At 38.4% G+C, this 490,872-nt stretch overlaps 3 protein-coding genes across 4 annotated transcripts; 1 reads left to right on the top strand and 2 right to left on the bottom strand.

Moving 5' to 3' along the window:
• Window positions 1-2,312: 2,312 nt before the first annotated feature.
• Window positions 2,313-398,500, bottom strand: SMYD3 (SET and MYND domain containing 3; the record flags this gene model as incomplete). The annotated part of the gene is made up of 12 exons (XM_080341956.1): window positions 2,313-2,414; window positions 9,727-9,835; window positions 50,744-50,918; window positions 54,409-54,496; window positions 74,202-74,312; window positions 82,851-82,953; window positions 85,369-85,436; window positions 344,660-344,796; window positions 346,392-346,449; window positions 347,460-347,567; window positions 352,952-353,015; window positions 398,337-398,500. The coding sequence occupies 12 exons, from the start codon at window positions 398,498-398,500 to the stop codon at window positions 2,313-2,315; spliced, it is 1,287 nt and encodes a 428-aa protein (XP_080198082.1).
• A 9,539-nt stretch (window positions 398,501-408,039) lies between these two features.
• Window positions 408,040-418,910, bottom strand: TFB2M (transcription factor B2, mitochondrial; the record flags this gene model as incomplete). Its single annotated transcript, XM_080342460.1, has 8 exons — window positions 408,040-410,664; window positions 411,960-412,111; window positions 413,291-413,353; window positions 414,424-414,513; window positions 415,922-416,070; window positions 416,460-416,613; window positions 417,538-417,626; window positions 418,586-418,910. The coding sequence occupies 8 exons, from the start codon at window positions 418,908-418,910 to the stop codon at window positions 410,478-410,480; spliced, it is 1,209 nt and encodes a 402-aa protein (XP_080198586.1). The 3' UTR covers window positions 408,040-410,477.
• Window positions 418,911-419,039: 129 nt separating this feature from the next.
• CNST (consortin, connexin sorting protein) lies at window positions 419,040-471,599 on the top strand. 2 transcript variants are annotated; one of them, XM_080342655.1, is made up of 12 exons: window positions 419,947-419,971; window positions 420,951-421,047; window positions 434,537-434,971; window positions 441,315-441,511; window positions 445,428-445,458; window positions 447,978-448,064; window positions 448,530-448,644; window positions 451,093-451,114; window positions 451,296-451,392; window positions 455,414-456,285; window positions 465,057-465,192; window positions 466,856-471,599. In XM_080342655.1, the coding sequence occupies exons 3-12, from the start codon at window positions 434,587-434,589 to the stop codon at window positions 467,059-467,061; spliced, it is 2,148 nt and encodes a 715-aa protein (XP_080198781.1). In that variant the 5' UTR covers window positions 419,947-419,971; window positions 420,951-421,047; window positions 434,537-434,586; the 3' UTR covers window positions 467,062-471,599. The 2 variants fall into 2 exon arrangements, with proteins under 2 accessions (XP_080198782.1, XP_080198781.1); XM_080342656.1 differs by lacking the exons at window positions 419,947-419,971; window positions 420,951-421,047 and adding an exon at window positions 419,040-419,177.
• Window positions 471,600-490,872: the final 19,273 nt, after the last annotated feature.

The raw sequence follows: 490,872 nt of genomic DNA on the forward strand, positions 1-490,872 counted from the left end.
GGGTGGACTGTGGATCCATTTCCTACAGCCCCACTCACATGGCAGCACTCCTGCCATTGCAGCCCACATTGCACCTTTCTCTGTTTCCCAACAGGCAGATGCTGAACTGTTCCACTTGCACATTTTCCCTAAACATCTGCTGGAGAGAAAATACCAATGTAGGCAGATCCTTCAGCGTGATGTAATATGGCCTTCCCCATCTGATGTCAGGTAACTCAGACTCTCCCCTAGTGTCCATACTTCCCTGCTGTTGTGCTTGGAGAGTGAGCTGTAGTGTCCTTGTACCAGAAGCCTCAGAAGCCGGTGCTGCAGTTCATACATACAGATGTGTCTACATACATGAGAGCTGGCAGGCCGGCTCCCAGGATATGCTGCATAAACTCATGCATCATCTTCCCTTACATTCTGAAGTCCCTTCCATTTGCAAATCTTAGTATTAGAAATGTAATAATGAGATAACATAAGCATCATCTTTATGCAAAAGCACGGTACTTCTAATATGCATTTGCCCCTTTAAAGCCAGAAAATAGGTCCTGAAGACTTGGTGCCCCTCACATTTTTCTCATTGTCTACCAGTGATGCCATTACTTTGTCAGAAATCCCAATAAATGCAAAGGTCTGACCTTTTCCCTCAGATAATTTCCTTCTCATAACAGCAAGAAGAACCAAACAAGCAGTGAATTTCTGCGAGGATTATTGCACTTCTTGGGTGGCTGATAGGACTTGGCCTCTGGCATCAAGCCATGCTATGTACTCCAGAACTGCACTGTGTTTCATAGGGTATTGCTTGCATATTACTGCTGGGCAAGTGAATGCTCCATATGCTGGAACAAATACAAATGCCTTGAAAGGAGATATCTTCCTCAGCGTTGGCATTCATGTGCTATGGCTGTAAATTATGCCCAGAGTGTTCATTTTCTTTCGAAATGTGTTCTCACAATAATTAATGGTGTCAAGTTACTGGTGTGAAAAAAACCTCACTTTACAATAACCGTGGATTAATGAAATAACAGTCATGGCTGGAGTAGCAGCAATAAATTGTTAGAAAGCAGTGACACACCTGAGATGATACTTTCAAAGGCCTTAAATCATTTAGGTTTTGATGTTCCTCATTGGCTTTTGTTAACATTTGTTTTTGTGTTAAAAATGGAAGTCAACAGCTCTGGCAAGAACAACTCTATTGGTGATGAGCGTAAAGAAATCACAGAATCACAGAATGTTAGGGATTGGAAGGGACCTCGAAAGATCATCCAGTCCAACCCCCCCACCGGAGCAGGAACACCCAGATGAGGTTACAGAGGAAGGCGTCCAGGCGGGTTTTGAATGTCTCCAGAGAAGGAGACTCCACAACCTTCCTGGGCAGCCTGTTCCAGTGCTCTGTCACCCTCTCTGAGAAGAAGTTTCTTCTCAAATTTAAGTTGAACCTCTTGTGTTCCAGATCAAACCCATTACTCCTTGTCCAGTGCTTTCCAAGATATCCCAATGTCCCCCAGCAATGACCTCCTAGTTCAGTAGTCATCTGTAGGTCTGAGAGCTTCATTATTTGGGGAGGTGAAATCCAAACCCCAAGGGCTCAGAGAGGTCTAAAAACCACACCACCAAGCTCACAGGCCCAAACCTCTCTTTAAAGCTGTTGTGAAGTGAGAAGCTCTTGACGCACTCAAAATGCGGAAAAAACAGAGTAAACAATTTCCACATAGATACACTTTTCATTAATTTTTTTTCAGCCATTTTAATATTCAATATTACAACATATGAAATGGAAGAAGAAGAGGGTCAGAGCTCTGCAGATATATTGGGGGGGAAGAAAATCTCATTTAGAACAGTGGGAAACTCTTATTTGATGTCAAAGAGCACTGGATCAGGCTTTTGGAAATGACACCTAAGGGCAAGGCAATGGGAAAAAATATATTCTCTCTACTTATAATGTGTCTGACACGATGTCCTTAATTGCTGGCATAAACTGCTATAAAAAATTGAATGCTGATATAAATGGAATTATATAACTTTCTAACTGATGATGACTCTGTTTGCCTTTCTCAATACTTATTATCAATTAAATTAGCTATTGTAAATTGATAATTAGGAATTGTCAATTAGATTGTTTGATAGGAAAAAAAAATTCCTCTGAAAACTGCAGATATTCCTCCAAATATTAACTCATTTGCAATCATACAGCGAAACTAACAGATACTGAACATTTAAGACCTAACGAAAAGACACCAAAATCATCAAGAGGCTTTCCAATACAATAAAAAGCATTTGATTTCCTTTCTCCTTGAACATTTTGTTTTCCAGACTGGAGGTTTTCTTCACTGTATTCTCATGATGGCGTCGCACTGTTCCTTTATCTCCATCAAGGCTTGCATCAGGCTGTGATCTGTCCCATGTGTCACCTTCATAATATTATAGGCCTTGAGGAGAGAACAGAAGAGTACACATTAGTCATTGTGCAAGGGGTTGGCCACTGCAGTGGGGCAGGGACAGAGGTCCTGGTCCTCAAGCAGTTGGCAGCTGGGTGCTTCAACGCATGGTACAGTAGAAATAGGAGTGAAGTATCACAAAGCGTTTTATGATTTGACCCTGACAAAGGAGGAGGCATTGACACATCATTCTTAGGTGTTAAAGCCCATGAATATGTTGCACAGATGGATGTGTGGAATTGTAGAGGAAGATACTTTTGCACTGAGGCATGAAGGCCATTTAAAGATTGGTCAACTACGGCACCCAAGGTTCTGATACATTATTTAAAAGATGACTGTGACGTTCATGATGTTGGTAGCCTCAAGTCCTGTAAAGAGAAATGGATTAATGCTTAACCAATGGAATAAAGTGCTTTAGCTGTATCAGGAGAAACCATGCATAGCATCAAACAAATGAATACATTAATAGCTTCATTCTAAAAGGGCATGCAGGGGAATGGGTCTTTCCTGCTTTTCCCAGGGATTATTTTCTCTCTGTGTTGGTCATCTCCTATTCATTGCTAGGTCAATTTACACTTGCTATTATTGCCTGTGGTGTTGCTAATTCCTTGCCACAGATATGTCTGAAATACTCTTTGCCCGGCTCTTGTTTATATCATCACTTTTCATATGACATTTCTGCTTCTTCCTTCTGTTAAATTCCTCCTGCAAGGAGAGAAGTACCAGACAGAAATGGATTCAGCACTTCTGAAGAAAGAATGGAGAAAAGACATCGGAGATTTTACCTCGCCCTAAACTGAGGAATTGTCAAAAACTAAATGGAGCCTGTGTTTCAATGAGTTCCTGGTCCAGTCAGCTGACAAAATTCAGCTAAATCAGCTTTGGATTGCAGAAGAAGGATCTTTTTGGAAACAAATCTTGAGGAAGGGGCTTGTTTAAATTGGAAAGATAAAAATAAAAATAAATATATTATTTGGTGGAATGAATGAAAGCCTACTTCCAAATTCCAAAGACTGGCACGCATATGGAAATTCTAGCACAGTTTATTTTTTGCTTCAAATTATCTAATTCTTAAAAGAAGAGGGAGGCAGCGAAAGATTGAAAGAACAACTTGAAATAGAAGTCAAAACAAATCAGAGTATGCAAGGAGCTCTAAAAAGAGTCAAATATGTTCTGAGATACCACAATACCCTACTACTAAATGATAAAATACTCACTTAAACAGAACAATGGAAATGCTTTCATTGCCATTAGAAATGCCTAAGAAATCTGAAATAAAATCAAAAATCTACATTTTTTGCATATTTCTATTTTAGCAGAAATACAAAGCTGGGCATGTTTTTTCCAAGTGTTTGCAAGTGAGTCATAATTATATTCTCTGAAAAGCCTACCTGTATTGTTCTTAGTGTTCTTCTTTTCCTAATTTAACATATTGGGGAAATGTTGTAAAGAACAGATCATAGATGTAGTTCAGCATAGTGGAGCATAAGGTATTAAGCTGTATGGGAGTTTATAAAAAAAATAAATTGAAAAATTAGTGTAGAAAGCAAGAATATGAGCCAGTCCTCCAGTCCTTCGCTGTCAGAACCAGTGGGATGAAGAGAGATTGGCACTTGCATGGTGCAGGAATCCCTGTCTGGTGCAGAGCAGGACAGTGCAGGTGGGATCCTGTGCGTGCTGCAGTGCAGCGACACACAGCTGTGCCCAGGCTGACAGGCAGGGACAGGCTCACCCCAGAGCAAAGTGGCCAGGTGAACTGGCCATGCATCAGACACACTTGGTGAACAGAGCTTGCATGGCCTGGCCAAGAAACCTGATGGATTTATTGCTAATGACCTTTGCTAAGAGCTGTGTGTTTGGATAACTCTGAGTCGCAGCCCTAGGGCAGCTGACCTTGACCTTCATCCCACCTGCAGGACAGAGGTCAGGCTAGTGGTGAGGAACCTGCAAACCCTGATGCACAGCCAGAGATATCCATGTGGACATACCTCTGTTAAAAGGCAAAAATCCTTAATATCACACCTAATCTTGAGATAATGCTACCATTGCTGACTGCTCTCTCACTTCCAACATTTTCTTTCCACATTCTTTCTTTCCTCAGTATGGCAGATAAATGCACTCAGTTTTTATCTTTTACTTCCTCGGGGAGAAAATAATTCTCATGTAATGTACTGTTCCACACGCTGCAGTACGAGTCAGAACCAGCTGCATCGAATTTAGAATAGCAATGACTTCTGTAATCCCCAGCTTAAACTGGCATTAAGTTATGCAGCTGTTTTTGCATAGGTCAGTGCAAAACTGGGGATAACTTCACCTCCAAAGCAAGGAATCGTTAAACTGGGCAAAAGCAGGAACATGCAGCCTCTCTGAACACTCTCCTGCTCTCCCAAATGGCACAGCTAATCAGCGATGTCGAGGCTGAGCAGAGTCTTGTGGCCTGTGTGGTCTTCCTCTCAGCTAAAAGAATAAATCTAATTATGAGAAACTATAGTAATTGCAAGACAGCAACACACTGTCTCCCTGCAGAATATAAAGCCCATTAGATTAGTGATATGGCTGTTGCTCCATGAATGCAAATGAAATACAGCGGAGTAATTTGCACCTGATTTGCATGGGGCTGGTGCGGGTTGCCCATCACCACCACTGTGGGGTACTGTGTGCAGATGCAGGATGGCTCTGCTCCATCGCAGGGAAAGCAGAAAGCAAATGGTCAGATGCCAAAACAGCATGAAGCAAAGGCTAGCATTTCAGAGGGAGTACCTGTGTTTTTCCATCTCTCTTGAATGAAGGGGACACTTGTTAAAGCAGGCATAGGAAAAGGAAAAACTGCCATAGTTACTACCAGCCACAGCTGGTAAACAATTTAGTGCTTGAAGCAAACACCAGGAGAAAGGGGATTTCTTCAGTGCTGCTGTGAAACCTGGGAGGGATTTTATCCCAATTCCTGTGCTTTCTGTCCCCGCACCAAGGATGACAGAAGAAGGGGAACAATGTTGTCTCTATCGCAGGCCTTCGCAAGACAAGACAGACATGCCTATCAGCTTGTGGTGCCAGCCAAGTGCAGTGTCTGCAGGGAAAACTGGCCAGTCAGTGTTTTAGGTGTGTGCATCCTCCTGCCTGCCCCTGTCCCCATCAGCTGTCACTCAGCACCTGGGCACCACTGCCCTGCTCAGGGAAGTGCATTTGTGTGGGCAGCTGCCACTGCAGTCTGGAGGATGGAGCAGCAGCTGAGACAATGCACTGCAGTGCTCAGCATCTCGCTTCAAGGAGATGACGGTCAGAAACTAAGCCCAAGCTTCCCCTTCTGCACCTGTCCTGGTCTCCAAAACTGAGTCCAACTCCAATCAGGTTGTGGGCAACCAAACAAGTGAATTACAGTGCTGTGAAGGTAACAAATGACACCTAACAAATATTTACACTAACGGCTGCACCTCAGGACACATCTATATACTTGCTAGGGGGTCCCGTGAGCTTCAGAGATGCAGTCCTGTCCTGGGCTCCTAAAGGAGTGCTGCTTCCCAGTCTAGAAGCTTTTTGATTCACAAGACAGCTTGTTGCAACTTTTGTTATTGCCACTTTTTACAGTCATTCCAAGCTCTTTAAATTAGGTTTGTCAGACTAGGCTCCAGATCTTGTCTTCTGCTAACAAAGGTTTTCCCAGTCTATAATTCTGTTTGTCCTCCCACCATCTTTCATATATATATGTATATAAATTTTGAAGAAGTATGTTGGTTTTACAATAAGCCAAGGGCTACCTTCAGGTTTTATTCTAGATGTGGGTATTGCCTCTTTGTAACACTTCTGTTTCCCAAACATAGCAATTAGATTCTGCAGAGTCTAATAATACACTTTTAGGGGAGATTTCATTTTAATGGGTTACATAAAGCCCTCCACACTATTTAAGCCTTCTTTGGGGGTGCAGGGCAGAGGACAAAACCCAAAGGGTGCTAAGAGCAAGGTGGCTATGCACAGAGAGCTGCAGCAAGGGCTGGGCTGCAGAGCTGCATATGAAGATCTGCTGGTCTTAACAGGCTGCACATCTGATGCAGAGAGGCTGCCAATCCCCAGCAGCTCTGAGGCTGGGCCTGATTAAGCAGGATTTATAGAAGTGAGGTGAATTTCACTCAGATCTCAATTCCTCTGCACCTTACACATCCTTCTCCTTAATGCCACACTGAAATTAGTCTGACGAGGGATCCAACAGGGTGCTATTCAGTGTCAGAGCGTATTAAGAAGAGTAATGAAGCAGAGAAGGTAATGGAGTTTCTGCTCTGAGCATGTGGCATGCTCTGTTGACACATCTAATCACAAAGGGACAAACTGTGTTCTCATATAACTCCAGGACATTATCTGAGTTATATTAGGAATCACAACCTTTACTTGCAAAAAACTGGGAATTATATCTCGCTCTTAATTTGTACCAGTGTGGACAGCAATGAAGGGAATAAATTTCAGATCTCCTCCAAAAAAAGTGCTGTGTCCTGTGCTCACAAGTTACATGGAGAAACAGGATGACAAGAAGCTTTTCCTCCTCTCAGCTGTGTTCCCAGAGAGTGGGAGTTCAGTCTCTCCCTGTCTCACACATGGCGAGAAAGGGGAGACTGCACAGGGAATAGGCAAAACCACAATGGGTTGAGTTTGTAAATGGTTCTGCATCTCAGCTGTAAAGCACTTACCATGGCCTTGTGGACTACTAATGGCTTGGAGACCACAGTTAGAGAAGCACTGAAGTATGGCATAGTATGGTAATCAGCACCTTATTCTCCTTTTTCAGGGAAAGAGGAGATCACAGCTTGAAAAGAGGTTTCTGTGTTAGGCATTGCTCAGTATTCAAAGGATAATACAATAGCAATCTGTCTTGCAATGGGCGACTTCTTCACTAAAAAACATACAAAACCCCATTACAACTTCCACCTTCACTGATGAACAGCATTCATATATCTCTACAGGAATTCACTCCAGTTTAATTTAATTTCAGGAACAACCCCACGTTTCAGTATAGGTTGGGGAACGACCTATTAGAGAGCAGTGTAGGGGAAAGGGACCTGGGGGTCCTGGTGGACAGCAGGGTGACCATGAGCCAGCACTGTGCCCTTGTGGCCAGGGAGGCCAATGGCATCCTGGGGTGTATTAGAAGGGGTTGGTTAGTAGGTTGAGAGAGATTCTCCTTTCCCTCTACTCTGCCCTGATGAGACCACACCTGGAATATTGTGTCCAGTTCTGGGCCCCTCAGTTCCAGAAGGACAGGGAACTGCTGGAGAGAGTCCAGTGCAGGGCAACAAAGATGATTAAGGGAGTGGAGCATCTCCCTTATGAGGAAAGGCTGAGGGAGCTGGGTCTCTTTAGTTTGGAGAAGAGGAGGCTGAGGGGTGACCTCATTAATGTTTACAAATATATAAAGGGTGAGTGTCATGAGGATGGAGCCAGGCTCTTCTCAGTGACAACCAACCGTAATGGGTTCAAACTGGAACACAAGAGGTTCCACTTAAATTTGAGAAGAAACTTCTTCTCAGTGAGGGTGACAGAGCACTGGAACAGGCTGCCCAGGGGGGTTGTGGAGTCTCCTTCTCCGGAGACATTCAAAACCCGCCTGGACACATTCCTGTGTAACCTCATCTGGGTGTTTCTGCTCCAGCAGGGGGATTGGACTGGATGATCTTTTGAGGTCACTTCCAATCACTAACATTCTGTGATTCTGTAACTTAATGTGGTATCATATTAGAAATGCAATTACAAGTATTCCTGGTGATATATTGCAGCAGTATAAATGAAAATAGAAACTCCTCTGACTGGGGTCTCACTCCACCTGCTAAAAAGGAAAGTCTGAATGTTTGGAAATCATAAATATTATATGGGGGAAATGACACATGACAGGTACATGACTTACTTCTGAAAGATACGTGGAAAAGAGAATTGATTACTTTTCCATCTGTTTCATAATAATCAGAATTGGCCATAATTTAAGTTAAATATATCAAGTGAAGATTTAAGTTACAAAGAGTTAATAAGACTGGCATTGTATTAAATACTAATTTATTATTTCAACATGTGAAAATTATCAGTTATTCAGCTTGCGTAATTAATCAGATGTTGAAATCAAACAGGTGGTCAAAAATACAAACCACTAAGTTATCTAGAGAGCCATAATTGATATTAACTTTATAGGGGATCCAGGCAGGTGTGAAAACCACTTCTCACTCCACTTCCAGCGCAGACACCCATCCCTTTCTATCCCAAGCAGCTGCCCTAACTCTTTGCCACAAGACCAGCTCTTCACATGTGATGGACATTAAACAAAGGGGACATACAAACAACTTCTGCACTTTTTACTATACTGGTGCAAGCGCTGGGGCCTGATCCTGCCCAGCAGCTACAGGCCAGTAGCTGGGCCAGGTGGCTTTCTGTGGACAAGGCTGTGTCAGGCACAGGAAGGTGGGCCAAGAGATGAGAGGGAGAACCACACAAAGCATGTACTGTCTTTAGGTCAAGTTGATGCCAGGACAATCAATAATACAAAGCAATAAGCACAAGACTTCTTCGAGGGGAACTGGAGGCAGCACATCTTCCAGGGGAGCAAAACACTCTAGCAGTGATTGAGGGCTTGAGATGGGAAGCAAGTGAAAGCCTATGTCCTGAGGACATTCTTCAATATATTTAAGATGATACTAAAAGCAATATAACGCCAGGACAAATAAGAGCCCGAGGTAGGAGGAAATGAATACAAAACTCAGCTCAGGTACAACAGGGATGGCTTAAAGCTGAAATGTAACTCGCAAAGCACCAGCTGCGAAACCAGACCAAGAAGAGAAAGATGATGAATGATATAGAAATAGGAGGGATTGAGAAGATGCCTGTTGATTTGAGTGTAACATATAAGCATTAAAGGCAAAGTTCTCCAATCTGTAATCACAAATCCCTGATAGTGAATAAAGAGGGTAGAAACTGCAGCTCTGTTTCTGTTCTGGTACATTCAGTGCTCCCAGATTCCCTTTACTATGGAGAGAAGGAGAGTATGAGGCACTGAGGCATTTTTATCCCTGCAGATCTAATAGTAATTTTTCTTCCAGGTATCTCTGAGCTATCAAACTGTAATTAGCAGTGACTGATAGTGGAGGAAATCAGTGCCTGAAGCGCTGAACAATACTGACCCATCACCACACCCAGCTGCAGCCTGGGGAAACACCACTGATGGAAAAAGCAGTGAGAAGCATCCAAAGGTACAGTCCCAGCAGAAGGGGGACACACGGCAGGTTTGGGAGAAGCAAGGGAGGGGGACAGAAAAAAAACATTTCTCAATACTGACCTGTTTCAAGGTTTCCAGTGCTTGAGGAAACATGTCTTGACTGTACTGCAGTTTGCCCACTCGCATCAGCTGGACAGCTCTCAGTGGATGGAAACCAGGATAATACAGTCTGCAGAGAAAAAAGAGGAAAATGTGTCACTGTCAGCTCTCACCTTCACAGTCACTGCCTCTGCGGAGAGCTATTAGGGTGGGACTGCAAAGTCATTGTGAATGTTAATAAGGTACTCAGAGAAAATTAGCTGCACTACTGAGAAGCATGAAATACTGAGGGGAATTATCAAATTATTACTCTCCATCTCAGAGGAACGACTTTAACATTATCCTGTTAGAAAGTGACGGAAGTGGGATTATTTCACTTGCTACTGTTGGATAATACAATAGAATTTACTGTACTTAGTGTTGCAAACAGAAGTCATTCACAATCTCAAGTCTCTGGAGAGGTATAATTTTAAGAGGAAGTGTCAGCAGGGAACCCAGTCCTGGATCTTCCAAGATGAAGGAGAAGGACTGCAGGTAAAGCAGGTAGGTAACACTGAGGTCACCGTTTCTGAGGGTTTGCTTGCTGTTCTCTGTTGCAGAAAGAACTGGTGCTGCACGTCCAAGGAAACATCTCGGACTTGGCTTGTGCATCTAGACAAGGTATCTACTAGTGTGAGGATATACTCCCATTCTTATTGAATTTCACAGAAGCAGAAGTTTTCCATCAATCTAATGGGAGTTAAAAACAGAACTACCCTCACTTTTTTTTTTTTTTTCCTAGGAAGTAGACGGAGAGAAATGTCATCATTAATTCCTCTCAAGATGCTCTGGAAATGCCCATGCTTTCATGGTGACCACTCCATATTTCGAAAGCCTGCTGGCCTTCGGCTCACAGCACCCGGATCTCACCCCAGCCCTGTGTCCTGGATGTGGAGAGTGTGGCGTCCTGAAAGAGCAACCTGGGGGCTGCAGAAAGCCATGGATGTCACTTGCCTGGAACTGGCCAGCAGGAAACATGAGGTGAAGGGACACACCTAGAGGTTAAGTCACCTGCAAAACATCTCAGGTCTTTTTTGACTAACCATACAAAAAAAAGTGTAAAAGCCTTCAGTGTGACTCGCCAAAGACGAAGACCCTATTTGGTCAAACAGCATTTTATTTCCTCAAGTACACCAGTGGTGTGCTTGAAGAGTGTCTAAAAAAATACAAAATTTGTTACAACTGCAGGAAGAAGAGCTAATAAGCTTCCCAAAATCTACTCTTTGAAGATTTTTTTTTTTTCTGTTTATGCCAAACTTATGATCATCAAACTTCAGGGGACTTGCTAATGAATGATATCACTGCAGTCAGAAAGACACTTAAATCTGCATGGGTGTGATTAAATGCATGCTAAGACGTTAAATGATGTACAATGTTAAATTTGTACAATGTATAGAAATCTTCTGATAAGTTTGCATGCAAATGAGTGACTTATCTTTCTCCATTGTTTTTCACTAATGAAAATGCAAATACTATTAAATACAAGAAATTTTTTAAATGGCAGTGTATCTGGCTGTCCTTACAAATCTCAAATGAAGATGTGTAAACATCATGGAAAATGTTTTCACACCCAAAAACCCCTCTTCTGCTGATCCCACACAGTTTCAGCGAAGACATACAGGAACACATGGGAAGCCTGCCTGGCAGGATCTCAGGAGCAACAGCTCTTGATGTGCCAAAGCCTCTCACGAAGCAGCAGAAACCAGCTCCTCAAAGGGAATAATCATCCTGAATTGCCACAACCACCACCTGTTCAGACCCCTTGTGGGCTGCAGTTCAAAGAGGCTGGAGAGCCAGCAGACAAGAGAGAAGAAAACTGATAGCACTTATCTCAGTCCAAAATGACTACTCAGGAACTTTAAGGATCTGGTTAAACAAACACTGGAAAATTATTAGTAGGTTTATTTATAGATTTTGTTTCTGATTATTATATCAATTAACATGGTACTACTAGTTAAATAGGGAGAAAATGCAACTAGGTCAGAGATTTTGGTGTGAATTAGTGAAGAGTAATAGAAAGTGCACCGCTAACACGCCACAAATGGGAGTGGTGAACACATGCACAACTTTGTAAAAATTGCCAGAAAAATATGCCTTTTTGATTGCGTGCTTCTGCCCTCACCTGTGACTGCTTCAAAGGGAAGCCTAAAGAGGTCATTCCCTCTCCTTTGGGCCACTGAAATGCCAAGATGCCTGGGACAAGGATCATGACCACAAGAAAAGGAGCCAGGGAGGCAAGGACTTTTGCATGAGATCGTAAGTCATCTTTGCAGCACCCACTAGACTGTTTCTGCTGTATCCTGACAGCTCTGATTCTTTCCCCACTGCTCCTGCATGGCCTCTTCACATCTTCTTCATTCCATAACTTTACCTTTCATCCTTTCAACCATCTTTTTAATGTCTCCCCTTTTCTACTCCCTCCTGAATAACCAGCCCTGTCCAAAATATTAGCACAAATGGGGAACTTGGGTCCTGCCTTGCCTGGCAGCTCACATAGACAAATGTAGGCCATGCTTTAGTTCAGCAACGTGGTGCCTGCTAAACCTCACACTGGTCCATCAGAATTCAGGATCTGCCTCTCCATGCAAAAAGGTTTCTTTCTATACATCATACATTCACCTGCAGCCAATGAAGATTTAGGATTGCAGTACACGCAACACCATAGAAAACAGGCAGCAATTTAGCAATGTCAGGTACTCGGCCCAGAGTACCAGCCATAAACTAAAAGAAGTGAAAATTTAAGGTGAGGACACAGAAGGAGTAAGTGTGAAACAAAGAGCCTTGTGCTCATAAATATTTACAAAGCTGTTTTAAAGCTGATTTATGCTCTGATCTTATGCATGTACATAGTTACATTTTGCAAGCCTTAAAACTGACAACTGAAACAACTGTTTATTATAATATTCTGGAATAAATCTATTAAACTATTGGAACATCTTTTGTGGAAGCACATCCATTGAGTGAGTTTACTAGAGAAATCCAGGCAGCTTGCAGCTCTTCTGGGAAATGTCTAAGTGGGAAAAACGCTGCTGACTTCTTCCAGGCATCCCTAGGATTCAGTATTATTAAAAAACTGGCATGGTATAAAGAAGTAAGAAGCAGTGTCAGGTATTTGTGAGCCAGTTTATTATCCCCACACATTTCTCTGAACAAAACAAAGTGGATAAATTTAAGAATAAGGAAGACATTTACCAGCCAAGGAACTGATATCTAAAGACTGTCAACATGAGACTAAGACAACTATGAGAAATACATGCTGTAAAACACGTTGCAGCTTGGGAAGACTAGGATTTCAATCTGAAAAGGATTTTATGAGATTTACCAAGGCCTGAGGGATGGCAAGTGGAACAGTAACATACTGAAAGCTGAAATAAAGATAGTTCTGTGGAGTGATGTTTCCTGGCCCTTGGCACTGGTCAATGCCCAGTAGCCCACTTGCAAAGAGAGATTAAACAATAAAAGAACTAACAAGTGAGGCTGCAGGGTAGACAAGAGAACTGGAGGAGACTGAGAAGGATCTGTACATTTTGTACCACATCCTATGCTTGTATAAGACAGCACAGCTTTGTTCGCACCTATGACCAACAGCATCCATGCTGGCTCATCCGTCCAGCCTGCCCTCCTGCCTATGGACTGGTCCCCCATGGTCGGTGTCACTTGCCTTCTCCTGCCTCCTACAGGTCGCTGATAAAGATGTTACACACGCCAAGTCCCAAGACAGACCCCTAGAGTCCTCTACTGTCACCATCATCCAAACAGGGTATAACACAACAGCCAGGACCCATACTCTGCAAAGCAACAGCTGCTTCTAATACACTGTGAGATCAATAGTTCCTATTTGTAATTCAGCCACAAGCTTTGTCTTGATTAAGTCCCAGAGCACTCACTGATCATATACTTTACAAAGAAAAAAATATTTTTCTTCATTCTATATATTACTTCTGAATCTCTCCAAGCAATCCCTTGTTTTCTGATGTAAAGGACAACATAAAAAGGCAACCCTATGACAAATTTTAGTCAGTTTCTTCTATTTCTTTATATTGAAGTTCCATTAATTCCTCTCAACTTATCTCCCATTGCAGGGTAAATAATCAGAGCTTTTGTGTTCTCTTGTGAATTAAAGCCTAGTACTAAAAAAACAAACCAAACCAAAACAAAACAAAGCAAAACACAAAACCCAAAACAAAACAAAAAAAACCCAAAAAACTATGCAAAATTACTGCCTTTTCTAACGCCTCATATTTTAAAATAAATAGGCGCCTACCATTGCCTGTAAATCAGTCTGTGGGGTTAACATTTGCACTGTTGTCTCAAGACTGATGTAATTAGAAGCAGGCAGGATTTATAAAACCTGAAATAAAGATTTAAAGTGGAAATGTTACAAGGCTCTGTAATATGATGACATGTAAAAAGTGATGCTATACATAACCGTAAATTGGTTTGCAGTACCTTTTAGTGCAAGTAAATATGACAGCATAAAAGACAGAAAGCAGATTTAGGAGCTGCAGCAACAGAGAAGGAATTAAGAGGCCCCTGGGCTTCAGGAAAGGTGGTGAGCGGAATGCAAAGGGGACAGCATCAGCCTCATGACACAAACATACTAGCTACAGCTGGTGGAAATGTTCACCACAAACATAGCGCCCAATAAGTTCAACCTTCTTTTCTTTCTCTGACTCATTCTTGATTTCTGACCTCCCCAGTGTTTGAGTACATTCAGTGAGCTTCAGCTGATGAATTATTTTTTTGTTGTCCAGTTATTTGTTTCTGTATTACTCAAGGATGTGAGACTGGTCATCTACTTGCCATGATATTATTTCTACTCCTTGGCTGAGGTGATCAATGGGTTCTATATATATGGGAATTGTAAGAAACATTTTTAGGACAAATTTAAGGACAAATTATAATCTGTGCTAAAAAGTATGAAATATTTGGTATCTATCAACATTTCCAGGGAGGAACCAGTTATTTTATGAATAGTCAAAGAAATCATGTGTCTCAAGAGCATAAGATAGGTAAACAAACTGTGTTCATTTAGGAACTCACAGATCTTAATTCCAAAGGTGCTGCAGCTGTTCAGTCTGGTCTGGTACACAGAATTTCACCTAGCAATTCCTGCTCCAAAACCAGCAATTTGAGGCTGATATAGTGCTTAACAAGCAATGCTCTATTTATAGAAAACAATCTGAAGCAGCTTTTTACATCATTTGCTCAATATTAGTATTTTTTAATAAGCACAAGCCCTGTGCAGGAGTTTTGCCTGTGATGTAACCAGGTTACAGAGTTATTTTTGGAGGAAATGGGAACATGTCACTGAAACTGGACTAAGTGAATCTGTTTTGCATGCTAAATATTACAAGTCTAGTTGGAACTGTAAAATTTCTAAGGGCAATATATCTATACTAGCTTCTGTATAATCTTTAGGGGTTGCTGTGAAAGCCTTAAAAAAAGTACTGGCCTGGCTTTCATGTTAATAGTATGTTTTTTCTTGGAATAATAATGGCTTTAGCCTGTTATGCTTTCTGCCTTTTCTTTCTCTCTCTTTCTCCCTCTCTTCCTTTTGTTCTCTTAACAACTTCCTATTTGCCATGGATGACCAGATAAGTTTAAATCAGTTCAGTACCCTACAACTTCCCTTATACTTTCTGCAGCAGCCATGTCATTTTTGGAGCAGCAGATTAAGTCCTCTACTTGTGGCAGACCTGATATACTCCAGCTGTCCTGAAATGTTTATTGCCCGTTTTATCTCCCCATCACCATGTCTCACTGAGATGATCAAAGTATCAGTGAACAGCTAAATGCTGGCATCATCTTTTTCTGTTTTTTCCCAGATTGGACCTCTGTTACTTGGATTTCGGGATCAGCTCCTCAGCACAAGCATGGAGAGTTTCCTGGAAGTAACTGCTATCACATAGTCCTTAAAACATTACAAAAAACCTTTGTCAGTGATGAGAAATCATGATAATAAGTAGAAAATCTATACTGGAAAACCTCTTACAAACTACAGCAGGAAAAGTTGACTATCTGTTACATTGAAGCATTATTTACTCCTAAGCGACTTACTCTGCTTCTGGTTTAATCACGCAAATAGCATAAATTCTGCATAATTTCCGAGCCAACCGGAGTCTGATATCAGTAGAGATGTGTAGAACTAACACCTCTGACCAGAGTTCACTTGGAAGTCTCCATACTCTCATAATATATCCTGGCTGTACATTCTTGCAGTCTGATTTACATGTGCTTTCTATCTGTATTATTGCTGTATTGGCAAAATGTTTCATATCCCAAATATTGAAATTTTCACCAATGACCACAATTCATGTACAAGCTTCATCATAGTAAGCACTAAAGAGCATGGCATGACAGCCTTTGTCCTTCACAGATAAGACACAGAGGCCCAAGCAAATAAATGGTTTGTCCAGTGTTACATGAGAAAATCTCTGGGAAAACCAAGAATTGAACCTAGATGTCATCATGACTTTAGAATGTTTTTTTGGTTCATGCAGAGCCTGGTTCTTGTGTCTATGCTGTCTTGTCGTCTTGTCTGACTCTGCCAATCCAAATTAAAGTAAATGTAGTTTTATACGTAGCTCACTGTATTTTGCAATTTATACATACATATATATATATATTTTTTTTTTTTAATTTTTTTTTTTTTTAAAATTCTCTCCTCACTCAAGAAAAGTCTGGTTATTTCAGTGAAATAACTACCTCTGGAAACAGTTCAGTTCAGGATTTAGGTCTGTGAAATTATGGCTCAAAATATTTTTTCATCACATCTGCATCTCATACTGTTCCATTACTATTTGTTTCAGCACTTTATCTGATGTGATCAAATAAGCAGTCACACTTCTTAAATCAATGGAACTCTCAAGAAATGTTAGCTATCCATCTCAGAAATAATTTCTCTCTGTGTGCTGATCATTCTGCCGTATTCCTTACAGTGATAATTTATTTCACATTAAAATGGATATTGTTCCAGATGCTGGCTCTGTCAAGATTTGAATGATAACTTTAATAAAATGATGAAGTGGCATAAACTGCAATTTTCATCTTGGCTCTTGAACTATCTAACCCATCCACTTAAAATGCTGACACTATCTGTTTGAACTGTCCACTTCAAATGTTCTGTCTTCTGCTATTAAGAGATGTTAAGGAAAGAAAGAGTGCTCAATCTGGCATGGAAATAGGAAAATATTTTCTGTAGATTGACCCTGTGTCCTGGCTGATCTTCAAAACATCTTGTAGCTCTTGGATTTTTTGTCACGAGTTCACCATCTTTACAGCTAAAGGTGGTAGGATGGACTGGCACTGTAGATAGGAACACACTATCTTAGTCCTTGCATAACCAGAAAAGTAAGAGATTAGGGTCAAGAGTTTAGTTCAAAGCATTTATAAAAAGATTTTAAAAGCCATATTGAGTATATTGGAAGAATGCCAGAAAACACAAGAAGTGTAGGAAAGAAAGCAAAGGAAGGATAGGAAAGCTAAAGAAAACATGCATGGAAACAGAAGTAAAATATAGAAAGCAAATATAGTCTAGATACACTATAAATTGTGACAAAGACCTTGGTGTCACCTTCACCTCCAGCAGCAAACCTGTGACTAGCTGTTGATGTTAAGAAAAATGGTCCAGTCTCAGTGTCTCGTGCATGCGAGTGTGTGTGGTGTGTGTGTGTGTGTGTGTGCAAGCACAGGCTGTACAAGGAAGAACATGGCTGGTAGTACTGACATGTTCACTGCAAAATGTCTTCTCTTTACTCACCAGCATCTCAGATCGCCTCCAAAGTCTGTTGTAATGCAAAAGACTGATAGCATGTGAGTTGGATCACTGGTTTAAGCAATAGTATCAAACTTCCTTTTTTCCTTTTCTATTGCATCTCCAGGTAATTCTCCAGAGAAGCTGAACTGTCAGGTGCAGTGCAACGACTCTCGCTCTTTAGAGAGATTATTACAAATACCAGTTTCAGACAGGATGGCTCAAATCTGGAGAGACATAGTCACATAGTCATTTTCCTTCCAGCAGGTGTGGGTCAGAAAAGAATCAAAGCAGCATGTTCTTTGGCTAGATTTCTGTCACCTTCCACTTCTGGAGACTAGATAGTTTGGGTTTGGTTTTTCTTCTCCCCCCCCGCCCCTTTTTGTTGTTGTTGTTGTTTGTTTGTTTGTTTTGGTTTTTGTCTGTTTTTTGTTTTGTTTTGTTTTTCTTTGTATATACAGGTCACCGTTTCAGTAAGCATTTACCTAAACAGTGATGGGTTCTGAAGTAACCCATATAATTTGGGAAACAGATCTTGAAGTTATAATGGATATTCCTGTGAAAACATTAGCTCTGCGAACAGTATGGTCAAAAAAGCAAAACAAATATTAGGATATTTTTGGGAAAAGAAAACAAACAAGTGCTGTAAAAATACATCACATCCCTATACGTTGAGTATTGCATGTAATTCTGATTCTGTCTTCTCAGAAGAGTTCAGTAGAAAGGTATAGACAAGGATGATGCAGACAGTTAGAGGCAGTGCAATGAAAGAATAAATAAAAACATCAAGAGGAGCCTGCAAAAGAAATAGTTGTGGAAGAATTTGACAATGGATCTATGAAATCACAGTCCACATGGAAAAGGCAAATGCAGAATGATCATCTCTCATAATATCCAGAATATATCAGACGAAACCAATAACTGGATGGTTCAGAACAAATGTGTTCTGTCTCACACAGACAGTAATTGTACTGTTATACAGTATACCTAGGTGCAGCTGAATTTTTATCAAAAAGCAAATGGATAGCCAAGTTCAGTTTCATATTTTCTTCTTCCATGACTACATAATTTGGCATGTGACAGTCATCCTGTGATCACCAAACCTTCTGTCTGCTACTTCCAAACAATAAGCTTCCAGCTTAGAACAGGTGGACCACTGTGAAAGAACTCACAGGAATCTCCCTCTTGTTTTGATATCCTCCCAAATGTGCCTTTTTCTTACCCACTTTCTTATCCACCTTATTATTTTTGTGCAAGTGACCAACAAGAATGACTTTGATTCTGTAATACTCCATTACATTCTTCATTAAAGCTTAGCTCTGTGGTATTTTACTTCATTTAGATTATATTGTCTTACAAAAACAGTCTTGCAAGATTATTTTTAGCAAATCTACACTCTTCAGAATTTGATCTATATCTTTGAGGTGATGGCCCCTAGTTCCCCCTTCTAAAGTACTATGGTTCTTATTCTTCAATCATTTGGTGCCACCTCTGACGTGAAGATGCTCTTTGAGCACCACTTTTACTTTGGAAGTGCAGTATACCATGTCTATAGCTAATAGTGAAGCTAAGCAAATACATAAAGGGCTTTACTCTGCATTCCTTTAGGAAAATAGTCCTTTTTGGTTTATGATATCTTGTGTCATTGTTGTTCCCTGAGTAAACACCTTCTCGTTTGCAGTAACTACCACTGTGGCATTGTGTTTATCAACAGCATTCATGTTAATAGCAATATAGGAGTTACAGAAAAAAGTAAGACCAACGATCTCTCCTTTGCCCCCCCCCCCATCACAGTCATCCCAACAGCAGACATCTGATGCACCTCAGTGTGTGGAGGCTTCTGATTTGGTTCAGTAGCTGAGCTGTTGAACATAGTGACATTAAGCTCAATGTCCTGCCATGGCTGGCTGGCTCATCCTCTCATTTTTGATCACTCAACTTCCTTCCAGATTTACCTCTTTTACAACTTCTTTTGCTTTCGCCCACAGTATTGTCACCTTTCAAAATTTGTCAGGCCTGTGCTTTACCAGCTGTCATTTCAGTTTTCCTTGCTTCTTGGATACTTACTATCAATAACAATAGCAATAGTAACAGCTGAAGCATTTACAAAATTTAGGGAGATTCTTATGCGTAAGTTGTTACCAGCATGTCTGAACAGGAACTCCATTGCCTGATGTCAGATATCTCGTTTAGATATCTCGCCTTACTCCTCGTGTCTCAGCTTTTCCTTCTTTAAGATGAGAATAGTGATCTACTCAGTGGAGCTGATATAAGGCTGAATTCAACTGTGTTTGTGAAGAGCTTTGAGAGCTCAATAGGAAGATTCTGTAGAAGTTAAAAATATTAGCATAAATTCTGGACAGAATTACAAGTACTTGGTAAGCTACACAGTTAAAATGTGACAGCTAAACAAGACCATCTGTCTGAACTGGAGAACACTTAACTTCTATCCAGTTGCTCAGCTGGATAGAAAATTTCTTGCATGACCCAAAAGGCATGTAAATTGCTCCAGAGTTTCCTAGGAAATAAAACAATCTGGAAGAAAGGGGAGGGGGGAACCAGCATTCTTTAGAGAAAAAAGGAGACCTGCTATGAACTTTATGAACAGCAATCACAAGCAATAATCTCTGCCAGGCTCTAAAGTGCTGCCTGAAATGCTGGCTGAATATAAAGGAGAGATTTTTTTCAGGCAACACCACTATGCCTCTTCATGGCATGGGAAATGGTGTGCAATACTTCAAAAGACCAAGGCATGCTTGAATTCTCTGTAATTGAAAGTAGTGTGTTCACTGAGCAAGCATTTTTCAAGCAATGCCATGTTTGCTGTACACCTTGATTAATGAGCATCGTTGTACCTTGGCAGAACAGGCAGGGGGTAAAAAAAATTCAAGAGAAGATTGCTTGAGGAGGAAGTAGATCCATGAAATGAATACTTCAGTTCATATAAAGTAAAGCAAATTTTCAGTTTTCATGCTTTGTGTGGTACATTGTCTCAGTCACTACATTAGTCTGTGAGCTACTGTCTCCAAAGGTAAAATGTATATTACAGATAGCAGAACATCTCAAGGCACTTTGTACTGATGTAAATGGGTACAATAGCACTGATTTTAATGTTTGATGTATAGACTGCCATAGTCATATCACCTTTTGCTAGCACATGGAACACGATGCTTCTAAGAGCTATAAAACAATGTTATTGTCAGCATTACTGAATCAAACCCAAATTTCCAGAACATGGCTTAGAATGCATAGTATTTTTTTAAAAAAGCTCAAAATTATTTATGTTCTCAGTCCACTGCCTTGTAAGAATATGTTTTTGTTCTAAAAGATTCTGAGGTTTAGCAAAATTATAACTAGCTATAGTTATGTGGCCCAGCCACTTGGAGCTTTTAAGAGGTGTGTGAGGCAGAAGGATAACAGATTCTCTAACAGGTGATTTGTGTCAAATTTCCTCAGTATGAGGTTTTGGATTGTGCTTCTAGATTGGGTCATTAGAGGTCTGTGTCTGGATGTGACATGGATATATTTCTACAGGCAATGTAAGGGATGGATAATTCATGTAAGCTAAAGTGCAATGCATTCAGAGAACTACTGAATACATCTCTTCAGTGGAGACAGGAATAAAGAGTTCCTAGACTGAAAATACAGGCCATGATAAACAGGAATTCAGTTCCCAAAGGATTAGCTGTTTTTTCTCCCACTTAGTGGATACTACATGAAGGGTTTGTTGGAAGGATAATATTTTCTTCAATAATGGGAAATCCAGCCCTTGTGAAGACAGCCATGGAACAGCAGCCACCTCTCTGGGCCACACCACACATGCAGTAGCTGAACCTGACACTGAAGAATATGGCATGAGCCCATCAGAAAACAAACAAACAAAGCCCTGGAAGCTGCACAGAGAATTCTGTGAAGTTACTTGACAGGGATCTGCTCATTCCAGCCCTTGCAATGGTACGTGTGCGAGCAGCACTGGAAGCACAGACATTCCATGTCCAACCTCCTTTGCTTTCAGGCTGCATGTAGACATCCCATTGATGCAGCACACTTCTGACAACAATCCTCCGAAACCATCTGATAGATGTTTACCTTGCACCCTGTTCACTGAGGGCAGCAGGCGCAAAATAAAAGCTACAACTGCACCATTACGCCTAAAACACATGAATGGCTAAAATTACGAAACCATGAGCAGTCACAGTTCTCTCTCAGCCAATTTTGTGGAGGCAATCAGCACATTGATTTATGGATGAGTGGAAGAGGGGAAAGGAGCAAAGGAAACACATGTGGACTGTATCAAGTACCATTTTTTCTATCAAATGTGAGTTGTGTCCCACTGAGCTAGAGAAGGACTCTCTAATACTTGGCCCACAGTTCTCAGTAGACAATCTCTGCACAGTGAGACAAAGTTCACAGTTCTAGCTCAGAAATAACAGCCAGCACATTGGGAAGAGTCCAACAAGATGTTGTGCAAGTGCAGCAGAGCTGTCAGGGTAACGGATCTATGTGTCCTGGATTACAATATCATCCTGTGTCCCAGGTTATACCCCTCTGTCAGCTAAAACCCTATGGCACAATATTTACTATTGGTTTCCCATTACACATACCAGCTGTGTCTGAGGCAGAACGTCCAGTCTATCTCACAAGTCATTATTTTTAACAGTAAGAAGAAATTACCTTTTTTCGCCCTCTTCCCAGATACTTGTCTGCTGTTTTCTTCTCCACTTTCCTCTTCTAGTTTTTGTATTTTTCTTTCCTAGTTTCTCTATCCTTATGCTTATATTCCATTCTTTCACTATTCTCTATCCCACCAAGTTGCTTTTTCCCTCTTATCTTCTCTTGACATCTTTTTATTCATCATTTTCTATTTTTCAACTCCTGGGTCCTGTATACCTACACATAACCAAAGTGGTATGTCCTGTGGAGGCTCATTGCTCAGTTGGATGGGCTACATACAAGATACACGTCTTTGATGCAACTGTTAGACCACTAACAGCTGTTTCAAAGGAAACTCCCTATACACACAGAAAATTACACGTTAAGACATGCAATGGTGTACTGCGCATAAAGCCTCAGGAAACTACCCATTGATCTATGGTATGTTCATTAATCTCTGAAGCCTAAAGGGCATTTTTCTAAATTGATACAGGAGGCAGCCAGGAAATATGTCAATACTCTTTTGTTAGGCACAGGAAAACAACATTCGAAGTCTTTGCTATTAAATATGAATCCATGGCATGAAGCAGGCATCAAAATCTAAAATGGCATCTATTTGCCTTGAGCAAAGCCAAAATGTCATGGCTACATCTGATTTTGAGAAGTACCACAATGGGACCTGACCATTTGATTGTCAAGTTGTGATGTCTCTGAAATATGGCTTAGATATTTTTTGGCTTTCATGGGATCCATTCAGAGTATTTTTGTACCACTTCCAGTTTGCATTTCATGCTGGACAAGATGTATCTCAATAGAGTGCAGAAAAAGACCTCTGCTAAGTGACAGGTACTCTCCCTAAAAAACGGAGATCTTTCCTGGAGTCACCTTGCAGATGCACACCATGGCACTGCAAGCTTTTGTAATAAAAAGGACTTCCTTCCTTCCTTATTTCCTTCCTTCCTTCCTTCCTGCCTTCCTTCCTGCCTTCCTTCCTGCCTTCCTTCCTTCCTTCTCGCCTTCCTTCCTTCCTTCCTTCCTTCCTTCCTGCCTTCCCGCCTTCCTCCCTCTCTTTCTCTCCTCATGATGGGACATCAAACAATGTTCTGGGTCCACTTCCTCCCCGTTTTCATAAGACTCTGTCAAACTTTAACTTGCGTGAAAGACCATTTCTTAGAAAGGGTTCAGCTAATTGCTTACTGGCTTTCTGCGGATTTTCTTGGCAAAAACTATGACATACCTTATCACAGCCCTTGATATTCAGGGCAGTTCTTTACATTGTCCCTTATCAGAAAAACAGCTGATAAGAGTTGTACCTTCATAGAAGAAGCTATACCACTCCGTTCTAGCCCCTACTTGGTTAGTGCTACCATCAACTGCTGTTCTTAGCCCTGAATCATCACATCTGCTCTCATCCAGATTTGCTACTGACAGGCAACAGGGTTGACATGTTGTTCACTGAGCTCCTGCTTTGACTTTTCTGAGCAGCTTTGCCACATGATCATTTTAGCTCTTCCAGGCATGTTGTAGATCCCATCCTAAAGCTGACTGACCACTGCCTTGGTGTTTAGGCCATGATTTTGAGATCTAACTTCCCTTCTCATCAGAAAGTATCTGGATTACTGTGGCTTTTTGTTTGTCTGTTTGTTTGGTTGGTTTGTTTTTTGTTTGTTTGTGTTTTTTAAAAAAATAAATCTGATTTTAAGTTTAAAAATAGTAATTACCTGAAAAAGAAACACAAAGTTATGCATTTCTAGATCAGTCTCTTTAACAGTGCACTTCCAGAACAGAGGTAGGAACAAAGCTCACTTTTGAACACAGACTTATCTAGCTACAACACAGCAGAAGGTCTGGATATTTACCCATGTAAGTGATTATTTTTATACGTTGCTATAAAGTACAAATAATGCTAAACATGCAAGTAAGGTTTTGCAAAATACATGTAATTTTCATTGCTGGTTTGAGGCCTGATATAGTAGATGTGTTAAAACTGTAAAGTATTATCTTCTCCATGACATTTGATTACGAATAGAGAGGAGTCGAGGGAAATTTTGCTGTGCATGGCAGCACACTGACAGCATGAACACTACTGTGTAGTAGAAGTATTTCCACCATGACATAAGTAGCTTGAAAATTAATATATGCAGATATGCAGATTGCCTTAGCATTTAAAAATATGAGCCCAGACATTAAATCTAACCATACCACAAATTTTTGTTTTCCCACATGGTAGAACGTAGAGCAAGCCATTTCATACAGTATGTCATACAATATTATACAACACAGAAGACATAAAATTTTAAGCCAGTTTCATGTGAAGAAATATTTATATCTGAAAACAACCACTGAAAAGGCTATCTTTGCCTCAACAGAGAAGTAATAATTGGAGAGATTACTGGGTTACAGAGTAGAGGAATGCCTTGGTTTGTCTCTGCTCCAGAGCACATACACTCGTCTCTTTTTTTTCTCTCTTTCAGCAGCCTTGTCTTCTTGTTTTGGGAACAGCCAAGCCTCTTCTGAACCCTCCACCACTAAGTCTCCTTTAGCTTTTAACATGACTTAGCCACTCCAAAGTCTCCTTCACTGAACATCTTTCCCATGTCTGTGCCTGCAAAGGGCTGCTGACAAATCACCAACCTCCACAGCCATCAGGGTTCTCAAGGACATCACTCACGTAGAGAGCAGGGTACCAAACCCGAGACACAAGCTTGGTGCACTGGACTGAACTGCTTCCATCACATACTCTCATTGCCAATGCTTTTGCAGTGTGATCCTACAAGGTAAATCTTCATTGTTAAAAGCAGTGAATGACTATTTACGTGAAGAATAGATTCCATACATCAGAGCAGTGAAGAAACTGATGGCAATTCAGCATTTAATACCTGTAGAGCAGCGTACCCAGTGTGTCTTTGTCACCCAGTAACCATACCACAACATTGCTATTGATTACCTCATTGTGTGTGTATTACAATATCTCATTCAATTTTAACACTTTATGTAGAACTTCATGATCTCCAACAAATGTCTCTACCTTACAGATAAGGTCAATAACTCAAAATAGATTAAAGAAAATTTACACATACTTTAAAGAAAGTGTATTTAGTCAAACCTCAGTTGTACACTTGCCAGTGTATGTGGGACTATCGCAATGACTGGGTTAGAAATTATGACTGCAACAAGAAACAATGTTCAGATTACAATTTCAAATTTTCAGCATTTATAATATGTGGGCAATCACACTGATTTTTTAGGAGGAATTTGGAAATAACTGAAATTCTTGGAGAGATAATTCTTCTGCGTAACACCAGAGTTAGTCTACCTATACAGCTTGTCTACCTATAGACTTTCAAGGTTAATTTAAATTTGTTAAAGGTGTGAATTCAAAGTAATCACTTCAGTCATGTTGTAGATGCTGTCATTGAAAACTACTGCAGAGTTATTTCATATTTAGCCTGATTATTTTTCAATGAACATGTAATTATCCTCTCTTCAGAATAATATTCGATGCTTTGTGTATGAGTTGCTCTAAGTGGACAGGAGGTAGCTAGAAAACTGGCTAATGCGGAGGAAAAAAAAGTCCTTTCAGATACTAGACAAAATAGGGGAAGGTGCAAACTATGTAAAAGAATATATTTTACATTGTTAATAAGCTGGTTTGTGGTACATTTTGATCCAAAATTGAGAGTACGAAAAATATAATTTATGAAGCATTAATCAGAAGTGGCATATTGTGCTTAATGTACTAGCAGAACGCTAAACTACCAACAAACACACTATCAGTTGCTATAGTAATTCTAGTCTCCACGTATGGCTTACAAATTGTTAAGGGTTATGATGAATTTTGTCCTTTACAAAATGTGTGCTTTCCCATAATCGTGTTTGCTGCACAATCCCCATGCGCATACTGCACAGATCACACAGTGTCTAATCAGATCTGAATATCTGATTTGAATTTTTATTGAATGCTGACCTTTCCAATATATGTTTCATTTGTGTTTGCATCTAATATATATCTCATCTCAAATATTCCACTCTGCTTGTGTTTAAACAGAAGGCAGCATGAAAGCAATTGACTAAGAAAAGTGGAAGCAGATCAAAAAGAATAAAAGATTTCAAAGCAAAGTACAGTAGTTAATTATTGCAAGCCTAAAAACAGGGAGCAATTCTCCCATGTGTATAAGGGCCAGTACAGGTCCTGTACATCAATTAGGCCCACTTAAAGCACATCTTAAAGGCTTAGACAGGATTTATGTGGTGCATAAGCCTGGGGCTGGCTGGCTGCATGTGAATTTCATCCTCTATGAATACACCTGTCAAGATAGCTGGAATCTGAACATTAAGGAGTTTGTTAGCAAATCAAAATCAAAATTCTCAGACATTGTCACTTCAATCGTATTTGTCACCTTTTTCTTTCTCATGGCAAAACAAAGTGGTTACATGCACCAAGCAAGTGCAAGCAACTGCAGCCACAGTACTAAATTTTCTCATTTAAGCTGCCCTGAAGAGGAAGATGGATGGTAGTCTCTGAAGAAAAAGATTGTTTCTCTCTCTTGCTCTCCTTAAAGGAAGAGGTTTTAGTGCTACTCAATAACATTCATTTCTGTGTCAGGAAACGCAGGGCAGGGCAAGTACTGTACTAAGCTCCCAAGATACACGAGCCTTCGATTACCTGTTTTTTTCACATAAATTTAAGACTTTAAATGCATGATTAAATTGCATTGTATACGGAGTTGGAATATGATCCCTGATGAGCAATTATTTAGGATTAATGGATTCTTAGTAATTACAGGTTTCTTCATTCTTTTACATTTCTGCATTAGTCACCATTTCTAGGGAAGGTAGAATCCTGAAATCTGGAACCTCTACTTATCCCCAGAATTTGACAGAAAACCTTCTTTTAATTTGAGACATGAGACATTTTGACAAGTGTTCAATTATGTAGATCCATGCTAAATTATGAAATAAAGGAAAACCTACTGGAATTATTTTCCTCACAATTCCTGGTGAAAAGCCACAGATACTTCGGGTGGAGAGTTTACACTGAAAGAACTACAGAATTCAGAGTTCGCATTCTACTGGACTTTCTCCTGTTGGATTCTGTCTGATCTATTAATGATACCAGATTTGAGATTTTTTTTTTCCTGAGCATTTTTCTCTGTATCTTCTCATGTTTCCTCTCATGCTAAATTGCCAGAATATCACTATTGCCTCATTTAAATCCCTCTTAGGTAATCACATATTCTGCAGTACGTGAAGAAAGCAGAATCTGAACCTTTTCCCAGCCTAGAAATCCTCTAATCACCCTGACACTGAATTTTTTGGGGGATACATTGTATTCTGTCCATCTATCTTTCAGTATGTGTTCTGAGGTCATTTCATGTCTTTGTACTGTACGTCACGCTTCATCTTCTAAGCATTTGAGCACTAATTCCATCTCTATTCAGGAAAGCATTTAAAGTAAGTGCTTAAGTGTCTGCTTAGTTGACTTCCATGGGCCTGATGCACGTGTCTAAATCCCTTACAGAGCTACCTACGGTTAGTTCTAAACAGTTAACAAATAATCAGTTCTGTTACTATGCTTGAATGTGCCATTAGAAAACTTTTACATGACAGTGAGAGTAGGACTTATCCCAACAGTATGTTCATGCTGTCAGCTCACAGGCGTCTAACTTCAGACGGGAAGCTTAATTTTTCCAGGTTCCCATTATGGCCAGTGCAGAGAAAAGGGCTCCTTGAGAAGTAAATTCAGAATACCTAACTCACTCTGCTGAATATCCCCCATCATTAATAATTCAAGATCACCTTATGATCTCAGTTTTCTGTCAGGTTGGCTCAGACTCCTAACTGTGGGGCAATTTGTGCCACACTTGGATTGTCCACATTAAAATGAGGATAAAAAATGATAGCTTTTGCTTGTAATTTACTAATCTTTGACACATACAGGAAGCTTCAGGACACTGCATCTTTATAGGTACAACACACTTCCAAACAGAGAAGTCACCTAACTGCAAACCTCTTCCTATAAGTACGTTGAATGTGCAAACTTCATCAATGATTGCATTTAATAAATGCTGTAGCAGTAAATGTCTGTAGACTAAAAGCACGATTCTCAAAGGACCACAGCTTCTAATTTCTTTGGAAAACAGACACAATCTACACCATGAAAAATTTAATTGCACTTTAATTACCAGTCAGCTGAATAGCATGAGATATGTATGCCTCCATTTTTTAATAGCTTCTGCCACTTCCAGCAAATTGTCGAAAGAAATAATGAATGCTTTGAGCATTCTTTCTGTGTGCTTCTACCAAAATTAAAAAAAAAAAAAGTAAAAAATTGAAAATGAAGATTCAAATTCTTCTGGATCAGTCATAATCCAGGAGGAACACTAGCAATAATGAATATGGATACCTAAACGCAGCTGCAGTGTTCACATCATTGGCAAGGTAATACAAAATTTGCCCGTTTGGTCAAGTTCTGCTACATTAAACTGACAAAAAGCTCCTGGCTGGCTGACTCAAGGTTGCTTCTTTGTTTTATAAGGTCAGAGCTTTAGCATTTGAAAAATATTTTGTATATTGCAATATTTACCTCATTTCCTTCTATAGAGATGATGTAATCATTCAGAAATAGCACAGAATATTGCATATATAGAGAAACCCTTATGAATAAAAACATGCCAGCATTTTGAAGGATTTAATTAAATAGATGTAAAACCAATGAAAAATGTTAGGCTGGATACAGCACAATGTAGCCTGGCTTTTATACCACACCCCACATACAGTGGCATCTGAACAGCATACAAAATGACAATATGTTGACAAAGTCTCTGCAGTGCTTAAATCTTCTCATAATTGAAAACACACAATAAAAAGGGGTTTCTGCTAAGGGTTACAGGGAAACAGGCAAACGAGTATGTCTTCATTTTGACCTCAATGTCTTTTGTTCATGCTGACCTCTAGCAAAGGAAAGCTTCCTAGGTATAAAACTATGGCTGAATTATTTAATTCAATATATACTGTTGGAGAATTAGCAAAAACAAGAAGTGTGTGATAGGGAGAAATTGTCTATCTGTGCTCACAGAAAGAGGATGGAAGGAAAATGTATACGTGAAGCTTTGTGTTCCTTACTATAACAGGACACATGCATTAGGTACAAATGAACAGTAGTTACAAAAGTAAATATCCCTCTAGGGATGAAGAAATTTCATCTTTGGTAAATCTGTATTTGGCACAGTAACCTGGACAGTTTATTATTATTATTACTACTGGTACTACTACTCCTACTATAATGTTATCTATTTTTAAGGGATGAGTTAAATAGTTAAACAGTCACAAAGTGCCTGATATGAATTATTTGGAGAAACAGTGCTGCTTACTGTGATAAATCCTCATTCTGCTTTGCTGAAAAGATACATCACACAAGAAAACATTTGGCCTCTAAAGACACAGTACTGCCAAAATGGAAATATCAAAATGCTCCCACTTTGTAATCAAATCAGGAATCAATATTATACTGAAAGTGTAAATGAGGCAGGAACAGGTATTTTCATTAGCAAATCACAGAGAAGAGTAAAGATCTTGAAAGGAACACCGTATTTTCTCCATATTCCTTGTGTTGTATTATCTTATGTAGCATTACAAATGTCCTGTTGTGATGAACACTAATAACGAGAACTAGGAAAAAAGGATATCTTTAACTATGGATGAAGCACCTATTAAAGCATAGTTATCCAACTTGACGATCCAGTAGATAAGGAACATCCACTGGAAGCAAGTAATTTTGAGTTGCATCTTGTATGTTTATATGTGTTTAAAGCCCTCAAGTTTCTCCTGCAATTATTATCAGAAAGACAGAGCACGAAATAAAGAAAATCTGCTATATTTTTTTTCTATTATATGTTTTTCTTTTCTTTTTCTTTTTCTTTTTTTTTTTTTTTTTTCCCCTGACAGGTATGACATGTGGGCATCTTAATATAAGAATATTATTTTTATTTTTAAAAATAAGAACCTGGAAAGCCCTGATGTTTCAGTTGCATTTTAAAGTCTAATTAGAGGTTATAGGGAGGTTAATATTAGTCATCATTTTCTTACTGTTGTGCTCCTTTATTCCCATAGGTTTTCCATAAACAGCATGAATTTGCATAGGCAATACAGCATTGAAGGAAGAGATTAGAGCATGTGTAGCTGAAGAACTGCTACATGAAAAGTCAGAAACATTAGCTGGTGTAGCACAAATGTTTCTTAGAGGATTTGCATCAGAGAATAATACTCTTCCTGAGCGTTTGCTCTATTTCCTCTGTCCAAGATGACTAATCACAAAAGCACTGGTTTTAAATCAGTTAGCAGAGCTGAAATCCAGTGAAATGTGTCAAAAGTAGATGAATTTAACCTTGCAGTATTCAAGGAATGGAAACTATACCCTGAGGCACATTAGAGAAGTACATGGATAGTAATTATCTAAAAGGAGATAACCAACGTGGATTTAGAAAGGCAAGAGCCTCCCTAACTAATCTACTTGACCTTTATCATGAGGCTAAAGACAAGGCTGATAATAGGCTCTGCAAATAAAAGAGTGTGTTTGTATTTTCAGGAGGTCATGTGGGCATACACAACAAATAGATGAAAGGGGTGAAAAGAAAATAGATTTATAAAGAACTCTGAAAACTCATCAGAAAGCACGTACTGCAAGGGAACACATTTAACCCTCAATCTTCCACTGAAGCACACGCACACACAATTGCTGCAACCCAACAGCAATGCTGTGGGAGCATGTGTTGCACCATCCACAAGGCCAGTTTGCGCAGTAATCTAAACAGTAACCACAGAGTATAGTTCCATGGGAGCCAATGGTCCATTTAAATCTAAGTAAAAGGGAAAATTATGGATAGTCTACAACGATTTAAATATAGGTGAAACTTTGATTTAACATGAAATCCCTTTCTACACTCAGCTTTTCTTTTCCTTTTTTTTTTTAATTTTTCTTTTTGTCAAGACAACAGATGCACCTCAAGGAGGTAATGCTGGAGAAGGGTAACAAAGGTAAAGCTACTCTCCAAAAACCTGTCATTCTTGAAACTGCTTTTCTAGCTTATGACATTCTGCAGATGCTTTGGGTGCAGAATGTTTGGACCACAGTGAAGGTCTGCCTTCTGACAACCATATCTGAAGCCCACAGATATTAAAGAGGTTTGGGTGATGCCCTCGCAGTTTCAGTTCCTTCTAACCAGCTGCAGAGGTAATGCGGAACAAAGGAGAAGAAATTACAGAAACACACACACACACACTTCCTGATTCTTCACCAAAGAGGAGAGAGAGAAGTCAAAGAAATTAAGATGGACAGGTCAGAGTCAAAGAAGTAGTAAGGAGTGTAAGAATAATTTGGGAGAGGAAGAAACCTGACCCAAAACACCTCCCTGAGATGAGCTACTGAGACAAAGAGAAAAATAAGAACCTGAACTGAGGGATCCTAGAAGATCCCTACTGTCTCTAACACCAAACAGTTACAGATCTTTAAAGCCCAGAATGAAAACGCATCACGCTCCTTCCTGGAACATTTTCTACATCCCCCTGTGTTCTTTACTGAGCAGACAGTGGCCATTGTCAGCTCCCCTCCACAGGGTCATGAATACCTTTGCCTGTTACCAGTTCCTTCTTCTCAGGCTGACAGAATATACCCAAGTTAGCCACCTTGCATGTAATGGGTGCAACCATCAATCAACACAGATCTCTCAGGTCTAATACCAAGTTTTGCAGCCTCAAGAGGAGGCTCATTTACTGTCCTGACCTCACCCACAAGTTAACTAAGAAATTCTGATCAGCTGGATTTTGATGTTAATCACTGTCACTAGTGGTATTACTGGATCCAGCACAAATACATCACATTACTGTCTTGTCTTTGCTTCAGAATGAATTGCTTAGACAGGGTATTATAGGTAGCTCAGGGAAGTCAGAAACCACTCAGAAAGTGTGAAGTACCAGGGCTCAGAACACAGAAGAGTGGTAAACTAGACCTGTTAACTAAACCACATAGTAAGCTAGACCATATGGCTAGCACCTCCCCACCCCAAACCAAGAAAAACTTCTACAGATAGCTGTCATTTGTTGTCCAACCTAAAAATCAACCAAACAACCAACCAAAACCCAAAACCAAACAAAAACCCAAACAAAAAAAACAAACAAAAAAACCCACAAAACATTTTGCAAACATTTAAAGTATTTGGCCATCTAAACATACATTGCTTCTTTTTTCTTCTAATTTTGGAAGTGTGCTAGAAGCAGCACAAAATATTCTGATCTCTGCTATGAAGTGGAACATACTTGCTTGCATTTTAACTGAACTTATCAGGTCCTTGATTTTGTTTCACAGTCCATGACAACTTGAATTCTACTGAAATAAATATTCATAGCATGCATATTCCAGCCATATGTGCAAATTTGTAAAGTTAAAGCTTGGTTCCCATAATTAAAGCCATCAGTAAGGATTCCAAGTTGGCGTTGTGCTTGTGCAGAAACTTGCAGAAGAATTATCTCCATTTTCTAATGCCAGTACTTGGCTAGAAGTGCCTTAATGCTCAGCTAGTATGGAAGCAAGCATTTTTACCTGAGGGATAAAAACTGAGCTTTGGGTTTCAAAGGTCCACAATACAGTCAGAAAGTAAAATATTCTAAAATATTCCAAAGCACATTCATTTAAAGAACTCCACTAAAAAGAAATCTGAGGAAACCGCAAATACGCTCATGGCTGTTCTGAGGGCAAAGGAGAAAAGAATTTTGGGAAACAAATTAGTTGCTATTAATTGCTTTCTCAGCTCTAGTCATAATTTGCTCTGTCCAGGCCCAGTTCTAATACCAGTGACAGAGGTCTGTAACCTCTGGCTGAGTTGAGTCACATTGTGTGGGACTGGCACACATTCAACTGCTAAAAAATCATTATTGGGAACTACAAAAACCTAGATGGTAATATATTCTAATCTAGCAATTCCCGGGATGTGGTCCCTTGAGGACTGCATTGGGTTATGCAAGGGTCTTCCCTTGAACCAAATATCTGGATTTTAAACTTTGAGAAAGCATGAAAATGTGAATATTTTCTGCAGCAGGGGCACCATCCAGGCAGTGGAAGTGGAAATAGTATTTGTGGGTAAACACAGAGGCAGGAAGGAAAATCCTGTGCTGCTGCTTGCCATTCCTAGCTTGTCTTTGAAGAGAAAAAGGTTGGCATTTGAAAGGAACATACATGCCTGTAGCTGAGTGGGCAGGGGTAGAAAGGTGTCCTGAGATGGGTAGGAAAGTGTGGAAACAGGAAGATAGCGTTTGGTGTTACATGAGATAGGGAAATGAGAGTCCATTGCCAGGTAGGAAAGAGAGTAACTCCTGGAGATTTGGCAGCTGCCAAAACTGTCTTTGCAAAAAGAAATTGATGCTCCACTACAATCAGCAAACTGTTTAGCTAAAGCTATCTAACCAATTCTGGGGTACCTAACAAACTGAAGATGTTAAATTGTCATTGCTTAGTTACACTAATAGGAGAAAAGTCCCTCTCAAAGTTTAAACTTTCCATTTTTCCCTGCTATACTTTCTATCAAGTTGCACCTGGAAGAAGCTTCCTATAAGCATCCATAAAACTACTTCATTAGCTTTCAGCAAATCCCTCATTAAAACTCTTCCTTGCCACAGTTCCTGGATAATGTCTAGATTATGTAGGAATGGGTAACATGTCACTCATGCCCACCAGTACTTAGACCATCTAAGGCTGGAAAGGACTGATGACCTGGTCATACTCTATCTTATTGTCAGTCTGTCCTTCCCTAACCTACTGGCTTTATCTTCTGTGATAGCTCAGGAAAATAATCCCTTTTTCAGTCTGATAACAAGATTCATGGAGCCATCATCTGTCTGCCAGTTCCTCTCTAGTAACTACTGAATCCATTGGACAATTTTAACTAAATTTGGCAGTGAAGCAGAAATCTCAAAGATGTTTTAGTACTCTAAAAAACCAAGATAACAGAAGATAAAGATACCAATAGTATGTTCCCCAAGGTAAAGAACACAGTGTGAGCTTGCCTCAAGATAGATATGACGTAATGCATGCAGGAAAAATGTTATAAATTCTCCACTCATTGGAATTCTGGTTTGTGCACTATAAAATCCATTATGTTGTTTCTCTAGTGAATTCTCTGATGTGTAATAAGTAATGCATGAACACTGCAGCATAGCTACCATTCAGTCAAACAGGATAAACAGTCAGTCAATCAGAGACAAAAATCTAATGGGAAAATACCTCCCTTAGTTCTGGAGATCAGTGAACAACTTGCTTGTCAAGCATTGGTATGGTGGTATTTTTCCTTTACAGCTTATGTGCCACCGGCCAGAGCTTCTTCCAGCCAGATGTTGTCCTGGTGTTAGTCACAGTTATCATGAAGGACTTGCACATTAACAAGCAGTGAAAGGCTACAAGGAATATACAGAGCTAGGCTCTGAAATCCTGCGATTTGAGGAGTCCAGAGACTGCAAGTTTCCAATATGCTCACTGCACATGTCTGCAGCCAACTTTTCCGTATGCTTTTACATTTATGGATAGCACTTCAGAGAAATCTGTGGCTTACAAAAGGCAAACATTTAAATGTAAAGAAGAAAAACAGATCTCCTGAGTGACTGTTGTTAGCAAGCTGTCTTCAGGAGGAGAATAAACCAGACAACATTCTATGAAGTATGTCTATTTAATAGTATTTTTTTTTCTGAAATAATGTAGTCTTCTTATTACATACAGAGGGCTGGATATATCTTACATAAATATCACTTGACTCTGGTCACTGGTATGATTTGTATCATCAGAAAATTAAACGTCAGTGACAGCTTGGCCAAAGGGCATATGTTGGTGGCAGGGATGAAAGAGGGTGACATGAAGTGACATGGAAGACAGACCATGTACAAAATTTGGGATATTTTCACAGTAGAGAAGGAACAAAGGTGGCAGCTAGCAATAACAAGGAAGTACATGAATCATGTCTTGCTCCTTCAGACTGTGATGAGCCATCTCCAACACTTCCACTACCAAATATGTTGCCAGTGTCAGCCAGAGGCTGGATTTCTCTCACTATTTATATTTACATTACACACTGAGTTCATTTTTCTGTTACCTGAAGTAAGATAGTATCATTACCTCTGGTCCCTCTGACCCACTAACTTCTCTTTGGCTTCCTTTTTAAAATATCTTGAAATCAAAAGTTACCGTACTGAAGTCACTGAAAACTCAAAGCTGTGCAAGAGCAAAGGAGAGGGCAACAGTCATGCAAGTATAAATCTTCACAACATTGGATACACAGTTTTATGATGGTTTTGGCCCCACATAATCTCTATGTAAAAAAAATTTCTGAGAAATATTAAGTGCATAAATATCAGCTTTTAAAAGATTGCCACTCAAAAACCCCCATAACATATGACAAACTCCTACTCTGCACAGTGTGCTCCTCATGAAGAGGAAACTAATGTAGCTGAACAGCTCCAAAATTATTAATTATAAGTTCCCTTTTTATTTTCCTGAACTCTCACTCAGTAGTGGTCACTCATCATTCTTCACTTGCTAAGTTAAAGAGTGATAACTAAAAAAAAAAAAAAGACATAGTAATGGTTTTCATTGCATTATCCAAATTTCTTTTGCTAAGCAGAAGAGGATGTATTACACAGTGAAGAGCATTCTACTGATGCCTCACAAAATCTTCTTTGCTTTCTAAATCACTGCTTTGTCTGGGTTACATGATAAAATAATTTGTTATCTCCAGCAGACTGTGAAAGCAGGTATCTTCAACTACTGAGAATAAAGCAAATTTGCAAAACATGGCTAAACTAAAATTAAACAGCAGATGATGCTTCATTGAACTCAGGGAGAATTAGAAACATCTGTCAACATCTCGTAACAAAAACTTCTAAAGTGAACAAAAGTCATAAGGGCATCTCTCTTACTTCCAGAGAAGTTTGATAATTTAAAAATTATGTACATGAAATGAATCAGGTCTTGAATTTACAAAAGTGTCCCTACCCATAAAGAACTGAGGAAGAGAAACACACTACAAGATCCACATGCACAAGACTGACATGCTGGATGACGAGTGTACGAGAGTGTGACTGTGTGCCCTTCCAGGCACGTGAGAGAGGATGACCTGTCACTGCATTGCTTCTGGGTACTGAATCATCTAGCAATAAATTATTCCAGCCGACTTTTCCCAGGGATCCTCATTGTCAGATGCGGCAGAGATGAAGACAAGTAACAGCCACTGCACCGGGGCTGGGGAGTACGAGGGAGAGGTCAGAAGAGCAAGTTTCCTACCCAGCGTGTGAGATTTTACAGCTCTGAAGATAGAGGGGACACTTCCATATGACTCATCCACAAGTCATCTAGGGCTGACTGATCTACAACCAGCACAACAGATGAAACTCTAGCCCTGATGAAGCCAAGAGAATATTGCCAGTAACTATAACAGTGCCAAGTATTCAACCTGATGGCTTTGAATTTTTTCCAAACACATTAACCAAAGACTGTTTACTTTGATATATAAAAGAATGCAGACTCGACAAACCCTCTCAACTCCATCCAGGCAGTGTAGAAAGAACTGCTGTGTATGTACTCAAAGACTGTTTTTTTTGTTGTTGTTTTTTTTCCACATAATGTTTGAGTAACATTGAAGTTGCAGACAGGATTCAAGATTCTTCCTTGTTTTTAAAATTTCCACCCTATTTTTACCACGGTATTTTTTTGTTCCATACATTATTTTTAAATAAACAAAAATAATTGAAACAAACCAAAACAACAATTCTGTAGCACAAAAAGCAGGCAGGAAAGCAAACATTTCCATTGATACTGTGCAAATTCTGGTAATCAGAAGCATTCATTGAGATGTAATATCATGGAGTACTATGCCTGTAAAATGTAAATGTTGAGTTCTGATGACATCATTTCTAAGAGAAATGTGTGCCTCAGAATAAACAAATATATTGGCTGCTGTTTATGGTTCTCTTTCACCTTTGTACCTTCTCCCTTTCCCCAGCGGGGGTGAGAAAGGGCTTAGCTTCCCTGCATAGCTAGACCACTGAGGTAAGTGGCAGAATGACAGAGTTCAACTAGTTTCAGGAACAACAAATTTTACCAAACTCCTTGCGGCTCATGGTTGTTTTATGCTATCAGGTGTGAAGCTTTTTTCCTACCACCAGGAGATTAAAACTACATGGATACTTGGGTGTCTATTACTATCTATTAATGCATTTGAACATGAGCTTAAACTTCTTTCTTAATAAGCACTCTATATATGGCTTCTTATTTTCTACAAACTTGTAGGAACTTAATACACTTGACATCTCTGTCTTTATGCAACTTGGCAGGCACAGAGAACACAATCATAGAAGCTTCATTGACACCAAAATGTCTTTAACTTTTAGTGCAAGACCAAGCACTTACTGGGACAACATATGGCATTCTTTCAGCCTGTCCCTGACCCTTTTGGTTCTGCTGTCCTGTGTTCTGGGCAGAAAGAATATGCATGGTACACTATTGCTGGGAAAACTGGAGAGTTTTGGTCTGTTTGTCCTTTTGTTTGTTTGTTGTTTTTGTTGTTTTGTGTTTTGTTTGTTTGCTTGTGGTGTTTTTGTGGGGTTTTTTTGTTTTTATTTAGCTATACAGGTTTCACCATACTTGGCACAGTCAAGATTCACGTAGGTTTGAACAGGTATGACCTTTACTGAGCCTTTCAAAAGCATGCTAGGGATATGTCCTCCTATGAACAGCACATGCAAATCAGGGAAATAAAATATTATATATAATACTATACACAAAAGATCATATAAAATGTAGTTTTAAAGTTAAATGGAGACTGCAGCACACATAACTCACAAGAGCAGAATTATGTTTCCAGAAACACATTTTTAATATTATTTCTTACTCTGCCCACCCCAGGCAAATTTATCGAAATCGAGTGAAACAAGATCCCTGCTACAGGTACAGAACTTCTGCACTATACAGAAAGCAAGATATTACAAAGTCACATCCTCCTTTTTTTTTTTTTTTTCTTTTGTAATTTAATTTTAGGAGAGACATTGATTTGATTGCTTTCAAAAATGAAAAAAAGCCAAGCTTCTGAAAATCCTTTCTTTTGAGTGAGTTATTAAGCTGATTTAGTTCAGGATAAAACTATATGATAAATGTCAATTTTAGGCTGTCTGCAAATTCCATCCCAAGGTTCAACTTGATGCAAATTTTCGAACACAAAAACTAAATTGCCATTACCTCAATGGCATGCAACTCAAAATACATAAAGTAGTAACTGTGGTGAAGCTTTGCACAAATATAAGGGTCTTCCAGATCTTGATACAGGGTTTATTATTTCTTTAGATTAACAAGTGGTGGAGCTCAGATAGTCACCATTAAGCAAATATAATGCCTCCCTTACATACATACCCTAGTGGAATTCAACTTGCAACTATATCCAGTCTCTGCAGACTTTTACTGTATGCTTCAGCAGATCTGTAGGATGCTTAACATTTTTTCTATTAAATTTTACAGATTTGTATGTCATTTCCATACAACCCTACCTTGGTTTTATAGATGCTATTGATTTATAGTAGAATATTAGAGATGCCTCCTATGGACCTAATTTTCCACTGAATTGTAATTAGACTCCAGCATCTTTTTCTTTATGCTGCTGTAGAATCCTTAATATTGTTTTGTTGGGTTTTTGTTTGTTTGTTTGTTTGTTTTTCTCATTTCCTTAGGATATATCCACAACGACACTGTACTTTTTACCCATGTTATTATTTCAGGAGAGAAGCAAGCCTTTTAAGTAAAAGTCCCTTCCTGACAAATTTCTGTGAACCTATTAATGCTGGGTACCTCACCTGCCCCTACTTGCAAATTACTGAAAATTCGAGCCTGTGTTTACTTAGGTTAAAACAAGGAAGCATCCAACAAATCTGATAGAAGCCGCACACCTTTGTGAATCAATCTGTCTTACAGGTTCCATCTGCTCTTAAGTGCTTCCCAGAGAACAAACACTGTGTCACTATACCGCATATTTCCATTGCACTATCCCAAACACACTTAAGCTGCTGACAGATTAATGCTTAGTTCACTTGTGGCATACATTCTTGGGTTCTTACACATGTTCTTATAAGGAAATGGAACTCACTAAGCACTTAATCACAAGTTGGGGTAATGTTATTGTATTGAATACAACACGCTAACTTTGTTTCAAGAACAGGCTAAGGTACCTCTATTTAAGCCATTGCTGTCACTAGCACTGCCAAAGACCTGGAAATCAAATCACTTTTGTCAGCCTCAGTTAAACAAAAGCAAACAGATATTTGCCAAAGGGTAGCCCTGGAGGCTAAGGATGAGCCACCTGAGGAGTGTACAGAAATGGCCAAAGGATTGCACTGTTTCCTGGAATGCAAATTGTATGGCTTAAGCACGTGTATATTTGCTTGAAGCCATTACAAATAGATCTTGGTTAAATGACTGCAAAGACAGGGAATAATAGGCCCATATGAAAAAAAAAAAAAGAAAAGGGCAACAAAACTGAAGTAAAATACAACTCAACTTGCTAAAGACATCAGCAAACCAGTTAATTGTGAATTTACCTAGCTAAGAAGAAGAAGAAACAGCAAGAGGAACTCTTATGAATATATGCAAAATGTGAATATACACCATGAGTATCCGCATTTGTGCCTGGGAGAGCAGTAGAGTTTCGTGAAGAATCTTTTACATCCTTACCTGATGTAAAACAAGTTCAGTCAGTTCAGGGCAGCCAAGAACCTCACCTTGCCTTATATTTAAATACAGCGCACGAAAAGGAAGAGACAGTATTTTAGGGTGAATATCAGAAAAACTCTAAGTGCATTTTCTTCCACATCCAACCTGGAAAATATTTGTCTGGTTCTGACCTTTGAAATAAATTTTATAGATGAAAACTTAGTGCTGGACTCCCTAAGTAGACCCCCATCCAGTCATATACAACACAACTTTATCAGCAATAGCAAAGGTCCTTTGCCACTGAACTGTATGTTGCTGAGACCTTCTTTGAAATTGGGACCCACAGACCACCAGTGATTTCTACAGAGCCATGTGTTTTTCATTTATCAGCAAATTTGTTGTCACTTTTTCCTTGCTTATCTTAGTAGGGTCTAAGTACAATTTGCTGTGGGTTTTTCATTATTGTCACTGGGTGCATTAAATTCTCCATCCCCAGTGTTTTTCAAATACAAAGATCAGGCACAGTGGCACTCATCACCACTGCAAACAGGAGGGGAAAAGTCATGTCCCACTGCAACGTATGGAGTTGATTGTTCATTGATGGACACAGTTTAGCACATCAAAGGTACAGAACCACTGTATTTTCTTGTTCTCCTCATGGTATCAGAAGACAAGAGTACTTATCTGAGACAATGCTGCTCTCAGAGCAAAGCATGGGGTTGAAAGTATGGAGTACTTAATAAAACTAATAATTCTAATGGAAGTCAAAATATTTTTATTTGTGTCACAGCTTAATATTGATGCTCTGTCACATGAAAAACACCTTTTCCCTCCCCTCCCCGCCCCCCCTTTTTCTTTCTCTCTACTGGCACAAGCAACATTGCACAATTTGATAGCATCTTTTGATAAATATCCAGCATTGGTAGAGCTCACCTGCCTGCAAACATGCCAGCAAGACAATACACAGATGAACCAAATCCAGATGGGTATCAACAGATAAAGGTTGAGTATGCATTCAGGATGTTATCTTACTGCAAGCATGTAAACCTGCTTTTCATCTCAAAATTTGGAGATGTTGAATTGGTAGTGGTTATATTACCCAACTTGGTTACACATTTTGAAATCTCTTGAAAAATAAAATGCCTTAATGTTGGTGCAGTACTGAGACAAATATCTAAGATAACTTATCTCTAGATATTGTAGAGAGAGCAAGCAAGTAACTAGTAGGACATTCCCTGGTCATGAGTTATTTTGTGTCATTTTTTGTAAGATTTGAGAAATTACATTATGTTGCACAGGACACAATGTCTATGTTTCAGAACACCTGAAACAGTACAACATGCAGCAATTTCCAATTCTTCCCAAGCAAGATCTCCAGTCATATTTAAATAAACATTTTTAAAACATGTATTTTGTGCCACAGTGTAAAGCGAAGTTCTCTGCAAAATGTTGTGGTAAATCTTACAAATTCCCTCTATGACAAGAAAATTAATCTCCTAAATGTTTCTCCTTGTTATGACTGTATATACTGAGGTTTTTGTTTTGTAGCAATGTAGGATCTAATTCCTTTTTTCAAAGTGTGCCAAGCACACTATTGCCTGAAAAGATTGTATTTTCTCTTTCTTTTTTCTATTTCATCAACAAAAAATCAAGTAGAAAGACCTGTTTTAAGATGCTTCTCCTTGTTGGCTGTTACTTTTGCCAGCTTTCAGAAGACTTCCGAACTTCTGTCCGGCCTTAGAAGTACATTAAATCCTCGGTGTGCATCATTCAACATACCTGAATTAATATGGAAATTTATTCATAATGTGGCTGTAATGAACATACTTCGATTCCAGAACTTTATCTTCACTTCTAGCAGCCCATCAACCATATATTTCTCTTGCTCCCAAGTTTGTCAGCTTTCATGGCCCTTTGGGCAGCCTACTTTCTGTTTCTCAGAGCCTTTTTCCTTAGCAGTGCTCCAGCCTGCCTTTTATTAGCCTCCCAACATTTGTAATCACTTAGCGTCTTTATTCAACTCCGGTCATTTGCTTTTTGTTTCTTCCTTCTTACTTTCAACTTCAAAGTCACATTACTAAAGGTGATTCAGGCTTCTGTGTCTTGCCTGAGGATGAAACGACAAACTGAACCTGCGAAAAGTCTTTCCAGTATAACTCAAAGGACGACAAGGGCATGTGGTAGAGGTAACGGGGTGGGAAAGGAGAAGCACTGGATCACCTGCTTAACCATAGTATTGGATTATCTGGGGTTTGACAGACATATCAGGGTTAGACACCAGCAGTTTGGGGTTCTCACCTAAAGTAGACAGATTTTCTAGTAGAAAAACAGAGCGGAAAGGAAGGAAGCGGCACATGCAGGAGGGTTTTGCAGGTGAGCATAAGGTCACACCACACTGTCAGCCCTTTCACTCTGCATAATTCAACGTGTAGATTTTGTACAGAGAAGTAAGAAGATGATTGGTCATTGCTTAATTTCTGAAAGCTAGGAACTATTATATTTATGAGGCAGTGCAACTAGTGTTTGGGTAGCAGTCAATATTCTCAGCATTTCCTTGAGTAGTTCTCTACAGCACAATTCTACTGCCAACTATATGAGGCAGAGTGCTATTGTAATGTGGCTATGTCATTTCTTATACCAGGATTAGATGATTTAGAACTAGTTCTGATACCTTCAAATGTTTCCAGTATAAAAAGACTGGATTTTATGGTTTTATGGTGTTAAGGAAAACTGACTAACAGACCTTGACCAAGACAAGAGAAATACAGCTCACAGAGATCTGATATAGTGGACAGATGTGTGAACCTGTTAACCAAGGTAGCATTATGCACAAGATTAGTAAACAAAGGACCTGAGCATAAAGGTATTTCTGATTTTCAGGGACATCTGAGTAATACATTCATAATAAGATCTTTTATTACATTTTAGCCCTTTTACTGAATAGCTGGTGAATTTGAGAGCTGGTGAGCTTTTAGTCTACCGTCACACCAGTAACTGTGTGGTCTCTAGGAGTTACTGACTGCAGTTAATTTACCTTTTTCTCTCATGTGCATGTTCAGTTTTTTCCTTTCCTGTCAACATCAGTCTGGAAAATTTCAGCTTTACTCAGTATCACTTATTCTGCTGCAGAACCTTTCTGACCTTCATCCTCTGGCTTCCTGATGGATCATCTCACTAAAAATTTGGTCATTTGTTGACACGGTTCTTTTTTGACAATACTTCCTTCAGTTTTCTGGTTCTGCACACCCCTCTTGGAAGCATCATCTTTCCATCATTCACTCTCCCTGGCCAATCTCATTGATTCACCCTTTAAACAGACTACATTCTTCAGTTTCTTTGCTTACCTTATCTGCTGCTCCTTTCCTCTTCTCTCCCTCACAACTGTTTTTTCCTTTTCAGTAACTTTTCTACTTTTTCAATAGAAAAAATATTGCTTTTTCATCCTTTATGTCTAAGGCTGATTTGACTGTTTTCTTGCTTAAATACCATGATTTTCCTTTTTCACCACTGTTCACATCTCCACCACTATGAACTCTAAACTGATTTCCTCCTAAGAAGTACTGCCAAGTCACTACTCTCTGCCTACTCAACTCAAATTGACAATTTATTCAAACAAAGAAATAGGTATTTTCTGACTAAAATTGGATTCTTTCTAATTCTCCCCCTAGAGAGTGCATTGTTCCTTACAACTTCGCTGCTATTTTCTGCATGTCCTCTCTTTTATTGTCTCTTTTATCAGAGATACTATTGTAAGTTTATCTTTCTTTTTTAATGATTCCCGTCCCCTTTGTCTCCATTTTCACCATGACTTCTACCTCTAAAATAGCTTTTTCAAAGCAATGCTCGGTTACTGTCAAAAGAATCCAAAACTCCACATACTTCATATGTATCTATTTTTAACTTAATTGTTCCCTTGATATCACTTTCCAATCCCATTGTAGCTCAGGTTCTAACCAAACCTTTGTTTAGAATCTGTATGCCATCAACTCCCCTCTTTTCTTCTTTGTGAATTTCACACAGGCACTGTGAATTCCCAAAAAATCAATCTCAAAACCGTTCCAGCTCAATAACTATGCTGCATTTTTCTCACAATACACGGATCTGTGTAACATCTACTCATACATTTGTAGGTTAGTATGTAAGAGCTTTGTATTTGCTTAGTACACGTTTAATACTCACTTCTATTTTATTCATGTGTCCTTCAATTGGTGTGTGATAGCAATCAGACTAAAGAAAAAAGCTCAGGTAAGGACTGCAGAAGTCTTTACTTTGTAAATGGCAAGTATGCATGTCAAAACCAAACAAACAAACACAAACAAAAACCTACTCCACCAAAAAACTGATCCCCTGATTACAAGACAAAGGTACTATTACTGTTTAAGGGCAACAAAACTAGACAGACTCTTTCAGTTCTGGTAGACAGGTAGACTAGGACTGAAATCCTGGAGAAATCAACACTTGTGTCAAAAAAAAAAAAAAAAAAGAAAAAAAAAAAAGAAAGAAACTCTGGGAAACCTGGTGATTTAGTTCACTAACATCACTAGGAGATAACTGTCTCTAAAATTCAGATTCAAATAGCTCTTGGCATATATGAAAGGTGAAACTAGAAACTAAAACTCAAGCTACAAGCTAAAATTGAAGCTAGTAAGCACCAGTATACAAATATAGAGCTACTGGATGAACACTGTCAGAAAAAATCTTGCAGCAATGAAGGTATTCAAGAAAGTCTTAGCCTATTTAATAAATGTGGTATATACTGAATGAAATACTGCAAATTGACACTGATGTTGATGAACTTCTACTCTAGTGTCATAGAGTATATTGGACAACCTAGAGACATCAAAATTATGCCTGAAAAACAGCTGGTGTGACTGAGGAGAACAGTAGGAAAGAACAGTAGGAAATTTTACCCACGTACACAAAACCAAACATGAAAATGGGGAAAGGTAGATGGTGGAGTGCTTACGGGAGTGTGGCCTTACAGAATTCACTGAGGATTGTGCAGCTCCGTATCACTTTTGGGGACAACATGTGGTTGTAATGGAAGAATACAAGAAAAACAACTAGAAAAGAACCAAAGAATCAAAAGCTGTATAGCATGATCATATACAGAGTATGGTGCATGAGAAGGTCTGACTTATGCTAGGAGACACATGTTCAAGTGAAGAATGTTTTTGTTAGACTACAAATATGACTTACAACATCAACAGTCTCTCATAAAGATCCCTAACTGCTTCATGAGCTGCAGTGGTTTGTAAAGATGGTCTGGCCTTCACTGATTTATGCTAACACTGTCACCTAATTTCATATAACTCACTAAACACAAGTAGTGGAGAGCGATCTGCTACCAAAAATCTGGGAGGAAAGTAGAAAGGTGATCTCAGTGCTCTCCACTGTTTCTACCTGCTTTATCAGTCTCTCATTCCTCTGTTGATTTTCTTATGCTGAAGGTTTCTTGTGCTGTTCATTCAGGTTATAGCAACAGCTCCCTGAGGTTCCAATGAGTTGTGATAGCCCCAGCTTTGCATTTTTGCAGAGACACAACCGAGTCTTTTAGCAAATGGACCTCGTTCATCCTTTCACAAACCTCCGATGTTTGCTTGGGGCTGCTATCTTACCGTCTCTAGGTGACAAATCAGTGTAACCATTCATGAATCAATAATCAGTTTCTAAATCTTAATTCACATCTTTTTGTTTAGACAACAGAAAGAAAAAATACTCCAGCTATTCAGATTTGCCCATGAGTTGTAGTTTTTTAAAAGTCTCTTACAGTTCTTTGGTAAGATTTTTTTTCTCTCCACGCATTTTGCTCAGAACATTACAATAACTGCATATTGCCATTTTGTAAAACCCCAGAAAGGTGAGCAAGACAGATTTTATTCTTTCTCTTCTTTGTTTCATTCCTTCTTAGAGTTTTCTCCACCTTCACATTTTTGTTTCCCCCTCAGGGGATCCCCAGGTAAGATTTATGTTTACTACTGACATTTTATGATTAAGACACTGAACTTTGGTCACTGAATTACCACTATCCGTAGGTTCAGAATCTGCCAGCCATGCACAAGTCCCCAGGGGACCTCCCACAAACAGGGTGTCGATTGGCACCGAATCCAGATTTTAACCCTTAAACACTAGCATCCCCCAGTGGTCCTGTTTATCACTGCAGTGTTTGTTTGGTTTTTTTTCTTGAGTTTTCTACGTACTTTAACTTTCAATGTAAATGTAAATTCAAGTAAATTGCACTAGCCATCACTCAAGAGTTTGCTTAATTCAGTAAAGAATGTATGTTTGATCATAGGTGAAGATGGAAAAAAAAAGTTATTTCCAGTCATTGCATATATCGCGTGTGTATTACAAAACACATACCTGTAAGAGCAGGACTTTTTGAGTAAAACACATTTGAAAAAGGGGGAAAATCAGATCGGAAGAAAATCAGATTTTTTTTTTGGAGAGCATTTTTGAGGAAGAGAAAATAACTTAACAGTCTCTTCCAAGAATATTAGGTTCTGCAGCTATTTTTGGCTTTTTTTCACAAGATCAGGACTCATGGAAAAGATACTATAGCAACCATCAATTTTTAATTTGCCTTTTGACTGAGGTTCACATACTTAGAAACTACAGGCCAACATATCTATTGAATTAGAATTCTAAATAAAAAATTTCTGCTGACATTTCATTCACACAATGAAAACTCAACCATGTTCTCAGAAAATACTTGATAAGAAGCACATCTCAGTCACTGTTCTTAAAACCAGCCCTTTGCAAAACAATTCAAAATTGTGCTGACTAGGTTTGTTTTCCCTGTTCCCTAAGAGATCTCCATCACAAAGGAAAGGTGAAGTAATGGGATACTGCGAAACATCACTGGAAGGGATAGGAGGAGTAAGAAGAGCAGACAAATGGTGCAAGTCTCACACACAAATGGGATGCTCGCACCCACCCAGCTCCCTCCCACTCCAGAAGCAGAACAGCCACATCAGCACAAGCCCTGTATCGGTGCTGACTCAGCAGCGGGAGCATGGAGGGGGAAAGATGTGCAAGGCTGCCGAGGGAAGAGACAGAACAGCACTTCACAGAATCACAGAATCGACTGGGTTGGAAAAGACCTCAGAGATCATCGAGTCCAACCCTTGGTCCAACTCTAGTCCGTTTACTAGATCATGGCACTAAGTGCCATGTCCAACCTCACTTTAAAAACCTCCAGGAACGGCGAGTCCACCACCTCCCTGGGCAGGCCGTTCCAATGCCTGACCACTCTCTCTTTAAAGAATTTCTTTCTAATATCCAGCCTAAATTTCCCCTGGCAGAGTTTAAGCCCATGCCCCCTTGTCCTACTGCTAACTGCCTGGGAGAAGAGACCAATCCCCACCTGGCTATAACTTCCCTTCAGGTAGTTGCATGACTTCTTGCATGACACTTCTCTACAGGATGTAAAGAAGGAATTTCCTCTCCTTGACGTTGGAGCCCTCCAGTAACTCCTAATGCTGCACCATTGGAGGTGAAGGATTGTTAATTAAAACAGGCCCTGTGAAAATCTGTGGGACTTAGACATTAGCTTTAAGTTCAGCAGGAGATAATGAGCAAGGTAGAACAAGAACAAGCATGTTTTTGTCCTCTCTGTATCAGAATCCCACCTGAGCTGGTGCCACAGTGGCCCAGAGAGGCAACACAGTTTTACCTTTACCCTTCTGCTTCCTAAATCCCATAGGGCCGTGGTGTCACTCAGCTACTTCTTTTCCTCCTATTACTTGTGTTAGAATAGCTGGTGACATCTAGCAGAGTTTTATAGCAGAAGCGTACTTCTACTCTTTGCCTGCAGTGTAAGCACTGAATACTTGAGACAAAGGGGAGGGCAGCAGGGGACAAAAACAAACAAACAAACCAACCCCACAAACAAAAACCCAAAGCAAAACAAAGCAAAAAACCCAGAACCAGCCAATCAACCAAAACCCCAAACCTAACAAAACCAAAACAAACCACAAAACAAATCCCAAACACAGTCCCCAGAACACATGTGCCTTCTCTGCAATTTAAGGACTAAATGCTGGGGTCCTTCCTCAGAGGTAACCTAAGGGAAATCTGCCTTACTTAATATCTCTGAATCCTTTGCGAGCAGCAGTCAGCCCAGAGTGTGAATGTGCTAACTGAGACACGACAAACACATGTAACACCTCTTGCTGATATTCCATTATTCCATGGTTAAGGCTCACGGGGATTTTTGAAATGAAGTTTATTTTCTCAAGCTGCTGAGTGCTGACTATGATGTGGGGCAGCTTTCACTGAGGGAAATATCTTAACTTTTGTTAAGGTGCTTGGACAGACAATTACTGTGACATTTACAAGAAAAACTACGTAGATGCATTTGGCTTAGGCTATTCAGTGAAAGTACATGTTGTAGTTTTTAACAAATAATGGACAATTATGGTTCAGCACAAAAGAAGGCAGCTTTTCATCTCAACAGGTGCCATCTTTCTGCTTCTTTTGGACGTTCTAAAAATATTTGAGAGGTTCTAAACAATGTTCCTCATAGGTTATTGTCACTGCCTAAAACATAGAGGTCAGCATTCAGTATGACCAATCAGTTTTATGTAGTTTATGACCATCTGTCTCCACCAGTTACATGAAGTGGATGATTCTGAAAAAGTCAGCAACCATCATAATGAAAACATGTTACAATACAATGTGTCACACAGCACTGAAAATTAATCCTGCTGCTAAAGAAATGGAAAATGCACAATAAACACATTACCTGAAATTAAAATTGTTTTTTACCAAATCTCCAGAGCCTTTAAGGTTGTAACAATGATTTCCTATTTATATGGACTGCTTGAATTCTCAGGTGATTCCCTGTGGAGAGCTGTATGAATACTTTTTCCAGAGCTGAGGAAAGGAAAATAGATAGCTATAATGGAACTGCAGGAGCAGCCAAGCAGTAGATTGATTCAACAGGAGAAATTCAATGCATCCCCAAAGATTTCCTAGGATTTGCTCTCCTGCTGCTTAGGGCACAATTTGTTGTAATGAGAAACTGAGGATTTTACTTCAGGTGTGTCAAAGTTTGTAGTGATGACTTGAAGGTATAAAGAAAAAACAACTGAGACTGTCTCTTAAGTAATGCCTTTGGATGCGGGGAGAAAAAGGACAAATTCTTCAAGGTGCAAAAAAAAAGTCAAATATCTCACGTAAATAGCATTCCTTAAGAGATACTAATTGAATGCACAGTTGAACCCTTTCCTTCCTTTCCTTTCCAAACTCCTGTATTAAACAGCTGGAAAACTACAGTACACTTCAGTAAGCAAAACAGAGAAAGCGTTATTAAATTATCTGGTAAAACTGCACATGGCCTCACTGTAATCTCTGCTCCTGGAAATGTCTGTAGATGAATCCACAGTTCTCAGTTGTGAATAACTGAGTTAAAAAGTTATAAAATAATATTTATTTTTTTTTAAGTGAAGGGGTTTTTGTGTTGTTGGTTCTGTTTTTGTTTTTCAAATTATTATTTAATAAGAGAACATTTAAACAGGCAGACTACTCTGTTCATCTGGAGTGTGCCACATGGTAGAAGGCTGGCAGGAAGCCTGTGCTGCTGTAGTACTACATAAGCCCTGTTTGCAAAGGTTAAGTGGGACATGCATGGTGTGAATTACACCCTGAAGATATGTGAGAATTTGTAGGTACTCCTGCCCTCCTCTATGAGAAGTAACAGTCATTTTGAACACCAGGCTTCTCTACAGCTCTGGTGTAGCACAGCCTATGCAGATTTCTTGCTAATTACTTTCTAGTGGAAGCTCTGAAATGCTGTGTTGTTTCTCAAGTAAAGCCCCGAGTTTTATTCAGAAACGGGCTGCCAGATGAAATTTCCTTAGGCAAAATCCTGAATGCTGATGGCAGCCTGGTTTTATTAGGGAAGACATGTAAAATCCGAGATGTTCATATTCACAGCAGCACATATTGTTCAGCACTCGCGTGCCCCTCACATTTCTCAACACGATGCTATGTACGCAAAAATCATATGGTGTAGATGAACCAACAGAGAAGAAATGGATGCTCTAAAAAACACCTTATCACAAGAACATTAATAAGTGATGACTTATCTGGACACTTGACACAGGTTTACATTTAGTTACAAACAATGCAAATATTGTGGACTCAAAGATTTGAGTCTTAGATCTTTCAGAACACAGGCCAAAGCAGACAGCACCTGCCCTTTCTCCACTAGATAACCAAAGTTGCATCACAGCCCAGGCTCCAATCCATTTCAAGACCCACCACATGAAACAGGATCTCCTAGAGCATCCTTCCTTATCAATGAAAGGCCATCAGACTCAGAAACTCTCCCAGCACATAGCACAGGAACAAGTACTGACCAGAGAGAAGAGCAAGTGCTTCAGCACATCGGCCCATTCCCAAAATAAGGACCAGAGGCTTTTTCACTTCCAGTTGAAACTCATTTTCTAAGATTTTTTTTCATTCTTTCTGTAAATACTACATAGAGAGTATACAGGGAACACACATTATTTCAGCCTGTCCCCGAAGCTTGACCTAGCTCAGCATAAAACACTATCATGGCAATGAAGCCTGAACCAGAAAGCCAGCTTCTCTTCAGGGACAGGGCATCCCCTGAACACATGAAACACTAATAATCAGTTACTATCATATTTTCTATTCCTATTACCATTTTATTTCTTCCCAGCCTGACTGTGGATGCAGAATGAGAGTTGTGTCTTGTCCATTTACCTGGAAAGCAAGGCAAGATGCACAGCAAGAAATAAAAACAATGAGAAGCACCTAGATGAAACATAATATTTGCTTTTAAAGAGATGGCCCCCTCTCCCCCCATCCTTGGAAACAGCATCTCTTACCTGTATGGTTCCAGAGTCCTGTTGCCATAATACAAAGCTTCTTCCCAGGATTCCAGGTTAATACAGGCATCCATGGCACAGTCAAGCATTTTCAGCTGATAGATATTTGTGTCTGGAAGGCGACCCTTATAGCTGCCCAAGAGATTCCGGCATCTTGCCAGAACCTTCTCCCACTCTGTTATTAGCTTTAGTTAAAGAAATACCTCTAATCAAACAAAAACCCAAGTTCTAAATATTGTTAGCAAGGAGTAAGAGCTACAGGCCATTAAGATAAAAGAGCTGCCATCATTCCAGACGCTACTTCAGTTCTTGAAAACACACTTGAGCTCAGAAGTGGTAGCTTAGGTAACTATGCTTTGTTTATATTTAGAAAAACAACAACTAAAAAAAGGCAGCATTTCAGCAATAAAGGGTAAAAGAAAGATGACAAAATAAGAGCATATTTTAATACACAACAAACTAAAGTGCAAATACTTTTTATTTAGCTGCTAAAACATTATTATTTACTTAAGATACTCATCCAATTCTTACACGCAAAGGCAAGAACCTGTGGAAATGTGTCTTAACAAAATGTGACACAGCTACAAAAAGAAATTTCATTTTCTATATATTAAAACAATGACACATACTTTTAAGGTGCCTAAGATTTGCTTTAGAATTCTTACAAAATTAGAATATTTTCTTCCAATTAATTAATTTCCTATCTCCTTCAGCTGTAAAGAGCATTGGATTTTTTCACGTACAGCTGCATGTTTCATGCATGAGAAAGAAAAGCATCACAGTTGTGATGTCTGACTTTAGTTCAGGATTAAGGACCTTGCCAGTAAAGAAGGTTTTTACCCTCAATGCTACAAGAAGATTTTTTTGTGTGTTTACAAGAGAGAAAAAGTAAGCTGGGTCTTGCATTCACTTTACCTGGATATTCCTTACCACAAATCACTTATTTTCACTACATTCTACACTGGTTTGACTTCTCTGTGGACCAGATTATTTTCTCTCTGACCACACCTGTGCCAAATAGCAATACTCCCAGATTTTAAAGTAGTACTGTCATCTGGGACTTCATAAGAGTCCCAGAACACAAGCAGTTTAAAGATCAAAAAGATATCATGCACACCAGTAAGAACAAATAAAAAAAAATTAGATTTCTAGTTAGAGAAGTAATAAAATCATTTGTTTCACAGTCCTTTCCCTACAATCAGCTCAAGAAGTTCAGCAGTCATTTTCATGACATTACTGAAAATATTGTTTACCGCAATCCAGCAATGGACTTAAATGTACAGTGATAACCTTGTGATGAAGTAATTAGTCCTTCCTGGACACGGGAATATTTACATGCTTAAATTTAAGAATGTGACTGCTATGTGACTGGGACAGGATTTATAGCATGGTTGTTACAAGGCTAAACTAATTATTTGTGAATTGCTCTCATGCCCTTGGATTGAAAGAACCATATAAGGGAAGGAATGTGTTATTATAAAATTGCACCTTAACCTTTATATCTCTGGCAAACATCCATGTATTCTTTACAAGTGATTAAGGACAGACAAACAGAAAAATGAGGGATATTATTTCCACTTGATGCATTTTTTGTAGAAAGTACAAAGCCCTGACATTCTTGAAAGATTACAATTTTAGCTGATGCATAGTGTTAGTCTGTCTGCTTTTACTTCTCATTACACTACTTTGTTCACATACTGGCATCTAAGAGCAGATGTGCTATATCGCAAAATCTATTGGGACCAAATTTTCAGGTATACAAATGGCAAAGTAGAAAACCCACTATCAGCTGCAACAGGATGAAAGAGAAGCTGCCTGTCCTGTATCTGCCCAAGACTAGAGGAGCAGCCTTCTAGCAGCTCCACAACTGTTGCATGGACTTAGAGGCAGAGGAATCCTGTTCTCCATAATGATCCCTTTGCACTGGGCTTTAGCATCTCCATTTGTGTGCTTAAAGTGGAATTTGGGTCTGAGAAAGTTCACTCACATGTTGTTTCAAGTTCTCCAACTGCAGGTTTAGCATTACAACACGATATCAGTTACAATCAGTAGCTCAGGTTTTGGCAGTCACTAATGGTCTCAACTGTAGGAACCGTAGGAGCTGTTGGTTTAATTTGTTAAAAAATTACATTTGCAGAAACTAATGACCATGTGCCTCAGTCAGCAAGGAAGGTTTTCTGTTCATTCTTGGCAAGTGGACAAATGTCAAGCCCCCTCTTCAGGTACTGCATTCACCACTGCATGCCAATTAGCACCGGTATTGAGGGGCAATGAAAGGAAAGATGACACATTTGAGATAGTCCGTGTCTGAAAAAAGAAGCTCAACAGACAACAAGGACATGTTTTTTCAACCAGTCCTGATGCCTTTTACTACAATGTGGTTGATTAATTTTCAAATATCAGTTAAATCAGTATTAAAGACCCTAGAAAAATTCAGTAGGTGCAATTTCTTCTGCGATTAAATACCGGAACATGAAATAGGACCGGTATTCTGGCTCCATATTTTTTGTATAAAAATGATTGCAGTTGCATATTTGTAATTTAACTTTCAGGTTAAAAAAATGGGCCCTGAAGTAAAACTGAATGCCTGAAGATCTGTTTCAGTATTGTCTGACTCAATCCAGTGACTACAGAGGAACTTAAGACAGACTAGAAATTCCATGAAGATTAAAGTTAGTTGAGATGAGTTTTGCTAACAAATCAACCTCTTTGGATTAAAAAGAAACAAACACAGGGGCTTTTGGTTCGTGTGGTTGTGGTGTGTGGGTTTTGTTTTTTATATATGTATATACAATAAAAATGGTGATCACTTGTTTCCAGCCTTGAATATCACTAATCAAATTTGGTTTTCACACTGCTGAAGAGTATTGGAAGTTTTAATTCTCTCTATATCCAGAGAAAGACCACATTTCTGAAAACGGTAAGGCATCTTCTACAATGGGTCAAATTCACAGTCAGTGAAATTCCACTGAATAGACTAAGATGAGAGGGATCAACATACTCAGTCTTCTAGTAAAAACTGCAACCTCTCTTCTGCTTATCTTTTCTTGGTTGTTGCTGTTCACTAGTTTTTTTAATTGGATTGAATATCTACATGATGGCAATTAGGCTTCAGTTCTGTTTATTAGTGCAAGATCATCTCATTCAATCTGTTTAATTATCAATTATTATTATACATTATTATTATAACTTATTATAATGGTTCTATAATGTTTGCAATGAGTCTGACTGTGATTATGTCCTTGCTATTGTCATTGCTATGCAAAGAATGAGAACCTGGAAATATCACAATAAGAGTAATAGGACAAAGAATTTAACAACATTTCAGATTAAGCTTTACTTCATTTATAAGTGGATTTATATGAAGTGGTGGGCTGTGATAGCAGAAGTATAAACTTGAGTCAAAATATTCCTTCACATCATAGTCACCTACTATCCCTGCCATGAAGCAGTTCCAGTCCAAGTAATGAGGTACTCTACTATCATGAATGTAATTAAGAATATTACACAATCTAAACATCAAATTAATTAACAATACATTTTAAAACAATAGAAAAATGTAAAAGTTTAGGAAATGAATCTCAAAAGATGAACTCATACTTAAGGGCTCTCTGGATTGTTCTCACAACTGAACGACAGACTGCAGCCTGTCACGGAAAGGATACCTTCTTTTGATTTTGGATATCTCACTTCATTTACAGCATTTTTTACTTCTTTCCAGGCATGCTCTTCACCGGCCAATTTCTCAGCATCCTGGTTAATGGGAACAAAAGTATTTGATGAGAAAAACAGTAAACTGAGAATATCCAGTAATGATGAGAAACGGTAAAAAGATTACACTGACAAAAGCTACTTTGGGAGATTGTATCACTATTTTTTGTAAATACACAAAAAATCATACTTACCCTGTGTTTGTAAGTAAATGAGATGACATCAAGAAAAATTAATGCAAATTTGGAAACATAAAATACTCAAACCAGGTATTAGGTTTGCAACAAGAACTATGATCAACCAGAAAATATAAATAATAGCATGTGATTTTTACAATCAAAATGCACCTAGTAGATCAAATTCTCTCAAAGACCTAGTACCTAATACTTCACAGATCCTCAACTACACTGTAGAAAGGATTTAGAAACTAATTTTGATTAACCACATGGTGAATATAGAGACTTTACAAACAAACAGTGGGAGGCTACCTTCATCCATGACAGTTATTACAGAAGTCCACTACTCAGAAAAAGCTGAACTTCAGTTTTCTTTTATAACTCATTGCTATTTCTTCCCTATGCCATTGGATTCTAGAAACAGTTATATTTTTCCATCGCTTTGTCATAAATAAGGCAAAATATAATTAATGGCTACAGCAGTAAAAGAAAGTTCCTGTTTTCTACTCTCTAGCAGGGATAACTGCACCTTAGGAGAACCACTTGGAACAAATTTATTAAAGCATCTACAGACACAGTTAAGCATCTTGAGGGATTTCCAAAAGCACCAAGATATACAACTTCCATCGATTTAAGCACTTAGACACCTTTAAAAATCTGGCCTTTTAAACACAGCAGTTCATTGTCTCTCCTTATATAAGGCCCTGCTACTTGCAAAATAGTTTTCTAAGTGCAGATTCTTCCAGGAATATTTTAAATTCAGTTCTAAAAACAATCAGCTTTCAGCAGGGATGGAGGCCCAGAGATGAACAGAGAAGGTGTGTGAAAATCTAACCAAGCACTTTGTAACCAACAGATGCTCACTGGGCATCACAGAAGTACTTCTGTTAAAAAGCCTGTAATCTGTATCTGTCTAGAACTGCACACTTTGCCTATTCTGCTGCTCCTTATTTACCATAAATTCAGAATAGAAAATATTTACAGTGAGAATCAGCACTCACTTTCACATTTGATTTGCAGTTTTGTCTTTCCAGATGCTCCATGAAACAGAAAACCTCTGTGTGTTCCAGGGATGACTACATCAAGACTGGTCTCAGCTGCCTCACCATTCTGTAGGGCCTTATGAGGAGGCCTGACCCCACTGCATTTAGCACAGGGACTTCCCCTACAATCAGTTCTTTCATCAAAAAGATCACCTGGAAATAATTTTGTGCATAGCTGAATTTGCCACTGTAAGACATGAGGTGAATGTTAGGACTAATAAGCTCATACTGTAGAAATTTAATCAGCACAGTTAATGTACATACCCAGCCCTCTTACAGCTTTGCAATGGACTTACACTGATTTTTTCAGCTTCAATGTAACCTCTACCAGTTTGTATGGGGCTACATAAATTTCTGAACTCAGCCTGTTAACCTGTAATAATCTGTCTCTAAAACATCTTTGTAGATCAAGCGCTGCTCACTGATTGATCTAAAAGGTAAATATGGTCTGTAAGATACTATTCATGATGTCTGTGAAATTTTAGCTTTAAGGACCTACCTGAAAAATTAAGATTCTCTTAAGCTATCCTTTCCCACTGGCCCACGTATAATTCTCAGTATTTCATGCTGTAAGCCTTACAACTAAAACCTCAGAAATAGGGGAACTGAGACAGATTTTTAAGTGAAGAAAAAAACCTAAGTACACACTTGTTACAGGCCAGTGACTGATGCATTGTTAGGGCTCGCTTTGTACACGGTAGGACAGATGGATGAATCAGCTTAAAGCATTAATTTACACTGGATTAATTTTTCTCTCTCTTGTGCAGTATTTTGAGTTGCTTTCCATTGCCTTCTAGCATTTCATTAACAACACAAAGCAATGCAAGGTTGGCATTTCTGCTAAGTTCTACACTAGCTCATAGTGTTATCACTGTCTTCATATCCAGATAGAGAACAGGGAGTGTCTGTTGGACCAATAATCTCCCGGCCTTCTCTGGATTCATGGTCTTTATCCCTTCTCTGTAATAAGAGACTTTAGGATGAAGGGAGCAGGGCAGGATGCCCAGCTCTGGGAAGGATTTAACTCACAGGTTTCAAGGAGATGTTTTCTGTGTTCTCAAGATGAGGCATTTGGGGGATTGGCTTATGTAAGAATTCACAAAGACCTGGCTGGCTGGGCATTTTACTACTCTACTGTTCTTCATCAGCTTTACATACACCAAAGAAGTCCTGTCCTTTCCTGAACACTAGGTCAAAGCACAGAGGCTGCTTCCAAACAGGCAGCCCAGCAGGGGCTGCAAAACAACCAGGAGGGCTTGCAACTGAGAACACTTCTGCCTTCCAGCCTAATAAGCTTTTTCCAAGTAAGTTGTTTCTCCCCCCTTGGACAATTCATTGAAAGTCATGGCCATGTGCTGACTAAGCCAGCTAAAATACAAAGCTGCCTTGGAGTTGGAATTATGGAAATAATTGAAGTGATTAATAGTTATGCTGAACTGTTTCATTTAATCTAAGAGCATGGCAGTAACACCTATGGGAGATTCAGCTTTCTACAGAGTAACACCCATTCAAAGCATCTTTTTTTCAGAACACATTCCCAGTCAAACCTCCAGGTGTGCAAAGTTGCCAACAATAAAAGAAAAAAGGTTTTTTTCATCTGTAGAAAGGGAGAACACTAGCTGAAGAAAAGGAAGAGGCTTTTGAAAAAGAAGGAAGAGTTAGTGGCTTCTGCCTAATAATGTTCCTTATCTCTATCACTGACATGTAAGAGTTTGTTCTTCAGGACAATAAAATATTTGTGTCTTGCTCTAAGGAGTCACTGGGAGCAAACTGAGAGTAGAGGTGTTGGAAGGCCTCTTGGGAAAGGAGAAAATACAGCTGCAACACACTTTTCCATGGCAAGCACACAGCCTCACAATACTCTGAATAACACTGGTAGAATCAATTCGAGGCAGAAGCATCATTAGATGTACTGACTGAAACTACAATCAAGGAAAGCCAAAAATGATCCCGTGACTTATTTTGAGCAGTTACTCCAGATGGAAGATGGTTAGCACCTGCTTTCCACTTACTTCAAGCATGTGCAGGGGAAACTTATTCATTAAAAGATCAGCTAAGATGCAACAGCAACATTTCAATTCCATTTCTCCTTTCTTCCAAAGCCATGGCAGGTGCTAGTACATCTTTCTTGATAAAACACACTGTCATCTTAACACTGAGGCTTTCTGGAAATCTCCATGAACTATCTAGCCCTGACTGCTTGCACCTGTGCTTCTAATCCTTTAGATGGAACAATTTCCAGTTATATTCAATTCTTCCAGTAACATAAGCTATAAGCTTAACTCTTCACACCTGACAGCTCTCAAAAGAAGGACACTGTGTAACTTCACATCTTGAGTTTAGTTAGGGTACATAAAATATGAAGGCTTACCTACATTAATTCAACCAGACAAAATTCTACCTGTGAAATATATTTGGCTCTTCAAAATGGGCAAATGCAAAATATTCTGTAAAGCAAAATTTTCCTGCCATGAAGAACCATTTCTACTCTATCCCCCTCCCCCCTCCCCCCCATAATTTCATAAGTTCACTGTATAAAGGATTCAAGAACAAGATTTTTTGTTTTTATTATTTGCTTGAACAACATAATTTCTATTAATTTCTATAGCTGGTAGATCAGAACAATATTATTTGTTTTTCTTTCAGAATGCTTCCAGCTTTTATATCTAATTATTTTCCAGACTTTTAAATTTGCAGATATGTATTGCAATCCATGTTTCAGGAGCCTGGGAGCAGAAATCATCAGCTCTTCTCAGAGCATTCTGTAAATACTCGTAAAAATAGCCTGTGGTACACAAAACACTACTAAATGTCAATATTTGCTTTAAATATTATACAGTCTTTCACAGTTCAGGTTCCATTACTGACACTTGTAAAAATGAAGCTCTAACCACTTATAACAAAGCTATAACAAAAGAGAAATAAGAAAACCAGAGGGTATCTGATGATGATTACTGTCTGTCTGTATAGTGATCAAATGGAAAATGTTTTGTGGTTCTGGCTTTAAGTGATAGGAAGATTTATTATGAAAGTACCATCTCCTGAAACAATTACAGCCACCAGCTACTACAGAAATAAGCATTTGAAATTGTTCACATGTTGCATGCCCTCCTATTCCTTTGCTGCCATATTGTTTGTAAGAATCAGTTCTCTCCCCATCTCTTCTGCTATTCTAGTGTCCCAACACATCCCATCCTTAACTGAACTCTCCTTAGAAAGCAGTATAATCTTCAAAGAAGTACAGATATATCTCTTTCCTTCTCGTTGCTTTACAACCTTCCTTCTCTCCTGACTACTCTTCTCTTTTGTATAATTCCTAAAAGAGCTTCTTACCTATTCATTTCAAGTATCACTCCTTTTACACACAGTGTTAGCAGTCACTGTTCTCTGCTATCTCAATATTTAAAATACTGAATGTTAAAATATTCCCACATGGACAGCACGTCCTCTCAGAGAAGATATCTCTCTTACCAAAACAAGCATATGCCAACCAGTCTGCCCAAATGCACTTCCACAGCCCCAGCATTGCTCATCTGTAATGCACTGCACCTCTGAACAGCTCCTGAACATTGAAAAGGTTGATTAAGGGCTAGTCCTCCCTTCATATTTAGGCTACAGGATAGAAATACAACCTGTCTTTTCTGTCCTCTCTAAATAGTTCTTCTTTCTCCTTCTCACAGATGGTGGCAGAGAAACAAGGCAGAGGTTTGCCATGGAGAGGAACCATGAAGCACACCCGCCTCCCTCCACAGCAGAGAGAAGTGGTGAAGGGAACTCCAAATGATAAGTAATGCCTACACCTCTTTTTTTCCTTCACAGCCTTTGTCCTATAAGAGACAGGCCCAGGGCCATTTTCATTATATGTTTGCTTCCAGTGTTCAGGTACCCAGTCCCACATAGACAGAAAGGAGCAAGGTCTAAAGTTTTCCATGAACACTATCTTCTAAATACACAAATGGAATATAAGAGTGTAATGTAAGCACCAGCAAATGTCAGTTTTACTATGGTAAAAAACCTGTAAACCATAGTTCAAACAGAAATGGGGGGTTTAATATGAAATATTATTGGGTATGATATTTTTGCAAGACAGAAAAATCACACTAAATAATCATAATAGTTCCTTCTGTACACAAAATGTATGACTATATAATGAGAATCCTGTGAGAGAGCAGCATATAATTCTTTTCTCTTTTAGTGGAAGCTTTAAAAGCATATTTAAAAAGGAAATTTCCTGGAATGCAATGTTTTAACACTTTAAAAGCTACAGATACCTCAAGTATCTGAACATTTCATATAAATTGCTGACCATGGCTTATGATTTGCTTAATTTTTTTTTAATTTAAGTGGCAACTACAGATGTGTATCTCACAGAACAACCCTGACCAAATTGATGGGTTCAAATCAAAAGAGGTTTTCTTAGGTTTTGTTTGAAGAAGGTGCAAGAAGAGCTCAGACACGTTTATATCAGGGCATAACATTTTAAAATAGATCTCCAATACATTATGCTCTGGAACTATAAATAACCATTTTTTATTTATGATTCTATTTAAAAGTGCAGCAATGACTGAATGTATGTTTCTAGTAAACTCAATAAATCATTGTTTTATACTTTGTGGCAAAAGGAAAGCATTAAATGAGTAGAAAATATTGCAGATCTTTGGAAGCTTCATTTTCAGTAAGAGGACGAAAAATATTGGTCAGAAAATTTGATGTGCAAACCACTATACTGTGGCTAAACAGAATTTGTGATTTTAGTGATTCAGAACAAATAGGGTACGTGGGCCTGCCGGGAGATCACAGGTGCGTGGAGCTACAGGCACAGAAAAAAACACTTGAGCAGTCTCCCAAAATATCTGATGTCATCTCTTATAAAACATCTTCAGTCTTTCCGCAGGTAATTCGTGCTCAACTTTGAAGTCGCAATTGCGTGATGGGGTGGCTGTGATAGAGGACTGTACAGCTGATGAAAAACGTATACTCACTGGGAAGGAGAGGCTGTTGTGAAGCAATCTGTGGAACCAGTTTGCCTCCACACCAGAACTTGGGCTGGATTTATATTTGTACACTGGATGAAGCTTAAACTAAGAATCAAAAAACCCTCATCTCCTATTATGAGAGCTGTGGTTTATAGAAGACTGCAGCTTCAGTTGAAGACTTCATTCACCTTCACTGTTGTGAATGTACTTTGTTAAGAACTATGAGTATGTGAAATCATCAGTGCACAGAGCCCCGTCTTGATTCAAGGTTTACATGTGATTTCTGAAGTTTCAAAAGCTTCCCTGCCCTGCTCCATGAAAAATAATGCCACCTCCATAAATGTCAGTTCAACTACCCCTTCCAACCTACATAAGGTTGTCCTCACCAGAAGGTGAGCTGTCAGAAGAGAAGACCTGTTTTCTGTCATATGGTTCTGAAGAAGGTAGATGGGACATATGGCAATTGCAATTGCAAAGCTCCTTTGTCTGCAAAGAAAAACAATGTTGTGTTCTCTGTGAGGCTGTTGGCAGGGGCTGAACCTCACTTCTGAACAAATTTGATTTGTATTTTTTATTTTTGCATCCCCAAAGTAAAATAAGACACATTGCAGTGGGATGCCATAGTGGAGCTGTGCAGTACATTGCTCAGCATTAGGCAGGCTGCATTAACTCGCATAATCGATATCAGCTCTTCATGGATTACTGACTCTAGAATCTGGAAGTACATAAGAACTGCACAGGCTAATAATACTCTATATTGTATAGGTATTGGCAAATTTAAAAGCCATTCATGTTTAAATGCTCTACTTAGGCATGCAAATCAAGACAAAAGCTTCCCCAGACCCTGTGTACAATTACTGCAAAAAAACAAAGCATCTTCACATGGTAGTATGAGTAACCCTCCCTTAACATTATCCAACTTAGTTTCAACATTATGATATTTACTTGGAAATTTAAAAAGAGGCATCAAAACAACTGTGGGAAATTTATTGAAATTAGATGTTTTTAATGAAGAGAAAATTAAGATCAACAAGTCCATTTTAAGACATCAGTTTAATTTAATAAAATGAAATGGGACTAAGATAAGTTTATCCAAATAACAGCTTAAAGTTAATTAAGTCATAAAGTTTCAGGTAAGAGAGGAGCAAACAGACCAACAGTTCTCAACCTGTCCAGTTGCAAGCATAATATCTGTCAGGCTCACAATTCTGCATACCAAAAATAGTAACTGTATTTCTGTCAAACTCATACTCCATTCTTACCCACTGCAATCCCACTTCAGCTATTAAATTTTATGATTTTTTTTTTAGGCGCATATATTTTTAAACAGCCCTTTCAAAGATCACTGCATCTGTATATTGTATATTACAGAGGCAATCTCATAAATGTTTTATAGAGAGGCAAATTGACATCTCTCTTCCTATGGAGTCCCCTGCCTATAGATTCAAGGGTCACATTAGCCTTCGTTGCCAGCACAATGTTTTTTCATTTCAGTTCAGACATCTATGCTGAGATTCATCTGACCAAATGTAGACATTTGGGCTACACTTCTATTTGACAGACAAAAAGAGGCACTCTCAGGGTGCAATTAGTATTGTCTTAAAACAGGCTTCTAAAATATGTCAGCTGAATAATAATCAAAGTATGTCAATTTTTCTCCATTTTATCCATAAAGGAAGTCTAGAGTAAGTAGCTCAGATACTGACATCTACACTGTAGCCGTATGAGGTTCAGTGAAATAAATCATAGCTGTAGATCCACCTTTGCAGTAGTGGTGCATTTTATTTCAATAAGTCTAATTTACCAAGCAATTCTAGTTACTCTGTGTTATTTACCTGTCCTCATAAATGTTTATTATTCTCTCAGTCTTTGTCATCTATGAATTTTACTGGCAATGATTTTGCAATTACTTCCAATTCATTCATGAAAATGCTGGGTACTGTAGAAACAGGGTTATTATGGACACAATCTGTAACTATTTGGTAAGCATTATATATGACTGATGATTATGGTGATTTTATGTTTAAGTGTAATGTCAGAGAATTTTTAGAGTGTATATATATTTAGAGTGGATACTATAAATTCCTATAGTAAGAGAAAAGTTTATTCCATGAGCAACAGGACCGTGTTTTGTGCCTGTGACGGTACTGCCTTTATAAACCTCCTAATTTCAGGAGCTTAGAGCTGACTGCAAAATTCTCATCAAGCTGCATCTGTTACACGCTGAAATAAAAATTGATTAGACCATGGGAAGAGCAATAAATAGAAGTTCACTACTTAACAACTCATAAAAGCCAGAAGATGGGAGGAAGCGAGGAAAAGCAAAGGAACGTATTTACAGCTTAGCATCAGAGAAATAAGGCCTTATGCCAGACCACCCAAAATTTCTTGGCATGTTGGTAATTCCATTGTAATTTCCAGCATCAGTCCAAAAAACCCTGTGGGTAATTTGGTTACCTGAGGAAGGATACTGTTCAGCATAATCCCTAGCAACTGTGAGACTGGTATTTCAGACTGTCTTAGACATTACACATTTGCTATGGCAATTTCTAGGTCTATCTTACCAATCAAACTGACAGCTGTAAGGCAAATCTGCTTTATTCCTTAATTCTGAAACCTGTGGAGACACAGAGTGCCACTGAGAACATTTAGTGGCTGAAAAGAGATACACAGGTCTGAAATCCTCAGAACATTTAGCTATTCACAATGCATAATCCAATCCACATGCAACAGTGCATTGAAATATATACTTAAGTTTAAATGCACGCATAAATCCCATTAAAGTTAATATTTATGTGAATGACTAAACACTTCACTATGCAGAGGTGTAGTTATTTGTGTATCAAAGTTCAATTTATGCTTCAGTGATTTGAAAAATATGTGCCCATTGAATTATTGGTTCTAACTGAAGATATACTGACATGAAGTTGGATATTTATTCTGAACACCATTACCAAAACAATTTAATAACTTAATGCATGATATATCACATGATAAAATGGGATCTATAGTAATTATGTTTCTAATGTGTACTGCAATGTAAAATAATATTTACTGCAGCACACGTTTTCTGAATAAATAGAAATCAAATACAGGAAGTTTAGGGTTTACAAAGGCACATGCAACACAGTTAAGATCATACACAGTTGATGAATCTACTCTATACCTTAAAATATTTGAGATCTCAAAAGTGAAAGTGGCAATTCCTATAGCACCGATAAAAACTGACTGCCTAACTCACTAGCATGTTGCTTGAATATTCTGTGTCAATGCTCAAATCCACACTGACCAGTCTCCAAATTTTTTCAAGTCATAAATAAGAAAACATTGAATTTACTTTTGTACAACTGCAAGTCTTCAGAGAGCACAGTATATGGAGTTTTATCCTCTAGAATTTTCCAAATTTTGATTGTCTGCTAGGTGAATATTAGGAGATGTATGCAAATACCTCTAAAATATGTCTTTCCGTGTTTTAGTCCTGTCAAGAACTTATGCTTTGGAGAATTATTATTCACTATCCTCTAACACCAACTTAAAACAGTGGAGGTTCTTCCAGTCTGTAAGGAAAGCAGCTAGAAACATTCCATAAACCAAATGAGTGCCTGAAACAAATGGTTTCCAGGACCTTTCTAGTACTTTTTTATTTGGATTCAATAATACAGACATTTTAGTCACTGTCACAAAATAAAACAGAAAAATGGCCACATCCCAGAGAGTGAAAAGGATATTCTGCCAAATATCATAATGTCATTGAAACTACTATAAAGCCTTTAAATATTTATCAGGGTCTTTATTTACTGTTTGAATAGCTATTGCACAACTGGTTCCTGTTGACTGCCATTGTTACAAGTTTTTACATGCCTCAACAACTAATCGTCACGGACCAACGTGATTCAAAGCAAGGAGAGGTAGCCTAGATTACAAAATGTGTACTGAAAGTTAGACATCTTGATGCACATGGAATTAAGTGTTTATGGGACCTGCTGAAGCAACAGAATTTGGTGACACATAATCTATACTGGATTTCCAGTTTTCCAAAAAGCAGTTAATGGTAGTCATAATCTACCTTTCTGTCTCTCCAATAATTACTTCACTCATTGTTCCAAAAGCAGACATAATGTTCTCCTATAATATTTTTCCCAGTCAGATGGATATCACCCCTCTGAAAAGCATGCTATCTCAGCCCTTCCTTTTTAAAATTTCTTTTGCAGGTGAGGCTTTGAAGTAGGGGACAAGTAGCTTGCTTTGCATGGATCCCCACTGTTGTTAACTACATACAATGTCCTAGGAAAAACTTCACAGTATGGAATCATGTCAAAAGCTTTCAAAGCTCAGGACTCTTTCTGTGCATGGAAATGATGCAAACTTTATGTTAAGTTGTACAAGAGAAATATTTTGAGAGTAAAATTTAGTTCACTAGATATTTTCAAAGAAGTGCAGAAACTTTAATTTATATCCAACACTGACTAAGACAAAGATTCATGCCTTATCTTTTCTAAAGCAATATGATACAGCAGCACACTTTTCTTAATGACTGTGGTCAGGTAAATCTTGGGCAGAGTTGTGATACTCTGTTTTACCACAATCTCCAATTCAAATCACTTTTTGCAGTGTAATCAATGGCTTTCATACAATTCACTGGCAATGTTGTGGAAAATGGCAGGAGATCCTGCAACAGGTCAACTATTACACAGTCCTCTGCTATAACTCACATAGCTGGAGTAAATTCAGCCTTTTCAAGTCTGCTACCTTTTACACAACCAAAACTTCTTATTCGTGTCTAAAAATAAAGCTTATAAATCCAGATATTACTACAGCTTTAGTTACTGCATTGTTGTGATATTAATTAAATTATTGGCAAGATATTGATATGGCACATTGTTTACCATAGCAATTTTTCATCCAAAGCATTCAGTCTGCAGTTTTACAGTCTCAAAAATTACAGAATTCCTTGCTATTCAGATGAGCTCATTCTTGCTTTAATAGACCAGAGGATATTAGTTAAGGACTGGAATTGATTAGGGCACTGAAGAGCCTGATTTTGTCTTTCTTAATCTATAGCACTTCCTACAAATTCAGTCAAAGCCCCAAACTTTGAAGAACTACACTGTCAAAAAGAAATTAGAATGAAATGAGGATATCTTATGACCTTGCCACAGGGTCCGAAATCAAACAATCAATCAATCAATCAATCAGTCTTTGAAAACTAAAATAAAAAATAACATTTGGCTTTCAGAAAGTGTCTAAAATTTTAGGGGCAGTTGACAGGAAAGTCATCTTTCTTCATTTAAATAAGAAGAGTAAATTAACTAATTCATGTGATTAAAAAAGAAAAAATCCTGCAGAGTAGAAGAAAGGGACTGATAAACAGCTGAAGGAAAGGCATCCAACATCAAGATTATTCCCCTAGGTAATACTGATATTAGAAACCACCTTGACAGGCTGAAATACTTTTGGCAAACTTTGTGAAAGAGAATTCAGAGATTCAAGTTCAGATAAAGCAATGACTGGCTTCCATATATATTTAGAAAAATATTGTGAACTAGTGTCCTCAAAATCACTGCAGGAAAAGGTGTTTGGAAAATTATTTCCCTGATCTAGTCTTATGTCTTAAATTACTGCAGTTTCTCTGAGCGTATTTTCTTCTATATGCTTATTTTGGAGTGCTCACCCAGAGCGAGACTTTTCTTATTTCAATTTAGTGACCACTACAGGAATGACACCATCTGAAAAAAAGAAATCATAGCAGTAATATCTAGTTCTAATAACAGTCCCAAGGAAGCTGGACATCCGGAAATGGGGAACACTGCTAGCTGGACATTGAGACATAGCTGCTATGGCCTGAAACAGCAGTTAGAGCAGACTCCCTTCCCTTGGCAAAAATGTGTTAGTGCTTAAAACATCTGCCAGAAGATTTACATTTCCTCTTAGATGGCTGGATCTGAAAGGAATGAGATTCTGTTCCCCTCAGATGAGCAGAAAGATGGACTCCCAGGAGACAGCCATACTCCGATTCCTATGTTGGCTCCAAATATGAAAATGTTGGACAAAATTGATAAAGGTTTCCTGATCAAAGATCCCCTGAACAAGAATGGAGTCCACATACAGCTCTGAATTCATGTCTGTTTATAAGAAGAGCAGTATCTTTTCCATGACCTTTGACAACCCAAGCAAGCTCCAGCTGACTGCTGCCAAGTCGTGATCAGAGCACACTGAAGCTGTCCCAAAGCAACTGAGAGAGGTACATTGTCATGGGAAAATGATCACAGTCCATTTGTCACTGTCAACAATGTGTGTGGGACTGTCCTTTGATGGAGAAAAATTACAATGTTGAAATATGGAAGAAGCCTTAGAAGTCATGTAAGAAATGCTAAGAAGCTGAAGAGATGATTCTTTTGTTAATGGACAAGAGAGGCCAGAAATTAGAAGCGGTTGCCTTGGCTTTTAGTGTCATTTTGGGTATTAGAAAGAAAAAACAAACCTTCTGTCCTTGGCTGTTTGGAAATACATCCCAGGAGGGTAAGATCCTCTGAAAGGGAACTGAAGAGTGTTAGACTGACTGTTGGATTTCAGAAACTGATCCACGGTTTATGTCACTACATAATGTCTTGCCAGAAGGAAGGAACTTCAGCCAACCACCTTTGGAAAGAACCAGCATTGTGTCCCAGTGGGCTGCTAATTACTGTTTTTTGTAGGCTCTGGTTATACTGATGTTGGGCTGAAGTGGCAGAGGGGTGAAATATGACTGAGCTCTGGCTTGACTTCCTGCTGCAGTTTGCTTCAAAGCCAGTTCTAGTGGCAAAACGCTAAAAAGAAGATGAGGAATGAACAGACAATTTCTAAAATAAATGATTGCAAACTCTATTTTTTGATAGGAAATGAATTATACAATTTTTTTTGTTTGTTTTGTTTTTTTTAGAGACACCCTTAGTACTTCAGTACTTAGCAAGTACCTTAGAATCATGACTAGAGATACAGATGCTCCTATTCTATTCTTTGCTTTGCTCAAGGGGTTTTAGGTTCAGTTAGCTGTATGAACACAGACTTGTTTTCAACAATCCTATTTAATCCTTGCTTCCCAGGCTTCATCTTTTGAATTAATTTTGAGATGTCATCTTTCATATTATACTTGGAGAACTTAGTGAGAATACAAATGCCTGAAATTAAATAAATATTGGGGAAACTGGGACACAAACTTCTGGAACTTGACAATTCAGCAATTTAATAAGCCACTTCTTAACATATAACTTTGCATTTCCTCTGTCCTAAATATATGTTCCCCGAGGGAGGGGTGATACTTTTGTACTAACACCAGTATAGTGATCTTATGTGAAGTGTTTACGTGCTAATTTAAAAGTCAATAATAATATATTTCATGTAACAATGCCTCTGTGATTTAAGTACCTGTTCTTCCATGGGACTGCTGACACCAAACACGAAAATCAAAGGTGAAAATACTATGTAAATTCCATCCTTGGCCGCATTCAAGCATCTCTCAGAAACCTCAGTGAGCCAAACTGACTACAGACATATGCTCTAGCAACAAATTTAATCAACTTACATGGAGGATCATTTACATTTGATGATATCTCTCAACTACAGTTGCATTGCTCCTAAGACAGGAAAATAATGCCAAAACTCCTAGTAGGTTCAGAAACTTATTCAGTGATTTTTTAATAAAAGAGCTAGTGGATGTATGGAAGGGCAATAACAGCTAAAGAACTGCAGGTGACATTTTTGTGTAGATATAGATGGCTTGGCTGCTATTCAAGTGACCTAATTTTGGGAGTCCTTTAGGTGGAAACTAGACTTGTGATGTTCTCTACCAAAACTCAGGATGCAATATAAGTAAGTACTGAGCAAAGCAATAAACTGATTAAAGGAATAATGTGCTTACTGGCATTATGTTATTATTAGCTTTGGCAACTATCAAATACTGGCCAAATATAAAAATGTTTCAGATTCAAGCCCATTGCTTTTGACCTTGTAATAAATAAAAGCCTTCCAAAAAGTAAGCTAGACTAAAATATTAAATCCTGGCTCCAAAGGAGAAAGACAACACATAACAAAGTGATTCTGTAAGCACAAATCTCCCTGAAAACCTTGGCTGAAAATATAGCACATGAACAATACCCTGGCTCATGACTGTGGAAAAAACTGTTCTCAGTTTAAAATGTTTGTCATCAATGTAATCCCATCTTTAATTATAATTAATGTCAGGGGCTTTTTATGTGCTGGAATGGTAATATGTTGCCAAGAGTTCAGCTTTTAGGAAGGCACACATTTCCGAATTACAGTGGAGATTGATCTTAAAATGGAACAAATAGTAATGTATAAAGCTGTCAGGGATACAATGAACTGAAGACATTACAGTAGCAATAACTTAAAGTACTGACAGCCTGGAAATATTCTGAGTGACTTTTAGAAAGATACCTTTTTTCCCTCTTTTATTACTGATTTTTTTTTTTTCAACTTCAGCCAAAATAATTAAAATATTGTTTAGATTTGTAGCTAGTGCAGTTTAGTTTGGCAGTAACTGTATGGCCAAAAAGTTCAGCTTAATCTTAGTCTAACCAGTTTACACCAATGTATTAGCACTTGTTACTCTTCCCATGTGAAATCAGCAGCTGGGCTGCTTGACCAGTTGCTAAAAGAAACTGGCCAGCATTACCTTACGACCTCTTAGAATCAAAATGCAGCTGACGTTGAAGCCCAGGCACAAAAAATGATCTAAGACCCACAGGTCCAGTTAGTTGCCACTGTTTGCCTCCATATTTTCTCATTTGGTGACAGCTATTCACATGGATTATTGAATGGCTGTGTTCACAGTTGAGAAGCAGACAGAAAATTGCAAGCAGAGATTCCCTTTGAAGTTTTTTCAACAGCAGTGACCATTGAGGAACATTTAGAATCATAGAATCATTTTGGTTGGGGGAGACTCTTAAGATCACTGAGTCCAACCATAACGTAAATCTAGCACTAAACCATGTCCTTAAGTACCTCATCTACACATCTTTTAAACACCTCCAGGGATGGTGACTGCACCATTTCCCTTGGCAGCCTGTTCCAAGGCCTGACAACCCTTTCTGGGAAGATATTTTCCCTAATATCCAATCTGAACCTCCCCTGGCACAACTCGAGGCCATTTCCTCTCATCCATTTGCTCCAATAATATGCAATGCAGTGGTGACTGCACCGCCTTGGGCCTCTCCATTTGGTCTAGGGCTGTGTCTGCTCACACTGAGTGTGCCACAGCGCATCAGTTCAAGTTGATGATCAACAACTTTGAGAGTGTCCCTGTGCTTGGGCTGCAGCCTGTTTTAGTATGCCTGGAAATCTAGCCTTTGCTATATTACAGTCTCAGATCCAGACAATTATGCAAGCGAACTGTGTATATTTACGCAGTGGTTAGAGAGATTCTTATGTGTTATGAAGTTGCCACATCTAGCTAAGACCAAGTGACTGGGAATTTTAAAGTCATTACTGGTGTTGGGGTCAACTTTGCTGTTTTATATATCTGTGACACAAAATACTACAGTAAATGAGAAATAAATAGTATTTCTTCATAGATAAGTTGCCTTTTAAATCATACTTCCTCAGAAAACCCAAAATATTAGAAAAAGCCCACACAGACTCATGTAACCTAGGATGGCAAGAGAGCACTTTGACAAACTACTCTTACATAGCTAAACTGCGTGATTGTAGTATGATGTTTAATCAATTTTAGCACAAATAACAGTGAAGAAGCAGTGACACTGCCTGTAAGATATATGTGTCTACAGCAGCAGCCAGTGACAAATGCTTGAAGTCATCTGCATACACAGCTTTTGCCAACAATCTGGATGTTAGTGTGCTGAAACTCACATAGTTGCAACAGCACTCTGCTATCCATGTCAGCTAGAACAGAAACATAACCATGTGATGCTTTATTTTGTGCTTATATATACTCCAGGGAGCAGCATAATTTATTTCATCCAACTTTATCTGTCTAAAGTGTGGGTATTTACTTGAAGGAATTGCTTTAACCTTTTATATCCATTGCAGTTTTCACAGATTTCTACTGCAAGACAGTATGAATGAGCTGCTTGTCTTGTCTTTGGGTAAGGAGGAAGGCTACAAACTGGCTTAGATTAGACGTCTAACTAAAGTTAGGAGAAATTAGTAGCATTTTGTAGGCTAAATGTGTTATTTGCTCATGTAGATGTCTCTGAGGTTAAATATGACCTTGTTGGGCTTTTTTGGTGTTTGTTGGTGGTGGTGGTGGTGTTTTACTAAGATACTACATGGCAATGGGAACTGCACAAAGCAGAGAACTAAACCTCAAACCATTTCACTTCAAGGAATTATTCTCATTAAAACAAAGCCAGAACTTAAAGCTAAAAGATCTTCAAAAATGCAGTGTCTTTCTTTATTATCCTTTGGACAGCAGAATAATCAGCAGAAGTAAATATGCCATCTTCATGCTGCATTTGGGGAAACTGAGAAAAACAGAGTTTCACAAAAATGGTCCCTGATTTAGACAGACTTCTAGTCAAAAATCTGTTCAGCTCCAGTTGATATGGTAGATTCTCACTAATTATGAAAAATAAGAGCAAAGTCTTAAAAAACAAAAAGGGTGCTTTTGAATAAAATGAATTACCCAAGGTCACTTACAAAGTCAGCAACTGATTTGAGAACAGAAACTTGATACTGTCTTCCTTCTTCACTTGAGCACATAAGACTAAATGAACAAGCCATTAAAAAATATAGCAGGAGACATGAATTTCATTGATAAGAAACTTCCAAAGTATTTTTTAAATATGAATAAATAAGCATACATGTAACTAAGTACTAATACACGTAAGGTTTATATGCCCTTCACATAAACTTTAACGTATAGTTCCCACAGGATTCTGAGGTTCACTTTTTAAGCAGTACAAAAGATATAGAATAAAAACTACAGTGGAAATGACATGACTGTAAATTGATGTGCGCGTCTCAGGAGCCATTTCTGTTTTCACTGGTTCCTGGTATGTGCTCAGCAGCTCGCAGGCACACTCAGCAAGACTGGAACTTGGGAGTAACGAGAAGCTACAATCTCTGTAAATATTGGTTAGAAAAGAAATTCTAGGGCTTTTGATGAGATGAGAACAACTGAAAAAATCCACAACACTTGAGAATTTACTTGAAAGTGTAAAGTATTACTTAGCTAAACTGGAATTTGCATTTTTACCTGTAACAAAGATTTATGAGATGGATTGCTGTTGACTATGCCATTGTATTTGCAAAGTAATGTTGTAATATGGGAATTTACTATTACCTGATTATATTTTTTGAATCACAATGTTGAATCTGCCACCCTTGGTGACCAAAAGTTGCAGCCATTGCCTATTCTGTTGACAAAGATTTTGCCTTTTAAATTTTTTTTTCAAGATGTCCTGGAAATTTGTCTTAGTATCAGGAGTGTTTCAGCAAGGACATGAATGAATAATTTTGATAACTTTGATAATGGATGTCTTTTAAGCATCTAAATCCAGTCATTCTGTAATTTAAAAACATGTACATCTACAGTGTTACATGCCACTCAGCATACCAGCAATGACTGAGATCAATGGTAGAAAAAAACCCTGTGTTTCCAAGTTAGTCATGTAAACAGTTTTAACTGCAAAATTTCTGTCCCAGAAAATGAAGTGCAGTATCATGAGGACTGCTTGTAGATTATATCTAATCATCCTAAACTGAAGCTGAGGATAAAGATGTCTTCTTCATAGACATCAACAGACAAAGCTGACATGAGGTTCCTAGCCCTTCACAAACCTCTTTACCTGGGAACAATGAGGAAACTACAAAATTTCAGAATGCAGTCACAAAAAGCTTTCCAAACATTTTGCAATATCATCCCCACAAGGAATTTTGCCCATGGGCAAAAAGAGCTATAGAAGATGAACTCAGACCACAGTTTAAAAGAGGAAAAATAATTAATTAATTTTAACTTACATATGAGACTATTGTTGTCATCAACATATGCACATATAATTTCACTACAATATTTTTTGATGTTGTATGTTGACTATACTATATTATACTATACTATACTATACTATACTATACTATACTATACTATACTATACTATACTATACTATACAGTTGAGTATACTCCAGCCCTTGGATCTTGTTTCTTAAAACATTCTATACGCTGAATGGTCTTTACGTCACTTGTCTAACATTTTACAAACTGTTAAGTGATCCTTAAATACTCTTTAGCCTTATTTTTCCTAATCATCACTGCATCTGTGGGGATGCCATTCCCCAAAATGAATCTAGGAATTCATAGCACTTGAGTGAGCATCTTTTAAAGAAAGACAAAAAGAGGTCTTCTCTTCACTGCCCCCAAGTAGCATTGTAGCCATCTTTATCAAGCAGAGAATGCCAACAACTTTTGCACATGGACAGGAAGTAATTTAGCATTACATCATAAGCCTGAAACATTTCTGTGTTCTCTCTTTGGAACTGCTTCTCTTTGGAATGGCTTACTGATGAATCAAACAATACATTATATGTTCAATGGGTGTACTTTGGCTTACACAAAACTACACACATACAACTGTCCTACCCAACACAGAGTTTAAACTTAGTTTTTGTTTGTTTGTTTGTTTTTTCTCTGTACAGCAATTATTTCATTAATCATATCATGTTCCTTGTAATCACATTTTCATCAATACCTTTCTTACCATTTCTAATCTACTGGGAACACATTTAGCTATGCAGGTGACTCACCTAAACCAGGCATTTGTGAAAATAAGAACAAGTGTACATATAACTAGAGAGACAAAGTGCATAAACTGCTATGAAGCCAGCCTCATTTTGCATATTCCATTTGATCTCTCATCAGGTTGTATAAATATGAAGCAACCCAGAATATAATTAAAGCAGGCTAGGCTGAATCCCTGTAAAAGGTCATGTTAAACAAAATTTTATCTATTACAACTACTGACCTGCTACACCAAGACCTTGTGAAAGAGCATAAAAACAACAGACTGTCATGCAAGGAGATTCATCTCTCTTTCTTACAACTGTTGAATATTTCTGGTAGTTCTTGAAAATTATTCATGCAGGTGTTTGTCAAAATTAATTTAACTTAGTGAGGACAAGCACAGCCTTCCTGCAGCATCAGACAAGTAGCTTCAGTTGAAGTTCCAAGATTATTCTTTCAAATAGAAAAAAAAAAACTTTCAGCTTCTTAAAGTCATGTTAACTCTCGTGTTCAGAGGTCCTTGAATCTCAGAATGATCTGAATTACATCTTGGAACTGAAAGTGGTTCCTAGCTTTATGAACAATGCATGTTTTAGCAAGAAATTAATCTTATCATGTTGTCAACATTTCCTGCTTTTCTTTCCTTCACAGTTTTCTTTCATTGCAACATAACACCACTGAGGGCAGAGGTCATTTTCTTCTCTACTCTGGCCATTCAATTAGTAGCAAAAGATAAGTATTACATAAAGGAAGGGAAGCTGCTGACAGGCCTTGGAAAATTCTGTTTCATTGGCAAGGAGTTTCTTCACTCAACCTACCTTTTCTTGATTCTGGCAGAGGAGACAGTCGCATTCAAAGCAATACTGGCGCATCAGTTGCTTTTGGCGTTCGCTGGTGGGCATCAGTGATTCAGTATAACTGATGGTGAGCTGTGAGCAGCACATACAAAACCAGAGTTGGTATATTATACAAAAATTCCATATTTGTTGTAGGTATAGCTAAAATAATATTTTTTGATACAACTTTCTTTTCAAGTATAAAATAAAATGTTATCTTAACAGATGATTTCCTAGAAGAAATTGATAACTTTTAAAGGGTGAGAAAAAAGGCCAAAACTAATTTCCATGGAAAAACACTTTTTCAGATTTCCAGATAAATATTGCTTGAAATTCTAAATCCCCCAAATTATCACTATTTCAACTTTTCATCCTAATTTGAAAAAAAAAAAAAGAAAAACAATGACAGAGAAATTAGAAGGAAATAAGAAACGAAGGTCAGTATCTGAATTCCCTGTGTATTAGATGCCATTTTCTATCTAATTCCAAAGCTTAAACATGTATTTAGCACTGGTGTTATACAACATCAAAATATCTCAAAAGATCTTGTCTTGGGGAAGATCCTACTTTCTTGCAAACCTATGTTTGAGCCTGAGGAAAGCTCCTCTTATGTCATATGCATCTTCAGTATGTCTGTGATGTTTCCTTAGTGACTAAGGAAGCACAAAAGTATTGCAGTCAAAGTTGTTGAAATTATTTACAAGAAAATTTATTAAAATGATAAAAGAAAATTATTACATTTGTGTCGTTTTCAACTCCTCATGCTGCACAGAGTGAATTCTAATGAACTACAGAGAATTCTGTAGTTTGTTCACTTCAACACCTGCCAGAAGGAATTTTACAGGGCTAATCATTTGCATGGAGTTCTTAAAATGTTTAAAGTGTGCAGGCACAAACTAATGATAAGGGAAAGAATATAACAAAATAACAGCCCTGTTCAGACCAGCATTCAGTCATACACGCTATTGAGACTTCACTATATGCCCAGCACACTTTGAAACACTCCAGAGGGGTCAGAGCTAAAAAATCGCAGGTCACATTATTTTATCCTGAACCTAGACACTTCAGCTAATTGGGAGAATTTTCACATGGTTCTCAGCTAAATCATAAGAATCCACTCAAAGAAATTACAGGAAAACCCGACCAATTTGTAGTAATGACTATAAAATCCATTGTCAGACCCTGCATTTAGCAAATTAGTGAGCATTCTAATTAAATGAGCAATTAACAAGCAACTAAACCAATGCCTGCATTTTTTCATTTATTATTACAGCATAATTTGATTACATATTGAAGGAGGACTGTATTAAAAGAAAATTACTGAGATGGCAAAGTCAAGCATTTAAAATTATCATAGTCAGAAAGCCTGAAAAAAAATAAATGGGCTCATAATTGAAGATTAATAGTATAATTAACAAAAAAGACAAAGTTCCACAGATAATCAAAAGTCAAAAAGTGTGAGAACTTTTTTAGGTTTTGCATTCTGTATAATGTTGTTCTGTCCCAGCTTGTGCATGTCTGAGCCAAGAGGGGATTAGTTTCACCAGTGTTGATTTACAGAACAGTCTCTACTAATCATTTACACAGGAGCTGTAGGCTTCCTTCACAGTTTTCTGCAGTGAATGGATGGAAAGTGTTTTCTCTATTTCTTTTCCACTCTTCTCTCCTAATCTTTGTCTCTTCTGCCCCATTGTCTCCAATCTGTCCCTCTAGTAATTCTGTCTTTGCCTCTGGACATGAGTATCATCTTCCAGTCTTATTCTCCACACCTGGTCATCTAAACCTGGTTTCCCGCCCTCAGTTCTAGCTCCTTACGTGGACATTCTTGGTACAATGGGCTGACTTCACCATCTTGCCAGTCCCAGGTCTGCCCTTCTGCCTCCCCTGCATGCCTCATCTTACACCTTTTCCCCATATTTGATCACCAACACTCTTACTCTCCCGAGCTAACAGTTCTTGTCGCCCTGCTCTGGTTTCTCTATCATCTTCAGTGACCCCACCAACTTTGTCCTCATTCCTTTCCCCAGCTGGTCCTACTCTGGTGTGGCAAGAAAGACCTGTCTCCCTTCCTTCCCACAAAGCACTTTCCAGGTGAGCTGTACTCCTGACTTCTTCCATTCCAAGTCCAGTTTCCCTCTCCCATCACAAGTCTCTGATCTTCGTGTCTCCTTGCAACTTGCAAGTGTTTTCTGTCAAAATCATTTCACACGCTGGCTTGTTCCCTGCCTCTTATCCTCTGCAGAAATATCACTGGTTCTGACCCATATCCTACTGGGCTATGGGTTCAGGTGGCATCCAGCAGTACAAGGGATTTAATCAAGTCCAGGCACAGTGAAACACAGTAGGAATCTTCTGTGAAAAATAATTCACGTGAGATTAGTCTATTCTTTGCCAAAATACTTATGACGATGGTTTCAACCTTATCATTTCTGTTGAATCCATCATTAGGCAGGATTCACTTCTTATACAGCAAAACAAACCCATAGCCAACATCAAACATGCTTTATCTATCTTCAGCCTACAGGCTACATCATCTCTTTCTCTCTTTTTTTTCTTTTTTTTTGGCACTCATCTTGCAGAAACCTTGGAAGTAGGAACAAGTTTGAAAGCAGTAATTTCTTTTTCAGGGGTTAGCAAACAGTTGTGGATATGAACAGTCACGTAACAACCTGCTCCCTGTTAGGGCATATGAATGGCAGAAGGAGGAGGACAAGAGGCTTCATCACACTGATACCTCCTTTTAGCATTTTAACAACTTAGGGTTTCTCTTGCTGTCAAAGGCCCGAGTCCAAATTCCACATCCTGCCAGCAGAAAACCGTAAGTGAAAAAATGTTTGTAGCTGGCAGACTGAGTGGGAAAATGTAATTAGAATATTTAGAAATATGACCAACCTAACGGTGACTAAGTCTATACTAATCATTTAATCGTTTAAACATAAAAATTATGTAGTCAAGTCTCTCTTCTACACTTGTTTTAATTTTGGATCCCTTCATTAGATGCAAGGCTCATTTAACTTGTACATATTTAGGAAATATGCCCATTTATCAAAGGTTGTCTTAATGGTATTTGCATGTGGGATGTATGGTACTAATTAAAACATTATTTCAGCTGACCAAAGCTTGCCTCTTTATTGCATCGTTTATAAAGAATGCAGTAAATCTTTTCCCCCAAACTTCAGAATATATATGAAATAACATTTATGAAGGCAGGGAGTTATTTAACAGCCATGAGACTTATTGACTTTCAAGACTTTCTCCATAGAAATGCAGCACTCTCTGAGCCCTGTGTTTCACTCCAACACAGAAATTCTTTAACTGTGGGTATGATGGTTAGTTTCTCACGTCCCTCATCGGCCAAATGAGGTGGACACAACTTTCCAGCACTGCCATGCTGCAGTGGAGTTAATTTATAGCTTTTATAACAGGCTATAAGCTACAAAATTTCTAGACAGAGAACACTGTAGAAATTTAAAATCAAGTATTTTAATGCAAATGGCAGGGAAAAAAAAAAGTGAGTCGTCTTGTTTTTGCAATCATGGCTCTCAGGATCTTAGGAAGGGCTATGTACAAAAATCTGTTCCTGAGACAGAGTTATATAAGTGAACAGGCTGTGCTCTTTCTATTTTGGCATATGTGACCAAAATATCTTCTACCTCAAGGAAAAAAATGGATTTTAAAAAAATGTAATGTGACAAAATGTAATCTGTCAAACAGAGATATAAAACTTCTCCTAGAACTATAATAAGAAAAATATTACATATCCTGAATGAAATCTATCACATAGATTTCATTGCTGGTCATCTGAAATGGTTGTTTGTATTTAATATTGTATTTAGCTGATGAGGGGCCACACACTTATTTTGGAACAGAACTGAGCTTCAGGTCATGCATCCTGTGTCTCGGCGGGAATAATTGATTTGAGCTATGCACTGAACTAAACACAGCTATACAGCTTCTGATTGGAAAAATAGGCAAAATGAGCTCATGTCTGCCTGCAAAACACCAGGTTGACACAGTAATTAACAAAATGGCAATTGACATTACAGCACACATCTTGATGTTGTTTTAAGTGGTTACCTTAAGGGTAGGGAAATGATGAAGACCTCTTCAGAACAGGATGTTTGTCTTTGTGAGAAAGTAAATTAGCTGATAGGTTACCTTATCACTGAAGGAGCCCTGGTGATCTCCAAGTGAATAATTTTTTGCTTTCTTATAATCCTTCCCCATATCTTACCTTTCTTTGCAATACCTAAATTTCTTTTTTTTTTTTTGCAAAGAACAAAGTGAAAGAAAAGGAAATCTTTTTATACTGTCAAAGTAACATCACTTAAAGTTACAAAAGCTGTGATAGTCAGCACTACAACTAACATTATCTTGAGGAGCAAAGAGGTGTTATGATTAGTTTTGAGCTGCTGGAAGCAAGTTTCAGAATGTTCTGCAGTCTTTTAAGTAGAGACATATAGAGTGAAATCCCCACAAAAATCTATTATTTCTTTCTTCCTGCTATTAGATTCAGTTATGCTCAAAAACCTAGTATAGAATCTACAGAGACAGCAGACCCTTTCTAGTCACCTCAACTCCCAATCTATGCATGGAGATCAACAGTTGCTTCTGAGTCTTGTCTTCACTTTTGTCCTCTCCTCTGTTCTCTGTTCCCTGTTCCATTCCCTTTATGCCAGTTGCAGGACAGAAAACACTTACATTTAGTGGTGATCATTACCAGCTGGTCAAGCACTAAAACTTAAGGTATTAGCATAGACCCGTAATGCCTTATATGAATTATAACAGTCAGAGGAAGGATAGGGAAGGAAAAAAAAGGCTAAAAAGCTTGAAGGAAGTTTCTTATCAGAGCCAAATTTTCACCTAAAAATTCTACATTCATTGAAGATTTTAAATGTAATTTAAACAGACAATTAAGTTATATAATGATAGAAAGGAAAGTAGTTATTTGAACATCAACTAAAGCATTCACAGGCAGAAGTCAATGTGAACGCAGTGTGGTTTTGCTAAAATGGTAGTTTTCTGCTCTCAAAGAGCACATAATTCCATACAACCACATTAGTATAAACCCCAAATAATATAGCTAATAGGTTTCTGAAGCGAACTTTAAGGACTAGAGACTTCAACATCTTGCCAACTCTCAGTATTTTATTATGATTCCTGCAATACACTTTGTTTTCTTAAAGCATTAACTTGGAAAACCATGCAATTATCTATGAATCCCCTCTTTCAATGCCTACAAAAACATAACATTCATAACTCATGATTTCTTAATGATTCAGGACTGGCACCACTGTCTTTGCCACAAAGGCCTAGATGGCTAGAATTTTGGCATATGATTTTAGGAGTGGATAGTTTTCCAAATATACAGCACCATCAAATTTAGCAGTTTCATTCTATAAGGATTCAGGCAAACATTTTCTGTCTCAGGAGTCCTTATTTTCTACTGCCTGAGATAGATTTTGGCCTTAGGATTTGAACAAAATTCAAAGCCCAAATCAAAATTCAATTAAAACCCACCAAATGCTGCATGCCTTCTTGCAAAGACATGCAAAGCCAACAAAATATGCCTAAACATGAGACTAAAACTGAACCAAAACAACTTCCATTAGGACAAAAAAACTTTTTGAGGTTCTCACAATCTTGTTTGATTCTTATCAATGACTTGATAAATATAATTGTTGTGTACAGCATGAGCACTCCAAGGCGTGGTTGGGGCGCACATGTTACTCCCAAATAAAACTGGGTCACACTGCAGCAGCTTCATTCAATGTACTGATATCACTTCTTCTGCTTTCCAACCACAATCACGTGTATTGATGCCGTCCTCTTTATACATTAGTGAGATGACCACAATGGCTAGGCACCACAACTCCCCGTGGCTTTGTTCTCCCTATGATTATAGGTGGTTGGCAACTCCTTTACGTGAGTAAGTTGTTGTAGTGTCCTCTGAATAGAATGTACTACAAATGTACAAAAATATTTTTAATTGTCACTGGCCTACTGAACACATCATTTTGCAGCTGCTGATATTTTCTGCACAAGGGTCCAGAAGCCCTATCAAGTTTGTTCCTCTATGGACAGTAAAGCCATAGTCCTACTCTACTGATCTGAGCCCCATTTGTTAAATAGTTTCTCATTTCTAAAAAATCTAAGTGCTTATTTACTTTCTATTAATTATTACATAGATCATCTCATTCTATCTAAATATCATGTAAGTTTTAATAGGATAAGGCAAGTTTTCTACTGCTTATAATTATTTAAGTTTTCTTTTTGACTCTTGACTTGAAACAACTGTCATCTTACTACCTCAGAGCACTTGATTTATTCAGAAAACGTCATCAGATTCCTCCCTAACGTGTATATTCTCTCCCATTAGCTCAGATCACGGCCTCAGTAGTATAAGTAAAAGCTCAGTTCATAACAAGTAATGTAGTTTCATGTACATAGGTGTGTAAATTTAAGGCATGGCTATTAAGAAAACTGAGCTCACCCTGCTGCAGGCAAGCAACAAGGCCATGTGCAAAGAAGTTGTACCAAACCTACCACATAGAACACAAAATGAAAAGCAGTAGCAGGTGTGTAAGAGGAAAAAGTAATTGGGTGTTGAAAATAATATTAAATTGATTACTTGTACATACCCTCATAACAATTTTATTCTCTTTCCTCTTTCCATAGCAGATCTAAACTAACATTCACTTTGTTTCTTTGATTTCTTGCTTATGCCCATTTTCTCCTTAGACAGAGACTTTTATTTCCAGGTAAGTCAAGAGGGCATCTGCTTTAACACAACACATATATATATATATATGTATATAATCTTACATGTTCTTTAACGCAAGTTTTCCTTTCAGTACCAAAACCAGAAGCAACAGTTGCAACAAAGACACAAGAACTTGAGCTCTTAGGAAAATTCTGAGTTTATTTTACTGCCTCATTGGAGGCAAAGTTTTCTAGAAAATATAATATACCCACACAAGGTGCAGTCATTTTAAAGCCTATATTCCCATGACTGCCAAAGTGACTGCAAACACACTGGTCCTAGTTGCCCTGCTTTATAACTTACATTTATTTCCTGATTGCCTTATAAATGATTTGTAACTTACACCATATCTGCTTCACCACTGATTTTAAAGTAGAGACTTCTGTAGATTATGGACCACTAACACCAAGTCTTAAATGTGGGTCGCAGCTGCACAGCTGTAGCACAGTCTGCATGGTGGTCATGCCTGCAAGGGAATTCTATTTCACATCTCACTCCAGAACCACCCAGGGCCACCCGAGGGCCTCTCCCACTCTGTAAAAGCTGCATGTTACAAAGAATTGCTTTATGAAATTTACCTGCAAAGATATATCCAAGTACATCAAAATATCTTCAGAATTTAGAAGTTTAATAATTAACAATAATGCATCCTGAGAAGTCCGCTTAGCAAATCGATGAGATACACCAAAAACTGCAAGGCCTGCAACTGGCATTGGTCAACTGAAAGGGCCCAATTCTTCTTCATAGTGCCTGACCACACATGCACAACCAACGCTTTCAAAGTTGAACGAATTGAGCTACAAAGTTTTGCCTCATCTGCCGTATTCACCTGACTTCTTGCCAACCAACTGCCACTTTTTCAAGCATCTTGATAACTTTTTGCAGGGAAAATGCTTCCACAACCAGCAGGGTGCAGAAAATACTTTCCAAAAGTTCGTCGATTCCTGAAGCACAGATTTTTACCCTACAGGAATAAACAAACTTGTTTCTCGTTGGCCAAACTGTGTTGCTTGCAATGGTTCCTATTTTGATTAATAAAGATGTATTTGAGTCTAGTTACAATGGTTTAAAATTAATGGTCCGAAACCGCAATTACTTTTGCACCAACCTCATAGAATATGTATGTTTGTGATCTTCCCAGAGTTTGAAACACAGGCGCGAATCATGTTTACATTACTTTGAAATGACCAACAGCTAGAACTGCATAGGTCATTGGTGCGTGTAAACTTACATATAAACACACATCTTCTCAGGCTTTACTAAGCAAATTCAATATTGCATTGCTACAAAACACATTTACTTTGAAATGCTTACCTAGCCACAAATTACTATTTTCAAAGTAAAGTAAATGCTGTCATAAAAAAGAAGCTGACAATACCTTAGATCGAATCAGAAATATCTTGGAAGGGATGTTTTAAAGTCTTTTCTAGTGAAAGGGACAAGAAAACAAACCTTGTCTGGCTACTTTCTTTGTCAATGAAAGGTTTACTACAATAGTGTGGTGGCAGACTGACAAATGCTTACTGTTGCAATGCCTTAGTGAAAACTGCATTCCACCCAGAAATATTGTAAGTGTTTCCATCAGGCTAAAGACATTCAAATACAAACAAAATGAAGTGCCCTAAGGAGGAAAGGAGCAACAAGAATTTATCAAGACTGCTAGTGATTTATGAGAAGTAATGATTATGGGGCCCAGGCAGTGTGAAGAGATGATTCGATTTATCATTTCCCCCCTGATAGCTATGTGCTAGAAAGTGGCATCAATATATCATCAAAATATTAAGCTGGTGGCCCTGCAGTCTGGAATTTGTTTAGGGAGATGTCATTGTTGCAGGTGTCTGTGATGGAAGGGAGGACAAGTTAATTACCTCTTCACCTATCTGGATCTCTCGGACGGAGCGAAGTAAAAGCTGGTATCCTTCAAAAACGATCACGCAGTTTGGGTCACAGCTGTGGTTCAGTAAAGACATGCTGTAGAGGGGTGTTAGAGAGGGAGAAAGAAAGAAAGAAAGAACTTTACAGAGAAGCCTCCACTGCCATTCCACTTGAATCATTTAAAAGTAACTAAAACGATTACATCTGAAGTACCAAGCAATTAAGTTACAGAACAAATAAAATCCCTAGTAAATCAGCTGTTCTTGGTTAGGGGAGGAAAATTAATATTTAGAAGATTTATATTCATTGCTAGTAAGAGGCATGCCTGGATCTCTTCATGTGTTTCTGTCTCCTGTGTTCTCAGGGCAGGAGGAAGGTGATGGTCTCCCAGTGACTCTCTGAAAGGCCTGGCTTAGGGGACAGGGTGAAGCAGGCCAGAGGGCAACCTGGAGAGTTCAGAGCAAATGGTTATTTCTGCTGCTTCTGCTCAGTTTCAGGGCACTAACCTTATCAGTTATGCTGACCATCAGTGGAACCAGAGCATAAAGGGGCCAGCAACCAACCTGTGTTTCACAGCAGGTAGAAAATGGAGTATATCATGTCCCAAACCCAAAATACTCAGTGTATCAAGTTGAAAGAAGAGATACAGACATTGCCTCTGTTTCACACATATTTTGGTTCTGCCTCTGTTCTTGTGGCATATGTCAGCTGAAGCAGCACACCTCACTGGGGAGCTGTAGTCACCTCCAAGAGACGCACATGTTAACGGATCTCCTGACACAGATGTGCCCTTCCCTCTTTTTTGAAGAAGACTGTTAAGAACATCAACAAAATCCACTATATGCTTTTGAGCCCCATGTTTCATAAGCTGAGAAACAACTGACTTTGCCAGCCTAACATCAGTGCCATAGCAGACATGGAGCTGATGGTTCTTCTCCTATGGGAATGACCCATTGAAATAATAATTCTGGCATCAACAAGCTGGAAGGAGAATTTTGGCTTATCCAGCTCCTGGCTGCCTTTATTTGCTTTCCTTGTCTGCCTGATTCAGCAACTCAAAATCCTAACTGTTTTTGGCAAAAGAGAGGATGTTGCTGAGGGTCAGAGCCCTACACGGAACCATGTTTATTCAGTTCTTGACTCTTAAAGAAGCTACCAACAGAATCCTGACTCATTTGATATCCCTTCCGACTCACAAAATATCTGTTGTTAATCTCCACATGAACTCAATAATGTTCACTGGGAGAGAGCCCCTGTTTCACTTCATATGAGACCATATATAGGGATGCTGAAGCTATCAAGCCATGCAACAATATACAATCTCTTAATGAGACTAAACAGAGCACTTTTAATCAAATTTCATCTTGTGGAAGCACTAGCAATTTTGATGACAATTTCATTTAGAAGCATATGAATTCATCTGGAAGAGCATTTGCCTATGATTTAACCACAGATTTAAGTTCACAGTTTTCCCAGCTCAGAGTGATTTACTACAGCAAAACTCAAATTGTTCTGAACTGACTGGGGAAAGAGTCTCTTGCATCCCTTGGCACTGCATTATCACAGGACATTGATAGCCACTTTCTTTACAGTCAGGGGATGTTTTCAACCAAAAAGAAAACATTTCACTAACAGTAATGTTCCAAAATAATGTTTCATTTTTTCCCAAGCATCTGTAAGGTTTTGTTTCCATTCCACTACAAAATCAAATGATTATAATGTACTTTTCATAACACTAAATCCCCTGTCCTCCTAACCGCCTTTTCTTTATCTTTACCACAAAGCAGGCCTCAAGATATTAAGTGTCCTCAGTCAGATCATACACGTGTGACGTTAGTAGAAAAAGAAACTACAGTGACAGATCTACTGAGGTGCTGACAACATAGTTCAACTATGAATTAAAAAAAATTGAGATAGTAAAATATGATTTTAAACTACACATAGTAATTTTCCACATTAATAATTACAGGTAACTAACTAAATGAAAGTAAAACCTTCCCTGGTATGTACTTTTTACCTAATAGAAATAATTCAAATATTAACATCCATCTCCCAAGAAGCTTATCTTTCCACCTTACTGGTTTCTTAGTTATGGTAATTTACTAATAAATGTGTTCAATCTTTTTCTTTTAATTGCCAGTTCAGAAGGCTCTTGGCTGCAAAATGTCTATCTCTATTCTAAAGCAATGATGACCACATTCCGTTGACTCGTCCCAAGCACACATTTTTAATGTCAGCATTTATTCTTACTTAGAAAAGACTACAACCACTGTAATGATACAATATAAAGATGTATCCTATTTAAGCTGTTTTAACTCTGTAATCCGGACTATTCAGAACGTTTTCAACTTGAACTTTTTTTTTTTTTATTTTCCTTTAATTCATTTGTATTTCCCAGTTTCTCTTTTGGACATGTTACCTGCTGCTTTGATGGCCCCTAGAGCTACCTAGGAAAAAAGGAAAAAAACCTAACATAGATTTTTCCTGTGAATGAAACAGTGTCCACAGTACCTGGGATACAGGCCAACACCAACATCCTGCATCTCTCCATTACTGATGGTGAAACAGTTACAGGTCACCTGTAAAAACAAGGGAAAAAAATCCAGGATTACCAGAATCATTTGGAAACCCCATACTCAAGTGAAAACCACTTTCAAAATAAAATGAAGGGGCAATTGGTAATTGGATGGGAAACATTCAAGCCCAACACTGGTGCTCTTTCATTTTAGAGCAATCACATCTGGGACACACTCTCCTGTAAAACTGCAGTCAATTAAAAGCAGCAATATTAGTATCCTGAAAAAATGTGGGGTTAAACACATGCAGGGGCCCTACTTTCCCGTGCAGTGTGGAGGGACAGGGGGGAATGGGGGAAGTCACCTTACACAGAGCCTGAGAAGCTCATCCCAGAGGCAGTGACTGCTGGTGAAAAGTGGCTGTTTCCACGCATGGACTCAGGTGATGCCAGGCTGTCACAGCATCCTTTAATGAATACCAGTGGAGCCCAGACAATATGTATGGGACATCTTTGAAGTAAATAGCAGCCAAGACTGTTGTAATCTGATATAGGCACAAATAAATACAAAGACCATGCAATAGTGTATCTTTCACATGGGTATTTTGGTTTGCATGTAAAAGATCCCACAAATTGCCATTCAAGAGAAATACAACCTTTCATTTAATCCAAAGTTGCATTCCTCCCTCACACAACCATACAAAGATAAAGTGGTTTTAGAAAAAAGTAGAAAGAATGGAAGTTGCTTGCAAGTAAATATCACCCTACCTCAAACTATCAGACTGAAGTTTCTTGGTGTTCAACTCCAAGATAGATCAGCACTTTGTAAATTATTAACAAGTATCATGTTCATGAGGTTAAACAAAAAACAGAATCTAATTGCAATTCTGTTTTTAAAATATCCATTTTTTTTTCTTTTTGGAACAGCTGGCTTTGTATTTTTTTTATTTTATTTAGATAATCTGTCAGTTATCAATGACATAAAATATTTTATGTAGAAAACCACTGCATATACAGGAAAAGTCCTGGGTCTCTTCTGCAAAACATTAGATTATTAATATCATTAATTCTCATTAGAAGAGAAAATGAGTTAAAGTAGGATTTGACGGACATGAAAATGAGATTTGAAAGTTGCAGTTTCATCCATAGAGTAATTGCCCAGAACAGTAAATGCACACCTCCATTTTAAAGAGATACACGGAACAATTCAATATTATATCTTATCCTATAAAGTGACAAATTATTATTTATGAGAGCATTAGCCATAAGGTGAAAATGAAATCCTCTTTCAAAATTTTTCATAAATTCTGACAGCAATGTTCATTTAAATAAATGTACATGCAGTAGGGCATGTGTTTTTTTAAATTGTTAGACAATACTTTGATTAGTCTATTATTTATGTAACCCATTCAAATCTTCCTGATCAATTACCAAAAGCATATATCTTAATTATTTTTTCCTGCTGGCATTAGATATAAAGTGTAAGACAACTTCTGAGCAAAGATTACTCCATTTAAAGTGGCAGTTATCCTGGTACTAAAAATATTTACTTGATTTTAGTATTTATTGAAAAAATAGTGCCTTCCAGGTAAAAAAGAAAGACAGCCAGTTTATGTGGACCTTAGCTCTCTCTGACGTATCATGAATTTGCAGAGGTCAAACATCTCTAAGAACTAAATTAATCCCTCATCCTTGCATATCTTCCATTATTACCATAAACCTGTTTATATTAGCAATAGTGAATTTCAATCACTGTAGAGTTATAGAGACTTTAATAATTTTCTAGTAAAGTTATGCATTCTTTGAAAAGTTTTACACAGAGAAGTCGCAATAGTTTATTTTTCCCCTTTCATAAAGATACATTAACATTTTTTACCAGATTATATGTAAAGAAAAACGTGAGATGAATCAGTGCTCTGAGATTCAGACATCAAGAGCGTCTTTCAAGAGTAGTTTGCCGTGAGGCAGTTTTTAACCTCTCTGGTTTAGATTCACAGTATGAGGTTGCATCTCAATAACCCAGCAAGGCACGGAAATACCATCCAATTTCTAGTTATTTGCTGTTTCAAATATGAAACTAAGAATCCAGAGTATACTGGATCCAATCTAAAAAGATATTTAAGTACATAAACACAAGTAGAATTCTAACTGGTGCAGTGAATTTTGAGCTACATGATTTTGCTCACAATCCTACCAGAGGCATAAGAAGTTTCAGATGTTCTGGGGTTTGATTAATCTCCTAGGAGACAATCATTTCCCCTTTTTTAAACTCAGCTGTGAAAGATCCAGTGATGCACATATAAGGTGTACTACAGATAGTAACCTTTCTTATGGATGCTTTCTGTCCTCAGCAAGTGGGGAGAGAGGAATTGAGGTGGTGGTGGTGGTGGTGGAGGGAAGATCTCATCATTTACAGTGCGAGAAATTCTGATATAATGATAATCCTTCATGGACAGTGAGCAGCTGGTAACAGGCATCAAATATGAAATCTCCATAGTCTGTCAACTGGGCATGGGGCTGGTTGTTTTCTTTTAGATTTGCTACAAAGTCTCTAAATATCTACTAAATATTCTCTACATTTCTATTTCTGTAAACCTTTAAGAATTTTAAGTCTCAAAGTTAAATATTAGTCATACCAAGGGGAGTTCTGAGATTTCAATCCAGAAGTCCAGCAGAAGTTGGTATTGTACACCATACCTCCCAATGAGCAAAAGGAAGAAGGCATTTCTTTTACAGAACACCTGAAGAGAAAATCCATTTTCTGAGCTGCCCAGGATTCACAGACTTTTATGTGTAGATCAAATAACAGTGAAATCTGGAGTATCTAACACTGTTGCAGGAGAGCACAGGTTCCTGAGGCAATTGTTTACAGATCAAAATATATTGGCAATGGAAGTTAACTAACTCAATTTTGAGGAAAACAAAACAAAACAAACCCCAACCAAAACCAAACAACAAAGCAAAACAAACAATATCTTTCTCATGCATCACAGTATTTCTTTAGGGTTTAGCAGTCACCTTGCATTGTCTTTTTTCTGCATTAACTGACCCATCTTATACTATAATCAGTTTCCGATTCTGTGTGATCCCATATTTTAAAATAAGAAAGAATAAACAGTTCTCAGCAAGCTGGCACTTCAAGAAATGGGTTCTTCCTTACAAAGTCATGGCCCTTATCATCTTAACTCCTGCAGAATAATTTATCTCAGGTATTTAATTTATGCTGTTGTTCATATTGTCCCTTCTGATTCCTCTGAAAATTCCTCTCTATCCAGCCACACATCACTAAAACTGCATATCCACATACAGAGACAGAACAGAGTACTCACAGAGTTTGTTATACCCACAAACAAGGAAATATGCCTATGTATTTCAGAGCTTCAAAGCTGTGAAGTCGAATTCCTTGCCATTTCTAAAATTTCTGAAATAACACATCTCCCAGCATGAGAAACAAAGGAAAATTCTCAGAAGAGAGTCACAGACTTTTCAAATGTGCCCAATGCAAAACTTACTTAAGAGTATCCTAGAGCTCTGATGGCTTATTATAGCCTGATTGGACATTCAGTTTACTAACAATTTAAAGAACCAATTCTCAGTGTTTGAGTTGGCTCCATGGCAATAAATCTTGCACTTTTATCTAAAAAGAACTGCTATTTCAAACTCAAACAACAAACAATATTACATAAACTGATTGAATTAAAAAAAAAAAAAAGTTTTTCTTTTGAGAGACTGTACATGTTTTAGACAGGTATCCTGTGGTCCATAAGGTAACCCAAGCAGAAGACATAATCTTCCCCAGACTGCACAGAGAGTAAATCACCTTTACTGACTGATCATTATTCTCAGGCATACTTTATCAGCAAACAAAAATTACTGCAACCTGTTAAATTTTATTTCCTCTCTGAGTGACACATGTAAACTCTGTAAATTTACCCCTTAAGGAGGTCTCTGTTCTCAAGATATCTGAAGCTACTGTCTGAGCAATTTCTGTCTGTGCCAGACTCACAGTCTGGTGGACAGCCACGAAGATTTATTTTGGTGTTTGTATTTGACAGGGTATGAAGGCTTCCATTTGAATTTATCCAGCTGAATTTTCTTCCAGTTCAGACCTCATTCATATTACTTTATACTACGGATTTGCATCTGAGTTAAATAAAGCAGACTCAGACTTGATAGCAGGACATTTCAGATTTGGAATTTTGGACACTACGACAATGAAAAATGTCAACAAGGGAGTAAGGGAAAGAAAACAAATCATTATGGGCTAACACTTGCCGCAAAGATCAAATTGCAAACACCGGGACTAATAATCAATCATTTTGTCTCCATGTGTTCCTATACGTGACTGCAACACAGGGAGGCAGCTCTTACAGCATGTGTAAGAAACCCTCACAAGAAGGACTACCAGAGGGTACATTACATTGATAAGGTCAACGTAATTTCCAGCTTTGACATACAATAGCTCCAGCCATCTCTGCAAATGGTGTGTCACAGCTGGTGTATTCTAACCCACCACCAGGAAGAAAGCCATAACTAACACTTTTTCCCCTAATTTATGAACCCAATGTAATGTAAATTAAAGATATAAAAAAATCCTCTTCATGGATTATTAAGTTTCTCATTCACACCAAAGTTGGCTGGGTATTCCTGGCCACTGGCAAATATTTAACAAAAATGCTGTAACCAGTTCTCATGTTAACACGCTTCTCCAGAGACCCAAGTGTTAGCCAGGAGGAAGGGGTGGGTAGTAAATGCTCTGTGAGGGGCACACTAATTCGAACCACCAAGACATACCCCAGAGACCTTCTAGCACTGCTACATCCCACTACAGCTCTGCACTGATAGCTCTTTCACACTCAAGGATGAACAGATACCAGGCACAGATGGTTCACAGATCTCAAATCTGCTAATGACTTCATTTGGCATAGAGAGCGCTACAGCAACAGTGCTAAGCTGTAAATGCAGAGTGTGCCACAGCAGTGACAGACCTGTCAAGCCCCTGTTTTGAGTGTGTTTCACTCAGCTGCTCATGCCCACAGACCACGACACCCAGGCTTCCCATGCTGGCAGAGCTGCTCGCTCTGAAACCGCAGCTATGTCCACTGGATGAGGTATTGGAGAGGGAGAGAGGAGATGGGACAAGGTGGGACGGTATCTGCCACCAGAATGATGTGCTGAAAGGAGCTGTGTTACTAAGCACATTTGCAAACTAGACCTTTGCAGCTTATATATACATGACTGCATGTTTTACTAAATCACAAACTTTGAATTCAGTTCTATATTGCATTATACCCAGGACCTACCTACTGGCTTCCATGGGAGCCACAGAACCAAAACTAGACGAAAGAGACATCAGAAGGCTCAAAATAAACTGAGAAAAAACAAAACAAAAACCAAAAGAAAAAAAAAAAAACCCAAACCAAACCAAACTAAAAAAAAAAAATTCAACAACAACAAAAAACCCAAACCAAACAAAAAAAATTATTCTTTGGTGTTTTATTCCAGACAGAAATCAAAACACGTTAAAGCTTTGGGAAAGCTTTATCTTATTTAGATTTTCAGACTAAGGAAATGGGGCAAACAGTTAACTGTGATACTTGCTCAGAGGCTGAATGCTGCTGCAATACTGTGGAACCTGGAGAAGTTATATTTCTTTCACATCACAGCTGAATTCTCATATATTCAATTTTACTTCAAGAACAATTCATCCTATTAATCTCTTGTGCCAAACATCAATGTTTTCGCTGCATTAGAGACGACCATTACTTCAGAGCTAGTTGCAGCAAAGATGTATATTTTGAACTGTTTTCTTAGTTTTTATGTCTTCGGAGATCTTCCTTCACACCAGCTATCAGTATTTCAGGCTTTTCTTTTTTTTGCTAGCCTAGCATATTAAAGTTTCTGACGAGTGTGCAGAATACAGGTATCCCTTGTAGAGGGTGTCACCACCTACAAGCCAGAAATTTGGCCTGACATTAACAGATGATTTAATGCAAGTGTGCTTCAGGCATCCCTTTTTAGTACTCAGCTAAGTGGTGCAATTTCGATTGGAATGGAATGAAAATAGGTCATGGCAAATTACCTCCTCTCTTACTAACCCCACACATACTTCTCCAATCTTTCAAATAAAAATATTTAGCTATGCTGCTAAATATATTTGATTACTAAGAATTTCAAAGCCATCATTATTAGAACAAATGTTATGTTTGCTATGGGTACTTTTTTTTTTTTTAAAGCATGTGCACAATGTAGTTACAAACCTGACACTTGAAAAGGCAAAGGCTGAAACATGCAAAAATATTGCACTCTTATGGTAAAATGAAATATCTTGAAGTTTTGCAGAATTCTCATTAAAAGTTTTGTGCAACTTGCCCTAAACTTTTCACAAATTTCCTCTCTGACGACAGTCAGCAAGTCTCATGTTCCCTTTAGTGAAATTCTAGCTTTTACCCAGTTCCACAAATATTATTATATTATTCCTGCTTTTTGAAACAGAACTGAAATGCATCTATTCCTGGAGCAGAACTGGAGAAAGGGAGCTGCAAAGCCACTAATGCATCGTATTAGAGTGCTCCTGCAGCATTTGACATTATTAATTGGAGTGGAGGCATGACATCCTTCTCTTCATCCGCATTTTCCTGTGGGTAACTTCACTCCTGTGACATGGGGCAGTTATTAACTTGATTTCAACAGCCACTGCATGCCTGCCTATTGAAAATAAACTGCTTGTTTATTGAGTGAGATCAAACTTCATGGGCATCCAGGAACGGTTAAATGACTTCGTATTCATCTTGCCTATTTTGTTACATGTATCTGTTTATCTGCTTTGTAATGGTATATACAAAACATAAATGTTGGACTGAATATGAAAACTTAGGTTGAGATTCAGCTGTGGTTGCTGGTGTGAAAATTGCACAGGCAAAGCCAAAACATTAACGAATTCATCTTGTATAAATTCAGCTAATAACACAGGTGGAATAAATTACTCTCTATCATCTCCTTCCATTACCCAGATGATTTCCTCATACCAGATTCATAACTGCTAAGCAGCCTCAGGTGAGATGAAACCTAGCCTAAATGTTTCAGGGTTTGCTTATTAATAATTTTTCATAAGTAGCAGATCAGTTTTGAACTAGGTTTAGTCACGCTTTGCTACTTGAGTTACAACATAATGCAGAGATGACTGGGGACTTTCAAAACTGAACCCAAGGTCTTTTTTTTTTCTCATTAAGGTGAAAAAAATACATAGAAACAGCTCATGCCAGCACACAAGACTGTAAACCTCTATGTGCTCATGATCACTGCGAAGCAAGTCTAACTACAACCTGCTTTGTTTTTTATTAACCAGACAAATCTCAGGCTCTTGTAATGTTTGCACATCTAGACCTAAAAGAACACTGATATCACTACCAGTTCCTTCTATTTTATTAGTGCCCCATAGATAAACTACCACTGCCTTTCTTTTGAGATAGTTTTATAAAAAATTAATAAGTATTGTACTTTTTATGAAACAACTGAAGGAAAAAAAAAATTGAAAAAGGATTTAAGTTATTTAGATATAATATATTTTTCAACTTATTCCTATCATTCAAAATGGGTGACACTACTACTTCTAAAAATCAGTGGGCCAGACATACCCATCACTGGGTAAATATCTATACTGCCAGTGGTCAAAACCCCTTTCTCTCCACTAAAGGCCTTTGGAAATCAGTAAGGCAATAGGAAACATACACTATGTTCTTCCAGATAGCTGGCAGATCAAACATCTGCAGAGAGCAGGTCATTTAAATTACATGCAAAAGTATAATTTGAAAATTGTGTGAGCTGTTACAAAATGCCAATGTTGAACTTAATAAATAGAATACTGTGCTTTTAAAGTTTTTTTAGCATCTGATTAGCAAATGCCTGCAAAATGCCTTTGAACTCCCCCTTATTCCTTCCTTCCACAGACAGCGTATGAACAGTGTTGTCAGATATGAGGACTGATGCTACCACACGGCAGGAGGTGTTCTGCAGGAGACAGGCCAGAGCTGCCTGTGGATGGTGAAAAGGAGTGAAGTACCAGCTGATATTCATCAAATACATTAAGTCCAGGTGGCAATTAGAAGTTTAACAAGACAAAGTAAAGCTCTGAAACAAAAAGCCCACTATATATTTAATCCTGAAACACTGAAATACCCAGCCAATTGCCTTAATGAGAGGTCTTTGGGGGAATAAAGGTAACTGCCTATTAATGGCACTGAAGAGATGGTTAAATCCAGACCACAGTTGTAGAGCCCTTTCTGACTGAAAGGGAAACCTGACTGCACTGGGAGCATGTACTCTGGCACAGAAGAGTAAATACGACCATATCAGAAAATATGTCAAACTCCATTTCCTTCTCAGGACAAAGTAGAACAGTGTCACATTTAAGGCAAAGATGTGATGTGATGCATAGAATAAACTAGGACTAAAGCAGTCATTTTAAGGCCTGTATAACTCAAGTACTCAGTATTCAAGGAGTTCTTGGAGTTCCGTAGGATGTGTGCATTCTTAGTATCTCTAAAAAATCAACACCCCAAGGGTTTTCAGCCAGCATTTTTATTCCCCCTCGCCCTCTCTCATTTCTATTTTTTGGGCTATTTCAAACATTGCTCTGATCAGGAAACAGTTGAAATAATTTAATTTTTGGAATTCCATAACATTAGGCATGTTTAGTCTCAACACAATACATACGCTTCTAGTTACTGTGAGGCATAACTTTCACACTGATGCCACTCACTTTTGCATTCCCATAGTGCTAGTCTGACATTCTTGGACAATCCTATTTGATGATAAACCACAGTCAGTCAATGGCATCTAACAATACGAAAGACAACTTGCTAGCACTGTGTGCTATATTTGACCATATCAGGAAATGAGAGAGGAAAAAAACACCTGAAGGCAACATTAAGCTACACTTTCATTTGAGTAAGAGCCACAGAGTAAAGAAAATATAATGATTTACTCCAAAATAAGCTCAGAAATTAACTTCAAACAGAGAACTCCTAGTCAATGTGACATCAAACGATGAGTTGACAAAAAATCTGCAAAATAGTTACATATAGAGTAGCTTTTAATAGCACAGCTAGAACAGTGGCTTGCAGAAACAGTCAGGAGAAAGCCAAACTCCTGCTTATGCTTCCTACTTAACAAACTCTCCTATGCTATAGAGACTGTAAGGAAAAAAAATAGTATTTCATTTTGAAAAGTCTCTACCAGATATCTTGGAAATACAGAAATAAAGGAAGGCTAGACCAACACTATGTTGAGCTCACAGTTCAAATGCTTGTGGGTAGCTAACTGAAGTTCACAGACCTGTATGTAATTGCCATCTACAGGAAATACTTGAATTCCTGGAAGAATTTTCTCCTCAGTCCTTCACCTTTGCCCTTCCACTAACTCACCAGCGAAGAAGCGTTCTAAGACCATTTCTGTGACGAACAGGGCTTTCCCCACCTCCAACAGCTAGGAACAGAATCTGTCAACTCCTCAGAAACATGGTTTTGGCAAGTATTAATTGATAAAAGATACACTTTGATACAAACATGCCTGAAACAAAACGATCCACTTCCTGTTCCTTTGTCCTTTTTTAGACTCCTGTGTTTTTTGAAGCTTGTAACACAAGAGCACAAAAATCACAAGTCACATAAAACAACATAAAACACATAAAACAACAATTAGGTAGGAAGTTCACAAGTTGAACTAGAATTAAAATTTATGTGAGCATTGAAATTGGGTGATCTAAATCCATGTGGTTAAAATCTTATACATTTTAAACAAAAGAAATCCTTGCCATTAAACATCTGCAAACTTTGGGTTGCGTAATTCTTATCCTAAGCTCTTCACCACAAATTCCTCAAGTTCATATGACATACCAAAATTAAAAGAGAGAAGTTTTTTTAAAAAGCAGATGGTAGATGTGATAATATTATTAAATGGCCTGACTAGTCAAACTTGAAAGCTGAGCAAATATTTAAGAATATAACATGCAATTTTGTTTCATGATCTTTTTCTCTGGTTTGAGATAGCCTGAAAGGCACTGAAACACTTACCTACCAACAAGGATCCAAATTTCTTTATAGGAAAAGTTCTATCATCTTCCCTCATGTATGAAGAGCAGGAAAACAATACTGTTAGCATACCCTAGAAAGCTTATGCATACTAGTATGGTATAATTTCATTATCTTTATCTTAGAATTTTTAAGCCAATTCAATTGTGGTCATAACCCAGATTTATTATTTGAGAAACTTTAAGAACAGACACGATCTCGACATTTCAAAGTCCCAACATTCACTAGTCTGAAAAAATTACAATGGTGTTGTGTTTCATATTTCAGGCAAGAATAATGGTTGAGATGGCTGTGCTGGCTTTACAAAATTAACTACAGATTTACAAAATACCCCCTTGATTCACAACACTCTCCTAGTGCTTAATGATATTTTTCGCTGATATGCAGATCCACCTTCAGCACAAATTTTTCTATAGTTTTCATAATCCTTATTTTGATTTTGGTTTGGTTTGTGCAAACCAAATCTTTACATACACTCAACCAGCTAGACAAACTGATTTTAGCAAGAAACAGGGAACAGCTGGCAATTCTATTATACCTGGCAAACATGAGCACAACAGGAAAGAACATAATTTTTAGTCACAACGATACTATTGGATCCTAGCATATTCCTCACCTCCACCTCCAATGAAAACTCTAAAGCTCAAAGCTCTTTTAAAAACCTCACAGAACTTAAGGAAGTACAAAATTGGATCAAAAATACAAACCACAAGGCTCAACGTTGTTCAAATCTACTGTTGCATTTCTCCTCACAGTTTATATTTTGACCCTAACTTTCCTTATGTTCATATTGTTATTATGCCAGCACAATGCCAAAAAACTGCATGCCAAGATACATCCTTCCTCAATTAATTAGATCCTTTAAAGTTCAATATTCTGCCTATGATCAAGCTCATAATATTTAGGAGCACATTTTTCTTTTATCTAGGACTTACCTGATTTGACCACCTATGAAAATTTTACCTTTAAATTGTTACATTTTCATTAATAGAATGAGGTAAAACTACAAAGTATTTCCCAAAACAAAGACGTTTCACTGTAAGAATCCATTCATGATGCCATATGAATTTAAAACAAAAATTACAAAATCACACTAGGTAAGGTTCATTGACTGTTAGCTCTTGTGGTGAGAGCTATGTGAGAACAAGCTAATGCCTTTTTTCACCAACGAATGTGGAAATAATTATGTTTTTTACATGCTATGACAGAAAACAGTAATTTGTTTACATTAATTCCTGTTTAAACTACACTTAAATTGTATTTTTAAGTTATTTTACATGCTGTGCTACTCTTGGCCATTCAAATCAAATATAAATCAGCTGTGTGAAATTATGAAATTCTAACCTTCAGGTTATCTAACAAGAATTTAAAATATCAAGCTTTCAAATACCAAACACCTCCCCTTTTTTCCTTTATTTTTTTTTCCAATAGTGACCTCATCCTAACTAAACTATAAAACATTTTGAAAGTTTGAATCATGGTCTAGCCTTTGTGACCAGTCTTTCAGACTGAGTCCATGTGTTTTCTCATAGGCAGTCACTAACATCGCTTTCTCAGTGAAGCTGGAACAGGTGACCCTTTTCATTGGCAAGGCTCTTCCTAGCCATGAATGAAGCACCCACTTCTCTTAAACTTCATTGTTGTTACTTTTTTGACATTTTACACCCACTGTGATAGCACCACATCAAATGGTCAATTGAGCTGTTTGCACATGACATGTCATTTAAATCAATCATTCAGTTTGCATAAGATATTAAAAAAAAAAACATGAAAACTGTCCTTTTATTATCCTGCAGGACAACTGAGGCTATGTACATCTCACCCAGATAGCACCTACACATGGCGACTGCACTTTCATGTTGTAGGATTTATTTAATTAATGAGTAGTGATACCTTGAATTAATAATGATTCTCTTCTACTGCTCTGTGAGTAAAAAGCTTAAGAGTATCAGTCACCTAACTTTCTACAAGCTGGTCAGACATTTGAAGATAAGAAATAAATCTTCTCTCTTGTCTTTGAGGAAGAGGCCCTGCTTATGGAAGTGTGTCCAGAGAAGTTCTGTTTTCAGCTGGGCTTTCCCACACACGTCAGGACAGTGGCTCACAGGTCACTACTGCCGCTTTTTACTGGCTTCAGCAAACCATCCTGCAACCCACACCCCACAAGTGGTTCAGCCATTCGCTTGAGCATTGCTGTTCCAGTTATAACTAGTTGTGTCTTACTGTGTTTAAAACCCCTGATTTCTAACTGCTGTAAAAAAAGGTAATTTTAACTTTAAACTTAGTTTTTATTGAATAGACATTGATTTTCATGTAGAATCTGGCCCTTGGGAGGATTTCCAAAAGTACAACAGCTGTAGGACCTTAGCATGGGATGGGAACATGACAGTAACAACCGCATGGAACAGCATTTTCACACATTACTTATTGGTGAATCTGTCACTGAGTAATACTTGACAGTATTTAATGAAACATATGCAGAAGTCTTTTATCAGAGAAAACATATTAAAAGTGAGAAATCAAATGCTCAGTCTTGATAACTGAAGTTTGTACCACAATACTGGCATGAGACTGGAAAAAAACCAGCAAAGGGCAGGAAAGCTGATCGGGCTTTAGGAGAGCTGCATTAGTACTGGTGTGTGGGGACATAGAAGCAGGGATGCTATTGTCAAAACAAAAATAATTATTGAACTTCTACATAAAAGCCATTATTTAAAAAGGCCTATTTATACAAATCTGACAATTCTACTCCAAGACATACAAGGACATGGTTGTAAAATAAAGCTCACTTATATTTACTCAGGCTTCTCTCTGCCAGATCTGTGTGCATGACTATGAACATACTCTCATGCCACTTTGTGTGTTTGTCTAAAAAAAGACATGTTATTTAACAATATGGTTTGTAGCAGAAATTTAGCCACAAAGTGACACATTTTGCAAACCAAGTATCCATAGTAACTAAACACACAATAATTGAACTTGGTTATTATCAGTTTCAAAATTATTCACAAACAAAAGTGCTACACATTTGAATCAATACACATCTGAACCTATATATTCCATTCACTTCTATGAGTGAAAATGTTTATTCTAGTTAGAGTTAAGCAATTAATTTTCAACAAATCATTTATCCTCCAAAAGCTGCTTCTGTTTTACTTGTGGAATCCTTGAAAGTAAATTATAAATCTGTCAAAATTCATTCAAAATCAGCTGAAATCTTTCTTTCTTGTTTTTACTATTTTTGAACTCAATGAAACAAACTTAAATGAGGCAGTAAAAAATTCACAGTTGAATACTAAAATTGTGTCACTCACTGAGACTCCACACACAATGGCTGACTGCAAAACTGAAAATACTGTCGCTTATTGTGATTGCATTGCAGCATAGATGTTAAATGTAAATGACAGTCCCAAAGACAAGCTGGAAGAAGTCTTGCCCCAGAATAGAAGCAATTAATGGAACAATGGATCTTGGACAATATTATTTATTTTTTAGCCCGCACAGAAATTGTCACCCAGGCCATCCTGAGAATTATGATTTTGAGGAGAATTTTTTCTTTTTCTCACCCATTACATTATTAGAATAACAACTACTTTCTGGGATCAAAAAATAATAATGCTTCAAACTCAGGAAATAACCTAATGAAGCATTTCATCAGTAGAGAGGAAAAAAGGTAACACTTTCGGAGATCTTATCTTCATTGCAGCTTCCCAGAGCTTCTTTCCTGCTTCTCACTTTGACAATTCAGTATTGTGATTACAGGTTGAAACTAGAGTTCATCAAGTCTGAAATACTATTATTTGCCTGTATATCTGTAGCTTATATTTCTATTTGCTCAAGGACATCAAACAATGCATAGACATAATTAGTTAAGTGTTATAACAGCCCTGTGAAGAATGGAAATGCAGAACTGAGTCATAAATAGGTTGAATGTAATACCAAGGCCATGGAGAACATCAGCAGCAGTTTGGTGTACAAAGCCATTTTTTAGAGTCTTTGACTGTGTGCAAAAGGTTTATAGTTAAAAAGAAAATAAACTTAATGTTCTTGGGAAAATAACAGAAGCATAAAATCGGCAATTGAAATAGGATTCCTGGCTTTACCCTTCCCTGTAGCATGTGTTGGTGTTGTGCTGTAGTACAGCTGCAGGCACAGTGTTGGTCATGTTATGCCAGTTATAAGGGGTGATGTATTATTTCATGTTTTCTGTCTTGGCTGTGTGATGCTGTGAAATCGGCTGGTAGCTCTAACACACTTATCTGGCGCATTTTCAGTCTGCATTTACTTTTCTCCATTTATGCAGATTACTGCGTGCCTGTTAACTGTCATTACTGAGCAAACTCATCATACAGGAAACAAGAAGCAATGTAAAGAGGAAGGAAAGAAATCTCTTGAGGAGCCAAAACTTCTAAAGCATCCGAGCACTTTTAAAAGCTCAACCATGAATCAGGAAGAGAAAACCTTAAAGAATCGGGTACAAGAGCAACCAAACCAGACAGAGAGGCTGTGCAGCCCACCTCATCCACTCGCTGCAGGGCATCCGCCATCCCAACCCTACAGCCTGTTTTGGCACAGGTCACTTTGCCCATCGGCACCTGCAGTGCTGACAGTGAAGGGGTGCCTGTCGCAGGGAATGACCTACCTCGGCCTGCCCAGGTGAGGGGGGGAAGAGGGGGCAGTGAAAAGCTGCCACGTCTACACCTTCAAACACAAGTGACTTCATCAGGCTGGGAAGGCACCTAGGGAGGTCCCCAACAAAAAACTTGTCATGCACCAAATTTAATTCTAAAACCAACACAGCTGAGGTGTTTTTTGTGTGTCTTGTAAGAATGCATGTTGTCAACACACTCATACTGGGAGCTGAAAAGCTCCAGGTTGGCTCCTGCCTCCCTCCCCGGCTGCTGGGTCCTGCCTCAGGGTCCCAGGGGAGCCCCCATCACCCTGGCAGGCACAGGGCCAGTTTACATTACTCACTTTCTTCGGTGAATCAGGTCATGGCAAAATATTGCTGTGAAAAGATCCCAGTACTTAAGACGTAATCACAACAGAAATATAATTATGCCAGCCCGACAGCAAATACTTTCCGTTACTCCTCCTCAGCCTCCGTGACAGAGAAATACACTTAAAAAATATTGCAGAAAGAATGTTTAGTAGAAAATCACTATATAAACTGATGTCTCCAAAACAGGTGTCACATGAAAACCACAATGATTCTGTAAGAATTTTTTTTTTCTACTGAAAGAGGAAAATGTGACAAGATCTAAAAAGCTGTCTTCCACCTTCTCCTTCTTCCATGAGGAAATAGCCCTCAATAGTCAAACTTTTGCTGTGACAGAAGAAAAACAACTAATCATCAACTGTGTATTTTCCAAATAATAGTCTTCTCTCTATATTGAAAGCATGTGCAGTTTCTGGCTCCTATACAAGTTATCTATAATTAATTTTAGAAAAAAAATACAGTACTTTTTAGTCTGGAAGTGAGAGAAATAATACATGTAAGACATATATAAATGCATGTGGGAAAACAATGCATGTGGGAAAATAATGTGTGTAGGAAAACATTCACTGTTATTCGTTTTCAGTGGACAAATAATATGAGCTGTTTTTCTTGGAGTCATTGAAAGCACACAATGAAATCTATGTTACTTGCCACTTTTGGAGGAGCAGTTTGAATGATCACTTACTTCCATGGGTTTTCACAGTAGGACTCGACTTAATTCTTAATTCAATTCTTAATTGAATTCTTAATTCAAATCCATATGCTCCTTTTTTAAAAACAGTCTATTTTGGTTTTGGATCATACATCCATTTGCTCAACTTTACACCATAGTTCAAAAGTAATTTCAACAACTTTCTTATGCTCTGAAGCCTTCATAGATGCTTTTCTAGGTATGCATACCTGTTGTCAAAGCATGCTACATAGCCTTCTGTGAATAATGCCAAAAGTACCAGCCTTTTTTCAGGAGAGTAAGGCAATTCTTGTATAGTCATGTTGCATTGTGCTTCACACAAATCATAATATCACTGGAAACATAAGCTTTCCCTTCTAGGTATGGTCCATAAACCTCAATAATAACACCAAGTAAAAGAAAACCACAAATTCTCACATGATTCATGCTGCTTTCAGGAACTTTCCCTCAGTTTCCATGCGAGACATAGCTGAAAACAACTCTGTAGATGCCATGAATTTAAAAGAGTGAAAAAGCATTTACATTAGCAGACTAGAAACTTCATTCTCAAGGAAGAAGCCTTTTAATAAAAGTATAGTAATTCGAGTTAGATGGCACAGAGTACCTGACCATATGTTTTACCCAGATAATATCTCTTCTGGCAATTATAACCAAAAGTGGTTGTGGCTTAGACAAATCAGAGAAGAATATCCTTTGTGGGAAAGAGAAAATGGGTTTGACATTGAACTCTTTAACGAAAATCTGTAAACTAGATTCAACTGATGGTTTGTCAGAAAATGCCATTTTGCAGAATCCAAATATTTTACAGAAGTGTCAGTCTCATACAGTTGTTGCTATGATACTGGGGAGCACACTTAACTTGACCAATAACCTGTGTGAGGTTTAGGGAGTTGTCAGATTTTTTTTTCCTGAAATTTCCTATTTGTAAGAAAATTTTTAGAATTAAGTCTCATTCTAAACTGGCATGAGTCAGGCATTTCGAGCTCAATGAGCTACATCACTAAAAAGCACATCTGACATCACAAATAAAGACATTATCATAAAATTACAACAAATGTTTCTAACAGTGTTGCTGAACAGACTGCATATCATACTATTGGACTAATTTGATTTCTCAAGTGCACCAATAACTGGAAGACCTCTGCACTAACGAATCAATGCTTGCAGTGATTAGGCCCATCCAGGTTCTGAGACCCAGTAGGTGCTTGCAGTACTGGTGCAGTTCCCCTGATGTGCATATCAGCACAGTACAAGAAGATTTCACTTGGTACCGTTACAATTTGTAACAGTGAAGCATTCATCAGATAGTGATGCAAATGTAACATAATTAGGGAGAAAGTTGGTTGCTTTCTTTGTAATGTTAAATATTCTATGTAGGCCCAACTCATTTGCTGAATTCTTTTTTGTCTGAGATTCACTCTCATGTATTTTTGACAGGAATCTCTGCTAAGGTAAGAATGAATTAATCATTATCACAAGAAAGAAAATGGCTATAAGAACATTAATTGGTAATGACAGCAGTTTCACGATAGCATCCTTTCTTAATGTACAGCAGTACATTTGTCAAAATGTGAATTCTCTACCCCGAGAACATTAAAACATAAAACCAATGAACTCTTATATGGACTTTAAGAAACATCATCAAATTGATCAATCAATGTAGAAGATTTATTACAGGAGCCCTTGACCTTCAAGATAGCTTTTCAAACCAGTTAACTTTCTGTCTTTAAGTAGAAAAGTTTTCTTATGCTTATCTCAGACTGTGTGGGTGGATCAATGAAATCAAGCGTCTGTGAATCTCTCACAAAGAAACGATGTCTCTGTTCTCAGGCTCTAACAGCATCGCTTGTTTTTTTAAACCAACATGCCTGATGAATGATACAGGCATCATAATTTTAAATATTCAAAAGAATGTGCATAATTATTTTCCAAAAATACACCAGATACCATCTCTGTCTAGGTTTTCAAACTGTCTAGCTGGAGCCCTACTTTGGCTGCACAGACTGTAGGATCTAAGCAGCTCTTGACTATCAGTCTACACTTTGTATTCTGGTCCCAAAAGCTCCCCAAACAGCACATGTCTGTTTATGGTACCATTCTGAAAATCTGTTTTTCCTGAGGGTAACTCTGTGGCTATGCAGAGCTTTATTGATAGCCAAGAAAACACTGTGCCTCTGTCAATCTATGTCTTACACTGGATAAAGGAATCTTAAGTGAGCATTCTGGCTCATGCCTTGCCCTTCCTTCTAAAATGTGCCAAAATTGCATATATAGAGAGCCATTCAGTAGGGAACAGCAACACTTACGAGACTTTCAGGAAATCCTTTGGTTGTTTCCCTATTTATTTTATCATGTTAGTCACTGAATACAAAGATGTCAAAACTTAACACTGTTTTCTTCAGTAAACACAGAAAACTCAAAGGCAGTAGAGAGGTTACAGAGGCCACACTGTCCCCAAGGACAGAGTGTTCAATGCCCATGCCAGAGCAACTATGCTGGCTGGTGGGCTGCCATGCACCTGCACTGGAAACAGAATCTAAAACCGGCAGCAGCCTCCAGTGCCATACACACATACCTAATCAAAATTCATATTATGATACATCTAAGAGTCAAGTGTGTAACCTTATATTGACACTGTCAGATAAATCTGAGTTTTGAATAGCTTGTAAGCAACTTCAGTCTTCATTGTGAAAAAATAAAATTACCTAGGTATTTAAAAGAATTGATTGTAAGGTATGGTCAGACAATCACACACTCACTGCATGATGACTTAAATTAGCATTAAATTAGCCAGAGTTTACCTGTCATGAAATAGAAGCATGCAACAACCAGTTACTGCATCTCAGCTCAAGGGTGGTAAATCCTTAAGACATGCTAACTTCATCATTTACAATCATCTACTCACAACTCTAATTTACATGACATTTCTTCAGCAAATAGATTATACAGGTTGCAAATGACCTGCAGGGATATTATTGTATTAGCTAAAATTTTAACAACACAAATTAGGGCAGGCCCTTGGCTATACACTCAGTCACAAATCATTATTGTAGTGATGCAGAATATAGAATACATAACGTACAAATAGGGTTTCCAGAAACTGGCATGTCAGTAAAAATATACCAGCTACTGCCTTCCTGATTTATATTTTTTGCAGTGTTACATAAGAAAATAAAACAAAAAGGTAGCAAATATAGGAAGATAATGATAGAGGCAGTGAATGAGAGAAAAGATTGTTTGGCTGCAATGCTCACTAATTCTTGCAGTAAAAGAAGAGTAACTGAGAACCTGAGCACCAATTTTCAAAGCTTTGAAGTGGAACTTCCTCTGTGGCTCTGGGCAAAGCATTTACCCTTTCTGTGACCCAGAGCTCTACATTTAATTGAAATAATCTCATCCAGCTCTACAGCTCTGAATCCTAATTTTCTTTGTTTTCTCCCTGTCCTGTGAGGATTACAATACCATTTCATAAGAATATGACGCAACAACAACAAAAAGTTCAGACCTTTTGTTCTTGTTTCCTACAACTTGCCCTAATGTCACACTCTTTTTTCTGCAGTAAATATGCTCAGAGTCAAGCTACAGCCAAACCTCTTGGAATGTAAAATCTATTCATCTAATATAAACCTAAACAAACAAAATATCAGCGTCTCAAATATATCTGAACTGTTAACCAGAATTCACTGACTTGGATTAGACTGTCTCATATGTTATGGTTGACAGATAGATGCCAATTTCTCAAATGCTGTTTTGTAAAAATATACATGAAAAAGATATCCAGAGAACTTTCTTCAACTATTTTGGATAATTTTATCTTCTATTGTTTATTTGTAAGAAATATGACCTTCTGTAATGCTGCTTAACCAATTGTAATTTCCAGTTAGTCTAGGGAAGAAAACAGCAGGTTTTCTTAAATGTAGTTTTACAAGGTAGCAGCATCTTGAATGACAGATAAAATTACTACAGTTATGTTTATTGTAAACGAAGCATTCATCAGTGAAAGATCATTTTAACTCAATTATATTTCCATCCAAGATGGAAAAACCAAACCAAACCAAACCAAAAAAACCCAAACAACAGTACAAACATCAAACATTAAGTGCTTAAAGAAACTCTCAGTGTTTTATGGGAAGATGGTACAAGAGAAAGTTTTCTCAAAAGAGGCCCTGAAGATTTGCTGCAATTTTAAATGCTTGAAACCAACTGAAATAAGGAGTTCCCCTTCCTTTGCCCTTAAATGATCACAGAAATGCAATGTGTTGGAAAGAAGTGCTGGATTTGCATTCCTTATTAATGTGTGTCAAATATGCCCAAACAAAACTAGTTCAGGTATTCAGAAGTAAATTCTGTCTTTAAGGATAATTTTCTCCTTGGTCTTTAATGCCACCAGAAGAGGTAGTGAAGAGTACAGTAATATCTGCTATCACAGGCAGATGCCCAGTTCTGTCATGACTAAGATCAGTCTGTGTTTAGCATCTGGGCTGTAATATTCAAAACCATCATGTGCAATATTCAAAACTATCATGTGCTGGAATTAGAAGGACAAACATTATGCTTGGTCTCTGCATAGACTGAAAGGAATCACAAAAAACCTGTTCATTTTCTTATCTGCACAGAGCTATTACAAGTAAAACCTACTGGCTGTCCTGCATCCTATGATGCAGAAAAACAACACTACTACTCCATTTTCAGCATTAGAACAGTGAAGAAACACATTTCCTATGTCCAGCACATCAGCACAAGTTAAAGCCATGAGTGTCTGACACAAAGCTCATGGCACTCAATGGAAAACCTCCCACTGACTTCAAAGTGTTTTGATCCAGTGTTTCCATATACAAGCCTGAGAGCTGATGATTTGCAGAAAATGAAGAAAGAGAATACATTTTCATAATATTAGTTAGTTCTTCAGCAGAATAACATCTGCTCTCTAAAAAAGGAATTTTTTTCCTCCCATTCTGAAGGACTTTTCCTCTAATTTTTGTTTATAATAATATTTTAGTAGTAATCACCTTCGTAACAAAAAAATGAAATAGTTGGTATATTATTAAGCAGCATTTCCACTACTGGTGGTAAAAAGCTCTTTTCTTAACAAACAATCATATATAAAACAAAAATCACTGAAAAAAATATTCTGGTTTAAAATAATTCTCAGCAACACTTTAGGACAGTTAAAAATTGCCTACTGAGCTAAATATTCGGTTACTTGCATATTCATCACTACCACCCTTATTGTAGGCCATTTTATTCTAGTCCAGAAAGTCATTCAAAGGCATTTATCGCTACATTAAAAAGAGCACTAGGATGATCACAGTGTTTCCAAGACAACTGTCTGTGTTTTGATAGGAGAGATATAATGCCCGTCTCTGCCATCACTTTGTACTCACTACAGTACCAACTACTGAGACCAGCACAACCATATGTCATACATTTGTTCTCCATAAATGTTGCAAGCAGAACGGTGCCAGGTGATGCTACCTGTTCAGAGTCATAGGAAAATGCTAGTTTTAGAAATGTTCAAGATGATGAAGTTCAAACCTACCTTGCTTTCTTTATAGTGCTGATTTCAAGTTTTAGACTCTATTTAACTGACTGTTCATGGCAAGGTAGTCACCAAGGAAAGACAAGAAAACTCAATCAATAAAGGGAAGTTTACAAATTGCAAACTGGAGATGAAATCAGGCCGATCTTCTGAATGATACTGCAACATTTTCTCAATCTTGCTCTATTTACCTTCCACCTGATTTTTAATGGATTGGCTGTTGCACTAGGACTCCGCAGCCTCACCCCTACACTAGGAACAACCCTTCCAGCTTGTAGACTGTCCTTCACCACTCACCTCAGCTAGCTGGCTATGGCACAAGGTGTCCTCGCTCTTCCTGCTCTACCTCAGGGCATATGTTTATGACCATTTCCTCCTGTGAAGAACAGTTCCTCTTAAAGACTAAATTGCACTTCATGGTGGCTTGGGTACATTGAGAGAAATTATATGAGGGATAGGTGTTCAGTTGTGGCATCACCTTGACAGGAAATTCTAAGTGCTGTAGACTGTTAAAATGGAAGGATGTACTCATTTATTGAATGGTTATGAAATCAGTCTATCTGATAAAAGCACCTGTTCTGGACAAACTTCTGCCTGTGTTTCATTCAACTCCATGGAAAGAATGCAGGATGGTAACTGGATGACTCACCCATGCAAACATGTATCTTGAAGCATTAGGCACTGACATTTAACTGCACAGTATTTTTCCTGGTGTTCTAGTTGATTTAAAATGGCCCTCAGTGACTCAGAGTTTAAGGACATGTGACTGCCAAATGTCTATATACTTATTAAGGAAATCAGATTGCAGGCATCAGAGAGTGCAAAACCTTATAGTCCATTAACCTGTGCCGCAAAGGCCATACAGTGGGCTGACCCCAGCCAGCAATGAAGCACCCACCCAGCACCCACTCACCACCACCACCCTCTCTGTGGGATATGCGAATTGGAAGAGCAAAACCAAGTAAAGTTATGGGTTGAGATAAAGACAGTTTAATAACGGCTTTTTTTCTGTTGAGAAAGCTGTTATATGGTGTGCAATATTCCTTTGGCTGATTCAGGTCAGCTGTCCCAGCTGCGTCTCCTCCCCAGTCTACTCACTAGGAGGGGGCAGAGCATGAATAAGAGAAAGCCTTGGGGCTGTGCCAGCGCTGTTCAGCATTGCCAAAACACTGGTGTGGTATCAACACTGTTTTAGTCACAAATCCAAAACACAGCACCCTTGGGGCTGCTATTATGAAAGTTAACTCCACCTCAGCCAAACCCAGTACAGTCCAGTAAATCTTTAACTGTTCCCTGTACTGGCAAACTAAGAAAAACTGCTGTCCTCTGTGCTCCCTAGTGCTCACTGCTCTTCCATAGCTGAAATGGGTCACAGCGAAATTCTACAAACCTGACATCTCTGTTGGTGTCTCATGCCATTCCTACCTGCTCAGTAAAGCAAGGACATACCATTACCATCATTATTTTTCCTTCACATATGAGCTGCTGCTCATACCTACAGTACTACAAATGATCCCCCACATCTGTGGGAGCCCAGATAAACTGAGGATGTATGATTGAAGCAAATGAAGCTTTTTCATTTTTGTACCCCTGCTAAAGTAATAACCTTATAATGCATAAACAGCTTATTCCTTGGAGCTCGATAGCTTCTTCAAATGTAACAACTTCAATAGACTCATACTGGAGTCATTAAATGATTTGTTTCCAACTGGTTATATCCAACCACACACATTTATGAAATATCTATTTTTGCACACACAGATACTTAAAACCAAAATAATTTTATTTACTTTTTGCTTTTATAAAGTGAGTTTTAGCAGAGGAATATACTGACAAAATCAGTCCTGGATATAATTCGATTGAAATCAGAAGGGTTATATAAGGCAAGTTTGGCCCAGTATTTTATGCTAAGGGTTAAATCAAGGGGAAAAAAAATGATTACTACTGTCTTCTATATTCTCTGCATAGCATTAGCTATTTTCTGCTGTTATTGAGAGGCTCTTTTGTAGAATATGAAAGACTTTCTGTTTTCCCCTCACTGTGTCTGCCTCCTACCCCACACAAAACCTTTGCTGTTTCCTATCTTTCTTTCTAGCAAGATTGAAAGCATACCTTCAACTTTCAAAATCCAGAGCAAATCTTCTCTGCAAATTTTTCAGGTTGTGTTGTATTTCTCTGTCATTCTTCCCAGCTGACGGGGACCACACGATCACTTCAATTCAATTGCCTCATTGACACATTTCTTCCTCAAAGCTTTCAGTGATGATCTGCTTATTCTCACTTTTTTTAGAACTTCTAATCTGCTTGCTATGGTTAAGTGCAAGGTCTAAAATTAATTTTGTTAGGAAATAGGAGGTGAATCTGTCTGACTCTTATTCACTCAGCAAGTAAATACAACATTCAGCTGAGCTGCTAAAGCTTCTGTCCATAAAAGGCTAAAAACTGTAACTGCAAATGCAGGTTGAAGCTAATATTAAAAACCATTGTGCTAAAAATTCTAGCCACATAAAGAACAGAAAGTTTAAAGCAATTGGTCGCAACCTGTTTTATCAAAAATCATTTGGTATTGGGCATCTCTCAGCCTTCAGGAAAAAGACGCAGAAAGATCTACTGATTGGATGGTCAAGTTAGCAGTCACTTTTGGAAAAGTTTTGAATTATATGGATGAATTCCCTTGCACTTGCACTCCTAGATCCAAAGCATGCATCTTTCCAAAAGCTAATGTGTTAATTCAGCCTTAAATCATTGGTCTTAATGAAAGAATTGAGATTGAAATGTTGCGGTCTGTGTTTCGTGAAAGGAAATACTGGAATATCACACTGAGTATTCTGATTTTCAGAATACGAAAAAGAAAGCCTTAACCTCTTTTCCAGCTTTGGCAATTGCCTCAAAATTAAATGCGTAAACTTGAGTATAAACCTTTGAATATGTAGCTTCATGCCACTGTACAGTACAGTTCTAGCCACTCCATTGCAGTCTCTGCACATCAGAGATCTGTGCTTCATAATAAACACAGCCTGGGAAGTCTGCCTGGGTTAAACTCTCCTGTACATTCATCAAAGCTCTTTATTTCCTTTGCATTTGCCACATACAATGGCTCAAGTAATCAATATTAAAAAGTGCACATTTGACATAAGAATATATGTCCTCTGCACTTAGAAAGATAAATAAAACAGCAGAGGTTTGTAAGGAAAAAAAAGTACTGTCTTTCATAACAGTGATTGATAGTAGAGAATAAAACAGATAAGCTTTTGATCATTTTTTCCAATTATATCAGATGGTCTAACAAAATACTACTTCAGTCTAAAAGCCTCAGTTCTTTCTTTTGATATTCATGGCTGTAACAGTTCCTAAGCCCAGTATCCCTCATAGCACTGTATGGTAATCACAGTTCAACATCACAGTTATGGTCTCATATTATCCCACTGATATGGATGGATGGATAGATAGATAGATAGATAGATAGATAGATAGATAGCTATAGATATATATGTGTATATATAAAACTCAAGTTGCAGAAGTAACAAGAGCCAAATTCTGCTCTTGTTTAGGACACAAGCCCAGCTTTTAATCACTTTAATCACTTTGCTATGATTTCTGTGATACTACCATAGAGTGAAAAGGCACCTCATCTTCTGAATGCATTTCTGGACATTTATGTAAGTAATGTATTTATCAACTTACATAATCACTGATTAAATTTACTTTCAAAAGGATTCCACAATTCTGAGACATAATTTAGTTTTCTGATTTGCTAGCTCATACATAAAGGATTTGGAGACTTTATTAGGACCTCTCCATAATCTTGATATACCATTTAAGTAGTATCTATCCATCTATCATTTGTACATAATCTTCCATTCAAAAGTATTTCAAAATTCACTACACAATATATTTCATGTGTCTATTGCTTGATGCTGAAATTTGTTAAATGAGAACTTACTGGAGCAGCACATCAACTAATGTTGCACATACTCCTTTATGGCAAAGATCTGTCACACTACACATCTGGCCTGGCCAAGAGGACATGCTGCCTTTGAGGGGAAAGCATTACTCTATTCCTTTTCCTTCCATCTCTCTGTTACACTATTATATGCGGAATTTCAATGGGTTGCATCATAACCGCTCTCCTCTGTCTTGTGAGAAGGAGCATGAACCAAATTCTGCCTTTAAGAAGCAGTGTCCTCACATTCTGCCACGTGATGCTCTTTACAAAACTAATAGCTTCCATTTTCAATGTAGTTAATTTGTACATCTTTTCAACTGATATATTTGAGCATTACCCTCTACCCGCTCAGGTATAACAAGACCCCCAAACACAATAAAAAGGACAGTCATTTAGGAAGTCACTTTCAGTACTAAGTTACTATTTGCATTATTAATATGTCATACAGAATTTATACTCAAAGCTCGCAGTGAACTAGAATTGATGAGTCTAGTAACGTGCATAGTTACAATGAGCACTCCTCACAAAGTGTGTGATTTATAGAGTTGAGTAGCAATTGTGGAGATGCTGTAAACAGGAAAAAGACAGCCAAGCTAGAAGGAATGTGCTAATTAAAGAATACAAGTGAAATGCAAGTTAAAAGCAACAAGATAAGGAGAAGGGAAAATCCTGGCCCCAAACAGGAAGGAAGGAGAGAGCATACCCCTGGCTAGATTTGCATATCATCTCCCAGGGCCCAGTCACAGCTAGCAGGGGTGGAAACACTGCTTCTTCACATCTCTATTTAGTACAGGTCCCCAGGCAGCCTTTCTATTGAAAAAGATCTAGGAAGGAAGTTAAAAAGAAGGACAGCAAAAGGAACAAAAGAGAAAGGGAGGGAGCGGAGCTCAGAGCAGAAGTTGCTCCAAGGGCAGGGCGGTGTCTTGGCAGCTCTCTCTGCAGGTACAACCCAAGGACAGCCAAAGTCAGTCCAGCCGAAAATGAGACACCGTGACTAAGGAAGAGGGTGGCATGACTGTATTTCCGATGGGTTAGGTATTCAAGCAAGGCAAGTTCGTAAGTAAAGCTAATGCCTTTCATCTAAACAACTGATAGAGCATGGAGGGGAAAAATACTATAAAAACACTTGGCTATACAAGGCTTTTTCTTCAGGTGAGGTACTGAGATGTGACACTTTGGGGCAGGATGTGAGGCAGAATAGTGCCCCCAGCTCTGGCACCTGAACGAGATGTCCCAAAAAACACACAGAAATCACAGGTATACCTGACCACATGCTTTCTTTTTTTCTCTTTTGTGTAAGATTTTTTCTCATTCTGTAATTCAATATCCAACTTAAACTTGGCTCACTATTGTCTTTGACTTTTCCTAGCAATATGAGTAACTTCCAAATAATCTTGTAGACAGGGAACCCTCTTCCTGAGGAAACAACCATCCCACTTACCCTAATTGCAAGTATACTCTTATTTCTAATACCTAATTTATGGTTGTGTGGATGTGAAGTGCATTCTTCCCTCAAGTTTTAAATGGCACCACAGGGAATGCCAGGGACACGTGTGAGTATGGAAGAAGGCTTTGGCAAAAATTCATGTGCCTTCCACAAGCAATAGGTTCTGGGAAGATGCCCTCTACCCACAGCAATGTCCATAGATGTGAGAACAGGTCTAGAGTTTTGTGGCGTTATCCAAATTCCCCCAAAGTCCCGACTTCGAATCAGGCCCTTAAATCAGATCCCATGTGGGAAGCCGCAGACAAATCCATGAAGCAAAACAGACTGACATTGCTTGCAGTTTAGATGTGAAATAACTCTGCTAATTTCCCTGGTTTTAAGTTGGAAGTGTTCCTTGGTATTCAGATGACTGTTTTTTCTCAAACCTAGTCTGCCAATAGTGGAAATAAAGGCTAAAGAGGAAGCACTTAAAATAATTAATAAACGTTATGGGCTGGGTTTAATTTAACATGGTCTTAAACATTATCTGCGGTCTTGGAAAATTTCTCTAAGGTTTACTGGAAATTTATAAACCATGGGAAAAGACATACTGATAATGAAAGGAACAGACAACAGAAGTGTGTTTTAAAACTGCAGAATCTTAAGGAGTTTTGGGTTTTTTTTGTGGTGTTTTGTCCTTTTTTTGGTCATTTGTTCATTTTTTAAGAAACTTAAATCAGAGTTTTTTCTTATTTTGTAAAAACTCTGAAGCTTAAACAGAATAACAGGAAAAATATAAATATATAATGCTTTTGGCTTCTTATAGCTCTGTAAAGATCTAAATTAGTGAAGGTCTTAAAAGCCCGTTCTTCAGCTAAGGGAGTAAGCAAATTAAATAACCATTCTGCTATTCCCTTATGATATCTGTATTGTTAAATAGTCTCCAAATGACATAAAAGAGAAATTTTTTAGCTGTTGATGATGAGAAGAGTTTTTCAGAGTTTCACTTTAATTAGTTTAAAGCTAGGAATATGTCCTATAAACTAATACCAAGTTCTTAGTCAATCTTTTCACATTTTTGCCATTAATTATTTCTGTTATGCCACTGGAAAAACAAAGATACAGGCGCTAATCAGTGTTCCCAAGTGTTTGTTAAATGAACTCTGAGGGGACCAAACAGTCATAATTGTCTTTCATAACTGGAAACCTTCCTTTAAAGTGGTTCGTTGTCTGCATATCACATCTTTGTACAGCTTAATGTTGCTTTTATCACTTTATTGCTTTTATTACTTTTTCATGTGGGAAACGTTTTGATTAGATAGAATACACCTTCAGAGAATCTTCTTTATCTTTGAAAACAGCTATTTTTGCATTTATAGCAATAATGCAATCCCCATAATCCTGAATTTGTAGAATTTGTTCATTATTTTATCATAGTATCTTTGCTAACAGTTATCATCCTCTAAATACATAGCCACTTTAGCAATTCTAGTGACTGTGTTATGACCATCTAACAAGTGAGGTGTGAGGTTTGTGCCAAAAATAGAAAACTTGACCACAATCCATTGAATTCATCCAGAATCCAGCCAAAATTCAACCAGAATTCAACCAGAATCCATTGACTACAATCCATCAGAATGCATCGTTGTGGGAGCACTAAGGACACTCTTCTGTGACCCTGAGTATTTAAGCCAGATCTGTGACTACAACCGTGTTTCTGGACCAAGATTTTGATTTAAATGTTTCCAAGAACGCTCTGAGCAAGCAAGGAGGCAGACTCTATAACAATTGCCTAACATAGCCCACTTCAGGTTCTTTCACGGTATATCTGCAAAGCAACTGGACTGCAACTCACACAGGCACGCCTAAGCAAGGCGGATTAACGTCAACAATTAATATCCAATTCAATCCCAACAGCAGCCCAAGCAGCTGAACTGTGATAGCAGGCAGCTGGCTGTGTGCAGGTGAGCTTGTGCAGCCTGTACTGGGAATACGCTGTGGCAGCCGCACTGCTGGAGTCCACTTGGGCAAGTTTATAGGTGTGATGCACCTGCCTCAGCTAAGCGTAAAAACATGATAAAGACAACTTTATGTGATACATGCACAGGTGGGTCAAGGATGCTTACTCAACAGCCTCGAATGACAGGAAGGGGCATGTAGGATTCTCCCAAGGCAGGAGGGCTTCCAGACAGACTATGAATGTGATGTGGTTAAATGCTTATATTTCTCTTTCCTGAAAAGAAGTACCCATCTAACATATATTGTAGCTGTCAGCTGGATCTAAACACCTGTGCAGACCTGTCTGTCATATTAAAACATTCTTTTGCTTGCATACTAGTTCACAAATGACATATTATGCTTGCCCTTTGCCAGACTGGGTATGAATGAACTACATTGCTTTGACTTTCCAGCAATTCAGCCCTCTGCTAAGAATGCTACAAACAACGTCCATCACGCTGAATTCAGTCCCACTTGTATCTTATGTGGCATTTTTAAAAGTTTACTGAGAAATGATGTGGAATTGGCATAGGTCAAAATCCGAAGTAGAATTAACTGAACTGATGAAATGAATTTCAGAGATCAAGCAACTGATCCGGAATATTCCAGGAAAGGGCTGAACAGCTTAGTTTCTTTCTGTTAAAATACATGCCAAATTGCAATTGCTAATCTGTTCCTCAGCATAATACAGAAAATGGATAGCATACCATGCGGTTCTTAAGATTTCAATTTAAGTTAAAACAGAAAGCAAATGAGCACCTATATAAAAATTTGTTTTGATATCTTGAGATGAAATTGTGGTTCCATTTAATCCAATGGAAGATTTGTCATTGACTTATGTCCTCAGCAATGTCAGCAGGCACTTCTTTCACATAGAAAACTAAACTTTCAGAATAAGGGTGAAAGGACTGCCTTTAAACTAAATTCAGGATTTCTCATTACTTTCATCCCTCTCCCTCCAAAAGAAAAGAGAAATCAATATTGGTTAATACAATGTTTACATTTCTGTCAACCTGTTTTATATCTAAAGTGAAAGGGGTTGTTTTAGCATTGCAAACGCTTCTTCTCTCCATAGAACTGTAGATCAAGATTTGACATAAGAAAAGCATAACTCTATAGGGAAACTGAAAAATATTTAAAGTATTTTTTCATCATCTTTGAACACATGGAGTTCATTGCATAGATTTATAACTATTAATTCATGATGTATGCACTCACATATTTTTTTTATTTTTGTGACCTGTTCCTTATTACTGTATATGTGCTGGCCTCCTCCTTTTTCTAGTGAACCTCACCTCACATCAACTCTCTAGTTAACCAGCATGTGCATCAGTCCAAAGGGCAGGGCAATGATGAAGACTGCAGGAAACACCATTTGCTTGATGTAACTGCCTTTTATACAGTTAGTGAAATCTTTCTCTCCTGGAAAACATCCTTTGTTGAGACAATTAACTGAGTCCACTGCCAAGAGATGTTGCTTGGGAGTGGTCTGAGGAATGAAGCATTGGAAAGGAGGCAGGCATGACCTTGTTTTGCCCACACACAATATTCCCTGAATAAACCCTCAAAACTCCCCATCCGTTCTTGGGAAGAATGAAGAAGACTGACTTTACACTAATCCTATAGAGGGTATTGAAAAACAAGTGAAAGGAACAAAGGTTACTTCCCCCCTTCTTTTGGTTTTAATGCTTTCTCCAAGTCTTTTTGAGCAAATGCAGGAGCATCCAAGTACTGGATTGATGCGCTGCAGAAGTACTACCAGGCAAACATTCAAGGCCAGGCTGGATGGGGCTCTGAGCAACCTGATCTAGTTGAAGATGTTCCTGCTCATTGCAGGGGGGTTGGACTGGATGACCTTTGAAGGTTCCTTCCAACCCAAACTAGTCTATGATTCTATTAATATGACAGAAATATGACAGGCTGTATGACCAGAGAGGATTATTGATCACATAAAGCAGCAGTATGATTTAATTAAAAAAAGGTACAACTTACCCTTAAATAAATTAAGCCCAGAACAAATATACACCAGAGTTTGAATTTAAATTACAGAATGAGTCATACATAAAATAAAATACTAGGTTTTGCACTTCCAGTGGCCGCTGTGCACAACTATGGCCCTACTTTTTTGTTGTTGTTGTTGTTCTCATTTATTTTCAAATTCATTTTACTTTTAAAATTAATTACATTTTAAAATTTATTAATGTATCCCCTGGAGCCACTGGGATGATATTACTGATAATTACCACTAATACACATAATAAGTAATACCCACATGCACATAAGCTTCCTTTTTCTAACATGCACTTTCACGCAGCTTGTCTGCTGGTGTAAAGAAAGTGCACAGCTCTACTGATTCAGTAAAACAAGGCTGATTTATATCAGCTGGGGATTTAGCCTTCCTTGTTTCCATGAAGCCAGACAGTATCTCCTAGAGCTGTACAGATCTTTTATACAGGTACATAACAGAAAATATAGAAACCTCTAAGATGGCTGAACATTCCCTCAGCGTGCTGACACTTCCTTCCTGCTCAGTTCACTTGTAAGACAGAAATAACTCTCCAATGACTTGACCTCTTCAAAAAGAAAAACTTTTCTGTACTGAGATCTGCTAATTGGGTCAAATTGCAGAGACAAATTTATTGTTATGATCTGCTGAAAACTGAAAATGATGAATAATTCCTTACCTAAAGGCCTGAGGATAAGTTCTGAAACAAACACTCCCTGTTTTAAATCAGAAAAATCACTATACCCATTTGATTTAATGTTGCTGGACACACATCCCTGTCTAGTGAAGAACTATTATGTGGTTCCTTATGTTACACCTACAAATTTTACCAGTATTTGTTAGGATATAAATCATCAGTCTTTATAGTGCTTTTGCTGATGGCATGTCTAAGGCTCCAGGTCACCTGTATGACCACAAAGCTAAGTACATAAAAAAGTCAGTATTCAACAAACATAAAAAATCAATTTCTTGCTAAATAAGATTAGACATTGCATGGGCTTGCAGGTGTACAGAGCCCTGATGAGACAATAATATCAATACTTCAGGCATGTTGCCAATGATTATTCAAACACCATCCCTGAAATGGATTTTCTTCTTGCAAAAAAACAATAGAGTATTTCCACAAATGAACCAAAGTGCACAGAACTGTCTTGGCTGGGCAGCAGGAAGAAAATATTAAATTATCTTATTTTGTCCATTAAAAAGGAAACATCTATCATAAAAATGTACTTTACAAGATGGAGCAAATCATGTCATCTTCAAACACTGACTGAAGAGGCCTCAACTATGACAGGTGGACATTTTTGCCACTTGAAATGTGATTTATTAGAAATATTGGGTTTGGCAGGCTGTTATAACATGTCATGGTGCTACTAAATGCAAGTCAGAAGTTCTGTATAATTCATTAGCATTCTTTCTTGATTGGAAACTACAGAGCCATCTGTCCTTACTGTTATTCAAAAAAAGAAGACAAGGTAGTAATTCAAAAAGCACTGGACTGACAAGCATTCAGAGGGGATGAGTACCAGTGTATCAAAATACAAGCAGAGAACAAAAGCAATGAAACTTCAGATGGTACTGTGGTCAATCTACTGACGTGAACTGCTGGTACTTAATGCAAACCTCATTTCTGCATCACAGCCCCAGTGACTTGTATTTGTCTCAGGTAAACCACTTCTTTCTGGGACACAGAGTTGTACAGCAATCCTGCACAAGCAAAGTTGTTGCTGCATGAGTCATTACTACTCTCACACAAATTACGTAAGTACAAGAGCTACCAGAGAAAAATCTTTAGCATTAAAAGTAAATCACTACCTAGAGTAACATACAATTTGCATACTTCACGATTCACACCACTAGATGCAGTGTTGTTATAGCTCACAAGGATTCACCATCTCCATTTCTCAGTCTTAATTATATCAAAAAATACAAGCAATCTGACTTTTCTGAGAACACAACCTACTTGCACCAAACATCTATTTCTAACACCAAGAAACAAAGGACCAACATTGCTCTTTTATACAGACATCTGCATAAAGTTGATGAAGATATAATATCTTATTTCCTATCATAGTTCATACTGTAGACAGGCTGGATGCAATCATTTCTTTACATTTAAAACTATATATCTAAACACTGAAACGTGGATTCTACACAAAGTGTTACAAAAATGATATTTATTTAAGACTGGAAATTTTTCATAGATGACAAACTGCTAAAGATTATAATTGTGATCACTGTCATTTCCATACTTATCCAGGTCCAAAGACAGGTTTCAGTAGTCAGAGTAGACCATTTACTACCATGTTCTTCAGATATATAAAACCCACATGTATGCCTAAAAGTGTTGCCAGCTTAGCTGTAACAGAGTTTTCCTTCAAGGGATGTAAAACTTGTAAAGAGATACAGAACCACCATTTACTTCCAGTACTCTCAGTCACTAGCCTATAAAGAGACTTGTTTTCACTGAGCTACTTATATGCTTAAAATGCGAAGTTTTTAAAAGGTGAATTTGTTGGTAGAAAGCCAGTCAGTAACAGTGAGTAAAGTGAACTATTGCAAAGCTGTTTTCTAATGTACGTTATGCCACATGTGTGGCAGACCAGTTTTCTATACAGAATTTGTACAAACAGCCAAAAAAATGTGAGAGAAAACCACACTCTGGAGTTCTACCATTTGGAAAACCAATAACTAAGTCTTCAAAATCTGTGCACTTCCTTTTAAGCCTTACAATGATTATGCACCAAGTTCACAGCAACAGCTTCTTTTTTCCTGAAAAAACAGAGCACAGGAATAGAAAAACTTCTAGTATGCTTTTAACTGAAACTTGAACTACGAATCATGTCTATCATACCTATAAAAAGTTTACCTGGAATTTATTCCCTCTCTCATTTGTGTAACACTATTATACTGTGCTTACTTGCATATATGTAATATATGAACACATACCTTTAACAGCTTATTAGTTACAACTGCAAAGTTCATAGCTGTTGTTTTTCAATCTCTTTGCAGAAGGCTGGTAAAAAAGAGACTGGAAAGAATCCCGCATGACGAGAGCAAAAAAGGAAATACCAGTGAATGGGGCCTCCTGTAATTTCAGAGGACACCAGATAAGCAGGAGGATAGTTAGGATTGCAATTTTCTACCCTGACAAATGCCCAGCATCAACAGTATGCACACAAGTCCTTCAGACTTCAAGGAATGATTTAATGGCCTTCATTGGGAGGTTTAAACTGGCCATGAGGAAGCATTTCTTTACCTAGAGGGCTGTCAAACACTGGAACAGGGTTCCTAGAGAGGTGGTCAATGCTCAAAGCCTGTCAGTTTTTGAGAGGTATTTGGACAATGTCCTTAACAAAATGCAAGGGATATAGGTCAGGTTCTAGCTATTATTTTTTTTTAATTTATTTGTGCTAAAAACTTTTGAGGGGGTCACAGCTACGGAAATTTTGTCAGTATCACACTAAAAACTTCAAGTTTCACAGTATGAAGCAGTGGGAATCCTCTGAAGATAAGTATTTCTAAATAACAGAGAACATTGAATGAAAGTCTCAGTGTTCTCTCTTTCATCAGCAGTTATGCAGATCACCTTCTGCTCTACCACAAATATTGATTTATATTAATCATGGAAATTTCATGGCTTGCAGGCATGAAAGAAAATCAATGCAGTAATGTTCTCGTTGGTTTTCTGCTAGCCAGCACATTTGCGTGATGGAAGAGGGCACACAATGAAGCCCTTTGGTGATCCTGTAGGTAAACAGATGAGAAATGTGAGAGCAAAAATGCTGGTAGTGAATGGAAAGCAAATCTTTTAACAGCCCTAACACAAATATGCTTTGAACGCTGATTTTATTCTTCCATTGCAGAAGGATATATTTAGCATTCAGTATAAAAGAATGGCTCTAGGAACCACATTTCCACTAGGCTTTTGGTACGTTTCAGGATTATTATTGAGATGTGACAGAAAGACAGATCTTCATACTCTCCCTACATGAAAATCTCCGTATTGAGGCTTATTTATTCAATACTAACAGTGCATTTCATTCATACATATTTCTCCGTAAAATAACAGATTCAGAACTGTTGTGTGACTTCATGACTAATATAACAACATGGTCTTTAAAATAAAATCCTCCATGACCACATACATACTTGTGTCAGAGAAGTCAGGATACTGGATTAACTCATACTTATGTGTCACTGGAACTGATAACAATAGCATGTGTTGCATGAAAACCAAAGCACAGATGCAAGCAAAATCATACATCTAATATAATGAGACTAAAAGGGTAGTTTACATTCATCTGTGCTGTGTGAGGTATTGACTCCTCAAATGCACAATGCCAGTGGAATCAATGGAGAAATTCCTATTTATGTTTGCAAACTTCATGCAGAACTTTTTCTACTGAATTGTGGTTCACTGCTCTGCAAGCCTAACCTACTTCTGCCTAAAATAAAGCATTATTATTCTGTGTAATTCTGTAATGGAGTGTGTAATAAAGGAGGTTGTAAAAAGCCACTAGATCTACTCTCTTAGAGTATCCCCAAATTCCCTTTGCTTGTAAAAAACATTTTGGGAAGCTGGATTTCTTTTTGCATTGCATCAGGAAGGCAAAACTAGATGCTGCAATTTAACTGCAGTTTTATGCACTAGGAAATGAACTACATGGTCAGTAGTTTGCATTTGTAGTAAACGAAAGCAGAATCTAATTCTTACTACCAGAAGAGAACATAACAAAAGTAATACTATTAATTAGTAGAATTTCAAGACATCGTGATACGGAGTTTTTCATAACTAACTTCTAATATTAATGAATGCACATGAAATTCAGCTGTAACAGTTCATAGTTTGTTTTCAAGGGTGTCAGATTGCCTTTAAACACAACAATCCAAAAGAGGAACCAAAATTAACATCACATAATGAATACCTGTATAAATATTTCTCTGCTGTAGAATCTATTCCACAAATTAACTATTTTCAGTAGTGCATTCCTCTCTCGATAAAATCTGAAGACTTGCAAGGAAAGGAACAGATACAATTTTCACATTGTTTTCTAGAAATACAGGAAAGAACTGTTATATTTTGTTTGGCCTGTCTTAATGAAGCTGGAGTAACTCCAGAGCATATAAGCCTTATAAAAATTGTGAATTTGGAGATATGTTGTCCTTGACAAGTGGGTTGATGTTCTTTCTATAGAGGTCTGGTTTTCTCCTGTGAAGACACTGATTGCACTGCAGGTGAATAACAATCAAACAGAAACAGATAACTAAAGTGCAACTCACTACTGTACCAATGATTTCCGCAATTTCACTTTAAATCATCCTTTTCTATTAATTTCTGCTAACTATTTAAAGGCTGAACCATCTCAAGATTTCACTGGAATTTAAACAACTGGTAAAATCCTAAAGTAGTAACACTAATACAGACTTAAGGTGGCGGTGGGAAGCAACAAGAAGGAGGATTTAACAAAAATATTTGGAAATTTAAAAAATAATTTTAAGCTACTCTGCAAGTTTAAGGAAGGTGGGTATGCATTTTATGGAATTCAGTAAGTGGCAAAATGTATCTGCTAACATAATTTCCCCTTCTGTGCATGCAGAAGCCCCATATCATGCAGGAAATCACAGAAAAATATTTTACCCGGTAAAGCAAGACTAATGTAAAATCATGCTCTCTAAGGAAGTTTTTTTGTTTGGTTGGTTGGTATTCTAAATGAAAATGCTTTAAAGAATGAAATGTTCTGCATATTTTAATTTCCAAATTTCAGGGTTGTTGGGTTTTGTTTTTTTGTTTTTTTTTTTTTCTTTCTGGTACTTTCAATTCAAATAAAAGTATTTTGACAGTAAAAGTTTAAAAGATTCAATGTCAGCACTAGAATATATTTCCCTGAGTCCCTGTGTAATGCTACTTTTCAAGAAATAGCTCAAATTCAGTGTAAAACCTGCCATCCTCAAACACCAGATTCTGATGGGAGCTATAGTTCCACTGACTGTCACCTCATCTTCTCCCTTCACCTACAAATTCTGTGGTGAGACTCTCACTGTCTTGACAAATTCATAGAATAGCATCATAGAATCATTTTGGTTGGAAGAGACCCTCAGGATCACCAAGTCCAACCATAACCTAACTCTAGCACTAAACCATGTCCCTAAGAACCTTGTCTAAACGCCTTTTAAACCCCTCTGGGGATGGCGACTCCACCACTTCGCTGGGCAGCCTGTTCCAATGCCAGACAACCCTTTCTGTTAAGATTTTTTTCCTAATATCCAATCTAAATCTCCCCTGGCACAACTTGAGGCCATTTCCTCTTATCAGAAATATCTCTGTGCACCAGGAGGACTGGGGAGCAGCAGCACTGGAGGAACGAAGGACGAGGGAACAAAGGCCCCACATGCAGCTCCTATGAGATACCAAGGCAGCACACACTAGCCACACACACCTCAAACTCACCTGAAATGAGACTTTGCAATTTCACAAACTGAAATGTTTTCATTGTGTTCGATTCACACAGAATCACAGAATGTTAGGGATTGGAAGGGACCTTGAAAGATCATCTAGTCCAATCCTCCTGCTGGAGCAGGACAGAAGGTTTCCTTCCAATCTTGACAGCTGAACATTTGCATCTGAAGGCACTGAGAGGGAGCTGAGGTTACTGCGCTTGATGATCAGAGGATACATGAAACCAGGCTTTCCAGCATTTTGCATCTCATGGAATTCATCAGGCATGTGTCTCCTACCATGTAGGGACAATCATGCTCCACACAGCAGCAACAAATCCTTCTTCACAACTAAATTCTGTGCCTATATAATTCAATCCAGTTCTACTGAAGTTAATAAACCTGCAAAAATTTACAGCAGCAAATAATTTGGCCCAGAAAGAATGAACTGCTAATTAGTAAGAGCAAGGGTTGGCATGGCAATCTCAGCCAACTTCAATCTTGGTATCAAGTGCAGAACATCTACATTTATCTCATTTGTTCCTGTCATAAGCATATTTAGAAGAGTTCCACCTGATGCGTAAGAATTTCTTTCCTCATAGTACTACATTGTGCGTCAGAGTAATTTCAACACTTTCCTTTCAACAATTCATATAATTATATTTAAGAACTTAGAACAAGCTTACATAAAATCGCTTTATTTATTATGTGACAGATACTGTATTACTCATGAGTAACCAGAGCCTGTCACATTGGAAAATGTCATGAATAATACGACACATATTATGCATGCATGTATAGTTCTGCATAGTCAAATATAACCAAACAATTAATAAAACAAATGAAGAATGCATAATTGAAGTGCTAAATCTGAGAACTCAGAACTGACTAGCAGAGAATTATTCACCTGCCAGAAAAATATCCATTGCAAAGCAATCTGAGTGCACTCAACCAACCTACAGCCTTTTTAAAAAATTAAGTATTGCTATTAGAAATTGATTATACTTTTTAATAGCAATAAATCCCCATGAAATTAGTTGTTGCTTACCATAGCTATAGCATTAACCTTTTGAAGCAAACTTAGCAAATTGCCAGCTAATGCTAATAACCAATTTTGAAAGGGATTGCTCCTTAATTAAATTATATCATATACAGTAGTATTCATAAGATAGGATCATTTTGATGCCAAGTGCATCTTTATGTGAACACTCTGTATTGGAATGTATTATTCCAAAATCAGTAGTTAGCATAATTAGGAGGAGCATGAGGACTATTCAGATGTGTTATTTTTGAATGACCAGGAAAAAAATAAACAACAACCTTGGTTTCTATTAAAAATATCACGCTCTCTTGATAAAAAATATTAAACCATGAGCACCTCCCAAGCACCTACCTATTGTCCAACTTCTGCAGTGTGTCCGCTCATTTGTCTACTTGATGTGACCACCAGGACATAAGGGAGCATGGGACAGTCTTTTTTTCAAGACAGACATTAGGAGTCTCTATGGGTTACTTATCGAGTTTTTACAAAGGGCCACTAGCTTCTTACAAAAACAACAACAGCAAAGCAAATAATATTTTCAAAATCTGTCCATTCTATATAATATGTCATGAATCACTGTAGCTGTAGTATTAAATGCAAATTTCAGAGTCTGAACAAGGCATGCAAGATTGTTTAAATAGATTTGTAGTGGCTTTATCTTTGGTTCAAACAGAATGAAATGAGAAGTGATTGACACAATTCCAGTCTCTCTGTTGGACATGCTTTGTACCTCAAATCAGGCAAAAATCCAGTGTGCAGAAGAACAGCCTTTTTAGGATTTCATGTAGTGAAGCTCTAGCAAAAGTGAATCTCTTACAAGAAGCAGGGTCTCTCTAGCACCTCCAAGAACTAAGCAGCTCCTGACTCAAGAAAAATGCAAGAGAAAAGGGAGAAGGTTATAGGCAGCTGCCACACCAACTCCAGCAACCAAAGCCATTCCCTCAAGTTCAAATAAATTAAGCAGACTCCAGCATCTTCTGCATATTTTACTCCATTGAAGTAGAGGAAGATGAGCACAGGATGCTTATGCTGTAGCTGCAGAGTCCTCAGAAATGTGGTAGCAATTGGCTCTCCGGGGCAGAAAGGAGGGCTGGCTAGCAACAGCCAGTGGTGTCTTACAACATGCTGCATCTCAGTGTGGCCATTTCAGCCTGAGGACACACAGTTTGGTGACATTAGCCAGTGGCACCCACATCACTGCCAGCATGGTGGCTCCCAGCCAGTCTCTCCTTCCTCAGCTGGGTTGAAGAGCTGGTTTTGGAGTTGGGCAGGAGCTCATTACAGAATCACAGAATGTTTGGATTGGAAGGGACCTCTGGAGATCATCTAGTCCAACCAAGCTGCCAAGGCAGGTTTACCTACAGGAAATCACACAGGAATGGTGCTCCCTAAAGCATAAGATCTAATGTGAAGGCACAAGTGGCATTTATTTCAAACCTGATTTCAGGCTCATTTGAGACAGATACACAATCCAAGTGATGAAGTATTTGTCATATATAAAGTAAATTTGTTAAAATAAAATAAAATAACGAGAAATCCCCAAAAAACATGTGTAATCCCCTGTTTAATCAAAACTGCTAAAGAGCTTGAAGTATTTTGTTCATCTCTGTTCAAGTTTCTTAATTATTTTTATGCACAGTGAAGATGAGTAAAATCTCAAACCAGAGGACTAACTATTCCCAAACACGCAGAAGTTTGGATCCAGATCTGAACTTTGTGGTTGGCGTTGCCTCCCTACTGGCTGGAGCCCAAACCATCATTACCAAGCACCCCAAACTGTGATATGGATGAGAACACGTGTGGGAAACTTTGCTCTTACGCACATATAACTCTGCAGTTGTCATCACTTCCCTCTTCACAGTCTTGGCTAAAAATTTGATTGAAGCCCAGTGGTGCTCCAGTCCTTTCCTCCTCCTCTTTATATTTGTCATTTTCTCCCCACTTGGAAATATTTTTGCATACAATGCCAACTGAAAGCCCTCAAAGCTGGAATGCTTACTGTCACTTAGACTATGCAAGGGAGGCAGACTCTTATTGGAAACATTCCTTCCCTTCCCTTTCATTTTGTGTTGCTCCCACGCTGTTGTTGGCAGCTTTAGATGCATATCAGAAGGAAAGTGTGTAAAATGTATGCAGTTAGGCAGTGGTCCTGTAAGGCACTTCATGTGCACAAATATCTGCAGCTGTGCACTGCTTCTGATCTGTAGGAGATTACATATGGGCGCTGAGATCAGAGTACATCAGACCCCTCTTATTAAATGCATGTGTCTTTGGAGCAATGAGTCTTAATCTCTGTTAAGAGATTCCAATAATAATAAGAAAAATAAATCATATTCACCCCCAGCAGAAGGGAAACTATGATTTCATTCTCTCTGTTCAGGTCATACCAGCACAGAAATGCAACATAAAAAACTAATAAGGCCAATAGCGAGATGTCTAAAAAATACTAAAGCACAAATACTATTCAAATAATATTTACAGTTTTTTTCTTTCTAAAGACAAATTACTTGTATGGCTTCACACTCTTGGTAGGTAGCAAGAACCAGCAGCTAGAAGCCAAAACCAGGTGCACTCAGATTCCTACATGATGTACATTTTTAACAGTAAAGAGGAGTAACTGGGAACAAATTAACAGGCAGGTTTTTCATCCCCAAGCACATTCATACTGTTTTTAGCTGTCTTACAGAAAGGAATCCTTATGAACTAAGGAGCACAATCAAGGAGAAGCAAAGTGATAATTAAGGAATTGCTAGATATGAGAAAGACTAGCTGATGCAAAGGTCCACTTTGGCTTCATGCCCTGAAATCTTATGCTGTAAATTAAACAAAAAGAAGAAGTAAGTATGTGGAAAAGCCAATGGAAAGCATACTTTCTGGCAATTATTATTTTTCTTTCTTATATATGAATTGAGACAGAACTACATGCTGACTTTTAAAATAGATGCCAAAAAGTACAGCATTTTTGCTATGAATTTAGGAAATGTAATGTAAGACAAGAAACTTAGAAGGGCTTACACTAATAATTCACAGGAAATACTGCATTTCAGTCAAGAAATTTTACAATCAACATAAATTCTAAGGGTAGGTACTTCAGCTGGCTTATGGAGAGATACCATCGGTACCAATCCCTGCAGAAGGAAGCAAAGATACGCCTCAAAAGGTATTGACATTAGTAGAACCATATCTTGCAGTTCTTGCTGATGCAGAAATCCCTACCAACATCTGAAGAAATTTTACTGGTACAAATATTTTAGGATGTAGCAGGGAAGGTGGCAATATGCTTAACAAAGACCAGTTTCTTTTTTGGACTCTGCTTATCTGCATACCAATACAACCAAGTCTTTATACATGTTGGTGGTTTTGTCCTGCTTCAATTTTCAGATTTTCACTATATGTGAAAATTTAGTCCATTAAGTTGTTTATCCACAGTTGTGCATAAGGTGTTTCAGGACACCCTTCCAGCCTGAGCACCACCCCAAGAGAAGCTGGTTGTGCTATGGGTGCTGTGACTCACAAAAGAGTCCCCTGGAAGGGGCAGACCTTCTGACTGACATTTCAGGAAGAAGCAGACTCAATCTGATAAAGTTTCACCATACTCTGACCTGAGGCAAGTCACCCGTGACTGCCGCTCTTCCTTGCTCCTCCTGGGCTGTTTATGCACAAGCACTCATGACCTCAGTGTCCACCTCAATCTGGGCAAAGGGCAGATTCACCTCTAATTGAATTGTTCTGGTCTTTTATGAGCAGCAGACCTTTGACCAATACTTTCCTGGGATATTGAATCCAACCTACTGACATATGTACTCAGGGATTCCTTTTCTAAAAGCTAGATGTGTTTTTGTCTCCTTCTGCTGTGCGGGAACCAAAAACATTGTCCTCACCACGAAGGTAAATGGAAATGTCTGGAAGTTTTTCCTGCCTTCTGTCCACTCAAATAAATTATTTATATTTTTGAATCTGTCTTTTGACCATGTCAGCTTTTTCAATAATTTCAAAAAGCTACTCTACCAAGTTCCATTTAAAAAGACAATCACAAGGATGGATTATTTTGGTCAGCAGATACCCAATTTTATTTTATAATTAGTGTTGGCATTACAGAGTATGAAAAGGAACAGGCACCAAGACATTGCCCTCAAATTTAATATTATAGCTAGCTGTGTATAATTAGCAGCTAGGAGGTTTTGGATTTTTTTCCTTTAGCAGCTGAATGGCTCCATCAGTTGGTGAAATTCATGAAAATCTTTTATATCATGTCAATGATCTCATGTAGATATAATGATGCAAGGTATAAGGCCTTCAATGGAATTACACTCAAGTCAATAATGTCAGTCAAACAGCTAACATTTACAAGGAATTTTCAATTTTATGTATGGAATACGTGGGTGATCCCTACCCTAGCGGATCCCTGTGTTTCTAGTGAATACATAGGTCCAATAGGACACAGATCCTGGCACAGGTTTATATATTTGTAATTTTACTTAAAGAAGGAACAATTATTGACTATACCATTTATCAGGGAAAGAAAATAATACCTGCTTTTAAATTATTTTTAAATATTTACATCTATATATAAAATACACAACTGATTCAGCCTATGCAACAGTTAGTTTGAAAAGGCTGAAGATTTTTCTGGGGTCTTTTTGTTTTATTTCTCAGTATAGTAAGATCTTAAATTATAGATATGGATATCTGACATAACATTATGCCAAGCCAAACACTTGATACTTTCATTTATATATTTCCAGTCAGCAGACAGCCATTTAGTGGGTGCAAACTCAAGCTTCTGCACCAGGGTGCATAAGAGCTGAGCTTAAAACCTTCACCTTTGGAGTGAGGTGGGCTTGGCACCTTTAGTTACTTTCCCTGCAATTTGAGTCTATCACTAACATTCCCATTTTTTTTGTCCATGCTATGAAATGCTGGATTTTGGTTAGTTTGTATCAATAATACTCCAATTATCCTATAAGTCTGATGAGAATTTCAGCTGATGATAGATCAAAAGGTTTTACACACAAGGAAGCCTCCAACCAATTCACAGGTGACATAATACAACAACACTGATGTCAGGAATATTTTGTCACCTGAACTGAGGTTGAGACAGGCTTCAAAATCACATTGACAACCACCCCCTACTCCAAAACAATGACATTTTAATTCCTTTCCCTTTGGTATGCAACTGATAGGCCTGGGCAGTTCATATGTGTTGTCCTGTATTTCCAACCTGCTGTTACCAGCTGTTCGCCACTGAAAATCAACTCCTGTTTGCAACTAGTCATGTAAAATACAACTTGTTAACAAAAAAACATCTCAGTAACAGTGAAGAGGGTAATATGAAAATGCTAAACACAAGACTGTTGCTGATTTTGGTATTTGATGTTTAATGAACAAGCTAGAATTCCCAAATTGAGGAAGTGGTAATTAGCATGCTGGCTACCTCAAATACACACCCATACCTGCTAACAGGTTGGCCTTGCTGTCTGTTAAGAGGTAGTGTTAGACTGCATTCGTCATCCTTATATCACATAAAGCCATATTGTGAAGATAAAACGTGCAACTTGTGACAAATCTGCAAACCTCAAAGTTCTCTTGGTGAGAAGAGACCCATTCACATCATAGGAGCATTTATTTTTCTTAAATACAGAAATCGGACAACGACTCACTAAGTATTCGCAAAGGTATCTGCAGGCAATAAGAGTGGTGAATAGAGACTTGGGGGATGTCTTGAAAATGCCACAGTTAACAATGTGGAACCATTTTTTTTTGCCATATATGCCTATATTTTCTAATACGAAGTGAGATGGTAATGCCATATCCCTTGAGCAGTTCTATCAAGAAATAAAAATATTAAATAATGCAGGGTGTTTAAGAAAGATGGACCCAATTTCAAAGCATTTACAAATCTCTTGTATTGCTCTTCTAACTTCTCATAAAGCATGAATAATCTGTTTTTACCTCCATGTTAAACAATCAGTGATGTTACAGTAATGTTCACTACATTTTTACTTTATAGCACTAAACATAACTTCACTGAGGAATTATGAAGTCAGCTTTAATGGCCAAATTGAGGACTTGGTTTCAGTTTCAAACCCATTTTTCTTGAGACCTGCTTATTCACTCATTACATTTGGTCCCCCCCAAAACCAAAAAAATGAACATCCCCCCCAAAACAAAACAAAATCAAACAAACAAACACGAAAAACCCCAAACAACTAAACTCTCTTAATCTTACTGGACCTTTATGGTTCCTCCCAATTTTTACTAAAACATTTTTTGATCAGTAGAGTCAGGAGACTGAAGGAATTCTGCACTTGGATGTCATGGTGATTTTGCCTGGGCTGGAAAGAATAGACTGTACTCACATATATCTTTTAATATGAATTTCCCAATCTTTAAAAAAGGGCTAGGGAAAGGGGGAAAGGGGAAATAAAATTTATAAGAGAAATAAAAGTAGGAAAAATAATAAACCAAAGGATTTATGTATGTCACACACCTTTTATTTAAGTCTTATTTCTGATAATTTTCTCATGTACCTTTATATACAAAATCCATCACCATATACTCCTTTTCCCTGCTTTTGCTGAAACACTTGAAAAAAATAGTGCCTGCCTTGCCCGAGAAAGCTGCTGCACACTAAGATTAAATGTATGGGTCACTAAAAATGGAGTTTTATAATAGAACACATTAGTATACAAAATACATTAAAATAAGAGGAAGTAAAACTTGAAAAAATCAAATTTAGTAATTTCATACTATGGCATCTCTGTATCAAACAGAAGCCAGAAAATCTTTGCAGTGTTTATAACCTTCCTATCAGTGTTTCTCAGCGTGCTAACTTACTGGCGATATAGATGTGCACAAACAGAAACCACCACATCATCCTCTGACAAGCAAGCAAATGCATTATCTTCTCACTTTTCCCCAATCCCTAGCTATTGTCTCGTCATAACAACCTCATCAGCTATCACTGATCACCTGCCTTACCTCATCTCAAATGCAACCACAAAAATTACTGTAAGGAAATGACCACAGCCAGCCTGGCTGTGAGTGGAAGGCAGGCAGGAAAACTGGCAAAAGTGGTACGTGCAAAGGGCTGACCTTCAAAACAGCAGTTTGTGAAAAATAGGTGCTGCTGCAAAATAATGTTAAGTACCTTTCCAGTGCTGCCACACTTAGATTCACACTGGGGCTAACCAATATTGCCCTGCAGCACTGGAAAGACATTCCCACACCCTCACAAAGGTTCCTGGTGTAATTTAATTCAGGATAATAATATCAAAATAGATCAGCATACTTAATGGAGGTGGCAAGAAAGCAAAAGCCAAGCCTGGTGTCCCCCAGCAGGCAACCCCACCAGCTGTCCCCTCCTGCAGAAACCCTTGAAGGCAGAAGCACTTTTGGGACTGAGGAGCCAGACCGTAGGAAAGGGAGTTGACAAGGTCAGCGAATTTACTACTTCTATGCAATAAGTGAACCCTCTCTCAACCAAGCTTGCCTATAGCTTTACAGGGAAAATGTTTTATTTTATGAGTAAGGTTTAGCCTGTGCCCATGAGGCATTGTGAGGCTCACAGTAACCACCTTGGTACTGAGGAATTGTTTTCCTAACATATACCACAAATACCTGAAATGAGGCTGCAGGATCCTGCGCTCCCTCAGTCTGCAGAAACACCTCTGCAGCACCACCTGGACCAAAGAGGCCTGGGTAACCAACACAGCCTCAGCCCTGGTCTTATTCCTATCACTCCTAACGGGCTGATGCCTGCAGCTCAGAGCATGAAGTGTGCACAATATAGAAAAAGCTTGAAGAAACTTTTTCCACACTGCTCATTAGCTCTCTCTGGTGGAGCTCAGGTCTTGCAGCTCCCCGGCTCATGGCAGGAGCTTCAGCTCTCACCAGTCAGATGTGCTACGATGGACACACTCCATCTGCGAAGGCAGCCCCTCTCACAGACCAGCAGACTTATTTGCAAACTCCTTCCAGCATTACAGAAATTAAAAACTCAGCATGCATCTGATATACCTCTTCCTTACAAAAGCCCATCTACAAATATATATATTTCAAGTGTTCCATTTTCCATTACTTAAACCGTCCATAATTTGTGCTTATACTTAGTGAAGCACAGGAATATTTGTTCTTTAAGAGCTTAAAATCCATACCAGTTTCTTGTAACTAAAATCAACATGCTGCTGCATTCAAGCAAGATCTACTGCACAGAACACAATTACCCTATCAATAGACTACACATCAATAGGACAGCACATGATTAGACAACAGTGGGGAATCCTAATGATCCCCTGTGAGAATTGGGGTAGTGCAAGCCTCTCATTTTCTGCTCCACGATGTGTAGATGAAAAGTACATTGGAAAGAATACAAAATGAAGAGCAGTATTTCTGTGCACATGCTAACTTCATTTTCATGGGAACATGGAAATATAACGAAAGAGCCAGACCATGATTATCAGATAGATGGAAAACAACAAAAAAAAATACCAATTGCAATGTCTTACTTAAGAGCACAACGGCTTTTCCACTTCTTTAGCCCTGATATTTTCAAAGGACTGATATTTTCAAAGTGGTTGTTAGGCACACAAACCACCCAGTGATTTGGGGGTTCACCAATACCCACAGGTAGGTGGCTGTGCCACAGCTCGAGGCACCTTCACCTGCCTCTACGTGGAAGCTTACCCTGCAGCAATGCTGGTCGTCTCGCTGGGCATGTCAGTCAAATTAATACAGTCCTCCCAGCACCAGACATTGTGCACAGCATGCTGCAAGGATGCTGACTAGTTTTTGTGTTTATTCCATTCCCCATCACCTGGGTGGTGGAAAGTTCAAACCACGCATGAGGGGTTTTTTTAATCTTCTGAAGAAGAAAATTATTTTAAAATGAGCTGTAAACCATGCTTATACACTCTATTCATTTCAGCCCAGGACAAATTAACATCCCAAGAGAGATTTGAATGTTACTGGAGGCTGTCAAATTAACTGCAGCTATAATGGTGCTAAGTGATGGAAAAGCATCATTTTGCTTACAGCAAAATTTCATTTTTACTTATTCACAAAAATAAATGCAATTTCTGCCACCTGATTTGTGTCCTTGCTTGATTTTTTAAGGCATATTTTAAAGGGATTCTGTGGCTTCCTCTTTCATGTTATTTTCTGGCAGCTTCTAAGAATCAATACCTTACAATCTGTGACACCTAGAAACTCTTCAACAGAGCTGACCAGATTGCTTTGCAGTTTCAGGAAATTTAGACATGTATACACCACAATACAAATCCAGCTGTTACACAGGGAAATTAGGGAATTACTTTGTCAAGCACATGCTATTTTAGCAAATACCTGCTATCTGCTTGTGTACTACCTTCCAGTAATCATTATTTTTTTGTTTTTGACTGCTCTGGGTCTCTTGTGTCACACCCTAAAGTAAACAGAGCTGTTCTTCCCTCGTTCGTCAAGCAGCCACTTTTGTGAGGCACATGCCAACATTGTAAATGTGATTTTCCATGCTGGATTAACCTCATAGCTGGTTGAAGCAGTGAAGGTTGAGGGCTGCCTTGGTTGCAGCGACCATGAGATAGTGGAGTTCAGTATCTCCTGTGGCAGGAACAGAATAGCAAGCAGAATTGCAACCCTGGACTTCAGCAGGGTAAACTTTGGCCTTTTCAGGCAATTTCTAGGGGAAATCCCATGGGCAACGCTGCTAGAAGGTAAAGGGGCCCAAGAGAGTCGGTTAGTGTTCAGGGACTGCTTCTACCAGGCTCAAGATCAGAGCATCCCAACACGTAGGAAGTCAAGGAAGGGAGCCAGTAGACCTGCGTGGTTAAACAGGGAACTTCTGGGTATGCTCAAGTGGAAAAGGAGAGTTTACAGATCAAGGAAGGAGGAGCCACTTGGGAAGAACATAAGGCTGTTGTCAGAGGGCGTAGGGTGGCAACTAGGAAAGTTAAGGCCTCCTTAGAATTAAACCTGGTGAGAGGGGTCAAGGACAACAGAAAGAGCTTTTTCAAATACGTGGCAGCTAAAACTAACACCAGAGGCAACGTAGGCCCACTGATGAACGAGGTGGGTGCCCCAGTGACAGAAGATACAGAGAAGACAGAGTTACTGAATGCCGCCTTTGTCTCTGTCTACTCTGCCACAGGCTGTCCTGAGGAGCCCCATACTGCTAAGGCCCCAGAGGCAGTCAGGACAATGGAGGAGTTTGCCTTGGTTGATGAGGACTGGGTTAGGAAGCAATTAGGCAATCTGGACATCCATAAATCCATGGGTCCCGATGGAATGCACCCACGACTGCTGAGGGAGCTGGCTGAGGTCATTGCTGGACCACTCTCCATCACCTTTGCCAAGTCTTGGGAAACGGGAGAGGTGCCTGAAGACTTTCTACCATGTGTGAACATCTGCTCTTGTTGCAAGCACCTGAGACCTACAGGTCTGGCTTAAAGCTATCTTTCCTTCCATTGCTCTGATTTTGTCGTGAAAAAGCTCAGGTAATCAGAAGGATCTGAGAGCATATCTATCTTTCTACTGTTTGCACTCACCAGCATAGTTCTTGAGCAGTTAATGACAGCGAGCAACATAGGAAAACCAACATACTTCAACAAACATCACTTACGACACTTCTGTTGCAAGCTTTACACATGTAAAACCAATATTTAACATTTAAAAACAGAAGACACTTCAGAGTGCTTAAGCTGCAGACAAAAAGTGTCAGGGTTACTAATGCATCAGCTACGTCAAAGACAGCAAAAGAAATTGATTTTTTTTAAACATTGGTAGTTCCATCCAACATGACGGGCAATACATAAGATTTACCGAATACAAAATTTAATGTATGCAGGTTGTTCAAACGTTGCCTTAATTTGCGTAAGTGAGCATAGCAAAATCCATATCATCATCACACTTACGTTCAGCTTTGGAAATTGCTGTTCAGTCATGAACCTCAAATAGTCAACCCACTAGCCTACCTCGTGCTTCTTTATTCCATAATGCTGGAAAAATAAAGTGTTGTTTATATAGCTGGAAGGCTTTGCTTTATTATAAAACACAACAGGAGAGTAATTTATTTAATATCATTATTTAGCATGTGCATGACCATTGATAAATAGCAATCCACTCAAGAATTTAGGGCCTCCACTGAAATATTTTTACAATCCTCTCAAAACCAATGAACTTTTGACTCAGGACAGGGTTTTATTTTCAATGATTATTTTTCCTAAATCTATTAGCCATCTCTGATTACCTTTACACTAAACGCAATTAAAAACCCAATGCCATGCACACAGGAAGGGCATATGCCTGGTTACAGGGATCCTCCTTCTCAGGCTGAGCTGGCAAGAGCTGTTCATCCACACAGAGTTCTACTGGCTCCAAACAGCAATTCAGTGAAGTCCCCAAATAAAAACTTGAAAATTATATTTGATTTATGTTTGAAAAAGTTTCCTTTCATTTAGAAGCTTATATAAACACAGCAGAGCACAGCATGGCTTACACTGACTGAGTCCTTAGACATCTCTGATGTGCTACGCTGAGTCCTTTGGAAAGATGCCTTGATGAGAAAATGGTCAACTGAAGAGATTCAAGCCTACCCATTTTTAGGTAATTATGGCTTACTCTAGCAGCAAAATGAAAAATGGAACAGATGAGCCCATGAAATGCTTTCAGAAGAGGAACAGAGAAAATATATCATGAAAACATCCAAGTTTAGCAAGAAAAACAAAATGCCTGGGTTAAAAAAAAAAAAAAAAAAGAAAAAAAAAGAAAAAAAGAAAAAAAGAAATAAAAAGAGAAAAATCACTACCAGGTGAAAAGAAACTGGAGGCTAACTGCACAGTTCTTTGCAAATAGCGGCTGTGCAAATAAATTCAGGCACGGGAATAGGTGCACACTCTGTGACAAGGGGACTAGCTTCCTGCCAAGGCAGAATTTTCATCAGGACACACAGATGTCCATCTGATGCAGAGAGCCAAAACAAAAGCTCAAGCCCCACAACCACTTTGAAATTGGGACAAACTGCTGGCAGGACACTGAGCAATAGATCAAACCTTGTAAAAGAACAGTTCTTAATGCTTCATGTTCAATATATGAGAGCTATTGATCCAGTTAGTGAATGTGTTTTACAGGGAATTGAAGTATTCCTGAAAAAACTCCTGATAATACTTAGGAACAAATGGAAGTTTTACAGCCTTTTTCGCCTTTTTCTAGCACTTTCATGTATGTGTGTGTGTACATATATAAGGTATAATACTTATATCAGTGCCTGTAGCTTTTGTCAAACAAAAATGTCAAGTAGTAATATCATCTTTTTCCTATTAATAAAACAAGAGGACGCTGTCAACTTTCAGGAGAGGGAAGACCTCATCATGTTCCCCCTTCCTCTCCAAACTCACTGAACAGTAAATATTTCAAAGGGTTCAAGCTTGCTCAGTCACTCTCCTTCCCCAGCTTTGCATAGTTGCTTTGAAGCAGCTATCCTCAAAGGATCAGATACCGAGATTTCTAATCCTGTTTCAACTTCTCAGCAAGACTTCTGAGTTCTGCTAAAGATTAGGCAACATTTTTTTGTGCTGAGGCCTTCTAGGCATCCAAACAAGGAACAAGCCTCCAAACATACTAAATGAAGGTGACATTGCAGTTGTCCAGGAAACTCCCTAAAAGAGATAATTCATATTAACCAGAAAATTACAAAAAATTACACGTTTTAACCCAGCCCTTATTATTGCATCTGAATGAAAAAAACATACATACAGAACAAACTTCTACAATAGAATAAAAAGGAAACAACTGGGATTGTAAAAATTGTGCTATACATGAAAAATGTTCCAAAAAAGGATCAAAGTATATTGTGTGATAGAAACCCAAATGTCCTGCACATTCCTTCCCTAAAATGCTGTTACAGTTAGAAAAGATTGCAAACAGCCCACTCGTGGGTAGGAAGTATGGAGAGTGGATACTACCATGGCAGTCCGGCAGACAAATATTTGTTGCACATTTGTATTATGCCAGGCAATTTAAAGTACATGTGTAAAACTGTCTGTGTGTGCATGAGTAGGCACGGGCACAATTATGAGAACAAGACCACAATGTTGTGGAACACGGCATCTCACAGATTCCATGTTTCAAATTTCAGCTGGGCTGACAGTGCCTGTTCGCTAAATCATTCTTTATCCATTTCTGTGGAATATTTGGTGACATACAAGATGGAGATTTTGTTTTCGGAAATTGAGTAGAATGAATCACAGGTAGCTGTTCGGATTAGTAATATCATCTATATATGGCAAATTTCTTCTCTAAACACCACCACATTTGCCCTTCAACCTCTACTGTAATTAGGGGATTTTACAGGGGAACTGACAACTTCAGCTACCGAGTTCATACCCACACAAAGGGATTAGGATGGGACTGTAAAAGTAAAGGTAAGTCCCAATGTAAAAAGGCTTGCTGCTGACCTTTAACTGTTCCTTTGAGAGATGATGCCATATGTAACTCACAGGCAGAGTATGTGCTGGTACCTGGAGAATTTCTATCCTACACAAGGTGCAGAGGACACCTCATGAGCTGCCTTCCCTTCATGTAGTAAGAACAGGGGCAGAGAGAGGTCCTTTCTCTCAGGCAGAGAATTCAGAGACAAGATCAAACTCTTCAACAGGGGAACTGTAACAGGAAGAAACCTTGCAAATGTACACACTAATGCCACATTTCAAAGTAGAAGAGATACAAACGAGTATCCCTCCCTTCTCCTTTGAATGTACATACAGTCATTCTGTGAATGGCTCCAGCCAGGACCCTGTGACTACAGCCAGGGGTCCATGAGGTTTACAAAGCCATAACATGAATGAAGACCAAAGCATGGTCTGTGCCAAGTGCAGCATTGTTCCTAAAACATGGAGAGTGCCACACACAGCAAAACTGTGACTGGCTTCAGGCAGCTGCCCTACCAACTACTCAGATATTGTGCAATGAAGAAACCTCGTCTTGCTTTCTGGCCTTCAGGGAAGGGGGGAATCCCAATCTGTGATTTGAGAATTTTCCTTTACATGGTAAGAAATTCACTGTGATGGACTTTTTTGAGAATAGAGGACTGCTTGACATTTCCGTTGTAGACACACAGAGGTGAGTGGTCCTCCAAAGGGTTGTGTTCTACCAACACAGAAATACACACCAGCAGTTCTGGTGCTGACAAGTTTCTTTTGAAGACCCATTCTGTTTGGTTTTGGAGCCTAGCTGACTAGAGCACAACTTCCTTTAACTCAACGAACCTGTGCCAGAGAGCAGCCCCTGGAATCAAAAGTGGTTTTAATTAGGTTTGTTTTTCTTTCTAGCTGATTCTAGGAGTGCTTGAAATGTGGAATCCTTTGTAGGCAAACCTGTCAAGCAGCTGGGGATATCCCTCTTCATTTCTTTATAGCTCTGGGTTTAAGTACCATACAGGATATTTAATTGTGATGTTTTGTTCTTCTGGACAGGGAAGACAACTGAGTAGGCCTATGAAAAACTAAAAACTCTCAACCACAGCCAAGTGCCAGGGGAGATCATAAACAGACACTTTCTGGGCCAAAGCCAGAATCTACGGTATGAGATTAAAGAATGAGATGGGAAAACATGGGACCAAAGCTAGAAAGTAAAAGAATGAATTAGTACAAGTCCTCAAAAGCACTAAAAGACAACATAAAGAAAATGAAAATTAAAATTTTAAAGGGTTGTGATGCATTTAAACAGTGGGGAAAAAATTGAAAGTATAATACAGACAACAAATGTGAGAAAACTGAAGAAGGAATGAGCTCCAGTGTTCTTACTGTTATGTGAACCACATAGTGTGGAGAGTCCAGATTACATGCTGCAGTTACTACAGCGGTAAAAACAAATTATCTGAACAACAATCTTGAATGTATATGCCCAAGGTGTGAACATAAGAACATATATGAACAAGCTGGATCAGTGATTCCATCACTGGAAAGAAAAGCAGGACTTCTGAACACTTGGTATGGTAATATTTTCTTATTTCTTATTTCTCATTGTTTGTTTTTGCAAGCTAAAGACCATGGAACTGCCAAAAAATATAACATCTGAAGTTTCATAGATGACTAGATGGTTTTATAGTGTTTACAGTCTAACTACAAGACACAAGGAGATCAAAGCTAGAGTTACAGATCAAAGACACAAGAAATCCTCCAAATAGGGCTTTTTTCATCAGAAAGTCACACACTCACACGGAATTAGAATACACAATTAATAATCCAGGCAACGATTAGTGAAACCAATTCTGGTCGTACATCCCAACCTTCCTTTCGAATCACTAGAGACAAATAGCCTTTTCTAAATCATGAGTCATCTAATTTTAAAGTTACTGTCTGATTTAGATTTGATGTATTTCATTCCAGCTTACTTTTGAACTCACTGCAAATGCAGTCCAAACAACCTGCTTTGAAATTGATACCTATCTTTTAAATGTCTAAAATGATACAAGATAGATTCCACCCCTAAGGCAAGGTCCATTATGGTGAGTAGAAGTTTCTTCTAAATGTTGAGCAGTGGCATCAACACATTTGACAGCTCTAGTTATTTTCCTACAATTGGTTTCTAACGTCAGTGGTGCCTCATGAAAGCTCATCCTAGTCTTTGGTAAAATTTGATGAAGTTTCTTTTAATCTAGAGAAGCTCAGATCTGGAAACAAGCTCTGTAACAGCTGTGCAACAGTGCCTCTGGCTTTACCTCTTGAAAAATAAGGCCTGTGACAGTCATAAACATATGGTGCTCTTCTCTTAGTCTTTTTTTTTAATAGGGTTTGGGCACTGTGGCACAGCTTAGCCTTATACAGGCAGATCCATCACACCTTATGACAAACTGATTTTACACACCCAGTTATTTGAGGTAGCAGAATTTATGATATGCATTGTAAGTAAACATTTTCCCCTCTAATTTCTTGTTACTTATTCTCTTCTAGCAGAGAAGAGAATCCCAGTGTGTCCCCCTTTTTGAGGTGTATTTTTTTTAAACTGCAGTTGTACACTTCTCATCATGAATAATGGCCAGAAAGATCTGACCGAAACTTCTGAGGTGTCTCCTCCTGTGAAAGAAACAGTTGACTACATATCTAAACAACGTATTTGGACCCTAAGGTTTATTAACTTAGTGGTTTTAAACTAAAGTGAAGAGTTTGAGATAGTATGTTTGCAGTATGCCTGCAGATACAATTTGCAAATCCAATAATAAGGAGGCTCAACTTCAGAATGTGAAAATAAGTCCTTTCCAATTTTTACACCAAATTTTTCCACTGTCCTTCCTGCAAAAGTCACGTTTAGTGCAGGCATCTGCATATTTGCTACATATGTGGTGCTCCAAGCATCCTCTAATCCTATATCTTAAGAGCTTTTTGGGTAGACAAATGGGGTTTAACTTCCAACTGATATGAAATCAGATCTTCTGTGATTTCAGCGTGAATACGTGATTGTAATTTTGCAGTCTCAGACCATGTACCATAATTAAGAAGAGGTTTCAAAAAGGAAAAATTGAAGGAATATATGCCATGAAATGCGGCTTAAAGAGCATTGATTACATACCTCATCCTATATGTAACAAAAATTTACTATCCCTGGAAGAGGACCACCTTGTGACTAGATGATGTTCAAGACTCTGTCTAGCACTTTGGAAGAGCCCACAGAGGAGTTCAGTTTTGAAGTTGCCAATTCCTGATCTAGCCAGCATGCTTCCTTGTCCCAGTTGAAGTCAAGAGAGGAGAAGATTGATTTGGAGCAAATCCAACTGATTCATTTTAAAGAGTAATAACTTATATGTCAAAATACCATGATAGCATGAGAAACAAACCTGATATCCTGGGTAAAAGATCAACTGTTATTACAAAAAGCACAACATAATGGAAACAAAAGTTTTCTTCCAAACTCTAAGTTGCCAGAGAAAAGCATAGGATTCCCAATTTAGAGAGATTAGAGAAGTGTTTCAAACAAATACTTGTGCGTTTGGGTAAATACAGTGCCAGGTACCTGAAGACAGTCTGGCACTTGATCCATTATAGGCACCTCTTTTCCAGTACTAGAGGTTGAGATTTAGAAGCCTTTATCTAACTTCAGCAGTGCATGCTACTGCACTATTGGGGGAGGTGGAAGGAGAGATGAGGAACAAGGGAGGGACCAGCAGGGGAATTCAACACCCATATTTTATTTTGAAAAAAACACTGTAAGAAACAACTTTGCTTGCCAGATAACATAGCAGCTGGATTTATTTATTTAAATAAAATGTTTCACTAATGTTGCATCTGATCTAGAATTCAAAGAGGCTGAAGATTTTCCAGCACTATACTTTTATTCTGCTGAATGTTTTGATAAGCAAAGAGAGGAACTACTTCAAATAATGCATTCACTGTCCACTCAATTTTTTGGAAAAGGAAGATCTAAAAGCATATCTGGCTGCCTGTTTCTGTGCAGGAACACTCAAGTACTTGTCATCTGGCATCAGCAAGCAAAATAATGCTGAGTCCTTTCTACTTTTCATTCCTTCAAAGGATTAAGTTCACAGACTAACCATGACATCTTTCAACTACAGGCTCACATATTCATGATAACAAAAAACATTAAATCAACACTTAACATGCAATTTTACGCTGCATTTTCAAGAGCAGCATGCTAGCAAGTATAATAGTATAGAGACAGGAGTTATTCTATAAGCTGATTCTGAAATATTGCATGCATGGTTTGGGGGTTTTTTAAGTGTTCTATTATTTAGCTTTGGGAAAAATAAGGTCAGATAGGGTTGCAGGTGATTATTTTCAAAGATAATTAAGATCGCAGGCAATTTTAATATTTTTCATAGTAAGCCATATGCTACAAAGATGTTAAGACAAATGCTTCAAATATTTGTAATCTCAAGAAGTAATACAAGATGATTTTAAATAAGGTATTAAACAAAGATTATTTATGTATATTGGTATTCTAGATGTGAGCTGGAACTCTGCTTACACTCAGCTTTGATTGACATCCAAAACTGATGAAGAGTTGTGAGCACCCAGGAATAGGCTTTGACCAGATGATGGAGTACAGCAGGAGAGAAAATGAGCCTTGCTAAGGTCCTGACTCTTCAGGGCAGAGTTCAGGAGCCAAACCCATTCTGTGCAAGTCCACCACCCTCTATGACCCAACTCCTTGCTGCTGCATCCTGGAAAACCTTTGCATCACCTTGCATCCCAGAGAGGCTCACACTGGCCACAACAAGATGTTCTGTGATATACTGTAGTTATCTTGGTTTGGCAAATTGGGAACAGATCATCATTCGGGTCATGCTTCATTTTTCCACCTTTTCTTGCATGTTTTTCATGGAACTGACAAACAGCTTGCAAGCCTCATGACTGTCAGTACACAGCCTGTAATCTGACTCCTAACAGTGACAGTAGGGGAGACAGCGTTGGGTCTTTAGTGACCTCTAATAATAAGTAGAGCTATATGTCTAATAAATACAGATTCAAGGTTGTTTGGTTTTGGTTTTGGTTTTGTTTTTTTTTCCAGTATTAAAGAAGTCAAATGCCAGAAGTACCAAATTCTGAGAGAAAGTCTGATGATTCACAGTCTGGTCTCCATTTTAGGAACTTTATTGAAAAAAATCTGTTACAGACTAGTAATCCTTCTCTCCTAAAACTAAGACTAAATAAATAATAAAATTGGTGCTAAACATGCAGTTAAATTTTTAGCTTTATCCATATATCCTAAGTGCAAATATTCTAGGAAATGCAACATGAATTTGAATTTTTAAGCTGTTAGTCACTCTAGAAAAATTCTGAATTCATGATGGAAAGAATTAGCATATGAAAACTGAGCTGTTCTAAATACTTATAAAATATTCTGAAATGTTTATTTTTCAATCATGTCTTTTTGTTCTTTCTTAAGCAATTAAGACAGATTGGAGATCTAAACATTGGCTTTCATAGATCTATTTTTAGTAATAACAACATTTTCATTTAAACTTTTAATTTTGTCTGTTATGCTATAAAAACTGAATATTTTTTTACATTATGCAAATTAAAATACAAAAGTTAAAAATAATTTTTTTTCAATAGCGGGAAAAAAGTAAATACACACATTCTTATTAACATTCTGATTCTGAAGAATCTGTATATCTCAATGTAATGTGTGCTGATGTAAAGAAAAGCAGATTTGGTTTTGAATGGATACTATTGGAAGCATGGCATGAATAATATAAATTCTTTCAAATCATTCATCCAATTATATCAAACTAAAGTGAGAAAAATGAAAACCAGAAACTTTACAGATAGCATTCACACAGAAAATAAAGAGAATAAGTGCACTTATTCCTTTTCTGATGCACTGGACATGGTTGAAAAAAGTCAATGGTCTGATTGGTAAGAACTTCCATATACTCACCCAAAAGACATAAACAGTATCTATTGGCTTTGAACACTTATGTGGCTTTAGAATTTCAGGAAATTTAACCAAAATTTGTTTCACTGACTTTGATGATTCTTTTTATACAAAGCCATCTCTGTGAGATCCTTATATATACTGAGGTAATCCACGTTCAAGCAAATTATCATGAGCTGAAGGGAAATTTTAGCACCTCAGCTGAACTGCTGTGTCTGCCTTAAGTTTTGGATTACCCACAGTGAAGTCATCAAATAATTTTAAAGCTTTTCTACACTTAGACCCTTAAGTTCTTCATTTTATTTTGAGATGAGCTCAAAATTCTTATCATAAACACTGAATGCCCAGCAGAAATAGCAGGAATGCAAGTGTGGTGATAGATTGAGCATTAAACTACAGTTGTAAAACCTGGATTCACTTCCCAGCATTACCTCTGTTCTCGGATTACCTTCAGCAAGTTTCTTTCCCTTCCTGCACCTCTCTTCTTTCCATTATTTGCCTCGGCTGCTTCCATTGTACTTTCCAGGCAGAGACCATCTCACATAACGTGTTTGGACAGTGCTAGCACAGGGTGGTACTACTCCAAAGTCAAGGCCTTTAGATGCTACTGTAGAATTAATTAGAATGTAAAAATAGAAGCTTAAGATTTTTCTGACTGTCAACATTTCCATCCTGAAGTGTCCAGTACCTTGACTACTACTATCCAATGCATCACTGTTGTCAAGACTAAATAGTGTTAATCCCTTATCAAATTATGTTTTCCATTTATTAACATTAAATTTACGTGGAAAATGTTTTTAATATCTCTAAATATTTCCTTGATTACTTATTACAATCTTATGAACTATTATGAAAAACTAATGGTGTGGGTTGATATCTGAAATGATAAGAAAAAAAATGCTTTCTTTAAGCTTTTTTTGAAAAAATGTCTTCATCAGTAGCAGTGCCTATTTTGAGGGAAGAGGGGAGAGAAGTGCATTTGCTTAGGTAAATCTGCTTATATAGTTATTCCTTCTGAATCACTTGCCTTGGCCTAGAATTTTAAACAAGAAAGCAGTCCTTTCTCAAACAAGAAACATTCTCCTCAAAGTGAGAGCTGAGATCTGTGTCTCATCTAATTTCCTGTCTTTCTGTTTTTTAATCAAAATACATGAAGTCATTGCTTGAAAAGGGTATTCAGTCATGTGAATATTGTGGAACTGGGATAAAATAGATGCTTAGCAGTAGAAGAGAGGCACATTGCAGGTTAAATCCCACTGATATAATTCCTTATCAGAGCTCTCATGTTTGCTAACCTACATATTATATTCAAGTTACAAAAGTTGACATGATCTTCCCATTAACTAGTACCTGAGAATACTGCTCAAGCACTGAACTGCTCTTTCCTGGTAGGATGCATCAGCTCTATGGCAAAGACAGTCTGAGAACATGACATTCTCATTCTTCTGAAAGAGCCGGGCTCCCTAGCAAGACTGCACATTTTCTACATCAGAGGCCTTGCAGAGAACCCCCTAGGCATGTGGTTCCTATAACACCTTCAGAAAGGTATGCCACATTGCATTATGAAAGTCATTCTCTACCAGAGAGAATGTCATAACATCATATCAAGCAAAAGAACACAACTTCAGGGTTTTTAAAACTGATATGAAACAGATTATTTTGAGTCAGTTGCATTCTCATTTTTCCACAATGCTTCATGTAGCAGATAAATCTTCCCATTAAGAAAATACAGATATAAATATTTCATCTGCATGGAACTGCGCACTCAAATGATAAAACATGCCTTTCTTTAGTAATATAATATGTAAACAAAAACATAGCCAGCAGTACTCCATGATGTAATTAATGTATAATACATACATTATGAATGAGTTTGTATTGCACTTTCCTATTTGTTTTTCTACTTCCAATCATAACATTGCACGAGTTTAACTTTTTGTATTTCACATCCCCTTAGCAACCAGTATTCTTATCTCTGGTTATTTCCTACAAACTCCCTTGTAACCCACAAGGCGAAGCAAGGTCAGTATATTCAGATATTGGGCTGCTGCCAGCTGAAGATTTTCCAGCTGTGAGGGTTAGGTAGTTTTCCTACCATGAACATCTTCAGTTATCAGATTGCTTTTGCCACCTTTCCATTTTCACTCAGTAAATGAAAATTATGTGCACATCTATTTTAATGAGGAAAAAATATAGATCGAAGATGTTCTGTCAGAAACCCAGTGGTTCAAGAAAGACTGTTTTCCTTCCATCCTCCTTTTCCCCTGTGTTCATTAAAGTGTCCTGTCTATGGTAATATGAATCAAAGTCCACTCTCAAATACACAGCCCTAATGTAAAATGACCTACAAAGAACTTTGTAATGCTGCTTAAATTGCCCATCTTTAGGGTAAGTTGCCCAAGATACAGAGATACCATTCACATATCAGCTTTCCTAACCATTGGAACACCATTCTTTAGATTAGCCCATCAGAAAGAATACTCATCAAGGCTAATTTAATCACAAGGCTAATGTGTCTAAACAGCCTTCAGTCAATTGAGAGAAACATTCACCAGTGAAGCCTAATTTAACTGTTCTGAGTCCCTCTTTGGAGGGGAAATGTCTTCTCCTCCACTGAGTATAGATGGAGCTGATGGAGATCATCCTTACTAAGCTACCATCATTGTTCACAAAGAGCTCCTTCAAGTTTATCTGATCATCTCTATTTTCCTTCATTCAAGCCAGACTTTCAGAGAACAAAATTGCTGCCAAAACTCAGACTCCAGAGGTCTTAAGAAATCTTTAAATAGTCTGCAAACCTCCAAACTGTATACATTTAGCCAGTTCTATCTGAAATTAAGAACCATACATAAAAATGTCATATCCCAGACATAAAAATCTCTCTGCGATGGAGCAGCCCAGGAGATCAAAATAAAACTATAACAAAAAACTCAGATATAAACACAGAATTTACAAAGTAGACTAAAATTTGAGGAATGGGAAAAAATATTCATATGCACATTTTTTGCTGTGCAGGTGACAGGCACAGAACGTTATAGGGTATAAACAGAGATCCACATTTATGTGTGTGTATGAATGCCAGTAAAAATTAAGACGTGCATATTGACACAGATTCGCACACACAAGTGAGCTCAGAAGCACATTTAATGACATACAGTGTCAGCGTATATTTATTTATAATTGTAAGGTGAATTCCTGCATTTTATACATTTCCGAGGTGACTAAAGAGGCAAGAAAGGAAGCTGATGCTGTGCTGTTGATTTTAGTGCAGAGGCAGGGCCCCATTAACAAGCAGTGATGTCACTTCTTTTCAGAACACAGTCTTTGGGAGCAGGAGTAGGGAATATACCAAGAAGACAGCCAGGACACCTGAGAGAATCAGGGACTCTCTCAAGTAGGACAAGGAGCAAGGCCCAAATTTCATTTGCCTTGTGAAGATACAACACAAGGTACAGGAGACACAGGAGGATTTTAATCCCACTTATATCCTCAAAGGATGAAAGCACAGCCTGAACCTGGCTGACCCTCCCCAAACAGGCAATGGCCTCGTTATCCCATGGGCATTGGGGTCAGACTCTGCTTTTCCACAGGTAAAGCTACAAGAGAGGTCTCCGCTGTTTCTAGATAAAGTCTCTGGTTAAAAGGACAGATACTTCCACAAGTGTTTTGGATACTTCATGGTCATCCCTGCATCACTTCTATACCCACTGAGGTGATACACTTGCCATGGAGATGGTGAAGAGAGCTGACCTATGTGGAATAGCCTTTAGGTGAAAATAGGCTGAGGCCTGGGAGCATGGAAGGAAAGATCACTCTAAATCCTAAGTGAATCACAACCTGGTTTTATTATTATTTATTTTCACAGATAATAATCAACTAATCTATATTTTCCTATGGCACGTGAAGACAGAATTCTCTGCAATTAGGGAGAATACATAGATAGAATTTAGTTTCCTTATTTGAAAATATGTAACAGCTAATTCCTTATTGCAATATATCATGCAACTTTGTTCAGAAACACCAATACAGGAAAACATACTGGCCATAAACTATTATTTTCAAAACGTATCACCAGCCAAAGCACTGGTATTAAAATCAACGTAATCTGAAATGGGCTCCGCATAAGTATCACATTTGCCATGTTGTGTCTATCTTCAGCTTTAAAATATTCAAAACTAAAACGTTTACTTTTTCCTAAATTTAAAAGCAACATGATTGGAAAAAATACATTCTGGCTAACACTGCTTATCAATCAAACATTTCAGGATTTAACTGGACATACGGAGCTCTCACTGCAATGGCTCAGACAGATCCAAGTACAAAATTTTACCCTGAATCAAACAGTAGACTTAATACTAACTAGTGAAGGATTACTTTCGAATTCTTCTTTTAACTCATTCTTCATTTTCAGTCACATTTTGTCTGAACTTTAAGCATGAATGTAGATTATTTAGTTTCAGTGAAACTATCTGTATAAATCAACTGCATAACACACTTTGCATCAGACCAAATATTGATCCATGAAGAGATACTTTTGAAGGTTATTACAAATGGCAAACTGCTATGTGTTATTTTTTGTAGCTCATTCACCTATTTCCATACTAACTGAAATTACATTTATGATTTTACAATTTAGTCCATATTTAATCTGGAAAAGTATTCAGAAGAAACACACAAAAATGACCACGCATTTCAGAATTTTAAAATATAAATCCTCACTTCTAAACTATAAATACACACTTCAGTACTTACAGATTCAACACTAGACTATTGTATTAATTATATTTAACTTATTTTTAGAGAAAGCAAACTCAAAAATTCAAAAATTTGGGAATAAGAATTCCACCACAAATTTAAGGATCTGGTCTTGCAAGAAAATACAGACTCAGCTGAAAACATGATCTTGAAGAATTAAAAGCATATGCAACTTTTTACAGGATTCGTAACCACATTGCCTACTCTGCTGTGCTTTGAGAGAACTCAGTAAAATTAAAAATTTTCAGCTTAGAAAGCCATTACATTATGTACCTGAACTGGAAGGCATCTTCTTTGTATATAATTTAAACACATTTAAAAGGATGTAATCCAGAGCTTAGATTCTGGCCTGGCAGCATTTCTCAGCTGCTCTATATGAAGTTTGCTGCTAATAACTACATTGAATGTAAAGCATTAAAGAACATCAAAAGATAGTTCTTGGACAAAAACGTTTATATTAAAATCTTGTTGGACATTTGGAAGGGAGTGGGCTCCTCAGAGCTTTCAACACTACCCCTTTGTTTTCTTCCTCTGAGAAAAATAGGCCCATCAACAATATGTTTGTTTTTATTAATCCGGGTAGAAGAGCTGTTTTCATTTATGAAGAACTGATTCTGCACAGATCCTTTGCCCCTCTTCTCCTCCCCCAAATAAACAGAACAATTAAATTAGGCTTAGGAAACACCATGGTCTCTAATAGAGACTCCATGCTCATTCACTGCCAACACAAGAACAAAGAGTTTGTTTAAATCTAAGACAGAATTTGTTTTTTGTTTAAGAACTGATGCTCTGTCAACGGTTTTAAACACGAGTGGTTTCCATAATGCAGTCTGTATATTAAATTACCAGTTTTGCTTTCAAGCAAAGTCTACTGTCACAAGACCGCTCTTCCTCCCATATGTTCCAAACTTCAAAGATTTTTCAAATCTCTGTTTTGGTCCCGATGCTATTCTATTGAGAACAGGCACAAACAGAATTTGTGCAACACAAAGGTAATGAAATTACAGAATCTGTCACTTTGATCTGTTTTCTTCTGTGTGCCACACAAACCAGACACAAAAATGCAAATCTGAAGATAAACAGCTCATACACTGTTGAAGCACTGTGCATTTTCAGCATTTCCTTCACTGAGACCCAGCCTTGAGTGGGCTATGTAGAGAAATGAACATGATGAAGAGCAGACAGATCTAGTTGTGAGATACCACTGCCTGTGGGATAAACATTCATACAAATCAAGACTCCAGAGTACCTATAAATTAAATATATCATTTGGAAATACAACGAACAAAAATGTTTCACAAAGTTACAGCTGATCTGAGCAAGCGCAGATCAAACAGAGTACAAGGTACTTAAGTTACAGACTTTATTGACACTGCAGCATTATCTGCAGACACCTGATTTCACCAGGTTTGCCCCAGCTTCCATGCCTGGAACATTATTCTACACATTGTACAGGAAGATCAGGATACCACTTAGTGAACTTGTCTGGATGAAAATACAGACGAAAGCACAGGTCGATGCTGACATGCTAAAGCAGTGACAGTCTACCCAGAGAAACTAACACTTGAGCCTCTTCTCCCCTTCCACACTACTGGCTGCAGGGAAAGTGATACAGCCCAAAAGCACAGGCACACTAACCCACCCAAAAAGAAGGCACTAAAATGACCAGCAGAAAAAGGGACAGCTACTTGTCTTCCCTCAAGCTAACTGGTTGGTTAGGGGGAACATCATTCATCCCCAACATTTCTACCCCTCATGTCAGCTTCAGCAGATTGTTTTCTCTTCTTCCTCATACTTGTATAGATGAAACTAGCTTACCAGTGATTCCATGATACACATGGAAGATGATTCAAATTGATTCACTGTGACCTCTAAATCAGTTACACCTCCAGAGTTCAAAGGCAGAATGCTTTTTCATAGATGCAAAAATCTGTCACTTATTGCCTTTTCCATATGAACAGTAGTATTTACTGACAAATCTGTTGTATTTTCTTGAAACAACAAATGGAAATTTAGAAACCTCTTTCCTTATATCAAGACCAAAGCTAAACCAAAGCTGTCTGAACTGCCTCTCAGTCACAGATCAAATCTAATGTCCCTAAAGGTGATGTCAAGACCCATTCCTAAAAGTTAGCTACATTAGATAATTACTATAAAAAAGCACATAACCATCCACCTTGTTCTAGAACTACACAGCAGACAAGAAACAGGATTCACCTTGCATAAGGGAAAATCACAGCTGCTGTAGAAACAGCACAGCTGTTGGTGGCCCTGCATTGGAGGAAGTCTATGAGGAAACTTCTCCAATTTGTTCTTGGGATAGGATAAATGGATATGAGGACAGGAATATGGATGGCAAAACCAATATCAACTTCAATCAACATCTAGAGAGAAAATGTTCGTGTGGTTTTCTGTCTCACACTCTCATAGTGGCAAAAGACAGAGTTCCACAGTATGACCATCCCCTATCTTGCAGAAACAGACGCTGATAACTTCAGCATCAGAAGATCTATAGGAAAATTATTGTACTGGGAAGCTCCTTTCTCTTCTCTACAGGTCTTGGGCACAATTAATTCACGCTTGAAACTTTGAGGGCATTCTTCACCCACAGAACTGTCTAACAAAATGGGACTCATTATAGTTATTTTCCATAATCACCATCAGGTGAGCAGTGACTTACCCAGCAGCAAGGTGTGTATCTTTTTCCCACAGCAAGCTTCAATCATTAGACTACTCACATTGGAAGCATCTACTTTAAACAGTCTATCTAGTTTATATAAGATACAATAAGGAGGCAATTAGTGCATAATCTCAGTATGAAAAGACTCTTTTTGTTTTCCTCTGGCAAACTCATAACAATTCATAAAGGTGGAAACCGAAGCTAAACAAATCACCAAGAAGAAGTTTAATCGCTGCAACAACACACTGAAATGCAGAGGCTTTCCCATTGCCTGATGTCTTTAAATCAAAGGTAGTTATCTTTTCAAAGGTGTGTTATAACTCAGACACATATCCACAGGCCTGACATAGCAATTATTGTTGTGGTGTGTTTTTCAATATTATAAAGGATATCACTGAAGATCTTGGCTCTATCTCTGGCCATAGAACATTTTAATCCGTGGTTCTATTCGTTTTACCTTCACTGTGTCAGAAAGAAATATAAAATGAATCAGTCTGGATATCAACTTGAATCACCAGCCTAAACATATAACAAGGACTAAAAAGATACAAACGCTCTTCATTTTAAGTTTTTTTTTTTCTATGGTTTTTTTTTACATTTATTTTTACAATATGAGTGTTTTGTTTGTTAAGAGGAGAATGACTCACCTGTTATGATCCAAATGTATCATTAATAACCAAATTATTAAATTATTCAGGTAAAATAAGCAACTGGAGTGACAATCATTAACAGAGATTGATTGTCTTGTCTGTTTACCACAAGCTGGGGAAAACTTGGCTTGTCTGGGAAGGCAGAGTTGGAAGTAACCATTGAAATGCTTTTTAAATTATTCCAGCTAAATCATAGAGGATATGTCCTTTCAGATAGCTCAATCCGCAAGACATGAACAGAAACCAAAGAGAACTTTATCTTCAAAAACATTTAGTAAAAAACTAGCATAAGTGAAATTGATGGGAATGATTGATAAACTAGATAAAATTTCATTACAATAAACTCTCCATAGAATTGAGGAATGTGAAATTAATAGTTAATTTGCCACAGGTGGTAACAATTTCTGTTTTCTTTCTGCAACTATTTCTGACATAATCCTTTGATAATACAGGGTGAAATTAAGATCTGTTATCATTTGCAATTTTTTTGTTTGGTTGGTTTTATATTGAGGGTAAGATTGTGGCAAGAGTAAAAGCAAGAACTGCACAAGAGCATTTTTGGAAGGAAAGAAGTGTCAAGAGCCTTTGAGCCGTCTCTGTCCCAGCTTTTCCCTTCTACTCAGCACCTGAAAAAAAAATGGTGCTTTCATGTCCTCCTAATATTATTTTTCTCATCTAGAATATTTCTTGAGAGTATGTCTCCCAAACTCTTTAGTTTCTGCAACAGATTATCTGGAAATGACTTTCTGAAATTATCCTACTTAAATAAAAACCAGCAATCCATTCAGGACTAGAAACCATTGGATATGCAGATACACAACAGCATCAGCACATAACTACAGCAGAAAGTTTGTGAGCAATCCAACAGACAATGCATTCAACAAAACCATAAGAACAGCCGCATTCCTCATCGCTTGAAGTGAAAGCCTTGGGAACAAGCATATGAACAGGACAAACTTCCTCCAAGTACTCTCCTATTCTTTAAACATTTATAGCCAGAGGTTTTCTTAAGCCAAGCATGCTTTCATGCATTTATTAATTCTCAAGAGATTACTCTCAAGAATTTGTCCTATCTTCCCTTGATTCTGTATAACCTTTTAATATTCACAATGTCCTGTGGCAAGGATTTCCACTAATTAACAACACGTCATACAGAGAAATGGCTTTGTCTTGCTTCTAATTTGCCACCTGCAAATTTCATCATGTATCCTTTACCATCACATCATTCAATAGCTATAACATTCTTAAGAAGGATAAATACTGTTGGTCTAACCTCTTCTTCGCCCTCAACTAGTTTTGCCCGAATTTGGCAAGTAACTAACAGCAAAACAATCCAAATCAACCACTCATCCCAAGTTTGCTTCCTGCAGGATATCATTTACTGGGTTAAAGAAAATTAGAAGCAGATGGAAACAGTTCTAAGTGTACCTGTAAAAACAAACACCCTCTGCTCTAAGGGTATGGGGTCCAAAGCTATATGGAATCAGGAGAGGAGCTTTCACCAGTCTGCATGGGTACTGCAGCATGCTGTGAGCTGGTGGTGTTCAAAGCAGCAGGCCATGAATGAATGGCTTGGTCCTCCCCTCAGCACACAGAGCAACATGCTTGTGGGTGATGCACCCCATGTGTTTGCACTCACAGGAGGCAGGGGATGCATCCATACCTGTGCCTCTCAGGCATCTGGGGTGGCAACATTCCTCAGGAGGGAGCTTGCTGGTGAGTTGAGCAAGTGCAAACTCTTCAGCCTTCACAGAAATCAGCATCACCTCAGGTTTGGAGCTGAAGGACAATTTCTTGAATTCACACAGTGAAAGCACAAGAGCTGGCTGCCCGCCTCTGAGTGCCACCGACAAATTTCCACAGTTACAGAGCCCAAAATAAACAGATTTCAATAACTATCCTCCTTACGCTTCAGCAGAAGTCTCTGTAAGGTTTGTAATGACCCCACTAAAAAAAAAAAAAAAAAAGCAACACTTTGGCAGCCTTTTTCCATTCCCTAGTTATACCCACTTCCTCACTTTCCTTCAGCAAAGAAGTGAGATGGACCTTTACAAAACAGGGATATTCACAAAGTGCTACATTTGCATCCATCAGAAAGCAAAAGCACAGATAAGGTATGAGTCTCACTAAATCAAAACCTATAATTAAAGAAACTGTTGTCTTCACAGTCAAGTTGTGTTTATACAGCAATCTCATTCCCTTATCAGCTCATCTTCTTTTAGAACATATATTTCAGAGAATTAATTGCTTAGCTACATTATGTGTCTTCTCAATTATTTCCGTTAGATATCATTAATAGGTCATATTATAAAGATCTCATTGTTTTAGAATCGTTTTTCTGGCTAATGACTAAACAAAAATTCTTTATCTGAGCCAATATTTTTTTGCTTGTAAACAACTTAGAACATTTTAGTGTTTTAAAATATTTTAATTGCATCTAGAAAGATTTCAGAAATTAATTTGGAAATACTGGTTGCATACTGCCCTTATGGTTTGGCTAGAATTTACAGTCAATTTGAATTAGCATTTACACTTAAAATGAAACGTGTAATAAACCAGTCCCATTCTCTTAAAAATTATTAAAATTATTGAGACAAGATACTTTTTTAAACTTCATCTAGGCAGGTTTTTTTCTGTCCAGCAATAGTATAGAAACATATGATGGGAAAATTGATGGAAAGTAATTAACAGCACAAATTAAGCTTTGCTATCACCCTGAAATGAAATTACTATCACAAGATGCTAATTAGCTGGCAAGGGCATTCAAAAAAAAAAAAAGAAAATTACCAAGTTTTATTTATTACAATCATCCAATTTTTATGTGCTGCATGCCTCTGGCTTCCCTATTCAAGATGTCTGTTTAAGGATGGAGCAGATGTTTCTTTCCTCCTCAGCAGGAGATAAAGAAGGGCCAAAGAGTACATGCAGTATCAATCACATTTCTAAGTCAAATTCAGCCAGCTATGAACATAATTCACAATATAAACCAGTGATGATGCAAACCATAGAGTCTGGGCTTTGGTTTCTTTCTCCCACAGATGTGATCAATACATCAAGCTGAATTCTGGGTATCTTCTCCATATGCTAAATTATGCAAGAAATCATTGCACTTCCTTTGAGCTTCCTGACATATCTCTATAGAAATAATAGCTGCCCCCTCCCCATGCGGAAGGCTGTCAGGAGCAGTGGTTCTCACTATATCTGTGCGTGACCTATGGTGCAGCAACCAGTGTGGCAGGTAGGTGTCCTGTGCTCCCCTCACTTGGAAGGGAAGAAAAGCGTTTCAACGATCTCTGGGACTTACCTAATCCTAACAAGTACTACAGGATTCAAGCAGCCAAGTCTGTGGGAAGGGGTAAGAATTGATGTGCTACACCTTCTGATTTTCCTACAGCTGCTTTCTAGTACACATGGCTGGTTTGGGCAAGTCTGTATATACATAGTTTCTTCAGTAATTTACTTAAATAAAATAGATAATGGGTATAAATGCTAAAAGAGGAAAGAACACATTTGCTATACTTCTGGGCCATATCTTTCTCCCTAGAATTTCCTATGTTCCCAAAACTTTGAGGATACAAATGCAGCCAGTGCAGCTGCCAGGACACAACTGAGGGGTAATTGTACTTACTGGACTTCGAGAGCAAAAAGAAGTGCAAACACGGGCAAGACACCCTCAAAATCTCCTACTGACAGAAGGGGAAAAGACACATTTCCTACAGACTTCTTCCTTGTTTGCATCTAGAAGTTTAAGACTGAAAACTAGTACCTTCCCTGTCACTTTTAAAATGTACTGTATGTCTCTTTTCTCCCACTCATGTATTTTTTCAATGAATTGGATGTGTTGGTAAAAGAAAACACAAGTTACACAATTTGGATTCCCAAATCATTAGAATTAATTTGTCCTTCAGTGAAGGATCATTAAAGAAAAATGGACTGCTATTACTATGACTAATCAGAGCAACACTGTTTAAAGTAAGAGTATATTATGGATGCCTTTAGACTGCTTTTACAATACAGAAGAAAAATTGGCAGCAAATGGCATACATTGGCTTGCATCCATCCTGTTCCAGGTTGGTTGTATTTACAGTACTCTCTAGAAAGCAGGCCCCAGTGGATATGTGGAAAGTATGTCAATATATCTGCGTTCAGCAGCCAGGGTTTCCTCTAAGAGGGAACAAGTTGGTTTGGTGCCACGAGACAGAAGACAACTGACACCAGAGAATCAGAGAGCCAAGGCCATGCTATAAAACAGTGAGTGAGGCAAAATGACATCATAAACATATACATGGGATGTCCGTCACACACTCACACATGTAAATTGCTAAAAAAGGTTTTGGAAGGACACCAATAACTTCAAAAATCATTTGTAGACTAATCGCTGTCTGGGCATTTATCATTACAGCACAGTAGCCAGGGTCATCACAGGGGAAGTAGAGAGACATGAACTTTTCCTTCTGCTTTCATTTTGCTTACTTTCTATGCCAAGAATATATTGTGCACACTGAGTTTTTCTGTCCTCTCTCCACACGTGCTCCTGCAATTTTTTTGGTCTTTCAGCCAGAGACAGAAAAGAAAAACAACAGAAATTATTGACACAATGATACAAAACAGCAATATGAATGGCATCACATTAGACAAAGCTATTATTTCTTGTTTTGTTGCTTTTAAATGAGCAGCATTTCACCATGTTTCTTTTTAAATTATTTTTTCCATGACAGGCTTTATTTGCTGTGATTTAAATAATTTACTTCTTCACAATATTTAAGGTATTTTATACCACCACAAATAAAATGTTAATCATTTTCCTTTCCTTTTTCTCTCCAAGTCCCCACACTCTGTATAAGTCGAACCAGAGTCAGTCTAGGAGTCGACATGACTGCACTTGATAAGTAAACCAGCAAGAATGTGTTCTCACTGGACCACTATTCAAACTGATATTTATTTTGGCACAAGCAGTTATGGTATGTCTCTGCTAACATAAACTACTAACTGTGATCAATAAACGGACAACAAATGTCTCTCACAGAAGCCATCCATCTGTTACTTGCTGTTGAGGTATTGATTTGTATTCTGTATGTGTAGCCACATTATCACACAATATACATAATACAATGATGTGATTACTGAAACTAAGAGCTAAATCTTCATTTGTTTCTTAATGAAAATAAAAATAATACATTCCATGACATTGATACTGAAGCAATATTATCCCTTCTGTTTACCCATTTTGAGGCCAAGGAAAACACATACATAGAAAACATACCTAGCAGTATCTTGAGAACAACAAAAGGTTTCAAAAAATACAATATTGTAACAACTCTTCTTTCAGAAAGCTGATTAGACAATCTTAATGGGAGGTTCAGAATTTCAACAATAACAAAAAAATCCTCTGCCTTGTTTAATGAGATCCTTAGAATGAAGAGCACTCAATTACAGGTTTATGAAGACTTCCTCAAGTCCCTTTAATTGCTCTTTCACATTCTAATTAACCTCTGGAATGCCAATCTAGCTTTCTTCCTGGAATGTCCATTACTATGCCTTTTAAGTATGATCCGGTAACCCAGAGTAATAGTATGACATACATGCAGCACACACCCTTTACATCACGCGTTTTTTCTCTGAGGAACATATTGCAAATGGCACATGGCAGGCACCTCCACGGCACAGCCTGGTGTCAGATGAGCTATCACATGGACACATACTGCTTAGCAAAGAACTATATGCTTTATTCTCTGGTCACAGCAGGCGTTTAATTTTTTTAATCAAGTTATTAAATGCAAAGGGGTCCAATTCATTGTGAAATACATTTCACACATCAGCTAGTGACAGAAAGGTCCACTAAAGACTCTCTTTCCTGAAATGGACTGAAAGTCCTGTCTGACTGACTGAATGCTGATAAATTCTGCAGCATCTTGTCACTATTGTGCTACAAAGATGACCCTTATTCCAAACTGTCCTTCAGGGACAAGTTTTTGGCTAATATTTCTGGGGAAGTAGTATAAGTGATTCCAGAGGAGAGAGACAAGATGTATTTTGAAAAAAAAGCCAAAGATTTTATTCTAGTTAGAATGCAACTAGTAATATTGGGATACATGCCAGCAAATCTAGATCACTTACAGAATAACGTTCACAATAAAGTTTTTGTTAATCTCCGCTCTCCTCTTTCTAAGGTAAAACACTACAAAACTAAGCTACTACTCCAAGACACTGAGTTTCTCTGCAATGTAATGGAAAAATATTGCAGGCAGAAATTAAAAGTATATATAGTATATCTGTTCCCTTAGTTCCCATCTGGGGCAGGACAAAGAATGCACAGAGGTAGGGAAATAAATCAGTAGGGGAAACTTGTGCCATAGCAAACGGTGACTAAAACATTTGTACTATAAAGAGACAGCAAATTGCCAGAAGTAATCAGGGATTAAGCTACATAAAAACAAGGAGAAGAATAAAGACTGAAAAATTACAGATTTCTGCACAGGCAGAGAAGTAGTCATGGAGATATAAACAATCTTGCCATGTGTTTGGTTCTTCACATGCCTTCTCTGGTTCTTGTCAAGTGCCCCTGTAGGACTTGATCATATTCATAAACACATCCCTGACCATGACTTATCTTGTTTTCATTCAGACTTCCTCGAACACAGAGTTAAATTTCTCTAGAAGAAGGTTTGCAGGCAACTATATCTCCCTCACATTATCTTCCCTTTGTGGATGGCTATTTTCTGTGAGAGCATATTAGTAGATTACGAAAATAAAAAAAGTGAATAGGATGGCTTCAAAATACAGTAATTTCCTGAAATCTCATCAAAAACTCAATATGCTTCAAACAGAAACTAAAAAATATTGTTAAATCTTAGCTATAAGTCAACCAAGCACAAGCATCACACCTCAAGCCTGTGTGTCAGACACTCCTGGGAAGATCAGTTTCTTAAATATTGTTTTTGGCTCCGCACAATTTTACTGCATTTAGAGTATTAATCACCATTAGGAATCAATAAACCAGTTTTCTGAAACAACATCAGCCTGGCTGCTTATTTTGTTACGTTCTTGTTTTCCCCTAAGATCAACATTTCTTAAATGAGGAGCCTGACTGAACAGCTCTTCATTGAGCAAGTTTTTAAAGTTAGCCCGCATCAAATAATGTTCTCACAGCTCTTATGCCTAAATGAAGACATCAGCATTGTCTGTGTCCAATGCCCACCTTCATGATCTTATAAATACACCATTTTCAGACCACCCCTCTGAGAATCACTAATGTTTCCAAACGCAGCTGTTGACAAAAGTGGCACTGGCCAGAACTGACAACCAATGCACTGGGGACACGAACGGTGGGCTGGAACAAATGGTGGCTTTTTGACATCCTCCAGCACAGAGGCTGCAGGGAACTGCAGTACCTGTACAATAAAACGATAAAGGCAAAACAAATGCAACTGTATAAAGACAGTACCTGTTTGAACATATCTGCATCTCTTCAAGTGTAAAGAAAAAGTATGTCTAAAAGTATTGCTGAACCTCAGACTGAGAGGAACCATCTATCAGAGAGCTTGGGAGTTCAGAGCCATCTGATAGACCTCTTCCGATTGAACTAAAGTTCACCAGGACACAAAGCTTGAGAGAACTTATGAAGAACAGTACTCCCCTTCCTCCCAATTTGTATTTTCTAAGCCACACTGGATGCTGTAGACAAATACAATCATATTAGAAGTCCAGAAACGCCTTCCAAGTTTCTAGGTTAGACTTTACAGAAGCAGTTTTTACTTCCCTCAAAATAGAAACTAACAGTATGTAGGTGTTTTGTAATCTAGGGAATAATGGGACAAACTTAAAAGTAGACTAACTGCATAGATCACACACAAACGACTTATAGTTGCTATCAGAAAGCAAGTATGTTTGTATTTATAGAAAATGTTTAATCTCATAATATTTTCAGTATAATGTATGGAATATTCCAGTGTTTCTGCTATTAACCAGTCTTGTTAAAGTCCTGACCAAATCACTATTTATGAGAACAAGTCTCCCTTTCCTATGACTCCTGGTATTTCAAACAGGTCATGATTTTCTTATTTGAATAACTGTTTTAAAAGTTTTATTAATTTAATATGATCACTGTATATCATATTATATCAAATAACTGACTTCTGTGGCGTATATTCACTCCTGGGTGATGAATAAAGGCTTTCTCCCCTTTAAGATGAGAGGGCTTAGGTAAATCACAAGTTTATTGTAACAGCTCATTATTCTAATACTTTTAATAGTCTGATAATCTTAATAATAGACGAAAGTTACAGCAGTTTTGCTTTTTTTTTTTTTTTTAATAATCATGAAAGAATCCTATATAGAAATATAACTTATTTTTCCCAACACAGAACTAAACAGGCTCATCACAATACATTGAAAAATCATCTGTAATTAGTTCTGTGATTAGGGAGTCCATATGTCATGACTACTTGCTGTTACTTAAGTAGAGAGACAAACCATGATCATTCTAAACACCCAAAAGAAAGATGGCTTTTGGAGCCTGTGTTTAGAGTGCAGAACCTATCCATATATTCACACATACATTCACAAATATAAAACCAAATATTTTCAGAGACTTCAGAGAAAGGTTCTACTTTATTTTTTTTTCATGCAAAGTTAGGACAGAAAATCTAAATCTTGTCCAAAGTTTGATACTGTATATGTTTAACTCCAGGTCAGGTACAGCTCCACATTAATACAGCACTTGATTTTAAGTGTGTAATTTTATAGCACTGCAAGATTATTTGTCTCTTAGTGGTGACAGTGGAAACCAATGCATAAGCCATCACACTGTACCTACACTTTCAGGTTGCGGTTTTAAAATAGAGCTCTGGCAACTTCTAAATTATTTTTGGAAGAATCCACAAAGAGATTTGAAGAAGGAAATAAGGAAAACCAGAATTAAACTAGGGAAATAGCACATAACGCCAAATATAGTCATACCAAACCAAGAGGAAAAAGAACTTCCGGTGTCTCTTCTGTAGACTAGAACTGAAAAACATTGCCAACTTCTAGAAAGTCAAGAGTATGTTTCTAAAAATGTAGCCAAAACACAGTCTATGGAAAAGATCATAAATTACATATGTATTTCATTCTAGGGGGATTATTGCTATTATACAAAAAGAAAACATCAGAAGCAGTTTTGTGTTGAGAAAGTTTCTTTCTGTACTTTTTATATGTTAAGAAATACTCACAAACCCTGAAATCTAAATAAATTATACAGCTGAGGGCAAATAAATATTCATACACTATGTTCCACAGTCATGAACTTGAGTACAGGACATGGGAAAAATTAAAGAAATTTCAGTAGAACTTTAAAAAATGTCCTTCAAGACTTTGTATAAACCCTCCCAGTACAAATCCAGATGCCTGTCATCAGCTGTCCCAGTGGAAGGCAAGGAAACCTCACCACAAAGTCTGGGCTCTTGGTCCCAGTATCATTCAAAGATCAAAAAGATGTCTCCCTGACAGCTGTTTTTCTCCATTTTTTTTATCCAGTCCTAAAAATGTCAGCAGAATTTCTAAAGGAAACATTACTTAATAAAGGAAGACTTGCTTCTTTTGGAAATGAGATTGCAAAACATATTGAGCATCTGATCATGGACAATGAGTTCAAAGTCAAATAACAACAGCACAGGGCACGATTGTCACTTAGAAAGCCTTCACGTTCTTCCAGACCAATAGCATTGCAGGAGAGATCCTAATCTGATACAGTTACAGTAAATTCAGAAACCAATCCAAGTTCTGAAAGCAATTCACTGACATTTGGATACAATCAGAGTTACTTTGGGGTAAACTTCTACTAGCCCAGTGAACCACTGTCGAAAGGAGAGGCAGCAATCTCCCCAGAGCATATAAAACAAGAGCATACGAGCAGCTGTGCCCACCACAGAAAAGGTACGAGTAAACATCACTGCCACCACCTACAGTGACCTCCTCTTGTCCTCAGGTCTTTCTCAAAATCCAGGACTTCAATGCGAATTCAAGCAAAAATGATGCTGCATTTCTCCCCTCAAGAATCTGCTCTGTTCCCAGAAAAGGCAGATTATATTTTGCCCAGATGCAGGCTGAGCTTCTGACTGAGTTAAAGCTCCCATTTCCAGACAGATCAGCATTATCTAAGTGCATCTGCTGCAACTTTGACGTGACTGGGGTGCATCAAACCTATACCACTCACTCTTTAAAATATGCTGTTAAAAAACGGAGATGTTTGCTTTTAATGTGACCAGACTGAAATTAAAAGTATTTTGTTTAGATTTTCCTGAAGTAAATCAAAATATTTCAGCAAAAGTGGAGACGTTCCCATGTGAAAATTTGATTTTAATGGAATTTCCTTTTTCATTGTAGATATACTGGCAGAAGGTTCCCAATAAAATATAAACTCCACAATGACTGGAAGCAAAAAAGCTGTCTGAATTATCCACTTTGCTAATCTTATTTAGAGAAACAATACTGAGAAATGGGAACTCAAGTCTAAAAATTAACAATGCATGTAAGAAAACAACAAAAATACTGTGGTTTATTTTTCACTAAGGCGAGCATGAAATAACGAGTAGACATGACTGAAAGGAACAGAAACTGCTACCTTGGCAATTCATGTTGCGTATGGGAGGGAGGGTTCAGCTTAAGCTTGGTTCCAAAATTCTGGTTTATCCTGACCCCTCATGAGGAACAAATGGGCAACGTCACTTCTCGCAATTAGCCCACAAGAAGCGGAAAAGTGGGGCAGCAGCGCCGGCTCTCATCTTCCCAAGAGATATTCAAAGGGCTCTTGAGGAAGTTGAGGGTTTCCCTGATTCTCTGCACCTCCCTGCACCCCCCTCCCCCTCCCCCCCCCAAAAAACACGAATAAGTAGTAACATGGCTAGCATCTATTCAAGAGTTAGTCATCTACCAGCTTGCAACAGAGGCACTGATATGTTGTGTAAAGCTCATATTTTGGTACCCTAGGTGTCCTCTGGCATATTCTCTTTTTCACTATTGTTTATTGTCTGAAGCAAATCCAATTTAATCATGTAATAGAAATAACAGCAATTTTAAGCAAAACTTTTATTTGTTAAGCATTTCTGATCACACTGGCTTCCAGGGGCTTTTCTGGGGGACATGGCTTTTCTTTGAGGTACCTGTTGGCAGAAGGGAAAGCAAATGGCTAGCTCACCTCCACCTCCAGGCACCTCATGTGGAGTGCTAGCAGGCATTCTGCTACCTGTCCGGTAGACTACAGTAACTCCTGAGACCAGATGCATTTTTTTTCTGCAATATTTGCTTGTAATTTTGTACCCCTGCCAACTTGTTTATAAACATGCAGAACTAATCAAACTTTTTTGTTTGTTTTTGGCTGCTTCCTTATCAAAACTTTACAAAACTTTAATTTCAGCCTCATGAGCCCTGCAGCTGTAAATTAATTGAATAAAATTTACAAACATTATGCACTGATAAAGCACTTTCAAGGCTTTTCTCTATCCAGTTGACTTAGCTGCTCGGCATAACAGTTTTGCTTGACATGAGTTCAGAGCCTCTGGAAACCTTCCTAATCCCACTCTCCAGGCCTTGTGCCTATTCATGGAACCACATTAACCCAAATCCAGAAAATTAATAAATCTCAAATGGTTTTAAGCCCTCAGAAACATCCCTTGGTACACATTCCACCTTCTTTGTATTGCAGGCATCTTGTTGCAAAGAGTAACTCTTAGTTGAAAGACCTAAGGAGAAACCAATGTAGTCTCCAAAGTTATTAACATTTAATAAAATATCTCATTTAAGATCATTGTGGATTGAAGCAAATTGCATTTACTGCAGTCATTCTGAAGTCATCTGTTTATGTTTCAGTGCAATATCTCTGTGTCAGTGTTCAAACTAAATCTTTTCAACAGAATCACTGCATGACTTCTTTTATATTAAAGAACAAAAAAACCCTCTGCCCATATACTAATCCATGAAGCCCCTGATCCTCACCATTTCTGCTAATATTTCTCATTAGACCACGAAGCACTACTTCTCTGAGACACATCATGCTGGCAGCAATCTGATAATGATTTCTTACATTCTGTGCTGAAGTGGGAGCACAAACTATATATATTTCATGAAATATTTGGCTGCATGGTAAAGGAGTTTTCTTCTACCTTTTATCTGTGTAGTTTTGGAAACAGCTGTTAAGCAATAATCTTGGGACTATTCCCAAAAATGTCTTCAGGGACTACTCTTAAGACGAAGTTGAACACCATTTACCCTTGGTATCAGTACAGGCTGGGGTATGAAGGGATGGAGAAGAAGGACTTGGGGGTACTGGTGGATGAAAGATTGGACATGAGCTGGCAGTGTGTGTTTACAGCCCAGAAGGACAACCATATCCAGAGCTGCATCAAAAGGAGCGTGGACAGTAGGTCAAGGGAGGTGATGTCTCCTTCTCTAGAGACGTTCAAAACCGGCCTGGATTAATTCTATGTGATCTACTCTAGGTGTACATGCTTTAGTGAGTGGGTTGGACTAGGTGATCTCCAGAGGTCTCTTCCAATCCCACACATTCTGTGATTCTGCCCCTCAGCTCTGGTGAGACCCCACCTGGAGTCCTGCGTCCAGCTCTGTACCTTGGCACAAGAAAGACATGGACCTGTTGGAGGGCCACAAAAATGATCAGAGGGCTGGAGCACCTCTCCTATGAGGACAGGCTGAGAGAGTTGGGGTTGTTCAGCCTGGAGAAGAGAAGGTTCTGGCAAGACCTTATTGTGGCCTTTCTGTGCTTAAAAGGGGCCTATAAGAAGGACGGGGACAGACTTTTTAGCAGTGCCTGTTACGACAGGACAAGGGGTGATGGTTTTAAACTGAAGGAGTGGAGATTTAAGTTAGATATGAGGAAGAAATTTTTTACAATGAGGATGGTAAAATATTGGCACAGGTTGCCCAGAAAAGTGGTAGATGCCTCATCTCCGGAGACATTCCAGGCCAGGCTGGACAGGGCTCTGAGCAACCTGATCTAGTTGAAGATGTCCCTGCTCATTGCAGGGGAGCTTGGAGTAGATGAGCTTTAAAGGTCCCTTCCAAGCCGAACTATTCTATGATCTCTGAGTCCTCCTTATTATGGCTTACGGGACAAGCATGCAGAAGTAAACATCCAGGGTGTAATGAAATTATTTGATATATGTAGGCATGAAGAAAAAATGAGGCCTATATTGACTTTTAATATACATATAGACAACTCAAATAAGTTTAAACAGGGATGAATTAATCCCAATAACTTTATCTCACCCCAAGCTTCCTTTCATTGCTATTTGTGTGGGCAATTAACTATAAATGACATGACATTAAAATATTACCAAACAAGAGAAATACTACTGTCTTAAATGAACAAAATGTTTTCCAAAAGTATCATGTGCTTAATAAAGGGAGGACCAGCTGTTCCCAATAGTGATATACCAGAAGAAAGTTTCATAAAACCTTCACACAAGCAGCAAAAGAACATAATTCAAAACAAAGTCCATACCATAAATAAAATAGTGAAATGTATTCAGGCATATAACAGATGGACAGAATACAAAGCATTGTTAATGTTTTCACAGACTAATCATTTTAATGGAATCAGATCATCATTTGCATGAGACCTCTAAATCTACAGATGTGATGATGTCATGAAACTCTAGCATGAATTTGTAAATATGTTTCAAAAAACAGATCAGAGCTATTGACTGACACAAAGAAACACAAAAGAACAGTATTTTTTTAGCTCATCCTATTCATAATTCGTTCAAAGATTATAACTGTCAACTATTTCATGGGCAATATCTAAGCAATCAAAACCAAAATAAATTTTAGACCTAAAGGAAAATCATCTTCAAAGGAACAGAGTCCATTCACTGCCCTATTCCCACAGAAGGAAAACAGAGTTTTGGCACATTACTACCGTTTTTACTTTGAAAGGCTCCCACATGAATCAACTGTGCCCTTGAGACCAAGTATTTGAAATGTCTTAGACTAATTTTAGGAAGGAAAAAAAAAAAATCTCTATAAACTCAGAGCAAATGGTACAATAACACCCTTGGTGGGACTGACCACATGGGATGCACAATGTCACTGAACAATGGACACCAGTTCCAGAACTTCCATGGGGAACACGGGACCAACATTACTCAGCCAGTCCCTGCTAAAATAAAACAAGCCTCACCAAACAAGGAGAAAAGAACAACTAAAAGATAATTGAATACAGGGCAACTTCTAAAATCCAGTATTATTTAATTAAGTCAATTTGATGTGCAAATGCCTACTTTTTAGCTTTTCCTTCTAGTTAGTATAAACTGCCTTATTGATCCCTGTAAAAATATTAATCATGTGCCTAGTATTTAATTCATACAGTTCTAATCTTTATCTATCATGACACAGTCAAGTAGCTAAATCCACCTTAGCCAACACTTACAGTACTAAGGAAGCTGAAATACAAGTTTCTTCCTTTTAAGGAAAAAATGTTAAGAAATGCCAGAAATGTTTACCTTTACTATTATCTATTTAATATTATTGTAATTTCTATAAGTAGAACTTTGACTGGCTCTAGGCATCTCCTACTGTCTGTATTGAAGGCATGGTGCTGATGGAGGCCAGGGTAGCCTTGGTAACAATAATTCCTAAAAACTTGATATGAATTATAACTGAAGCACAATGAGTCACAAGTTGGAAAAAAAAAAAAAAAAAGAGTAAACTTCTTGCAAGCAGCAAACAAAACATGTTTTAAAAGCTAATGGTTTTGAGCTTGTTTTTAGCTTTGACCCAACTCCTTGGCAAGGGTTGTGTTCCATTGCATACATTCTCAGCACCATCCAAAGAGCAATCCTTTTTGCTCTCATCACACAGGCACTCCAATACTCATGCCAATATTTTGATACCAAGAAGGTAGGCAAATTTGTTAAACAGCTGAACCAAAAAGCAGGAACTCAGTTGTCACTGCCATGCAAGTACTGGGGAAAATACTGAGCTGGGCTATAAATTTTGTGTATCGTCCATCTGCTTGCAGCTCCTGCCAAACCAGATCTTTACACCTAACATCACGGTCTGTATACCATGTTCTATTAGCTGGCTGGCAGGTTCTGCTGTTCATTTATCAATTCATAGAAAATAAAAGCTGAATTTCTTTCTGCTGTTCTGCTAGTAATGCTGGTAAGCTCTGAGGATGCTGGAAGAATGGAGCTTCAGACCAGATAAATGCATATGCTTCTCAATTATGTGGTCACTTCAACACACGAGAGATAAAAAGAATGCAAGCCTGAAAAGTCTGTCCAACATGCAGAAGACCTCACCAAAGTACAGTTAACAGTCAATAACATTTTTGCTTTAAAAAAGAAATGGAGACCGTTTTTCAAATCTAATGGCAGCACTGCATAACAATCTAACATGAAATTCAGTGCAACGTTAAAGCTCACAAAATAGACAGATATGTGCAATAAGCGTCAGATAGATAGAGGTCACAAGCTTTTCTGGAAAAGAGCATACTCCTTATTTTCTCCTAGTTTATTTTTATTCACAACATGTGCACAAACTGAAATAATTTAAAGAGGATGCTGCAAACCATTGCCAAACCACACAGGGACAATTCCAATAGCAGAAAGCTATTGGATGAAATCACTTTGTCCAGGCAGGTGGTCAGAAACCACTCTTGCAGCTTGTGATCTCCCATTCCAACCTCCACAAAGTGCTTTCCTGGGCCATTTGCACTCCCTTCGCATGACCCTGTATCAAAGACGTGTTCCAGCAGGTACCAACGTTAACTCAAAACACAGCAGTCATTTTGCTTTCTCTCTCTTCCAGTTTAGGTCCCTTGTTCTGAGGACAGAATGCATAATACAGTGCCAAAATGGCACATTTTAAAAACATTTCAGAAGATAACGCAGACGTAAAGCTGTGACTTTACTCTCCAAGTACAGTCTTAAATGTGATAAGCCAAATGAGTTAGAAAGATAATCACTGTGCTGTTCTGAGGGGAGCTGGTGAGCCAAGAGCAGGCAGAGCACAGAGACCTGGGGCAGCTGCTAGAAACTGAGCACTGATGACCACATAACCCATGGGTGAAGTCTGAAGGCTTTTCAGATGGTCAGAAAATGAGAGACTGCACTGATAAGCGTGCACAAATTTCATCTAATGATGGATAGTTTCACTCTAAATTATTCAGAGAGCAATGCACCAACATTGTTATATTTAAATGACTGCCTTCGGAGGCATTTCCCACATGAAATACAGACATAAAGTATTCAACTCATGTGAGTATTAAAGAAGAGGCAAAATTACACTACAACTGAAGACCAAATTAAAAAAAAAATAAAAACAGATGGAAGAAAATATATTAGGATGGCATATTTTTCTATCTGTCTGAAGGAAAGAACAAATAAAAGAGAAAACAGGTAAATGTACTTAGAGCAGCACTCTGAGCACTGAGCACTTCCAGTCATGCAACTCAATCTGTGCTCTGACTTTCAGAGGGTGAGCAGCAATTCCCCAGTTTCACCTCTGCACCTTTAGAAATTATGCTGCAGGTACTTGATACATAATTTATTTCCATCTTTTGGCCACCCAAGCATCATGAGGAGAACTTGCCTTCAGACAGCAAAAAAACCCACATTCCTTTCAGATTTTAAAATGACTTATTAGGGAAATAAAAGCACTGACAGTTTCAAATAACCAAAACAGAAACGAAACCTGTATTTGGAATGACCAGGAGCAAGAGGACAGTTTGCCTATATCCATCTCGAAATGTCTTCATCCCTTCTGTGATACACCATTTGTGAAGATAATATGAGCAACAGTATCTAATATTCAGTTAAAAATCAAGTAAGAAAGGCAACATACTATTATGTAACTGTAAATATTGCCAGAGGGATTGCATATTTAAGGATCAAGGCATTTTGCAATTCTGCTGACAGATAATCACCTATTTAATTATTGAGGTCTGTACAAATTATGGAAAGACATGCAAATGTAATTAGGAAGGCTAGCCTCTTAATGAACTAACAAGAAGTGCTACAGGTAGTTAGACACTCATTCATTGCTACCAGCAACACCAGAACCTCTCTCATTAAAAAGTTATTCTGCGAAGACAATTTTTTTCAGGTGATGAAAAATGCATGTAAAAACCTAATACAAGTTCATTTATGATTTCTGCTCATATTAAGCCTTCTCTTTCTGGCAAAAAAAAAAAAAATCAGTAAGCAGTGCTCCACTTCATCTCTCCCTTGAGTCTGAAGGTAGTGTACACTCACGGCTCCACACCTACAAATCAGGAACAGGGAAAGTAGAGTACTGTGCATTAACTCAAAAGGTCAGGAAAAAGACCACACTAAGGTCCAATAAAAAAGAAAAAAAAAAGCCCACATGTGATGAGACCAATGGTTGTAGCCAAACAGATGAGAATTTTGCTTTGCACATAGCCCAGTCATGAACTGGAATATTCAGTGTTAAACCTGTCTTGAGCGGATAAAATTAAATGAATTGGAGTGTAGAGGCACTGTCCCAATTCTTTGGGACTTCAGGCACTCAAAGCTGCACACACACATTCACTTCAGAGTCTTAGAAAGAACACCCAAATTCTAGTCATGGGTTTCTGCATAACAAAAGAGTCTGGGAGAAGAGTTTCTTGAAGGGGTTCAGTGGTAGCTGTGTGACAGAAACTAATCTGCTGGTTTGGTTTTTTTTTTTCTTTTTTAGGCAGAGGTGTTGGAATCGTCAAATCATTCTGCTACGATGTTATTGAAGGAAACCTGACTTTGCCTCAGCACATCAATGGGCTCACATAAACAAAGCTGAATGGTATTTCCAAAACATAATTAACACAAATGTGGAATATCTGTCATTGAAGACATCTCACCTGGGCAAGTTCCTAGGCAACCTGCTCTTCCTGGCCCCACTTTGAGAAGCGATAGCACCAGATGACCTCCAGTCTAGAGGTCTACTCCTCTGATCCAGAGGTCTTCTTTAATCCTGAAGTACTCTACAATTTTCTGATTCATTCTGTCAAACGTATGTACAAATTCAATGCTTTTCACAGCAATAGTAGCACAACACACTCTGGCATATATAATATTTCTCAACACAAAATGAAACACACAATACAACTTACATTATGATAAAAGAGGAATTAAATAGAAAAATGTCCAACCCAATCATTTTTGTTAAAAGGTTTAACAAGGTACAGGCCTTATGTGAATGACATTTTCATAAAGGTTCTTGAGTTTATAAATTTTAGAATGTCTTTTCCACAACCTTTTATCTTCAACATGGATAAAGAATACAAAGGTTCAATTTTGCAAGAAAAGAATGTTCCATTCTCCAATTAGACCAGGTTAAGAGTTACAAGGAATATTGATAACTTTTGTTTTTCAGTACCATCAATGGCTGTTAATACCAGCATCTTTTCACAGCAGGATCAATTCTAATTCTGTTAAATGTCACATTAAAAAACAAACAGATGCATGGAAATGAAAAAAAAAAATACTTTGCTCTCTGAATTTGAATTAATTATAAGGGATAAATAAGTGATTATTGATTCAGTTCCATAATATTAAGAAACTTGCCAGAGCTATCAGTGACCCAGAGATATAAGCCTAAATGCTCATAATAGAAGCAAAGCACTAATCAACCTCTAACTTCCTGACAAACCTTAGCTTTTATGTGGTGTTGCAAATTTTATGCTGTGAAGGTAGCTATGCATTTGCATAACACATTACATGTACTTTAGCTCAGCATCTTTTAAAACCATTCCACTCCCCACATACCCTGTTTTTTAATTATTACTTTTAGCAGCCACCTAGTACCCATTGTTCAACTCCTAGACCTGACAAATCAGTGAAGACGGGTAACCTTTTGCAACTGCTGTGATATAAAGGATGTCACAGTGCACAGATGAAACCACTGCTGGATGAATAAAGCTTTGCTACTTCAAGAGCTCCAACAGTAGCACTCAGAACTTGTTGAACGAGCATCTGAATAGGAAAAACTCATTAAATCTGCAATCTGTATTAATCTTTTGGCCCTCATTGAGCCAGTGTAAAACATGACCTTGAACAGGGTAAGGCTAGAGGATTGCAGATATCATCCCACTCCCAGCCTCTCAGCCACACCACATAGTCTTCCGGAACAACATTCAGAGCTCATACACGAAGTCTTTTAGCAAATATGGAATCACCATGTGATCCTTATCTGACTGAAGCTGATGAAGACACTTCTATTAGTGCAGATGACTCACAGAAGAAAGGGTTGCAAATTTGTTTCAGCTATTGGCAATTTCCAGTCATTTATCTTGAAATACATAGAGTCAAACCTTAGAATTGCCAGTTTTCATCTCAAAAGGATACCCGAAAATACAAAATCAATATTTCTAGTGAGTCTTCAACTTGGCTAACTCCATAGAACAAGGACTTGACAGACCATTTCTGTAATTGGGATGTAGATGAAGGCAGACAAAACAGTTCAAGATCCAGATACATTGACATTTGCTGATAACAGATCTCTCCCTTCTTCATCTGTGTTCTAAAATGTTCTTCTTGCAAATGATTAAGGAAAAGCCACAACAAAACACTGCTTTTATGTCAAGCAGCATGAACCATCAGGAAGCAAAGACTGTGAAATTCCTCTGCTCCTGCTCTCACCAACATGTGCGATGTTGTCCCCAGATACGAATAACCAACTATGCCTGCAAGTGGGAGGCACTTCAGCAGTTTAAGAACATCATAACTTAAAGTCCCTGCAAACTCCTTCTGATGAATGTAATGTTTGCTAATTGTTTGGAGTCACTTGGTTAGAATAATCTCAGTTGTAGGAATTAAATTGTAAATGTTTTGGGAATCCAATCATTTAATTGCCATTTGTAGCTCAGTGTATTGATTTGTTATTTGTACAGTTCGCTCAGTCATAGAGGAACCAAAGACCACGGATAACACTGATAATCTAGCACACTGTAGACCAAAAGGTTGTTTCAATTTAGAGATCTGTCTTCTAGAAGAACTTAGTTTAATCTTCTAACTTCTGAAATTAAAAAAAGCCCACCTATATGATTTGCTTAATAAGTTATGCAGTTCTCAGTAAAATCATAATTAGAACTAAATTCTGATCCTCAGGTGAAACCAAAGAGAGAAAAAACAGCCCAAAATAGTTAACAGAGAAATCCTGAAGTATGCTTTTTCTACTAATGTTGTACATACGTTATAACAACTACTTGTAGGACATTACAGGTATTAAAAATACTTTTTAAAACTATGGCATGTCTAACAGAATTTGAAGTTTCTAAGTTGTTAAATCAAGCCATTTTATTTGCTAGTAATCCGTAAATTTGCTATGTCTAAAAAAAAGGGTTCTTTGAGTAATCACAGGTAGGTACTAATGAAAATCCATAACCATTACACCTTTTTCAGTAAAAATTCTGCATTATCATGAACTTATTAATCTACTCAAAAATAAATGTGTAAATCCTAGCATTATTAAAGTCAATGGAAAAACATCTATTGAATTTAACAGCATCAAGGTTTGAGGCTGTTTTTCTAGATCTAGAAATGCTGAACATCATGATATGAATTCTGACACTCTGGTGGACTCTAAAACTAACAGTAAAAGATAGTTTCCAGTGACAAATTCAAATGAGAATATCTTAAGAAAACTAAGGAGAAAGAAGAAAATATCATATCTTTGTCATTTTTTAATATAATTAAAACTTAAAAAATACACTGCATTGAAAATGAGAGCAGAAAATTAAGGCAATGATTAAATATTCACTGCATGCAGACAGCAGCCCTTTTAATAAAGCTTTCATAGTCCAGCTGAGCTGATTTCCTCCACTAAATTATGTTGTTATTCTTTGGAAATTGTTCTGGCAAGAGGCAAACAGAAGCAAAAAAATAAAGTAGCATCATCAAATTTTAAAAGAATAATAATAATTAAAAATTGGTAATTGATATAGCTCCACAGAAAACAAAAAGCAAATAATAGTTGCAAAAACTCCTAGTATAGCTCTGAAGAAGTTTGAAACCACAATATACTGAACTTCCCAAACTTACATGTGCATCCAATTACTATACCTAAGTACTATATTATTTTAAGTATTATACACAGCAGCATTCACCAGCTCACGTCTCTGGCAAAGACAAATGTAGCCTGAGCAAAAAGATTCCCAGCTTGAGCCTGGGAAAATGCAATCGTCCACAGAGAATCCAGTTCCAATCCTTGGAATTTGTGTAAATTACACCAAACACATGGGTAACTCTAAACCAGAAGACAAGCTACCTTGGGAAGAGGACCCTTCGTGCCCCAATTAAGACATTGGAAACTTGCCTACACGACTCTAAGAAAAATGTCATGTTTCTTTCTTCTTGGTCAACCATAATACTTTTCTTTTGCAGACTCATGAAGTATTCCCTTGAATTATTTCCAGTACTTAGCAGTAACTGATGTCCAGCAAATACATTAGATGCCTCTAATCAACTGATGCAATCGTTATGTCTATTCTACTAATGGTGCCTCAAGATCAAACCATCGTAGCACCTCAGAAAGATAGGGAAAGAAAAAGGGAAGTTGTTGCCAGGGAACACAGGATTGATTCAGAGCAGCTCAAACATACACTTACACAGCAGTACTCACTGCATTAGCCCTCACATAAGGAAAAAGAAGAGGTTCAAACAAAAAATATCCTTTGGAAGAGAAATCAGAACAAATCCCCGATAAGTAAGTCTTCTACATACACAGGGAAAAAAAAAATGATTCACTTTCCCATAATAATTACAGTAACATACATATACCTCTTCCTAGTATTCTATATGATTAAAAAAAAAAAAAATTCATTTCTATTTCCAAGGGCCAAATGGAAGTATAATACTTTGAATCTCTCTTAATAAAGAGATATAGAAATACTACTTCAGAATCAAGCAGAAAGATCTTTTCCTGTTGTATGAAGAAGCAACTTGAGCAACCATTGTAATGAAGACTGCTTTTCATTGTTTGTTTCCAGGCTGTGTCTAACGCTGCTGCTACACAACAGCTGCTAATACTCAAGAGACATTTTTGCTATTTGGATTCGCAGCACTGCATTGCAATGCTGAGGGAACCACAAAGGAAAGCAGGACACCACCTGACAAACACACCGAGCTGCTAAACCCCTACAAACTATCCAGTGCAGGCACACATTACGGACATTTACTCTTGAGGTTAATAAAACTTGTCTTACAGGACACTACAGTCAGTAAAGCAAATGACTACCAATAACGTCAGAAGCGGGCTGTTTTTTGTACTTAGTAACACTTTTTACAGCTTTGTCTAGGAACAGCGATGCATGACACAAAGTCATAAGATTTTAATATACCTTGAAGTGCCCTTTAATAGTCTTTATAAGCATTCATAAATGTGTTTTATCATATTTTGTCTTCTTCAGTTTTTTAGGACTTGAAAAATTCAAGAGCTGGATTCAGAATAGAAAATAATGAATCTGCATAATATTAGGAAGTTTAATAGCACTCCAATAATATCCCTTTACCTTGCAAGAGCCACAAGGAGGTTGGGAAGGTACGAAGCAAAAGAGGTTGCAGAAGAAGTATCATGAAGCTCAGAGGTGCTCTGGTAATGCCACAGGTTGGCTAAGGCATGTCTTTTTTTTTGGTCTATACATGAGGGGGCAGAAGAGCAGGGCAATTTTTTCCATGTTTCAAAACCATTATGCTGCTATCATGCCCCCTAAGCAATCACTGAAAGAAGCTCTGCATCTTCAGGTATTTAAACCTTTCCTCACTGGTCAGACCCACCAGTGCCCATGGAGGCAGAGCTGCCCTGAGGGAAGCCTCTTCTCTCCTGTCAAAGGATTGATTGGGGTCTCAGTGCCCCATGTTATGTTCAAACCAACATGGTAAAGTAACAGGTAATAACTGGTCAGTTCTAATGCTTTCTGGTTAGCACACCTGCTTTGGCGCTGCATTGATGACTTTAGACCACATAGTACCACTGGGTCATCAGCAGGACGCAGAGCTTGTGTTCCCCATCATGGGCAGGCTTGGCCCAGGTGGAGCTGGCAGGGGCTGCAGGTGCTGTGGGTATTTTGTGGCACTGTGACAGCAGAGCTGGCTGTGACAAGGATCACCACTGTGGCTGTGACAATGATCACAGATGTGGCTGTGACAATGATCTCTGAGGCTGTGACAAGGATCACTGCAGTGTCCTGCTGCAGAGCTGCTGGCAGAATCCACAGTGGAGGTCAGTGACACTTGCTCTGTAACTCCTAAGACAGACACGTTTACCCAGAAGGAGATTTTCCAGCAAATCTAGAAATCTCAGAGGATTGAGTATGTCCCCTTGAAGTCTTGTGGCTAACACCTCCAGGCTGGGTTACAGCTCTATCATGCTTAGACTGCCAAAGCAAATGTGCAGCAGCACATCAACAAAAATATTAATGAGGTCTAAGTTATACTGATGGAAGAAGGGCAGTGGAATTAATTTTTCCATTTCAGGAAGACTTGCATCCATCAGGTCAAGATGGTTCTAGGGCTATTGCCATTGAGCAAGCTCCCCAGAAGACAAATTCTCCAGTGGTGGTTCTAGCGTTTCAACTTTAAACAATTTCAATGTCCTCAAAATGCAGTCAATGCAGAGGCAGGTGCTTCTCAGTCACAGGGAGAACTCTATGATAAACACAGATAGAGGCTGGTAAGACAGATGTCATCTTGAGAGAAGGAACCACTCTCCAAGAAAAATGGAACATTTAGTCCTGACCAGCATTGTGAAGGATGGAGTCACTTGCTGCCAATCACCCCACTGACCCGTAAAGAGTGAAATAGCCCCTAGACACAAAAGATCACTGCAAAGGTTTGACTACTTTCTCTGTAAATGTCACGTAAATCTGTACATGTTCCTACCATACTGCCGAGCCCCTGCTCAGTGCTACGTCCACAGCCTTTTTCCATAAACAGAGACAATGGAAAGGAGTAATCTATAACCTCCAAGTTCAAGGTGTTACTTGAAGACGCCAAAAATATGCAATTTATATAGTATACTATTTAAACTTACAGTATTCTTCACATATACTTGAGAACAGCATTGGCAGCCAAATAAGGGATTTTTTGAGAGAGTAAAGCAAGACAATTTCATTTTGGGGTGAATACCCAGAATTGCCCAATGAAAAAATGTCTTTCTCCTCCCCACCCACCGCAACACAACGGTATATGTTTTTCTAGTGTTCCCTGTGAGGATACACGGGCATAACTGAAAATAAAATTAAACTCACTTATGCTTTGAGTTGTTTTGAAAGGCACTTTAAAAGGAAGGAAGCTTCATTCTGTTATGTTTAGAAACAGCATTGTCAATATTGTTTTGGGTTCAGTGAGACTGAAAAATCTGAGGATAGAATTTGACTTTATGATGGACATGTATGTATTTATCCAAAATAAATAGTTCACTCTAAGGTATCAAGCTGGTCTTTTTTAAGGCTAATATCTTGTCTCACACCAGTATAAAGCTAAACTAGTCACTGATCTTTTGTGGAGAGTCTGTAAGAGAGAGCACTGATGTGGTTTTTGCTTAAATGTCTGGCTTTCATTATAAACATCTATTTTCAGAGGCTTATCATAAGTGGCTAGTGTTTGGAAATACTGATATTTGGAAAACAAGAGATGAATAAGCAAAAGCAGCTGTTTTCTTTCGCATTTTTGGTTTGTAGGGGATCAACAAACTTTTAGGTGAATGTCGTTTGCCTGTGTTGAATTAGAAATGCATAAAACAAAATAGAAGTTACCAAACTCAAATGTTATATTAACATCAGGTAACTATACATGGTTTCAATTAAGAATATCAACCTAACTAGCAAATCCACTGAGTAAGTCCTTTCAGCATACTAAAATAAAAAGAAAACGCTGTGACTGCCAGCAGTGTCGCAAGGCTGCGGGTATGAAAACAACCCATCACGGATGGCCAACCAGAAGCCAGCAGCCAACATGCCATCTCCATGGCCAGGAGTGCTCTTCAGCTGCCCATGCAGGCAAAGGGAAACCACCACTATTTTCACCTTAGCGCTCAAGGCAGCAGCTGTGACTGAAAGGCTTTCAGGTGAAGGAGCGCTGAGCTCTGGCCACCTCTCTGTTGCCCATGTGAGGTTAGCAGAGCAAATCTTTTCCTGCTATTACAGCTCTTCCTGCTTGCTCCTCTTCTCTTCGTTTGAAGCTTTGCTGCCAAAAATCTGTTACCATCAGAGCCCACTTGCTGTTATTTTCTCAATTATTTTGTTTAGCTCTAAAAAACTGTAGGCAAAGGGATCACTGAGAAATCATCTAAAACAAATGCTACTTTTCTGATCAAATACCAAGCCATTCTACTTCCTTCTTTAAAACAAGGGTGAGAGGTTACATTTTCTGGAGTAAAAAAAAAAAATAAAAACAACAACAACAACAAAAACAAACAAACCCACAAACAAAACCAACATAAACACACACACAAACACCCCACCCCCCAAATGTATGATCTACGCTAACATAATAATGGTTGTTTCTGTTTATTTCAGTAGCCATGCAAGACACAGCACGTTCTATGGGTGCTTTGTGTTTTTAAAGTTTTGCCATGTACAATGAAACCAGACCCTCAAGGGTAATTAGTGCTACCTGGTTCAACTTGCAGTCTTCACCATAACAAAATTCTGAATTTATTTACTGTGTTTAAAATGTGTTATAGTAGGATGTTGTACTGGCCCAAAGGAAGGCATCTTTGTTGGGTTTTTTTTGTGTGAGTTTTGTTTTTGTGTGTTTTGTTTTGGTTTTTTTAATATTGTTTGTCTTACATGCTAGCCCCAAGCCAGATATGCATTTATTAAGTACTCTATTTGCAAATTTTAATTTAAGTCAGGGAAGAAAACTCTGGCAAAACATGAAAAGCTACTTTAGTCTAATGTATTTGTTGTTATGGTGTGGCTTTTGTTCTTTAGTTCTCATTATTTGCACCCATTATCTAAATGACCAAGTGATTCCAGTTCAGTTTATGAGCTAGATGATGGATGCTGCAGTAGTATAGCCATTACTCTGAAATAAAGGGTTATTTTTTACAACTTAAGAACTGGTGCTTTGTAACTGAAAAATGGCTCTTGAGCATGTTAATGGGGCCAGAGGGAAGAGGAAGGTCTACAGAAATTGAGAGTAGGTCCTTTGAGGCTTTCTATAGGAACTCTTGGAACTGAGCCCCATGTTCACTCTTCCTGTTGATCTCTGGGTCCACCTGGACAGCTAAGGAAGCTGCTGGTCTCATGTGGAAGATGTATTTCACTCAGGTTGTCACCTGAGTCCAACAAACTTGGCTGAAGAATAGCTTCTGTGCAGGGGTGCATTTTGTGATAAAATTCTGCTTTTATTTCAGTTAAAGATCATGGTCTTCCCTTAACCTCATCAGAAGAATGAACAAATCTGTTTCACTTCACCCTTAAATTAATCTAGATTTCCTTGGGAATTCAACCCACAAATTACCATGAATACAAGGCTAAGCAAGGAATGCATTTATCAAAGACTTTCCAAGAAATATAGCACACTGTCTAGACAACTGTTTGCTGCCAGTGTATCAAGCCACAGCAATGGAGACCGTGCGTAGGGCTCTACAATAAAGTTAAAGAAAATGAAGAAAACTACATCCCAGTTTACCTCCTAGAACTAAAAATTCATGACTGGTCCTCCAGGAAACTGGATTATAATTTATAACTACATGATTCAAATACTCAGTGTGGTTGCTGCCCAGTATTTTATGCATTTTGTTTGTGTATTTTGTTAAAGTAAAAGAGACAGTAGAGTGTTCATATTAGCCAGTGAAATAGAGATAACACAAAATATGCTTGGGAAAAATAAAAAGAAAAATATTATAAAATGCCCTAAATATATCTATATAATCTTCACATAAGAAATAAAATACCAAATTCTGCTAATCAAATCCTTCATTCTCTTTAGAAAAGCAGGAGTATAATGTTACATATAATGGAGGTTTTTCCTCCTAAAAGCATTGCTGACAATCTTAGGAGGCTATTGAAATAAAAGTAACAGGATGGGCTTTATCAGTAGGCTTTTATAGAATGACCTCCACTCTGATAGGAGGTTAATAGACTTGGCAAACTTTCAGATGGCACAGAGCTAGTAAGAGTAGCTGACATAGTCAATGCCAGAGCTTTAGTTCAGGAGTTCAATAAATTTAAAGATTGACCAACAGAACTGTCATGACCTTCAATAAGAAAAATGCAGAATTCTCCAACTGGAGAAGACTAACTCCGTACACAGGTACAGGCTGGGAAATACATTAAGAAGCAGCAGCCCTTAAGAAAAGGTGTGTGATGTTACAGTAGACACCAGACTGCAAAAATGAATGTTCACTGCAAACAAAACAAATTGCACACTGAACTGCATTAGGAGAAGAGCAAGGGAAGCAAGTGGTGAGGCAGCCCCAGGAGATCCTCTGTTCATGAGGGACACAAACAAATTGGGAAAGGTCCTTTGAGAAAGGTCTACTTTGTGCAAAAGCTGTTCTTTAACATGATAATAAGTGCATCTGCCTGTTCTGGAAATCATTTGCCAGACCAATGGCATAATGTTAATTTTCTTCTTTCTGTCTTTCTTGTTTTTTCTATTCCTGCACAAACATTTTTATTTTCCAGAAGAGCTGGGTTGTTATACATTCACTAGTATCACAAACTGAACATTAAGCGTAACCAAGTGAAATTTGCAAGAGCACTGAAAATGCTATTGCGGGACAGCATCACCTCCTAAAATAATGTCCTAATTCTCATCGTAATCACTGTATTTGTTCAGAATGTAATAGTGAATTTGTGCCAAACTGTTACATACAAAAAAGGGGACCTATAATCTGGGAAATGTAGGACATTAAACACCACTTTGTCCAATGAAATTCTCATCACTGACAAAGTTTATTTCTTAAAAGATAGCTTCTTCCTTAAATCTCTAACCAGGTAACGATGTGTGTCATTATTCAAGAGAGACACAAGCGACAGACTTCATCTCTAAAAAGGAGCATACGTGCCAGTTACAGACTGTTTTTTTATGGGCTTTGTAAAGATGAAAGGGAGAAGCTTGGAGAAAAGCAGCAGAAAGCCCGTCACCAAGTTATCTTACACAACACAACAACTTATTACAATCCTCATGGCCTCGGAGCTGGGAGAAGGCTGGGGAATGAGTGCCCACTCTGGCACCTTGCTGGTGGTGCCCATTGCCCAGGTTCAAGGGTGTCTGCTCCCCAGCCTGGACCTCCCATCCCCAGCTTCTCCTGCATTCCTCTGGAGCTGGGAGTCACCACTGCTTTGTTAGCCTGCTGCTAGTTAACAAACTGGTACAGTTTGCAAATAAGTGTAAGGTATTGTTTAAAGATGCAACTGTTGGTGCCTCGGACACGGCGTGCCACATGGTCTGCCAGGGTTCTTCCTGAGGGCCACCCAAGGTGGTCAGCAAGCCTGCTGTCAGGTCCTACAGTCAGGCAAAGGGAGGAGATCCTAACTGAAGTTGTCCAGGAAAAAATGTTTATATCTGTTCAGTGGATCAGCAAACACCCTAGCTTTGAAGTGGAAAATCACAAATGAAGAAGTCAACCAGCACTTATTTAGAAAACATTGTGGCACAGGAAATGAAGAAAACCAACAAGAGCAACAAACCCCCATGCCGCAGAGAAAAGCTGAAACGTTGAGAATATTCTGGATTCATCCCAACAGGTAAGCACACTACATACTTCACACTTCACGCTGTAACCAGGTAAAGGTGCTTGCTTGCAAATTCAGCAAGTGTGTTGCCATCAATAAACTGAAGTTTGAATAATAGGCTTTGATGTAAATGCTTTGCTCTGATCCTTAATTAGTGAAAGTGAAATTGTCTTACAGCAGCAAAGGAAATCTCTTTGCAGCAAATCACAGGCATGTGTCTTAGGCAATACACAAATGTTTATCCTTTACCCACTTCAAATAGTTGTTTGCCATTTTGAACTTAGTGCTTGATCTAACCCAAACAAATGTTACTAGGCACAAAACCACTCCTGCTTTGATATTAAAATAAACATCTGACTTCATACATAAAGCACATCATAAAAACTTTTTTTTGTAGCATGTAAGCATAATGATTAATTTAAATTAAATTGCTACTGTCTAGCCAAAATTATGCATGGAAAACTATTAAAAAGCCGTTTAACATTTGAATATCTAAATACTTGAAATATTGCTTAGAGTTAGCTTTTGTTTTATGGGAGACAACAAGAAGAAATGAAATGAAATATTCTTTTGATGGTAGAAAAGTTTCACGGTGCATCATTTTAAAATGTTACAATAGAAATTGATTGACTTCTAAAACTCATTTTAAAAGTTCAGCCCAAATCCACTCCCTGTGGTAACAATCAGAGTTTCTCAAAAAAAGGATTAAAAACCATGAACTGCTGATTCACTGGGTTAAAAAACTTTGGGAACATTAAACGCAGATAACAACGTGAATGAAGGGAAAAAGAACAGAGGAAAAGTGTTCTACTCTTTAGCACCTTGAAATCATTGAGCCTCACAGCAACGATCCCATTTGACAGCTGTCTTTTAAAAATGGTTCATTTACAGTATTAATAAAAATGGCTCTATATAAGTAATTGAGCATGTCAAAAGACAAGGCTTCAGGGGTATCAAGTGCTCGGCATGAATCACAGTACTTAAAATATCCGGAAAGTGCTCAGTATTTTCAAGGGCTCCAAGGCTCGTGTTCAGATGCACTGTGGATAAAGTGCTAGCTCCTTGGTACTGGTGCCAACAGGGACCCCCTCAGGGAGAGAAACTTAAATACTCTGAGGCAAACTGTTGCCAGGGCAGAGCAGAGGAAAATGTGGGCTCACCTCCCCAGAGCCCTGGAGAGCCCCGCACAGCCTGGGCAGGGGCAGGAAACACATTAAGGCATTGGTTTTCCAAAATATCCATCTATTTGCTCATCAAACTAGGGATGGAAGATTTGTTGGGAGTGCAGAGAGAGCAGATTAGACCGAGGCTTGATTCATTTCCTAGCTGATGCACATGTGCTCATAACTCATCCTGCAGGGATGGAGCCGTACCTACCTAATAGGTAAAGAGGCGAGACGGAAATCTTATGAATTCCACCCCAAACTATCAGCTCTGAAATAGAGAATGAAAATAGATGCATGAAACAAGTCTCTCCTAAATATCAAACCCCTAACAGCAGCTTGTGAATAACATGATACATTTTGTTCTCATGTGCAGCAGTACTATAAAACTGCTGTACATGTTACTGCAGTGGTTTCCCCTGCTATCTTATGATCACCAGGGGAATCAAAATCCATTCAAAAGGTTACGAGGAAAATGTTGAGGTTCATGAAAACAAGCAAGCCCAAGCATTACCATAAAAGCCTACAATACATAAACACAATTACAGTTTGCAAGTTACAGAACTGAATTAAGAGTGCTATCTAGCCAGAGAAACCTGATTAAAGACAACCGGGACAGAGATTAATATTAGATCATAGAATCATTTCGGTTGGAAGAGACCCTCAGGATCATCGAGTCCAACCATAACTTAACTCTAGCACTAAACCATGTCCCTAAGAGCCTCGTCTAAATGCCTTTTAAACACTTCCAGGGATGGTGACTCCACCACTTCCCTGGGCAGCCTATTCCAATGCCTGACAACTCTTTCCGTGAAGAATTTTTTCATAATATCCAATCTAAACCTCCCCTGGTGCAATCTGAGGCCATTTCCTCTTGTCCTATCACTTGTTACTTGGGAGAAGTACAACAACCTCCATGCTACAGTCTCCTTTCAGGTAATTGTAGACAGCAGTAAGGTCTCCCCTCAGCCTCCTTTTCTCCAGGCCAAACAGCCCCAGTTCCATCAGCCACTTCTCATCAGACTTGTGCTCCAGGCCCCTCACCAGCTTTGTCACCCTCCTCTGCACTCTCTCCAGCACCTCAATGTCCTTCTTATGATGAGGCGCCCAGAACTGAACACAGGATTAAAGTTGTGGCCTCACCAGTGCCGAGTACAGTGGCACAATCACTTCTCTAGTCCTGCTGGCCACACTACTCCTGACAGAAACAATCTAATTAGTTCAGAAAAAAAAAAAAAAATTAGCAAATCCTCAGTTTCTAAGGCTGAATCATCATTAAAAATAGAAGAAAAAAAAAAAAATGAAAAGTTTGCTATTTAAATTTGAATCACTCTATTTAAATTAAGTGTAGCTCACTTAGAATTTAACAGTCATGTTTGGGAAAGGACCATAGATTATTAGGTACAAAAAAACCACCTCATCCATCTTGTGGCAAAGGTATTTGCATTTCTTTTCTCCATCACACATATCCTGCATATTTAATAATGAAGTAATAGCCTGGCTTCTCATGGGTTACATTTCACACAGGTGCAATATTTTTGAAAGAATGAGAAAATCTCTTATTACCTCTAAGACAGTGCTTGGATAAAAGAACTTTATGAAAAAAAATTAACCTTTCTAAAAGAAGGTTAAAAATCAATTGCCTTCAAAAATCAAATATTTTCTCCGTCAAAAGAAACATGAGTAATGGAGGAATAGTTTAAAAAAAATCTCACACTCAAATTATCTGAAGTATGTAATATCTTAGACTTATCTTAAAATCTGAAGCACTATGGCAAACTACAGCATTTTTATGGGATAATTTTACATAGGAAGCAAACAATAATATACATACATGTTACATGGATCCTAGGGTACTTCAAAGAGATCAGAGGAACAAATCAGGGTCAGCTGGGAAGATTGTCAGGACAGAGTCCAGAACTAGAATGTCCCAAGCTCCAAGTCAGACCTGGGTTCCCAAGCTGAGTTATGCACATTTATGCATATTTGGAGATTCAGGTAAATTTACTGCTCAAATATGCTGAATTGACATCTCTGAAAACCTGAGATTTTTTTAATCACAGAAAACCTGAGATTTTTTTTTAATCACAGAATTCCCCTGGAATTAATTACTGATTTCAGTTACTTTACAAAGTCTACTGGCAGCTGTAGGTAATGCTTCAGAATTAAAGAATAATAATTATAAACAAAAATATTCAGGAACGTTAGTATATGAGACTTGCAGACCCTAATCCCACAAGCACAATATCAAACTCAGCCATTGGAAATAACATTACCAAAGTCTATGAGACTATTATTTATTTTGTTAAATATAACAGTTGGTAGAAATAATTGGGAAGCTTCAGCTTTTTCTTGATGTAGACTCATAAAGAACATCTTCATGCTATCATGGAAAGACCAGTCAATGCAATTTTTCTCAGGCCAGAATAAAAACTTCAATGAGGATAGAAAAAAAAAACTGCATTAAAGAAGCCTTTCTGTTTTCAAAAGCAGAACTGCTACCTTTCCATTTTTCCAAAAGTTCCATATGTTTTACTGAAGATTCTTATTCACCATCAAGCACAATTTCTTACTAATAAGTATATTTTTGGTCAAGATGCACATCTGAGACATTATTTCAAAGACATTTCTGTAAAAAACATCATGGGAAGTGTTACAGAAAAAGAAAACAAGTCTATTTTGAATCCAATGAAACAACAACTTTCAAGATTTTTTTAAAAATCACAAAAGTCTGTTCCTTGGGGTTTTTTTAACCAGCTTAAAGAACATCATTTCTGAGGATACCTCTCAGTGACAGCCAATTCAACAGAAGCTGCACCTAGACCAAAAATTAAAAGCATCTCACAAACCTTCCCTTTGTATCTCCATTGTCTTTCACTGTGTTTCTCTGGCTAGAGAGGACTCTTATCAGCTTTAGGCCAGTCTTGTCAGGGCTGTAGTTGTGTTTGCAATGAAACACATAGAGACCCCACCTGCGAAGCTTTAACAGGCCCCAGCTCTGCAAGCTGAGCGCTGTCTTTTCTTCAAAATTCTTGTTTGAAGATAAAAATTATCTTCACCTCTTTATATTCTTGAAGATTAGATGTCATATAAATATCACAACAAGAATGATAAATATTCATTCATGTTTTAAAGAGTCATTCAGACCCACATTCTTACACATAAATAGACTAGAAGGTCAGATTTAGGTATACATACACACGCATATTTACCTATACATTCACATAAATCCCTGGGTATGTGGCAATCATCTGCACACATACACAATGGATATATAATGCAAACGTGAAACTGCAAATGCACATCTTGTTTCTTAATACTCATCCTTCCACCAATTAACTTAAAAAGAAATTAATACTAAGTACTTGAAATATTTGATATGCACACTGACGGTCTCTAGGATTAACCCCAAATTTGAACAGAAGAAAACAGTCATAACAGCTCTTGCCAGCCATAGCCTCCTTCTGACATTTTTAACATCCAAACTGTAACAAAAAACTAACCTGAGCCTGGTTTTCTTTCTGTATTCTACAGATAGTCATCTCTGGCATCAGCAGACTGAGTCTGGGCTCCACATTGATTTTCTTTTTTCCTGATGTATACAGTGAAATTGAAGTCATATGCATTTCTCCTAAATAAGGTTCTGCCTTAGCTAATAGCAAACTATGACAATGGTCTGCAAAGAGCTGGGGAAAGGGAAGCATTCTTTTAAAAAAAAAAATCACCACCAGCAGCTGTGAATTTATAACTGTCAATAAAAATGCTGACATTTTTATATGCACATTAACAGCATGCTCCAGTGTAAAATGGGATTCTTAATTCTTTTCACAGAGCATTAAATCATATTTAAGATTAAAAAAAAAATCCTTGATCAGCTACTGACAGGTCATCTCCCTATTGAAACCACTCTGCTTCCTGTGTTTGTGTTTTGTAGACTTCAACGACAAGCTAATTGCAAAAGATTCTTCTTGAAGTAAAATATAAAACAATAGGGTGTGACTATACAACATAGGTTGTTCTTCACTTACTCCAAGCATGACTCCAGCATACTAATGTGTTTTCTTGTAACACCAATGAGATGTATTTCAAAAGGGAAGTAAGTCACAAGTATAAGATGGTGCAGGACAGGGGTTCAGGTTCCTTCAGCTGCATGGAAAGATGTCCATCATTTACTGCATACTTCATGAGAGGACACCTTAAACCCCGTGAGGATGCAATGATTAACGTGTAAAGCAGTTCCCAACCTTCTGTTAGGACTCAGAAAAAACAGCAATACCTGGGCCTCCTGTACACTGTGCATTGCCAAAATGTTTCTCAGTTCCCAAAACCCAGTGGGCATCAAAGGTACTTCTGGGCCCTTGTTTACATTTCATCCTGTTCCTCAGGAGTAATATGGAATATACTAGGGAAATCTGGCCACCTGAGTTTATCTTGTCCCCTGAGAGATTAATAAAACTAAGTGACAACCAAAGCATCTCCAGTACCTTGTCTAGCCTTTTCTTAACTTCCCTGTCAGTGCAAACCAGCTAGGGCACTAGGGCAGCACCAGAGCCATGAGTGTCTAACCCATTACTGTTGCTAAAAAAAACCAGAAAACAGCGTTGTTGCAGCCAAAACACTCTGTCATAAGAACAATATATTGCTTGCAGTTATTTTCTATTGTTGATGAAATCATTCTACATAACCATGGGACTTCCTTTGGGTAGCAATTTGACTATGACATGTTGATCAGAAGTCTATGAAAGGCAAGATTATCATAATTTTGTGCTGCAGCCAACGCTGGCAGTATGGAAATTCAGTGTCCTAACAGTGTTCCAGTCTGAAGACTTCATCTAACTTGGCATCTAGTTACAGAGTAAGATCAAACAAACATCCCCAAACAGCTCCAGTGGTGGCATTTCCACCTCCGCATGACCACAGGGTCACTGGCACATCCATTACCAGATGAAAAAACACAAACGGGTCACGCACTGACACAAGGGTCAGTCTGGTGTCAGTGTGCATGTGGACAGTCCCTTATGGGCCACAGGCAGGTGCTCCAGTGGCAGTGGCACCCCCCAGGGACACTGTCCCCTGCGCTGCCCGAGAGGAAGGTCAGGGTCCCAGGAGGATGGTGGGGGAACCTGGGTCAGCCTGGCCAAAGGACTTGCTGGCATCTGCCCATCCAACACCACGTTGCGTGTTTGCCAGCACCCTGCCTGTCAACTACTCCTCTGCTCGCGGGGCTCACACCAGAATTTTCACCCAGAACAAGGCGGGTTCTGAAACACAACCCCGGGGGCTCAGCTCCTATCACTCCTCTCCCACCCGACTTGGCATGCTGGCACAGCAGACGAGAGGTGAAGCAGCACACGTTCAGCCTCCCAGCTTTCTCCAGAGAAATGACAATTTGAGTGACCCATTATTATTGAACTGGTTCCTAATGAAATGCTAGTACTGTACACCACTACACAAAGAACATATGTGGTTGCAAGTGATTAATTACACTCTCGAAGAACCTAATAAGTGACTCTCATATTTAAAATACTTTATGGCAACTATTAATTTTTTGTCTCTAATTATCAGAGTAGAGGTGAAGTAATGTGCCCTTCACCTCAAATTTGCTTATTTTTCTTTTTCCTTCCCTCCCCTCCATCCTATTGCTTTGTTAATATTAATTGTTGGTTCTGTACAACAGCCAACCTTATTTCCATTTTTAATTTATAAAAGATAAAATACGTCAAGGCTGAAATCAAACCAAAAACTTCAACTTTGACAAAAATAAATATTTCTATCTTTTTTCTTTTTTTTTTTTTTTTCCCCCCCAGAAATGGGTGCTTTAGGAAATTCAAATTATTATATTTTCACCACATTTCCAAACTGAATTTCAGTACTGTCACTATCTGAGGGGTTCGCTTTCAGATGCTGAAAATGCTAAGTAAAAATACATCACCTTTGAGAACTGACGAGCATCTGCCATTGGGTACTGAAGATCTGCGGCAGTGTGCACAGAAGTACTGCAAATTCAGATCTATGTAGACTGACTTCAGGAAACTACATTCTGATACCACCCAAAAGAAAAATATAATTTTTCACCCAGCTGACAAGTACGGACAGCCCAGTGTTTTAAATGGGACACTACAGAGAAATCAGTGGAATCAGTATGTGAAAAATGGCTTTGCTTTTCTGTGATGGACCATGAGCAAGTCTGAAAGCAGAATTACTGACCTCCTGCGGCAGCATGACCCAGAAACACTGGCCAGCCACAGAGTTTTCTACAGCAGCTAGTAAGTGCTGAAGGAATACCATTTGCATTGATGATGTAAAGTTTCATATTGATTAAATGTAACAGAAACACATTTAATCTTTCACTGATTTTAATACACTGCAAAGGACTTCAAGAAACATTGCAACTTGCTGTTACCATGGAACAAACACAGTTTGACCCAAGCAGGAACAGAAAAAAGAAACTTTGAGGGTACTAATCCATATACCACTAAATGTATTTATACCTTTCACAAATGAGAGAAAAAAAATGAACCACACTCTGTAAGTATGTATGGTTAATATCCATATTACAAAATGTGACCAATTTCAGGAAAAGGCAATTACTTTGGCTGTTCTTAATGTTATTTTCAATTTTACAGCAGGTCCATGGATCTCTGCTTTTAGCTGCTGAAGCTAAGTCATGACACCTGGTTTTGCAGACAGTTGTGTAGGCATCGCAGAGCTACAGGTACCAGCCTGTCTTGTTAATTTGCACATGAGGGTGCTCCTGGTTGTAATGGACAGTCTGCTCAAGACCAATTACTTTGCATTTTGCCACTCCTGTTGCTGGTAGCTGCAGCCAAAGCACTTAAAATGCCATCTATTTGCTGCCATCTACAACTATATGTCAGGGTACAACTAGATAAGCACAGACATCTCTGGTAAATATGCTTGTCTTTACAATCCTGATGGGAGAATGGAAGCCTGATTTTTGTGGAAAATTAACATGGTGAGTTCCGCTGTTCCGTCCCTTGGAACAAGATTCACACGTGTAATTGTGTGTCCTCAAGAATGAGGAGTGTAGCGATGCTTTATTGTTTGAGAAAGCCACATGCCCTCAGATAATTTGTGTTATAAACCACAAATAAGGATGGTGGATCTGGCTTTAGGCTCTAATAAAAGAGATGGAAAAGAGGAGCTGAAAAAACACCATGACAAAAGATGATTTTGTTACATGTTGAGATGAATCTGAATCAAAATGTGTTCACAGTTATAATTTCTTCTAGAACTGGGAAAACTGCCAGCAGGAATAGCGTGATTTTACTTCCCAATGCCAGTATAATTCTTACTCCTATCAAAGGAGGCTGAAAAAAATTGCCAAGTTTTTTCATTAGGAAATGCAGCTAATTTACAGGCATGGTAATTTTCCCCCTACAAAACTGTATAATGAGCTTTAAACTCACTAAATAAAGGGTCTCTTCTCCAAGTGATTATGCTTAATTTACACAGGAATTAATGGTGACTGGACCACCTTTCAGAATAGCTTTAAAAAGAGCTGCATTTCAAAAACAAAATCAACAGCTTTGCAAAAAATCCTAACAGTTGATGGAGCTAAAAATTGTTATCTTTAATAACAGTACGTACACATAGGTCTCATAATAAATATCTTTTACAGGACAAGCACATAACCATTAAATTAGGTATCAGAATCCAGTGAACATATAATTCTGATTTTATATTAAATTACTTGCTCAGGCATTGTGCTGTTAGAATGTACAGAAAAGCCTACATAAACAGATGGACAGAAATGCCAGGGAGCAATAATTTTTCATCTTTAAAAACTGTTCTCACTGTACTCAATGCTATTTATCTATCTATTTAGTAGGTCTATTTTTATTTGGTTTTTTACTCGTTAGTGTGTCTAGAAAATGGAAACTTTGGTATATAGACAAGCCTCGCCAAACAGAGCCAGATTTCCACATAGTTAAGTAGCACCTAAAAAACCCCATCATTTCCAAAATTCAGGTATTTTTGGATACTTACACAGAAACCAGATATTAGAAGCCATTCCCAACAGCAGCGTTTTTATGGTCTCACTAAAGTAGTAGATATGCTACATAAATACAGTGTTTGTCCCTAGCAAGCTATTAAACGAAATTAAAATGCTGATTCCAGTTACCAAAAGCAGTTGACCCTGAGCTTGTGAAAGCGAGAGAAATGTATCTGGAAGTTTTAATTTAAAGAAAAAAAAAACACAAACAAACAAACAAAAACCACAACAAACAAACAAACAAGAACAAAAAAACCCGACACCACTACCAACAACAAAAAACAACAAACAAACCAAAAACCAAACCAACAACAACTCGCTTTCTTCCTTTGTAGTGTATGAAGTCCTGATTTTCTATTCCATATACCATATAAGGGAGATTAATAAAATTTCAGGTCTGGAAGTGGTCATTAAATCATGTAGCCCATCCTCCTCTATTGTAGTATTACATAAGAGTTCTACATATAATACTACAGATAATACAGAATCAGTGACATCTGAGAAAGTGATTAACAAGGTTTAAGCCAAAATATTATGAATGAGCAATACAGACCAAGACCTTGCTATCACAGCAGCTTGGTTAACTTATGAGTAATGAAAAGAAAAAATAAAAAATTTTTTAAAAAAGTAAAAATGAGTAAAAATAAATCAGTGGTATATAGTCCTTGGGAACCTAGCACATCACGATTGTGGATCCAGTATTTCCTCCGATCAAAATAGGGATGAAGCAGCGTTTTTAACACATCATTACCATCTACTGGACGCGAGGGAGAATGCAGCTGAGAAACCAAGATAATGGACACGGAGACAGCAAAAGGGGTTGGCAGGTCTAACAGGAAATGCTGTAAAGCATTCCCTATATCCCTGCTTCACCTTCACCCTCCACACGCCCATCCTAACAGTGTCTGACTTCCCTCCGAAGTTTAGAAAATAACCAGTCTGAAGGTTTGAAAGTGGATCTGGTAACTAATGGACAACTCAGCACCAAGTGATGGACATAGTCTGAGTCTAGAGTCTACCAGCTGCATCAGGAAGCAGAGCCTGAGGCTTCTATGGCAAGCACCACACACATTGTCTAGTTCCCAGTAGTTTTGACAGAAGGAAACCCTTGGCTCATGTCCCTGATGCAAAGTTACAAAGGCTTCCTGGAGATGTTTTACCACCTCTCCCTCCGCCTGGAAGTCATTTGCACACTTTGGAACTAACCCTAAAGCTTAGGGAAGATGGAGGAAAGTGACAAGACCAAAGAATTTGACAGCAACAATGGTTTTCTCTGATAGAGAAGTCTCTACTTCATCTTACAGAAATCCATCTGTACGTGGGTGGAAACATCTGCTTCTGAGAGTAACTGCACATCCGTATGATGCATGCGTGAGATTAGATCCTATGGATTCAAAAGCAGTGCGTGTCTCTTGAATACAAATGTAGTGAAGCACCTGTGAAAATGCTTTTCAAATCAGAACCAGCATTTACTGAAATGGCACAAACTATTTAAAATAAATTAGATAATAAGCACTATCAAGGAACACAAAAAGAACATATTGATACCTACAAAATGATGAGGGACAACTTACTGACAATACTGCCACTCAGCAAAATCTGGACATCAGAGTAGCTCATATAAACCACTGCAATTAGAGAGTGAGATTATACATGAACTTTCCATGACTGCACATAGCTTTTGGTAGCAATTGGATGACACTGGCCACCTCTGGGAGAACCGGCAAGAAGAGTCCACCCCCAGCCTTCCCCCCACCCAGATCAGGTACTACGCAGGCTGAGGTGGCCACCAGAGTGGTGGCAGCCTCCAGAGGCTGGGTGAGCATCGCCATGCAGAGCCCATCCTATGCCACAAAGCCACAAACTGGTGTATGTTGGTTTACAGATATTGCACACACTGAGCACTGATTGGAGACTTCAGAGACATCTGGGAACTGCTGCTCAGTCTGTTTGGATCTACAGAGCCACTTCAAACAAATAATTTCACCCCTTCACCATCTCATTTCCCTACACACAGAATTGGGGTAATAACAGTAACCGCCTTTCTATAGCAGTCTGAGATTGTTATTTATATGAGGCAATTATTACAACTGCAATCAAATCCTTATGAACTTCATCACATATATGAATAATAATGGCCCAGGAACAAATTTTTAACCCTTCTTCAGCATTACTAAGTGAAAAAAAACCCCACACTTTGCTGGACTTTGTTATGGACTATGAATGTTTTATATAGCACACTCAGCTCCTCTGCTTCTTTACCTTTGTCTTTTCCAGTAAGTTTTTTCTCTCTTGTTTACCAGCAGCATCCCTAACACTGCAGCATTGGCTTATACTTGTCGCATCAGCAACTTCACGACATCCTTCCTCAGCCTGAACTTCATTCATGAGCTGAATCATTCTGTTGTTACTCAGACATGCTCATCTGGGATACAGAAAGGTGCTGAAGCTTTGCATAGTGCCTGGGAGGGATATCATCAAAACCCATAACAAACTTATGTCATTCTCCAAAGTAATCAGAAGACGAAGACACAGCAACAATAACCCAACACAAGTAGCAAAAAGCCTAAGCAAAAGTGAGAGTATACCTTTCAGACTTCCAGGATAGCACTTGAATTTTCACCTTGCATATTCCAACAAGGCACCTAGCAAAAAATTCTGAGAAGAACAAAAAATAAATGTGTCAGGGTAACTCATTGAGAGCAGAAAGCTGCAGATAGGTTTCTCAGTCGCTGCTTGTATTCTTTCCTTCACTGATGAAACTACCATAGTGAAAGAGTTCTAAAATAGTGAATGTGACAGTTGTGTGTTAAAATGGAGTCACACAGAGATGAACTGGTATTTTATTACTATTTTAATAAATACATAATCTAGCTGCTTTACTTAGATAAGACATGAAATGGGATGTGCTGGATCCAGTGTAATTATTTCTATTGACACAACTTGCTTATGGGTTTTGGTGCTATATGAGAGTAAATCCCTGCCATCTAAAGCCAATAGGAGACCTAATCTTGACTGCCTGTAAAAACGAAGTACTATACAACTACTGAGACAAAGGAAACAGGACCATTATTTCCATTAATGTTCAGCATTTCATGTATCTTGTTATAATGCTGATGATGCTCTTGGGAAAATGTAAAGCCTAATTTCTGACCAGAGTTTACATTGTTTCAGAATAAAGAGTACAACAGCAAAACAGGTACCAAAGAAAAAAACAGCAAAGACAAATGGTAGATGAAATTTCATGATGAAAGAACAAGTGATCATGGCTGCTTCTTGCTGCCCACGGAAATGATGACAGAGTTTCCCAATATTGTCACAGAGTCAGGAAGCCTGAGAAAGGTGCATAGCAGTGCTCACCCCAAACCGCAGTGTGCAGATTAATAGAGGGTGATCTTTCTGTTAATGCCATCTTTAATTAACAGGCTCATCCAGAATAGGAGGTAAAAAAACACTTTTAGAGAGAACAAATCTTCATTAGATTCTTTGAAGAATTAATATATTTTCAACTGCTTCAGCATAGAAACCCCCAGGTAGAAGCAGAAAAAAAACCAAACCAAACAACCTCTAGAAATATTTTCATAAACTACATAGGCATACTCACTAGTCGCTTTTCTAGGAACTTTCATGTATGCAAAGCATTGCCTTAGCGGAGATCATTTGCAACAATAACATTACATATAATTCAAGATACAAGAAACTTCTTACGTAGAAGAAAATTCAAAAATATTATTTTATCTCAGTCTAAATGACCAGTCTGCTGGAGAAAAAATGGCAAAATGTATTCAGCACTTCAAGAATAAAGGATATTGTTTTGAAGAGATGGATATATTTTTCATACATAATCCTGTCACATGTTTCACTCCTTACTTTAACTATAAAACTCATAATTATTGAGGCACAATGGGTATTTTTAATAAGGGTGGCTCTTTCATCCTTTTTTTTTTTTTTTCTGCTGAAAACACTCAATAAAGTCTCCAATGCTACTCTTTACAACATATTCATGGAACAGAATTTGAATTGAACTGTTGTTAAGTCTCCATATTTCTACAGCCTCAGAAACAATATGCAAAACTATGTGCTACAAATTTCCTAGTCCATAACATCCTAAGATTTGCTTTTGCAGTATGACCTGAATATACGATACGATTTGTTTCTGCTGGAAGGTGGAAAAATATGTCAGGAAATATGTTTAATCTTAGGAAAACATATTGAAAGTCAGTTATGTAAAAAGTATCTTAAAAAAAAAGAGAGTCCAACTCAATTAGTGCCAGTGCTAGTTTTTCCTGTCTCTGCTGTTCAGAGGTAACCTTTTCAGCCAAAAAGACTGCTAAATGCTTTGAACTGGGATAGCCAAAGTGTGGTCAGCAGGGTCATCTAGATTTTCTTAATTGCAGGCACTAAAGCTGGGAAATCATCTATTGAAACTCTTCCCTGCATCTGGGCCATGAGCTGAGTTCTCTGTCAGAAAAAGCTCTAAGTCCAGGATCCACCTCCCCACCCCTGTCCAGGCAGAATTAAAAAACAAACAAACAAACAAGCAAACAAAAACCCAATTAATTCATCCTTATTATTTGACCACATCAGGCCTGTAAACTGCTCTCAAAAAATTAAATTATGGAAACACAGAGATGTAACCACCTTGGCACACAACAGATGAAATAGGGATGCAAGGTGATCATGGTGTCTCAAAGGGTAGAACGAATTCAGAGTTGACCTCTACAGAGAATATGTAACTTCCTATCCAGAACAGAAGAACAGAAGCTCTAAGCAGATTTAGCAGACGCATCTTATTTCTCTATCAGCCTGTGTTCAAATCCAACTTACATTTACTTCGCTTTTGCATGTGCATGCACAATATGTATTAGAAAAAACCTTGGGAAGAAAATGACAGTTGATGTAGAGCAACAATCCTTTGGCAAAACATTTTACAAAAGATGACAGAAAGCAGGCAACAGAAGTAAACCTCTGGAGAAGATGCCATGGGAAAACGAGAAAATATAGTCAAAGAAAATCAGCTAATTAAGGCACTGGCATAACAAACACATTTGAATGACTACAGCTTAAAATAAACTTACAGCTGTTGTCAAGGTACAGTGAGGATGAAAGAAAAAAGCCTCTGTGACTAAGGACGACTGAGTTGTGTGATCAGTTGGAGAGAACCATAAGAATCTAAAGAAAAATGCTCCGGGACAAAATATGGGACCTACGAAGAGAAGAAAGGAGAAAATCTTAAAAACAAAACAAAACCAGCAAGAACAAACAAGGGAAGAATTTTATGCAGTCTAGCAATCACAAGAAAAACTTCTACACAGTTTAAACTGCGAGGAAGAAAAACACAGTAACTTTCTAAGAGGATCAAATGCTCAAACTGCATCTGTGTCAAGTGCTGAGAGTCTATCAGTCTTAACAGAAGAAAAAAATGTACCATGTACACTTATTAAATTCCAAACACCGCACTGCAAAGCTGTAACACTTTTCACAGTATATTAACAGAATAACAACTGTCTCTGGAGAGGCTAGGAAGTAAAAAAAAGCTAAAAACTAACAATCAAATTTTGAAGTTTGCTTGGACAGCAACCTAAGTACCATATTGAGGCTTTAAACTAATGAGACGAGTGATATATATGTATCAGAAAAGTCAGATTTATTTTAGAGCACTTCTGCAGCCACAGAGGATATCGAGCCCTGTCAGACCCCTGACAGTGACCTAGGACACATTTTTTTCACCATACTCTTTCCCCAGATGAACAATAAGGATGATGCCACTGGCATCTTTTAGGAAACACACTGAGATCTATTAATTAAACTAGACAGATAAAAACTAGGCATTAATAGTATTTCCATCAAGTCAAAGACAGGATAAGCGGAAGAGTCTGAGAAATATCCTGTAGCAAAAAAGAGCTAAAGGGCCACCAAGGTTTATGTCCCGCATTTGTGTGTGAGATTTTAATTTAGTTACAAACAACTTCCAAGATTACTGTAGCTGAAAGGACTAAAACAGAAACCCTCATTTGTTTATTTTATTTAAAGTAAACACCGGTTGTTCAACTTCCTTGAAATATTGCCTTGAGTATTTGTATTTATTTCTTCCTGCAACAGATTTATAATACTTTGAGGAGAAAAAAACTTCGTAAAGCCGTAACATCTGTGAAGATTCTGTGCACAGACTAATGTCTGAAACAAATCATGTTGTATTACTATCTTCCTAGTTTGTATATTCTCTCTAAAGAACAAAACATGAGTTTAACTTTGTTTTTCCTAAGTACAAAATATACTTACCATAAATTGCTGATGGACAGGTGATAAGGGCTACTTACCCGCAAAGCAAACCAAACAGATTTACTTAAAAGTACAAGAAACTGCAAAGAACAGTAGATACAGTTTAGGTGGCTTAGTGATTAATCATTCCTACTTTAAATGCAAGAGTTAGATGGAAGAATGGAGTGAATCAAGGTTTTAGTAAAAAAGGAATATAAATTACAAACTCCAGGTTGAATATTGTGATGGGCTGTGCAAACCTCCACCTCAGCAAAAACACCATATGACTTGAACTTCACTGTCCCCAAGGTGATGCTGAGACCACTGAGACAAAGGTCTTGCACAAAGACCTGTTTGCTCTGACTCTCAGAATTGCTTCTGTCCCACTTAAGATGAGCCTCTGTAACACAGGCTACAGGCTCCTTACGAGGTACAGTCTCCAGCATATTCCTCTCCAAACTAACTTCACAGGAACCATGAACCAATATTGTTTATATTATGCAGAATTTCCCAACTTAAATTTATTTGCAAACTCTACTAAGGCACTGTACATGCTCACTTAGAGTTGGGCAAGAGCACTACAATTACTGGAGCTCATATTGCCATGTCTTGGCCTCATTTTTCTTTCAAAACTTTTTTCCTTCTGAAAACTATAAACGTAGCTTCTGTTACTATCTTTGCTTCTACCAAAGGTGAACAATTTCCAAGGTTGTAAGTGATTAACAGCAGTGTCTTTAATCAAACAATGATAGAAATGTTGATTGGAAGGAGCCTCTAGACGTCACCTAGTTCGACTCCCTCTATCAGTAGTGCATTTTCATAAAATTAGATAAATTCCTGAGTTTACTGTTCTTTGAAATAGAAATATCAAACAATGAGCTAAATAAAGGAACAACCCATGTTTCATTGGTGAAATATTATACTTAAATAGTTCTAAATATGTACCACAGTCAGACACCACGTCTTTTTACAGTAGACACTATTTTGTGGTACTTTGAGATACAAAGGACTGAGGTTAATGGAGTTAACAGGTTGTTCATTTAAACCCAAACTTTGCAGAAAATTGTCCGAATATTCTTGGGAATGCAACATCTTTGACACTGATATGCCAAATATTGTGTTATTTATCCCATAAATCACAAAATGTATATGAAGTTGCCACAAACTTTTAAAATATATAAAAACCAAATTCACATTTTTACAGCATATACACCATACCCAAATCCTAAATCCATAAGCCCACCCTGCATTCATCCTTGCAGCTTCCATAACAAAGAAGACTGATAAGTGGACCAGAAGATCATTTAGAAATAGAATCCATTACAATCCACCATGGCAACGGCCTTTTGCTTTCAAGATGTAAAACAGAATTAAAAACTGAACAATAAAACTTGTCAGAAAAAAAGGTATACTTTAGGAAGAAAGTTAAATAAATAAAAATCACTGGGATGAAGACAGAAGCAGCAGTGCAGCCTTAAAAATGGTAAGACATTCCCCCTGATAGCTTTGCCACAATTCTTGTTAAATGCATGTCATCTCAGCTCAAAATTTGAAACACATCTCATGTGCAGTCTAAATAAATCCAGAAGAGGCTCATAGGTATGTTCTCCTTTTAAGTCAAGTTTGTTAAACATTCATGCTGAAAAGTATAGAAGAATGGCAATCTTCAGATTTCTGACTATAAGCCAAACAGGTTTTTTTCATATCTAGAATTCCCCTGGTGATATAAGGAGATTAATGCAATACACTATTCACAACATCATGACACATTATAATTATCTCCATGGATGCCAGAAATAATTTTGACCACTGCAATAGACGAGTACTATCCAAAAGAAAAAAAGAAAAACACAACCCCAATAGTAGAGATTAAAAAATATTTGGGTACAAGTTCACTATACTTTGATCTCACTGACAAGAACTTGAAGGAAGCCAAGGACAGCTGGGGCTGGGGAAAGGATGATGCCAATTTAATCTTTAAGACTGACAGCTCTTTTTGGGACAGGGAGAGCTGAGCGGATGTTATTCAGCAAGGGAAAATCACTGTGGAGGAAGAGAAGCTGTAGGAGAAATATATTAAAAATAAATATGGAACTTGAGGGCACGTTTAATGTAAAGCAAGCCAAATGCTTTGCTAAAAAATGTGGCCTTTGTACTCGATTGAAACAATTACATGGTAGAAATGTGGCCTTTGCACTCTTTTGAAAGTATTACCATCAATTTCTTTTGCTCCCCTCGAGCCAAGTCCCTCAGCAGACATTAAATAGTTGTAAATGGCAATTAGTATTCAGAAACACATTTCACCACAAGAAATAGAATACGTACCCTGAGGAGCTCAACCTCGCTGTTTTGGGACAAACTCTGCCCTCAACCTCAACCCTGGGCAAACATCTTCCCGCGGCCTCAGGCGGCCGGGGCTCCAGGGGCAGAGCAAGGCTGGTGCCCGCTCCTGCACGGGCCCGGGATAGCTGACCACAAGGGATGGGGAAGACCCTGGATGGCACAGACACACAGGCCTGCAGTCCCTGACACAAGCCTTCAGGAAACGTGAAAAATTTGAACTCACAAACCAGCTGGAGAGAGGGAAAAGCTGCTAGGAAAAGCTTCTCCAATTAAAATGAACTCCGGAAACAACTGTGATTTCCCAGGAGTTTCATCTCTGGTGTTTGCACAGGGCTGCTACTTACAGGGTATTTGTATATAATTCTGCCCCAAGGTGCACCGCTTTAAGGAAGAACCAAGACTCTTGAAATCTTATGTGTCTTCTCCAACAGAAAGGTTGCAGTTCTGCATCTGCTCCTACTCATCACAAGCAATCACGTAGACTTGATCTGGCTTCACAGCCTTCCCAGACCTACCTTCTCATAGCACCTCGTGTGCTGTTCTTCCCTCTTGCACACTGGCCACAGAAACATGGCCAGGATTTGTCCTTAAAAATTTCTTCACCCAACAATTCCATCTATGTGATAGTTGTTGCCTTCATACGAAAAGGTACCAACAAGTGCAATCTGATGTCATGCCCCTGAGGATCACTTACATTACAGGCTTGAATCCTACCATGCACATTTCCCTCCAGGAAGCAGAAATATAATACTCTCAATGACTTATAGAAAGCTGTTGAAAAGCCTTTGCCAACCCCAGGAAATTGGCAGAAGTTATATTTTTACCAGGTTTAGAAAGAGGGAAAACCAATACACAGACTATAGGTGTTCTTGGTTTGCTTTTTGAAGCTGTTAATTCCTCAAATGGCTAGCTCGTCATATGAACATCTGACATAGTTGAATGAGGCTTCAGGGATGTGCTTCCAGTCAACAGCTTATAATTCATTTGTCATCTGCAAGAAATGTTTCCCTGCATTTTGAACAGCAAACCCACATTGCTACCGATTTGTGAACTCACAAAGGAGAGCCTCCAGCTTCCAGGTTTTTATATATACCTGTTAATCACATTAACTATGTCAATGTCCACCGAGGTGAAAAGAGACATTTCTGTTTGCACTATAACATACATCTGCAGAACAGCTTTCCCTGTAAAGGGTAAGGGCATCCCTGGAACTCTTCAGAATTTCCATTGTCTTCTACTGTAATTTCAAGAGAAATCTGCAACATTTGGGCTATACCAAAAATCTCTTATTAAAGCTAACATCCTCCTTTGAGCCCAGAAGAGATCCCATGAGCTGGTTTCTCCCACCTATGCCCAGACAGAAGAATGTATTCCATTGGACAACAAATATAAATACCATAAGGTTAAATTCTGTTTTAGTGTATATATTTCTGTAATGTGTATATGTTATTTCTTTGATAGGATATTGTATTTCTGCTTCAAAAACACTCCCCATATATGGTATAACTGATCTATTTGGCTACATCTAAGTTTAATACATGCTAATAAAAGTTACTGCCTACAAATTTTGATTTTGGTCACTTCCTAAACAGTGTTCCAGCTTTCAAAGTTGTTTGAGATGCACTTAACTTTAAATATGTTACACACTGTGGCCTAATCAAAAGCATATTGAAATCAAACATCCATTGATTCTTAAATGGCATTTGGATCAAGTTTCTGGTGCTCAAAGAAAGCATTATTTTTCAGCATACTTCATTGCAACTAAAAACATTTAATCTGGTTCTGCTACTGTCTTGTAATGTAATTTTCCACAAATAATAATAATAAACTCAGGATTTACGTGGTCCATACAAAAATAAACATCAATGAACTTGCATCCACTGAATTAGTGTTCCAATAGGAGTCAAAATTTTATTTATTACCAAAGAACAACAATCACATTATTCTCTCCATCCATAAACTGCGAACAACTGTTATCAACTGTTAACCAGATACTGGTAACAGGTTAAAAGACTTATATTAAACCAACGACTTTCATGATCAATAGTATTAAAAATCAAAAAATGTTTGTAAATTAAATGTAGATCTCAGTGTACTCTCATTACACCTGAACAACACTTACCATAAGAATACACTTTGGTTCTTTTCTAAAAATCCTTACATCTTGAAGTTATGGGGCAAAATCCTAGAATCATTACTCAAATAGATCATAAACTAAGTTTTGCTGCACCAAGGACTGTAGATTTTGAGCTCAAACTCAGATAGGAACCTGGACAGGGAAACTGCTCCTGCCAACAGATCTTTAAGTAATACCACAATCTCTGTCTGACTTAATCTGGGTACATTCTCACGTATATTGCAACAATTATTTCCAAAGACACAAACTCAGTTGATTAGCTTTAGGAAATCTGCATCTCTTCCCCATAAACAAGTTCTCCTCCTTGATGTTGAAAGTCCCTGGTGTCAAGATGAAAGCAGGTACATGAAAGCTGCAGCATGGCTCATCACCTTGCTCTCAGCTTTCCCAGTATGGCAATGCAGCAGCTCCAGATTTCCTTTTCAAAAACAGTCCTTTCTCCAAACATCAAACACTTGCTCATGTTACCAGCGCAAAAACCTACTTAGAAACATCTAAAATAATAGATGTGATCATAGGCACAATTACATTACAAGAAATTGATGAAAGCTTTGTCCCAGAAGCTGGCAAATTTGTATGGATTTATCCAATCTATGTTTCGGAAAAAGTTGTTCATCCCAATAAAGAATTTCACAAGCTCAGTGGTCGGTGAGTTTGAAAGTCTGTGCTTGTGTTAAAAGGTGACATTTGAAATGCAGCAGATATACCATTATTTTTAGCTTTGCACATTAATAAAAACTCCCAGTGACACAAAATACAATAATGCTGAGCTTTGCTAGGCAAAACCTGATCTAAACCAAAACAACAGGGGCTCATATAACCCAGTCTGCAGTTCCATTAATTCAGTATAAATGCCCTTATGGATCAATCTAGTTCAAAGATTTTTTTAATGTAAAAACTTAGAAATACTGCAATCACTGTCAGTGACTGACTTTGATGCAAACATTGGTTGATTATCAGTCAGCCCTTTTTTGAGAGGGCAGTTTCTGTTTCTCTTTTAGGCAGTATGTGCCTTTCCAAACCATTGTTCATTCTATGTTATCTCCCATCAGCACTGTTGTTTTTTACTGTATGCTTTTGATCTTTAAGTACTGGAAAAATAAACTGTTATTTTGACATCTTTCTTAATGCTTTCCTGTGTGAAAAAAAAATCCTCTTAAATATCCTTCAGTATTTCCATGCTTTTCCTTAATTTGAACTTCTATGTCACTCATCGCCTGCCATCGATTTGTTTATTGGTATTTCTGTATTCTGCCTACACCCTCTTATTGTTACTCCTGATACATTTAACACTAACCTGTTATTTTACACTGAAATATCTTTCTGTTTCATCAATGCCTTCACACTGCTCTATCCCACTTATGCTCACAAAATACACAAGAGTTTTGAAATTAAATACAAAATACAGAAATACTGTAACTGAGAACTTCAGATCATGACTTTAGAATCACAAATGCTTGAACTGGCTCAGCTGCAAGTCTCTTTAGCACAAAACCCAAAAAGAACCACCAGTCTCCCCACCCCCCCAAAAAACTACAAACCAACCAACAAACAAAACAAAACAAAGAAAAAACAAAACAAACAAACAAACAAAAGACAATACCAAACAAAAAACCCTCTTAACTGAAGTAATTACGCAAAATAAAACATACCACTGAAAAAAAAACCCTTCAGTCAACATTCTAAGAAAATGCTAATTTTGTTTAGTTGCAGAAAAATACCATGACTGCTCAAGGATAAGAAAGATCTGGGTTTGAAAGACAAGGACTCTGGGCAAACATCGAGTATACATCAACCAATCTCCTTCACAAATGTTTGTTCCTATGGGCTGCCATATTTTTACCTTGGTCTTCCTCACCAGACATGCACATGTAAAGCTCATGCCCAGTTGGGTGACACATCATCAAAGCCCCAGGCCTAACATGGGCTCACTGCACAGAGGGTTTACACACACCCACAGTAAATCTGACCTTTCCATGATGTGTTACTACAGGGGCACAAGATGCAGACACCAGGGAGCGCCTGGGATTTGCCAAGCATTGCACACACACTGCTTATCCTGCCCGTGCACTCGGGAAATAACAGGGCAAAACAGGAGCATCCAGAATGCTACCACGTGTACTGAAATGTCAGGCAAATTCCTCCTGAACACAATGTCTACCCTGAAAAAATAAGTGGCATAAGTTACCCCCACAGACCCCCATGTCAAAATCAGTTTGGATTTGTTCCTGTTTAAGTATTTTTACAACAGCTCTTGCTCAAGGTGCTCTAAAACATTGTTGCTTTAACGGTTAAAACCACCTTCTAATTAACAGTCTTCATCTATCCCTTTCTATTTATACCTATTAGTGCTAATGAACTTATAGAGAGCACTAAGAAGCCTTTCAAAGTCTTCACTTGTTTGAACAAATCAAACTCTTACTCCTCCCTATTTCCCATAATCAATCATTTGCACAGCCCTGCTTTCTACCTGTTCCATTTTGATTTCATTCATCTCCAATGGGACTTGAGCTACATTTAAAAACTATCCCTGGAAATTAATGAGCCGATGAATTTCAACAGTGTCTTTTTTTGTCAGCAACTCGCTAGTGCTTGGTGTTGGTGGTTCATGGTACATACAAACCAGTATGTACTGATCAGTCATTTCCAGACTGGTGGAAATCACTAGAGCTGGTGACTCTCACTCCATAAACACTTCCTGTTATCTGTCCCAAGCCAATGCAATTCAGGGTGATCTTGTTTCCTTTCCTGAGCTATCAGACTTGAGAATACAGAAAAGCCAGAGCCAGACTCTTCTTGGAGTTGCACAGCAGTAGGACAAGATGTCATGGGCACAAGTTGGAAAGGGGGAAACTCCAATTAGATTCGAGGATTTTTTTTAAATTATTATTATTTTTTTTTTGCAACAGGGTGGCCAAATACTGAAACAGGTTGCCCAGAGCTGTTGTAGATCTCCCTCCCTGGAAGTATTCAAGACTTGACTGGACACAACCCTGAGCAACCTGATCTAATTAGACCTGCTTTCAATAGGCGGTTATACTAGATGACTCCCTGGTGGTGCCTTTCAAGTTAAATTATTCTAGAGTTCTTTTATTCTAGTGACTTGATCAGCCAGTTTTCTTCTTTCTGATTAATGGTTGCTATAATCATACATAAGGTACTCTTCATAAGATTTAAACCAGTGTGGCAATTTCATTTTATGCTTGTTTTTCTGAACTATGACATCAAAGTTGTGTTTTCCATTTGCTGTAACGTTTTTGTCAGCTTCTTAAGGTCTGTTCTGGAAGTGGTTATTCATCCATGTAGATGTGGAGTCTTCCCATTTTCTTTCCAAACAAGTCAAGAATTCAGGTTTTTTCTACAGGTTTTGCACCTCTGACCTGCAGAATTCTAGTCCAGCCCTATATTCAGCTCTTGAGCTCATCACTGTAGCTATCAGCATGAACAAGACTCCTCAAAGGTAATACTGTCAAAGTCAGAGGATAAAACAAATTACAGACCTACTTCTGTCCATCCAATCATTTAATTTAAATACCATCATATGCAGGCTCTTCCCAGACATCATCCTGGTATGCCTAAGTCTAGTCTAAAAGAGCACCATCTCCTGCTTGCACAGGGGCTATTAAGTAATCTCTTACATACAGGAATTATTGGGTTCAACCATCATTCTCTGATACATATTTAACAAGTAATATGGCATGGCTGTTGTGCACATCATTGTATGGCTGTGAATCAGAGTCATATTCAAGGAATATAAAATTACATATTCATTTTGCAGTATTTATGATGCAACATATGAACATGGGTGCTTGTGAGCAATGATGAGCAACCAGACTAAAAGCCAGACATCTGCACTGAATAATGTAAATAATTCAACTCCTATTTGCTCCTCAGAAGCTCTGAGGTTCTACACCTTTAAGCTGCAAACAATTAACTCCATCAGCTGTCAGGTGCATGTCTCCCCTCAACAAACTGCAGGACAGAGGCTTGAATTATTTCTGATCGATTCATCACAGTTTAGCCAGTGTGGCAGTCTTTAGTCCACGAAAGCATAATAAAATTAACATACACACACACACCTTTCACATTAACCTTTTAGGCAAAGAAGCTGACCATCCCTGAAAGGCAAAGGAGTCTGGTCTTGCTATGGAGTCAATAAACCCTTTGGTTTCACAGGATGCAGCCAGCTGGCCTACAAAGGCCATTCCCTGAGTGCAGGTGGGTATCATACAGAGATATCCCCAATAAAGATTACTTCAGCTTGTAATCAGTGCTGTGGGAGTCCCAGTTAGCACCAGCTGGCAGAAGGTAAAACATCTGCTCATATCTCCTCAGCTTTCTCCAAGTACATTTTCAAAAACCGGGAGAGCTGGCCTTTGTATTATGCTTTCTGCTGTAATTCTGAACTGACTCGAGTCCTTTGGTACTTCACTTGATTTCATTCTAGTCTGATAGTTTTCCTTGCTCCTACCTCTTGCAAGTCCCAAAGTCCTGAGAGCACACATTTCTTAATATTAGAAATACAGCTATTTGAAATCATACTACCAAAATAGATGTACATGCTTTTAAGCTGAAGCAAAAGGATAACTACATTTTAAAAGTAAAGCAAGAATAAGACAGGCAGTGTTTTCCTGCTGACTAGTGTGTAAGGCAGTGTAGCAGACAGGCACTTTTGAAATGCAGGTGGGCTTTTACCCTTGCCAGTGCAATGCCAGTGGTAGTTCCAGATGTGGAGAAATCAACAACCCCAAGTGAAGAAAATTTTTTTTTAAAAAAAAAGGCAATTATAAAACACAGAGGAAGCCCGGAGCAAACCGGCACCATCCTGAAAGCTGGAAGAGAGCCAGACAAATTACAGCCTGAGCTCTCTGGAGCCCTGTCCAAAACCAAAGCTGCTCCCCGCTTTGGTGGGAACTGCACAGAAAAAAGATGAACGGGAGAGCGTAGATGATGGGTATAGCCTTCATCGCACATGCAAAAGGGTACAAATTACAATCCCTTGAGCATATAGAGGTGAAGAAAGGTTTGCAATGCCTTATTATATTAAGCCACATTATCAAAATGACTGTTTACATTGGTTCATTAATGTTTGTACAAAGCAGTGAACATGTAAAGTGGTAAGTATCAGCCACAGGCATCAGCACGGTCTCTCGACTTCAACATGTTCATGAGTGTTGTAATAATAGAAAAAACACTTAAATCATAAGGAGTATTGCTCACAAAATGTGGTGTTTAGTACATTGACTCTCTACATCATTTCTGACCACTGAAACTAAATTAGAAATTGATATCATCAGTGGATATTGTTATTTCTTCCAAAAGACAAAATGTGTGCATCAATAAATTAACAAATTCAACCCAGTAAACTAGAACATTTGGCACTGCGAGTCTATGTAGGTGCTGTGTTGTTAAAACACCTTTAGTGAGATTAGGGATAATGCCTTACATTGTACTGCCTGGTGAAAGGGAGGTTATTTCTCAGCTATTTTCTTCTCTTTCTTTCTTTTTTTTTTTTTTTTTTTTTTTTTTTTTTTTTTTTATTAATTCCTCCATAATTCTAGCAGCCCTCCAGCCCTCACAGCAATATGAGGTTTTAGGAGGAAGTGCCAAGATATGTTGCATGAAGTGAGTACCCTAACACATCAGAAAGATGGTTTTGTTTGAAGGCCAGTTTGAGCAGCAAATGCTATAAACATAAGAAATTCACACCCTTGGCTCTGCTGGATGAAAGAACAAAAGCAAGTGGGACTGCAAAAACGTCTCTTCTCCAACCTCTGTGCCCTGGCTGGGCAGGCCCTTTTCTCCAGGCAGGCTCTCAGATGAGCAATACCTGCTCATTTCCTGGATCAAAGCAAATTCTGTCAAGTCTTTCTTGATGCATTTTCATATACCTCTCTCTGCCATCCCAAAAGGTTGGCTGTGTCTCTCTGCTCACCGCGTGCGCTTGTCAGCTCTGCTCCACCAGCCTTACCTCAACAGGCATCCCCAGTGATGCCTGGGGAAAGCGCAGCCTGCCCTGCACCCCAAAAGCATCCACTGAAAGGGGGTGGAGGGGCCAGGTCAGGCTTCCCTTCTGCTTCTCAGATATAGCATTTTCAAAGGAGCATATGGCCTGCAGCAGGAGGGAAACTGTTAAACCTCAGGCAGGTTGAAAATGAAAACCTTTGAGGACTGGTGTTTGGAACAATCTCATTTAATACTAGAATTAATGACATTGGCACAAAAATATAAAGGCAAACAAATAAATTTTCAGAGACCTAAATGTCTGGAGCCCTTGTCAATACTAGGAAGACTGGGGGCTCACATAGCACGAGCTGGATTTTCTGGAGGGGTAATAGAAATGGGATGAAATTTAATAGCGGTGTGCAAGGTCAGAAGCTTTGGAACTAATAACAAGACTTTCTGCTATAAATTATGAGGTTGTCAGCTGGAGGAGCTACACAGGGAGAAATATAATTGTAGAATATGGGATGTCTGCAAAACATCAGCTATAAAAAGAGTAAACTGATCAGGTGATGTATCCTCAAAAGAGTGAAGGAAGATTAATTCCCATGGTGAAGGCCCCTGTGAGAGCTCCTCCTCTGAAACACTATGTACAATATCAGCCATGTTCCAGGAAGAGTCCTCCAAACCAGAACAGGCCCAGAAATAGGCTTCAAAATTATTAAGATACAATAGGGCTAAACAATCTCACCTTTGAACCTATCATGACCACGATGGGAATGATAGTATTGCTGTCTGGCAAATTAAACAGTCCAAAGGGGGCTTTAAGCTAAAAGACACACAGCTACAAATTTCAGAAGAAAACAAGAAAAAACATGTCTAACAGCAAAGTTCTGGAACTGCCTCCACATCATAGTCCCATCATCTTAGGTGAGGTTTGAAAAGTTCATAGAAGGTGAAAGTCAAGGGAGCAAACTTGATAGAACAGGACTAGATTTACAGTAGGAAAACTACTACCTATATACTACACAATAGCAACAGATTGTTATCCCAAATTTTTCTCTGCAGCAAACATCCATAGAATTTATTTACTTTTTTTGGCATTTCTGAATAGCAGCGGCAAGCTTTTTCCCCTCTATTTGTTGCAAAGGTGCCAATAGCTTTTCACAATAACACTGTAATGGTGCATGTCTCAAACACGCGAAGGTTCTCCTGACAGCTTGTCCCCTGCTGTGCCCCACTCAAGCTTTTTTATGGTAGCACAGAGGAGGATGTGCCCATTCTGCCTTGCTCCAGCTGCCTCCTATCAGCTGACTGCTATTATTCTTGTAATTCCTGAAACAGTACGGTGTATTCCTTCAAATCTGTGCTGTCACACTTCTCTAGCCTAGAAACAATGCAGTGTGCCACCTGGAAGAAATATATCAGTTGCATTGCTCCCTCCACCTACATGCTATTGCAGACACATCCTTTCCTACTAAACAAGACCACTTGCTGTAGAGCAACTTGGTCCTTAGCCTCACACCACAATAATTGCTGAAGGATTATGTCTCGCAGTCAGAGAGAAAAAGCATGCAAAATACAAATCAGGCTGTTAAGAAACCTCAGCCCTGTGAAAGACACAGTCAGTGACAAGAAACGGAGGCTTGACAAATTGTATAAATCAGGCAGCAGCAAGTTTTTTGAGGGAATTGCTAAGGCAAGTAAAGCCAAATTAGAGTAGAAGAACATTCCTGATCTCTGGTTCTAAAAGTACCAGAGACACAGGGTTCCTCAGAGGTCTCCCCATGCCTGACAGTGATTTCAGCAAGCAAGAAAAAACTCATCAAGAGTGCTAAGGAAAATGGAAAGTTATTCCACATTTTACTTTGCAAGACTCAAGCACTACAGATACAGCTGCTGGAGAAGGACAGCAAACAGCTCGGAGCTCCAGCATGGGCAGAAAGTGCAGAAAAATGGTTAAATTAAAAGAACAGAAAATGAAGGCCTTCACTCAGAGAGACGTGTCCTCAGCTCTCAGATAATCAAATAGCAAAGGTATGTTTTGAGAAAGCTGTTTGCTGTTGAAAATTTTAATTTAATCAGGTTAGGTTTGGTAAATATTTACATAGAAAAAAAAACAAGAGCATTCTCATTTCATTGAACAATACTAAACCTGAAATGTTTCTCTGCCCCTAGACGTCATAGAATGCTAATTTTGCGAGACTTTTCCTCAAACTGGAATGACAGAAAATTTCAAAATGTCCAGCTCATCTAGGGAATGGAAATTCCAATTTCCAGTCAGCTCTCTCAGATGTCACTGACAAAATTGGGCTCTGGGTTGTCTCCACACCTAAGTTTTTTTAAGTGGGCTCAGAGCACTTCTGTCTTTCACCAACAAAATTTATGTGTTTATTATACAGCTAACAGCAGCCACCGACTTCTTCTGTTGCACCTCACCCAAACAGCTTTATTTTGCAGGCTGGAAACAAATGGTCTCTTCTTAAATGTTAGGTGCCACCTGCTAAGCCTTGAATATAAATGAACAAAAAGACATTTGCAGAACACAATCCACAAGCAGGATCAATTTCTCCTGACACTATATCTGTTACTTAGACTTCACTTTTCTACTAATAACAGCATCAGACTCCAGCCCAGTGCTCAAAGCTGCATCTAGTTTGTAATTAAAGCAAAGGTTTGATTTCTTTTGTTTGCTCTGATAAAGTAGCAAAGGTCTTTTTCACCTGCTCTAGGAGAACCACTTAAAAATCCCAATATAAATGAGCTCCAAAAAAGTTCAAGAGAAACAATTTCCCTACTTCTTTAAGGTTTCTGTGTTAAAATCAGTCTTTCACAGCGACTGCATATTAGAAAACCGAAATTGTTGCTACCATGAACACTACACTTAGATCACAATATGAATTAATGAGCTTGCCTTTCACCTTCATCTTCCACTTCTTCGACACTTTCCTCCTCCTCCTCCTAAATAAATGAGCCGTGTTCCTAATAAAGTGCTTGAAAGGAAGGCCGGGAAATTTAATAATAAAAAGCTCTCTGAAATTAAGTTTCTGGCAACGCTCTAAAAAGAAAATGTTATTACTTGGTCCTTTGCTTTTCCCCAAAGCAAATTGCAGTCCTTTGAGGACAGCACAAATATAAAGCAGATAATTTACAAACCTTTTATTCGGCAATTTGCCTGGTCCAAATAAGCAACTATAATAGGAATTGCCAACTGAGTTTTTAAAGATTCTAGTAGAGGAAGAGAAACTGCATATTGCAGAAGAATAAAGTCTCTGTCTAAACTATCAAATACTAGACTTTCAATAGGGAGCAAATTGTTGAACATGTTAATTTTCATAGGAAATAGAAGGGAGCATTAGGAACTGAAAACCTAATGATAATTGTTGGAGTTCTTATCATATAATAAGTTTCTTAATCTCAGCTCTTTTGCATTTGCTGTACTGAAGATGACAAAGGGGAAAATACCAAGAGTTTGCCTTAAACTATTCAAGTCCAGAATCACAATTGAGCAGATACATGGCAAAACGAACCCAGACTTTTGCCTCTGCTCATGTCCTATCAAAAAGTTACCTAAATAGTCTTGAAAATTAAGAAAACTAAAAAAGTCAATTAAATTGTGAAAACTTAATAATGAAAACAAAAGCAAGGCTAATTCTCTAAATTTGCAAAAGTTACAGTGTCTTAGACTGTTTCTTGCTTAGCTCTCAAAGTGCAGTGTACAAAAATCAGGTTCCACTGAATTCTATAGGAATTTTCCCATCGCATCCATTGGGTCAGTGTTGTGCTATAATGCAATACATAATTCTGTAGAATTATTTATCAAGGGGCCTACAGGCTAGAATTTCACATCCTCTCTCATAGTTAATAGTTGTACCATTTTGCATCATCATAAAGGTGTATCATTTTGCAAGTTTCACACTTTATTCCTCAATCAATTCCAGTGACTATTTTGGACTACTTACTACTCACCACCAAAAAGAAAAATGACTCTTTGCTCTGTCCCACTACATTTCACATGCATCAGACAGACAGTTGAAGCATGTGGGAAAGCAAATTCCGGTATAAAAATACTAGGATTTTTAAGCTGTTTTGTTTTGAATAAAACTGCAAAATATCTTTGCAGGAATAAAGTTTTTTATTTTGGATAACTTTGTTACTCAAGGTGCACTGGTCACTTGAGGCATGCCTACTTGTCTTTCCAGGAACACTGCCATTTGTAGCCATGTGTATAGGCTGACTTCAGCATCTGCATTATATATCCCATCCTCTACTCTTCTCCATTATAACCACCTTCCTTCTTCTAAAACATATCATGATATCTAAGAAAAATATACCAGAAAAGATCTATTCCCAAAGATTAAAAACAAACCCAAAGCCAAAAGCCCATGTGGAGACAGGACCCCCAACTCAGAGATATTCATAACCTGAGGTTTGGCTCATGAAAGCCTACATCACATCTATCAAGAAAGATTTGAATATTTGGACACTCGTCTTTGACTAGGATGAAAAATAATGTAAATACATGGTCTGGTTTGATGAGTGAAGCAGAACTGCCATTAGTCATTGCACACACCTATCACAATCTTTCTGTCTCAGGTTCAAGGTCCACAAAGCCTCACATGGACCATGCACAAATGGATGCAAGCAGGGCACCGTGCAAGTTGAACATCAAATATAGGATTATCCTTCTTCATAAAAAATTAATTCCACCAATCCAAACCAATGACTTCTATATCAAAAGGCATTAGATGATTCCTCTGAGCTTTAAAACTCTTTGGGTTTTTCTGTCAGTAGTAGCCTTCCATGAGACTGAAGAGTGGTTGTAGGATGTATAAGTTAGTGACTCCTTAGCTTCTGTCATACTGTGAAAGGTTGGTTATAAGCTCTATAATCATACTTCAGTTTCTAGCAGGAACATGCAGAAAATGTTGCATAGCATTTATTATAGGTAAAAATTCAATCCCTTTCAAGTAGAGATGCACAGTGCAATCAACAAGCCACTTCTAATCTGCAAAACCTCTAGATGTGGTCCCCGACAGCATGCATCAACCACAGCAGCTATCAGCAGGACCAGCCTGCGAAGCAGATGATACAGAGATGGCTTCAGCTGTTGACAGAGCAGGAATGAGCATCCAGTACCCAAAGACACAAGACATCCAGAACCGCCTGCCCCAGCCCCTCCCACTGCTGTGCCCAGCTGCAGGGAGCCGCTACAAAATCTACAGCTATGTGCACACCAGCAGGTATGAATTCAGGAAAAGGAAAAGCACCTTCTCATGACTTGGTAAAAGCTGTTTCCCTCTTCTGACCAGGGGATTTGGGGACTTATAAGACCCTCTCTTCCACGTCACCCTGTGGTGATGTGATGCACAGCACTGCTGCCATCCTCGGTAGATCAGAGTTGTGCAATCACACCTAAAGCAGAAGGCTGGTCCGCTGTACTACTGCAAGACTCATTTAATAACACTTTACTATTAATTAACCAGTTTACGTATACAGTTAGTTTAATCCAGCAGTCACATAGCAGTCATTTCTAGAAGCCAAATACACCACAGAATATTCATGACATCATACAGGTACGTCCAGATATTATGTTCACCACAGCACAGGACTTGTCCATAAAAATACTTTCAATAGACAGTGAGTATATGGGGTGACATTGTCCGCTGGGCTAAGTTAGTGTTCCTCACCTAATGCTGCTCATAAAATCCTTCAGTGCATAGTAACTGAGCATTTGAGTCTCTGGATTTTGCACAGGGTTGTGATATTAACATACATATGCTTAGCTTCCTTGTAAAATAAAAATGGACTGAGAAATTTCAAGACTGGATTTGGAGTTTCAGATTGAAAATGCATTAGGTCTTGCACAAGTTTCAATTTGGACAGATCAAAATTTTGAAATCTGTGCTAGTGGCACCTTGTTGTTTACAGGCTGGGAGCCTAAAAGCCTATTCTTTTTTGACTGAGAAAAGCTGGGGATAGGTATACATGTATCAGAACCAGAAAGCTGGCTCTGACATCCATTTTGCAATTTGTATGTTGCCTATCCAACAACAGCAAAGCATTCAGATGGATCAAAGGTACAAATTCTGACCCATTTTTCATATGCTGAGAAAATTGTACTGGAAATAGTGTTTTTAAAGTGGCCAGGATTTTCAAAAGTCTATGAATAATTTCTAAGCAGCTTCTTCCAAAGTTAGAAGAAATAATAATGGATGAAAGGTTATTCTGCAATCACTACTTTAAATAAAATTCAAGGTCGAGGCTACACAAGTGAAACTATGAAATACAGATTTTAAAAAGAAGTTTAAAAAATACCAGAGTTTAAAAAGAAGTTCTAAGAAAGGGTTTTTAAAAAGAACAATGCCAAAATTTAGGATTTAAATTCAAGCATCACTTCAACCTTAACGACTAGATCACTTATTTGATGTAATCATTAAAGCAAAACAATACTGATTTTAATCTTTTACTTTAACTGTAAATCTTTGAATGACATTGTGTACACAAAGCTTAGCAATCAAATATGTATAACTAATGTTACTGAAATGTTCCATATAATCAATTTCTATCTTGATTTCTCTCTCACATACAGTTGTGAAAAATACACACAAAAGATTTATTTGTGGAGCTGTCTCCAATAGTAATGTTAAATGAAGAAATCCATGAAGGCTTATAGAAACCTCCTTTCCCCCCATAGGAAATGTCAGAGATCAGACAGATAACCCCATGAATAAGATTTTTGCATGTAGATTTCTGATTCACCTGCAAATAAATTACTACAACACGCTGCCAGACAACTCCCTATGCTCTGAGAACTAAAGGAGGCTTAGAAACAAAACCTCATCTCCATGCTAAGCGTGTAAGTGTAGAATGTTATAAAGCATCATCTCCCTCACGAGATAAACAAGGACAGGTCCTTCCACACCAGCCCTGCTACTATATTTAAGGCTGCACTGGGGCTCACTTGCTCCTACAAATGCCTCATTCAGCAGGATCTGTTAGCACAGGCTGGTAGCCGTCTCCTATCTCCCAAGTAACACTAAGCATTTTCAAAATCTTGCACCTCTTACACAGAATGTAAGACACATACTTTTCTGATTTAGTGCAATTAAAACAGCTGCCTCTGATTAAAGGACAGGTTATGCCTTTAAAGGGTTAAATATACTGCATAATAAAATTTGGGTTTGCCCTGGATAGACAGGGCTAAAGGTGCTGTTGTTGGTTTTGTGGTTGTTTTGTTGGTTTTTTTTTTCTTATGAATGGGAATTGTATGTTTATACCTAGAGCAAAAAGAGCTCAGTGAAAACTGACAAAGTGTGTATAATCCTGGATGAATTATAACAGCCAGAATCCATAAGCAACTCTGTGTAAGAAGAATTCCCAAGTGAAGAATCTCATCCTGAATGATGCTACTTTTCAGAGATGAAAGGGGAGTAGAGAGATTATCCCTCTACATCTTATTCATGCATGGTGTAAAATAAAGCAGGCTTTAAAACACAAGAACAACAATAAAAACACAACAACAACCACCACATGTAGTTTATGGATCCACTAGCGAGGTGAGCAGACTGTGCTGGGAGAAGAGCTGCTCAGCTCCTGAGAAGGAATCACTCACAGATTTTAGCACCAAGGGGAAATAGACAGTTTATACGCCCCCTTCCTGTAAGTCAATTATAACAACAACCTCTTACAGTCTTTTGAGAGAGACCTTCAGTGATCACGGGAGAATAGCTGAAGTTAAACACTCCTAATTCTACTTTGGTTCTACATTTCAGACTTCAGAAAAGTTTGGGCTGGCCAGTTCCAGAGATGAACCTTAATCCAAAGTCTGGACCAAGTCCACACCAAGAGTAAAGACAGTAAAAAAAAAAATGCTGGGATTCTTGGAGTTTAGTGTTCAAAAGATCCTAAAGCATCCTAGTTGTGGTACTGGCTCTGACACATAATCCTCAGAAATTGTGATCTCTTCATTAGATGCAATCCTACAGCAACTGAAGCTTTTCTCATCTGGATTTCACTCAATATTTCTTTAAAATCTTGATACTCACATATAAAGTGGGGCTATGGTTTCAGAACTGCATCTATCTTGTACATTAACCAGCACTAAAGGTTTCTGCCCACAGGGTTTGCTTATTATTACCTGAATCTCTTGACAATGGCCATGTTACAATATATTGGAGGTACTTGCCTTTATATATCTCTTGGCTCCTACTGTAAATGTAGGAACTTTCCTGTACTTTGCTGTAAACAATCCTTATAGATTAAAAATAAATTAATTAAAAAAGGGAGAGAGAAAGAGAGAGACAAAAGTAGCAGTAAAAATATTTTCTATCAATACAAACAGCTTCAGTAACAGGCCAGACTCATTCCCCCAGCCACTGGGAGATGCCCCTCTGACTACATATCAGTGTAGCAGGAAGTAGATAATCAGATGATGGGACAGCGTCTGCCACTCTGGGCAGAACGTTTGAAATGTTTTAACTGTTTTTTAAACATAGGTTAATGATAAAGAAACTTGTTTTTCAGTTTTCAAAACAATCAACTTTTAAGTGCAACCGAATACCCCATTTATTCCAGCACTTTAAAAAAAAAATGTCTTTGTCCTTATACAGACCATCACAAAGTGATAAGTGCAATTTCCCATTTATTAGTGTTTATTTGTATTTAATGCGTATTTATCTTAATCTTATCCCTCCCTTCCAATTAGTAAATTTTCTTTACAATCATGTGAACATCTTCTATGTTATGGAGCATCTACACGTAAGTTATTTTATTCTTAAAACATGAATAAGAATAATAACCTTGTCTTTGTAAAGATCACTACAAAGTTACTGGATCTGCTGAAGAGTGAAACATAAGCCATAGTGTGCATCCCTCTTACGTCCTATATAAGCTGTCAAAACTGATTATTTAGCTCAGTTGCCTTAAAACCAAACAAAACTAAAACCAACAAACAAAAACCCACCTTTTGTTTTTTTTTTTTTAATTAATTCTCTTCTGTATATATACCCCAAGATGGCATTCTGTCAGACAGAGACAGCTGGCAGCAAGGTTGCCTGACTCTGTTTTGCAGATATTTGGAATTGCCAGCTATTTGGAACAGTCCCCAAGCTTGTCTCACAGCAAGTCAGGTTGTGTACCCAGCTGGCAAACTGTAAGAAACTCTGAAGAAGCAACAGATTTTCAAGGAAAGGGAAGGGGAAGGGGAAGGGGAAGGGGTAAGGGATGGAAGGGGGAAGGGACGGAAGGGGGAAGGGACGGAAGGGGGAAGGGACGGAAGGGGGAAGGGGAAGGGGAAGGGAGAAGGGACGGAAGGAAGAAAGAGAGGGAAAGCAAGGGAGGAAGGGAGGACTGCACTGTGAAGTGTAAAAAAGAAAATTTAAGGTACTCACAATGAAAAACCTCTTCAAAAAGTTATTTTTCTATCTCTGGATTTCAGAACAACATCTGGTTTGGGATCATCTGTCCTTTCAGTGCAAGTGTTACCAGCCTGCAGTTGAGAAAGCTGTCTAATCCCATTCTCCTGATTACATTAAGAGAATTAAGAGAATTTATGGCAGGTCCTTGAGCCGCTACCTGATTCTAGACAGATGACTTTTAAATAACAACTTCTTTAGGATACTCATAACTGCACAGAACTCTGAAGGAGTAAAAATAATTTTGAAGTAATGCACTTCTGAGGGAACAATTTCAACTAATCTTATACTCTGCTGAACTCCTAACTAGCTTTTACTGTGTTAACACATGGATGCAAAAATTACGGTAGCCATATTGATTAATCAGCCTATTTGGCAACAGCTGGGGAGATGAAAATGTATGCTGGTAAAAATGTGAGCTCTGCAGCCCTGGGCGCTCCCCAGCAGGGAGCCCAAGGAGTTACCCGACAGTGCCGTGACACCGGGGCAGAGACCTGCCGGGCCATAACCAACCCAAACCCCAGACACTCTTCACAGGGACTGCAGAGACACATCTAGTGGATCTTTAGAACCGGCTGCACAGAAACATTCAGAAGGAACACGGAAGGAAACCCTGTACTAGAGCATCACGAATTTAATATCTAGTTTATGCATTAATGCCAAAGCCACAAACAATTTGAGTAGGCCTTCATGAAAATATTATCAAAGCAGAGGTAGGAATTGTGCAGCCACCAAAACAACAGGAATCATTTAGAAATCACAGGAAAGAGAGGGCAGGGAGCCATGAGAACTGCAGTGCTGATGGATAATGAAGAGAGAACTCTGAGTGAAAATAAAATTCAAATTCCAGTCCTCATATTTGGCCATGTTTTGAGCAGCAGCTGCTGACACTCACTTGCAACACAGGAGAAGGTTATTTTTGAACAAGAAACTTCCAGGACTATGCAACTGTTCCTGGGAACTTTCACTATTTTGCAATGTATAAATCAGAATTACAAATCAGATTTGCCATTGGTAGCCTGGATTGTTGTTTTCATAGGCTGTCAAACTGTCTGCAGCTGTACCTTTATTCACTGATTCACTTGTCACCTGTCTGAAAAGAAAACAGTTTAAAAACTTTGATTTAATAAAGGGAAACATAAAACAGCACATTATGAAAATGTGTTATAAAGCACCTGTTACAAACCCTTTCATTTATTGCTTAAGAAATGGCAGCAGGTGTCACATGCTCTGAAGCTGGTGAAGAATCACTTCTTTACTGCAAAGCTCACCAGCAATGCCAGACTCCAAACACGAGCATGGTTCACGAGTTCTTTAGTCAGTCTAAAATCCCCAAACTTGGACTTAGTCTAAGGATGAGAGTCTAGGGCAGAGACACGACAGTTACCACTCATTTGAGAAAATGCTTTGAACTGGGGGCAGAATCACATAGCTAGATCATGACTTTGGCACCTAATAACGTTAGTTGGCATGGTTTGTTAGCTGATTTTGGTTGGGGTCCACTTAGGTCTTTTTACTGACCCTTTCTCTTCTGCCATAAGATTAAGGTGAGATAGGGACATAATTTGTACAGGACACTGCTCTGCCCCCACTTTGAGGATGCTGCAGAATGAATATTTCTGGATTCTGAAAGCATCAGCTGTTACTCAGAGGGGAAGAATTAGTGTAGAAGTCCACCTCAGTTTGCATTTGTAGGTATTTTTGACTACATTGTCAGCTTTAGTCTGCAGACAGTGGCTCCTGTGTTACAGGTAGTAGTAGTAAATTTTAACTCTTCCCAATCATCTTTTAGCCAGCACATTTCCAATACAATTCTTCAAATCCTCCCTATGTTGATGGCCATTTTTGGAGACCACAGGGCAGGAAGCATTTCTTCTAACCAGGCAGACCTATTCCACAAATTCCCCTTTGCCCATCAATCTCAATCAATGATACACAACAATGTGGCCTTTCCCTTCTTCCCCATCTCCTCCCCTTACACCTAACAAAAAGTCCAAACTGCACTAAAAGAACTAAATTTGGTAACTAAACTTTTAAGCCATTTGAGGTGCTAAAGCCAGACTATCCAGTGTGTGCCACAAAAAATTTTCTAGAATCACTTTTTCCACTCCCTCATCCAAATTATATATATAGGAGTCTAAGATGGATTGTTGGTATTTTCTTTTTTCTTTTTTACATGAATGACTACCAATATTTAAATTGAACATCATGTTCTCTCTACCATAGGCAATATTTTAGTTGCTCTAGTTGTTTCGTGATCATGCTTTTTCAGAACACAATGCCCCTGTGGCACTTTACAAGTGGCTCTGCAATTGCGCTGAATTTTGCACATACATCCTGCAAAGGCAATCACAGGCAGCATGTACAGGATGCCCAAAACAAATCTATATCCCAACACTCCCTCATAGCAAGTGAAAAAGTCCAGATGCACCTTTAACTCCCAGTATGCAACCGAAGTATCCTGTTTAATTTTGAGCTTTTACAGCATTTTCACTACACTGTGCATCTTTAAACTGTATGTGATCCTAACATGATTCTGGCTCCAGAAATCTTAAAGGATTACTAAATGCTGCTGTGGTAGTACCTTGCCTAAACTGAAAAAAGCAGTTTTCCAAGTTTTCTAACTGACCACAGGAAAGATATAATAACAGTTACCAAATGATATAAAATTACACAAAATGAGTCATTCCTTAGTCCCAGACTGCTTGACATTTACTAAACAGGCCTGATTTAAAAAGATTTTTAAAATGACCTTGAAAGTGATTAAGCTGACAGAGTTATTAGCCTCTATCTCACTGAAGAATGGTAATACACTCATTGAATTCCTAACATGGCAAAATAGTCAGAACACAGACCCAAAATCCTCTGCACCCCATTTCTATTTAAACTGTTTAATGTTTATTAGCTGTCTAACTGCCCAGCCTTCAACACACTGTGAGCTTCAAATTGCAAAAGGGGACTGGGGCACCACGCAGCTTCACCTTAACCTGGCCTGGCTGGAAGCTGTACTGGGAGCAATCTTGCCACTGGAATTTCTTGACAAATTCCCAGAAAGGTTCCAGGAAACATCCTGGATTCATTTCAAACGGCAGACAGACTATAGTAGGACTTCCCCAGTGCGGGACTTATCAGCCCAAAAGGTTGTAGAGAAACAGCAGCTGCAGCTACACCATGCTTAAGTAATCAAAAAGTCAAAACATGACAAACAAAACCTCCAGGTTTTAGCCATTTTCCTTGAAAAGGAAATCAGTGAAGAAAGTTATTAAAAATTGGATTTTTCTGTGAGTAACAAAGCCGAGATTCCTCTTAGTTGGCTATTGATTCGTAACGGTTCATTTGGACAATTTCAGGTTGTCCTCTGAATCATAAAGGTCAAAAATTTATATAAAGCAAGAAACATAGATAAAATTTAGCTGAACTTGCCTGTCAGTGGGCAGGAGACACTCCTTAGCTCTACATTTTATTACTACTGTGCAGGGATCAGATACATATGTCTTTCTCGCAGCTCTTGAGCTCACATCCCATATGGCTCACCCTAGACAAAGGTCCAAGAAACTGGGCACAAAATATATGAGATCTCTCAATAAACACAGAATTGGCAAAAATGGCACTTTAATGCAGCTGACTGACACTTGTAACCCCAGAGATGGAGCACAAATTGCTGAAAATACCAGAGTCGTAGGGAGGGCATGAAGAAAACATTTTATTTGGCCTGCCTCTGTGGAAGGGCATAAATAAAACAATAAATGGAGAGATCTCCACCTGATGACAATTCACCTCCCGGCCCTGAACCAGTCCACAAGCTACTCCAGCTTTATTGCACAATCACAGGAAACAGGTTGACAAAGGTTTGCTTACTGTTTTGGTACAGTGGTAAATGGTATCAGATCATGTTTTCTTCCCAATATTCATTAATGCTCTACCTGCTTTAAAAATTGAATAGGCACACATGGTAATGATCCCCAGAGGCATTTCATAGGACTGAAGTGATGGTGCTCTCTCTCTCATCAGAACACTAGATTTCAGCTGCAGTAACAAAACATTTGCTACCATAGTTACAGTGCTTCCCATGTTAAAAACATGCATTTCCCTGGGTGATGTTCACTCTATGTGTGATAAAAACGATGTCCTACCCCTATTTAAATAAAGTGCCAGGGTAAAAACCAATTGCGAAAATCTTAAAATGAAACTGAATGAAATAATAAAATAAACTAATATATTGCAGCAAATCTGCTCCCTGCCTGTAAATAGTCAGATCTGCTGATTGAGGAGCAAAGCTTTTACTTCCATGAGCGAAGCTGAACCAGCTCTCTTAACCTATGACTGCTGTTTTTCTGCCACTTTTAGTAACAACAACTTTTTAACTAAGTGCTGGCTGAGGCCACTTGCTGCCATCAGGCCAGAAGACCCATTCTGCTTGCTGTGTCCTGGCAGCATGGAGGGGACGTGGCACACGAATGTCCACATACAGTAACCACCTCCTCCCCTCTCCAGCCGGACACACACCTGGCCAAGCTCACCGTCTGGTTGCAGGAGTGATGTGCTTCAAGTTGGGCAGGATTCCAGCAGTAACGAGCAACTCCATTTACACACCTAATTTTGTTCTGAGTAAGTACGGAAATTCTGGCTGGCCCTCAAAGCAACAAGCAGGTTAGAATGCCACAAGTTCCTTTATGTGACTTGATATACATTTTATAGCACTTCTATATTTCAAAAATGTTACAGAAACCTTTTGTTCTGAGGTATTTCAAATAATTCCTAAAAATTAAAAGACTGTATTAGGTGTGTCTGTCACAAAGTTAATGGATCTGTAGCAGTGCTTCTACTCTAAATTTAAAAAATTCCTTAATTACCCACAGATTTTCAGTACATTCAACAGTATTTGTTAAAAAAAAAAATCAACTGACTTCAAACTAAACGTGCTATTATAGCCTTTGTTTATATATATAAAAAATAAAAATTAAAAAAGCAATTTAGTAAAGAGATTGACAATGAAATATAACACACTGAAAGTGTTCATCTTATTATCAGATATTACCTGTTAGGAATACATTCATTTAAAAGGGTGGTACTTCTTCAGCTGCCAAGAATATGGGAATATGTGTGCACAAAAGAGATTGCTGAATGCTCCCATTAATATAATGACTCATCTCTACTCTCAGATAGTGACAATCTCCATGTGCATCCATCTCAGTCATTTCCATGCTGTAAGAGTGGTAATTAGACAGGAGTCCAACCTGAACTCTAAATCCACATTTTCTTCACTTGGATATGGGAGCAAGTTCCCAGTTACAACTTTGCTTGTTTTCCAGGAGAATTAAAATTTCAGCACTAAAAGCTAGAGTTTCTGTAGTGTGGAAAAGCTTGAAAGCTGTTTCCACACTCTGCCCCAGGTGTTTTGGCAGACACCCTTACCTACCTGCCATTCAGAGCTACCACAAAACTTCCACTGAAATGCCAAATCAGAATGATTCAAAATTAGCTTAATGCCATCTTTTTCTGGAACTATGTGCCCCAAAAGAGTATGTGATCTCATTACAGGAGTCCCACGCCTACAAGATTTTCTGAATGAATTATCACTGATTAAGGTGTGATTTCGCATTCAAACTGTCAGAGGCATCTGAAAAGCCCTGTTGTCACATGATGCGTAATTTCCTTCAATATTCAAAACAAAATTAAACTTCAGGTGAGCAGCAAAGAGGCTTTCTTCAAATGCAGAAATGTTTTATTACATCTTTTCTCTCTAATGGATTACCGCTTCCCAGAGTAGTTCAGAACTCATTTTTCACAGAACTGTCTGTAGTTTGATAGCCTAAGTATACCCAAATGTTTCCCTCACCCTCCTCCTACCCCTTCCATTTTCCTCTCCCTGTATTTCCTGAGCATTCATCTTGCAAACGAAGACTATCATAACACCTCGCCTCTACTCTCTCTTTTCAGCTAAAAATCATTAACTGTTCCACGATTGCTCAGAAATCGGTGCCAGGGCTCCGTCTCACATTCCTGACCTTTCTGCACTGTACATGCAGCCCAAAACCACACGACGCCCACATCGTGCAGCTGCAAGGCTGCGTGGGGCATGTGTGTGCGGAGAGGGAGGGAGAAGAATTAAGGTAGTTTATTGCCTTTTCAGATATTTTGAACATGAATGACAATATACTAAAAACTGATGTGATCGTGTGAGCAAGCAACAGCCATATATGACGAGACTGGATTTTCTATTAACCATTTGAAATGTCCTCCAGTGGTGGCAGAAGACCTCTGCTAGGGAGAAAATAATGTAAGGTGCAACTCTACCACCAACAAATGATATTGTTACATATTCCTACATAACTAAATATGTTAAGACATGGCAGTCCAAAGTAGTGAGTAGTGCTTGTGTGGCACTGCAATATGCTATGTCTCCTTAAGTGCATTTTTAGGACCATGCTAGTGCCATGACTGCAAAACTGAGGCTGCAGTTCTCAGACTCCACAGAAGGAAAGCAGTGGGCAATGTTTTGTCTGAAGGAAATGTGCCATTTCATCACTCAAGCTAGGGGATAGCATGGCGTTCAAAAGCACACGTTCAATTTTTGAACTGGTAAAAAAAAGATTGATTGTAAATACTGTACACACTGTGCATGTAAGGATGAAATATGTAAAAAACAGCACAGCAAATAATCTGCCAAATTAGATTACAGAGATAAATTGTCTATAGACTATCCTCATCAAGATATACGAGTTTAAAATATTTTTGTAGAAGAAATTCAGGTTACTAAGTCCTCCAAAAAAAGCCTGTAAGTGTTCCCTGTTTATCATACATACAGCTTTTGGCTGTGGCAGACTTGAAACACAGTAGATAGCATTCATTTCTAAAAATCTCATTGTTAAAGTAACATCTTTTCAGATGCATCAGCATATTGTAATATACAACAATTCCACCTAATTACTCACAGAGCCTTTGGCACAGGTTTTAAGAGGGCAGCTGCAGCAACTCGTATCCTGCTGCCCAGAGGTGATGCAGGACACACCAAACAGAGTAAACCCACCTGCACATTCAACAGCTTAATCCTTCAAACTATGGCACAGATGTACAGAGTATGAGAACCAAAGCAGAAACATAGAAACGCAAGAAAGCTCATTATCAAAATGATCATTTATTTAAAGGACAGATTTTTCCAGCAGAACCCTTAATTGAATGAGAAAGGCTATGAAATGGACAACAGACTTCCAAAACTCAGAGAATCTCCAAATATGATCATGTATTTTCCCAAGAATTAAGATCCCTTCTTAATGTATGGAAATGGCAGCTGCTTCTAAATGTTTTCTGTACTGAAATTTCAAGTCAGTATTTCAGGAAATCTTTAATCATTTCCAGCGTATTTTAAACATTGCATTAGTGTCTCTAGCTGTTTTGTTACAAGAAGAAGGGTATAAAGGGTACCAGGATGCAATAGGTCCTTCAACTGATAAAGAATTATGTTCTTCAATCAGCATATGCATTTAGCTTAGCCTTTTATGTCTAAACATGTTTTTTTTTTTCCTAGTATGAATCACACTGAAACAAAGCAGTTTGTCTGACCTAATGAGATTAATGAAGAGCAAGTTCCAGTAATTCTTAACAAGTAAGAATTATTAAACTCTTTCTTGAATTAGACATCCCCTTTAGCAGTAGGAATTCAAGTTTGCCATGCCTATGCAGATATTCTTCGCCTGAATTTTCATCCTAGCATGGCAGCAGCCAGCAGCTGGTCTCCTGTCTGGAATATGTTGCTTTGAATGCAGCCACTAGTGAATTACACACCCTAAATCTGATGCAAATAGAGTCTCGAGATATAAGGAGTCATAAAGGAGGTTTGATGGGCTTTAACTGCAGCCGAATGCTACATGAGGAACATACTCTGCAATAACATGTGCATTGTATGGATCCTATTTGCTTCCTCATGATAAAGTGGCAACTTAAGCTGTGAAAATTACTGTCATCCATCTCACCCCACGCATTCACATGCTTGGGAAGTGTAAGCAAATATGCAGCTACGTGTTCTGAAAACAAAATATTTCTTCTAAGTTAAAAAAAGAAAAAGGATACTTCAATGCCTTTCACAAGAAGTGATAAGGCAATGCATGGAGGCCTGGCATGAGTCCAGCCCATCAAAACCCATCAAGTCTGAACTCTCCTGCCTTTCAAGGCCAGAATCAGACCAATGGTACAAAGTCCCAACACCTCTGAAGTCAAAAGAACAGAATTTATTCCTTGTCTCAACATTTTCTTTATTATATGCTGCAAAAGTTTCTCCTTTTTGCTATTTTTATGTGCACCAACATTATTTGTTGTCAGTCCTCCCACCAGATCTCACAGTGTGTTAATACAAACCTTGATGTCTGAGAAGCACATGGACATACGTTCTATAATACAGATTTAGTAATATATATATATACACACTTAGTTTATTTGAACTTAAATAAATTCCACTCCCCCAGAAGCAGTGCATACCATGAGAAAATTGTGTGTTCTGCAGAACAGCACTCATGACTTTTAAAGACTGTTTTGTTAAGCTTTTCTTTTGATTCCAAGAAGTATTTATTTGAAATACTAACTTGAAATGGGAGACATATTTGGATCATATATGTCACATTCCTTTATTCTACATGACTAGTTCATTATACAGTTCTATCACATTTCTATTTACATGGTATCTCTTTAAATCTAATAGTTCCTTTACCTATTTGTTGTTTTATCTTTAATGTTATAATCAAATTTTAATCTCCTACCTCTGGATCTTTTCTTTATCTACTTTGCCACAAAGAGATCATAGTCCCACATTATTAATTATCTCACCGTGATATTGAAGAATTTATTGCTGCCAATGTAACAGAGAAAAACTCCTAGATTTTAATAAAGACATGCTTGAATCCATCAGCTGAAAATTTGGTCTGATTTTTGTAGAACATTAACTCAGCAAAACTCTTACATTCCCAGTCTCTATGTCTGATTATAACACAGCCGTTTAACATGCTCCTTTAAACCTATAAGCAGGGACAGGTGCCAAAATTTTACCCTAATAACCAAACGTTGTGCATATTGTCTCATAGAACAGAATTGGGTTACTGAGACATCATGAGATTTCAGAGATCCAGAGATGTGCAGCAATGTTTTCGTTTGTCACGTAGGATAGAAATTTAGGGATGGCTTTGCCTAGAACAAGTGACAAGATTTTTACAAAATTAAAGAAATAAAAGAAGGCTCCAAGCAAGACACAGTTTCTCATTCTAATGGCCTGCCTGTACTAGCTTTGCTTATAAAACAAAGAGCATGCAGCACAACATCTACTTTTTAATTAGTCTCCATTGATTTTTTTCTTGTATATGAACAGTTCCTATAGAAGTTTCCACCAAAGTTTCTCAAACATTAACCATATGAGGGAGCTTACTATTCTCATTTTACAAATGATAAGACTGAGGAAGGAAGATTACACGAGAACACTGTGGCACATTGGCCTGTTGTGTGGGTGTTTCCCAGACCCCACCATGTTCACCTGCAGCTGCCCCAGCTCCAGGCTCTGCCTGTCCCACTCAGGGATGGTGGCACCACAGCAGCCCTGCCCAAAGAGCAAGGGGAAGGACAGATGGCTTCTGTGGATCCTGCAGCCACATGCGAACAGTACAATTAAAAGAAAGAAGCATCTGTTTCATCAATAAAGATACTGCACGAGAAAGTAGCAAAACCGGATGGATGGAGGGTAAGAAAATGATCCATTTCATGCCTAAATACTCTTTCGGTGGAACACCCAGAGAGGGTGAAACCACTAAGAAATGTTTCAGAGCCCAAAGTGTCAGCATAAGTATGACCTGAAACAGCACACGCAACAACTTTTAAAAGGTTCAGGGCCTGTGCATAGCACCACAAATTAGAAAATCAAATAAAAGCATCAAAGGAGAAATTATTTACTATATATTTTTTTCCTCTGTGGATGCAGAGACACAAGAAGCAAAGAAAATTACATTAAAAAGAAGGCTAAGCAACCTGGGGCGGTGGAGGGGAGGTGGGGAGGCAGGGAGATTCAGACTTCAGTACCTTGCCAGCCTATAAGTTGACATACATATAAAAACCTGGCAGACAGAGCTACCATGGTTTCCTCAGGACCACTGAGGGACCTGGCAAACCATCAGGAATATCACCAGGACAGTTTGTACCTGCCAGGTAGCAGGCGTAGTGATTCAGCATAGGCTGCCAATTAAAATCTTTATATCACATTTTCTATCATCATATCAGCAGGCCAGAATTGATATCCAACTGTTAAGATTAAAAAAAAAATGGTTTTCATTTTTCTGAATTAACTGAGAGGTACTGTTTATAAGAGATATATTGGAAGATATTAAACAGAAAATTGGGGAGGAGAAGGGAGGGAAAGAGAGATGTTCAACTTTAACATGCCTTGGGTTTGGAAATATATACCGTATAATATGAAAATATTTCAGTGAGCTGCTCTTCTAAGCAGATACCACATTTTGGGAACTATTTAGTGTAAATAATTAGTAGTAATATTTTGCATGAGTATACTAGAAAGTGTCTTCAGACACTGGAGGAGCCAAGAGACTTTGAACTCGATACTCATCATCCTCCCTCAGACCTCAAAGCCTTCTGCCCACTTCCCTGGGTACAGGAGCACCAGGCATGTCCCCAGTGCCTGAAAAAAAGTAGTTCCTAAAAAATAAGACTACCCTGAAGAGGATGTCTCCCAAAGGTGGCAAGAGGAGAAATTTCAAGCTCACCAAGCACATGCAAGCCTCCCAAGGCCAAAATGACAAGAAGGCCCCACTGCTGATCCCTGATTATTTGGGCAGGACTGACCCTGAACAGGCAAAAGCAACAGAAAAGGGCATTTTCCCCCCAGGGATGACAGGGAACTTTCAAAAGCAGCTTTGGATACTTAATGCAGGGCTAAACAAGAGATTTTGTCCTCTTAGGACACAAGAAGGTTACAAACACTACTATGAGCCTTGGGAGGAAGCAAAGAGAGAAGGGTGGAAGTGGAAAAAATAAAACCACTGCCAAAACATCTTTTTTGGTACCTTACCCCTCCACAAGTATACACAAAAGCATTGCAAGGTCAGGGACATTTTAAGCTTTCATAAGCTTGAAAATGGACACTGCTGAACACTTCCATTTAAAATCTGGAGGAAAGTAACATCAGAGTGTCTGCCAGCACTCACTGGGTAGGGCTGACAAGTCATTTTAAATTGCTTTTCACCAGCACTATCAGTTGAACAGACCTGTGCCAAGACACCAGGAAGAGCTATTAGTATAATGGCATGTTTATGCATGTCAGAGCAGTAATGGAAGGTATTGCAACAGAGATTAACATCATTACTACAAAGAAACTCAAAAGAAAGGAAGAAAAAAGCCATGAAGCATGTGGTTGGATGCACAAGACTAAGTGTGAATGTAGAGTTGAGGAAAGGTTTTAGAGCTGACAACTGCACAGATTAGCAAGTTATATTGTACCCAAACAAAATATCCAGCACTGAGGCTCATGACCAATGAAAATATCCAAACAAAAAACCACAAATTCATTGAAACATAACACATATTGTAAATGATTAGTAGCAAAGTTACTCTTTGAGGATACCAAAAAGTATCTTTAGATACCAGAGCGGCCAAAAGACTTGGAAATCATTCCAATTTTTGTCTTATGAATCACATCTTTTAGACTGTCATGAAGCATGGGTAATAAACTTGAAAGCCACAAAAGTCTGAACAGAAATGATATGGTAAAAAGCAAAATTCTTCATTCATTTTCTTAACTTCATCTTTGCTTTTGACTGACATACCACTCAAGTGTGTACTAAGAATCACTATTCATATACTAAAAGCACCTAAACTAAAATGTATCCAAGAGCTTGGTTTCTAAACCTAACTGGATTTTAACAAACTAGTAGTGTTTAATTGCAACACTCCATCTCTTTTGGGAAGCACAATTGAATTGAAAAAGGGTTTCGTATGCTTTTGCTAATCAGACAACTTCCAGCGGAACAAGAAAACAATAGAAAGAGCTGTAGAAGAATCCCTTGAGGAATTAGTGAAGTGATATGTTGAATAAAGTTTGTGGAGTTCACAGATCTGCTCTAAGTAGTCCTGAAAAAAAGAGCCCAAAAACGCAGCCATTCAACAAAAATATTCGTAATTTCTCCAAATTTTACTTTCTCTATTCATAAAGGAAACAACACCAAGAAAACTATTTGAGATTTGCCATGCACGTCAGACTGAGAACAGAAGGCAAACTGAATGAAAGCTGTAACAAAAATCCAGACCAAAGGAGATGAAGTATTCAAAATTTCACTTTTGCAACACTGACACCTCTTTAGTGCTAAGTTTAAGGCTCTGGAGAGACATCAGTATCCAACTTTACACTAAATGTTTAATATTTAATAGAAATACTAAATAGAGGCAGGAAGAAGCATGAGTACAGAGTGTTAGACAATAAACTCAGAGTGAAATAATGTACTGCAACAAGTTATTGGTAATCAGTTACAGAAATGTAATAAATCCAGCTCATTTCTGCTGACACGTGATTACACAATTACTTTCTAGAAGACTGATGATACACAATACAGCATACAAAAATGTAAATAAAGTCCCAAATGACATACAAAAAAGTATGCAGAAAGGCATAATACCTCAGGTTTCTTAAGCACTTAAAATATATTTCTTAATATTTCAAGTCTATTCAGAATTTTCTTTAGCTTTTAAACAGACCTTTAACATTCAGGTCTTTGTTAGCACATATGTTTTTTACAATGTGTCAGCACCTTTGGTATGCAAAAATCGCTCTACATTATGCTTTACCATTTATTTCACAGTTCTTTGTTCCTTGCACCACAAATAGAACTGTGTTTTTGAAAACTCTCTAGACACAGACTGTACTTTTTGCAATCTATTTTCTGCAAAGAGTTGGTCTCAAACTAAGCAGCACTCTCTCTTGACCATGTAATAAATATGAGAATGTTAAGACACACTCAGAAGTTATTTATGCCCAAGACCTTCTTTTTTTTTTTCTGGAAAGTAAATCATTGTTCACCTGAAAGTACATGAAGGCAATTATATTGGCTCATGCTGAAAGCAGAAAAACATAAAATAATAAATAGCAGAAAGACGATATTTAAATACGTATGCAAAGTATGCTATACACATTAAAGAACTTAATAAGAGAAATATGATCCCATTTTCACAGAACCTACAGGACGCTAGAACTCCAGTGGTGTGGTCTGTCTAGAGACCTAGAACCTTACAATTGCCAAACAACAAAATAATAAATTTTGGCTGAAATAATATTTTTTTGCTGAAATAATAAATTTTCAACAATCTGCTGAAACAAAGAGATGGCTGTCGAGATAATATAAAACACTGCATCTCAACAGACCCAGCACTTCTTTAAAGAAGAAAAGAAAGATGATGAAAGACTAAACAAAGAGCTATGACCAGTGTCCTTGTTCATTAAGCTGGCATCATTTCAGATAAACTCTAGTAACCACAGTACATTACTCAATAGGGATATTCCAGATTTAGTGCATCATAAATGATTTCTGAATTAGTATTTTAACCATGTAACTTACAGCTGGCCTCAGCAATTGATGGGAAAATTAGACTTGAACAACAAATGTATAATATTTTCTTCTTGTTCCTGATCCCCAAATCACTCTTAAATAGTTCTTGGGCTTCCCCCCTCCCAAATGTCAGTGAAATATGAAGAGCAAAACCCATTTCATCGCTGTGGGCCCACATCTCTGTGAAACAGTTCCTGCTGGGAAAGAGACAGGGACGAAGTCTAAGGCTTGTGCTGCTGGACCACAACCTCACATCGCAAGCTGAGGAGCTGGCTCAGGACTCACAGTGTTTGTCCTGACCCTCCCCCAAAGGAGTATGTACAAAATCAGGGTATCCCCAGCAGGGCGTGCCCAGGTCTCTGGTCTGCACCCCGAATGGTGAGGCAGAGCAGAGGTGCTGGCAGAAGGCCCTGCACTCCCCACAGCAGCCCCTGCAGAAAGGCACCGTCCTGCCACTGGCATCATCTGGGCTTTGCACCCTGCAAGTGCTTCACGGGTCTCTCGCTTGTGGCTGATGCTTTGCCTGGCCATGGAGAGCTCTGGCATCTTCCCACCAACGCAGCACTTGCATGTCAGCCTTTCATTCACTGCTGTTAACTAGGAGTTCCTGGAAATCATTTTCTCTTTTTCCACCTAGACTGCTTTGCTCCTGGAATGAATATTAGGATGGGAGCAGAGAATAGTATTTGACGAACAATCTGTCAGGCCAACCTACACCACTTATTTCAATAACACATAGAAAGTCAGGTTTATAATGGGAGCAATAAGACAATTATAACTACAGAAGCTCAGACTATGATGCTGTAATATAAAGGTAGCTGTGCCATTACAATAATTTGAAACACACCAAGAGGGGAAAGAAGGAGGGGGGGGGAGGAAAAAAAGCTTTCAGGATTTATTAGATGTTGACAGTGTAATGCCCTTTCTTTGAAAAAATAGCATACAGCACCATTCCCCGCTGACTCTAAAGCACAGTCACTGTGAGCATGGCTCACAATTATGGCAAACTCTGAAACCTGTCAGTCAAGGAATGGAGCTGCTAATGCCAAACAAAACATCACATTTACACCTGGGAAAAGAAGCTATAATGTAAGAAACACATTTTCTTTGCTCTCATTTATAATGGTAGGGGGGTAACTAACTACAGGAGGTGCTTAGCATATTTACAAGGCACTACAGGAGGCTTTTAGCATATTTACAAGCAACAGTGGCATAATTTTACATGCAGAAGTTTAAATATTGTAAAGTCTGCTCTGTCTTTAGCTTCTGCGATTTAAGGTATCTGTATCTACACCTCAAGCTGTAACTTTCAAATTAAATTATTTCTATAACGAAAACTCCGTGCTCTAATAATATGTCACACTCACAGAGATCTTGCTATGAATTCTCTACTAGCAATAGAGTATTTTGGTTTGGAGTTTCTTTTTATTTTATACTTTATTTAAAAGGGCGGGGACGGGGGGGGAGGCTTTGTTAATGCTTAAAAAATAACATGGGATTTTGCTTTTAGATTTTGTTTGCAACAATAAAATGTGCTGACACTAAAGATGCGTGCAGCATCTTTAGACAGTTGTGTCCTGTTAAGCACAACTAACCACTGGTATGCTGAACCTTATCTCTTTTACAGGGTAAGAGTAAGAAATCAGTATGTTCTCTTATTCTGCTTTTAGTTTTGGGAGACCGCACTTTGAGGTGGATAGAAGGAAGAGGGTATATGCCAGGAATGGTCTGTGTCGGGTACAGACTATGTTGGGTGCAAAAACAAGACTGGGCTGTGCACACAGTGCGGGATCACTGGAAACGACAATGCTCTGTGCCGTTTGCTTGGCAGCTGAACAGCGGTGGGGCTGAGGGTGTTCAGCTGGTCAACCAGCCAAAGCTGCCTCTTTGGTCACGCTCATATTTCACTAATTGAAAACCAAAACCTAGATTACGTAAATAGACATCGCATCACTCCTGATCTTGTGTTTGACTTCAGAAATCTAAGAAACTAAGTAAGGACCGTGTGCTTGATCAAAGGAAGGGGCACTGTATAATGTGTTAGCGCAGTGACGTACAGAGGCATCTTTTAGACAGACTGAAGGACCAAGTCCCATAGTTTCCCTCACAGGAGCAGCACGTACAGGAGCCACCACCGTCAGCAGTGTATGCTCACTGCCATACTGCAGGCTACAGTCTTTTATAACTCTGATCTACGATATGTGACTACAGCCTGTGGATAAAAATCAGTTTCAATCCTCCTGTCTGTCTTTTAACATACGTACTGGCAGCAAGGCTTGCACAAGCATAAAAGATAGACAGAGGACAGACCCATCCCCACCTGGACTTAGGAATGCAACTGAGGTACTTAATACAGAAATGCCACCCAGAGCTCTCCCTGGGCAGGTACTCATATTCCAAGAGTCATTCAGCCCACCCAAAATCAGCTTCAGTAAGAAAAAAAAATCCAGAATTACCAACTGTTTGAATTTGACACTAATTAACAAACACTAACTAAAATATAATATAGTAATAGGGTGGGTTTTTTGTAGACATTATTGCCTCTTACTACTTTATAATGCATCTACATTTTTTATAAAATTATGATAGATTCAAAGATATACATATAATTTCCCTTAATTTTTCCATTAAGTCTAATAAAAATTCATTATATATTCATGAAACTCAGGAAATTTCCCAATTATGTATGGCAGGACATAGACTGCAATTTACATTACTCACAAAATATCTTCAGTCAGGGTCTTTGGTAAACATAACGTCAAAAGAAAACCATAATTTTCCATATCTGTGTTTATTTTACAAAAGGAATGATATAACTACTTAGACACAATAAGACAGTGCCAAAGCTTAATTATGGCTCACCTCTGAAGGAAGGTGATGAAAAAGAAATATGAGATTCAGAGGTTAGCAACACCAGAGCTTAACAGAGACCCATTTTCTGGTCTTCTTTGAAAGCTTAATTGAATAAGACACTGCATGTCACAAAACTGAGGGGGCAACGCACATCAGCTGAGCCCCTCCTGTGGAGCAGTCCCTGTGCCTGATCACAGCTCTCCTGTGGGGCCAGCATCCTTCCCATGAAACCCAGCCCTTCCCTGAAGGACAGGCCCTTGTTAATGCCCACCTTACGTTACTCATTACAAGACGGTATAAAAGATGAGCCAGACTCTGCTATCACTTAATTCTGATTACAACTGCTTCATTAAGGCAGAATCAAGTCGTGGCACTGTATGTGTAGATTATCTAGCTGTTTGGGTTTTAGCCATATATAGGAAGGAGGGGTTTAGTATCCAATATTAAGGCAGTAAATTAGATGCTTGAGTTACCTAATACCATAAAGTCAATAAAAAGAGACAGTATCTACTGCAGATGTTCTGATTTCCCTGTGAAAGTCCCAATTAAAGAACCTAGGTCAACTGTGAGACCTGAGATTTCATAGCCTGTCAGACCCCTGGCCCAACACAGAGGTGTAAGCACAGACACACTCCTACTGAAAGTAATTGTGGTTGCAAAATAGGAGTTTGCCTCTAAAAATCAAGATGTTGATATTTCGTTGTGCCTGATGCAATTTCTGCTGCTGTTGCATCATGGTGGGAGCTGCACTTCTTCGTGCAGCTGCTTCTCTGTCACTGCTCTGCTTTCCTTTCTTCTTCTTATGTATATGACTGTGTGCTGATCCACAAACCTGAATAACTCAGAGCTCATGAAAACTGATCACTTCCAGTGCCTGAACTACCATCATAAATATCTTGAATTTAGACCCTGCTGGAAAGTAACAACACTGCCAAGTATTAAGCTAATAATTAATCAGCAAAGTTTAAAAGTTATCACTCTTTGACAAAATAAATTATAGCTGGTAGAAACTGAGTCAAAGTCCACCTCTAGTAAGAGATATGTTATACTGCCACAGCTGTAGTTGTTCAATACCACTCAAAATGTGACAGTTAAGCCTCCCTGAGTAGAAAAATTCAACTATCTGGATTATTTACTACTGTAGTATGTATCATTTTCATACTGTCCACATTATTTGCCTTTACTGTGCATAAATTTCATATTCAATGAAAACCCATATTTACAAAATGATTAAGTGATACAGGATCTTTAAGGCACATCACACAGTATAATATTTTGATAGCATATGGTCTGACATATAATTATTTTACTCTATGACTTATTTTTATGCTATAGACTAAAAATATTTAGAAAGCTGTCTTCTGAATTGTGAATAATGGACTATTAGAAGCTAGCATTATTGCTATTTTATCCAGGAAACTACTGTTATACACAGCCATTGACTCTCTCATGTTCCTTCACTTCTATGACTTTACCATTTTGTATTTCTACATCTGGGGCAGTCCTGAGTCCAACAAAAAGGGATTCATGCTGTTCTGTTTCACTTTTTTTTTTTGGTATAACTTATCTTGACTCAACTTCCATTTACATTGCCATTTTTCTAGTGCAAAGTTAGATGCCTGCTATATCAATCTTCATGCAGATAGGTAATTTTTACCCACAATTTCATATTGCCTGTTTTTGAAAAGGCTGCACAAGACCTACTAAAACAAATACGGTGTGCCAGCCTGAGCCTCAGGGGAGGATTTCCTTACTTCAAAAATTTTACAGTTTTGAGAAAACTGCCTACAGAATACCACACACAGCCGTGGGATGCACAGTGCCCCTGAGTCCATCCCTTTGGAAAACAGAAGCATGCAGAGGTAATGTGTTGAGTTTTCAGATCCAGCAATACATTGGAAACCAGCCCAAACTGAAGCTGCTTACTTGCAATCCCCAGGAAGCCATTTCTCCTCGTATGCTGTAACACTGGAGACAGCATATTTATGTGCAAAGTGATATCAAGAATCATATTTGCAAGAAGTAAAACTCTCATTATATTCTGATACATTATAAAATGACTTCTAAAAGTCACTTTTTGAGTTTTCTTTATGACTGCTGAAAGATAACAGCAGACTACTAGGACATATCAAATACTTGTTACAAAATGCCTATTGATACCTCTCCACAAAGAATGCTACCTTTTAAGATTAATTTTAATGCATTCAAATTATATTCAAATTTCTGTAGGAGAGAGGATTGAATTCTACTAACAGTTTTCCTGTCCTGGGGGAATATGTCCAAAATCATCTTCATTTTACAGCAAGGAAACTGTATAAATAAGAAAGATAATAGAAAACAATAGACTGAATACTGAATAGGGGCATAGCACATATGCATTATTTACAAAGCAGAAGGTTTAAGCATTATCAAAGTAGAAGCCAGCTCCCATATTAAAAAAAGGGGTATCTGAGATAAGATTTTACATGACTCCAATACTAATCTTTTAGGACATTTTGAATTCCAATTCTATTCAGTAAGAAACACTGTAGATTGTGGCACCTTTATGAACAGTAGTTAAAAACATCTTTTCAATTTTATCTTTAATAAAGTTGGAATAGGGGAAAAATCCACTTAAATTAACAGGACTGAAGAGAAGAGTAAAGGCTTGTGGAATCAAATCCTTTTGTTTCTAAAACCTCATGATCAAAATATCCAACAAAAATCTACCACAAAGTACAAAATATCTTGTGAAAATAATTGTCACTAGTTTAGAAAATTTGGACCCATCACAGTGGTTTCTGAGCAGGCACTCTCAAATCCATGTAACATCTCCAGTGGGCAGGAGAGAATGACTGTTTCCATATACAGGTTCTGATTCACCACCTTGTTGCAACACAAGAGCATTGCTTCATTCCCTCAAAACATTTGACCAACCCTGTCTCTTACGGAAGTCACGGCACAGAAGGGATCCTTGGCATTCCAGAGGATGAGGCCAAACCTTTCCTTTATTAAGCTGCCAAAAATGAGGTGATGTAATATTGCTGAAGGGGAGAGAGGCACTGGGTTTCTATCATGAAGAAAACGCAAAGTGCTTCCTCGACCCTTCCTAGCAGCACACCAAGAAAAACAGAGGAAAAGGCCAAGAAGACTGAGAAGGAGACACCAGCGGTGAGGTTGACACTTCACCCCAGGCTGTGTGCAGCAGCCCTGGTGCCCACTTGCCCCTGCTGATGGGTGCTCCTTTCAAAGCCCTCAGCCCATCACCCATATGAGCAGTTACACCTCCCCCTCCAAATTTCACCAAATGAAGCTTTTTCAAAAGGAGACCAACACAAATCAACAGTATTTGAACAGCTAACACCAAAGCATCTACTGACTTTTCTGGTGCACTAACTATAGTCCTTTGATATACTTGTTTCAAGCAAGGAATGTCTTTTTAAACGTAGTGGAATAGACAGTCTCTGTTTTCAAATATTACTATTCCTAAATGTTTATGGTATAAAAGATGCAACATGCAATCTATCCTGTGGAAATGTCAGATAACAACCTCCGATATGCTAAAATTTGGTTCATTATTGCATAAACCATCAAATACCAGGTACCTCTGTTTAAAGAAGACAAATAAGTAAAATAAAATTAGAATAAAATAAAAATCCATTCCAGCTTCCTAGTCCTCCATAAGTCTGCTTAACATAACATAACATAACATAACATAACATAACATAACATAACATAACATAACATGCCTCCACAAGAGAGAAGCTACAGATGGCTTCATGCTATAGAGCTTGCTCACACTCTTATTTATCATCTCCTACTACAAAATCCTTGTGTCTTTTTCTGCCTCTCCATGCAATGTTCCAGCCTGGTGAAGATCAGGTTACAGACATCAACAAAAGCTAGAACAGCACTGGTGATGATACTGCATGTTATTTCCTCATTTAAAAAATCCCAAATACCACAAAGCTTGCACCAAATAACACACTGCTGACCATCTTCACCAGTAAGCAGAACCTCTGAGGTACAACGGGCAGCACTGGGCAAAGTCCTGGCAAGGGCACAGTGCAAGGGAGCAGTGCCAAGACAGTGGCCTCCCTCTCCTTCTGCCTAGGGCCACAGGTAACAACACAGACTGAAGTATCTTCCATGTGCCTTGAAGCAACCAGCAGACTCTGGAGAGATTTTTTTAAAGATGAAGCCCTTCAGTTAAACACCTTCAGGGGCTCCATTTCCACAGGCTCAGCCCCTCAGGAGAGCTGGGGCTGAGCCATGAGGCGCTGGCAGCCTCAGCCCTGCAGAGGTTCATGTACCACTATGCTTTCTATAACATATATAGCAACTTCAAAAGAATTTCTGTCTTCAAGAGCAGGCTTTTTGTTCTGCAGCGAATGAACATAATGTATTCCACTGTCTCAACACAGTAGAAGCTATAAAATAAATTGGTACTTTTGGCTGCCATGATATTGTGTTTAAATATATCGTTTTACATTTTCTTACCAATTCTCTTAAAACACCATTTCATAATATATTTCCAGCTGTATGAGTCTGCCTCCTATCAAATGAATTTTCAGATTTTTGTTTTTACTGTTAAAAATCAGGAAAATCCTGCTTGTTCAAAATGAAATTTAAAAACATTAAATAAAATGAAAAAATTAGTATTCCTTTTAAAACAAACAAAAAAAAAAACCCCACACCAATCAGAACTGACAGTATTAGCTATTTTTTATGAAGAGATGATGAAAATCAGTAGCTCCACTAAAAAGACGTCAATACTTCACAGACATGTGGAGTTCAAAAAGCATACGATATCTTTGCTCTATGCATGCACAGTAACATAGCAATAGGTAAGAACACGCATATTTGTGTATGAAATCTGTAAGTAACTAGAGAGAAATAAAGGCTATTTTTATTAAGTTAACATACAAGTTGCATAACAGCTAGCTACTCAGACAAAAACCATTCTAGTATCTTTTCAGTCTACAGGATTGAAAAGATTTTCCCAATTAGTAAGCGGAATTACAACACTTTGAGGAAATTACTGCTGTAGTAATATGGAAATCTTTCATTCCCTAAAGAGGAAAATTTTAAATAGTAAATAAATGTATAACTTCTAGTCACATTAATGAGTAAATGAAAATGCCTAAGATGCAAGGAGACTTGTCCTAGTGCACATATTAGTCATTTGTTTGAAGGTTGGAATGCATTTCACGCTTCCCTCCCCTTTGAATGCATATTCCTAAATGTAACTATTGCTGTATTGCTGCATATCAAATGGCTGGTAGTTTGGAGTTGTTGTATAAGTTGTTGTTGTTCATGTGGTGGTGGTTTTTTTGTTTGGGTTTGTTTTTCTTTCTTGGTGGTGTTTTTGTTTGTTTGTTGCCTTTTTTTTTTAATCAAACTCTTCTGGAAGCTTATTTTCCTTTTCTTAAAATCTTGCTCCCTTTTGAAAAACAAGTAGCACAATATGATCGAAGAACATTTACAAAAATCTTACTTACATTTTCCTTGTATTGGTTTTCTTTCTCTTCTGTCAATTCTCCTTTCTCATCTTCTCCTGCCACCACCTCATTTCACTGAACAGAGATAAACAAATAGCCTTTCCTTTTTAAAAAACATGGCACTGTTAACATGTGCTCTAATGGACAATTTAGAGACTGTGTGTGAACAATGATTACTGACCTTCCTGTTCTCGTGCAACTTGTTAATGTAAACGAGCTGCGTGGAGAAATCTTTTCTGGGGTATCAAGACCATTTATTATGATGTATGTATAGCACATTATATTTAATTGACACTCCTAGGTTTTAAGTTTGCTGCAGAATGGCTGTTTTTTCAAAGCATTATTTTTGCAGAATACTGCACACTGCATTGCAGAACCTGAGACTCTAGATTAATTGCCATATTAGAAATCCTGCTTAGTATGAAGCAAGGGTGGCTGTTCTGGAGGAACAAAAAGCTATTCCTTGGCCTTTCAGCATATATGTTTTCAGTAGCAGAACATCTCCCTCAGTGTACTACCTTCTTTTCCTAGGCTTGCCCTGAAAATCCTGTATTCTCTAGCCAGTGCAGGAACAATGTCAGAAATAATGATTAAATTTGCTTCCTCAGCATCATGACACTTCACCAGAAACTCCAAGATCACCGTCTGATGTCAGCAGCACAAGCTTTAATGATACTCGAGTACAGCCTCCAGTTTTATGAGACAAACGGCTGGCTGTGTTGCACATTAAACCCCCCCAAAATGTACAAAAACCTTGTTAAAAATTTCAGCTAATCAAATTCTGTGGCTTGCTGGAGTGTATGTGCACACACTGACCTCTACAATGTCATGACTTTCAGGTTACTCATTGATTTCTGGGAATCAAAAATAGGATGCAAATAAGGAATTGCTAGTCAATTAGTTCTTATCACGAGCTCGCAGTCTGCAGTAATGGTATGACATGTGGGTCTGCATAGCAATTGGAAACAAGCCTTTTCTAGCCAGGTAACTGTCCTCAAAGGCAAGATGTGTCCCCTTTCCCAAGAACAGATGTAGTCAGCAACATGATGAATGCCTTTGCGCAGGGTACAAGACTGATTTTAACAGCTGTCAGCAATTTCACATAGTACAGGCAGTCCCTTCTCATTTATCCTATACATGTGATACCAGTGTAATCACAGTTTCAGTCCACACACAGAAGGAAAGCTTTTCTTTTTTCCTTATTATTATTTAATTCCATCACTGCCAGCTAACTGTAATGAAACTATTTGGAGCTTCTTTAAAATGCCTATCATTTACCGTATGTTCATTTAATTTTTAAGAGACAGCTATATTGTGCAAGTTGCAATTCTTTGCCTACCAATATATGTCATTAAAATGAATATTCATGTAGCAATTCCAGTGGCTTTGCTTAATATCAAACCTACCAGAGTCATTAAAAGGCTTGTCATCATAGCCCACCAGTGCCTCTGGCACTTGTAAATTATGAACTTCAACTCCCTGTCTGCAAGTGCTAATCTCAGCGTAAAATAGAAAAATAAATTACTGGCATCAATTATCAAAGTTTATCACTTTCATGAGTAAATTGGGATCTTTATAGTAACTCCAGCATGCATACAGCTTTACTAGAAGTCACTAATAAGTTAGTCTTGACCAGCCCAAATAAACAGAAAACCACTTTAAATACATTATAATTTCTGTTTCCAGATTTCATGAAATGGCTATTATTAGCAGGCGGATATTCTTAGTAATTCCAGCAATAGTACTATTTATTATCTTAAACCATGCAAGGTGCTGCAGAAGAACTTGTGTGAAATAAACATTCAGCTGCCTTCCCTTCTGTGGAAATTGCCCAGCACAAAGGCCAAGCAAACACCAGTTTGTATGGGGGAAAAGTGAGAATCAACGGCTAATTAAAGGTCTCTTGATCCAGAGCAGTCCCACATGGGGTGTCCTTACATCATCAGAGTACAGGTCAGTGCACCTTAAGATCATGTGAGATGAAGAGTTGCTGCCACTCCACACCCACCATGTTTGGGGTGTTGGGGCGGCCACGAAGGGTGACACAGGGAGGGATGCTGCTTTGCCTGCCTGATGTGTGCAGCCATAAAGGTGGCTGGCTTAAAAGGTGGAAATTTCTGAACAAAATAGAACGTCTGCTGAAAAATACTGGTAGAGAAAATGCCTGCCAGCCTGGGAGCTGTGAACCTTGAAGACATCCTTGAAAAGTGCAGCCAGCCGCCTTGAAGCACAGCTGGGTACCTAGAAACCAGAGACATCCTCAGATAATACTGATAAGCACAGAAACAGAGAACTGAAACAGCAACTTCTTTTCTGCAAAGGTGAAAAATAGTCTAGAAAAAGGGGAAAGAAGGTTTCTCCAAGAACTTCTCACACTTTTCCTAAATAGGTTGAATTTTGATCAAACTTTCTACAAGCTCTTGGACTCTCACTGAGGATGCCCTACCTGACTGCAGACCCCATGACACAGATCATAGCATTATAGAACAGTTTGGGTTGGAAGGAACCTTTAAAAGGTCATCTAGTCCAACCCTCCTGCAATGAGCAGGGATATTTTCAACTAGATCAGGTTGCTCAGAGCCCCATCCAGCCTGGCCTTGAATGTTTCCAGGGATGGGGCATCTACCACTACTCTGAGCAATCTGTTCTAATGTTTCACCATCTTCATCATAAAACATTTCTTCCTCACATCTAGTCTGAATCCACCTTTTTTAGTTTAAAACCATTTACTCCTGTCCTACCACAACAGACCCTACTAAAAAGTTTGTCCTCATCTTTCTTATAAGCCCCCTTTAAGTACTGAAAGGACGCAATAAGGTCTCCCTTGAGCCATGTCTTCTTCTGGTTGAACAATCCCAACTCTCTCATCCTGTCCTCACAGGAGAGGTGTTCCAGCCCTCTGATCACCTTGATGGCCTCTTCCGGACCCTCTCCAACAGGTCCCTGTTTTTCCTGTACTGAGGGCTCCAGAGCTGGATGCAGGACTCAAGGTGGGGTCTCACCAGAGCAAAGGGGCAGAATCACCTCCTTCAACCTGCTGGCCACGCTCCTTTTGATGCAGTCCAAGACACAACTGGCCTTCTGGGCTGCAAGCATACACTTCTGGCTCATGTCCAGTCTTTCATACACCAGTACCCCAAAGTCCTTCTCCACAGGGTTGTTCTCCATCCTATCATCCCCCAGCCTTTATTGATACTGAGGGTTGCCACGACCCAGGTGTAGGACCTTGCACTTGGCCTTGTTGATCCTCATGAGGTTCATATAGGCCAGCTTCTTGAGCTTGTCCAGATCCCCATCCCTCAGGTGTGTCAACTGCACCGCTCAGCTTGGTGTCATCTTCAAACTTGCTGAGGGTGCACTCAATCCAAGTGAGACTCAGTTACTTTATGGGTCCCCCTCTGGGCCCACTTTTGGGATTGTTTCAGTTTGTCCTCCCCTCTGGGATACTTTGGCCCTATCTGAAATCTGTATAATTTGCTTGATACCAGTATTAGATATCCATATAAGTAACTGATCATAAGTATATCTGTTGTTATATTGTTGATAAATCTGCTTCACTAATGTGAAGAAGTTTATAGTAACATGTAGGAGTGTGTAGCTAATTGGTTGGTGCTATAATATTGATTGTTGCTATACTATTCATCGATACTACATTACTGATTGCTGACAGTAGTTTGTAATAGTTGGAGATATATATATTCACTTTATTAATCTTAGCTGTACTTTCTAGTGGTGACTTTTTGTAGGATTTGTGGTAACGTGAAATTAAGTAGAGAAATTTAAAGGATAAAGTCTCCATGTATTGCCAAATCCTACCTGTGGTTGCCATCCTTCTATGCGCGCAGACCGGGTCATCTTTTAGGTCGTGACACAGCCCCCCTCCAGTAGCTGCATACAGTGGGAAAGATGGAAGTGGCGCAAATGACCATAGAGCCCCCACCTTGCTAAAAGTCTCCCTCTCACAATAGTGCTTTATTAGCACAATCCTACTGAAAAGCCCAGAACAGCTGTCCTAGGTCAAACTGAAAATCTACAGACCTGGTCTCCAAAAGGAGTCACAGGCAGGCACGTGGGTAAGGTAAGAACCTTAAAGTACAGAGCCGGTTTCCTCCTAAATCCAGGACAGTTCTTTCTCCTAAAACTATGTCTTATGCGTGGTCCCAGGATCTGCTGCTGCATCCCTTAGCTCAGCATATACAGAAAGCTTCTGGGAAGATTTGTGAAAAGATGGGAGATGCCTTCATTAGTGCTGATGACCTCTGATGCCTCTTCATTACATCTGTCCAAACTGGAAAAGTAGAACAAATAATCCACTGTCAAAAGCCAACTGGTTTTGACTTAAAGCTGAGACAGCATCACAGTTGTGATTGCTGAATCTTTCATTGCTGGGTACAGGTATTCTTGAAAGTATTACACAAGGTGCAGAATGAAGATCCAAAATGTAAACTTTGGCATGTGCTGACAAGTCAGTGGACATTTGAATGACAGCTTTCTCTTAACACAGTGTTTTGCATAAAATCTCCTGGTTTTTATAGGGGTAGTGGTTTTCACCAAATTTGCTTCAAGAAAGATAATCTCTGCATTTGTCCAAATAATACAAAGAATGTGTGTTATTTGCCACATACTTAAAAAACATAGGGTTTGCACTTATTTTGGTGTTTTTGTTTTGTTGTTGGGGGTTTTTTGTTGTTTGGGTTTGTTTTTTTTTTACCCCCATAAATGCCATATTCCCTTCACTCTATGTGTGAAAGTCCTCTTTAAGAGGTCATTATTCCCAAAAAGACTTAAGTTCTCTTTGAGTGCTCACACTTTAAATGGGCAACCACAGAGAAATGCAGCTGTCACTACCCACCCTGGCCAGAATTCTCCCATGATCTGCAGACATTGTCAAGAAACAAATTATTGATTTGTTACATTTTAGGCAGCAAAAGAATTCATTCTGAGAAGCTAGTTTTTTTAAAATACGAGTTCTTGCTGATACTCAGTTTTTTGAAAATGTGGCCTTAGTGCAGCACTTGTGTGAAAGCCAAAGACTTCTGAAAATCTGGTCCTACTGCACGCCAGATACACAATATTTGTGTACACGTGTCTGCTGAACATACAGCACTTAAAAACCTGGGCATACAATCTTCAAAAAGACTGGCAACAGCCATCCAGGACAGTCGTTTATCAGAATAAACAAGGGATCTAACTCAAAGCAGGGAGCTGGGAAGTGCTCTGGATTTCCAGCAGTCTGTTTTACACGATGCCAGTGCAAATGTCTTTGCTCTTCATTTTGGTCAGTGTATCACTGAACAACTAAACAGATGGTATGTGAGCAGTATGCAAAACATTTAGTCACGCCAGGCAAGGTACAATAATACCAGCTGTTCTGCCCTGCTGACCTTGGTGGAGCTTAGATAACATTGAAATAAAGATGCATGTCATCTTACTCTATTCCTCCTGCCCTGCCCCAGGGTCTCCTTTGGTCTCAACTCTACAAAACAGAAGCCTGAACTTGGAAATTAGACTAATATGCTGTAAATGCAAGAAGCATTCCACATATTTTACCTCACCCACATATGAATTTAGTACTTAAAGAAAGCAAAATAACACAACTTTTAGAAGTGCTTCCTCCACAGCCGCCTTATGGTCTATGGCCAAATCTCCACATATCACATTAATTCTGACCAGAATTTGGCTACAGATAATTATATAAACTGATGCTGCCAATAAATTATCATAGGTGCTCTTCCTCTGTTGAACTATGAGTGATGGACTGGTAGAAGAGGGATATCCACCTTGCCTTCTTTATGTGTCACTTTTAAAGCCAAGCAAAGAACTGTACCCCCTGAACAGGGATTGATAAGACACACACTTTGCCACCTCTAAGCATCCCTTGCTGGACAAAAAGGAGGTGCCAGCAGCAAACAGAGCCCTTGGGTCTGGTTTACCAGACAAAGGCGCATGACAGATGATGATGTACAAATAAAGGGATGTTAAAAATAGTCCAACTCCTGCACCACTATAAGGCTCTCAATTTTGTCTTTATCCCAAAGACATTAATTTTTCCTACTATATTAACTCCTAGAAAATAAAACAAATTAGGAGCCAGAAACAACAAAAAGCTCATAAGCTTTTTGCAGTTGATAAGAAGAGTATAAAATTACAAAATAAGCCAAAGCTAAAAATTAAATTAACCTAAAATTTGGGTGAAAGTTATTTTTATCTACATTTCTTAATCAAGCTCCATGATTTTTTCATACTTCAGGTTGACTTTAGCCTGCACAGCTCACTCCTGCTTCTCTGCATGGTTTGAAATACTTGCATTTTAGATTGACAGCTAGCTACACAGACTGTAGTTTTATGGTTTACAAACTCTCCCAAAAGCAAAGAACTTCAGAATATTTGAGAATTTCAAGTTAGTTGGGAGCTCTTTGCAGTGAGCACACACTGCACCACAAAGCTGGATTTAGCAAAGTGTTCTCAGCAAACACAGAAAAAAATCTTGCAAGGTCACATAGCCATTACCAGACAGTGTTTCTCCTGTACTTCAAGAAATCTCTGACTCCTGGGTTTGTTTGTTTGGTGGTTCGTTAGGGTTTTTTTACAAGAAAAAAAAAAAAAAAGGTGCTTCTAACATCCTACTTAACTCAGGCTCTCCCTTACTGAGCCAATAAACCTTCATTAAGCTGTCTGAATTACTTTTTAAATTAAGAGAGCAGCACACGTTTCTGCATACAAGAAAAATAAGAGGCTTTTGGCAATGATCGTGCTTAAGTAATTATAATATTTTATATTCTCACGCTGCCTTTCATCTCCCTGGGCCCCAAGTGCTTCAGCAAACAGAGGGCTGTGTCCAGAACCACTGCCTCCCCGTCACATCACACTCCTTTGCAGAACATGAGAAGTCCATCCAACTTCACAGGTGTTTGCCTCACACGCACAAGCAAAACATGACTTTTGACATTATACTGAATCAATTTCATTAACATAAAAAGCACTGGAATAATAAGTTCAGGTCAAGAAAACTGGTCTGACCCAATGAAAACTGCTTGAAAACAGAATAATTTTTCCACCAGGCAAACATATGAAACCTTAAAAGCAATGCCACCAGCTGATGTATGTCTCCTAATATTCTCTTGAAAGCAGGAAAGGGCAAGAATAAATGCAGTGCCATGTTAATGTTTAAATTGCAGGCGTAGCTCCTAAACAACATTTTCAAAAGTGTCCAAAAATTACTCAAGATGGCATATAACTAAAAAGTCTTCGAAAGCAAAATGGGTTTTTAGCAGTGATTTTTCTCCATGTTTACAGTTACAGCACTAAAAATCCTGCTGTGAGTGAGGATACATCGCATAGCTTAGCACATCTACATTTGACTCTGAAAGCATTACTCAGAATGAAAGACCACATGCCAGTTCTCCTGATGGTTGCACAGTCTCCTCCCTCCACAAACCGATCACATTAGGAAGTGCACTGCTCTCACCACACTGCCTTTCAAGGGTACAAACCTGCTCTCCCAACCAAGAAAACCATGGCTAGCCTGCGCCTGGCTACCACCTGTTGACTACAGTAGTGACAAGTGAGCTCAATTACATCAACTGATGCAAAAACACTCCCAAACAAAATATCTCCAGCTGAGAAAGCCCCCCGTGGCATAACCACAGAGGCCTCACAAAATCACCTGAGGGTCTTCACGTCTGATCAACAAAAGCTGTGAAGACACAGCGGCTCTCACAGTAGAGATCTCAGTAGAAAAACAGTGAGTGTCCCCCTGCACTCCTCTGGCATCCCAACAGCACACAAATCACAGCTGGGCTCCGTGTGGGGCCATTTTCTCCTGGGTGTTTTGCTATTAAACAGAAGGGATTGTTATTTTGTTTTGTGCTAACAACTGCAAAGTGCTTTCCCCCTGCACCCCCTTGCAAAGGACTGCTATCCCTTAGCCCCTGAGCCTTCCTATGGGTGCAGAGTGGTACGATCCATCTGGGGAAACCTGTGATTTTGTCCACTGTGCTGCTCTGGTTGTGAGCAGGGCGATAATGGGAGCCCTGATGGCAGTAATTCGTGACAAGCCACTCTACTGAAGTCACTGAGTTGTTTTGTCCATTTTGAATAGAAGAAAAGGAAAAATGACAGCAGTGCTACAGTGGCTGCTTCAGCTCCTTTTACGCATTTGGTAAGTGAATGTGTACATAATTACACACTGAAAAGGAAATGTCCCTTCAGTGCCAAGGGAGATGCAGCAATCCTCTGCATGCAGGAGGTGGCTCTGGCACCAGGCACAGCTACTCAGGCCACAGCTCCACAAGTGTGAGCCTACACTACTCACACAAACAACAGGGCTTCGAGCCTCGTCAGAGTTGTACCGGTTTTCACCCCAGCCAAACTTCAAAGTTTTTCTTTATTTACATCCATATGAGATCAAAATATCGCCTGCCATCTTTGGTTCATTGTAAACAAAAAGCTCTTTAAAGCCTGGCCCAAAATCAAAGTCCCTGAGCCTTTGGAGGAAGGCAATAAAACTGAACCCTTCACAGAATCTTTTTATTCAAATAATTACCAGTTGCGTTTGCATTTCTCATTTAGAAGTAACTATGAGATTAAAAGAAACACGGTAAAAAGTGTGACAAGACAGAGCAAATTTTCATGCAAGTGAAAAGCACAAAACAGTTACAGAAAGAGGACTTATGCTCTACCAAGAGACACCTCGTATTCAGTGCTCATTGAGGTAACTGGGAAAGAATATAATTTGCATAATGTTAGATTAGTGGCATAAATGTATGTTAATCATACTCAGCTACAAGTATTTCACTTCTTCTCATGTGTTTAATACAACAAAGTGATGTAAGATAGCAAAGATAAACCTACATTGCAAAATTTCAAGGCAAATCCAAACTTCCTCAAACTTGAAGCTTGTTCTCTGCTTGGGATCTTTCCAGTAAAGCAGTCCCTAGAGTCTCTTTCTCTCCAGCTTTTCTCATAGGGGGGCATTCTACGTGAATTTCCCCAAAAGGCAGGGTTACTCCTGTTAGGGTCTATACATTATGGGTTGAGTGTATTGAAACATATTAACTGCTGACCAGAACAGATGCTTGCTGGTTAGTTGCTTCACAGGTATTTAGGAAGTACTTCTACACGAAGGTAAAAGAAACATTTTGCATTTATTTCTGCTGGTTTGTTGAGAGAAAATATCTATGCAGAGGCATATACCACTCCAGACTCAGCATGAAGAAAGCAAATCAAACATAAATAAAGGCAGAAATTGAGATACAGGCTTTAAGCCAAAAGAATACTACTTAAGTAATGGACTCAGCAAAATCTAAGATGTAATTTTAGAGTCTGGTGTTGGCAGCAAAAATGATAACAACTTTAAGAGAATGTTTTATGGTTTTCTATGTAAAATTAAATGAGGATTTAACACAAAATATTTGCAAATGAGAGAAGTGAGATCTTCATATATTTTGTGCACATATTTGTAAACACTTAAGGAAGTTCATATGGAAGGGAAGCTTTTTTGGTATGGGTATTGTATGTGTATGCATTGTCTGTTGATACAAAAGCAAAACAGATTAGAAAAATCAATACTCAATTCTTTTTTCTAGATTTCTATCCACTGTAGAGGACAGAAAGCAATTTAGGTCCCGGCTGCACTGAATCCTTACTTCAGCATTTTCTGGATAAGTATATTTGTCATTCCCTCTGACAAACAATAGATAACAGGTGGCAAATCAAGAATGTTTTATATCTAGTAGAATTTTTAAATTTAAGAAAAACACAAAGTTAACAGATAACTTTTCTTGAAAAAAAATACATTTAGTCTCTGATGCTAAAAAGAACAAGAGTTAGAAAAAGCATCAGCCATGATCAACCATGACTAAAGCCACATATATTCCAGGAGTCCACAGGCTTTCTAAAACCCTGTCATTAGAAAATGAAAAAGAAAGGCCGGCAACATCATTAGCTGTGTGTTCCACAAATCTGAACAACCACTACGTGTTTCAGGTCTCTCTGTTTGAAGAACATCATTGCTCCTCTGACAGTGTTGTTGACTAGTTGTAGACTAAAGCTATAGCAACAAGATACATACCTAGTTTTATTCTAGTCTATAGAGAGAAATGAAAATTAATTCTAACCACCAAGTTCATCAAAATATGCTTGTCATCTCACAGGGCAAGGCACTTTGGGTGCTGAATTTTTCCTGCAGTCAAGTGTACCATCTAACTTAAAAACAAAATTCAAAATGTGACTTTCAGGAGCTAACATACAAATTGACACTGCTAAGGCTGAGTGTATCGGCATCTACTATGCCAATCCAACCTTATTTCTACTTACATGCTTAAACATAAATTAATTCACACAACATAACACGTTTCAACTTCCAAAATTATAAAAGCAATCCTTAGCTTCCAGCTCTCTGGATTTCTGCACTTCCAGGTGGAATCTGAAAGCATTTAGCAGCAAAACCCTACCACAGAGCAATCAGTTGCAAAAGTATTGCAATCCCAAGCTTACACGTGAAATGATCTGTTTTCTGCCTTTGGCTGTGGCCAGCAAATACACTCTGCCAGCAGCAGATCCAGGTTACAATGCAAATGTCTCTAGTTACTCTTTCCTATAATTTTCATTTTTCTCCTCTGGTTACCATGTCTGCTTAGCATGGGGATAGCAGCCTCTCACGAAGGTCTGTTAATGCAGGGAAGATTATCTGACCAGGCCTTAGGCCAATTAAGAGTATTTTTTCCCTAAAAAAAATATATATATATATTTTTGTTTTATTACTTCCATTTTAAATTGAGATCCCCTTCTATCTTTTGAACAGTGTCAGCTACACCAATTGTGCATGTTATGACCAAATTACCAAGCATTTGCCTTTTGCCTGTATTATGGACTCTGATTTTTCATCTTTGTCCTGCATGAAATGTGTCTCTGCCTTCCTCTCTTTTAAGTATTCAGTGGGATGTGTATGAAGTTCAGGTATTACTGTTTTTCAGAAGCAGCAAAATTGCAGCACAATGAAAAGAGAACAAGTCACAGCTTCAGGATAAGGAATCCCCATCGAACAGCAAGGGCAACCACACAAATTGGCTGGTAGTGAAAACAAATAGCATGTTGAAACACATGACTAGTAAGTCAGGGGGATCATTTTTGCCCTGAATAGGAAGCGAAAATAAGCAGGTGTTCTGTAGCATCTGCCTGGTGTATTTTCACACACGGATTCAGATGAGAAGAAACAACAAAAGGGAGGACCATGCATCAGAATCAGTGAAAATCTAAAAGCAGATAGAAGTTACATAGGAGGTGTTTTATAGTCATATATTCAGGATCCAGGTAAACAAAGATAACAAAGCATTTCGTACAGCATTTAGGAGAGCAGCTAATGTCCAAAATTAACTATCACCTTCTATCATTATTCCTAAACCACAGTCTCTACTCCCTGTGCTCTGTTTTGAACTGGACAGTTGCAATTGCTGCCTCAGCACTTTTTCACTTCTCCTTAAAATCCCAGAATCTCATGTATGCTTATAGAACAAAAGACATGCCTGGTTCAGTAAAATTATTAAACTTCCCTTTCCATATCCATAACAAGTAGATCTTCTGCTCCAAACATAAGAGCTACGACACCATTATTTCTGTGGTGTTTGTGGTGCTTTAAAGACATCCATGCTCTAGAAAGCAAAGTGAGACATCAGTTTGGGCTGAGATGTGTATTTCATGCAAGTCCTCCCAAACAGCTGTCAAATGGTAATGACTTTTACAGACCAGGAAAGATGACTTTTGTCTTTTTAATACATTATCTGACTCTCAACTGAAATAAGGTACTGAAAACAGCAATTTTTTGCATAATTCCTTTCCTTTTCTCATGGTTGAAGTCATCTGTACCTTTCAACACACTTGAAATGCTAAAGAAGAATCCACCTTAGAAATTATTGAATGTCTTTTCAAAATATCCTGTCCATAATCCACATGTGCAATACTCATTGTTATTAATGTAAAGTACATGTATGAGGGAAGGGAGGCTCTACACCTTGAGACCAAGTATTGCACTATTTCATTAAACTGAAAAAGAAGCTATCACCATTCATACCAAGCAACTGAAGTATGAACACTTCTTTTACATTATTCCAACTCCACATTAAGCATGGTTCAGAGCTGCTGGATTTCTTAAGGGTACTACTCCTGTTCCTTTCATGAGGTTTTAATAGTCAGGATGACAGAAACTGAGCTCAGAAAGGTTCTCTTAGAGTCTAGACATAGTGGAGTTAGCCACTTAAGCTTCATGACTGAACTACATTCAATGCCAGTTTAAAGAAAGTACTATTAAATATAGATGTGTTTTGTTTTGTTTTAAGTACACAGTAATTTATCTGTCCTGCCTCAGAGGCCCTTTCTTACCTTTCTTCTGGGGAGGAAAAAAAAAAAAGAAATGTCCAACATATAAAAAGTAGTATAAGGCATCTTCGTTACGGCAAACTTTGTTCTCGATTAGTAAAACACTTAATCCCCACCTGATGAACTGATAACAAAGAAAAGACAGATATTATGCTACACAACAGAAACTAAAGGAACTCTTTTAAGGGACAAACAATGAGGTCAAGATTATTAACAGAAATCCATTGCAAGGCTTGCTCCATAAATATTTGTGTATTTATGTTTATAAAACATCTGCACCATTAGTTCTGATGAAACAATAATAATGACTTGATGGGCAGGTTAATAATCAGTGTGCATTAGCTGCTATGTGGGTCCTTAGAAAAATACATTTTCTGTTTGCAAAGCGGCAGCTGTACTGAAACCTCATTCCTTCTTAGCACACGCATTTCTCTTCTGAGTATATAGATGGTATCATTGTGTAAACTTACTTAAGAGGTCAAATCCATTCCTCTGGAGCTGTATAAGCTTTAAAAATACCTATTACCAGACAGAACCTCCACTTTGAAATACCTGAATTCCCAGGCAAAGCCATTTTGTTTAGAGCCTATGTTATTATTAACTTTAAAAATAAACAAACGAAACACCTGCAAATGATAACATTATAATAAATGCTGTGAAACTCTAATAATAAATCTGGGCATGTGTGTTTTCTCTGTCTACTGGACTTCAATCCTAAAAACTCCCGACTACTTTCACAAATGTAGCAGCTCAGACCTCTTTATGGGGCTGTCCACAGCCCTAGAGGTCTCATCCTAAAGCTTGTCTATGTGGTCCTGAGAACATCAATCACCCTGCAAACCCACAGCTGTTTGGCATGGAATTACTCAAATAAAGCAAAGTTGGGAGGAAAGTTTGCCATACGCTGATTGATTAGGAAAACATCACCAGAATACCTGTGGCTAAAATTATTTGGGGACTTCTCCTGCCTCTAGTTCTCCCACAGCATTCAGTCCTTTCATTCCTTCCCAGCTGTGGAAATAGGTACTTCTCAGAGTAACTAAGCATGCCCTGGCTATGTCACCCCTGGGACACCCCAGCTTTCCTACCAGCAGCCACAGCGGTTTGCATGGTGCTGTACAGGCCATGAGCAGTAGAACCAGATCCACTTCTTCTGAAGAGATAATGATTTCTTTTAAGATGTGGGGAGAACAGCAGAGGGGAACCTTCTGTCTCCAAACTCTTTCTTTCCCCAAAGGAAAAGGCAGATCCTTCCTCTACATTCAGAGGTACAAAAAAGATACAAACTGAAGACTGTCACAGAAGTGACTTAATGTCAGTAGTCGCTAAATTAGAGATATAATTATTTTTAGTTTAAATATCAAGTGGGATGATGAACCCCTTTTATTTTTTCTCTCTTTGCCTCCTTCACATCCCTTTGCCAGAAGCCATCATAACACACAATACACCACAGAGTAGCAAAAACCTGTTATATTCACCACTCCCAATGGCAAAGATCTCCTGAAACAAAAGCATTTGCATACATTTGGCCTGAGTTTGAAGTCTTCTGGAAGGAAATCACCACTCTTTAACATCCTAAACATGAATTTTCAGTTTATTTATTCAAACAGACCTCTCTCTCGCTCTTTGTCTGGAATAACTGTAAAAGTAAATAACCTAAGTAAGCACATTCTGAGAATTAAGAATAAATGACAAAAACATATGTTACACCAGTGTTTATGTAGAAGCATAGATCACATTGCTCTAAACACTCTGCTTGTTTACTTTATAGGCACTGATGCAATCGTTCGAATAGGAATGTTTCCCGTAAAAGAAATACCACAAAAGCATCCTACATAGCTGGTAGGACTGTAGCACTCTGAGGACCAATATGTCTATGAAAAGCTACACGGCCCACTGAATTTGGGAGTAAGAGACCCTGGGCTCTGCTTTCCAACCTTGTTGCCTAACGAGCAGCTACAGCAGCTTTTCGCAGGAAAGTCTAACCTTTCTGTGCCCCATTTCCACAGAAATGCAGAATGGGAATAATGACATTTTTCTTTACAAAGCACTTTGTGATCAACAGGTGAAAACACAGTAATACAAGCTTATTTTCTCCAATGTGTCAAGCTTTCTCCATGCAAGCTCATTTGTATTATTCATGCCTGAAGGATGCAAGAGAAAAATAGTTCAGCACCGTGATGCTAAAATTGTTCTTCTTTGCTATTCCCTGCTGCTGCTGTAGCATATTTTGTTGACAGTATCCAGTATGGCTGGTGTTAAACAAACAGGAATGGTACTTACATCTGCTCGGAGAAGGGTTGCCTAGCAACTGCAATCAAAGGGTGTTTTACCCTCACTGATCCACTGTAAATTAATAGAAATCTCTCTACAATATTCTAACACCATATGTTTTAGTGGCTATATAAATGTTTTATTATTATTATTATTTTGTAGCTAATGTGTTTCATTTCGTGATCTGCTTCAGTCAAAAAAATGGAGCAGCGAGAAAAGGTCAGATTATGAAGCACAAAAAGGTTCAGATATTTGTTTGATGTAGAAATATTCTGTGACAGCTCATTGCATTTATTTACGATACCTTTTTTTGCGCCATTTCAGAATCTATTTCAGCTGCCCCATGGGAGCCTGAAGCCATTAGCCTGAATTATCATTCTGAATGCAAATTTCACCAGGTAACACCAAATTGTGAAGGTTTTGATTCCTGTAGTTACTGATATGCTTTCCCTTTAGAGAGGTTACAGGTCTGTTATTTGTTTGCATATTAACAGCAATGATTTTCAGTATGCCTGACATTATGGTGTTCATTTATCATATGTGTAATAGCTGAATACCAGAAGATGTGCTACAGAGTGCATGTCAACACACAAGAAATAAATTAGTATCTGAGATATTAAACCAGTTATGCAAGCAATGATACAAATCAATCAAATGTGGATTAATGAGAGCTGGTAGAGCCTATTCATTAGGCTTTAGCAAGTTCTATTTCCAACCATATTGAAACAGGAGCAGAATTTTTATTTGGAAGGCTTTTACTGAAGATCCCAAACCAAAAAGGCTGGAACTTATTAGTGAATGTTAAAAGTCCGACACTATCCTCATCACAAAAATAACTTTGGCACTAGGAAAGACCAAACAGGTTGGTAAAACCTAGATGTGTCTATATACTTTCTTTCTTCCATTATGTTCAGACATACTTTTACAATGTCTGAATCTGACCCTGAAAATGCCGTGGTTCACCAGCCAGCTCCCAAAACAGCTTTTCCACCATTTGATGCACCTGCCCTTAGCTCTCCATCTTCCATACCACACATACTAACCACGTGTATTTACACAGTATTTGACTTTTTAAGTTCTTCCACCCATTCCCCCATGCCCCTATCCCTTCCATATATTAATTCTTAAAGGGAAATGGCTTTGCTATCTGCCAGACACAGGCATTTACTGGATAGCAGCTAGTGGAGCAAGTTGTTAAACAACTGGTGATGGAACAACAAAACCAAGCACGAAGAAGCAACAGATAGAAGAAACAGATAGAAGAATATACTTGCACTTGAGCAAATGTTACACATTTTGGTGTTTCCTGGCTCTGTCTAGACCATTACGGGAGACTGCAGTTTGTTTTGTCCATAAACTATAAGCAGCAGCAGAGCAAGCTGAAATGCTTTGCTTAGCAGAATCCTCCACGCCTCCCCTTCCCTCCACAAGTCAGTGCCCTGCGCTCTGTGCAGTCCAAGATCAAATGCGACTCCAGCAAAAGCAGCTCCTGGATTTTTCTGCTGTGCTTTTCTCTGCTTAAAAGGTGAACTTCAAAATGAACAGCACTCTATCCCAGGCCAGGAAGTCACTGAAAACCAGCAACACTGTAGGATGCAAGATGGACTTCTGATTCTTCCAGAAACTACCAGAGGACTGAGCCATGCAGTGACTTCAGCTTAGCACTGTCTGTGGTTATACTGGTTTTCACCCTCTTAAAACATGCACTATATTTGTGCAGCTCCCTCAGCAGAAGAAATGAGGCATATTCTATGACAATAAAAGCTGACAGACATGGCCATGATTAAGAACTACAGATCACAGAAATCTGACATAAAATTGTTTAGTAATTGCACAAATCTCTTAAAAATTTACTTTGAAATCATATATAAATTCTTTAGAACTGAGGGCTGGTTTGTTTAAGAGGCACGTTAAATTACTGTCTTTTCAGAAAAAGTATCTGCGGTTATTGCTGACAAAACGCAGCTTGAGAATAGATTTCTTCACAGCTGACTTTTTCAGCTTGGAGAGTCCTAATCTGATGATTCTCTAGAACAGAAACTGCTCCATAATTTCAATCCTTCTTCTAGCTACCCAGTTCACATCTATCACATCTTTACGAATGGAGAGGGAAGAAGGGTCCAAATGTGAGAGCACCACTGACCCTCAAACTGGCACTGATGTTCCCTATTCCATTTTCCGCTTCTTTTCCAATAATGTCTACTTCTTATTTTGAGGTTTTGATTTCTTTTCCCCTCCCTTATGCATCATTTAAGATTTCTTCACAGTGAATTTGATCCGTCCTTAATAACCATAGTATGCAAGCTCTTTCCTGTATCATTTATGAATACACCTGCATGCACCCACACTGGACTTCACTGATGCCCTCTCCCCTTCGACCGCACTGACTAACCCACGTTTTCTTTTTTATCTTTCAACCAATGGATTATTCTCTTATTTCATGAGAACTTATATTCCTTGGGACACTTTAATGAGAGACTTCCCTTGTCCACACACTTGCTGAGATCATCAGGGTATTCCACTGATTTCTGAAGCATGACTCCTCTTTGCAAATGCTGTGTTGGCTCTTCTTCCATACGGCCTATAAATTCCCATAAACTATGGGCCACATGCACATACATTTCACCCTTTACTACAGTTCCTATCCAGTTCTGAAAAACTGGTTTGTGATTTACCTTGGAACTATTTTTTATCATTTTTTTTAACTAGCATGCCTTTAACCTCTTGAAGTTGCACAGTAGGAAAGTGGTTTTAAACAACTGGTTGCACACTAAATGATTTAGCTATTTCTTCACATTCCTAGTAATGATGTCCTGCTAATTTTACCCATCAGATCCACACCTTCATCTGACAGCTGTTCAAACTGAAGCAAGTCTTTCCTGTAAATGAGAATGTGTTGGAGTTAATGCCTTCTAGCATATTTTTCAAAATGCTAAAGAAAATTTTACACAGAGCAGCCCCACAGCACCTAAATTTTTCTTATTTATGTAGTTCTTTTACAAAGACATATGCATAAACATGAGAGTCGTGAAAGCTCAGAACTCGTGGAAAGTCTTCTACTGAGATAAAAACTACAGTTAATTATAGCAAAGACACGAGGTAGCACTAATATCTTGGAAAGATGCTTTTTGTTCTTTGAACTAACATAAAAGAGTACAGAAACACTTCCATGGCACACAAAGCAGAGTAAACAAAATTCTACAAGTTACTCATCCCCCAAAAAAGTTAGCAAATATTTTACTTGTCTCTGTACCCAGCCCTGCCAGGCTCTGTTCTGTCTCCTCTCCTGAGGCAACACTGTGACTTGGAGTAAGTCCCTGAGGCACTGAGGCTTCATCCTGTGAGCAGATGGGTAAGGACAGATAGATGCTGGGTTTTACTTCTCCAGAATAGTCAGCTGCCACAGCTGGGATGGTCAGAGATTGATCATAGCATGAGACTGGTACAGACCAAGGGCAAACTCCTACACACATGCACAGCAAAAGAAAATGGGACAAAGTCATACCTTGGAGTGTGCCTCAGTGGCAACGCAGCTTCCGAAAGTTTTACTTGTTTAATAATGCTTAGTAGCTGTACTGACTCAGAGCTGCTCTCAGAAATGAAATCTAGCCCTTCCCTTTGCAAGATTTTGAGACCTATGTCTGTTTAATAAGTACTAATTTGTTAATCAAGCTGACCGCTGAATTCCCTCTTCAGTCTACATTATATATTGACATATATTGCATGTCGCTTTTGTTGGTTTCTGGGGAAAATAGGAAAAAAAAAAGCAGCTCTTATTTAAAAACAATTCATGATGACATTGACATGAAAGAAAGTTGTTTCTCATCAGTAATTGCTTCCCCCTGGGCTTGATAATGTTTACAAATTAAAGCTTTTTCTTCATATTATTACTTGACCTATCATGAATTATAGCTGCTGTTACCAATTCCACTCCTCCCTGCACACAGAAAAAAAGGCTTGCTATCTCAATTTTCTACTGTAATTAAATATTTTCTGATGGCATATTATTTATTCTTTCTCACCTGCAGCTCTCCTGGCATTTAATACATTTCCAAATATTAGCAGGCAATTAAAAAACTGTTATTAACCATATCAATATCTAAGAGCTTGTTTGATGTGAGTGAGACAGGGCTGAACTGCTTGACTGCAAGGAACAACTTTTTTGGTGTGCTTTTTTGTTTGGCTGTGGGTTTTGTTTGTTTGTTTTAATCTGTGCATTATCTAGCACATTGCAGCCTTTTTCCATAATCAAGGCTCTTAAGCAGTCCAGGAGGAAATATGAAAAAATGAATGCTGAGCCAAATTTATCACTAATCTCATTTGACCACTACAAAACTACGAAAGAGTGAAGCAAAGTTTTAAAAAGTTAATGTGTATAATTTTGTTATTTTATATTTTATTAATGTTTTGCTTTAAAAAAATTCAAAATAAGCTACAGCTTTCCACCCAAACCAGCTTCATAGATAAGTAGTACCTGTTGCACTACACTGTACCAGAAGAAAAGCCAAAATCAAACAAAACAAGAAGTCCATATTTTAGACATTCAAATCTAATTCTCTGTATGATTCTTTTAGAATCTCAAGGTTTTCTTCTTTCACCTCTATGTATCATGTATGCTGATTCTACCGCAGCATAATTCAGTGCAGCCCCTGGAAATCCCTGTGTGTTGGTATCGACTGAGAGTTTGGCCACAGAGCTAAAAACCAACTATTCTCTCACAAACTCAGTGGGCTTCCAAGAGACTCAGTAAAAACCCCTCAACCACAATCCTAACCTGCCATGCTATCACGCTTGACAACTTTACGACAGCCAGCCTGCCACTTTGCACCTTGCTCTGCATTTCACCAGATCTCCTGCATGAATGAGATGAGCCACAGTTAGCATCCCCACCTCCCTCCTCTGCTCCTCCAGACAGCAATGGGGGCAGGGGGAGGCTGCCTGTCCCTTCGTGAGCTTGAAAAGCCAAGGATCAGGCAACCCTCTGGCATTTCTCAGTTGGGAAGGGCAGCAGAGCTCAGAGCCCTGGGGAGCACTCAGCGGAGTGTGATAAATGTAGAGGGCACAGGAACAGCAGGCAGAACTGGGAGGGGATCCATTTTATTTAGTGTTTTGCTTAAATAACATTAATGAGCAAAAGCACGTGCTAAAACAGATTTGGGCGCAACTTGGATTTCTTTTTAGAGAGAAGATGATGGCAATGGCTTCCATGATCACCCTGGGGCAGCACAGGAGGGCGGCAGGAGCGCCCAGTCCCTGGCACACCTCAGCAGGGACTGACCAAGCCACACACAAAGCTTTGTGACAGCTTCAAGTGCACACAGGGGGACAAACCAGCAGCTGTTCTTCCCAAAAATCATTTGCTGATGTAACAAACCCGAGTTTAAAAAGACATTAATCTATAGATCAACAACCAACTCTTTAGAGGCTCCACAAGCAAAGCACCTGTAACAGTCAATAAGCGTTTTGCTTTATTATAGACAATGCGATTTGACTTTACATGCCCAGCATATTAATGAAAAATAAATCGTATACTGCATAATAATTAATGCACGCTAACATACATTTGGTTGCTAAAGTATTTTTAACCCAACAAAATTCAGAGATTTTTCCCATTTTGTCAACCTATGAGAAAAAGGAATTGCCTTGGCAAAGACGACTAACTTGGAGTTTAAATGCACCCAAAAGCCAGGATCTGCAAAACACATTATTTCTCACTTAATTTAAACCTAATCTATTTCTTTAAAAGGACTTGATCCAGGCCCTCTGAGACACACTTGCCTATAAATATACCGAAAATAAAAAATTTTGCAAAGGGAATTTTATAGGCATCCCATAGCTGAAAAAATTTAATCAACTTCAGTTAAAATACATAAATGAAAAGAGACATTTTTGTGTCCAACATTTAAACTAATGTAGTTCATGTAGTGTAATGTAGTTAAGACACTAATCAGTGTTCCTGACAAACGCTGAATTTTCAGCAGTTTAAGGTACTGAAAATATTTACATTTAGTCTCTACCCTTACTACTCTCTTTTTCAGAAATAAAGCCATGTATATTTATGGCTATTTTTTTTCCCCTCAACAGAAGAAATAAATAAACAGTATCAGGAAAATGGGATTTTACAATGAGTTAGTATTTATCACACTAAACCACTAAGACTTCTTGCTCAGCTGGAACCGTGCACATTCCCAGATGGTGTATTAGATTATAATTTCATGAAACAAGTTTACTCTCTCAACAGTATCTCTTGCATTTTCCTATGAAAAGTCATCTAAATACTTCCAGAGTCTCTATTCCCACTCCCTGTGGAGTCTCCCGTATCTTTTCTATACGACATTATTTCATTTTGCTATCACAGAGTAATTATAGGTAGGAATTATGCTACTGAGCTAATTCTATATGATTTTTAATTTTTATTATTTCATTATAATATTTATATTAAGCTTGTTACAGGTGTATTTTTTTAATCCAATACCTCTCACATAGTTCATTTTCTCACTACCTGATATCTTTAATAACCAAACTATGACCTGCCATGTTTTTTCATGGTCTTTTCTGAAGGTCAATGAGAAGTAAAAATTATTCTGTGTTGACACCTAGGTGAGCCAATATTTAATCAGTATTAGCAAAATATTATGTCTCAGGTTATTCAACACGTATAAATACACCAGCTATGAAGAAGACAAAACTCCTCCCCTCCAGGGGAGCTGCACGAAGCCTAGAAAGACAACTGCATTTCTGCTGTATGGAGAGAGCAACTCACTGACCTGCATAATGGGCACAGGAGGTGACCACAGGCCTGCTGGATTTTGGCACCAAGTGCCAGCCCCAAGCTGCAGCCCCTCCCGTTGCAGAGATGAGAGGTGGCACCAGACCCACTTTGCTGTCACCACAGCACGTGCTGCCCATGGCCATTCAGTGTGCAGGTGGCAGAGGAGAAGGCTTGGCCAAGCATCTGTTCCTGAAGCAGATGCTCCCATTTCAGACTGATTCATTTCGAGAGAAATGGGGCAATAAAGAAGGTCATCCCTGAGCGGCACCTGTGACCACCCCCTTCAGGGTAGGCAGAGCAACAGTGATGACTGGAACACGGCAGCAGGGCAGGCGCCCTCCTACCCTAGGCTCTCCTCAGCACCTTCAAAGGAAGAAGATAACCTGTCTTCCTGAACACAGATGGTGTCCCAGGACACTGGCGAGTTAGAGGAATGGCACTGTGCTTAGAAAGGTTTTATTTGTTTTTTCCTACCCATTCTATAATGTCTCTGAACTGCACCAGAAAGGTGTCTGGGAAGCAGTATAGAGCTTGAGCATCACCAGCTGTGCTTCCTGCCAGTGATGCAGGAGAAGTGATCACAAGCAACTGCAGCAGCCCACCCTGAGGACACACAGAAACTGGACAGTGAAGCACCATTTCTGAAGCTTGGGGAGAGGCCTTGTTCAGGCAGTATTCCAGGGAATACCAAGGGAACCCCACCAGCAGAGGGCTGGGCACACCGCCGTGCCAGGCAGCACCCCATGGTGCTGAAGGGCAGTAACAGTGAGGGGCCAGAGATGTCCGTGTTTAACCCCAATCACACGAGAAACCTGGCACCAACCAGATTTGTGAAATATGAGGGAGGGAGGCATCACATTAGTCTTCCTGAACAGAAATTTCTCACTGTGAAAGTGTCCATCTGAAGCTCATGTGGTAGAGAAAAATATGCTGATGTGTACTATTTTAGAGATGAAACAGAACATTTGTTTCCTCACCTTACCTAGACTCAAGATAAGTATATCAGGGAAACAAAACAAAACATAACAGAAAACAAAACACCATGGTTTTCTAGCTAAATTAGCAGGTTACACAGCTCCGAGCATAACACAATGTTACAATGTTAATTTGGCTTTAGGGCTTGTCAGTGCCCGTATGTAATCCAACATCCAAGGCCTTACATGATCCTCCCTTTGTTCTAACATGAAGGCTACTCTCCAATTCATTGATTTTGTTTGTACAAGTGGAAGGAAGCTCATGGGTACTCTTTAGTGGTGGGACATTACGTTTTAATTAAGGTCATCATCTGGTAAATTGGAATGTGGCTCATTTTGTTAAAACCTGATACTTTTTGCACATTTAAGAAGTTTAAAAATAGCATTGTTTACTGCATACATACGTTCAACATCTTAAGTAACTGCTTCAGTTAACGTAACACAGCAGTCAGTGTTGCAGTGACACCTTTACTACTGCAGACCTCTTAAAATAACCAATTTTTGTAATTTGCATAGATGGTGAAGCAAACCACAGTTTCTGAAAGCATCATTCTTGTTCCCCAAAAGATAAGTAATGAAGCAAACACAGCCATATACTCTCAAAATAATTTTGCTATGTGAATGCAAGCAAATTCAATATCAAGCTAAGCCTCTAATGTGGTTATAATCACTGTGAGGATGCCTGCTGCTTCTAGCCACATAGGGAATTGTCCAAGTTGCTCAGTCAAACATCATTACTGGTTAATGACAGAATGACTCAAGAGTTTGCTTGGCTTTTGCTGTCAAACTTGCGCAACACTTCAGATGGTTTAGTATGCACTACATATTAGAGAAAAAAAAAAATCTATGGAGGGAAAACTACCAAAAGTTATGCAGTTCTGTTGCCCCCTCTAGCTCCACAGATTCAATGAACAACAAAGAAAGAAAAAAATCACCTGATCAAAGCACCTGGAACACAAATCAGTAAACAGATAAAGCTACTTTTTAGTTAATAAGTGAATGGAGTTCTTTAGGATTTTTGGTTTTGCTCATGCATTTCATGTGTCCTAGATGACAGATTTTACTAGCAATGGTCCAACCCATGAAGATTGCATATTGGAACTAGTATGTAGGTATATATTTATACACCTATATGTACACATATAAGATAGATATATATGCACACATTTCCTATATATACACAAATATATGTATATTTACTATACATATATACGCACATCCCTTCAGAGACCCAAATGTACTAGAGCATTTAATCAAAGCACAAGAGGAGACAGGATATACATGGCTTTGTAGAACTGAAGATCAGTCACTGACCTGGCAAGCAACTTCTTTTTCTTTGTCTGCAAACATATGCTTTCCTTGGACGTGAGTCATATGTGATGGGACTGTATCACAAAATAATGCATCATTCACAAATCACAGACATTTCGTATCTAAGCATTTCTGGAACAGGACTGAATCCAAAACATTAATATTACAGGAAAGTTCATTGGAAAAGCAAATTAACAGACCAGAAGATATCTTCCCTAAGTTAACTTTCCCAAATTATCCTGTGTTATTTGCTAAATGGACAAAACAATATCGCCTGTGCTCCCAGCAAATTTCCCATGAAGACCCAGAGGTGAGAAGGGCGAATATTCAGACTGCGGTTATACAGTCATTTTAGACACAGAGGCAGCTTTACCACAGCTGCTTGAGCCCCATCTGTTCAGTTTAGAGATGCATAGCAGAACTGGTTGGGAAACCATTTTTCCAACACAGTGGAAACAAGAGTAACTCATTTTGACATAGCTGGAATTTCTGGTGCAACCAAAGGTCTTTCATGTTCCATAACCTGGAGCTGGGAAATGCAGCTGGGACTTCAAAGACCAAAACATAAACATCTGCTCTGCTTGATTCAGTTCTGGGACTTCAGGCCATGTCTTCCCAATAATGACATTTCTGCTACAACAAGTTGGTTATTAGCTGTTCTGTAATAGGGAGAGGTCTGTTTCTCTGCTCATCTCTTTCTAACTGTATCTGGCTTTTCCCTCCAAAAGCTCTCCAAGCTGTATGGGCTGAGGAAGCTGCATGGCTACATATATGGTATTAACAAAGCCATGGGCAGAGCAGTCGGAGTAAAACAAGGATCTTTCCAAAAACATGGCTTTTACAAGCCTTTTTCCTCCACTTCTGAACAAAGTCAACCAGGATTGCCCACACAGCTGCTTTCAGGTGTTCAGGCTAACTCGCTCATGCTGTGAAGCAAAGGTGGAGAACCCACATCCTGGATCCAGCAGCAGGCAGGGACGTGCAGCTGGTCATACTCACCCTGCTGCTCTGTCTTTAAGCATGCTGTTTTTTCCGATGATGGGCTTGCCTCAGCCCCTGAAGAAATATTAGTTTATAATACGGGGGAAAGTAATGAACAGTAAAAATGTTTTGGCTTCTGTAAGACAGAAATTCCTGTGTATTCTATCCACTTCAAGGACAGGTCGATACCGCACACAGCACTGACTGCCTCAGAGACAAGGTATTTCTTTCCATTCACCCTGAATGGAGCAAACAGGTAACAGACATGGAGCTGCAGAATAAATCTGTACCAGCACGTTGACATTCCTCAAAGTAATTAGTTAAGAAAGTATTAAAAAAAAAAAAAAAAAAGGAAAAAAAAAGTATTATCTTCCCTTAATCACTGTTCAGAAACAGTAGCTGTTTACCCAGCAAGCTGACTCTCATGCAACTTTGGCATCCCGTGGATAACAAGCTCAGTGCCATCAAGCACAATTTTTCTCTCACAATTTTTCTCAAATACTACTATTCCCTTTTCCTGGATTTTGCATTCCTTCCCATAGCGTTCCTCCTGCTAGGAAATGTTTGATTACATCTGTCTTTAAAGTTCAGAGTTTTCTTTAAATTCCATCTGGATGTTTTTGGCTCTTGATTCTTGAATTTGCCATTTCTGCGAATCATGAATTCAGAGATGCATGAACAACCTTACTTGATAGACAGTGGATTATGTTACCTCTCACTTTCCTCTGTTATCTTACATGTTGTCAACTCAGACTTCACATTATGTCACAGTGTACTCTTCCTGAATGGTTAGTTTTTCACTGAAAGTTACACAGATGGGCAATTATTTTAAGGCTTGAATAACTGCCAACCATTTTAGTGGCATAAAGCTGATCCCCAAAGCCCACACAACCAGAGAACACCAAAAGCAGAAGATAACACTGAATTTAAACTATACCAATTTTTATGGATGGCAGAGTTAAAATGAAAAATTTTCACACTATTAAAAAAGTCTTCAATCACTATAAGTATATACTTCTGTATATATAAACATGCAAAATTTCACATTTTAAATCCCCAAAGAATAACTAGCGAGAAACAAACCAACTCAAAGAATAAAAGGGATTCATTTATTTTTGTATTTTAAGATAAGCATACTAATAATGGGAGGAGTAGGGTAACCATCCTTCAAAATCCTACATGTATTTATCTATAAAAATGAATAAAATACAGGCACTATGCTTGAAAAAAAATGTCACCTAGAGAAGTGGCTCACTTTCCATGTCCTCTAGGTTGACAACAGAAAGGTCAGTGACTCATAATTCCTCTGTTAACTATCTATTACCCATACACTGAAACTGGGACAAGAAACATGAAGCATTTCACATAAGCTACCAGAAAACTGTCCATTCACTGTGGCTGCCTCCTGTTATCAGCACCCATTGATTCTGCATCCTGCCACTGTTGCTGTAAGGGTGCAAACATGGGTCCACCTACAGAACAGCCCAAGGCACAACCAGTGTCTAAAAAATAATAAGTTTACATCTACCTCCACTGTGGACAAATATAACAATATATACACAATTGTTTACCTAAATATACAAAGTCAGATGGGACACAGCCAAGTCTGGCTCTGGTAAAACCACCTGCTGCATTCCCGTCTCTACCCCTAAAAGCCCCACAAAGTTTTTATCAATTTTCAAAAAGTCTTAAGCACACCATCAGAGGCCCCGAAAAATGTACATTGAGAACTATGACTTATTGGTTTGCACAGGGTGAAACAAAACAGTGATAATAAGGATAAAACAAGACATCAATCTAAATCAGGCTTTCAACAGAAAGCGTTGCCATAAAGTGGTCTGTGCTTCAAAGTCCTCAGGGAGAGGTCTGTGATTTCCTGAAGAACTATTTACAGAAAGACACAAAGATTTGGTTCTAAAATCCATAAAACATTAAAGAGGTTAATAATTAAATACACGAGCCACTCTTGTCTGAGAAGAAAATTCAGAAACTCCAGCAAGCTTCAATGACATCAACTTCTTCAATGACATCAACTTTCTTAAGCACAATACAGACTTCCCTCCTCCTTTTGTATTCCTACTCCAAAAGGAGCAATGTTAAACAGTGGAAAAATGAGCATATGATGTTCCACAGCGGACTCAGAAAAGGCTGGGTGCTGAGCCACAGATTTCTTGGGGATTGTTCATGTTACCAGGATTTTCATGCATCAATACCACCAAGTGTCATCTCCATAAAATACATACCATTAGAATAAAAGGCAAAGAGAGTTCAAACAAATTGATTTTTTTTAAAACTTTGTTCAAACAAAGTATTTCTGAATAGGGCAAACACTGCTGTTATTTAAATTGCATGAACTAATTTTCCTGATTTTAAAATAATTTTATGTTTATTTTTCCTACGTATGATTCTCTTTCCTTTTCGCCACTTCTTTTCTACAAATTCTGAGAATGCACGGTCTTACCTACAGCCTCTCTTTCTATTACATATTTCCCTACAAAACCCAAATTCAGCAATACAAGTGTTCAAAATGAGCTGCTCAGAATGAAGAGAAAAATTATATTAAAAACTTAATTTTCATTCATTTAAGAGTCTCTTCTGCTACTTGGTTAAAAACAAAACAAAACAAAACAACTGTAAGCAGTCATCTGATGTTTTACTTGATTATCAAGCAGGTCATGTTTGCAGAATGTCTGCTACAGAACTCTGAGGAAATCCGGACCGTGATTTCAGGCACATGAAATTGTCTGTTCATACATAGACACATGAACAGCTCTGGAGATCTGTAAAGATCCTTCTTGGCAGAAGTGCCTGACTAACCAAATACGATCCATGAGTAAAGAAAGGAATGAGAAAGTGAAGAGACACATTGGAACATGTCAGTCAACCATTTATGATTAACAAGGCCAACCATACCTATACACTCTAGTTCTAAGTTTTACAATTTCATTTCTATAAACTAGGAGATGATGCTGCAGAATTGCTGGCTTCATAAACCACACAGGGTTCTGAGATTTTGCAGCATGCAATAATGAAGGATACATTGAGTAGCCACTGCAGAGATTGCTTATTTCTAATAGGAGTGAAGTTAATTATTCTCTGGCTTTCCAAAAACATTAAGAGGAACAGCCTTCTAGACTGTGATTTGGCTCCATGCTAAAAGTGGTTTAATAAAGCAGCTCATCTCTTTACCATCACACGAAGTAGCAATAGCAGGTTTGACACTTCAGAGAGGAAGGACAGACTGTTCCTCTTGCTCACGGATACTTCACCCAAACACAGTTCTCAGACTTGAGTGGAGGCATTAATGGTGGTGTCAGTGAACCCACAAAGGGAGGGAAGACTATACATGTCGCAGAACTATGAGTTCTGTGAATCAGTTTAGAACACAGATAGGAAAATGAACAGTAATCACTGTAGAGATAGGTAGCATGAGAAAGAGCACTGTACTGTGGGGGAAATCAGGCATGTAACAAAGACCTACAAAAATTTCATCAGGAATTAATGGGAACTCTCTTTCCACTGGCAGCCAGCTCCCATTCAAATCAATGCAGAAGGGCTTCCTGAGCAGATTGCTAACAGGATAGCGCTAGCCTTGCAACTAGATGACTGCTAATTACTACCTGGACTGGGAAAGATTCTCCATAATTTTAGTACTTGAAAGAAAACTGGGTTAGCAACCTCTGTATAATTGGATTTCTAACAAGAGAAAGGATTTCAGACGCAGGATGCCCAAGAAGGAAGGAAAGGGGAGATCTCACTATTTTTTTTCTTCTTCATTTATTTGTTCTTTTATCTCACTGGTGACCTCTACCTTATTTTCCTACACTGCAAGGGAGAAATGATCGTTAATGGTATAATGCACATAATTATTCATCAGTGTTGCTTCTCTTATCTTAACTGATCCTATCTTCTTGACTTCCACAGTTCGGTCAGGCAAACACCCTTCATATAAATGTATATGTATAGAAATTGCTACAACATCTTTCTGGTAAAAGAAAACTGCTACTAAAGTTGACCGAAAATTTTCCATTAAAACAGTTTTCTACTACAATATGTCTTTGAAGGTACTGTGCTTTTGCTAAATATTATTGACTAATTTAAAATAACAATTCATACCATCACCAATAGTAGACTTCCACTGATAATCCAGAATGACAAGATACCACAATCATTTGACTGAGAATTTCAATTGAATATTTAGACTATATGAAAGCATCAAGCACATTGTGAACTCCTACTATTTTCCTGACACTAAATAACAAAAATTAAATAAACATCAAAATTAATGTTCTTTTGAAGGAAAAGTTACATTTTCTCAAGCTAAATCTTATGTGTTATTTTATCTCAAATTTGCAGTGGGTTTTGGAAATACTTCAGTTTTGCAAATATGAAATCAATGCAAAGTGCCTTCTCCTTCTCCTCTCATTAGGCTGCTTCAGCTTCTCTCATTCACAGGAGCAGAACCCTCCACGGCTCCACCAGCAGCTCGTCCCATCTCACATAGGCCTGTTCACACCCCTATAGAAAAACCAAAGCACCAGCCCCACAGCAACTGTTCTCTCTCTCTCACGACAAGGACCTATGTAAAAGAATTATCCTCTGCATCTATGTACAGACACACAAGGCAAGTGTGGAAGTATAACTTCATTCCTCACTTTTTGTGATTCTACAGTACAACAGCAAAAACATTTTACCATGTACTCTAAATGCCTAATGCCACTCAGTCACAAAAGTTCTCTTGCAGAATACTGGAGTGGTAAGAACAAGGTTTGAGATAAGTAGCTATTATCATATTTTGTAGCCAATTGGTTATAAGCCTCCCTGCTCTACTGGACATTTCAGCATTTTTCAAACCTCAGAAATCTAAAACTTAATTTCACAATCCCTACAGTATATTTCAGGAACTGTTACACATATAAGCACTGAAGAAAAATGAAAAGAAAAAAAAAGGACAGAAAATGAAAATTTGTAGAAAATGCAAAATAATAATAAGAAAATATCTCATTTCATTCAGATAAATGTCAGTATTACGTTGCCAAGAAGCCTGAAATTTCTGGAAGTATCACAGGACAATGAAACCTGAATGACAAGGGAAAAACTGCTGGCCGACCAACTTTTTGCTGTCCCCTATTTCACCTCCCTGGATGACAAGAAGCATTTAGCTACTGTGCCAAGATTTGAGTTGAAAAAAAATTGCTGCCAAATCCCAGTAAAACCAAAATAAATCCCAGTAAAACCAATGACAAAATTGCAGAACAGAGATCTAATTCTGTGCTGATTGTCAATGGTCTTAGACACAGATAATATACACTTCTAAGTTCTTTGGTCTGAGAAAGTTACTCTTGTAGCATTTCTCCATATGGAGAGTTTGAGAGAGTTTCCAGTAAGTTTTGCAAGTTTTTCCTGTATAACACATGTGGGCTCATCTATCACATAAACGTTTTGAATTAATGACGCAATAACGTTTCATAAAGGAGACAAAATCCATTCCATCTTCCATCTTTCCTGGCCAAAATTGTCTTTTCCAATTTAAGTCCTTCATTAACTGATCAGGAGCTACATTACCATTAGCTAAGATCCACGTAAGTGTAGACAGTCAGTAATGCAGATATCTCATATTTTACTGCTATTGTCTGAAGTTCCCAGCAATATCTACTCTTTCTCCAGACCAGTTAATGAAAAAAAGAAAAAGAAAAAAAGAAAAACACCCCACACCCACACTCCAATTTTTTATTTCCTTTTTTTTTTTTTAATAATAGAAAGTTGCTACAAATCATATTCTCCTGCAATGGCTGGAACAGTGAATGCAGAAAGTCATTGCAAAGCTGAAGTGCATGTGTGAAAGAAGCAGCATTTCTCTTCCTTTCTAAGAGCATAACACTTCTTTCTAAATACTGTCTGAAATTGTGGCTTTTAGGTTCCTTGCAGTTTTTATGAGAAAAATATTCTGTGAAAATGTGACCCTGTAAGCAACAATTCCAATTTATACAGCAGAAGGCTTTAAATGCCTTTCTACATGTTCATTTAATGGCCAGTCAGCTGACTCCTGCCTTGGCTATCTCCAGGGGGGAAAAAAGATTCCCATTAGCAATTCTGTGGCTGGGAGAAACCTCTGGTCTATGCACAAAGTTTAGCAAGGTCTGCTTTCTCTGCAACGCCTACAGAAGGGGGCAATCCTCAAGAGACTTGTTCCTGTCCTCTTCTGAGGAAGGAACCCTTGGCATCTCCTCTGCTTTTTATCACCCAAAATACACACCTCATCAGTAACTACAGGAAAGAAATATCTAACTATTTTTAATGTTTGGGGGTTTTTCTACAAAAAAAAAAAAAAGGCCAATGTATGAGGATTGAATCCAGTAAGGTTTAACAGTAAAGAAAATGATACCATGTAATCCCTCTTGGTAAAAGATTAAAAGGTACCAGAAAAGAACAAGCCAAGAAGATTCATGAAGCAGGGGTGGGGTGAGTGGGAAATGTGCTCTTTATACAGAGACACTCAATTATCTTTAAAATATAACCAGAACCATAAAGATAAACACAGCCCTTCAATAATATACATATTCAACATCACTGTCATTACCACTCACACGAAGGTTAAAATTTGTGTGTAGTTCTGATCCAGTATCAGCCCAACACAACAATTACATTAGTGGTGCTACTCTGATTACATTTGTATTATAGAAATTACCCATACAAATTTTGCCTTAAAGAAGTATTAGATATGATATTGTTTCTGTAACACATGTGGTTTGTCTGGGGGCAAGTGGTTTTTTCCCTTTTTAATCTCCTTAAAAGAACAACAATCTCTCCTTCGTATGGGGTAGAATCTAGAAAGGCTTCCTTTTCACAGAAGAGACTGAACTGTCTCCAATAAATATCTACATCTATATGATCTAAGGTAATGACTATAATAGAAAAGACAATGAAAAATAATGGATGAATTTATTTTAAATATAAGAAGATTTATCTTACCAGTTGTAGCCAGACAATGCCATAAAATAAAATAATCCCTTAAAAATGCCAGTCCACAAAAGTAGTCAATAGATGTGAGGATAAGCACTTGCTAATCAATAGCAATAAGTCAGTACAATTTAGCTAACAGATGTCAAGAACTTTTTTTGTAATACCTGACTCACTAGTATAAAAAATATCAGGCTGATGCTGTAAATAAGAAAGCTGCTTAGTGGATTATAAGGCAGCAGGATGAAGAAATGGGACAGCACCGTACTACTCCTTACCGCTCATGACAAAATCTGTTCTGTTTTGCAGAAGATACAGCATTACAGCAGCTCTATCATACAATTAGTTTAAAAGAGTACAAAGTACAATATTTAGAAAAATCCACTTACTGTAGAATAATTGTACCTGCTCACTAAAAACAAGCCTTCCCTAACTGGAAGACAAGTGGTAGATGAAAAAAAAAAAAAATTTAAGATTATGATTAGTAAAGATGAAACATGAAATGTATACACTTAGGAGATTCCTATGCTGTACAAAAAAAAAAATACTAATTGCAGGTAATCATCTGGAGTACCTGGAAAACTGACAGTATATTATATGTGTATTTTATTGCTCACATTTAACCATTGCATGAAGCCTTCAAGCTTTACTCAACATACGCTGCAGATAATGAGCACTTTACCTGGACATGACCTCCCTAGGGACAGTCCTGACCAGCAAAGCCTTATTTTTGTATGAGGGGGTAGGACATGTGGACAACTGACACTCCTTGTCCAAAGCAACTGAACACTGCAGCACTCTGAGATGCTTTCAGAGAGCACAGAAGAATGTCAGGTTCTGGAGAAAAGGGTCATCAGAGTAACCACAGCTTTGATTTCTCTAACAAAGAGCAAGAGAAAAAATAAGAAAGGAAAAGTTATTTACCAGACATTTGCTTAATAAATTGAACCATAATGGAAACACACTCAGGTTGATCCTTTTTTTAAGCATGTTTGAATACTTTCACAGCAGAAACCTTATCTGCGTGTGCAGACTTCAGCAACAAAAAGCTTCCTTGTTAGGTATAAACTCGGGCTGCAAGAACAAGCCATCTTCTTTGCCTTTGGCACATGCAGTTGCTCCTTCCTCCTATGCATTCCCACATGGTGCTGCAGAGGATCCTCATCCCATCACTGCAGCTGTGTCACCCATCTCTTTGGGCTCAGCTTGGCTTCCCCTCTCCTCTCCACCCAGACTCCTGGACTGCCAAGGAAGTCTCTGGCCTATTTTGATTTCTCTCTAAATCCCTGAAGTTTTGTTTGCCAGTTTGCTGATGACAGAGAGGTCCTTTACCTGCTTGTTACCATTTTCAAAGCTGCACTTTCATGTGTACCTCAGGGAGCAGCAGTTTGCTTTCTAGGACTTCATTGTCACCGTGTACCACACTAACCAGTGCTGTGTCTCACCACACTCTCCAGAGGACAGGATGGGCTGTTCCCCTCCTCCAAGGGTCACCTCAATTAATACTTCTGTTTCTTGTTTCTCATCTTTTAGGTGGATCCTAAGCTTCTAAAAAAATAAATCTGTTTTTAAAGCCTGCTCGCTTTAAAGCCTCAAATCAAATTCAAGGTCTTGGGGCCAATTGCATGCAGATATTTCAGCTTGTTGCTGCTGATCTGAGACACTTATTTTTGTTACAAAAACTGCAGGTTATAGTACCTGCTTAACTTCACTGCCAAATCAGAGAATACCTGTGATTACTCAGACATTTAATAAATTAGGAAGAAGTTTGCTGGAGTGGTCATTGAAAAAAAAAAAAAGCTAATTAGTCACCTATTTTGAATCAGGACATTTGTGACAATCAAGGGCTTAGGTTCCAGGCGTAGAGGGTACCACCTACGCTCCAAAATGAAGGTCATAATCAACCCTCCTGACAGAGGTAAGCCTTCAGCACTAACAGAGAAGCCAGTCTGTGCAATACAGAGGAGATATGAGGGAGATGGTTTCTTGACAAATTTATGAGCAACATCAGCACCTCTGCCTTCAGTGGGCAAGAAACACTTATCCAATTTGCCTTCCCCTCTAAAGCCACATCACAAAATAAACACATGAACCTCCTTCAAATAAAATAAAGCACCTCACAGTACACCTGCCTCTCTGGAAAAGTTGAAAGAGAAAATTGCATTAGTGAGGGTATTAGTTGCCTGAAGCAAGATTAGTTGACTAAACTGAGAGTCACAGGAGATGCTCTGTGCATCTAAAACAACCTCAGAGACTGGCAGACATGACAGACACAGGACCTGACAGAAAACAGTAACTGGAGGCCAGGTGGGACACTCAAGACCATCTCAAGTGGCAGTGGATGCTTAGGCTCCCACTGCAGCATCTGGCTCCTAACATATTACTCAAAGTTTCCAAATGCTGCCACAGGAGGAAATTAGGAACCTCTGAAGCTGGAAAAGGGCTCTGTAATAAGGCTGCCATCCCTCACCTCCTGCGGAGCAGGAGGGCAATGTTTGAAAGAGACAATATGGATGGGCTTCTGCACTTTATGTCTGGCTGCTCTGGTCACAAGAATTCAAGTTTCTCAGATTTTTTTTAAAGGCTTTTTTAACAGCATAGCAATGCTTCAGATACTGACTGTACTGTATACTTCAACAGAGCCATGCAAATACAAACACTAACACAACCAAAAGTTATTTTTTCTTTTATTTTATCGTCACACCCTTCTAGATGTCTACTTAAAATTAGACACTGAGGAGCATAGACAAGGACAGGTGATGCTCCCTGGTCTCTTAGTCCTTGCAAGTATGCGCATGTTGGGTGCAGTAAAGAGGGAGATAAGGCAATTCTTCAAATGCATTATAAATTACTCTGGAGTAACAAAGCAAAAGCAGGAAAGGCTGAAAGTCAATTCCCCCACAACTTCAACAGATGTGCAAAGATATCATTTATAATATTCTAGTGATATCTTCTGCATTCCAGTACTTGTCCAGTTAAATGAGGAGATGACTCCTTTATCACAGAGTTGAGACTGAAGGTGCTTCATGAATGACAATTTTTAGAAAAAAACCCTATGAAATATATCTGAAACACAATATACCTAAAATCCCAAAAATATTCACTGACTTTTCACGGCTGTAATGCAGTTCCTATAATTTCCTATTATAGGAGGGAAAACAAAATCAATTGAGAAGTGTTTATCCTTCTGGTTTGTTTGGGGCGGGGAGTTGCACTGTGTCTTTGACTGGCTTCTAGTCAACTCAATCTAACTTTACTATGGCAACAGTTGCATTGCTTCACATCATGCAGTCTTGCATGAAAAAATAAAACTGACACCTTCTCCTCCTGTCCCTGCACTTTGATCTTGGAGGTGGATTTAAAAGCCTCTGCTTCCAAGATTTCCAGGCCAGTAAGCCTATGCATAGAAGATTTCTATCTGATTGAGAAGATTTTTCCTATTTACAATTAATCTAGTAAAGGCATTTTGCCTTGAAAGCTCCTTTGTGCTACACAGTATATTCAGTAGTTAGGGGGTTAATGCATGAAATGGATCACTGGGCTGAAAATAAAAATCACTGTTAAAAAAATGTGATACCAGGAGAATTAGGCACAACATAATATTGTAACCACTGAGAATTCTCAACAGTAAAATAAAGCCTTGTACTCCCAGCATTTTCATTAGTTTTCCAGTAGTGCTGGACGCAGCATGAATTACAATGAGCTAGAAAGCAGTGGTTGCTCTCTTTACAGAACATGCACTGTATAGGGGGAAGTCATTTCTTCACATCATACTGTGCTGGTTATTGGTTTGTATATGCTGGTATGCATTTTAGCACTTAGAAATTATATTTCTCTCCATTATTGAAGGCTGCATATAGCCTGCAAAACAATATGTGTTTAGCAGCTCTCAAAGTGAACCTCATTGTAAGGCAAATATTTGTTTAGAAGTATGCACAGTGATTTAAATCTGTAGAAAGAGCATTCTGCACCAAATCTTTCACTGGGAGGATGTCTTTAAGTCTGGACAGGAGGTACTGTGTTTTCATTATAACTGCAGAAAAGAACATTAAGAAGATTACTAAAAGTCAAAACAGGACAAAAAAATCAGGTTGATATAAGCTTCCAATGCAGAGTGTTGTTCTGCTGGCAATTAGCTATTCACCAGAAGAAAAACTATAATAATAAAAAACCTCACTAAAATAAACTGATTTGGGCAAGTAGAGCACGTATGTGTTGTGGTTTAATCCCATGTCAGCCAAAATCAGTACCATACCATAACACCACCAAACATCTTGGATAAGAGACAAACAAGCTATGTGTACAGAACTACTAATTTCTCTGAAATCATTACTTATATAGCTCTTTAAGAATTAAGCATATCAACTTCATTTGAAGGAAGACTTGAGTTGATCCACGTCTTAGCCTGAACTTCCGAAAGACTCATTTAGGGAATCTATAGGTATGGGTCAAAAAAACCCCAAAGATATGCTCTCTGATCACTTACTGTGCACCGTGCACTTTATTTTTAGCCATCTGACATTACCTAGAAGACCAAGCTCAGACCCACCTGCAGAATCACCGGAAAACCTGAGCCTCTGATTTTTAAGAAACCTAACCAGACTAGGCAAAAATGCAGAGAACCTGCAATACACCACTGGGAGGACTCTGGTGTGAATTCAGTGACGTGTGTCACATGCAGTTTCCAGCAAGTACCATTTCTCAGAGCCTGACTTGATTCAAGCCCCTAGGTCTCAGAAAGCCTGAAAAACTTCTGAAAACCAGCTGCTTACTTCCTAAATAATGACCTACACAATGCTATAGGGACACTTCCACATCTTCAACGTATGGTGAATTTCAGTGTAATTCACAGAAACATGGAGGTTGGAAAGGACCACAAGAGATCTTCTAGTCCATCTTCCCCTGCTCAGACAGGGCTGCCTACAGCAGGTTGCCCAGGACCATGCTCCATCAGGTTTTTAATATCTCCACAGACAGAGACTTCACAATGTCCACAGGCAATCCCTTCCAGTGTTTGATCGCCTTCACAGTGAAAATGTTTTTTCTTGTGTTCAGACAGAACATCATGAGTTTTTTATTTGTACTCATTGTCTCTTGTACAATCAGTGGGCACTGCTGAGAAGAGTATGGCTCCCTCTTCTTTGTTCCCCCCCCAACAGGTGTTTATACATGTTGATGGGATCACCCTGAACCTTCTCGTCTCAGACTCTCCTCCTCTGACTGATGCTCAAGTCCCTTAATTATCTTTGTGGCCTGACATTGGGCCCTCTCCAGTAAGTCCATATCCTTCATTGACTGGGGAGCCCAGACTTGGACAAAATACTGCAGATGTGGCCTCAGCAGTGCTGAATAGTGAGGAAGGATCACTTCCCACAGCCTGCCAGCAACACTCTCCTAATGAAGCTCAGGATGCTGTTGACCTTTGCCATGAGGGTGCATTGGTGGGTCATGGTCCATTTGTTATCCACCAGGCTCTCGAGGTCTGCCTCTGCAGGACTGCTTTCCAGCCAGTCAGTCCCCACTGTATACTGCTGCTTGAGGTTGTTCATCCCCAAGGGCAGGACTGTGCATTCATCTCTGCTGAAATTTATGCAAATCCCTGGGCCCATATCTCCAGCCTGTCAGGGTTGCTCTGAATGGCAGCACAACCATCTGATGTATCAGCCGCTCCTCCCAGTTCTGTATCATCTGCAAACTTGCTCTCTCCACCTTTTCCTTCAATTACTAAAACGAGCAGTACAAATTCCTATGTGAGCAGTGCCAGCCTGGCTCTGGACACAGGCGCAGACCCCTGCTCAGACCCAGCGCTGCACCCACCGGCTGTCCGGCTCCTGGGCCCGGCAGTGACGCCCCTGCACCAAACCACAGAGCCCACCATGCCACAGGTGTGCATTCACTGCATCTTGACCCGTAACATGAGATATAAACTACTGACATTTTATTAACATTTTGCCTCCCTATTCATACACCCTCTAGTCAGCTGTACTCTGGGGTAAGTAGGGGCACAACATTTTCTGGATTGTTGTTTTCAAATTTGAACACTACTTCCAACACTGTCTCATTATCCACATTCTTTTGATGTGGCACTGCCTCATTCACAGTGAAAGTGAAGGGGGTTTTTGTTTTGGTTTGGTTTTTTTTTATTTTTAAGAAAGGAAGTAAAACCATGTATTTTTCCTGCAGCACTTAAAGGGGAAGACTTGTCTTTAACCAGCTACGCTAATAACAGAAAACTTTAAAGCACGCAATTAACAAGCATTAAAGCTTTTTCCCCCTAACAAACGATCTGATATTGTTCTCTTGAGGATTCTTTCTTCCTTTTTTCCCTCAAATGCGGACAACAAGCTGTTTGCAAAGTCATTAAGATGAAATATTTGCTGAAGAAAAATAAATTTCAACAAGTAATAATTAGATTTGGTGCTGTTTTCTCTTTTAGAGCATGGACCTTTAGATATCAAAACTTCGTTGGATGCTAGTGGCAACCAAAGGACAGGAAGGTGTAGAACAAGGTGTAGAACATGCCCACATGTGCTGTTTTCACAGGGATCACAGAAGTCACGCAGCCCCTCCGAGCAAGGGATAGCAGGAATGGGTGAGGCAGTGAATGAACATCGTGCCTAGACTTGCTCGAGTTTACTGCCATTTCAGAATAGTGAAAGACAAGACCGACAGTTAAGCCACTGGTGGTTTCACATCATGAGGTAAAAATGATCACATCATCAATAAAGATTTACCACATCATGGAATGAAGATTTTCTCCAGTTAAACCACTGGGCTTACTGCAGGAGATCTTTATTTCCTGAGGAAGGCTCAAGTGAATGAAGCTACTGCTTACACATAGACTGGCTGGACTGAACAAGGAGGAGACAACCCATCTGCAAGGTCTGTCCCACTTCTCACAGCCTGGAAAAACCAAAGTCTGCTGATGATATAAAGCCTGGTTCTGAGGCCTTCATTCACATGGATTCACTGGCATCTCTGGTGTTACAGGCAGTCCCACACCACAGCCTTTTCCTCTGTTGAGCACTCCCCCACCAAGCTGTGATTACTCAAGAAGCACACATAAATATGGTAACTGTGAGACCTCCATCCTCTTGCCAAAGTCATATAGAACTCACCAATGGTTTTAAAAACTCCAAGAGAAGGCAGCAACTTGGAGAGATTGAAAAAGCTTCCTAACAAATCTGGCTAAAATCAGCCAACCAATTGTGGCAAAATAAGCACAGAGGAGGCAGCCATAGCCGACACGCTAATGCCAACACAATTGCCTAGAGGTTACAGAAATCCAGCATATATAAAAAAGCAATCCTGAGGAACTAACAGTCCACATTATTTTACTTCAGTTGCTCTCCAGACCTCAGGAAATTTATTTTAAAACCTTATCCTACAACCCTCTGTGTGTAAATACAGCAGTGTCACAGTACCACTGAGCTCCAGTACAGTGGGCCAAGTGAAGACCACTGTTTCCATGAAACACCCAAGCACTGTAGGACAGAAACACAACAGCATCACAGCCACCACAGTTTAAATGCATGTTTAAAACTTTGTACCTAAATCTTTTTTGTAACCCTGGAGCAAGGCATGGCAGAAAGGCAGAGCTACACTGAATTTTCCAGGACAGGCAGCTGAACATGCGGCATTCCCATAGAGAACCTCAGCAGAATTTTGTAACGCAGGTACCAGTTGTGCAGCATGTCCCCAAGAGCGACACAGTGATGCCTCCAGCTCACAAGGCAGGGACCACTAACCATCAGGAGCTGGGATCTCAATCTTTGTCCCACCTGAAAGTCCAAACAGTTCACCACTTGTAAATCCAGTTTTAAGTAGCAAAAAACCTAGGCATTGGCTTTTTTTTGTGTTACCATTGCCTATAATGGAGAAAAGTAATAAGCAATGGATTAATATTTTGCATTTAGTGAAAAAACTCATAAAGGCTGGTTCTGTCAATTACAAAAGATGCAACATTCATTAACTGCATAATACATAGAAAACTTCCAATTTCCAATTAAAAAACATTGCCTAGGACTTCATGAGTTTTTCAACAAATGTTAGGAATTAAAAAAAGTGCATATTAAGGTAATCTGTTAAGAGTACTTATTATGTTTTTCCAGGTGTTTAGAGTGATTGGAGTACTACACATTTGCATAACTTTGGGATTTTCTAGACATTGAGAGAGAAGAAAACATAAAGAGAAGCCTGTGATTTATTAAGTGGTTTTTCAGGAAGGAAGAGTAATTTTCCTTTACAAGCCATCTGTACAGTTCACCATGTAAATAATTCTCTGTTCAAGACAACAGAATCATATTTTACTTGTGGGTTTAACACACACAGCACATTCCCATCTCAATTCTGTTCCATCACCAGAGGACTCATTAAGAACTATCAATTAACACAACAGCTACGCTAGGAAGGAGAATAATGAAAGGGCATTTACACCTTAAATTTTTTTTGCCTCCTTTAATTTTTATTTATTAATAATTTCAGGGCAGAGTCGACAACATATTACTATACAGTTTATGGCTGTTCCTCCCACAAGGCTTTAGTATAGACAAATTGTGATCACCTTCCTTTGGCACCTTACTAGATCTCCTGAGCCTTTATTTATTTATATGGAATCCATCGCTGCAAAGTCTAGGACCACAAGCACATGAAACACACTCCCTGCATGCACCCAGGCTGCTGCAGCACAGGAAAACAACTGTAGATTCTATTTTCTCTTTTATCCATTTAAACCTGAGCACAGCTGGGAAACTGTGAACTGAGTTTTCCTTCCTGAGACTAAACCATGCTATTTACTAAGCGTCAATCACAGACCAGCTGAAGGATGCATGAGCTATAGAAAACACATCTAAGCTTCAAAGCTTTCATTTTCTTAACTTGATACACAGTGACAGAAAAACAGAAAGTAAATTTTTAAAAAGCTGCCTGAGAAGGAAAATTTTACCTACGAACATTTTACTGTTTGAAAACTGCAAATATAAATATACATATACATAGCCCCCAAATGTAAGCATCTGCCTTTTCCTGCAGTTTCCTTGGCGTGGGGGCCCTCTACCAAAGCCCTTGTAATTGGTGTACTTCATTTAATGGCTTGCAACTTGGAGCAGTGAAGTTTCAACACTGCCAAGCCCTCATCACTGTGACACAAACAGAGCAGCCCAGGAGATCATGAACCCATGGAAGAAAAAAAGAACATCTGACTTTCCATAGAATTCTTCTGCCTGGGGTATGAATTACTGTGTGGATAAAGCAGTGGGATCACAGACTCCTCTCCATCATATTTTTCTGTTACAGGGAAATTCAGTGATGTGTTGTTCCATGTATGATAAATTGTCTTCTGTGGGCACTTATTTTTCACAGATAAATACTAAAAACTTCATCCCTTTCAATAACCAGGCAAGAAATTGCCTAATAATTAGGTAGTGCAATTTATAGTTTAATAGCCTGTGGGATTTAAGGCTTCCACCTTCTCTGAGACTGTCACACCTGTGCCCTTTTAGCATTACATAGTATCTTGGTGTTCTCATTAGAGTTCGGAGATTAATATTAATGAGACAGATTCTCAGTCAAGGCACGCTAACTTACATGACTTTAATTTAAATATTTTAGTGTAACTTATAATGAGAATTTACCTTTATTACTATTATTTTTAAGAACTTTAGGTTTCTTTCTTCTATGAAATTATAGCAGAAATAATTCAATCACAATTAAACCCAAGAAAATAGTGATCAGTTCCACACAATAACAATTGATATTAAAAGGAGATTTTAGAGTCTGTAATCCTTTTCTCTTTGAGAACAGATGAGTTGGTTTTGACTCAGGTAGGCAAGCTCTGAATAAGTAAATCACTTGTAAATACAGGGGTTGAGGAAGTATTCTATTTAAGATTATCAGAATTGTTAATTCAGGCAGCCTTGTAAGAAGATTGCGATTACACAGTAAAAATTATTTTTCCCGTTATCTAAGGAAAGGAGATAGAATCTAGCTTTGCAGAATGGGTTTTCTGACTGTCTCACAAGGAAGGAATTACAATGCAATTCAAGATTTAAAATTTCAGTCACCTCTCAGGAATTCTCCAGTAACTCAATATAATACAGCAAAATTTCCTCTGCTGAGAAGAAATATCCACTGCAGAGTATGAGCATATTAATGATACAGATACTGCTATGTACAATTATACTTGATTGTCAAATCCAAGCACGCAGATCAAACACAGGGGAACATTCAAATACCATCTCTACAGAAAAATTAAGGGGTTCTTTTTCTTGAGGGCTGGGGCGGGTTTTTAGTCACAGAGTATGCAAAAGCAGGCTTGTACAATCACAGAGCCTATCAGATCTCCTCCAAGTAACTCCCAAACTTTCTGGCCAATTTTAGCTTAATTTGATGACAGAACAGCAGTCTGGAAGACATCACAGCAAGTTACAGGAAAAACAGAGGTTGGGTAAAACAAGACAAATATAGAAAATTGTCCCTCTGAGAGGACAGCAGTAGAGTGACCATATCAGTGCTCTGGCTGGACACAGAGCCTGCTGCCTCTTACTTCGGCAACCTGGAAGAGACCCCAAAATGCAACAGATGAAACAGAGCAGTTTAGGAGCTAATTCTCAAAAAAACTTTTTTTTTTCTTAAAAAGCTTTTAAGCTTGCTTTATTTTTTTTTTTTTTTCTCAGATGAAGGCTGAGCTTTCAGGCAACAGAACAAAATTAATGGGGCAGTACATTCTGCAGTTGTGCACTGACACTTGTGAAAAACAGCAGCTCACTGTCTACTGGAAGTTGTTCTAAGCTAGATTCTTCTGAAAGGGTACTGCCAGCCTAAAAGAGCTAGTATTTCCCAGCTCCTTCGCATGCACTACAATTTAGAAAAAAAAAACCAAACACCACTAACTCAGAAAATTACCTAAGATGGCTCTGAAAACACCTATTTTTCTATCTGGTTCACCAAATTAGCTCCCTAATGTAATTAAGTCTCCTAGATTTAGGGAGGACATCAGCTAACTATAATTTGCATTTTTATTTATTTTTTTTACAACAGCTCATGCTCAATTTTTTGCTCCTGCATAGGATTCTATGCTTTGCAAAAAGTAGAATATGTCAAATATATTTAAAAGCCCATAGTAATTTTGCAAATAGCTTCATTATTGGCCAAAGGTGACAGGATACAGCAACCGACATGGTACCTGCTCTGAATGCAGGTTATTGCACTACCACCGTAGCTGTTTTGCATTGTGTCCCAGTGGAACCTCAATGAAAAATTAGCTGTTCCACATTACAAATTACCTTGTTTCTCAGCTACAGCAGGTAATGGCATTTCAAGGTGCACTTGCAGCATAGGAGGGTAAGTAAATAAATAAATAAATAAATGTTGGTGTTGTGTGTGTGCCTCACAAACTCACTCTTTCTCTAAATTCCATGATGGTGTTTAGAAATAATTCAGATTTGCACTACTATTTTGCAAAATAACAAAACTACTTCAGATCTAGTGGGTAGTTTAATTTTAAAATGCCCACGTATTTCGCCTCACACATCACAGAGGCTCCCTGAGAGTACAGCCACGAGGGCAGGCTGTGCCCGGGGACACATGGGGGTGCAAGGGGACAAGCTGACTGTGCCACCTGTAGTGAGGGATTTTGAAGAATAGCCCTCCAAAAAGCTTTCCACAGCCACACGAGCATCTGTGCCTTCTCAGGACAGAGCCAGGTCCCAGGGCATAGTGCTCCCTTCTGTGGTCTGCCTCCAGGCCACAGAGCTGCCGTCCCAAAGCCACCTGCAGCTCTCACCAAAGGCTAAACAAACTTCATTCCCTTAACTTGTCTCTCATAAACAACTATTATTTGTTATATATAACTTTTATTATGACTGCTATTAACTGCAATTTTCTGTCTGCTTTGCCTCAGACCATTTGAGTTTGAGATCCCCTTCAAGGCAGGAGGCCAAATCGGGAGGCACAACCCCAGGGGCATTCCTGCCCATGCACTCACCACACTCCTCCAGTTTTGTGAGGCAAATCAGTGTGAAATCCTCCCAAAACTGAACTCGTGTGCTTTTATCCTAAGTTCATTGTACTGAACATACACAATCCAGCCATACTCCTTCGTTACCTCCATCCCTTTTCTTCATAAATATTCTTAGATAGGAATTATACCTACATTAGTAAGCACTTACGCCTGGTTACACAGAGACGTAGAAAACTAACATTAATCCTCACAGCATTATCTGTGCTTTTGTTTATTAATAGGACTTCAGGCAGTTTAACATTCTGTGCTCACCTATCACAGAATCACAATATGTTTGGGATTGGAAGGGACCTCAAAAGATCATCTAGTCCAATCCCCCTGCTGGAGCAGGAACGCCTAGGTGAGGTTACACAGGAAGGCATCCAGGCAGGTTTTGAATGTCTCCAGAGAAGGAGACTCCACAACCTCCCTGGGCAGCCTGTTCCAGTGCTCTGGTACCCTCACTGAGAAGAAGTTTCTTCTCATATTTAAGTGGAACGTCCTATGTTCCAGTTTGAACCCATTACCCCTTGTCCTATCGTTGGCTGTCACCGAGAAGAGCCTGGTTCCATTCTCGTGACACTCACCCTTTATATATTTATAAACATTAATAAGGTCACCCCTCAGTCTCCTCTTCTCCAAGCTAAAGAGCCCCAGCTCCCTCAGCCTTTCCTCATAAGGGAGATGCTCCACTCCCTTCATCATCTTTGTAATCTCAAAATACACAGCAACCTGGAAGTATTTTGTGTCTGAGACACTGTAACATCAAGCACCATAAAACATATTCACAAAATTTTTCTCTATTAGAAAAAAAATAAAAATAAAAATAATAATTAAAAAAATGTTCCTAACCATTTCTATTTCATTTTGATTCTGTCACAGAAAAAGTATTTGGCCACTTGAACATATGACAATTATTTCTTCTTCACCCTCATTTACAATTTGATTGTGATGGCTCTAAGGAAGCTTGAGAGATGAAATACAAATACAAAGCTCGTATGCAAGCATAAGCTAAGGGTTCAGTCTTCCCATTATCAAGAGACAAGCATTCATATAATCAGGGAGTTTAATCCTAAATTCACTTTTTGTTTTGTCTAACCAGCTTCCATTTATAAAGCACTTCAAACAAAACAAAAACATTTTTTAAAAATCAAAACCAAAACAAAATAAGGAAAAAACAAACAAACAAACAAAAAATCCCACCATCCTTCCCTCAGAGTTGTTACACCCAAACTCCTGTAACATCCTCTCATTAAAGACAAGGGGCAGATGGCTATCCTTTCTCTTGCACACTTGCCACATACCATGACTAAATTACCACACGCTAAATTTGTCCAAATTCACTAGACAAATGGGAGAGCACAAAAGAGACAATAAATGAAGATGCAGAGAGACAGGGGTGAAGTAGGAGAGGGAGAAGCACTGCACTAGTGAGAAAAAAAAAGCAAACAAACCAACCCCACCAGCTTCTAATGGTCACAGGTAGCAAGGTTTAGAAATTTCCTCATTTGAAGAAGATACCCAGACATCAAAACCTCTTTGTTTTGTATGCTGACAGTAGTTTGGCACCAACATGGTTGAAAGCTACTAACTCACGAAATACGCTACAATATCACCCTGGAAGTTTTCTGTGCTACAGTTTGGTTCTTAAAGACACACATAAAATAGCATCAGGCTTGGATGAGCCTCACAGATGCCTTTGGCATACCCAGTAGCATTAAAAATGCACAAAGAGGCAGATTCAGCAGTTTCCTTCCCAACAACAGCAGAAAAAAACCTTTCTGTCCCAGGTTTCTAAAACCTACAGCAGGTCCCTGGTCCTGCAGAGCACCTGGAAGCGGAGAAACACAAGTTTCTGTGAGCACAGACCAAGCACCTCCAGAAACAATTTGATTGTGGCAATACAGCAAATGTGCTGTGGCACCAGCAAGCAGCGGCAGCTCATGTTTGTGCTCCTTGGCACTGTACACCTGTGATGAGCAGAAAGTTGTCATTATGAGAAAATACACATATTTCACTCTAAAACCTTGATACCAAGAATATTCATGTTCAGAGTTGTAGAAAAGTATTTCTATTGTAACTACCTTTTAAATTATTTTTTCCTCTCCTCCACTCTGCTTTTTATCACAGAAAGCAGTATTTGGCTAACGTAGAAAATATAAATAAGTGTTTTCATTCCAAGGTTCTGGCAGTTAGGTAGGAATGAAGGCACTTGGTGTTTGAAACAGGAAAAAGGAATCTGTAGAACTGGCCAAGTATAAATCAGGGAAGGGGAACCCAAGGTGGGCTGCAATTTTCCTCAGGCATCTTATACTTGGCAGACAGCACCTAATGTGCAATAAGTGAACTTTCTTAACATTGATAGGCAGATCCATCCTACCTCTGACTCTGCTGGGGATGGGGCCAGGAGGTCAGTACTGACCTAGGATGCTGCAGTGCTAAGCATGATTTCTGCCCTTCCAAGACAAATATGTTTAGAATATCTCCTAGTCATTACACAGATCACAGAGCAGCATGCTTTAAAGTTTCTGACTCTGTGTTACCATGTGCATTTTAATAAAAAACTATGCTATGTGTAAAAGCAAAACTTGTAAATCAAATTAAGTGGTAATAACAAATATAGCAAGTTATAAATATTAAAACCCAGGGAATTGCAACTGCTGGAAATTCAGACTTATTTATTTTAAATATAGTCATTTTAACTGTATGTGCTATTCAAGAAACACAAACCAAACTCTGACTGAAAGTGACAAATAGAATAAAACAAAAACAAAAATCTATAGCATAATTTTTAAAATGTCATTGTAATCTAACCTACATTCAACAAACACTACAATTTACTTTCACAGCCATTTTTTTATTCTATAAAATTGTATAAAATCCACCAGAAATTAAATTTAAGGTGTTCAGATTCTTTATAACTACCTAGTTTTTCTGATTTAATTTCTATAACTAACTCCAAAACTCCTAATTTGCAATTATAATTCTTACTCACAGAACAATTGCGTGAGTATCAATTTTTGTTCTTGGTTTTTACCCTCAGCTTCAATGACATTCTAAAGTAATTTTTCTAGGGGATTTCAAAGGCTTTTTTTTTTCTTTAAATAAACAATCCACACAAGTAAAGCATCTGCTCTCTTAAATTTACAAATGAAGAAATACTATGAGCTTCTTACAGGCAAGGAAGCAGTCAGGTTCCTTTTTTTGATGCATCCATATCTGTAAGTCCAAATCATATTAAAAATTAAATGCTGCTATATCATTTAGCACTGATGTTTATTTGAAACCATCAATTAACATTAATCTCATTCAGCTGCTCTACAAAGGATCAATCATTAAACTTCATTTCAGTGTGACTTTGTAAAAGAATAGAGTTCAGGTTCATGACAGAACTACACGAGAAAGTGTTTCTTTGCCATAAATATACTAAGGATTAGAAATACAACCCACAACTCACAAAGCCTGAGAAACATCCTTTGGCATCACTGAAAATGTTTTCTTCCTCTTCTGACTTGTACTGCCCACCCATAATTAAGAATTATGTTAACAGAGCTTTATTAAACATAATGGAGCTCACAAATGCACAGCAGGTGGTGCAGCCTAACACTAACGAAATATAAACAGCAGTCCTGTAATAAAAGAGGAAAATAAAAGAGCTGCTGAAACATTTGCAATGGCAGCCTCACTGAGGACTGCAGATTACAGAACAGGCTGCTCAGTCTCACCATTCTTAGAGGGACAACTGGGTAAAGCCCTGAGCATTCTGGTCTGACCTCAGAGCAGACCCTGCTTTCAGCATTGAGTCAGCCATAAGTTACCCTACAATGCTATTTTATCTTTTCTGACTTATCTAGGACAATGGTTCAACTGATTCTGATGTTTGTCTTCCATGAGTCATGGTCTCAAAAACCCCCACCAAACAAAAGCAACAAAACACCCCCAAGAAAAACCCCAAATCCTACCAACAACACAGCACCACAAAAACATTGAAAGCTTTAGAAGACTTTTCAGCTTTTCTGTATGACATTAGTTGTTAATGAATACATGAGCTTTTCTATTATGCAAACAGAGTATTTCTCTACACCAGCTTTTCAACTACAAAACCAAAATACTTCTATAAAAAGATTTGCATTTGTTTCTGGACAACTGTCCCTGAACCTGAGTAATTGCACAGCATCCCAGAAGGAAAAAATCTTCCCTCAAAACACATCAATTAAAGTAACAAGTAAACATAAAACCATCCACATAGGATGGTTGGAGTGTACTGTAAGGATACATTTTCTTTTCCAAGCACTTTTCCTCACTAATCTACATAAGACAACACTCCTTTGTCACAGTGCTCATACTCATGTCACTACACAGTGAAAAACAAAGCTTTTCAGATGTTATAGAAATATTGTACTCAGACCTTGCCATTTTCAGTAGGATTCATAGCTTGCTCGAGTAGCAATCAAATCTCAGTATTTACAAATATTGTCAAGCAGGCGTAGGTGGATGACAAAAATCTCAAGTGTCATCCTTAGGCATGAGAATTGCCACTTTGTCATCAACCAATTAGTCAGTGACCAAGATCTTGTAACCACACAGCAAAGAATAAATAGGACCAACAACATACCAGTACAATGAATTAGTGAGTACACTCTGCCAGAAAGTATGAAAAGTCTCTTTTTTATTGTCTCTCTCTCACGTACTGTTCAGGTGTTTGTTCTAAAGATACCCGGAGTCTCATGAGAACAGCTTACCTCCCCCAAACCCTACAGTTGAATCCCAGATTTCCAGGTGCATGGTATAAGATCTTGATACTGCGGTACAAGTGCACACAAAGTTGGACATCAAAGGGAATGGAGGAAATTAAATACTGTTTCTAATTTAACTGCTCATATTTTATGCAGAGACATGATACCATCATCCAGCTGATCAATGGATTTCTGTTTCTGTGCAGAGTGAGAACCCCACTGAGCTGGGGTGCTCAGAGCCTCTGCTTCACAATGAGCAAAATTTTCTATTCTGTACATACACCCAAAAGCAGAGGAATTACCACACACAAGAGCTGTTGAATGCAGTGAGCACAGCAAGCCAGAAGCCAACATGCCACCAGGGAAAGCAGCTGCATTCAAAACTTGGATGGAGCCTTTGCTTCTCTCTAAATCCCAGATCTTCCCAACTCCTACCTCCTGAGAGCAGGTGCAATTTCCCACCTCCAAGGTGGCCATGAGCCCTCATGGTGTTCAGAAGAGATCTGTAGCACCCAGAGTTCATAAAGCCATTCTCAGGGGGACCTCCTTACTCTGCTAGCCACACAGTACAGTGACATTCATAATAAATAAATAAATAAAAAGAGATTATGATGTGATACATCCTAATTCACACCTAAAAGCAAATCCTTCCCTTCATTTTGAAGCCAAAATATAACCCAGCCTGAAGCTAAAACCCAAACTTCTTCCTTCAAATTGTTTTCTACTCTGAATGAATTGCAGAAGCCAGAAAGTGTACTGTACGTATGAAAACACACATATAGTTTAAAACCCAGTGTACACTTAGAAACTGTTTAATGGAGATTTATTAAGAAGTATTACAACCACTGCAGACATACCAAAGCAACACTCACCTCTCCAGGCAGAACAGAGCACGTGCTTTTGGAGGAGTGCTGCTCACCACCAAACCTGCAGACTGCTTAGTCAGCTATTGTGGTTTCTTGTAACAACTGTACTCATGTAAGTATGAACTATTACCACCACAGGGGGAGATGATGTATCCAGAGAGTGTTTACCTTTCAGTTGTCAATCACAGTTGGTACCTCTCCCAAAACCTGCTCTGCATTTTATAGCAGGCTGCATGTTGTGCAGGTTGTTGGCATGCAGCCTGAATTTCAGGCCCCATACAGTACAATACCAACTGGCTGTGCAGCATCTGGCTTTGCACAAATAACTACACCATAGCTATAGGAAATCTATCACCACCCAGGGAACCTGAAAGTAAGCAATATTGATCCACAGCCAACTTAGTGGTCAACTCCTGAGTGAGCAACATCAATCAAGAAAGTTTTATTGACATAAAGGCAGATAGCCACCACACCCACAACCACCTTATTATTTGACCTAGAGATTTTATAGCAACATGATTTTCTGTGATATGCCAGATATTAGAGCTCAGCAGCGTATTTTATGGTATTCTTAGAGACTCATAACTTTTTATAACCCTGACACTGAATATTCAGACTATTGTTATGAGAAAAGAGATAATAAATGATGAACTACATTATTTATTGGTAACTATCCATTTTTAGTCACTGTAGCTTTTAACAGTGTATTTTGGTTAGGTGTAAAAATCATCGTTCATCACTATGTTCTGTCATAAAACAGTTCCTTCTCCAAGTAAGCACTCCTTGTGGCCACAGCTCATGCAAGCTGTCATTTGACAATACAAGGACTATGATGGCAATAGCATTTTATGGATTCTTTACCCTTCTCCCCTGTTCCCAGTTATAATCTTTGGTCACACAGCACAGCTGATGTAAGCAGCTTGACGAAGTCTGTCCCAGTACCACAGGTACAGACAGACAGGGATAAAGGAGCAGAAAGCTTTGTGTTGGCAAACCCATTGTATCACTGAGATAAAACCATCACAGAATCCTGGGAGGAGACTGATCTATAGCCAGATTTGTTCCTCAAGGGAACAAATGCTGCTCAGGAAACACACAGAAAGTCACTTGTGCTTACTGTAATGGCATACATGCACAAAATAGTTAATCCAAGCTACAAGTCCAATTTTTGTTTTAACATCAGAAAACTGACAAATGAAATGAATGGTGAAAAACATGAAACCAGTTTTTAAGAACGGTTTCAGAGGGCACCCATGAAATGAACACCTCCAAGTTCAACTTCTACACTATGCAAAATGGTAGAAATAACCAAAAATTAGAATTAATAGCCATAGAGATTAATATAATGAATCAGTATAGCTCTCTTGGGAAGAAATGACGCCTCACCTTACGGCATCATGAAAAAAATCATCTAACTTATGGAGGAGATATCTGGAATTTAGCTGACAACCTACCTGAATTTCCAAGCAAGGTTTCTACAAGATCCTTCTCCCAAATCTCTCCCTCATAGAAGCTGAGACTTCAACAAGTAGGAGGAAAGACCTTCTCACAAATTATGAATTACTGCAGAAAAAGTCAGTTCTCATAATGGGGAAAGGGTCTGTGGAGTCTCACGGGCACCTGTGCCAAAACTTAAACTGTGCAAAAGGAGGTGAGCTGGCAAAGCCTGCTGACAACACAAAATTATTCAGGATAATCAAGCCCCAAACTGACCGTGAAGACCTGTGGAGTTTCTATGAGTGACTGACAAATAAACTAGCAGATGAAACTCAACTTGGATAAAGGCAGAGTAACATATTTATTAAAAAAAAAATAAAAAAGAAAAGGCAAGGCACACACCACAGTGGCCATTGGAGCCCAAATCCTTGCATGAATCAGAAAAGAGATTTTTGTCTTTGTTTAAAATTCTCTGAAAGTATCAGTTGAAAGCCAAGTAGCAGTTTAAAGTGGTCTACCTTGATTTTAGTAAAGCATTTGACACAGTCTCCCACAGTATCGTTGCTGCTAAACTGAGGGACTGTGGTCTGGACGATGGGGTAGTGAGGTGGATTGTGAACTGGCTGAAGGAAAGAAGCCAGAGAGTCATGGTCAATGGGGCGGAGTCCAGTTGGAGGCCTGTATCTAGTGGAGTGCCTCAAGGGTCAGTACTGGGGCCAGTATTATTCAATATATTCATCAATGCCTTGGATGAGGGAATAGAGTGCACTGTCACCAAGTTTGCTGATGACACCAAGCTGGGAGGAGTGGCTGACACGCCAGAAGGCTGTGCTGCCATCCAGCGGGACCTGGACAGGGAAAAATGTAATGACATATAACAAGGGCAAGTGTAGAGTCTTGCATCTGGGCAGGAACAACCCCAGGTTCCAGTACAAGTTGGGGAATGACCTGTTAGAGAGCAGTGTAGCGGAAAGGGACCTGGGGGTCCTGGTGGGCAGCAGGATGACCATGAGCCAGCACTGTGCCCTTGTGGCCAGGAAGGCCAATGGCATCCTGGGGTGTATTAGAAGGGGGGTGGTTAATAGGTTGAGAGGGGTTCTTCCCCTCTACTCTGCCCTGGTGAGACCACACCTGGAATATTGTGTCCAGTTCTGGGCCCCTCAGTTCCAGAAGGACAGGGAACTGCTGGAGAGAGTCCAGCACAGGGCAATGAAGATGATTAAGGGAGTGGAGCATCTCCCTTATGAAGAAAGGCTGAGGGAGCTGGGGCTCTTCAGCTTGGAGAAGAGTAGACTAGGGGTGACCTCATTAATGTTTATAAATATGTAAAGGGTGAGTGCCATGAGGATGGAGCCAGGCTCTTCTCAGTGACAACCAATGAAGAGACAAGGGGCAATGGGTACAAACTGGAATACAGGAGGTTCCACTTAAATATGAGAAGAAACTTCTTCTCAGTGAGGGTGACAGAACACTGGAACAGGCTGCCCAGGGAGGCTGTGGAGTCTCCTTCCCTGGAGACATTCAAAACCCGCCTGGACACATTCCTGTGTAACCTCATCTAGGTGTTCCTGCTCCAGCAGGGGGACTGGACTAGATGATCTTTTGAGGTCCCTTCCAATACCTTACATTCTGTTATTCTGAGAAATTAAATGGTAGGTGCTATTAGGAATAGAATAGAGAAAAAAAACAGAAAAGGACAATGTGACAATGAATAACTCCAGTTCTGTAGCACAGCATGTGGCTGTGGTCACCCTGTTTCAAAGGGAATGTAACAGAAGTGTAAATGTTACAGAGAAGAGCAATGCCATGGATAGAAGTTATGGAGTGATGTCTATATTGTGAGAAGCTACAGCATTGTTGTAGGATGCTGTAGAAAACAAAGACATAAATAAAAAGCAATTAAATTAAGGGTTGGGTAAAAATAATTTTAGGCCTATTAAACACAACAATCCAAATTCAAGTCTGCTTGGAAAGACTCGAACTACAGCATACCACATCCTGGAAAGCTACATCAGTGGGAAGACAATTTTGTATTTGTCTTGAAGTATTTTTTCCCAATTTCTATCAGCAAAGTGAATGGTCTAGGTGGATTTTGGCTTGACCTAGCACAGCCATTCTTATTTCCAATTGCCCCATCCTCATCCCAATGAATCCAACCCTGCTCACATCCTTCTTCAGGGCACCCAAAGACAAAAGCTCATCAGCTTACTCGTCCTGACCTTTACTCGTTCATCTTGCCAGTGGTTTCCAAAAGGGCACAGGGAAATCCCTGTGTAAATCACAAAGGTGAACCCTAAGGAAGAAGAGTAAATCCTTGCACTATCCTCTGACATGTCTCATCTATCATTAAGCTGCTGCTCTCAGTTTCCTGTGTAACGCAACTACTATCACTACTGGCATTAACTAGCACCTTCGCTGACATTTGCAGACAGGCCCCACAATTCACGACCACAAATGGTAATTTCCACGAACAAGTTCAGAAAATTGTGCTCATTTCTTTCCATAGATCAAGAGCCACAAGACAGAAACACATGCTGGCAAATTAAAATGTCAGAGGACTGATTCTCCCAATGACAGCAGCACTCATCTCGTTTTCGTGATTCAGTGTGGTGTAAATAATTTCCAACAATCAGATAATTGGATACCAACTCCTCTTTGAAAAAAAGATAAAGTAGCCAAAAATGACAGGATATTTGAGAATTTTGCCAGCCCTGCCACTATCAATGGCATACATAGATAGCATTTCCATTGCAGAACTGGTACACAATGTGAAGAAAAAAAAAGAAAAGAAAGGCTACAAAATACAAGCAAGGAGGAATTTCACTCCTATTGCCTGCATTTTCTAGAGCTTGTTATGATGTGTGAGAAAAGCAGGTACTTCACAATAACATCTACCAAAGTACAAGCAACGGGCAGCCTCATAGAAGCAGATGAGAGAGTGGAAAAGATTTTTTTGACTTCTTATGGTATGCTCAACCAAGTTCTTGGCCTTTCGTTTCTAACCAAGCTTCCCTCCGTGCCACTCTGGAAAGTGCTCCTGATTACTCAAATCTGTAATCCAAGCATAAACTACTGTTAAGACATCCTTCAGATTGTATGTCCAAATTGTCACTTGTACTGACATACCATTTCATACACTTAAGTCTCGCATAAAGAACAGAAATGAAAAAGAAGTCATTTTACAGTCTCATAGAATCCATGCAAGACTTACATAATAACTTATAAAAACTATACAGGGCATGGCACTATCAACGGAAGCCAGGCATCTGAATCATCTAAGAAGGCGGTTGTCATTCCATACCACAGCCTGACTCACTGCAGTCACTATAACGGCACAGAAAACACAGAACTGTAACAAGGTCATGAGGGAAAACAGCAGGACAAACACAAAGTTTAAGATAAAGTTCTCTTAGGATCATCAGTAGGAAGTCCAGTAGAAACTGTATCAGTGAATATAAATGGAGTTGGAGAACTTCTGTACTTGAAGATCTTTAGAAAAAGGGTCTTAAGTGATTTACCAGTGAAGCTTAAATCAGCCACATGAAAAAGCAATTATATGATAACCCCCCTGAAATACCTAACATACAGTCAACAATATCACATCAAAAATAAGTGAGATGCATAACCAATATAATTTCAAAATACTGCACCAAAATGACAGATACAGTATTAAATCAATTAGTTTTTTAATACTGAATATCATTGCAATCCTTGGAGAAAATTGATAATATTTCTATCTTCTGTGTATCATAGAATTAATGCTTTAACTTATAACTGATTCTAAAATGCACGGACTAAAGCGGTAGCTCTAATATAATAAATGTTTAAAATCACATTCTCTTAGTAACCCGTAATTCAATCCTGATATGGCCAATAAAGCTACTTACAGAAATAGAGTTCCTATTTTCTCCCATCAAAGCTATATAACCTTCAAAGAAACACATTCACTAAACTGAGGAAGGTCATCTATCTGCAAGTTTTAATAAATGTATATCAAACAATCTAGGAACCAATGAAAACTGGAAAAAAAAAATCAGGAAAAGTTAATAATACTGAAGAGAAGAGATAATTAAAAAATGAGTTAGTAACATACAAGTTGACCCTAGGAAATATAAATAAGTGATCCCTTTTCCTCTTCATAGGTTATATGACAGTTTTCTTCTCTGGAAAAAGCAGCAGAGATTAATTCTATAAAAGAATCTAATTAACAATACAAACAGCAGCAATATTTTTTGCAGCTGTCACTTAAAAGAAAACTTACTGGATATGGATAGCTGCCTCCAATCTCGAAAGTTAACGGGGCAACACACTCATAAGGCATAGAGTTGTGCTTTGAATCACTGCAGATACACCTGTGCATTTGTGCTTATCGGCTTTGTTCTTTGATGCAGACTGATCTATGATTTGCAAGCAATATTTTCTGGACACACTAAATAGTAGAAAAAGGAGATGAAACAAGGAAACAAAATTATAGAACAGCTACTGTACTGATGCGACCCAGACAATTCAGAAAAACATCCCACTTTCAGACAGTTATGTTGAGACTTGATTTTTTTTTTTTAATCTACCAGAAATATCAACAGCAAAGCAGAATTTTAACTGCAGCTTCACAGTCCTACTGTCCCTGCAGTTTGTTCTTCATCTAAATTCACAACTGTAATTTGGGATATCACTGTTAATTGCTTCAGAGACCATGAAATGTCAAAAAGTAGGTGGTTTTGAACTGATGCAGGAAATTAAGCATGGGAAACAGAGCAATTCCTCAAGTCCAAGTTCATTAACAGACATTATTTAAAGCAATTCTCTCCTGCTTTCTGAGCTTTAAAATTTATTATGCAATACAGTAATTACATATGGGGAATTACAATCTTCAGGCTAAAATTTTCAATTTTAGTTACCCACTAGGAAGGAGGAAGCTGGCAGCTTTATTTTCTTTCATATTTCTTAGCCCTCCCCTTCGACCCCCGCAACATTTCACCATTGAAACAAGACAATGGATTTGGTGCATGGTGAATTCTGTCGGGTTTTAAATTTTGACTTGGCAAAGACAATACTATGCCAATGTAAAAGAAACCCTGGCTGTAGGATGAGGCACAGCAATACTTTGTCAGCTCAGATGACATACGCTTTAGATCTCCCATCATTAGCATGCTTATCAATGATCTAGGACAGGACAGGACAGAAAATGGAAATGGATAAAGTAAAAATGGCAGTAATAGTTGCAAATGAGAAAATTATTACAGTGTGCAGGCACTTCAGAGCACACTAAATGAGCTAGTAAAGCAACAGCAAAATATACTCCATGTTGACGAATGGAAATTAAGGGAGAAAAATGACCATCAAATCATCGGCTAAAGAAAGCTGGCACCACAGAGAGCAATGACAGAGGAAAAAAACAAAATCTCTGCTTACCAGCAGTTGTAATTAAGAACCAACAACGATGTGTAAGGAATACAATGGCAAAGCATGTGGATTAAAGGATATTACTGAATTAGTGGATGAAAAAAAGGAGGGTGAAAAAATAACTTTAAGTCATATGTATGAAAAACAAATAATGACTGTTACCGTCAGAAGGAAAACCTAAAAGCACGTGACATTGTGAATAGTCTAGAAATGGGTCATGATCTTCTCAATGCAAGAACAAAAGAATTCTCAATTGAAGAGAGTAAATTCAAAATGGAAAAAACAAATGCTCTCCTCAATTCTGTGATTAAAACTCACTTCCACCAAAAAGTAAATGAAAAGAACTTAACAGATTTCAAGGCAGGAATGGATATTCAGGCATTTGTCAGTAATATCCATAGGATTTCAAATTACTTTACAGGGGACATGTTCATCTTCCTTAAATCAATTGCTTGTGAAAATAAGTCCAAATATCTGCCTATTAAAACCTCATCCATTCTTCTAACAACATAGCTAGAGTTGACTACTTTTGGAATTTGGTGACTTCTGTAGATGACCACCAGATCTAAATTAATTGCCTCTTGCTGTGATTCAAATAGACATCCATTTCCACACTCCCTGCAGGATCTCAAACAGCTCAGATGTAGAAATGGAAGGAAGAGATGCCAAAAATCCAACTTGTTACCTTCAGCAGAAGTAAGAGAAAATGTTTCTTCAAACTGCCTCCATAAATTTCAAAACAACTAGATATTTTATCTGTTTCTTGTTTTCAAAGCACAAATACTTTAAAAAATGTTTGTTAGAGATGGCATTACAAAGGTAAGTGATCACAGATTAAGTTGAAAGGGAATCGGTTAGTGCTGGAGAAACCAGCCTGCACAGCCTCACCTTACAGGTTAGGAACAGGACCTCATTAACAGTGTTTTACTTTGAAGTGCCAGAGACCGTGTTTACGGACAGCTACTGCAGAGCAGTTAACAACACATATTTGGTTCATGAGTTTGAATCTTTACATGTTCACAGCTTGAAATGGCTCAGTGAGATCTGAGGTTTGATGGTCTTTTTTGTTCTTTGCAAGATGAAACTCAATTTGATATTTCAACTTCAGAAATATTATGAGAATATGAAGATAGTTTCATTACCTGACATACCTCTCTCTACTGAATTAAACTGCAATAGACGAACTGAATCCAGGGTATTGTACATCATCAGCACCCAAATACAGCAGTGTGAAATTAGTTTTAAAATTGTTAAGCTGAAAAATAAAATAATTTTGTCCAAAAGAAAGCAGTCCAATGTCATCCATACTGATTTAGCTCGTCAACCATAAACAAGTCTACATGTGTTCAAGTAAGATTTTTCACTAGTTTAACTAAACCATTTTTAGCTAAACTATACAACTTCTTTGCTGTTCTTTTTCTTATGAAATGACTAGATGAGAAGTTGGCACCTTCAGATTTGTCAGGATGACAACGACCATTTTAATGTAATAGTTCATTCCTTCTCTGAAAGAATTCAAAAGGAAGAAAACCTCAAAATTTTCTAGTGCTTACACTCGGAAAACCTGTGAACAGGCCTAAAGCAGAGAGGGATAAGAATAAACTAAAAAGCCTTCAGTTTACAGGATCAATAATGCTTTACTGTGTTCTCGTGGTAATCAGCACATGGGTCATTCTTTCTAGCAATCCCTTTGATTTTTCTCTGGTCTGCAAAGGCTACAACATAGAGAATGCTAGATGATGTTCATATTCATTATTAGTCTGTATCTCTTCTCTCCTTACATATTTGTTTGGGGAGCTGGGTAAACTATGGACCAAACCAGTAGATTTCTCCTATGAATCCAATGCTGGAAACCACTAATTTATATAATTAACATAGGGATACTGCCCTAAGACAGATTTAGCTTTGTTTTGTTTAGTTTGGTAGGAAATACAGGTAAATGCTAAAAAAAACCTGCAAGGTCATCCAAATTACTGCTAGTAACAAAGCAGTGTCCTATTGATTTTCTGCTGAAGACCTCCTCTAATGCAATTTAGAATACTATTCCATCACACAGAATTGTTTTTTCATAAAGCCTGTACCTTTTTCACCATCATTTATCTTTTACATACACAGAAAAACTAAGAACACTTTGTTCTTGCCTTAGAAATAAAACTATTGTAAAATTAATTGTTTAATGACAGTAAGGCCAAAATAAAAACATAAAGCCAAGCAGAACACATCAAAATATGAAGCCAAGCAGAACACATCAAAATATGAAGCCAAGCAGAACACATCACAAGTACAGCTTCCACATTAATGAAACACAGATTTCTATAAAGGTTTGGGATTTTTTTTTTTAATAAGAATTTACCCCAAAGGTTGTAGTCTGTCAATCTCTCGTAGTTGCTACACAAGATAGTTTTGAATACTATCACTTTTGTCTCACTTCAAGCTACACTTCTGAAGGATATGGGCTAGCATGTAGGATGTCTGGATAGTAACATTTTATGTAATTTTAAGTAGGCTAAATATATGTCATTAGTTTAGCCATCATCTCAAAGCAGAAAGGAAAAACAAGTCTAATCATTTGCCTTTCACTAGGATTGCTTAAAGAGCACCAGAAATCATAATAAAAGGACTGTACTACAACAGATGATAGATCAGATTCTGCACAGCAGGGTTCAAAACAAAAAGCTGCTTAAAACATTAGCTTCAAAAGTGTCTTAAATGTAGTGTCAAAAAAAAAGCATTCTAAAGGTCTTCAGCCATCAGACAATCTTCCTGAGTAACTTTTAGCCCACCTTTGGCTTGGTCTTACTGAAAGTACGAGCTTCTCTGACTCAGATCACAGCTAAAAATCCCAGTACATAATTTAATTCCTGGCTCCTCCAGAGACCACACATGCTCTGAAGTGAAGAATGAACTGCTCACTAGAAGTTACATCAAGCACCAACATGGTTAACCAAGATTACTTCTGAATGCTGAAGGTCAATATACGTTGCTTTGTTTTAGAGAAGATGAATTCAAAAGTCATGATGCTTTCTTAAAAAAGAAAATCAGTCACAAAGCAGAACAGCTGCTGAAAACCCTGCCTGAGACGCACTGTTTGTCAGCACCCATCTTCATTGCTTCTAGACACCATTCTAGCCAATGTGTGTCCTTATTCTCTTTATTATCCTCTCCTTGAGCAGAGATGTCTCTGAAGTCTCTTTGATAGGAGGGACTGTGGACATAAGTGAACACTAATATCCAGCACCTGTGCTCTGCCTTCACACAGCAGGTCACTTCTCAGGTGTATTGTCCTATTCCGATCTGAAGGACCATTTGGCAATATCAAGCAATGCAATGGCAAATACCTTCAGCATTCTGATCTGCTAGTTTTCCTTTAGCCCATTTAATTCCTTATTTTCACCAGCATATGGCTTCCTTGTATTTCTGAGGGAAGCTCACATTGCATAAGTCAGCATAAAACCAAGACAAGCATTCCTCTACATACCGAGAATCTTCTTACCCACCTATGATTGCTTACTAGCCATCTGGCTCCCTATTGAGATGAATTTCGTATTCCTATTTGCCCTAATACAACTGATGAGAATTGAGAAATGAAGTTTTAACAGCCACAAAAGTCACACATTGTTACTGCTGCCTTTGTAGGTCCTTTGATTCACACGAGCTCAGACCACCTCCTGCCTCAATCATTGGAAGATACGGAATCAGTCACTTGAAATAAGGTATATTTCAGTTGCAAAGATGTAAGGTTGCGTACAAGTTTAATGTGTGTAGTATTATCTTCTGTTTTCTTGTGCAACACTTCTTTTGCCTAGCAGTAAAAAATTTGGGGATACTATCACTACAGCCTAGGTACTCTCATACAGAAATGCTTCTTTTTCAAGGTTTGCACTGAAACACAAGACTCCTGAGAATCTTTTGACCTTCAAAGTCCTTTGCAAATTGTTTCTCAGACCACCTACCTTATTAGAACTGATTTCAAAACAAACAGAAGAAGGTTTCCACATACCACCTCCCATCCTGTGAGGCATTTTATGCACTGAGGGCTTATATATATTTTAAAGCAACATTTCCACTTACAGACGTAGTGGTTTCCTGCTCTTTGTTACTATATGTTATTAGCCTCAATGTATGCAATTATCAAGTGATTGCATCAGAAAACCTGCTGATCATAGCAAATTACTTCCATATCACTGAGAGTTTTGCCAGTTTTGCAATGTGTTTTCCCCTTGAACCACTTCCCACATCTTGCAGACACCACGCTATGTTCCTGACACATGTTCTGCAAAGCAAAAACCTCTGCAACAGAGCACTGCTTGGGGCACTATTATGTTATGTACCACCTGACAAGAGACTGAAGGTAATAGCAGATGTTGGAACAGGAATTCCAGAGTCAGTAGTTTGGTGTTCCTTCCTACTTCCCATCTGCAGAAAATACAGTAGTCGTTCTCTAACCACCCAGCATGTGACACTGGCAGACCCTGGCCCATTTTGGGTCTATGAGTAGAAGCACAAGAGTCATTTGTCCAGAAGTTTTGTCGCTGGGACTATTGAAATCAAAGCCATACTAGTTTAAGATACCTGCAATGCTCTCTGATAAGTAAGGAGCTGAAATCTAAATACTCCTAATGGGATAAAACTTACCCATTTCAATGGGAGACTAGCAGTCAATAAAATAATCATTCTGTACAGAAAACAAAATGGAGAGCCAGAAAAGGTTCTGAGCAACCAACCCTGTTTCTAAGACTTGAGCAAAGATGAAGACACAGCATGTGAAAGACTGGCTCCTGGTATACCTCATACGGTGCAAGAACATAACAGAGAAAGGAACAGATAAAATACTGGGGAGAGGAGAAGACTGCTAATTTTTTTATTCAAGGGTACTACTGACTAGAAAGAATAATGAAACTTGCAGATCCATCCCAGGGGAACCTGGACACATAAGCACATGGCATGGCATGAAGGAGCTAAAGAGCTCTGAATTCTGGCTGCTCAAAAGGGACCAGTAAGAAAGGCAGCAGCTCCCAGCTGCTTTTTGAACTAAGATTTATCAACACACCTACTCTCTAAATTCAGGAAGGAAAATGGGACTCAACGCTTGTAATATACTGCAAACATTAGCAATCCTTCAACCAGCAGTGTTTCGTAAGCTTGTCAAAGCTAACTTTATAATGGAAAGTCAGTCAAGAGGTGCAGGATCAACAATGTAGTTATTAAAAAGCAATACAGTCTCTCAAAATGTTCAAAACTAATTTATTCCATTTTGTATCAAGCAAAACTTCATGCAAGATCATTTTAAGGAATATTATATTCTGATGGGAAAACATTTCCCTTCAAAGCATTTAAAAGGTAGCAGTGAATAAAGCTCTATTCTCATTCTTGACCTCATTCCGGAGAAACATAGCCAACCCCCCTAAGACCCACTATATCTTTTAGAAATGTACACATAGACAGAGGTATCTAACATTTTTACCTGAAGTTCCAAAGTCTGGGTAATCTTGCACTAGCTTTAGATACCAGACAAGGTCAAAATTGTCATGACAAATCTCTGAGAAATGACGACAAATAGAAACAGAAGTTAGGTCCTCAGACTTAATTTCTATGTAATCTAATCAGATATATTTTAGTGATGCATAAAGTCATATCTACTTCAGTAACATAATCTGCAGAGTATGATAGAGTGGAAATAGAAGTACAGAGAAAAGTAGGAGGAGCATACACCTTCCAAAGAAAAAGAGATTTTTAAAAAGAGAGAAAATCAAGGCAAATTCAAAGCTGTTGTATTTGCTGCTGCTGCAAACACAGCTGTAAAACTTCCCAATAACATGTTATTCCCATGTTTCAATCTTGAAATACATTAAGCTATTCCATTACATTGCATTACTGATATTATTAAAACTAACATTGGACTTAATTTGAACTATGATGACTATGAACCAGAACAGAAAAAAAATGAGAAAAAACAGAAGGTGGTTACTCCTTTTCAAAATACTTCTGTAAATATCATTTTAACATTATTATGGTTAATATTAGTTAACAATATCAACTAATATAGAACAAGTTAAGTTTAGTAACTCTGCTGAGCACAAATGTCTCACATGACCCTTAATATCCACCCAAGGTTTCTAAAATTTATGGAGGAAAGAGCCATCTACTTATTTCTTGTGAATGAATGATCAAATGCATACAAAGAATCTCTACAAGTGCCATTATTGAATTAACAAGAAAGACAGATGCTGTCATCTACTTTTCCCTGGAACACGATAATCTAAAAATGGATTCACTTGCATAGATATTCCACACATGCAACATGTACCGAAGTGGCAAGAAGTACAAACAGAAGACAAAGCTACATACCCGCAGAAAAAAAAAAAGCAACCACATGAAAAACATAAAGCTAACAGGGACTCTCCTTATCTTATCAGACACCTATTTATTTTTGTCCTATTTCATCCTTCTTCTGCCTTCTGATTTTGTATGTTAGACACTTTAACCTTAATGAATGGCTGTGGCCACTTGTGATCTCAGGAAAACACTAGAAATTTAAAAGCACACCACTGGTCCTAACAAAATCAATGCAGACTTCTTTATGGGAGGAAGGAAGGTGGGAGGAATATGAAACTTCAGATGGTGAGTTGCTTACATACACGCATCGTACTCCTGCCTTTGAAGAACCTGACCTGAAAACTTACATGTACCTATATTAGGTTCAAAATTTTCAGTTTAAATGTCAATCATCACAGAAATTAGTCTTTTTTCTATCTCATTGTTGCTATGTTTTTTGTAATGAATATGCACCTTTTTTTTTGTTTGCAAACTGTCATACACACCATTCACAGAGTCTTCAAGCATAAAATACTGAAAATATTATGGGAAATAAGAAAACTTCAGAAAAGATTATTTGTTTATTTATTTTTAAGAAAACAACTCAAACTGCAAATCCTGTAGGAATACAAGAGATGGTATTAGTGCTGTCCAACAAGTTATATACACAGTTTATTTGTAGTTTGATTATACAAGCTTCACATTCATTCTTGCTTCTCAAGTGTAGTCCTGCAGTTTCCGTTTCCATTGGTACCAAACTGCCCCCTGCTGGCACGATCTGTAGTTGCTGAAAACATCTGGATTTTTTAAAAAGGTTTATAAGGATGGAAACAATTTTTTTAATGGCACCTCAAAGTGTGCTAATTCACCTCCTTGTACAAACCTTTGTAAGCCAAGGAACTCGCAAAATTAGTTTCTGACATGACCCAGAAAGGAGCAATCAGAGTACAGGGAGGAAAAAGGAAGGAAAAAAAAAAGATTATGTGGCTATTCAGCAAGTCTGTGCCTAAGAGATAACACTTTGTCCCCAACCTTAAAACCAGATACACTCTTCATAACAAAAGATACACTTAGAAAAAAAAAAAATACAGTCACACATTTTTGAAGCTGCATTACTTGAGGGTTAAAGAGACTCGACTTTCAGGGGGTTTAGTAGAATGTTAACAGCAAGTGTTGAAAGTGACAGTTTTTCCTGGAGATTTTTTCCTCTGTTATGTTAGTTTTTCCCAAAGAATGCTCACATAAAGATGCTCTAGAGTAATAAAATTCCCCCACATGGATTCCATCACAAAATTTTCTCAGAAATCTGAACTCAAAGGGAAAACTGATTTTTGCAGACCTGGCCCAAGCTTCAGTGTCTCACACAAAACTATTAATCAGGAGAAAGTTCACATGGAAACTGAGAAAGCACTGCCACATTTTCCTACAAGTCTTGAAAGTGCTTCTTATTAGGTCTGACTGCACTTCTCCCCCATTTCTTTTCCTGCCAAATTTCTTTTGTCACTATCGCCTGCCTGCTAAATGGCAACTTCTGGGAGACACAGGAAAGGCAATCCGAGCTAACACAAGGTCTCTCCTCATGCACAGGCATACTCATGTAAATAGGTTGGTCCACGCCTCTCTTTTTTTTTTAAAGCAAATCAAGACAAATGGTGCCTAATTCTTTCTTTAAGTCCATAATGAACATAGTCACCCCAATGTAAAAAAATTGAAGGTGAGTACTTTGTATGTGTTTTGCCACTGAAAACTGTTAAATCAAAAAACTGAATCCACAAACAAGCAGAACTCACAACGCCCAGTCTCCTCCTTGGCTTTCATTCACATCTCTCTCTTGTTCAATTATCTTGAGTCTATTACTATATTGTGGTGGCCATTTCCTTAGCAAAAACACTAAGGGGCCGCTATTCTACTCACCTCTAGGTGTATTTTCACAAAACTTGTAGGAATAGCTTTGAAACCTTTGTCCCTCTAATAAACGTGGTGGTGATGAGTTGACAGTTCTAAAAGTTATTAGGAAAAGAAGAAACGATTGTCAGACAATACAGACCATGATCGCTTAAGTCACATATTTCCTTAGGAAACCAAGCCAGAAATGCATGTGAATTGAAAATAAAGGCTGTGAAAGGAAAAAGGAAGTTGCAGAAGAGAAGAGCTAGTAAGTAAAGCTGTTGTTTTCCTTCAGATAGAATAATTGCATGGCATAACAGCACAAAGCAACTAAAAACAGTGAAATAACAGTGCTGGGAAAATAGGGTCAAAACCATCTCACTTTTCAAAGTACCTGTTTTTTCTGCATCCTGTCAAAAAGAACTAATTTGATCATTTTATTCATACAATATTTGGGTCCTTTTAAACAATTACAATTGTAGCAGGCAAAGCTATAAATGCTTGTAAAGAAAATATTGAGAACAGCAAGATGGGGGTGGAAGTTTAATTTAATAGACAGTACAGACTATAACTCTCCAAAGACACTTTTGGGAAAACTAGAAAAACAAGAAGCAACTTCATGAAGTAGGCTTTTACTCTGTTCTGATTTATCCCACCAGGCTCAGGGCAGATTATTGTAGACATATGTGCACACATCTCCCCAGTAACCTATAGACAAGCTGTTGTATACACGTTTGAGTGTTACATGCACATGTGTGCACTGCATAAAAAGCTTCACAAATATATCTGAAACATTTGGATAGCTGGAACTGATGAAGTGTCATTTGTGGACATGCACATATTTTAGATAATGCAAAGCAGGTACTAAGTCCTGGCAACCAGCAATTGCTCAGGCATTTATAACACTCCTAGATACAGGCTACAAGATATGACCACAACCCTGTGAGTTTTTAAAAGACTCTTGAGCCAGGCCTCGTATTCCTTGCTGTTGTCATCTTCAGGTTATCATGTGTTTGGACATTCTGAAATATTACCTGCTTTTATTTCGCATCTAAGAATATTAAGGTTGATAACAGATAATTAATACACAGTTACACAAGGAAATACTATGACGAAATTATTAGGATAATCTGAAATCCTACTTTAAATGAGGATTTTTACTTTATTTTTTTTCAAAGATTAATACAAACGCTATCAAGCCTGTGTATTAGTGCATACACAGGAAAAAAACAATCTGATTTTTAGTCAGAAGAGTAATATCTTAAAGAGTGAGAAAAATACTACCTGAGGTATGGAACTGAGGTGCTCCCTATGCCCATGCGACTATTGTCACCCCTCAGTTGGCACTGGGACACTTATGTGCATCCATTTCCTCCCTTCCTACAGCATTGAAATCAAAACAAAGCTTCAAAATATAACTATTTAAAGACAAGGAAAAAACCCAAACATTTGTTTATGGCTACACAACTATCGGCATCCACCATTTTGCAAGATGCCTAAGCATACAAAGTTAAACATAGTTTAAATTATTTCTTGACTTCTCCAATTGATAACAAATATTTGCTGGTTCTTCATCACTAAAAGTCCCTCCTGAAGATCAAAAATACTTCATCAGAAAAAGAGAACATTTTCTTAATTTATTATATCATACCTCTTTGGGAAAATAATTATTTCAGGCATTTATTCACTATAAAATACAGTATTCAGTTTTACATCCACAGGTCAATAATTAGTAAATTAACTCAGTTTTATTGACTGAGGTTATCAGCCAGTCAGTGATAAATTATACATGCTACTTCATTCAACAATTTCTACTCCACATTTTGAAATTAGTAATACTGGACATACATATATCCAGTCTCATACACAAACAGAAGAAACATACACTACAGCAAATCAGAATGTCCTGCAAGATTCTGATTTTCCTGGCTAAATGCTGAAGTAATTCAGCAAATAAAATTTGTCATTTGTTTGCAAAGTGTGCAGAAGTACTGAAAAAAAATATTGAGAGGTTCAAATTTATATTCTGTTTTGATTAAGTGACACTACCAGTGAGCTGCTGCTTTACCAGACCGGGTTGTTTAAAATAATTCTTCCAGGGATTATATAAAGCAAATGCCTTTTGTGCATACTCCAGGTTTTCCGCAATACCACAATCCAAACTAACGGGGAATAGTGACAAAAAACTATGAACCTCCTTAAATTGTATAATACAAGTTTGCTGCTGTCACTTACCAGCTGTAAATTTCTTCCAGCTATGTGTCAACCTCATTTCTACAACGCAAATGTTTTATATTTCTAAGCATTCAAGTGGAACTTTATGTAGTGTGCTACAAGCGAATGAGTTAAGACTTTAAAGTAAACCACTGTAGCTCAAGGAAAAAGTCAAAGAAGAGGGAGTGCATACTGCAAAATAAACTATAAAAAAAAAAATCACAAAAATAAAACAAACAAACACCACCACACACTTAATTCCAGATTAAAATCCTGAACAAGCTATGAATTAAAGACAGAGTGACCCAAAAAGTAAGAGATGGGTCAGCAAGAATTCTAGCTTGCATTATTGATTTTTCAATATCCTCAAATACATTTCTGCTTCAGTTTCTTCATCTGAACAATAGGTGTAAAATATTGAAGGCTCAATAATAGCAACAAATCAAACAGGAACACTCTAAATATACAAATAACATTTCAAATCATTCCACAGTAAAAACAGAGGTTCAATATTTTTTGTCCCTGCTTTGTCATCTTGCATCTTCTATTAACCACACACTAATTTTAAAAAGTTAAAGACTAAATACATGCATAAGAACATGGGCTCATATAATAGGGCACTGACCTTCTGAACTACAGAAACAGAATAATTCTGCTTATAACATGAAGTGTTATTTCAGGCAGTTAGTTGAGAAACTAAGTCCTCTCACCTATTTACTCAGTTGCATTTGAGCTTAAACACCTTGCTGGAATAAATAAGGCTTATTCCTCAAAAGGACAAGCTATGTTCCGAAAGCAAATGCAAATCTGGGTTGCCCATGCTCCAACCCAGAAGCCAGGACTGCCTTGGCACTGGTCCCAGCTACCCAGGCCTACTCAGGGAACAGGCTGGGTTTGCTTCCATGCTGATGGTGCCGGTCACAGAGCTTCCTCTTTAGCTGAGAGCTTTACAGGACTATCATACAGTCAGAGCTGCCTGCAAAACACTGTATTAAAACACTCCAAGTCACCTTTTCAGAAAGGCTAATTTTGCTCATAGTATCAAGCAAACTTGAGTCAATTAAGGTTATTAAAAAAAAAAAAGGCACAGAGATCAAATCCAACAAGTACCTGGTTGGATCATTTTGAAACAAGACTCATTTAATTGGAGACATTTAAAGACTGGGTCAGATACTTCTCAGGAAAAAAGAGAAGAGAAACCATATTTCCAATGCTTCCTAGCACCCTAACATCCCTAAGGAAGTGGAGCAGTCTTCACTGTATATTTGGAATAGGACTGTTTGCAAAGTGCGTAGCTTAAACATAGCTTCTTAATGAACTATGTCTCTTTGTCTCTACTTTTGAATACATATAAAGTACAGTTATCATACAGAATTGGTAACTGAAATTCAATATTTTGCTCTTTAAGTTCTATTTACATGTTCAGAGCAATGGTATATTATATAATGGCAGAACTTGTAGTGAAAGCCTGATTTGTTTGACTTGTGTTTCATCAGAAGTACTAGACCACATGTTTAGTGGCCATTAGGAGTATAAGAGGTCCACAGCATCTGGTTCTCTTTATGATCTAGGTCTTGCTGCTTATATGCAGACTTCAGCTCAGTTTCAGATAAGGTAATTTCCTAAATTACAAAGAATAAATAATGATTCCTCAATCTTCTTTACAGATGGTAAGAAAGGTAGACAAATGCTGGGAAACTTGGAATGTTCCCACATTAAAAATATGTAAACGTTTTGCTGACGGAGTTGATAAGAGTTGGTAAGATAGCTTAGTCAACACAAACACCCATATGTCTAGACCGCTGAGTTCAACCACAATTTGCACATACAACATGAGTAATCTATCTTATTACAAACTGAGCAGACACAGAAACATTTTTGACCAGAAATAATTCATCTTACCCACACAAATACGCCACTGTCTTTAAAAGTCAACACAGCTACCCAACTGAATAAAGGCAGCAGGATTTGGGTGTTTTTATGGATGCCTACAGATTCTGTTTTAAAAAGTCTTTTTTCAGCTTTCTCAGTATTATGGCTTCCAGCCTTGATCAGGCATGATGACTGACACATCTCCTTTCAATACCAAAGATTAAGTCTTCAACAGACCAAATCCAATAAGGGGATCAGGTTTTAGTGGGGTTCCTTTTCTTTCTAATGGAAAACGCTGATCTGTGAACTCACGATTGCTGCCTGTGGAGGTCTGTTTGGCTCCCACAAGTATGTCGGTTTGTTATTTATAAGACTATCAGCAGAAAAAAAATGCAAAAGAGACACTAGTAAATGTGAGGACAACCTTTCAAAGCAGTCAGTCAACTGGCGCATACAAATAGCTAATGTAGATTTTTAAACTGCATGTAATGTATAAATAACTGCCTTCTTGTTTAGCATAGTAGCAAAAAAATGGGTTTGGTAATGGATAAAGGAAAAAGTACTCAGCACGTACAGATTTGAGGCCACTGAAGCTATGAGCTGTTCTCAGAGGCTCATAATTCTGCCATATCAAGTCATCAGTTTTGGCTGAACTTTTCAAAAAGCAGACTGTCTGCTTATTTTTGGGGGAAAGAATGAGGACATATGGGAAGTGGGGGGGAGAAGTGAAAGATTTAGGCAATAATATCTCAGCGACTTTGGAGGTTGATAGAAAGACTTTATTTTGCCCATAAAAGTATCATACATACATATCAGTATGTTGACCAAATTAACGCAAAAGCACTATTCCATTTGTTTCAGTGAATTCATACTGATCATGATCATCATTAACACACAAGAAACTCCGAAAATGCACAAGAGATCATGTGTTTCAGTTTCCTTTCCTACTACACCTCATTCCTTAAAGACGGGCAAATCCAATCACAAAGTCTAGGTACTTAGGCTCTTTACTAGTAAAATGTGACTGAAGACAAACAATCTCTTGTTAAAAACACAAACCCTGTAAACGCAAAAGGTATTACAATTTCTCCCCTTTCACAATGACTTTTCCAAGAACGGAAATGTATACTAGACATCCTTTCAGAATAACTAATGTTTCCAACATTGATTGAAGACACAATGCAGAAACTGTAGAAAGGCAAACTAATCTCTATTACATTGCCAAACCTTTTTAAACCTTCTGTAAATATACTCTTCAGTTTAACAACTGTAGTAAGAATGTTGTTAAGCTCTTTTTACTTATCTGAAAGTTTAATACCACAGGCTTTTAGCATTAACAAGAAAATACTGCTATATTTTTGCCAAGATAAATTAGACAAAATATCACCAAAGAGCTCAATAAAGTGGCTGACAGACAAACCCAAGACATTGTCATTGTGAGAACACTGACAGGATTTAACTATACTGCAGCAGACCTTGGGGTCACAATACCCACCCTGCCTGCAAAATTAAAAGATTTTGACCTTGACACCAAGGCATGATGAAGCCACCAGCATCACACAGTTGGATTCCCTGGGCAGCAAAGATAAATTGTGAAACAATCGAGAGGCACACCAAAGAGGGGGAGGAGGAAAGGACACTAGAGATCTGAATTCATAAAGGCAGAACAAAGATGAGACTCAAAGGAAGCACAGAGATTTTTACAACTGGCTCTCCTCACAAATTTTACAAGAAAAGTTCAATTTTCGCACTTGAAGATGTGCTTTTTAGCTTTAAGCTTTCCTCAGCTTTCAATCAGATTATTTAAAGATTTGTAATGTAATTTCTGAATGCATCAAGGCATTTGAATTTTTATAACTCAAACCACATTTACAGAATACACACTATACAGTATGTAAATTGAGCAAGTGGTTTGGAAAAAGATGGTCTAACAGAGATATCTGCTAAGCAGTCCTATCACTTTGACATGAAACCAGCAAGGAGCATCTCTCCTATTTTACCACCTCTATTGTTAAAGCTACATCATCAGCTCTTACCACCTTCTTGGTTTTGTCTCTTCATATAGTGTCTTTTTTTCTGCCTTTTTTTGTATCGTACTCAGACATAACCTGTAACCTGTATATCAGCTCTTCTTGTTACCCCTTTCTTGCAGCCCATGCTCTACTTTTGCTTTTCTCTCCTTTGCCTGCTGCAGCCACCTCTGTTTCAAATGGCCTCTTTTTTCCTGAGAAGCAACCCCTTCAAATACTTGCTCAGATCCCTGTCTTTGGCTGGTGCTGTGTCACTGGCCTCCATTTTACTGTGAGCTCCTCTTTCTTCGCTTCAAAGACTAATTTGGGCTGCAGCACTATGGTAAATGTGACATCCATGATTTCACTTTGGACTTAAATTGTTTTGCTGAGCAAAATTCCAGTTTCCATTTATAACAAAAAGTGGCCATTCCTTATTTTAGTTCCAAACCCTTTTCTGGCACTAGAGTGTGGACACAAGCTTTGTGGCATGGTGAGTACACAGACTCGTTTTCAAGCCCCAAGATATGGGGTGGGAAGGAAAAAGGGAAGACAGGCTGAGGAAGGTCAGCTAAAGCCCACTGTGAGCAGACTCCTTAAAGTAAAAGTGAGAAGAGAGCAAGAAAGGAGAAGAAAAACACAATACAATAAAATACCGCCACTCCACACCTGAAATGTAGAAGGCAAGTTAAATAAAAACTCAATTTATTGTATTTCTTTCCCAAATTTACATTAGTTCACTTCTAAGCCTATGCTATAATATTTTATACTCAGATTTTACAAAATACACAGGGGAGTATCTAGGTCCATGCCACTGTGGACTCCTTTGAATGAGAAGAAATTAGAGTTATGCTGATATAACTAATCTGCATTCCTTTTGCATGATGATAGCTATGAAATCTTCAGTTAGCAAGAGGCCATGCTCCTACTTCCCTTAGAAGCACAGCTTCTGATTGTTTTCTCTTTCCTACACTTGAGGAAGCAGAATATCACAATAGTGCATGCAGGAGCAAATGTGAACTGAGCCTACAGTAACAGAGGAAACAAAAGCAGCACTGGCATCACCAACCCTGAGGCTTTGCAAATGGGTCTAAACAAATGGGTCAGGAATGAAGAACACGTACAGAAGTGTGCTCCATTCCTCAAAACCTGGGAGCATAAAAGCATTCCTGTTTGTAGCTTCACACACAGCCTGCACACCAGTGCGTGCACAAACACACACAGCCCTTCTTTAGCTATGTACATTTTGGTACTTGGAAGGAAATCATTAGGCTAAATACTTGTTCCACTGTGTTCTCTCTTTTTCTTTACAACATTTAATATACAAGATTATGTAAATGTACCAGTATATCAATTTTCATGAGATCCTATGATAGTCTACTTCAACCATCTAGGCCTTGCAACCTCTTATATACACTTTCAACATTGCCCAAAACCCAAGAACAGGAACTATTGACTTAACCACACTGTAGCTTCATTTCTTCCAAATATGAACAGCAAGCGAGGGGGAGTCTGCAATAGTTTAAGCTAATACAATACACAGAGCATCTATCATTTTCAATATAAAACTATGTTTGGACACAGAATAAAAGATTTTAGTGCAAAAAACAGAATAACCACTCAGAAAATCCCAAAAAGGGGTGATGCTGAAGAGAAATGCAATTTTTGTTTCCCTAAGAAGCTTAGAATAATTATGCTGAGATGGGAAAGTACATAATAAAACAACAAAGGGGAAGAGAAGGGACTACTCAGTTCTACCAGTTCATGGCTTACAAGAAACTTCTATTTCTTAGTCAGTGTGGACATCCCCCCCCTCTCAGTGATGGGAACTCAGGCTTAATCCTCAGGACCTGACAATAGCTGATGTTACTGTGGAATCACCCAAACAAATTAGGAATGCTGAGCCAGAAACCACTCAGATTCTGGCCTTTTACACAGTCCCAGTAACTTATTCAAACCAGTCTTGATAACCATCAATGTCTATTGCTTGTTTCAAGATAATGATCGCTTTTTAGAGCAACCACAAGGAAAAAAACAAGCAAACAAAAACAACAACAAAACACACACACAAACCCAAAACATGTTTTATCAGTCATTACTGCAAAGTATGTAAATGCCATCCCTAAAAAGTTATAGACTACAAAACAAATGGGCACCATACCAATTTTACTAATCATGATTTCAGTATTCCTGCATCTGACAAATCCAGAAAGTAAAATTCATTACATCTCAAGATGCCTGTATATTGAAATAAGCCATCAGTGGCTTGGAGTGGTGCTGGTCCGGTAACTTTACGACAGATACATAAATTGATGTCACTCTAGCAAGACAGAGGTGATCAACAGCAACTTCATCCAGGATGATCCCTTGCTATCAGAGCAATTATAGGAAATGCTGAAGCAGGAGCACGACAGTAGCTAAGGTGTTGAGCCATGTGAAACAGCAAACCCTTTCTCTTTTCTCGGCTGAACAAGTGCAGTTGAGGCTCATTAACAGTTCATAAAATGAAGATTTATCAAGCGAAAGAACTCTCACTTCATTATAGGCAATGGTTTCTGTTAAAACAGAGTTAACTACGTTATACTGTTCAGTTGGTTCTCAGGAAAATCAATGCAGTATTATAATGTAAACATTATTTATTTGCATTCATAATGTATAATTTTGTTTTAAAATGTAGGCTTAATGTCTTAGATTTTAGAATATGTATGCTTAACGCCTTATCTTTGATGAACATTTTAACACCACCATTTACAAATATCATATAATACTCTACTATGGAAAATCCATGAGGCAGAACTTACCAGAACAAGTCAGTGTGGAAGAAGCTGGTTTTATCATTATCTTTTCACTGTAAGAGGCAAGGTTTGCATTGCCTATTTTATATTTGCCAGCAAATTGACATTTAATATTTTGCTAATTCTTTCTCCACCAGATAAATTTATTGGCAAAAAAAAGTGATACTTTCTCATCTTTACATGTCAAAATTTCATTTACTTTTCTGCTTCCAAACAGCGCAGGCCCATGAAATTCAGCTGCAGAGGGTTACAGAATCTCTCTAGGATTAATTATCCTTTTAATTAAATTAAAAGATTCCTCCTTACATGACCTCCATATCAGTCCCATATGCATGTTATCTCTTCTCAGGGTTGTCTCAGAGGACAGCAGACTCCTCCTTACAGAACTAGACCATTTTCCCTTTTGTTGCGTCTGTCAAGAGGCTGTTTGGAATTTAAGTGCTGCCCTTTATTTATGAACCATAACTGCAATAACATTTGTTTGTGTGACAAACATTCTATGAATTTGAATTTTTATTGCAATGGTTATCGTAGGAAAACAAAAGAAAAACAGTAGGGTTTTGTTTTGTACTCTGTTTTTAAAGACAAGTACAATCTGCCTTGTAATTAATTTTTACATGTCCAAAACCAGCTATTGTATCTGAATACTAAATACCATACACATCTAATTTAAAATAGACACAAACTGAAGCATCTGCATATGTCTTTTATGTATATAGAGACACATGCACAGATATAAACTTTTTCAGAGGCTAAATATTCCTAGGAGGAATTAGCAAACCTACATAAATTTATACGAGGGGGGTGGGCAGGGAGGAAAAATAAAGCAGTTATCCAGTGGATACAGAAAGAAGAGACAAACTGCAGTGGCATGCAGCACTGCATACACAGCAGATTTAAAAATAAATAAATAAAAACCACACACACACCACACAGAAATATTGTTCATTAATCTTCTTCTCCAGTAGAGGTTGAATAAAATAAACAAATACCCAAAACTGAATTAGACATGGTCTGATTGAAACAACGCACATGATGGAAGATAAAAGCTGTAAACAACATAATGGGGTCCTTACGTGAAGTGTGTTCACAATACAAGTCTAGATCACATCCCTTTCCCTTTTTCTTTCTGAGCAGTCATGGCAGCAGCATTAGTTTCTCACAAGCCTGTCACAAAACAGGAGGGACAGGAAATCAAACAACTGCACACTGATGAAACAGAAGATAGATTCCTGACAAGCAGCAATCTTTCAGACCCTAGCAGTGTTTCTTAAAAGAAAACAAATGGGAATAGGTCAACTTTCTCCCCGACACACCACCTTTCTTAACGCAGCTTGATCCACATTTCGTTTTGGCTTAGCACATTTGGTGTTATAATAGACAACTGAACGGGAAGGTGGGAAGTAGCATCTCTCACTGAAAGACACAGAGTGCATTGTATTAACTCTCTGTAGAGGTCAGCCAGGCACCGCTTCATGAAAAACTATCTGCTGGGAAGTGTACTGTTAGTAACAAGTACGGGGGTGCTACTCTGGGCTGGCCATCACCTCCCTGTACCTGGGAGAGCACCCACATTCACAGGAAACCTGCAGGCCCAGCAGCACTAATGCAGGCTGATGTGGGGGGGGTGAACAAGAGTGGTGTGGTGCAGCTGCTTCCACAGGTAACAGCAAAGAGGTGTGTGATATGACCCTCTAATTTAATTTTCAAGATTAGGTGCATATTGGTTAAAAATAAGGCTGGTACAAGACACATGCATGGATTAAATCCCTCATCAGTTTTTAATTTATCTGGGCAATTTCTGTTTGTAACAGGAGCATCACAGTAGCAGTAAGGTCAGGCAAGTAATATTCTGAAAAGCAAAAGGTAAACTTTAATTTTAAAATGAAGAAATCGTATGTACAAGAATGTATTTGAAGACAGGATGTAAAGTACCTCTCCCTGGAAAGATTTTTGGCAATATATTCAATATATTGCCATCTCATCTCAGATTCTTACTCAAGACTTTTAACAACCTTTCTCATTCAAGCTGTCAAAGCCCAACAGCTTCCTCTGCAACGGTTATTCCTGTCCTACAAAGTGACTCATCTTTTAATGCAATGTGCTGAACAGTTCTCTGATGGAGTGGCATTTGATCCTCACGCCATTAATTACCTCTATATTTTGACTGAAATAGGGCAAAATCTCATTTGTGTTTTTTCTACTATGTCTATCACTCCAGTATGCAGATGCCATCAGCACTATCAAAAAATCAACTTGACTGAGCACCAAAGCCAAACATCTCCTTCCTCTTCCTAATTGATTTGTTCTACTCTGCAGGAATGAGCATTTAATCAGGTCTCTTCCAGAAGGATGACACTAACTATTCGGCAATTCTTTTACTAGAAAAGCTTATCACAGTTCAAAATGAGACTGTGATTGGAGACCCAGTGTTTCTAGGACACATCATTCTTTAGCTCAGTGTCCAAGGACTCCTCTAGTTATCCTCCTCACACTGGGAGGTGTTCACGCTAGACCCTGCCCACATTCACCATAGGTATCACACAGATAGGTAGAAAGGAAGACAAGACTTCAGGAAATGTGATTTCACCCTGTTACACATTTTCAGTCCAGGACTATTGACTTAAATCAGATCTTTTCATGGACCAGTACTCAGTGCAATCTCTGATTTAATAGACTCTCTTATTAGTCCCATTTTCAGAGCTAAGAGGAAGGCAGAAAGTTCTTGTATAAAAAATTCTTTTTTAATTCAAAGGTCATTTCAATACTGAAGTGCCATCTGTTCATACTGTAATTAAACTTTTATCATTGCATATTTTAAAATTAATGTCATTATGGGGGAAATAAATCCATGAAAAACAGTTGAAAATATAATTTTTAAATGCTGAGATAATTTTTCAAAAATAATTTTAAAGAGCTGTTTTACAGAAAAATGTAAACTACTTTTAAATTGGATTGAAAACTGGTCTTATTTCAGTTTCTGAAAAATCAGAAATTTGACCATTTCTAAACTTGGGGACAAAGTTCAGCTTCCCATTGTGCCTGATGAGTTAACCTCCAATTGCACTAAGACACTGTGGAGAAATCAGACATGGATTACTCCAGCAGAACTTTAAATATATACATATATGGAGGGATAGAAGGAAGCATATTACTTTTTAGCCCAGGGAAAAAAAAAAAATAATAACTGAAATTAACTGAAACACACAGAGCACAAAATCAGAGACAGATGCTTTCAAGGGGGAGGGGGATGGCATAAAACAAACAAACCAACCAACCCACCAAACCTCCTATCATTCATCCAAGTGATTTCCCATCTCAATGGCACTTCCTGCCAATTTTCAAAAATATAGCTGGGCTTTAGACAAATCTAGAATTTCTGAAAACAATGGCATAATTTGGAAAGGAATATAAAGCTACAAAATGAAGAGTAAACACTGCTTGTATAGTAACAACAGTCAATCACCTTCCTCCATGAGGCTTCCAGAGGCTCCCAGCTGGATCATCATCACCATGCAAATGTCATTCGATTCTGATCTATTTTGGTACAACAATAAAAATACTTTATTGAAAGTAATTCTAACTTATCAGAATGTATTGGTCATGTACCATTACATTAGGAGAATTTCTTAAAGCAAAGGAGAACACTAAACTATTGTGCAAAAGAAGACCTTTCCAGCTCAAATCGGAGGGTTTTTTTTTTCCTTTGGTATCAAACAAACAGCCCTTTTTTTATTTTGCAATATTTCAGGTATAGCCTGAGATAAACTTTAAAATAATAGCTACAAGAGCAGCAAATAAACACCTCACTTTCTAACACAAGGGAGGCATAAAGAGACCAGCACCAGAAAAAGTAGTCATATTAAGGGGTTGTCTGTCTTTCTTCTTTTTTAACATCTGCCACAGATTAAATTAGTCCAATAACCTACAATATAAACCTGACCAGTTTCTGATAATTTGCCTGTGAATACTACTCTTAGCTTTTTCCTTTATAGATTTTCCCCTCAAATCTACACTACAAAAACAGAAAAGAGGGAGACAAATGGCTGAAGTGTAATGCATACACTTATTCTCATATACTCCTACAGCCACAGTTTGCTAGTCACCCAAGTTTTATTTCTAGGGCAAGTATTACTATTTTTGAAATTACCTCTGTCTGCTGAGACAGAAGAGGCTGAAGAGACCTGGTCTCACTTTTAACATGGTCATGAAATTTCACCCAGAAGCAGCACTCAACCATAGCGAGCCAAATTACTGAAGTTCTCATTACATTCAAGCTGGCGCAGAGAGTCATGGTTGATATATGAGTTCGTCACCCTCAGTATTGATTTGCAGAGCTCTCCAAATGTCTCTCAGGAGTACTGTCCCCTTAAAGCATTTTTCCCTTCTGTCTGCCATGCATCATAACTCAAATTGTCAACTCTTACTTGAATTTGTCACATTAAAAATATTTGTCAGGTAAGTCATTACGTTTTAGTTATGCACCTTCTTTCCCTTAACAAAAAAATCAAATCACAGCAACCAAAAGTAAAAAAAAAAAACAAACACCAAACCAGCTGATGCAGCGATATAAAGCTCTCATGACTGTCATAATGAGGAATGTTAAAGAAAAATCTTACAGATATATTTTGCCGAACTGTATCAGTTGAGAAAAGGCTTTCTTGTGTACCATTGCAGTCATTGCTCATGTAAGCAGTATGGGGATATGGGGATTAAGGTCAAAGAATCTTTCACTAAACTCTAGGTCTCTTCTCTATGTAGACTTAGACAGGGTAATTGCATCATCTGTAGGTAAAACACAGACAAAATGTATAATCCTTCTAATTGCTTTAAGATCCAGCATCTTAAAAAACAATGCTTTATTGTATATATTCATAAACAAAACCTACCAAACCATAAAATCATTTTTCAGCAAAAATACAGCATGTAAATTCACCTGCATAATTAGCAACTAGGTGAAAGTTCCACACCAAGAGAAACTGCATCAGTTCAGCTCCACATAAAACAATTTGTTAAGAAGCATTCTCTTCATGGGAGGTAGGGAAACTGCCCACTCAGCATGTTTACCAAACTTGTATGCACCTGTACCTTCATCTTCAATAGGTAATCAAATACAAGTATGTCTTGTCAAAGACCAGATGTATTCAGCTGACAAACTGTTCTACTCAAGAAGGAAGGCAAAGCTAGTGGTTTCCTTTTCTTTTGCCTATATAATACTGAAATTAAAGAAAAAAAAAAATCAGAATAAACTATCAGTATAAATTTTTTGCCAGCACTATAGCTGGTACATGATGGTGCTCTAGCAACAAAGGACCTAGGAAAACACAGAAATTAAACTACAGGCTCTCCATATGTAGTACTGTTTATAATTATTCCCATATGTTACTTTGCTTAGCAGACTTTTTTTTTTACCTTACAATTTTTTGTTACTGTCAAAGAGAGAGAATGTGGAACAGACAGAAATTTACCTATAATTGTTGCCACTCCATGAGAAGAACTAGCCCAATCGTAACACAGAAGTATCTTATCTAAAGAACGTTTACTACTAATTTTAGAATGAGTAATATAAATTTAATTTCTCTTTAGAAGCGGAAATATCTGCAGTTCAAATTCTCTCTAAAGGAAGTTCAGGATAGGACTGAAGTCTTGCTTGAACAGCTTTCTACTTCATCAGTCCTACCTTAAAAATCTCCATGAATACTGCCCCCAATAAAGCATCATAAAACTTAACATTTTTTTTCTCTTACTTTCAAATGCTCCCTTGGCTTTCTCCAGCCAAAAACCATCTCAAATCTTACTTCCTTTACAGCAAGCATCAACTTTTGTCCTATAACTTCACAATTGCTGATTAGTATGTTTTATTTAAAGGAATTGGATTTGACAAAAATGAATTTCCAACACCTGACTCACTATGTTTTACTCAGAAATATCAGTATGGTCAACAAGACAAGACACTTAGAATCAGATCTTGAAATCATTTAGTTTTTCATAATGTAGGACTTCTGATGGACAATTCTTAAAACAGGAAGAATCCTCTATTATATGAACCAAAGGCAAACATATTAAATCAGTTAACTTAATCAGTGACCCACAAATTAATTTTAGCAGAAAGCACTGAAAACCAAATGCACTAAAACCAAATGCAACTGTAATTATGAACCATCAAGATACATGGCTGCCTGAACTTAAGATGCCACCTTTGTGCCGAGATTTTTATTTATTACCTTCACAGACTTTGAGACTACTAAATTCTATGACCTGCTTTTCTACCTCCCACAGGCGAGACTCTCTTTCTCTGGATTAGTTTTATCAGATTCAGATTCCAAACCACCCTTCTCTTTTTGGTCAGTTGAGTGCCAATGCTGCAGCAAAGAAGAGGCAACTACATGGTTAAGGATGGAAAAAAAAAAAGGAAACCACAAGTATCTCCACTTCAGTTTGACTTACAGAGTGGAGTAATGCTCACAGGTATCATTTGACCCTATAGATAAGCTTTACAACCAGAGGAGGTGAATGCCTCCAGCTAGGCCCTCCAGCCTAGTCTTGGCTGTATTCCTGCTCTACCTTTACTCTGTCTAGGATCTCACAGTCCCATAAGTGGAGGATGAGACATTTCCACTGGCTGACAACAGCATCACCCCCAACACCATCCTCTGGAGAATTAGTTTTCCCTATCAGCAATGCTTCACAGCTAGATCAGTTTAGCATTAAGGATGAGAGCACCACCACACTTCTGCTCATTTCCATTTCTGGCTTAGATACCTGGGGTCCACTCACATAAAATTCACCAAATAACACCTTTTCATCAGCCTGGTCCTACTAAAACTAGGACTCAAAAATTCATAGAGTAATAATAATTCAGATACAAAGATACTGCATGGCTAATTTAGGGTCAGCCATGCAACCTCAACAGCCAGATGTTCTGTTTGCACAGCACAAACCCAGCACATGGCAACAGTCCAATACGTGTGGGGTCCTTAAGAGTCAAGATTACCAACAGAATAAAGATTAAGTAGTTTTTCCATGACAGATTTCATCGATCTTCCAGCACTTCATGATTTTACAGTCTCCTATGAAAAAAATCAGACTTAAAACCAAGGCCTTGAAGTGACACCACAATGGTGACTTGGGTACAGGCTCATCTGGAAACATACACTGGTAATTAATCCCTTGTGAGCAAAAGTTGGTTTAGACCTATAACAAGGTAATTGAAAACTGTCAATTCCACTCTGATATAATTAAACAACATTAGATCAGTATTCAAAAATAATATTCATTTGGTAGCTGACTGGCACTTTTTATAATATCTGCCTTCACCTGAAACCTCTTGAGATTCTTTCATTATAGTGAATTCATTAGAAATCTAACTGAAAACTGTGCTTTTCAGAGTTTCATTTTGTTGTTTGAAATTCAGAAATAAGATTGTGAGTGCAGAATATAATTTGCTGTCTCTGCTATAAGAAAAATATTGATCCTATTTGCCAGAAACACATAAATCAATAGAACATGTATAGATTGTAATATACTATAAATATCAAACTATACTTTTTTTTTATCCATAACAGGAAATATAGTTAATTCAGGTAGCTCAAAAATTACTAAAAAAAAAAACAAACAAAAACACCACCAAACAAAAAAACAACTACATACACACAGAAAGAATGTTAATGGTGGGGAGAACTTGCACTATCAATTGTCTACCAAGGACTGATTTCAGCAATCTCTTTTTCTCCTATAAATCTCACTTTCTGGTGGTTTTGTATGACAGACTGCATTGCATGCTTCAGAATATCCAAATTTGGGAACAACGTATTTTCTGAAGCACAAACAAGAAAAGGAATGAGAATATGGGAAGATAAATAATTGAAAATGAAATAAGATATATGAAGAAGCTGGCATGGCTTCATTCTACAGCCTCTTATAGATAATGAAACGAAAATGCTAGAAGGTAGGGTGATAAAAAAGGAAGACCGAAACAACAGCCAGGGTAAGAGAGTCGTCTTTTAGCCCTTCCTCTCTTTAAGAGGTCAAATGTAGATGAAAGAGGTCTGTGTCCAGAGGGATGAGGTGGTAAAGATAAGGAAGTTTTTACAGCTCTTTGAGTGAGTTTTGAATCGTTTGGAAAATGTTCAAAACCTCCAGTTTCTCCCTTTTTAACCAAAAATGCTCACCCTTCTTGATCATAAATATTGTTTCCCATAGGAAACTAGAATTCAAATACGGTGCCACGGTGGCATCTACTTTACTTTCCAATTTCCATTTTCTTCTTCAATTGTTTAATTTAAATATATCATTCAATAAATTCAGAAAGTTACAGAACCAACTTCCATTGCTGAGGACTTGAAACATTAGCTAATGTAAAATTTAGGCTATTATATAATTCTAATTCTATTTGCTTTACAGAAATCATATTCTGCTTCTCAACTATTATACACCACACTTTTCCTATGTGCCTTCTCATAAAACATATTTACATTGAATCATACATAAAAAAATAATTTCAATGTTACTGATGTTGACTGGTAGCACACAGTAGTACTAAAAGATAGTCCTGCATTTTTATTTATGACTAAAAACGTCAGATAAAATATTTGATACAATATGTGATCTGTGGTTAAACACATCTTGCCTGCATAAACAAATATACACAGGAGATTAAAGGAATGAAGGTGAAAGTATTTAATCGTGCAATGTTTAATGAGAAAAACAAATATTATTGGAGGAGAGGTATTTCTGGGTTTTTTGTGTGTTTTTTTTTTTCTTTGTGTGTGCTTTTTTCATGGTCATATTTGTAACATTTTCAGATATTTCTAGGCAGGAGGGAAATTGTGGTAAAAGTTCCCAAAGGTAAAGAATCTTCCTAGAAAAGTTAAGAAATGTCATTTTATTATTGTGTTCATGCCAATTATTTCATTTTGCCTTTTGTTATCCCTGTTTGTGAATGTTTGGAGAAAGAGGTATGTATACTATGCATACATACAGTATTTGGACAAAAAATCTGCCTCCTTTACAGATATAAAGGGGTCAGGAAAAGGTTATGAAGCTATTACCCCATGTCCTTTATAATAAACCCATCATACAGGATTTTTCTCAAAATTTAAATTAAACATAAATATTAAACATTTGCATTCCTGTGTGGCAAGATCAACTATGTAGAAATGTCACGGTTTAGACAAGTTGTAGATCTGTAACTGTAAGGTTTGTACTTTCAACAGGTATAATATTACAATTTGGTTAGCATTTGTTCTAAATTAAGTATCTTCATATTTTATTACAGAAGTTCATAACTTTATGTTATTATAAGTAGCAAACTGCTTACTTCCTCGCTTGCTACATATTAGTGTTGAAACTGGTAATACAAGGTAGGAAATAGTTGGAATTGTGATTTCATAAAATGTCTGAGATACCAAGGATGGTATCCTTGATGTCTGCAGTGCTCTACTCTGCATAGGCCTCAGTCAAGCAATGTGTGAAAAAACATTAGTGAGAATGCAATCAGCACAGCAGAACCCTGTCATAACTCAAAACTTGAAATATTTGGCCAAATCCCACAGAACGTATAAACTGGCATATTAAGCCTTTTTGTTCTGCCCGCTCTTTTAGATTTCCTGTGACTTCTGACTACATTTTAAGCACCCACCATTCTTCACACCCTACTTCCTAAAACATGAGTTATTAGAGCATTTTTAATCAAAAAGGAGAAAAATTTGAGAGGGGAGGGGTTCCCCTGTCTAGCACCATAAAATGCACGAAACGTAGATTCATAATACTCACTAAACTGGTCATGTCTTACAGGGATCCCATGAACTTCAGACAGAATACCAGTACTGGAACATTTGCAATCACTTGTTCACAAGGACAAAATGAATTTATCTGCAACCATATAACATAGCGACAGTTTAAAAGGAGCATTAAGTAATGGCAACCATAAAAGAATGAATTGTTGACATACAAACAGTTCCCAGAGGGTGAAGATATTTGCTCTGAGAAATTCCCATGAGGCACCTACAGAAAATTGCAGCCCTCTCTCCCCAACAGAAAAGTGCAAAGTTTGTATGCTGCTCTTCAGTAAAGAGACATAACTGGCATGTTTGAAAGGAACTGTGAACAAGCACAGTTTCACTGCGCTGATACCATATAATCCTTTCTTCTGTCAGACTGTCTCGTGGAAGAACAGAAGGTTGCAACCATCTCTCCAGGCTTGAAGCATGTGAATCAGACCTACATCTTGCACCAGAGCTCCTGACCTTGTGCATGAATACAGCCAGCAGCTGGACCAGGGGGCAGCTGGCTAAGGCTGCCGAGGCAAAACTGAAATACCACCAAAAAATTCTGGAAATCAACCAGAACAGTGGAAGATTATTATTTTGGTGCCTTTTTTTCCCCAAGAAAACCCATGATTTCTTGTACAGTACTAATGAAACGTAGGAAGAGTACAGAGCCTTGCTGTGAGGTAGGGCAATCAAGATGCAGGGCCATGGCTTCTACCAAGGCAAACTTAATGGGAGCAGTGGTGAGGTGAAAATGATGCAGAGAATATTGTTCCTGTTATTGAGATGGTATAATCAATTCCCAACAGGACACACAGAAACCGTCCCCTATCTGTAGTATATACATGATTGTTCTTTTACAACAACTCATAAATGGATAAGAAAGAAATCCCAGAAAAAGCCTAAGTTTCAACCAAGTCAGACATGAGCACATGATCACCCTGGGGAAGAACCGAACTCCTTTTCTTTGCATACAGGATCACACCTAAGGGTTCCATTAATTCTTGAGGCACTCCTATTCAAATGGATAGCAGTAAGTTGTAAACACTATTTTTATGCGTCTTCTATACCTCCAAAGAAATCTGTAAAAAAAGACAGTTTCAGCTATGTTCATTGCTGCATTTACCCAAGACTATCACATCAGGAACAGATTACTGCACGGGTGTCAAACTACATTTAACTACATGCAGCTACATTCCTACATTTATACAGTCCTAAAATTACATTCGGTCCCTTGAAAGCAACAGCGAGGCTGTTGTGGCCCCTGGTGAAAATGAGTTTAACACCCCCAGATTACTGCAATATAATCCAGCCAGACCACATGAGGCCAGCTAAAAACTGAAGCCAGTACAGAAAACAGGTGCACGTTTAATTTTGCTATGTGCTGGTAACACAATAAAACTTCTCCGTAGATTGGCTTCTAGCTATACATTGCTTTTCAGGTGGCATTTACTGTTTAAAGCTCTACACAGTTTACCAGCAAATATTCAGTTAACACTCTACCTAATACCACCCCTCTTTCAAGAAAAAGCATTAATGATCAGGTGCTTTCCATGAGATATCATCGACACCAGAGTTCAACTTCTCCTGAGAAGGCAGAGCCCGTCAACCTTACCAACACCAGATCTGCATTTTTCTCCTTACATGGGAGGGAGTGGTGAACACAAAGCTTAAGACAGAAACTGGGTAAGCATCCTTGGGTGGGACTGTCAAGGATTTCCTTGGATTGCAATGTGAAGATGTAGTGTACTTTCAGAAAGTATCTCGAATCTTAGCCTGTTAGATTTTGAAAAGGAGTAAACTCAAACAAATATTCCTCACTGATGCTCCCTTCTCACTTCTAAAAAATGTTTCCATTTCTATCATGACAAAAAGCTAATTTTTTTAATTGCCTTCATAATATGACTGTACAGACATGGACTTACAATAACACAGAATTTTCCCAGACAATTTGATCATCAGGAAGAACATCAAAAGATTACTTATTGCCAAATTTGACCTCAGCATAAATTTAATCAAACACAAAAAAATGAGGATATTGTATTTTTTGAACTTGCTCTATCTCCCTCTGACAGTTTTGAGTCTACCAAGAAATTGTGCAACTTCTTTGTATTTAATCCTTTCTATGATGCCAAGATTTGCAAGTTTAAAACAAGTTTTCCTAGAATTACTAAATAGTCTTTTATTAAGCAGTTTTGTGACTTCCTAATATAAAAGGCTTACATTTGCACAACGCATGATCTGCTATCACAATAACTGTAAAATGGGTTACTTAAATATTTTGGAGAGTCCTAGCTCTTTTTATTTACTGAAAGTGAACGTTTGACTCCTGTAGACAACATCTTCATCTACTTATGCAAGTAAACAGCAGCTAGTCTTACCTGAAGAGTTACAAAGAAAACATTTATGGGGAAAAATAATATTATTAATATGTTAATGTAATTTTAAAAACAATGTCTGTATCATGACCATTCATAGTATTTCTGCGACTACAGTTCCCACAGAAATATTAGCTCACAGTTCTCCACTATAAGACACCACCATCTCCGTGCTCTGCCCCCAAGTGTACATAGCATGGTGTGAAAGAAGCTGGACACGACGCACACGCAATACCTTCGCTCCTCATCAATACCCACCATTGGTCCTCTCACCCATACACCAAGTGAAACCTTTAAATCCTAGAGAACACCTTAGGAAGAAAAGTGTCCTAGCTACATCTGCTATGGCACATGTGACATTTTGATCTTCCTAAAATGGCTCTCTAACACTTGCACAGCCTCACCAGAGAGCAACAAGAATGTTTTCATCTTGCCTGTACCAACACTTCCAACAGCAAGCAAATCAAATTCTGTCCAAGCTGGCTAGGATTGCTCATGACAAATCCATCATATTATAACCTGTTTTGTTGGTACTGTCTGCTGAAACTCAGGAGGTTCCATTATTTGTCTGCCTTAGAGGGAAAAGAGAAAGTAAGTCAAAATGTTTTCAGGAGAATCTGGAATGGTCAATGAATATTAGTTTCCCATGGTAACCTACTGTCAATTCTGAACTGTCTAAAGAAAATAAATTAAAAAAAAAAAACAAAACAAAACAAAAAAAACAACAACACTACTACCATGACCATGCATCCATGCATTTCAAAGGAACAATACAAGAAAATTACTTCAAAAGACAGAGTACAAATTTAAACACAGAAGTGAAGTTATTATTTTCTCCTTCTGCCTTAGCCTACATGACTGAAGAAGTACAGTGAACAGAAACTGAATTTCTACTGAATGGAGGCATTAGAAGTATTAGGACTTCCATCTATTTATTTAAAAAAAAAATAAGTAAAGAACTATTTAAAAATAAAAAAAAAAAACCCACCCTCTTCTACCTCAAAAAGCCAGTAAGTTAAAACTTTATCTTCAAGGTGAGCAACATACAGCTGCCAACCTCCATGTCCTTGTTATACAAAAAATTAACAATAACATTGTCAAACTCAAATAACGACAGTAGCATGAAAGGCCTTCCAAGCATTATGAAAACACTCAACTGTAGTAAGATACAGCGCTGTGATAATCTGTTAGCTGGGAGGAGAAAATACTCTCTGTCATACTAGCAATTAAAACAGAAGATGAGGTTTTCCATGTAGTTTAAATAATTCCTTTTGTTACAAGAGTCTTTTTCTTTCTTCACCTTCTTATTTGCAAGAAACTAATGAAATGTAAACTTTGAAATAAATGAAAATATATCAGTTGCTGTCTCTCTTTCACCAGAGAAACAGAACAATAAAGATTTTAGTCCTTTCTCTTTAAAAATCCCTTTAAGATTGTCACTTTAAGCCCAAGTCCATAAGCAATTTCCCTTACAGTAAGAATACGTGGGTTTGGTAAACTGAGGATACAATTTACTGTGTGACAGCATGATGCAATAATCATTAAATGTATCGAAATTAAAACTTTGGTTCTACCTATTTTACCAAGCAATACAGGTCCTTCCAAAGAGCTGATCGCTCCCTAGTCTTTAGTTAGCGTTTGCAGAAGATGATCACTTTATTCAGTTTTCCAAGCACTGACAAAAGTATCAAATAGCACAGGGTCAAAAATCTACCCCTGTGAGGAAAAAAGAAAAAGCATGTCTGTACAGTGAATATTCACTCGTTTTAAACAAATGCTGAAATACCTGCAAAATTCTACAAGGCTTTGAGCTGGTATGTGTATTTTTTTCTTAATTTACAGGGCAAAAAAATGGTTTAATATGGATATTATCTTTCTCCACCAAACATGTAGTCTCATAAAAAAACCCCATATTTTAACAAGAATCTGTTTTCCAGAAGATCAGTCAAGACTGATTTGATGAGATATCATATTTATCCATATCTTGTCCTTATTGAGTGTATTTTGTGTTTGACAGTGACACTATTATCCAGACAAACTGGAAAATAACTGATGTCAAACTTTTTCTTTTGAAATGCTGTTTGAACATCATTTTTTGCCCAGTTTTCAAAAAATTCACCACTCAAAGACCTGGCAACCAGCATTAATATTCCCAACGCTGTTTTGCCCTGTTAAATCCAAGTTGTCACGTTATAGTAATAGAAAGACAGTGGGGCATTAAAATAAAGTAACTACAAAAAATGTGGCTTGTTCTTTTTCAGCCTTTTTATGTAATATTCCCTTGCTTATAAATATAGCAATAACTGGTAATATTTTAGCCAACAGCTTAGTATCCTCACCCAGAGACCAGCTAACTGTAACAGGCATGTACGTGATTCCTGTGAAACAACGTAAGTGATTTATTCACTTCCCTACATAAGAATCAAATGCATTTCCACCCATTCACCAGAAAAAATCCCCAGGTTAGTAATCAGCTGCCCTCTTGCTAGGGACCATTATACCTTGTTTCTTGGAAAAAAGTGTACAGCCACAGTTCCTAATGCAAATTATTACAGCTATCCACTGAAATCAGTAAAGCTATCTGAATTTATGTCAGTTAATTTTTCACATTATAGAGAGAGCATATTAGAGTACAAAAATGACCATTGCATGTTAGAAGGAAAAAGATTTACAGTGATCGCTATAATTTCATCCCTCCATTAAATATCTACCCTATGTCATAATGTGAGCCATTTCAAAGATTTTTAAAGCATTTGAAATGCATAAAATTTAATTTCACTCTGTCAGAGAGTTTTAATTCTTATTCCTCTGAACGTGAGTTCCAATACAAGTAGGTATATAAGAACTCTCAACTTAATTTTCCCCCTAAATCCAGTGCCAGAGGTTAACCATCAGAGTGCTGTTCACCTTTTTCCAGCACAGTAATTAAAATGCAACTTCAGAAATCTTGTACAGCAATCATCTTTTACAATAAAAAGACTTGTAAAAAACCCTGACATTGAGAAAAGGAACTATCACCTACTTTACTTGCATGTATTTTTTTATAATGATACTCAGTAGTTCTCAATTAATTTTGACTTCAAATCAAGATTAAAAATTAAATATTATAAGAGATTTAACTTTCTGCACCAAAAGGTACGGACAGAAAAGATTTAAAACTGAGAAAGAAGCAAGAAGCCCAAAAGAGGTGTACCAATATAGTCAAAAGATGGCAGTAGGCTTGTGTCTGGTAAGGAAGGCAAGGTTTGGATCAGGAATCAGTGGAACATAGGAACTATTTTAAGTCAGATCACATTGCTTTGCTCACTATTATGGCAAAAAGTCATTCTTCCTTCTTTTAAAGAGTGCTTGAGAAGACATGAGGAATTCCAGAGGCAGGCAGACATATTGGGTTTGTGTTTTGATCGAATAGGATTAGCAAATCATCATTTAAGGACAGCTATTGAGGTCAAACCAAAGGTCGATGTGCAGCACAGTATCACATTTCTGACTGGTTCACACCAGAATGTTTGTGAAAAGGCTTAGTAACAGCACAGATATAGAGGGATCTTTCCACTGATGTACCCATCCTAGCACCCACCAACCTCTGCATTAGGAAGGTCTCAAGCCAAAGGCTGCATTCATCTTAAAAACAACAGTGACTTTTGAAAATCAGTAGATGAGCAGTCACAGCAGTCTAAGACATGACAACTCTGATGTTATCTACTTCTCTCAGGCCTTATCTTCGATCTCCCAACTTCTTATATGCAACTAACAGTGCAACCACAACATAGCATTAGAAACGCAGGACAAAATGGCTCCCACAGCTCCATCCAACTTACAGAAGACTGTTGAAGTAGAGATACCAGATGGTACCTCTGATGAGGGAAAATACTCCCAAGTCCAAGGTAACAGCTGTCAGGGCAGACCTACCAGCCCACAACTTGTCTTGGATCCCGTGCATATGGACTGAAAATAAATAAATGACAAACCACCAAATGAAAACCTTCACTCATTCTCTTCCACACTCTCTCATTTTCTTTTTCTGTCTCTTTTTTTCCACAGCAGGGAAAGCGAGGATTGGGGTTCAGACACAGAAACAAGTTGCCTTACTTCAGCACAGCTGAGAGACCTTAGGAACAACCCATCTCTCTAAGGGTGCAGACTCCAAGTCCATCAAGCCATTTAGCCTGTCTCCAAAATCAGCCAGCAGCAGGACTCAAGGGAAGAACACATGAACAAGGCAAGCACTATGTTGGGTGAAAGTTTTTTTATATGCTCTCCAAGGCTTCACCGATTTGCTTCTCAAGGACATTGCAAGGCCGAGGCAGTATCTTTATATTATCAATTTTTTTTTCTTCTGTAGTTTTATTCAATGTAAATTATCACAGATCTAATTCCATTGTTATAAGAACACAGAAATAGATTCAGTTGTGTTTAGATTTATTCTGTCCCAGGCAATCCAAAACATCTGTAAGTAAAAGTAATTAAAAATATTCTATAGTCTTTCAGAAACTTCTAAATCTCTTGATCTGCTTGGTAGAGTAAGCAAGCCACAGAAAATCTCCACATACGAAACACTAAACCGTCTAGGTGCAAAATTTTACTCCTTTTTTAAAGGATGCCATTGCCAAAGCTTGTTTACTGTGAAATGCTAGGTAAAATGTACCTGTGACTGGAGCTCAGGCTCTTTTCTCATTGATCTGATATCTCACTACCTGAAGCTAAATGGAGAACAGGAAAAGGCCACCTACCCCTTACATCTGCCTTTCTTGCTCCTTTTCCCCATGTTTTCCATGTCAAATAGTTTCTTGGGTTTTTATTCTCACCTTAAGAACAGTTGGCGTTTTTCTAATTGAAATTTTAAAAGTGTTTGGAGTCAAACATACAAGAGTTTATTTAAAAAAAAAAAAAAACAAAAACAAAAACCCAGAAACCAAAAAACTCACAAACAAACAGTAAATCACTGCATTAACATGATTAGATCTCAACACACTGACCCACTTTAGCCTAAATTATATTATATTAATAGGCCATTAGAGACACCAGAGCTTTGATATGAACTTTCAAATTTTTTAGTAACAGCATAAGAACAAATAGTGTCTCCTTTAACAAAGTAGTTTCTGGAGGCATCATTTAAACACCAGTCATGGTATTCAAAACAATCCAAATTGGCCTGCAGGAAGTTGACATAGTCCCTTTATGGTCTCTTTTTAATAGAGACAAATGAGCTTGAAAACTAACCTAACGGATTGTGTTTAATAGGACACACACACACACAAAAGTTGCTATCAAGAAGATCATCCCATTAAAGAAAGCCAAAAAGTCCACCAGTTTAAGTCATGCCCAGTGATCTACTGTGTCTGGATTTCCAAGGACAGTCTGAGCCCTATAATCACCCAGTGGTCGCAACTAGTTTTCCTGACAAAGCTGATCTTATGCAGAATTACCAATTATAATAATTTTGTATTGAGATTATTCTTCACTGTGTTTTCTAATGCTAAAACAAGCAAATTTCATAGAAATACTGAATGCCAAAAGGGATTAAAAACATCAACAATTCAATTCTAGATCATGTCACATATGATCAACATTTTCTGGTTTTTTAGCTCAGCTTCCACTGAAAGTCAATGATACCTTTTAAATTATAAAAAAGAAGAGACCCATTAAGTCTTATGTCACTTCTGTGACAACATACTTTTTAAAGGGCAGATATAACTCCACTACAGCCATAAAATTAATGAAGGATTTTACTGAAAATTTCTACCTCATGGCCTGGCCAGACTTAGCTGCTGCCTTCACAAAAGCTGTCAGTTCACACCAAACCACGGTAAAAAATAAATTGGTAATTTTTATATCTTGTTTCATCTCCATGTACTGGTTTCTTGATAGACACAGGGTAGTATTTACCCAAAGAGCAGGAAGCAATTACAAATAATGGTAATGTTATATGGTAGATTTTCTGGTAATCCAGTAATACTGCAAGAAGATAAAACAAATGCTGTAGTGTAGTATCTTCTTTATATTATTTTGAATCATATAAAAAGTCCCCTATTTTTACCTCGCTCAAATAACCTTTGGATTACCTCTTCTGCTCTTTTCAATCCTTTCTCCCAGAGGAGACACTCCTGCCTATAGATCTGTTGTGCTGGCGACAATGCTTTCCTGCAGCCAGCAAATCCCACAGGACACCCTTCTGTACGAGTGGTATTACCAGGCTGCATTCAGACAGACCTGAGAGAGAAAGACATTTAAGGTCCAAGGAGAGAGCCAGATCTTTTCAATTAGAGCAGCAATACTAAAGCTGTTTATGAAGTCTGAAGTATCAATCACATTGGCTGTCTTTCTGTTCTGTGAAGCAGCGGCGTGTTTCAGCTGAAACACAGATCCATTTAAAGTCCTTTGGAATTCTTCTGCAGTAAAACCACCACTCAATATCAGCATCAGCATCCTAGACTTGACTTTATGTGTTTAAGACAAAACCACTGGAAAACGATAAAAATTACCCTTAAAGGCTTAAATATTTATTTAATTGTCATTGACCTATTAAAATTTTAACTCTCTATTTGACAGGAAATAAATAAATTTTTTAAAATACTACTTCTATTTAATTCCAACATGTTTTTTCAATTTTGGCAATGCCAGGTCCTTATATTCAAGGGAGTTCCAGGAATACCCAAAAGCATTTAGGTAGGCTGTTGGTAACAACTGTTGAAGCTTAAATACAAGATAAGAGGCAAGGAGTTTGTCTCACATTAGAACACATAAAAGGTAATAGCTTCTTTTGACTTACCAACTACTAGAAATACATCTGAAATAATTTTTCATGGGTAAAATTAATATATAAATACCAATACAAATAACTGCATAATCACATCCTGCTTACAAGGGTGTCTTTTATACTGTGTGATAGTTATACATGGGTGACCCCTAGCTTGACTTTTCTAAACAGTGTATTTTCTATCCTTATGATTTTGCATAAAAGTTTCAAACTTATTTCCTTATTATTCAGTCACAGAACCACAAAGCACTCAAAATTAAGTGTATAGGAGTTAATTTGAGCAATGATTCAACCTCAGAATTAAGCAGTAAATAAACACATTTTTGTCTGCTGCTTTTTCCTCCTCAAAAATGCTATCACCAATAGCTTTCTTGGCAACAAGACGCAAATACATAACATCACTGATTCAAACAGTTAATCAAGAACACATGTCTCAAAAGAGTATCAGAGAAGACTGCTGCATTTCCCAGCACATCTTTCTTTTCTACAAATAAAAATATCCCCTTAGCTAGGAAATCCAGTGGCATTGTGAAAACAAAGGTGTAATTCATTTTCCAGTGCACCTTTCTATATTTTAATTACAGGTTCCCTCACAGTTTGGGGGCAGGGGGGGAAAGAGCAGAAGCATTCATCATAGCCATATGTGACAGACATATAGACAGACATATCGGACAGCAAGAGTGTTTTTACAGGACACAATATTAAAAGTAGTTTCTCCCTAACTTCTAAAGTACACAAGTCCTCTGTAAGACACTGAGTGCTCCAACTTACAACAAATATGTCAATAATATTTTCAAATTGATTTCAGAGTGTTCTGGCATAAGATCAAGGTTCATGACAGTTATAAAGGTCTTCTCTTAGGGATTTAAAGTTCAGAGGTTCACATATACACTTCTGCATAACCCTCACATACAGAAGTCTTCTATGATCGATAAGATTCCAGTTTCATTTTATCTAGAAAATGCATCCTACTTCATTTTAAGACTAAAGGTAAAAACACCAAGCAATCCTCATTACACTTACCTTTCCTTTTCATAACAACACATTCCAGTTACATATGTGAAACTGTAATTATTGAAAGCTTTTTACAGCATAAGACTGCAGTGTAATATTAACTAGTAACACTATAATAATAGCAATACAAATTAATTAATCTTGTTTGTAGGTAGCCATGAGTGCATTCAGATCTTGTCCTGATCCCATGAAATACATGATGGGACTCCTGACAACTGAATCTCAAGTTACTGGAATCTCAATACACAAGGTTCAACATACAACCAGATGATGGGAATGGATACACAACTAAAATAGCACTTAAATGTCTGGGCACACAGTCTGGGGACAGGTTTCTGCCTTGGCACATGGGAGCACACAGCAGGGCAAGGTCCCTGGAGGCCAGATGCAGCTGGAGGTTGTGTCTTCCACAGGACAGCCCTCCAGCTGCAGAGCAGCACCTCCACCAGAACCTCAAGCAGGAGGCATCAGTGGACTCCATAGCCATCTCTGTATCTAACACAAGGGCTATGAGAAGATTAATATTATGCTACAAATGCAAGAAATGCTGAGTGAGCCTCAGCAGTAAAAAAAGCAGCAGATGGCAGAACAGCACGCCCTGGCACAAGAGACTTGAGGGTCTACCTCAGGGAGGTCGGATTCTGAAACCTATTTTTTGGTGTTTGGAGGCCTCCTGAAGATGCACATTTAGTGCATTGCCATTGGCAGCAGCCCCTGCTCCTTGCCCTTTGTCAAGAAAAGGCTATGGTCAATGCTGAGGAGGAGAAAGCCTCTACAGGTATAATCTAGTCTACCAAAACAATGGGCAGAAGCAGAAGATGCAGAAATCACCCATACCTCTAAAAATTCAGAGAAAGTAAATCAGCTAGAATTGCAAGATAATCTGCAACCTGGGTCAGAATGGTAGATACACATCACTATGCAAAATTACCTTTGACCTTTCAAAATCTTTCAGGCACTTTAGATATAAAAATTTGTTTTTCTTTCCATTTAGACTTAGTTATAAAATCAGTTACTGGGAGAGGACTGTTTAAACAGAGCTATTTACAGTGTTTAAAAAGGCTAAATGAACGTCATAGGATCCCATAGTCAGATCTTTTACTATATCTTTTTTTTTCTGAGAACTCAGCTTTACTTGAAACAATAATTCATAGGTATTGTGCCTCATTTTTCTAAAGTCCACTATTTATCATCACATGAATTTAATCATGTATCAGGCTAGAACAGCCAAATGTCCTTCATCCAACTGCTCAGTGCAATTTTGATTCTAAAGAGTGACAAAAGTATTCATATACTCAGGGCTTCTCATTTACTGAGTGATGACTACATTTGTTAGTAGCATTGTAATGACAGGTTAAGGCAGATGGAGAAAATTTTGGTGGTCTGAAAGAGGCATTCCTTTTTTTGCTGTAAAGAACTAAGACAATTAACATCTCCCCACTGAAATGGCAGGTGATGTACAACAAACACACAAAATATTGGACACCAGGGGAAAACTTGCCAAACTACAGCTACACGCCTTATTTCATACTACTACATGAAAAGAAATCATTAAATGAGATCCAAGGAGATTCCTAATCACTAGCAATACTAATTACAGAATTATCATCAATCGAGCGTTCCCCACTTAATCCTAGGTAAACTAAATATCAGTTGCCACAGAAAGAATTTAACACGCTCTTGCCATCACACCTTGGAAAGCTTACTGTGAGAGCTGTGGAGCTAAACAGCTCAGGAGAAGCACCAGATAAATATAAATGACTGTTATTATATGCTTGCTTGATCCAACAAGCTTGGTGCAACAAGCTTCATCTTATTTCTGCCTATGCACCATTTCTCCCCTCCACCCCAGCAATGCAAATATGTAGCCCAGGGAAAACCTCCTCCAGCTGCACACTGACAATAAAACTCCAAATGTTTATCAGCAAGACAGAGTGATTAAAGCATATAGTGGCATATATTCACAACTTCCCACTTCTCCTTATATATACAGATTAACACTAGTAAAATAACTATTAATAACAGAAAATATTATGAACTACACAAACTAGTAGGAAACCCAGCAGCCCACTCTCTCCTCATCAGCTCCTTTTCTCACATTTAGATACATTCACTAAGTTTCTACAAATATCTGTATTCTCATCCCAAACAATCAAGAGATGCTCTGGAAACAAACAATGGTGCTCAAATGTTGTCTCAAAGTTAACTGGAAAACACCATGTTTTCCCCCTAACAACCAGGCTTGTTCTTCTCTTTCTATTCCTTTCTCATAAGACCCCACAGTTTCCTCATCCTGACCATCTAGAAATGGAGTGACCAGAAAACTGAATTTGAAAATTTAATTAATTCTGAATCTACAACAATTATTGAGTAGTAAGAACAGTTAACAGAAATCATACAACCGTGCACCTACTAAACTGGGTTGGTTGTTTTTATCATGGGAAGGTTTGCCAGCATAATTTACAGTCATTATGTTATTTGTAGTACAATTCCTTGATTAGCAGATAAAGACTTCCACAGAAAAAACTTGGCAGAAACAAGCTTGGAAAGCAGATGTGCATATGCTTACTCTTCTCTGCTTCGTCGTCAAAAATCCCTCACTGAAAATGTACTGCTCACAGCTCTGGACATTCCCAGCTCTACCAAGTCACTCTCCCAGCAGAGCTGCACCAATGGATCACAGCTTCTTCCACAATACACAAGCTACCAGACACATGTCTATTCATTTGGGAGAGTTTCTCCATATTTACAGAATTTGTGTGGTTACGGAGGTTAAGTTACCTCTCCGATCTCGTACCCACATAGAGATTTGCTTTTGTCCCTCTGCAAACAAGAACATGCACTATGATTCATTATCTACTGATACCACCTGCAGCAGCACAGGCTGAGACATCAGCAAATCTACCTAAAATCAGCTGCTTCCAAGAAGATGCAACTATTGCAAATAAGAACCATTTATGTTGTCCAAGATCCTGCTATTGAGTACTTTCTTGTTTCCAGATTCTCATATTCTCTAATTTCATGTCATTACACAATATTACAAGGACAGCTAAATAAACAAAAGATAGGAAGCATAGCCATTAACATCTTCATTAAGTCAAGAAGTCTTTTAGAGACCTGTGTAAAGTTAGAGTTAACCAGGAAAAAAATACTTTTCAAAATCACAGTTAACACAATTACCCCAAATTTCTTCTATTTTTAATATCGTGTGGTTCATGCATGCTGAAGATAATGGCATAAATCTTGCTGTAATTCTCAACAGCTGCTGCTAATTCATCTCTACAATATTTCTACTGGAGATGGTTAAATATATTTATTCCTATTTTAACTTACATTTACCAGGATATTAAGACAACAAGCCTTCTCTTGGTCATTCCTGCCATGAGTCAGGAGTTACTCGTGTAGAGTCAGCCTAGTTACATCATCCAGGTAATGGTACAAATTTTGGTCCAGAGCGTCATTGGTTACAAAGTGACAGAATGGGGCTAAACAAGTGAAGTGCTGCACTAAGATTTACCACTGGAGCTTGTTTTCAGAATTGTTGCTTTTCAGTCAAATGAACTGGAACTTACATCAAAAATTACTACCTAATTGTCTGATATGTCTAAAAAGTTAGGTTTATGAAAAAAAATTGCTATGGAATGAGAAATATAATTATCTTGTGTAAGACATCAAATGCTGTTGGACTTGTATCTGTCATTGCTCCAAATCCACAATAAAAATTCCAACACTATCACCATATTCTCAAGACAAGCTGCTGCTTCAGCTGATACATAACTTTTTATAAAACCGTAGATGTACTTCACTTTTTAAGACACAAGAAGACACAGTTAACACATGCAGCACTAATTATAAAGTCTAGGGAAGTGAAATCTCTCATTTAAAGAGATACTTATTTCAGATTCACATCGTTTAAAATATCACCAGGATGATGGATATTGTCTCAAGTTAAAAAAAAAAAAGTGCTGGAAGTTTAAAAGCGAAATAAGTGATTCTACGCTGACAAGAGTTTCTTACTATCAGCCAGTTTATGGAATTTTATGTCATACTATGTAAAGTATAAAAGTAAACATAACTCTTCAAAAGATTAGACAGCACAAATGCATACAGTGCAAGTTGCTGGTTTAAATACAGATTTTTAAAATTTGAGTACAAGCTTATTCAGAAAAGCTGAAATGACTACAGAATGAGAAACACACCAGCATGGCTTAGTCTACATAGTTTCTGCATAGCAAAGGAAATTGATGTTACAGACAGCAAACAATTTGAGCACCTCCCTCCCTTCTTTACGATCTTCCCAGGCTTGAGGCCCAAACAGGTACAGATTTTTCACCCACAACACTGAATGAACGTTGGCAAATCAGCAGGCTGACATTTCACTATTTCTACCTACACTAGTAGCAATGCTACTAGTAACCACATCCTGTCTATTTAAATGATGAGCACAGACAAGGCTGACTTCAGTGATCTTATGATGCATCCATCAATAAGTGGGTGTCCAATCCAGTTTCCTCTGAAAGTCGGGTGAAACTCCGGCCTTGATGGTAATGGAAGAAGAAAGAAGATGAATTTTATATTCATGAGTACAGGCAAAGCACAACGTTTGTTGACAGATTGAAAAATGTTCTTGTGGAATGGCAGATGGAAGGCAGCTTTAATCCTGGAGTTTCTCTATTTTAAACTAGAAAAATAGTCCCGAATTTCCAAAAGTGATTACAAGAACCCTAATAACAGCCCACAATTACTTTCAATTCCGAAGGGAAATATGTTCAAATCCATCATCTGCAGTATCTCTGACATTAGGGACACATCTGAGCACAAACAGTAAAAATTTCAGAACCAGCACAGGAAGTTTCAAAGGATCTGTAAGAAGAAATGCAATTGATTCATTCTTATAGGTATGAAAAATGGAGTCAACATTTACACAATCAAAAAGAAAGGGATAGGTATGGAGGGGGGGCGGAAATTAAATCACTAAGGTAAATCAGATGAGCTGCTAAAGGAAATATTCTTGGATCTGACTCTGCCAGTCAAGCAACATCTAAATGGCTAAAGACAGCATGGGAACTTCCAGGGTGGAGGTGTTGGGAGACGGAAGCAATAAACCTATGACAAATGATGCCAGCCGATCGCAGAGTACTTGTACCTTGCTCCCCAGTATCTGCTGCTAGGTACTATTATGGAATAGCTATACCCACTCCCATGCCAAGAACCTGTCTAAATTAGACTTCATCAGCTTCAGGTTGCCATGGTTACAAGCTAAGTGATCTCAAGCCAGCTCACAGCGTACCGGTGCTACAAACACTTTGGGACTGCTCCTCAGCCATATCAAAATACAGGACAGTGGATCAATTAGACCATGATCCTGACTGAGTATGACTGTTTCTTTCTCCATCTTATTTCCACAACAAACTCAGGAGTAATTTTAATGAAATAAGGCACACTAACAATATTTTAACATCACTACTACAGTGTTAATAGAACAAAAATATATATACACATATACTGTGGAATAGGGAGAGAACGCACTTTCAAGGACTGAATTTCATGCAGGCAGGTATCATTTAATTGGCACCCACTGAAATGCCTACACATGACAGAAGTTGTCTCACCTTCTCTTAATACTTAGACTATAACTGCTGTTTAGGTCTATAGGATACCTTAGACAGACAAAGTTACCCTGATTTCCAGAGAGGCTGTTATCTCAGCTGCTTCAGAGCAAGTCAACAGTAACACTGCAAATATGCGGTTCCCCATCCTTTATCAAAGAGCATGGTATTTTTCAACAGACTATCAATCTACTCCAATGCCATTCTGGAAGGAAAACAATTTTTAGTCTTTTCATCTATTAAACATGTTAAACAAGTCTCAGAGCCGATTAATAATCCTGCCATGCAGAATTCTCTCTCTGCTCACAGCCAAAACAAACAAGCAAAAACGCTTTAAGCAACCCCACTGCAGGTCATCCTAAAGACAAGGATAGAACAGTTTGCTGCCAACAGCATTACAAGCAGTTATCAGGCTTATCCTCCTCAATTAGAGGCTTTTAAAATTGCTGATAGAGGATGTAAGTGTTTTTCATTTACTACTCAGATCTTCACTAACAGTCTCCATGACCTTGTTTCATACTGGCTTTTTCTAAACATAGAAGGGGCCTCACCCCACATATTATTGTGATGTACTCCAATTGCCACAACCACTAAAGCTTTTTTTCATTTCTGTTTCCAGTTCACTTCCACAAGTGTGCCAGAAAAGAGACTGATGTATATCACATGTCAGAGACCACTAGCTTTTTGAGCACTGTATTTTGTGGATATGCTCAGGGCAACATTAGGCAAAGTAATGGTAATTAAGTCCCTGGCCACCTGGATCCTTTTCAGTTCCACACAGCATTATCACAGCTCCAGACCTAAACCAGAGGGAGGAAAAAAGAAAAGTGAGAGTTACAAAATAGCTTACACTACCCTGCCTTTTATTACTCCAGACTCTTCTCTGTCTTCTTAACTTCCAACTTAGCATGACAGAAAAGGGGTCAATTGAAAAAAAGACATACCCTCTTTCCTCCCCCTCGACCCCACACACCACTACCCCAAGGCCACTCAAGACAATGCCTTTCCTAGAAGCTTATGCTTTTCAATCAGGTCTGAATTAACCTCCTTAAAAAACAAAAAGCAGTCTTTACGCTACCCTCTACCCTCCAAAAACAAACCTTTCTTTCCTACCACACACAACCAAATTATTACAAATTCTACCCAATCATTCATTGCTTTAGAACTCTCCTACTCCTTTCTCTACACCTGGTGTTTATTATACTACAGGTAGTTTGTAAAATAGATGCCGCACAAAACTAAATGAGGGGGCCTGAATTATACCATAAAACCAGTTTGAAGTATTGTAGTCATATGGTCTTACTTTCACTGCAGGAAGCTTTGTTAGCAAAAGCTTATATTTTAATTTTAACAACATTGCTCTAATTTAAATCAGATAGGATGGTTAAAGTCTTGTTTCATGGTCTGGTACAATACTCTGTTGCTCTTGAAGGTAACTACTGTTACCAAAAATTAAGATAATTGCTAGGGAAAGTTATCTTCCCAAATTATAATTCTATAGGGAAACAACAGGGAATAACTAAACCTGAAAAATCACATTAGACAAAAAAACAACTTCCTGTAAAGATGCAACATCATTTTTTGAAGTAGAGAGAGAGAAATTCTCAGACTTTATCATCTTCATTCTGGAGTACTGCTGCACCATTTTTCCCCATTTTATTAAGATTTTTACTTTTTTTTTCCCTTTAACTTCCATGTACACCATTGCTTCCAAAGCTTATGCAGGGTGGTTACTACTTCCTCCGCAATCTTGACTTTAAGAACACACAGTTAACCAAACATAGGGAGACCCTTAGCAGTAATATAGAACTATTTCTGCAAAATTAAAAAGATACAACCCAAGACGTAGGCTCTTATTCACAGCTGTTCCTGTTCCAATTGTCTTTACTCTTACTCATTGCTACATTGTGGAAACAAGCAGCAGAGCGTGACTGCTACACACTACAGTAGGAGAGTTGTGATTTAGTTCTGATTGCCCTATAGATCTCTTATGAAAAGACAGATATATGGCTGCTCTCTATTAGTCTTAATTTTCTTCCTTAGAAATTACATTAGTCTGCTACACAAGTAAACTATAAAGAATCAATGCTAAATCATCTTCAAGTTCTTTCTGAGCCTTATCAGAAGCCCTATGCAAGTGAAAAACATTATTGCCACTTAATAAACATGCAGAAATCACAGGCAAGAACATCAACTTCAGGTTTTTTACTTACTCCTACTCTTTCAAGAGTAGCAGAATTGACCGGATAAGAAATACCAGGCAGACAACCCTACAACCCCAGACCAAGTGAATGAATCGTTAAATTGCCCCAAGACTTTCCCTACCTTCGCTCACTACAAAACAACCTCCTGACTTCTCTCCTCCCTGTACTTAAGGAATATCCACCCTCCTCAAAAGAGCTAAGATGCAGAATGAAAGTTATGCCAGAAGTTATTCTGCATCATGGACGTTTTCTAGAGCAGTATTCAACTCCAGGGCTCAAACATCTCTGTCCTTCAGCAGATACGGGCTCATCCAGGCTTCTGCCCGGCTGTTGAACAAACTGAAGGCATCACCATCTTGGCAAGAAGCACATGCAGGTACCTGAATCTTTCTAATGGAATATTTCTACTGGATCATCTTGAAAAAAAGTGAATTTAAAAATGCTGAAGTTAAAGTATGCAAACAATAAAATCCAATATTCAAATAAATCTTGGCGTTTTGCTATGCTGCATGAATGAGTGCTTAATTTTCTCCTAATAAAGTGTAGCTTTTCCAATTTCCTTTGGCTTTATGTACTGCAAAAGCAGAGGCTGACCTTAGGATAATCCCCTGTCGCTAGACAAGACAGCCCCTCAGAATCAACAATAAATGTTAGGAAAGCAATTATTCATGTCCTCTGAAAACTAATATGAAAGTCTACCAGAATTAGTGTTGTTATGCTCCTGCAGAATACACTGGCACATGAGTACAGAAAAATTCTCGTGAAATTATTTAGGCAGTAACTGAGCACAGTATTTCTGATGACCACAAGTCAGTTCTTAACAGCTGTAAGTGTGAAGCTTTGAATGGCTTAAAACTACACACAGGGAGAACAGGAGAGGACACACTGTGATCACATTCCCAAACAAAACTTTATCAACAGAAATACTAAATCAATAGTACTTTAGATAAAAAGATAATCACAGATCTCATGTAATAGACTTAAAAATAGCAATAGTCAGAGAAAAAGGTTGTGTTATAGTTTGACAAGCAGAAACATATCCTTCCAACTCTAAAATGAAAATAAAAGACTGAAGAAGATTAACAAACACATCATATGTTGAGCATCTAGGTTCAACCACTGTTTCAGGTGCAATGATTTCTGGAAATTTTACGACTTTGGAAATTATAAGAAAAAAAAAAAGAAATATCAAAAATGAAATTTTTTTTGCAAAATAGTTTCCTGGGCCATGACTACATGATTAAAAGGAAATTTCTCAGCACTGGTCTGGTCTTCAATTTACCATAAACACATAAGTTCACACGAGACAAGGTAGTACCGTACATCATCTTTGAATTACACAAAGAGCAATGATAGATAAACATGGACATGCTTTTGTTTTCTCCAGAGGGGAAAAAAAAAAACAGCTACAAGAAAAACACCTAAAACAAACTGAACCAATGCATCCACAGTTCATTAGATTAGCAAATCTGGCATCAGAAAGCAACCTTCACCTGTATGCCTTTAACAACACTTGCTCATAACTTTACTCTTAACTTTATACTACTATTTCTTTTTACTTTCTTGATAGAAATCACTTTCTTTGCTAACATGGATTACTAAGTCAATTGGAGAACCCTAAGGAAGAGTAACCTACTGAAAGTGCTGCTAAAGAATATCTAGACCAGGCAGAAATATTTGGTCTTCAAAATTCTTCTCAGAAAACATATGCTACCTGATTCCTATAAGATTTGAGTGACCAATGTGAAGATCAAACATTCTTTTTCCAGTCATATCATTAAGTCAATTCCCTTCAACTTGCACTTAAAAAGATACCCGAATAGATTATCATAATTTAGTATTCAGACTTTACAAAGGCCAAGTGACACTGCTCAACTCCCAGTTCTCTTCTGCCTATTCAGATACATACCAAAACCCTTTTAACAAGATTTTTTTTTTTTAATTATTACTAATACTCTTTATGTTGAAAAGAAACTCTTTTAAAGCATTGAGTGGAATAAAAAGTACTGAAAAATTAGAATAACAACTAAAATATATTTCAACTTTGATAGGCAAAATAAAAGAAGGATTTTAAAGAGACCAGGGCACTTTGCCTCTTGAGGGATGTACTTCTGCATTTACAGTCGCTTCCTTATTTCTTAAGTTAAAAATAAAATTGGTTATGCCAACAGCCTAAACGGACAACTGGTCTTTTGGTTAAAGCTGTCTGTGTGTACATAGAGACTAGCAGATGGCAAACTTGTATCTCCACTTTCATTTCAACTTCAAACCTCAAAAAAAAAAAAAAAAAGATATTAATAGAAAAAAAGAATGTCTGACATATAAAAGATGCACTTGTATTTCTAATGTACTCAGATACTGACTTCCTTTCTCACCCTATCCTAGACTTATTGTTCTACCCTTACTTAGACCTGGTCTCACTCTGACATTGACCTGTGTCACTTCTAAACTGACCTGAAAAGGAAAGAGTAGGACAGCCCATGAGAAGCGGGTGGTGGGCAGCACACACCACCTGCATAGAGGACTGTTCAGCTCACACATATACAGGTTTGAGGTGTCTTCAGTGAGCTGAAGGAAAGCAGCACATCTACTGTCGAAGTGGAATCTACTCATAAGAAAAAAAAAGTGGCAAGACTGGAACTGCAGGAAAGATTAAAACTTTCAGAAAGCTAAAAATTCTCTCTCTAATCCCTATCACCCCACGTGCAATTAAGATATTGTCCAGAAACTGAAATTTGCACAGCAGAAATATTAGGGAGACTGCTATTTCAGGAGTAAAGTATCTTCTCTGCCCTATGAGGTTCTCAAGAATCTTCAATCCAGCATCCTTTTCCCCAAAAGTTTGTTATCAACTGTTTCATCAAAACATCCTTTAGAAATCTTTTCCAACAAAATTCTTGTTTAAGATTACTAAAATGCTCTACAGGTCTGTCACATTACAGTTCATTAACTGTCACTGGATATTTACCTGTTTTTAATGACAGAATTTAAATACTTCTTAAAATTTTATAAGTGTGAGGATCTGAAATGAGCAGATTTTTAAAATGGCTGCCATTTTATCTAACATCAGAATGTCATCTTATTATTATTAATTGAAAAAAAAAAAAAAAGAAGCTCAATTTCAAATTGCTCGGACAATTTTGAAAGGCTCAAAAATCTCAATTCTGATGTAGTATGAGTAGCTCCAATTCTATGCAAGACATCCAGTTCATATTTGGTCTAAAACAAGTGTTCTTAGGTCCAGTTCCAGTCAATGCAATCACACAGTTTTACAACCAACATGGTAGGTACGGATTTCATTCAATGTCTTCAGTAGTTCATATGGTTCTGTCTACTATTAAGAACTGTAAATGCATGCAAAAAAATTTAATTCTTTATCTCACATACATTTAACGTCCCACAGGATTCCAGGCCACCTCCCCACACATGTAAGTAAAAGCTGGAGAATAAAAAGCAAGGACTGATTTTATCTCAAGGTTATGGAAACATTATTAAACCATAAAACCACGGTGTCAAAAATTTATCTTGACATTAGAAAACATCTCAGTGGAGTTAAAGCCTTATCACGTAATTAACTGCAGATAATTCTGTTTAATACTGAGGATCAGAATTTTAAAACAGTCACAACCTTGATAAATGGCATGTTAAATAAACTGGAGCTTCTGAAGAGTGATCAGATAGCAAGAATGAAAAAATCCAGCTCAAAGGACAGTTGACACAAAAGCAAATTGTCTAGTAAGGACAGGTCAACACTGTCAAAAAGAAAGGTACATTACCCTTCCAAAACACCTCCCCATCCAGTACAGCTGATATTTTCCACAGGTGTTACACAAATGAAAAATAAATTGGCAGGAAATTCTGTTCCCATGGAAAGAAATGGCAAAACTTTCTTTGATTTTTGATTGGAAGTTCCCACAAGTTTGCACTGAAGGGGTCTCTGTCCATTGAGCGTCACAAGCGAGTGAATAAAACTATAATTAATTTTCACAAAGACAAGAGCAATGGCTCGCAGAGAGAAGGACTGTTTAAAAGAGCTTCCAAGAAGCTCTTTTGACCTAAATCTGGCTGGAGATTTTTCAAGAACTATCTGGCATTTAGTATCTCACCGCAGGAACGTTTTTCTCTTTTGTCTGACTGTCTGCTTATTTTCCTTCTTGAGTATCCAGCATCAAACAGGATAAAAAGTGACCTTTGACTGGATCTGTTTGTGGCATGCAATGAAAGAACTCATCCAAAAAAGTTCAATGTTAGAATAAGCACCTACTGAACTTGGAAGGAATGTTGGAAGAGGTTGGGAAAACAAGATTACATCTTGAAGTCATGTATCTGCAGTATTTCTTTATTCTATGACCACACAGAGAAGTCATCACAGCTGGTCTTTTTTTAGAGTTACACTACAGAGAAAAGGCCACATAAGTCTTTTATCAGAGACTTTACACTTCTAAAGTCTTAAGTTTAACCTGTGAGGAATAAACATCACTATTCAACTTAAGGAAAACAAACAAACACACACACACAAAACCAAAACAAAACAAAGAACCAAACAAACAAACAGAAAAAAAAAAACCAACACCAAACCACCAAACAAAAGAACCCACACCATACACAGTATTTTTTCCATTGACATTCATCTTATCCTCTAAACAACATTCTATGGGGGTGGCAGAAAATGCCTGCTGCTACCTCACTACAGATTGGGGTACATTAAAACAATATTTTAATATAGTGCCATACTTTGTAACATACTCATCCGAGAACCAAACTGGGAGGGCTATAAACTACCATGTGGAAAACTGACAACAGAACTTTCCAAAAAGCATTGTGCTTGACAGAACTCCAAAGAAGATACTAATTTTACTCACACATAAAGCATATGGGTATATTTAGTCCACAGCCCCATTCTCCCAACCAACTCACCTGTTCAGTCAGATTCTTCTGTCTCTTCTGTCAATTCTTTTTATTATTAGTGATATGAAGTACCTGTACCCATGACAGATCTATGTCATTTGCCCTCTGTTTTCCTGTGGCAGGCTATCACAAAGACTGAGTAACATGAGTGAAAGGAAGAAATGAGACCTACTTTAATGATCTGAGAGCCTCTGAATTTTCAGAAGAAAAAAAAAAAAGACAAGAACAACTTAAAACTCAGTATTTTACATTACATCCAATGGGGTAGGGACAAATTCACAGTCAACATAAGGAATACATTGAGTTAAAAATACCTTTGTGATAATAAAGCTATAGTGGGACAAATGTAATTAACGGGAGCATTCCCAGTTCTCCAGTTAAAAAGATATAGAGCTGGAAAATCTTTACTTTCACTCTGCACTTGATGACCACTAGCATCACCTTGGTAAAATACATGGGAGGGAAGAGGAGGTGAACAGATATGTAGATGCTTGTGCATGTGTCTACATAAAGTATTTTGAAAGCTTCCTTATTTTCTTCATTGGTGCTTCAATATACTGAGCAACCATCACACTGCTCCCACAATGCCACCACAACCAACCTCCCTCTTGAGCTTATTATTACACAGAGAGCAACAACACATGTAAACAACTTCTTACAAACTCAGTTCAAACCAATTAGGCAGTGATCACCTCGTGATACTCAGTCTTACCTTCAGCTGTAAAAATTCTCTAAACCAGACAGCACAGTGTGTATTTCATGTGAAACACATCTGACAAAGTTGAGACCAAACCAGCATAACACAAAACAGTAAAACAGTTTGAGTGGAGACTACGTAGTACACAAGGTTTTTATCTGTGAGTTCTTTTGACTGGGTGTATTTCAGCCTGCATGGTTTTCCAGGAAAAATTGCAACTTTACATCACTTCAGTCTAATCATCAAAATCCAAAAAACCACTACCATTGATTATATTACTCCCACTCCTTCTATCCATAGCAAAAAAGATTCCACAATTGTGCAAACAGATTAAAAAGATGTAGAAAATGGTATATTGCATTTTTAAAAATTCCTTTAAAACAGGCTCTTCCTTTTGTTTATATCAGAAGAAAAACATCTAAGAGTTTGACTGACTTCATAAGAAAATGATTATTAAAACACCTAAAACATGCATGAGTTAAGATAAATCCTATGGCAGAATTTATCGATCAATTTGAAACAAAAAAAATAAACCAAGTTAAAACCACGAGTATTCTCCATATGAAGTACTTCTGCTAGCACTGTTCAAATGAAGCTTTCTGAATTGAAAGCAATAAAACATGTACAGCAAAAGCCAACAATATTTAGTTAGTTACGAACATTTTACCTATTGTGGAAATTAATTTCAAGTACTCCACATATAGCCTTTTAGAATAGATGATCCACATGTCCCCTGAGAAAGCAGTTGGTGGGACACAGTGTTGTCAGGAACACCCACCAGCCCTAAATAACCAGCACTAAATAACAAAATGGAATGGGAGTATATCTGCAAATATAAGAGATTGAACTTTGCAGAAAAATTCTAGGCTGAATGGTGATGCTATATGCTCGTTACCACTGTGGAAAAAACACTTAGGTTGATTGACTCGGTTGTTTTTGAACTGGTTTGTTTTTTAACGCAACTTTTTTTTTTCCCCCCGAGAGCTTTAACGTGATAATTTAAAAAGGTAAAAGAAAAAATATCCTCTGGCAACTGCTTGAATTTTGAAGTGTTACAATTACATAAAAGCTATACTTCTGCTTAAATAGTGTCTGAATAGAGAAAAAAAAAAAAAGTTTTATTTCACTTTGCCATATATCACATTCTGGATGTATTTCCTGAACTCCCACTCAAAAAATAAATCAAGAACACAACGAAAGGATAATTTATGAGTTGCCAAGTAATCACAGTTTAACACTTACTTTTGTGAAGATCTGAAAAAAGTCAATTGCAGGTGGCAAGTAAGATGCATCCTGGATCTCTGTTTTCAAATACAGTTGCAATGTCTGTGCAAGGTGCCTGAGGGCATCTTTCATTTCTTCACTTAACTGCTCAATATCTTAAGGGTAGGGAGAAAAAAAAGTATATCAAGTCGTGAACAGAACCTTTCACCAACATTTTGAACATATCCAATGGCAGCCATACAGTCTAGACATTTACAGTCCCAGAATTAATCTTGACAGAGGGCAATTTTGACAGAGGGTGGACATTTGTCATTTTTTGTGACAGCTACTTATCAACACACAGAAGAGTTTATCAGGTTGCTACTGCTGAGTCATGTGAATACCATGATGAGTTAAAGATCAAAAGCTAACAGACAAAGCAGATATATAAGCAAATGTAAGACATTACATATGAAAACTAGGCATCTGGGTTTGTAACATTTAAAATAAGCTTGAAAGTTTATGCAGCAGCATCTTTCCTTTTGCAGCAGTGTATGTATTTATACTGTATTCTCCATAGATGTGTCAGAAGCACTTTGTGCCGGCAGATCAAAAGGCAAAGTATTTTAGAGACAGAGGTAGTTTCATACACAGCAGGTTATAAATGCCATGGATATGGAAGAATATTAAGCAAATATCACTTTAATAAATACTAAAGCACCATTATTCATGCTTTACAGATCCTGAGGCATAAAGAAACATAGCGTCTTATTTTCTAATGAAGTGATTATACTCACCTCAGGCCACCGATAATACGTGGAAAACATAGTATTTGATAAGTGTATGAAAGTTTATATGCTTTTATTCAGTTTATATGCCACCACACTGAAAATCACCTATGCATATAAAGTAAAATTGAAAACTAATAGTGTATAAAGGACACTGAGACAGCACAGTGACAATAACAATTTTCAAATATTTGGACTTCTGGGGTGTGGGGGAAGAGTAGAAACACTGTCTTCTATTATACAGATGCTTCCTGAGAAGTTTTTTTTGCTTCAGAAGTTCATAGCTTATGTTTCTAGTTCAGGTGATTCCCTCCAATGAAATATTTTCCCCTATATAGTTAGACCTCTAATGAAAATGCTTCTCTGACTTTCCTATGGATTCTACCAAGCATCATAGGAAAGCAAATCCTTATCAACACCATCTGTAAATTGTGCAGTATTTCAATGAGCATCCCTGCCTAACACAATCAGTTGAAACTTGTGAAACCATGAAAATAATACCTGTGCAATTTTAGCTTTTTATTCTCCATTGATAAGTCAGGTAGAAAGACATACACATATCCCTTGTAAATTTTAGATTTTTTTCCCTTTTTCTGGAAGTTATTTTGAACTTTATGCAATAACACAAATATCTGAAAAGTAAATGTCAAAAATATGTGGTTTTGCATATGTATATAAAAATGTTGCCACCGTGTGTAAATAAGGCAGACATCAGGTAAATTAAAAACTGATCAGGTAGAATGTACACTGTAAAATGAGAAAAAAAAATATTAAAGCCAAGAAATCAGGTGGAAGTTTTGCTTAAAAATGACACACATTTTGTCCTAGATGTTCTTTCCCACGGAAGTTTACACAGGTTTTGTCTTTGGTGCTGTTATTCTACAGAGTGGACCTTCAGAAGGCAAGCTACAAGAAAATCAGATGGCCATTCTGTTAAGCAGAACTTGGAAGCATTTCCTCCAATATGGTTGGCAATTACTTACTTGTCTGAAGATCAGAAAAAGAGTAAAGTCTCTCAGACAGGCATACTGATTGTCTAAGCTGTAGAGAAAAACAGATAAATAACACTTACATAGCTTGTTTTATCTTGCAAACACTCTACAGGATTGATTATTCAATGTGATATGCCTGTAAAATAATTAGGTAAGGCTAATAGCATCAGCATAAATCTGGTCATTCCATACTTGCTGCAAGCTATCATAATAATACTAATTTTTTCTCAGTGTTATAACACTTTTAACTTTGGCAGCTTACCCTTAGTAATTACTTTGGCCCTTTACACTATAATTGAAAGCAATTTATGAGGTTAGCAGTCTCAGATTTCATGTGACTATAATTAATACACAGTATAGCTAGGTACTATTTGCCCTTTAAAAACAGTCATGTACATCCTCTTCCCAACAACGTATAAATTAAGATATTAAAAAATATTTTATCACCTCGGACCACAACAAATGCACATGTTTTTATCCAAGACAGACAGCATTGTGGCAGGGTCAGCAAAATATATGGGCATATCCTTTTTGATTTACAATCCCACACAGTCATAAACTGCTTAATCTAACAGAAAACTTACTCCACATAAATTAATCAAAGCGAACCCAACACTGAAAGCATGGCACTGTGCCCTCTAATGGAAGGGGTAGCCAACAGTGTTTCTGTCCTTACTACTCATCCAAATAAGGCTGAATGAAATTCCCAGCAAAGTTAATGGAAAAACCCCATAACTTCAGTAATACCAAAGAAAAACAGCATCCCTCTGCGCTTCCCTTCTAGGCAGAAATAGGTTTAGAATGCTACCACATAGTCATAGGAAGAGGAAGTTTATCAACTGGTCCCTTGAGCTTAATTATGTCCATTTTAGTATCTCTTGATCCTTTGAGCATTTCTGTAAATTAATCAGCAATCTTGTAATGCAATAGGCAGTCCAATTTTGTTCAGCAAGCCCAGTCACTTCAGCTTTCTAGCTTTTAATTACATTAAAAATGTAGAGGGAAAAAATATTTATCTGAATGTGCTACACTGAATAAATTTAGAAGAGTATCACTTACTAGTTTAAAAACAATCCTGCCAGCAAGTCTGACAGAATCTGGAGGAAAATTAGGCTTGATGCTCGTAAGACACCTGCATTCTTGCTTGTGGTCCAGCCAAGCTTCTTTCTATTAGGATATTTTTTTAAAAGGAAGAGAAAGAAAAAACTGCATGTTATTTTACATAACATATATACTACTTATATATATACACACATATATTTATAGATATAGTTACTTCTATTTATATATGTACACAGACATGCTCAGCCTCACCATGGGCTGGACCTGGGGATCCAGAACCATAGCAGCATCACAGCCACTGATCCAGGCTGGGAAGGGTGGCTTCAGAGCCAAAAGTCAGCTCCAAAGGACCAGAAAGGGACCTTCCTCAGGTACTCAGGTCCACTGACTTTGGCAGCTTCCAACACAGGCAACTTTGGATGCCAACTGCCAAAGAAACACCAGCACATACACTTAGCTAGCACAGTCTAAGAGCACAGCTGTGACTTGAGTGTTGCAGAAAGGGAGAGGCTGGGTTAATCCACTCAAATCAACTCCATCACACCGTTCCCTCCTCTAACGTTATTAATTGTGTAACTGATAATACGGACACTGGAGCTACAGTGGTGTGGGTTCACAACACAAAAGTATCACCATTATGCTATCCCGGAATTTAAATTCCCCTTTAAGAAAACCTAAGACAACACAAAAAACTGTATGGTCAAGTTTCCAGTCCAGTTCTTTTCTGATAAAAACCTCACTTCATGCTGCTGTCTGACAACATAGTTCATACCATACTTTAAACATTTTATCTGACATGTTTAATGCACAAAAATGAACATATGGCCTCAAGTTGTGCCAGGGAAGGTTTAGATTGGATATTAGGAAAAAATTCTTCATGGAAAGGGTTGTCAGGCATTGGAACAGGCTGCCCAGGGTACCAGTGGAGTTGCCATCCCTGGAGCTGTTTAAAAGGCATTTAGATGAGGTTCTTAGGGACATGGTTTAGTGCTAGAGTTAGGTTATGATTGGACTTGATCCTGAGGGTCTCTTCCAACCGAAATGATTCTATGATCCTCACATGTAGAGATAGAATGAAAGCTGCATAGAAAACTGGAAGAAATGCCTTCATTTTTTGTCCCATGTTCCTGCTATAGAAATTATTTTCTTTATGCAACATGCTATAAATGGCATTATCAGCTTAGTTCAAATTGGTATCAACATTCCAGCTAGCTGAAATTTTTATTAGATAAATAATAAATGGGCTCCAATTCTCATTTCCTTCTGGCAAGGAGAGATGGAGTTGCGTATTTCACAAGATTGGAGAGAACTAGAAGGGATGCTAATGTTTCCTCTACTATCCTAATTCCACCAACAACCCCAGGCATGTGTTCACTCTGCAGTCAAGCCCACAGAGGCCTTCAGAGTCTATCCACTTCACCAAAATGCAGATTTTCCAAAACAATGGTCAAGTTTTCCATGCTGCAAAAACCATTCCCAACGATCCCTGAAGGTAAGGCATTTATGTCCATAGCTGGGAGGACCACTGATGACATCTGCAGAGTTCAGACCAGGAATGGTCACTGTAATCAAAATTTATCAAAAGAGAAGATAGAACCAAAATTATTTTAGTTGCGTGTTCTACCTGAACTTGTAATTTTTGTTTCAAGGGTCACTTTTATTAGAGTAGCAGCCAAAGACTAACGCTTCCATTGCAGAGAAGAGACAGGATGACAAGGTGAAGAAAAGCTGCTATATAGTGAAATAAGTCTGGTTTTCCCCACTTCCTCATTCCCCCCAAACCAGTGTGGAAGCTGATTCTTCAGCTAAAGTAACATGTTGGAAAAGACAGTCAATTTCTGATCACCTTTTTTTCCTTCTGTCTTCACAAGCTGAAAATTCTATTTCAAATTTACAAAACCTCCAGGCCCATCTCATTAACATAGTACATATTTGCACATTTCATTTATATAATCACAGTGTATGTTTGAAGGCACCCAGCTGTTTCAAACACTTTTTAAAAGCCAATTGAAAAAACAGGGCACAACAAAAAACTGCTACAATGACAAGAACTCAGAATAACCAAGGGCTTCTGAAGGTGTCATTTTCTGCAGAAAACAGCTTCTGTTAGGTAACTGCCACACAGAAAATGATAAAATGTCTAATACAAAGAAATTAGATGTTCAGCAGTAAAAAAAAATAGAAGGGAATGGCAGGGAAAGGTACAAGTGCACATCACACCTGTAGATGCTGACACGCTAGTTTCAAAGATTACAAATGCTATCACACAATTTTTTTTCTTAAGCTTCATTTAAGTGGGGAAATTGTTTCAGGTAACAAGGTTTCAACAACAGTATCATTTATTTTATTTCATACAGGTTTTTTTCCCCTTTGGCTTACACATAATAAATAAATTGGACTTTTTATTTCTTTCAGATACATGGGAGATTTGTGATTTCATTTCCTTTATCCATAACTCTACAAGGGGAAAAAATGACACCAAGAAAGCATTAATCCAAATACAGTTAGTGTCACATACTGTCTGACAAATAAAAGTTAAGCATCTAGTGCTGAATAGAATTATTCTTGTCTAGAAGAAACAAGGTCATGCTTGTAAATGTCCAGACATTGCTCTGTGTAATGTAATTATATTGGCATTTTTATCCCACTTAAACTAAAACTCTTATTTGGAGTAAGCCTTTGTCTGACAATTTTTTTCCCTGCGTACATGTTGCAAAGAATTTCAAACATGTTAGAGGTGACATCAAAATGATTAATAGCTTACCCAACCAATAAAGCCCTAATGAGATGAAATATGTAGTACCACATAGCATCATATGCCACGTTTCTTTGAGATGCGTTCCCACGTGAGAAGAACGCTTCAGAGAGGTGCAGAACAGCAATTGGGCTGAAACCAATCCCAGAAAGGACTAAGTCTGACCCCCCTCAGGAGGAGTGCTGGAACAGGGACTGCATTTGCTGCCTCCCAGCTGGCTGCGGAGAGAGGGAAAAGCTCCAAATGCATTAAGTATAATGAAATTCAACAATATTTCTTCTCACTACCAATAAAACAATGATAAAAATTACAGAACAATACGAAACCATGAAGATTTGTAACCCTGAAGAGACCTACTATTGTCCCTAACAATAATTATTGGTGGGCTTACATTAGTTCTGCAGTTTTCTGTGGGTAGTTTTCTTAAGTCTGCATAACCTGACTTTCAGTCAAGGTTTTTATATCCCATATCCAGCTGGAGTATAAATACTACATTGCAGAGGTACGGCGTTAAGCGTTTTGAGTTGTAATATTCATTTAACACACATCAAAACTAAGCGTAAGTTGTAAATCCAACTGCACAATTTGCATTTTGAAGTTATCTGTATTTATAAAATAGCACTGTTCTGCCAATATCACTTTTTAAAATGTGCAAACTGCAATTTCATTCAACACCCTGCTGTTTAGTTTGTTCGACAATTAGTTCAATTAGAAGTGCACATATTAATGAATTGCACTAAAGCTACAGAGGCTAAGCAGAGCACAAAGCCTTTGCCTTGGCCAAGGAGAGCTGTGCTGACAGCTGCTATAAAACCAGAGCTGCACAAGTTAAGCTTAGTTAGCTTATCAAGAGAAATATGAATTAGAAGACAGTTCTCAAAAGCAAACAGGTCTGGCTCGTCTCAGTTTTATCTGGACTATCTGCACTGAGTCATCAAGGCAAATAAATTCACTACATTGACTAGAAAAATAACATTTTTGTCAGTTATTCTCAATTGCTACTCAATTATCATAGGATAATATATAATATTAATTCAATATTAATTTATTGATGTTAACAGTTCATGATTTTACGTAACAGTAAATACTCAGCATTTCAAGTGCAGATTACTTTTAGCAGCAGTAGCCTGTCTCACCAAACTCAATACCTACAAATGTGGATTGCTCCAGGCTAACCAGTGTGAATCCTTGAATCACATTCACATACATTGCTTTCCCCAAGGAGAAGCCCCATTTCGACCCTTCATTGCTACTACACCTAAGCTGGGACAGGGTCTTGCATTACACCTTGCAGATTTGCTTGTGCAGGTCAGTGCCAGCACAGTTTCATTCTACATTAGAGGTTTGCCAAAAGATGCTTTACCAATAACTCTCCTAGCAGATATTTGTTTTAAACTTACTTTACAAATACTCTGGTCTTTTTTATTCTTCAGTCATATTTTCCTTTTGATCTCCCACAATAAATCTACCTGTGGCACTATTATTGATGCTACAGTAAGCACCTAATGTACGTTGCACACACTTGCCACACAATGAATCAAAATGACATATCTTCTTCCTTTCCCTCTCCATATGTTTTAAACCCAAAAAGGAGGGGGATCTGGCATGTTGAGAACACTGCACTTTATACTAAGGCAGAACTGTTCATAAAAGCACATGATATGTGAAAGATCATATGAATGTCAAGGAGTTAAAAAGTTAAACACATATACATTTAATAGAGCATCACTATTAGTCTGTTTTGACCATTAGTTGGCTTTCTTAATTTTTCTCTATTTAGGAAAAAAAAAAAAAATCACAATGCAAAGCTAAGAGGAATAATTTAAAAATTCAAGGGTTCTGTAAGGTGAATCTCATGGTTCATATCTCAGGTGCCTGGTGCTCTGCTGTGTTAGACCTTACACAGTCATTTACCCTGGCATACCTACTCAGTACCAAGTCTTGCCAACTTCTGCACACATGCTTAAGTGACAATACAATTCAAATATAAAAGCTAAGGTTTTAGGCTTGAACACCTTTAAGAATTGTTTCATAGGATTACAGGGTAATTTAGGTTGAAAGGGATCTACAGAGATCTCCAGTTGCAAAGCAGGGTCAGGTTTGGGGTCACACTCAGCTCAGAGCTTAATTCAGTGGGGTCTTGAACCCCTCAAAGCATGCAGATGACAAAAACACCCTGGTCAGCCTGTTCCACCTCTTGGCTGCCCTCAGGGTGAAACAGCTTTTTCTTATGTCCCATGTGAACCTCTCTGCTTTGACTTCTGCAGCACTGCAAAGAACCTGGCTCCATCTTCTTGAGAACCTCCTCAGAGATGCAGTTTTGCCCACTGCCTTCTCTTCTGTGCATATGCTTGCCCCTTATTTTCTCTTAAAATACTGGAGTATATACTTTGCCATAATAAAAAATTTACTCTTGTTTTACTGCAAAATTGACTTGGAGCCTTCAGTTTACAGCCAGCAAAGCTGAACATCTATTCCTCACCCTCTAACCAAGCACAGCCACATACCACACGTTTCAGCTTAGCTTTGTCTATTACAGTGATTATAATCTTATATTTGTAACTAAAAAAATACACAAAACAAGGCAGAATGTTTACACACTCTACCCATAGCTAAGAATTATAAATTGCAGTGTGGAGGTATGACAATGAGCAAAATGTATGGAGCCCCTGTAAATAAAGTATTCAAATGCCAGTTTTCATCAACCCTTTATAGCTGTTATTTTTCATCTTACCTGACAAGATTTACCGCAGTATTTAGCAACTTTGCACTGAGAGCATCTGTGCAGATGTTCATTCCTGTTTAGAAAAAGAAAAAAAAAAAAAAATCAGTTATAAATACAAATAGAGCTTTGTATTTATCCTTTGTACATGACCAGCAATTTTCAAACGTTCCAAGGCAAGAAAAATAACTGAAAAACAAGGAGTCTAAAATGCACTGCTACACAAGAAGAAATTGTGCATGGTTACATTCAAAACTATATTCACAGTCCTTTACTCATGTGACTTGGCACCTCTGGGCCACGTTGGATCAACAGTAAAGATATCAAATTTGTTTGTTTGTTTTTTCCCATGTAGCTACAAACACCAAGAAGTTTGATTTTGTAGATAACATCATAATCAGATCTGTACAATAGAGCTAGTTAATCCATTTATTACCTATCTCGAATCTTGCCTTAAGCAAGACCTCGCTGGGAACCCACCATTGTGACACCAAATTATAACTTTATAACAGTCTGAAGCTGACATGCCAGCAGAAATTTCTGTTCTAAGAAAATACTTCTGACTGGTGAACAGTGAGACCAAAATGGGGGTGGAAGGGCAATAAAAATCCAGTGAAAGCTAGAAGGATAACTACCAGAGCTATACATCACAATCTAGAGGTTATAAAGCACCTCTTGACCCTAGTACCATTTTTTGATCCTGTCTTAGTTTATAGTTACATGAGTAAAGAAAATATCACTGAGGTTCCGTAAATTTTTAGACATTAAGGAAATATTAAATGTGAAAGCACACACACATCAAATCTTACACCTCAAATAAGTTCAAGTAAAGAGATTTGCTTTATATGATTAAAAACAAGATACAGATTTCAAGGCGTCCCTCACCTCTTATTTTCCCGTAGAAAATACTGGACACATTACATTATTCTGGTAAAACAGGCAAGATTTCACTTCGATTCTTAACATGCAAAGTTACTTACATGCTTTGTGGGCATTAATTAGGCTGGGAAAACAGTATATAATTTTTTTGGTTTTGTTAAAACTGAAGGCAGGAGAGTTACATTACAGACACAACAACTAACCGGACTGTATGGATGGTGTAATCCTTATTACTTCCCCAGCTACCCCTGTGACCGTAACCCTGCACAGCACCTGACGGGCACCGCTGTCACCTCTGAGCTGCACACACAGGTGAACGCAGCTCAGGGACACCCCAGAAACCATCACCTCCGTACCCCCTTCTCCATCCTTCCGCAGGGCAAGAAAGGAGGTGTTGGTCACACCACCCTCCTCCTCCAAGGGCAACTTATTAAAGCCATCTTCACATTCCTGTAGTGCTTTACATTTAACTGCCATGAATCTCATTACACAGATTAATTCAGCCTTACGATTTAATTGGGAGATAACTAAGCATCTAATACAGCCCATTTTGAACTGAAAGGGCAAGTTTAAATGATTAGATGAAGGACCTTTCTCTGCAAGATTCCCTATGTCTGCACATCAGTACTAGGTGTGCTCTTTTCACTCACACTCTCAACTGATGCAACTCAAACAAGGTGTAATTCTCTGCCTCTTCTGACACAAGAACTCCTCCACTGCCATCAGTAATCTAGAGGCTGCACACCACATACATTCCCGGCTCAACTGCTTTATGACATGACCTTTTGTTCTTCCTTTTCCTACACTGCTCAGTTGTCCCCAAATTTCAGTTTCTATGGGTGCCTTCAAAATGGTAGAATATTCTCCAAATGTCTCATCCAAATAAGACTGCACCAATGTGCCTGCAAACTTCAATCTAGAACTTCTGGGTGATGAATTTAGCATACTGATTTCAGTTGTGACACCAAAACTGTCAGGAATAGGGGCAGACCACCAGAAACACCATGAAGCATCCTCTAGCACAAACCAACCTCTCCTCTCCTTCAAGTCCCACAAGTGGAAAAGTTATTTCACAGATATATCAAAGTATTGCTATATTTTAATGATCAAAAATAGCAGCCTGTGCTTGTAAGCATTCAGGACGTTCAGATCGCTACATTGGTCAAAGACTAAAAGGAGGATTACGTACAGCTCATTACAATTAAGTAACAATCTTCTTCTGCTGCATCAAAATCACTGTTTTGTTGCACAATATTTTGTAGACATTACTACTAACTACCAGCAGAAAAATAAATTATAAATATTTCAAATATAAGCACATGCTTTGCTAGTGTCTTCTTTACCTTCCTCCCTGCAAAGTCAGCCCTTAAGACTGAAAAATCTACCAAGTGTTGGATTGAAAATCTTGTACATGCACAATAGGGTTTTGATTTTAAGGTGCAATGCCTGGGGATGATTCGGAGTTAGAAGCAAGCGTGAAATCTTCATTTTGCCAGCTGGGGAGAGCTGCTTCATTTGCAAGGTTGAGCAATGACACAACTTTAACCAGCTTATGATAAAGGAGCACATATTTCTCATTCTAGATTAGAAGCTCATGTCAGAGTAATTGCAGGAAGACATACTCTTCAGTGAAATAATTACTGAAAAAAAAGAAAAAAAACACACACACCCCACAGAATTGTTGTTGTTGGGAACTGCTAATTGATTTGGATATCAGAAGCAATCAAGGTGTAAATACATGCTTGTAAACTATGCATATAAATTCTTTCAAAGTTTTGACACATCTTTTAATATTAAGCAGCACGTTGTATCAAGGATCTGTTCAGAATGCTATTAATCAAAACACAGTAATGAGTTAGGACCTTGACAACAAAGCATTTGCAACTTTAATCCCCTACACATTAAAGTACCAAAAAGTCTCAGCAGCAACAAGTAAAACACAGATTCTCAAAGCAGAGTATTTATAACTTTCTGGAGCCAAAATTAAAATGAACGAATGCCCATAACTACTGAAGAAGTCTCTCCTACAGATTTCACATTCTTCCATCAGAAGGTTAGATCTGGCAACCCTGGCCTTGGTATTCCTCTTGGTATTTTTCTGAGATGCAAGGATTTACTGGAATCATCAGTATTAAGTCACCAACACATATTCATTCTTCCTTTTGTGAAACAACTAGTGGACCCGCTGCCACAAAGCACCAAACTCCTTCAGCACCAAATGAAGTTTCAATACTTTAAAGGATTATTTCCTTTGTATCCTTTGTCCTTAAGGGTTAAAGATGCTGAAGTAACAGAATACACACAAAATTTATTGAGTTTATCTAAGGACCATCCCTCAAAACGTGGATTTTTGCCAAACTGACGCTACTAGTCAGATTACTTGAATAACGTGACTCTGCTGGCACTGTATAATGAATGAGCTATCCATTCATCTTTTAGGTTTCTTTGAATGACAAGCAGATCTAGAATGCCTGTTACAAAGCTGAATAGTAAAGCTACTGATGAAATCACGGCTTTTTCTTCCAATCCTCTCCTCCTTCTTTGAATTAAAAATTCCTTTAGATTTATAGCATCTATGAATCTTGTGACATGTTGTTTTAAATGTAAAGCGGCATCATCTAAAACACTTAATCTGAAAATAAGGAATTTAAGAATAAGATTCATGTACTCATAGATAAATGATGCATGTATTTTAAAAAGTGAGACAATTTGCCTAGTTTATTCCTGTCCTTCTCAATATTTTATTAGTGTTATAGGCTTTATTGAAACAACTTTCAAGTCACTGTCAAATGCTCCCATGCATTTCTCATTGCCTGTAAACATCACCTGGAGATAGTACAAGGTTACTCACAAGGTACCTACTGCATTTCACCTTATATAACTGATTTCATGGATGAGAAAATGCACAGAATTTGATTTAATGCATTCTTTAATACTTTCATCTCCGAAAAGGTTTCTGCTGCAATAGAACATGAAAGTTGTGGCAACTGAAAATAAATAATTTTCGAACACAGTTTCAACAAGGTTTTCCAAATGGTCACAACCCCTTATGAAACAACAAGCACAAGTGAGTATCTTGGCCTGTACTGGAAAAAGAAAACAAAAAAAATCCACAAGGATAAAGTAAACAAGAGCTGCCAGTTGTCTTCTAGCATGGAGTTACACTCAGGTGAAAAATCTTTATCCTGAGGAATCTGGATACTACTAAATCTTTTTCTCATTATTGTCTGCAAACACATACGTGGGTGGAGGAACTCAAGGGATTAATATGGACAGGAGACAAAAGAAAATCTATGAGATGGGGAAAAAAACTAGTATGGCAGTTCAACTGGAAGTGGCGCACACATCCTCTCCAGCAAAATAAGTTTTTGCTTTTGGCTTTTTTAAAATTCCTTTTTGTTAAAGGTGCAAGAAGACCACAGCACTGTAAGGAGGGGCTGATGATGAGCAGTGAGGCAGCCTGATCTGTGGGAAGCTGCTTCCAGGTATGAATGGCAGCACAGGGGAGAGTATGAAAACACATGGTTAAATCCTAAGAACATGCCAAGTCTGAATCACAGAGTGAAGAGGCTGATGAAGGTTTGCCTGGGCTGTCCGGTCCAATCAGAGACACATCTGCACTCTCACAATGTACAAAACACATGTCCTTTTAAAAACAAAACAAAATACTTCTGTTTGCCAGGAAAGGGCCTAATGCGATTAAAAAAAATAAAAATAAAAACCACACACACACAACAAAACTCAAATACAATTAGACTAGTTAATTTATAATTAAAATGCATCTACACTTCTCTGCTGATTGCAGGCACTTGACTTTCAGCCCTGCTCACAAGATAAGTGTCAGATATCACAGAACATTTGATTACCAGGCTGTGCTCAACACTCCTTTCCATGCAGTTTATTCACACTTCTGCTTCCGCCACAGCTTGCAGGACAAAAGGGCAATCTCACACAAATCCCCTACTGCGTTTTTGTTGTTGATATAGTTTTTCAGTTAATAAACCATCCCTATAATACATGTAACAGAAGAGTGGCTCTTTCAGACGTATGTCATGTTGAACTGATTTCCTGAACAAATCCTTAGACCTTTGCAATTCAGTCGAACATACAAAGTGCATAAAGTCTACTTGGATTTTCTCAAGTGTGTGTATTTCAGACCTGTCACAAAGTGCAAGCAATCAATACCTATAATAATCAAACACATCATTCATCGTTTTACTAATACACTTCTATCTTCTAATAATAAAAATAAATATGTGAATAACAAACAATCATTTAAAATTCTGTAGATATGAGAGCAAAGGGGTTATGTTAAACACAATTACAATGTCCTTTCCTCACCTCTGTCCCAGCAGAAGAATAACACGGTGTAGCAGCACTGTTGTTCCCCAGCTGTCACCCCGCTGCTGACCCACATGGGCAGCAGGCACTGGGGGTCAGGGAGCACCTCCAGCACACCAAAACCCACAGCGTGGCTCTGGGGACAAGGACAAAGGGTGCTGGGGGACAGGCGGCAACAATCCCAGGGCATACACCTCTGCAGCATCCCAAAGCCAAGCCCTGGGCAAGCAGCAAGCCCTGCCCACAGCAGAGGCTCCCAGGTTTTCTGCCTGTTAGGGAACAGACTGCCTCAGCTTATTGAATTTATTGCATATACCGCTTCTTATAGAACTTGGTTAGAAACTGCTTATATAGAATACACTTAGCATAATTAAGTTTGCTTAATGGAACTTCTGCAAGCCGTGAACCTTTGAGCTTTCTGCTTCATTAGGTAAAAAAGGCCTCAGTCTTCAAGCTATAGGGTAAAGGGGCCTTACCTCTCCAGCTGCAGTTGCAAAATAGCAACTGAAGGTCAGAACTTTGATTGAAGGCCCACCTGACTAAAGTGAAGAGTTCCAACAAAGAACAGGGAGACCCCAAACTCTAATTTTGCAATGGACATGGAGTGACATGCAGGGTGGGGGCTTGGATTGTGGGGGTAAAATAAACCAAGTTTTCTTCTGCTGAGGGTCCTTCAGGAGGTGCTCAGCTCCAGCTGCTCTATGCTGTACCATGCAAACAAACTATTTTAGAAGACTTTCTGGAATCCATGCCTAAGCCCCTGCTATGGAAAACCTAGGGAAAAGGAACTTCCTAACACTGCCCTAAGGTTATTCTGTACACTGCTCTCAGGTCCAGCACAACCCATTGGGTCTGGGCAAACAACAATACAACAGGTAAGAAGCCATTGACATCTGTGTCCCTAAAAGTCATGCAAAAATCTGTCTTCTGAGATAGCAAGAATGACAAACATTAATATTTAGAGCTAAAAGATAGTAAGTATAGCTAACCATCAATGATCAGAGTCACTTATTCAAGCAAGAACTAAGACCTGAATTCTGATAAGAAATGTTTCTTTTTCAAAACTTTTTTGTGCTATTTGAAAAATATTGGATTTTTTTAAAAATATCCAGCACTCATAGTACTGTATAATATTCTCAGCTGAAACTGAAATGTTATCTAGAACCACAAAAAGATGATTCCTTTGGTTAAACAGAAAAAAAAAATTAAAAATACCACCCAAAATTAATTCTCTGAAATAGAGCCATTAGAAGTGCAGTATTTATTTTTATATAACCAAGGACAGAATTATACACCTCTCCATTAACCTGGTCATGGACAAAAAGCTTCAGATGCAGTGCTTTCCAGTGAAATTAGTGAAGGAACTTATAAGAATGCCTAAAAATATGGCCCTCAAACAGGCAAGAAATTTTATCTTACCTTTGAATTCTACTACTTTATTCAATATTTACCTCTGATCCCAACCTATGCAAGGAAATAGAAGAAAAATCTTTCTACTGAAAACCAAGAAAATACCTCATAAGTAATTTCAGTAGTACAAGGACCTTTAACTGAAAGTATTGTTCAGAAGAACTCAGCATCTCCTAAAACAGTACCTTTTTCTTCTGGAAGACAGACTAGCTTTAGAATAAAACACCTTTGACGTTTATATGTGTGTATATATGCACGCACATATTGTATATATATACACACACAGTGTATCAACACGCACAATGAATAAAACAAATGCCATCACAACAGAAACCAATAGTTGTGTGAAAATACTGTCATTATCACAGTATCACAGTATGTCTGGGATTGGAAGGGACCTCAAAAGATCATCTAGCCCAATCCCAGCAAAACTTACAGCTATCCCCACTGAGAGCACTGAAGCAGAAACACAGCAGAAGTTGGTTCCAAGAGCACAAGGTAACTACTACAAATTGCCTCCTACACCTGCTTGCCCTGCAAAGCTACTCCGACACAATTTCCCACAAATCAAGGCCATCTCTGGCATTTGCCTGCAGTCCACACACCAACATTCCTCCAGCAATTTCAGGCTTAATCAGATTCATTTCAGTTACACAGTACATTCATTCCACCTTGGGCTTTTAATCAAAATAAAAATCCAAATACTGAGGGAGACCCAGATTATATTTCACAATGTGAAAAGGTCATATCTATAACTTAGAAATATGTAAATAAAGCTACATGCAATATTTTTAAATGCTTATTTCTGGAACATGTGGTTACAATGCAATGAAGCCAAGCACAACAAAACATCCCATAATTCACTTTTCCCTATAAAAATGATAAATGCATTGTTCGCTACTCTGCTGTACGTCCAAGTAATTTTTTCTTTGATCCATAAGTCAACATTCCACAAAGAGGAAGTTGTTATTCTAAAATATCTTTACACTGTAAATATTTACATCCTGCTAGTATTACCTCCTGGATCATATGGATCTATGATTTTCAGTGAAATATAAAACCTTCTGACCCTCTCAAAGAGGAATATCTTTATCAGCTCTTTTCTTTCTTAGCTATTTTCCCTTCTTGACCATATTTCTATTTTTAGGATAACCGTTTTTTAGAGGTCCTGCAATGCTTATTTACTTGCTTTTCTGCTTCCAAATATGAAGTTAACACCTGAGAGTCATTTCATTCCATATGGAACACATTTGGAAAGTGCTGAACAAAAACCAAAATATTTCAGGCAAACTTGGATAGACATAACAATAGAGCTGGGCTCAAAATAAATTGCAGTGCATTTTGTCTCATGTATTTAGAATCAGGTAAGGAGGTACATCAATTCAACCCTTCATTTTCACCTGCTTGGCCCTTATGTTCAGATCACACCCAAGTTAGGACACAAATGCAGGTAACCAGAACAAGATAGCCAGTTCCGCTTGCTTGTCAGCTGAAGAATCCACAAAACTAGAAAAGAAGAGTGAAATGCAGGGAAAACAGAATATTTCTATCAGCAGAGAGGGCTAACATCACAGAGAAACAGATTCACACATACACTGGCCCAGAGAAACAGTTTTCCCTTTGCTCAGGTGTAATCTGATATTGTGAAGTCTTGCAAGGTACCTGAAGCATTTTTGTCATGAACTGGATGCTCCTAAAATCCCGCTGAAGACTTTTGCATTAGAAGAATGTGAAAATGTTCTTGACATCAGTAATGCCACATCCCACCTCAGCCAGTCCTCCAGAGCAGGGTGGCTTTCTGCTGTATTTGTGCCTCTTGGGATCCACTTTAAATGCATATAAGTTTCTCTCAGACAAAAGCATTTCTGTTAGAGAGTCTAATCTTCAGAGTCTAATCTTCACCTCTTAACAATGCAGATTGTTCCTGACAGTACCACTGTTTACTCCCCTGAATTATTTCACGCAATTGTGGGGCATTGGAAAAACCTGAAGAAAGATCACTTTTAGCAGATCTGCAAACACTTGCAATAAAATCACAAATAGCTGCCTAACCAGTTCTCTCTCAGTCTAGTTGGTTGGACAGTCTTTTAAGTTATCCACTAACACACACCTTTGAACTTTTTTTTTTTTCCTTCAGACCTTCTATATTTCATCAGTCTTTTCCTGTCATTTCATCATCTCCAGATTTGCAGATATTTTTGGGGGTTTTTGCCACTGTTTGTAATTTTTTTCCCCAATGTTTTCCACGCTTTAAGAACTTCACTGTTTCAGAATCTCTTTCCCCTTTTCTAGATTACAAGGACTTAGTTTCTTGCTCAGGGAACTCTCACTTTGCTCCCCATCAGCCACAAAGATGTTTTTATCTCCCAATAATTTCTGTCTAAGAACAAAACGTTACTTGAAAATATCTGAAAATAGTGGACTTTACTTTAGAAAGCACAGTGCCAAATACCCTTAGCGACCGAGGATTTTTCATGTTAGATTCCTAACAGCAATTTTTATTTCATATCAGGGTGATCACATTCAAGCAACTAGATCTGAGAACATTTTACAAAGTTTCTTCCTATCAAGTGCTTAAATAAAATCTTATGTCATATTTCTCACTTCTCTCTCCAACAGATTCTGGATGTCAATACAGAAAGGATGTCTTCCATTCTGTTTCTCTCCTTTACAAGTCACTGAAAGGTGGATTCTGTGATTCTGATTCTACAGCTTAATTTTTGAGATTTTCATCAATAAGAATTAAGGTGTTTCATATTATCAGTGGAACAGTAATACTACAGAGAAATTATCCAGAAAATGCAGAATATATTTCTATTTAAAGTATTTTCATTGACTTCTATAAGGCACTTTAAGCCAAGTTGTTATCTTCATTACAGCTGCTTTGCACCACTAGTGATGGAAAGGAAGATGTTCAAGCAGGACCAAGCATCTAGTAGCTAAAAGTTGAAGTTAAACCTTAAAACTGCCCTGAAGTCTTTTTATAATGACAGATTGAAAGAAATGTTACTATTAGCAATGTAGTCACTGAACTCTTCACATGTCAAACTGTAAAGTCCTACAGCTTAAAGATTCATTGGAGCCTCCATCTTGTTCTCAAACATCTTCGTGAGGTTCTTCTGCTCTTCAGTTAACCTGTTTGTGCTGAAACTCCTGCAAACCTCCCCCAGTTCAGCCTCAACCACTGCAGGCAGAGCACCCATGGGAAAACACAAGCAGCTCACGGTGCTGCCCATGGAATCAGTAAGCACCTGGGCATCCAACAGAGCAAAGGTCCAGGCTGCAGCACGGCCAGCAGAACACCACCCAGACAGCGGAAAGCAAATGAAGCCCTGGAGCTAATAAGCTCTCCCGCAGCTACATCTGCAGGGAGGACACAAGTGGCTTTCAAGGCCTCTGCTAAGTATTCCATGGCAATGAGCACAGAAATACCAAGGCTGAACTGTGTGGTGTATTTGTTCACCTCTTGATTGCTTCTGCCCCCATTTCATTTGGTGTCAATGCCCCTGCAGAAGCAGGGCAAGATCTCAAACCCTTTTCTTGCTCAATACTCTAAATCTAAAAGAGTCACAGGCATTGTGGAGCTGGCCAAGATGCTGCAGCTACTGATCTGAAAAAGCCTCTGCAAGATGGGAGTCTTCCCACTCCAAAATAAACAGCCAAGGAAAGCCATAAATCAGTTCCACCGCACCTAATACTTTCTCTCTGTACTCTAGTGACATCCGATGGCCAAAAGAATAATAGAAGTTTCTTCAATTTCAAAAATTAGTCATTCAAGTTTCCCTTTCCCATTTAGCAAAGAAGCAAAAAACATAAAAAGAAATGCATCTAACTCTATAGTGACACCCATACATTCTCAGGAGAAAAAGTAACTATAATTTAATAGCTGAGTTCATCACAAGCATCAGAACAAGCTTTCCTGATGAAGAATTAACACTTTGACTAAGAAGGCACCTAACCCAGGAGTAACCCTGAAGATTTCAGTAGCATTAAGTGACATGCCTGAAGATACGCATGTGCTTAGGCACGCCTGCAATGGCAGCCCTCTCTCACAAACTCGTTCTGCTACGTTTCTAACTGTAATCAATGCTTTCATAAAATAGACTTATTCCAACTAAAGAAGCATCTAAATAATTCAGCGTCTCCCAAAAACTACTCTTTATTTTACAGAGGGTGCACAAATAGTACTCGCAAAAAGTTTTTTGAATAAATTCTGTTGGAAAAGTAAAAATGGAGATAAAACATGAGTAGCTTTCAGAATTCAAATAATTCTTGAACTAATTTTGTTAGTCTTAAATTTTTAATAGAAGATCTCATGTATTTTTAAACGAAGCCTTCTCTATTTCTAGCTGTTTATCAAGCAATACAGTAACGATGTTGCATTAACAAGAGAAATAACCAAGTGCTTTTTAAAAGACCAAAGCTGTTGTTTTCACTAATAGAATCAATTTCTTAATTACATTATGGGAATTTCAACATACATGCTTCCTCACACTTAGCTATTGGTTCTCATTTTTTTTCTTACAATATTCCATAGTAAATGTTGAAAGAAGGAGGAGCTGACAAGCCATAATATCTGCCATGAGAGATTGTCATCTACCTTTGCGCTGATTTGTCCTAATCACAATTCCATTTCAAAAATTGCCACTGGTATTGAAGAAGCTTTGAAGAAGCACAGACACTGCAAGGAGATTTGAACTAACATGCAGAATCACAAATTGATATGGATTGGCCATGGATTTTGCACAATTATCCAAAAATCATTTTTTATGTTCCAGAAAATACTACGTTTACATCACTATAGGTCTTCAGTTAAATCTCGATTTCTCCATTGCCAAGAAACTTGGGCCTTTAATTACTATAGTGTAGCTTCAGAGATGGGTCATGAGTGAAATCAGATTATTGGTTTCAGTTCAACAACCATGGAATGAGACTTTGCAGAGCACAGTACAAGAAAATGAAAAATACATTATTCCTTATTTGCAAAGAACAAAAGCGAAGGTTTATTGTGATGGGCAAACACTGAGAGCGAGCTAGAGTTTTTGTTAATGTATATCAGTGCTGATACAGCTTATAGATATCAGTAGAAGTTAAATAATCAACAGCAATGCTCTGCTTTACAGAATAAAAGCCATGCCAGCAGTACATGTTTGAAAAACATGAGCTTCTGGTAATTTCTGAAGTCAACCATGCCCCAAATCAATGAACTGAAAAAGCATGTGGGAAAGAATGATCCATCACAATCACACTGTTTTGTAAAAGCTTCACTTCATTAAGATTACAAAATAAAAAGGTTTTTCTTTTTGAGCACCTGCATATACATTGATATATTTTTATCCATTTATACAGCCTCCCTTGGCTTTCCCATTCCTATTCTGAGTTTTTCATCTCATGAAAACTTTACACTCTAATTCATCACTTCTTCCAAATATTCACCACCACCCCTGCAGCAACACAGCAAAATGCAGGAGAGGTCCCTCACCAGCTCGGGCACCTGACCCCTTCGGCAGCTCTATTGGCACACACCAGAGGGTCATGAGTATTAGAAAGGCTGGTATAGTGTGAAAATGATCTACATAAATCCTACATATGGGAGGGACAGGTGGTATTCTACTGTGCACACTTAAAAACATTACAGCACACCAACAACTTCAAGTAGCTCATGTGAAGTCCCAACTGTTGTTACATGACTGCAATAGGAACTTAAGTTAAAGCTGATTAAAGTATTTCTTATGAAAGCCTCAAAGTGTGTTAATCATCAATGAGAGGTGCAGAGCAAGTGCTCCTCTGCAGACCCAGGCCTGACCTCTGTCATCCTGGTTGCTTGTGCTGTGTGGGAAACACTCAATGAAGTAGGTATTTTAAGGTCTGAACAGAAAAAAAACCAAAGTTGTCTATATAAACAGTAGGAGCTGCAGGTTTAATTTTGGGTTTAGGGTTTTTTGTTTTATTTTGTTTCAATCAAGGGGCTGGTTCCTCTGTTCATTTAAATTGGGGTTATTCTCAGGTTGTACATGGATTGAGGCCTCTATCACACAAAGCATTAAGACAACTGAAAGAACTCAAATCACATCTCTAATTCAGGCTGAATGTAAGAATACAACATGGAAAGACTTTACGTCTCCTTCTGGTAGATTCTTCAAAATCTGAATACACTGTCTGGAAAAAAAGAGACATGCTGCTTCCCAGTGAACACAGCAAAGGGAACACAGCTCTGTCATCTACAAAAATCAGTTCTACCCTTCAACTATTTGCCTGAAGAAAACAAACTCTTTTGCATTTGTAAGTTCTGCTTGTGGAAATAACATCTACTGATACAAAACAAAAAGGATAAACATTCCAACATGGGAAGGCCAAAAACAATGACCAAAAGGTGAAAAATAACTTACTACAATGCAGCTACCTATTACCTTGGCAAAAGTCAACTTTAGAGGAGATTTCTTGACAGCCAGTGGCTCCAGACCACAAAATTCCCATCAGTCAAGGAACAACTCAGATTTCAAATCCAAAATCTAACCTCTAGACAATCCATATTGTTCAAGGTTATTTATTTAAATGTATTTCAGTATTTAAGAAATTACATGTAGTCCATTTTCTACTGGTATGATTGCTTCCATACTGAACAGGTTATGTTTAAAAACATATGTTTGTTAAGGGCTATCAAATAGACAAATTACATATTTCAATTAAGCTGTTTCCTACTTAGAAATCCTTCTTGTTTTCTCCTTAAAAGCAGATTGAGTTTACAATCTGCTGGTATACAGGTATTTTAGTTGTTCCAAAACAACCTCACTTGGAGGGCTGAGTAGCAGCATCCCCTCTGCTGTGCATTAGTGTTACCGAAGTCAGACTAAGTACATGCCAGTTACATGACAACCAAAATTTGGTTGACTTCACACTAGTAACTCCAGTATTTTGTATAAATTCTTCACAGCAGATAGAAACTTTCACAAAACCTGAAAAGCTTGCATTTATGCTACATTTTGTGCTGTGATCCTGCCAGATGTTTCTAAAATAAGCCACTTTAAATTGGGAGAACATACAGAAAACAGTGACATGGGACAATCTGCTGATTCAGGACCCTGTGTTTGCACATTATATAAAGCTACTTTTTAATCCAATTTGATAAATTCCCAGCATGATCCTAGGTAGTTGTGCTGCTGAAGATGAGGCCTTCTGTGGGAAACAGAAAACCCAGGCTATGGCCACTGCATTCATTTAAAGATAAAGTATCTATGAGTACAGTTTTTCGCTTGGGTTTGGGGGGAAAAAAAACAACACACATACACACACAACAACAAAAAGAAAAAATAAACACAAACAAAACAAACAAACAAAAAAACACACACAAAACCACTCATGATAGAGCGAGGACTGATGGATCAATTGCACACAAACACAATCTTTTAAAACTTTTCTGCATTCTTCATCCTAAACTATGGGTAAGGTGAACAGCAGCAGCCTCTCCCCCCATAAGAGACTGCAGAAATTCCTTAACCTACCTGACTGGGAAACTACAAAGTTTGTATTCGCATAGTTTTAAAAACCTTGGGAGGAAATCTGGATTAGTGCATGTTTGGCATTAATCATTCTCATAAAACTTAGGAAATTTGAAAATGTCTGTACATGTTTTAAGCTAAAACATGGACTCAGCTTCCAAGACTAATTTGTGTTGGCAGTGTTCAAGACAGCATTACAAACAGATGTTCTGTATGAAAAACTAAGGGATTTGAGGATAAAAGTCTTCTGAACTATTAATGATATTGCCAAAAGAAATAAATATGCAGTCATCTGCTAAAACTAAATATATATAAACACATAACCCCAAACCAAAGTGTATAACCTATGAAAATACCGAACAGATTAACATGAGCTAGGAAGTGCCAAGACAGTTGTTTTAGGACACTAAAAAAACATGCTACAACTCTTTTAGAGTGAAAATATGATATACTTAATCATACCACCACATATTAAAAAAAATACATGTAGGAAAAAAAGAACCTCTGAAACTTGGACTCTGTCAAATAATTAAGAATTAATGACTCAAAATCAAAGCCTTAGCAAAGGATAGAAACAGGAGATTACCAATTTAATAATACTTTTACATGGCCTTATGAGGTGCTTTTATTTTTATGGGGATACAGACTTTGAAAAGAAAATAAGATTAAAAAAAACAGGAAGTGCAAATATTTCAGAACAGTGGCAGGAAAAATTATCCTAAATGTAGTACATCTTTACATTTAATTTGTTAAGTATTAAAATAACATATTAAGTGTACCGTAAACTAACTGCAAACAGACAAACTGGCAGGATATAGCGTCATACCATTTTATGATGCTTATAACGTTTAACTGGAATTCTTATAAAGACAAACCAAAAAGCACTTTTGCAGTGGATTTGTGTGTTTTTAAAGAGGAGCTATTCAGTCTTGGATCCCTTCTACTCTTACAATTTGCTTATTCTGCATAATTACTAAGACATACCACAACTCACAGAGCTATGACTTGAAGAAACCAATTAAGTTCCCAAATAGTTATTGGATTCAGAGTTAAAATTGTTAAAGCACGTTTTCTAAGATGACAAAAATTCTGTTTATGAAAGCATACCTAGGGTGTATACATCAAAAACATTCACGCATTAGCATTTCCTAGCAGAAAACATGTTTGTTGGATGAGTGGACAGCTGTGGGTAAAAATACTGGGTGAAGGCAATAATGTAAATGAACAAAGGAAACCCACAGATTTCTGGGAACAGGAACTGTCATTTTCTGCAGTGCTGAATTCTGAGTCCAGACGACAAAACATACACAGTAGAGTGTGCTCCACGATGGACTTTTCTTGTACCACTGAAGGCTTAGACAAAGTATTCACCAACTACACTAGTGCAGGATGAGGATAGGAGTAGAAAAACAAGGCACACAATGGAGTCAGTTTCTTTCAGCAAGGACTATTGTGCTCTGACCAGTGAAAAAATAAATTAGCATTGACATAAAACCATCATTTCTAGGTTTCAGGTCAGACCACAACAGATGAACTGTGCGCTAACACACTGCAAAAAACACTGATGTTAGTTGGGGCAAACGTGGGGCATTTATGAGCTGCAGCCCCTTGTGCAGTGCGTTAGCAGTCCCCTTCTAATACACCCCAGGATGCCATCAGCCTTCCTGGCCACAAGGGCACAGTGCTGGCTCATGGTCACCCTGCTGTCCACCAGCACCCCCAGGTCCCTTTCCCTGATGCTGCTCTCTAATTGGTTATTCCCCAACTTATACTGGAACCTGGGATTGTTCCTGCCCAGATGCAAAACTCTACACTTGCCCTTGTTATATTTCATCAATTTTTCCCTGCCCAACTCTCCAGCCTGCCCAGGTCTCGCTGGATGGCAGCACAGCCTTCTGGCATGTCAGCCACTCCTCCCAGCTTGGTGCCATCAGCAAACTTGGATGAGGGAAGAGAGTGCACTGTCACCAAGTCATTGATGAATATATTGAACAGTACTGGTCCCAGTACTGACCCTGGAGGCACTGCACTAGATACAGGCCTCCAACTGGACTCTGCCCCATTGACCACAACTCTCTGGCTTCTTTCCTTCAGCCAATTCACAGTCCACCTCACTACTGATCATCCAAACCACACTGCCTCAGTTTAGCTGTAAGGATGCTGTGGGAGTCATCATCTAGCATCACTAAGCCATAAGCATAGGTTGTATGAGAAGAAACTTCTTTACTTTGAGGGTAACAGAGCACTGGAACAGGCTGCCCAGGGAGGCTCTGGAGACATTCAAAACCTGCCAGGACACATTCCTGTGCAATCTGCTCTGGGTGAACTTGCTTTAGCAGGTGGGTTGGACTGGATGATATCTAGAGGTTCCTTCCAACGCCAACCATTCTGTGTGATTCCACAGTTCTAGATATATCACCTGAAAATCCATTTTTTTCAAACTCAATAAATGAACAATGTATCAAGTACACACAACACATTTTCACAGTTTCTCTGGACACAAAAGAACAATCTTTTAATATAAAAAGGTGACAAGAAAGAAAAAAGCCCTTTATAAATGCACACATTCAAGCATTGTGTTTTCAAAGAGGAACAAACAGAAAAAGTGGCAACTTATATCACATATAACCCTCATTATTAAAAAAACCCAAACATTTACTCAAAAAATAATTCTGTATCTATATACATAGCACAGTATGTAAATTTTTGTTACATAGCCAGGAAGCTTAATGCATTAAAACAAAAACCCAAAATGCTTGCAGTAACCCACTAGGTATAAAACTTAATTGTTAACAACAGATCCATTACCTAGCATTCAATAACTACACAAGTACTGTTAAAAATAAAGTAGTTCTTCATCTGCTGAAAAGACTTAGCAAGTCCGTCTGGAAAGAGGATGAGACATCCATATATAATAACCTTGCGAGTTCATGGTAGAGATTCCTCCGTCCATCATACCAAAAGGAAAGGAAAGGTTATACAGGTTAATAGATACACAATATCCATGATTGACTTCTGTATTTCACTACACACAATACCTTCCAATGATCACTGAGCTGTTAGAAAGTTTGTATGAATCAATGCTTTCTTAATGTTCAAGATATAACTCTATGAATACAAAAATTATAATTATACAAATCCTCACTACAGTACACAATGCTAAGACAGTATTTGTTTACAACAACAAGCAGAGTGCAAGCAAATACGTTAACTGTAGAGGTTCAAACATCAGTGGTGGTTCAAATAAAAGATGAAACCTCAAAATCTACATTCTCACAGTGGAAATTTTGTTTTTTCAATATGATATTTGCAATTACGCAAGGCAGCTTTATGCCAAAATCCTCCTCCTCCTCTCACTTTGTGGGGAAGGGAAATTCATTATTTTCTACTACACAGCTGGAAACTTGCAGGTTCGATTCTTCCAGAGGTCAGGGTTTCTACACACTGAGCAAATGAACCTCCAAACAAACAGGTATAAATGCATTTCAGTCATTTCACTGTTTTGGATTCTGTGCAACTGGTTATTTTCCACAAACCTGGAAGAGCTATTGGATCAGTGTAATGAACTCTTGACAATTTTAAAGTACTGTACCATTGGTGTCAAATCTGAACTCACATTAACAGTTAAACCTCTATTTGCTTGGACAGCAACAAAAAGAAAATGAAAAAAGAAACAAAGTAAAAATGCCAAGTAAAGAATGAGGTAAAACAGGCAGAAAAACAGTGAAGCCTTTGCAAATCCAAGCTCAAATGAGCCTGGGGGCAGTGATTTAGGGAGAGAGCCCCAGCAGTTGGTCACCCCCCTGGCAGCAGACCCGTGCCCACAGAGAAAGGAGACCCGGTCAGCCCCAGAACAGCAGCACCTGCAGCACCTGCCTTCCCACTTCCCACCACTGCTTGGTGTGCAAATACCAGAGGAAAAACACATGGCAGCACACGTGAATGCACCCACCCTGCCAGCAGAGGCCATGCTGCCTCTACCATCTCCATGGGAGCCATCCGGTGACCCCCAAATTTCTCTTGTGACCACTGCTGCTGCAAAATCCTTTTGTGTGTGTGTGTGTGTGTGTGTGTGTGTGTGTGTGTGTGTTTGAGGCTTCAATGAGCTCAAACACCAGGAGCACCAGCAGGCCCTGCCAGGGGCACCAACACCATGCAGGACGCAGCAAGACTAAATTCAGGGCTACACAGGGAACCACTTTAGAGGAAGACAAATGTAGCTGACCTGTGAAGATCTGAAGCTTAATGGAAGACAAACTCTAGAATAAAAACTCAGTCACAGCAGTAAAGCCAACTCACAAATAGTCCTTTTAAGCATTTTGTATCATCTCATTTGTATGTTATGCCTTGATGTAGTTTAATAAAATTTGGCAAGAAAATCTTCCAGCAAAATAACAGTCGAGCTGTGTTTGCATGCCCAGCAGGAGCCACACAAAGACCGATGCTCTCACTAATGTATATAAATGACTGCCTGAAGGTTGCACAGATGCTCTACTGTGCATCTGCTCTGATGATGTGGTCATTTTGAAAAGCCCTTTCCCAATCTGTTACAGAATACCTGTTTCTAGTTTCCTGACCTGGGGAAATAGGCTCCACCAACAAATGGTTTACTGATAATTGCCTCATGTTCAATCTGTTATGAATAAAATGCATGATACTCCTGCTTCACTTCGAGGAACAGTTGTGCATAAAGCAGTTGGAGAACTGACAGTAGCATTTAGGCAGGTGATAAACATGGCAATTTAATACACTTTAGAGCTTGCACTTCAGTTCTTCTGTGTAAGTCATGTGGCTTTTAACAGCTGATAAATTTTTCCCTCCAACATGGCTCCAACCTACTGTCTGTGAGCACTAATTATGGAGTAATCAATGTTAGCCCACATTCCTTGCTAAATGGTTTACGAAGAATGAATAATAAAAGCCTACTGCAAATGGAAACAGATTACCTCATTATCATAGATTCTGGGTCTGCATTCAACCATTTACTATCAAAGATAGCAAGAATTAATCCACAGTAAAATTTCTTTGCCCTCTTTAGTCAGAAGAGAGAACTGGGCATTTACTGCTTATGCGTACAGGGTTGAATGCAAGAGTTGTCAAAGATAACCTTGATCTAGCAGGTGACTAACCATAAACAATAAAAAGACAGTTTAGAATTTAAGATCACAGGGACAGAGAACTGTTGCACATATCACTATTTCAACATTATTCCATTTTTGTATAATAATATACCATAACCCAGGAGCCAGAAACGCCCCCTATAACACACAAAGCTGCAACAATACAGAAAAATGTTGCAGCATGCTGTAGTATCAACCATGTCCAGACAAGCATTCAATACTTGGTTTTTTAAAGCATCTTTTTGCTTAGTCTCAAAATCATACCCATTTAAAAAAATATCAGCAGCAGAAAAAAATCTTGATACAGTTTTACTGGAAGAAAAAGGAAAATTATAATTTTTAAAACGATGTTAAAATACAGTACGTCTGGAAAACTCCAGAGGTATTCTGTGGTATATTCTGAAGATGTGAAAAAGTATTTATGGTGGCAGAATTTAGTCCTATGTCTGCACTCATCATTGAATTATCTTTCCTGGTTTGCTTCTCTGCCTTTTTTAGATCTACATTATAACTCTCCCAGCTTCACACACTCAGGAGTTTCTGAAAATAAAAATCCATCCAGAATGAACCTTTTTCAGAATATTTTGTAGTTTAATTTATGATGAAGCGGGGGGGGAAAGTTGTTGACACTTCACTTATTGCTTCACTCCTCTTGGAAAAGTCAAAATTTTCATGAATATAATCATGCAGTGAGGAAATAGATAAAATGACATTATAGTTACTTCTGGTCATTTTGAAACTGCATCTGCTGTACTCCCACTAAGATGTAACATTGGCTGTGAGTGCTGAACGCAGAGCCCACACTACAGCAGCTGGGCAGCTTACGAAACAAGCAGGGCTACCGAAAGTCAAAAGAAGCATCTAATACCATGTGCTGAATACCACAGGGAAGAGGAAATCCTGCACATGCTTTAAGAGGATCTGCCTGAGTAACAGGAGGAGCATCGCTACGACAGTCAGTGTTGCAGCCCAGGCTGGCATGTTGTATCGGCAGCTTGGCCACCACAGGGACATTGACTCTCTGGGAGCCCCAGCAGCAGCAGTTGCTAGGGCACTGGCTTCGCTCAGCGGGGCAGCAGCTCAGAGAGGTGGCGCTCCATGGGTTTGGTCCCATCCATTGTCCTGCATCACCTGTCACTGTGCTTGAAAGGCGACAACTCTTTGGGGTTACTGATAGCAATAACCCCTTTTCCTGTGCCCTCGGGTCTGGCAGCCTCAACCTCACCTGTCTTTGAGCTTCAAGACACACAGACCTCAATCCAAAGCCAGGAGCAGATTTTTAAGCCTCTTTAAGCTAGACAAACTTGTTTGAAAGAAAAATAAAGATTATTTCATGGATTTCACTCGGTGTTACACTACCTCTCATCATTTAATTTTTCAGATGCTCTGCCACTCTTAAAGTTGGGAGGGGAAAAAAAAAAAATCTCTTCAGACAACTCTGGTAGACACAAACGTGACTTTTATCAAAAAGCTTTAAGGCAGGCTCAGAGACATCCCACAGCAAGGAGACCAATGTGAAGGGGCACCAGCCTGCATAGAGGTCACAGCTCACAGCTGAGGGCATCTATGTAACCAAGGGGACGGGCAGCATAACACCACCAGCCCTGCTCTGTGCACTCATCGAACAAGTAGAAACCAGTCTCAGACAGAAGCACTGAAGTCCAGAGCTGTTTCAAAAGGGTGGCTGGCTTTTTATTGTACCCACAGTTCTGACAGCTTTCTTGTCTGTCTGTCTGTCCAGGACTCAGGCACACCGCAGTGTTTGCAGGCAAGGTCCTCCTTGGGGGCAGGATTCAGGAGCGCTGCTCCCAGGTCAGAGAGGGATGCTTCATCTGCATTAACTAGGAAACAGGTTGTCCCAACAGCCTATTTCTATTCTGCAGAGGTTTGGTTTTGCTTGGATAAACTTCAATTTCTTTTTTTCCTGTACAGTTTCCTTCAAATGTATGTGTAGATTTGGATTTTACAGAAGATGATGAGCCAAACAACTGCAGGTGATAAAACTCAGACTTCTGTCAGAAAAAAAGAAAATGTTGATAACATTAATATCTTGTAGAGGACAGAAATGATTTGCAACTAAACTGAGCTTTGAATGCAACTAAAATAAGTATCCAACTGCTATAGAAAAACTGTCTCAGAATTATAACATTCTTACTCCAAAAAAGATAAAATTATTTCAACATATAACCAGATGTTGAAGTGATCCAATTTATTATTTGCCACTGAATATTTTTGTTATTCAATATTTTAATGTATACATTTAGCAGAATCCAAATATTTGCTATCAAACCATTCTTGGCCAGAGATACTTTATGTATGTAAAAGCTATAAAAACAATTTAAAAGGCAATCTGTTAAGGTTTCCATTGAAAATAGTGCATTATTCTAGTTTCCCTGCCTGCTTACCCATCTGAACATGAGACAGACAAGATAACATTGGCTCAAAACACAAACACTGAATGAGATAAGACATTATCATCACACTTGTAAATTTAGGGTGAACAGGATCAACATGAGTTATAATGTACAGTATAAAAGCTATGTGTTTATTACATTTTTGCCATAAGGATTGTTACTACAATAATGTTCTAGTCATTAAAGTATTATCACTTGTAAATATTAATTGCAGGCATAAATAGCTAAGGTAAATAGCCCTCAAATTGGCAATTATTTTGCAAATTATTAATTAATGCTTTTTATGTAGATTATAACCTGTTTTTTTTTTTCCCTCTATTTACTGAAAATTGGTCAGTCATAGGATAACTTTCCTTCAAAAATAAACACACCCATCCAGACATTAATTTACATGTTGTTGTTCTCTGAGATTTTTCCTCCTTTTCTAGGGACCATGTGGCAGCAGCAAAGCCAACCAATTGTAACAGATTTAAAGTGGCATTTAGCAAACACATAACTTTGCTTTTTATGAAACAGTGATAATATTATTAACACACACATTACTTTTGCTTTCTAGGATATAGTTCATAGTCAAAGTTTGATAACTGATAACTAACTAGCTTTTTGGAAGAAGTACCTGTGAACTTAAAATCACCTTGAAGCTTATAAATGTCTTGTAAAATTGTTTGTACTATCAAACCTATCTAATAAGGTCAAAGTGCACGCTGACTACTGTCAAATTCATTGTTCAATCAAGAACCAGTAAGTAAAAGGCATTAGCTCTGTTATGCTCCATTGCATTCAGTTACCTCTTTGATAACTGCCCCATGGGAGTTTATGGATCCTACATGACCCCTGTCAAAACTCAATTGACTTCTTTCCTGCAAATTCTATTAGAATTGGTCTCTGCATCACTGCCCACAATAATCAAGAGCAGAGGGACTGATTTATATATAAGCATTTTGTTTTAGTCTAACTCAACAGAATATAAAATAGATGAGGTTATGAGATGGCTGTTTAAAACAAGTCAACTGCATCCCATTCTATGCCACAAATCAAAGACGTTTTAAATCTCTAATTTAAAAAAAAAAAAACCTGGAAATTCTTCAGGAACAAGGAGGACAGGAGAGAAAAAAAGTTTTGTCTAAATATTGGCAGTTCAAAAAGTACTAGCATCCACAGAAAAAAAACACACACGCACACAAAAAACCCACAACTAATATAGTGTGCAAATGTAACTGTCCAAATGTTCTGAAGTTTACCTACAGCAAGAAGCATTACTTTTACAGAATTTAAAAGGTACTAATAGGAGCAAAACTCATTAATTTATTGAGAAAGCATGTGCTATTTCCTAGCAAGTTTAAAGATCTGGGTTAACCCTTTTTCAGACACCTGGAAATCCAAAAGAGCCCATAATCCTTCCTTCATTTTCTTAAAGCTACTGACATTCCTCAGCTATTAATATTTAGCATGGTTCAACTATTCAGCTCAGGTCATAATTTTAAGACATTACAACTGACCAACAACCTAAAATCTTCATAACATAAGACATCTCCTAACATAGAACAATGTACCTGCAATGCACAGGTTAGAAAATGTGCAAATACAACTGAACTGACATCGAGAGCAGAGCCTTGCATGGGCCAGCTTGACTATCCTGACAGCAGAACTCCTCTGCTGGTTTGTTTGAAACTGATAAATGCTTACAGTAAATGCAATAGCTACATCATAATTGTAACCAGAGAGCAACCAACCTCCCCGAGATTATAGGAAAAACCACACTGCTCATTAACCACGTAATTATCTCTACTGCCATCATCCCAATCATTAAAAGTCAAGATGCATCCCTCAACCAGGCTTGTTTCACTGCAGCTTTATGACTTAAAAAATTCATCTCTCTAAATCTAATACATCTAAAATTAAAGACAGTAAAAGTCAGACAAGCATACACAGGTTGTCAGAAAGCCACATAATCACAGAGTTTTTCTTTAAGAAGAAATCTTACAGGTTTGTAGCCAATATGAACAGAAGCATACCCCGCTGAATTCAACAATTATCCTTCCCTCAGTGGTACACAGGTGTTTAACTGAAAAAAAACTCTTGGAAGTTCTGACCAGATCAGCCAGTTACTGTTCTTTTCCACCTATGTAGGAAGTGCTTTTCAAGAAGAAATACTTCCTTGGACAACAAACTTCTCTCCCCTTGCTCCCTCTCACAATAAGCGATCTGTAGAGGCGTTCACATAGCACTCATCCAAGCTACGGGCACCGTACATGACAGCAAAGCTGCAGCACACATAGTGGAGGAGAGCGTCAGCCAGCACACTGTGCCACCCTAATCAAACTACAGCACACCCACAACCCTAGGCAAATTTCTCCACGTAATGCTTCATCTCAGCAAGTTCCAGTTGTGCATACCAACAGGGGCTCAGTGCACCCTGAGCCTGGCAGTATATACCTTCACATGACATAACCGTATTTCCTTCTGAAAACATAATTAACAAAGCAGGTGTTTCTGTTCCAAAATGCAAGCCATAGGCTAAGAAGAAAAAATACCTAGGGAAAAATAAACAACACTAAAAAGTATAAGGGCCCTAAAGTAAGAAGGATTTATGAAAGCTCCTATGCTGGCATGAATTTTAATCCATATAAGGTACAGTTACTGATACTAGTTGGGAGGAAGATTAGAACAAGAACATAAAAAAAGGCATATTTGGACATATTCAAATTGCTTGAAGTATCATGGATAGACCATTTTTTAAAAATACCTGCAGACATCTGCCACACATGGAAAACAAACAAACAAAAATCAACTAGTACTTTTATTTTAAATCTGCCTGGTAGGGAATACTTATGGGGGCTTATTAATTGCACTTATAAAATACAGTGCTACAAAGCCTGGGGTACACAAAATATTTAATATATATGCAAAACTTACTACTTTAATGGAAACAAAAAATACATCTCCTAAAAATCAGCTAAGACATAGCAGAAAAAACTACCCAGTGTCTACATATGACCATCACTACAATCTTTAAAAGAATATAGGAATATTTTAGACTGCCTATGAATCTTGGAATTATATTCATTTACTTAGAATGCCTTACACAATGGTGGTAGCGGTTGCAGCACGCCTAGAAAGACTTTGTCAAAACTTCTCACATCACCACTGTATTTTAAATACTCTGAAGAGTTATTACAAGTTTAAACCTGCTTTTTAAGGCAAAATCCTTCTACGGTGGAAGAACTCTAGATATTTTTTTAATAAAAGGAATTAAAAGAATGTTCAATCTGAATAAATGTGTTGCCCAGGACTAAATATATTACCCAGGATTAATAAACTTAACTTTTAATAGTAGAAAGATAGTTTTGCTTCAAGTTCACCCTTGAAAATGTCTCCATGTGTAATAACAGAATCAGAAACCACAGTCTTAAGTCTGGTTTTTAATGCAGGACTATATTTGAAATAACAATTGCACAGCAAAAGAAATTCTATTCTTTGGATAGCAAACTTTGCCCTTGCAAACTAATGCCATCCTTTCTAGGACAAAAAAATACTCATTGGACTCCAAAGTTTGTCAGCCTTCACTCCGTATCAAAGCCACAGATACCCAACACAGTGATTAGCACCATGTGCTAATACCACAAAGGCTGCATCATTCTCTGAATACCTGATAAACAGCTTGGCAGCTCAGTGATGAAAACCCCACAACCTAACAATGGCAAGTGAACGTAGTAACAGCACTAAAGATTAATTGCTACTTTAAAATAATATTATTCTTAGCATAGCACACAATTTCAGCTAGTCTACACTATGCAAAATTTGAGCTTTATTCTAGCAAGATTGCTTCATCTTTCATCCCTCCTGGAACCAAACCAATCTAGTTTCTAAGTTCAAGATGCATAACCTGGGCAGTAACGTAGTATTACTAGGTCTTAGGAATAACTGTTAGAAATAAACTTCAGCCTCTAAAGTATCCTGAATTTTGAGCAAACTTGAAAATGCACACCTATATTTGTATGTATTTAAGAGTTACCGCTTATGCAGACTTCTAATATAAATACACAACTGAAATGTATAAGCTAACAAAGTTTGAAACCTAACCTTGGTTTTTACTGTGTTTGTCACAAACACAACATGAAAGAGTAATTGAAAACCATAGTCCAGCTATTTGTCATTATCCTGACCCCTACAGAAGCACCTGAGAGTCCCATTAAGTGTTTACTGCAGGCACCCAGTGAATGCTGTAGCCCCATCACCAAACTCTTAACAAAACAATACCCTGCTGGTTTCTCATGAGGAAGCCCACTTACTGGTAACAGGAACACAAGGCAGAAAGAACTCACTTCTCACATGGTTCTGAAACAATTGACTCCTCTAGTGAGACAGTGCCCATAGTTCTTACCAGTAAAATCACTGCATATGATGAACTATGAATACAGATGACTTGCAGCTATAAGCATGTATGGAAGGGCTACCTGAAATCTTTGGATAAATTTGAATATATTCTCAATTATTTGGGTTGTTCTATAGGAAAGGATAACCATAGCATCAACTTGAATAATATTCCTACTAGGTTTAAAATACGACACAAAAATTAATATTAAAAAATACCATAAAAACGCATAACTGACTCTTGAGGAAAAAAGCATCCATGCAACACAAGATACAGCTAAGGAAGTTGTAAAATAAACACAAATTAAGAAACAGACCTAGGACAATTTGCATATTATGATGTCCAGATCCAACATCTAACTGAGGTAAACTCCAAGGTTTACACCCTAATTAAGCAGAAACAAAGCAGGGTTTGCTCTATTTCTTGTTTAGTATTAGCTACACATACAGTTTCTGGATAGAAGAGGAAAGCTTTGGGCTTTTAACCACACTGTGCCTAATGGGAACAGGCAGTGGGATGAGCAGAACAAAGCTTGCAATGTCACCCTGCCTTTGCAGCCCAGCAGCCGCTGTGGTGCAAAGCCGCAGCCACAATGCACATCCTGGTTCTTTAACACTAGTGAGTTACAGCCCAATCAACCCAAAAGGTCTCCCCAGACCTCCCTGCAACCATTCCCTTTCTGTCATTTCTGCATTAACCTTCCACAACGCCTTTTATTCTTGAAGGCCAGCTGGAACCTCCTGCTATTACAGGATCCTGCAGCTGGGCTGCTGACAGGGACAAGTTGGTACACACAGGCTACCTTCACTTCAACTGCCCTGGTTACCAAACGTTCCTGGATGCAACCACCGGCAACTGGAAATCGATGCAGTGAGCCAAGACAGGCGCAATGTTCATGCTGCTCTTTTGAAAGGCAAGTAGCAGAATCAGCCTTCCCCTGTCAGTTGCCTAGTCCCGAGATAGCCGAGCACAGCTGGAGTGTACGCTGCAGTCCTGCCGGTTCCCATTCAGACATCAATGGGGTGGGGAGGGTTGCGAATCCCTAAGGTACATCTTTAAAGGACATAGGAAACAGAAGGATGCATAGTATAGCAGCAGGTCAGTAACATATCCTGCCTTTTTTTAAACAGAATATGGTCTGGGGTGCTGCTAGGGAGCATGTCAGAGGGGACATTCTGACAGCTCCCCATGGGGTAGCATCCGGTTGCTTACTGAAATCCGTCCATTCTCTTGGTAATCAGAAAACAAGCTCACCTGCCCTCTGTAGAGGCAAACGGCAACAGCCATGCACATCACATGGTGCCCTTGGCTTTCAGTTCTTGAGCTCACCCTTCTGCAGACCCCTGCCCCACAAAAAACGTTACCTCAAGATAGGCACATTCCTTTTTAAAAACATTTCATTTTGTTCACAAACAACATTGGTTTTGCATTATTTTAACCTAGTTTCTCCTACACTTACAGAACGCAACTAATAACAGCTCAGCAATACTCTTCCCCTTAAAACTTACTAGTTAGCAACATACATCACTCATCAGAATTGTTACTGGTGTTTTGGCATTTGATTTTGCATCAGAATACAATTTGCTTCTTGTTAACGCAGAATGGCTCAAGACTACATGATGTCAAGTTCTCTTGTTTCATGACACAAACTAGTCTAAGGAAAATGTCACTGCAAGATTAAAAATAGTTCTGAATTGCAAAACTAAAGCTAAATAAAAGCTCTGTCCTCCTCTATGGCATAATATTACAGTAATTTTTTTTTTTTTCCATCTGGTATGTACGACAACCACTAAGATGGAACATCTTTTAACTAGAAATGACACCAAATTGACTCTGGCAGAAGACACAACTCTTGTAAAGTTCAACTCCCTTAAAATCCACAAACATATAAGAGATACCTGCCAGCAAAAACAAAAACAGCTGGCAAAATCTTTTATCATCAAATAAATATTTCCTCCTGCACGTGTGTGTCACATGATCAGGTAAGTGTTTCACTATACTTTGTATGCTTTAAATTAATTTTGAGCAACCAAAACCATTCCATAGAAAATTCTGTAATTGTAAAAATAACGACATAGAAATGAATGATGTAAAACACATTTAGTTGTTCATAGCAACTGCAGCTGATATATATAGATTTTATGCGCAGCCCATTACAACTGAACATGGATGACTGCAATGCTGCCTAATATTTTCTTAATAAAATACACAACTTAAGTATTTTTTCAGGTCACAAGTACACTTGCTATTCCAAATAATAACAGCATATGTAAATTTTGTATTCTATAATATATATTCAAAAGGGATTTTTTAAAAGCAGAATCTGCACAGTTTTTTCAGAGCCTGACTCAACCTTCATGTTTTTAGATCTCCATAGTCATTTTGTTTCTCATTAGCCATTTCATTTCTTGGCTGGCAGAATAATCATCAAATACATCAAGCTTCAACAGCCAGACCAAGTAAATAATTATTTCTTGGACATGTACAGAGGTTTAGATTACAGCTAGTCTGTGCAGAAGTAGTTTTAAACAGTTCAGCATCATAAAGAAAAGACTGGTTCCAAATTTAAGACAGCTAAAATTGACCATCTTCTAGCCACAGTGGCCTATATTCGTTGTTCACCTTCTGCTGGACAATTCCAAATGAAAAAGATCTATCCTGTGAAGATAACTCTGCATTTCAAGGTTGAATATCCTTCCTCATCTGCCAGAAAGATACTGCAAGCACTGAGGGCCTGTTTACATCTGGGGGAGAACCTCCAGATTAAAGCCAGTGAATATCTGAACAAGGCACCAACCACAGTTTATGCAATCAGCATGACTGGATTCCCTCCTCCTCTTTCCATTTACAAATTTCAGTTACCTTCCCAGCTGGGTTGGGTTTTTTGAGTAACTCTCCAGATCTAACCTCTAGAAAATGTCAGCCATGCAGTGTCATAGGATGGGATCAATCATGAAGAAGGAATGAAGAGACTTAAATACAACTGCATCAACAGTAGCAATAACAACTCATCAAAATCTAGAAAAAAATTTAGGAAAAAAAGAGGGGGGGCACGCATCTAAAGACATAAATAGATAATCTGTGCCATTACTGAAAACCTCTCAGCATTTGGCTATTTAATATACAAACATTAAGAAGAACAGTCTAATGTTTTTTGGTACCAAGAGTGATCCATATCTTTTATCACAAAATGTTACACAGAATAGTTAACAAGAGCGGAGGGGAACAACACACAAGTATACCTTCTTTTGGCATATACTGTACATAAATCAGGATTTAAAATTAAAACTTGATTTTTTAAGCATCCAAATCCAGAAGTAACTTCAGCAAACGAATTCACAGAATCACAGAATGTTAGGGATTGGAAGGAACCTCAAAAGATCATCCAGTCCAATCCCCCTGCCGGAGCAGGAACACCCAGATGAGGTTACACAGGAATGTGTCCAGGCGGGTTTTGAATGTCCCCAGAGAAGGAGACTCCACAACCCTCCTGGGCAGCCTGTTCCAGTGCTCTGTCACCCTCACTGTGAAGAAGTTTCTTCTCAAGTTTAAGTGGAACCTCCTGTGTTCCAGTTTATGCCCAGTGCCCTTGTCTTACCATTCGTTGTCATCAAGAAGAGCCTGGCTCCATCCTCGTGACCCTCACCCTTTGTATTTTTGTAAACATTAATGAAGTCACCCCTCAGTCTCCTCTTCTCCAAGATAAAGAGACCCAGCTCCCTCAGCCTTTCCTCATAAGGGAGATGCTCCACTCCCTTAATCATCTTTGTTGCCCTACGCTGGACCCTCTGCAGCAGTTCCCTTTGCTTCTGGAACTGAGGGGCCCAGAACTGGACACAATACTCCAGGTGTGGTCTCACCAGGGCAGAGTAGAGGGGAAGGAGAACCTCTCTCGACCTACTAACCACCCCCCTTGTAATACACCCCAGGATGCCATTGGCCTTCCTGGCCACAAGGGCACAGTGCTGGCTCATGGTCATCCTGCTGTCCACCAGCGCCCCCAGGTCCCTTTCCCCTGCACTGCTCTCTAACATGTTGTTCCTCAACTTATACTGAAACCTGGGGCTGTTCCTGCCCAGATGTAAGAAACTACATTTGCCTTTGTTATATTTCATCATTTTTTCCCCGCCCAACTCTCCAGCCTGTCCAGGTCTCTGGATGGCAGCACAGCCTCCTGGCGTGTCAGCCACTCCTCCCAGCTTGGTGCCATCAGCAAACTTGCTGACAGTGCACTCTATTCCCTCATCCAAGTCATTGATGAATATATGGAACAGTACTGGTGCCAGTACTGACCCTTGAGGCACTTCACTAGATACTGGCCTCCAACTGGACTCTGCCCCATTGACCATGACTCTCTGGCTTCTTCCCTTCAGCCAGTTCACAGTCTGCCTCACTACCCCATCATCCAGATATCTTTTGTGTGAAACTAAGCATGCAATTAAAAAATCTGAGCACACTACCAAGTCTTTTTAGACCTGTTAGCTTTAATGTTGAGTATGTAAAGTGAGTTTAGGGGAAACAAGAAATGCAACTAAAAACTGTTGCTGAAGACAAAAAGCAGTGTTTTTGTCTGACAGAGAAAAGTTAATTCTTTTTCCTGGATAATTGTTGTGCTAGGCTATTGCTAGAAACAAACCAAAGTTATTTTAAGTTAGGTTTTCTCCAGACATATTGACCTAAAAAAAATAAACAAACAACAACAACATCATACTACCCAGTTATCTTCTTGCTTCTGTGATCAATGACACATTTTATTAAGGCTTTTTATATTTTAACCCTATTTCCATATATAAAAACAAGTTTTCCCATTCTTTTCAATTTTTTAGTCCTGTTAAATTTTTGTTGACTCTTATTACTGGTTAAAAAATTTAAAAATGAGGAAAAGGAAAAGTCAATCTCTCCTCACATATAAAACATTCATACAAAACATTTCAGTGTCTGAAAACAATCATACAAAAAAGCCAATCTTGAAATAAAAGCATGACTCCTACCCTAACACCAGCATATGAATCAGCAGAGACTACCATATTTCATGTGGTGAAACTTCTTTTGTCCTTCTACTAATCTAGTGTAGTTTCAGATGAGTGTACGGTATAGCAGCACACAAGAGATCATTTTTAACCATGTCTATTGCAATCACATCCATTTACATCCTCTTCAAACTGCATTTGATCCTCTCAGATGTTCATTCCCTGGGCTTCTGCTGCCCACCTTCACCAGGAGCAGCTTCTCCTCACCACAGCAACATGTCCTGGAAAAATTCTTCATCTGGTTGGAAAATCACTTTGTTTACATGACAAACCAGGACTTATCAGCCCCTCCTGAGAAAACTCTTTGGCACTAGAGGACCCTGAAAAAACAGGCCCCAGAGGGTCTTGGTTGGGGTGAAGGTCCAGGTACTGACAGGGAAGCCCAGCTCCTGAAGATGCCCAGGGCCAGGCTTTGCTTGTTGCATGTAATCCAGAAATAAAGCATGGAGCCCCTGACCTCCACCCCAAGCACCCAGAAATACCTACCTGAGCACCACCTAAATACCGCTCTTCAGGTGTCTAAAGCAAAGCCCCAGAAGAGCAGCTGCACTGACATTCCCTGCCCAGTGCATGGTTAATAAGCTTACAATCTTTCTGCGTGAGGAGGAGGAGGAACATCTGCTTTCAAGTCAGTCTGCTGCTGAAATGGGCTAGGGAATTAAACTGTAGAACTAGAAAACATCACTTCTCATGGACAGTGCTAGAGGAACTGCAATCATGTCAACATAAAACATTTATGCTAACTGTAGATATACAATGAAAGTCAACTTTCTGTCAATGAGGTTCTGCCAGGACACTGTGCTGCAAAGTAGATGAAAAGCCTAATGTGAAGCAAGAAAAAAAAATAGTCTAAATGTTGTAATTTTTTTCCAGTAACTGCTGTGACATTTTTAAAATAGAATAAAAAAGAATTTTTATATGAAGGATTCCTCCAAAAGCCCGATATTGTAGCCATTACTGTACGAAGCTTTGTGGTAAATCTCATTAAGCATCATAACAAATTGATGGTCTATCACCACCATATTAGGTTGTAGTACACAGTGCCAGCAGTAACTTTACTGCTATAATAGAACTTGTTTCCCCAAATGCACATCATATTTATTTGCTAAATATATCCTCAGTAACTGTAAAATAAAAATCAAGACGGAATTAATGGATGTTTTTAAATTAACTTAAACTAGAGTTGGTTGGGAAATATCCTCTTGAAAATAAGAACTAAATTATTTAGAGATTTAAAACAATTTTATATTTATTTCACTATAAGATAAGTTTAAGAGAACACACTGTTCTTCCAATTAAAATTAATCCAGTGTTTTTTATAGAATAAGAAGCATACATATACATAAAACCAAAACACACATGAACAAAAAAATGCACATTTGGAAAATACTAATTCTAGGAGACATATGAGTTCAAAAAAACCAACAAAACTTTTTCTCTATTAGAAATTCTGATAGGTGATAATTGTAGGAGTGAGTCCACAGAGATTTTGTTGTTCCTGATTGTGAACTTGCATCCCCAGCAGCAGTAAACAGGACAAACACACATCAAGGACAAACTTCACTTCATAGCTACAAGCCTGGGAAAAACTAGAGGTCATTTATTGCCACCAGTCAGAACAAATACTAAGGACTCATCACAAGATAAACCCAAAACACCTGCTCTACTAAAAGCTACTAAACTTGTGGTAAAATCAGAAGCATTTCAAAGGTGAGAAAAGTTTTAACAACATCTGCTAGCAGAACAGGGCAGGATGGCGGGGGAGGTTCTTGTTGCAGACACCTGTGGGAAAGCACAGCCTGGGATGACATTACCAAACCTACAACCACCCATTAAACATTGTCTTAAGGCAAAAATCCTCCACAATGAGCTTATGTATGCATTATAGTTTGTAGCTAGGTTATTATCCGCAATAAAGTGATAACCATTCATTAACTTCTGAGCATATGAGACAACTGGCAAGCTATTTCATGCCTGAAAGAATTTACAGCAAAAGGGAGAGAAGTAAACACCCAGCACAGGTGACTTTGTATCTGGAAAATAAAATTAATATTTTAAAATGCTGTTACCTTCCAGCTGTAAAATGGATCAACATCAAGATGTCCCCAAAAAATGCAGCTTTTAAAACAGATACTGAATCTTTATGTGCTATTGAGCAGAAAAGCAAACAATCTTTCAATTAATAACAAACAGCTATTAGTAAAGTATTTTTAGTAGAAATGAATTTTATAATTAAAGCCTATATGAACATATGAAAATGAGTTCCAAATCTGTGCTTCACAAGCAGCCCTAACTACAAGGGCCATAAAATAGTATGTGTACAGACAGTTACAGCTTACAAGACTCCATGGAGGGAGGTTAAAAACAAGACATGAAAATTAAAAATTAATAATTCTACAGTACAGTTGTTCTGAACATACGTATTCCCAAAGTCACAACTCTAAAGGCTAAAGACAACTCCAACTCTAAGGACAAGGAATTTGGCTCCATAATTATTTCTGAAACATTTGAGAGTTCTGTAAATTATTTCATCTGCCTCAGAGCACATTAATAAGGGAAGGAATGCTGCAGAATTGACCACAGCCCTATGCCAGCTCCCCACAGCAGAAAGCCAAACATCACTGTATTCCATGCACACAAAACACATTGCTGAGAGCTACTTGTTCAGAGGCAGAATGTGCCCTTTAATAGTGCGATTTCTCCTGAGACTCAGCAACAAGACAAGAAGCTAAAACCAGCTTTGAAACAGGATATTCAGAATTGCAGATAATGTCCATGTCCATGGGTTCAGACTGTGATACCTACAGCTCTTCTGCCACCCAGTAGCACAACCAGCCCAATGCCACCGTGCAAACAGCCCTGGGCTCCCCAGCTACGTGTCCAGCCTTGGTGCTTCCAGCCCACAGCTCTCCTGGCCAAATACGAACACACAACTTTCTACTGCCCAGCACAAGATCTAGTTCCCTCCATGCTGGTTTGCATACAGGTTCCATTAAGAAATCCTGGTCATTTCAAACATTTGTCTCCTTAAGATGCTTCTCAACTTCAGGAAATTCAAATCTTGTACAGAAATTATTAATCTCTTCCCAGCCTTGTATTTTTCACTTCCTCTTCATTCTTTTAAATGTTCCCAGAAGTCACACAGAGAGGCCAAAACCCTGTAACTTTCTAGGGAAAGGAAGGAAGTACTGTAGGTCTCACCTTCTGAAATCCCTCCAAGATTTTTACACATCCATGCAAAAATCAGAAAGCATGTTTCATAACCCTCCATACCATACACGTTGTTACTTTAACTTCTATCCGCTAAATTCTCTCTTTGATTTGGTGATTTATATCACATCATCATCCATGGCAGAGCAATACTTTAAAAAACTGACAGGTACTTCCTTTACAATCAGTTTTTCTCAGAAACATCCAATATCCCTCTTGCTTAGGGCAGCTCTCTAGGTTATGTCTCTTGAGCCCATCTCAGGTAAACAATTTTTCACACTGATGTTTTCTTTGGTCTGTTATAATTCAGATTCCACTGGCCCTTTTTCTGTTCTTCTGTAGTATCGGTTAAGCTGCTTTTTATCTACACACAGACTTTTTCTCGGCCCAAGGGCAAGCAACTTTCACAGCTTTGGAAGCTGGAAGGAACCATCCTATGATCTAGCACCATACCATTCTGATCTGGCAAATTGCTCAGGCCATAAAGTTTCACACAGCAAAGCTTTCAGCTCTGGCAGAATTAGGACATATTTTAGCTATTTTACAAAGCCCTGTAAACTCTAAAAACATATATAAACCTATTGCTGGTGAACTTTTTCCTAGTAGTAGTTTTACATTTATAGCAGATATGCCTTCTGCTACCTATAAACACTTTTTAAGATGTTCAAGCAGGCTACAGGTCAAATATTGCTCTTAAGGTGATATACAAACACATAATTAAAATATTTTCTATTTTACATGCAATCAACAACTTTTAAGTATATGGGTGAATACAATAAACTTCAAATCTCTCTCTCAAGCAGGTAAACAGTGAAAGACCTTATTCAGTTTCACAGATGAAGCCAACAGCAAAGCAAGGGCTCTAATCCTCCAATTCTATATCTAAACTACATCACCATCCTTCCTCTGTTAAGGTTCTCATACATGCATTAAAATATACCTATCAGCTGAGACTATCTTAATTTTTTTCTTACACAAGCAGGACAAATTAAAAATGAGGTGAGCACTGCCATTCTTTGCTTTAATTGATCCTCTATCCCAAGTTGTGTTCAAAGGCTGTCTACAAAGGCCTGATCTGATGGCAGAAAGGGAGAGAAACAACAACCAACCTTTACAAGTGAGAAATCTTACAACAGCCTCTTCAGATAAAAACATAAGTGACATGTATTATTGCAAAGCAAATTTCTATATAGGCAGGGAGCAGGAACAAAAGGGTAAACCTTTTGTGAAATACTGAATTAAAAAAACACACACACTCACCCCACAGCAATACAACTACTTAAATCTTGATAAATACAGTAACTTCCTAATCAATTAGAAGTTAGTTGAATATGTATTTCAGCACACACACCACCTTCCACACATTGCTTGTTTTTTGATCATAAATCCTATACGGGGCACTAGCTCAGCACAAGTGAATCCAGCCTGTGTTATAATTTATATAGATGCATCAGCATTCTGCAGTCAGCACAAGTCTTCAGTAGAAAGTCCATTAAACAATCCTACCCCAAACTTCCACCAAGTCTTCAGAGGAATCTAATTGTTTTGCATACAATGCTCAGCTTGTCCACGCTCCTTATGGAGTTTCATTAGAAATCTAATTTAAGCAGTTTTGACTTATCAGAACACACAATAAGGCACTAACCATATAAAATGGTTTGTGTAATTCAATCAAAATGACTGCCAAAGGCTATTAAGTGTCAGCAAAATCCACACATGAGCAATATACAGACTGACTATGTTTAATAAAAATACTAAGTATCTATTAGAAGTGGCACGATTAACTTGTTTCAGTAACTGGGCTGCTAACTAAGAGCCTTTATAACTCTTTTGCTATTATATGGCTGACCTGTCACTCTTTTCAGTGTTCATCAGCACAAATCTTCTCACCGTCTCAGCCGCAGAAAGGGACATTATTAGAGTAAGATACTATTCTGTGCTTATTTTGAGAAATAAAAGCAAAACCAAAGTCTTTACAAAAAGATAACAATTCTGTAATCAATTTTATTAAACATAAAATATGTTTCATTGCTGTATCTGTTTTATACCTGATATCATATATATCTTGTGTGGATTACTGCATAGCCTCTTTTTTCCTAGGGCAAAAACTTCTGATAAATCTATCATCAGATGTTGAGTTTCATACAGTATTTCAATAAATTGTGTCCACAGCTATTCTACCTGTTGTATAGCAATATCAGTAACACCATTTTAATATGACAAGTGGATAAAATTTGTAAATAGCGAGTAGCCAGTCTCAATTGCTAAAACAAACATATATGAACCTAAGTCTCTGAAGTGGGTTTCTGTGCCATTTCAATTTTTCTTTTTAATCTCTCAGTCTTTTTTTTCCAGAAATCGAGACTAAGATACTTTCAACAGCTCGTGCACTTGGAGTTAACGCACTACAGAGATCAAAGTCAGCTACGCAAAGTACAGACCCACATTGATACTCACCCAACACTGAGAACATTTGGATCCAGAGTTGGATTAAGAAAGTCAATTTTTTTCAGAGGAAATTGAGCTACAGTGCACTAGCCTGGCACAAACATTTCTCATCACATACAATATTCAATAAAGATGCCTAGCACAATGATATGCAAAGGGGTACTTGAATTTGCTCCTCAGACATAGACAAGCTGCATAAAAACTGAAGAGGTAAAATTTGTGAGATATACTTTTATACATAGCAAGTGTTCCTCAGAACACCACGTATTTCAGAAGGAGCTGCAAGTTCTGTTTCTGTGATGGAAAATAGTGGCCAGGCCACAGAAAGAAGAGTTGCTATAGTTTGTCTTATCAGAACAAAGTAGTACCTTAAAAAAAAAAAAGATTAAGAGATTAAACAGAACTGGCCACAATACTGAGCCCTGGGGAACAACATTTGTGACCGGCCACCAACTGGATTTGGCTCCATTCACCACAGCTCTTTGGGCCCAGCCATCCAGCCAGTTCTTTGTCCATCACAGAGTCCACCCACCCCAGGCCATGAGCTGCCAGCTTCTCCAAGAGAATGCCGTGGGATATACTTCAGTAAGGCTTTTGACAGTGTAAGTACACAACATCCACAGCCTTTCCCTCATCTACTAGGTGGATCACTTTGTTACAGAAAGAGATCAGGTTGGTCAAACAGGACCTGCCTTTCACAAACCCATGCTGACTGGGCCTGATCATATGGTTCTCTTGTATGTGCTGTGTGATGTTACTCAAGATCATCTGCTCCATGACCTTGCCCAGCCCTGAGGTTAGACTGACAGGGATGTAGTTCCCCAGATCATCCTCCTAGCCCTTCTTGTAGATGGGTGTCTGAGAAACCCCAGAAATCCTCACTCTTGCACAGGGAAACCCCACACACAAGCACCCAGAAACCCAGGACAGAGGGACCCCAGAAACCCTCACCCTTGCAAAGGGAAACCTCCTGCCCCAGCACAGAGACCTACCCAAGACCCATCACAGAGAGACTGCGGGATCAGGTGCTCTGAGACTCAGAGGCCAAGAAGATAATGCTCTTCCAAAATATTCAGTCTTTAATTTCACTAGCTAATAGCAGAACAAGCTCTGAGCTCAAGGCCTAGCTAAGATGATAAACAGCAAGCTAAATATTGCATGAAGAGGGGATTACAGCTTGAGTTAGCATAGGCATTACTCACTCGTGCTCAACCAGTTGTGCCACTTGGAGCCAACCCTGCAGTCATCAGGACACCCTTGGGAATTATTAAAAACTGTACCCTGGCCTGTAAATAAAATCTCCCACTCAGCTGCAGAAAATTACAGTTGCAAGAATTAAGCACAGATCCTGAAGTAAGTAAAATCAGTGACAACAATAAAGTCAGAAAAATAAAGCACTCCTATGTAACCAAGATACCAGCTAAAAATAAAGTGTTTTCTTTGTGGTAAGAAACAACAGAAAATGTCTGCAGGGCTTCTTCTCCTGAACTGAAAACTAACACTAGGAAACAGTTCTCAGGAAGTAAAGCATGGTAGAAATATGAGTGGATAAAAGAACGAAGGTGGGGCCTGACTGCACAGGACTAACCCACGCTACAAGGTGGAAAAACTCCTCCACACACACTTACCACAAGCAAAGAATATTCATACAGAACGTATTACTACTTTAAAACATTAATAGTATGGACTACACTATGCAGAAAAGAAACAATGTAATGTGTGGAGTGCAGATACATAGTAAAGCCTAAATTCAGCTGGATTTACAGGAAACTTTAAATACAGTCACAACAGAGTAAGTCCTGTAGGGAATATTAAGGAATGGCTAAACCTAGAGTTTTATTTTCCATAAAAATCAGACACAGCAATAAACACTTAACCTGGGACAACGCAACGCAATGCAAACTCTGGGGAATTTCTCCTCGAGGCACAGGAGGTCATCAGTTGGTCATGGAGGGGTATGACTGGTGCTATGATCGGAATGCAGTAACAATTTGCAGTGCTCCAAACTACTGCTACCTGTAAAGAGATTTTAGACCTGTACAGTATTGCCATGGACCATATGTTGATCTAAAGAAAACATGAAGAGCAACAGTAACTCCAAAGTGTCAGAAAATCTTTAACATTCAAACTTGTTTTCACATGGACCAAAAGATGTGCCATATTCAAATACAAAGCCTCTTGTCATCAACAACTGTAATCGCTTTAGAATGAACCAGTTCATTGCATGCTGAAGCAACATTGTTGGTCAAGAAACCAGTTCCTAGCATAGCGCTATTTGCAGTTACTTTTGCTTTCTCTGAGAGACTGCAAATAATAAGATGTAGACATTAACATCTCATGAATACATTTAACTTTCCATTTAGCTATAGCTTTATTCAGCATGACTGTAGATAAAGGTAGCAGCAAACAATCATTACAGCTTAAAGAACATCTTTAAATAAAGTACCAAGGCCTCACATTTGTTCTGAAACTGTTTTATTTTCAGGGAATACTGTTTAATTGTTACATTACATTATGTAAGGAATTTTTAAAACCTGTTATTCAAGTCTACGAACAACCACAGAAATACAATAGTCTACAAAAGAAAAAGAAAAGGAGGGGTTTTATATAAGTAAATGATAAAATAGGGGTATTGCAATTCATGGAAAGTTAAGAAAGAATCTATCATCAAATAGTAGTTTTCCACATTTCAGTATTCCCGTAGAAGTAAATACAAGTATACCAGCAACACCTAGAGCAACAAAACAGTATGTTTCCAATAAGGTAGCTTTTAAAGCTCTCTCTGTATTAACCAGCAACAGAAATATTTGTCAGAAGAGACAGTGTGGATTTCATAGCCTCATGCATTACAGGAAGATCCACATATGCTAAATTTCTACCTGCTTAAAGAAAGAGCATCCTTTAGTTCATGCCCCCTGACCACCCAGCACAGCTGGAGGCAGCAGAACCCAAGCACTCTTGCTGAGAGACACTCTCTTTGGTACTTAAGGAAGTGTCTGAGGTTTGTTAGTGAATGACACCACTTTTACTGAGAAATCTTCATTGCTACAGAACCAAAATAGTCAGCTCCTTTCCCAGCCTCCCAATTGCCAGTGCAAGAGGCAGACTGGGAGGGATAAGGGCTGGCTGTCCTCAGCCAGGGCCACCACCATGGTACAAAAGATCATACAGTCACAACCATCCCCCTCGTCACTCTCCTTCTGAATCAAACCCTGCTTCTATCTACTTAAACTATTCCACGCTGTGATTATAGCATAATGGTATTTTTGTACCTTCAGGATAAAGCACTCCATAGTTTAACAATGGTATGCAACTTCCCTTATGATTATTCAAATAATAACAAAAATATAAACCAGCACCTATTTTAAGTGTGCGTCTGTGCCAAAGACACAGTACTGCAAGCACAGTCCTGAATGTAAAGGTGTGTCCATCTGGCTATTTTTAAGCCAGGTAAAATACAACAAGCAGCACATAATCATTTGTAATTGTCCAACTATTTACCAGATTCTTGGTTATATTTTCCATACTGCTGCCATGGCTAGTTTACAAACAGTCCTAACTTATGTTTTTCCTCTCTCTAGGCATGTTTACAAAAGCTACAGTCATACAAAAACACATTCAGACTTCCTCTTATTCTGTTACTGGAATCTGAACCTCTCTCCTTAACCAAACAAGAAACACTCTTGTTTTTTTATTTCATAGTCTATATATAATGTCATACATCCCCTGTTCTCAATTATTCACTTTTCTTAAGTGACTCTTTCCTTTGAAGGCATAAGTAGCACAGCATTTGGAAACAGGCTAGTGTTACCTCTTTCTCCTACTTTCTCTGAGACACAGATCCTAGAAAGTTTGCATGTTTGTTCTCAAGTGTCAACCCGGAATTAAATTTTCTTGCAGTAGATTCTTTTAAACACAACCCATCACAGAAATGTTCTGTAAAAAGGAGATAGACACCAAAAATCATAATTGGCTTCCACTTGTATTTTGACTCCAGTTCTGTAACAAATTTGGTATATTTTCAATTCAAAATCTGAAAGTCAGAGCATGCAGTGCCACCACTGCCACGTACCTTGCAGAAAACTCAACCAGCATGAATTAGTGGCCAACACAACATCAAATACTCAGAGGAAGAGAATTGCCAAGCACTGAGATGCCACTTCTGCATTCACCTACCAGACAAAGAGCATCTTTAAAAGCCATGTAAAGATTAAACAAGCTGAGCAAACTGAGCAATACCACCAGCTCAAACAGACAGCCCGATACACCAGCATGTGCAAGCAAACTTTGCAGTGTTAAATTGCCCTACATTAAAAATCTGTACTGATTTAAGATTATTTTGTGAAATCAAGAAGTAACTGGCTACATCCAGATTTTAATGGAACTTCTAAACTGATGAACTACATAAAAGCAAATTTTAATAAACCATAAAACTAAAAACATAGTACCAATTAATGGCAGGGAAAAAAGTAGAATCTTTTCCTTTAAACTTAAAAATTTACGTAAGAAGTTCAGAATATTGGTACTTTCTCATCTATTCTGGTATCATCTATAATCTCATGCAATATTTACAGCAGAACTCTAAACATTTAAGCAACCCAAGTATTCCAGTGTTTGCAGTACTTTGCTTTTTTAAGGAAATAAAATTTAAATCATCACACTCACTTAACTGCAAACCTGGCATCTGACCCTGCCAAGACAATAGGCACTATAATCAAAAGTAAGATCATTAATAACCCAGAGAAGTAAAATCTACAAGGACAGATCAAGCACAACTCCTGTGAAAGGACAGACCTTTTCTACCTTGCCTGAACTCTGTGAGGGTGTCAAAAAAAAACATATGAATAAATGGGACCCACTGAACATCACATAATTGTTGAAAGGTTAAATGAAGCTCGATTGTGAGGGACTGAAAGGTCATTCTATAGGCTGATAGCTAGGTAAACAATGATGAAGAAAAAAAATAAGGTGTAACAATCACTTTCCCGAAGAGTGAAAGGTGATGAAATCCTCTGGGGGTCACTGCCAATTATCTTTATTCACTGTCTTTATCCATTTCAAGTAGAATACAGTGAAATTCCCTAAGTTTGTAAATGAAACAGCTTTCTTTACCTCCTCAATCCTGCTACATAAACTGGTACTAAGCTGCACTGCCACCAATCCTATATTAGCAAGGTATTAAAGCATGGAAGAAGCCATAGAGAAAATTTTAATTAACAAGACAGGAAGAATCTTTTCTGTTGCTTTCCCCAGTAAGTTGTTGGAAGAAGATGCTGGCCATTCAAATCTTGTCAGACCTCCATAAAAGCACAAACAGCATGTTGTCAGCAAGGCACTGCGCCTAACACACGACATCATCTGTTCTCTCAAGACACTGCTTCCACAGAAATACATACTGCCAACAAATACTTTTTATCAAAATTTATATTTCCAAGGAAATCTTTACTTTGTACCCCACTTCAGAACACTGTTTTAAAAATTGCTAAAGGAATATAGTTGAAAACAGCTATGCTATCATATCAAATCAGCTATAGCAGAATATTTTAGCCCAGTTTTCTATTTAAAAAAAAAGACAACAACAAACCACACACCACACAAACACCATGAGCCTGTTTGTTAGAAAATAAAGTATTATCTCTGAAATAGGGAATCACAAAAGCAGGGACAATTACCAAAATCAAACACCTGGTCTACATGCAGAATAGCCCTAGTAACACTGACCAAAAATTTTTATTCCACTATATAAATAGTATCAACAGCCCAATAAAGTAAGGAACGGATGTTAATCTTTCTACTGGTAGATGCACTAACTATATGCATATAAACACTTCAGTATTTTAAATCCACAATAATATTCACTTAACTGAGATAAGACTAAGCACAACTACTGCACTACTCAAGCTTTCCTCCCTCAATCTGAGCAGCAAACTCTGTCCCCAGCAGCTGACCTTACCCTGGTTGGGCACCTCAGCCCCTTGCTGCAGGATTCAGCCAAGGTCACACAATAAGTCAGCACAACAGCAAGTCTGTGACCCCAAATCCTGAGGAGACCAGGCTGCCTCTCAGCAGGCAGTCCAGAAATAAGATATTCTGCACATCATCACCCATCTTCTGGCTCACCCAGCACTTCCCACACTGCCAAAAACAGTGGATGTATCCAACAACATTTACTACTACAAGCTTGGAAAAGTATGGAATTACATTTCACAGTATAAAGCCTCAAACATTAATTTCATATGTAATAAGATTGCTAACATGCTAAGCAAGTTTCAAGCACGGACTTCTTTATCCCAATTTGTGTTCCTGCACTGCCACCTAAAGATCAGAGTGAAAAACAGGAACAGTAGCAAAGAACACAACTTCTATATGTAGTCTTGAAAATGAGCATTAATGGTTTTTCTGATACCTCACTTTCAACAAAGATCACACTGTGTGTTAAATGAAAACCTGCTCAAGAAGTTCAATTCACATCCCACTTCAGCGGTGCTTCACCATTTTTCCCAATTCCATATATTAAAAGAGAGACCTATGTACAGATACATGTATCACACATTAATTCAACAGTCCATTGAATAAGAAGCCACTGCCTTTGTTTAGATGAGTAATAAGAAAGTCAGCTTTCACAGTCCTAATCTACAATTCTGTCTAGCCACAGTACATTTTGCAATGGAAGCCAGATTGGTGGAAAAAAAAAATTTAACTTCCTTATTTAACTACTCAAAAAAAAAAGGACAAACTTCCACAAATGCATAACCCTTCATGATATACCAGTTGGTGAAATCACTATGTCCCCCAAGAAACCTTGTCTCGGTCACACTTCTGCAGCCAAACACCTCAGATTCATTTTCATTCCACCTGTTGCCGCACTCAGCCTCCCTGCTCAAATCTGCAGCCTCTCACAACTTGAAGTTGAAAAGGTACAGGCAGCCACCACCCCAAAGGGCTCTGATATCCCAAGTCAGACTTCACAGACACATTAGCTAAAAATCTCTTTTAGGCTTTTGTTATTGTGTTTGTTCTTTTAACATGCTGAGGTTAGACACAAGTGCAACCTTGAACACATTGTCAAATTTTTCAGTGGGAAAATGAGGATCATAGTTATTACTTTAAACGGAACCCGAGGTGACATGTAAGGACACAGCAAAACACTGGGAACATTTCAATAAACATCAAATACTCACAAAAAGAAGAAAAAAAAAAAAACACACCACCACAAACACAAAAAAGCAGTATTGTGCCTCTTCTTCAAGTCTTGGTAGCTATACGTGGTTTTGGATCACCTACCAATATGTTTCAGGTGTTACTATAGAGATCTCCTACAAACAAGTCTGTCACAACCTGTCTTGCTGGAAAATTACTCTAAGGGTAGAAGACAGTTACCTTTTCTTTAAACAAACACTTAAAACTACTGTGGGCCTTGTCAGTTTTCACTCCTAAGGGTCTGGGGGAAGAAGAAAGGCATTTGTTCAATGCATGTCTCAAAACCATGTGCTCCTTACACGAGATAAAAGTGCAGGGGATGGGAAACTCAACCACCTCATGCTGCTGTCACTCCACGAACACCAAGGGCAGAGCGGTCCACAGCAGGGAATAACACCAGGGCCACACGGCTGGCTTCCTTGCCGGGCTACAGCGGGTGACAACATCAACCTGCCCACAACGGGTACTGCAGAGCAGGACGGGGACAGGCACACCGTTCCCCCGCCCAAGGGGGCTCCTCACCACGGCCAGTCCGAGGGGGGCTCGCGGGGGCCAGGGGCGGCAGCAAAGCCCAGGAAACCTCCGGCCAAACCGCCCGCGCCCGGGGAGAGACGCCCCGGCAGAGAAGCATCTAAAGAAGCCTCACTGAGAACAGGGGAGAGAAGCGGCAAGCCGCGCACCGCAGCCCCGGCATCAGCTGCCCGCCCGGACAGCCGCAAAGAGAAACACCCCGACACCGGGCACAGAGAGACCGCACCCCGGAGAGAGAAACGCCCTTTGCCCCGACACAGAGAAAACCCCCGAGACACAGCCCAGAGACACCCCCTCCCGCCCCCAGACCCGGCACAGAGGGAGCTCCCTCACGAAATGGAGACCGCACCCCGAAGAGACAAACCCCCGTCCCGACACAGAGAAATCCCGAGACCCAGCACACACAGACGCCCCTCCGTCCGACACAGAGAAACCCCCACCGTCCCGGCACAAAAAGTCCCCCTGAGACCCCGCACAGACAGACCCCTCCTGGAGAGAGCAACCCCCGCCCCGCCATAGACAAACGCCCCCGTCCACATATAGAGAAACCCCGCCCGGGCACAGAGTGACCCCCTCCATTCCGGCACAGAGAGAAACCCCTCGCCCAGAGAGACCCCCCCGTCCCGTCCCAGCACAGAGTGAACTCCCAGCCCCGGTACAGAGTGACCCCCGGCCCGTGCACAGAGAAACGCCCTCCGTCCCGGCACAGAGTGAGCACAAGGCGGAGAGAGAAACCCCCGCCCCGGCACAGACAGACCCTCCGAGACCCGGCACACAGAAAACCCCACCCCGGAGAGAGAAACCCCCGCCCCGCTGCCCCGGCACTGCCCCGCCTCAGCGGAAGGGGCGGCGCTGGCCGGGCGGAGCTGGCGGGAGAGGCGGTGGTGGCTGCTCTTGCTGCTCGTTCCCTCCCTCACTTCCTTCCTCTACCCGCCGGTACCTGCGCAGGCAGCGCTCGCACACGCCGCCCAGCCGCTCCTTGGTGACAACGTAGGCGAAGGGCTCGGCGCGGAACAGCAGCTCTCCGGGCCGCACCCGCCGGCGGGCGCGGAGGCCGCTGCCCTTGCCCGGACTGGGGAACCGCTCTAACGCCACCGCCTCCATCCTCCCGCGTGCGCCAACACTAAAAAGGGAGCGAGGCTGCCCCGCCCACCCTCACGTATCCGGCGCTGCCGCCGCCATGGTAACTGAGGGCAGAGCCCCGCCCCTGCGCGGGCAGGAGCCGCAGAGCTGGTGCTGCGGGGCTGGACGTGCCCGCCTCCCGGCCCAGACCCATTTCCCGCCAGCACCGGGGCCGTGGGGCACAGGGCGGGCACTTTCCTGCAGGGGGGGTTAGTGACGGGTTGATGAGAAAGGAGTTGTGGGTTTTGCCGTGTTGCAATTTCCTGTTTGATACGTGACTGTATTCTGAAATAAACGTTATGGTTATGTTATACATCATTTTAATATGCTCTTCTTGCTTTTTTGGTTCTTTGCTACCGACTTATTACTTGCTGTTTATTTTATATTTATTTTAGACTATGAAAGTTATGTTTGACAAAAAGCAAATTCGAGCAATTTTCTTACTCGAGTTCAAAATGGGTTGTAAAGCAGCAGTGACAACTTATAACATCAACAACGCATTTGGCCCAGGATCTGCTGACGAATGTACAGTGCAGTGGTGGGTCAAGAAAGGAGATGAGAGCCTTGGAAAAGAGGAGCACAGTTGGTGGTCATCAGAAATTGACAATGGCCAATGGAGGGCAGTCATTGAAGCTGATCCTCTTACAACTACATGAGAAAATGCTGAAGAACTTGACATCGACCATTCTACAGTAGTTTGACATTTGAAGCAAATTGGGAAGGTGAAAATGCTCATGTCGTGGTTTAACCCAAGCGAGTAATATAACCACGGTAGCCGCTTGCTTGCTCCCCACCCCCCAAATAGGGGACAGAATTGAAAGGAAAGAGAGAAACTTAGATTGAGATGAACACAGTTTAAAAAAATAACACACTACTAGTAAATATATATAAAAAATAGAAATAGGATATAAAATAAAAGATACTCAATGCAATTCCTCACAAACTGCATGCGGACCAAGCAGTCAGTCCTGTGAAACAGCACCTGGTCCCAATGACGATCCCGGAGAGAGAAAAGAGGAAAAAGGCAGAAAGGCTCAGAGACCTCTGCAAAACGGCAGGATGGCAAAAGGCCAAATTAACTGCATGAAGAAAATTAACTCATTTGCAGTCAAACCAGCACAGCTCAGTAAGTGGGTGTCTCATGAGCTTACCAAAAATCAAAATAATCATTGTTTTGAAGTGTCATGTTCTTCTACGCAACAACAACAAACCATTTCTCAATCAAGTTGTGACATGCGACAAAAAGTGGATTGTATACAACAACTGACGATGACCAGCTTAGTGAGTGGACCAAGAAGAACCTCCAAAGCACTTCCCAAAGCCAAACTTGCAGCAAAAATGGTCATGGTCACTGTTTCACAGAATCACAGAAGGTTAGGGATTGGAAGGGACCTCAGGAGATCATCTAGTCCAATCCCCCTGCTGGAGCAGGAACACCTAGATGAGGTTACACAGGAATGTGTCCAGGCGGGTTTTGAATGTCTCCAGAGAAGGAGACTCCACAACCTCCCTGGGCAGCCTGTTCCAGTGCTCTGTCACCCTCACTGAGAAGAAGTTCCTTCTCCAATTTAAGTGGAACCTCCTGTGTTCCAGCTTATACCCAGTGCCCTTGTCTTCCCATTGGTTGTCACCAAGAAGAGCCTCGCTCCATCCTCGTGACCCTCACCCTTTATATATTTGTAAACATTAATGGAGTCACCCCTCAGTCTCCTCTTCTCCAAGCTAAAGAGCCCCAGCTCCCTCAGCCTTTCCTCATAAGGGAGGTGCTCCTCTCCCTTAATCATCTTTGTTGCCCTGTGCTGGACTCTCTCCAGCAGTTCCCTGTCCTTCTGGAACTGAGGGGCCCAGAACTGGACACAATACTCCAGGTGTCGTCTCACTAGGGCAGAGTAGAGGGGAAGGAGAACCTCTCTTGACTAACTAACCACCCCACTTCTAATACACCCCAGGTTGCCATTGACCTTCTTGGCCACAAGGGCACAGTGCTGGCTTATGGTCATCCTGCTGTCCACCAGGACCCTCAGGTCCCTTTCCCCTACACTGCTCTCTAATAGGTCATACCCCAACTTATACTGGAACCTGGGGTTGTTCCTGCCCAGATGCAGGACTCTACACTTTCCCTTGTTAAATTTCATCAGGTTATTCCCCGCCCAACTCTCCAGCCTGTTCAGGTCTCACTGGATGGCAGCACAGCCTTCTGGCGTGTCAGCCACTCCTCCCAGCTTGGTGTCATCAGCAAACTTGCTGATAGCACACTCTATTCCCTTGTCCAAATCATTGATGAATATATTGAATAGTACTGGTCCCAGTACTGACCCTTGAGGCACTTCACTAGATACTGGCCTCCAACTGGACTCTGCCCCATTGACCATGACTCTCTGGCTTCTTTCCTTCAGCCAGTTCGCAGTCCACCTCACTACCCGATCATCCAGACTGCACTCCCTGTTTAGCTATAAGGATGCTGTGGGAGACTGTGTCAAATGCTTTAATGAAGCTAAGGTAGACCACATCCACCGCTCTGCCATCATCCATCCACCTCGTTATGTCTTCATAAAAGGCCATGAGGTTGGTCAAGCATGACTGCCCCTTGGTGAAGCCATGCTGACTGCCCCTAATGACCCTCTTATCCTTGATATGCCTTGAGATGGCATCAAGGATAAGTTGTTCCATCAGTTTCCCAGGGATGGAGGTGAGGCTGACTGGTCTATAGTTACCCGGGTCCTCCTTCTTGCCCTTTTTGAAGACTGGAGTGATATTTGCTTTCCTCCAATCCTCGGGCACCTCTCCCGTTTCCAAAGACTTGGCAAAGACGATGGAGAGTGGTCCAGCAATGACTTCAGCCAGCTCCCTCAGCACCCACGGGTGCATCCCATCTGGACCCATGGATTTATGGATGTCCAGATTGCCTAATTGCTCCCTAACCCAGTCCCCATCAACCAAGGCAAACTCCTCCACTGTCCCGACTTCCTCTGGGGCCTCAGCAGTATGGGGCTCCTCAGGACAGCTTCCGGCAGAGTAGACATAGACAAAGAAGGCATTTGGTAACTCTGCCTTCTCCTCCTTCTGTCACCAGGGCACCCACCTCACTCATCAGTGGGCCTACATTGCCTCTGGTGTTAGTTTTACCTGCCACGTATTTGAAGAGGCTCTTTGTGTTGTCCTTGACCCCTCTTGCAAGGTTTAATTCTAAGGAGGCCTTAGCTTTCCTAGTTGCCTCCCTACGTCCTCTGACAACAGCCTTATATTCTCCCCAAGTGGCCAGCCCCTCCTTCCATGATCTGTAAACTCTCCTCTTCCACTTGAGCATACCCAGCAGTTCCCCGTTTAACCACACAGGTCTCCCAGCTCCTTTCCTTGACTTTCTATGTGTCAGGATGCTCTGATCTTGAGCCTGGTAGAAGCAGTCACAGAATCACAGAATCACCAACTCTCTTGGGCCCCTTTACCTTCAAGCAGCCTTGCCCATGGGATTTCCCCTAGCAATTGTTTGAAAAGGCCAAAGTTTGCCCTGCTCAAGTCCAAGGTTGCAATTCTGCTTGCTATCCTGTTCCTGCCACACAAGATGCTGAACTCCACCATCTCATGGTTGCTGCAGCCAAGGCAGCCCTCAACCTTTACTGCTTCAACCAGACCCTCCTTGTTAGTGAGGACGAGGTCCAGCAATGCACCTCTCCTAGTTGGCTCCTCCACCATTTGCATCAGAAAATTATGTTTGCTGGTCTGCTGCTGCTCTCATCTACTACAGTTTTCTGAATCCTGGTGAAACCATTCCCTCTGAGAAGTATGCTCAGCAAATCAATGAGATGCACCGAAAACTGCAATTGCAGCCAGCATCAGTTAACAGAAAGGGCTTAATTCTTCTCTACAACACCAGCCGACTGCACATCATACCATCAGCTCCTGAACAGTTGAACAAATTGGGCTACGAAGTTTTGCTTCATCCACTATTTTCACCTGACCTCTCACCAACTGGCTACCACTTCTTCAAGCATCTCAACAGCTTTTTGCAGGGAAAATGCTTCCACAACCAGCAGGGTGCAGAAAATGCTTTCTAATCCAACGCCAAAGCATGAATTTTTATGCTATAAGAATAAACAAATTTATTTCTCATTGGTAAAAATGTGTTGATTGCAATGGCTCCTATTTTGATTAATAAAGATGTGTTTAAGCCTAGTTATAATGGTTTAAAATTCACTGTCTAAAATTGCAATTACTTTTGCACCAATCTAATAATATGTATGCATTAGCACATCACCCTGTGGTGCTAAAAGAACTGGTTACCAATGTTTCTATGGCAAATTACAAACAGGGAGTATGTTGATGTTTTTGCAGTTACTTTGTGGGTTGGTTTGTTTTTAAAGGGAATGAGGCAGTGACAACATGTCTAATCATGCACCTTGTTAACCAGGAGGCTGGGGACCCTTCTAACATGCACCTCGCAGCTGCTGCAGTCCAGCCACAGGAGAAACCTGCAGCCATAGGAAGTTCCAGCTGCCACATTTGCCTTGTTCAGCACCATTGCTGCTTCATTTCTGTACCAATCCATCCTCACAACTGACATGGAAGTGCAAAAAAATACATATAAAAATGAAAATGGCACGAGGACACATGGAGGCTGCATACCCATGGCTTTTATGTAATGAACTTCCCCAGGCCCTCTGCTGCACAGAGTGGGTGGCCCTCCCCAGCCCAGGGCCATGTCCTCCAAGGGGCTGCAGGAAACCAGAAAGCCCCTCCAGCCAGGTGGCTGATGCTTGTGAATGCTGCATCCTTCAATGTATCACAAAGGGAAAATCATACTAATTTTGTACTGACACCCAAAGGGTTTGTCTGTGGGAACAGCAGGATGTGCAGTTCCAGCTAAAGGGCCTTGGACAGATTATACAGAAGTATGCTTTTTATGAGTATAAGGAGTGACAGCCCAGGCCAGTGAGAATGATATCTCATGTTGGAAAACCGCCCCCATATGTCTGATGCGTGAATGTTGGGCCTGGGCATGTGAATGAGTGGATCGGAATGCCGTCCACAAGATATTCATGGGAACGTGACTGAAAACAGTCACAACATGAGCATGGTATGTTTAGAATAACATTTTTTGGAAAAAACTGTCCAACCTCTTGGTCCAGCCCTGTATTTGTAAACCTGTGAATTGAGAACTGTTAATAAAAGAGAGCTCAGCTCTGCCTGGCTCTGCTCTCACTGTTAACAGGAACTCTGTGCGTCTCTATCTGTGTCCGTATGAATCGTTCCTCATCGCTGCATTGTCAGTGACTTTTCTTCACTGATGCGACATTGAAACCAGCGTAGAGAAGTCAGACCTCGGGAAGGGGCTTCATTGTATGTAAACCCATTTGTTGCAGAAGATGATATACCTTTCAGTTCATTCTCTTGATCAAAATACTAAAGTTTGTTTCACACAGGATGAGATACAATAATGATTCTGTCAGAAAACATCCTAAACCAAGATATTTTACTTATGAACTAGCATCTAGACGTATTTCTGGATCTCATTGTGGACTGAATACAAAGAAGTATGGCTGGGCAGGAGCTACTCAGAACCCAAGGGCTGGCAGAGTGTATCACTGAGAACGCAGCCCATACACCAGCTGCTATTTATCAGAGCCATCACAGAATCATGCAATAGTTTGGGTTGGAAGGGACCTTCAAAGCTCAGCTAGTCCAACCATCCTGCAATGAGAAGGGACATCTTCAACTAGATCAGGTTGCTCAGAGCCCTGTTCAACCTGGCCTTGAATGTCTCCAGGGATGGGGCATCTACCACCTCTCTGGGCAACAGGTTCCAGTGTTCTAAGACCCACATAATAAAAAATTTCTTCCTCATGTCTAGCCTGAATCTCCACTCTTCTAGATTAAAACCTTTGCCCCTTGTCCTGTTGTAACATGTCTTGCTAAAAAGTCTGTCCCCATCTTTATTATGGGCCCTTTTTAAGTATTAAAAGGCCGCAGTAAGGTCTCTCCAGAGCCTTCTCTTCTCCAGGCTGAACAACGCCAACTCAGCCTGTCATTATTAGAGGCAGATAAATGACAGGGGAAACGCAAAACACTTACGGGATTAAATGAGAGCACCACTCTGAAATGGTGATGCGCTAAGCCCATGAGATACTAAGTGCTTTCTGTATGGGTCTACGTAGCTTTCATTCAAGGAGGAGAGGCTAAATGTGGTAAACTGCAAATAGACTTACTCTGGTTTTCCTTATTATGCCTGTAGAGGGAGTTAGGGCTTGTATTTTGGAAAGGAGTGTCGAGTCCTGTCAAAGAACACTGAAAGACACACCTAACAGTTTTGCCAAACAGCTTTTCATCTCTAAAACATACTCAGTTTTCTTCTCACTAATGATTGTTTCAGTCTGCAACTGTTTTCATCCAAGTTGCAACAGCATGATCAGATATGGTGATACGTATATCCAAAATGTTGCTATTGGGAAGAACCAACGTATACCAAGCGACAGGATTCCCACAGAAAAATACATTTTGACATTCGCTTAAATGCTGCAGTGACATAATTCATTAGCAACAGAACTGACAGCAATCTGGCTGCCAGTTTAATAGTTATGCGTATTACTATGCTTATATTTATTTCTCCTAGCAATTTTTGTTCAATTACAGTGATACTGCAAGATAATCAAGAACTAGCTTTAACAGTCATTCAAATATTAATTTGGCCCGTGTGCTTTACTCTTTCACCTAGCTAGTCTCCATTACCCTGTCTATGCTGTTTCATTGAGTTTCTAAGCAGGCATTGCCCAAAACCTGTAACATAAGCCCACTCATAACAGAAGTTAATGTCTATCTCTTGGGTGGATAAACTTGAGAGATTAATATAGAAAAAGCATGAACTTAAAGTCCTGCCCAGGAACTGCAAAAAGTGCATTCAAGGAACAGACAATCTGAATATATAATACCATATATATCTTTCATTATTTTCTCAGTTTTCCAAGTCTGGTATTCTCATATGTCCCATAACACAACAAAATCTCACAAATTACAGAAATGTGTGAGGGAACAGCCTCCTTTCATACACCACCTGCCCCCCTCCCCCCCCCCCAAAAAAATCACCACCTTAGAGAGCCCCGCTACTGTACCAAAACCCCAAGTATGAAAGGGGCTTTCATCAGCTTGGCATAAATTTTACAGGGAAATAAGCCACAGAAGCCCAAGAACAACTCCTGGCTGACATCATATTTCATATGATATGACAATGTAATTGTAGTCACAGAGGTTTTCTAGTATAGATGAGCTTTTAAACACAGCAAAAACGTTTGCATTCATGCAGTGTTCAGTATTTTGACATCTGTAATAAGAGCCTGGAACGCCGATTCTGGATATCTACACCTACAGTTTGTGGACTGGCCTGCCTAGGAGGCCCATTTAACACAGTCTGAGCAATGGAGATCAACTGAATGCCCAACTCAGATGCTTTTGGAAATGTCAGTCTGAATTTTCTGAAAAGCATAATGATATTAAAGCTATATATCCCAGTAAGTGGTCATTTAGCCCTGGACTGTATTTAGTTGAATTAATCCCTATTATTAGTATGTGGTTTTTATATAACCAAGTCATCCACTGACCTAGACAGGTCAGACTTCCAAACAAGCTATTTGAAATGCATGACACATTCTGGATAGAAGCAACTGTCAAGGCAGGTAATGGAGGCATTTTTGTGGGAAATATCACTTAATTGTGGCTGATGCTGCTGAATTAGTCAGATTTCCTTAGTGATGGTAGATGAAACACCGTAGTGGAAGTTTAGGTCTTCTATCTCAGGACAGGGTGTTTTACAACATGAATTTACAGAAAGAATTGTAGTAATTAAATAATCTGAACAACTAAACAAATTCTGCTCTTTAGTCATAAACGTGCAATACTCATTCCAAACAACATCGCACACAAGTGATTTCTTCTGTGAGCAAACATTACATTTTGAATTAGTACAAAACCCGTATCAATAAGCAGCATAGAAGAGCTATCAAATTATTAGTTGAAAGCTTCTAAGCGCAGACAGGTATTTTATGAACACATAGGAATCTCTTGACGAGGTCTCTTCACTTTTCATGTGGGTGTGCTAGTTGAAAAATTATTCTAGAATGTAAAATTAAACTCACTGCAGAAGCATTTTAAGCACAAATCCATAACAAATTTCACTCAGTTACATAATTTTGCCTGTTGATTTTTATTATTATGAACTTTACAAAAACTTTTACTTTTGAGTCTTCCCAGCCTCTAACACATGAATTTCCTTTACATGGCCGGAACAAGGTTTTGAAGTTTGCCAGCATAATTTCTCAACTGTTTGCTTGGTGTCTTATCAATAGGATAAACTACATCAAATGTCAAAGTCTTGCTTACACTATGAGTAACTCAGTGTCGCATTTGGTGTATGTTCACTACCCCTGGTTTCCCTTGGGCTCGGTGTGCTTGCTGTGTGGTGTGTTCTATCAGCTGAGGACAGCCTGGGTGCCTATTTTTAGCAGTGACACATTACACAGCACACACGAGGATAGACGCAATAGCTGTTGAGCAAGGGCACAATGTGAGTGAATAAACATCTCGCATTGACTTCTTGTCCTTTCTGGAAAAGCTATTTGTTACCTCCATTTTTAAAACATTTATAAAAGAAAGCTACTGCTTTGCTAATTAAAGGCTTGCAAAGTTTAGACTGAAGTTTTCAATCTCCAGCCTTGTAGATTGCGTTTAGCCTGCCACAGCAATTAATTCAGCATGTTTCTCAGGAAGCATCAGGTTCTTTCTATCACACTTACACATTTTAAACTATACCACAACAACCTGTTTATTGAATTTTATGTTGATATTTCTATCAACATTATCATTATTATCTGGAAGGCTAAGCTGTAATTATTAAAATGTTCAATGCTTAACAAGCCTAGTAACCAGTATGTACACATTCCATCTTAACAACCCCTTATCACATCATCTACCATGTTATTAATGATTACTACAAGGTCACGAATCCTTCTTCTGCATCCAAAGAGAACTACTAACTGTAGAACCCAATTCGACTGATCTAATTCCAAGTGGCAAAATTTCTCATTAACTGGGCATCATAAGGACCAAGTATCTTTCTGTTTGTATTTGCTATGAATTTAATGTAGTTAAGTAGTAAAAATTTAGACAACTGCCATCAGTCATGTAATTTTCTATGAATTTCTAAGAATATGCTATACCGTGGACCTTCTGTTAAGTATAATGTATGTATTTTGTCACTTTCCTGTCATCCAAGATGACAAATTCAAAGAAAGGAAAACATAGGAAAAAATAAAAGTGCTCAAAAGATTACAGCTAATTAATGCAATTTAAAAATTCTATTACTTTATATCTTGCATATAGAAAGTGTCGTAACACAAAACTATGTAAAAAACAACTGAATTGGACAATATTTTCAAATGTTGGTGCTAATTTCAAAATTTTTATTATTTACTGTATCTGGTACAGTAACTTGCAAGTTAACGCACTTTCAGAAACAGGAAACTGCTGTCCCACCATGACAGAAAGGTAGTTCCTGTGAACCTTTTGGTCTCAAAGTTAGCATGAAGATCTTCTCTTCTGAACAAGTCTAACATCTTAAACTTTGAGGGAATTTGCAGTTTTGTTTTCCCTTGGAATAGTATTTGGGGGGGGGTTATTAAAATATAAACATTAACCTAAATTTATATACTGTTTTCCTAGTTACAAGTTCTGTCTTTGCATTTACATGAATCAAAAATAACTGAAAAGTTGTTGGGTCAATTTTCCATCAACATGTCAAGGAATATGGCAAAGGCAGCTATGCAAAGGAAAGGAACACAAGAAGTACAGGATTGGTTAAAAAATCATAACAAAAGTGCATAAGAAGTCTTTATATACAATTTGAAATTTAAGTGAAAGTTTGCATTCAGCATTATCCTATAGAAGCTATAAAACTGCACCAGTAGGAAGTACTGAGTGGACAGCATCAAGGAACCCATGGACCTACTGCAATTTCACTCCCCCGTATTCATTCACGTACACCAGTAATTTTCACTTTTTTCCATCTTACCATCAATACCAAAACCACTTTTATAGCGACAGACACTGTTTTCTTCATTTCATGTTTTTGATCAGGGCTGAACATATTCCCTACGCTTCATGGCAGAGCTTTGGTTAGCACTAAATCTCCTCATTTCAAGTCCCCAGTTACAAAATATTTCTTCCACTTACAGACTCCTGATGTTATCTTGGGAGTTTCTGCACTGGCTCAGTAATTGCTGGTTTTTTTCAGTTCATGTTTGAAATGTTATCATCAACACAAAAAACTTTATCTGGACAGTGTTAGTCTTGTATTTTATGCATTGAATATTTCTCCTGGTATGCTGACATCTTGCTGCAACAAAAGCAAGGTACCGGATTCAATGTGTTGGGGACAAAAAAAAAAAAGTCCAGGAGACACTGCCTTCTTATAAACCAGTAGATAAGACAGTTGCCATCTACTGAGATTGAAAATAGGTGGATTTTGCCTCTGTTAATGCAAGTTTGCCACTCACAGTCAATTTAAAATGCCAGTTACCTGAAACACTAAGAGATAGAAACAGAAAGAAAGCCTCAAATCTTCATGACCTACATCAGAACACCAATAACGCTCTGAGAAAGACTGCAAATCAAACCTCAGTCTTTCCAGCAGTTTCACCACATTACCAAGGCTTATTGGCAGCTTAAGCAAAGAGCTGCAGCCAAGTGAGCAGAGTGAACTGGGGCTGCCTGAAGTCAATTTTTCTTCTGCAGCAGGAACTGCTGGAGGAAGACAGAGATGAACACTTGTCACATCTATACCTCACACTACGTTTATGAAATAAAATTCTGTGTTTGCATTGTTTCAGTCACTGCTGTCTTTCAAAACCTAAAAATAACTCAGCCTTTACTTTAGCCCTGCTAAAAGAAAAAAAAAAAAGCTTATTTTTGGCCACAGGTCTTCCCAGAGGAGACAGTATACAACACAGAACTAGTAGAGCCTGTCAGCGCTGTCGGACAACAACAGAACAGTTACATGGTAAGACAGGAAGAGAAACTAGGAACAGGTTGCATTACGGGGTACTATGTCTAAAAAGAGAATTTTACTAGCATACGGCTTTGAAGTAAGTTATTTTGTACATATAATACACATTAAAAAAATAGATATTGACAGAGGTTGTGGGTACGATGTTTGGGATTTTTTCCCAAACTGTTTATACAACACTGAATGTTCTGAGGATTTTGCTTTTAGACCTAAAATAAGATAAAGCCTGTACACATACAGGTGTTTGCATATTGTGAACTAGAACAGGGTGCCCAATGCTCTTTTCAAGTTTTCAAAAGAAAGAATTGTTACATCTTTTTTCCCCAGACATATAACCATCTTTGTTTAAGAAAAAAAACCAAACAACTCTCAGTTGGTGTTTTATCATGCTGTCATTACTTTGTCACCTATTAACCCACTACTATTGGTTTATTGAAATTATATTGACTCCAGACTGCAAGGTTTTTATGTCAGGAGACAATATAACAGATTCAGTTGTTGGAAAGACCTATGTATTTTGGGAATCTGTGAAAGGGCATTAAGGTCACTGAGCACTAAAATACAAACCACACAAGTAATGATATCTGGTCTGGTATTTTTTTCAAATGTTTTAAATATACAGCAGTGTAACAAAAAGTTCCTTTAAACTGGCACATCCAAAAGCAGCAGGCCACTAATACACTCCTGGAAAATTCACAAAGTTTGTCCATTCTAGATAGGATTGTAATCAAACAACTGTGAATCCGTTAATTTTATTCTGTGTAGAAGGGCTCTTGTTCCTTGCTAAATTATTTTCCTGTTTGGACAGGAAATCATCTAGCTAACGGTACCTCTGATTGTACTTAAATTATTTCTTATCAAAGTAATCTTCCAGAAGCAAAGGTGATCTTCCAAAAGACAGCAGCTTTAGATTTATAAGTTTATGTTCCTTATACTTTCCAAGGCTTCATCGTGGAACCAGGTTTCAACAAACAAATTAGAGTTTTGCAAAGCCTCAAAAAGATGCTTATAGTCTTCTGGATACACATCACGTGCCTGAGCTTTCCTCGGAATTTCTAGCTGTCTCAGTAATTTCCCAGCATCATCCAAGCTCCATGATCTGAAACAAACAAACAAAGTCATAATGGAGTATGTCTTTCTGTGAAAAATTAAACCAGCAAGAAACAGTATCCGAAGGTCTATCTCACTCTTTTGTAGCTTCTAGAAGAAGTTACCATCTTCCTGTAACACAAGTTATTTTCAATCCATACTGCAAACTGGAAGAAACCTATGCTAGTAAGACATATAAACACCAAAGAAAGCCCCCCAGCAGATACGGACAATACCAAAACACATCAGCGTCCTCATCAGAGTGTGGGTGCCCTCCCTTCCTCCCTCCTCTGCCCCAATTGCATAAGTCAGTAATAGGCATTACAGCATAAAAAGGGTTATTCTTCAATGCCTGCCAAGGTCATCTTCAAGCTAATTTAGTATAGCGTGAGTTAGTGTGACTTACACCTCACAGGTATTTTCTTCTCTATTTAAAAAGATACATGCAGTATCTCCCCATCTACATCACTGATATGAAAACTAGACCTTTTATGAATGTACATATACATTAAATGTTTCCCAGGCAAGAAAAGGGTGTATAAATAGAGAGAAGATACACAATAGAAGCCTTCAAGGTCAGCTCCACTTCCTGACCGAAGGATCAAGTGGAGATTTGGTACACCACTGAGCTTCAAAAAATAAATTCATTAAGGCTCTTTGGACTTGTATTTGCTACATGAGTTACTGGAATTTATTAGGGTTCTTCTTTTTTACTGTCTGGAAATTAATTTCCATAAACCACTATCAGCAAATGAGAAACATATTAATTATTTTCCTTAACAAGTGGAAGTCTATGCTTTCCAGACTGCAAAAACTTCCCATTTATGGGAAACAGAAATCTACTGATCATAAAGCAAAGTGAACAGCTCAAGTGTAATGTCAAAAAGAATAATTAAAGAGAGTTCCATAATTGGTAAATAAGACTAAAGTCTAATTTTTTAATTAGATAACAGAAAGCCATCTGAGGACAACCCCACTTCATCTTCAATAACCTTCAGCTGTTTTCATTATCTTTACTTGGATGTCTGTTATAAACTGAAATTTCTGCAGCTTTTAATTTCTATACCTGCAAAACTCTTGATGACTTTATTATTATGTCTGTAATGTGAGTGAAAATTTCTTGCAGATACACGACCTCACCTCCATTGGAGGTACAATTACTGCACATCTACATTCTAAATACTTGTTGACCTTCCTGTCAAACCTCAAGTGTGCAAATAAATACTGCTTTGAGAACATATTTTAATATTTTTCTATATTTCCCTGAAGAAAAAAGTATAAAAATTGTAATTCTTTCTTACTTACTGTAATCTATCAGTAAGTCTAGACTTAGGCTTAGCAAGGCACTGTTTCACCATGAAAATAAAGGTAGCTGCATTTGTGGGCTTCAAGCCACCTGTAAACAGATTTTGCTGAGGAGTCAGTCGTACCAAACATAAATGGTCATTTGGCAGAAACTGCAAGAAAAACAAAACAAGCCACTGAAAGGTCATTTTTAAGACAGCGTCTGTCTTTCGCTAAGAGTAAGCATTTCATTTGTGCCACCTGTAACATTTCTTAAAGAGTTTTAGAAGTCTAAACAAGATTACTTTGTTGGAAGCTAATGCTTTAAAATGGTGTTCTAAAACAAAGATGCTTTATATCCTCCCACCCCCAAACTGGAAATAGGAAACAAAACAGATATACTATCTCTTGGGTTTATTTTTATATTTCAAGACCGAACTCTCTTAGTTAAAATAGACAATACAGTCTTGATGGGAGTTTTTAAGCAATTATATGGCCTATAGTATTTCTACACTATGCAAGGTATCAGATCTACCTGCCCTTTGTAAATGAAGACAGAATTATTTGCGTATAACACTAAGACAATACTGCAGCTTGAGGATGTTATGAAACTAGGAGGGAATGGAGTCTTTAACTGAAGAAATGTAATTCTGTATTGGCAGCAACGGATGTATCGTCCAATAGGTCTCATACTGAAATGTGTAACACATGCCCAGTCACTTGTATTCACTTACAGTCACATTTCAAACACTCAGTATACTATCATAGCAGTTTTCTGGGGAGGGTAAAACCAAACATCAAGTAAACATGCTTTCATATTATTGGTATTAAATATAAATATACTATACAAAGGAACATCATTACTTCTCTAAAAGAGAAAAGCAAAGAACTTACACAGGGTACTTTTCCACTTGTCAAATTTAAGCACTGAGACTCACACTTTTCAGCAATTAACTAGCACACGGAATCTACACTGGACATGTGAATAACGCTTTTAATCAAAACCAGCAGCATACTGATTGTCCTATTAATTGTGGCAACACCTGTTCAAGCAGGTAGATGTGACCCTTACCTGTTCACATCCCTTTATGCTGTTCATTCACTGTATTTTTTGATCATAGACAATAAAGAAACTGGTATATTTCAGTTTCTAAGCTAAGAGCAATTCTTCACGCCACTTCCGATGGCACATCTACATGCTGCCCATAAGTTTTAATTAGAAAACTTCTTTAAAAATACATTATCCACAGCCAAAAATATATGTGCAAATGCTGTTATAAAGTTATTTTAACTTTAATTAAAGTGCTTTAGCTGCATATCCAAAAGGAGAAAAGTGCACACATCGATCTTACCACACTTCTTGGTATCGACAATCCCCCATTTTTCAAATTAGTTACAAATGATGACCAAGGTTCCTATGGGAGGGAGCAAATAGATTACAGAATTAAAGTGCTTTGTTAGAGTTTAGAAATATATTTACCATCAATCCTGTCAAATTAGAAGCTTACCCCTTTCTAAAATTTACTTTTAAATAATGTAAATATATTAGAACTACAAAAAAAGAAAAAAAAAAAGACGAGTAAAAAGCACACAAAGGCCATACTCAGTCTGAACAAAAGTCCCATCAGCTCAATAACTTGTCTTCTGAAGCAGCAACAAGCAGATGTGTAGCAAACACTGTATGACCAGGGTATGCATATGTAATAGGTTCCTTAAGCATCATCTGATTCTTCAACTCCTTGATATTTACCTTAATATACACCTCATGGTACAAGGTATTTGGAAAACAACAGATAGCAAGACTTTTAATTTTAGATTAGCAAAACATTTAAACTATGATGGTAGGTTCCTCAAAAAACAGAGCACAAACAAAGGTCAATCTAAAAAGCACAAAGTAAGTGAAAGTTGATGGTTGTGTGCTCACGTGGAGGTGGGGTGACAACATAAACTTTCTAAAACTAAACCATAGTGTGTTTGACAAGGTAAGATAGTTATTGACTAGCAGGAGAAGCAGACCTGCTTGGCACATAAAGGCACCAAGACTGAAAAACATACTTCTACTGAACACAGCTCATGAAGCTGAAAGCACACATGACGGCAAGATGCAGAGGACATAACAGAGAGCAGACTACGACAGACTGGAGGAGCAATCTTCTAGTCTCACACAACCCCTAGCAAGATGCAAAATAATCTGTTACACAAACATCTCTTTGACATCTAGCAGCTTCTGAGAATGTTTTTGAGTATACTGACTCATAATGAAAATACTGACATCACAGTTAATAACAGTGCTGCATAAGTAAAAGAGTTTGACACAAAACACAACTATTTCAGGTTTCTACATACAAAGGTTTCCAATAGTTCTCCAACAAATTTAAACATCAAATTAGCTTCCAACTAGTTTACGATCATAAAAACACTATAAAACCTTTTCTAAAAATGTGTCCATAGCATTAGACCATGTCAGCTGGTACAAAAAGCTTACCATATGCAGTAGCTGAATTTCACATCCTAGTTGCCACAGTACAGTGAGTGCTTGGTAAGCCCTCGGATCCCCAGGCTTTGCTGTTAATACCTAACAAAATGGCAAAGAAAGAGCATTTTTGTTGCAAAAACTAAGACTGCTTCCTTACCTAAGCAAAATCCTTATATATATATAAGAAGTGGTAAGAAACTCATAGTTAAGTCTAAAATTCCAAGGTAAAGTTACATTAGGCCGCAAATACATATTTTGTGCTAGTTTAGTACATCTTCTCAGAACACGTGATTAGAAGACATTATGGCAGTTTAAGTATTTCTTTGCAGAAGTTACTTGGATAACTGAACTGTGTAGGAATTTTCAGCTTATACTTTCTGGTCCCTTTTAAGGCAGTGAAGTTTCACACAGAAAAGAAACAAGGATCATATTTTGCACAAAAAATGTAACGTGTAGAGTTATCAGCTCATACTTATAATATTCCAAATAAGACACACAAGCAGAGTAAGCCATTAGGTGAACTCACTGAATATTAAGCAGCTTGTGCTGTCATCATCCTGATCAATATTACAGATCAGACAGCTCTCAGGGCAAAAAAAATCTTGTGTTTTTTCTCAAACAGGGTAAAAAAATAAGTAAATTGTAGCAGGAAGATGGATTAAGCAAAAGATAAAAAGGAAGTTCCAATTGCTTTTACTTAGGTACACAATTCTTATTTAACAGGGTTCACAATAAAACCAAAACAAATTACTCAACGACAGCATTAAATGAATAGGTTGCCCTCTATTTGCTAAGAATCTGGCTATTAAAAACATACCATGTAAGTGAACATTTCGGTGGTGTCCAACCTGTCATTTTGCAGAAGCACACCTGGAAGTCTTTGCTTAGTTCATATAATTAAAGGTTTGTGGCTTTGTACAAACCTCACAGTTTTGAAGAAAGAAAAGTTACCCTTGAACTACAAATATAGTTCCGGAGGTTTGGGACAACGTAAACTAGGAACATGTAACCCAGAGAGCTGCTCTGCACCTTGGTATAAATCACTCATATTTTGCCTCACTTTCTTTCAGTACTGCTTACAAAAGTGGGTCAAGAGAGTAAATGCGTCTCACTGAATATGGTATTTAGTAATTCTAAATCCTCTTCATGAGGCGTTTTTCAGTCAGTCTTCACTGACTATTACCTGCAACTAGTAAACAATTTTGTTGCAAAAGCATGTTACAGAATTTAAGCACCTCATGAGTTATAATGGAAAGCAGCTGCTCTGCTGCATAGCCTTCTCAAGGACCAGCCTTAACATCTGTAACATTTGTGGTTATGTGACAACAGAATGTTTCTTGACAGCACTATTAGCACATAAAGAAAACAAGTAGGAAACGAACAAGACTCAGAACTCCTGTAGAAACAGAAATTGACTAGCAAAAACATTAACTAGATAATATATACGTTTTTGAGCTCTTTGAAGCGCTACTTTTTCTTTACTACCTGTAACATCTCTTAGACATACCTTGTACTCTTTTTCACTTATGAAGAGGTTGAGTTCTACTCTTCCGTATTTGTATATGGAATTGCATTCATACAGGGCAAAAAGAAGCCTCCAAAGCATGTTCCTTTCATTTTTTTGTGGTAAGATTCCAAAAACTTTCACAGGTACATCTGTTTCAACAGTGTGCAAAAGTATCTTTAAAGTTTTGCAGTATATACTAGACGATCTCATTAATGCTGTATTACAAACAATGAAGAAAAGAAAGTCTCCCAGCTCACGCTGTTCAAAAACGAATAAGATTCAAGCTTCAGTCAAAGCTAAGCCCAGTTTGCATTAGATTAAACCTTTAATAAAGACAAGCAAACAGCTGAGATGTAATATTGCCACAAGGGTTTTAAGCTATCAAGAACCTAAGCAAAGGTCAATTGTAGGGTATAATATTCATTATTCCAGCATATATATTAAATAGAATATATACCTCAAGCAAATCCCAAAAATTTCGCCAAACTGCCTACACACCCTTCAGAAGGATTTGAAACGTGTGATTATATACATATACCTGCCATCCAAGGAACTGCTGCTACACCAATGGTTTCAAAAAGTTTCTTAGAACACATAGCAGGTGGTTTCAGAGTTCCAGGTACCAAAGGATCCAGTCTGAAGAAGTCACCATAAATTACCTTTAATTGTCCATCCAGGCTATTCTCTAGGGACTGAATAAAATTAATGTCAGTTGAAGAAACTGGGATGAAGTAACCTGTCTTGCAAAACAACCGACCCAAACAAAAGAGAAATATTCAAGCACTACCTAAAATTGTTACCCAGTGAACAAGAATCAAATCTCAGAGCTGCTTCTTGCAGCCGATAAAAAGAATAACATCTTTTCTTGTGCAAGGCTTTTTCACATTTTTATGCTGTGCAAGTGGGGCTTTAAAACGCATTCTTAAATTAGTACGATATTCTGCAATGTTTTTCAAAAAAAGCTATACTTAACTAAGCAAACCACTGCATTTAATGATTTACAACTGCAGTTCTTCATATATGCAGAGAGAATGCCTTTTATACACATTTTATGACAAGTGAGAATCTTTGGTTCCAAACCTCTACTTTACTGTATTGTAACACAATTCTGGTGCAACTTCTGCAGCTCTGTGTCTGACCACCTTTAAATACATGCAAAGCCAAGGTGAACAGGAGAGGACAACACAGATATCTTAATATTACCAGCAAACTGCAGGGCAACAGATTAAATCATACCATGAGATAATCAGAATAACCAAGACTATTTTTACAGATTTCTGAAAGCTACATACAGACATCTTGCTTAAATATACATGATTACAATGACTGATTAGTATTAGCCTCAAATTTATGCATCAAACTTCATAGGAAGACTATGAACTTGAATTCCTGCACACACAAAATGTCAAATCAACTGATTATAAAATAGTCTGTTGCTGAATGTGCAATGTAACACCAAACAATACTTATTATTATTAAGCATTATTTCAAACCTTACAAGTAACAATCACTGGCTAATTTCTTTTTGATCCAACAGTTACTACACAATTATAAGTTAACTTCTTATTTTCTGTTTAATTAAGTTTTACAAATGTGCTGACAAATCTAAAGTGTACCTGTAAGTTTGGAAGATAAGCTGAGTTACTTTCTAGAGCTACCACTTTAACACCCGCATTGAGCAGAGTTCGGGTCAAGACTCCAGGACCTGAAGGGAGAAAATGAAAAATAAATTTAAAAAAGAAAGAGGAGAGGAGAGATGTTCTTTTTCTAAGTGATTTCCATTAGTGACTTTTCCCAACACAACACTTAAGACATACCACTTTCAAATGGAGATAACTTGTGTTTGTTTAAACACACTTCAAAACAAGAGCTACAAAAATATTTACATGCAGCCTGCCTGAGACTGCTCAGTGAATTACACTAAGCACAGCATTACAATTTGACACTGAGGTACATTAGATATGCTTCAAATATCTCTATTTTTTCTTTGGCAAAGTGAAATATTATTTGAAACCTTACCCATATTGTCCACACAGGTAAAATATCCTCTGCAGAAACGTAAAATAAAAAGCCAGAAAGTAACAGCAGAGGGCTAGCCATGTAGTGGCCCAGAGCCTTTTACCAACATGCTTTTACCAACAAAGTTAACCTACAAAATCAAAAATGTTACCTGGATAGAAATTCACATCCCTATTTACTCTACAGCAAAGTTTTAACATCAGTGATTGAAGTCACCAGACCAAGCAATCACTGATTGCCCTCCCAGCTCCGTACAAACGTGCTCCCGCGCCTCCCGCCCCGGGCACACTGCGGTGCCGCGACACCCACACCGCCCTGCCGATCGCCGACGCCCGTCTCGGGAAGACACAAGGCAGCAGCCGGCGGGCCGGGGAAGCCCCCAGCACGGATCTCCTCCGCCACTCCCACCCGAAACCCAGGAAGAGGCAAGGGCCCCGCTCCCATCCCTCAGCAGCACCAGCTCTTCGCGGCCCGGGGGCCCGTTACCGCCGGTGGCGAGGGCGGCAGCTCACACTGACCCCGCAAGGTCACTGGGGCACGCCGAACAGCGCCGTGTCTCAGCGGCCCCGGAGACGGCGAATACCCGAAAGTATCCCCGCCGGAGGGCAGCGGGAAGAGGACGGCAGGAGTTTCGGTGCGGCTTACCGGGCGCGAACTCGAGCAGGACGGGCTGGGGGCCGGGGCCGGTTCCGCTCTGCAGGCAGCGCTGCACGGTGCGCGCCAGCTGCGGGCAGGCGATGAAGCGGCGGGGCGACGCACAGCTGCGCTGCCCCTGCTGCACCAGCCGCTCCGCCTCCGCCGCCTCCGGCAGCCGCAGGCCCGGGCTCGGCCACTGCCCCGCCGCCCGCCTCGCTGTCGCCCAGCAAAGCGGCAGCCCGCACAGGAGCGGCCGCAGCCCCGCCGCCAGAGTCGCCCCCAGGAGGCGGCGGCAGCAGTCCGCAGCGCCCGGCAGCGCCCGGCCGGCCAGCATCACTGCGCTGCCGCCACCGGCCCCACGCTAGCGAGCACCGGGTGCGCGATCGCCGCGGCAACGGGAGCGTCACTTCCGTCTCTGCCCGGCCTCTCTAGCGCTCTTCCGCTCTATCGTCGGAGGTCTATCGTCCCGCCGTCCTCTCTATGGTGCCAGCGCTGCACCGCCGGGAGTCTGCGGCAGCGGCGGCGCGACAGGACCGTCTCCCACACCTCCACGCCATGCCGGGTGGCGGGTCCCGGCCACCGGAGCCTTAGCGGAGCTGAGGTGAGCTGACGTGGGCTTATCCCCGAGAGAACAAGGGGAAGGGGAGATGTTTTCCCCCGGTGCCGCGCGCCGCCGCCTATCTCCTCGTCCCGGCCGCCACCGGGGGCTATAGGGGAGGGCAAGGGCCGCCCGGCGAGGCGCCTTCCCGCCGCCCGCCCGGCGCTGGCGAAGCTCCTCCGCGAGGCGAGCGCGGGCGGGCGGGCGGCGGTTAAACGGGCGCGGCGGCGGGAGGCCGGTACCGGGCGCGCAGGGCGGGCTGAGCTCTGCCCGCCTCAGCCGCGATGGCAGGTGCCGGTGCTGCGGCTGCTCCTGCCCCGGGAGCGGACCGACGGGATGAGGCGTGTGGCGGTGCTACTGAGGGGGAGGCTTCGGCCAGGGAGAGAGAGAGAGCTCTGCCGGGCGCCGGGGGAGCGCGCCTCTGCTCGGTTTTGTTGGTGGAAATCCCAGGAGCTACGTATTTAGTTTTGAGGTTTGCCTGGGTGTTTCATGAGAGTCTTTGATCTCCGCGTCTGCAGCTGAACAGGCACTCCGGGACTCGGTTCTTTGTATCGCCCTGCCGTCCTCAGCAGGTGCGGGATCCTGCTCCGGCAGATCTGCGACATCAATCCTTGGCGGTTTCGTTCTGCCCGATGCTGTCTTACAATTACGTTTTAGGTAAAACCAATCATTCGGCAGCAGCGACGTTGTCTTTTCAACAGCTCTCCTTAACGAGTAATAAGTGCAGGATGCGTTCAATTTCTGTGAAACTGGAGTTCATCCATCGGGGATACGGTGCTAAAACCTGCCGGTGGCAGGTGAGTGGCTGTGGTGTGATGGGTTCTGGGGGAGAGACAACCCTCCCAAGATGTGTTTCCCTGCTCCCTGCCTAGTCCGTGCAGAAGGCAAGAGTGGTCTGGCAATCACAGAGTAGATTGGTCTTCAAATTAATGGCTCGAAAGTAGACTTTCTGTACAATTTTGTAAAAATTCTGTTTATAGAGAAATTGACACACGCCTACGTAGTAAACAAAGTCGTTTTGTTTGACAAATCTCTATTAAACAGAACCTAGGACAGAAAAATGTGTCTTTCTTATTCTCGCTTTGGCAGATCGACATGTGACATGAAGAGGTGCTGGGCAGAATTTAGGAAATATTGCAGCTGCTTTCAGTTCTTCATATCTGTGATTTATTTTTAAATATTTGTCTCTTTTACACTGAGTGCTGTAATAGTCTTCCCTGTGCCCTAAGGGAAATGGACTGTTCAGCTGGATGATGGGATAGACCTCAATCCATTTTTAAACTGGACTTTGTTTTTTAATAGCTTTTTTCCTCTCTTACTAATTAGTCTGATAATTCAGTAATTCATAGGACTTTTAGAACATTGAGCAGAACTTGGTTTTCTTAGAGCAAGTGTTTAGTAATGTCCTAATTCAGCTTTCCTTATCAAGGATAATTGATAGCTATGGCCACAGAAAGATTAGGTATGGTAACTATATTAGCGTGTTGTATTCCATGTATTTTAAGATTAATTAAAGAGTTTTGGAATATTTGGTTCCTAGTCAAAGCACTTAGAAGTGCTAGGGTCATCTTTGAATGGGTTGTTCAGAGTAATTGATGCAATTCAGAAGAGTCTTTGCTAAGTAAAGCCAAAATGCCCCGACATTCTTTATACACTAGAAATTATACACTTTTCTTCATATTTTTATTTACTTTAGTTTAGCACTTGCCTGCATCGAACTGTAGATCTCCATATGATAAATTTATTATTTTTTTGTTTGTTTTTCTTTTCCTCCAGAACTGCCAGATACATACTGAATCTTGCATGCATACAGGACTACCTCTTTCTGACCTGGTCATTATCCTTGAGAAACTGTTGAAACCGTAGGAAAATGGCAAGTTTTTGTACATCTTTTGTTTAGAAATTACAATGCATAGAATTATTTAATGCATTAAAGTGTATCCCAAGGACATTTGAGCAGTTATTTGTAAGTTAATAGCTCATTGTGGCATATATTTTCTAGTTCAATCGAGCTATTGTGACATGCAAATATTTGAATTTACAATCTTACATCATAGAGCCTTATATCATTGTAATTTAAGTGCATGGTTGGGTGCTCTGAAATTATTGGTTCCTCCTAATTAGTGTTTTTTTGAAATAAATCAGAGAAGGAATCAAAAGGGTTACCAGTTTGATTGGATTCCAACTTATACTTGACCCAAAAAAGCCCATTAGTTGCATGGGTTAAAAGATCAGTAAAGAGATATTTCTTCTGCTCAATGGTTCTAAATGTCCTTTACGCTTACTTTTATTTGGCTTCATTTAAAGTTTATGTTTTAAGTTAATATTAAAGCATTGATCTTTTACTACTATTTTGCCATGTATTAACCTCTTAGCCATAGTAAATATTGAAAAGCTTTTCTAAGTAAGGGGGAAAATTACAGTAGTATCTTTATTTCAGTTTTTCAAACTCTTATGCCATACTTAATTTTAAAGTACAAATTCAGTAGAATTCTCATCTTGCACAAAAGAAAAAACCCAAGAGGTGTGTAAATGGAAATTTGCAGGATCATAATTTTTCTTGGCCTGGTAGTGATGCTTATCATTAGAGTCTCAGAATACAAATTAAGTTTGTTAGCATATAATTGTTTCAGAAACTCTTTATCTTTTGATTTTATTAATCATATACAATTTTATCATTTACTCGTAAAATTAATCTTAAGCTTTACTCTTAATGTTGATTGGGTGTTGGTTTGGGTTTGTTTGTTTGTTTTGTTGTCATTTGTTTTGATTTTAATTATGCATATATTGAAAGGCTTACATGTTATGCAGTTACCGTTTTCACATATTTTATTCTGCGTACTTTAATAATCTTGTAATACTTTGGATGGTGACTAAGGAAAATAGGAGGAGGAGGAGTAAGAGATTTCTTCAAAAGTGCTTTAAGTGCTATGCACTTAGGAAAATAGTCTCTAGGAAGAATTATTCTTTAAAAATCAATCAGAGAGTGGCCTCATTGTTTTGTCCTATTCCCTTGTCATCCTTGTCTCCCACTCCAAGCCCATGCATGCACAAAGGAAACATCGCTACTGAAGTAGCATGTAATCCTGTGCCACAATCCAGTTTGTGATTCAGTAGGTTTGAAACCTGTGGGTTGTATTGGACATCACCCTTCTAAGTGAAAATTGGTCTTTATAATGAGGTTGGCAATTCTGTATTTATAGCCACTATGCTCTATAAACCTTAACTCACTGCTTTTCTTTGTGTAAGCTGTTGACAATGAAAAAGAGATGGACACTTGGATTTTGGGGATGGCATGGGGTGGAGTTTTTTTGCTGTTTGGCCAAGCTGTTAGTAGTAAGGGAAATAAGAATCCAAGGTTCCTTGGAAGCCTGCCTGCTCCATGTGACAGTGTAACTTCCAGCCTAGTGCTGGAAACCTGATTAATAGGGAATGACTGTCCATTAAAAGTGGGCTAGATCAATTGTGCAGATCGCTGGGAGTGGGTGCTCAGGTACCAGTTAAGTGAAGCTATCAAGTTAGTTCTCCTTTCTCGTAGTTTCTGAGCTCTAGGTGTATAGCTGTGTATGTTAATATAATCTTATTTGGAAAAAAAAATGTTAAACCACTCCTCGTTTTTTCTGTTGTAATAACATGCTGTTTAATAGGAAGGCATTTTCACACCAGGTGCGGGCTGACTTTGCAGCCTTCCAAACACTGCAGCAAAGTTCACAACTGAAAAAAGAGCCATTCAGCACAAAAATAAACATTTTAAAATGAGCCGATGCCTTGAGTTCTGTCCCTACTGATGCTAATAACAGTGTCCACATCTTATTTTCCTTTATAATAAACACTAAGCAGCAATATTTTTGACATTTTCAGTGGAGAGGCAAAGGCTTCTGTGGTGTGAAGACTGTTGCATAAGCTGTGTATTGTAAGGCATTTTGGCAGGGGTACAAACTTTCTCACTCTGTGCTATATCTGTTCTGTGTGTACAGAGAAACTCAGTCCCTAGAGCTATCAATCTGGCATCTTTCATCAGCACTAAATTTACTGCAAATATTTTTTGTGTGCCTGCAAAAAAGTACTATTAAACCTTTGCGGACAGAAGTAAAAACATTCGAATAGGTGCATCTTCTGTTTACTTCTCTCAGAATTGGTCTTCATTGAGTTCTGACGGGCACATTTTCCTGACTCTCCCGTTCATTCAGCCCATGTGTGTATATCTTGTCATAAGTATTTCAAGCACTTTGGCAATGTTATCTTGTTCAAGAGCTGGTCACCCTAAATTGTTTTTTTTTGTTTTTTATTTTTCTTAATTATCTACTTACTGTATAACTGTGATGTCTTTGAAAATGTGTTGCTAACTTATAAGGAAAGTGTAGAGGAGAAATGATATTAGTGACAAATATTTCTGTAGAGAAATTTTGAATTTTGATGTGTTGCATGCTTGTTTTTTTTATGAAGAGTTGCTTAGTAGCATGAAGTTATTTATACTGTTCCAGTACTACTATCTGTCCAAGCAGAATTACTATCTTGTGGCCTTATAATATGAACTTTAACACTGCTTTTCTGTATTCTTTGATTCATTTAGTTTTCTTGTTTTATTTTCGTTTGGAAAAATAATATTACACTGCAGGGCAAATTGAGGTTAATTCAAAATAACTTTGGGATTAAAAAACATAATTCTGGTGTTTGTTTTATCTTTGCAATGCGAGCATGATAGGAAGATTTTTAGATTCAGTTGATGAATATGTCATTTAAATAATATGGACATTTGTAATGAGCCTTGTGGAGTTTCTTTCCTAATGGGTAAAACTTGGAATTTTGTGTACTTTTAACCTCAAAGTGAGCCCATGGTGATCTTACTACTTTAGAGCAATGTGTCAGCATAACTTGCATCACAGTTCAGGTGTAGTTCATTCTGTTGTTGGTTTTACTGTTGACTCGTGGCAAAATAAACAATTTAGGGTGCTTCTGCCCTGAAGCTGACAGGTCTCTAAGTTGTTCAGTTATATTTTGTCATCTTCCTTTATTCATCTCTATAAAATAAAGTGATATTCACAGTGCAGAGCTTGCACATTTGATCCCAGCAAGATTTTATAACAGCTGGCATATAAAATTACCCTTTATCCAGTGTTGTTTTGGTAGCTGTGTAGTTTCTAATCTGGATTTTTCTTTTTCTCATGGAAGACTATTGAAGTCTACTATTTTAGCATTGGAATATGACATCATTAGTACAAGGATAAATAGTAAGCATTCAACATCTGTATAGGCTGTAAATATCTTCCTGTGTTGGTATCATTTAAACTATCTTTGGGTTTTAAGTGGAATTAGCTTTTACCCTCTTACAGTATTGATGCTAGGTTTTATTAATGTTTATGATATTTGGGACTTTGTAATGGAAATGTGCTTTTTTTTTTTTTTTTTTTAAATGGAAACTACTACCTAAAGTGGCCTTGATAATAAGAGTTTTCTGAAAAACGATCTGAAACAAATTAGATGTCTGTTTACAGTCTCAAGTACTACAAACATACATTTAAATTCTAATAGAAAAACTTATAATTGTGTGCTACAGAAAACCTCACCAAGGTCTATTAATCAAAAATATGTGTAAATTATTAGAGACAGCTAATATAGCCAGCATCTATTTATGCAGTTAGAGCTGAAATGAATTACCATAATAACATCCTGTTGGAAAAGGGAGAGGTGAAACAGCACTCAAGGCTAAATTTACCACTGGGTTTAAGTGGTCGCAGCTTCATTAACTTTAACCAAGTTACACCAGTGATTAATTTGGGGGGGATTGTGATTTGTTTAACATAGATCTTATCTGGTTTATACATGACTGAGTTCTCACTCATGCATGCACTCTCTGAACAGCAAAAAAACCCAGATTTAAGTGGTTTGTAGTCCTTTACAGTCCTTGTATGGTCCCTTTACCAAAATATCCATTTCACAGTCTTTCTTAGTGTATACGTCTTTTTTACATCCCTGTGAAATAAAGCAGTATTTTGTAGTTAAGAATTTAATTAAAGATTATGTAAGTCTGACAAACTTCATGGATGAGGTTCAGAGTAAAGAAAGGATTTGATCTCAGCCATTTGTATCTGACACTGAATAATGTAGAACCTAGGCCATCCTTCCCTTCTGAAATATAAAACCTACTGATGCAACGTTTTGGTAGAGCTGCTGGATATTCGAATTTTCTAATGGTGACAATTACTGAAGCTCTGAGTAAGCTTTTTTCTTGATTAACCTTCCAGTTGGACCTGCAGGCCTGATAACAAAGGGGCCACAAGTGTGTGATACTTGCAGACAAGAATTGTTTGATAAATTTTATGGACAAATTTCCATTCTGTTTGTGGTTGCTTCTGGCTTTGATACGATTTAGGACCTAACTGAATACTTCGACCATACTAATTTTCTTTGTATTGATGAAGGCTATAAAACTTGCTCATCCCTCAGGTGTCAATTGTGGAATTCAATCTCACTATGAAATTCAAATGTCAGGAAGTCTTGAAAACTTCTGTTTCTTCAGATGGGCAATTTTACAGAATTGCCTCATTCTTCCTGCATTTCCATTTCAAGGCACTGTATTCTGTCATTTCTGCCTTTTCATACATGTTTAAAGTTGTTGCCTGAGATCATGAGGGATTTTAGATCATTGTGCGTGTTTTAGCTACCTCTTTTGAGGTGATAGGATATATCAGCTTTCTTAGGGCCTGGTAAAATAAAGATTTGAATAAGAGAGAGCTGAACTGATTAGTTCTCATAAAAATAGTCTTTACTGATTTGCAGGACTTTTTTTCTTTTTCCCTGTAAGAAGAAGTACCCATCTTACAAAAGATGCATAAATTTGTCTAGTAGGAAGTTTTTAATGAAGCTTGTGAACAGTTCTGAAGTATAACAATAATCTGGGACTTGTTCAATTAGAAGGAAAACATAAAAATCAAAAAAGGCAAATTACTTCTCATAAGACTTAAAAGGAGATTCATGCATCCTAAACCAGGACCAATTACTCATAGGTTATTCCTGACGGAGGTTTGTCTAGACTGTTTATAAAAGCACTGCAGTGAGGGGAGTTTCTCCATCCTGACAAAACAATCTATTCTACTGCCTTTCTGCTTCTAAGTGAGATATGTTCTGGTGTTCTGCTGCAGACAAGAAAAAAAACGAACACATCAGATGGTGAGGTCCTTTTATATTATACCGTTCAGTGAAATTTGGCCTCTTGAAGCTTGAAACCCAAAACTTTTCAGACGCTTGCAGGACTGATCATTGTATATTTTGAGTGCTGAAAAAAAGAGCTTGCTTGTATGAAATTTTTGTCTGAAGTCTGTCATATGTTCTAATAAAAGATGCTGTTTGTTTCCAGACAAACCTTTTGTATTTGGCTGCTGACTAAAACGTATTTTTATAGTAATGTTAAATGTGGAAGAGTAGATTATGCCTGGCAGTATATGTTTATCATTGTTTATTAAAGCTGTGAATAAGCAATATGACTAGGAAGCTTAGAAGTTGAAAATAACATGCAGAACTTCCTCTCAAAACCTCACTATTCCTGCTGCTTATAGATGTAAAGATCATCATGCCCTTAAATGCCACTGCCACTTGAGAAATGTCACTTCAGTGTCAGAAAGTACCAAACCACCAAAGTGTTCATGCTCAGACATTTTTTGTTTAATTCAGTGAAATTAGACCAACCACTCCCGTGTCTCAATGCTTCTTGGAGGACAGCAGACTTAACATGTTTGAAGAAACAAACGTCCTAAACCATGTATCAGACAGAGAAGCAGAAAACACCTATAAAGATATTTTTAGCCCTAGTACATTATTTTAAAGCTGAATTTAGGGCAAACTGAACAGCCAGGAGCATGATAATGAGATTCTCTCATAGTAAGGCTATCCAGTAATGAGATTGGATGTAAGACTATCTTGTGAAATGATAAACTACTAGTGAGTCTATACTATAAGACAGCACAACAGTATGGTAATTTTTTTTATGCGGAGATATGCGGTTGGATAATGGAAATATACACATAGCAGCATACCAACCATTAAATGTTGCACATAAAGCACAATGCAGAACAGAATTCTGCTAGCTGGAAGTGATCTGGCTTTGTGAGATGATTATAGCTAAATGAATTGCCTACCTTCTTTATCTGCTGTCTCTTTCCTTCTTGCAGCAAATTGTGTGATGATCAAGTACCTCTTCAACAACTAGTACTTTTTGGTGTTCATTTCTTGACTGTGGTGAGGCAAGGACACTCTGAAGCAATCTGGTGATAATATTCCAGGTTTCTTTAGGTGTATCTTGGCTTCCAAATCAACAGAAGCAGCAAACAGTTGTAGAGAAATTGCACTTGTGGTTTCTCAAAAGAACATATGGACTTTTGTTTATTAGCTCCTGTAACAGCAGAGGAAGCATTGTCCTTTTTCTCGCAAGCTAACAAACTCATAATGGTATGTTGTATGTAGTTTTTATTTTTAGATAGTGCCATGCAGCTACTCTGTCATCTAGAGTTCCTTCTCTGTTGCTGCATCTTCATTTTGGTAGTAAATGTAACTATTCATAAAATGAGATTAAAATGATTCCTTGTATATTGAAATTAATGTGCAATAATAAGAATTTGCCATACATGTTTTGATTTTGTGTGGCCATGATAGTTTTCGGGTTGGTTTGTATTAATTTCTAGTAGATTATTTCTCAATGCGAAATGAGATACTGTATCTTTACACCATCTATCAGAAAGATCAACAGATTTATTCTTTTTAAGAAATATATGGGTTAGGTTTAGTAATTTTTTCAATTTCAGTGTTTCTACAGTTTTTCTTTTTGTGTTCTAGTGGTAGAAGCACCAACTCTGTCAAGACAATGGTTTTTAAAAATACTATTTCCTTTTCACAGAATCAGAGTGAATATTTTTTCTCTAGGACTTGTGAAGCTGCTCATATTATATTAAAAAATATTCTTAATCCTAGATACTATCTATTTTTTAACTTTCCTTAGAGCTGAGACTTGCTTAACTTCTTTAAAAGGATGGGGATTCCACGACATCTCTAGACAGCCTGTTTGGTTGTTTATATGGCAGCCTCTTCTAGGCTGAATAACTGCTACCACCTCTAGTGCTGTCCACTCCTCTCTAGAACTCTCACCTCACTGTAATCCGGGTTCTCTTGTGTATGTCTTGTTTTTTGTCTATTTTGCACAAAACAAAAATACACGGCTGTAATTGATTAGTGTCTGATAGGACATAATGGATGCTCTTGTGCCTGTAACACTTGCCGTATTATATCTCAGGAGAAAAAAAATCCTTGGACTCACACTCAGTTTTCTGTTCGGTATCTTTTCGCGGGATGCTTTTCATCAGAACAGAATGACTGGTTAATCCCTATTTCATATACATGTACTTCATTTATTCTGAAAGACACAATGTGGTCTGTTGGTCAATTTCATGTTATTCCTTTTGGAGCACTTATTGCTACCATTAATTTTGAATTAAATACTCAAAAATACTTATGACTATTTCTAACTTCAGATTCTATATAGCTATTGTGTTTTTTCATCAAAGTTAATGAAAAGATTGAGTAGAAGCAACACTGGGAACCAATCTGAAATGCCCATTCAATTTGAATGGAGCAATATAGGTGATATAGTGGGGAGACTGACTTTCAAAGAATTAAGACTTAAATCTCCCTAATTAACATAGAATAATTAAGTGGCATGAGAATGAAAGAGGAACAATAGTGTCTTTGGCAGAGGAACTGTTTGAAGGCAGTCAAATGGAATTAAAAAAAAAATGCTATAAACTTTTTGGGTATTAGAACCTTTTTAGCCTTTTGACAGCAAGAATGGTGTTATGATCTTGATCTGTTCTTTAAGATACTTCTGAGATTAGCAAATGAAATACTACGCTATATATTCAGTAAACACTGACAAAATCCACAAGCTTTCCAGAATAAAGGAGCTGTGTTTAGTATGAGGGGCTAGGGAGGTGGTAGTGGTGTGTGTTTGTGGTTTTGGTTTGGTTTTTTTTTTAATACTTTCTTAAAATTTTGGCTGTGTCAGATCAGGAAAGATCCCAGTTCATCCCTTTTTTCAGAATATAATACAAACAACTGTTATTTAAGGTTACATTTCCTTAGTAAGGATAGATGGATGAAAGGCTCTGCACACACACAGAAATGAGCAACTAAAAAAGTTGTTGAAATTATATGAAGTAAATGAAAGAGAATGCTGAAGAACACAGGTTTTTGAAAATTGAAATTAACTTAAAATAGAAGTGAGCACCATGATATTTCTGTAATGTACATACTGTTTGTCCTAAAGCAAACAAGCATACAACTAATTTCTTCAATACAGACTTTGTCTTTTAGCCACTTGGCAAGAGGAAAGATATGCTTAGGAAGAAGCAAATATTTTCTTAGAATGTTGTTTGTGTGTAGAATTCATTTCAAAGACAAAACAGTAAATACTGTAACTGTGTGTTAATGGTCTGTTAAATATAATTCAAACAACTAGTGTTTTTCATTTGATTTTTGTTTATAAATATGCATTTCTACTTGTGTTTTTAGATAGCTGAAGTTAATTCTCACAGGACTTAGCATCACTCTGGTATCTGCCTGGTGCCTTGGTAAGGTCAAAAGGAATAACAGCAACATTGAAAACTAGGAAGCAAAAAAAGTGTTTCATCTGGGGGTGAAAAAAATCCTTTTAAAAGATCAAGGCGAAGACTGTTCTAAACTCTTCAATCTAGCTCTTTCTCTAAAGAGTCATAAGGGTTATAGAAAGGAATAGAGACTTTCAGAGCTACTTTTATTTGGAGAAATATTGAGTTTCAAGCAATAAACCAAGAAATGTTGATCTATGCTAGCTGCAGAAGCTCTCCAGCCTCTCAACTGGAACGAGACTATAATTTTAGCCACATGGTAAAAGGAAATGAGTAAATATTTTCTATCGAAATGCTAGCTTCCTCTATAGAAAATGTCACTTGTCAAAAGTGTCTTTTCCTCATTTTGCACAATCTAATAGGAAACACCTTGTTCAAGTGCACTCATGTTTCTGTTGCCCTGTGATGGCTGTTGAAAGGATAAATTGTTGGCTACTGACAGAAATGAGAGTGGAGATGAGGGTGGTGGTAGGAGATCCTGATTTTTAATTACCGCTGTTAAAACTACTTCTTCATTGGCTTTGGGCAATTTACTTCAACCTCTTTTGCTTGATATATCATTTAATCTATGATCTGGGGAGAGCAGCAGTAGTTATTGTTTCATGTGTTAGGAAGAGTAAGAAGGAGTAAGAAGTGAACCTTTCAAGTTTAACGTGGTATTTGGGATTTTTTTTTTTTTTAATTATTTAGAACAGCTATCATCAGTAAATCAACATAATTGTGCTATGGGTGTCTGTAAATAGCATCTTCTGGTTCAGATTCTTGCTAGTCTGATTAAGTTCCATCCTCCTTTTAACCTTTGATTTCATGTTTGACTGTCTTTGAAAGAAAAGGGTTGATTAAGGAGCATCCTTGTAATGAATGGATAGATGCATTCTCCAGGTAGATGTCTCCTCTAGTTTTCCCTTCTTTGTCTTTGTAGTGCTCAAGGAAAACATATTCTTTTATTTGGTTGCCAAAGGAAATTATGACTTGTGTCTCTAGTGTACAAGTCATGATTCTTCTCAAATAGAATAGAATGTTTCTGTTGGAAGTGACCTACAATGATCATGTAGTCTGACTGCCTGACCAAAAGTTAAAGCATGTTGTTAAGTGCAGGCTGACAGGCTTGGGGCATTGACCATCCCTCTAGGAACCCTGTTGCAATGTTTGGCCTCCCTCTCGGCAAAGAAATGCTTCCTCATGGCCAGTCTAAACTTCCCCTGGTGCAGCTTGTATGCTATAGGATAGACAGTATTTTTTTGTTAGACTGATATGGCTGGAAAAGGTTAACAAGGTCTTCAGGTTGGAAGCAGAGATGGAGTTGTCCTAGTTGGTGGGGACTTCTGCTTCTGTGTTGCCCAGCTGGTGGTGGCTTATTGCCCTCTGCATGCTTCCTTGGAACTCCTAGGACATTCTTCTTGACAATACTGGCATGCAGTCCTTGGAACCTCCCCTGGTGTATGCCTGTCCAATTCCTAACCTTTAAAGAGCATGTGTAAATTGAAGTGTTGTCTAAGAGTAGATGTTACCCAGGTCTTACCACTCCTGTAAAACCAGTAGAACAGTATTTGATGCAGGGGACCAGGAATACCTGAGCGGAGGAGAAGTAAACTTTTGCTAAGAAGGCTTAGAGTACTGAAGGTGGTATTAATATGCTTCCTGGCAACTGTTAGCTCAACAAAATTGATGTGTTTTTAAGATTAAAGTCTTTAGAAATAAGCTGTTCAGAAATGCTAACAAAAAAATATTTTGGGACAGGTGTAGAGGGCAATCACCACGGGCCAGAATAATTGAAAGTAGTGAAGAAAGAGGAGTGGACAAGTACGAAGAGTTAATGCTGTAAAGTCTCTACTGCCTGTGCACCCTTACAGCATAGACGGTCAGCAGTAGTTCCGGTACCTGGAATGCATATGAGCACAGAATAGCTTTTGTGCTGTCCTTTCGGACTCCACAGACTTGTGTCATTCCTTTTAATTACCTCCTAATCCCACAAATGGAGAAAGAAATTCGAGCAAATTTTAGAGTTTCTGTAAATCAACTGTGCATACACATTTGACTTAAGAACACAGTGTCTGAGTGAAGTTCTTGGTGTGATTTACACCTGTTTTCCCTCCTGTTGTGGCCTGTATCTAATTAATGATCCCACCATACACAGTCTTAGAATCTTACAGTTAATGTTGGAAGGAACCTCTGGAGGTTGTCTAGTCCAGCCCCCAGCCCTGTTCAAAGCAAGGAGAGCTAGTGTACTGCTCAGCACAATGACCAGTTGGGTTTTGAATACCTCCAAAGATGGCAGCTCCACAACCTATTCTGGGCAACCCTGTTCTAGTGTTCAATCACCCTTACAAGCTAAGCTTCTTGTATGTTTGAACAGAGTTTCTTGTATTTGGTTTGTGTCCATAGCCTTTTATGCTTTCACTGGATACCATGGAGAAGAGTTTGTTACATTTATTTGCTCCTACCATACATTTACGTATGTTGGTTAGACACCCCTATGATAAGCCTTCTGCGGGCTGAACAATCACAGTGCTCTCAGCCTCACCTCCCGAGTCATCTTTGTGGCTATGCACGGGACCTGCTCCAGTAAGTCCATGTCTTTCTTGGACTGGGGAAACCAGAAGTGGATTAAGCAGTCAGGTGTATCTCATCAGTGCTGAGTAGAGAGGAGGGATCATCTCCCTTGACCTGCTCTTCCTAATGCAGCCCAAGATGCCACAAGGGCGCTTTGCTGGCTCTTAGTCAGTTGTTGTCCACCAAAACCCCCAAGTCCATTTCTACAGGGCTGCTTTCCAGCTGGGTGAACTCCCATGTGTGTCAGTGCATCTGGTTGTACCTTCCCAGGTGCAGGACTTTGCATTCTCCCTTGTTGAACCACGTGAAATTTTTGTCAGCCCATTTCTGCAGCCTGTTGAGGTCCCTGCAAATGGCAGAAGAAACATCTGGTGTATCATCTGCAAACTTTCTGAGGGTTGTCCCTGTCCATCACCCATATCATTAGTGAACGGTACTGGCCTTGCTGTCAACCCCTGGATGCACACCATTAGTGACTGGCCTCCAGCTGGACTTCATTTAGCTGATCGCAACACCTGGGTCCACCTGTTCAGCCAGTTTTCAGTCCACCTCACTGTTCATCTGTCCTGTACTTCGTATGTTTGTCTGTGAGTGTTACTGGAGACTGTCAAAAGCCTTACCAAAGTGCGGGTAAACCGCATCCATTGTTCTCCCCTCCCCTGCTGAGACAGTCACCTCTTCGTAGAAGCCTATTGAGTTGGCTAAGCACTATTTACCCATCATAAATCCACTCTGACTGCTCTTGATGACCTTCTTGTCCTTCATGTGTTTGAAAATGGTTTCTAGGATTACTTGCTGTATCACCTTCCAGGGATTGAGGTAAGGCTGAACAGCCTGTAGCTCCCTGAATCCTCCTTCTTGTTCTTCTGCAAGACACGAGTGATGTTTTCTTTTTTCTAGTCCTTTTAGCAAACACAAAGGTTGTGGAGGAATAATTTGGGGAAAATCCTTTTAGTAATCTTTAACAGAAATGTGTTTCTGTCTGTGAAGGAAAACCTCCTTATTCTCTAAGGCATTTCTTCAATTTTCTGCAATTTGATTTCTTCTAGCAAGTAAAATGAAATGTTATCATGCATATTTAGCAAGTGTGTATTTCTGTTATTTTGGTTGTTGTGTATACCAGGACATAAGACTGAAGAAAGGCTAGTGAAGACAAATGGCTTTTAATTTAAAGGAAAGAATAGGAAGCTACTGTAGGAAGCTTGTCTTAGCTCTTCTATAATAGAAGAGTGCTTCCTGATTTTTGGCTTTGCTTTTTCAAATATGTGAGCTAAATCTAATGAGATATACATAACGGAGCTGTATTTCACCTATATAGCTGCTAAGTGAAACCAGCAGTATTGCCATGCTTCTAAAAGCCAAAGGTAGGAACTGATAGAGTAACAGTCCTGTATAAGTACCGTTAGCTCTGCTGCTAAGAGTTACCTTTTTTTTTTTCCTCTGAATATGCATCTAATTGCAGCATTGCTTAGAGTTGCATGATCACAAAAAGGGAAAATTGACCCCCGCTGAGAGTAGGTGGGGGATTAGGGTTTTTTTATTAACAAACCATCTGCTTCTGTGTGTACTGAAGACATGTTGAATGTTTTTTTGAAAATAAAGTGACAGTTTGAGTCAATAAACAGGTTGTACTTGCATCTAATTCTTGTAACAGAGTTAACCTATCTGCTTATTTGATGTGATACCATCAGTGACAGAACTAAAAGTTGTTCTGCTTTTATTCCTCCCTGGTTTATTTTTATTTCAGGCAAACCATGATCTTATGTGACAAGAATGCTTTTGTTTTAGCCGTGGATTTAAGGGGGAGTGGTGAGGGTGGTTTCTGTTTATCTTTTTGTTTTTCTTGTTACCTCAGCTATAACACTGTGAACACTGCTGTACAGATCAGCTATGCTATTAGTCAGGTAACTGGAACTGATTATAATTGCATAAAAATACAAATTTATAGATAATTGTTTGTGGGTTTTTTTTAATGTCGATATGCTTCGGTTTAAGACTTAAAATTGGGCCGGGTACTACTTTTCGAAAGAATTTCCTCGTACTTTTAAACTGTATCACTTGGCTAATGCGATTCTTTATTGGCTGTCATTAAGTACAAGGTTATTCATCCATTATAATATACATATTATAAATATTTCTTCTGGTTTTATGTTTTAGGTCTAAAAATAGTTGGAGGGAGATTAAGTGTTCCAACAAGTAACGCTCTAATGGATGACAGAGAATTTCCACCAAATGACCTACAAATAGACTCAAAGGACAGTCTTCGTGCTGACTATAGGGTGGAAAGTTTGACATCTCGTTTGGTTTCTTCAGCTGATGAAAATGAAAATCAACTTGAGAATGATGGGAATAAGGTTCTGACCAGTAGTAGCATTGCTATGGGGCGGCAGAATAAAGGTGAGCAGGACAGCATCAATAATAATGAGAATATGGACAGTGGAGACTGTACCCCAAACTGCAAGGAAGGTGAGACTGAGAGATCTGTAAATGTCCATATGGAACCCCAGCTGGAGGAAAAGCGTATTACAGAAAAACAACCAGGTGGAAAAAGAAGTCCAAGAAGCAAAAGAAGCTCCAGTAAAAAATCTAAAGGTACTCTAGATAAACATATTTTTCTTCTGTTTACTTAAAATAATAACACTGCAGTTCTAATCTGTGAGCTAATAAGATATATTTCAGTTGTCATACTAATTATTTTTTAAATTTCACTAACAATTTTTTTAAATTTTCTTTCCGTTAACTGTTAATTGTCCCGAATCAGATTCATTTCTAGATGTTTTCATCTTCCATATTTCCATGTTCGCTGTGTAGCAAATGGGACATGTTAAGGGAGCACGAGTAGAGGGAGGTGCAGAGTTTAAGTATGGAAATTGGGCTGACTTCCAAATCAGAATAGCCAGGAATTCAGGCAATACGATTTTGTTCGTTTGAACATTGTGCTCGAGTGCAAGATTTTGGTGTCTTGATCCAGTGTCAAGATTTGAAATCTTGGTATGAGTATGAAATAAGTTGACCTTGGCCTGCTGCTGCCAAATTTACTTAAATTTTTCAAAGCTTAATAGATAGTCCTAGGAGATGCATTTTGGGTAATGAGCCATTCAACAAATGTGTTTCTACCAATTTTTGATGTTACTTCTCCTTCAGATCTTTTGGATATGAATAAGGAGAGTGTAAATCTTTATTACATATTCTTATTTGAGATGTTTCTTCTCTTTTTCAATGAGTAGGATTTGTCTGCATCAATAGAATGCGTTATTGTATTAGGTTTTTGCCGTCGATCATTAAGCTTATATGTCATAGTGCTGCAAATGTATTAATTAAAATCAATGTGTTTCACTGCATAAGTATCTTTGGAAGTTGCTTGGAACAACTGAATCATGCCTGCTTTTTTTCCCCCCCATGTGTTGTTTTTTTAATCTAAAGACTGAGAAGATGGGGAATTTGGCTACTTAAAATAGTTTTAAAATACAGTTTTCCTGCTAAATGGCAAGACTTTTATGGCCTAATCTGAAAAGGACTATAGAATACATAAAGAAAGGAAGGGAAGGAAGCGTTGCATTCCATATCTTGTACTTATAGGCAAAATCTAGAAGAGAAAAATTATATTTTGTAGTAGAGAGAAGAGAATCCTGAAATCTGTCATCATAGGGAGAATGAGTTCTTATTAAATGATGCAGAAAGTAATTAAGTATATATTTCAACTGTAGATTTAATGTTTAAAAATAGAAGAAAATATTTAATTAAAACAAGAGATTGGCAGGATTAATTGAGAACCAGTCATCTGTATGACTGGAATAACAGAAAACAAGTTGATGAAATGTGATACAGACGTGTGGACAGAAGTGTCTGTAGCATGAGGAGAGGAAGAAAAAGAGAAATCCACCCAAACACTGGAAGTTAAGCTTTGCCTGTATTCTCTCTCTGTTAGTTTGTATTGTTGATAAATGCAATCACCTCATGCATAAGTACCACAAAATGAGCTGTGCACAGTAGATGGCAATTTTAAGGCAGAAAGCTGAAATGTAGAAAATTTCATTGAAAGGATCTGGAGATGTAAAAACATACAACAAAGAACATCCTGCCTCCAAAACTCTTAAGAGTTTTGTTTAATTCTTATGAACAAACTCTTGCTACTTATTAATAAAGGACCTTGACTGTTTAGAAAGAAGATCAAAGTATAAAATTACATTGTATCTCACATTACTTATGGGCTAATTTACTTGTAGCTTTTTAGATAGTCTCATATGATGGTTCTCCCATTTTTACACAACATGGTGACTGTGTCACGATTTGTTGATGTTGCAAGTGTATTTATTTTAGTGAGAATCTTCCTTCTAATTTTTAACAACAGCTATTTAAAACAATTCCCCAATATCCCTCTACACAGAAGAACCAAACTAGCTTTCTTGTCTTCATACAAATTCAGAAATAAAGGAGATCAAACCAGAGAGGAAGATCCCTGAGTGGGTGACAGCAAAGCATCATGCAGGCAAGCTGGAATCACAAACTAAATTATTGGATGACATGTATTATGGTGATATTTTTAATTTTTATTTTTAACTACTGAGAAATCATGGATGAGTTACTTTGACTCACAGCTAAAGAAGAGATTTATGAATCTTCTTCTCTTTCCTGCTAAACTGTTAAATGTTGCCATTCTGGAAAAGATATTTGATGTCAGTTGCCCATTCAGGACCTCCCCAAGTGGGAACTGATAGACTGTAATAGCTTACAGTGAATTTGTCACCCGACTTACAGTTGGTTTTTGAGTCCATTTCAATGTCCTGGAGTAAGTAGTTCCCAGATTTCACCTACGCATCGTTTGGAGAAGCACTTCCTTTTAGCTGTCTTGATGCTGTAGTAGATGTATGAGTGAATAGAGACATCTGCAGCTTCCAGATCCCAAATTTCTCTCACGTTCTTTTTGTATACTAATAGTAGTTTTGAATAGACTATGATGATATATCTCTTTAAAGAGGACATTGGTGATCAAAGAAGTTATGTAAATTTAAATTGACATATTTAAGCTTTGCTGATTATTCATACTTGGATTCCTTGTAATGAATTGTACTAACTTTAGTGCAGTAGAGATAGTGATTCATGAAGTGTCATCTGCTTCAATGTATTTTTGTAAATGTGGACTTCAAATTATCCCTGTTCTCTGAAAATATTTTCATCTTTTTCTGAAAGATCAGTGCTGGCATAACTAGTGACTTAATATTGTAAAAATCATGCTGTGTAATTCCTTAACGTAGTATAGCATGGTAACTTGCACTTAATAATTTTTCCCCGAGTTAAGTTCTGCAATGTACATTTTTTCTGTAAATTATTCACCTTCTTTCTTGAAGCAGCTTGAAGGTGTGAGAAGAAAATTGAGTGGTTGGGGTGGATTTGATGTTGCAGCAAATGAAATATATGAATATAAACTGGTCAAATTATAAAAATAGTCAAGCTATATTATTTTATTTAGGGTTCTGTGCTGCACGAAACAAGATTTTGAGCTTACTCAGTTAGAGTTATATCTTTACCACCAACACTTCTGAGTTAAAAATTTCGTTTCTTAAAAATGAAATATTCTTTAAAATGCTTGCTGGCCCTTTTTTTTTTTTTTATAGTTCTTGAATTAATCAGCCTGAACCCGCTTTCTGGTACTGAATACCAAAGAATGTTTTAGAAAAGAAAAAAGATTACCATATGTTTTCTGTACTAGAAACTTCTGTTACTGGTGACTTAAGCTAACAGTACTGTGTGTGAAAATCAAATGTCAATTAAAAAACAGAGGACAATATCCATAATTTTATTTTGATAACTTTATTTGGTACCAAATGCCTCATGCTTGCACTTCTGACTCATTCTCAGGCAGTTGGCACAACCATCTTAATTTTGTATACATGCAGTACTGACAAAACAAAAAAGGCGAAACATTGAAAAATGCATTTGTCATTTTTATTCACAAGGTCTGTCAAAATTGGAACTTTTTGCAATCATGGGGCTGCTTCTGTGAACTCTTAGGGAAATTTTGAGAAAATTTGCTTCTCTGCATGTTTTAGGAAACATTGGCACACTCAACTGGGCATCAAAGATGTCAGTTGAAACCTCTGTGAGTCTGGCAGAGCAGAAGCGTGAACCCGGCTCTCTGCCATGTTCCTAGAGAGTGCTCTGGCCACTGGAGAGTTCATATGTTCTGTGTTTTTTTCACATTTATTTTAATAAAGGCTTTGGTTCCATTCTAGTACAGAACAAGATGGTTTTTAAATATGAATGCTTTGCAAATTGAAATCTTAAGCCTTGCTTCCTAAAATATCAGAAATATATATGTAACTCTTTAGTAAAAAAAAAAAAAAATCTACTTGAAACGGTAAGGTTGGTTGATTCCAGGAAAAAAGCAGTGTTCTGTGCCCTCTTCATGAACATGGAGAAAAAATAAATAAGTAGGGATCTTATTTTATCATAAATGTGTTATGGGCTAGCATTATTGTTACTACCTCAAGAAAAGCTCTTGGTTATAGTGCTACCAAGGCACAAATGCTGTATTGTGTTTAAAATAGAACAAGGTAGAACTAACCTGGATGTCTGTAAGGCATTGCTTCCAAATCGGGGGGTAATTTGAGGGTAGAATTTTATTCCAAGTGAGTGACAACTCAACTATATGAAGCAAGAGACCCTCAAGATAATAGACTCCAACCATTAAACCAACACTGGCACTAAGCTGTGTCCCTAAGAACCTCATCTACATGTCTTTTAAACATCTCCAGGAACAGTGACTCCACCACTTCCCTGGGCAGCCTGTTCCAATGCCTGACAATCCTTTCCATAAAGAATTTTTTCCTAATATCCAATCTAAACCTTGGCGCAACTTGAGGCAACTTGACAGTCACTATTGAGCATGTTTCATTTGATGTTCATGTTTTGATATGACAAGTGATTATTAAATACTTCATCAAGTGCAATTTGAAGTGGCTTCTTTTTTTTTTTTTTCCTTTTTCTTTTTTTTTTTTTTCTTTCTGAACAAAAAGGTTTGCCAGAACATGTAGACCCTCTTTTCTGGTTTCACAATCATGTGCTGAACAAAAAGCTGTACTTGTAAAGACAGCCGTAATTCCATTCCTAAAAGTACTTCCTGACTTGAATTTTGCATTCAATTATTTCTTTGCTTGCTTTTCGCCCACAGCAAGCCCAAATAAATACTGGGAAAGCAGAGAAATACCTTAATATTGAAAAAGCAATGTTAAGTTAGACCCATATTTTGTCTGGCAATAAGCCCTGTGAAAATAGCCACCCACAGAGATTATTAGTACTCCTGACCTGGATAGTTTACTTAATAAAGAATTTAAAATAACCAAAAATAGAACAGCGGAGCCTTGAGTGGACAAGCCAATGCCTTTCTTAAGCCCTAAATCTTAAACCTGAATCGTCACTTTAGGGTTTCGGTTGCAAAGAACATAAGGGGATCTGAAATATGCTGAGTGCCCAAGCTGTAGAAACAGAGTCAAAGTATGATGGTTACTTGAAACAGATCCCTCGCATGTCTTGCTTTTCAATGATAACATGATTTGCAGAAATCGAGTGTATTAATAGTTGAGGAAGAATAACGTACTCATCATAACTTGGGTTCATAAAAGTTTATTGTGCACATTTCAGTGGCCAAATTCTCTAAATTGTTTTTAAAAAATTATGGGATTATTCTTTCTTAAGTTCAGTCCTATGTAAATGTGTCAAATTCAATGTTGTTTTATTAAAAAAAAAAAAGTTCACGAACTGATGGACTAAACTGTAGTTTTCTGATTACTCCTAAGGCTGTGTGTTATAGGAAACCATCGTTTATTGCTTTTATTTTCTGATCTTTGTGATTAAACTGGTCCAGTCTGCATATGGGTATTTGTTTTCTCCCACTGCTACTGCCTGCTCTATACTTCTTCTCTAATCTCATTTAACATTTCCTGATAACCGTCATATTCATGATCAGCAATATACTTCAAAAATGCATTTCTAACAATAAAATGTGAGATTTGCACCCAGAAAGTTTTTCCTGTAATATTTTTACATTATCCTTCAGATATGTTGCCAGTCTTCCACATAGACGTCTGACTTTTTCAGCTTCTCTTCTCGAGGCTAAATTGAGCTCGCAGATCCTTGTGTCATGGTTACTGATGTAGACCACTACTACTAGCTCATTTGCCAAACTCTTGAATAAACTATCCAGCTATCTAGGGGGGGTCTTCCTTTTCACTCAGCAGGACAGTTGCCCTGGACATCTGTCCCCCACAATAGAACACCCCACTGTCATCATCTGCTTCTTTTTATCCTTTAAGATCCTGTAATCACTGCGAGGAATCACTGTGTTATCATCTGAAGAACAGGTCAAATTTGTTCATCCTTCCTTCCCAGGATTTCTCCCTGTACAACCTCCTTGGCAGGAGTGAAGAGACCAACTGAGAACGTCATTCACACTCTCCTTGCCTACCTTCTTTTTTACCTTTTTGAGTAAAACTGTGTTGCAAACAACCATGCTTTCTGCCTCTGCTGTTATTACAGCTCAGTCTTAACATAGAAATTTGTCTGCTTGGATCAAAGTATTGATTTTTTTTTTTTAGCTGAAACTGTAGCAACAGGCACAAAGGTTTTTATTTTAGGTCATCCTGGTCTTTTATTAATAACTTTGTAAAACTGTTTAGACTAGGTGGGTTTTTTTTTTTCTCCAAGTTAAACTCAAGTCCCAGGTAGATATGTACAAAATTATCTAATGTATGTTATTGTGTTTTTTCAGATTGGTAAGATGACACTGAAACAGACCTATCACAGCTAATTTTGACAACACCAATATTTTGTTTACTTGCAGTGGTGCTATTTAGATACTAGGTTCCTATTCATATTTTTGCATTGAAATTGAAATTTATTTGTTGAATCCTAATCAAAGTACTTGTTCTTTTTAAAGGAATTCCTACTGTGGGAACAACAGCCATCAAGGAGGAAAATACTCTTATTACAGATTCAGATTCTGTGCCTGCCGAAGGTGCTGTTGAAGCAAACGAAGACTTTCACCAAAAAGAAACATTGCAGTCTCTTTTCTCTTTGCTCCGTGAAGAGGTTGAGCAGATGGATTCAAAGATACTGCCCCTGTGTCTCCATCAGGTACTTCCTATGATTATGGGGTGTTGCAATTTTGTTTTTATTCGAGACCTTTATTCATTAGGAAAAAATGCATTAATTCAATATATGCAAATATTCATATCTGGACAGGGTATTTTGATGTATAACAGGTGGTCATGGCAAATATCTTCTCTAAGGTCTTCTAATATATCTTAAATTATTAATTGCCTTGAAAGTATATTCTGGACTATTAAGAATGGACTTTCTAATTCCTCAAATGACTAAATTATAGTTTCACAGGAAGATTTAGGAAAATCACTCTGACATATTTTAAACATGGTTTGTAAGACACTGGTGTAGATACAAGACAGCTGATGCCTAAATAACATTTTAAATCTGGAAATTTTTTTTACTGTTGCAGACTTCTTTCTAGCATGAATTTCATGCATGCATACTGAGAGTCAAGGTTTCTTAGATTAAACTTTAGCATAGTTGCCACACCTGCGAGACCAAAGGTAATAGTGTGCAATATGAAAAGCAGTCTTTTTTACTAACTGGACAGTATGTTTTTTCTTTGAAGTTTCTTTGAAACTTAGCATTAGTGTAAACTATTTGTATTTTTAGCTATGCTGAATTTGGTGGTCATACAGGAACTATGACAGCCCTGAGAGTAGAATCTGCATTTCCAGATTCAAAGCTGTAATGAAACACCATCTCTTTTTTTCCTAAGAAATATCAAGCATTTTGAATGGAGTTTTTGAAAGAAAGCTAACAGACCTTAATAGGTCATAACACAAGTTTTAATCTGAGGAAAAAATAAGGGATTTTAAAGATCGTATTCATGTTTTCGTCTAAAAGGAGTCTTAAGATTATTTTTTTTTCCTTTTCCAGTGAATTAACCTGTCATCTTCAGTCTTCTTTTCAGATTGCTAGTACAGCCTGCCAGTAACTTTCTCTTATGCCAAGTCTAGCAAATACTCTTCTATCACATTCTTTTTTTATTTTGTATGACAATACTCAATGTAAAATAAAGAGCTATATCAGATTTTCTCGAGTATTAACAATCGGCGTTGTTAGCGGGAAGCCTGAATTAAATATTTAAAGGCTGTGGAATATTATGGGCTGTTCTAAGGGTTAACTTTTAATTAAAATAGGATGTAATTTTCTTCCTGTCTTGTTTAGTATTTGTTACAGGATCTAAGAAGTACTTAAATATATAAAAACATAGATACAGAGCTTTGGAAACTCCAGAAATCCTTAGAATACTACTGTGGATAGCAGACAAAATGTGCAAAAAAAAGGAACCTTAGAAGTCACTTACCAATTTTGTTTGGGAGGTGCTAGGCTCAGAATGGTTAGTAATAAGGCTGAGAGCCAGGAATATGCAACATGTAATCTAGACTCCTCTATCAAGTCGCTGTCTTTTTTGAGCAGTCATCTTTAGACATTTACAGAAGGTGCCCTCTTGTTAAGCCCTTCAGATTATGAGTACCCAAAGATTTTGAGACTGAATGTTTGTGTGGTCCCACAGAGTCATTGGAGTATCAGCTACAAGGTGTCTCAACCTGAATGTTCAGATATCAGGGTACCTGCAATTATTGGACACGCGTTGCAAGCGTGGCCCTTACCACACCACGCATTGCAAATAGGAAGACAGCCAGGATTTGCTGTCCCTGAAGATCAATTAGTTAATGCTTGCAAAGGTCACTGATGCTGCAGAGTTCTGTGGAACAAAGTATTTTTACTTCTGAGGTTTATGTTTTTTGTATTTTATTCCGTTTGCAAACAAAGCCACCAGGATTCCTCAGCTTTCTAGGGAAGCCCTGCCCAGTTTTCTAGCAAGCACAAGTAAGTTTTGTTATTGCAAATCTCAAAGATTATTTGTCAACAGAGAGGAATTAGAAGAAAAACATGTCAGTTACCATGTTAGATTTTCTATACAGTGTTACACTTTTTCCTTTGCAGATATCGGGTCTGTTTTTTCTATGATACTCCTTACTACCAACTCTGAGTCAAAGTGAAATTCTGATTCTCATTAGAAGCATGCCCATTTTCTGACTGTCTTTGGTAATTGCTTTCTCTCAGCTGGTTGCATGGCCTCTAGTACAATGGTGTCTTTGCCCTTTTAGTCCAATAAATCATCCTTTATGCCAGTTCTCAAGGCAGAGGGGGAAACACCTGATACTTTTACTTGATAAACAGAAAAATTATTTTTTCTAACTGGTATCTCAGCTTTTCTTCTAGAAGATCTGCCATTTCTGTGCTTGTAATTTTGGCTTTGAAATAGCTGGTTGAAAGCAAAAGCATCACTAGGAAGAGGATAGTAAATCTGTTTCAGTAGTCTGCAACTAAAATATGTAGCTTTGGTATGGCAATAACTTGGTATACAGGAACATAATTTTCTCTTATGTTTGCATGCCCATGTTCTTGGTTTATATGCAGCTTGTCAGTGTATAAACCCTTGGTGAGCATATATATATATATATATACTGGTTTTTTGCAGTGATCTGTCAAAGATGGGTGTTATAAAATTACCCAACCAGGGGTGAAGTTGTTTTTTTGGATGTTGCAGCTAAATATCTTGAATGCTTAGGCATAGAGATCCATTGTTCAACTCCTACCTATTGGTTAAGGTAACAGTTGTTAAAGCAGCTTTTAATGTCAGCTTAACATTTTGTTAAGCAAGTATGAGAGATTGATTTAGGTGTTCAAGTATTTTATATGTAGTCTGTCTTATGTTTGATTTTCCTGGTCTTCAGTAACTGCTTTGGAATGATTTTTGTTTTCTGTATTCAACCTCCTTAGCACTGGGAGCTATAAATGCAACAGGAAAAATTTGCTTGTTTCTTGTGTTGACTCCCTGATATTTCTTTGTTTTGACGTATCTATATTAACATCCATCTAAAAAAACAAGTCTTGAAGAATTGTATTTTTTTTTCCGATGGTCGTTTTTGGCAGAGCTGTCTTGTTAAAAATCCAATTTTAATTGTTCTATTATGGAAATGTCAGCTTAAGGAGGAAGAGCCTCAGATTTGTTCCATGTCATAACAACTATGGTGCAAATCAAAGAACTGCCATCTGGCTTAACTCCATGACTTGCTCTCTTGTTGAAGACCTTCAGATATCAAGATGTTAGGCTTAGTGAACTGGCACATGAGGTAGAGGATCTTTAAATCTTTTTAACACAGCAGAGCAGCTTCAGGAAAGGAAGTGGCAGAAGTCCGCTGCAATGGTGTTGTCTGGCTTCTGTGAGTCGACTAGGAGTAATACAGGAAAAAATTCAGAATTTGAGCCCTTTTATGTTTATCTCATGAATTTCAAATATTCGTATTGTAAATATTTCAAATTCTATATACTTTTTTTTTTTTTTTTTTAAATATAAACAGGAAGGTTGTTGGTATGTCTGACACTATGATAGGTGGTATTTTTAGAGTCTTTTATCAAAAGATTGTTCTTTTCTTATCAGTAAGGAAACCTCCATTTCTCCATTTTACCACATTGCACTGTAATGCTCGGGAGCACTCAGCAATGACTGTAATTTGATCAAACATAAGGAAGCAATGTTCAGTAACAGAATTAAAAACTAAAACCAGAATTAAAACTCTTCAACTCATATCAGTAAACATGGTACTTCTGTTCTAGGTAATTTTAAAACTTTCTAATATGATCACGAGAAAGGTTTCTGAAATAATTGTTGTTTGTAACAGTATAAAACCCAGCTAACATTTGGGCAAATCCATTTGTGTGAGAGGACTTAATATCATGCAACAAAGAAATGTTATTTTTAAACATCTTTGCTAGAATAAGAATACACATATTCAGTCTGAACATTTGTATTTTACCCAAACTAAATGTGAACTTGCAAAATAGATGTCTAAAGCTGTTATAAAAAGTTTGTATTTTATCCTTACCACTCTCATGAGAACTATAGAATCCTATTTTTTTTTTACTTTTGCAGATAGCCGAGACCTATTTTCAAGAGGAAGAATGTATCCTTTTACTTGTAGAAATTTTTACGCGATATTAAGATGATCTGGCATGATGAAATATAAAAGAATAATGCTTTACTGTTGACTCACAGGTTGTGGGACAGGGTTACAAAGAAGTAAACATCCGTAATTTACCTATGAGTGAGTCTACAATATGTTCGCATGTCCTTCTTAATCAGACAGCTGGAATATGAGTTAAGTAATAAATCCACTTCCAAAAGTTGTACTGATACAATCATCAGTATCTGTGCACAAACAAGGAAGTAAGAAAATATTTTCAAAGAACTTCTGTTTTCATAGGATAAGTTCTGTTCTACGTATTATTAACTAGGAATACGTCCAATCTAGATAGGGTGTGTGTTCTATTATATCAAATAGGGCACTGTTATAGTAAGAAGAAAATTATCACAACAGTTGATTAGAGTATGTACTACAAGTGTCTAGATTAGAATAAAAATACCAAACACAGTGAGCTAGGGGAGATCAGCAATCATCCTCAAACAACAGCAACGTGTTGTTTTGCAGATGCTAATTAGTCAAAATCGTATCAAGGTGGTTTGAGAAACTGTCGTAGGCAACTGGCTAATTACTTCTGGGAACAGCTAGTTCCATGGTTCAGTTTATTTTGATTTATTCCTAGATAATACAAATAAGTTTGTTAAAAAAGTTATAATAGTTGAACTGCTGCTAATTACTCTACTATGTTTCACTAATTGTGGGAGAGAATAATCATATTAAACCTTGAAGTGAAATTATATTTTTAGAAAAGGTGGACAGGGTATTCCTTCATTTGTTTTTAAGGGAAAAGGATCAGGCTAAAAAGAAGAGGCAGGAGTGGTAAGCCCTTAAGGTATAAGTGATTCACTACGATGCATCATAAATTATGTAATTTGTTACAAACAAAATACAGCAAATAGGCTATTATCATGGTTAAATAACAAAGCATAAGAAACCTGGAAAGGTATCCTTGAAACTTAGCCAAATTATTTCAGCCTGTAGTACAAAACCACATAAATAACTGTCACAATATTATAAAAGCAATACATAAAATAAGATATCCACCACTGTCTTAGTACTTCTGGCTTGATCATCCTCATTCAATAGCATCCATCAGAAAATCAAAAATATGCAGCACAAATTAAAGGTATGGAAAATGTCTGTAGTAAATGATGGCTCTGCAGGGGGAAATGCATTCAATAGCATGATAGACAGTTTTTCTTTCATAGAAGTTGCTTTAATTGAAGGGCATTGTATTTAAAGCTGACCAAAGGAAATATTTTTAATGCAATGTACACCTGATGTGTGGAATTCAACACCACTGTATAATACATATTTATGAAGGATATCTCTTCTGTACTTGCAACCATCAGTTTCCTGAGGTTAATAAAGAACTAACTTGATCATGTTGCACTGTATTAATTATCCATGACAGACATTGTAATTCATCCAGTGTAGAACTTCATATTAACAATAATTCAGGGCTTGTTGCTGTGATCCTCTAAGGTTATCTCTCTGATCTGTAATCCTGTTTCTAAAAACAGATTTCTTGAAGGCAGGGAATATTCTTTCCATTAATATTGTTGTTCATAAGCCATGCTATGTATATGTTGCAAGATGTTAACAAGAAGAACAAATACTGGTTGTGTTTTTGTAATAATTACCCCAGTATTTTAATTATCATGAATAATGGAATATATTTTTTCTGTATTACTAAAACCTTCATTCACTGTACTAATAACCTCATAGTAATGTACAATCAAATTTCAAATAGCTGGCAAAACATGGCTTTAAATGGAACAACTAACAATTCAGGCTTCATGGGACTGGAATTATCGTGACTATTACAAAATAAATAACTATCAGTATAACTTTGTGAACATCTTGATAACCCTAAGGGAGGCAAAAGAGGTTTTAGTATAGAAGAAAAGTAAGCAGAATTTTCAGAAAGAAGAAAAAAGGTGAACTCAGCTGTACATCAGTGTTGGATACAATGATTGAAAAGGAGGAGGGTATTTATTGCAAGTTTGAGTTGGGGTAATTTTTTAAATACAATCTCCAGCTGGTCAGTTGGAAGGAGACATATTTTCAGTTAATTATGGTTATTGACATATATTTGTGTTTCTTGATATACACATACTGCTATTTGTGTAATTGTTTTGCTTTTCATTTCCCAGAGATTTTGTTTTCTGATAAGAGTTGTCAGCATAACAATATTTTGTTCATTTCTTTTCTAGAACTTCTGCTGGGCTTAAGGCATGTGGGAAGGGGTAACTGCTGAAGAGAATAGGCTTTTCATTTTTGGAACTTTTCTCAGGTTATTTTACTTCTTACTTTCTGTTTTCGTGTCTGCTATTGTTTTCTTCCTTGCACAGAAATCTGGATGCTAGCCATTATTCATTTTGATTCAGTTATGTCAAATTCCAGGTACATGATGATTGGCCTTTAAAATATGGTGCCAAATGTAAATAAGTCATTACATGTCCATACGTGTGTGCATTTTTCTTTAACCTTGCATCCAGATGAAAAGGCAATGAAATTCATTCAGCTTGAACGACTATATCATGAGCAGCTGCTTGCAAATCTTTCTTCCATACAAGAACAGTGGGGTGAGTATAGGTTAAACTGATATGGTAGAAGAAAGAGTTAATTTGTTTTGTTTTTCTAAATAATGGAGTATAGCTTTTTACAGCTTAAAAATGTTACATAGCAAAAGCAGCATTTATATCAGAATTTCTGTGAGCTTGTTACAAGAAAAGTTTTCTTCCCACACTTTTCATGAAACAAGTGCAAATGGTTCATCATTCTTTATTCTGTTAATTGAGACTTTGAGCCACGGTTGTTTTGAGCTTATTTTTGGTTTAGACTTGGTGAATCTGGCGTGATGAAAATAAAGTATATTGTGAAAATATACAATGCTTTTTTTGCATAGTCTGAAACAAGATTGTGGAGCATACACAGAAGTGTTGTCAATATTTCTCCATTAATTAGTTTCATATATATGTTTACTGTTAAGCAAATACTATTTTTATAATACTTTGAGTAAAAATGATTTTTTTTTTAATTTTATTTAGAAAGAAAATGGAAAACAGCAGTTCCTGGTCCAGTTACAACACTGAGAAATTCAGCTAAAGAACTGAGTGGTGAAGAATTAGAAAAGCTGACTAGAGTTTGCTCTTCTCATCAACAGTAAGTATAAGAATGTATTTTGACTTTTGCAGTACTAATACATTAACACAGCTGTTGACTACTTGCCAGTATAGGTCAATCTCAAAATAAAAGTTGCATCCCATTGACTTCAGTGAATTTGGTTATAAAGTGGTTGTTCTTTTTTGATATGTGACTGAAATGTTTTTGTTACCATCAACTTTCACAGTGTTTTAATGCAGTTTGGGGAATGTATAGGGACTAGATCTGAACTGTTTTCATCAAACCATTAGTTTGCCAGAAATGGAGTTTTGAGTTAATTTGTGAGCATTTTCAGCCAAAGCGAAAACTGAGTAGTGTTAATTTAGGAAGAGAGAGAGAGACTGTAAATGATGGTGGTTATGTCTATACCTATTGCTTTAATCACTGTTTTTAAATTCAATTGCCTAGCATCTCAGACTCCAGCACTCACATCTACGCAATGTGATTTTATTCCCAAATAGTAGTAGTTCCCCAGGAAGGCAGTATTCTGAAAAGTAGTGAAATCTTAGTTTGTAACTGCTTTTCCTGATTCAGCAGCCTCCTGAATCAGTATGTCACCAACTTTTGGACAGTGCCCAGGGTGCTATTCTGGGCAGTAACACAGATGGGATTGTAACCATCAGAAAGGAGAACTGTCATTTCTTGGGTGAAAGACCTACCTACTAGACGCTCAGTTTAAGGGACGGATGGAAAAAATTATACCAGCTGCCACTGAAAAATGATCAGTCAACAATAGTAAGGAAACTAATAATATTTAAAGGCTGTGAAAAGACCAGCCTGTGACAGGGGAGATGCTCTTAATCAGATGGGGAGAGAGAACTTTTTCAAATGCATTTGTATTGGCTTAGTCAGTCTGGCTGTAATAAAAACCAAAATGCTTCTGTTGTTCATAGAGAGTATGATTTGTCTTCCACGTTTTTTAATTCTGAGTGACTGTATAGAAGTTTGAAAACATGCATGTTGCCAGAACCTGGGCAGGGATTGTTTATTTGTAGTCTGAATACGTTTGGGAGGGAACCCCTGGAGAGCATACTCCTGTGTTTCCACAGGAGGAGGCAGCTCTAGCACCATAGCTGCATGTTTACACCCACAGCCTGCTGCTACTGCATGATCACACTCGGAGTGCCTGGAGGGTTCCTCAGCCTGCCTTTCCTCGTACATGACCTTGCAAGCCCATAGAAGGATTAAGATTCAAGTCTATTGCAATTTATATGCTGCAACAAGCAGCACCTCCCTGTTGTGACCTTGATTGTCACTTTGTTGAGAATAACTCTGGTTTCTGCTTCTGAATCTTCCGTGCAGCCTTACTTTAAAATACAAAATTTCAGTTATGTAACATCATTCTCACTTCTGACAAACCCTGCAACTGGATAAAAATTAAGGCTCGTGTTCATTTGCCATGATCGGTTCTCTTGTGTTTAACATCATTACTGTTCCAAACTCTCTAGGAAAAAGCCTATTTGTTTTTATTGTTTCATATGATTTTTTTCCTAAGCTTTAATCTCAATTTATTTTGTAGTTAAAATTATACTTTACTTTTTAATGAATAACATGCAGGTCTCAGAAAATGTGGGCATTTTGCTTTTGTAATTGAAAGTAATATAACTTTTTCTGATACTCAAGGTCTACAGCTACATTCTAGACATGTTTGTTCTTTAAAGGTAGTTTTGAGTATCCCTTATTGAAGTTTAAATGGTAAAAATTAAAAGTCAGTGCAACTGTCTGGGTTTTTTCAAGATTATGAACATCAGTGCTTTTCCCTCTTGTCTGTCCTACTTTTATTTTTTTTCAGTAGCTTTAAACAAAAAGTTTGACAATTTATCTTCATTGCTGTATGAAAGGCTGCAAGACAGATTGTGCCTGATAAAACACATTCTGCATGAATCTCTACACAGTTTGCAGGGTCTACAGTGACTGTTAGTGGTGCTGGCTCACCTGTGAATCCCAGTGCAATCTGTGGGAGCTCTTATATCTTACATTACCCAGAAGATGTGTCCTAGTGTAAACCGTCTGTGAAAGGGAAATATATTTTGTGGTTGTTTTGGTTTGGTTTTTTTTCCCATTCCTAAATCTCTGTTATAGTGATTGGTATTTTTAATACTAGTAGATACTGAGTCCTTACACAGTTTTAAAAGTTGTTAGAGTTCCTTCAGAGTATAAAGTTTTGCAGGAATTTAGACCACTTGTTATGTTGCAGTTAACTTTCTTCTGACTGCTTTCTCAATTAGGTGGAGCAATGTTTGGGCTAATTGGTCTTCTGATGATATTCACATATGGTACAGATCTGTGCTTGAAAGTACACTACCATGCTGACACCATTTCAGTGTAGGAAAAGTTCTGTGCTAATATTAGAGCAGAGCAAAGGCTTATAATATTTCACTGACATTTGTTATGAAGAATGTTGCTACTAAGTTGTTTAATTTATTCTTTTTTTCTTTATTGCTGCAGGCCACAGGCATACAAAAATCAGGTAAGCAGCTGTTTAATTGAGTTCTGCTTTGTCAAAAAATGCTAATAAATATATTTTTAATATTATTAGGTACAGTTTTTCCAGTTTAGTATAGAAACTGTTTGAAGTTTGGTTGTCTCAAAAGGTCACAGTATTCCTATTTAATTCCAAAAATTACAGGAAATACTATCATATTTTACAGCTAGTAGCTGCAGAAAAGACATGGGAAAGCAGTTGTTTGCTTCAGTTAGTGGAATCAAAAAATGTAACGGAAAGAGAAGCTGCTTCTTTAAAATCAGGTATGTATGTACATGTGTTTATGTTTGTTTTAAATATACTGTAATGACATATTATCATAAATAATTCGAAGGTATTTCGTTTGAAGCTACAGCATTTGTTAGATTCCCACAGATTAATCCATTTGTGCAAATTTTAATTTTTTTTTCAAAACTGTACAATGGACATACTATGCTATTTTAATTAGCCATTGATATTCAGAATTATAATTAAACTCTAGTCTCCATCAAAAAGTCTTTTAAGTGTGCATGCATTTATAGCAGCCTACATAAGCTACAAAACTGTGTACAAAACTAGAGACAAGATACATAATTTGTATGTATAAAATATAAGGTAAACTATCTGATCACAAATATTCTGAGTTGTGGCAATTTAGTATAGCTAATAGTATTAGTAACTATTTTAAGTTACATATGATATCAGTGATTTTGAGACACATTTTTCTGTAACAGCACAGAAAACTAGGAAGCTTTTAGGGGGGCCTTGATGAGAAAAACATGCTTCTGATGATTTTTTTCAGTATACACTTTTATGTCAGCTTTATTTTCCTCCTCCTGCCTTGAGGCAGTGGCTGTTTTGTTCTGAGTAATTTGCTAAAATCATTGGGTTCTTATGAAACATTTGCAAATTAATGGATTGTTAAAATGAAGACAGAAGGGAAAAGAGCATTGGTACTACCAGGCTGTGCTCTCTCCTCTCTTTGAGCAAAAATTTCTTTTTTTTGCCATGTTCCAGTTTGCCAAAATTGGCCTAAACTTAGTACCTTTCCTTAAAAACAGCTAGAATTTCTTACAATATGAGGATTGGCCTGAGTGACCTCAGGAGGTCCCTCTCAAACCTAAACTATCAGCCAGGATGTTCAGGAGAATCAGGAATTAATGAACAGTCATGGTTCTCCACATGTGGGGATCTTCCTCATCTTCATCCTCTTTTACTTTGATCCCTCTATCGCTATTTCTCTGTCTTTGTTCTTGTAACCTAACACAAAACATTGAAAACACAAACCAAACATGTTCTACAGCTCAGAAAGCAGATCAAAAGAACCAAATGCTTTTTGGATGGCTGGAAATTCACATGGAAAAAATTTAGGCACTTAGAATTTTTTCATTACTTTTATTCTAGGTTGGGAACAAAAGCTTTCTGGAGAGTAGGATTTCTGAACATTTGAAACTTCTGAATTAAGGAGAATTTTGTGTCAATGTTAAAGCACTGTGGTAGAACACCAAGACATATTAAACTTAATGTGGAAGTAATGGTGTAAATGGAATTTTTCTTGCCTTTCTCTTAACATAACTCATCCAAATGTTAAGGAAATCTTTGGGTTCCTGTGAAATGCTTGTAAATTAGGGAAGCTATGTCATCCAATAGAAAGCAGTTCTGCTGAGAGTTTTCCAGCACAGCTAAATACTTTTTCAATACAAAGATGCAAATATTTCGAGCCTAGCTCAAGTTTAAGTGCTTAAGATTTGCAAAAGATGATTTTCACAAGATTAGCACATTCATGAGGACGCACCCTGCACCAGGTCTCTTGATCTGTTCAGGCAGTATGTGGTCAGTTGGCTACTGCTGCCCCTCACTGAGTCAATGCAGCAGCATCACAGGCCGAATGCTGGTGTTGCAGTTAGAAGGTTGTGGGTAGGGAAGGCATTGGTATGAACTAATACAGAAACTGGACGAAGGTGACGTATAACTCTGAATTTATATACACTGTTTAGTGTGGTGCAAAAAATTGAGGTGTGGCTGAGTGATCCAGCTCAGGACTAGAAGCAATATGGCATTTTGAGCATGGTTTTTGATTTTGCCTGAACACCAGCAGAATCCTATACTATAATAACCATAGAGTCTGTTCAGCATTAGCCTAAATGGATGGACCTTGTCATTGAAAACTTAGAATGTTTGTCTTCTGCTTTTTGGGTGTGTTTTTTTTCTCTGCATCATGAAAAATGAGAAGTAAATCTGTAAATGTTTTCTTCTCTTAGAAATTTGTCTACCAATCTGCAGAGAGAGATACTTAATTTAGCTGCTGGTAGTATTATAGAAGTAGGACTCAGAGCAAGACAGGAAAAGGAAATTCTCAAGTGGTTTGAAGACTGCCCTTTATTTCATATGCTCAAAATAACAGTTTATCTAGTGATTATCAATAAGAAGTAGTATTAGATTATATGTAAATATATATATTACATTGTAGATTGTTGCATTATACTATGGTAGCATCTTTGAAGTAAAATCACACTTCCTTACTAATCTAAAGCAGAAATTAATCTATTAATCTGTAGTTAGATAACAATGCCGGGATCATTTTTTGCTTTCTTAGGAACAGATCCCTAAGCTCCAGGGACACCTTTCATGGTAAAGAATTTGATTTAATTTCTAATTCCATTTAATCTTGGTTGCAGTTGAAGCTGCCAACAAAGATGCCTGTTGTAATGTGGATATATCCACTAGGAAAAGTTGACAGATGGTAACAAAGTCTTGTACCACTAATACAGGCTGTGTTTGAACTCATGACCTATATGTGAAGGGCTCAGTATCCTGTTACAAATCCCTTGAGCTATCTGCTCCTCTGTGTGTAATTTTCAAAAAATCCCTATCTCATACCCATTTTTTCTTACAGTGTTTTACAGAAGTTAGGCTCCCTGTACCCTTTCTTCCTGTTAATGTTGTTCTGATTTTTTTTTCTGCATTTTGAGATGGTTGGATGTTCTCTTTTTCGATTTCCAAGCCTGTCTTTTCTATGCTACCTTGTATTTCATTATCCTTCAAAATGGGGCTGGTTTGTAATTTAATAAAATTGTTCAATACAATGAATTAATGCAAACATTTCTTTAAAGGCTAGCAAATATGACCTTGTTCATGTAACAACTTCAGGAAATTGCTTAGATTTTAAGTGAGGTTTTGACAGGTGAGGAAGGAGAAAATTTGCATTAAGATCTTCAGTCATTCTTGTGAGAACATATACAGTTAATAAGGGCATTGTTTGATCTCTTCGTTAATCTATTCATAAGACCCTTCTGCTCTTCTCTATGCACAAAAAACACAAATGTATTTTCTAGAGGTATTAATTTGTTGTTTGAGGTTATTACTATTACTGTAACAATAGTCCTACTGTAATAATAGTCTTAACCTGGCTTTTATTAAAGTCATAGCTAGCTTGCTTTGCTGTTCTAATTGGAAATACATCCTTTCTCTCTTCATAAGCCTGAAAGAGGAGTTTTGGCTTTGAGCTTCTTGTAATGGCTAATGTCTAATAATTTTATTGACAGCTTGGGCTAACCATCTACTCCTTCATCAGCAGGTCGTTGCCATAGTAGGTGAATTCACAAGCTATGTAGAATTCACCTTGTTTCTCTCTGGAATTTCAGATACGAAAAATCAGTCTTCATTTGTATTGTAAATGTGAACACAGAAATAATCTGTGTCCAGTTGCATTTTTTAACATGTAAACTAACTTACATATCCAAAAAGCAACATCTTTTTGTGCAGTCCGTTATGTAAAATATTCTAATGGGATATTTAATTCAGCATTAACCAAAGGAGTTAGTTACCCACTTAAAAGAATTTAATTTAAAATTTATTAAATTAGTATGATCTCAATCCCTGTGTAATAGATACAATGGCATCAAAATAGAGTTTTCTGTAATTAAGTGCATTTGTCTGTACTCCAGGCCTCCATGAGATGCACTTACATAAAATATGCCTTAGAAGAAATGTGGCTGTTCAGAAAGATAATAACATACATATAGTGCTTGAAGTATGGGAGTGACTCTTTTCAGGAGGGCACTAAAGCATGTGCTTTGCCTGCAAGAACGTGTACAAATACTTTGCCAAATCATGAGTCAGCTTTTCAGACCACTAACGAAAGTTTTATTCTGACTCTGGAGCATAAAATAACCTGCCCTTTATGCGAGTGCATTTTAAAGCATTAGGTTACAGTGTTATCAAATCACAGTATACTCTTTCCCCCCTGGGCTGATGCTTTGAATCATTTAAAAACACGGGAACTGTTTTTCCTGTTGCACTTAGGTACTGAAACTTGTCCTGGCATTGGACCAAAGAAGGAAGATAAACAGCGGAGCACTAGTTCTCCAGGTGAAAAACGAACTGAGAGACTGACAGAGGCAGCAAGTGTTCGGGTAGCTGCAGGAAAGGACCACATGGAGGAGCAGCACTGCAGTGCTGAATCAACATTGGAGCCACACACCCAGTCCACAGGGACAGTGGGCAGGCCTTCTTTAGGCTGTTTGTCATCTGGGGATGCCAGTAAAGATAACAGTTTGCAGCCGAGAGAAAGACAACTCTCTAAGGATGCAGAAAAAATAGAAGGCGCAGCTGGGGAGCCTGGAGTGAAACTCCCTCTCGAGCCAATGGTAGATGCTTTGGTTTTATCAGACACTGATTCTATGCCTACTGATTTGGTTCCTGCTGATAAAGGTGTGCAAGCTGATAGAAATCTGCTCAGATCAAAACATGATGCTGGCCCTTCAGAAATTGCTAGTGGCCAGCCTGGAGACAGTGATTTAAAGCAGCAACAGAAACAGCCTGATGACGATAGATCTTCGCAGGACAGAACTGCATCAAATGTGTGCTCTGGATGTAATAAAGTGTCTGAGCATGAGAATACTGCCCATTTACAAGTATGCAAGGAAATACAGAGAACAGCAGGACAGGAGGAGAAGGTAAATAATGAAGAACAAGAAGATTTATTTCTCAGATTTTTGAATGGTAACATAATAGACACTGAAGAATCATTTGCAAACTTAGGAAGCCAAGAGGACTTCGACACTGTTCCAGATATTTCACCTGAACGAGCATCTTACAACTCACTGGAAGCTTTATCACTAGATGACAGCTTTTCTTCTCTTGATGAACTTGCAAGAAGGATAGAGATTGCTGAGGTAAATACTGTGAATCCTATAAAATCTTCCATATTTATCTCAGTTAAAATATTTTAGAAATTTACAACTTCAAACTGTGATAAATATTTCTTCATATATCATTTTTTAACCTGTAAAGAAATCTATACTTATTAATTGTTCGGAGTAAATTCAGAAAAAAAATATTTTGCCTGTTTACCTCCTTCTCGACCAGCAGTGCTCTGTGTTTCTAAAAATCAGATGTGAGTGTCAATGAGTGTGAACAGCCTTTTTTTTTTTTTTTATTCTGACAGAGACTGTTAGGAGATGGGCTGACAGTTCCTTTTAAATCACAGTTTTATATCAGAGGTCAACATAATGCCTATGATGTAACATGTTTGTTTCTATTCATAGAATAAAATCTGCTTTTCATTGCCTATTCTGCATAGGTGAGAACTACATATGTAATAAACTCTGTGTATGAATGTATGGCTTCTAATTTTGCCAAGTTTAGGCAGTTTTGTGTTCAGCCAAAACTAAGAAAGAACTTCTAAGCCTGAAGCCACCTTTCTGCAGCGTTGCTGATAGACCACAACAAGGATGAGCGTTTCATAAGCTGACTTTGTTTTCTGAAAATATAGAAGATGTATTGCTTTGGGACTTTCTTGGAGCGTGTATGATGACATCTTCACTTTGTCTTCTGGTTGTGGTGCATTTGCAATCGTGGGACCTTAAAAGCTTTTTCTTTAAATGAAAAAATGAGATTATTGTGAAATGACACAATTCCAGATGCTGGAGGGGGAACTCTTGTAAAAAGGTCTCTTCTAAGTTCATCTCTGTTTTTAATGCATTTAACAGTACAACATCCCTTGGCAATAAAGTAACAGTATTTCTCTATAGATCAGAAGCTAATGCATAGAGAGCAAGAACCCATGATTGCTGAGGGGGAGCAGCCAAGAAAGGAACTAAATACTGGGGAGTCATGCTGATGTTATTACATTTGGCAAATTCTCCAGAGCTGGAAATGGACCATTTTGTTTTTTCTCCCCACCTAAAGAGCTTCTTACCTCCTTTCCAAGATCATTCATTGTGACCTGTCCTGAAACACCTTGTCTTTCTGTGGGTTGTCAGGAAGCACACCACGTACAAGGACTGAGGGCCATGTGCACAAAGATGTACACAAGCTCTTGCCAACATGCAGATGTGGAAACTCCCGTACATGTTCATACATGTAATCAAACTTTTGAACTAAATCCGTTGGCTTGTGGTCACTTAAAGGATGATTTTGAAAATGAGCATTTTGTTGACAGACTATGCTAAGCCCATATACATGTACAACAGAAGAGTAAATTAAATATCGTCCCTCTGGATTAGTTTTCTTTTGAGCCCACTGCAAGTTCAGCATTTTAAGCTACAGGAGAGAACTGTTCAGTTTCATGTAAAAGAATCCTAAATTAATGCTATAGAAGCTGTTTTAAAATTGCTATGTTCACGCCATTTGCATTTTACAGGATGGGATGAGAAACAGCATATTGATACTGTTAGAAAGCTTATGCTTTACAGGGAATCTAGTTTCTTTTCTGGCTTGCTATCCCAGTGCTAAGACTTCCAGTACTCAGTGTTGAGCCTCTGGCAAGGAAAAAGTGCCTTGAGTCTTTCCATAGCACTTTTTCTGGCCATATAGAGCATAGTGTTGGCTAACACTGGTGGGAGTCTTTTTTGAATTGTTCTTAACAAGAGGCCTGAGTCGTGTGTGAGCCAGGGGGGTTAAATCAAGGAGAAGAAGGATTAATCTCAGTACTGATTAAAATTTGTAATATGCAGCATCTGGGGCTGTTTTGCAATACCTGAAATTTCTCAGTGCAGCAGGGTGAGTTAAGGACAGCACAGCAGATTGTATTGTTTCATTATATGCTTGTATTTTGCTTTTCCAATTAATGTTACCAAATATTGTTGCCCTAGGGGTTGCTTTTCAGAAGTGGTGAGCACTTCCTGCTTGCCTGGAAGACACCAGGAACTGAGAGGGTTTGGCACCCCTGAGAAAGCAGTACTGTTAACTTGCTTTCACTGATACTGTTTTAGTACTAAAATAAGTACTAAAGTACTAAAAAAAGATTTGACTGATGGTTTGACAAGCAGACTGATCTTTGCACCCAGCCATAACATTTCTTCTTTTCTTGTCCTCCTGAAGCCTTTGAATTTGCATTGTTTGGGCTGTGGTCATCTGATAAGAGAACAATGTTTTCATACAGTGGTTCTGAAAAATGTACCCAGAAAATGCATTGGTAGCACATGAATGAAATTAATTACATGAAATGTACCAACATCACAGTAAAAAAAAAAAAAATCAATTTACTGTGCTAAAACATATAATGAAATAAGTATTTACAAATTCATCACAAATAAGTTAGAATAGAAGGCAGAACATTATTTTGAAATAAACAAGGTACAAAAATCATGTGGTAGGACAAAATTTCATTAATATTTTTAAATGGAGGTGTAATATTAATTTATTGAAAATGGAGAAAAGTACTTTTATATGTATTTACAGTTAGGAAGTTTTGTTTGATGTCATATTGAGATCGAAGAATCGTCTCATGTAGTTGTCTAATTTAGATCCTTTATGTCACTTGCTTTTAGTCTACCATTTACAATAACTAATTACAAGACTGAAAATCCACTAAATCCTGATTTTGGCTTTAAATAATAGCAAAATGAAAATATGTTATGTATTGTAAACATGCAGATGATGGAAAATCCCTGTCATTTTATAGAAACTAGATTCATACAGCTAACAAAGAACTTTGAAGCACAGTGAGCAGTTGGCAGCAGCACATATCAGAAGTGTATAACCTCTTCATAGATATCTGCTGTCATTTCTGTGAGAATGAAATGATGTACAAGCAATCAAGCAAATTGTAACCTCAATAATATAAGTTCTGTTTTGCCACGTGAAATAAAAGTTTAGAACATAAGCCCTAACCTGAGTGACAGTTAGGGAAAACAGTAAAATCTTAATGTTTTTCCTTATTTGAAAATTATCATTTGAGGTTTTTTTCAGAAAGCAGAGACAATGAGACTGTCTACCATGACAAAAAGTACTAGCTTTTGGTTGGCAATTTTTGTACACCAAGACTTTAAAAAAGTACTGAGTACATAGTGACTAGCACCTGATTTGATTGCAGAAACAAGGTCTCCACCTATCTCTACTAGACCTGAAGACAGAGTCTCCCAGGGTGGCAGAGTCCTTGTTGAGATCCCCTGTTCTCTGGTATGGCTTGGGTCCTGTAGTTTTGAGTTTGCAAGAATTATGGAATAGAATCATATAATAATTTCAGTTGGAAGAGACCCTCAGGATCATCGAGACCAACCATAACCTAATTATACCACTAAACTACATCCCTAAGAACCTCGTCTAAATGCCTTTTAAACACCTCCAGGGATGGTGACTCCACCACTTCCCTGGGCAGCCTGTTCCAATGCCTGACAACCATCTCCATGAAGAATTTTTCCTAATATCCAATCTAAACCTCCCCGCCACAACTTGAGGCCATTTCCCCTTGTCCTAGTGCTTGCTACTTGGGAGAGGAGACCAACAGCCTCCATGCTACAACCTCCTCTCAGGTAGCTGTAGACAGTGATAAGGTCTCCCCTCAGCCTCCTTTTCTCCAGGCTAAACAGCCCCAGTTCCATCAGCCACTTCTCATCAGACTTGTGCTCCAGGCCCCTCACCAGCTTCGTCGCCACCTCAATGTCTTTCTTGTAGTGAGGGGCCCAAAACCAAACACAATATTCAAGGTGGGGCCTCACCAGTGCCAAGTACAAGGGGACAATCACTTCTCTAGTCCTGCTGGCCACACTGTTCCTGGTACAAGCCAGGATGCTGTTGGCCCTTTTGGCCACCTGGGCACACAGCTGGCTCATGTTCAGCCATCTGCCAATCAAAACCCCCAGATCCTTTTCCTCCAGACAGCTTCCCAGCCACGCTTCCTCAAGCCTGTAGTTGTTGTGACCCAGGTGCCGGAGCCGGTACTTGGCCTAATATTATGTATCCATATGAAATGCTTACAGGGTATCTGAGCTATTTGTTGGTATGTAAAGGGACAAGCATATAAGCAGAATAGTGGTGCAAGTCTGACGCCGTGGTATGAATACTGTATCTGCCAAGTTAGCTTCTTTTCAAAGTCATATTATTAATGTATCCAATGTATTTTATTAGCAAAGGAGTTTTCTGGTACTTATAGCTTAACCCAGGGTAGTCTTGCTTTTTATAAATTTGTTATACAGTTACAGATTACCACTTTAAAAAAATCTGGTATTGATAGAAATAAAACTGTAGACCTTTGCCAAGTAAATCAATACATCCCACAGAAAAGTATACAAACAAAACTCCTCCTTGAGTAGTTTTCTGCATTCAGACCAAAATACTTCATACAATGAACTTTTCTTCTGAAATCCCACTTTGCAGCCCCTTCGGTTTGGGGGTTTTCATTTACTTCTGTATGCTACATATGATTCCAATAGTTAACTTTAATCTGTTTTCTCTCAGAGCTTGAAGTACAGGGCCTTATTTTCTTAGCAAAAATATGTATAATGTAAGAAGGTTTTAAAATATTTTATTAGCAAATGCTGTTTTAAACAGAGAAGAGGCAAGTATTTTAATTAGAGCCTTTTTTTTTTTTCTTATTTTACAGCCAGGATATTAAACTTTATCCAAAAAAAGTATAAAAATTTTTCGAGAAGCAAAATAACTTTGTGTTAATAGTGGTAAATAGAGAAAAGCTAAAACATTTAACAGAGTTTCAATTAACCAACAGTCATTGCTGCTTTCCTTTTTGACTGTTGATCAAAATGCCACCATGTATCCATATGCCATTTGCAGTTCCTCTACAGTAATTATAAAAGTTCTAGTCAAAACATTTTGTGAAGGCCAGGAGAGATAAGTGAGTAAACTCAGTTACACAGATGTTCCTGAGACCATCTTTTGTTAATTATCTAACTTAGAATTAAGAAGAAGCTGTTTGCAGCCTGGTGCAAGCCTAGGTTTTTCCTCCTGTGGTTCAAGTCAAGCAGAGACTTGACTATGGTCAACTCTATTAACTACAGTTCCCTCATTAACTTCCAATCTAAATAATGTATTCTGCCCTTTAAAATTCCTCCTGCCTTCTAAAGACTGGGATGGAAAACTTCAAGTCTTGCAAGGCAGCTAAGTCCCTCTCCTTGGATGTTTAATTAATGGGAGATGGAGCCAATGCAATCAGTTTATATATTACTTTGAAATCTTTGTAAATTACAGGTATGATAGAAAAATACATTTACAGTTGTTTTAATTGAACAAGATTTTATTTATAGCAGGACAGACCCTATTCTTACATGACAAACTTACAGTAATGACATTTTTATGACTGAAAATAAGAAAAATGTAGTGAAGTTTGCATTAAATAGTTTTGAGCTGCAACTGAGAACATGGTAGAAAAGAAGATGAAAATATTGCTTTATGCAGAATTCCATATGTTTGAATTTTCATTTTAACAATAAAGTGTATCCTGGTTACGAGGCATGGCTTTGTAGGTCCTCTGCAGAACAAAACGTAAACCTTAATTATGTTACTTGTGAAATTCAAAGACAGATGAAATATTCTAGGTGAGAATTACATCTCAGGTAAAGGAGGACAATCTTAAAATTACATTCTATGGCTGTTGTTGGGACAAGAGAATAACCCTAGCCACATTGATTTTTTTTTTTCATTTTTTTTCAAAATCAAAAGCCCTTACTCTCCCTTTTTAAGCAAAAGAAGATATTCAGAGTAGAGAAAACTGTGCTGTGTCAATTAGTTCTTTATACTTTTAGAAGTAAATCCTGAAACCTAGCCATATATGCTGACAGGAAGAGTAAGTGGATCTCATTGTAGCAAGGCTTTCCTTTGCAAGCCTTTTACGTAACTGTAATCACTGAAACACACATTTCCACATAATCCTGTCAGAGATAGCCCCCTGATTTTAAGCTTGGAGAAGACAGAGCTTGTGATGCAGTCATTCAAAAAGTACCAAGAGCCACAATGAAGCATCTCAGTTTGAAATGGCGACTTGCAGAATGGCCCACCACATACCAATCTTAGGGCAGACTGGTACAAACGCCCTGCCGGCCCTGGGTGACGTTCCCTCCAAGTGCACCCTGAGCCACCTGGGAACACGCATGCCAGATGACAGAAGCTTGCTGCATGGAGGCGGGAGGAGCCATTGATCCTCTTTACGAAAGCAGTGCCACACACAGAAGCTTAAAATAATCTATTCTTTTGAAGGACATAATTTCATTTCCGCCCTCCCAAGTAAATAAATCAAATTAATGCACTCCTACGCAATCCCTCTTCCTTGTTACAACAAGGGAGCATATGTGTTAATTTTCTAGCTGGCCTGATAAATTTTCATGGCAGCTCTGCAAGGCTAATTTAACATTACCAGTATTACCAGTAGGAGCTTCACCCCAATGCCCTTGTCTGTTTTACTGAGACACTTGTGGGCTATTATTTCAGATTCATGAGTGCCAAATAGTGGTCCTCTATATGTTGACTTAGTTTATTTTCACCACCTCCACTCTGTCCCTGCTTTGTAAGTACTTCATTATATTGTTTCATTAAATAATCCATTTAAGTTCTTGAGCAGATAATCAAAAGGGAAAGTGAGTATCAAAAGGGGGAGTGTGGCAGAGATCAGGTTTATCTTCTCAGTTGTCATTTTGGGAAAAATGGTTAGACTGTAGGGATATACTCATGGTGACCAACTCTGTGAGTTGTTCAGAGCAACATTGTTCATCCCCTTGAGGGCTATAAAATACTGCCGGGCTAGAGACCTGCAAATGTAATTGGTACACTTACTAGTTAAAATGTTGCAAATGCCAAATGCTGTAGTTGCTGCAATGCCTATTCGATTGTGCTTGTGTTTTGCTGTGTTCAATGCACCATCTCTCCAATTACAGCATGCATCAATGCATTGTATAAGCTTGTAGCATGAAGCAAGCTTAGGGATGTAAGTTATGAAGTCATTTGTTTTCCGTTTTTCAACAGCTCGTATAGTTGCAATGCAAGCAAGTTTTTATGCATGGTCTTCTAACTTGATTAGATTATGTGGGGAGTTAAGCAATCAGTTGTCTGCAACTACAGCGTTATCTGAAAATTTGGGGTTTTTTCTACTCAGAGTTTTAATGAAAGTTATAGGCATTTGGGGTCGTCTCCATGTTGTTGCTGATCTACAGAATAAGTTTTTTAAAGAGCTACTGAGATTTATGAAGAGATGACTAAGACTTTTTTTCAAGTCAAGATAATATCTAGATTAAAAAATAGGCATGTCTAAACATGCTTCCTATTTTGATTTTATTTATTTCTAGCACACCAGGAACTGCTTGCTTAGGAAAGAATTTTTCTGCTGATGCTTCCTCTACTTTTATTTCTCTAATACCTAGGAAATTACAGACTGCTCAGGCTGGTGTAACATCGTAGTATGGCTCAGTGTATACTCTTGCAGCTAAGCCAAATGCTGTAGCAAAGGCAAGAGAAGTTACAGTTTATTGACTTGTTGACCATCACTGTTTGTGCAAGCCGTTTGCATGACCAGCCTGTAGGGAAGGACTTTTGAACTGCTGCTGTATCCAGATAGCTTATTACAATGTGGAGCTGGAATCTATCCAGAGCATTGAAGCTTTCTTTTTCTCTGGTGTTACCTCTTTTTGGTTTTGTGATCCCACTGTAGCTTGTTGTCTGCCCTGGGGAAGCAGTTGCAATGCTGGAAAATTAATCTCACAATAAATACTTGGAAGTCTCTGCAGGATTATATCTTTGGAGAGGCAGCAGCAATGTGTCATTGACTTCTTATTGCCCTCTGATGATCATGTTGGGGGTGGTTAGCAGATCAAGAGAGGTCCTCCTTCCCCTCTACTCTGCCCTGGTGAGACCCCATCTGGAATATTGTGTCCAGTTCTGGGCCCCTCAGTTCCAGAAGGACAAGGAACTGCTGGAGAGGGTCCAGCGTAGGGCAACCAAGATGATTAAGGGAGTGGAGCACCTCCCTTATGAGGAAAGGCTGAGGGAGCTGGGTCTCTTTAGTTTGGAGAAGAGGAGACTGAGGGGTGACCTTATTAATGTTTATAAATATATAAAAGGTGAGTGCCATGAGGATGGAGCCAGGCTCTTCTCGGTGGCAAACAATGATAGGACAAGGGGCAATGGGATCAAGCTGGAACACAAGAGGTTCCACTTAAATTTGAGAAGAAACTTCTTCTCAGTAAGGGTGACAGAGCACTGGAACAGGCTGCCCAGGGGGGTTGTGGAGTCTCCTTCTCTGGAGACATTCAAGACCCACCTGGACATGTTCCTGTGCAACCTCACTTAGGCGTTCCTGCTCCAGCAGGGGGATTGGACTAGATGATCTTTTGAGGTCCCTTCCAATCCAGAACATACTGTGATACTGTGATACTGTGATGTTTTTGACGTGAACCCTCCTCGCCACTGCCCCAACCCATGCGATTTAAGAACATGAGCTTCCAAAGGAACTGTTCCAGTGAATACAAAGTATGGTCCAAACAGTAAATGTATGTGTTTAACTTTGATAGGAATTAAGGGCAAGTAGTGTCAGCAGACAGCAGTATGCAGCTGTCCTGCATGTTAAGGAATTGACACGTTCAGGAAGGAGGATTCACAAGTGTACAATGTTTAAGAAAAGTAGAGTGGAAACACTTTATAACTCCTTAAGGTCATTGTTAAATAGGTCTCACATTTGGATTTTTTACATCCTTGTGCCACTCACTGTCTTTCCTGATAGATTGCCCCAGCAGAAGGTTTGGTGTCTATACTAAAGAAGAGAGATGACAGGGAAGGAAAAACAATTGCTCAAGTCCAGCAAAAGCAAACGAAGAGAAGAGTGCGATTCCAAGAAATGGAAGACACATTGGATCAAGGTAATTTAAAGCTGTTAATTCTTGGGTTGCACTCTTGTGTTGCAAATGATGTTGACCTTTTGTTCACAAGAGCAAAGTGAGTGTTCATTGTCATACTGTCTTGGCTTTTTAAAACTTAAGTAATAAGTGAAGATGTTTGATCAAAGATTGTTCTATACTAGGTTTGGGTAACAAGGCTACAGAAGGATACAATAAGTACACTTCTGTTTTAGCACTTGGCTGAGACTGAAGCCACAGACTTTTTCCTCTGACTGAATGATTTGCAAGTGACATCTAATGGACGTCCTTTCATTAATGTTTTGAGCATAAAGGTGGGAGATGTAGGCTTTATCCTTAAATCTAATCCGTATAGGTAAAGAGGGATGCAAAAGAAACAAGTCTGTTGTGCTTTGTCCACAGGTAACATTCCAACCCTTTCTAGTAGACCGTAGGATTGAAGGGTGTCAGATTTTAACCTTGCTTTGTAACTAAACATGCATGTATATTTGCTAGCTGTTCGGCTAAGCACCTTACTGCCTTTTTGATGGGCTAAATAGCCTCTTAAGAAATACAATACATAATTTAGTTATGCTTTTCTTGGAGTTTAAAATCTCTATTACTAAAACTGAAGAGATGTTAAGAAAAATACTTTTGGTTACTAATGATACTATTTTCTGTATCTACTGCGTGTGTCAGCCACTAAATGGTATTAATGGAGCTCTTTAGTGCTTCAAAGTGCATTAAGTGTGCCTCATACACTGAGAAGAAAATCCATTCACTGCCCAAAAGGGAGCTTTTCCCATCTTTTTGTTGAAATTATTTTAAAACAATTTGTTGTTTTAAATAAAATTTCAATTAGAGTTTCTTCTGTGATTTTTTTGCCAGGGATTTAGTGATTCAAAATGAAAGTTGTTTATTATTATTTTAAATCCAATTTCAAACACCAAAAAAAAGTGCTTGAATGTTTCCTCTTTTTTTCTTCTCTTCCCCTGTTTCTTCCCCATGATGTAAAATGAAGGTAGTTCAGAAATTTTCTTAGAGCCTCTTCAGTCTGATAGAAGATGCAGATGTTGTTCATGTGGACAAATTACCAAGGGCAAGTGAGGTTGTGAGGATGCAGCAGCACGTCTGCAACCTCTTGATTGCTCTTACTCTGGAATAAACAGTGATGCAAACAGTTACCACAGGACAACTGAGATGTAAAAGAGCCGTTCACATTAGCCTACCCTGAAGGTTTTGTGTCTATCAGTGTCTCACAGTCAAAATGTGAGAGCAAACACAAACAGTTCATGTTAGCACAGCCAGTGTCAGTACAAATGAAGCAAGAATGTTTCAGTTTGTTTTATTTTCAAAGCTTTTATTTTATTTCAACTGTTTCCATGCAGGAAGGCTTTGGTTGTGCAACATTCTCATAGTTAAGTGTGTTTTGCTTCAGTTCAAGTGAAATCAGCAAGGACAGGTACACAGGTTGCAGAAATGAAGTTATATAATTATTTAGCTTTCTGAAAAGACTGGGTAGAGAAACATACAGTTCCTGGTATGTATTATGGTCACTTTGACACGGTGAGCATTATTGAGTGTGTTTACCTCCTGACCCATTCATGGTAAAAACCTATCTCGGATTTTTTCATGTATATTGTTTTGTATATCATCCTTTTCACCTTTTCTGCTCTTGTATTTACAGATGAAGTAGCTGGTGGCTCCTGTATTTTGCTGGTCCTGTTGTGCATAGCAACTGTTTTCCTTAGCATTGGAGGAACTGCATTGTACTGCACCTTTGGTGATATGGAATCCCCTGTGTGTACTGATTTTGCAGCCAACATGGATTTCTATTATACGCAGATATTGCAGCGTATGGAAGAACTCAAACACTGGATAGCCTTCTCATAGCTGAAATGAGCAGAGACAAAAGACTGAGAGCTCACCAATGCTTACTGGAGAGGGCAGAAAAAAATTGTGATTTCAAGTTCTCAAACACTTGCCACCTGCAGGTGATGTGTATTTGATTATGTACTTACACTTGTACTTAGAAATCAAGAAAATTCTAGTTTAGCAATCAAGTGGCAAAATGTTCACATCTTAAGCTGTAGCAGTGTGGTATGGGAGAATAAAGTTGTTCTCTTCACGCTTTTGAGGGCAGGCGAGTAGCTTTTCGACAACTTGAGCAAGTGAAGAAGAAAGAAGAAAATTGTCTTCTGTATGCTCTCCCATTGCCACACATTGTGTAAGCAATCTCTGGAAGCTTAGTTAGAGGACAGCTTTAATTTACAGCTGTTTGTGCAAAGGTGTTGCCTCCAGCTATCATGCAATAAGTCTGTGTTTTATGGAAACATTATTTTTCTTTCAAATCTTACTATTTTTCTCCATTTTATTTCTCCTGGTGAGTCATGTAGTTATTTGGGTGGAGTAAGAAGAGTGCAGTGGCATACACAGAGCCCTCATTTGGTGATTAACAGGCTGACCCTGTATCTTATAGCTTACGGTGAATATCATGAGTGGGATGAATCTGCTGGCAGATTTCACTGAATTTCCTGGAACTTTACTCACAGTTTTCTGGGGGCTATTTGAAAAATGAAAGGTTAAAAAAGACATCATTGCTCTCACTGAACATAGAAGCAAAAGTAAGATGTTAAAGGAATTATTTGTGTTAAATAGTAAAGTGGCTTTGGCCAGTTTTAAAGCACCTGATAGCAGGTGTGGGGCTAACTGGGCTTTCTGTCCAGCTATGTCACTGATGTGCAGTAATCACTTTGTGCCTCAGTTTTTCCTCCGTACATGGGGAACAATGATCCTTGCCTTTGTCTGTGAATATTTATTGCAATTAGGGCTCATGTCTGATTCATCCCGGATGAGTGCACAGGATCACTGAACTGTGTGGCCGCAGCCTCTCTCAGTGAGCGAATGCTTTCGTAAAGTGGGACTGATCCAACAGGAGAGGTGCAGACCCACGCCCTGTTAACAGTCCAGGGCAGTTGTTCCAGCAGATAAAGCACATTTGCATCTATTTGCCCTGCAGTTCTGAGACTTGTATTATAAAATCTTTTCTTTTTCTATCAGCTATACAAACAAGTTTAAGTCAGGACAAAGAGTCACTTTTTAATGGGTATTTCTATCACTTGGTGCTCAGCCCTCCCTGTATGGTACGTGAGAGAACCACTGACGTGACTGTGAAGGTGAGAATTAGATGCACAGGCCTTTGGCCCACACTGATCAAAAAGCAGCAGCTGTGCTTGCACAGAGAATAATGGCTCAGCCCTGCTGAAGGTGTTAGTGTGAAATGATTCCTTTACACCTCAGGAAACAGCATTTTTGAGGAGTCCACTCCACTCCGTCATTTCCTGCTTACTAACATTGTATGATGCAGTGTGTTCAGGTTTAGAATACTATTGTGTAAAATACGATGAAGTGAAATCTTCAAGATATTGCTCAGAAATGTAACATTAAATGATCATGCTTTTTGGCATTTGCAAGCAAATTGTCCTCCTAGTGAGCTTGATTGTTCCTAACACACTGTTATACTTAATGGGTTTTTAAAGTGAAAGTTAAAATCACCTTTTTTTCTAGAATAAATTGCATGTATGATTTCTCTTTTTGTTTCCACTGGAGAGCCTTAGTTTATTTATACCTTAGGGAGCCTCATGTGCAGCTTTATATCAAACTAGCAAATTTTAAATGCCCAACCTAATGAAAACTTTTGATTTTAGAATGAAACTTGAGAATGGTAGTTTGGTAGACTTTTTGTTTGTTGTCCTCAGAGTATTATGATGCTGGGCTAATCTAAAGGAGAAAGGGAAAGACACTTTTGTATTTTAAAGTGTTACTGGCTGGTTCAGTTTATTATTTGAAGTCTGAGTTTGTTTATTTATTTAGCTTTTCTTTTAAGAGAATCTTAATTTTCTTTTTTTGGTAATTTACTCACAGAATAATTAAAAAGCATGCATTCAGTTAAAATATGTATTTATAGTGACTGTGTAGTTAGAATATGTTTTGTTTTTCTGTAACTTTGCATTGAGTGTTTCAAGATATTTTGTTCCTAAAGAGACAACTGTTGATTTCAGCTTAAAAAATCTTTTCAAGGTTTTGTGCACTTCATCACCAAAAAGATCAAGTATATATAGAACTATTTATTCAAAAGTATATCAGGTATGGAGATCAAAGACCCTTTACTTTTAGGTTGATTTAATTAAAACTATTTTAAAATAATTATTTTCTTTAAAACTGTAAAGCTATTTAAAGTCAAAGCAATTTTTAATAAGCAGTTCAGTTTAAAATCAGTGGTCCAAATCCTGGTCTGTCCACTTTATGTTATATTCCCAGAGCAAAGACTCACTAGTATCGGCAGAACTGCCTGAAAAGAAGATCATGAAGAGTTTGAACACCACTTTACCAACATGTACCCGATGAAAACTGAGCATCCAGGCATTCTGTGTAACTTAACTACTTTATACTTGTGTTGTAACTTGGACCATCTTTCCAGCCGCCCCAGCCTATGCCAAGGTACCACACCTGCAACGTCTCTCAGGATTTGAGGGAGCGGAAGGGGCACATATGCAGAGGCTGCCCAGCTCCTGATCTGAGCTGTTCACTCCTCAGCTGCAACCAAGTGATTGAATTTGGCTCTGATTTCTATTGGCATCCCTTTACAAAAAGCCGATGGTACTAATTCTTGCTTTGTGTGACAGTTCTGTTAGTGCAAATAGTTTGCATGGTCTGTAGTACATTATCAAACTTGCAGCTACCAAGGTAACAAAATTTGCTTTGTGTTGAACTCCAAAGAGCATGTGGGTAGGCCTGATGTTGGCCTTCCTATGTACTCTGTTCTCTTTAGATTGCTGGTGACATTGCTTCCATCTGGGTGACCTGAGGGTGTAGGATCTTACAGTCAGGTAAATCCAGACTAAAAGAAATTGTTGATTTGAACAGTTATTTCTCTTGTCTGAGCATTTGGAGGTAAAATAATACTGAGCAACAGCTAAAATGGTTGTAAGTAGGAAAAAACAGAGAGAAAAGGCTTTTTTTTTTTAACTCTGTTGTGCATTTTAAAGCCCTTTGTGTATTTGATTCTGTTTCCTTCCCTGCCACTGTCATTTCTAGCTGTTCTGCTTGGCAGTAGGGGAAACACACTATGCCAGTGTAAAACTATTTGTAATTGGTAAGAAAATTCGGGGAATGGTTTAATGTTTGACAGCAGTTAAAAGTAGTTTCTTAAAATATGACTGGATTTCAGGCTGTTAATGTACCTTCAGAGAAGTTGTGGCCACTTAAGCACCTGCAGCACGCTACTAGAAATCCCCACCTTCCACTTGAATTCATTGAGCGTGATTATTTTGAAGAGATTCTCACAATAGAGCAAAACCAATGAGACTCTTGATGTAGATTCAGCATATGCTGCCAAAAAGAGCTTTCTGGTGACATGAGTAACACCCTCACTCCAAATAGCCGAGACTACATCAAGAAAAGCCGTGCTATGGTGCAGCCACACTATACTACAGGCTTGTTTTCAAAACAGTGTCATAAGGAAGCATCTTCCACAGCTCTGATATGCCAGCAGAAGTTCATCAGCAAGACACAGCCCATGTTTTAAAATTATTCTGATATCTTTGCTTTCCTACTTGGAAAATGCATAGTCCTGGTGACAAGCAGTAGGAAGTAGTCTAACGAAAAGGGAAGCTCTTGCATAGGGTGTTCTGGGAGTAATGGGCAAGCTTGAACTATCAAATAAGCAGAGTAGATTGGAAGTCCAGATTCTCGTGTGACTGGGTACTGTTCTACTTGATAACCTAAAGGGATCTTACCCTCCTAAGAAAATATGTTTGCCTACTTTGTACTGTAATGTAAAACCAAGACCATCTAAAAGGACTAATAACTATTTGTAACAAATTTAACTTAAGCTTCCTTTAGCAAAAGGGGTAAATAATTGTGTTTGAAACCATCACCCAAGCTTGTAATTTAAACACTGTAGCAAAAAAAAAAAAAATAAAAACTGTCCCAAAGAAAATATATGAATCTTTTTGGGTACTGTGATTTCTAAATGTATAAAATGACTGAGAAGATTTTTCTATGAAATTAAGTAAATGAGCAGTACCTCCAATAAGAATTTCATGGTCAAACCCAAACCAGAATGGAAAATGAGGATAAAACGCATAAGGTTTGGTTTGGGTTTTGGTGTAACATAGTTCTCCTGGGTGGGATGGTTTGCCTTTGTTTTAATAGCTAAATGAAAACCCATCTTCCTCCCAGAGCCTGGTTTCCTCTAGACAGGTGAGTTTAAAGCACTAAAATGTTCACTCTACGGCATTGTTCTGAAAAACATTGACGGGTGGTAAGTTTCAGAATTCCTAGTAACTGGGTGGGTGACCCAGACAATGATCACAGTCCAGTCTGCTCTTTGAGTTCAGTTAATTAAATAAATAGTAAAAAAAGACAATTCCAACTCAACCCAACCCAGCAGCCCCTGATTTGAACGGGACCATGCCAACACTGTTTAGCAACATCCCCCCTCCCCCACCCCCTACCTTGGGCTCTTTCCTCAAAAGCCATGGAATGAGGCCAACCAGAATTTTAGACTGCTAAAAAAGTTGTGAAATCCCAAGAGAAAATGAGGCAGCTTTATGCATTTTGGTTTTGTTTTATTTTCTTTGTGTTGCTTTGAAGTTGTTCCTCACAGTCAGAAAAAGTGAGAACTGCAATGAAAAAGGAGAAAAAATAAGAGATTTTCATATAACTTCATTGAAACTTGTGAGATAATACTTCAAAGCACCAAACTAAATCTTAACATAATATCTGGCAACCTGGAGGTGTGGCCTAAGAGTGCTCTTTATGTATGGAAGTAAATTGGTGGTGTAAATGGTTCTTCTGTAAGGACTGACTTCTGGTTTCAGGAAGACAACCAGCTGATCTTCCACTTCTGAGTCTTGATCTGACTCCTGACCAGAAGCACTGGTAATCTTCAGGAACCTGGATGGTCTTCCAGAACTGGTCAGTAAACTCTTTTGTCCAAAAGACAGGCTTTGCCTTAGGCTTCAGCTTTGTAGAGACAGCTGTGCTGATTCAGTACTACAACAGACTGAGTTTGCTGAATCTGACAGTCAGTGCTTTCATTCCTCGGTTCTCCTCAACAACCTTATTGTGAACAGTCTTCTGCCCATGCCTGTATGAGGAGCTGCTGCAGTCTTTATCCATCTCTTCATCCCAGTGAGACCCCTTTATTCCTTCTGCCTCCCTCTCCCTTTACCATTTCATTCCCACTATGAAATAGCATGTATTCTATGATTCATAGGATCATAAGGCAGTTGTGTTAGGAAGAGACCTCAGAAAAAGTGTTTAGTCCAACCTTCTGCTCAAGGTGGGGCCAACTGAGATCAGACCAAATTGCTCAGGGTTTAATCCAATCAGGTCTTGAAAGCCTTCAAGGGCTGAGACTGCACAGCTTCCCTGGGCATATTCCATTCCTTGGCCATCCTCGGGGTGATAAAGTTCTTCTTTGTACTCAATCTGAACCTCTGCTTCAGTTTGTTGTCTCAGCCTCCTGATGTGTACAGCTGTGAAGAGCTTCCTGGTAACCTCCTCATGGTTACTGGAAGGCTACTCCTAGGTCCCCCAAAGCCATATGTTCTCCAGGCTAAAGACTCTTTTCTAGCAGTGTCCTTCTGATCTTTCTTCTTTCTTTATTGTTCACAGCATCTTCCTTCCTGATAGGGATCCCACATTCTCCCATTAGAATAGGAATCTTGTGTGCTTCTTCCTTGCCTCTTCCACTTTACACTCTCAAATTTAATACCAATATTTAAAAATCAGTAATGAGGCCACAGGTAAAACCGAAATAGCCATGACAACTACTATTGCATTAAAAACTATTGATGAGTCTCACTGATTCCTTAGCGTGTAGCAGTGATTTCAAAACTTAGGCTGATTCTTGTGCGACTCTTCAACAGCTGGTGTTTAAAGGATCACATGATGACTTCCATGTGTCTCAATGAAATCATCTAAATAACTACCCAAGGCAGCCTAAAGTATTTAACCGTAAATTCCTTTTTTAAACAATGATTTTTTTCAATATTGTTTCTTTGAGGCTCTTTTACATATCATTTGTGATTTGTATTACTTTGAATCAACTGTCACGGCAAGTTTTTGGCATTAAATGAGTCTAGGCTTTACTGCAGTCAGTAATGCCCAGAAATTGTGGTCATCTCCTGAAGAGAATGATGATGGGGAGTAAATGCATGCCATTTTAACAAATTGCTCTGTGACAGCTAAGATGTGACAGAACTGATATCTGTATTTCAAAGGTCTGGTTCTGCACTTGGCTTCATTCTTAGTTTGTTTTTAATGGCTAACAGGCTAAATTAATTTTTTTTTAAAAAAAAAAAAAGAAGAGACAGTACTGAAACACCTAAAATTTCAAAGGCATGTCTAATACCAGACCAAAGTCCTCCATGGCTTTCACAGTTTTGCCAAAACATGCCCAGATGCCACAATTGCTGTTTGTAACACATGGAAGCAGTGCCAGTGCAGTGTTTCCTATGGTGTGCTCCCCAGCTGGTTGGTATTCATTCTGTGCTTCTGAACTGGCAGCCTTGCATGAGAAGGTAATGGTTGCAGAAGTGGTGGTGAAAGCATATATGCACTAGAAGTTGAGCAACATGAGGATATTGTTACTTCCACATAAACTTTACACCTACAAAATGTACTTTTTTTTTTAAATTTAAATTAGGAACTGTTCATCAATTTTCTTTGACATCTTTTTATTAGAGACAGCATTAAGCCAATTCCTCCTCTTCTTCTCCAGGAACTGGAATTGACGCTTTTTGCCAGAGATAAGATGAATCCACTTATATGGGATGCTGAGAATCCTCATATTTGCATAGCTTAATACTTCTGGCCTTTCCTGCCAGAATTTCTAATGAAATTGATAGATGGTCTCCGAGGCTCTGAGAGTAGCAAGAATACTTCCACACTACTTCTCCTGAACTAGCTGAATTCAGTGCACTATAGAAAGGACTTGCAGAAAAGAAAGGAGAGAAAGGTTTGAATCGCTAAGGATCTATACAGTCAATTTTGGCAAGGCAAAACATCACTATCTGTCATCATAGAAACTGACAATGTTCCTCCAAAAAGGCCCACCATAATTAATTAGCAAGAGTATATCTGAAAAGAGTTACAAAGGAAAAAAAATATATACTGAGGTTTCTTAGTGACTATTCAAAGATCTGAGGCTTTATGTACAAGTTAGTAAATGAAATAAGGGGAAACAACTTCTGATAGGTAAGGACTGAGTATATTATAGGCAAAAGGGCTTCAGAAATAATGTAACAGAGACCTTTGGTCAAAGGTGATAAAAACCTTTTATTAGTAAAGGATTAAAAATATTTTTGATAATGTTATCTATCAGTGATGTTTTTTCCTTTCCCCAATCAGATTTTATAGGAACAGAAAAAAAAAAATGCACAATAGTTTAATGACATCAGGTTGGAGAGGGACCAATAGTTAAAATATTGCTGAATTATTTGTAGGACTCCTTAGGAGGAATTTAAGTGATAGGTGCAAGGTCACATAGCAGGAAGAAGCAAAGCAGGACCAAAGCTTATAAATCCTATCTTCTGATCTTTTGTCTGGTCCCGGTTCCCACTGAGACAACACAGATTGAGGAAGATAAATGAGTACACTGTTGTTCACATTATCTTTTACTTCACACAGCTTTGAAGACTTTCTTTAAAGATATTTTTAGATTGTCATAAATTTTGTGGTGGTCTTAGGTAGTAAAATTGATTCAAGAGATGAATTTCCTTTCTATTATGCAGCACTAAGCCTAAATGCCATTTTAGCATATTTTTAATACTTGGTATCATCATACCAATGGTAACTGGTTGCTATTTACAGGTATTAAAGCAAATTGTAACAGACCATATGGGAACACATTGTATAACGTCAACTCCTATCATCAGAAAATGAGACTCAATCTGTCTTTAGTCACTTTGTGTTTTGCCATCTCACCCTTACCACTCATGCTCTGTTAACCACTAGGGAAGTAACCGTGCTCTGCAGAGCAGACCCTATTGAGAATCCTGTTTAAAAAATCAAGCCACAATCTCGCAGCTCTGCTGGGTTTCACACAATACCTATTGCTGTGCCAAGAGTGAGGAAACAAAGCGATGTGGAAAGAAGCAGTGGTCACTAGATGCTGCCTCCCAGCAGAAACAAAGTTCTTGTGAGGCACAGAAATCTTTTGACCACAAAGTGGATGTTGTCATCACTGTCTGCAAATGTGAAAGATGAAAATAATTTCAGATGTTCTTGGCGTCCCTCAAAATGCTTTTAATAACCTTTCTTTTCCTTTCAATTTTTGCATTATTGAAATATTTTCCTTCTTTGAAGACAAAGAGGAAAATTAAGCAATGGTAAATCTTTTTTAAAATTTTTTAATTTTAATACTGCCTCTTATATTTTTCTATAAGTAGGCCATTGCTTTTCTCAGCTAATTCATTGCTGGGTAATAGCCTGTGTTTTACCTGCAAAGACAAAATAGATGGCCATTAGCAATAACTGACTCATGTATTATAAAACAGCTCCATTAAAAAGAACCATCTCTATCGACTTAAGCAGTAGGATGATGAAACCATATTCTCAGTGAACTGGCTGACTTTTGCAATGCAGAGCAAGCTTTGCACAGCCCACCCACACTGTTAGCTCCATCCAGCACTTTGTTCATCTTGGTACTGGGACCTGCCACAGCTACGATTTCCCAGTATAGATCAGCCAGGAGGCAAGTGTTCTTCCCTTTGCTGCTTTGATCACTGGGATGACCAGCAGCTGCAGGTCTCTCAAGATCAAACAGAACAGCATGAGTTGTCTATAAAGACCTCTAGAGTTTCAGTTGTGAAACTCCGAAACAGCCTGTCTTTTCCTACACTCTCTGCAGCTAGAGGTGAGGGAGGCGATAGGTGCCTGTGGAATCCATATCCATGCAAGCCTGGAGGAGATGCTCTTTGCCACATAACCCCCTCTGTAAGAGGGCAGCACCCATGACTGCGAGTCAAATGTTCTGCTAGCAGGAGATCAAGCAGTGTCCTTCAGATCTGGGCCTGCGATTGTACTGCCTACAGTCCAGCATAGAAGAGACTGCTCAGGACGTCCTGTGGTCCTTTTGCAAGTATTGCAAACTAATTACTATTCTGAGCACTCCCAAAACCTGCTGATCTTCCTCAAGTAGAAATATGTAGTATGAGGACTAAAGGCTTTAGGATCCCCCAGCAAAGGCATCATGGAAACCATAAAAATACTTGCAGAAAGTTTGGAATGGAAGCAGGGCTGCTGAGACTGCCTCAGCATTTCAAGATCATTCAGATATGAACAAGAACAGCAGGGTGCAAATAGTTTCTTAAGGAGAAAAAGACTACGCTCTGTGGCACTTACTGTCACAGAGCACATAGCATCACCATCATGAATTCAAATATGGTTTAACAGGTTACAATAGGATGGAGACAGGGTAGGTTTTGATATATAGGTATAGATATAGATATAGATATAGATATAGATATAGATATAGATATAGATATAGATATAGATATAGATATAGATATAGATATAGATAGATATAGATGATATAGATTTTTTTTTTTTTTCTGGCTGAACTGCACTGTTAAATAGCAGACCACTTGCTTTTCGGTTCTGTCCTTATATTCTTTTCTGTTTTATTTTCCTCAGACCTTCATCCCTGCCTCTGAATGACATCCCTTTTAACCAATTGGCTCAGTATTTTTTTTTATATGGCCAGAAAAAAAAAATGGCTGTGGCTGGAAAAGTCTGTGACGTGGTTTGAAGTTGTTGGGAGAGGGAGTTAGTTAAATGATAAGAACACAAAACTGGAACTTGGGAGGGTTTGATTTGTTTGGTCTCCCACAAGTTTCCTACAAGGACTTAAGTACATCATTTAATTCTCCTGTGTTTCAGTACCCCGCCTATGTAATGGGGACAATTCTCCTTTGATGTTCCTGTGGGGATGTGACAATACACATGCTAATGTTTCTTACAGGGAATGTGGTCCTGCTAATCTCCAAAGTAAAACATTTTAAGCAATATCACCAGTTTGCTAGTCACACTTTGAAATGGTTACCCTGCATTCTCACAAGTAAGTGCAATGAACCCTACATCTGGAAAAAAAAAAAAAAGAAGAGAAGAAAACCCTTCTTGGTTTTCAATTCCTTTTCCAAGTTTTCTATTAATATGATAGCTATTTCAGAGGGGCTATATGAAAGAAGTTTTGAAAAATAGTAAGGTGCACTTTAATATTCCTGCCAGTTTTTTGCTGTGCCATCAAGTGAGGAAATTGCATCTGGTTTTATTCTTTGTAGAGGTTTTTTTAGCATCATAATGACTATACAGTGAGATTTTACGGCTATTTTAGGCTACCTATAGAACTATAAACTGCTTTTGCATCTCAGCATTTCCCTATGGGAATGAGGGGTAAAACCAGTTGCTTAATGGATTTCAGTATCTGGTATTTGCAGTATACAGGCTTGTTAGTTCTTCCCACTTTATAGTATCTGCAATGGAGTGAAGGTTGTAAGAGTCTTCATATTGCCAGTGGGTACCTGGTGGAGGGCGCAGGAACAGGAACACACTGGAAAATATGACCAGCTTGGTTTTTAAAGTGTTCATACTAGAAGCGTTGGAGAGAATCTGAAAGTCTCTCCCCCATAGTATTAGCATTTATAGCAATTAAGCTTTTTGCTACTGTGTGACTCAGTGTAGTGACAGGATTAGTGGGGATTTAGTGATTTAGATTTATTTAATGATTTTGATTTTCAGATTCACTGATAAATTGTCCATCATAAACTATTCACTGGAAATCTCAGGAACAATGTGGGGAAACTGACATTAAGGAAAAAATGAGCCAAATTAAGGTACAGCCTCTGGTCTAAACACAACCTAGAAATTCCCTAGTGCAGTCACCTCTAGAAGCACCCTTCTGTCATAGATACTAGCTGTGGAAAATGCTCCTAACTGCTGAAAGATTTTGGCATATTGCCTGCTGGTTCTGTGGGGTTTTTCCCCCCTTTTTATAAGTGAATTCCTTGTGGGTTTTTGTCCTTTTGCCCATTTGCTTCCAAATATGTACCCAGATGGCAGCAGAGAAGAATGATGCCATTGTAACCTCCTACTGAAATAGAAAATTAATGTGGTCACAGCAGGTAACACGCATTTTCGGTGCTATCATTACATTTCCATGCACTCATTTTTCAGACTCACGCATGTCCTATTCTTTTCAATTGGTGCTGGGAGTACTAAATGCAGAGAAGCCACCATTTAATGCTGCCTATCGCTATGTCACATAGGAAAACCAGATATGGACATTAGATGGATAATTGTATCAGCCCTTATTAAAATTTATTGTTAGATCTTCATGAGCTGAGGTGCTTATCTCAGCAAATCTCAGAGGTACTGCTTTTCAGCACGTGTCATCATTTCCAAAGCACGTGTGAATAAATGGTAAAAACCCCTTTAGTAGGGGGAGGGTAGGTCATGTAATTAGATGAAAATAGGTCACATGACTGGGATTTTTGTTGTGATGAAATACTCATTGCTGCCAATTTATTCAAATTGGGAAAGGAGGGAGGAGGAAGGGATGTTACTGTATTGTCCTTTCTTCAGGCTATTTCTTGTTTCTCATTGTCTCTTGACCTCAAATATCTCATTCTACAAAAAAAGTCATGGGCTGCTGCTGCTTCTGTTACTGTAAGAAGCATTGCTTTTTTCAAGTATGTGACTGATAGACTAGGCCTGAAATGTCACCAGGACTGCATATTATCATTAAGAGAAGTTATTTACTTTGAGTATTCCTCCTCAGGAAGAAGAATTTTGTTTAGGTGTACTGCAAATTTCCAGTGTAACTACATTTGAATTTCAAAATAATCTTTAAACCAACAAATGGACCATGCGTAATATCTGTACTTGGCCCAGCTTGCACTAGTTTAATGTGCATTGTAGAGCAGCCTTCTCTCAAATTATGGAAACATGTTGGTGGAGATGAAGACTTCTGTCTTTTTAAGGCAATACCAATATTTACAAGAAAGCCTTCGAGCACTGTAGTTAAATTAGTGCTAACTGGTCACTTCAAGTGAATAGTTTCATAAGCAGAACCTGATGTGGAGGAGGCATTCTAACTGAGACTTAAATCCACCCATTGAGTAAAGAAGGCAAAAAGAATACTGAATAGCTTCCCTGCATAAACAGGAATCCTTGGAGACAACAGGGTATGTTAATGTAATTAAAGACAACATCATAATACATAGGTACCAAAAACCCAAATCACAAAGTACAAGCAGCCTTATTTCAGGGAATTGAGGCATTGACTTTATAATCTTAATAAACAGTGCACTTCAGAGAAGCAGCAACAGAACTGCATTAGTTTAAAGTATGCAGCTCCATAAAAATCAGAACACTTAAAGTATTTGACTATTTTCTTCCAAAATAAAATCATAGCAAAATGGGGGGAAGCCTTCTGATAGTCTTGCAGCATTATCTCTGGCTTGAGCAAAGCCAGACTTTTATATTTTCTCAGCTCTTCTTGCACAGAAACTATTGTACAGATTTGTTATTAAGCTTGGAGGTATGCATTTTATTACTATTATAATTAGTGTTTAAAGCCCATGAGGTGTCATACTACTTGGTGATGCACAGGTCCTTATATCATGAGGCTTCTGTATATGCTTCACTTCTAGTATACGTCTACATCTCGATAAACTAGAGCCACCGGGTACACAGACAGACCTTGCTTCCCCTTCTTCCACCCCCAAAGTATGTTGTTCTTACCTACAGAAAATACCAGCACAAGAGCAGCAGTGCTCCCCAAACACTGCACTTCTGACCTGCACTTTGACAGGACGTGGCTGAGGCAGAGGGTGCTTAACTTCCCTCCCACCATTGCAGTGCGGCCTTGTAGAGGAATTTAGTTTGCAGTAGATTTGACACATACCTCAACTGATAAAATGCTGTGAGACATTCTTGCCATTAAAAAAAAAAAGTGAAAAAGAAGAGAAAAATATTCACCAACCTTAAAGAATTTCAAGCTATCTGATACTTTTTCAATAAAAGACATACTGAAAGAATTCCACAACTAGCTGCTATAATTTCCCTGTTGTTTCTGTATCTTTCTATCCTGGTGTAAATTTTATCTCCTTGATTCTTATAGCACTGCAGTTCAGAAACTGGAAAGTAGCATGACACTGCCTAATTCCTTTTCATGACACTGACATTCTGATATTACTGGTTCTTTCCTTCCAGGTGGATTAGCAAGATAGGCTGGAAATCTATTTTAATAGCAGTTTTTAATTCTCCTGCAATTAATCTTTTTCATGCTGGCTGGGTAATTTAATTTGTTGTTGACCTAGTTTCAGTTATGAAAGATTAGATTATTCATTATCACAGAAGTTTCATCCTTTGGCCCTTAAAATAATTATTTTTTTGAAAATATATGCTGTAGATTATTGATAAATGTTATGCTATAGATTGTTAATAAATGTTACAATATTTTGCTTATTGAGTTCCTTGTTTCATATGAACATATTTTGTTTATACACAGCCTTAATGATGATTCTTTTTTAATTGTAAGGTGTAATTGCCACCAGGAAGGGGGACACGAAAATTTAGCCAAGAACTAGTATTTGATCAGCATGGCACACGATGTTGTTGTTGTTACAGATACCACGGCTTCATTGCATGAATGTTTCCCTCCAGCAATATTGAGGCAGAAGCATCCACTGTAATTAGAGGTCTGAAACCTATGTTGTGTAATTGGTTCTGCTACACTGCGCAGAATGAGTGTCCTTTTTAAAAAGTGGAAGAAGACAGAAAAACAGGTTATCTAAGCGATTCTTGCTAGCTCCCTGCCTGTCTTGCCACCACCTCTAGCTGACTGATTCTTGCTTGCTTGCTCTCACTTTGGCAGTCCTGGGAGGAGCAATCAGTTCTCTCAAAGCTTCTTGGCAATTTGTCCAACTCCTAACAGGTTTTGGGGAGGAGCTGGATCCAACTGACCTTGGACAAGAGGTTGCAGCTGTAAGGGCGATGGCTATGACTTTTTTGGTTCAACCTACAATGGGAATTTGCCCCAGTTCCATCAATGTGTGACTCATTTCCTGGACAGCCGGGCCAGCATAAATCTCCAGTGTGAGAAAAACTAAATTGTTACTAGTTGTAGAATCCGGTGGACTTAAGGTAAGTTCTTAAGGTAAGTTCAGCTTCTTTTTTTTTTTTTTTAACTATGCTTGAGATTTGGATACAGGTCCAAGGTATTGCTGTTTGGTCAGAAATTTGGTGGAATCTTGGACAAATTCCGAAAGTGCCTCCAGGAGGCTTCTAGGGTGGCAAGATCTGCAGAGCAACATTCCTGGAGCTGCTCTGTGATTAACGATGAAGTCTGTAATAACATGTTCACTATAAATGTTTCTGCTGTTTTCCCTGCTAAGCATGTGTTTAGAAACAGTCTGTGGAGAACTTTGTGCCATCCATAACCACCAGAGTCCTTTGCCTTTCTGTTTGGCTGCCGTAGGGAACTTTGTGAGTGTGGGAGAGTGGCAGTGGTATTTAATAGTGAAGTTAGTTCAGCCTGGGAGAAAGCAAAAGGGCGCAGGGGAATGAGAGGGAATAAACTGAAAACATTGCAGCTTTTGGATTTGAATGAGAAACTCCTCATGGGTCTTATTTGTAAAGGTCGTTTAGGGATATCCTTTTTGCAGTCTAGAATCCTTATCTGCTGCTAAGCAATCACACAATATGTTAGCTGAGATTTCAAGTATTTTATGCAATCAATTGCTTCTAGGAGAGTGAGAATCAGAACTGAAGGCCTCCTCTGTGTGTTTTATTTCCAGCTCTTCACATTTTATCTCAGGTCCAACATTATTTTTATAGTCTCAACTAATGGGTGTATATTCTTACTAGAGTCCAAATTTTTTAACATAAAAACTTCTGTCCCTTGTGGCTATGGATAAATAAATATTGTCCCAAAAGTTGTCCAGGGCACAGGCTACAAGCTGCAGTATCATTGAACGTATACAGGGAGTTCTGCACCTGAGGACACCATATGTGCTTATCTAGGATGTGCAAAGGAAACGCAGCTCAAGCCAAGCATCTATCTGATCCTGGGTATGTCAGAAGAAAAAGGAAGCAAGACTGAGACTTCTCCAGCCTGGTTTCATAGTGGTGCCATGGGGACTGGGCAGACCGGCCCAGGACTAGTGGTTTCCCAGCCCCACATTGCTCACAGCTCCAAGAGGACTCTGCACCCCTTAGCGCATCATCTGAGCTGCACCTTGAACAGCACCACCACCACTCAGAAAGAAGCAGTAGCTTTCATTGAACATCTCAAGACTTAACAATTTCTTTCACTTTAAAAATGCACTTCTGAAGCTTGACAGATAATTAACTACCTCCTGCTCTAGTTTTTTGTTTCAGGGGATGAGCTGGAGGCAGGCAATAATAGCCATGAAGATTAAAACAATCTAACTATTTAAGATCCTACTAACAATAGGGAATTGTATTTATATTAGCATTTCCTGTAAATTAACTGTAAGTTAAACATAAAAAGACTCATCTTCACTAGATTTCTTTGATTGTTTTTACTACCTATTCATTGTATTTGAATATTTCAGAATCAGTATTTATTGTCCATTACAGTGTACACAGATATTCCTTGTTTGTATTCATAAAATAGTGTTAAATCAATCACTTAGCCAGCAAAACAGATATTGCAAAGATTAAGAGGTTATTAAGATGTTTGGCATCAAACCCTAACCCCAAAGTCCTTGGGAGATCCTCCAGGTGTTATCTAAGGAAGATAAATGACATGCACATAAGAGGACTTTTTAGTCATTTGCAAGCAAAAATTTGTGCTTCCAATTTTTGAAAGACATTTGTGCAGAATCAAAACGAATTCTTGGTAATATTTTGCCACGCTAAACTGAGGAGATGTCCTCTCCCTCTTTTTTCATCACCAAAATGTGAGTGGCTGTGTGAGGTCATGTGGTCCATGTTCTGTCTGCAAACATGGCACTTGCAGATGCACCAGAGAGAATGCAAAGAGGACGCAAATTAGTGGAGGACACAAGTAGAGGATGGAGACAGAGGGAGTAAGCTCTGGGCACAGCTTGATGGATTCCAGGACCTGGAGGTAAACAGAGGGAAAAGCTAGAGACAATCTTGCTTAAGCAAGAGGACAGATAGAATAGTGCCTGCTCATTGTGTTTAGTCTAGTTGTGTGTACACCTTCAGTCTTATTTTTGGCAGAAATTATTATTTTCACTTTCATTCCTTTCCTCTTCTCTACTGCCACTTCAAGAGCGAGAAAATGGGGGAGCTGTGGGGGCTATTTTGAGAACAGATAGTATTGAGAACTACAAAAAGAAAGTTATCCGTAGTCTCTGAGAATGCTGGTAAGCAGACACCTCAAAACCAAACGAGCATCTAGATTTTTATTTCAAAACAAATGCTGACCTCTATGCAGCATGTACTTTCCAGACAGTTCCTTCAAAAATAGAACCTTTCACACATTTTGCCCTTGTTTAGATTTTCCCAATTCCCTCCCTACTTACATCAAAAGAAATATCAACAGCTTTGCAGTCCTGACCCTAGAGGGCTTTCCCAAACAGTACATAGGTGACGTGCACACACTAGCCTCAGCAGAATACATGAAGGTTAAATTGTCAAAACCCAGAGGCAGCACCAGCCAGCAGTTCCACCTGCTGCCTTTGTGGCAGCCGGGTGCCTGTCACGGGCACCAGAGGCCACGTCCCCCTGGATCATTGCACAGGGCAGCCCTGCGAGAGAGATGTCTCATATTCAGTGATGCAGACTGATGGCTGCGGCTGAAACAAAACTGCTTGAAATGATAGCCTTTGTGTCTGTGTATGTTACAAATTGATCACATAAAAACACAGGAAAGGACCGAAGGGTTAATTAGAGGAAAATAAGCCCACATCATGTGGCTGTAATAGCTGACAACAGCACAAGTCTGTTCCTCAGATCTAAGCAACGCTTAGTGATTTCTTTGCTCCAACTAATTTCAGTGATCATCGATTTATCTCATGAATGCTTGGGAGTACATTTCAGATTATTTGTAACATACTCTGAACCAGACATGCAGGTTTAGCATTGTTTTTTAACCAGTAATTCTGATGAGCACCTATGGCCTGCATTCAGGTGACTTACATGCTTAAGTACTAATGAGTTATATTTAATCTAAAATGTCCTAGTTTCAGTTTCAACTTCACCTGCTGGATCTTGTTATTTATTCCTATAAAGAAGATTGCTCATTTTTCGTAAGAAGTCAAATTCCAGTGTGTTGTATAAAATAAAAGGCAAGAGGGACAGACAGAACTCTTAATATTTACCATCAGTATGGAACCATCATAAGACATAAAAGAACGATGATTATAAATAACCTTTCTTCTGCAGGAGCAGCTATTGCTGTTAGGTATATAATGAAATGTTAAGGGCACTTTGTCTCCAGGTCCATTAAAGAGCCTTTGGTGGTGCTACATCAGCACTTACTTTGTTTTAGTGATGTGTCATTTTATGACAAGGCCCTGGCATGCTGCCCTGAACTTGGTTTTATTCCTCTCGTGTTTTCATAGCCGCAGGCCAGATGGTTTCAGCGTTATATGCTTCCTCTGATATGTGTGCCTTATTTCTCTGACCACAGTGCTCCAAATTACTTGTATGGTACCTTTGATACCACACACTCTATTTCTTGTTGTGTATCGCAGTGCATTCAGCATTGGTCATTTCAGTTAAAAAAACAAACCTAGAAACTTTTGCATGTTGTAAGCAGTGTGTAGAGTTGGCGACTGAGCACACGTCAGTGAGCTATTATTCTCCTTGGAAGCCGCAATTACTGCTGAATTTGTAGGATCAGATAGAGAAACTGCTTTGAAAAGTTCTATTCAAAAGCTTAGTGTGTGATCAAATGGTGAACTAACCTGGGAGGTGGAGAGAAAGTGCAGTGGTTTCTACTACCACGGTCTTTGGGTACTTCCTTTCCTTCTGAGACCTTTTGTAAAAACAAGTGCACAAACCTCCCGTTGGTGAGCGTATGATGAGCCTGATGTGGTGGGCAGGGAAATATTGCTGCTCGGTAATGTTAAATGCAAAGCTGCAGTTCTTCATTCTCTTCCTCATTTGTGTAAATTAACTTCCTCTACAGCTTTTGCTCATCCTTGACTGATGGGATAACAACTTTTCACCCTGCTCTGATTAACTTCATGGCAGCTGTCATGCCCACGCCTAAATGTGTACCTGGATTAGAGAACTCCTGAAATGAAGTCCAGGCAGGGCAGTGTGAGGACAGAAACTGTGAGGGAACCACTTCTCTGCTGTACCCAGAGCGGGGTAGGACTGTAAAAGATTGTTAGTCCCAAATACCTAAGTGAGAGGGGATTTTTTGGTGGCACAGGAATCTTGAAAAAGGACAAGTACCTGAGCAGCAGTCAATTTGTGTCTGTGTCTAAACAATGCAGCAAAATGCAGTTGCATGAGCATAGCAGAATTGATAACAAGCCAGAGAACAGCAATGTCAGGAAACAGTAATGCTGATGTCCACAGCTTGCTGTAGCAGTAGTGCCTAGGTCAGTGGTTACAATCAAGACCAGCCGTGTCCTGCATGCTACAGAGATGGATGAAGTAAACTGTGTACAGCCTCACAGCAAATCACAATCAGGATGAACATACATGTCTGAAGCTGCATGTTCCATGAGTTTTTGTTTGTTGGTTGGTTTTTTGTTTGTTTGGGTTTTTTTATTTGGTGGGTTTTTTGTTTGGTTTGGTTTGGTTTGGTTTTGTTTTTAATGTATTTTTTTAATGGCTTAAAAAATTGAACGATTTTAAACATGTTTTTAAAGTTTGAAAAGGGGATCTTATTGAGGGAGGACCCCAAATCTTGACACTTAAATGAATTGTACAGTCTCGTTTTCAGGCTTTCAGTGGCAACATTCATGTCACATAAAAAAAATTAAGCAGTCTGAATTTTTTTTAAAGTTAGTGACTCTCCTATTTGTTTATTCCAGCAGATATCAAGTTAGCTGATCTACATGCCAGCCTTATTTCTCAAAGTTGTTTTGCATTCATGACAGCAAAAGCCCTCTACCACACTTCCTTCTGTGTTTTAGAAAATATCTATGTTACCTGCAGTAGGAAGTTATGAGAGCCTGCTGCTTTTATGTGCAAGTGCTTTGGTAAAAGTCTAGTTTCAAATTGTCTCTAACACCATCAAAACTTCATTTGTTCTTCTTTACTTTTCTGGAAACTTCTGAAAAGAGGAACGTGGCTTTTTGAATCAGAACTGATATGAACTGTTACAGGACAGGTACAAAGATCTTTTGCCTGTTTATTTGTTTTAAAAGTTTTTGGGTTTCAATTTGGCTGATCAATCAATAAGCTGGTACTGATCTTTGAGTGTGAAGAACCAACAAAAACCACTAGAGGGAGCTCAGACACAGTTTCTGAGTCTAGCAAGCAGCTACCATACCTCATCCTGCTATTTGCCCTGTGTTTTCTCTGTAAATCACTCGCATTGATAAACTTACAGTTTCTGTGTGGGCAACTACATAGCCTGCATTATGAAAAGTACACTGAACTTTCCGTTGCAGGTAATTTGCAAATCAATACTGAACTGGGGCAGGAAAGTCTCAAACCTTAATTTGTTCATCAGCATAGGTAGATATTACCAGAACACGTTTTTCCAGAGCATAAAAATGGGTCAGAAGAGGTTTGTTTCCACTCCTGCCTGCCTCTGCCTTCTTAGTGCATTCCTTCCCTTTCAGCAGATCCTCAGATCCCCATACTGACATCCTTCTGCTCCATGTCATGTGCCTACAAGCTGGTGTATTTACCTTAGGTGCTCCACTTCCCTGCCGGAGTAACACACCTCACTCAGACCTTTTGCCTCTGCCCATCTACCATGTGACCCCCACCTAACCCACTCGCCTTCCTAAAGAACATCAGGTTTCACCAATATCCTGTGCTTTAACTTACTCTTTCCCCTTATTTTCTTTGCTCCACCATCCTGAGCTGCGAGGGCAGGTTCAGGTGCCACCTAGGTTGCTGCTGGAGGAATTTTGAGAGAAGCAGATGACTGCGCTATATACAGCAGTGACTGTTGACTGGCTGTAACTGCTGTTGTGAAAGTGTTTATCTAATGTTCAGGAAATGATTAATGAGTAAAGACCTTCATAAATATGCTTCCCTTGTGGTCCGGTAGTTATCTGCCATCAGGCAGCCCTCCCTACATCACACAGTCGCTGTTCACGTGAAAGTATTTGTTCTTATTCAGACAAGAGTCAGCACAGCAGACTTGGAATCTGCTACTGCTGCCACATAGGCCGATTTTTTCATTGAAAAAACACTTGTAAAAAAGTCTGTGTGCCACATCTTTACTAAAGTAAAGCCTTAAATAACTGATTCTCAGTCCAGGTTAGATACCGTGATGCTATTCCAGAAATTCAGAAAAGTGGAAAAGTATTGTCTCTGTGTTGGTAAATGAGGTTCTGTCCTGATACAAACTGATACAGGGCTCTCTAAACGGGCCTTGCAAAGAGGGGTTTTGGAGTTATGCCAAAGAAGATGGACAAGTGTGCTGCACTGCAGATATTTCCCGTGTTGTGGTTCTTTAGTGTTTCTCAAAGTTCAGTTACTGGCTCTGCATGCTGCTGAGCATGTCAGCTCTTTAAAATAAGGTGAATTTGCTGTCTCTGCATTATATTCTGTGTTTTTGTTCTTTCTATCCTCACAGTAAATGCTACATGTACTGACTTCTTAACTCTAAATGCAGTCCTGAGGGAAGACAGTGATCTGAAAGCTAAACTTCTGCTTTCTACAGAATGAACAAAAGGATATAGTTGATCATTTTTGTGGCAATTCTCTGAAAACTTCCTTGATGAGATACATTTGTGAGCTGCAGATTTTGGGAAATGTGCCACATTCCAACATTACAGACCCTAGAGATCTGTTAGGATCTTTCCTGTGAGGAAGATGAAAGACATCTTGCCTTTGTCCATATCACAGACAGATCTAAATTCAATTGCAGCTACCCTGCCAGAAGCTCAGTTAGGGCCTACTGAATAGTAGCTACATGGGAGACATAGAAGCAGCAGCTTTGAAGTGTTGTTGCTCACCCATATTTCAGCATAGATATATCTCTGAAGGGTATAGTGGCTGAGAGCACAGGATATTTGGCATCCTGCTGTCCCAAAATTCTACAGTAATTCTCTGACACAAAACATCCACACAAAGCAAGAGCAGCTGCACAAAACTAAATGGTGTGCTCTCTTCTCCAAGTTTCTTTCACAGGAGCAAGAGTGAGAAAAGCTCTACCACTGCATCATTTCTTCTCCCCTTATCAGCAGTTCCCTTCCCTTCAGTCTCTGACAGTTCGTGAGGATGTAGCGTAAGTGAGAGAGGGTGGTTTCAAGGGAAGTTATGATGGTGCAAAGGTTTTAAAACTCCTATAGGGTTAAAAGGAGTAGCTATGTGCTCTGCTTGCAGAATGTGAGGGGGCTGTGTTTTGCACTAAGCTGCCATACTTTCTGGGATGAAGATCAGAGTTTTGTGAAGGACCATCCTCCCTAACCCTTACTGTAAAGGAAACAGATGCACTGGATAGATGGCCTCACACAGGAGCTGTTCAAGAAAGTACTGGGGAAAAAAAATATTTTGGAGGTCACACGATAGAATATATTAACAGTTCAAAGACAGCTAAGGGTTTTGAGAACAGTAACGCCTGTGTAGTTCAGCTGAGATTTGTAGATGTGACAAAAATGAGTGGTTGTGGTTTTGCCATTGTGTGTAACTGTTCAATCTGAGAGTCCTTCTTGGGTATACAGTATACAACCTGAAAGAAGAAAAGTACTTGTGGATACTTTGCATTAACACTGACAGAGCATTCAAATGCACTGAACAGAGGCATCTGGGTGTGGGGTCAGGCCTTGGCTGGCCCCCAAGAAGTTCTGTAGGTAACTAAAGTCAGCAGAGTATGGAGAATAAGACTGAGGAAATGTACGGTTTCGCCTGCAAACAGTTTTAGCTAACTATGGCACATAGATATTTTCCCTTTATAATGACCTTGTGTAAATAAGATACAAGGAATATTTTAAGAACAATTAGACTCTGTTGTTATATTCACAACATAATTGGGGGAAATGTGGCTAGATACTTTTACAATTCAGTCTGATGCTGAAGACTGCAGGCAGACAAGAACAGGCGATCTACCTAACTATCCGCTTACTCTTGCTGGAATGTATGGCTTCCTTACACTAACATTCTAGTGCATTGTTCCACCTACTTACATGCTCAGTTTCACGTCCTGTCCATTGGCACTCATCAAACCACTGGTCTCATTCTCCTATTGACACCACCCTTGCTGTGAGGAATGGGTTGCGATGGTCACTCTGTCAGCCGTATTTGCTCAGTTTTGCACCTCTTTTTGCATTCCAAGTCCTTCACCCTCCATCCCTACAAGTTACATCCTCAGATATTTGCAAAGTGTTATCACACGTCTGCAGCTACTTTTAGATTAAAAATACATACCTTTAATTTCAGTTTTTTTCCTGGAAGATGTGTCCATTCCTACACCTGGATAATTTATTATTTCCTGGATTGTTTTCTTGGAACTGTCTGTAATTTGCCAGTCTGTTCATTGTAGGGAAGTGGCTGAACCAGAATGCAATGTCTAAAATGAGACTTTCAAATTGAGACATTTTTATTTCCTTCTATGCAATTTGATGCTCCTACTTTGCTAATATCTCCCACATTTGCCATTCACTGGGCAAAATATTTATTCCTATTTCTTTTAGCATAGCTGTATTCCAGGTTTTAACTTCTCCAGCATAGATGAGTTTGCATTTTCTGAATTCTTTCACTCTTAAATTCTTAGCTGCCTCTAAATCATTCCTCTGAAACTATGGGAGAAAGTTCCAAATCTTTAATTGTTGTCCTCAAAATGACTACTGAGCTGTGAGGTAGGGCAGAGCCCTGCAGTACCCAGCAAGAGCACTCTGGTGTTTAACTCTTTATGTCTTAATTTACTGTGCGGCCCCTTTTACTATAGGGCATTCTAATGCAATGTTGGTTAATACTTAGTGTCATCAGAAAAATGTGCTATTTCCCTACATTTTCTTGCTTGGTCTCTACTGAAAAAACTGTACATTTATCAGTCTTTTCATACCTGTAATTGTCACAAGTTCACTGTGAGAAGGGTCAATGGCAGTAAATATTGCATAAAGAGCCTGAACTCCAGAGGCAACCAAAAGCTCTGACCTCTGCCATACTTCCATGGATCAATGGTGACTTCATTTCTTCTTTTAAGATCTTGGTTAGAGTTGTATATGAATAGAATTGTGTATACGGCTTATTAAAAAAAAAAAAAAGAGTGGGATCTGCTGGTGCCATAGGCTGCCATGTGTTGTTTCGTAATCTCCCAATTTAGAAGTAAGTGAAATAGGTGGAAATAACTCTTCATTTCTTATTTTTATTATATATATGTATATAACATACATATCGCATATGTGTATATATACACATATATTAAGATGGTCCTGCACTTGGGTCACAACAACCCCAGGAAGTGCTACAGGCTTGGGGAAGCGTGGCTGGGAAGCTGCCTGGTGGAAAAGGATTTGGGGGTGCTGACTGACAGCCGGCTGAACATGAGCCAGC

Source organism: Nesoenas mayeri (genome assembly GCF_963082525.1).
Source record: "Nesoenas mayeri genome assembly, chromosome: 3".
NCBI classification, from domain to species: Eukaryota; Metazoa; Chordata; class Aves; order Columbiformes; family Columbidae; genus Nesoenas; species Nesoenas mayeri.

What these genes read in the sequence shown, in the direction of transcription:
- CNST (XM_080342656.1), top strand. Translation starts at nt 434,587, where the DNA reads ATGGATGACAGAGAATTTCCACCAAATGACCTACAAATAGACTCAAAG. An exon ending in CTCCAGTAAAAAATCTAAAG is followed by an intron (nt 434,972 to 441,314) that starts GTACTCTAGATA and finishes TTCTTTTTAAAG; the next exon opens with GAATTCCTACTGTGGGAACA. An exon ending in GTTTGCTCTTCTCATCAACA is followed by an intron (nt 448,645 to 451,092) that starts GTAAGTATAAGA and finishes TTATTGCTGCAG; the next exon opens with GCCACAGGCATACAAAAATC.